The sequence below is a fragment of the Protopterus annectens genome, chromosome 15.part0, assembly GCF_019279795.1.
Source record: "Protopterus annectens isolate FY-2018-M chromosome 15.part0, PAN1.0, whole genome shotgun sequence".
In the NCBI taxonomy this organism is placed as follows: domain Eukaryota; kingdom Metazoa; phylum Chordata; order Ceratodontiformes; family Protopteridae; genus Protopterus; species Protopterus annectens.
Window position 1 is genome coordinate 342,180,696 of NC_056749.1, and position 576,716 is coordinate 342,757,411.

At 42.3% G+C, this 576,716-nt stretch overlaps 1 protein-coding gene across 1 annotated transcript; it reads right to left on the bottom strand.

Annotated features, from left to right (window-relative positions):
* Window positions 1-18,857: 18,857 nt before the first annotated feature.
* Window positions 18,858-452,825, bottom strand: STEEP1 (STING1 ER exit protein 1). Its single transcript, XM_044057097.1, is given in 9 exon segments — window positions 18,858-20,533; window positions 51,656-51,748; window positions 151,016-151,105; window positions 310,497-310,635; window positions 337,573-337,614; window positions 380,488-380,605; window positions 452,597-452,630; window positions 452,632-452,681; window positions 452,684-452,825. Coding segments are annotated over 9 exon segments (708 nt in total). The 5' UTR covers window positions 452,721-452,825; the 3' UTR covers window positions 18,858-20,428.
* Between the last annotated feature and the right edge of the window lie 123,891 nt (window positions 452,826-576,716).

Here is a 576,716-nt window from a genome sequence, read left to right on the forward strand (position 1 = left end):
CACGTAGCAGCTGCACAAATGTCATGTAAAGAAGCTCTAGCATGGAAAGCAGCTGAGGTTGCTACTGACAGAGTAGAATGAGCCTTGACAGTGGTAGTTAACTGATTATGCTTGCTGTAAATAAAGGTCACGCAGTCTTTCAACCACTCAGCCAACGTGACCTTGGAAATGGCACATCCTAATTTAGGTCCATAAAAAGCCAAAAAAAGCTGATCTGACACGCGAGAAGCTTTAGTTCTGTCAAAGTAGAAACAAAGTTGTCTGTGAATATCTAGGGTATGTAGGCAATACTCTCCTGTGTTTGAATGATCGGTAAAGAAAACTGGCAATTCAATGGTTTGGTTAATGGACATGTCAGAAATCACTTTGGGCAAAAAGGTAGGATTAGTTCTCAATGACACTCTGTCCTTACGAAAGGTCAGATATGGCTTCTTGATGCACAAGGCTTGATGTTCGGAGATACGTCTGACAGAAGTAATGGCAACTAAGAATAAAGTCTTCCAGGACAAGTATTTGATGTCGCAAGAAGCTGGTTCGAAGGTTGACGTTGTCTAAGCTTGTAAGACTATAGCCAAATCCCATGGTTGAGTGGGTTCTCTAAAGGGAGGTTTTAGATAAAAAACGCCTTTTATGAAGGTCCTGCATTAACTTGTGAGACATGAGAGAAGAATCCTGGACCCCACTGTGGAAATTAGAAATGACGGCCAAGCGAACTCTTATTGTGGAAGCAGAAAGACCAGACTGGAATAAATCAGACAGATATTCTAGCACTACGGCATTGGTTCTGAAAAAGGATCTATCTGTTTTTCTTTTAGCCAGATAGTAAACCTCTTCCACTTGCTGAGGTATGTATTTCTGGTAGTCAGCTTATAAGATGCAATGAGGATGTCAAATACAGGTAAGGATAGATCATTCTGCCCGGCAATCACTGGAAGTGGAGGAGCCAAGCTGTGAGCTTTAGGCTATTTAGGTCGGGGTGAATCAGGTTCTGTGGATGGGAGATCAAGTCTGCGGCTGGATCGAGAGTCCATAGCTGATTTAGCAAGTGAGGCCACAGGAAGGGGAACCAAATCTGACGAGGCCAAAATGGCACTATGAGGATTAATTTGCTCTCCAACCGGTGAGCTTTCTTCAGGGCCTGAGGAATGAGGGGAAGAGGAGGAAATGCATAAAGAAGACCCGAGGGACAATCGTGGACTAGAGCGTCCCTGGGTGACTGTCCCAGATGGGGAATCAGGGTGAAAAAATTGCTGCATTTGTAGTTGGTTGGGGAAGCAAAGAGGTTGCAGCAAGGAAGACCCCAGCAGTTGAAAATCTCCACTATCAAGGGATTGGGACCACTTGTGAGGTTGAAGAATGCACCTGCTGAGTCTGCCTGCTATCACTTTGGAACTCCCAGGAATGTGAGTTGCTAGAAGAGAGGCCATGAGATTATTGCAATGGCTAAGACTTCGTTCCGCCTTGCTTGCTGACCACCGCCATTTTGTCTGACTGAATCACAATGGTCCCAGACGGCAACAGGGGATGAAATGCTTGCAAGCACAGCCCTCAACTCCAGACCATTTATATGCAGATGGGCTTCCATTTCGGACCATGTACCTTGGACAATCTTTCCCTGAAATAGGCCCCCCTGCCACATCAGGGAGACGCCCGTGGTCACTGTGGCCGTGGGCTGTTGGGGGGGGGGAGGTTACGGGACCACTGAAGCGGATTCCGAGACAACCACCAATTTAAGTCCTGCTTGCACCTGTGAGTTATCCGAATCTCGGCTAAAGGAGGGAAGTGAAAGGGGTACCACTGAGTGAGTAGTAACCACTGTAGAATCCTCATGTAAAACCTGGCCAGGGGAACAAATGTAAGGCTGCCATGGAACCCAACAGCGGTAGAACTGAGTAAGCTGAGGATTTCTCCTTTGAGAGGATTGGAATCAATTGTTGGCTCAATCTTTGAATTCTGTGCTCCGGAATGTATGCTCTGCAGTTCTTTGTGTTCAGGAGGACCCCTATGAACTCTATGGATTGAGATGGGGCGAGATTGGATTTTTGCCAATTTATGGTTACGCCTAGCGTTTCTGCAGGCTTTTTCTAATAGACGGCTGGTGGAGGCGGTGATGAGTCAGTCGTCTAAGTATGGAAAAACCTGGAATCCCTGTAGTCATAGGAAAGCAGTGATGACTGCCATGCACTTTGTAAACACTCTGGGGATGTAGAGTCTCCGAAGAGCAGTACTCGGAACTGATAATGACTGGTTCCCGCAAGGAAGCTAAGCAATCTCCTTGACTGTCCACTTGTGTGGTAGTATGCGTCTTGAAGATCTATAGAGCACATCCAATCGTTTTTTTCCAAAAGTGAGAGGATAGACTGTATAGTGACCACCCGGAATTTCTGTACCTTTACAAATTTGTTTAACACACACATCCAAAACTGGTCTCCAGTCCCCTGTCTTTTTTGGCACCAAAAATAGTCTAGAGTAGAATCCGGATCCTATCTGGTCTGGTGGGACTGTTTGGATGACTCTCTTGCTTAGCAGCTTTGCAATCTCTGATGCTGCCTGCACCCTTTGACTGGGTGGCACGTCGGGTAATTTCCTTAAGGTGGGGGGATAAAGATCGAACGGGATATGGTAACCTCTGTTTATCATCTTTTGTACCCAAGAATCAGTGGTGATGGTTAGCCAGGCAGAAGGGATCAAAGAGAAATGACCCACAACCACTTCCAGAGGAAAGCAGTTGGGCCAGTCCTCAGGAGCGCTGGTAGGCTTGGCCAGTGAAAGAATCCCTGGAACCTTGGTTACGCGGACCTCTTCTGCCCAGAAAGGGGAGTCTTACCTGAGAATTTCCCCCTATGCCTCCAGGGGAAAAATCGGCCTGTGTGACACAGGAGGAGCCTGGAGATTTTTTGTGCCATATCTTCCCATTCTTTTGGTTTCTGGGGAAAGCCCGCTGAGGGGAAGAATAACAGACACCCACGGCAGAAAGGGTCTTACTGTCCTGTTCACATCTAGCCAGTGTGCTTTTAACTTTAGGACCAAACTAAGAAGCTTCAACTGGAGCGTTGATAAAGGAATCCTTGAAGGGTTCCGCAAAATCACACAAACGCATCCAGGCAAGTCGTCTCACACCACCTGCACCCGCTGCTCTAGCTGCTCACTTCTGATGCGTGAGAAATGAGACGCATGGAGGAGTTAGAAACAGATTCAACGGTGGCTAATTGAGAGGCCACATTGTCGTGGACCTCATCAGACAGCACCAGCCAAAGTTTCAGAGAGCTCAGAGATAAAGTCTCTTTGAAGCCTGGTAAAATGTGCCATATAGTTCAGAGCCCTGATTGCAAAGGTACGCATCCCAATTTTGTCCAGAGCCTAAGACTCTCTGTTGGGCGGATGAACAGACTGGCTTTCTTCGTCCACCAGGTCCTTTTTAGTTGTGGCCGCCACCACCAAGGCATCTACCGGAAGACTTTTGGACCAATGGGGGTCGCTCTCAGGAGAGGACAACATTTTATCTGGCCTACAGGGAATGGCTTCAACTGTGTCAGGAGCCTTCCATGCACGCTGCACAATGAGCCGGACCAGTTTGTCGGCAGGTGGAGTAACCCAGGAGGTAGGGGGCTGGGCACGAAAGGCCTGTAGGAACACAGTCTTCAGAGGTTGTTTTAGAGGGCTACCCATCACCTCTCTGTTTCAGGATTTCTAGGACATCTCTGAAGCATACCTCAAGGAGGGTGACCTAGAGGACCCTTCCCCATCATCCAAGTCTGTGTCTTCAGTGAGGGACTCCTCAGTGGAGTCCATGTGTTTCCTCTTACATGAAGACTTTCGATGAACTTCCTCAGAGGGAGGAACTGGGAAAGACAGCTCAATAGGGGCCTCCTGTGGGGGTACTTCCTGAGGCTCTCGTGCCCGGTGTTCTTGTGTAAAAAGTGGAGGCACTGATAGTATAGAAATGTCAGCCGACGCAATAGTCTTCTCTCAACTCGGAGTCCCTGGACGGCTGCGGAAAGCCGAAGGGGCGCCACAGTTAGCGTCCTGGGTAGTGGCAAGAGAATCCTGTCACAAAGGCAACTGAGGCTCCTTAGTGAGATCCAAAAGGGGAACCAGAGGTTAAGACTGTGCTATAGTAAGGGGCTTCCAAGACAGTGATGGGGGCTCTGATGAAGAATGGTGACCTCCCGAGGAAGTACAGGTCATGGGAGGAAAAATACCTCTAGTCAGAAGCAACTGATCCACAAGACACAGCACATGGTGTTCAGAGAGGCTTCTAGTGGATCTCTCAGACATAGCTGAAGGAGAATCAGGTCTATCCAAAGTCAGTACAAGTTCGGTGCCCACAATGGTGGGGAGTTTGTACCGCAAAAAGAGGAGTTGGCATGGCCTTAACAGTAGTGTGCCCTGAGGGAACCATCAGTGCCGAAGGTAATGTCTGCACCGACGAAGTCGGTACCAAAGTGGTAGCTGGCGGTGTGGAGAGAGTCTGCAACAGAAAAGGAATGGTCAGTGCCGAGCGAGTAGTCTGTGCCAAATCGATGGTCTGAACCAAGAGGGAGACTGGCGTCGACACACCTATCGGCGCCGACAAAAACTGTATGGACTGTACTGTAAGTGGTGATGGAGTCTGAACCGATGAGCCCCTCAGTTCCGACGCTGTATGAGGCACACTACTCTGTGCTGAAAAAGTAGATGGCGCCGATGGACTCTGAACCGAATAACTAGGCTCAAAATCGTCGGTGCCGAAGAGGCCAAATCCATAGTGGAAAGCTTAGGCTTTTTAGGTCTCAGTTCCATAGGGACTCCAGCCGGAGAGGATGGAAGAGACTTAGATTTTTTATAACCATCACTCCTTTTCTTGTGGGAGCTTTGAGAGGATGAGACCTCCGTCCCAGAAATAGCCTCTGAAAAGGAAGATTTAAGTAGCCCCCTTTAAAATCAACTTATTCTTTCTTTCAATGGCAGTCCTATTAGTGAAATTCTTACAAATCCCGCAAGGCAGGTCAAATGTTAAATGAGGCGCAACCAAACATATAAAGAATGTGCATCAGAGACAGGCAACTTATGGCCACATTCCACACATTTTTTAAAACCTGGACTGCCTTTTTTACCTGTTATAGTAAAGAAAGGGAAAGAAGGGTTACCAAAAAGGAATTACCCGAATGTAAGGCCCAGAAAGATTTACCAATGATGGTAAAGGGAAGAAATACCTAGTCGTTAAGAGGAAAAATAAATAAGAGCACAAGGAGTAGTCGCTAGGTGCGATAAGGTAAGAGATAACTAAATAACTACTTTTTTTTTCTCAAAAGGTTTAGTCAAATTTTTGAAAAGATCAAAAATGTGTACTTGGCTCAAGAGAAGTAGCCTGACACGACCTAACTGCAATGCGGCAAACAAAATCTGAGGTAACGGAGAGGGGAATTATGGGTAAGAATTTAGCTTGACAGTTTGTGGCTGACGCGAGCTTGGAAAATGGCCGGCTCGGTTCCAAGGTCGGAACAGATACCCATGCATAAGGAATGAACGAGGATTAACATCATCAGCTAGTAGGTTTTCCAACTTGTTCAGCAGAATGCATTAAATCCTGTAATTCTTTATTTTCCAGGGAGTCAGGAATCAACATCTTTTTCTGTTTAAGCAGTCCAATAACATGTTGCAGACACTAACATATGAAACTGGCAGTTTAAAGCCCCAATGGCCAAGGTTGCAGAAGTGTTAATCTTATCTCATCTATCCAGCACCCAGGAGTCTATCAGAAGGGGTAGGATTTTTAGCAGTAGAAGCCTTAATACCCTTGGGTCCCTGTGAAATAGTCTCTGGATCTACAACATGATTTTTAAAAAGGAACTTGTGGGACTCAGTGACCCTGTAGTATCTGTCAGGTTTTCTGGGAGCAGGAGGCAGGGAATCAGGGGCCAAACTAGATTCCGAAAAAGCATCATCAACAATGTCTAGTACAGGAGGAATAGCTAAAGGCCTATGCTGAGGTAGGAGAAGGAAATCCCCAAGCCTCTATTTTGAATCAGAAAAATACTGACTTTCCCAGTGGAAATACTCCCTTCGAGTATGTAAGGTTTTTCCCCCAAAAGAAAAATTCTCAGGAAGGGAAACAGAGGAAATGGAGTCCTCTGCATCCGAATCTTCATAAGTAGATAAGGGCAAATCCAGATCATCAGAAGAATCAGAAAAAATAGAATCCTGAACAGAAGATTCATAATCGACTTCAGTCGTAGGCCTCTTAGAAGGGGGGGGTTGGCTACCCCTAATTAGAGTTATTAGATTAGATTTGATTAGAGTTGTTTTTTAGGCATAGAGGCCTGAGCATGTGGCCTGGACGTCATTTTAGGCATGGATCGAGATTTGGGCCTAAGAAAAGAAGGAAGCTTTGATTTAATATGCAAGTCCATAGGTCTGAATACACCCTCAGAAGCCGGTGCCTGCACAGCAGCTCCGGGCCCATCCAGGATAGAGAAATCCACGGGTTCCATAGTTGAAGCATTTTGCAGCATACTGGACTCCAAACAGGTCTCAGTAGAGGCCTGCGAATCAGAAGTAGTGGGTATCAGGGCTGAGATAGCACCCTAGTACCGGCGAACTGGCGACTGGCTTAGGAGAAGAGTCGGCAGTTTTGGACCTCTGAGGCCTGTCTCTGTCTTTATCTTTGCATTTTTACAGCATCCTGATAGTTGGAAGGCTAACCGATGACATTTCTGGATAATTAAACAGAGAACTGAAATATTTAGAGGCATAAATATACAGACGACAGATAGTGCGCTGATTAAATAAAGCACAAAACCGACAGCAAGGAATACAGTATGAATGAAAATCTTTATGAGTTATTTGCTTTCCACAAGTAATGCAATTAACAACTTTTACTGGCATCGGTAAGGAGCAAGAAAAAGTTTCCCCAATGGGGTACTTAGCTTTAGTTGAAGACTTCGGGTCTGAAACTCGAAAATGATAATTTCAGGAGTCTACCGACCGGCACTTGCGAACTGCTTTTGCTTCAAACACCACACGGCAAGAAAGACTGATGCAATGGCATTTGCTGCATGTTTTATACCCCTGATGACGTGACATGGAAGAAGGGACAGAAACCGACGCAGGACCCAAGACTTCATTAATCAGGTCGACTGAGGGCATCCTGCAAGCAGATAACCCAAATGCAATGACTGCAACAGTTAAACACGAAGAACATCATATGTTAACAAAAAAGTGATGAAATGGGAATAAAAAACTATGACTTATGTTAAAAGTCATCACATTCTGGCAAAGTCAAACATTTTGGGGGAAGACTAGCACTTTGTATTTAAAAGGGGAACAGGTACAAAACATACATTTGAAAGAAAAGAAAACAAAACTCAGTATAGTGTTATTTATGAGGCATGTGAAAACAACTTTATATGTGGTAGCCAAACACAGATTTTGTTACCAGATTAGGTTACAAAGAAGAGCTTTGTAAGGCACTTAGACTACATAAGGAAGTGGACATGAAACTGAGTTGCACCAGCAAAGGAGTAGCATTTTACTTGTATGTCTTGTGATGCATTTTTTGCTTGTAAAACAGAAAAAAAAGTCTAAGAAAAAAATTTAAAACATGTATAGTACATATAAAAAATACAAAATAAGCATGCTAAGCAAGCATGCAAAGGAATGTACTTAATTTCAGCAAGTTTGCTTTTTCTATACAACAAAAGGTTGAACCAAAATTTAAGGGGTGTGAACTGTGAAGCGCTTGAATCCTGTGAATTGTGTGAACTAATTTGGTGGCCAAACCTGGATGGGGCTACCAAATCTGATTTGAATGAAGTGATTAGTATTACAATTAAAGCAGCTAAGTTGAGAGTATCAAAAAAAAAAAAAAAAAAAAAAAAAGAATATTTGAACATTATTTTAACGATTCTATTTACTAAATGGCTGAATTTCCTTAGTGAATGTTTTTATTTTTATACATAAATTTGCAAACATTCAAACATGGGAAAAATGACTTATTTAAAATTTCCTTGGGATTCATTAATGCGTACACTAAGTATACCATTTCTGAGTAAGCAGACAACACAAACATAACTCATGGCTTCTTTCCCCTAATTTTAGTTTTCCTACTGATTTCTTGCAGCTTTAAATATCAAGGGAAATTCATAAAGAGATCTTTATCTTATGGAGAATTACTCTGTATAAAAAGACTTTATGAACAAAAGGTTCTTGAGGTTGAGTTTAAAAAAACCTGTGATCAATTTAAACGGGGCTATGATAGCTCTTGTATTCAGGACGCATATTAAGCATCCACTAATCAGCTAGCCAAGGATGACAGACCTGTTATGGCCAGAAAGCAACAGAGGTGGACCTGGAAATAAAGAAAATAAAATTATGTGATATTTCTAACATTGTAAAATATTGAGACTTTTTATTTAAAGATAAGAGTTTAGTTGGGTTGCTCCCTGATAAATTACATTTTTCTTATAAGAGGGGTCGTAATGTGAAGGACATGTTGGTTCATAATTATACCACACCAGTTCTATATAGGAACATGGGTGTGAGAAAAGTTGGCACTATTCCTTGTAAGCATTCTTCTGGTTGTACACATGCAGTTCACTTTTTTGACAGAATTAATAATGTGATTTATACACCTGAGTTGTTGTATAGTTGTAGTACAGAAGGGGTAAGACATACCCTGAAGTGCCCATGTAATCTTTTTTACATAGAAGAAACAAAAAGAACATTTAGAACTAGGCTTTTAGAACATCTGAATGACATAAGAAACCAAAGGGTGGCAAATTCAGTTGCCATGTACATTTCTTTGTGCCATAATTGGAATGAAAAAACCTCTTCAGGGTACCATATTAGAAAAGGTAAAAGTTAAAACAGAAGCTACTTTTTAAAGAGAATTTATTTTGAAATATGGTACTGACCCCTAATGGCCTAAATTTAGAATGCAATTGTAAATTGTTTCTATTAAGTATAGGGTTCTTGAACGGTTTTATTTTACTTGATCATTTTTATTGGTGGCTTTTTTACTGCAGTGATGTATTTAATTGCTTGCTGATGTGTTTTTGACTCTTGAAAAGCCTTTTTGGCTGAGGCGCAGGAGCTTGTACTGGTTTTTGTACATTTTACATTAAAGTTTGGGTCTTTCCTACTGGCCTTGGTCATTATAAATACCTTTTTGCCTGGGTAGTTTTGTAATCTGGTGACCAAACCTGTATGAGGCTACAAAATCTGATTTGAATTAAGTGATGAGTATTACAATTAAAGCAGCTAAGTTAGAGGGCATCAAAATAAAAAGGAATAGTTTAACATTTTCTTAACAAATCCATTTATTAAATGGTTGAATTTCCTTTGTGAATGTTATATTTATACACAGACAAATGCATATACATTCAAACATGGGAAAAAGGACAACATTTCCTTGGGATTCATTAACGCGCACACTACGTGTATACCATTCTGAGTAAGCAGACAACACAAACATAACTCACTCCTTCCTCCTAATTTTAGTGTTCCTACTGATTTTCTTGTAAATTAAATATCAAGGGGGATTCATAAAGGTTACCACAAAGTGTAGACTACATGAACACAACAGTAATCTTTCTGAGTGACAAGAAAACACAAGAAAAAACTGTAGGGATGTTCTTAAATACAGATCATGCGCACTTAATGCAGGCATTAATGAATCTGGCCCTTTAACTTTAAAAGATAATCATGTCACCACTGTTAACTTCATAGTCGCATGCACTTTAGATGAATAGTTCTAAGTCCTGAACATGTTCACAACTGCAATTTTTATTTTCTGCAATTGAAGTGCATTATTTGGTAAACCTGTTGGTGGCAACAGCATAGTGTTTTTTGGTTATTGCTCTAAGTTTGCAGGTTGTGACACTTTTTGCATCGTTCGCTCCAAAGTTGACAGAGAAGTTCTTGAGAAGGCAAGCTTTCCTACACGGAACAAGACCCTGTTCATTGTAGTTTAGCACTGTCCCAAGAATGATCCTGACACAAGCAGAGAGTAGTATTTACATATCTATGCAGGAAAGATCTAGGCAGATTTTAAAAATTTCCTTAGCTCCTCTTGGGAAAATACCTAAATCAGTGAGTTACTGAAGTGTAACATGGCAGGGGGATCCTGTAGTCTGAGATGACTACTAATGAACAAGGATTGCAGCTAAGTAACCATAAAATCTCCTTGCAACAACAGAAACCACGAAAGAAAAGGACTTGAACATGAAGTATTGGGAACCCAGCAAAAAAACATATGAAACTTCATGCGGCCCTTGAAGGTGGTAATATGAAGGTAGGCATTCCTCATGTCCAAGGTGGCCATTATGCCATTTGCATATAATAAGGGTAGCAGATACTGTAGGATAAGCACCTTGAATTTTTTTTATAGTCAGAAATTTGTTTGGTAATGGGTCCAATATGGGTCTCCACAGATAATCTTTTCTTGAAATTAGGAAGAGCATGGAGTAGAACCCTGTCCTTTCCTCTCCTGGTGATATATGGTCTACGCTGAGGAAAAGTACAGTTGTGTACCTACCATAAATGTAGACGTTTGAGTGTATTCACTGTTGCAGTCATTACTCTTGGGTTATCCTGCTGGCAGGCTACCTGCAGTCGGCCAGAATTCCAAAGTCTAGGTCCGGCATTGGTTGCTGTCGCCTCTTCCCTGACGTCAGTGCGCCAGGGGTATAAAAGATGCAGTCAACGCCATTTTCTTCAGTTTTTATTGCCTCAGATATCAGGTGCCCCCAAATTGGTAGGCTGAAAAATATGCCAATAAAAAGCATGCACAAAAATAACATTTTCTTCTACAAGCAAATACACCAAAAAGGTTGTATAGGATAGAGAAGTGCAGGTAAGTCACAGCAAAGAAGAGGGGGATGGTGGGTGGGTAACCTGGACTGCAACAGTGAATACACTCGAACATCTACATTTATGGTAGGTACACAAATGTACTATGTTCATCGTGTTTCACTGTTGCAGTCATTACTCTTGGGTTGAATCCCAAAGCTGAGGTAGGGTGGTTGGGCTAAATAGGGTTAGGAGAGGCTATGAGGCCCTGCAGAACTGCAGTGGCAAAGCCTGCTCTGGACTTAGAGTAAAGAGGGAAGTGGTAGTGCTTTGTGAAGGCATGCACTGAACTCCAAGTTGCAGCCTCTAAGATATCTTTGGTTGGTACTCCTCTGAGGAAGGCTGAAGTGGCTGTTGCTCTGGTGGAATGAGGCCTAATGCCCTTAGGCACTGATTTGCCATGTTGAAAATAGCAGAAATGGATGCAATGGCCTATCCATTTAGAAATAGTCGGTTTTGAGATCGCCTTTCCTTGTGATCCTGCAGCATATGAAACTAAAACTTGCTCAGTCTTTCTGAAAGCTTTAGTTCTGTCCAAGTAGAAACGTAACTGCCTGTTTATGTCCAAAGAATGCAGAATTTTCTCACCCTTGTTCTGTGGATTAGGATAAAAGGTTGGCAAGTGAATGGTTTGGTTAAGGGCCACACTGGACACCACCTTAGGCATAAATGTAGGGTTTGTCCTCAGAAAAACCCTGTCTGGATGAAAAATGATGAAAGGTTCCACAGCCATGAGTGCTGGTAACTCAGAGTTGCCTTGCAGAGGTTATTGCTAGGAGCAGAGCTATTTTCCAGGATAATAATTTTATATCTGCTGTTGATGCTGGCACGAAAGGAGGCAGTGTGAGTTTTTCCAAAACATAATTGAGGTCCCAGGCCGGAATTGGTGCGCTCCTTGGAGGCCTAATGTTTTTGGCCCCTCTGAGGTACTGCCTTATTAAAGGATGAGAAAAGATAGGTGGTTCCGTATTGTAATGGGCTGAAATGGCAGAGGCATGAATCTTAATTGATGAGAAGGAAAGGCCTTTGTTCAGCATCTCAGTTAGGTATTGTAAAATCTGAGGGATATTTGGTACACACGTGTCCATGCCTTGTACCTGGTTCCAAGCACAGAATCTCTTCCATTTTTCTGCATAAGATTTTCTGGTGCTGGGCCTCCTGACCTCCAAGATAACATCCATAACAGCTTTTGAAAGAGGAGTGTTCTGAATGGCTACATTACCCGCCATGCTGCCAGGTTTAAGGTCCTGAGTCGGCTGTGCAGGTTATGACTGTTTTGTTGGGTCAGCAAGTGAAAGATTGAGGCAATATCCATGCTGGACCTTGAGACAAGCTCTTTAGGACTGGGTACCAGTGCTGGCGTGGCCAGTCTGGTGCAATCAGTATCATTTTTGGCTTCTCTTTTCTGACCTTTAGGAGTACCCTGGGAAGGAGAGGCAGTGGGGGAAAAGCATATACTGTTAGATTTTTCCAGCTGAAGGATAGGGCGTCCACTTTCCATGCTTGCTTGTGATAAATCCTTGTGCAAAATCTCTGCAATTGGCAGTTGTGAGGGGAGGCAAAAAGATCTATGTCTGGGCATCCCCATTTCCTTATTATCATGCTGAAGACTTGTGGATCCAGTTTCCATTCGTGGGGATCCATGAGGTTTCTGCTTAGTCTGCCAGAGTATTTGTTTTTCCTGGCAAGAATTGTGCTTGCAGGTGAATTTGAAAAGCCAATGCTGTGTCCCATAAAGCCATTTCTTGTCTGCAGAGGGGGTAGGAATGTGTACCTCCCTGCTTGTTTATGTACCACATGACCGTGGTGTTGTCTGTCTTTATCAGTAACTGTCCTGGATGAAGCAGGTCCTTGAAAGCTTTTTGGGCATTTTGAACAGCTAGCATCTCTTTTTGATTGATGTGAACATGCATCTGGTTTGCAGGCCATGTGCCCTGAATACATTTTCCTGCCATATGGGCCCCCCAGGCATAATCTGATGCATCCGTTGTCAGTGTCTGTCTGGCTGTGGGTAAACTGAATGGCAGACCCTTGTTGTGGTGACAGGCTTCTGCCCACCATCGAAACTCCTGTTGCAGGCAGGGAATGAGTGCAATTACTGTCTCCAGGCTGTGGCAATGCTGAGTCCAAACACTTTTTAGGTACCATTGTAGTTTTCTCACATGCAGTCTGGCATATGAAATTAGTAGAATGCAAGATGCCATGAAACCCAAGGCCTGCAGGATGTTCCTTGCAGATAAGTGGGTTTTTGTTGCCAATTTCTTGAAGTAAGTAGTCAGATGCTTTTGTTTGTCTGGCGTGAGATAAGCCATCTGGGCAGTTGTATTTAAGCTTGCGCCCAGGAATATTATCTCTTGAGAGGGCACTAGTTTTGATTTCTTTTCATTTACTGTGTACCCTAGGCCAAATAGTAATCTTTTTACAAACGCCAGATGCTTCAGAAGAGTGTCTTTGTTCTCTGCTTGAATTAGGCAGTCCAAGTAGGGATATATTTGAATTCCTTTTTGTCTGCAAAATGCAATTACTGGTGCCAGGCATTTTGTGAAGACCCTGGGCGCAGTAGATAAGCCAAAGGGCAGTGCAGAGAATTGGTAATGCATTGAGCCAGCTATGAATCTGAGGTATCTTCTGCAGGATTGTCTGATTGGGACATGCAGGTATGCCTCTTTTAGGTCCAAAGTTACGAGCAAAGCCTTCTTGCCCAGCATGGGCAGTAGCTGCTGTAGAGTCAACATCTTGAATTTTGGAACTTTCAGAAACATATTTAAAATTGACAGGAACAGTATTGGTCTCCAGGTTTTGTCCTTTCTGGGTACTAGAAAAAGTCTGGAGTAAAATCCTTGCCCTGCTCTTGTAGTGTTACTTGCTGAATGGCCCTCATGTCCATGAGGGGCTGTAATTTGTTTTTGTGCCTCTGCCCATTGATTGTGTGGCAGGTCTGGCATACCTTTTGACCTTGGTAGGGTGTGAAAATGGAACCTGTAGCCTTGGGACACTGTTCAGGACCCATTTGTTTTGGGTAACCATTTGCCAATTTGATGAAAAAAGTGCTAGTTTTCCCCCCAAGGGGGCTGCCAAAAGAAAAGTGCTTGGATCTGGTAGAGGAAAGTCATTGGGACGGTTTCCTGTAAGGTTGTGATTTGTCTACTCCGCTTTTGGAGGTAGGAGCACTTCACTGTTTAGGCCTGTATGAGCCTTGGGGCTGAGATCTGCCTCTAGGACGCCTGTATCTGCCTCTTTGTGATCTGTCTAACACTGGAAAGGATCAATTTTTAGAGGGCCAGTTCCTGCTAAACCTGGGTGGCTGCACCTGTAAGAAATCCTTAACTGTCTGCATGGATTTTGCTTTATCCTCCATTTTTTTCAACACCTCTTCTGCTTTAGTACCAAACAAAGTATCATGCTGTAATGGTGCATCTAATAATTTTGCTTTAACATGATCGGGCAGATTCTGTTCCTTTAACCAAGTATGCCTTCTAATAACAGAACCTGTAACAGCGGCCCTGCAAGAGGCCTCCAGTGAATCATAACCACATTGCAAAGTATGCTTTCCCACTTGTTCAGCTGCATGCAATAAATCTTGCAATTCCTTGTTCTCTGAACTTTCAGTATTTGTCAACAATTTCTGTTTAAGCAGTGACATTAAATATTGCTGATATTTAAGCATATGAAACTGACAATATAAAGCCCTTACAGCCAGGGTAGCAGAAGTGTAGACTTTTTTCCCCCATCTGTCTAGAGCCCTAGAATCCCTATCAGAGGGAACAGGGTTTTTTTGCAGTGGAAGCCTTAACTCCTTTGGGACCCCAAGATATAGTTTCTGGGTCAGCAGCTGGGTTTTTATATAGGAATTTATGAGAATCCGGGACCCTGTAGTACCTGTCTGGCTTAACAGGTGCAGGGTGTAGAGAGTCAGGGGACAGGCCGGACTCGGAAAATACATCTACAATATCCAGGACAGGTGGAATAGCAAGAGGTCTGTGCTGAGGAAGTAGCAGAAAGTCTCCAAGCCTTTTCTTAGATTCAGAATAATCTTGGCTCTCCCAGTGGAAATGCTCCCGCATGGTATGTAGGGTTTCTCCAAAAGAATAATCCTCAGGAGGAGAGGCTGAAGGAATGGATTCTTCAGCATCAGAATCCTCATAGGGAAGCATGGAGCAATCCTGTTCGGAAGAAGAATCAGAGGAAATAGAAACCTGATCAGAGGAATCATACTCTGTCTCTTGCCTAGGCCTCTTATTAGGAGGGGGATGGGAACCCCTGTTCAAACTAATTAGGTCTTCGGCCATTTTGAGCATCTGTTTTTTAGGCATGGAAGTCTGAGAAGGAGAATGCTGTACTTGTTTCTTTGTCTTTAGAGCTGATTTAGTCTTTGAAGCTGAAGATGGCTTAATATATAGTTGTGTAGGTCTGAAGACACCCTCAGAAGCCGATGCCTGCTCAGTGGCTCCGGACCCATCTGAGGGAATGATTTCTGAGTGTCCAATACCTTGAGTTTCCAGAGGCTCAGTCGGCTCCACGTGGGAGTCGGAAGCAGCCTGTGGCTCTGAGGTAGCGGGCGCCAGGGGCTGCAAAAGCACCTCACTGAGAACCGGCGACTGGCCTATCAGAGGCTTCGTCGGTTTTGGACCTCAGATGCCTATCTTTTTCCTTGTCCTTGCATTTTTTGTATACTCCGGTTGTCGGCTGGTCCGACGGCATTATATAATTAAATCTTCAGCCAAAGTAATGAAATGCAAAATTGAACAGACGTTTGATAGTGCATTGGATAAATCTAGCACAAGACCGACAGCTAGCAACGTTGTGATTTGGGCCTAGGCAAGGAATACAGTAAGAGTGAAAATCCTTATGAGGTATTTGCTTCTCACAAGAAATACAATTGTTAACTTTCTGACATCAGTCTGGAGCAAGAAAAAAGTTTCCCCAACGAGGTACTTAGCTTTAACGAAGACTTTGGTTCTGAAATTCGAATTTGAAAACCTCAGGAGTCGGCCGACCGGCACTTGCGGACTGCTTTTGCTTCGGGCACCGCATGGCAAGAAAAACTGAAGAAAATGGCGTCGGCTGCATCTTTTATACCCCTGGTGCACTGACGTCAGGGAAGAGGCGACAGCAACCAACGCCAGACCTAGACTTTGGAATTCTGGCCGACTGCGGGTAGCCTGCCAGCAGGATAACCCAAGAGTAATGACTGTAACAGTGAAACACGATGAACATCAAGTAGCTAATCCAACCACAAGTCTTCTAGAGCTACCTGATCTGGGTCGATGGGATCTGTAGCATCCCAGTCAAAGGCAGGACCATTCTTGAACTCTGTTTTGTATCCTGAGATAATCAGGTCACTCAACCAAACATCCACCAGGGTTAACTACTCACTTTTGCAAAAGGCCAGTCCATCTCCTATTGGGGGCGAGGAAGGTCTGCAACACAGTTAATATTTGGGAGGGGGTACTGTCAGGGGGAGGGGGACCACTACTCCCACCTGGTCCCTTGTGGCTTGCTCTCTCATCCCCCTCCTCTCCACATGCCACCCTCAAGAAGTTTCTTTGGCATGAATTGAAATTTCCCAGTGTTAAACTGTATTTAGAGATAGATGTGCAAAAAAGTTTTCACTTTCTGGACAGTCTTCCTTTCTCTATTTTTTTAATATTTCCTGAGAAAGCTATTGAAAAGCAAATATCTGAAAATTGTCATTCTTGAAGAAGCATCCTTAATATTTTCTGCTGTCTTCTCAGTGTGCATCAACATATCCTCTTGATACTGCAGCACGTAGATTTGGCAGTTAGCACAATTACACAGCTTTTTTCAAAATGAGCCAACAGTTGGCTCTTACTGTCATTAAGAAGAGTACTGTTCATAGGGCCATTCCAGAACTAGCCACTGCATCAAGAGAGATAACTGCAGGGTCTGCCACAGGGCTCTTGAGCGGATATTCTGCCCTTACTTCCAGAATGTTACAACTATTCTGGCTTCCTGTGAAGTTGAAAAGATGAATTCACAAAAACGTCTTGTAAGATAAAGAGATGGTGGCAGGTATAGTTTCATCAATGCCTAGCAGCTCCAATTACCACCTGCAGAGTCCAACATTGCCAAAGAACTACACTTGCATGTTAAGGTGTCAGACAATTTCCAATGGGGATCATGATGGTTTACATTCTTCTTTAACTGTTTAACACCTGAGAAGAGAATACATTTGGGTCAGAGAGGCCAACATCTCTTCGTCCTCTCTCTCACCAGTCAGGCTACTGCCTGTGTGTTGGAAGTCATTCTGTTGGCTGCAGCAGACAAACCTGAAGGGAATACTGCTGCAAGGCTACAGACCAAAGGTCTGTGGGCAACATTAGTGCAATACATTCTGGATGCGCTGGCAGATAACTGGAGTGCAAAAAGCCATTTCATCTTTTTTTGCAGAAGCAGAAAGCAGGGCAGCTATCCAAGCTTTATGTTTATTTCTCTTTCTCTGAGGGTGCAATGATAAAGCACATATTATGCAACTTTGGTATGAAAGTGTAATAACTTTAAATCAATAATACACATACAGACGTCTGTGTTATAGTATACGACAATCCCTGCACATTTGGAATACAACATATCAACCTGAATTGTTAGGTTTGGAGGAGGTCAATTTTAGCTCTTTGTTTGCAGGTGAATTAGTGGCCGTACAACAAAGTCTGAAAGGCAAAAGAAAATATTTTGGGGAGTACCTTCACATGCGGAGACCAGAATTTCAATTTAAAGAAGAAAAGACCTCCATGTTTGGCAGACTGGAACTCTGAGATTAAATTAAATAATATGTACTGTATTTTTACAAACAGAGGGCTGCTGTACCCCTTAAGACTGCACAACTTTGTTGGCTAAGTCACAGTGCTTTGATATTATTTGGCAAGACCTAGCATGAGCTTAGAAGCTCTACCCTGCAGTTTGCCACCAAAGTAACTGACAGATGTCTGTGCCTATATAGCAATCAGTGCAAGCGGAGGATTAATCAAATTTACAGTCCCTGACCTAGAGTCATCAGTCCTCTGCAAGACTGACAGCATCTCAATGGCTTCACATACTCAGCCTCATTTTCCTGGTTTATGCATTTTATGGTGGTGGTCCACTTTTTGGGTTCCTTGGCCCTACTAGAGGAGACATCACTGCTGCAAATGTTAGGGATAGGCATTTTAGAATGAGCTTTTAGGGCTACAGAAACAATATGAGATTTTTGGCACTACTCAATCATCTACTATAAATATAAGCAACCTCTGCAAGTGGAAATGATGTCTCCTTTACCATGAGGGATACTGCAGCAGTGGTCACTATGGTGAGCACCATGTAAAATGAAAGCACAGGGCAACAGGAAAAAGGCAATGTTTGTTAGATCTCACACCTTGGAGGCGTGAGGTAGAAAATGTAGCTACCAAGTTACTATGCGGCCCACTTACCTGACGTGGATTTCCAAATAATGGGATGCAAAACAATATATTCTGTATTTTTTCCAGAAAAGTGGAAAACAGTCCATAAAATACAGATTCTGAAACAGTTTTACATGTAGCATTAGGATACATTACATTAATGTATTTTAACTGCAAATATGTATAACATGGCTCTATAAAGCTTAGCACAGCAACAACTATCTAAACATGACAGAAACTTGTATACCCACATAGTGATGTCACTGATGAGATGGACAAAATAAAAATATACAGCAGTACATATTATGCCCCACATTGCTACTTCTTCCCAAGGTATGTGTTACAGTTTTACTATTTTTTTTTTGTTTTTTTTTCATCTCTGAATGAAAGAAGGGCACTTAACAAATTAAGTGGTCTGGGAAGAACATTGGCAACTGATCTGAAGAAATAACTTAATTCAGTTTATTTGGCTAAAGAGAATAGCACATTTCAGACTGTATTTGGAAAAATAAGACTAACTGCATATTTGCTGGAATTTACTACATGTTTATGTACGTATGAGAATTTATACAAAAGGGTGCAAGAAGACAAACACAGAAACAAGAGGCACCTGCAGTCAACAACGATGTCTACAGTTAAATAATTTTATTTACACCATTCAGGAGATGAGTAAACTAAGCAGGGAAGTGACATGGCTTCAGTTATGAACCAGCAGAGGATAAGAACACCACGTGGATAAATGCTGTGGCATGAAGTAAATGACATTTCATCTTCTTCCAAAAATGGACCAAGCCCATTCTGATTGTGTAACCAGACAGGAGGACTAAAAGATGTGACAAGGTCTGCTGGTCTAATAGGTAAAAAAATATATACTGCACATATAAGGCCTACAACAAAACAAATATATACTTCCATTTTATTCTCAAGAAAAAAAAAACAATATACACTGAGGGAAACTTAAAATACATTCTCGTCAGCAGCTGGAACTTTAAACATTCGTACAAAACTGCCTTTGTTAGAAAAGTTAAAAAAAATGAAGAAATACAAAAATGTTATTTCCTGCAGTTAGCCACTATTAAATCATTTACATACTCAATAAATACACAATGCGTCTGTACAAACCAACACAGTATATTAGTTATAAAGTGCCTGCTTTTTATCGCAGCAAAGCACTGTAACTTTTTACAACACACTACTGCTTAATGCAGACCAAATCCCGTGGGTAATGTAACCACTTCTAATGCTACAACTTAATTTTCAGTATTAGGTTCGTAATGAGAAAACTGTTTGTTATGAAACAAACCACAGTAAAACCATCAGCCTAAAATAAATATCAGATTTTGCTTTGAAAACTAAAACTTGCAATTTTCAAATGCTTTCTCTTTTATGCTGTACCCAAGGCCTGAGCACTGTATTTTAAGGGATACAACATCATTAAGACTCAAGTCTATGCACATTATAGGAAATTGGGGATATATTCTCTGCATCTCAATGCATTACAGCATACAATAAATACTTACAACTGGAAATTTTCAAAAATACTTTCTGTAACAACTTCTTTTTAAAAAATAAAGTTTTGTTCCCTGTGACTAAAACAAATGAAGGGGTTTGCAAATCAAACAGCATACACTGGGTCTTACTTGCTTTAATCTTTACACATTTAATTTTACTTTGTGCTAAAATTAAAGCTCCAAAGTACATTTAATTTTAAACCAGTGCTGACAAACAATCTCAAAAAGGAAAATTCTAAATATGTTGAAGCAAGGATGGCTACAAATCAGTAATTCTGTTACAACAATAAATACTGGTGGAAAAACATGCCTTAATTATGTCTCCAAGACTTCACAACTTATTTAAAAATATGGAGAAAAAAAATATCCACTTTCACATTTGGTAGAACAGATACCCTTGTTCTTTGAGTCACTTTCTTAACAGTGACTACATCAAATCGTTTAAATAAAGTTATTCCTTAATATTCATCCTTTGTATGAAATAAGGCATTTTTAAAAAGTTACCTAACCAGAAATATTTTCAAACTGTGCTTAATTGGTAATATCACAGTTGTACTTTGTGATTTCAGACAGACATGCTAATTTTATTTGGAAAATCTCCGTCTTGTGCACTGCAAATGGTCACAGCTGATGTTACAATAACTAGCTGACTTGCAGGAAGTGTATTCACTGGAACAAAGTTGTCTGGGTCTAAAATCCACCACAAGTACACACATACCAAGGGTGTTCCTGTTCATTGAACTGGTTGTCGATCAGTGTGCCTTTCATCTTTGCTTTCTTAGCTTCCAGTTCCGCCTGGTTTACAAGGAATAGAAAATTTAACAACGTCAGCATATGCTAACACACAAGAAAGTTTATAAGACAGAATTAAAGGTAAGCAAGACAATATGATGGGATATACAAAGAAATCAGCTTACATCACACAACACATACAACTGCAGGACAGGCCCCAAGTTAGTGGGCATGAAGAGAGACACAATGGTAAAAGGCAGCCATGTGACAATGTCTCTCCTTCAACGAACGGCATTAATAGTAACACACAAAGGAAGGCTACCATCACAACAGATGGAAAGTTTCTTGAAATTTTGTTTATCAATGGTATTTTCTGAAAGAAGCATAAGACGCGGTTGTTTCTGCACAGACGCACATTATGGTAGTTAAAATGACAGACTTAAGAGACAGCCAATAGCATTTACAAAATGTAAAAATCAAAACTGCACAAAAATCTAAAGCAAATAACCCATCTCCACTCACGACAGGATAATAAAACAATGGTAACATTTTCTCTATTTAGCTGGATCTGGTTAATGCCCAATTAACCAGTTGTCCAACAGAACACAATTTCATGGAGAATAAATTTACTCTCTTTATAAGGTACGACCAATATCAGTTTGCTGACATCCGGTTCTCCATGTATTAAGACTTTATCAAAAATAAGCCAAGCTATCACACAGACAATTTTCCCTTTTTAAAGAACTATGTCTACATCAAAGTTATGAAAGACCTAAACATGTACGCAAATGCTGTAATCTGTTCAAAGAATAAAAACAAATAGCCTTGACATATAACAACGGGATGGATTCTGCAAGGGGGATAAGTAGTAGCCAAAAAGCATACACAGATGAAGGTCATATGCGGCAGATGCATCAGACAGAGCAGCAGCCTCCAACACTTGCCTGCCCCTCTACCACTGACTAACCAGGCTTTAAAGAAAGTACAGTTTTGTACCTACCATAAATGTAGATGTTAGAGTGCTCATACAGCTGAGGTCATTACGGATGGGTTATCCTGCCGTAAGGCGGGTCCTCGGTCGGCCGAATTCCAAAGTCTAGGTCCGGCGTTGGTTGTAGTCACTTCTTCCCTGACGTCAGTGCGGAAGGGGTACAAAAGAGGCAGCCGACGCCATTTTCTTCAGTTTTTCTTGCCCCAGATGTCAGGTGCCCCCAGAAGGAAGGCAAAACATAAAATTATGCAAACATGCAATATAGATAAATCAGAAACAGTAGTTGCAAGCAAATACACCATAAAAGAATACCCCAAATAGGTTGTATGATAAAGGTGTTTGTCCTAAGGCCTGTCCTAAGAGGGGATGGAGGGAGGGGTAACCTGGACTGCAGCTGTATGAGCACTCGAACATCTACATTTATGGTAGGTACAAAACTGTACTATGTTCATCGTGCATACAGCTGCAGTCATTACAGATGGGTAGAATCCCAAAGCTAAGTAAGGGTGGTAGGCACCAAGTGGAACTAAGAGGGGCGAGGATGCCCTTGCAGGACTGCTGTGGCAAAGCCTGCTCTAGATTTTGAGTTTAGTGGAAGGTGGTAGTGCTTGGAGAAAGTGTGCACTGAACTCCAAGTAGCTGCTTCCAAAATGTCCTTGGTAGGGACCCCCCTGAGGAAAGCTGCAGAGGTAGCTGTAGCCCTGGTGGAGTGGGATCTGATGTATACAGGCACAGATTTTCCATGAAATGAATAACAAAAGCGTATGCAGTGGGCTATCCATTTTGAAATTATCTGTTTGGAAATAGCCTTTCCTTGAGCACCTGTAACATAGGAAACAAAGCTGCTCAGATTGCCTGAATGACTTTGTTCTGTCCAAGTAATAACTAAGTTGTCTGTGAATGTCCAAGGAATGTAGTAGTCTCTCCCCTTTGTTCTGTGGATTTGGATAAAAAGTAGGTAAATGAATAGTCTTAATTCAAAGCTACACTGGATACTACCTTTGGCATGAAGATAGGCTTGGTTCATAAGGAAACTCTGTCCTGATGGAAAATGATATATGGTTGCACAGCCATGAGGGCCTGTAGTTCCGAAACCCTGCATGCTGAGGTAATAGCCAGAAGGAAGGCTGTTTTCCACGACAAGTATTGAAGCTCTGTTGAAGAAGCCGGCTCAAAGGGAGGCAGCGTCAGCTTTTCCAATACGAAGTTGAGGTCCTAAGCTGGGACTGGTGGTTTCCGCGGGGGTTTTATATTTTTTGCCCCTCTGAGGAACTGCCTTAATAGAGGATGTGAGAATAAAGGAGGATCTGTATTGTATTGTGCAGAAATGGCTGAAGCGTTAATCTTGATGGAGGAGAAGGAAAGGCCACTGTTTAACTTCTCAGCTAGGTACTATAAAATTTGAGGTATATTTATTACCCAAGGATTCTGGCCCTTTTCTTGATTCCAGGAACAAAATCGTTTCAATTTGGCTGAGTAAGCTTTTCTAGTAGAGGGTCTTCTGGCCTCCAAGATGACATCCTGCACCTCCTTGGAGAGGAGAGTCTGTTGGGAAATTAAGGTATTCTCCATGCAGCTAGATTTAGGGTTTTGAGCTGGCTGTGAAGGGTTTTGTAATTGTGCTGGGTAACAGCAGAGGAACTAGAGGTAGGATCCATGGTGGTGAGTGTGTCAGGCTCTTTAGGAGAGGATACCAGTGCTGTTATGGCCAGTCTGGAGCAATGAGAATCATTTGTGGCCTCTCTGCTCTGGCTTTTAATAGAACTTTGGTCAGTAGAGGAAGAGGTGGGAAGGCATAGACTTGTCAATGTTGTCCAATTGAAAGAGTCCGTCCACTTCCCAGGCCTGTGGATGATAGGTCCTTGAACAAAATTTTTCCAACTGGTGATTTCTGTGGGTAGCAAATAGATCTGTCTGTCCCCATGCCTGAGTTATCTTTGAGAAGACTTGAAGACGCAACTTCTATTCGTGTGGGTCTGTCATATTTCTGCTTAAGTTGTCTGTTTTCCTTTCCTGGCAGGAATTGTGCCTGTAGTTGAATTTGTAATTCCAGTGCTGTGTTCCACAGGGTCATGGCTTGCCTGCACAGGGGGTATGAATGAGTTCCCCCCCTGTTTGTTTATGTACCACATGACTGTGGCGTTGTCTGTCCTTATCAATAGCTGGCCTGGATGCAGTAGGTCTTTGAAGCTCATAAGAGCATTTTGCACGGCTAGCATCTCCTTTTGGTTGATGTGTAGGTGCTTCTCTTTTTGGGACCATTTTCCCTGAATGCACTGATCTTCCATGTGTGCTCCCCAGGCATAGTCTGAGGCATCCGTTGTGATGATTTGAGTTGCTTGAGGTAAACAGAAAGGGAGACCTGTGTTTCTTTGGCATGCTTGAGCCCACCACAAAAATTCCTTTTGAAGGCATGGAATGAGTGGTATAATTGTTTCCAAGCTGTGGCTATGTTGACATCATAAGTTTTTTAGGTACCATTGTAGTTTCCTCATATGCAGCTTTGCACATGGTATTAGTAGGATGCAAGATGCTATGAATCCCAGAGCCTGCAGGACTTTGCAGTTAGTCTGGTGAAAGTTGCCATTTTGTTGAAGTACTGAGACAGTTGCCCTTGTTTGTCTGGTGTGAGGTAGGCCATCTGGGTGGCTGTATTTAAGCTGGCACCCAGGAAAATTATCTGTTGAGAAGGTATTAGTTTTGATTTCTTTTTGTTCACTGTGTATCCCACGTAGTTTAACAGTTTTATTACAAATGCCAGATGCTGCAATAGAATGTCCTTGCTGTCCGCTTGGATCAGGCAGTCGTCCAGATATGGGTAGATTTGAATTCCTTGTTGTCTGCAGAAGGCAATTACTGATGCCAGACATTTCGTAAACACTCTGGGCGCAGTAGATAAGCCAAAGGGCAAGAAGTCTGAGGTATCTTTTGTAATCTTGTCTGATAGGGACATGCAGGTATGCCTCCTTGAGGTCCAATGTTACTAGCCAAGACTCCTTGCCCAGCATGGGAAGAAGCTGCTGTAATGCAAGCATCTTGAATTTTGGCACCTGTAGATATGCGTTTAGGATGGATAGGTCTAAGATGGGTCTCCAATCTTTGTCCTGCCTTGGTACCAGGAATAGTGTGGAATAAAAACCTTGACCTTGTTCTTTTGCAGGTACCTCTTGAATCGCTTTCATATCCATGAGAGCAGAAATTTGTCTTTGTGCCTCTGCCCTTTGATTTTGTGGCAGGTTTGGCAAGCCTCTCATTTTTGGAAGGGTGTGAAAGTGGAACCTGTAGCCTCTGTCTATAATGTCCAGAATCCATTTGTCTTTTGTAACAATGTGTCAGTTTTTTGAAAATAATGCCAGTTTTACGCCCAAAGGTGCTGCCATTATAGCTTTGCTTGGCAGGCATAGGGGGAAGTCATTGTGTCCGTTTTCTAAATGACTGTGATCTATCTTCTCCACCTCTTGGAGTTGGTGCTTGCCACTGTCTACCTCTGTAAGATCCTTGAGGTTGTCCTCTACCCCTTGGGCATCTGTATTTGCCTCTTTGGTGTCTGTCCGTGGCTGGAAAGGACCAATTTTTTGAAAGCCAGTTTCTGCTGAAGCGTGGAGGTTGCACCTGCAAGAAATCTTTCACTGTTTGAATAGATTTCGCTTTTTCCTCCATTTTCTTTAGTACCTCCTCAGCTTTAACACCAAACAATACATCTTTTTGAAGTGGTGCATCTAATAACTTTGCTTTGACATGATCTGGTAAGGTTTGTTCTTTGAGCCAAGCATGTCTACGTATGACAGACCCCGTGACAGCAGCTCTGCATGAGGCCTCTAAAGCATCAAAACCACACTGCAAGGTATGTTTACCCACTTGCTCTGCTCCATGCAACAAATCCTGCAACTCTTTCAAATCTGGTTGTTCTGTTTGTGTCATTTTGCTTTTCAGCTGAGATAACAAAAACTGTTGGTACTTTAACATATGAAATTGACAGTTTAATGCCCTCATGGTTAAAGTGGCAGATGTATACACCTTTTTCCCCTACCTTTCTAATGCTCTGGAATCTCTCTCTCTCTGAAGGCAAAGGGTTTTTAGCAGTAGAGGCCTTTATTCCCTTGGGACCCTTGAAATTGTTTCTGGGTCAGCAGTATGGCTTTTATAAAGGAACTGGTGAGAATCAGGGACCCGGTAATACCTGTCTGGTTTAACAGGGGCTGGAGGTAAAGAATCTGGATTAAGAGTGGCTTCTGCATACACATCATCCAAAATATCTAAAACAGGAGGAATAGCCAGGGGCCTATGCTGGGGGAGCAGTAGAAATTCCATGAGCCTTTTCTTGGAATCTGAGTAATCTTGGCCTTCCCAGTGAAAGTGCTCCCTCAATGTATGCAGGGTTTCCCCAAAAGAGTAGTCCTCAGGGGGGAGACTGAGGGAATAGACTCCTCAGCATCAGAGTCTTCAAAAGGGGAATAGGCATAATCCTGGTCCTCAGAATGGTCTGAGGTAATAGAAGCCTGGTCTGAGGAAGGGTAGTCTTCCTCCAATCTGGGTCTTTTGTCAGAGGGGGGTTGAGAACCCCTGATGAGAGTTATCAAATCCTCAGCCATTTTAAGCATCTGTTTTTTAGGCATGGGGCCTTGAGAGGAGGTCTGAGGACCCTGTTTTTTAGTTTTCATGGCAGCTTTAGATTTAGTGAAGGATTTAATAGAGAAGGTGGAAGGCCTGAAGACGCCTTCAGAAATGGCAGGCCTCACTAAATTTTAAGTTTCCCTGCCAAGAGTGGCGTCGGTATCTGCAGTGGGAATGGAGACCGAGGAGCCTGCGACCTCAGGTACTTAAGTCACCGGTAAAATAGTTTCATCGGTAGTCAGGGGCTGCGTAGGCACCTCACTGAGAACCGGTAGTCGGCCACAAGGTTTTAAAAGTTTTCATCTCAGTACTCGGTGGTCTCAGTACTCGGTGCAGACCTCGGATATCGGTCCTTGTCTTTGCGTCGTCTGCTTAAAACTGGCGTCGGTGTATCCGACGACATGATATAATTAAATTTTTTGACAAAATAATGAAGGGCGAACTCCGCCCGGCGCTTAATAGTGCGCTTGTTGAACCTAGCACAAAAACAGCAGGCCGAGATGTCGTGGTCTGGCCCTAAGCAAGGTATACAGAAAGAGTGAAAATCCTTATGTGGTATTTGCTTCCCACAAGAAATGCAATTATTAACTTTGACTGACATCGGTCTGAGGCAAGAAAAGTTTCCCCAACGGGGTACTTAGCTTTAAAGAAGACTTCGGCTGAAATACTTTCATAAATCTCAGGAGCTGGCCGATCGGCACTTGCGAACTGCTTCTGCTTCGGGCACTGCGCGGCAAGAAAGACTGAAGAAAATGGCATCGGCTGCCCCTTTTATACCCCTGCCGCACTGACGTCAGGGAAGAAGCGACGACAAGCGACGCCGGACCTAGACTTTGGAATTCGGCCGACCGAGGACCCGCCTGACGGCAGGATAACCCATCTGTAATGACTGCAGCTGTATGCACGATGAACATCCTAGTGTTTCTATACAATACTATCCAGTCCAACAACAAATTCCATTTATTTATTTATCTTTGTTTCCTGGGAAAAGTATGACTGGGTATAACCCATTTTCAGTGGAGACCCACAGAGAAGAGCTCCACATTTACATCACATGTACATTTATAATTATAGGGTAAAACATCTGCACATGAGCTTATTTATATGATTTTTAAATATTTCTTACATGAAAATAGCATTTTAACTCATTCACTCCAATGGAGCACTGGAAGTTTGCACTGTAACTTCCAATGGGCAGAGCCAAAGCCTTTTGACAATCAAATTGTCCTCACATTTCAAACATGTTCACATCTCTGGAAGCATAGGGATTATGAAAAAAGTACAAATGGCAAACTGTTCAGCACAAACTTTTTATAATAGTATGCTTTAGATTCTACATCTTAAATCAAATTTTATAAGTCATAGTAAATACTATTACATTTATAATTTGTAAACACATCTCAGCAATCCCTCAAGTTACACACACAGTCAGCAGCTTTTATTCATCTAGTGGAGAACTTTCATATGAGGCTAGAGTTTTCTGCTTGTGTTACTTGGTTGTTGAGATATTTAGAAAAATGTGAAAATTGTATCTCTATAAATTAATTTCATAAAAACAGTTAATATCAATTTATCTGCACTAGACAAAGGTCAAATATTAATGTAGTTGAGTTTGCTACTGTGTTAAGCTTTAAGATGAAAACTTTTAAAACCTTGTACATAGCATAGTTTTAGAATTATTGCTGCAAATATGAACAAGCAATATTTGATGCCTAGAGGTGTCGGTAGGAGTTAACTGCAGATGCACCTGGAGGGTCACTCTGACGTAATGAGTTAACACAAAAAATTAAAGAGAAATTAACATATATTGGCTAATGATCAAATAGAAAAATAAAAGAATGTATACTATGACGGCTACAAGGAAAAGCTCAAAGAGGTGTTTTTCAGGTCAGTAAAAACATTTTCAGACAAAAGTAGTAATGCAACTTAAAAACTGATGAGAGTAACAGAGAAATTATGGAAATGTGCAGGATAAATGGACAGAAGAGGAATTGTAGTTAGTGATGGGGTATGAGGAAAACAGGGAAAGTAACAGTTTAGGAAATTAGTGCAGTATTAGGAGGACTGATACAGAACAAAAGACTGGGAAGAAAACTGGCTGTAAGACTTGAAGAAATTTAATATGCGTAAAGCTAGCGAGGTGAACTTAACAAAGCCATCTCTGACATAGATGCTGCTTAAATAAAGTTTTGAAACTCTTAAGTTTTCTGTTTTAACTGTGTGGGGATTTTGTTTCAGAGTTTTCACACAATGGGAGTAGAGAGGGGACTCTAGCAGTGTTCAATGTCTTACTGATAATACAGTAAGAGTTTACTGTTACAGCAAAGGTCTTGAGTGGATGAATAGTACAGTAGAGTATTTTGCAATGCTGGACATTTGTCTAAAGTGTACACTAGGTTGTGGGTAATGACTAGGCATAAGTATGTCAACCGGTTTCCGAGTTCAAGCCAGTTTATTTTAATGCAAAGCAGTGGGGTGTTTTATAAGGTTGGTTGGTTGCAAATTTAGCTATTTTGTAGTAGCAGGAGGCTAGTTTAGTTTTATACAAAGAGTTGATGTTTGTATGAATGGGGAAGCATATAATAGAGAAGGAAGAGGGTATGTTGCTGTAAAGTTTGAGTGCCAAGCCTTTCAGAGCTACCATGCCAACAGAGAGGGAAGCTGAGCCTTGAAAGGACAAGGCTAGCAAGAATAAAAATAAATTTCCACATAGTACAGTTTTGTACCTACCATAAATGTAGATGTCCGATAGATATGCAACTGCAGTCCTGACATATGGGTTGTCCTGCCTCAGGCAGCCCCTCAGTCGGCCAGATTCCAAAGTCTGGGTCCGGCGTCGGCCGATGTCGCCTCCTCCCCGACGTCAGAGCGGCTGGAGTACAAAGGCATCAGCCGATGCCATCTTCTTCAGTGTTTCTTGCCCCAGATGCCAGGTGCCCTCCAAGGAAGGCTAAATTTTGTGAATGGATAAACAGAAAAACCAGACATGCACAACAGTAATAAACAGATACACCATAATATATAACCCCAGCTGACAGGCAAGGGGAGAAAGGACCCAAAAGGAAAAACAGAGGGGTAGGAGGGAGGGAAAACCTGACTGCAGTTGCATATCTATCGGACATCTACATTTATGGTAGGTACAAAACTGTACTATGTCCTTCAAGAATGCAACTGCAGTCCTGACATATGGGTTGAATACCACAGCCAAGCTGGGGGTGGTAGGACTAAGCAAGAGATGGTGTAGCTAGAAGGCCCTGCAGGACTGCCGAAGCAAAGCCTGCTCGGGATCTGGAGTATAATGGCAGGTTGTAGTGTTTGGTAAATGTATGCACGGAGCTCCATGTAGCAGCCTCTAGAATATCTTTTGTAGCCACTCCTCTTAGAAAGGCTGTGGATGTGGCCATAGCTCTGGTGGAGTGTGGTCTAATATTAGCTGGCACACTTTTTCCATGGAAAGAGTAACAAAATCCGATGCAGTGTCCAATCCATTTTGAGATAGTTTGTTTGGTGACTGCTTTTCCTTGCGCTCCAGCAGCATAGGCTACAAACAGTTGGTCAGACTTCCTGGTGGACTTTGTTCTGTCCAAGTAGTAGCGTAGTTGTCTGTGAATGTCTAAAGTATGCAGCAGCTTTTCCCCTTTATTTTGAGGGTTAGGAAAGAAAGTAGGCAGGTGAATTGCTTGGTTTAGAGACATCTGGATATCACCTTAGACATGAATGAAGGATTGGTCCTAAGGGAAACTCTGTCCTGATGAAAGATGAGAAAAGGAGGAACTGCCATGAGAGCCTGCATCTCCGAGACTCTTCTTGCTGAGGTGACTGCCAACAGGAAAACCGTTTTCCAAGAGAGAAATTGCATTTCTGAAGATGCTGCTGGTTCAAAAGGAGGAAGAGTTAATTTTTCCAAGATGTAATTGAGGTCCCATGCAGGAATTGGTAGTTTCCTTGGAGGTTTAATATTCTTTATGCCTATTAGAAACTGTCTTAGCAAGGGATGCGAAAACACAGGTGGATCACAGTTGTAATGTGCTGAGATAGCTGAAGCGTGGATTTTGATGGAAGAGTATGAGAGGCCACTGTGAAACATTTCTGCCAAGTATTCTAATATCTGAGGTATGTTCATCAGTGATGCATCCTGGCCCCTGTTGACATTCCAGATGGTGAATCTCTTCCATTTGGCCGAATAGGTTTTTCTGGTGGAAGGTCTGCGTGCCTCCAGCAAAATTTCCTGAACTTTTTCGGAGAGGGAGTCATGGGTCACAGTCATGGAACTCTCCAAGCTGTCCGCTTTAAGGTTTGCAGGTTCTGATGAACAATCTTGTAATTGTGTTGAGTCAGGAGCAGAGGCCATTGAGGCAAGGGCCACGGTTTGGTGTGAGTTATGCTCAGTAGCAATGGATACCAGTGTTGCCTTGGCCAGTCTGGAGCTATCAAGATTCCTCTTGGTTGTTCTGCCTTGATCTTCAGTAACACCTTGGTGAGCAAAGGTAGAGGAGGGGAATGCATAAATTGTTAGAGCATTCCAGCTGAAGGAAAGAGCATCCGTTCTCCAAGCTAAAGGATGGTGCATCCTTGTGCAGAACCTTTCCAGGTGATGATTGAGATGAGATGCAAAGAGGTCTATGTCTGGTCTTCCCCATGCAGATGTTATTTGTGAGAAAATGCGTGGGTGTAGCATCCATTCGTGTGGATCCAAGAAATTTCTGCTCAACCTGTCTACCAGAACATTGTCCAGGCCCGGAACAAACTGGGATTGCAAGTAGATGTTCAGTTTCAGGGACTTTTCCCCAAAGAATCATAGTTAGTCTGCAGAGGGGGTAGGAATGAGTGCCCCCTTGTTTATGTACCACATGACAGTGGTGCTGTCTGTCCTCATCAGCAGATGACCTTGCTGAAGAGTTTTTCCAAAGGCTTCTATTGCATGTATCACTGCCAACATCTCTTTTTGATTTATGTGCTGAGGCATTTCCATGGGAGTCCATTGCCCTTGAATGCATCTGCCGTCCATGTGTGCCCCCCATCCATGGTCTGAGGCGTCTGTTGTAATAGTTTGACTTGTTGGAGCTTTGTTGAAAAGCATGCCTTCATTTAAGTGACTTGCTTGAGCCCACCACAAAAATTCCCCTTGCAGGCATGGTATGAGTGGTATATTATGTCTTCTAGGTTGTGGCTGTGTTGCGACCACAAACTTTTTAGGTACCATTGCAGCTTTCTCATGTGTAGTCTTGCCAGAGGGATTAGAAGAATGCAAGATGCCATGAACCCCAGGGCCTGCAGGGTCTTCCTTGCTGTCAGGTGGGTTAGTTTTGCTAGGCTTTTGAAGTAATCTGTTAAATGCTCTTGTTTCTCCTCTGTGAGGAAAGCCATTTATAGCTGTGTGTCCAGCTTTGCTCCTAGAAAAATAATCTCTTGGGATAGCAGTAATCTTGATTTTTGAATGCTGACTGTGTATCCCAAAGCCTGCAGCAATTGAATGACATAGTCCAAGTGTTTTATCAAGGTTTGTTTGCTGTCTGCTTGTATGAGGCAGTCGTCCAGGTAAGGGTATATTTGAATCCCCTGGAGTCTGCAATGTGCCACTACTGATGCCAGGCATGACACTTCTTAAGACTGGAGTGGTATCCTTCAAGGCCCCCGAGCCAGTGGAAACCACAACCCACGTTGCTGTAACCCTTACAAATGCCTTCTACGAGCACCTCCAGGAATGTATGGATCAAGCAATCCCTAATAAAATCAAGACCCTTTCCACCAAAGGCAGGCGCCCGGTCTGGTGGACTCCAGCCATAAACAAACTCTACAAAAAGAGGAGAAAGCTACTACATGACAGAGCAAAATCCCTAAAAGGGAAGGCATCTCTGATCAATACTAGCAAAAAACTATGATCACTCAAAATCATCCAAGGCCAACTTTGAGAGAAAAATCGCTAATGACACAAAAGACAATCATAAAGCCTTCTTTAGCTATGTTAGAAACCTGGGTGGAAACTCCCAGATTTGCTCAGAATTAGTCCAAAATGATAAAAAAATCACTGAACCCACAGACATTGCCAACATACTGGCAGACAGGTTCAGTGCAAATTTCCCAAAAGGAGAAATATCTATCCCACCATAGTCTAGCCTCCCAAACATCTCAGATGCCCAGGTGAGAGCTGCTCTCTCTAAAGCAAAAAACACAGCATCAATTGGACCGGACGGTGTCCCTGGCTGTGTGCTACACGAACTCAATGAGGAACTAAGCCCACACATAAGGCTGCTGTTTAATCTTAGCCTTACTACAGGATACACCCAAAGAATGGCGTACGGCAACTGTGGTCCCACTCCACAAAGGCGGTGCTTCTACAGACCCTGAAATTACCTCCCATAAGCACGAGCCTTGTCTGCAAAGCTATGGAGAGGATCATAATGGAACTCATAAATAAAGACATTGGGGACCTACAGACACTGGATCCTACCCAATTTGGCTTTGTCAAGGGCAGATCCTGCCTCTTGAACTTGGTCGACTTTTGAAACAGTCACTAAGGCCATTGATGAGGTAAGGCAGTTCACACAGCCTACCTTGACCTAGCAAAGGCGTTCAACACAATACCCCACTGGGGCATCATAGAAAAGCTCACCAGCTTAGATGTAAACCCATATGTCACAAGATGGGTTGCAAACTGGCTCAAGGACAGAACACACAGGGTTAGAGTTGCTGGTGCCATGTCAGACTCTAAGCCGGGTCACGGCGGTGTCCCACAGGGCTCAGTCCTGGGCCGCTCTTGTTCGGCATTTATTTTTCTGAAGTGCAGGCAAACATAGGGGGATTGTGGCTGACAAAATTTGCAGATGACTGCAAACTGGGCACCATAACTGACACTCCATCAGACACAGACATCCTCCAGAAAGGTCTCATAGAAATGGATAACTGGTGCCAGAGCCATGGCCTTAAGCTAAATGCCAAAAAATGTATAGTCATACCCTTTGGGAAAAACAAGGTAACCCTAATTACCACATAGGTGGTAATCCATTAAACACGGAAGAAGTTATCAGGGACCTGGGGACCCAAGTTGACAGTAACCTCTCTTTTGACACACACATTGCCAAAGTGGTTAGGAAGACCTTCTACATTGCCCACCTGATCATGAAGGGATTCACATCCAGATCAGGAGAGGTCATTGTACCCCTGTACTCTTCACTTATCAGACCAATGATTGAGTACAACGCCCCATTCGGAATGTACCTTACCCGACACCTGCAGCAGTTGGAAAGACCCCAAAAGTTCCTCACCAAAAGGATAAAAGGGGCTCACACATGTCATACGATGCCCGACTGAAGAAACTCCAGCTCTATTCAGTCGCATACCGTCTGCTCAGAGGTGATCTGTGCCTGACATACAAGGCCATGTCCAACCCGGAATTAATGGACATGCTCCACCTCAAAAAATCCAAATCCACCAGAGCAAGAGACTTAAACCTCAACACGGATATAAATAGGACGTGCTGGAGGGACAGATTCATCACCCAGAGACTCCCTACACTATGGAACAGAATCCCAGTCCATGTGAGGCAGAGCCCCTCACTGACTCTGTTCAAGAGAAATCTTGATGAGTGGATGGGAGATCGTAGGTTTACCCCGGGAATCATCTCTGTATCACTGCTGGACAGAGGCACAGCAAACTAATGGGTATAGTATTCTCATCCTAAGGGGTGGTGAAAGCCACACACACTCTGGCTAGGCTTATAAATGCCCTAGGGCAGATAGCCTAGTATGAACCTATGAACCTATGAATACTCTGGGCGCAGTAGATAAGCCAAACGGCAATGCTGAGAATTGATAGTGCTCTGTTCCTGCAAGAAATCTGAGGTATCTTCTGCAACTGTGTCTGATAGGGACATGCAGGTATGCCTCCTTGAGGTCCAGAGTAACCAGCCAAGACCCCTTGCCCAGCATGGGAAGAAGTTGCTGTAACGTCAGCATCTTGAATTTTGGCACCATAAGAAAAGTATTTAGAACGGACAAGTCCAATATAGGCCTCCATTGTTTTTCTTTTCTTGGAACAAGGAACAGTCTTGAATAAAATCCCTGGCCTTGTTCCTGAGGAGGAACCTTCTCTATTGATTTTATTTGTAACAGCTTTGAGACTTCTATGAGTGCCTCTGCCCTTTGATTTTGTGGCAGGTTTGGCATGCCTTGTCCCGTTGGTAAGGTATGGAAGTGGAACCTGTAACCTCTGTCTATTATGTCCAGAATCCAATTGTCCTTTGTTATAATGTGCCAGTTTTTTGAGAATAGAGATAATTTTCCGCCTAGAGGTGCTTCTCTTTGAGCCTTGGTAGGCGGAGTGAAAGGTAAGTCATTGTGATTGTCCCTGTGGTGCAGCTGAACTACCTGTGCCACTTCTCTGATTTTGTGGTTGCCATTGGCGACCCCTGTAGGAGCCTCAGTATTGCCCTCTACCTCATGCACGCCTGTTCTTTCCCCTTTGAAACTTGTCAGAGTCTGGAAAGGACCAATTCTTTGAAGGCCAATTCCTGCTGAACCTTGGTGGCTGAACCTGGAGGAAATCCTTTACTGTCTGTACTGATTTTGCCTTCTCCTCAATAGATTTCAACACATCCTGAGCATTAGCACCAAAAAGCTTCTGTTTATCCAGAGGTGCGTCCAGGAGCTTTACTTTAACATGATCCGGCAGTGGCTGTTCTTTCAACCAAGCATGTCTATGGATAACAGCCCCTGTCATAGCTGCCCTACATGAAGCCTCCAATGCATCATAACCATACTGAAGAAAATGATTGCTAACCTGATGAGCATTATGAACCAAATCCTGCAATGCCTTTCTATCTATAGGCTCAGGAGAGGCTAGCTTTTTCTGCAAATCATCCAGTAAATAATCCTGGTACTGAAACATATGAAAAAGGCAGTTAAGTGACCTCATGGCAAGGGTGGAAGAGGTATAAACTTTTTTACCCCATCTCTCCAGGGACCTTGCTTCCCTGTCAGCTGGCAGTGGATTCTTGGCTGAGGAGGTAGCCACTCCTTTGGGGCCCTGTGAAATAGTTTCTAGATCCACAGAGTGGGCCTTAAAGAGATGCTTGTGAGTGTCAGGGACCCTGTAATATCTGTCTGGCTTGACAGGAGCAGGAGGGAGAGAATCAGGGGAAGCACTGGAGTCGGAGAATACATCATCCAGGACATCCAAAACTGGAGGGATAGCTAAAGGTCTGTGCTGGGGCAACTTAAGGAAGGTACGTAGCCTTTTTGCTAGAATCAGAAAATTCCTGACCCTGCCACTTAAATGTTCCCTCATGGAGTGGAGGACTTCACCGAAAGAAAAATCCTCTGGAGGAGAGGCAGAGGGAATTGATTCCTCAGCATCAGAGTCCTCATAGGCCTGGAAGGATTCTTCTTGGGTATCTGAATGCTCTGAATCCCCAGAGGCTTCATCTGAAGAGAGGTTGTCTGCCTGCTCAGTTCTAGGCCTTTTTTCTGCAGGCGGCTGAGAACCTCTGTCTGGGTGAGGCTGAGACCCCCTGATAAGAGATTAGATCTGCAGCAAGAGACATGATCTGTCTATCAGAAGGGGCCTGAGAAGTAGGTTTAGGATGGGCCTTGGCCTGGCTGGCGGCCTTAGCACGTGCAAAGGCCTTGATGGACATGGATACAGGAGGCCTAGCTGCCCCACGTGCAGGGGTAACTTTGTCCACGGGAATGGTGTCGGGTAGATCCAGAACTTCGGTTTCTGGAGGAAAATCAACAACCGGCACCGGTGTAGTCTCCGAGACCGAAGAACATGTTAACGCGGTGTCGTCGGCCTGGAGCGGTTGAATTACCGCTTCCGAAGGGACCGAAGCACTTGCAAAGGGCTTAGGCATTATATCGGTGGAAGACGCGGGCCGAGGATGTCGGTCCTGGTCTTTTCGTTTTTTGGTAGTTTGTGCTGTCGGTTGTTCCAACGGCATGATGTAAGCATAGGATTCGCCAAAAAAGTCTTCGGCAAATTCTGCCCGGCGCCTGAGAGTGCGCTTATTAAAGCAAGCACAGGCCGAGACGTCGTGGTCTGGGCCCAGGCAAGGGAGGCAGTAAGAATGGATGTCCTTATAAGGTATTTGTTTACCACAAGACAAACAATTATTAACTTTCTCAATTTGTTCTGACATCGGCTGAGGCAAGACAAAATGTTCCCCAACGGGGTACTTAGCTTTTGGATGACTGAAAACACAGGAGCTGACCGACTGGCACTTGCGAACTGCTTCTGCTTCGGGCACGCGCGGCAAGAAAGACTGAAGATGGCGTCAGCTGATGCCTTTGTACTCCAGCCGCTCTGACGTCGGGGAGGAGGCGACATCGGCAGACACCGGACCCAGACTTTGGAATCTGGCCGACCGAGGGGCTGCCTGAGGCAGGACAACCCATATGTCAGGACTGCAGTTGCATTCTTGAAGGACATCTTGATATAAACACACCAAAAGACAAAGCGGGTGGAGGGAGGGAGCTGCTACTGAAACTGTGATCATTTGAACATCCACTATTCTGTTATGTTTACTTACACAACTGTACTTTTATTACACTGATCATAGCTGCAGTACCCTTCACTATATGGGTAAATTACCCAAGCTTACTATATTTGGATGATGGAAGAAGAATCCAGGAGCCTCTAGAGAATGGTCCTAACAAAGACCGAGTTAGACCTAGAGAAGGAAACAAGCTTATAGTGCTTTGTACAAATATGTAGATAGGACCAAGTTATACCTTCTAGAATACGTCTGGAATTAACTCCTTTAGAAAAGCCACAGATGAATTCATGGCCATGGTAGAGTGGGCAATGACCCTGCCTGGAATAGTTTTGCTGAGGCCAGTATAACAAAAGGTAACAGCCTTAGACAACCATTTTGAAATGGTCTGCTTTGTCACAGGGTGTACACCTTCCTCTTGCCCTCCTCTTACCTTCAGAAGAAATTAACTGATCCAAATATCTAAAAGATTTAGATCTGTCAAGATAGCACCTGAGGTGTCTGTGGACATCCAAGGTATGGAGTATCCTTTTTCCCCTCATTTTCAGGTTGAGGAAAGAAAAAAGGGAAATTAATAATTTTGCTTCAAGTACACTTGGATACAACTTTGGGTATAAAAATGGATTAGGTCTCAAACTATCTCTGAAAAATGAGATAGTGTTGAATCACCATAACTGCTTGCAACTTTAATACTTTCCTACAGAGGTCGGAGCAATCAGTAAAATGTTTTTTCTTAAGACGCTCGAGTCAGTCAAGTCAGATGGTTCAAATGGAATAATTGTTAGCTACTCAATCACAAAGTTAAGCTCTCAAGGAGGGGCCACCAACTTTAAGGGCCTCAAGTAAAACCCCGGTCAAAAACAATTTGAAATGAGAATGCACTGAAAGAGATGGACCCATGGGCAGACATGCTGAAATGACAGATGAATGAACCTTGGAGGAGGAGAAAAAGGCCACAGGACAGTGATTTATAAATATGGTAAAAACCAACTAGCCCTGAATAAGTGCTGGTTATATTGTTGGCACCAACTAGAAAACCTTTTCTATTAACTAATATATGATCTTTTTAGCAGCAAATGTTCCTGCCTATTAGTACTTAAGCACATCCTCAGTAAACAAGTGCCAAGAAGGGAATTAAGCCATTATCACCCAGACAGTCAAGTGAAGCTGACTGGGTTTGGGGTGCATCAAACACTCCTTCTCTTGTGCGAGTTAAAAGCAGTCTGTGAGGAAGCTTGTGGTAACTGCACCTGGTCATTTCCCAAAGGAGATCATCATCACAATGCTCTTGGGGGATTCCTTCTGAATCTTCAGAAATGCCCTGGATATCAATGGAAAGGGTACAAAAGCATACAGGAACACTCCCTGTCCAAGGAAGAGAAAAGACATCAGTCTTTCAGACCTTCTTGCATGGAGTTGTGGAGCAGAATCTTGCCAGCTGATTGTTCAGAAAGGAGATAAAGAGGTCTAGTTGACAACTCCTCACAAAATATCAAATTTTGGAAGACTCCCCTGATCTGTTTTCCATTCTTGAGGGTCTGCCCGGATCTAGCTCAGCTTCTCTGACACAGTCTTGCTCTGGAAGATTGCAGGATGCCTGAGTGAGACTGTGCTATGAAGCTACATCTTAAGCTAGCACGGCTAGTCTGCAAAGGGGGTAAGATCTAGTTCCCCCCTTGCTTGTCAATGTACCATATTGACTGTGGTAATGTCTAACAACTTAGAGGCTCTGGGGACCAAAGCTGATGCAGACAGTGGAGTGCCTTCATCAGGGCAAGCATATCTTTCATATTTACACGCTTGCATCTTGGCCTTGGTGTCCCACACATCTTGCACTTTTATCCTTACTGAAACTGCTCCCCAAGAAATGTCTGAGGTGTCTGTGGTAACTGACTGCTTTGGAAATGGTGGGGACCTTGGTTTTTCCTGTCTGCACCAAGTAATTCCTCTTCTGACAAATTCTGGCACTGGGATTTGAAAAGACAATGGATATTGATGACTGGATCAAACAGACTACAGATGCCACTGTATCTCTCTCGTGTGGAGTCTTGTCAGCATTATCATAAGAATCATTAAAGCCAAGAAACCTCAAATCCTGAGGTATTCTCTCGCAGTGACTGAAGTCTGGGTGGAAAACCTTAGAAAAAATCTAGATAAAAGCCTACTTTTCCTGTGGAAGAAAAGCTCTGAACTTATGCGTCAGACTGACAACCCAGAAATACAAGCTTGTGCTCTCTTGGAACCCCAGCTTGTGTTAAGATCTGTCATACAAGTGAATGATTCCTGACATTTTGAAAAATAACTTTGCAAAGATAAGCAAGTCATCTAAACATGGAAAAATGTGGCTACCCCGTTGCCTGCAATGAACTATAACTGGAGCTAGACACTTTGTGAACACTCTTGGTGCAGTGTCCAGTCCAAAGGGTAAGGCAGAGAACAGAGTATGTGATCCAGACACAAGAAACCTTAAAAGCCTGAAGTCTGGATGAATAGAGATGTGATAAGCATGTGTGAAAAAGTACAGTTTTGTACCTACCATAAATGTAGATGTCCAATAGGTATGCATCTGCAGTCATCACATATGGGTTGTCCTGCCTCAGGCAGCCCTTCGGTCGGCCGGATTCCAAAGTCTGGGTCCGGCGTCGGTTGATGTCGCACTTTCACAGACGTCAGAGTGCCTGGGGTATAAAAGCATCAGCCGACGCCATCTTCCTCAGTTTTTCTTGCCCCAGATGCCAGGTGCCCTCTAAGGAAGGCTAAATTTGGAGAGATGCATTTAAAAATCCAAACATGCACAGTAATATAAAAACAAATACACCATAATAGATCCCCTCAGCTAGCTATAAGAGGGGTAAGTAACCAAGAAATACCACAGAGGGGAAGGAGGGAGGGTAAACCTGACTGCAGATGCATACCTATCGGACATCTACATTTATGGTAGGTACAAAACTGTACTATGTCCTTCAAGGATGCATCTGCAGTCATCATATATGGGTAGAATACCATAGCCAAACTGGGGGTGGAGGACCTATGTAAAAGGATGGTGTAGCTAAAATACCCTGCAGGACTGCCGTAGCAAAGCCTGCTCTGGATCTGGAATATAAAGGTAAATTGTAATGCTTGGCAAATGTATGCACGGAGCTCCATGTAGCAGCTTCTAAAATGTCCTTGGTAGCCACCCCTCTTAAGAAGGCTGTGGAGGTGGCTGTGGCTCTCGTGGAATGAGGTCTAATGTTAGCTGGCACAGTTTTTCCATGAAAGGAGTAACAAAAACGAATGCAATTTCCTATCCATTTTGAAATTGTCTGTTTGGAAATTGCTTTTCCTTGTGTACCAGCAGCATATGCTACCAACAGCTGGTCAGTTTTTCTGTAACTTTTAGTTCTGTCCAAGTAGTAGCACAACTGTCTGTGTATGTCCAGGGTGTGCAGAAGTTTCTCTCCTTTGTTTTGTGGATTTGGAAAGAAGGTAGGCAAGTGAATAGCTTGGTTTAATGAAACCCTGGATACCACCTTTGGCATAAATGTAGGATTGGTTCTCAATGAAACTCTGTCCTGATGAAAAATAAGAAATGGCTGTACTGCCATTAGGGCCTGTAACTCAGATACTCTTCTTGCTGAGGTTATGGCCAGAAGGAAGGCAGTCTTCCAAGACAGGAACTGTAGATCTGCAGATGCTGCTGGTTCAAAGGGAGGAAGTGTTAGTTTCTCCAACACGAAGTTAAGGTCCCAAGCAGGTAGAGGTGGTTTCCTTGGAGGATTGATGTTTTTGATTCCTCTTAGAAACTGTCTTAGGAGAGGATGAGAGAAGACAGGTGGATCAGTGTTGTACTCTGCTGAAATTGCTGAAGCATGAATCTTAATGGAAGAGTAAGACAGACCATTGTGGAACATTTCTGCCAAATATTCCAGGATATGTGCCATGTTCATCACTGTCGCATCTAGGCCCTTTGTGGTGTTCCAAATGTGAAATCTTTTCCATTTTGCTGAATATGCCTTCCTTGTGGAAGGCCGGCGAGCTTCCATAATAATATCTTTCACTCTCTGGGATAGCTTATCCTGAGGAGGAGTCTAGGTATTTTCCAGGCTGTTAGTTGCAAGGTTTTCAGGTTGGAATGCAGAGTTTTGTAATTGTGCTGTGTCAGTAGAAGTGGCCATAGAGGAAGAGGCCATGGTTTCGTACATGACATGCTCTTTAACAGTGGGTACCAGTGCTGTCTTGGCCAGTCCGGAGCTATCAGAATCACTTTTGGCTGCTCTGTTCTGATCTTCAGTAAAACCTTGGTCATTAGTGGGAGACGTGGAAATGCATACACTGTTAGAGTTCTCCAGCTGAAAGAGAGGGCGTCCACTTTCCATGCTTGTGGGTGGTATGTCCTTGAGCAGAATTTCTTCAGTTGATGATTGTGGGAGGAGGCAAACAGATCTATGTCCGGCCTCCCCCATGATTGCGTTATCTGTAGAAAGATGTCTGGGTGCAGCATCCATTCGTGTGCATCCATAACATTTCTGCTTAAGCTGTCCGCCAGCATATTGTCTTTCCCTGGCACAAACTGGGACTGCAGCTGTATATTGAGTTTCAAGGAAAGTTCCCATAGATTCATTGCCAGTCTGCAAAGAGGGTAGGAATGGGTACCCCCTTGCTTGTTTATGTACCACATAACTGTGGTGTTGTCTGTCCTTATTAGTAGGTGGCCTTGATGCAGAAAGAGTTTGAAGGCCTCGATTGCATGCATCACTGCCAGCATTTCCTTTTGGTTTATGTGCATGCGTAGCTCCTTTTGTGACCATAATCCTTGAATACATCTGCCCTCCACGTGTGCTCCCCAACCGTGGTCTGAAGCGTCCGTTGTAATGGTTTGGCTGGCTCTTGGCTTGCTGAAGGGCAGCCCCCTGTTCGACTGGCTGGCTTGAGCCCATCACAGAAATTCCTTTTGGAGGCATGGAATGAGTGGGATCAAAGTTTCTAAGCTGTGACTGTGCTGAGTCCATAAACTCCTTAAGAACCATTGTAATTTTCTCATATGCAGCCTTGCTTGTGGAATCAGAAGAATGCAAGATGCCATGTAACCCAGGGCCTGCAGGATTTTCCTTGCAGTCAGCTGAGTTTGTCTTGTCAGATTCTTGAAGTAATCCGGTAGTTGTCTTTGTTTTTCTTCTGAGAGAAAGGCCATTTGGGTGGTTGTGTCTAGATCCGCACCCAGAAAAGTTATTCTTTGGGACGGAACAAGTCTTGATTTGTGAATGTTGACTGTATATCCCAAGGCCTGCAGTAGGTGGATGGCATAATTCAAGTCCTTTAACAAAGTTTGTTGGCTGTCCGCTTGTATAAGGTAGTCGTCCAGATATGGGTATATTTGAATCCCCTGAAGTCTGCAGTGTGCAATTACTGATGCCAGGCATTTCGTGAATACTCTGGGCAGTAGATAAGCCAAAGGGCAATGCTGAGAATTGATAATGCTCTGACCCTGCAAGAAATCTGAGGTGTCTTCTGCAACTTTGTCTGATAGGGATATGCAGGTATGCCTCCTTGAGGTCTAGAGTCACCAGCCAAGACACCTTGCCCAGCATGGGAAGGAGTTGCTGTAGAGTCAGCATTTTGAATTTTGGCACAATGAGATAAGTATTCAGTGCGGACAAGTCGAGAATAGGCCTCCATTGATTTTCTTTTCTTGGAACAAGGAATAGTCTGGAATAAAATCCTTGGCCTTGTTCTGAAAGAGGAACCTTTTCTATAGCTTTCATTTGTATTAAGTTGGAGATTTGTTTCAAAGCCTCTGCCCTTTGATTTGGTGGCAGGTCTGGCATGCCTTTTCTTTTTGGCAATGTGTGAAAATGGAACCTGTATCCTTTGTCTCTTATTTGCAGTGTCCATTTGTCCCTTGTAATGCTGTGCCAATTTTTTGAGAATAAAGAAAGCTTTCCGCCCAAAGGTGCTTCCAATTGAGCCCTGGTTGGCGGAGTCAAAGCAAAGTCATTGAGTCTGTCCTTGTGCAGCAGTTGTAGGTCCTGCACTACCTCTCTGGTTGGGAGGCTGCCATTGACGGCCTCTGTAGGAGCCTCTAGCTTGCCCCCTACCTCTGGCACGTTTGCTCCTGCCTCTCTGAAATCTTTCTGTGTCCGGAAAGGACCAATTATTGGTAGGCCAATTTCTGCTGAATCTTGGTGGTTGGACTTGTAGAAAATCTTTGATTGTACAGATTTTGCCTTTTCCTCAAATTTCTTTAAGACCTCTTGAGCAGTGGAACCAAATAACTTTTGCTTTTCCAGTGGAGCATCCAGAAGCTTGGCTTTAACATGGTCTGGCAGAGATTGTTCCTTCAGCAAAGCATGCCTACGTATGACTGCACCTGTCATAGCTGACCTACATGAAGCTTCCAATGCATCATAACCATACTGCAAGAAATGGTTGCTAACCTGCTGGGAGTTATGTACCAGATCCTGAAGGGATTTGCGATCAAGGGGTTCAGATGAAGACAGTTTCTTATGCAATTCATCTAACAAATACTCTTGGTACTGTATCATATGAAATTGACAATTTAATGCCCTCGTAGAAAGAGTAGCAGAAGTATACACTTTTTTACCCCATCTCTCTAAAGCCCTGGACTCCTTTTTCAGAGGGGAGTGGGTTTTTAGTAGTGGCAGCTGCAACCCCTTTAGGGCCCTGGGAAATAGTTTCTGGATCAGCAGAGTGGGCCTTGTAAAGAAAATTATGTGAGTCCGGGACCCTGTAGTACCTATCGGGTTTGGCAGGGGCCGGAGGAAGAGTGTCAGGGGTTATACTAGACTCAGAGTACACATCAATGACATTCAAAACAGGAGGAATAGCCAAAGGTCTATGCCGAGGTAAATGTAGAAAGGTTCTTAATCTTTTCCTGGAATCAGAGAATTCCTGGCCCTGCCATTTGAAATGCTCTCTCATAGAGTGAAGGGTCTCCCCGAAGGATAGTTCTTCAGGAGGGGAGGCTGAGGGGATAGATTCCTCTGCATCAGAATCCTCGTAGGCCGAAAAGGCCTCCTCCTGGTAGTCCGAGTGAGCAGAGCCATCAGAGGCCTCCTCTGAGGAGTGGGGATCAGAGGGCTCAACCCTGGGCCTTTTGTCTATAGGGGGTTGAGAGCCCCTGTCCGGATGGGGTTGAGAGCCCGATTAAGGAAATAAGGTCCTCTGCCAAAGTTAGGATCTGTGAACTAGAAGTGGGTCCCTGAGGAATAACCCTGGGAGGCATAGCTTTTGTGTGTTTAGCAGCTTCAGCCCTGGTGAATGCCTTTATGGACATGGATGCAGGAGGCCTAGCTGCACCACGTGCTGGTGTAGTTTTGCCTAGAGGAATGGTGTCGGAAGCTTCCAAGACACCAGTTTCTGAAGGAAATTCAATAACCGACTCGGCAGGGGCCTCCAGGCCAATAGACTTACATGTAGCATAGTTGTTGAAAATGTACCTCTTCTTTGAGGCAGGATGTGTAAAAGTGTCTGTATTGGATATGTTTACATAGCTGTATGCCAATCGTGTACTAAATTTTACGTAGGTATGACAACCAGATCTTTAAGAGAGCGTATAAGAGAACATGTTTACGCCATCAGTAAGCACAATATTACCAATGCCCTTGCCAAACACATCATGGAGTTAGGTAATAAACACAACTTCAAGTTTCAAGTTTTAGAATTGGTGAATATTAACAAAAGGTTGGGCAACATTAAGAATATGATAGAAGAAAGAGAGGGTAAATGGATAATGAAATTACAAGCCCATAGATTTGGGCTCAATGAGAAGCTATCCATTAAACCCTTTTTAGCATCCAGGAGCCTTAAACATTGAGCTACACCTTTAAAAAGTATTTTGGTGTTTTAATTATTTAATTATTTAATTGTTTAAATGAATTTGATGATGTTTTGAGTTTTGTATAAAAGGAGCAATGATTTTTACTGCACTCACATCTGATGAAGCGTTGGGAGCAACGCGAAAGCGCTTATTCTGCAGTTCTTGTATATGTGTTTTATAATAAACGTGGATCGTTGGTTTTACAAGGAGATTTTGTGAAGTTTTACTGACTTGGCGACCTATGGTGCACTTTTCTTTTCTCTACTAGTAATTATTAACTTTATCTGACATCAGCTGAGGCAAGAAAGAGTCCCCAACGGGGTACTTAGTTTTTGAAGTCTTCGGTTAGCTGAATTACAGGAGCTGGCTGACCGGCACTTGCAAACTGCTTCTGCTTCGGGCACCACGCGGCAAGAAAGACTGAGGAAGATGGCGTCGGCTGATGCTTTTATACCCCAGGCGCTCTGACATCGGGGAAAGTGCGACATCAGCTGACGCTGGACCCAGACTTTGGAATCCGGCCAACCGAAGGGCTGCCTGAGGCAGGACAACCCATATGTGATGACTGCAGATGCATCCTTGAAGGACATCTACAGGTTACGGGGACGGAGGGGGGGGGGTCGGTTGCTGACAAATGAAGTTACCTACTCAGATGGAACGTTATGGTGAGTACATAACTTCTTTATCTGAAGGAGTTAACTTCATTTGATCAGCAACCTGTGGAACAGAGTCCCCAGCTACCAAAACTTGGGAGGTCCTCAAGGAAGGATATTCTGCAGAGCCAAATGCTGCCCTCCCCCTGGATATCAAATCCAACTTATGAGTAATAAAGGTATGAGAGGAAGTCCAAGTGGACGCAGAACAGATGTCATCCAAGGACACCCTTGACCAAAAGGCAGCAGAGGTAGCCACAGAACACGTAGAATGTGCACGAACTCCCACGAGCTCAGGTCGACCAAAGATTTTATACGTGTGCAAAGTGCAGCTGGAAATCCACCTAGCTAGAGTTACCTTTGTTATTGGTTTACCCAAAGATGGTTTGGCAAAGGAAATAAAGAGCTGCTCCGATTTCCGAGAGGCAGCGGTTCAATGCAAATAGAAGCGCAATTGTCTATGCACATCTAATGAATGGAGTCTGTATTCCCCTTTGTTCTGGTAGTTAGGGAAAAAGACTGGCAGATTAATGGATTGGTTGATGTTAGCTTCGGAAGCCACTTTAGGTAAAAAGGAGGGATTAGTCCTGAGGGAAACTCTGTCTTTACAGAAGACAAGACACGGAGGTTTGGTACAAAGAGCCTGAAGCTCAGATACCCTTCTAGCTGAGGTAAAAGCAATCAAGAAGGCAGTTTTCCAAGACAAAAACTTTAAGTCAGCCGAAGCTGCAGGCTCAAAGGGTGGACCAGTAAGAGCCTGGAGGACTAAGGTTAGATCCCACGGAGTAACCGCAGTCTTGACAGGAGGTCTTAACAGAAAAGTACCTTTCAAGAAGGTCTTGCAGATCTTAGAGGAAGCTAAGGGACCAAGATCATCTCCGATGTGGAAGTGGGAAATAGCCTTCTGAGCCTTCACAGTTAAAGAACTGGCCCCTTGATTAAAAATGTGGGATAAAAACTCGAGAACTGCTGGAATGGGAGCTATAAAGGGATCCAAATTTCTTTGCTCAGCCCAGATAGAAAAACGTTTCCATTTACTGTTGTAGACTTTCCTGGTAGAGGACTTATGCGTGGCCACCAGGATGGATTTAACTGTGGATGAGATACCGGGAGTCCTAACCACTAACGGAACTGGATCAACCAAGCGGAAAGCTTGAGATCGTCCAGGTTCGGGGTTTCTAATCCCGAAGGATGAGAAATCAGATCCGGGATGGGATCTAAGATCCAAGGAGGAGCTACTAGATGAGACCGCAGGTATGGGAACCAGGTTTGACGAAGCCAGAATGGGGCTATGAGGTAACTCTGCTCCCCAACAGCTGAGCTTTCTGCAAGAATTTTGTCATTAATGGGAGAGGAGGATAGGCATAAAGAAGACCGGATGGCCAAGCATGAACCAAAGCGTCTCTAGGGGTCTCCCCCGGTGGGATCACAGCGAAAAACTCGCTGCACTTTGCGTTCGAAGGAGACGCGAACAGATCGCAGCAAGGTTGACCCCAATTGAGGAAGATCCATTTCGCTACTAAGGGGTTCAGAGACCACTCGTAAGGTGAGAGGATAGTTCGACTTAGCTTGTCCGCTAAAATGTTGGACCGACCCAGAATGTGCGTTGCTAGCAGAAAGCGGTTGGTAGATATCGCCCACTCCCAAACTCTCATGGCCTCTCGGCAGAGCGGGTAAGACCTGGTCCCCCCCTGTTTGTTGATGTACCAGACCACTGACATGTTGTCTGTCTGAATTGCAATAGTCCCTAGAAGAAGAAGGGCATGGAGAGCCTGCAACGCTAGAAGCACCACCCTCATCTCCAGAACACTGATATGCAGAACAGTCTCTGTTGGAGTCCACTTGCCTTGGACGGTTCTGCCCATTCAATGCCCCCCCCCCACCCTAGTCACTGTGGTTTGGGGTAGAGGCATCAAAAAGCTCCATCCTTCCCGAAGCTCTCGGGAATTGAGCCACCAAAGCAGAGATTCCCTGCAAACCCTGCTGAGAGGAATAGGGGAGTATAGCAGATGTTGAAGGATGGACACTGTACCTGCAAGGTCCATTGAAGAACCCTCATATTCAAGCGGGCTAGAGGTGAAAAATTGACAGCCGCAGACATAGACCCTAGAGCCCTCAGGACTAATTTCACCGGTGGGGCTGGAGACTGTAGAAGAGCTAGGACGTGGAGAGTTAGGCTGCGGAGTCTGTCCAGCGTCAAGAAAACCTTAGACTGAAGCGCGTCTATTCTGGCCCCTATGAAATCCAAGACCTGAGCAGGCTGAAGGGACGATATTTTGTAGTTTACAGTGATCCCCAATTGGTGGGCCAAATGCAGGAAATAGTCTCTGGCCGAACATAGTAGATGCCTGGTGAGGGCGGCGAGGAGCCAGTTGTCCAGTTAAGGAAAGACCTGTATTCCCTGAAGCCTCAGGTGGGCCGCTACAACTGCCATGACGTTGAACACCCTGGGGGCTGTGGTGAGACCACAGGGGCTGACCCTGAACTGACAGTGGCTGGCTCCCAGCCGAAAGCGGAGAAATCTCCTGGATCGCCTTTCCATTAGAATGTGGTAGCACGCATCCTTGAGATCTATGGAGCACATCCAGTCGTTCTGCAGAAGGGGGAGAATAGATTGAATGGTGACCATCCGGAATTTTTCTTTGGCAACGGACAGGTTCAGTGTAGACAGGTCGAGAATTGGCCTCAAGTACCTCGTCTTTTTTGGCACCAAAAAGAACCTGGAGTAAGTGCCTGATCCAGACTGGCCTAAGGGGACGCACTGGATGGCTCTTTTTCTTAGCAGCTCTTTTATCTCTCAGGCTGCCACCTCCTTCTAATGGGATGGGACATCTGGGAGACGCCCCAACTGAGGGAGAGGATTCAGGAAGGGAATACAGTAACCTCTGGAATTATTTGGAGCACCCAGCGATCTGTCGTGATGAACTCCCAATTTGCTAGGTACTCCGAGAAACGCCCCCCTAACGCCTCCAGAGAGCAGTCGGGCAACCCCGCAGGGTTGCTGCGCCGGTCGATCGGAAAAGGGTTCCCTCAACCCGAAATTCTTGGGCCCCCCTCTGCCTCTGGGCCAGCGTCCACCTTGTCCTCCCCTGCCTCTGAAGGACGAAGGGTCCGGAGCGAAACGGGATTGTTGAGATTTCCGGAACCACATCTTCTTTTGCCCGCTCTGGCTCCTGGAAAAGGACCTTTGAGGAGCAGCGAAGCGGATTCCGACGGCAGACGTCTTCTCATCTTTCTCACTCTGGAGAAGCATATCATGGACGGTCTTGCCAAACAGCGTAGAACCGTCAAAAGGAGCGTTCGCGAAGGATGCCTTGAAGGATTCTGCAAAGATCGCAAAGACGGTGCCAGGCATGACGCCGTAAGGCGATGTCTGCTCCGCTGGCTCTAGCAGCCCCCTCCATGGCATAGGAGAGAAGCCGCATAGAAGTGTTGGATATCGACTTTAGAGTGGCCATTCGTGTCGAGAAGGTTCGTTTATCCTCGGCTGACATGGACTCTGGGGGTGACTCAGCATACTCTTTGATTAGTTCTCGCTGAAGCCGAATCACATGTGCCAAGTAGTTCAGCGCCCTTACAGAGAAGGTGGCTGAAGCGAACATCCGCTTACCAATGCGGTCCATCGTCCGAGACTCTTGTCTGGAAGATGTACCGAAGAACTTTCCTGCGCTAGTTCCTTCTTGGTGGCAGCCACCACCACAATGGCATCTACTGGGGAACCTTTGCTCCACCCTGTCCTGTCTGTGGGGGGGGCTAAGGATTTTGTTTGGTCTCCTGGGTATCGGCTCTACAGTGTCCGGCTCCTTCCACGCCCTAGTAGTTATAAGGTCTACCAGGGGGTCGGCCGGAGGGGACACCCAAGAGGTAGATGGGCCTGCGTCAAATGCCTCCAGAAACACACTCATCTGAGGAAAGTTTTTGGGCTGACCACCCCACTTTAATGTGCAGCATCTCCATGATGTCTCCAAAGGAGACGTCCTCAGGGGGTGACCTGGGGGAACCTTCCCCTTCCTCCAAGTCAGTGTCTATTGTGAGGGACTCGGGAGAGTCCAAGTGCCTCCTTTTACACTTTCGTTTGTGAGGGACCTCCTCGGGGGGGGCTGTCCGAGGGGGGCTCACCAACCAGATCCTGTTCCTCTAGGGGAAACATCTGGGATGTAGACGCAGGCTGCCCCTGGGGCAGGATGATGGAAGACAGGCCCGTCTGCGAGGGAATGGTGGGTGGATCCGTACCATGAGTCTGGGGCCTCGAATCCCTCGAAAGGACCCTCTCCATGACGTCGAAGGTAGAGGGCGAACTGCTCTCCTGGGATCAGAGAGCAGCCCCTCAGATCCGACGTGCGGATCAGCGCCAGAGTCGACGCGATTGGATCAGAAAAGGCAGTGCGCTCCGACTGCATCGGAACCAGAGACGCACTAACCCCTCCGGATCAGAGGCTCGGCTCACGGCCACGAGAGCTCGGACCGAAAAAGGACCAGACAAACTTGAGGGTACAGTCGGCGAAGTAGCGATTACTATCGGCTCAGACACTACCCGGATCTGATGGCTCCAAAACCTGATAGTGGATCGGAGAAGGAGCAATGGGGGCAAAGAAGGGAGCTGAGCCGGGGGGGAGGGGAGGCAAGTGCACTCCCATCTGCATCTGGGCCTGGAGGAAGCGATTCATCATCCGGTCCACGTCCGCGTCTGAAAGGCTCCTAGTGGATCTGGAAGAAGCCGCCGAGGCTGGCTGGGAAGGCCGTTTCGACGACCTCGAAGGTGACCGGGTCTCCTCCTCCGGCTCCGGAGAAAATCGTGGAGAGTGAAGCCGAGAGGGGGAAGACCCGGAGGCCTTCAGGGGAGAGCAGAGCTGCTTAGCCAGTGGGGCCGAGGGGGCAGAATCGGCCCACCGCTTGTGGCTCCTATGCCTCTCCCTGTCACGCTCCTTGTCCCTTCTGTCTTTTTTCCTGGAGTCCCTCTCTCCCTGGACCACAGCGGCGGGAGTTTGAGTCCCAGCCAGGGGAGCAGGAACAGTAGGTAGAACAGCCGCGGCTGGTACCACAGAGGGAGAGGACAAAGAAGCAGAATCCGTGGGCATAAGGCCCGCCAGGATTAGCTTGGTCCTCCTGTCCTTCAAAGCCTGGGGGTTAAAAGCCACACAAATTTTGCAGCCTGAAGAAAGATGTGCCACCCCCAGGCACATAACGCACTGAGTGTGGCCATCGGTTGGGGACAGCTTATGGCCACACAGAGCATTTAGAAAATACAGCCTTAGGGCCCTTCAGCCATTTTAGCACACACACCTTCACACACAGATAAGGGGAAGGGGGAACTATAACAAATTACTAACAGAAAAAAATTTTTTTTTTTTTTTTTTTTTTTTACTAGGGTGGAAGGAACACAGTTTTTGAAGAAACTAGATAGCAAAACTAGAGAATAAAACCCTCTAAATCTACTCACAAACCGCCAAGAGCTTGTCTCTCGTGCTTCTAGAAGCCACAGCAAACGAAATCGGAGGACTGGAGGGAGGTAGCAGGGTATTATGGGTAAGGGGAGGAGCTAGGAGCTTGGAAAGCTGCCAGCTCGGATCCGATACCCACAGGTTGCTGATCAAATGAAGTTAACTACTTCAGATGTCTTTTTTTGAGGTGGAGGTTGTGGGGTAGTGAAGACAGAGATTTAGGACATTAGTTGCCAAGTTAATGAAGTGTGTAGTGAACTGGGAGTTGAGTTGATTCAAGGATAGCAGAGGGGCTAGGTTGGGTAACTTGGACAGTGCTTAGTAGACTGTCAGCTAAAGACTATGACGGAAGGATCAGACAGTTGTCCAGAGAAGTAAATCTGAACATCCTATTTCCAGAAATTGGCAATCAGTGGAGACATATTTTGGAAATAATCCAGCAGTAGTGGACAAGCCCAAAGGTACAAAGCAGAACTGGAAATTGTCTCTTCCTGCTGCAATTTTAATTATTTGCTGTACTTCCTTTCAATGGGGATATGAAGTTAGGCTTAATTCAAATCTAGGTTAACTGCAAGGATCTTAGAAAAAGGCACTGGCAAAATAGGCTTTGGAGGGTGAGCATTTTGAAATTTGGAACTTGAATGAATTTAGTGAAATAGAAGGTGTCTATTATAATGGGTCTTGACCGATCCTCTTTTCTTGAGACTAGGAAGAAGTCTTGAGTATAAGCCTTGTACTTCATTCCCCAAGGGAACAATTTATATAATCCCTGACTGAATCATTTCTTGAATGACTGCAAGAACTAGGGACAGCTGGTCCTGTTGTATTGACTCAATTTATGTCTAGGAATTGCAATCTGTGACCACTTCTGATGACACACATACACCCCCCAATCAACACCCTTCCCTGTCGGAGATATCTTAGAAGATGTAGAATTTACCCCTCAGGGATATACAGCTGTTCCAGTATACTGACCTATGATGTTTTATTAATGCATTCATGCAAATAAATTATCTAGCTATAGACCTGACATGTTTTGCCCTTTTTTAACACTCGTCAGAACAGTAAAAAAATGGAAACAGGACTTGGCATCTTAAACACTAAAAATACATTGTTAAGGTGATTTCAGAGGTGTCCTTAAACCTTACTGAGCAGTATTACATGCAGTAAAAACTTACCAGCTCCTGAAGTCGTCTCTTACTCATTCCTTTGCGTTCCAGTTGTTTTTCTATCACTTTAGCATTCTGAGCATATGAGTCAGCAATTTCTCTCTGAAATACAAAATCTTCCCATTACAAAAATCTTGGAAGGAATTACTTGTTAAAAAATATATATCTTCTATTTGACATACAGACACAAACAATGTGTGCAGCCCAAAGTTTAAAGGTAAGCAATAGTGACAATAATTACAGATTCACACATGTTCCTCTTTTTATTATACAAATGCACAGTTATTTGAGTCTGCATGAGATGCTACTTGACAGTTTCTTAAGATATATGCTGAAATGCAAACAGAATTTTAAAACAAATTCTCTTTTTAAAGGGTATTGTTCTACCATGTATCACTCTATTCTAAACACTATGGTTTACTGTTTAGTGGTTCAGAAAAATGGAATAGTGTATATACAGCCTTCAGTGTACAGAAAGCAGACATTCACTAAGCAGTGAAGGTAAGCACAGAAGTGAAATTATGGCTGCAATTGATAAGTTATGCATCAACTATTCAACAAGGGGAGTCAATTTAGCACACATTAGGGATAGAGGTTCTCTGTTTGACAACAGTGTAATATCAAATGTGAGGTGAAACAATTAGAGATTAGTAGACAACAGACATGCTGCTGGCCAGAAAGCCTAACTCTGGGGAGAAACAGCCAGCAATGACTCAATGTCTACCCAATGAACTAAGTATACAGGCAGTGGCAAACCCATTCTATGAGCTGGCAGATGCACAATTCAGAAAACTGCTCTTAATCTGCAGCTCAGTGCAGCTGAAAAGATACAGCAGTACTCTCTGCAGGTCATTCTTTAACTCATTTCTTCCATTTGAGCTCTGGACGTTTGTAATGCATCTTCCAGTGGTTGCATCTGGAGCCTTTTGACAAAATCAAGTTATATCCTCACAGTTCAAACAAATGAGAATCTCTCAATGTCAGTGAACAAATCCGGTCAAAGATGCAAGTGAGTTGCAGCTGCTTGGCCCATAAAGCTGAAGACACTTGTAAAGTCAAACAGCCCCAGGCACTAATGCTCTGTGACTAAACACTGATATCACTCAGTAAACAGAAAAAAAAAGGGAGGAGACTCATCTAGTTAACTGGTCAATGTTGTTGTCTTTAGGCTTTGCCCGGTTAGGGGTCGCCACAGCAGAACTCCGGTCCGCTAATGATTGGCAGTAGATTTTCAAAGTGCCGAGTTGCCAGCTCGATGTCCAGCCTTCAACGAAGGCACACCCATTCACGCATGTCTTTTGGAATGCCACTCGACCCATGGGGAGGACATGCAGACTTCATACAGAAGGCACTCCCCGTACACTAGCTGAGAATCGAACAGGAGAACCTCTTACTGTGAGGCAACAACGCTACCACTGCACCATCGTGGATTAAAAAAACGAAAATGAATCGGTGCAAACCACCACATCAAAACAAGTGTGCTTATAATTGCAGCACCATTTGCATGCTGTGTGCACTGCAATAAGCAGAGAAATACTGCAATTGGTAAACAGTAATGCAGTGGAATCCCAACACACCCTCAATACAAAATGAAACAGCAACGGTTCAAGTGAATGATGTACATTAAAGCAAAAGTTACACAAATTTGGTGACAGGACAAAGGCTTGTTTTTTTTTTCTCAAATGCATTAATATTTCTTATTTTTCAGTGGTGTGCTTTTAACACATCATAAATTTAACACAATGTCTGCATAAATTAAAGTTATATACTTATAAACAAAAATTAAGAACTTACCATAATGATAGATCTATACTGTCTGCTTCTGTCCATCAGTGGATGGGTTATTCGAATCTGACTTCAGTCACTTAAGACTTTGTAGCTCAGGCTCCTCCCCTTACATGCAACATTCTGCCAACCCTTACATTATCTCAGATTGAGTTTGCACAAGAAAAGCAATAAAAAACTTCACTCTCACAAATCAGAAAGTAACACACAACACTTAACTCATAGCCTGGTCTTGAGTTCAATCGTACAAGAAAAAAAAAGATAGTGCAAAGGAAGGGGCAAGAAGGGTAGCCAAGGAAGACTAGACGCAGACAACGCAAAGCTATTATGTTAAGCACATAACTTTGGTATCAAATGTTGCCTCTTCTGTCCATTCCTTAACATGTGGGACAGAGTCCAGAGCTAATAAAACCCTTGGGTGGAATCATGGAAGAATATTTCTGAAGGATGAAATGAAATCTGCTATCTTGCTAGACTGCATGAACAGTGGACTAACCAGCTGCAGCACAAATATCATCGATGGAAGCTCTTGAAGAGAGCAGAAGCAGCAGCCACATATGTAGTCAAATGAGCCTTGACTGGCTTGGATAGGATCAAACCCCTTTTTCTGTAAGCATATAAAATGCAAGTAGACAACCACCTTAATAAAGTGACTTTAGAGACACCCTGACTCCATTTACATATTGAGAAAGACTCAATAAATTGGGTCAGATTTCCTTTCGTCTAGTACAATAAACAAAAATGTAGCTGACATTGGGCATCTAATAGATGCAGCAGGTATTGCTCCGTTGGAAAAATTGGTAAAGAAAACTGGTAGATGGATGGTGCGATTTATAGTAGTCCCATAGAATAAATGGATTAGTCCATAAGGACATCCTGTCCTTATGAAAAATAAAGTATGGAGGTTTGCAATAAATAGCCTGAATGCTGTGATATCCTCCTGGCACAATTACAACTAAAAAACATTATACCCACTTTGGCAGAAGGTTCAAAGGGAGGCTTTGTCAGAACTTGAAGCATAACGGTAATGTCCCAAGGGGGAGTAGAATCCCTTGGGGGGGGGGGTCTGAGAAGGAAATCACCTCTTAAAGCTTTAGATAATCAGGGAGAGGGGATAAGGAACTGATTTTCTCCAATATGGAAACGAAGTAGCAGCTAACTATACATTGATAGTAGAATAACTGGCTCCATTAAGAAAATGAGAAGTCAGAAAATCTAATACCATTGGAAGAGGAGCCAAAAAGAGAATCAGATTCCTCTGAGAAGTCCAAACAGAAAACATTTTCCACTTGCTTTTGTAAATCATCCTGGTTTCTAGGATGATCTAAGAATGTGGATTACTTGAGACAAAAGCCTGGACTGACCAGCCATCACTGAAAGTGGAGACAAAGTACAGTTGTGTACACCTACCATAAATGTAGAAGTTAGAGTGTATTCACTGTTGCAGTCATCACCTGTGGGTTATCCCTGCTGTGGTAGCCCTCGGCCAGCCAAAATACCAGAGTCAATGTTTTTCTGCGTCGGCTGCTGTCGCTTGCAACCTGACATCAGGTTGTCAGTGCTATAAAGGAAGGCAGCCGAAGCCATTACATCAGTTTTTCTTGCCCTAACCAGTCAGAGGTCCAAGTATGTATGGAAAAGTGGCCCTGGTGGCTAAAAGCCACTGTTAGAAACTTATGTCTCCCTAAAGAAAGAAGATTTAAGGGGGAAGGAGGGTGGGAAACCAGGACTGCAGCAGTGAATACACTCAAACATCTACATTTACGTTAAGTGTACACAACTGTACTATATTTTTTGTGTTTCACTGTTGCAGTCATCACCTATGGGAGGATTCCCAAAGCTGAGGAGAGGGGTGGTAGGACTAATAAGAGACCTAGGAATGGGTTAGCATGCCCTGCACAACTGCACAGGCAAACCCTGCCCTAGCCTTAAAAAATAGAGGAGAACCTCTGGCTTGAGATGGGGTTTGAAGGATGTCAGAGCCTTTTGTACTGCCATCATCTCCTTCTGGTTGACATGTAAGGGAAGGTGCTGGGCATCCCAAAGACCTTGGGAGCACCTGCCTTCTAGGTGAGCACCCCAAGCTATGTCTGAGATGTCAGTGATAATGGTGTGCCCAGTTGGGCAGCGGGTGAAGTAAAGACCCCTGTACTGTTCTGGGCACAGGCCCCTGCCCACCAGAGAAAATTGGCCCTTATACTGGGGGATCAGAGGGAAAGAGGTCTCTAGAGGCTGAGTGTGCTGACACCAAAGGTTCTTTAGGTACCACTGAAGTTCTCGTGAAGCCTGGCCAGAGGCAATAGAATGATGCAAGATGCCATGTACCCCAAGGCTTGCAGATCTTCCTCACAGTGAGGCAGGAAGCTCTGCTTTTCTGGGGATAGGAAGGCCATTTGGGATGCTGTGTCCAACAGTACTCCCAAAAAATGATCTTCTTGGAGGGTGTTTGCTTTGCTTTCTTCTCATTGATGGTGTACCCTAAGGAGGTTAGCAGGGTTTTGACAAAAAGGAGGTCCTTGAGGAGCTTTTCTTTGCAGTCTGCGTGAATGAGGCCGTCGTCCAGATAAGGGTAAATTTGTACATTTTTCTGTCTGCAAAAGGCTATGGCCAGGGCTAAGCATTTGGTTAATACCCTGGGAGCAGTAGATAAGCCAAAGGGTAGTGCAGAGAACTTAAAGTGTTGCGAGCCTGCTCTCAATCCAAGGAATTTCCTGCAGGATTCCCTTACAGGGATGTGGAGGTAGGCATCTTTTAGATCTAGGGATACTAACCAGGCATTTTTTGTCAGCATAGGCAGCAGCTGCTGCAAAGTTAGCATTTTGAATTTCGGAACCATCAGGAAGGTGTTCAGAATGGATAGATCCAGGATGGGGTACCAAGTGTCCTCTTTTCTGGGAACAAGGAATAGTCTGGAATAAAAGCCTTTGCCTGTTTGATCTGAGGGGAAAGGTTCTACTGCCCTTTGGGATAGGAGTGTGTGGACTTGTTTTAATGCCTCTGCCCACTGATTTGGAGGCAACCTTAGAATTGGGAGTTCGCTTAAGGAGAATTTGTATACCTGAAAAATGATCTTTAAGACCCAATGGTCCTTTGTTACAGAAAGCCAAATTTCTTTGCAGAGGGAGAGCCTTCCTCCTAGTTTTTGGTGAGTGAAGAGAGGGCAGAGGGGGGAGAGGGTTCTTGCCATAGAGGGATGGCTTGGAACTCCCTGCCTTTGGAGTGAAAGTGGTCCACTGTTTGGTTCTCTGCTATCCCTGCAATAGGAGTCTGGGTGGTCTGTCCCTGCGGGGCTTACCTTGCCCATTGTCTTCTAGGTGCAGGAGAGGACCAGTGTTTTGAGGGAAAATTCCTGATGAACCTAGGAGGTTGTACTTGAAGGAAATCTTACTGTTTGCATAGATTTTGCTCAGTCTTCCACCTTTTTAAGCACCTCTTCTGCTTTTACTCCAAACAAGAGGTCCTTATCCAAGGGTGCATCAAGTAATTTAGATTTGACATGATCAGGGAGAGGTTGTTCCTTCAACCATGCATGACTCCTAATGACAGATCCTGACGCTGCTGCCTTGCTTCAGGCTTCTAGGGTGTCATATCCACAATGTAATGAGTATTTAGCCACTTGACAAGTAGAGTGCAGTAAATCTAATTCTTTCGAATTAGCACAATCAGGAACGGCTGAAATCTTTTGTTTAAATAGTTCCAAAGTGTGTTGTTGATATTTTAACAAGTAGAACTGACAGTTGAGTGCTCGGATAGCTAAGGTTGCAGAGGTGTATACTTTTTTACCCCATCTGTCCAGAACTCTGAAGTCTTGTCAGAAGGAATAGGATTCTTTGCAGAACTAGCCTTAGCTCCTTTTGGTCCCTGTGTAATGACCTCCAGGTCTGCAGCAGGATCTCTGTACAGGTATTTGTGATAATCTGGTACTTTGCAATACCCGTTAGAGTTTCTGGGAGCAGGTGGGAGGGTGTCAGGAGTTGAGCTGGATTCATGGAAGACATCATCAACCACCTCTAAGATTGTAGGGATGGCTAAGGGTCTGTGCTGGGGCAGGTCTAGAAACTTAGTCTTTTCTTAGAATGAGGGAAGTCCTGGGATTCTCCCCTGAGGGTGTGAAGGGTTTCCCCAAAGCAAAGATCTTCTGGTGATGAGGCAGAAGGAATAGGTTTCTTTGCATCTGAATCCTCATGAGCAGTCAGAGGTTGTTGTTCCTCTTCAAAATCGGAATAATCAGACTCCTCAGAATCTTGTTCTGTCAGTATTTCAGGAGAAAGGTCTCTTCCTTTTAGAAGGTATGGCCTGACTACCCCTGATAAGGGTGATAAGATCCTCTGCCATTTTTAAGCATTTGAGCTTGGGGTGGTGGAGTAGAAGTAAAATGGTGGCTAGAGGTAGTTTTCCTAGGAGTGGCCTTGCTTCTAGGCCTAAGAGTATCCATCGGTCTGAGAGAAACGGTAGTTGGAGAAGACATCTTTTTTTGTCTAGATTCGGTAGTGCGAAAAACCTCCTTGGAAGCCATTGCCTGCGTTGCAGCTCCGGACCCAACCAAGGCAGAGAACCAAAGACTCGGGAGACGAAGAAGATTTCTGCGGCATACCAGACTCCAAAAGGGTCTCACAGTAGTGGCCTGCGAAGGTGCCTCACTGAATTCCGGAGAACTAATGACCTGCTTAGCAGTAGCCGTCGGAAGGCTTAGCCTTGTGTGGCCTGTCACTATCTTTATCCTTACGTTTTTTGGAATGTCTACGGATTGTTGGCTGACAGATGCCATTTCGGAATGTGAAGACGAAAGACGAAAACACCTGGCTGCAATAAGAGCACTATGTCAAATGGTTCTCTCGTTAAAGAGGGCACAGAACCGGCAACTGGGGACGTCGTGACCTGGGCCTAAACAAGTGACGCAGTATGAATGGAAGTCTTGATGTGGTATTTGCTTTCCACCGGCGAGACATTTGTCAACTTTTTCGGACATCAGTTAGTGCAAGAAAAAAGGATCCCCAACGGGGTACCTAGCTTTAGAAGTTTTCAGCTGTAATTCAAACTCTGGTAGCGACCGACCGGCACACTTGCGAACTGCTTCTGCTATGGGCTCCATGGCAAGAAAGACTGATGTAATGGCGCTGGCTACCTTCCTTTATAGCACTGATGACCTGACTTCAGGCAGCAAGCGACAGCAGCCGACGCAGAAAAACACTGACTCTGGTATTCGGGCTGGCCGAGGGCTACTACAGCAGTGATAACACACAAGTGATGACTGCAACAGTGAAACACGAAGAACATCAAGCAGTTAATATGAAGACTTGAATGTCTGGGGGAGGCATTCCAGATGGGGGAGAAAGAAGATACATGCTCGTATCCTGCACCCAAGGCGGTGTATTAGATGAAGCCAGGTGTAGGGGAACTACACTCAAGGCCAGAGGGCAATTAGGAAGGACCTTCCTCGCCTATGCTTTCTGCTGAAATTTTGATATGAGGAGTTAAAAGGAAGGCTTATTGGAGGGGGGGGGATGTAGGTCAGAGCGTAGTTCAGCGACTCCCCCTCACAGGGGATTATGACAAAGTACCTGCTGCACTTTATGCTGCTTGGAGAAGCAGAGAGATGGCAGCATGGTCTGCCTCAGTGACAGAACGTCTGCTCTGCCAACTTCAGATTGAGGGACCACTCATGAATTGAGAACAGAGACCTGTTCAGCCTGTCAGCCAGAACAATGGATTTATCCAGAACATGCACCGATATCAGAAAGCAGTTGGATGATATCGCCCAATGCCACACCCTCGTCATTTCTTGACATAATTGGCAGGACTGGGTTCCCCTGTTTATTGATGTACCAGACTACTGACATACTGTCAGTCTGCACAGATATCGTTCCTTGCGGGAGGGAGTAATGAAAGGTATGCAACACTAGTAGACAGTACAGTTGTGTAAAACTTTCCATAACAGATTTCCTTCTCTTCACTATTGCAGTACTCTTCACTTGGGGAATCTCCTGTCAAGGATAGCCCAATCTACAGCCAGTATAATAAAGCCTTCAACTCTTATAGGCGCCGTATATCATATGCAAATTCCCCGTGTAAGATATAGGGCATAAAGGAGATGACCAGACGCAAACATTTAGAAAATAAAAAAGCCCCAGGAGGGACAAAATACCCTCAGGGACAAAGAACATGTGCATCCAGAAGAAAAACAGCAGAAGGGCCCCTTAGCCATAAGGGAAACAGAAGACAGGGCACAAAAGCCAGGATGGAAGGGTAAGAAGGGAAGGACTGAATACTCCAACAGTGAAGAGTGGAAATCTACTGTTATGGCAAGATTTTACACAACTGTACTAGGTCTTTCCATATCACTGTTACAGTATTCTTCACCTAAGGGACAGTACAAGAGCGGAAGAGGAAGGCACACAGGAAACCTCCACAAACAGATGCTTAATAGCTCTGACAAAGCCTGCTCTATGACTTAGAAATAACATCCAGCTTGTAATGTTTAGTAAAATTATGAACAGAGGAAAGTAGCAGCCTCAAAGACAGAATTGGCATCCAAGCACCAGAAGAGGCAACTGCCTAGTAGAATGCACTTTTACAGAGAAAAAAAGACATCTGCCATGAAAAGAACAAAAGGAAATAGCCTTAGAAATCCAGGAGGAGAGATGGTTATCTTGTAAACAGCCAAACCCAAAGTCCTGGGATGAAAGGAAGGGAAAAAAGCTGCTTAGACCTGTGAAAAACTTAAGTTTTATCCAAACAATATCTGAGCCACCTATTCAAATCCAAGATGTGAAGAACTTTCTCACCCGAAGACTGTGCAGAAGGAAGATGAATAGACTGATTAAAGGAAAACTCCACTCTAGAACTAAAAAAAAAAAACTGCTTTTTTACCCGTTTCCTGACCTATTTTAACACATCAAAATCATTAAGTGCTTTACTTGTAATTTTAACCTGTTTGCCACAACATGGCTAGCAATGGGGCTTGATGCATCAACGTGATGTTCTCCCTCAACCTCTTTCACATAATGCTTTGTATGACTTCTGACAGACATAAGGAAGTAACTGAATTCCGATGCCATGGACATACAGTGAATATAAAAAAAAAAAGTGTACACACCCACCTGTTAAAATGCCAGTTTTTTGCGATATAAAAAAAATGAGACCACAATAAATCATTTCAAAACTTTTCCCACCTTGGACCTATACCCTGCACAATTCAATTGAAAAACAAACTTAAGGGAAAAAAAATACGAAAAATAAAAAACATACAATAAGCTGGTTGCAGAAGTGTGCACACCTTAAATTAATACTTTGTTGAAGCACCTTTTGATTTAATTACAGCATTCAGTCTTCTTGGGGTAGGAGTTTATCAGCATGACATCTTGACTTTGCCCACTCTTCCTTGTAAAAGCACTCCAAATCTGTAAGACAGCGGAGGGCACCTTGTGCACGACCCTCTTCAGGTCACCCCACAGATTTTCTATTGATTTACGTCTGGGCTCTGGCTGGGCCATTGAACTTTATTTTCTTCTGGTAAAGCCATTCTTTTGTAGATTTTGGGTGTATGCTTGGGGTCATTGTCATGTTGAAAGGTGAAATTCCTCTTCATCTTAAGCTTTCTAGCAGAAGCCGGAAGGTTTTGAGCCAAAAGTGACTGGTATTTGGAACTATTCACAATTCCCTCCATCTTGACTAAAGCCCCAGTTCCAGCGGAAGGAAAGCAACCCCAAAGCACAATACTGCCACCACCATGCTTCACCATGGGGATGGTGTTTTTTTGATGATGCACAGAGTGTTGTTTTTGCACCAAACGTACTTTCTGGAATTGTGTCCAAAAAGTTCAACCTTGGCCTCATCAGACCATAAAATATTTTCCCACATGATTTAGGGAGACTATGTATTGTTTTGAAAATTTTAGCTGGGCCTGGATGTTTTTCTATGAAAGAAAAGGCTTCCGTCTTGCAACTCTACCACATAGTCCAGACATATGGAGAATACGGGAGATTGTTGTCACATGTAGTACACAACCAGTACTTGCCAGAAATTCCTGCTGCTCCTTCAGTGTTGCTGTATGTCTCTTGGCAGCCTCCCTGACCAGTTTTTATCAATTTTGGAGGGACGTCCAGTTTTTTTGCAACACTGTTGTCCCATATTTTATCCACTTTTTGATGACTGTCTTTCACTGTATTCCACGGTATATCCAATGTTGTGGAAAGTTTTTTGTACCCTTCTCCTGACTGATAACTTTTCAACAATGAGATCCCTTTAATGCTTTGTAAGCTCTCTGCAAACCATGGCTTTTGTTGTAGCAGGCAACTGAGTAAATGTCAGGAAAATCCTACTAGGACAGCTGAACTTTATTTGGGATTAATCATGGTCTCTAGCTGATGGCAGGTGTGTACCTAAGACGACTGAATGCTGTAATTAAATCAAAAGGTGCTTCAACAAAGCATTAGTTTAAGGGTGTGCACACTTATGCAACCAACTTATTGTACACTTTTTAGTTTTTATATTTTTTTCCCCTAACAGATGTGGTTTTCAACTGAATTGTACAGGTTACAGGTCACATTAAAGGTGGGAAAAGTTTTGAAATGATTTATTGTGGTCTCACTTTTTTATATCAGAAAAAACTGGCATTTTTACAAGGGTGTGTAAACTTTTTATATCTACTGTATAAAGGGATTTGCGAGAGTCACTTATCTTCTTTATCTTCTATAAAAGGACAGTTTGTTTTCCATCTCTAATCACCCCCATTTATGTTTGGCTCAGACCTTGTTTTACACTATACTTAGAAGTTTATCCAGCTACAGCCAGGAAAGTAGCTAGGCCTTTGTTCAGGGTTTTCTTTTGTAGTTCAAGAGGAATTGACAGCCCCCTCCCACCACACTACTGCAGAGGTGTTAAAAACTATCACTGCACGGAGACACCCTTGCAGAATCAATTCCTCTTGAACTACAAAAGAAAACCCTGAACAAAGGCCTGCATTTTAGTTATTTTTCTGGCTGTAGTTGGATAACTTCTAAGTATTGTACAAAACAAGGTCTTAGCCAAACAAATGGGGGTAATTAGAGACAGAAAAGAAGCAGTCCTTTTACAGAAGGTAAAGAAGGTAACAGTGATTCACACAAATCCCATATGTCAATTGCATAGGAATTCAGTTACTTCCTTATGTATGGCATGAGTCATACAAAGCATTATGATTAAGAGCAAGGGTTGAGGGAGAACATCACATTGATGCATCAAGTCCTATTGGCAACCATGTTGTGGAAAACAGGCCAAAATTACAAGCAGTTAAAGTGATTCTGAGGTGTTAAAATAGGTCAAGAAACTGTGAAAAAATACAGATTTAACCTAACTAAACCAACTTTAAACAACAACTAGATAATAAACCTATCAAACACTGTTATAAAATGTAAAATTTAGAAGTAAATAAGAAATAACAAGAAATAACAAGAAATATATAGAAAAATTTCTACTGGCCCGAGCCTCTCGATGTGATCTAATGCCAGCGGCAAACTAGATCTGAGGGTTAGCACCGGAGGATCATGGGATATTACTGTGCCTCGAGCTTTCTCGAAGATGCGAGCTGGTGATGCGGCCGACTCGGAGCCGAGGATCGGCTCCGAACGCGTGTGTAAGAACAAACGGCGAGATTGAACAATTTCAAGTTAAGAAGTTATGTCTTACCATAACGATCCATGTGAATTGTTCATCTCGCCTTTGTTCTGCCGCATCACCACCTCGCATCTTCGAGAAAGCTCGAGGCACAGTAATATCCCATGATCCTCTGGTGCTAACCCTCAGATCTAGTTTGTTATACCAGAAGAATCCCTTTTAGAACTGTGTCTAGAACACTTATAAACAGATACTACGCAGTGTCTGGAACCCTACTGTCAAGTAGAGGAGAAAAGATGCCATTACTAATGCACAACAACATGCCAACCATATCTAGAAAAGGCTGAAAAGGAATCTAGTTGAAAACTGTTCTCCCAGACCATAGAACGGGGGATGGAGGGGGGCAATGTAAGAACAAAGGCGAGATGAACAATTCACATGGATTGTTATGGTAAGACATAACTTTTTAATGTGAAATTGTTCAATCTCGCCGTTTGTTCTTACACACGGGTAGCGTCCCTAGCTCCTTTTTCCGGTGGCTCAAGGGAGAACATTCCTGAGTACAGTGGAACGAAACGTCGCCCTGTCCCTGGAGCTCTTGTCTAGCTTGTAGTGGGCGATAAAAGTACGTGGTTTTGCCCAAGTTGCCACTGCATAAATGGTATCTAAAGGCAAATGAGCGGTATGGGCTGAAGAGGTAGCAATCGCCCTTGTAGAATGAGCTCTGGGTATGAAAGGGAGTTGCTGTTTCGATTCAGCATATACCAAATTTATGCAATCTGAGAGCCATTTGGATAAGGTAACCTTCGTTACTGCCTGTCCTTTTCTTTGGTCAGCATATGAGACAAATAGTTGATCGCATATGAGACAAATAGTTGATCTGACTCTGTACTCTTTTGTCCTATGTAAGTAAAATCTTAGTTGTCTGTGAACGTCCAACTTGTGCAATGTGTATTCTAGCTTATTGGAATGATTTTTAAAGAAGGTAGGTAGTTCGATAAATTGATTGATGTTCTGAATCGAACAAACCTTCGGAAGGAAGGATGGATTGGTGCGCAAGGTTACTCTATCTGGATGAAAAATCATGTACGGGGGTCGAATAGATAGAGCCTGTAACTCTGAAACTCTCCTGGCGGATGTGATGGCAACCAGAAAGTGTTTTCCAGGAAAGAAATTTTAACGGAGTTGTGGTTGCTGGTTCAAATGGGGGCAACATGAGTTGTGACAGCATGAGATTAAGATTCCAAGGGGCTACTGGATTACGAAAGGGGGGACGGAGGTAAAAGGTACCTTTCATGAAGGCTTTACAAAGCCTGTGGGACATAAGAGAACCATCCTCACGGCCAATATGAAAACTAGCGGCCATTTGAACCCTTATAGTGGATGTTAACGCTCCTTCTTGAAAAAGTGTGGTGAGGAAATCTAGTATCTTGTGTACTGGAGCCCCGAATGGATCTATACCTTGTTTGGAGGCCCAGTGCGCAAAACGGTTCCATTTGCTGATGTACAATTTCCTTGTAGATGGTTTGTGAGAAGATACAATAATTTGTTGTACTGCAGGGGATAGTAACTCCGACCTGGCTAAGATGGGAAGCGGAGCAGCCAAGCTGTCAGTTTGAGGGACTTGAGGAAGGTGTGAGGAACTCCCGACGAATGTGTCAACAGGTCTGGCTCCGGGTCCAGTATCCATGGTTCCTCCACTTAAGATTGAAGGAAGGGAAACCAGATTTGTCGAGGCCAGAATGGGGCTATCAGTATTATGGTCCTGTCCAGATGTTTGGCTTTCTGCAAAAACCTGGGGATTAGTGGAACAGGAGGAAAAGAGTAAAGGAGACCCGGGGGCCAATCGTATACCAGTGCGTCCCTGGGGACACCCCCTGGAGGGGGGTAACAGGGCAAAGTAGCTTCTGCATTTGGCATTCAATGGGGATGCAAACAGGTCGCACAAGGCTGGCCCCATCTGCGGAAGATCTCTTCCGCCACTTGAGGTTTGAGGGACCACTCGTGAGGGAACAGGATGGCTCTGCTCAACCTGTCCGCGATTACGTTGAAGTCCGGGATGTGCGTTGCTATCAGAAAGCGTCCAGTGGACTTTGCCCATTGCCAAATTCTGAGGGCCTCTCTGCATAACGGGTAAGATCTGGTTCCCCCTTGCTTGTTTATGTACCAGACCACTGACATGTTGTCTGTCTGAACTGTCACTGTTCCCTGAGGTAAGGACTTGTGAAAGTGTTCCAACGCTAGAAACACTGCCCTCAGCTCTAGAACATTTATGTGCAGATTGTACTCCAAGTTGGACCATTGACCTTGGACTGTTAGTCCCTGAAAGAATCCCCCCCACCCTATCAGGGAAGCATCTGTGGTTAGAGTTGCTACCGGACTGGGCAAGACAAAGGGTCGTCCTAGTGTTAGCTCTTGACTGTGTATCCACCACAAGAGATCCTTCTTGCAAGAATTCGTGATCAAGATTTCGTGAGACAGTGGAAGTTGTAGATACGACCACTGGGCGAATAGCATCCACTGAAGAATCCTCATGTGCATCCTGCCTAAAGGAACTACAAGAATGGAGGCTGCCATTAAGCCTAGCACTCTTAATATTTGTCGTGCAGGGACTCTCTTGTTGTGAAAAAGGATCGAAATTTGATGCCTGAGGTCTGATACTTTTGGTGGGAGGAGAGTAACTTGAGCCAGGGAAGTGTCTAGCTGTGCTCCTATAAATAAGATACGCTGTGACGATGATGAGACATATTTTCCAAAATTCACCATTACGCCTAGTGAAGAGCAAAGACTGATGGTGTAGTCCCTGGTTTGTAGAAGACGATACTCGGTGGTGGCAGATAGGAGCCAGTCGTCTAGATAAGGAAACACCCGGAATCCGTTTCGTCTCAAGTGAGACGCTACTACTGCCATGCCTTTTGTGAACACCATGGGGGCTGAGGTGAGACCAAAGGGCAGAGCGCGAAACTGGAAATGACTGGCTCCCAGCCGGAAGTGCAAGTGATCTCTGGATGCCCTGGCCATCTTGATATGGTAGTATGAGTCTTTGAGATCTATAGAACACATCCAGCCGCCCTTCTGCAGAAAAGAGAGGATTGACTGAAGCGTGACCATCCGGAACTTTCCTTTTTCACAAAGGTATTTAACTCATTCACCCAGAGTGCCTTCTCATGGTGCCTGTGCCTTTAAGGCCGAGCGCGCCATGAGAAGATACAGTTTTCAAACCATTCCCCCCCCCCCCCCCCGAGTGCTTCCACAAGCGAGAGAAAGTGTACTGCTAATTTTTAGTGCAACGTAATGTAAAACACTCTGAAATCGTAACTAAATATGTAATTTATCATATCTAGTTACGATTCAGTGTGTTTAACATTATGGTCACATTGAAGTTTTGTAGAAAAAGCATTTCCAAAAGTTCTTGCTAAGCAAGTGGCGGCAGCCAATCGGATTCTTGCATTCCGAGCCACCACTTGCATAACACCTCCACCCCATACCCAAGCTTCTTTTGTTCGCCCCTAATAAATAGTGGGTCCAGCAGCAGGTAATTCCTTCTTTTCTTTTGCAAAGAACTGGAGATTTTACCTGCTACTGGATCCTCTATTGTACAGTCAAGGAATTCACGGACCGCCATACGAGGAGTTCCCGTTCAGCCACTGCAGTTCGAGTTCCCGGTCATCTAAGCACAGCAACTACCGTCTCTTCCTGCCGTTCCCTACCCAATTGGTGAGGTACTGTACTTGTTTTTTCTATTTACTTGTTTTTTTCCTGTAGATTTAGGCAATGGCACGCACAGTACAGTTTTGTACCTACCATAAATGTAGATGTCCGAACTGGATAGCATCTGCAGTCATAACAACTGGGTTGTCCTGTCGTCAGGCAGCCCTGCAGTCGGCCGGATTCCAAAGTCCGGGTCCGGCTTCGGCTGATGTCGCACTTCACCCGACGTCATCTCTGCTGGTCTCTGGGTATAAAGGCATCAGCCGACGCCATTTTCTTCAGTGTTTCTTGCCCCAGATGCCAGTTGCCCTTCTTGGAAGGCTAATTTTTGGATAAATGCCAATGTTTCCAAAAGGATAGAAGGCAAACTCAGAAAATAAACATATATGTACATATATACAAACAAATACACCATAAAAGACTCCCCCCAGTAGCTAGCTATTAGGAGGGTAAATACCCTAGGAGTACCACAGAGGGGAAGGAGGGAGGGTAATCCTGACTGCAGATGCTATCCAGTTCGGACATCTACATTTATGGTAGGTACAAAACTGTACTATGTCCTTCATGGATGCATCTGCAGTCACAACAACTGGGTAGAATACCATAGCCAACTAAGGGAGGAGGAAAATTTTAGATTATGGTGTGGTTAGGATCCCTTGCAGCACAGCAGTGGCAAACCCTGCTCGGGATCTGGAGTACAATGGTAAGTTATAATGCTTGGCAAATGTATGCATGGAGGTCCAAGTAGCCGCCTCAATAATGTCCTTGGTTGCCACACCTCATAGGAAGGCTGTGGTAGTGGCTGTTGCCCTTGTAGAATGAGGCCTTATGTTCTGTGGAATTGGTTTTCCATGGAAGGAGTAACAGAACCGTATGCAATTTCCTATCCATTTGGAGATTGTCTGTTTGGAAATTGCTTTTCCTTCCCTTCCTGTTGCATAGGCTACAAAAAGCTGGTGAGTTTTTCTGCTACTTTTTGTTCTGTCCAGGTAGTAGCGTAACTGTCTATGGACATCCAAGGAATGCAGCATTCTTTCCCCTCTGTTTTGTGGGTTGGGAAAGAAGGTGGGTAGGTGGATTGCCTGGTTTAAAGACACTCTGGATATCACCTTAGGCATAAACGTAGGATTAGTCCTCATGGACACTATCTTGGTGGAAGATTAGGAAGGGCTGTACCGCCATTAGGGCCTGAAGTTCAGAGACCCTCCTTGCTGAGGTTATTGCCAGTAGGAAAGCAGTTTTCCACGATAGATGCTGTAGGTCCGCTGTAGCTGCTGGTTCAAAAGGTGCAGTGTCAATTTTTCTAGCACAAAGTTCAAATCCCAAGCTGGCAATGGTGGTTTCCTTGGAGGTTTTACATTCTTGATTCCTCTGAGGAACTGCCTGAGTAAAGGGTGTGAAAAGACAGGTGGATCAAAGCTGTATTCTGCTGAAATAGCTGATGCATGTATCTTGATGGAGGAATAGGACAGGCCTGTATGTAGAAGCTCTGCCAGATACTCCAGAATGTTAGCCATATCTATAATTGACACATCTTTTCCTCTTTCAGTGCTCCAAATGACAAACCTTTTCCATTTTCCTGCATAGTTCCTTCTTGTTGAAGGTCTGCGGCTTCAAGGATAATGTCTTTAACCCTTTGGGAAAGTTCTGGGTTAGTTGCTGCTATGTGATGTTCCATGCAGTCAGTTGCAACGTTTTTAGGTTTGGATGTATGATGCTGTAGTTGTTCTGAGTTAACATCAAAGGCATCAGGGTATTGGCCACATGTTGTCCCGAGACATGCTCCTCAGTAATGGGTACCAGTGTTGTCTTGGCCAGTTTGGAGCTATCAGGGTTATCCTTGGGCGTTCCTCCTTGATTTTTAGTAATACCTTGTGTATCAAGGAAGAGGTGGAAATGCATATGCTGTTAGACCTTTCCAGCTGAAGGAGGCGAATCCACTTTCCATGCAAGTGGGTGGAATGTCCTTGTGCAGAATTTTTGAGTTGGTGATTGAGAGGGCGAATAGATCTATCTGTGGTCTTCCCCATTTCTTTGAGATGGTCTTGAAGATGTCCGGGTGTAGCATCCATTTGTGGGCATCCGATGTGGTTCTGCTCAATATGTCTGCTAGAGTATTGTCCTTTCCCGGCACAAATATTGCCTGTAACTGGATGTTGTAGCTGAGTGCCAGGTTCCAAAGCTCCAAAGTCATTCTGCATAGGGGGTATGAATGAGTGCCTCCCTGCTTGTTGATGTACCACATGACTGTGGTGTTGTCTGTCCTTATCAAATGGCCCTCTTTTAGAAATGGTCTGAAATTTTGGATTGCCAGTTTTACTGCCAGCATTTCTTTTAGGTTGATGTGCAGGTGGAGTTGATCCTGCGTCCACAATCCTTGTACGCATTTGTCCAGCATGTGAGCCCCCCATCCTAGGTCTGAGGCGTCTGTTGTGATGGTCTGGCTTGCTTGATAGCTGTGAAAGGGTAGGCCTGGGTTTGACTGGCATGCTTGTGCCCACCATAGGAACTCCTGTCTTAGGCATGGGATTAGTGGAATTTCTGCTTCTAGGCTGTGCCTGTGTTGGGACCATAAATTCCTTAGGTACCACTGTAGTTTTCTCATATGTAGTCTGGCATGTGGAACCAAGATTATGCATGATGCCATGTAGCCTAAGGCCTGCAGGACTGTTCTTGCTGTTAACTTGTTCTGTTTTGTTAGAGCCAAGAAGTAAAGAGGGAGTTCTTTTTGTTTTTCTGCGGTTAGGAATGCCATTTGTTTTACAGTGTCCAATTCCGTGCCCAGGAATGTCCTTGTTTGGGATGGTATTAGCCTTGACTTTTGTAAATTGACTGTGTATCCCAGTGCTTGTAGCAAGTAAATGACCCTTTGTAAATCTGTTGTCAGCTTGCTTTTGTTGTCCCCTTGTAGCAGGCAGTCGTCCAGGTATGGATAAATTTGGATTCCCTGTAGTCTGCAGTGGGCGATTACTGATGCCAGGCATTTTGTGAATACTCTGGGCGCAGTAGATAAGCCAAAGGGCAATGCTGAGAATTGATAATGCTCTGATCCTGCAAGAAATCTGAGGTATCTTCTGCAAATTGGTGCAATGCGGACGTGCAGGTATGCCTCCTTGAGATCTAGAGTTACCAGCCAACACTCCTTGCCCAGCATGGGAAGAAGTTGCTGTAGGGTCAGCATTTTGAATTTTGGGACAATGATGTATGTATTTAAGGTGGACAGGTCGAGAATAGGTCTCCAGCTTTTTTCCTTTCTTGGAACTAGGAATAGTCTGGAGTAAAATCCTTTGCCTTGTTCTGTTATTGGCACTCTTTCCACAGCTCTCATCTTTGCTAATTGCATTATCTGCTGTAGAGCTTCTGTTTTTTGATTTGGAGGCAGGTTTGGCATTCCTCTTTTGACTGGTAAAGTGTGAAAGTGGAACCGGTAACCTTGGTCTATGGTTTGCAAAATCCCCTTGTCTTTTGTGATGTAGTGCCAGTTTTTTAGAAATAAGGTTAATTTTCCGCCTAATGGAGCTGCTATTTGTTCCCTGGTAGGCGGATGTAGAGTTAAGTCACTGTGATTGTGCTGTTGTAGTGGTAGTGGCTGAGTCTGTGCCTCTGTTATTACCTTGCCACTGTCGTCCTCTGTAGGCACCTCCTCTGGATTGGTTTCTGCCTCTGGAACGTATATTCCTGCCCCTTTGGGATCTTGTGGAGTCAGGAAAGGACCAATTTTGGCAGGCCAGTTCCTGCTAAACCTTGGGGCTGAACCTGCAAGAAATCTTTAACCGTTTGAACAGATTTTGCCTTTTCTTCCATTTTCTTCATTACCTGCTGGGCAGGTGTACCAAACAAACTGGTCTTATCCATAGGAGCATCTAATAACTTAGCTTTAACATGATCCGGTAAGACTTGTTCCTTCAGCCATGCATGTCTTCTTATCACTGTGCCAGTCATGGCTGATCTAAATGAAGCCTCCAGTGCATCATAGCCACATTTTAAGGAATGGTTACTAACCTGTTGTATGTTATTTACCATTTCTAATACATATTTCTTATCTATAGAGTCATCAGAGGATAGTTTTTAGTTAACTGATCAAGCATAAACTCTTGGTATTGTATCATGTGAAACTGACAGTTTAAAGCTCTAGCTGAGAGAGTAGCTGAGGTATAAACTTTTTGCCCCATCTGTCTAAAGACCTGGCTTCCCTTTCAGAAGGAATAGGGTTTTTGCTGTGGTCGAGGCTACTGCCTTAGGCCCCTGGGATATAGTTTCGGGTCTGCAAGTGGGGCCTTGTAAAGGTGATGATGCGTGTCTGGTACCCTGTAAAATCTGTCTGGTTTGGCAGGGGCTGGAGGTAAGGAATCTGGTGCAGAGCAGACATCATTAAAGGCATCGTCCACAACAGAGAGGACAGGAGGTATAGCTAAGGGCCTGTGTTGTGGAAGGTGCAGAAAAGTCCCAAGTCTTTTCTGGAATCTGAGAAATCCTGTTGCTGCCATTGGAATTGTTCTCATGGCATGTAAGGTTTCCCCAAAGGAGAATTCTTCTGGCGGAGAAGCAGCCGGAATGGATTCTTCAGCATCTGAGTCTTCATAATTGGAGAAAGGAGCCTCTGGCTGGTCTGTAATATCTGAGTCATCCGCAGAATCATCAGAGGACACAGGCTCGGGGCTCTGCCCTAGGTCTCTTCTCTGGGGGCTGAGAGGCCCTGTCTGGGTGAGATTGAGATCCCCTGATTAAGGATATTAAATCTTCTGCCAGAGTAAGCATTTGAGAACTAGAAGTAGGCCTGGTTGAGGGGGGTTTAACAGGCGCTGATTTAGTAGACTTGGCTGCTTTAGCCCTGGCAAAGGCCTTAATGGACATGGCTGCAGGAGGCCTAGCAGCACCATGTGCTGGGGTAGAGACATCCAAAGGGATGGTGTCTGATAATTCACTAGAAGCCACTGTAGTAGGTAAAATTTCAGAGGCCGATTCAAGTAAGGTAGCAGGAACCTCAAGTAGTCAAAGATTCAGTTTTGTTTTGACCAGTTTTCCGGGTTTCGGCCAAAACCGAGACACTCGCGGTTTGCTTCACCATGGTTTCGGCTGAAACCGTGGACCGAGAGTGTCGGTCTTTTTCTTTGCGTTTCTTAACAATTTGTGTAGTCGGAGGATCCGACGGCATAATGTACGCAAATTCTGAACCGAAAAACTGTTCAGCAAACTCCGACCGACGCCTAAGCGTTCGTCGGTTGAAGGAAGCACAGGCCGAACAGGCTGCTACGTCGTGGTCTGGGCCTAAACAAGGCAAACAGTAAGAGTGGAAATCTTTATGAGGTATTTGTTTCCCACAAGTTAAACAGTTATTGACTTTTTCTGACATCGGCTGAGGCAAGAAAGAGTCCCCAACGGGGTACTTAGCTTTTAGAAGTCTTCGAAGTAGTATTCGGTAGTAGAAATCTCTGGATCCGACTGACCGGCACTTGCGAACAGCTTCTGCTTCGGGCGCCACGCGGCAAGAAAGACTGAAGAAAATGGCGTCGGCTGATGCCTTTATACCCGGAGACCAGCAGAGATGACGTCGGGTGAAGTGCGACATCAGCCGAAGCCGGACCCGGACTTTGGAATCCGGCCGACTGCAGGGCTGCCTGACGACAGGACAACCCAGTTATGACTGCAGATGCATCCATGAAGGACATCGGTCCCTTACTTGCGTTGTTTTTTTTTTTTTTATAAGTTGCCTACAATTTAAGGTCAGCAAGTTTTCTGTTGTGCTCGGTGAGCACTTTCAGCGTTTCGAGTCCTGCATTGTTGAAGATTTGGCATAGTGCGTCATATGTTACTTTGTCGCTCTGTATGCCATTGGGGAATTTGTAGATCCTGAGCCCTTTGGGCACTATTTTTAGGCTAATGCATTGGGCTAGATAATGGTTGTTTAGTTCGATAGTTTTATAGTTAGTGATGAGTTTCTCTAATTGAAAGATCAGGAAACGGCAGTCTGCTAGGGTGAACCTGTTGCCGTTGTCTTGCTGCTATTTGGCTTTGTCCTGATCTCCTTGGCTGGTTCAAAGCTGGAGAAGGGGTCTGTGCTGCTATGTCCAATGAATTGTTGGAGTAGCATGGTTCTAGGAATAGCCCCTTCGGTCCTAGCATTCCCGTTTCTGTTTCCGCTAGCGTTACAGTTTCTGTTTTCAGTTTGAGTAGGTCAAAGAACTTATTTTTATATGCTCGGAAGCTCAATGTTTTTTTTTTCTCCTGTGGTTAGTTAGATGTTCACTGTGATAGTCGGAACCTATGTCCTAAAATTTTCAACATAGCATCACACGTTGCTCGGAAGCTCAATGTTTTTTTTTTTCTCCTGTGGTTAGTTAGGTTCCGACTATCACAGTAAACATCTAACTAACCACAGGAGAAAAAAAAAAACATTGAGCTTCCGAGCAACGTGTGCTGCTATGTTGAAAATTTTAGGACATAGGTTCCGACTATCACAGTAAACATCTACAGTACTGTCGTTGACGGCCGGATCTGTGTATCTTGGAAGGTAGAGGTCTGGTAGCGGTGCTGAGTACCTGACAACAGCTGGGTGATTAAAGTGTTCAGCTCTCCAGGCCTCCTAAGATGGTTCTGTTTAATAGTATACAGGCGCTGCTGTTTCTCCTTGTCGACGTGCTTCTTTTTGTAAAGGCTGATGAACATGACCACACGGTAAGAGGGCATCAGTATGGAACAGCTGTAGGAAGCTGACAGAAAATTCTGGTTTTGTATTGTCTAGGACTGTGGTGCTTCTGAGTGGATAGTGGGCATTAATCGACCATGGTTTTCTGAATGTGCAGCCTGACAGAAGAGATACGTGATTGCAGCTACCGGCTGTCCAGTGTTGTATTTATTGGAGGCGTATTAGTGCGTTTTATGTTAGACCCGTTTTGAGCAAATTGGGGCCTAGCTCGGCTTCTATGCAGTCAGTGCGTGCCGTAATGTTAAGGTTAAAAATTCAATAATGTATCTCTTGATGTGTGTTAGTCACATGCAAAAACGAGATTCCTGACTGCCTCATTACGTTTAAACCTGTCATTTATTAACTAGGTTGTCATTGTAGTGTTTATCAAGTTTAAGTTGAAGTATTTTAAGCAGCCCATAGCTTGCAAGCATAAATCTATACAGCTTATTACAGCCTTTTTTATCCATTTATGTAGCTGTTTATTTTGTGCTGTAAGTGAGCAGATCTTTGCGAGGGGAGGGGGTTGGCATCCCCGGAAATGAGCCCTGTATTACCCGTTCGAGTTTTCTGTTTGCTGTAGTAGCCCTTTAAATTATCTGTTAAGTTCCTATTTTCATACAGTCTTAAACAACTTAACTTTCACTTACTGGATTGATTGCAAGGCTGAAAAAAATAACACGTGCAAAGTGCATACTTAAATTGTATACCTGAATCAATAACCTAAGATTTAGCAGTAGTAGTGTTGTGCATGCGGTGCTGCTCATACTGCTATAAAACTTATCAGGGATGCTACACTGATAAGTATTCTTCATATTGGAGTAGTTAACTTTGTGTGTGTGTTTATGTGTGTGTGTGTGTGTGTGTGTGTGTGTGTGTGTGTGTGTGTGTATATATATATACATATATATATATATATATATATATATATATATATATATATATACACACACACACACACATACATATATATATCCCAAAGTTAGTCTGAAGTGGCATTTGTATAGTCCATCTAGTCACCTGAATCGGCGACAGTGCACCTGTCAATGAACCTTCATGTAAAATTTGTATTTGTAAGTATTGTTTTACTTTGATTCATGTGTTCTAGGGGAAGCCCACTGGACTCTATAAAGGGTGATCTGGTGGGAGCACTTTAAGTGATCCGCTCAGAGTAGCATAGTAGACAATTGGAATTGTCAAGAATCAAACCCATACCCTTGACTACAGCAAACAGTTTAATGGTTCAAAGTCTTAATCCTCTGCTCTAATCTCCAGATTGTCTTATACATGTGTGTGTGTAATAAATATGTAATATATTTATCTGTGTATACATACATATATAAATATGTACGCCTGTTTGTGTTGATGTGTGTGCATGCATACATATGTTAGCACATGCAAGTTGGTGAACACCTGTATGTATATGTTTTATACACGTGTGTGGGTGTGTGTGTCTTTATCTCTGTAACATTGTTCACGTGTGTTTTGATGCACAATTTATATAGTGTTTTGCACGTCAAAGTAAAGGTGTGTTGTGTTTTTGCGATCAGATGTAATTTTCATTAATTGTTCTGTTCCTGCAATCAGTGAAAGCAGAACAAGGAAAAAGAAACCAAATCCTCTCACGCCTCCAAGCGTGATTTGTGGGAACAGTGAATGCGGTTAGGGGCAAGGGTTTTTGATAAAGTAATGGTTATGATTGAAGTTTGGGTAAGCCGCGGGATTAGAGTTAGCATACGTGATTAAGGTGATATTGTGGGCTCAGGAGTGGAAATTGCTGTAAACTTATTTGCTTGTATGTTGACATTGTCTTCCGGGTTATAGCAGTTTTTGACACCTGGTGTTATTTATGTGCATTCAGTGTTTCGTAGTTTCCTGATATAAAGAAGGATTTGTAATTGCTAACCTGAGGTCATGTGCTTCCTTAACAGATGGAATAGTCCTTTTTTTTTTTTCTGTCAAATGCCAAAATTTCTCTCTATTTGAGGATCTGATCTGTTGTATACTGTATTTAGCTATTCATTTTTGCAGGTTTAATTTTTATTAGTGGGTCATTAGGATAGTTTAAGTTTTAAGGTTCAGATTGTATTTGGATCTGGATGAGACTGCCAGTTTTGTAATGTGGGTATAAACTCTTTTGTGAATCTATTTCTTGGGGTTGTACTGATACAAGTTAATTTTGACACTTCATAGAATCTGATGAGATTTGTGCACTTGAATCCCAATGTATTGGTTTTAAGGGATTTAAGTAGTTGAAGAGAAAAAATGTAGGGGTTGGGAGGGTGGCCTAATGGTTAAAGGTGTTTGCCTTACAAACTCAAGGTACAGGGTTTGAATCTCACAGGGGATAACTGGCTAGGCTTAAAATGGCTCGCAAGGGCAGTTAGCCTAGTACTAACCTATGAACATATGAACCTATCAGTCAGCATAGCACTTTTTGCACCAGCAAACAAAGTAGTCGTTATCTCCAGCAAACAAACAAAGTAGTCGTTATCTCCAGCAAGTGCAAGGAGTCCGTGGACTGTTTGGTATTTTACGTTGGTTTGGTACATTTAGGTTTTCAAGCGTAGCACTTTTGTCAACTTCAAGGTAAACCTAGAAATTTCAAGTTCTCCCACAGCCTGTCTTGTGCTGCCGTCCTTCAAGTTGGAAGGAACTTTTGAAAGACTTCCTTTCCACTTTAGGAGCTGGAGTGCTGGTGGAACTGGTTTTCTATAAAGGTTAGTTTGTTACTACATAACGTAACTCTTGCTCCTAGCAGCTGCTCTATCTGACAAAAAGCAGAAATAGTGTTCAGTGTGTAAAACAGAGATACACTAAAATGAGGCAGACGAATATGTGAATTAAATAGTGTAGCGTCTGTGAAAATAAACTTCCACCTTATTAATGCAGATTGCCAGGCAAGATATTTGCACATGTATGATGAGCAGATTGACTGGAACAAGTTTGCACACATTGTGATTGCTGACCAGCATAGCGTAAAGTAGTTATAAAATATTTGTATTTCATTTAAATAATTCGTTTCTGTAAAATTAATAACTCATTACGAAAAGTTAATTTGAGCACTTGGAGGATCCTCTTGCTGTTGCCAGTGTCCATTAATTATGAAATGTAGAGTATAATAAAATGAATATTTAAGTATTATTTCTCCACCAGACTGTTCACGCAGATATACAAAATGAATTGTTTTAAAATATTTGCACAAGAATTACTTTTAAATTTTAAAAGTAGACATCCTGCTCTGGTGGGTTAGAGGAATAAACCACTGACTGCGATCCAGGAGACCCAAGTTCAACTGGGGGCTTGAGGGTGCTGAGACTGACATGGGAAGATAGATGTGCTTATCCTGGAGGGTACAGGCAGTGCCATTTATAGGTTCTAGCATTCCTTTGGTTGAAGGAGGTGGGCCTGCAATCTTAGGGGTAGATCTCTGTTGCACCAAGCCACTTGTGGGGTTGCTTTATTGAACAAGTGCATGGGAGTGTGCACTTGTGTAGGGAAGCTGTTGTGACCCCTGCAGTAATGCAAGTATCATGCCCACCCCCCAACCCGAACAGGAGAGGGTTATTCCAATAAATAAAAAAAATTATTTTTGCCAGGATGCTGACAAAAGGTTTCAAGGCTGATTGGTCAGCAGGGGCAAAAAGCATGCAAAAAAAAAATTTTTGCATACATAAAGCTAATCACATTACAAACACTGCAATGTGTAATATGAATGCAAATAAGAATGCACTAAATATTTAAAAACTCTACAGTAAAACAATGATTTAAAAATCGTTGAGGAGAAAACACTAGCTAACTGATGAATACTGCAGTGTATAGAATGGTTGCAAGCCAGAAAATACAGCAAAGAAAGTTGCAAATAAGATCTGTCAAACTCCTACTGCTCCCACCCTGGAAGGCACACAACACTAGAAGAATAACACCCTGAGAAATTAAAAAGGAAAAATTACTGCTTGTCCCTCATTACTAAAAGAGCAGCAAAGGTTATTGTCTATAACTTACTCTGTGTGACATATTCATAGTTTACCAAAGTGGGGCTAAAGCACTGCCAGCCAGTCCCCTAAAGTCCCATAAATTTGTCACATGGCTAACTAACAAAAGATTCCACTAAATGTAAAACTAGTGGCTAAAATAAGTATTTTGAAATCCCCCAATACTGAATTTTGAACTAAGCAGTGAAACACTAAAGAAATAAAATAATTTTCGTCCCCTAAAGTTCTTACCTTGTATGCATAGACTTTATTTTTATTTATTTTTTTATTTTATTTTACATTTGTGGACTGGGCTAATCTAACAGGATATATGTCCATTTTCAGTAAAGGCCCGGGGAGAAAAGCTCCACATAAAAAAACAGGTAGTCGCAACTACAGATACAGTACATTTTTCAGACAATATAGCTGTTTACATAGTAACATAGTAATCATGAGAGATACATTTTTTTTTAAAAAGACCAAACAATAATAGAAAAAAAATACTTAGAAGGGAGTGAAACATTCCTTAAGTCCAAGTTGGATATACATCACAGAAGAAAAAAATATATTTACAAGTTAGGAACATATCATTTAAAAGGCAGTGAGACATTCATAAAGTCCAAGCATCATCCTATCCTATAATAGTTTCTAAGAAGAATGGACTTTATACAGTCTCAAGTTAAGCTGAACAAAATTGTTCTGACATTGGTTGCCTGGGCTGTACATTCTTGTAGGTATGAAGAGTTGTTTGTAAAACTTTACAGAAAATATAATTCTGGGTTTGTGTATAATATATTACAATATTAATATAAAGAGTTTAATACACTGTTATCACTGCAAGTAAGACTTTTTACTGATAACATTGCTGTTTGCACCTTTTATAGTACTTACTGTTTGTCATATGCTTTTAATTTGATTTTCCAAAAAGTGTTCTGGAATTTAAGGATGTGTGTAGGTCACTAGAGTTGTCACATTCTACAGCTCAGAGATGTTAATCAGTTTATAATATGGAAATGTAAGACTGAAAAAATGCTAAAATACAAGGTGAAATAGTACGGATGATGAAAAGACTATATGTAAATAATGCACTTGAGCTGTAACTGGACTAAGAATTTGAAAGTTAAGCAGAGTATGGCAGGTCTTTCTATTTTTATTTTTTATGTTAAAAACTAAATGTACTGAAACACTCCATGTTCAGAGAAAAGAAACCATCAGTATCAGATATCTGGGTTTTTTCAGTGAACTAATAAAAGTTTCTATCTATCATCCAGACATTATATGATTGACTTCAATACTTGGCTTAGTTTCTGGTATGTTTCCAGGGGGATTCAGTTTTGGTCAGCATGGGAGTACAAGGCTATCAGACCATATTACTTGGCATATGATGGCCTGCACCTGTGTTGGTGTATTTATTTAATTTTTATTCCACAGGATTTTCTGATCTACACAAACAATGGTTATATGACTCATTCCTCATTGCTTGGTATGTTGCTAACAAATAGATGGGAGGATGGGCTCAATAATAACTTTTATACTGTTTTTGCTGTGTAAGTGAATGGCAGAAGACAAGCTATCTAGCTTGACATTTCTGTGTGTCTTATTAATATGATTATAGTGCGTATTTGCCTGAGTGAGATAAATGTCTTTACAGACTGACTACTGACAGTATGGAGCTGCCATATTTTTATGCATTTCTCCTGGCTTTGTCAGTCGCTTGGAATGTAGGTGGGAGGAAGGGCACAGCAATATGCAAGTGCTGTACTATTTGACTGACTATGGCCTTATAACAGATAATATATAGCAATATAGCAATATGTAAGTGTTGTACTATTTGACTGACTATGGCCTTATAACAGATTGTGACTGTTGCATAACACCTGCAGAAGGTAATGTAATGAATGTCAGCAATTATCACCTGTCTGGGCATGCATAACTTTGCAAGTCATTAGCACAGTGCAGTTACAATATAGCACTGAGTCATTGTCACTTTTCAGGTAAAACTGTCAGCAGCTGTCACTGTTATTCACATAAGCAGAAGTCGTTATCACATTGATGAATGCACGACTAACATTTGGCTCTTTCTCCACTTGCAGTGATTGCAGTACACCCCCACCCCCTCCACACTACTTTCATATATCATGTATAAAATTTCAAGAAATATCAGCAGTCTAGGAGGAAAATTGTAGACATTACACATCTTCAATTGCTGTTTTTCTTGAGAAAGTGGCTGGAATAAGAGGATTTGTGGTGTACTTTATGAATAATTTGAGTATATATTATTGACTGCCTTGCATCCTCTCATTTGACAGAAAATCATAATTTTATTTTAACTAAGGCAATGACAATATCCAAACTCATGTGTTGTATTTATTTGAGACTATCACTGCGGTGGTAAATTATTTCCTTTGCTTTTGAACTATGAAGTCATTCTGTTGCGTTATTTGTTATAGTATTTCTCTTATTTATCATTAAATATATACCTCCCTTTGTGAGTGAGATACTGCCATGACCATGCTTCACCGTGAGAATGTTCTTTTGGTGATGAGAAAGTGGTGGTTTTGTGCCAAACGTAACTTCTTGAATGTGCCCACAAAATTAAAACCTGCTCTCACCAGACCACAACACACTTTCCCACATGCTTCTGGGAGACCTGATATCTTGTTTCATGAATTGTAGCCTGGCCTGGATGTTTTTCTGTTAGAAAAGGCTTCTGTCCAACCCTACCTACCCTAGAGTCCAGACATATGGAGAATATGGGATATTGGTGTCACAAGTAGTACACAACCAGTACTTTTTCAGAAATTCATGCAGCTCCTTCACTGTTGTTGTAGGTCTCTTGCCAGCCTCCTTGACAGTGATCGTGTTGACTTTTCATTTTGTAGGGACATCCAGTACTTTGTAACATCACTTGGTAATTGCTATGTCTTATTACACCTGCACCCGGAATATAATGAATGGCTACTCAACAGAGAATCTGATGCAATTTATAATCTGATGCAATTTCCCACCTGCACGTAAGGTGTTTGTTTATGAATTTTTCCTGTTGGAACCAGGAAATGTTACTAAATGGCATCTGGACTATTACAGAGGAAGCTCAACTGGCATGGATTTGACATGTACTAGATACTGTGACATGGTTTTGATGTTTACAGTGCAACTTTTTAAGTAATTGTTAATGCTTTGTGCCATGCTACTACTGCTTGAGTAATCATGTTATAGTAACTGTATAGATGTGTGCACACAAGTGCCCAGGAAATCCTGGATTTACGCTGTTGAACTTGTCTATGATGCCCGAGTGGGGTATTGTGACGAAAGCTTTAGCCAAGTCAAGGTATGCTGTATGGACTGCTTTGGCCTCTTCAATGGCTCTAGTGACTGTTTCGAAAAAGTCAACCAGGTTCAAAAGGCAGGATCTGCCCTTTACAAAGCTGAACTGGGTGGGATCAAGTGTCTAAGTCCTCAATGTCTGTGAGCTCCATAATGATTCTTTCCATAGCTTTGCAGACCAGGCTGGTTAAGGTTATGGGGAGGTAGTTATCAGGGTCTGTAGAGGTGCATCCTTTGTGGAGTGGGACTACTGCTGCTGTACGTCAGTGTTAAGGTACATATCCTGTAGTAAGGCAAAGGTTAAATATGTTTTTTAAGAGAGAACATAGCTTTCTACTACTGCTGATCAGAGATGCCTTCTCTTTATGGGATTTTGCTCTGTCATGCAGTAGTTTCCTTTTGTTGTACAATTTGTTTATGGCTGGGGTCCACCAGTCAGGACGCCTTCCCTTGGTGGAGAGGGTCTTGGTTTTATTTGGGATTGCATGATCCATGCATTCTTGGAGATGTAATGAAAGCATTTGTGAAGTATTCTGCATTGTGGGATGTGGTTTCCACTGGCACAGTCGGATTAAAGGATACCGTCTCAGTTATAAGAAGTGTGAAGTCGGCTTTTGAGAAGTTTTTCACTAGTCTTGTGTTCTGGGTAGAGGTGGGATCTGTATATCCAGGGATCTGTATATCCCGGGTGATTAGTTGTGGTCAGATCTCACTAGTGAGGCGTATACTTCCAGTGTGGAGCACTTTGTCCCCATGTTTGTGATTATCAGGTCTAGTACAATATCTCACCTTTGTTGTAGAGGTGACTAGCTGTTCCATTGCATTTGAATTTATGAATTCCAGGAACCTTTGGCCTAGGGTGTTGGTAAGTTCGTGATTAACTGTACTACTTAGACCGATTGCTTCATGTCATGATTGAAAATTATGCATTTATACTGGGCATGAGTCTACTCTGTGCTGCATGAAGGATTTAATTTTGCAACAAAGCCCTAGTCTTGAATGCATGGATGAAGATGGGCAGATAGTGGGTTTATTCTTTTGCAGGTTACTGTAATTTTATCAGGCCAGTTGCTTCACTATAAATGTATTTGATTTGACTGTATTTCTCCCCTTTTGTTTGTTCTTGGAGAAAGAAGTATTGTGAGAGGGAGACATAGGAAGCAGAAGGGAGATAAATGTACATCAGTGATGCAGTCTTAGGTAGTACTCAAAACAACATGCATTTATCTTATTTCATTTGCAACCACCCCCAAACATGTGTGTGTATATATATAGAAATATTACGATAGGTGCATTGATTTTCACATGCCTCTGCAGGTGTATTACATCAGAATGTTGTATTGCATTGTGTTTTTCAGGTGTGATTTCAAGTGTAAAGCAACACAGCCACCACCAAAGATGCCATCTGTTGAGGAGAAAGCAAGCAGCGTTTACCTGTTGGGTGAGGAAACTGACTGTGATGGTTGTAGCAGTGGTTCAGACGATGGTATGCACCTTGATGTACCACATAATGCCAACCAGAGCGAGGATGATGATTATGACTCGGATGATGACATTCCACTCGCACGTCTGCGTGAAAAGGCCATTGCCTGTGATAAGGATGATGCTCCTGTACCCGCCGTTCCTGAAAGACCACTACCAGTTGCCAAAGCAGACCTGACCAGTAATTATGTCAGTGACCAAGACAGTGAGGATGAGGTGCCACTTGCACAACTAAGGAAGGTGCCCACACACAAGTTGGCCACACACTATGGCCACCAAGGGCATTCAGAGTATGACGCAGACGATGACATGCCTTTATCTGTGTTCACGAAAGCACCTGGTCTAAATGACACAGCTATGCAGTCCTCCACGGTGCATGGCACTGCAACTGCTGATAAGGGTGTGGATGTGCCTTCGCCTGTGCATGATGTGGGAAGTAGTCCACAGTTTGGTGATTGTGATGGAGATAATCCTCTAGATAGGAGTCCAAGTAGCTCCTTGTCAGAGACTGATATGGGTGTGCCTCAGCAGGGAACATGTGTCAACAGTTCACTACCAACTGCAAGCAGTACAATTGCTACTGGCATTCAGAGAGCATCATCTCTCAACCCTTCAGCCTTTCCCATTTCCAACTGTTCCTTGCGACCCAGTCAGGTACGCCGAGCATGCCCACCACGTAAAATCACGTGGGAAAAACATCTTCAAACTTTACACATTGAGGAATTTGTGGGGCCAGTAGGACCAATAGATCACTTGGGCTCAGATAGCACAGAGATGGACTTCCTGAATTTGATGTTCCCAGAGGAGCTATACACCTGTATTGCTAATGAAACAAATCGCTATGCTGCACAGAGGCAGGCCGCAGCAGGCAAGGTTGATACGCGGTGGAGTCCTGTGTGCCCAGGAGACATACGCACATTTTTAGGTGTCAGAATATACATGTCTATTGTACATGTTCCTGAATTGAGGCAGTACTGGGAAACGCACCATGTATATGGTCGCTTCCCAATAGCAGAGTACATGACCAGAGATAGGTTTGAAAAAATTCAGCAGTACTTCCACTGCAATGATAACAGCCTGAGCCTACCACATGGTGCTGTGGGTCATGACAAGCTACATCACGTACGGCCAATACTGGATGCAGTGCTTCATGCATGCAGGACACGTTACAATGTGCATCGTGAGGTGGCTGTAGATGAAGCCATGGTTGGCTTCCGTGGACGCTTGACATTTAGACAGTTTATGCCTGGTAAGCCTGAGAGGTATGGCATTAAGGTGTGGGTGTTGGCAGACTCAACCAATGGGTATGTACGTGAATTCCAGGTATACACTGGAAAAACGGAGCAGAATACAGAGGTCGGGCTGGCACACAGAGTTGTAGTTGACTTGACTAGGGGACTGATTGGCAAGAAGCATCACATTTACTTTGATAACTTCTTTACCTCTGTTCCACTAGCACAGCAATTGCTGAAAGATGATCTATACTGTTGTGGAACCATGCACACCAATAGGTCAGGATGGCCTCTTACATTCAACAGACAGGCCATTGGAAAAGCAGCTCGAGGCTACTACAAACAATTGCAGAGTGGACCACTGCTAGCTACTGAATGGAAGGATAGCAAACCAGTATTCCTCCTGTCAACTAACTGTAACCCAACCTTGCCAGTCTCCAGCACATACAGAAGAAAGCGTGATGGAAGAAAGACATCAGTGCCATGTCCACCAGTTGTAAACATGTACAACAGTTACATGAATGGGGTGGACAGAGCAGATCAGCTGAGGACACAGTATCCCAGTGCCAGAAAGGCCCAAATGGTGGCTGTACTTGTTCTGGTTCTTATGGGATGTGGCCATTGTCAATGCTTTCATTATATTCCGTGAAAGTATCAGACATCAGCAACTATCACGTTCTGGACGTATTATTCCGGCAACACAGTTACAGTTCCGAAGGAACCTAGGCTTGCATCTACTTGCCAGTTACACAAAGAGGAAAAGATGCACTGAGATTACTGTCCCAGAGGCTGTGAGCCGATTTGAGCATGGCTCTCACTTTCCAGTGAAGTGGCATAAATCAAGATGTAAAACTGTGCCAGCAAGGGTAAACGTGCTGAGCCATCATGGGGGTGCCCAACTTGCAAGGTCAACCTGTGTGTTGAATGCTTTGGGGAGTACCATGGCCATAAATCTCTCCCATAGTGCTGTGGGCCTTGGGTGTGCAACTGTGATGTAATGGTTCCCTCCGGCAAAGGACACATGCAAAAAAAACAGCCTGGGTCAGTCTAAGCCTTTGGACATGTTGCCTTGATGTAGCTCTCCACTCAGTCTCCCTCCCTTCAGGTGTAGTCAGTGTATGTAGGTCAGGGCAACAGGGTTTACATTAGCTCCTCCCTTCTGCCCATTGCAGAAAGGACACATGTAAATAGAACAGGCAGAGGTAAAGCAGAGTGCCTCACCTGCCTTTTCAGTGTACATATGCTGTTTCTGTGCCCCCATGTCAGTTAGCAGCCAAGCCCTTCAGCACGAACGCATACCCAGCCAGCATGGATCTTGTGATCCACCAGGATCGCACTTGGGAACCTGGAGACTCTACAGCACAGTCCCATAGTGATGCTGTCCTCGGTAAGCATGGGCTTGGGTGTGCCACTGTGATGTACTGCAAAAACATGCAAAAAGACACAGCCTGGGTCAGTCTTGGTCTTTTGACATGTTGCCTTGATGTAGCTCTCCCCTCAGTCTCCCTCCCTTCCGGTAGGTCAGGACAGCAATTAGTGAGTTACTTCAGTCCCTCATCCCTTAGGTCCATTGCTGAATGGGCACATGTAAAGAGAAAAGGCAGAGGTAAGGCAGACTGCTGCCACTGAAGGAGGTCATGAGACCATAGTGGTATCAGCAGTCTGAGTGGGCAGCCGGCACAGCTATGGGACACTACGGATAACCAACATCTGGAGCCCCATGCCTGTCCTTGGCATATTAGTGGAGCGGCGGTCCTTACCCTGCTTATTCTCTTTACATGTGCCCTGGCTGTGCACCCTTGTCAGTGTCCACCCATGCTTTATTTCAGATAAGGTAAGACTGTCTTCTGCTGTTCTGGGAGTCACTGGAAAGGGAGCAGCCAAAAACCTTACGCTGTCCCATCGCCGAATATTGTGTTGCTGGGTGCATCACAGGGGGCATACCCAGCCAGCATGGATCTTGTGATCCACCGGGATCGCACTTGGGAACCTGGAGACTCTACAGCACAGTCCCATAGTGATGCTGTCCTCGGTAAGCATGGGCTTGGGTGTGCCACTGTGATGTACTGCAAAAACATGCAAAAGACACAGCCTGGGTCAGTCTTGGTCTTTGACATGTTGCCTTGATGTAGCTCTCCCTCAGTCTCCCTCCCTTCCGTAGGTCAGGACAGCAATTAGTGAGTTACTTCAGTCCCTCATCCCTTAGGTCCATTGCTGAATGGGCACATGTAAAGAGAAAAGGCAGAGGTAAGGCAGACTGCTGCCACTGAAGGAGGTCATGAGACCATAGTGGTATCAGCAGTCTGAGTGGGCAGCCGGCACAGCTATGGGACACTACAGATAACCAACATCTGGAGCCCCATGCCTGTCCTTGGCATATTAGTGGAGCGGTCCTTACCCTGCTTTTTCTCTTTACATGTGCCCTGGCTGTGCACCCTTGTCAGTGTCCACCCATGCTTTATTTCAGATAAGGTAAGACTGGAAGGAAGATGTTCACTGGTTCAGAAGGGATGGCATTCACCTAACTGAGGAGGGCATTGCATTCTTCTTGACCAACCTCCACAATGGCATGAGGAGAGCCCTGCATGATTGTGAGAAGAATGGAGAACACCCATGACCAAGCTGGACCAGTATAGTAAGTAAAACACTATTATGAAATGTGTTATGTAAAATTTATTTCTCTGAGCTTGGCAAATAACTGTCATGGAAATTATGATTTTTTTCATATTTTGGTAAATAACTTTGCAAGGGAGCATCTGAATGTGCCAAGTAATATCTCATTTTGAAGGCAGTATTGCTGGTTCTAATATGGTAAAAGAATTGTGCCAGTATGTTTGACACGCAGAAATCAAAGTTTGTTTGAGACTTATGGTTATGGAAATTATGATTTTTTCATATTTTGGTAAATAACTTTGCAAGGGAGCATCTGAATGTGCCAAGTAATATCTCATTTTGAAGACAGTATTGCTGGTTCTAATATGGTAAAAGAATTGTGCCAGTATGTTTGACATGTGCAGAAATCAAAGTTTGTTTGAGACTTATGGTTATGGAAATTATGATTTTTTTTCATATTTTGGTAAATAACTTTGCAAGGGAGCATCTGAATGTGCTAAGTAATACCTCATTTTGAAAAGATTATTTATAGTTCTAACATATAAAAGAATTGGGCCTGTATGTTGTACACATGTGCAGATATCTATGTTTGTTTCGGACTTAGGTTATGGAAACTATGATTTTTTTCATATTTTGGTAAATAAATTTGCAAGGGAGCATCTGAATGTGCCAAGTAATATCTCATTTTGAAGACAGTATTGCTGGTTCTAATATGGTAAAAGAATTGTGCCAGTATGTTTGACACATGTGCAGATATCAAAGTTTGTCTGAGACTTATGGTTATGGAAATTATTATTTTTTCATATTTTGGTAAATAACTTTGCAAGGGAGCATCTGAATGTGCCAAGTAATATCTCATTTTGAAGACAGTATTGCTGGTTCTAATATGGTAAAAGAATTGTGCCAGTATGTTTGACACATGTGCAGATATCAAAGTTTGTTTGAGACTTATGGTTATGGAAATTATGATTTTTTCATATTTTGTTATATAACTTTGCAAGGGAGCATCTGAATGTGCTAAGTAATACCTCATTTTGAAAAGATTATTTATAGTTCTAACATGGTAAAAGAATGATACCTGTATGTTGTACTCATAGGCAGATAACAGAGTTTGTTTCTGACTTAGGTTATGGAAATTATGATTTTTTTCATATTTTGGTAAATAACTTTGCAAGGGAGCACCACATTGTGTGAAGTAATGCATCATTTTGAAGACAGTGTTACTCCTTACAACATGGTAAAAGAACTGTGTCTAGGCACTGTAAACACGTACAGATATTACAGTTTGTTTAGTCTTGTACAAATATGAAAATTATACATTTACAATACTTCTCATTATTATGCCCATATCTTTGCTTGGGAGCATGGTAATCACACAAATGATGCGTCATTTTGAAGCTGACATTCAGATGCACAACTTCTACACTGATATGTAGGCTGTCTGTTACAGGTGATGAGATTATGTTTTGTTTATTTATCAATAATGAGAAATAATATACTAATCATATTTCTGTGAATATTTCATGAAAGGAGTGTCACACAGTTATGGTTAAAGTATCATTTTAAAGCTGGCATTCATACTAACAAATTAAATTCAAATTGTATGGGTCTGCATGGTACATAGACCAAGATATTGTGCTTTGCTTTTCCAAAAAATTAAAAAAATTGCACAATATCAGCATTCCTTGCCAAATATTTCATTATGACTTTGATATGCACTATCAACATTTACACTGTTGGAAAGGTCAGTGTCTGCTGAACAACTTTCGCATTTACACTTTTAGTGTAGCTCTTATAGTTAAAGAGTTATGAGCATTTGTTTTCTGTATAGTATTACAAATGGATTTTCTGAAAATGAGCTCAGGCTGCTCTGTTGTTCCTATGGTGGAATTCAGCAGGCAGCTTTTCCTGAGCTGCTCTGGAGTGAATGAGTTAACTTGCTGAGGTCTAAAATTGGCCTCCAGTCCCCTGTTTTCTTTGGAACTAAAAAGAACCTTGAGTAAGTTCCGGATCCTGTTTGGTCCGCTGGGACTGGTTGGATGACTCTGTTTTCGAGCAACCTTCCTATCTCTATGGTTGCTTGGTCTCACAGACTGGGTGGAACGTCTGGGAGTTTTTTTGGAGTTGGGTGGCATTTTTATGAAGGGGATGTTGTAGCCTCTGGTAACTATGCTTCTTACCCAGTAATCTGATGTAAGATTTAGCCAGGCCTTTGGGTATAAAGCCATGCGACCCCCGACTGCCTCCAGAGTAGGACAGCCGGGCCTGCACCCAGGAGTGCTGGAAGGGCTTTCCAGAGAACGTCTCTGTCGCCCTGATTTTGCGGACCCCCTCTGCCGGCTGGGCGGCGTCTTCCATTTCTTCCCCCTCCTCTGCCTCTGGAGGGGCCTCACTTTGGGTGTGTTGAAAAGATACCAGCAAAAGAAGGACCAAGATTCCGTAGGGCTTCAACTTCTAAAACAACCACGGTTTATTAAAGTTATAAAAAACTTTCTTTGAAACTAGTAGATGGATTAATGGAGGAAATAGAGGGGCTTAATGAATCTATTAAAACTGACATTGACTTTGAAAGGTACCAATACGAGTACGAAAGGTGTTTAAGTATTGACGACCACCTCACCAAAATGAATGCTACTAAAATAAAAAAGATCAAGCGAGACCTTAAAGATTATAGCGAGGGTAAAGCATACCCCCACCCCCCCACCGACACAAAGACCAATGACTGGAAAAAGTTTCACATTGATGAAGACAGAGGAGGCGACTGACACGGGAAGGGGACCTGCAAACCAGGCCCTAGAAATAGAGAATGGGTTGCAAGATGAACTGATCACTGATGTTCGTGGAGAATTCAGGAGAAGTGAAAGACTGTTACAGCAACAAAGTCGATCAAATCAGAAATATATTCGGTCTGATGGGGGTGATGATAATACAACATCTAATAACAATAGAGGTAGAAATTTTCAGGGGCAAGCCTCGAGGCGTCCTGTCCAGAACAGGAGGCCGAATATGAACAGGAGGAGGAAACGTGGATGAATGGGACTGTAAATGAGAGTTTTGGGGACGACTTCCCCATTTGTACTATAGTTTCAAAGAAAGTTTTTTATAACTAATAAACCGTGGTTGTTTTAGAAGTTGAAGCCCTACGGAATCTTGGTCCTCCTTTTGCTGGTTTGTTTTCTCGCTGGAGTTGTTAACTGTGTTGAAAAGATCCCAGAGTCTTTCGGAACCACATTTTTCCTCCTCATTGCCCTTTAGGGTAGGGTCTAGATGGAACGGAAAAACGGACCCCTATGGCAGACAGGGTCTTCCCTTCTTGTTCACACCTCGTGAGAGTCTCCTTTACTTTGGGCCCAAACAAGGAGGCACCATTGAAGGGGGCGTTGGCAAAGGAAGACTTAAAGGCTTCCGCAAAGGAGCATAAGCGCAACCAGTATTGTCTTCTCAGGGCGATCGCTGAAGCTGCCGCTCTACTCGACCCTTCGGTTGCATATGAAATCAGCCTCATGGACGAGTTGACTATGGAATTTAGGGTGTTAAGTTGCGCTGTCACTTTCTCAGCGACAGCAGCATCTGTGTGTCCCTGGAGAGTATCTCCTAATTCCTTAATGAGATCTCTCTGTAAACATGTGAAATGCGTAAGGTAGTTGAGCGATCGGAAGGAAAAAGTCGCCGAACTAAATATGCGCTTCCCATATCTGTCCATTGTCCTAGAATCCTTATTAGGAGGATGGACAGAGGAAGATGATTCAGACATCTTTCTTAGTGGCCACCGCCACCACCATAGTATCTACGGGAACTCCTTTCGTAAGATAGGCTTTATCTTGGGGAGCCATCATGTATTTGTTTGGTTTACGGGGGACGGGTTCCACTGTATCAGGTGTTTCCCAAGCCCTCCGAGCTATAAAATCCATGAGATCGTCAAAGGGTGGAGTCACCCAGGAGGTAGAAGGTTGAGCCCCAAATGCCTTCAGTAAGACCGATTCATCCACAGAAGGGGTAAGGGTTTGCCAGTCCCCTCTTTGCTTCAGGATTTCCAAAATGTCTGCAAACGAGACATCCTCAGAGGTGGACCGTGGGGACCCTTCTGTTTCATCTAAATCAGTATCAGACGTGAGAGATTCCTGAGGGGAATCTATGTGCCTCCTCTTGCACAGTCGTTTCCTCGGAACATCCTCAGCGGGAGCTTCTGGGGATGCATCCGAGGAACCAGAGTCACCTTGTGGGGACTTCTGAGGCATTGGGTCTCGACGCTTGGTAGGAACCGAAGGCACAGAAGCAGAATGCGGACCTTTTGGGAAAGGAGATGAAGATACCGATGAAGTATGTGTCTGATCAGGCAAGACCTTCCTCATGATGTCAAAGGCACCGGTGCCCCGACCCGAAGATCCAACCCGATCCGAAGAAGGGGGCAGTTTCTCCGGAATCTGAACCACGGGCTCCGACACCGAGGACGGATCCGAACTGATCTGAGCCGAGGCACCGAGGGGAAGAGTCGGAACCGATATCTCGGTTCGACTATCCCCCCAGAACCCAGGAAAGACCTTCGGCTCAGGGACTCTCCGGCTGGTTCCGAAGGAGTCGAGGTCAATGGAGCCAATAGCACTACTGGAGGCTTCAGCACCGAGGGCTCTACAATCATCGGTTCTTCGACTCCTAACACCGATGACTCGACGGGTCACGGAGGAGGAAGTGTTGAGGCAACTGGAATAGCTTCGAGTTTCTAAACCAGCTGGGACGAAACCTCGATTAATTTGGACAAAGTAGAGTTCTCCATAAGCTTCTGTACCACTCGGTCCACATCGGAGTTGGAAAGTGGCCTCAAAGAACGGGTCGAAGGGATCGAAGCAGTCACCGAGCGAAGGATAGCCGAAGGTGGTACCTCTGATACCAGCTCCAAGACCTGAGCCTCGTGCAGAGATAAAGTCTCGACACCCAGCACCGAAGTCATAGGAGCCGGTGTCCGAATCTGAAAAGAGGTGCTCGGAGCCGATGACTTGGGCTCCGACACTCTTGAAGACTTCGACCCCTTCGAAGACTTTGAAACCTGTTCAGCCTTGTCCAGGGCCTCCTGAAACTTGGGTTTAAGCAACCCTCTATCCACCAACTTCCGGCGTCTTTCCATCATGACCCTCCCACTAAAGGAATGACAGATGGAACAGTCTTCCTGCAAGTGGAGAGGGCCAAGACAGTAGACGCAGGATGAGTGGTTGTCAGTAATGGACATCTTCTGTCCACACAGACACCTTTTAAAACCACTTTTGGTCTTTTCTGACATTCTTACAGTAAGAAAAAGAAAATCCAAGAAAAGTACACCACTCTTAAGAAAAAAATTTTCTATAATATATTTTAAATGTAATATATATCTAAACTGTAAAACAGACAGCACACTATGATATATATATATATATATATATCTGAAAAATAGAAAAGGTAAAAGGCAAAAAAGTATATATATATATTTTTTTTTTAGGTACTGTAAATTCTTACAGAAAAAACGGCCTAAGGCCCTTACTAAAAATTTTGAAGTAACAACCTAACTAAACTAACTTTAAACAACAGCTAGATAATAAACCTATCAAACACTATTATAAAATGTAAAATTTAGAAGTAAATAACAAGAAATAACAAGAAATATATAGAAAAATTTCTACTGGCCTGAGCTTCTCGATGTGATCTGCTGCTAGCGGCAAACTAGATATGAGGGTTAGCACCGGAGGATCATGGGATATTACTGTGCCTCGAGATTTCTCGAAGATGCGAGCTGGTGATGCGGCCAACTCGGAGCAGAGGATCGGCTCCGAACCCGTGTGTAAGAACAAACGGTGAGATTGAACAATTTCACATTGGCCATTAGAGTCTGAAGAAGTTCAAACACTCTCTTGGCTAAAGTGAAAACCAAAAAAAGTCTTCCAAGTACAGTGTTGCAAGGATGCTTAAGAAGCAGACTCAAAATGAGCCTCTACATCAATTTTTCAAATACAAAATTGACGTCCAGAGGAGAAGGAATAGGTTTTCTTGGGAAATCTGAAATGAAGGATACATTTAAGAAATTTAACTCAAATCTAGAGGCCAGAGAAAGATTCATGGACAGACAAAAGCAGAAATTGCTGACAGGTGAGCTTTAACTGAAGAATGTACCAACCCAGCATGGAGCAGATCACACAAGAGAAACAAAGGCATCTCTACAGATAGGAGATGCTGATGGCGAGAGGCATCAGACCAAAAAAAAAAAAACACAAATCACTTCCATTTGAACATATAGGATTTTCTGATGGGTGTGTTTCCTGGCTTCCTACAGAACCTGGAGCAAATGATCAGAAGAGAGGTGCCTAAAAGGGATCCAAGTCCTATCACTAACAGTGTCAGTTGAAGACTGGACATGGTGAGGATGGACAAGAGATGACTTGTCTTGTGTGAGAAGCTCCACCCAGTGAGGTAACCTGAAGTGATTGCCCCTGGCCAAATGAGAATGAAGGGGGGAACCAATGCTGTCTGGGCCCAAAGGCAGCCACCAGCAAGACTTTGGGACAGTCCTGCCAAATCTTGTGCAGAACTCATGGGAACAGAGAAAGGAGGAAGCATAAAGGAAAGTACAGTTGTGTACACTTAATACAAATGTAGATGTTAGAGTGTATTCACTGTTGCAGTCATTATATTTAGGTAATCTGCTGGCAGTTTGCCCTCAGTCGGCCTGATTAACAAAGTCTTGGGTCCTGCGTCAGTTGCTGTCCCTTCTTCCATGACGTCAGGTCGTCAGGGGTATAAAACATGCAGCCGACGCCATTGCATCAGTTTTTCTTGCCCCAGATGACAGGTGCCCCCCTTAATGGGAAGCAATTAAAATGGTATATCTCCAACAAAAAAGCAAATACACCAAAAAGCTTTTAAGCATAGTAAAGGAAAGTAGAGGTATAGCCAAAAGTAGTTAGGGGGCTGGAGGGAGGGTAACCAGGAATGCAACAGTGAATACACTCAAACATCTACATTTATGGTAAGTGTACACAACTATACTAGGTTCTTTGTGTTTCACTGTTGCAGTCATTAAATTTGGGTAGATTCACAAAGCCATGGTTGGGAGGAGGAATTTAGATTGCATTAGGACCAGCTATAAGGCCCTGCAAGACTGCAGTGGCAAAGCCAGCTCTGGATTTAGAGAAAATTGGCAAATGATAATGCTTGGTGAAAGTACATACAGAACTCCAGGTAGCAGCTTCTAAGATGTCCCTGGTAGGGCCGCCTCTGAGAAAGGCTGTAGAGGTAGGTGCATCCCTGGTGGAGTGAGGTCTGATCCTCTGAAAGATAGGTTTTCCATGGTGCTTATAGCAAAAATGAATGCAATGGCCTATCCATTTAGAAATGGTTTGCTTTGAAATAGCCTTCCTCTCTGCCCCTGCAGCAAATGCAATCAGCAGTTGTTCAGATTTCCTTTGAGGTTTAGTCCTGTCCAAGTAGAATCTAAGTTCTCTGTGCACATCCAAGGAATGCAGTATCCTTTCCCCTTTGTTCTGTGGATTGGGAAATAAGGTAGGCAAATGAATGGACTGATTAAGAGCCACACTGGATACCACCTTGGGCATGAAGGATGGATTGGTTCTGAGGGACACCCTGTCCACATGAAAGATGATGAAATGCTCCACTGCCATAAAGGCCTGTAATTCAGATACTCTTCTTGCTGAAGTGATTGCTAAAAGGAAAGCTGTTTTCAAAGAAAGACATTTTTAAAGTCTGTAGTAGCAGCTGGCTCGAAAGTAGAGTGAGTTTCTCCGAAACAAAGTTAAGGTCCCAGGCTGGGGTTGGAGCTCTCCTGGGTGATCTCAAATTTTTGGCCCCTCTGAGGAACTGCTTGAGCAGTGGATGAGAAGAGAGGATGTTCTGTGTTATAATGAGCTGAAATGGCTGAGGTCTGAATTTTGATGGAGGAAAAAGACAGGCCCTTGTGAAGCATCTCAGTTAAGTATTGTAAAATCTGAGGTAAATTGGGTACTGCTGTGCTCATCCCTTGAGATTGGTTCCAGGCATAGAATCTTTTCCATTTTTCAGCATAAGATTTTCTAGTACTAGGCCTCCTTGCCTCTGCAATGATATCCATCACAGGTTTACTGAGGGATGGTAAAGGAGAGATTAGGTAATTAGCCAGGCTACTAGGTTCAGTGTTAGAAGCTGAGGGTGCAGAGTCTGAGACAGGTGCTATGGGGAGAACCGTGACAATGCGCAGGAGGGGGTACTCACTGTTGACGTGGCCAGGCTGGTGCAATCAAAATCATCCTTGGTTTGTCCTGTTTGATTTTTAGTAGTACTTTGGAGAGCAGAGGCAGAGGGGGGAAGGCATAGACTGATAGATTTTTCCAGCTGAAGGAAAGAGCATCCACTTTAAAAGGCTAGTTTGTGGGGAGTCCTTGTGCAAAATTTGTCCAATTGATAGTTCTGGGGAGAGGCAAACAGGTCTACATTTGGGCCCCCCCATTTGCTGGTCAACATGTTGAAAATCCTTGGTTCCAGTTTCCACTCGTGTGGGTCCATGAGGTTTCTGCTTAGTACGTCTGCCAGTGTATTTAATTTTCCTGGCAGGAATTGAGCTTGTAGGTGCGCACTTGGTAGCTCAAGGTTGTGTTCCACAATGTCATGGCTAGTCAGCAGAGGGGGTAACAATGTGTACACCCCCCGCTTGTTTATGTACCACAACAGTGGTGTTTGTCCATCTTTACCATTAATTGTCCTGGTAGAATGTGGTCCTTGAAGGCTGTCAGAGCATTCCATACAGCTAACATTTCTTTTTGATTGATATGCAGGTGCATTTGACTTGGGTTCCATATGCCCTGAATGCACTTCCCTGCCAGGTAAGCCCCCCCCCCCCATGCATAGTCTGACATGTCTGTTAGGGTGGCAGGTGGTGGTGTGAAAGGTAGTCTCTTGCTTTGGTGGCAGGCCTCTGCCCACCAAAGGAACTCTAGACGTAGGCAAGGTATGATAGGAATCATTGCTTCTAGATCCTGAGAATGTTGACACCATAGGCTTTTTAGATACCAATGTAGTTTCCTCATATGCAGTCTTGCATATGGAATTAGAAGAATGCAGGAGGCCATGAACGCCAAGGCTTGCAGTATTTGTCTTGCAGACAGCAGGGTTTTTGTGGCCACTTGTTTGAAGTAAGTTGTTAAATGAATTTGTTTCGCTGGCATGAGGAAAGCCATCTGGGAAGTTAAGCATACTCCCAGGACTATAATTTGTTGACAGGGTACCAGGTGCAATTTCTTTTCGTTTATGGTGTACCCCAGACAAGTTAGAACCCTTTGTACAAAGGCCAGATGACTCAAAAGTATGTCCTGGCTTTCTGCTGGAATTAAACAATCGTCCAGATATGGGTATATTTGAATATTTCTTTGCCTGCAAAATGCAATAACTGGAGCCAGGCACTTTGTTAATACCCTGGGCGCAGTAGATAAGCCAAAGGGCAGTTTAGAGAACTGATAGTGCATGTAGCCTGCTTTGAATCATAGGTATCTTCTGCAAGATTCCCTGATTGGGATGTGCAGGTATGCTTATTTTAAATCTAATGCTGCCAACCAGGCATCTTTGCCTAGCATAGGAAGCAACTGGTGAAGAATCAGCATTTTGAATTTTGGAATCTCTAAAAAGGTGTTTTGAATAGACAGGTCCAGGATAGGACGCCATGAATGGTCTTTTCTGGGTACCAGGAAAATTCTCGAGTAGAAACCTTGTCCCTTTTCCTGTTCTGGTACCAACCGAATAGCCCCCATGCTTGAGAGAAAGTATTTGGTTTTGGGCCTCTGCCCACTGATTTGGGGGTAGGTCTGGCCACCCGCTTGGTGTTGGCAATGTGTGGAAGTAAAATCTGTATCCCTGGGACACTACATTTAAAACCCATTTGTTCTGGGTAATGAGTTCCCAGTTCTTTGCATGAAGAGCAATCTTTCCCCCCAAAATGGCAGTCAGTTGATAAGTGCTTGGAAATTTTAAAAGGGAGTCATTGAGACAGTTTACCATAGGGGAGAGTCTTATTACTCCCAGATTTGGAAGTGGAGGCGCCCCACTGCTTAGTCCTGTGCATACCCTGGGACTGCAGCCTGGGGGCTCTGCTGGATTTGGGTTTGGACTGAGAAGGTCTGGAAGAGGCAGGAAAGGAACAATTCTTGGAAGGCCAATGCCTACTAAATCTTGGAGGTTGTACTTGTAAAAAAATCTAAGAGTTTGCATAGATTTAGCCTTTTCTTCCATCTTTTTAAGAACTACTTCTGCCTTGTTGCCAAACAGGCGGTCCTAGTTTAGGGGAGCATCCAGTAATTTTGTTTTAACATGATTTGATAGGGATTGCTCCTTAAGCCAAGCATGCCTTCTAAGTACAGACCCAGTTACAGCAGTCCTGCAAGATGCCTCTAGAGAGTCAAAACCACAATGCAAAGTATGTTTTCCAACCTGTTCAGCTGAATGCAGTAAATCCTGTAAATCCTTATTTTCAGCACAATCAGAAAACATCATTTTCTGTTTAAGTTATCCAATAATATGCTGCTGATACTTCAACATATGAAACTGGCAGTTTAAGGTCCTAATGGACCAAGTTGCAGAAGTACATACCTTCTTAACCCATCTATCCAGCGCCCTGGAGTCTATCAGAGGGGGTAGAATTTTTGGCAATAGTAGCTTTAATGCCCTTGGACCCCTGTGAAATGGTCTCAAGATCCGCAGTAGGATTTTTGAAAAGGAACTTGTGAGAGTCAGGGACCCTGTAATATCTATCAGGTTTACTGGGAGCATGAGGTAGAGAGTCAGGGGCCAAGCCAGATTTTGCAAATGCATCATCAACTATGTCTAGTACAGGAGGTATGGCTAAAGGCCTGTGCTTGGGCAAGAGTAAGAAATCCCTAAGCCTCTTTTTAGAATCGCAGAAATCCTGACTTTCCCAACAAAAATGCTCCCTAACAGTATGCAAGGTTTCACCAAAAGAGAAATCCTCTGGGGGGGGGGGGGCAGAGGGAATGGATTCCTCAGCATCAGAATCCTCATAGGTAGATAAGGGTAAATCCTGGTAATCAGAGGAAAGAAATTTCAGAATCCTGGTCAGAAGTATCATAAACAAACTCAGTCCTAGGTCTCTTAGAGGGGGAAACCTGGCTTCCCCTAATTAGAGTAATACGGTCTTCAGCCATTCTTATCTGTTTTTTTAGGCATAGAGGCCTGACCATACGGTCTGGAAGTTATTTTTTTAGGCATGGTTTGAGATTTAAGCCTTGAAGAAAAAGATGGCGTCAGTTTAATACGCGAGTCGGTAGGCCTGAATACAACCTCAGAAGCCAGTGTCTGCACAGCGGCTCCAGACCCATCCAAGGTAGAGACATCCGCAGGTTCCACAGCTGAAGCATCTCGCGGCATACCGGACTACAAATGGGTCTCAGTAGAGGCCTGCGAATCAGAAGTAGCAGGCATCAGGGGCTGCGAAAGCACCTCACCAAGTACCGGCGACTGGCTTAGGAGAAACATCTACAGTTTTGGACCCAAGCAGCCTGTCTGTCTTTATCTTTGTGTTTTTTCGGAATGTTGGTAGTAGGAAGGCTGACCGAAGACATATCACGATAATTGAACCGAGCACCAAAATATTTAGAAGCGTAGATATACCGATGGATAGTTTGTGGTTTAAATAAGGCACAAAACCAACAGCGAGGTACATCGTGGTCAGGGCTTAGGCAAGGAATACAGTACGAATTAAAATCTTTGAGGTATTTGCTTTCCACAAGTAATGCAACTATTTACTTTTACTGACATTGGTCAAGAGCAAGAAAAAGTTTCCCTAACAGCATACTTAGCTATTAGTTGAAGCCTTCGGTTCTGAAACTCAAACGAAAATTTCAGGAGTTGGCCGACTGGCACTTGCGAACTGTTTCTGCTTCGGGCACCTCACGGCAAGAAAGACTGATGTAATGGCGTCGACTGCATGTTTTATACCCCTGACGTCATGGAAGAAGGGACAGCAACTGACACAGGACCCAAGACTTTGTTAATCAGGCCGACTGAGGGCTACCTGCAAGCAGATAACCCAAATATAATGACTGCAACAGTGAAACACGAAAATCATCATCAAGGCTGAGAGCAAATCAAGTCAAATTTGAAGGAGAATTGGATGAATTGAGAATGAGATTTTTGCAGGGGGGTTATGCCAATAATTAGCTTCAGGATACCCTCAGAGGAGTAGTGGAGTGTAGGAACACTAAGGGGAGGCCCTACTTCTCTGATGGTGAACGGCCATAAGGAATAGTAGGGAGCACAAGTGGACCTATGAGAATGTCAGTAACTTACTCTAGCAATATTAAGGTTTTACAAGACATCTTCCATAAGAATTGGAATATCCTGTGTGCTGATGATGCAATTAAAGAATTAGTGGGTGATACTCCAAAGTTCATTTTTAAAAACAAAATGTATCTGAAAAGGATTTTATGTGGACCCAGGTTGCAAGGGCTAGCACAGGTTTGTGCCGCTGGGGGTGAAGGTGGTAATATACCCTGTAAAGTATGCAATTTCTGTATGTATGTAGACTCTAGTGGAGAGTTTAAACATCCTGACATGGATAGAATTTTAAGTGTAAACTATCTGCGAACTGCACTAGTACAAATATTGTGTATTTGGCTCATTGTGTGGTCTGTGCATCATTCTATGTAGGGATGACAACCAGGAGGTTAAGGGACCGCATGCAGGAGCACCTCTATGATATAAGGGGGAAGGCAGAGACAAATGCCTTAGACAGGCATGTAGGAACCCATGGGGATACACACAGGTTTACCTTTATGGTGATTGATAAGAGTCGTGGACAACCTCAGGGGGGGAGATGTGAAATTAAAAGTTGAGACGAAAGAACTTGAATGGATTGTGAGACTCAGGGCTAGTATGGGGAAAGGCCTCAATGACAAAATGAATATTAAGCCCATTCTCTTACAGAGAGACCTGTTAAAGTGACATTTTAATGTATAACATTTCAATGTGTAATGCTGCATTATACATGGTTTTGTTACTTAAGTTTTAAATGAGTTGTTTTATATGGTGTATTTGATTATAAAATGGCATGCCACTTTAAATGAAGGTGGGTTTTAATCAATGAGCATGGGATGGTATATAAAGGAATTTGTTTCATTTCATTGTCTGAAGTGGCTTGGTCCACGAAAGCGCTCACCTTTTGTCTGTTCTGGATTAAATAGTTTTAATTTATATATAGCTGTGGCCTGTTGCTTCCTTTGTTTTTATGTTATTGGACTTCATTTTGGAAGTGAAGCTTACCAGCATCACTTGTCTTCTGCTTTTCTTGAATAAATAAATTAATATATATATATATATACATATATATATATATATATATATATATATATATATATACATACATATATATATACATACACATACATATGTTTTTTTTTTTTGCACAAGAGTCCCTTATAGTTGCAACTTTTTTGGACTTTCCTAACAGACATTTTCTAAATCCTGGTTCCTTCTGGTACTTTTCTCCCTTTTATTTTAAATATAAACTATTCTGAGCATATTTCTTTGATTTTACCTTGTATAATGTCTTCATTGCTACAAATTGTAGCCAGATCACATTGTTGAGCCTCTTGAAGGGTGTTACTGACCATATCTGTCCACTTTTAGAGGATGCAATTAATGTTAACGAAAATGGCATACATCCATCTTTCCAATGCTAGGTACAGAAAAATAACCCAATAGGGCTATCCTCCTTTGGTTTCTTCAGCCCATCTTTCAGTTAAGCTTAAGGGAGTTGCCACATTAGTAAAGTGGAATTTTTCTCATTTTTAAATTGCTGGATAGTTTCTCATTACAGGGAGGGCAGGAGGTGGGAGTTCTATTAGAACTAAATGGGAGAAAAGTTACTTTGACCAATCCATCAGGAGATGTGAAAGTTTACTAGTATCCTTCAATATCTGCAAGGCAATATATGTGGGTCCGTTTCTTGCTAGGGATTTTAATTGTTTACTAGATCCATTGAAAACCCCAACTCCCAGTGCAAAATATCTCCAGTCATGGAGAGGTGACACGTTTCTCTCTGACCTTGCTACATATTTGGGACATTAATATGTCCAACATAAGCATTATACACTGACTTTTCACACAGCCACTAGAATCAACAAGATGTATGTGGATTATAAATTTGTCTCATTTTGATATGCAACTAGTGGCCTGCCCATACTCACATCTTGACGCTCTCCAGAGCACTTTCTAGTGTGGGAACCTTTGCCACCCCAAATCCTGGAGGCTCTGACCTTACTATACTAAGAACCCTGATTTCACCAAGCTTTTGGCAGAGGTGACCCAGGAATTTACTGTAGTACACAAATCCAATGACTATTCTTCCCATTTACTGTGGGATGCTTACAAGAGTTTCCTCCATGAAAAATTACATATCTGGACATCAGGCCTCTGCAGACCATGGCAATCAAATCTTAAATCCTTGCGAAAACAATACTGAAACATTCTGGAACAACAATGTCAGTTTAAAACAAAGATCGTAATACAATTAATGCGCTTTTAAACATTAAAGCCAAGATTCACGCTATTCTCAAACAGCAGGTTTTATTTTATATACATACACACACACAAAAAAAAAAAACAATTTAGCATGATTATAGGTTCATAGATTAGTACTAACTACCCTTGCGAGCCATTTTAAGCCTAGCCGATTATCCCTTGTGAGACTCAAACCCTGAACGTTGTGTTTGTAAGGCAAACACCTTAACCATTAGACCACCTTCCCAACCCCTCAGTTTAACTAGTTAATCGATACCAAACCCTTAGAACACTTAGACACAGACCTCAAAACTTATATACTAAAACAAATACCTAGACAAAATTTGCACATATTCAAAAGACAAAACAAATTATATTCCCAATTCCAAAACACGTCTTAATAATAGGATATTAACATATTAATATTCTACACAATTAAGCTCAACCACAGTAAATAAAGTCAACTAAACTAAGCATTTCATGAGGAGCTCATTATTTAGCCCACTAGGTTTAACTTATCATACAAAAAAAATAAACCACGCTTCTTCTTGCAATAAAACATCAGAAGAATTTAAATACAATTCTGAATTTTCAGCACATACATAATAAAAAATCTCAAGTCGAATTGCCACTATGCAATTCTAAAAATGTGATGCTACTGGACTTGTATTTTTAATATCTCTAACATGCTCCTGTACCCTCACCCTTACTTGTCATACTGTCTTATCTAAATAAAATTTATTACAAGGAAAAACTAAATCATAAATCAGCATCCTTTAACAATTTTATACCCCAGGAACCACAAACAACCTATCATTAATCATAGGCATTCTCCTTTCCCATATACTTACAAATAGTACAGCCCCTACATTTTTATTATCCCATTACACATCACCAAGTGCACTTTAGGACTTGCAATACTGGGTGAATTCTAGTATGATGCTGACTGAGGATTTGGTTAAGGGTGTATTACCTGAAAAATTGGGTAATGTTTTAGTGGTAGTGAATACTCATATTCCATTATTTTATGCATTACCTAAGATTCATAAGAACATGGAGAACCCTCCAGGAAGGCCCATTTCCCAGGTGGGGAGATCCAACAAATGAATGGTGAAATTCTAGATAAAATTTTTCAACCTTACGTTATATACAGCTTTCCCTCGTACATTAAGTTCATAGGTTCATACTAGGCTATCTGCCCTGGGGCAATTATAAGCCTAGCCCGATTCTGTATGGCTTACGCCACCCCTTGATTTGAGTATACTGTGCCCTTTTTAAGGTTTAGTTTACTGTGCCTCTGTGTAATAGTAACACGGGAGTAATCCCTGGGACAAACCTATGATCCCGAATCCACTTATCAAGATTCTTCTTGAAGAGATTCAGTGAGGTGCTCTGCCTCACATGAACTGGAATTCTATTCCAGAGCGAAGGGAGCCTCTGGGTTATGAACCTGTCCCTCCAGCAAGTTCTATTTATTTCTGTGCTGAGGTTCAAGTCCCTCGAGCGTGTGGCTCTCAGGGATTTAGATTTACTGAGGTGGAGCATGTCCATTAATTCTGGATTTGACATAGCTTTGTATGTCAGGCATAGATCGCCTCGAAGTAGGCGGTATGCAGCTGAGTAGAGCTGGAGTTTTTTTAACCAAGCAGCATATGGCATCTGTTTGAGACCCTTGATCCTCTTGGTGAGATACTTTTGGGGTCTAATTGCTGCAGGTGTCGGGTAAGGTACATCCCAAAAGGGGCATTGTATTCTATGATGGGCCTGATGAGGGATGAATAAAGGGGCACGATTACCTCTCTTGATCTAGATGTGAAACCCTTCGTGATGAGGTGGGCTATGTAGAAGGTCTTTCTAACCACTTTGGCAATGTGGTTTTCAAAGGAAAGATTGCTATCAACTTGGGTCCCCAGGTCCCTAATAACTTTCTCTGTACTTAATGGGTTTCCGCCTATGTGGCAATTTGTGGGCACATTGTTTTTGCCAAAGGGTATGACTATACATTTTTTGGCATTTAGCTTTAAACCATGGTGCTGGCACCAGTTATCTGTTTCTGTGAGACCTTTTTGAAGGATGTCTGTGTCAGCTGGAGAGTTGATTATGGCACCCAGTTTGCAGTCGTCTGCGAACTTGGTGAGCCATAGTCCTCCCACGTTTGCCTGTACCTTGGAAAAGTATATACCGAACAAGAGTGGTCCCAGGACAGAACCCTGTGGGACACCACTTGTGACCGGTTTCGAGTCTGACATGGCTCCAGCAACTCTCACTCTGTGGGTTCTGTCTTTGAGCCAGTTTGCGACCCATCTTGTGACATAGGGGTTTATATTTAAGCTGGATAGCTTATCTATGATGCCCGAGTGGGTTATTGTGTCAAATGCCTTTGCAAGGTCAGATAGGCTGTGTGGACTACCTTCCCTTCATCTATGGCTTTGGTGACTGTTTCAAAGAAGTCAACCAGGTTCAAAAGGCAGGATCTGCCCTTGACAAAGCAGAACTGGGTAGGATCTAGTGTCTATAGGTCCCCAATGTCTGTTTATGAGCTCCATGATTATCCTCTCCATAGCCTTGCAGACCTAAGCTAGTCAGGCTTATGGGGCGATAGTTTCCAGGGTCCGTAGAGGCTCCACCTTTGTGGAGTGGGACCACTGTTGCTGTACGCCATTCTGTGGGCACATATCCTGTAGTGAGGCTGAGATTGTATAGCTGTTTTATTTGAGGGATTAGTTCCTCTTGTAGTTCATGTAGGACGCAACCTGGGATGCCATCTGGTCCCATGGAAGCAGTGTTTTTTGCTTTGGAGAGGGCAGACTTCACTTGAGCATCTGAGATGTTTGGGAGGCAGCCCTCTGCTGGGATAGATGCTTGCTCTTTTGGGGGGGAGGGGGTGGAGAAGTTTGCACTGAACCTGTCTGCCAGGATATTGGCGATGTCTGTGGGTTCAGTGTATTTTTTGTCATTTAGAATCAACTCAGAACAAGTCTGAGAGTTGCATCCCAGGTTTCTAACATAACTGAAAAAAGCCTTATGTTTGTCTTTGGTGTCCTGTGCAATTTTTCTCTCGAAGCTGGCCTTAGAGGATTTATGAGGGATCGTAATTTTTTGCTAGTACTGATCAGAGATGCCTTCCCTATTAGGGATTTTGCTCTATCATGTAGTAGCTTCCTCCTGTTGTACAGTTTATTTATGGCAGGGGTCCACCAGACTGGACGCCTGCCTTTAGATGATTGGGTCTTGGTTTTGTTTGGGATAGCATGATCCATGCATTCCTGGAGATGTCCGTAGAATGCATTTATATAGGATTCTGCAGTTTGGACTGTAGTTTCCACTGGCCCTGGGGCCTTGAAGGATTCCACTTCGGTTTTGAGAAGTGAGAAGTTCGCTACTTCGGTTTTGAGAAGTGAGAAGTTCGCTTTTGAGAAGTTTTTCACTGTGGTTTTCTGGGCTGGAGGTGGGGTCGGGATGTGGACATCCAGTGAAATTAATTTATGGTCTGATCTTACCAATGAGGGATATACTTCTGGTGTGGAGCATAGAGTCCCCATGTTGGTAATGATCAGGTCTAGTATGTTGTCCCCTCTTGTGGGAGTGGTGACTAGTTGTTCCATAGCATTTGAGTTTATAATTTCCAGGAATCTTTGGGCTAAGGTGCTGGGGCTTGAGTAGTGCTCCCAGTCAATGTTTGGGTAGTTGAAGTCGCCCAATATAATGGTGTTCGGAGAGATCTTCATGTTCTCCAATGTTTTCAGGAAAGCCGAACGCGATTCCTGACTTTGAGAGGGTGGTCTGTAGGATGCTATAAACTGAAAAGCAGTCTTGCCCACTGTTAGTTGCACATGGATGGTCTCCGATACTTCGTGCAATGTCACTAACCTGGGGGTGTGGATATCCTTGATAAATATGGAAACTCCCCCTCCTTTTGTGGTTTGGTCCAGGTTTTGGGGCCGAAAAGCATGATATGAGGTATAGCCTGGTAGTGCTGGGGTGCTCTCTGGAGCCTTGAACCAGGTTTCTGTCACTGCACAGATATCGATGTTCTCCATACTGAGGAGAGCTTCGAGTGCATGCATCTTGAAGTTAAGACTTCTGGCATTTAGCAGCATTACCCTTAGTTTCTTGTTCCTTGTGCTGTCTATGGGGGTGGGTTTGACTTTTGAGCCTTGCCTAAAAAGGCACTATGGGGGTGGCAAGAGCCTTTGCCAATATCCAAAAGCCCAGTGGTGACAGGTGCAAGCCGTCCCTAGCGAAGCAACGTGGCTTGTCGAGCATGTCATCCCAGGCTGACAGACACTGGATCCCCTTTGAATGACACCAAAATTTTAGCCAATTGTTAAAAAAGATCATTTTGTCTTTGTACTGTGGCATCATTCTAGGTGAGGGTAAGATGCTGCTCAAGGTCAGGGTCATACCAGCCTGGGCTACATGATCAGAGAGATCCTCTATATGTCTTTTCATGTAGTCCAGGGAGGAACGTCTCAGGTCATTCACACCAGCATGTACAATGACAGAGTCAGATTTGTATTTGCTTTGGAGTGACCCGAGTGCTTGCGTTGTGTCCGATCCTAGCACCCGACAGGCAGCTCACCGTGACCTTCTCTTTATTCAGCCTGGTGAGCGGGACATCAGTGTGTCTGACAATAGAGTCACCTATAACAAGAGTATCAGGTGTGTTATTCAGCCTTAAGGGCTGTGGCTGCTTGGCACACTGACTTTGTGGGTTATGTGTTGTGTGTGTTTTGTTTTGAGGTAGCGTTTGCTTGGATGTCTGCTTTGGAGGTCTCTGTTGCTTAGGTAGATTTTTATTTAGAGCCTCAGAGTATGTTTTTGTGTATTTATGTGTTTGGTTCGCTGATGTGGTGGGACTATGTGATACTGGAATTGTGTTGTGTGAGGTTACCTTCTCCTCCTGACTGGTTACACCAGTTTTGAGATGAGAGAGCTCAGCCTCCAGTTTGGCTAAATAGTTGCATCTCTCACATATATTTGAACCTGTTTGGAGGAGGAGAGGGTTGTCCGTGTACATGAGACAGTTGTAACATTGCCTCAAAATTCCCAGATTCACCAGCTGGACTGGAGAGGAAACCATTGACTGACCTTTGGACATGCTAGAGTAATAGGGAAACTGAATTTAAGACGGACCAATAGAGGACAGGTAATTGTAGAGAGTATAAGAGTAAGTAGTGCTTATGGTTTAATAGTGCTAACTTGTAGGATTACTTAATTGGACCAGTGAAGGGCCTTAGAATGAGAATATGGTGTTTAAATTGAGAGATAGAGCAGTTCTAAGGGAAAAAGTGAAGAGCAGACTTTGTGGAGCCAGGAATACTTTAAACACAATTAGGCAGCGCTGCCCGCTGTTGCGCTATGCTCAAAAACGCACAAAACTGCGCAAAAGAGGGTTTTAAGAGAGGAAGATGAAGGAGTTTTGGAACTGACCCAAAATGGCCAATAAAATTAGAAGTTATGTACTCACCATAACGTTCCATCTGAGTAGGTGTATTCATTTGTCTGCAACCTGTGGGTTATGGATCCGATATCGGATCCGAACCGGCATAGTTTTCCAGCTATGGATCCAAGCTCTCAGCTCCTCCCCTCACCCATAATGCCCTGCTCTACCCTCATGACCTTAGATCGAGTTTGCCAAAGCAACAATACCCTCAAAAGGGTAACAAGTAATATGCAGGAAACTGAAAGGCCAGGGGGATAGGAGGGCGGGATGGTTGCAGACAAATGAATACACCTACTCAGATGGAGCGTTATGGTGAGTACATAACTTCTAAATCTGAAGTAGGATATTCATTGTCTGCAACCTGTGGGACAGAGTCCCCAGCTACCTGAATCTTGGGCGGCCATCATGGAAGGATATTCCGGAGCACCGGAGCCAAAGGATGCTCTACCCTAGATGCAAGATCCAACTTATAGTGAGAAATAAATGTATGAGATGAAGCCCACGTGGCTGCTGCACAAATATCATCTAGAGGAATCCTAGCCTTGAAGGCTGCCGAGGTAGATACTGACCGGGTTGAATGGGCATGAACACCCTCCGGTGCGGGCCTTCCTGACGCTTGATAAGCCAATAAAATGCATTGTGAAATCCAGCGGGACAGAGAAACTTTAGAAATTGGCTTGCCCAAATTGAATTTTGCAAAGGAAATAAACAGCTGGTCGGATTGCCTATGACCAGCTGTCCTGTTGAGATAAAATCTTAGTTGCCTGTGAACATCTAGTGAGTGTAGCCTATATTCACCTTTGTTTTCATACTTAGGGAAGAAAACAGGGAGGTTAATGGATTGATTGATGTTTGCTTCAGAAGCGATTTTAGGAAGGAAGGACGGGTTGGTCCTGAGGGAGACACGGTCCGGATAAAAACCAAGTAAGGAGGTTTAGCTGATAAAGCTTGAAGTTCAGAAACTCTCTTGGCTGATGTAATGGCTACCAAAAGGCTGTCTTGTAAGACAAGAATTTGAGATCCACTGTAGCCGCGGGCTCGAAAGGGGGAGCGGTCAAGGCCTGTAGGACCAGAGAAAGGTCCCAAGGAGGAACTGCTTGCTTAATAGGGGGCCTGAGAAGGAAAGTACCCTTAAGAAAGGTTTTGCACAATTTGGCTGACATAAGAGGATTAGACTCTTGACCAATGTGATAGTGAGAAATAGCCGCCAGTTGAACTTTGACTGTGGAACTGCTGGCACCATCATTAAAGAGAGAGGTTAGAAAATCAAGCACTACAGGGAGAGGAACCGTGAAGGGATCTAGGCCTTGCCGCTCCGCCCACACAGAGAAACGTTTCCATTTGCTTCGGTAAACCTTTCTAGTGGATGGTTTATGAGCCGCCACTAAAATAGCCCTTACCGGAGAAGAAATACCGGGAGTCCTTATCAAGAGTGGAACTGGAGCAGCCAAGCGGTCAGCTTCAGGTTGTCCAGGTTCGGAGGAGGAATGCAGGAAGGATGGGATATCAGATCCGGAATGGGATCTAGAATCCAAGGAGGATTCACCGAGTGAGACCTTAGGAAGGGGAACCAGATCTGTCGAGGCCAGAATGGAGCAATGAGAATCATTCTGCAACCCACCGAGAGGCTTTCTGAAGAACTTGCAGCATCAGAGGCAAGGGTGGATAGGCATACAGAAGACCGGGTGGCCAAGCATGCACCAGAGCATCTCTTGGGGTACCTCCGGGAGGAGGTATTAGAGCGAAAAAACTGTCGCACTTGGTGTTTGAGGGAGAAGCAAAAAGATCGCATGAAGGGTTCCCCACCGTGCGAATATGCGTTCGCTACTAGACAATTGAGAGACCACTCGTAAGGGGTCAGAATGGTGCGACTGAGCTTGTCCGCTAGGATGTTGGACCGACCGGAATGTGCGTTGCTATGAAAGCGATTGGTGGAGGTTGCCCATTCCCAAACTCTCATGGCCTCTCGACAAAGAGGGTAAGACCTTGTTCCCCCTTGCTTGTTGATGTACCAGACAACAGACATATTGTCCGATTGAATCGCAATTGTTCCCAAGGGAAGAAAGTCCTGAAGTGCTAGCAACGCTAAGAGCACTGCTCTCATCTCTAGAACATTGATATGCAGTAAGGTCTCTGAATCGTTCCACGTGCCTTGGACTGTCCGGCCGCAAAGTGCCCCCCACCCGAGGCGGAGGCGTCCGTGGTCACCGTGGCGAGAGGGGAGAAGCACAAAATGGGCGACCTCGTGGAGATCCGGGAGTGGAGCCACCACAAGAGGGACCGCTTGCAAGCCTTGCTGATCGCTATGGGATGATGCATGGGAGAGCAAGGTATGACCACTGAACTAAGGCGTCCACTGTAGAATTCGCATATTGAGCCTGGCAAGAGGAAGAAGTGCTATCGAAGCCATGGACCCTAGAGCCCTCAGGACCAACTCCGCTGGAACAGAACATGAATGGAGAATGGCCCGCACCTGGAGCTGCAGATTTAGAACTCTGTCCGCAGTAAGGAAGGCTCGTAAACTCCTTGTGTCTAGTCTGGCCCCTATGAAATCTAAGAGCTGAGTGGGTGCCAGGTTGGACTTGTTTGTATTTATTGTGATGCCCAGAAATGGAGCAAGATGGAGAAAGGAGTCTGGCGCGAGAGAAGTAGATGCCTTGTTGGGGCGGTAAGGAGCCAGTCGTCCAGGTAGGGAAAGACCTGCACCCCTGAAGCCTCAGGTGGGCCGCTACCACTGCTAGTACTTTGGTAAACACCCTGGGGCTGTGGTGAGACCAAAGGGAAGGACCCGGAACTGGTAGTGACTGGCTCCCAGCCGAGGCGGAGAAACCTCCTGGGCGTCTGTCCATTAGGATGTGGTAGTACGCGTCCTTGAGATCTATCGAGCACATCCAGTGGCCTTCTCCCAGAAGGGGAGAATAGATTGTAGAGTGACCATTCGAATTTTTCTTTGGGGACTGCCAGGTTCAAGAGAGAGAGGTCTAGGATTGGTCTTAGTTCCCCGTCTTTTTGGCACTAAAAGAACCTGGAGTAGAACCCTGATCCGATCTGGTCTGGGGAACGGGCTGGATGGCTCTTTTCTCTAGCAGATGGCCAATTTCTGCCAAAGCGGCCTCCCTTTGACCGGGTGGTACGTCTGGGAGGGACTTCAACTTTGGAAGGTGAAGGAAAGGAATGCGATATCCCTGGATATGATTTGGAGAACCCAGCGGTCTGATGTTATGGACTCCCATGCCGCTAGGTGCCCAGCGTCCCCGACTGCCTCCAGAGTAGAGCAGTCGGGCAACCCTCAGGGTTGCTGCGCGGCCGTTCAGAGAAAGGTTCCCTGGACCCGAAGTTTCTGGGAGCCCCTCTGCCTCTAGGGCGGCGTCCTCCCTGTCCTCCTCTGCCACGGAAGGACTGGTTGTCCGAGCAGGCTGGGACTGCTGCGACTTCGAACCACATCTTCTTCTGACCCTTTTGGTTCCTAGAATAGGGCCTCTGGGGTGCAGAGAAGCGGATTCGACGGCAGACAGCGTCTTCCGTCCTTCTCGCTCTGGGTCAACGTCTGTGAACGGTCTTGCCAAACAGAGCAGAACCATCAAAGGCGTTCAAGCGGCGCCTTGAAGGGCTCAGAAAAATGCAGTGGCGGAGCCAGGCCTGGCGTCTAGTGACCAGTCCTGTCCCGCAGCTCTAGCGGCCCTCCGTAGCATGGGAGAGTAGCCGATAGAAGTATTGTGACTGACCTAAGAGTGGCAATTTTGGTGGAGTGCAGAGCTCTGTCCTCCTCCGAAATGGACTCAGGGGGGGATGCAGCGTACTCTTTAATAAGGTCTCGCTGCATCCGAATAACATGTGCCAAATAGTTCAGCGCCTTACCGAGAAGGTCGCGAACTGAACATCCGCTTCCCCAAGCGGTCCATCATCGAGACTCCTTGCTCGGTGGGTGGACTGAGGGACTCTCCTGAGCCAGTTCCCTCTTTGTGGCGCCGCCATCAACATGGCATCTACAGGAGGCCCCTTACTCCAATGGGTCCTGTCAGAAGGCGGGCTAAGGATTCTATCAGGTCTTTTGGGAATTGGCTCCACGGTGTCCGGCTCCTTCCACGCCCTGGTGGTAATAAGGTCCACCAGGGGTCGGCAGGGGACACCCAAGAGGTAGACGGGCCCGTTTGAATGCCTCCAAGAACACGGACTCGTCCGAGGAAGACTTGGGGGCAGACCACCCCCTATCGGAACATTTCCATGATGTCTCGAAGGAGACATCCTCGGGGTGACCGTGGGGAGCCTTCCCTTCCTCCAAGTCCGTGTCTTCAGTGAGAGACTCAGGAGTCAATGTGCCTCCTTTTGCACGTATGCTTGCGAGGAGCCTCCTCTGGGGGGCTGTCAGAGGAGTCCTCGCAGCAGCAATTTGCTCCATGGGAGCAACTTGGGGCACAGAAACGGGCTGTCCCAGGGGCCGGATGGTGGAAGCCTGGCCCAGTGCAGAGGGAGCGGACGGGCGAAGCAAGTGCGGAGGTCCGGAGACCCTCAACAGAGCCCTCTCCACTACATCAAAAGCCGAAGGGAGCCGACCTCGACCAAAGGATCCGACAATCGGCTCCCCCTCGGATCGAAGAGTGGATCGGAGCGGCGCCAAGCACTCGGATCCGAAGGGACAGTGCGCTCAGACACAGACGGCGCCGAAGGAGCACTGATCCCCGGATCCGGCTCGGATCCAGGCTCCGAGATCGGATCCGGCACTCGAGGCATGGTCGGATCCGAGTACCAAGTACTATCGGCTCCGACCTCCCCGGCTCGGCTGCTCGGCTCCAGTTGCTCCGAACCCGGAAGCGGGTCGGAGAAGGAGCAATAGGCTTAAAAGGGTGTTGAGCTCCCCGGGGAGGCAAACACTCCCATCTGCATCTGGGCCTGGATGAACCTTCTCATCATCCGGTCCAGATCAGCATCCGAAGGCTATGGGTAGATCTCGGCGAGGCTACCGAGGTAGGCCTGGAATGCCTCCTCGATAGCCTCGGCGGAGATCGGGTCTCCTCCTCCTCAGGACCCGGTGAGAAGCACACAGGTGACCGGAGCCGAGAAGGAGGAGACCGCACCAACAAGGAAGCCGGGAGAAGCCGCTTGGCTGGCGGGGCGAAACAGAGGTCTCGGCCCGCCTTGTGGTGCTTCTCCCTCCGTCCTTTCTAGATGCATCCCTCTCCTCTCCAGAAGCGGGAGTTTGAGTCCCGGAGCAGGAGGGGTGCCACAGGGGAACTACTGCAGCCGCAGGAGTCCCGAAGGAGCGGAGGTCGGAGCCGAGTCCGGCGGTAAAAGACCCGCCAAGACCAGCTTGGACCTCCGCTCCCTCAGTGCCCTGGGGTTGAACCCTGCACAAATGGAACAACCAGATGTGAGGTGTTCAACCCCAAGACACTTAACACACCGAGTGTGGCCATCAGCCGGTGAGAGCTTATGGCCACACTCGAGCATTAGAAAAAATGGACTTAGGCTGTTCAGCCATAGTCACTAAAGTTAACCCAAAGTTACAGAAAGTAACTAAACAATAAAGAAACACACAGGCCTCACACACACTCTACGTACCAGCGAGGGGAGGGAATAAAAATTATTACTGAAAATTAAATTAAACTAAAAACAGTGAATAATAATAGGAAACCTACAACTTTCACACAAAAATTATTAAAAAAGGAAAAAATTCTCTATTTTTAAACAAGAAAAATCCACTTAGCTGAGAGCTATGAAATCCACATCTAGTTACCAGCGCGGCAAACAAGATCTGAGGTCATGAGGGTAGAGCAGGGCATTATGGGTGAGGGGAGGAGCTGAGAGCTTGGATCCATAGCTGGAAAACTATGCCGGTTCGGATCCGATATCGGATCCATAACCCACAGGTTGCAGACAAATGAATATCCTACTTCAGATCTACAGTTTCAAGTCAGTAACCACTCCCACAGTGACAACATTCTTTCAAAGAAATTAGAAAGGTTGTTTGGCAGTAATGATATTCTTTAGTGACTGTCGACATTAGTAGTTTATTTACTTCTACTGAACATAAGTTTTGCCTGGAAGCTATTGCTCATTATCTATCGGATAATAATGGGTTACAAAGTATATTAAATATTACCAGTTTTGTTACTGAATAATAATGGTTTCGTTTTTGATGGGGAATTTTTTTTTATAAACAACTAAGAGGTACAGCAATGGGAGCTAAATTTGCTCCCAGTTATGCAAATTTGCTCATGGGAAGGTTTGAGGAAATTTTTCTGTATGAAGACTCTTTGGTAAATTATGTTTTTTTTTTTTTTTTAATATAAACGTTACATTGACTTTTTTTATAGCTAAAGGTTCTCAGGAACAGTTTCTTTTGAATAATCTGCACAAAATTAATAACTCTGGTTTATCTTTTACATATAATATTCAAAGTAGTAAGATTCATTATTTGGATGCACTGTTGTACATTTTTAATGGTGAGATTCATTCAACCTTATACAAGAATAAATCCTTGGTTTATACCTTCTTGTATGCCTTCACTGCACACCCGGGACATCTGATTAAGTGCTTCCCTTATGGTAAACTTTATACAGCTAGTACATTATGCTCCGAGGACAAGTTTCAAGAAGTGGTACTGGATATAGTCAACAGACTATTGACCAGAGTTCACAATTCTGATCTTCTGGTCACTATATGGTGGAAGGTTGAGGAAGGCAGCATAAGAAGTTGTTGGGCAGGCGTGTATGGTAGAAGGGTTGTAAAGGACAACAGAGAACAAGAGGATATATATAAGAACCAAAACACACTGAAGGCAACAGAGAACAGACTAAAAAATGAGCGCAAAACAGTTCAATCCATGCTTTCGTCAAACTTCTTCAAAAATACTAACTTTAGTGAAACTTCCATGTATTTATACATACACCCTTCACACATACACACCCATTACAGTCAAAGGGGGGGGTCCCAAATCCACTTTTATATATGACTATCTTCCTATCCAATAAAAAACATTTTATGTTGACAGTGTCATTAATCCCAGGAGGGCTATCTGCTCCTTACCTTAATTGCCACAGTCTCTGCCCTTTCTACCAAGTTTTTCATGTTGCCACCTCTAAAGTCCTTATCTAGGTGTTCGACAATAGAAAAAGAAATTTCTTTAAATAAATCAACAAACTGAATGTCTATATAGGGCATTATTTTTATCCTTACTTCTAATAGCATAACAATGTTCCTTTATCCGCTTATTTAGTTGTCTGGTAGTAATGCCACTATAGAAGGCTGAACATCCAGAACATAGAGCAATATATATCACATTAGTAGTGTTGCAATTAAACCTCCCTGGTACAGAAATAGTACGACTCAGATGTGACAAGCTAACATAAGGTCCCTTATGAATTTATCTGCAAACACTGCAGCTAAAGCATTTGTACATACCCCTTAGGTCTATCCGAGTGAGGGAGAGAGAGATTCTATTATCATCCTTCTCCAGTAAACTTTTAATAGTGTTGACCTTCTTGTATACAAAATTAGGAACATTTCCCAAAACTAGTTGCAACTCACTGCTACCAGTAATAATTTTCCAATTGTCCTTTACCAGAGATTTGATAGTGTCACTATCACCAAGACATACCTAGGAACATAGCAAGCATCTCCATTATCTGTAACATTTTTCTCCTGGAATCCATAAACTAAAATAGGTGGAAAATCTATCGCCCTCCTGTGGTAAATTTCTAAAGAAATATTCTGCAATAACATCCTAGGGTAGCCTCTATTAACTAAACTCAGTGATGAAACTCAATTTCTCGAAGGAAACCAGCATCATCATTTGTACGCGAGGCTCTAATGTACTGGCCTTTAGGGATACTGTTTCATAAACCTAGGATGATTACTATGGTAGTGTAGACAATTATCGACATACATGTGTTTTTCCTGTGTATACTGCTAGAAAAAGTTTTTTACTAGTTCTAACAAAGACATTTTATACAAGGATGTCTCAGCAGCTTTGAACTTCACATCTGACCTTTCTACCAGCTCAGTTGAGAACTTCACCACTGAAAATGCTGTTATTACTTATCAGTTTGAAATGGAAAAGGGTCTCAAAAATATAGAGCTCTTGTAGTGGAAAACAAATATTTTGACCGCTGCATTTTGTCAAAGATAGCTCCCAAGGGTCTCAGGCTTTTTCAAAGCTCTGAATGGAGTTGATCAGGATGACCCGCTTTTTGAGAAACTAACTTTTTTTTTTTTTTTTTTTAACAATACTGGTTTGGATTTTCTGAAGTTGTTGGTGCAGCACAGCAATAAACTTATCAACTAAAAGTGGATTTGGAGGAACTGGACAACAACATTAAAGAGAAATTAAGGAGTCAAAATGGTTACCTTAATGGCCATCAATTGGTCTTAGAAGCCTGTTGACAAATATGAACATTTATTAGTGCAGAGAAAGCTTAGAAAAACTGACCGTGACATCAAAGCTTACAATAGCAGTCAAGCATTCTCTGCTAATCTTTCTACTAAACAGCCTTTATACGCTCGTAACTTCAACGGGCGTTTTAATAAGAGACAGTTCCGCAGTTAAAAGCAGCGATGTTCATTTAAGTTCTGGCTATAAAGGAACTATCAAGGGAGCCAAAGTGTCAAAGACTGTGCGTCATCAAGGAGCTGGTGCCAATGAGGCTGCTGCTTCGCCAATGCCCGGGACATCTATGAACGGTTCTAGTATTAGTTCTGGTAACAACAAAGAAAGGATTAATTAAACAACGTGAGAGGTTCAACCAAAGCTCTGGGATTCAAGCAGGATTGAGGCAGGAGCCGTTTACGGAAACAATGACTGTTTTGGACTTTAATGTGAGTTTAGACAGTAAAATTTACAACTTTACTGATTTCGACTTGTTTGACTCTCAAAAGTGCTTGTTGGGGTTGGATTTAAACTTTATCCCCAGCAAACAAGCGAATGTAGCTAACACTTTGTTAGAATTGGAATTATATACCAGAAAAGTGAATTTGTCATATATAATTAAAGATGTTGACTTGGGACCTGTTCCCTTAGTTAAAAAGCCTTCCATTTTTAATCCTTCTTTGCATAGTACTTTAAAAGTTTTTGAGGCTTTTTGTATGAAAGACATACAAATGCTGTTGAACAACAAACCTGTTTGTCAGTATTATAATTTGAATAGAGAAGACAAGTGTTAACTGGGCTTATGAATAGGCACGATTTGAGGTTTATGAAGGCCAACAAGGGGGTTGGGTTGGTAGTGATGTCTACAGAGGATTACAACAAAGCAATGGAAATTATTTTAAATAACGTAGATGAATACCGTAAAGTTAACAAAACTGAGAGTAGTTACAGGTTTTTTTTAAGTATGCACTGTATGACTACTTCATGAATGGTGATCTGACAGCTGAGGTGTAGGACTTTCTTATGGTAGATTATTTGAGAGTAGGAATACCCTTTTCTTCCTCTGGAAGGGTTACAGATAACATTTCTTTATATTTGGACACGTTGAACACTTTGGCTCAAAAGTTACCTTCATAAGTCAGGGATTCATGGTCATTTTTAAACAAAGTGAGGTTGTTCAGTTTGAGTGACAAAGGTATTAATATTAGGGAGAATAGCAATTATTTTTTCATGTTAACAGTTGTAGTGTCATTATATACTGCAATACCACAGCAGGAGGGAGAAGAATTTGTGTCTAGTTTTTTTACACAAATACACCACTTGGTCGGACTCGTGTTGACATTTGTACTTTTGTGCTAGAATTTCTGTTCAAGAATAATTATTTTATGTTTAACAGAAAATACTACAAGCAGCTTTGAGGGATTGCAATGGGTCCTAAAGTTGTTCTAGCTTTTCCTGGTCTAGTGATGTGTTGGTGGGAAATGGAGATATTACCTACCTTGAACCTTGCTAATGAGATTTTATTGTAGATTTATTGAGGATTTATTTTTTTATTATAAAGGGACCTGTCAATTGTACATCACCTTTTTGGAACAACTTGATGCAAGTAGTAATTTTTTGAATTTTACTTTGAGTGACTACAGTCACCCCTGAAAAAAGTTGTTCTAGCAGTATACACAGGAAAAGCACATCACTAATTATCTACAATATCACAGTAATCATCCTAGGTTTATGAAACACGATATCCCTAAAGGACAGTACATTAGAGCCTCACGTATGACAAGTGATGCTGGTTTCCTTCGAGAAAGAGTTCATCACTGAGGTGTTCATTAATAGAAGCTATCCTAGGATGTTATTACAGAATATTGCTCTAGAAATTTACAACAGAAAAGCGATAGATTTTCCACCTATTTTAGTTTGTGGATTCCAAGAGAGAAATGTTGGTACAGATGCTTGCTATGTTCCTAGGTGTGTTATTGGTATGTCTGTTGATAGTGACACTATCAAATCTGTGGTAAAGGACAACTGGAAAATTATTACTGGTAGCAGTGAGTTGCAACTAGTTTTGGGAAATGTTCCTAATTTTGTATACAAGAAGGTCAACACTGTTAACAGTTTACTGGAGAAGTATAACAGAATCACTCTCCCTCACTCAGGTAGACCTAAGGGGCATGTACAAATGCTTTAGCTGCAGTGTTTGCAGATACATTCATGAGGGACCTTATGTTAGTCACATCTGAGTCGTACTATTTCTGTACCAGGGAGATTTAATTGCAACACTACCAATGTGACCTATATTGCTCTATGTTCTGGATGTTCAGCCTTCTATATTGGCATGACTACCAGACAACTAAATAAGCAGATAAAGGAACAATGTTATGCTATTAGAAGCAAGGATAAAAATAATGCCATATATAGGCATTCAGTCTGTTGTGATTTGTTTAAGAAATTTTCTTTTTCTAATGTCGAACACATAGATAAGGACTTTAAAGGTGGCAACATTAAAAACTTGGGAGAAAGGAGAGAGACTTTGTGGCAATTAAGTTGAGGAGCAGATAGCCCTCCTGGGCTTAATGACACTGTCAACATAAATTTTTTTTTTATTTGATAGGAAAAGTCATATAAAGGTGGATTTGGGATCCCCCTTTGACAGTTTTTTTAGCTTCATTTATTTTAGTTTCTTTTAAGAGTTGCATTTTATTATTTAACTGTTTCATGGTGTAATTTAAGATCTAATGCATGTGTATGTGTGAAAGGTGCACGTATAAATACATGGAAGTTTTACTAAAGTTTGTATTTCTGAAGAAGTCTGACTGACAAAATTTATGCACATTTTTGAGTCTGTTCTCTGTTGCCTTCAGTGTTTTTTGGTTCTTGTTTTTTTTCTACACTGAGTGCTGTGTTTTTGGTTAACTAGAGGATATATACTTTATCTGCTTTGCCCCATTTATAGAATGACTACCACTTATTCTTAAAATAAAAAAAAACATCGGTATACTATGACATCAGATGAGATGCTTAAAAATGTTAAGTTGAATATTTCATATAGGAATTCACCCAGTATTGGGAGTCAGGTAGTGCACTCAGTGATGGGTAGTGGGATAATAGAACAAAAATGTAGCGGCTGTACTATTTGTAAGTATATGGGAAAGGAGGATGCTTGTATGACTAATGATGGGTTGTCAATGGCTCCTGGGGTATACAATTGTTACCAAAGGATGGTGGTAAGTTATGTACTCACCATAACGTTCCATGCGAGTTGCTCATCTCGCCTTCTTTCCTAACTGATGGGTTCGGAGCCGATCCCTCGGATCCGGTACGGCCACATGCAAAGCTCGAGGTCTTCCAGTAGCTCGAGGCCAAGCCCCCTATCCCATGATGCACTGTGAATTACCTCAGGTCTTGTTTGCTGCGTATACTTAAACATATATAATAGTTATTCCCCTATAGAAGGGAAGAAGACACTGAGCAACCAGGATGAAGCAACATCTAGGTCAACTATCAGCCAGAAGGGGGTAAGGAGGGAGGGATGCAAGAATGAAGGCGAGATGAACAACTCACATGGAACGTTATGTTGAGTACATAACTTCTTAATGTGAAGTTGTTCAATCTCGCCATTCATTCTAAACTGATGGGTAGTGTCCCAAGCACCATCAATCACGGGTGGCTCACGGGAGTACATTTCTCAGGACCATGGACCCAAAGGATGCACTATCCCTGGAGGCCTTATCCACTTTGCAATGAGTGATAAAGGTATGAGGTTTTGACCAAGTGGCTGCTGCACAAATGTTATCAAGGGGAAGTTTGGCTGAAAAATACAGTGGATGTAGAAACTACTCTGGTTGAGTGAGCTTTAATCTTGTGTTGCAAGGGCATATTAGCAGCTGAATAGGCAAATATGATGCAATCAGATAACCATTTAGAGTTGTTTTAGACACTGGTTTACCTTTTCTGGATTCAGAGAATGAAACAAAAAGCTGGTCGGATTTCCTGAAATCTTTTGTTCTATCTAAATAAAATCTGAGCTGTCTGTGAACATCAAGTTGGTGCAGCATATACTCTAATTTGTTGGAATGATTAAGGAAGAAAACTGATAACTCAATAATTTGGTTAATATTGGTTTCTGAACAAACTTTGGGCAAAAAAGAAGGATTTGTCCTAAGTGATACTCTGTCAGCATGAAAAATCAAATGAGGGTTGATAGATAAAGCCTGAAGCTCTGACACACTGCGGGCAGAAGTAATAGCTACCATAAAAATGTTTTTCCACGACAAATATTTGAGGTCAAACGGAGGGAGAACCATACGTGAAAGCATAAAATTTAGATTCCATGGAGAATAGGGAGTTTTCACAGGTGGTCTCGCATGAAATGTCCCCTTGAGAAAAGCTTTGGATAACTTGTGGGGCATGATATTTAAACCGTCAACTCCAAGATGAAAATTAGAAAAAGCAGCCAACTGAACCCGAACTGTTGCTGCTGCCGCTCCTTTCTAAAGATCATAGTCAAAAATTATAATATGGATGTCATGGGGGCTTGGTAAGGATCATTATTATTTTTAGAGGCCCATATGGAAAATCTCTTCCACTAACGAAGATACAATTTTCTAGTGGAGGGCTTGTGAGAAGCAAAGATGTTTTATCTCATTGGAAAGGTTATGAAGCCTGGCAATGAGGAGAACTGGAGCAGCCAAGCTGTCAGCTTCAATGACTGCAGAGAGGGATGAAGGTCCCCCGACAGGTGCGTCAGGTGGTCTGGAACTGGGTCCAGAATGCAGGGATCCTCCAAGAGATGAGGTTGAAGGAATGGGAACCAAATTTGCAGAGGCCAATGGGGGGGCTACACGAATGATGGACCTTCCCAGCGATTTTGCTTTCTGTAGAACCTTGGGTATCAATGGTATTGGTGGAAATGCATAGAGGAGACCCAGGGCCAATAGTGTACGAGTGCATTGCTCGGGGCTTCTCCCGGAGGGGGAATCAGGGCAAAGTAGCTTCTGCATTTTGTGTTGATGTGACTGGCAAAAAGGTCGCAGCAAGGCTGGCCCCATTTGCAGAAAATCCTGTCCACAATCGCTTTCTTAAGGGACCACTCGTGTGGCAATAGGATTGCCCTGCTTAGTGTGTCTGCTATCACATTGGATCTCCCCAGGATGTGCGTTTCCAACAGGAGGAGTTGGGAGGAAACAGCCCACTGCCAAACTCTGAGGGCTTCTCGACAAAGGTTTAAGATCTGGTTCCCCCTTGTTTGTTCAAATACCAGACTACTGACATATTGTCTGTCTGAATCACAATCGTTTCTAGAGGGAGAGAGTCCTGGAAGTACTGCAATACCAAAAGTACTGCTCTCATCTCCAGAATATTGATATGCAAATGGGACTCCTGATCAGTCCATGTGCCTTGGACAGTCTTTCCCTGAAAATGCCCCCCCCCCACCACCACCATATTAGGGAAGCATCCATGGTCACAATGGCTAGTGGAGGGAGTAGGACAAAGGGTCGGCCTATGGTGACATGAAGAGACGTTGACTACCACTGGAGGTCTTTCTTGAAAGAACTTGTAATCAATATTGTGTGGTCCATGGGTAGCTCCTGGTAAGACCATTGAGTGAACAGCCATTGAAGGATCTGCATATGCATTCTTGCTAATGGTATGGCTAGGATTGCTGCTGCCATCATACCAAATACTTTCAGAACTTCTGAAGCTGGTGCTCTGTCTTTTGATACCAATGTGCTGACATGCTGATGAAGACTCTTTCCATTGGTAGCTTTAGAGTGGTGTCTAGCTCTGCCCCGATAAAAATGATATGTTGCGATGGTGACAAGGCAGACTTCTCCGAGTTGACTGTAATGCCTAGATGATTGCAGAGTGATAGAGTGCACTCCCTTACCTGAATCAGTTGATGCCTGGTGGTGGCATTAAGGAGCCAATTGTCTAGGTACGGAAACACCTGGAATCCTAGAAGCTTCAGGTGAGCCGTGACGACTGCCATGCATTTGAATACTCTGGGGGCTCTAGTGAGACCAAAGGGCAGGGTTCAAAACTGATGATTGGCTCCCAGCCGGAAACGCAGGTGATCTCTGGATGGCCTGGCCATCTTTATGTAGTAGTATGCATCCTTGAGATCTATCGAGCACATCCAATTCTCTTTCCCTAAGAAGGGAAGTATAGACTGAAGCGTGACCATCCGGAACTTCTCTTTCTTTACATATTGGTTGAGTCTGCTGAGGTCCAAAATGGGTCTCCAGTCCCTGCTTTCTTTGGAACCAAAAAGAATCTTAAGTAAGTTCCGGATCCTGTTTGGTCTGCTGGGACTTGCTGGATGACTTTTGTAGCAACTTTCGGACGTCTACAGTTGTCTGTTCCCTGCAACTGGGTGGAACGTCCTGGATTCTCCTTATGGTCGGAGGGGGTGTGGCAAATGGTATGAAGTACCCTCTGGAAATGATACTTTGTACCCAGCTGTCTTTTGTTATTTTTAGCCAGGTGTCTGGATACAAAGACAAGCGACCCCAGACTGTCTCCAGAGCAGGACAGTCGGGCCTCTTTTCAGGAGCGCTGGTAGCGTTGCCCAGAGAAGTGCTCTCTATCACCCTGGTGTTGCAGACCCCCTCTGCAGCAAGGGCAGCTTCTTCCATGATCCCCCTCCTCCGCCCCTGGAGGGGGGGGGCTCACCATGCGCATCCTGAAAGGCTCCTTGGGTTTTCCAGAACCACATTTTCCCTCCCCTTTGACCTTTCGGATAAGGTCGGGTAGGGGTGGAAAAACTGACTCCGACGGCAGACAAAGTCTTTCCCTCCTGTTCACACCTGGTCAAGGTTTCCTTCACTTTGAGTGTTCACGAAAGATGATTTGAAGGAACATAAGCATATCCAGGAATGTATTCTAAGAGCGATTCCTGTACCCGCTGCCCTACTCGTTCCATCAGCTACATATATGAGACGCACTGATGAGCTGACAATAGAATTCAGGGTAGAAAGCTGGGCAGCAACTTTATCACAGGCTCCTGCAGCTACTGCACCCTGAAAGCATCTCCCAACTCAAGGGGATCTCTTACAACCTACTAAAATGGGTTAAGTAGTTCAGTGAATGGAAAGCAAAAGTCGCTTAACTGAACATGCGTTTCACATATCTATCCATAATCCTAGAGACTCTCTATTAGGAGGATGGATAGACGAGGACATTTCAGACAATTCCTTTTTGGTGGCTGCCGCCACCACCATGGCATCAACAGGAACTCCTTTGGCTAAGAACGTTTTGTCTAGTAGGGCTGATATAAATTTGTTAGGCCTCCAAGGGACAGGCTCCATAGACTCCGGTGACTCCAACACCCTTTGAGAAAGCAACTGCATGAGCTCATCGAAAGGCAGAGACACCAAAGAGGTGGAGGGTTGATATCCGAAAGCCTTCAGGAGAACTGACTCATCCCAAGTAGGGTTTTTGGACAGCCAATCACCCCTCTGCCTAAGGATCTCAAGTATCTCAGCAAAGGAGATATTCTCAGAGGGGGACCCTTCTGACTCATCCAAGTCAGTATCAGATGTTAAAGACTCCTGGGGGATTCCAAGCGTCTCCTCTTGCAGAATCTCTTGGGGGCTGCCTGGGACTCTGGGTCTACGTTTAGCCTGGATCATGGAAGCAGACACAGGGGCTTTAGAGGATGAAAAAGCAAGGCCTGAAGCAGAGGATGTCTTGGGAAACAAAGTTCTCCTCATGGCATCGAAGGCACCAAAGCTCCGACGGGAAGGAGTCAACGAGTCCAGGGGAACAGTCAAACCCCCCCGCACCAAGGCAGTGGGCTCTGAGGCAGAGGCAGGAGCAGAGCTCATCTGAGCCGAAGCCCCGAGAGGGAGAGTCAGTCGGTTCGACTATCCTCTCCGGATAAGACTGGAGAGTGTCGGCTCTTAGAATCCCCGGTCAGCACCGAGGATGTCAAAGTGGATGGAGCAGAGGACACTGAAACCGGCCTTGAACCCAACGGCTCCACGATCAACAGGTCTGATTTTTCTGGCTACGAAGGGCTTGTATGGCACGGAGGAGGAGTAGACAAAGCAGGAGTAGTGGTCTTCGGCTCCAAAGCCGCTTAGGTTGGAGCCAACAATTTAGCAAGGCTCCAAGGCTGTAGGCTATCTCCGAAAAGAAAAGACAGTCGGCTCCGAAACCTGTGGAGCCTACATCTCATCACATTTTTTTAACTTTGTTTGGAGTCCTTAGATTCAACAGATGATGGAGGACGATTTGCTAGCAACATCCTGGTCACTCAATGCCTCTTGAAAAGGGTGTTTTAACAACCCCCTGTCCATTAAATTCCTTTTCCTCTCTTACAGGACCCTGGAAGAAAAGGAATGGCAGATAGCACAAGATACTTACAAATGGACAGCCCTCAAACAATATATGCAAGTAACATTTCCATCAGTGACTGACATTTTCTGATTACAGACCGGGCATTTTTTAAAACCGGACTTTGGATATTTGTCCTTATCCACCATGATACCACTCTAAACACACGCGGATTAACAATTAGTGTGAAATTAGTAACAGGCTGTAAACACACACATACACACACACACATACACGAGCCTGAGATAAAAGAATCCAAAAACTGTTATAACTACAATAGAAAAGCTATCGAAACACACACACACAGCCCAAAAGATAACTTGGCCAAAAAAAGAGGCCAAATATTTAAAGAAAGTAACTATATAGTAAATATATAACACATGGGAAGGGAACTGCAAGGAAGCTATAAAAGCTAACTACCCATGTTCAAAATTACTAATAGTATATAACAAACTACTAAATAGAAAAAATTTTAAGTTTACTGGCCCGTGCTTTCACTATAACCTCCGATCAGACATCGCAGCAAACTAGATCTGAGTTAATTCACAGTGCATCATGGGATAGGGAGCTTGGCCTCGAGCTACTGAAGACCTTGAGCTTTGCATGTGGCCGTACCAGAAACGAGGGATCGGCTCCAAACCCATCAGTTAAGAATGAACAGCGAGACTTAACTTCACATTATATGGTTTAGTTTGTCCTTGTAATAAATTTTATATAGATAAAACAGGACAAGTAAAGTTCAGGATACAGCAGCATGTTAGACATATTAAAAATACTTCACTTACAAGTCCAGTAGCATCACATTTTCTAGAAATGCACAGTGACAATTCTGACTCAAGATTTTTTTATTATGTATGTGCTGAAAACTAAGAATTTTATTTGAATCCTTCTAATGATTTAATGCAAAAAGAAGCATAGTTTATTTTTTCATATATGTTACAACCTAAATGGCTTGATAATGAGCTCCTTATGAAATACTTAGCTTAGCTGACCATCTAGATTGGTTGAGCTTAATTATGTAGAATATTAATATATTTATCAGCATGTTATTCAGATGTGTTTTGGAGGTGGAAATATTCGACATTTTATGTCATGTATAAATTTTGTGTTTAAATGTTTATGTTTTGGTATATATGTTTTGAGGTCCGTCCCTCTCTAAGTATTCCAAGTATTTGGTACTGATTATTCAATTTAACTACTTAAGTAATCATGTTTAATTGGTTTTAGTACTCTATGTACCAATTCTAAAACTTTTTAAACCCTGAAGGAGTAAGCAGAAGTACTAGTTTAGAGTTTGTAGCGCTCTGTCCTGAAATAAAATTTGCTTCTGTGTGCCAAAAAGTGACTAATAATTCGTTGGAGTTTACTGAAGTTTTATATTTGACATCTAATATGAAATTAGTATTCATAAATATTCTTAAAAAAAATGAATTGCCCTTAGATAGGTTATGTCTCCAGTACTATGAAATATCATCATCGGTGCAGTCTAGGTTAGCCAGGAGACACAGGAAAAACGTAGTGAACACACACCACTGGTGGCATGTGCTCAGAGCAAACATGGGAGTAGTCTGATGATAAATAACTAGTTAATCCAATTCAGATCATTCTTTCAGAAGGTCTACACTAGTCCCCCCCCATTCCAGCACTCCCAGTTAACAAATTTTTGCTACCCTTACTCCGTTGGCTCCAGTGCAGCAGAACACCTTCATTTCTCCCTTAAAGTTAAAAATTATTTCAGGCATTGGGGTGATAAAGTCAAATAAAACAATCAGCAGTGATGCTTTACCTGCTGAGGTGAAAAGACAGTTCCCACCAACAGTCCTTCAATTTCTCTCTAAATACATTAACCCAAGTGTTTTCCCATTACACAGTTCCGACTTCTTGGAAACAATCCCTTCCAATTCCAATATGCAAACCGGCCAAAGACTCATCCTCTTCCTTCCAGTTAAAGACCCATTTAATTGCTTAACATTGATAGCAAGATTTCCATGGGAATATTAGTGGCTAGGAAAGCATCTTTGCCCCCTTCTAGAATTCATCCTGATCAAGATGGATTTAAGATTTTTTTGTGGTCATGTTTTAAGGGCTACATTGTGGCTGGAGTGGGATCATGTTGATCGACTTTCTATGGTCCCTCCTGACAGAAGATGCAGAAAAAGCATTTGACAATATTAAATTGGCCGATCTAGTCAAGGACAAGAGTCTACTTAATTTTTCATCTGCTTTTATTGACGCTATCGCTACTGTATACCAAGGGTCAATGGTAATCACAACAGGTTCATATCTCTTATCCATCTTTTTCCATTCAGAAAGGAGTTACACAAGGATGTCCCTGAGCACTTTTAATTTTCATTATTGCCACAGAACCCCTAGTACAAGCTCTGCAATCAAGTCTAACTGAGGATCCTGCTGTGATTACCTCTGCAGCAGTAACTTAATCAACTTTCCCCTGCAGGCACTGCTTTCTTTGCAAATTACTTCTGGTCAGATCCCATCTGGGACTTCCCCTATATGCTGGGCGCCCTCCTAAGTGAGTAGTGCACTTTCTCTGGTTACAAACCAAATCCCTCTCAATCTGTTTTAAAGTACCCTGGTATTAATCCATCTTAGCTTGGGATTCTTCACTTTGATCCTATCCTTAATCCACACATACTCAAATATTTAGGAACAAGGCTGGCCAAAAACTTCTGATGACACTAAAGATCTCAATGTTCAAACAATTCAACATTAGCTTGATTTGTATATGGAGAAGAGAATCTCCTTTAATGATTAAAGCACTTGTACCCCAAATTGATCTATATCTTACAGAGTCTACCTATGAGGATCCTACTTAGCATCTTACTGAAATGAGATGTAGCTATCAGACAACTTCTTTGGTTTCCATCCTACTCAAGGGGTGCATTTGCTGTTTATTCTCCACAATCTTGTTGGATGGGTAAACTCTCCAATATAATCATTACCTATCAAGCCACTATGTTGCTGATTTATGGCAACCTGCATTTCCCTAAGTAGTCTTACTCCTGGGTTCAGCTGACAAAAGCTTCTCTATACTCAAAGCTACACCCAGTAAAGTCTTCTTTAAAAGGCCAAGTAATTATGCTAAGCAGCTTAAGCAGCTCTTACTATGCTATCAGACAGGGATATTACTGTAACGCTGCCTCAACAGCAGCCTCAAAATATGTACGTCTACAAAGAGGTAACCAAAGTGCTAAGAAATATTGACCCACCTGGTGCTCTGGATGCTTTACTTTTTCCATATGGTACTCAGCCTCACTCCTTAAAGGACCCCTTATCTTTTCCATTGAGATTTTGGTGGAGCAAATGTCCAGTGCTAATATCCCAACTGTATTCAAGATCTTTACCATCTTCTTGTCACTATAATTATGCCCATCACATATAGTCCCTTGCCAAAGCTATGTCTTGTCCTGAGTGACAAGAATCTATGTTAAAATCTCCTCTTGTACAGCCTTTGATCATAGGTTTCTGAGGCTCCACACAATAAGCACCTATATCCTGCATGACGGATATACTGGTGTAAATGCAGTATGATACAACAGCATTGTACAAGACAAAGGTACAAGAACTTATAACTATGGGTATTTATAGACAGAAAGGTTAAAATATATCTCAGTCTTCTATTAGTCATTTTTCCCCTAGATGGAGAATTTTGCACAGAAATGTCTCCACAAACTATTCATAAACTCTTGAGATTTTAGTTGACAATTTGCATGCCCCTACTTTGCCCTGTTGGTACCCAGTCCCTGTCAGCTTCCACTTGGCAACATGTCTTCTAGACTTTTCTTTGAACACAGGACGTCTGGGCTTCCTTCTAGCATAAATTAAAAGTGGGGTGTATCCCACCAAGCAAGCAGAAAAAATATTATTTGGTAGTTCATTGGGTGTAATCTGACTGGCTTGTTCCACAATCAATGTTATCTACCGTGCGCCTGGCTGGTAAGAAGTCTGTCACCAGGCACTGGAGATGCTTAACACTCACTGATATTGCAAAATGCTGGTAAATTGTAAATGATATATAAACAGCAAGAGAGTCCATATCTTTCAGAAAAAATAACACTACTAATTTCCTTCCTAAATGGGTACCCTGTTTGGATCTTTTAGTCATTTCTTTACTGTTTGGATAACATCCAATTGGAGAAGACAAAATAGCATAATTTGGGGCTTCTATTAATGCCAAAGAGTACATATATAGGGAGTATTTTCCTCATAGCTATATTCATTTACTTCATGACCCGTCTATACCTGGCGAATAATGATGGTAGCATTTAATTTTTCTGCTTGAAACTGGTCAAATGCTTTTATGATATATTGCTTTTTTGTCATATGTTACTCCTGTTTGAGAGGCTCATGGGATATACTCACAGTGCACTATTATAACACAGTATAAATAGCCTTGCTTACATTGCCTGCTATCTTTGCGCCACTTCTTGCTTTCATCTTTTGTTACTTATGCAGCATATGAAAAATACTGATGGCAAAACTTAAGATTGTCAAAATTTGGGACCTAATGCAAGGACTAAAGGGCTCCTGTTTTCTTTACTTTAGAGTCGATTTATTGTTTCTAAATGGTTGCTTCAATGTACATGGACACAAGAAGTTGCTTGTTTTATATTAACTTGTTAGAGTTATAACTGCCATGGATCATAATTCCATCTCAATTTATGGTTATGGCTCTGTTCTGGTTAATTATGAAATGAGAGTAAATTTGGTGTGTTAAAATGCGGTCTACAATAAAAAAACATTAGAGGTATGCAAAAATATTAACCACAGGGTAATTTACTAAGCTTACTCTAACTACATCCTCTAAGATACTACCCACCTGCGTGACGGTTATAACAGAAATGTTAAAATTGCTGAGATCTTCACTATTACCTTCCACGGAAAAACAGGCGGGTCACATTATCACTTAAAGATAACAGAAGGAATTTCAATTAAAAAAAAGTTTTGTTCACAAGGCTAATTCTTGCAGCACATGGTACACCAGAGACACAGATGATCTCTGCTTAAGTTAAAAATTTTCATACCTTGGATCTCCACTTTCTAGCAAACTCAAAACTTTAAGAGAGTCAACATGGTACTAAAACAAAATAGTAATTCTGTGCACATAAACAGGATAAATACCTAATTAATACATAAAATTCACAAAACAGCTTCTGTCTAAAAGACATATAAATCAAGACTTCATAAGGACCATCACCAGATGAAGTCTTGATAAATGCATCTTTTAAATGGAAGCTTGTGGTTGTGTGTGTGACTTTTATGCATCACATATTTATCCTGTGTGTATGTGCACAGGATTTTTATGATCTCCACATCTCTAATGACCTTTTCTTTTGAGCATATAGCCTTGTCATAAAGCCAGCATAAGAACCTTGTGATTGTACTTTCCACCTACTCTTATTGGATCTTCTGTCACGCTTCTTAATGATGTAGTTGTGGTGGTAAAAGATAGCACAACATTCTCAATACCAGCTCTCACAATGTTTTTATACTTCATTTTAAGGTGAGGTTTTGCTGTGGGAAATCCTCTCTGTATCAAAGATATGACCTTTCTAAATACTGCTCAAAAATATACTTTCAACTCTTGCAGCATACATGAATGGGATATCACAGGTAGCAATGGCCTCCTCCTACTTTATAAGTGGTGTATTGATTAGGGTCTCCACAAAAATATTCTGACATTAGAGCCTTTTTAAAAATGCCCTCAGCATGTTGCATACAGGGATTCACAAATGCCTAACCAAACAGGAACAACATTTTGGTTTTGATCATTCTTTACAACAGTTAGGTCAAATTATTTTTCACTGGTATAAAATCAAGTCCAACACAGATCATTAATATTGAATTTTTTTATCAGCGATTTCTAAACTTCAAAGCAAATGCTTATGTGCATCCCTCAACTCCCTTGTGCAGATCCTACCATTAAAGTCTGCATAGCATAAACACTGTTCAGATGAATATGCGGCACCCCTTGTGGCAAACTCAAAATATGGGCTAGTTTATGACTCGCAGGCAAAACATGACCAGCACCACTACATAGCTTTAGTTTTCTCTCCAGATGATCTTAATTTAAGGATAAGGATAGGAAGCATGCTTTGGAGTCTTATTAGTGAGAGTAGTTACATTACTAACATGTTCTAACGCGCTTCAAATGTTCAGCTTATGCAGTGATATACTCATTCCACAAGCTAAACTGTTTCCCTCCTGTGTGATGTTGTCCCTTGTTCTAGGATACTCTATTTGTGACGGGATAACTTCCCAAGGCCCTCTTACACAGTGGTTTTTTTTTCTAGTTTTACTGTGTATAGAGGAACTGTATTTTCTGAAAACATTTATAAAGATATAGCACTGGCAAAGTGATATAAAATTCTTTCACATCTAATGCTTCACCATCCATATATTAGTATGCCAGACTATCTAGACCATGATGGAGGTGCACTTCTACAAACTTTAACGGTCACCCAAGTCATTTGACCAAAATATTTACTTCTTGAGAAAAAAAGAAGTTATGTACCTACCATAACATTCCATGTTAGTTGTCTTCATCTCGCCTTCTTTCTTGCTGGTTGAAATCGGAGCCGATCCTTGGCTCCAACTCGGCCATCTTCAATAGCTCGAGAGCCGTTTACTGGCTCGAGGCTACCCCTTATCCCATAATGCCTAGCGATAGCTACCCAGATCTCATTTGAAATAGCTAACTCTAGACACAGCAAGAGAATAAACCAGTCCAAATAATAGGTTGACTATACCCGCCATATTCTCCAAGTCAATTGAGAAAACACAGCCAGTGAAATAAGAACTCCTCTTGGTCCACTAGGACAGGGGGACAGAGGGTGGGATGCAAGAAAGAAGGCGAGATGAAGACAACTAACATGGAATGTTATGGTAGGTACATAACTTCTTTATGTAAAGTTGTCTATCTTGCCTTCATTCTTGCTGGTTGGGACAGCATCCCTAGCACCTAACATCCTGGGTAGCTCAGTGGAACAGACTCTTAAGAACAGTGAAACCAAAGTCAGCTCTGCTCCTGGAGACCATATCCAGCTTGTAATGAGAAACAAAGGTATGAGGGTTTGCCCACATGGCAGCTGCACAGATAGAATCCATGGGCAACCTGAATTGGAAGGCTACAGAGCTGGGCCAAGGCCCTAGTAGAATGACCTTTCGGTTTTAATAGGTAACTCTGTTCCTTAACTAATAAAAGAAAGTAATAGTTACCTTGGAAACTGGGAGACCTCGTTTGGCTGAGGCATAAGAAAGGAATAATTGGTCCGATTTCCTTAGTTCTGTGCAGGTAAAAACGCAATTGTCTATGGACGTCCAATTGGTGTAGTTTGTACTCTGCCTTGTTGGCATAATTATGGAAAAACACAGGAAGATCGATAGATTGGTTTAAATTATTTTCTGAGTAGACTTTAGGAAGAAACGAAGGATTAGTCCTCAGAGCAACTCTGTCCTTATGAAAAACCAAGTAGAAAGGACGGACACATAATGCCTTAAGTTCGGAGACACGTCTGGCTGAAGTAATAGCTACCAGAAAGTGAGTCTTCCAAGACAGAAACTTGATGGAGCAAGATGCTGCTGGTTCAAAAGGGGGCAGAATTACGGAAGTTAGGGACTATATTAAGGTCCCAAGGAGGAGGGGGATCTCTCACTTGAGGCCTAAGAAGAGTTGTCCCTCCCAAAAAAGCTTTACAGAACTTATGAGACAATGTTAGAATTTGACAAGCCAACATGAAAGTTAGAAATGGCTAATTGTACTCTGATCGCAGCAGAAGCAGACCCGGAGTGAAACAGATGTGCTAGGAATTCCAGAATTTCGTGGATTGGTGCTGAAAAGGGATCCACATTCCTAGCCTCTGCCCAACAAGAGAAACATTTCCATTTGCTTGCATAAGTTTTCCTCTTTGTAGACTAAGAGAGGAGACAATAATCTCATGGACTGCTGGGGAAATGCTAGAAAGCCTGGCTAAGGTTGGAAGTGGAGCAACCTGCTGTGAGCTGGAGAGTTTGGAGGGATTGATACAAACTGCCTGACTGATGAACCAGGAGGTCTGGAATTGGATCTAGAGTCCAGGGCTGATCGAGAAGGTAATGGTGCAGGAACGGGAGCCATATCGGTCGAGGCCAGTAGGGGGCAATGAGGATAATTTTGCAACCCAACGATATTGCTTTCTGTATCAGTTTAGGTATCAAGGGATAAGGCGGAAAGGCATAAAGAAGTCCCTGGGACCAATTGTGGACTAGAGCACTTCTGGGTATGTGACCCGGAAACGAAAGAAGGGAAAAGCAGTTGCTGCATTTGCTGTTGAAGGGGGTGGCAAAGAGATCACAGCAAGGCTGTCCCCATTTCCGGAAAATAAAAGATTTGCAACTTCCTGATTCAGAGACCACTCGTGAGGCATGAGGATAGCTCTGCTGAGCCTGTCCGCTATGACGTTGGATCTCCCAGTGATGTGCGTCGCAATCAGAAAACATTGGGAGGAAATCGCCCACTGCCAAAGTCTGAGTGCTTCTCGACACAGGAGGTAGGGATCTGGTTCCGCCCTGCTTGTTGATGTATCACACCACTGACATGTTGTCCGTTTGAATAGCAATGGTCCCAGGAGGAAGAGAGTCTTTAAGGGCTTGCAACGCTAGGAGCATGGCTCTCATCTCCAGGACATTAATGTGCAGATGGTTGCCAAGTGCCTTGGACTGTCCTGCCCAGATAATGCCCCCCTCCCCACCCCATCAAGGAGGCGTCTGTCGTCACTGTGGCTACCGGAAGGGGTTGAATGAAAGGTCTGCCCTGAATAACTTGTGGGGAGACCATCCACCAAGAAAGAAGTCTTTTGCATGTATCCGTGATCAGGATCATGTGAGTCATGGGTAGCTCTTGAAAAGACCACTGCATGAACAGGAGCCACTGAGGAATTCTCATATGAAAGCGCACTAGTGGAATCAGAAGAATGGCTTCTGCCATGGAACCCAGAGTTTGAAGGACGTGCCGGACTTGGATCCTTTTGCTCTGCATTAGAATTTGTATTTGCTGACGAATTGCGGGCACCCTTTCTAGTGGTAGCCTTGCAAACATATTTCTTGTGTCCAAGTCTGCCCCTATGTAAGTTATGGATTGACAGGGCAACAAGGAAGATTTTTCGAAATTTACTGTAATGCCTAGCTGGGTACAGATTGTGCAGTCCCGCACTTGGAGTTGATGCCTGGTGGTAGCAGTGAGGAGCCAGTAGTCTAGATATGGAAACACCTGGAATCATTCAGGTCTCAGGTGAGCTGTGACCACTGCCATACATTTGGTGAACACCCTGGGGGCTATGGTGAGACCAAAGGGCACAGCTCTGAACTGATAATGACTGGCCCACAGCCGGAAGCAAAGATATCTCCTGGAACGCCTGTCCATCTTGATATGGTAGCACGCATCCTGAAGATCTATCGAGCACATCCAATTGTCCTGACGCAGAAAGGGTAGAATGGACTGTAGCGTGACCATCCAAAACTTTCTTTGTACAGACCTGTTTAGTCTGCTGAGATCCAGAATCGGTCTCCAGTCCCCTGTCTTTTTTGGTACTAAAAAGAACCTTGAGTAAATTCCAGATCCGTGCTGGTCTGCCGGGACTTCCTAGAAGGCTCTTTTCTCTAGCAGTTTTGAAACTTCTATTGCTGCTTGCTCCTTCAGATCAGGAGGAACATCTGGAAGGGTCTTCCTTGACTGTAAGGGGGGTTTGATGGAAGGGAATTTTGTAACCTCCGGATATAATGGACCGTTCCCATCTATCTTGTGTTAAACTTTGCCAGGCGTTTGGGTGCAGTGAAAGTCTTCCCTCGACTGCCTCCAGAGGTGAGCAGCCAGGCAACCCTTCAGGGATGCTGGAAGAGCTTAGAGAAAGATTTTCTGTTGCTCTGGTTCTGCGGACTCCCTCTGCCACCAGGGCGGCGTCTATTTTTGTTCCCCCCTCTGCCTCTGGAGGAAAAATAACTACGTGCATCAGGCAAAGCTCCCTGAGATTTACGGAACCACATTTTACCACTCAACTGACCCTTGGGGTATGGTCTAGAGGGAATGGAAAAACTGACTCCCACGGCAGAGAGAGTCTTGCCTTCTTGCTCACATCTAGTCAAAGTGTCTTCCACCTGTGGTCCAAAAAGAAAGGAACCATCAAATGGGGTGTTGAAGGACGCTCGAAGGGGTTCTGCAAAGTTACACAGCTGCATCCACGCATGCCTCTTAAGGGCCACACCCGTACCTGCAGCTCTATTTGCCCCATCAGCTGCATAGGAAATGAGCCTCAAGGAGGAGTTAACAGAATTAAGCATCGCTAGCTGGGAAGCTACTTTGGCTTGTGCTCCCTCAGCTGTTGGATCTTGGAGGGTATCTCTGAGCTCTTTAAGGAGATCCCTTTGAAGTCGGGTAAAATGACATAGGTAGTTCAGTGACCTCATGGAGAAGGTCGCTGAAGTGAACATTCGCTTCCCGTATCTGTCCATTGCCCTAGACTCCTCGTTAGGGGGATGGACAGATGGAGGTCTCCGCCAACTCTTTTTTGGTGGCTGCTGCTACCACCATGGCATCAACAGGAACACCTTTAGAAAAGAATCGCTTATCCTGGGGTGCTGTAATGAATTTACCAGGTCTCCTCGGAGTTGGTTCCACTGTATCCGGAGCTGACCAAGCCTTTCGAGCTACCACTGCCATGAGTGGATCGAAAGGCGGAGAAACCCAGGAGGTGGAAGGTCGGGAACCGAAAGCATCCAGAAATACAGACTCATCCTCGGTAGGAGCTAGGGGATTCCAGTTTCCCCTCTGCCTAAGCATTTCCAGGACGTCCGAGAAGGAAACATCTTTAGAGGGGGATCTCGGGGACCCTTCCGAATCATCTAAGTCTGTATCAGGAGTGACAGATTCAGGGGAGTCAATGTGCTTCCTCTTACAATTCTTCTTTCAAGGGGGCTCCTCTGAGTGATCAGAAGAGGCCTCGGAAGAGGAAGAAACACCCAACGGGGTGTCCTGAAGCATCAGTTCCCTACGCTTAGGGTCTGGAGGAGGAGCAGAGGTTGTCACAAGCACTACAGGACACAAAGCCGGTGGGGCTGAAAGTGGAGCTGACTCAGAGGACAGCACACTCTGCATGCCCTCAAAGGCATCCCTGCCACAAGGCAGAGAAAGCTCCAGTTCCGAAGAAATAGGAATCTTTCTCCGCACCGAGGGGGAAAGCTCTGAAGCCGATGTTGGGGCTGAGCTCACCTGCGCCGAATCTCCGAGAGGGAGAACGGGGTCGGACAAGGGTCCGATGCCACTCGCCCCCTCAGAGCCGACGAGGGAGCCACAGCGCCCAGATCCCTCGATGGAAGGTACCACCGAGGGAATTGGAGCAGACGTTGGAACCGAAGGAGAGAGTTATCGGAGCCTATGGTTCCACTAATCGAACCCCAACGAACTCTGGCTCCGAACTCATTGGAGCCGGAGGAGGAACATCAAGAGCCTCTAAGTTAAACGGCTAACCAGGGGAAGGGGGGAGGGGTGGGGAGAACTCTAAGTTAAACTAGTTCTACAAAAAGGGGAAGTTAACTACAACAGTAACAACACTATCGCTAACAATAAAACAGAAAAATATACTAGAAGAGTTAAATTCTAGAGAGAAGTGGATGGAGCCGATATCTGTTGAGGAGGGCTGGACAACAATTTAGCTAGTGCCTGCAACTTTAGCAACCTACTGACTACTCCCTCCATATCATAATTTAAATGGCTAACCTAGAAGAAAAACATAAAAATATTCAGTTCTACAAAAAAGGCACACAAGTACTACCTAGAAGGATATAGATAAAGAATATAGATAGTAAAAAACTAATAGGATAGCCTCTAATTTAAATGGCTAACCTTGAAGAAAAACAGTAGGAAAGCCTCTAAATTAAACAGCTAACCAGGGGAAGGGGTGGGGAGAACTCTAAGTTAAACAAGTTCTACAAAAAGGGGAAGTTAACAACAGTAACACTATCGCTAATAATAAAACAGAAAAATATAACAGAAGAGTTAAATTCTAGAGAGAATTTACACAAAATATTAATATACAAGCCTGAGCCAGAAAAACGACACCTCACAGCTGAAGCGGCAAACGAGATCTGGGTAGCTATCGCTAGGCATTATGGGATAAGGGGTAGCCTCGAGCCAATAAGCCGCTCTTGAGCTACTGAAGATGGCCGAATCGGAGTAGAGGATCGGCTCCGATCCCAACCAGCAAGAACGAAGGGGAGATAGACAACTTAACACCTATTTTTTTCAAATCTATAAATCTCAAGGAACCTTTTGCTTTTAAAAAACAAACAAACTACAAACCAGCGAAGATAAACCACAGGCCACAGAGACTTGGATCTGATGACGTTTATACTTAATATATGAAAGTGCTAATCTTTTTTTTTTTTTTTGCATCGTTTGGTGTATACTGCTAGTTTACTGGCTATACTATCTGTCAGAGTCTCTGTGGTCGGCAGTTTAACCTTTTGCCAGTTTTTGATCATAAAAGGTGCTGCACAGTCTGTCATCACTTTTACTTCATCTTTACACTGGGTGACAATGTCAGTAATCTGCACAGCAATCACTCTTCCAAAGGTTTACAATGTTTTACTTTTCAACAAGTCTTTGATAAGATAACAATAGTTATCCATCTTGACTTACCACAGAGTACCACAGTACTCCCCCCATCTGCAATTCTCCATGTCAGACAGGTACCAATAACATGGAGTGAGGTTCCATTCTGTACAGAATATATATTGTTTTTACTACCCAATATGACAGATTCTTCAGTGGCTGCCTGTACCTGCAGCAATTACTTGATCATAACTGCAATCAATCAGCTCCTTAGAGGTGCATGCCAACTCATTTGGGTCAATGCGATAAGACAGTGTTTCCGGGTGGCTGCATCTATCAATGTTTTTAGAAACTGTGGTAGGAGGCATTTAAACAGCTTTGGAAATATCCTCGTTTTGGGGACAAAGTTAGTTCTGCAATTTAAGTAAAGAGTACAATGCTAATGCAGGATAGAGAAATGCATGCAAAGAAAGGTAAAACTATGAAACCTCAACATCTTGAAAACTTAAGAATGCTTTGCAATCATACTAAAAAGCAAATAAATTAAGAAAAATCTATGCTATAATTTTTATTTATACATTTATTTAGCATTTGTTAACTAAGAAAGTCCGACTAGGACAGAGCCTATTTTCAGCAGGGGCCAAGGGAGAAATACTCCAGACTGAGGTCTTTGGAATAACTTTCATAATAATACTAAACACAACCTTGAAAAAGTTTTGGACAGCCATTAAATCTTACATTCCAGCCAAAAATCCAACCCAGACCCATCTCCCAATAACACACCACTCGAAAGCTTTTCTCCCCGGGCCTCTGCTGAAAATGGACCTGCGTCCAAGTCAGACTCTCCCAGCCAACAAATGTAAATAAAAATTGCAACACAGTTCAACTCTTATTTTATAGATAGTATAGCAATCCTTCGTCAAGGATTCCTCAAAATCTAACCCCAGCTATGTCCAAACAGCCACATATCACCACAACCACTTTCACCTTCAAACCTCTGCCCATTCTATAAAATCTACTCAAACTTAAAAAATGTTCAACTGATGAACTTCCTAGTGAGCACCTAAAAATATCAACCAACAGCACTGCCTATCCTGTCTCAATCCTTACAAACAGGTCAGTCTGGGAACCCCATGTTCCCTCTCACTGGAAAAAGTCACATTATCCCTCTGCACAGAGGAGGAAATTCAACAGACATTAATAACTTTAGACCAATAGCAATCTTCTCTCTCCCTACCAAAATGCTAGAAAAATGTGTTCAAAAACAATTGAGATACTATATCCTGCAAGAAGAACTCTTATCCCCTACACAGCATGGCTTCTGTCCTTCCCATAGTACTAGCACTGCTTTTCTAACCTATACAGATACTGTCAATAAAGCTACAGATGACAAACTAGTCTCTTCCTTATTTCTATACTTTTCTAAAGCCTTTGACAAAGTTTGTCACAGCAAACTTCTACTTCAAATGTCTTCACTAGGTCTTGCTTAGCCGAGGCTTCTGTGGTTCAAAATGCATCTGTCCAATAGGTATCAGCCAGTAAAATGGCACTCCACGCACTCTCCTTACCTCCCATTCACCAGTGGTGTAACACAAGGCTCTATCCTTGGTCTCCTCTAACATTTTCACCAACACACACTATACTTTCACACAACAGACCACCCTGATACAATATGCAGATGATTTACCTCTCATTTGCAAATCTGACAACATGGTACACCTCCAAAAAATTACTCAGGAAGCTTCAACCACCACTGAAACATGGCTTCGTAACTCAACTTATGCTTAGCTCAAAAAAGACCAAACTACTTTTCTCCACCAAAGCAGTCTCTCATGAAAAAGAGAAAAAAAAAATGAAGTCCATGCTCTCGATAACACAACCACTGAAGTCACTTCTCACGGCAGACTATTAGGGGTGATAGTGGATGACAACCTTACATTTGTCCTGCATATACAAAACTGCATAAGAAAAGGTAATCAAAAATTAAGGATGCTTCACAGCACAAAAAACTCTCACTTTAGCAACTAAAGCTACTCTTGGGCACTAGTCATCTCCTCCCCACTCTTCTTTAAGGCACTCCATCCTTACTAACTTCAAGGCTTCACAAAAGTTAAAACTTGAATAATGTTATAATAAAGTTGCTAAATTTGCAGCAAATACCCTTTTCAGAACCCACCACTGTATAGCACTGAAAAGCCTTAATTGGTTAGAAAAAACACATTCTACACAACTGTGTTCCCAGTCGGTCACTAACACAGTGACTAAACTCCTGTCTACAAACCAAGCAAATCTGCTGGGCATTGCCTGTCTCGTACACGGTTGCTAAGGCCTGGAATTCCTTACCTCTATCCACATCAGGTCTATACCCTCCCTCCCATTTTCAAAACCATTCTGACAGACTTCCTAGATAAAACCTGGCTCTGTTTTTGCTCAAAACTAGGTTAAACTATATCCCCAAATGTAAACAATTACCTTTTCATTCTTTATACCCTCCTTATCCTCCCTTCTCCCTTCTTCACTTATTTCCTTACTGCTACCCAATTCTCTTCCCCGACTTTCTTTCTAAATATAAAATAAGCCTGTTGATTTATTTATTTTACATTTGTTGACTGGAAGTAGTCTGAGCTGCAACTAGCCCTTTTTTCAGCAGAGGCCCGGGGAGAAAAGCTCCACAGAAAGGTACAATATAAGAAAGAGATTACAGTGATAATTACAATATTTGCTGGTATTTAAAAACATTATACAAGTTACAAACATTTAAAGGTGATCATTTCTAATGCAGATAATGTGAGATGCAATTATTACAGTAAATAGAGTGTTAGTTCTATAAAAACAGTTACTTAGAGCTGTTTGAGGGGAGGTTTGTAGGAGTTAAGCTAATGGACAGGAAAAGGCAAGTTAGATACAAAGTGACAAGCAAGGTAAGGAAATAAGCGATTAAAGCTGGGCTGAGTGAAAGCCAAAATAAGGGATAGTGGTCAACTAAGGGAAAAATTATATAGGAAAGGACAGTTTATGGGGGATGTGTACAGGGGCAGAACCAAAGTGTTTAAGTATTCCTTTGCAGATGATTTCAATTTTTTGGGTTGAGTTTTTGTCTGATTTGGAGTAGAAGCTTGTTCCAGGCAGTGGTAGGATGATAGCTATAAAGGTTACTACCCATTTTAGTCCTAAGTTTGTGGAAAAATAATAAGTCTTGCTCAGAGCTGCGAAGCGATCAAGTGGAGGAATAGTGAGATATATAGGAGGATAGGCTAGGGCAATGGAAGGGTTAGTATAACAGAATGTATAACCTGGAAGTGAGAGAAGAAGCTGATTGAGTAGTTCCAGACAGTAAGTATTTAAGGGAGACACCGTAATCAGTTTTTATAAGCATCTTGGGCAGAGAATCTAGCTATCTTGTTATAAGTGGAGTTAAGTTTTGCTAGGAGTGTGGTGTTGAGGTTTGTGAGAATTTGAGAGCCATGGAGAAGCCTAGGTAATAGATAGATATGGGATAGTGTTACTTTAGATTTGTTGGTGAGAAAAGTACAGTTTGTACCTACCATAAATGTAGATGTCCGATAGATATGCAACTGCAGTCATAACATATGGGTTGTCCTGCCTCAGGCAGCCCTCGGTCGGCCGGATTCCAAAGTCTGGGTCCGACGTCGGCTGATGTCGCATTTCTCTCCGACGTCAGAGCGGCTGGAGTACATAAGCATCAGCCGACGCCATTTTCTTCAGTGTTTCTTGCCCCAGATGCCAGGTGCCCTCCAAGGAAGGCTGAAATCAAATTGGAAGACAAAAACAGGATTCCAGACAAGTAAATGAGCAATAAACAGATACACCATAACAGATATCCCCAGCTAAGAGAAACAGGGATAGGAGTGGACCCTAGGCATAGAGGGGTATGGAGGGAGGGAAAATCCGACTGCAGTTGCATATCTATCGGACATCTACATTTATGGTAGGTACAAAACTGTACTATGTCCTTCAAGAATGCAACTGCAGTCATAACATATGGGTAGAATACCATAGCTTAGCTGGGGGAGGAGGAATGCTCTAGGAAAAAGATGGTGTGGCAATCAAACCCTGCAGGACTGCAGAAGCAAAGCCTGCTCTGGATCTGGAGTATAGAGGGAGATTGTAGTGTTTGGAGAATGTATGCACGGAGCTCCATGTAGCAGCTTCTAGAATGTCCTTAGTAGGCACCCCTCTTAAGAATGCTGTAGAGGTGGCTGTAGCTCTAGTGGAATGTGGTCTGACATTGGCTGGAACAGTCTTTCTATGAAATGAATAACAGAATCTGATGCAATGTCCACTCCATTTTGAAATAGTCTGTTTTGAAATTGCTTTTCCTTGGACTGCAGGGGCGTAAGCCACAAAAAGTTGGTCAGACTTTCTACTGGTCTTGGTTCTGTCCAGGTAGTATCGAAGTAGTCTGTGAATGTCTAAGGTATGTAACAGTCTTTCCCCCTTATTCTCAGGATTGGGGAAGAAAGCAGGCAGATGAATAGCTTGATTTAAAGAAACCCTAGATACCACCTTTGGCATAAAAGTAGGGTTGGTCCTTAATGAAACCCTGTCTCTGTGGAAAATTATGAACGGTGGTATAGCCATTAGGGCCTGTAGTTCCAAAACCCTTCTTGCTGAGGTAATTGCCAACAGGAAAGCAGTCTTCCATGAGAGAAATTGCAAGTCAACTGAAGCTGCTGGCTCAAATGGAGGTAGAGTCAGTTTTTCTAGGACAAAATTGAGGTCCCAGGCTGGCACTGGAGCCTTTCTTGGTGGTTTAATGTTCTTGATTCCCCTGAGGAATTGCCTTAGCAAAGGATGTGAAAAGACAGGCGGATCAGTGTTATATCTAGCTGAAATAGCTGATGCATGTATCTTTATGGAAGAATATGAGAGTCCATTCTTTAAGATAACTGCCAAATATTCCAGGATGAGTGGGATGTTCAATAATGATGCATCATGTCCCTTGCTGGTATTCCAAATGCTGAATCTCTTCCATTTTGCTGAGTAAACCTTTCTGGTGGATGGTCTTCGAGCCTCTGTTAGTATCCGCTGAACTTCCTTGGAGAGAGATAGGTTGAGATTATTCATGGGATCTCCCAGGCTGTTAGCTGCAGTGTCTGAAGGTTTGGATGCACTGTTTTGAAGTTGTGTTGAGTCAAAAGTAGAGGCCATTGGGGAAGGGCCCACTTCTTGGTGTGACATATGCTCCGTAGTAGTGGATACCAGTGTTGTCTTGGCCAGTCCGGAGCTATTAGGATTCCCTTGGGTCTCTCTGCTTTGATCTTTAGTAATACTGAGGTCATCAGTGGCAGAGGTGGGAATGCATAGATTTTTAGGGAGTTCCAGTTGAATGAGAGAGCATCTATTTTCCAAGCTTGTGGATGGTATGTCCTTGAGCAGAATTTTTGTAGATGATGGTTGAGGTGAGAGGCAAATAGGTCTACTTCTGGCCTGCCCCATGTCGAAGTGAGCTATGTGAAGATCTTCGGATGTAACCTCCACTCGTGTGGGTCTGTGAAATTCCTGCTTAGGCTGTCCGCCAGCACATTGTCTGCCTGGAACAAATTGGGATTGTAACTGAATGTTTAGGCTCAGTGATTTTTCCCAAAGATGCATTGTCAGTCTGCAAAGGGGGTAAGAATGGGTGCCCCCTTGCTTGTTTATATACCACATCACAGTGGTGTTGTCTGTCCGTATCAGTAAATGGCCTTGCTGAAGTTGGTGTTGAAAGGCCTCGATGGCATGCATTACTGCCAGCATTTCCTTTTGGTTTATGTGCAGATGTGTTTCCTTTGGAGACCATTGTCCTTCTATACACCTGCCTTCCATGTGCGCCCCCCATCCAAGGTCTGAGGCGTCTGTGGTTATGGTCTGTGTTATCTGTGGTTTTTTGAATGACATACCTGTGTTTGCCTGGCTTACCGAGGCCCATCATAGGAATTCCTTTTGTAGGCATGGAATGAGCGGTATGGTTGTCTCTAAGTTGTTGCTGTGCTGAGACCATAGGCTTTTTAGGTACCATTGAAGCTTTCTCATGTGTAGTCTTGCTAATGGAACCAGGAGAATGCAGGATGCCATGTAACCCAGGGCCTGTAGGAATCTCCTTGCAGTCATCTGGGTAAGTTTTTCCAAACCTTTGAAATAATGAGTTAACTTCTCTTGCTAGTCTTCTGTTAGGTAAGCCATTTGAGAGGCTGTGTCTAATTTGGCTCCTAAGAAGATTATTTGCTGGGATGGCTGAAGTCTTGACTTTTGGAAGTTGACCGTGTATCCCAGAGCTTGAAGTAATCGTATGACATAGTCCAAGTTTTTTGTCAACATCAATTTGTCATCCGCTTGTATGAGGCAGTCGTCCAGGTACGGGTAAATTTGGATCTCCTGGAGCCTGCAATGAGCAATTACTGAAGCCAGGCATTTTGTGAATACTCTGGGCGCAGTAGATAAGCCAAATGGCAATTCTGAGAATTGATAATGCTCTGGCCCTGCAAGAAATCTGAGGTATCTTCTGCAGCTGTGTCTGATAGGGACATGCAGGTATGCCTCCTTGAGGTCCAGAGTAATCAGCCAAGACCCCTTGCCCAGCATGGGAAGGAGTTGCTGTAGAGTCAGCATTTTGAACTTTGGTACTATGAGAAAGGTGTTTAATGCGGACAAATCCAGTATTGGTCTCCATTGAGTTTTTTTTCTTGGAACAAGGAACAGTCTTGAGTAAAACCCCTGGCCTTGTTCTTGTTGTGGAACTCTTTCTATTGCTTTCATCCGAGTCAGCAGAGAGATTTGCTTGATAGCCTCTGCCCTCTGGTTTTGTGGTAGGTTTGGCATGCCTTGTTTTCTTGGTAAGGTATGAAAGTGGAACCTGTAACCTCGGTCTATAATGTCCAAAATCCATTTGTCCTTTGTCAGTCTGTGCCAATTGTCTGCAAACAGAGATAATTTCCCGCCCAAGGGAGCTTCTATTTGTTCCCTGGTAGGTGGAAGTAGAGGAAAGTCATTGAGATTGTGGTTGTGGGGCAGGTGAAACCCCTGTGTCACTTTTGGTTTGCTGGCTGCCATTGTCGTCTTCCTCAGCCACGTCTGTTTTTACCCCTTTGAAACTTTTCAGGATTAGGAAAGGACCAGTTTTTTGAAGGCCAATTCCTACTGAATCTGGGGGGTTGAACCTGGAGGAAATCTTTCACCATCTGAACTGATTTTGCTTTTTCCTCGATGGACTTTAACACATCCTTAGCATTAGCACCAAAAAGCTTGTTCTTTTCCAAAGGTGCATCCAGAAGTTTTGCCTTTACATGATCTGGTAGAGGTTGATCTTTTAACCATGCATGTCTACGAATGACTGCCCCTGTCATAGCTGCCCTACATGAAGCTTCCAGTGCATCATATCCACACTGCAGGAAGTGATTGCTTACTTGCTGAGAGTTATGTACAGCTTCCTGCAAAGACTTCCTGTCTAAAGGATCAGGAGAGGCCAATGTTTTCTGTAAATCTTCTAACAGGAAATCCTGATATTGTAACATATGAAAAAGGCAATTCAAAGTTCTCAGACAAAGCAGTGGAGGTGTAAACCTTTTTACCCCATCTCTCTAATTACCTAGCTTCCCTGTTGGAGGACAAAGGATTTTTAGAGGTGGAAGTTGAAACACCTTTAGGTCCCTGGGAAATAGTTTCCAAATCAGCAGTATGGGACCTGAATAAATGGGAATGTGTTTCAGGGACCCTGTAATACCTGTCTGGCTTGGCTGGAGCAGGAGGGAGAGAGTCAGGGGTAACACTAGAGTCAGAATATAAATCATCCAAAACATCAAGCACAGGAGGAATAGCTAAGGGCCTGTGCTGGGGCTTTTTAAGGAAAGTCCGAAGGCGCTTTCTGGAATCAGAATATTCCTGGCCTTGCCACTTGAAATGTTCCCTCATAGTATGCAGAACTTCCCCAAAAGAAATATCCTCAGGAGGGGAGGCCGAGGGGATGGAATCCTCTGCATCCGAGTCCTCATAGGTCTGGAAGAGCTCTTCCTGGCCATCAGAGTGGACAGAGTCCTCAGAATCTTCATCTGAAGGAATAGGGTCAGAGGGTTCAACCCGGGGCCTTTTATCAGAAGGAGGCTGGGATCCTCTCTCAGGATGGGCCTGTGAACCTCTAATCATTGCAATTAAGTCAGCAGCCATAGTCATAATTTGTGTCTCTGGAGTAGGCTGAGGTAAGGCTTTAGCAGAAAGATGCTTGGTCTTGCTGGCCGCCTTAGCCCTAGTATAGGCCTTAATAGACATGGCCATAGGAGGGCTGGCAGCTCCACGTGCAGGAGTGACCTTATCTACAGCAATGGTCTCGGGCATTTCCTCGGTTTCGGTATCCGGAGGAAAAACAATAACTGTCGGAGTGATATCCGGAATCAGGGTCGTCGGTAATGCGGTGTCTTCGGTTCGGAGCGGTGGAAAAACCGTCTCAGGGGGAACCGGAGCACTCGCGGTAGGTTTTAGCGTGGAGTCGGTGGTAGACGCGGGCCAAGGATGTCGGTCCCGGTCTTTTCGTTTCTTGGGAGTTTGCGATGTCGGAAGCTCCGACGGCATTGTATAGGCAAATTTTTCGCCGAAAAAAACTTCAGCGAACTCCGCCCGGCGCCCGAGAGTGCGCTTGTTGAAGCGAGCACAGGCTACACAGGCAGAGACGTCGTGGTCCGGGCCAAGGCAAGGAAGACAGTAAGAGTGGAAATCCTTATGAGGTATTTGTTTACCACAAGAAAGACAATTGTTAACTTTTTCAGTAATTTCTGACATCGGCTGAGGCAAGAAAAGGTCCCCAACGGGGTACTTAGCTTTTTTTGACGACTTCGGAATCGAAGAATACAGGAGCTGACCGACCGGCACTTGCGAACTGCTTCTGCTTCGGGCACCGCGCGGCAAGAAAGACTGAAGAAAATGGCATCGGCTGATGCTTATGTACTCCAGACGCTCTGACGTCGGAGAGAAATGCGACATCAGCCGACGTCGGACCCAGACTTTGGAATCCGGCCGACCGATGGCTGCCTGAGGCAGGACAACCCATATGTTATGACTGCAGTTGCATTCTTGAAGGACATCTTTCCATTTCTGTAAAGGAGGCCTAATTTGTGATGGGTCTTCCTGATGCAGTTATTAATGTGCAAGTCGAATTTAAATTGATCTATAGTGACACCTAAGAGTTTGGTCGCCTCACAGTAAGACGTTGTCCTGTTCGATTCTCAGCTAGAGCGTCTTCTGTGTGGAGACGTGCGTAAATGGGCGTACCTTCGTTGAAGGATGTGCGTCAGAGTTGGCAACTCTGCACGTAAAAATGTACTGCCAATCATTAGCGGACCGGAGTTCTGCTGTGGCGACCCCTAACCAGGAAAAGCTGAAAGACACAACAACAAGTGACACCTAAGACATTGGTACTGGTTTCAGCTACTACTGGAGTTTTATTGAGAGACATAGAAAAAGTAGATTTGAGATGGGCAAGAGTTTTTGGGAGAAACAGAAGTTTTTTTTTTTAGGGTTTAGCACAAGCTGGTCAGTGGTAATTCAGGATTCCACTGATGTAAAAGCAGCTTGAGTCTGAGAGATGAGATCAGAGGGCGAGTCCGAGACAGTAATTACTCAGGAGTCATCTGCATATTGTACAAGAGATGACTGGGGGCAAGAAGTATAGAGTAGATTTGTAAAAATATCAAATAGCAATGGGCCAAGGATGGAGCCTTGGGGTACACCCTTTGTTATAGGGAGAGAAGGCGATAGTTCTGAGAGCCACTTCACTGATTATGATCAATCAGTGAGATAGATGGAAAACAAGGTGACAGTATCAGAAGAGAAATTAAAATTAGCTAGTTTAGCAGAAGTATAGAGTGCGAGACAGTAACGAAGAGCAAGGGATATAGTGTTAGTAAAGATCAGTGGACTGGTTGTACTGTGTTTTGAGCGGGAATCAATGCTGAGGAGGAGTAAGTAGATTTTCTTGTAGTAAATATTGAAGTGTCTGCTTGTGTATGCATTTTTCAAGCATTTTTGAGAGGGGAAACAGGATGGCTATAGGTCTAAAATTAGAGATTTCATGTGAGTTTCCATCTTTGTGGCTAGGTAAAGAGCAGAACTGTTTCTAGATAGATGGAACTTTAGACTCAGTAATAGAGCGGTTAATGAGGACAGATACAAGAAAGACAAGAGTATCAGCAGCTAGCTGGAGAAAGAAGGAAGGAATATTAGCAGAAGTGGAGCATGGTTTTAGTTTGGAGAGTATGGATTTAATATACGTGGTAGATACAGGTTGGAAAGAAATGGGTTCAGAGAGGTTGTGATTTGAAGGTTGGACAGAGTGATTGGAGTCTTTCAGCTAGGAGGTGATCTGATTTGACCATCCTTGTAACAGTTTCGATAAAGAAGGTATTAAAGATAGTGGCAGTGTCTTCAGGTGTGTTATTTGGGTAGGGGATTGGGGGAGGAAGGGTTGCCAAGGTGCAATATTTGGTTGACTGAATTCCAGAACTTTTTGGGATTTTATCTTAGAGTTGTAGGAGGGTTAAAGTAAAACTCCTTTTTATTCTTAGCAATTTGTTTTTTTTGTGCGTTTTTAAGTTCTCTATACTTTTGCCAGTCAGAAGGGAGTTTAGACTTTATCCAGGTTTTTCACAGCCTGTCCCTATTTCTCATTAGGGAGCAGGTTGTCTTAGACAGCCATGGAGATATTCTGGATTTTATTCTAGCAGTACGAAGGGGTGCAAGGGAGTTTAATATATCAAAAAGATAATGTTAAAAGATTGGACTGCTTCATCTAGAGTAAGTTCTTTAAGCTGGCTCCAGTTAATTCTTGAAAGAAGGGTGTTACAAGTTTCTGGGGAGAAGCTGGACAGTTTGACAAGTAATGTATCTATGAGGTCTGGTGAAGTGAGGGGTAAATGTAGTAACTTTTATAGGAGAGTTATCACTAAGGTAGTTGGATAAGGTTTCAGTGTTGTGATATATAGTGAGGTCCGAGAGTAGTATCCAGTCATTTAGAGTACTAGGAATTTGAGAGTTGTTAAAGTGTGCAGGTTCGGATATAAGTTGTGTAAAGCCATGTAAGTTAATGTGAGAGTTAGAGTTAGGGTCATTTAGAGCTAGCCAATTTATATTTACATCACCAAGGAGGACAATTTCATTTGAGTAGTGTTCTGTAAGATAAGAGAGTAAGTTTTCTAGTAGAGGAGTATTTTCCCCTGGAGGAATATAAATTGCTACTACAGTGATAGTAATGAAGTTGTTTGGCTTGAAGTTAACTGCCATGATTTCTGCAGGAGAAAGATGGGATGGGTTCTTTAAGATGAGTGAAAGTTAGATGGTTACAGTAGATGAGAGCAACACCGCCCCCTTTTTTTGGGCGATCAAGGTTAAGTATATTGTACCTTTGGGGAAGAATGCCTCTATCTGGGATAGACTGTTTCAGCCAGGTTTCGGTAAGGGCAATGACATCAGGGGTATGGTTAGCAACCTAGGCATGGAAATCACTTGTTTTATTGAATATGCTTGATATTCATTGAGAAAAATAAGATGTGGTTTTTGGGTGTGATGGGAACATGCTGGTTTGGAGGGACAGATATTTTTGGGGAGGGAGGGTGTGAGAGGACCAGGATTGGGATGGTATCTCCTGATAGGAGGAGGTACATAGGAAGAAAGGAAGACTTTAGTTTGTATATATAGCAACAGAGGTATTTGACTTTGTATTTAGAATACATAATGCTGAAGGGAGAAATTTTGATCCTTGGAAGAAATGTATCTAGGGGGAATACAGAAGAGGTAATATATATGGATTGTTGCAGAGAAGAGAAGGCATAACCTTGAGAGTTTGCAGGGCTATCGAAGACTGGTTTTAAATAAGGATGGAGAGCAGAACCTAACTTGAGATGAGAAATAAAGGTGGCAGATAGCAAATAATAAAAGGTGAGAGAGTTATTTTGGGAGTTAAAAGAAGTGAAGTAGCAGTTGGGTTAGTTAGTAGTAAATCAAAGATTACAATGTAGGGCTTACGTTAGCCAGTAGAGGGAGTTGGAGTATAAACAGAATTGGGATCTATAAAAGATACAGATGAAAGTAGTGAGAGTGAGGAGGGGAGAACAGTTATTTGGTGGACAGGAAGAGGTCTATCTATGGATAGGTATAAAGGAAATATGGGGGTGGGTGGGAATGGAAGCGAAGTGTACCCGAGCATAGCGAGAGCGAACGAAGCAGGGCTAGTCCCAAGCCTCAAGCTACAATAACAAAGTAGTCTGTCATTAGTGAAGAAAGAACAGTGGGGGGTCAGGCTGGGAGGACAGCAACTGAAGGTTGAAAGAAAGAAGCAGCAAGAGTAGTAGCTACAGGTTACCAAGAAAGTCAGAAGTAGCAAAGGGAAGGAGATCCACAACAGTCCAGGACAAGAATAGAGGGAAAGCTAAGATGTTAAGTCAGATGGAGAAAGGAATATTATGGAAGGTCCCCAGAGACGAGGAAAGGAACAGTCATAAGGACCTTGCAACTAGGAATAGGGTTAGTGAAGAGACAGGTATAAAGTAAAGGGCAACGAGTAGGGGTTTGAAGTTTGGCTGCTGGCGACCCTATTTGGGAGCGGACTCTAACCAAAAGCAATAGAAGTAATGTACTAAAGAGTAGCGTCAACTACACATACTTTAATTCTTTCCTTTTTATTATTAGGGTAAGTTGGTAAGGATTTGTTCCAGGTCTGCGCAGGAGAACAGATGTTTGAGAGGTAGAACACTTCCAGAAAGGCAGCTTCAGTGAGCAGTAGGCAGAAAAGACTAAGATATAGAATGAGGATAATTAGTGGTAGAATAGTAATTTCTCCCTTACTTCATACTGCACTTCCTATGTGTATTACACTAACTTGTCTAACTTCTCTATAAACTGTCTAAAATGTCTGTAACTATTAAATGACTATCATATAACTTGCATCAATCCTTAACCAATGTTTCTATGTCTAATTTGTTATAATTTAAACTGCAGATTTGTTGTTTTATTTTTGAAGACTGTACAATTATTGTTCTTAAAATGATTTGTAATAATTTGGAGTTTTTATCCCCAGGCCTCCACTGAAAATGGGCTTCTACCTAATCGGACTTTCCGGGTAATCGAATATCAGTAAATATGTAAAAGGTGTAAAATCAGACAAACGTTGGATGGGCACTTATGTTCTATGATTGCTCTGAACTGAAAGTTTATTGGGAAAATATTTACAATATGTTACAAGCATTATTCACTTATTTTTCTAAAAATAGATCTATGTTTTTTTCAACACTTCAATATCTACTTGTTTTAAAAAAATAAAACTTTCTATATTCTGGTCAATATTAGCAGTAGCCAGAAAAATCATTACCAGGAATTGGATTTCTGAATCCCCTCCATCTTTTACAGAGTTTAAAACTGGTACAATTGACCTATGTCATTTAGGAATACTAACCGTCAAATCTCGAACAACTCGTGGGTGTGTTTACAAAATCTGTTAAAAAAATAATACACTGTTCATGATAATTTGAAATGTTTGTTTACAAAAGTAGATTTACTTGCAAATACCTTTATTTTAGTTATGTTATTTATTTGAATATATTTTATCAATTGTATATTAAATCTCATGATCATTTAATACATGAAAATCAATAAAATTGTTTTAAAAAAAAGTCAGTGAATAAAGTGATTTGTCATCAGATCTAACTGAATTCATTCTACCAAGTCCATCACTGACATTAAGCCAGACAGCAAACATATGTCTATTTATCAAATCCTTTTGCAAAACCTTGTGCATCTTTGTTCCCCACCCACAGTTGTTCTTGTTGCCAGAACATTTTGTTCACCAACAGCAGCTCTGAATGAAGTGATCATCAATTCAGCCATGGCCCAGCTCACCTGTTTACTCTCTAATGCCAAACGACAGTCTGCTGGCAAATATGTTGACTTAGCATCAACTGGCTTGGAGGCATTTTAATTGTTGCATACTTTTAAGTGCAAAATGCAAACCAACCACTGTGAAGCTGAGGTTTTAAAAGCTCAGAGTAGAATGGGTCACTGCCTTCTGATAATAGTCACCTCTCATATGGGGTAGTGGGGGCAAGCCAAAAATTCATGGGGGTTAGCAGCTCATAAACAGTTCAAAAGCTCAGGTAACCAGGTGCAATGCTGCAAAATTATGAACAAAAATGGAAACATCTTTATTAAACCACTTATGACATAAGCAATCATACATTAATATATATGAAGACAAACCACACAGAGACAATTCTAGCTGCAAGCATTTTTCATCACTAGCAATACTGACACAATCTGTCATTAGTGATAATTCAATAAAGATGTTTAAAAAAAAAAAAAAAAAAAAAAAAATCGGGAACAAAAATGGAATCCCAAATATATTAGCAAGGGAATGTAATGTTTTAGAAGGCCTGACTAACCCAAGTGGGATACAACTCAGTAAAAACAGCAGTAGACAGAACCTAGAAAATGGAAAAAATGCCCTGGATGGAATAAAACAAACCTGCAAAGCGAGTCATTTAAAAATGGCAGAATGTTAAAATTGCAATATAAAAGGGAGGAATAGCTGTGAATACTTAAAGGTATGGCACACCTGCGGCAAGATTCCAAACGGAAACATAGGGGTGACATTTTCAAAACCCAGAACACATTATGCAAAAGAACTTAGACTGTGGGACTTCTGCTAACAAAAAAAAAAATCACATGGAGGTGCACGACTTCTGCCCATTACATTTTTTACACTTTGTATTCATGTTTACTACTAAAAAATAAAACATAGCTAGTAAAAAAAAAAAAAAAAAATCTATTTTATATGAACGAAGTTTTATAACTTCGAATACCATATGATCGACACCATATGGTCATAGTTATAAAACTTTGAATAGTTATATATATAAAAAAAAAGGACAAACAAAAAAGTAAGCAAGCCCCCCTGCACCGCCACACTCCCCCACTCTTTAAATATACCAACTCCAAGATCGTACTACAGTGCAGTAAAGGGTAGTCTTCCCTTTACCGCATTATGGTGCGGTCTCGGAGTTGTTATATTTAAAGAGCGGGGGTGTGGGGGTGCAGGGGGGCTTGCCCCCTGTCTACAACTCCTGAGTTTAGGGTTTATTCTTTTATTTTTTTTTCACTATTTGAAGTTTTATAACTTCGACCATACGGTGTTGTCGATCATATGGTATTCAAAGTTATAAAACTTTGTACATATAATATAGACCACTAAACAGTTTGCAATTAAAATGTCAGCTTAGTTGCATTTTCAAATTGAACATACACTGTTTACCATGAAGTACTTAGAACTAAACTTCCATGCACACATTTTATATTATTCTCATGAACCAGTTCTAAACACCAAGTGGAATAAAGCAACACCTTTTAAACTCCCCCAATGAAAACCGCTATTTTGAACTGTACATTAATAAAAGTCTAAATGCATTAACATATTGGTCAGTTGCATCCTTTGTTAGTGCTTTGTGAATTTAAGCCTCACCTTTACTGGAAGATGTACACTATACAGATGGCCTCCCTTATTCCTAAAAAACTTTAATAACGCAAAGCCAATTAAGATGACGTGTACTACAACTTAAAAGAAAACCATAAGCAAGGTAGGCAGAAAATCAAGAACACTGATCAATACACACATGCATATGAAAAGACTGCGACCCCTAGTTAGAACAGAAACCTTACAACTTACCGCTTCAATTTCTTCCTCCTCCTCATCAATGGTTGACACAGTGACAGAGCTGAATTTGCCCATGTCCTTTGTTCGTTTTGTCATCATAACCTGTTTCAAAGAAAAAAGCTACTTATTAACAGGAAAAAAAAAGAGTCTTTTACCAGAAATGCTCAAACTTGCACGCACACACACACATATATGTACATATCTATATTGCTGTGCTATGTTTCAGTGATCATATCAAATGGCATTTATGAAATGCACCTAAAAGCAAAAATATTCCCTGCAGACATTTTTCTAATATCAAGTACTCGTAGAAACCAAGGTCAAAACAATCATTGGAAACATGTTTTCTGATATCACCTAATGGTATTGTTGCTTGGCTGATAAACTGGCATAACCCATTAAACCTGGCAATGTAGAAAGAGACTGGCAGCAAAATAATGGCCACTTAAACGTACACAATGTTTTCCTTCTGCTTGCACACCTCCACAATGTACAGTGACCACACACAACTTTTTCATCCAGCCAAACTGCTTTTTATGTTCATAAGAAGCTACTAACCATGCAGTCCAGGAGACTATTAAGGCTAATCCAAATTCCCAAAGCACTGTCTGGTTAAGTGACTTGGTCAAGTTCACACATTAGGCGATTGAAGGCTGGAGGAACCAAACCCTGTACCAAAGGAAGTAGCTCATTAACAGTTTATAGCTTTAATCTTCTGTACTGCCACAAAACTATATTGCTCTTAACAGTTCCACTAGAAGGATGCGTAAATGCTCGTGAAGTCCATTATTCTTCTTTTACCTGAAAAGACTTTCACATATTTACCATGCTAAACTGTTAAAATTAAATGCATTCAGAGATCTTTGGCCTAGCTAATCTGTGTCAGACTTAAATCATCTGCACAGCTTTGCTGATTCATGCCTGGCTAAACACATATGAACCACTCCACAAGGCAACAGAATTCCCCTGCTTTAGAATGAAAAGATCTGAGGACAGGATAAAAAGCTGTGTAACAGATATATTTTCCTTGTATCCGATGAAAAACAGGATGCTTCTCTGATTAATGTAGTGCTAGAGTTATACTTATTTAATTTTTACTTTTAATGATGTGAATACACTGGTCCAAACACCCTTTTCAGGCATGGCTCAGGAAAGAAGGCATCTAAAAAAGACAATCTTGCATAACAGCTTGAAATGATTATACAACGATGTACAAATACAAACCCTGAGGACTAAAGTCAATGTACAACATGCTACAATGAACGTATACAGCAACATAAAGAGGGCATGCAACTAAAACAGTAGTTAGAAAATATTACACACATATATATATATATATATATATACATACACACACACACACCTACACGTACATATACATACTTAAAAAAGCAACACCCAAATGTTGACATGCTCAACACTAACAGAAAAAAATTAAAAAAAAAAAATGCAATGTGCATGCTCTAAGACATAACATGCAACTTTAAAATCTTTTTTGCAACATACAAGTCCCACTGCACCTCCTCCACCCATGTGGGTAGCACAGCCCTTACACCAAACTGCTATTTATGCATTCTAATTCTGCAATTACAATTCTGAGTAAAGGCGGTATTCACAAACCCCAATAATGTAGCCATCTCATACAACTACTGAACACTTGTTTTGTCAACCAAAGTGTATTGACAAAACAGATGATGGCCTTAAAAACAGTCATCTCTAACAACAGCTCCTATAAACACACACATTTTATATACGTAAATGTTCAAGTGAATCACTGTTGCAGTAGCATAAGGCTATACTGGATGTATCTGCAAGAATCGTATGTCTGGCCAATATATAAAAGCTTCTGGGCACATTTTATGTGCACTGTATGTCTGAGGAAGAATGAGGGCATACTATTAAAAAAAAAACACCCACATATGGATAACAAAATTCAGTGCTTTCTTGCCTCAAAAAAGGGAAACTGTAGGGAAAGAAAAGGTGTGGAACAGGTCCAAAGCTGTAAGTCTATGCCATAGCAGAAAGGAAAAACATACATCCCATCAGAGATCAAAAGAGAATATCAAAAGGGTGATGGTGAAAGGGTGTTAGTTCTGTAAATCAAACATCTATTGTTATAGTGCATTTACGGTACCTGCACAACTGTACTATGTATGTTTACTCAATTTAATTTTATAACCGGGGTATAGTCATCATTAGATCACTGCTGCAGTGGCATAAAGTTATATAGGGGAAATGCCGGAGCATAAATAGCAAGGGAGCATGAAAACCAGATTCCAGGAACCACTGAATAGACCTACCAAATCCTCTCTTGGCCATGGAAATGAATCAGTCTTGCAGTGTTCACTAAAAGTATGCAAAGACTGCTGCCACCAGAACAGCTCTATTGTCCACACCTTACCAAAAATCCTCAGAAGTTGTCACAGCTGTAGAGGAATGAGCTTTGACCTTCTGAGATGGGCTCTCTCCATGTAACAGAAAAAGTGAAATAACCATTTAGAAATGGTCTTTGAAAAGCACAGTTTTGTACCTACCATAAATGTAGATGTTCGAAGATCCACATTGCTGCAGTCCTTACACTTGGGTAGTCCGCTGTCCTCGGTCGGACCGAATATCAAAGTATAAGGCTGACGTCGGTCAAGGCGCATTTGACTGACATCAGGACGTCAGGGTACAAATGCGCATGACCGACGTCATATCCTCAGTCTTTTCTTGCCCCAGATGTCAGAAGACCCTAAAAATAAAGGTCAAAACCAAAAGACAGCAAACACCCAACCAACCACCCTTGCACTAACTATATGTACAAAATATACAATATACACAATATGTACAACCCAACCCACACAACCACCTCTAACTACAGACGGAAGGAGGGAGGGTTGACTGCAGCAATGTGGATCTTGAACATCTACATTTATGGTAGGTACAAAACTGTACTATGTTCTTCATCTCACATTGCTGCAGTCCTTACACTTGGGTAGAATCCCAAAGCAGAGGTAAGGGAGGATGGCTAACTACAAGGAAGCAGGAGCTGCCAACATGCCCTGCAAAACAGCAGTGGCAAAACCAGCCCTGGATTTAGAGTAAAGTGGCAGGTGATAATGCCTAGAGAAAGTATGCACTGAACTCCAAGTAGCTGCCTCCAAAATATCCTTGGTTGCCAAAGCTGTTGAAGTGGCAGTAGCCCTAGTGGAATGAGGCCTAATCCCAGCTGGAACCTCCTTGCCATGATGGGAATAACAGAAAGCAATGCAAAACCCAATCCACTTAGAAATAGTTTGTTTAGACACAGGCTTGCCCTGAGAACTCAAAGCAAAAGAAACAAACAACTGCTGAGACTGCCTGAACCCTTTAGTTCTGTCCAAATAATAACGCAACTGCCTGTGTACATCTAAAGTGTGCAAAATCTTTTCCCCTTTATTTTGGGGATTTGCATAAAAAGTAGGCAAATGAATAGTTTGGTTTAAAGCCACACTAGAAACCACCTTAGGCATAAAGGAAGGATTAGTACGTAATGATACCCTATCCTTATGGAAAATCAAGAAAGGCTCAACTGCCGTAAGGGCCTGCAATTCAGAAACCCTTCTTGCAGAGGTAATTGCCAACAAAAAAGCAGTCTTCCATGATAAATATTTCAACTCAGAAGTAGCTGCAGGTTCAAAAGGTTGTAGAGTGAGTTTCTCCAACACAAAATTGAGATCCCAAGCAGGAGTAGGAGCTCTTCGTGGGGGTCTTATATTCTTTGCCCCTCTAAGAAATTGCTTGAATAAAGGATGAGAAAAAAATGGTGGGACACAATCATAGTGAGCCGAAATTGCTGCAGCATGAACCTTAATAGAAGAGAAAGACAAACCCTTGTCCAGTAACTCAGTAAGATATTGAAGAGCCACACTCAAATTAGGCTCAGAAACATCAAAATCTTTTGCTGCACTCCAAAATAAAAACCTCTTCCATTTATCTGCGTACACTTTCCTAGTACTAGGCCTTCTAGCTTCCAAAATCACATTCAAAACTTGTTGTGGAAGTTGAGACCCTCTATGGTTCAAAACAGAATATGCCAGGCTGTCAGGTGCAGAGAGTGAAGTTTGACATTCAGCAAATGGCTGTCTTCCTGTGACAACAGGTGTGGAATTGAAGGCAAAGGCCATGGAGGCTTCCTGCACTGTGACTTCTCAGTAATGGGTACCAGTGCTGTCGAGGCCAATCTGGAGCTATTAAAATCATCCTTGGCTTGTCCTGTCTGACCTTTAGAAGTACCTTTGGGAGGAGAGGCAGAGGAGGAAAGGCATACACATGAAGATTGCTCCAATTGAAAGAAAGAGCATCCACTTTCCAAGCTGTGGGATGAAACCTTTTGTGCAAAACTTTGGCAGCTGATGGTTTAGTGGAGAAGCGAACAGATCTATGTCTGGAGTTCCCCATGACACTGTCAATTTCTGAAATACTTGAGGATCCAATTTCCACTCGTGGGGATCCATAATTGTCTGCTCAACACATCTGCTAAGGAGTTCTGTGCTCCTGGCAGAAACCTTGCCTGAAGATTGAGCTGTAAACTGAGAGCAGTCTCCCACAAAATCATTGCTTGCCTGCATAGAGGATAAGAATCGTTCCCCTTCCTTGCTGATGTACCACATGACAGTTGTGTTGTCTGTTAGAATCAACACCTGCCCTGGCAGAAGTAATTCCTTGAAAGCTATTAATGCAAACTGGACTGCTAACATCTCCTTCATGTTGATATGTAGATGTTGTAGTCTGGCAGGCCACTTGTTTTGTATCCACTTTCCATGTAGATGAGCTCCCCAAGCTTTGTCTGAGGCATCTGTCGTTAAAATCTGACTCGCCTCTGGCCGGGTCACAGAGAGTCCCTTGTTTAGGTGACATTCCTGAGCCCACCATAAAAATTCCTTTTGAATGCAAGGTATTATTTGAATGACAGTGTCCAGATCCTGGCAGTGCTGTGTCCATACATTTTTGAGATACCATTGTAGCTTCCTCATATGCAGTTTGGCATTGGGAAGCACCAGAATACAAGATGCCATGAACCCTAATGCTTGGACTGTCCTTGCAGTCAGCACGGACTGATGAGATAGTTGACGGAAGTAAAGGGATAGACTCTTTTGTTTGTCCGGGGTTAGAAAGGCCATCTGGGATGCTGTATTCAGTCTCACACCCAGAAAGCACATGTCCTGAGAGGGTACTAGACTGGACTTTATTTCGTTCACAGAATACCCCAGGCATCTTAGCACTGCTATCACATATTCTAAATGATGAAGAAGCTCTTCCCTTCCTTGGGCCAAAATCAGGCAGTCGTCCAAATAAGGATAGATCTGTATTCCTTTTAACCTGAAGAAAGCTATCACTGGAGCCAGAACTTTCGTGAATACTCTTGGCAGTAGATAAGCCAAAGGGCAATGCAGAGAACTGATAGTGAGAAGTCCCAGCTCGAAAACGCAGATACTTCCTGCAACTTAGTCTGATAGGAACATGAAGGTAAACCTCCTTGAGATCCAAAGTTACCATCCAATGATCCTTGCCCAGCAGAGGTAAAAGCTGCTGTAACGTCAACATTTTGAACTTGGGAATGTCCAGATAAGTGTTGAGGGTAGATAAATCCAAAATTGGTCTCCACGTGTTCCCCTTCTTTGGTACTAGGAACAGGCGAGAGTAAAATCCTAGGCCCACTTCTGGCATAGGGACCGGCTGTATGGCGCCTATTTGGAGTAACAGAGAAACTTGCTTGTGAGCCTCTATTCTTTGTTGAGGAGGAATGTCTGGCATGCCTTTGAAAGGAGGCAAGGTATGGAAATAAAACCTGTAACCGTGGTGTATGATATCCAATACCCATCTGTCTTGGGTAATTAAACTCCAATTTTCTTTGAAAAGTGCCAACCTTCCTCCCAAAGGTGCTGCCAGACGAGAAGGCTCTGGCAGCTGAAAAGGTAGGTCATTGGGTCTGTTTACGAAAGGACTGACCCCTGCCCTCACCAAGACTGTGCAGGAGAACTCCTGTTCTAGGCCTGAAAGAGCCCTGAGCTCTGCCCCTACCACACCTAGATCTACCCCTAGACTGGGAATCATAAGAAGGATACGTCCACCCCTTAGTAGGCCAATTTCTACTAAACTTTGGAGGCTGGACCTGCAAAAAATCTTTAACAGTCTGCATAGACTTAGCCTTGTCTTCCATTTTATTTAAAACTGCCTCAACAGGAGGACCAAACAACACATCAGATTGTAAAGCAGCATCTAAAATCCTTGTTTTAACATGTTCAGACAAATTTTGATCCCTTAGCCAGGCGTGCCTGCGAAGAACTGACCCAGTGGCAGCCACCCTAGACGAGGCCTGTACAGCATCAAAACCACATTGCAAAGAATGCTTACTCACCTGTTCAGAAACATGCACTAAATCTTGCAACTCTTTACAATCAATACCTACTGCCAGAGCATCAACCTTAGACTTTAATTGTGAAAGGAGATAGTTCTGGTATTTCAACATGTGAAACTGGCAATTCAGAGCCCTCATAGCAAGAGTGGAAGAAGTATAAACTTTCTTTCCCCATCTATCCAAGGCCCTAGCCTCTTTGTCTGCAGGAACCGGATTCTTAACAACAGAAGCCTTAACACCTTTAGGCCCCTGACTAACAGTTTCTGGGTCAGCCCTAGGACTCTTAAAAAGATACTTATGAGCTTCAGGCACCCTGTAATACCTATCCGGCTTAACAGGAGCTGGAGGCAAAGAATCAGGATTAAGAGAAGCCTCTGCAAAAACATCTTCTACTACATCCAAAACAGGAGGTATAGCCAAAGGCCTATGCTGGGGTAAAAACAAAAATTCCCTAAGCCTTTTCCTGGAATCAGAGAAGTCCTGACCTTCCCACTTAAAATGCTCCCTCATGGAATGAAGAGTTTCTGAAAAAGAAAAATCCTCAGGAGGAGAAGCAGAAGGAGTAGAATCATCCACATCAGAATAAGGAGAGTACTCCTGCAAGTCTTCAGCCGAAGACTCTGAAACATCCGAAGCCTGCTCAAAACCCCCCAGCTCAGGCTCCAACCTAGGTCTCTTATCAGGAGGGGCATAGAACCCCTAATTAAAGTAATCAAATCTTCTGCCATTTTAAGCATATGCTTCTTGGGCACAGTACCTGAAGAGCTAGGGGTAACACCAACTGAAGCCAAACCTGGCCTGCCCCTGGGAGAAGCCTTTGAAACAGAAGGAGAGGGCCTAGCCACCCTAGGAAGGGAGGGGAGTATAGTAACCTGAGAAGCCCCCTCAGCCTGACTTGCCTCCTGAGAGGCCACATCCTGCAATAATAAGGTCTCACCCTGGGAACACAAAGAAACCTCCGGCGGAGCCACCGGCGTCCGGTACAGACGGTTCTTCTAGCCTAGGCCTTGTCCTTGCGCTTCTTCGAAGAAGCGGGCGTCGGAGCATCCGACGGCATTTTATAATTGCACCGCTTCCCAAAGACTAAACTTGCACAATCCAACCTTCTCTTATAGCACGTTATTAAATCTAGCACAAGAGCGACAGCCAACAACGTCGTGCTCAGGCCCTAAGCAAGGAATACACAAAGTATGATAATCTCTATGCGGTATCTGTTTCCCACAAGAAATACAATTGACTTTTTCTGACATCCGGTAAATCACTGAGGCAAGAAAAAACTAAAATATTCCCCAACGGGGTACTTAGCCAACTTTGAACTCGGTCTGAAACTTCAAACTTGAAAAATCTCAGAACGCCAACCGGCACTTGCAATGCTGCTTCTGCATCGGACCATGCGGCAAAAAAGACTGAGGATATGACGTCGGTCATGCGCATTTGTACCCTGACGTCCTGATGTCAGTCAAATGCGCCTTGACCAACGTCAGCCTTATACTTTGATATTCGGGCCGACCGAGGACAGCGGACTACCCAAGTGTAAGGACTGCAGCAATGTGAGATGAACATCTGGCTGTCATTTTTTTCCTTCTTGTTAAAGGGACTAAAGGGCTGGTTAGAAGTTATAAAGTCTTTAGTCCTGTTCACGAAGCTTCAGAGTTATCTGTGGCTATCCAAAATATGTAGAATTCTTTCTTCTCTGTTTTTGGGATCAGAAAAGAACACAGGGTGATGAATAAATTGATTTAATGTAGATTCAGACATCGCCTCGAACATAAAAAAAAGTTAGTTCCTAAAGTTACCCTGCATCCATGAAAGATCAAAAAAGGAGATGGACATACAAGGCCTTGCAATTCAGATGCTCTTCTAGTAGAAGTCAAGGCAATTAAGCACAACGGTCTTCCAAGCCAAAAACCAAGTCTGCCTGAGATGATGATTCAAAGGTAGGGTCAATTGACTTTTCCAAACCAAAGTTAAGATACCATGATACAGCAGCCCATTTTCTTGGACATACAATACCCCCTTTCAGAAACTTCTTTACTTGGAGCAGAGAAGAAAGTGGGATTTGTTTGCAGACATGCTGAAATGGCTGATCGCTACACCTTGACAGAAGTGCATGACTGGCCTGTTTTGAGCAATTCACACAGGTACTGGAAAATCAGAGGGGCCACTGCTCTAGATGGGTCCTAGTAACTCTTCTGGTATCAATTAGAAAATGTATTCCACTTTTCCAAATATGATTTTATAGTAGCAGGTTTTCTAGCCTTCTTTAGTACCTGTTGCATGACCATGATGGGGGGGCAGTACTTAAATGAGATTAAAAAAAAAACAGATAGGTTGCATGGTTTGGGATGGATCAGTAATACCCTGTCCTGTGTGTAAATGTCCACTCTGCAAGGAAGTATGTAGCAATTGTCATGGCCAGTTTCATGAGACAGGAGAAAGTACAGTTATACAAGTATACTTACCATAACAGTGAACATCTGAATGACAACTACTGTAGTATCCTGAGGTATGAGAGTTAAACACAGCTTCCAAAGGCTCAAATCGTTAAGCAGCTTAAGGAGAAGAGAAATAATAGTTTAAGCACCAAGCCCTACAGAGTTTTGTGCCAAATGACGGAGCCTAGGGGTCTAAAAAGCTCAATGCTAGAAAACTAAAAATAATAGCCCTCACCCTGGCAACAAAAATTACATAAAAAGAGGAACTAACCCAAGGTCCTGGCAGACTAAGCTCTGACCCTGCCTGGAATTACTTTGTTGTGGTGGGAATAACAAAGGGAAATAACATGAGGCAACCATTTAGAGAAATGACAACCTGTACCAAAATGGACTTTTTCCTTACCTTCACACAAAATGAACTGATCAGAATTCAAAAAAAGTTTTTTCCGTGATGACTACCAGAGTTATTTGCGGACATCCAAGATATAGAGGATTTTTTCTCCCTTATTTTTAGGCTCTGGAAAGAATACAGGAAATGGATAGCTTGTCTCATGGTAAACTTGGACACCACTTCAGACCTAAGGAGTTCTTATTCTTGCAGAGATCAAAGGAATTAGAAACACTATTTTCAATGTTAAGAACTTCAAGTAAGCCCAATGAGCTGGTTTAAAATGAAGTACTAGTTAAGTTTAACACAATACTGAGATGTCAAGGAGGACCCACCCATTTCCTAGGAAGCTTTTCATGCAACACCTCTTTCAAAAGCATTCAATATCACTTTACATCAAGAGAGGGGGGGTTCCACAAGGTAGACATAATGAAATGGCTGACATATGAACATAGATTGAGTAATAAGACAAGCCAGAAGAAAGCAACTCACATCCAATTCAGATGTAGAGAAACACTGGCCAAAAATGGATGCTGGTTCTTGTCTTGGCACCAAATAGAAACTATTTCAATTTACTAATATTTGATTTTGTAACAAGAAAAAAAGAGAACCTCCACAAACAGTTCTTTCCACTCAGCGACAGAAGTCAGAATAACAAGTAACTCCAGCAAAATAAATCCACCGTTTAGTAAAAAACAGATTTAATGTTGAACATAGGTCTTGGTTTAGCGCTTTCACTCGCAAACCATAGCGAGCTTCATCAGAACAAATCAATTAAGTCATTTGCTTGCTTATATATTTAAAATTGGCGCCAAAAAGGCCCTGAGTAAAAGTACAAAAATTAAAGTGATAAAGCACCTTAAATGTACATATATATTACTTCATTAGTCCTGATATTTATTATTAAATAAAACTATATCCATGTCAGTTAAAACACTCAACATACTATGTATGGGTGTATAAAAAGATAAGCAAATACAATCAAAAAAGTATTTTTTAAAAATACAATTTGCCTACTAAAAACTATTAGGACTCTAAATCTCAAAAAATAACAAGTATTCCAAGTTTTCTGCCAGTTAAAGAACTTTTCTGCCAGTTAAAAAACTTTTCAAATATAGAAATTGGGGCTGCTTGATACATTTGTACGATACCTAGTATAAACATCAATTGCACCATTTAACATTAATAATGCTTTTATTGACATATAATCATTAATAGCTGGTGGAAAAGTGGCATCTGTGTACACCTGCCAATACAGTTCCCTGTATGCAAGGTAATTTTGATGTTACCCCTCTTGGGTTGTTCTTCACAGTCTCAATAATGGAAAATTTAAAAGTATGCTCTGTACCTTTATCAATAATGTGTCGAGCTAAAGCGTTTTTATTGTCTCTCCTTCTTATACAGTAGTTATGGGAATAAATCCTTTGTTTAAAGTGTCTCTCAGTCTTCCCGATGTAATATGCAGGACAGACTGTACATGTAGCAATGTTTATCAGCATCTTGGATAGGCAATTCCCTTTAGATGTATAAATCAAAGTGCTGTTTGTGTTCAATAATTTGATAGAACTATTTTCATTAATATAACTGCACTGTTTGCATGCCCCACATTTGCTGGTATGTGCATTCAAATCATTCATGTCATGTATAGGCATTTCTAATAAATATTTTAAATTCTTTCCCATCCTGTTGACAAATATTGGTTTTCTACCCACTTTCTCCAATATTTCCTGTTCAGATGTTAATATGTGCCAGTTTTTTATTATAATGTCCTTAATTATATTAGTAAATGGTCCAAATTCAACAACAAATGCCTTGTTGTAGTTGTTAATAGTCCCTAGTTTCAAGTTGTTAACTGTTTGGTCTTGTCCTGAAAGGGAGAAATTCATTCCTAATAATGGTGTATATCTACTGTCTCTCAAATTTAGTATGTAACTGGATATATCATCCATCAATTCTACTGTATACCCTCTTTCCAAAAATAAAGATGTTATGTATCCTATTTCTTTAATCATGTCATCTTTCTCAGATGTCATACGCATCGCCCTGATACACTGACCCTTATATATATTAGACTTCATTTTTCTAGGATGGTAACTGTAAAAATCAATGTATGAGTTAGAAAAAGTGTTTTTTCTATAGATGTTAGACTTTATGAGTCCATCATTAACAGTAACCAATGTGTCTAAATATGGGACCCCTTGTCTATTGTGAACTTCAGTAAATTTCAAATAGTCACTACTTGAATTTATATAGGTTATGAAGTCACAGGGGCATGCAAACAGTGCAGTTATATTAATGAAAATAGTTCTATCAAATTATTGAACACAAACAGCACTTTGATTTATACATCTAAAGGGAATTGCCTATCCAAGATGCTGATATACATTGCTACATGTACAGTCTGTCCTGCATATTACATCGGGAAGACTGAGAGACACTTTAAACAAAGGATTTATTCCCATAACTACTGTATAAGAAGGAGAGACAATAAAAACGCTTTAGCTCGACACATTATTGATAAAGGTACAGAGCATACTTTTAAATTTTCCATTATTGAGACTGTGAAGAACAACCCAAGAGGGGGTAACATCAAAAATTACCTTGCATACAGGGAACTGTATTGGCAGGTGTACACAGATGCCACTTTTCCACCAGCTATTAATGATTATATGTCAATAAAAGCATTATTAATGTTAAATGGTACGAATTGATGTTTATACTAGGTATCGTACAAATGTATCAAGCAGCCCCAATTTCTATATTTGTAAAGTTTTTTAACTGGCAGAAAAGTTCTTTAACTGGCAGAAAACTTGGAATACTTGTTATTTTTTGAGATTTAGAGTCCTAATAGTTTTTAGTAGGCAAATTGTATTTTTAAAAAATACTTTTTTGATTGTATTTGCTTATTTTTTTATACACCCATACATAGTATGTTGAGTGTTTTAACTGACATGGACATAGTTTTATTTAATAATAAATATCAGGACTAATGAAGTAATATATATGTACATTTAAGGTGCTTTATCACTTTAATTTTTGTACTTTTACTCAGGGCCTTTTTGGCGCCAATTTTAAATATATAAGCAAATGACTTAATTGATTTGTTCTGATGAAGCTCGCTATGGTTTGCGAGTGAAAGCGCTAAACCAAGACCTATGTTCAACATTAAATCTGTTTTTTACTAAACGGTGGATTTATTTTGCTGGAGTTACTTGTTATTCTGACTTCTGTCGCTGAGTGGAAAGAACTGTTTGTGGAGGTTCTCTTTTTTCTTGTTACAAAGTTGACTCAAACAGCTCACTGTTTTTTACCGAGTTGTCTATGGATTCCACCAGCAATTCGTTAGCGGACTCTGCATCCAATCAAGGTTCGGAGATGGACCAACTAAAGGCAGAGGTTTCCGCTTTACGGAATGAGGTTACTAAGCTAGCGGAACTCTTCAGCAAGATCCCCGGTCTGATTGATTCTCGGGTCAGCGTACTGACTACTGAAAACGATAGAACTGCTTCACAAGGTGCCATTAATACAAACGGACAAGCTGTTCGGTCCGGTGAGAATTTTACTGATAACAGGATACCTGGGACATCTTCCCCTGGAATACCTAATGGACAAAACATAGTTTTAGTTCAAGAACATGCTATCGATTTACCTTGCCTTTCGGCATCTAACTATGACAACAAAACGGCAGGGACAGATTTCACGTTTGATTTTTCATTTGGGAATCTGTCTGAGGAAATTAAAAGGGTGGGTACGAGACCTAAGAATACCCAGCCAGTCAGGACTTATGCTAATATTACTGGCAACAACAAAAAGGACAAAGGTACTGTAAATTATACTAATAAGGACCGGAAACAAAACATTTTGCAAGAGTTTCTTGGTCATGATTGTAACTTTGAAAATACCAAAAGTGACAGCAGTTTTAAGTACAATGGTACATTGAAAGATTCTATTTATCTGTTTGGTAAAAAACTTAACATGGTTAACGGTTTGAAATTAGATAATGCATATTTAAATTATTGTATATCTACTAACATTGTTCCTATGGGGCTGCGTTTTTACAAATTACCTTTAGGAATAGATATAGACAATGATGTCAAAATGGATTTTAATTCTCTCTTTGACAATTTTGGGTTTGAATATATGAGACTATTAATTAAATATAACGATATGAAGTTGTGTAAAGTACTTATTGAGGTGGAGAAGTTATATAATATTATAACACAGGATCTAGCTTTCCCACAATGGGAAAACTTATTTTATAAACAATTTGATAGTGCTGATTTTAGGGCAAAGAAGGCCCATGAACGTAAACAGAAAAAATTTGAAAGAGATAGGGAACAGTATAAAAACCACACTAACTACAGGTGGAATAGTATCCACCAAGTTGATGAGCACATTACACAACATGACATGATAGACAACAATAGAGAATTTGAAACTGAACAGTTTTTTCCCAAACAAGGGGGAAACCACTTTGGGAAGTGGAAAAAAGGGGGGAAATGGAAAAAGAAGTATTAATATTTGATGACCAACATCCCCACAATTGTACCAATGATTTAGCAAGTAATGACAATTCTGAAATTGTAGTTACCAATAACATAATATGTACATTAAATAAATTTAAAATATATAACTACAGTAACTTGAAATTGGATAAATCACATTTTAGTTTACTATCTAAGGGTTTTAAATTTATCCCCACCCCCAAATATAATATGGTTAACAATATATTGGAATTTAAAAAATATGTCAGAAAATTGAATTTGTCCATGATGTTTGGAAATAATGAAAGGGAACCAATGACTGGTATTGACTGCTTGAAAAAGAAAAGTACTTTTATACCTATAAGTAATCCTGGTATTCAAAAGTTTGACAATAAGGTTACTAGGGACCTATATGCAGTTAGTTACACTTCCAAGAGACAAATAACTAAATCTAATTTATCTAAGATGGAGCTTTCAACTCTATCTGAATTGCAACACAACAGGAACATCAGAGTTATGAAGCCGGACAAGGGGGGTGGCATAGTCATTTATGATGCTAACACATATAGTGAGATTATACATAAAATTCTAAATGAATCGGGCAATTATACTTCTATCTCATTAAATGAGATTAATACAGCCTACAGAAGAATTGATATGTTTTTAGAAGAATATTTCTTAGATCAGAGAATTTCTGAAGATCTATATCACTACATGTTAGTTGACCATCCTACTTTGGCTACTATTGTGGGTATACCAAAGGTCCACAAGGACTATGTCAACCCCCCTTTCCGACCAATTATCTCTGGAAGTAAATCAAAGACCTTCCTTATAGGAAAGGTAATAGATAACATGCTGAAACCCCTATTTGAAAATGTCAAGCATTTAGTAAAAGACTCATGGGACTTTTTGAAAAACTACCCTGTTTCATATTATAATAGTAACATTATTTTTAGTAGTATAGACGTCACAGACTTGTTCAGCAGCATACCAATAGATGAAGGTTTAGAATCTTTTGCCAACTGTTTGAGGAGGCATACCAACCTATCATGGGACACCATCACTCTACTGGGTGACTTGATGTCTATAGTGCTGGAAAACAATTTTATATTTTTTGAGGGAGCACTCTACAAGCAGACCAGGGGAGTGGCTATGGGTGCCGCTTGTGCGCCCATATTCGCTAACCTGGTCATGCTTGAATGGGAGGACACTAAGATTTTCAGTAGTACACTATTTAGTTCCATTAGGTACTACTCAAGATTTTTGGACGATGTCTATATTATGTGGGAAGGTGATGAAAAATCATACTGTGACTTCATAACCTACATAAATTCAAGTAGTGACTATTTGAAATTTACTGAAGTTCACAATAGACAAGGGGTCCCATATTTAGACACATTGGTTACTGTTAATGATGGACTCAAAGTCTAACATCTATAGAAAAAACACTTTTTCTAACTCATACATTGATTTTCACAGTTACCATCCTAGAAAAATGAAGTCTAATATATATAAGGGTCAGTGTATCAGGGCGATGCGTATGACATCTGAGAAAGATGACATGATTAAAGAAATAGGATATATAACATCTTTATTTTTGGAAAGAGGGTATACAGTAGAATTGATGGATGATATATCCAGTTACATACTAAATTTGAGAGACAGTAGATATACACCATTATTAGGAATGAATTTCTCCCTTTCAGGACAAGACCAAACAGTTAACAACTTGAAACTAGGGACTATTAACAACTACAACAAGGCATTTGTTGTTGAATTTGGACCATTTACTAATATAATTAAGGACATTATAATAAAAAACTGGCACATATTAACATCTGAACAGGAAATATTGGAGAAAGTGGGTAGAAAACCAATATTTGTCAACAGGATGGGAAAGAATTTAAAATATTTATTAGAAATGCCTATACATGACATGAATGATTTGAATGCACATACCAGCAAATGTGGGGCATGCAAACAGTGCAGTTATATTAATGAAAATAGTTCTATCAAATTATTGAACACAAACAGCACTTTGATTTATACATCTAAAGGGAATTGCCTATCCAAGATGCTGATATACATTGCTACATGTACAGTCTGTCCTGCATATTACATCGGGAAGACTGAGAGACACTTTAAACAAAGGATTTATTCCCATAATTACTGTATAAGAAGGAGAGACAATAAAAACGCTTTAGCTCGACATATTATTGATAAAGGTACAGAGCATACTTTTAAATTTTCCATTATTGAGACTGTGAAGAACAACCCAAGAGGGGGTAACATCAAAAATTACCTTGCATACAGGGAACTGTATTGGCAGGTGTACACAGATGCTACTTTTCCACCAGCTATTAATGATTATATGTCAATAAAAGCATTATTAATGTTAAATGGTACGAATTGATGTTTATACTAGGTATCGTACAAATGTATCAAGCAGCCCCAATTTCTATATTTGTAAAGTTTTGTAACTGGCAGAAAAGTTCTTTAACTGGCAGAAAACTTGGAATACTTGTTATTTTTTGAGATTTAGAGTCCTAATAGTTTTTAGTAGGCAAATTGTATTTTAAAAAATACTTTTTTGATTGTATTTGCTTATCTTTTTATACACCCATACATAGCATGTTGAGTGTTTTAACTGACATGGATATAGTTTTATTTAATAATAAATATCAGGACTAATGAAGTAATATATATGTACATTTAAGGTGCTTTATCACTTTAATTTTTGTACTTTTACTCAGGGCCTTTTTGGCGCCAATTTTAAATATATAAGCAAGCAAATGACTTAATTGATTTGTTCTGATGAAGCTCGCTATGGTTTGCGAGTGAAAGCGCTAAACCAAGACCTATGTTCAACATTAAATCTGTTTTTTACTAAACGGTGGATTTATTTTGCTGGAGTTACTGGTTATTCTGACTTCTGTCGCTGAGTGGAAAGAACTGTTTGTGGAGGTTCTCTTTTTTTCTTGTTACAAAGTTGACTCAAACAGCTCACTGTTTTTTAATATTTGATTTTGTGGAATCATCTGGTTCTCTTCCTTTTATACTTGGTGGCACTTCCTCAGGAAAAAAAAGTGCCTAAAGGTATTACAGTTCTATCACCTAGGATGTTTTTGCTGTATATCAAACACCTCTGATATTCTAACAGTAGATCTAGTCTACAAGGAAGCTTGTGGTAATTGCCCCTGGCCATTTCCAAAAGGGAAAACCACTGTTGCCTGGGCCAGAAAGGTGTCACCCACAGTGATCCTTGGGTAGCCCTTATAAATCTTCAGAACTACCCTGGATAATAGAAAGGGTGGAAAAGCATAGAAGGGCATTCCTGTCCTTAGAAATGAAGAAGGTCTTCAAGTCCTTTAATGAAGGGCAGAATTTCTCAGATTGAGAGTGGAGGCAAGACTATCTGTAGTGCTTTCCACAGCTGGATCAATTTCTGGAAGACCACCTGATTCAGTTTCCATTCATAAGGGTCTGTCCTTATGCTGCTCAGCTTGTCTGCCACACAACTTTGCTCTACAGTATAAAGGATGACCGTGGAGTTAGATTATGCTGAAAAGCTATACCCAAGCTACCAAGTCTAGTCTGCACACATGGTATGATCTGGTTCCCTTGCATGTTTACGTATCAAGTAACTGTGGCTTTTGGCTGTAAGCACTTGGAGATCCTGAGACCACTGATGACAGAGTTGACAGTATTTATCAAGTGACAACATCTCTTATGCTTATTTGTTTTGGTCTGTCTTTTCTGTTGCAAAAAACTTCAACATTTATCCCAAAAGACACCACTCCCCCATGCAAAGTTTGAAGCATCTGTGGTGACAGTGTTGGACCGGAGATGAAGACTGGGAAATCTGGATTCTGACAAATTTGGTGAATTCACCAAAAACGTCCCTTTTCTAAAACCCACAAAACAGAATCTGAAATGTCAAGGGAAGCTGATGCTAGAACCATACAGCCTTCAGGTGCCACTAGATTTTCCTCTTGTGGAGTCTTGCAAGACATGTAATGAGAGTAACTGATGCAGCGAGTTCTACAATACTGAGGAATTCTCTTGCTGAGACAATAGCCTGGTTGGAAAAATTCAGGAATAGATCTTGATACAGATATTTTTCCTGTGGAAAAAAATGCTCTTTGAACTGAGGTATACAGGAGACATCCCAGGAAATAAGTCTTTATGAAATGTAGAAAGATGTCTGACAAGACTATGATCTTCTGGAACCTTAGTCGGTGCAGATCCCTTACCCAGGTGAAAGATTAGACATTTTTTCAAATGCTGGGAAAGACAAGAAAGTCAACTAATTAAGGAAAATTGTATTACAGTCTACATTATGCTATCACAAGAGTTAAACACTTTGCAAATACCCTTGGAGCATTAGACAGACCATAGGATAATGAAGAAAACCGATAATGTGATTCAGACATAAAAGACATTAAAAAAAACACCTGAAACCGGGATCTATACGAATGTGATATGCATCTTTCAAATCTAAGGTTACAAAAAAACTCAAATGGAGAATAAGAGGTAATGAATTGTGAAGTAAAGTACAGTTGTGTACACTTACCATAAATGTAGATGTTCGAGTGTATTCACTGTTGCAGTCATTACATTTGGGTTATCCTGCTGGCAGGTTGCCCTCAGTCGGCCTGAATTCCAAAGTCTTGAGTCCCGCATCGGTTGCTGTCGCCTCTTCCTGACGTCACGTCGTCAGGGGTATAAAAGATGCAGCCGATGCCATTTTATACAGTTTTTCCTTGCCCCAGATGTCAGGTTCTCCCAAAAGGGTAGGCTAAAATTATGTAAATAAAACATACATGCACCAAAATAAGCTTTACCTTCATCTATAAGCAAATACACCACCTAGGTCGTATAGATAAGTGAAGTAAAGATAAGTTCCAGCAAAAATAAGGGGGATGGTGGGTGGGTAACCTGGACTGCAACAGTGAATACACTCTAACATCTACATTTATGGTAAGTGTACACAACTGTACTATGTTCTTCGTGTTTCACTGTTGCATTCATTACATTTGGGTTGAGCCCCAAAGCTACGGTTGGGGGGCTGGAGCTAAACAGCATTCGGAGCGACTATGAGGCCCTGCAGAATTGCAGTGGCAAAGCCTGCCCTGGATTTAGAGTAAAGAGGTAGATTGTATTGTTTTGTAAAGGTATGCACTGAACTCCAAGTAGCAGCCTCTAAAACATCTTTGGTTGGTACTCCCCTGAGAAAGGCTGCAGAAGTGGCTGTAGCTCTGGTTGAATGTGGCCTATTGCCCTTAGGCACTGGTTTGCCATGCTGTAAGTAGCAGAAATTAATGCAGTGACCTATCCACTTTGAAATAGTCTGCTTGGAGATTGCCTTTCCTTATGATGCTGTGGCATATGCCACTAGTAATTGTTCTTTCTGAAAACAATAGTTTTGTCCAAGTAGAATCTAAATTGTCTGTGTACGTCCAAAGAATGCAGAATTTTCTCCCCCTTGTTCTGTGGATTTGGATAAAAAGTTGGCAAATGAATTGTTTGGTTAAGGGCTACACTGGATACCACCTTAGGCATAAATGTAGGGTTTGTTCTCAAAGAGACCCTGTCTGGATAAAACATTATAAAGGGTTCCACAGCTATGAGAGCCTGTAGCTCTGAAACTCGTTTTGCAGAAGTTATTGCTAGGAGCAGAGCTGTTTTCCAAGATAAGAACTTTATATCCACAGTAGCAGCTGGCTCAAAAGGAGGTAAGGTGAGTTTTTCCAAGACATAATTGAGGTCCCATGCAGGTGTTGGCATTCTCCTTGGAGACCTTAAGTTTCTGGCTCCTCTGAGGTACTGCCTTAATAAAGGATGAGAAAAGTGTGTTGGCTCTGTAGTGTAATGAGCCGAAATGGCAGAGGCATGTATTTTAATTGATGAGAAAGATAAGCCTTTGTCCAGCATCTCAGTTAAGTATTGCAAAATCTGAGGAATATTTGGGACAGCTGTATCAGTTCCTTGAGTTTGGTTCCAAGCGCAAAATCTCTTCCATTTCCCAGCATAGGATTTTCTAGTACTAGGCCTTCTGACTTCTAAAATGACATCCATCACAGCTTTACTGAGAGGTGTGGTTTGTATGGCTACATTATTCGCCATGCTGCCAGGTTTAGGGTCCTGAGTTGGCTGTGCAGAATCTGATTGTTTTGCTGGGACAGTAGATGGGTATTTGAGGTAAGGTCCAGGCAAGGCATTGGGACAAGTTCCTCAAGATCGGATACCAGTACTGGCGTGGCCAGTCTGGGGCAATCAGAATCATTTCTGGTTTCTCCTGCCTAACCTTTAGGAGTACCGGCACTGGAGGAAAAGCATATACTGATAGGTTTGTCCAGTTGAAAGATAAGGCGTCCACTTTCCAAGCTTGTCTGTGATAAGTCCTTGTGCAGAATCTTTTTAGTCGATTGTATTGAGGGGAGGCAAATAGATGTATGTCCGGGTGTCCCCATTTCTTTATCATGTTGAAGACTTGTGGATGCAGGTGCCACTCGTGGGGATCCATGAGGTTTCTGCTTAGTTCATCTGCCAGAGTCTTTTCCTTTCCTGGCAGGAATTGTGCCTGCAGATGAACTTGGTAAGTCAATGCGGTGTCCCATAAAGCCATGGCTTGCCTGCACAGGGGATAAGAATGAGTGCCCCTCTGCCTATGTACCACAGGACCGTGGTGTTGTCTGTCTTAATCAGTAGTTGTCCCAAATGAAGTAGGCCCTTGAAAGCTGTCAAGGCATTCTGAAAAGCTAGCATCTCTTTTTGATTGATATGTAGATGCTTTTTGGTTTGTGGACCAGGTGCCCTAAATGCCTCTTCCTGCTATGTGTGCCCCCAGGCATAATCTGAAGCATCCATTGTTAGGCTCTGCTTGGCTGGGGGTAGTGAGAATGGCTGTCCCTTGTTTTGGTGACAAGCCTTTGTCCACCATCGAAACTCCTGTTGCAGGCAGGGAATAAGAGTAATCATTGTTTCCAGACTGTGGCAACAATGTGTCCAGACACTTTTTAGGTACCATTGAATTTTTCTCATATGCAGTCTTGCATATGGAATTAGTAAGATGCAGGATGCCATGAAGCCCAAAGCCTGCAGAATTTTTCTTGCAGATAACTGGGCCTTTGTTGCCATTTCCTTGAAATAGGTAGTCAGTTGCCTTTGTCTGGAGTAAGATAAGCCATCTGGGCAGTTGTATTTAAGCTTGCACCCAGGAATATTATCTCTTGAGAGGGTACTAGTTTTGATTTCTGTGTTGACTGTGTACCCTAGGCATGTTAAAAGTCTTATCACAAACGTCAGATGCTGTAGTTGAATGTCCTTGTTCTCTGCTTGTATGAGGCAGTCATCCAAGTAAGGATATATTTGTATTCCTCTTTGTCTGCAGTAAGCAATTACTGGTGTCAGGCACTTTGTGAAGACCCTGGGCACAGTAGATAAGCCAAAGGGCAGTGCAGAGAATTAGTAATGCTTTGAGCCAGCCTTGAATCTGAGGTATCTTCTGCATGATTGTCTGATTGGGACATGCAGGTATGCCTCTTAGGTCTAAACTCACGAGCCACGCCTTGCTGCCCAGCATGGGCAGAAGCTGCTGTAAGGTCAACATCTTGAATTTTGGTATATCCAGGAAAGTGTTTAGAATAGATAGGTCCAATATTGGTCTCCATGCTTTGTCCTTTCTGGGTACCAAGAACAGTCGAGTAAAATCCTTGTCCCTGCTCTTGCTGTGGCACTTGTTAAATAGTCCTCATATCCATGAGAGCTGCAACTTGTTTTTGAGCCTCTGCCCATTGATTTCTTGTCAGGTCTGGCCAACCGTTTGCCCTTGGCAGGGTATGGAAATGAAACTTGTAGCCTTGTGACACTGTCTAGAACCCATTTGTCCTGGGTTATAATGTGCCAATTTTGAGAAAAAAGTGCTAGTTTTTCCCCTAAGGGTGCTGCCAGAAGTCAAGTGCTTGGTGCAGGCAGGGGGAAGTCATTGGGACCGTTTCCTGTATGATTGTGCTTTGTCTTCTCCACCTTTGGAGGTAGAAGCACTCCACTGCTTAGACCTGTAGGAGCCTTGCGGCTGTGATCTGCCTCTTGGCCGTCTGGATCTGCCCCTTTGAGGTCTGAGACTGGAAAGGACCAATTCTTTGTAGGCCAGTGTCTGCTAAATCTTGGTGGCTGTACCTGTAAGAAATCCTTGACCGTTTGCATAGATTTAGCTTTGTCCTCCATTTTCTTTAACAACTCTTCTGCCTTAACACCAAACAAGTTATCATGTTGTAAAGGAGCATCTAATAATTTTGCTTTATCATGATCAGCCAGATTTTGTTCCTTTAACCAAGCATGCCTCCTAATGACAGAACCCATAACAGCGGCCCTGCAGGAGGCCTCCAGAGAATCAAACCCACATTGCAAAGTATGCTTTCCAACTTGTTCAGCTGCATGCAATAAATCCTGCATTTCTTTGTTTTCTGCACATTCAGAATTTGCCATCATTTTCTGTTTAAGCAGTGTCATGATATATTGCTGATATTTGAGCATATGAAACTGGCAATTTAAGGCCCTTATAGCTAAAGTAGCAGATGTGCAAATCTTTTTTTCCCCATCTATCCAGTGCCCTAGAATCCCTGTCAGAGGGGGTAGGGTTTTTTGCAGTAGAAGCCTTGACCCCTTTTGGACCCTGAGAAATAGTTTCTGGGTCTGCAGTAGGGTTTTTGAAAAGAAATTTATGAGAGTCAGGGACCCTGTAGTATCTGTCCGGCTTAACAGGAGCTGGAGGTAGAGAGTCAGACTAGACTCCGAGAACACATCTACAATGTCCAACACAGGTGGAATAGCTAGAGGCCTGTTGAGGTAGTAAAAGGAAATCTCTGAGCCTTTTCTTAGATTCTGAAAAATCTTTGCTCTCCCAGTGGAAGTGCTCCCTCATGGTATGCAAGGTTTCTGCAAAAGAGTAGTCGTCAGGAGGAGAAGCTGAAGGAATTGATTCTTTAGCATCAGAATCCTCATAGGGGGGAATAGAATATTCCTGATCAGAAGAGGAATCAGAAGAAATGGAAACCTGATCTGCAAATTCATAGTCTGTCTCTTGCCTAGGTCTCATCAGGCCAAGCATAATCTGATGCATCTGTAGTCAGGGTTTGGGTGGCAGGGGGTGGAATGAATAACCGTCCCTTGTTTTGGTGACAGGCCTCTGCTCACCATAGGAACTCCTGTTGCAGGCAAGGAATAACAGGAATCATTGTTTCCAGGCTCTGACAATGTTGACTCCATAAGTTTTTTTAGGTACCACTGAAGTTTCCTCATATGAAGTCTTGCATAAGTAATTAGTAGAATGCAGGAAGCCATGAACCCCATAGCCTGCAGAATGTGTCTTGCAGATTGTTGGGTTTTTGTAGCCACTTGTTTGAAGTATGTCATCAATTGAATTTGTTTGTCTGGCGTGAGGTAAGCCATCTGGGCAATTGTATTCAAGCTTGCACACAGGAATGTAATTATTTGAGAGGGTACCAGTTGTGATTTATTTTCATTTATGGTGTACCCTAGGCATGTTAGAAGCCTTTTTACAAATGCCAGATGCTGTAGAAGGGTGTCCTTGTTTTCTGCCTGAATTAGACAATCGCCCAGATAAAGATAAATTTGAATGTTTCTTTGTCTGCAAAATGCAATTACTGGTGTCAGGCACTTTGTGAAGACCCTGGGCGCAGTAGATAAGCCAAAGGGCAGTGCAGAGAACTGGTAATACAAATAGTCTGCTTTGAAGCGGAGGTATCTTCTGCAAGATTCCCTGATTGGGATATGCAGTAAACCTCTTCAAGTCTAGAGTTACCAACCAGGCATACCTGGATCAGCATAGGCAGTAACTGTTATAGTCAGCATCTTGAATTTTGGAATATCCAGGAAAGTATTTAGAATGGTAAGTCCAGAATTGGACGCCATGACTTGTCTTTTCTGGGTACCAGGAAAAGTCTTGAATAAAAACCTAGTCCTTTTTTCTTTTCTGGTACTGGTTGAATAGCCCCCATATCCATGAGGACATAACTTGTTTCTGGGCCTCTACCCACTGATTTGCAGACAGATCTGGCCATCTGTTTGGAAATGGCAACGTGTGGAAATGAAATCTGTATCCCTGGGATACTATATTTAAAACCCACTTGCCCTGGGTAATTAGATGCCAATTTTGTGCATGAAGTGCTAGTTTTCCCCTCAAAGGGGCTGCCAAAAGATAAGTGCTTGGAAATGGCAGAGGAAAGTCATTGAGACTGTTTACCGTAGGAGGGTGCCTTGCTACTTCCAGATTTGGAGGTGGAGGCACCCCACTGTTTTGTTCTGCAAGTTCCTTGTGACTGAAACCTGGAGCCTTTGGAGTGTCTGGGTTTGACCTGAGCGTCTCTCTTGGGTACTGGAAAGGACCAATTCTTAAGTAGGCCAGTGCCTACTGAACCTGGGTGGGCTGCACTTGTAGGAAATCTTTTACAGTTTGCATAGATTTAGCTTTGTCTTCCATCTTTTTCAAAACTACTTCTGCCTTATTAATTAATTAATAGACTGTCCTGTTGTAAAGGAGCATCCAACAATTTTGCTTTACCATGATCAGGCAGATTTTGCTCCTTGAGCCAAGCATGCCTTATCACGGATCCAGTTACTGAGGCCCTGCAAGAGGCCTCCAAGGAATCAAAACCACATTGCAAAGTATGCTGCAATAAATCCTGTAACTCTATTTTCCACACAGTCAGAAATCAACAATTTTCTGTTTCAGTAAGCCCATGACATGCTGTTGATATTTAAGCATATGAAATTGACAGTTTAAAGCCCTGATTGCAAGGGTGGCAGACATGTAAACCTTCTTACCCCATCTATCTAGTGCCCTGGAGTCTCTATCAGAAGAGGTAGGATTTTTAGCAGTAGAAGACTTAACACCCTTGGGACCCTGAGAAATTGTTCCAGGGTCAGCAGTAGGGTTTTTAAAAAAAAAACTTGTGGGAGTCAGGAACCCTGTAATATCTGTCTGACTTACTAGGAGCCGGAGGCAGGGAATCAGGAGCCATGCTGGATTCTGAGAACACATCAGCAATGTCTAAAACAGGAGGTACAGCCAAAGGCCTATGGTGAGGAAGAAGAAAATCCCTAAGCCTCTTTTTGGATTCTGAAAAATCCTGACTCTCCCAATGAAAATGTTCCCTTAAGGTATGCAAAATTTCTCCAAAAGAAAAATACTCAGGAGGAGAGGCAGAAGGGATGGATTCTTCTGCATCAGAGTCCTCATAAGGTGGAACAGAAAATTCCTGATCACAAGAGGAATCAGAAGAAATGGAAACCTGATCTGAAAATTCATAATCAGTGCCTTGCCTAGGCCTCTTAGCAGGAGGGGGTTGGGAACCCCTGATCAAGGTAATTAAATCCTCTGCCATTTTGATCATTTGTTTTTTAGGCATAGGGGCCTGAACACATGGCCCATGCGTCATTTTTTTAGACATAGAAGTTGGTTTTGGCCTTGTTTTTGATGATGGCGTCGGTTTAATATACAAATCTTTAGGCCTGAAAACACCCCCAGAAGCCGGTGCCTGCTCAGCGGCTCCGGACCCATCTAAGTGAGAGACATCCGCGGGTTCAATACTTGAAGCATCTCGCGGCATACTGGATTCCGAATGGGTCTCGGTAGAGGCCTGCAAATCAAAAGTAGTGGGCATCAGGGGCTGCGAAAGCGCCTCGCTGAGTAGGTAGTCGGTCTGTCATCGTCTTTGCATTTTTTGTGAATTCCGGTTGTCGGATTGCTAACAGACATTTCTGGATAGTTAAATCTTGAGCAAAAATATTTAGAAGCAAAACTATACTGACGCTTAATAGTGCGTTGGTTAAATTTAGCACAAAACTGACAGCAAGGCATGTTGTGGTCAGGGCCTAAGCAATGAATACAGTATAAATGAAAATCCTTATGAGGTATTTGTTTCCCACAAGTAATACAATTAACTTTTACTGACATCGGTAAGGAGCATGAAAATGTTTCCCCAATGGGGTACTTAGCTTTAGGTTGAAGAGTTCGGTTCTGAAACTTGAAAACTTTTAGTTATGTACTCACCATAACTTCAGATGTTTGGGATCCATCTCGCCTACATTCTGACTGATGGGTTCGGAGCCGATCCCTCGGGTTCACTCGCACGCTTATGCCAAAGAGTGAAGTCTCTTATTGGCTGAGCTTACTATATCCCAGGATGCACCACTACCAGTCCCCCAGATCTAGTTTGTCCGCATACATGCACATGCATACCGCTTATATAACATCGCCAGATGAAACAAGATAAAACAGTAGAACTCAAAACCGTTCAGTCTCTTCTGATCTCCAAGGCAGGGGAAGGAGAGATGGATCCCAAACATCTGAAGTTATGGTGAGTACATAACTAAAAGATGTTATGTGATCCTATCTCATTCTGACTGATGGGACAGCGCCCTAGCACCTGAATCCTGGGTGGCTCACTGGAAAACACTCCTGAGTACCGTGGAACCAAATGAAGCTCGTCCTTAGATGCCACATCCAATTTGTAGTGGGAAATGAATATAGCGAGCTTGGAATGAAAAAGCTAAGACGAAAGCCATAGCTCTGGTAGAATGAGCTTTGATAGATGTTGTAAGTTGCTTATTCAAGAAGAATAAGCCTGGGTTATGCAATCTCTGATCCATTTGGAGATAGTAGCTTTTGTGATGGTTTGGCCCAATTTATTATCTGAGAAGGACACAAACAACTGGTCTGACTTCACGGTTGCTGAGTCCTGTCTAAATAGAAGCGTAATTGCCTGTGAACATCCAATTTATGGAGAGTGTATTCTGCTTCATTGGAGAATTTTGGGAAGAAAACTGGTAGCTCTAGAGATTGTTGGAGACAGAAACTAGAACAGACCTTGGGACAAAGGATGGATTAGGCCTAAGTGATACTCTATCCTTGTGGAAAATCAAGCACGGTGGCTTAATAGACAGGGCTTGAAGCTCTGAAACTCTTCTTGCAGAAGTAATTGCAACTAAGAAGGCAGTTTTCCAAGACAGATATTTTAACTCACATGTAGCAGCCGGTTCGAAGGGGAAGATGTTAATGCAAAGCACCAAATCAAGATCCCACGGAGGTGCAGGATGAAAATTGGGGTCTTAATAGGCGCACCTTTAATGAAAGTTTTGCATAGTCTGCTGCTCATCAAAGGAGGATCCATGGATTCGTGGAATTTAGAGATAGCCGCTAGTTGGACTTTAATAGTTGAGACAGAAGATCCTTGATTAAACAGGGATGTTAAGAATTTCAAAACCTCTGGGACAGGAGCAGTGATAGGGTCTAAGCCCTTGAGTTGAGCCCAGATAGCAAACCTCTTCCACTTACTGAGGTACAATTTGTTAGTGGTGGGTTTGTGGGCAAGATAAAATGTGAACAACTTCCGGTCTAGTGTGCCTTCTAACTAAAGTCGGAAGTGGAGGAGCCAAGCTGTCAATTTCAAAGATTGAAGGGACTGATGCCGATGTCCCGACTGATGGATTAGCAAGTCCGAATTAGGTCTAAAGTCCACGGATCGTCCACCGCATGCTTCTTCAGGTAAGGAAACCACACCTGACGAGGCCAGTATGGGGCAATCAGTATCATTGAGGACCCCAATTGAGAAGCTTTTGAATAACTTTGGGGAGAAGTGGAATTGGAGGAAAGGCATAAAGTAGCCCTGTTGGCCAAGGTTGTGCTAGAGCATCCATAGCTGGTACTCCTGATGTGGGATCAAGGAGAAGAACCTCACTTGGTGTTTAGTGGCCCCCATCTCCTGAAAACCTGAGCTGCTACTGTGTGGTTATTGTCCTGCTCAATTTGTCTGCTCATGGCCTCTGATCTGGTCCCTCCTTGTTTGTTCAGATACCAGACCACCGACATGTTGTCTGTGTGGATGGCGATGATGCCCTGAGGAAGAAACTTGTGTAAGGCCTGTAGGGATAAAGTACAGCCCTCATCTCCAACACGTTGATGTGGAGAAGAGCTTGCCTGGAAGCCAGGAGCCCTGAACTAGCCTGCCCAGACAATGCCCCCCCCACCCTATCTGGGAGGCATCTGTCGTCAGGGTAACCACTGGAGAGGGAAGAACAAAGGGGTTTCCTTGATCCAAATTGGATGTCTGACCAGCGCAGCCAAGGTCCCTTTGCATATTACCGTAATCATGATGTGATGATTGAGGGGAAGATCCTGAAAGGACCATTGAGTTGACAATAGCCACTGAAGAATCCTCATGAGTAATCTTGCCAGAGGAACTAAAAGAACCGTGGCAGACATTGAGCCTAAAACTTGTAGAACCATCCTGGCTGGGGCTTTGGATCTCGAGATCAGAGCTTGAACTTGGCCCTGTAAAGTTTGGATCCTTTCGCAGGAAGAAAGAATCAATCTTGAGTCTATCTGCTCCTATGAACTTTATGCGCTGAGAGGGCAGCAAGACAGATTTTGACCAATTGAATGTAATCCCAGGGTAATACCCAGGAGATGGTGGCTTTGAGGTTGTCCATTAGTAGATGCCTGGTGGTGGCAGTCAGGAGCCAGTCGTCCAGATAGGGAAACACTTGGAATCCAAGACTTCTCAGGTGAGCCACTGTCACTGCCAAACACTTGGTGAACACCCTGGGGCTGTGGTGAGACCAAAGGGCAGAGCAAAATTGGTAATGACTGACTCCCAGGCTGAAGCGCAGATACCTCCTGGACGCCTGATGTATCGGTATGTGATAATAGGCGCCCTTGAGGTCTATGGAGCACATCCAAACATCCTTCTCCAACAATGGGTGAATGGATTGTAACGTGACCATTCGAATTTGGATTTCGTGACGGATTGGTTCAGTCTGCTGAGATCCAATATTGGTCTCAGGTCCCCTGTCTTTTGGCACTAAAAAGAACCTGGAGTAATTTCCTGATCCGATCTGGTCTGTGGGGACCGGTTGGATGACTCCTTTTCTAGCAGCTTTAAAGCGCTGCCATTTCCCTTTGACTGGGTGGTGGGTCCGGGATTCTTTTGGACGGGGTATGTGAATGGGATGGTGTAACCTCCAAGTATGATCAAGCACCCATCTGTCCTGAGTGATTGACTCCCAGGCTTTTAGGTGCTTGGCAACGACACCCGACTGGCTCGAGCAGCACAGCCGGGCAATCCTCATGACGGTGGGAGGCTGAAGAGCCACGAAAGGACTCAAGGTCTCCAGAATTGCGGGGCCCTCTGCCTCTGGGATGGAAAAATTTCCCGCCCTCTGCCTCTGGAAGGGGAATCTTCCTGCTGTTGGGAGAAAACTTACGAGATTTGCGGAACCACATTTTCCCCCCTTTAGCCTGGAGTGGAATAACGGCACTACGGCAGATAAAGTTTTTCCCTCTTGCTCACAGCGGTAAGGGTCTTTAACCTTGGGTCCAAACAAGGAGGACCCATCAAAGGGAGCGGGCGAAGGAAGACTTGAAGGCCTCCGAACTGACAAGCCAGGCTTGTCTCCGCAGAGCCACGCCTGTGTTTACCCGCCCGGCCGCATAGGAAATGAGCCTCATGGACGAGTTAGAAATTGACGTAAGGATAGCCAACTGAGAGCTAACCGACTGGGCTAGCTGCTCAGGTAGGTTACCCGAGAGGAATCTGACAACTCCTTGACCAGATCCCTCTGAAGCCTGGTAAAATGTGCCAAATAATTCAGAGACCTTAAAGTAAAGGCCGCTGAAGTCAGGGTGCGCCCGCACCTGTCCATACTCCTAGACTCCTTATTAGGAGGATGGATGGACGAAGCCTCTGCCACGCCCTGTTGTGTAGCAGATGCCACCACCATGGCATCTACAGCCACGCCTTTAGTGAGGAACTCCTTCTCGGGGGGAGCAGACAAAAATTTATTTGGACGAGAAGGGACTGGTTCCACGGTATCTGGATGTTCCCACGCCCTTTGACAAACTAAATCCAGAAGCTCGAAAGGCGGAGAACCCAGGAGGCGGAGGGCTGAGCCCCAAAGGCCTTGAGGAGCACTGACTCATCAGCAGAGGGGGGTTTGGATATCCAGCCACCTCGTTGTTTGAGGATCTCTAAGATGTCTGCAAATGAGACATCATCCGAGGACTGGGACCCTCTGCATCATCAAGATCAGTGTCTGATGTAATAGACTCGGGAGTCCACGTGCTTCCTCTTGCACGATCTCTTCCTTGGGGTTCCTCCAAGACAACTCAAGAACCCTCAGGAGGAGGGGAACCCCACTGGGGTAACCTCAGGCCCGGGCTCCGCTGACTACGGACAGGGGAACTGCCAAAGACCCAGTCTCCACGCCCAGGGAAGGTGAAGCCGGAGAGATGGGTCAAGAGGACTTGGCACTCCTCATGGCTCTGAAAGCCGGACCCCAGAATCCTGGGAGTGTCCGTCCTGATAGCCGACGGAAGTCCCGCAGTCAAGCACCGAGGGGAGGCTCGGAAAGCATAGGTCCCAAACATCACCCCGGTCCAGCCAAGAAGTCCGGCACTCAAACTCGGACCAAGGCCCGGTTGGAGTAAGGGTCGGAGCCGACCCTAAGATCTCCACCGCTCAATAACAGCACCTGCGACACGGAGTCAAGCAGTCGGAGGAGGAATGGCAATGGGTGGTTTAAGGTCATCGGCTCGAAGCCAACTGGGTCGGAACCGAAACAAATTTTGGAAGACTGGGGACTGGAACAGTCTTTGGAGCACCCTGTCTATATCAGAATCTGACATCCTCAAGACCGAGAGGAAACAGAATGGGTCGAGACGGCTCTCCAACGGCCCCAAGGACGAGACAGGTGACTCGATGACTATCGGCGCGAAGGAATACACACCAGATTCCATCGGAGCAGAGGTGGACTCGCGCCGAGGAGGAAGTGTCTGGAGACCAGTGGAGCCGGTGACCGATTCTCGATGCCCCAGCTATCGCCGGCCAGAGGAGTCGATACTGGTGGCATCGAGGCAGACCAAGTCCTGGAGCCAAGGAGAGGCCTGCCTATGTCTCTTAGCGGTCGGATCCGATGGACTGGTCGGAACCGACCCTTTTCTTTTAGCCGGAGAAGGAGAGGATGCCAAGGCTTCTTCAAAGGAAGGTTTAATTAACCCCTTAAGAATCAATTTATTTTTCCTCTCCTGGAGGACCCTTGAGGAAAAAGTGTGACATACGCTGCATGACTCCTGTAAGTGTTTTGCACCAAACAATACACACAGAGAAAGTGATCGCCTGTGATAGACATTTTGAAACTACATTTTGTACATTTTTAAAGCCCAAGGCCTAGGAGTCTGAGACATTATGGTAGACAATTTCAGTAACTTTGACAGGAAAAATACAATTACTGATTGACAAACCTAAATATAGGTTTACAGTTATCGCTAAGAGCAAATGACAGGGAACTTTGAAAACCCTGTAAGGTTATAGAAGGGTTGACTGACCGGAAGGCCCTAGATGAAGGGAAATCAAACTCAACCCAATCACACAACAAGTCTTCAACAATCCAAACACACACAATGAGAGCGTTAGTTAAAACAGCTTTTGAGACAAAACAGCAAAACTGACAGAAAAAGTTAGTTAAAATAACTACTCAGCCCAGCCAGCTCGAGACCACGTCTTCGCAGGAAAGCGGCAAACGAGATCTGGGGGACTGGTAGTGGTGCATCCTGGGATATAGTAAGCTCAGCCAATAAGAGACTTCGCTCTTTGGCATAAGCAGTCGGAGCCGAGGGATCGGCTCCGAACCCATCAGTCAGAATGTAGGCGAGATAGGATCACATAACATCTAAAATTTCAGGAGTCGGCCGACCGGCACTTGCGAACTGCTTCTGCTTCGGGCACTGCGCGGCAAGAAAGACCGATTAAAATGGCGTCGGCTGCATGTTTTATACCCCTGATGACCTGACATCATGGAAGAAGAAAGAGCAACCGACGCAGGACCCAAAACTTTGTTATTCAGGCCGACTGAGGGCAACCTGCCAGCAGATTAGCCAAATGTAATGACTGCAACAATGAAACACGAAGAACATCATAGAAGTTACTAAAAAGTAACTTTCCCCATTAAAACACATGGAAAAGTACTTCAGTCACTTAACCCAGCTCCCAAAAGTAAACAACTTTTACTACAAAAAGTAGTTTAAAATTAGCTTTAACAACTTTTTACCACATCAGGAAAAAAGCAATGCTCATTTTGAAAGTGATTAAAAGTCATGTGACATTCATTAAAAAAAAAAAACTGTTCTTCCTAGCTTAAAGTTTTTTTCAGAAAAAGTTTTCAGTCATGAAAATTAAAGTGGATGTTTTTTTCCTCCCAAGGAAATTTATCTGCCCAACATTAGTCAACCATCGATATTTGAAAGCCCACAAGAGGAGAGCACTTCAGTGGCATGGAAGCTATGAAGGGCTTAGCACCTAAACTTGACTTTTTCAAGTTAATGGTATGGGCATGCTGAAGGTATCCTGAAAGCTTTGGCAGCTGGCAACTATTATATCCTTAGAAGGATATAATCCATATAGCAAATCACATGAGTTATTTCCAGTAGTTTTGACAGCCTAACTGGTGACAATGTATCAAACAGCTGGATTAAAAAAGGAGGGTCGTCAAGGTTATGGCCCTGTAAAACAAACTAGTATGTAAGGTATACTGACACACCAACCAGGATAAAACAAGACAGGACAGAAAAGTAACACTGGATGTAGGAGAAAAAGTTATGCAAAACCTGCACAAACATACCCGAGGCAGACTGTTTTAACTTGATAAGCTGCAGTAATAAGGTACAAAAGAGACGCTCAAAAACCTTAAACAACTTAATTAACAGCCATCTCTAAGTGCACACTATTCTGTAACAAAGGTCTTGTTCAAGAAGTGGATTTATTCAGATGATGAAACACCATTTACAAGCTTAATCAATCACAAATACAATGAACAGCCTCCCTGCAACTGCACATCAGTTGACATTTAGTAACCACTGCCCTAACCTGTGGCTTCGTGTACAACAAGAAACACAGGATGGCACAACAATGACTGCTTGGTTCAGGCACGTTTGTCAGTCTTATGTGCTCCCAACTGACTGGACATATGAATAGTCTAACAAATTTAATGCAAAGGTGGTTTCCCTTCCAAATTAAGTACCACATAAAAAGGTGATACAAGGATTATACAAATGGCTGACTAAAATGCAAGAAGCAAGACTCTAAAGAAATTAAAGTGCTAGTGACCATACAGACTTAAGACTTGAATGTCTCTCTTCAGAGTGCTACAAGTATATGGTTAGGAGGTTGTTTCCTTTTTATGCAAGAACAGTCAGCAATTCTAGATTGAGAAAAGGGTGAACAACATAGCAAACTAATCCAGAAAGATAAAGAATAAGTAAAAGTTAGAGGTTTTTACTATAATGTCAGGCATTGAGAGGTCTCCTGCATTAGATTCATAGCTTAGAACTGACCCCAATACATGGTTATCCAATGCCAGATTTTCAGCAGTCCTAGACAACAGCATTTCTATTGTCCTTTGTGAAAAATTTCAAGCACCTACATCTTGCCTTTTATTTCTGTCAGACACCCTTTCCACCCTCAACTGCCTAACGACAACCTATTTCTATACAGACAGAGAAATAATACAAATGCATGATTACGGACACTGGAATTTGGGTGACAGATTCTGTGATACAGTTTAGTTTGGAATACTTGAAGACAGGCATTACTCTCAACTCCTTTATACTCAAAAGGTACAGCTACTCTTGAAGATTCACTTGAGGCCCAGTTAAAATTCTACTTCATAACATTTAATGTTTCCTAGAAGGAAATGTTTTCAGTAGGACAGCAAATTTATAAACCTTTTTCAATGACATTATCAAAGCCTAAAGGTAAGGAAATATATTCACATTATGGAAATTCTCTCAATTCATGACCACATTTGAGGAATATCATAGCAGGAGGGATTCACACTTTCTCAGTGGAAGAAACCCATGGTTTTGTGACCTTCTGGAAGTCGGCCAGGATGAGTAGGTATGACCTGAATCTTGACAGGGTTGGATCTAATATCTGTAGGTTTCATATGTCATCACTTCCATGATGATTCTTACCAGGCCTTTGCATATGAGAATAGTCAGACTTACTGGTCTTTAGTAGCCCTGGTCTGTACATGGTACCACTCCCTTGTGCAGAGGATTTGTAATCCTCCATTCATCTTGCACAAAGACTGCAGAGGCTACACTTGAACAGTGATGCCAGTGGGCCTGATTGGTCATGCTTCACGCTATTTAGGAGGTATCCTGAGATGATAGCAGGGCCCAATAATGCAGTGTTCTCGCCCTTAAAAGAGTGCATGGAGAACCTGCTTCCTAGTGATAGCGGGGGGAGTTACTGTTGAAGGCATTTCCTTGGGGACTGACCAAGAGGGGGCTAAAACTGGAGCTACATTTGTCAGTCTCTGTATAGATGGCTATGTTCACAATTAAATCAGCACAATGTTGTGCGTTTCCTTTCAAGTTGTGGATACAGGTGAAGTAAGTCTTGTCGCAGTCCTTTGCCTGGGAAGCTATTTTTGTCTCAAATTTGGCTTTGGTAAACTTGATTAGTCCCCAAAGTTGACTGTTTAGACTAATGAGAGAATTATTACATTGTAGGCATAAGCCCATCCTATATCTGGCCATGATTTTTTTTCGTTATACACCCTACTGATGTTGGGATTCCACTTGGGTGACCTGCTTTTTGAGGCTGTCCTACACTTATTTCTGGTAGGTACAGCAGTCTCTATGTAGGTGTTTATAACATAGTACAGGGTTTCCTTGAACATTTCTCTATAGGCAGCAGTGTTTTCAGGGTTTAGGGGACTTGGAATTTCAACAGAGACAACTTTATTGTCCTACCAAACTAGTGAGGGCATAACACTAGAGTGTATAGTTCTGGGTCTATATTACGTGATTGAATATTTAGGTAATCAAATAACTAAACGTCGAAAACCCAAAAACCACGAACAGCAATTTCCATAAAGGGAAACGGCATTTTGGCCGTTATGCGGATTTTGCCCTGTTTTCAATGTGGAGCAATCTCAGAGTTGGTATATTTAGTTGGAGGAGGGGGCACAGCCCCCCATTTTTTTTTTTTTTTTATGTAGGACAATGGCATTGTTAACATGTGTGGATTTTGGGTCTTTGACGTTGAGTGATCGAAGTTTATTTGATTAACTAAATGCTCAATCACGTAATATAGACACTAATTCTCTCCCAAGTTTGTGAGGACCAAATCAAGGAAGGTAACACCTCTACTGACAGTACAGGCCAGCTGGTCCAAGTGTTTACGTTAAAGCCCAGGAATCTCTGGGCCAGCATGACTGAGATCAGGTAATGTTCTCAGTTTATGCTGGGGTACTTAATGTCACCCATGAATATGGTATTGGGTTGAATGGGGAGTCTCTCCAGTATGTTTAAGTATATGGTACATGCTTCATGGGTCAGAGAGAGGGATCTACAAAATATGCTATAGGACTTTGCTTATGGTAAAGCTAGCTATGGAGAAGCTGAAGAGCATCATACTGTCTGACCATCCTTGAGGTGCGCTTGTGTTTGATATGAATTGAGAGTCCTCCTTTTGCCCACATCTGTGAAGTAGATGGTCAATTTGTCAAAGTTGTTATAGGTCTGTAGTGCCAGAGTGCTCTGTTTGGCATTAAACCTTGGCTAAGTAACTTCTCTTTCTTTCTAGTGTTCCACCCAGTCTCTCTCCTTTAAGACGTAATGCACTACACTCAAACGCTAGCATAAGGAACCATCCAAAATTAATTTGTTCTGGAACATCTGGTCACCACCACAGAGCAGGCAAGTTTATTTACTTGTTTAACATTTGTTTACTTGGAAAATCCAACTGGGTAAAAACCCCTTTTCAGCAGAGGTCCTTGGGGGGGAAAAAAGCACATGCATGGTAAGTAATAATACATGACAAACAAAAATAGTCAACAATATCAACAAAAACAAAAGCAAAATAGGAGAAAACCAAAATATGCAGATAACAGCAATAAAAAAGACTTTAGAAGGACATGTACTACATGTAATTTCTTTCCCAACCAGAAAACAGACAGCATCCAGTTGCAAACTCCACCTAAAAGATCAGACCTGCCGTAGTGGCAATGGTTATAGCTGAAATGGGTCCTTGGACCAGTCCAGAGTCTGGTCAAAAAATCAAATCAGTAAATAAACCAATACCTTTCTTGCACATCACTGGAACAACCTTTTCACTTAAGTGTATTTTTTCCACTTAGTCTGTGCAACTACTATACATTTAAAGATATTCAAATCCTTTTACATATGGTCAGTGATGTATGACCAAGATATGGGGTCTATTCAAAGCTGCAGTATTCCCAGTAATAAAGATGCGACAGTTTGATAAGGTGATGCACAAGAACACCAATGGTTTTGATATGGACTGTTAGCAGAATGACAATTTTGTGGACTGTTTGTATCTTTCGGCTTTTCCCGGTTAGGGGTCGCCACAGCAGAACTCCGGTCCACTAATGATTGGTAGCTGATTTTTACATGCCGAGTTACCAGCCCTGACGCACAACCTTCAACAAAGGTACGCCCATTCACGCATGTCTCCACGGAGAAGACGCTCTAGCGGAGAATCGAACCGGACAGCATCTTACTGTGAGGTGACAACGGTACAGCAGCAGCACCACCGCGGATATAAGGTGATCAATTCAGTCAATACGTGTGGGTCTGAAAGTACAAATAAAATTCAAATAGTTTTGTCCCATGGTGCATTAACAAGATTAACTGGAGACGGCTCCCGCCAATGAAAAGCTAGGAGACAACAATGGCTAAGATGGAAAAATACAGTAAAATAAGAACTGCAAGAACTTAAACAAGTATTTCCTAACAGACATGGTATGCTAAAAGTCCTCAGTCAGAAATGGTAGGAGGCACGTAAATGATTAACAAGGCCAGGGTGCCCTACTTACTATTCTAGCAGTTTAAGTTCAGCAGGCATGTCAAGCACTCAAGGATCATTTGTGGATGCCACTGAGCAGATACTGATGTGCTTTGTCATTATCAGACGGAGACAGAGTTTTAACTTGTTGCTGGGCTGCTAAGTGGACATGTACAAGTACTGCAGACCAAAGGGACCCATATTTACATCTACTTCATTCAAACTACTGATTTAAATGCATCCACTGGCTTAGTCTGCTATAAAGGCAATGTACATAGGTCAGCCAAGGAACTAAATCATGAAAGACTGGGGGGCAGAAGTGCCCTCAGTGTTGTCAAACTGCTGACAGGGCTGAATGACGATGGTTACAGAAATGAGATGGCAAAGGCTTGTGTGTTTAAATGCTTAGCTAATACAACTGTTGACCTTTTGCAGTCGACTTTTTTGTTGTTGACACTGTGGTGATACTATATATATATATATATATATATATATATATATATATATATATACACACACATACATATATATATACATACATATATATATATATATATATATATATATATATATATATATATATATACATATACACACACACACACACACACACACACGTGTGCATGTGTGTGTGGATACACCTTTTGAGGTTTTATGACTGGCTTGAAAATATATTTCATATAAGTTTGCTACAGGAGACAGCTCTTTTGGAAATAAACTTTTTTTAGCAAGGAAACAATTAGCTGGATCCTAAAGACCGCATCTTTCCTTGTAATAGCTTATCAAAAGTAGATAATGTTCATAAATGAAAAGCAGTTACACATTCCCAAAAATTCAAAAAGGATTATAATAAAAGCACTACAGTTCCTGTTTTCCTGGTATCCCTATCCTTCCATAATGAGTTACAGCACTCAAAAAAATTGCAATATTCAAAATAACAAAAATCACAGGATGTTTACTAAGGCTTTATCTTTTTCAAGTATAATTAAAGCAAAACACTAAGGTCTCCTATCTTAAGCCACATAGCTATACACATAATTCACCTCCATAGCAACAAGAACATCTGCACTTAGATTATTTTCAGTGCAGATGATCACCTCATGTGAAAGTTTACAGACTTGCAATTCGTGTCAGAAAAATAACGAATCAATAATGACATCAATGCCACAGTAATACAGCTTGTCCCAGAGACTTCTACAATAACCATTCAACCTCCTGCTTACAAATTTATACTAAAATGGTTCAGTATGTCTCAAAAACTGGGAAATAATCAATCTGCCCATTTTTTGTGTCATACGTTGCAGAATTTAGCAGATCAGCAACATTCTATTCCTCTGTTTCTAAAGTTCAGATGGAACCGATCAATGTACTTTAAATGATTTCACTGCTAACTAAACCACCTTTGTAGAGTAGATAGCCTAAGCTTTTCACACCGTATTTTAGATCAACACTTCCTTCTATTATCCCTGACTATTCTTCCAAGAAGCTTTATCTCATGACCTCTAGTTACGGTTTGCTTTCTTTATTGAAAGATGCCACAACACACAAAAACAAGCTCAATGTGTACATACGGTCCATCATAGCCTTTTCAAATCATGCTCTTTCGGGATTTCAGAGTCTCATACAATTCCTGCAACTTGGACTGCAGTACTCACCAATGTCCTCAAGTTGTAGTCTCTACAAGTGGCGCCAATGTTGTATTGCAAATCTGTGCAGTGCCACCATTGCCAGTCTTTGCCAGCTTTTAATACTTCCCCACATGTGCATTTATATTGTCAGCTTTGGTACAACTATCTGAACACTGTATGAATACTTCATGATTCAGATGCAATTATACCCAAGGCCCTTCACCTTAACTTATTGCAAGACCTACAATCCACTCAACATGCAAGTAAGCCACCATCACAGAGAACCTCTAAGGCCCTGTGAAAAGCAACTGTAATACCTGCAGTATACCTTGGAACATTTTTACTTATTTTTATTCATGAAGACATTATATAGAGTACTGCAGCTCACACATGCAAAGAGGCACATTCCCCACCTCCTAAAATACACTTAAAATGTCCTTTTTGTAGAAATCAGAATAGTGAGTCAAAACTAGCCTCATGTCACTCTACTAGTTAACTCTCTACTAAAGGGCTATCACACATCAAGCTGCGCTACTTCTGTTTACTGACAAAGTAAAAACTGCCACCTTGATAAGTGTATTCATTAGCCTTTCACCTGGGGCAGCCATTAGAGAAAGCTGCATCTCCTTTATTATCCTCTACTGGCACTCAAACTCTAATTCATATGATCAACATCATTTACTTCTAATGAAATTATGACATTTAGGACTTCACTGTGATGTGTACTCAATGCATATTATTGCTGAACTGAAGGACTCTTCCGGAGGTGACTCATGGCTGGGACCTCTTGTGGCCACTTCTCTTGGTGGCTCATCCCATGGGCATGGCATCTACTGGGCATCTCATCATGGGCGCGGGGTGGAGGATGCGGGGATGAGGGGCGTCCCGGGCGCTCAGCGGGCGTCGGATCTCCTTCTCCGCCGGTGTCCCCATATCCACCACCTGGGGGAGGGAGATCCACCAGAGGGTCAGCAGGAGGGGCCCGGCCATGCCTCCTGCAACAAGAACACAGAAGAACTGAACGAGAAGCCTTCCGAGAAGCCCCCCCCGATCCTAACATCTCATCTATCTCCCGAATGAGTTCAAATGGTGGTGACCGGGGGGCCTTCCCTTCATCCAAGTCTGTGTCTTCAGTAATGGTCTCTGGGAATGGATGTGCCTCCTCCATGGCTTCTACCGGAGGAAAATTTCCGGGGGGTTGCGGTCCTGTATACTCTCAGCAGTTTCATGTTCCAAGGGAACCTTTGGGGCACTCAGCGGGCTGTCCCTGGGACTGGTCTGTGGGGGCCTGGCTGCACTGCAAGGGCGGGATGGAGCCGTGGAGCAGGGGGGGGGGGACGATCCGATCGCCCTCAACTTTGCACCTTTCCACGAGGGGAGCCAGCGAGCTTCTCTAAACCCGAGAACCTTCCCCCTCCCACTGGATCTGACGGACGATCAGAGTTGAGAAACCGTCGGATCCGAGAGAGACCGCGCCTGGACCTGGACGGGAGCCAAGACACACCAGCTCCTCGATCAACACTAACAAAAAATTAGAGAATTAGTAAATTTTTTAGTCAGACAAAACATCTGTCCAGGAGCCTGGGGCTCAATTCATAAAATGCTAAAACTAAAAAAGAGAAATCTGAGGTCAGTCAGCAAGCAAGGGTTATGGGGGGGAGGGAGGAGCTAGAGGCCGAGCCTGAGCTTTTTGATGCCGCTCGGATCCGAGGTCGGATCCGATACCCACAGGTTGCAGACGAATGAAGTCTGCCTACTTCAGATCAATTGTTTCTCTGGGTTCTGTCCCCAGTCCTACTTCACAACCACAGAGCTATATGCTCAGCGTACTATACAGGAGTGCTGACAATGTCCAGCTTCTAACATGAGAGGAATGGAATTAAAAATACACTCGTGTCACATCTGGGATCTTGTCTAATACACATGTGCGCACACAGACAATATTAGGGGTTCCTTTTACTGTTTTATACTATATGCCCAGATTTTAACTTGTGTCCACAGAAAGCTTTACAGGAACAGTTACTTTTGGTATGGTACCACAGTTTAGTGGATTACAAGTCTGAGAATCTTTACAGTTATATCTAGGTCATTAAAATCCCTCACCTATTTGCACAAACACCTGACTGTGCTGGCAGATGAATACTGCTTGGTCCACACAGTCTACATATTTTTACCTTTTTTTTTTTTTTTTTTTTTTTTTTTTAAAGCTACAACACACATCCTGTAATACTAGCACCTCACTTTCCACACACTAAAAGAACACAGTCCATCTCATACACCAGAATCAGGGGCTCCAGCCTATACAGAATTTAATCAACAAACATTACTGATCCTGCCAAATGAAGTAATACAACTGATGAATGGATTAGCCACACAACAGATAAGGTGTCACATGATGCTACTATAAACTGTTTGGAAGCCTTGTTTATGGTATACTGAATAGTGACATCAGTATTGTAGAAGTTGAGATGGGAACATGGCTCCTAATTCTCTCTTCCCTGAAATAACCTTCTTTTTCTCTGCATTTCTCTGTTTCTTGCCTTCATCCTGCCCACTCTCTTGTTGTATCTTTCGGCTTTTCCCGGTTAGGGGTCGCCACAGCGGAACTCCAGTCCGCTAATGATTGGCAGTAGATTTTTACATACCGAGTTGCCAGCCCTGACGCACAACCTTCAACGAAGGTACGCCCATTCATGCATGTCTCCACACAGAAGACACTTTAGCTGAGAATCGAACAGGACAACACCTTACTGTGAGGCGACAACGCTACCACAGCACCACCACCGCAGGAATTATTCTCCAGTTTTCTGCTACTTGTACTTCTCTTACTTCATCTGCTCACTGTCAAAAAAAAAAAAAAAAAAAACAGATAGAAAGGTTCTCCATCGAAAGAGCAAGACCCATTAATGCAAGTCCCACTACTCTGAAAAATGAAGTGAAAGTTCAAACGATATACATTGATTGCTGACAGAGCTGTAAGTGCTGGTACATGTGAAGAGTATCATTGTCATTTTTCTGTGCTTCATACTTATGTACATCATGAAAGCAGATTTACTAAACAAAACAATGTTGAATTACATGTGGTATGCCCACCATGAAAATCTATATGCCAAAGACAACTCTCCAGATTAATTCTGTACTACACGGCATGTTAATTACTGTAGCTGTCTTATGACCCTTAAAACTATGTACCCATGTAAGATATCGTGGTCTTTACAAGTTTCTAGCAAATTTGTGAAATGGGTGCAAAGAAAATGGGTACAGAGAATACTTTGTTTCCCATCGTTTTTTTCTTTTCTAACTCTACTAGTACTTTAAATGCAGACTGCTCAATATCTAACTCATCATTACTGAACAGCAGCATTCAGACTCCCCCTTGAATCATTCAGTAAGGGGGAGCAAGTCTCATTTCCAAATAATCAAGGATGTTCTATGCAATCTCACTGAAGTATTACATTACCTCAAAAATAGCTATTTCACTGAAGTATTCACTGCATCACAGGCATACAAGTGCCACCTTTAACAAAGTGTATGGCATCTTAAAGAACTTATTCCTGACCTCTATGTCTATGGATATGTTCTAGAATGGAACTCTTATGATGGAAATTAGTTTAGGTCTCTGCATTAAAGCTAGAAGTAGAAGAAAACTCACTTTGGATCATTAGTAAGGTTGTATGTAGTGAAGCAGTTGCTATACTCCCCAGCAACATAGCACAACAGTTACAGTATGTCTTAACAGTACAAAATGTCTCTCTTAGAAGTGAGGATCTGAATGAGCTAAGACCCCTACTGGGGGCTACAGAAGGTTTTTTAAAGGCAGAAAATAAGACTGGGAACTGATCAGAATTGAAGTCCGCTAGTCTGGAGTGTTTACTGCACCTCTTACTAAAGAAAGAAAGCCTTAGCCCCCAAAACATGGAATGTACTCCTTTAATTAATGCCTACCTGAAGGTAGCATCTTCTAAAGAAGACAAAGAAAATGACTGCTGGTTATCTTAAGCCATACCCCTCTCAAAGTGACAACTACACAGAATCCTTCTCGTCCTCAGGAAAAAAGTACTGAAATCTTTTTCTTTTTTTGCAATAAATGGCAACTGAGGTAAAGATAATTGAAAGTGCCAGCAAAAAGGTTCAAAACTGCACACTCACTGGAAGGCATTGGAAAGTTTAAAGGTTGACATGTTAATTGTGGCTTTTCAACCTGGGCTGCTTTCTATTTTTCTACCCTGAAGTACTTTAATGAAGCAGTTTTAATACATTCTAAGTATGTAGAATGGTGATGGTACCTGCACTGTTACATGCACTACAGAAGCACTGACTGAGCAGTGCCTGCACTGGTATATGAGGCATAGAAGCTGTCTCACTGCCTGCACTGCTGACGGAACTTGCAGTAGTAACATGCAGTGCAGAAGCTCTGGTTAATCTGTGCCTGCACAGATGATGGTGTCTGCACTGGTGCATGCAGTACTGAAGCTCTGGCTCATCTTTGCCTGCAGAGGTGACGGTACTTGCAATGCACAAGCAGTGACTCATCAGTGCCTGCACCAATCATGGTACCTGAACTTGTACTTGCACTATAGAAGCTCTGGCTCAACAGTGCCTGCACCAGTAATGGTGTCTGTACTGGTATATGCAGTGTAGAAGGTCAGGCTGAAAGACTATTCAAAGCTGTAAAGAATGTCCTCATTTTAACTGGTTAAAATTATATGTTGTTGACCACTTAGGGAGCAATAACAGAATCTACCTATTACAGAATGACTCAAATGGGCAAATATTGTTGCTCACTGAAGGAATACAGTCTCAACGCTGGAGTAAACATAAAACATGCCTTGAAGCTGACATATGACATTTTAAATATTTAAATATTATTTATTTAGATGTTGATTGCATTAACTGTCCTTGCATCCTGACAGGTTGTGATGGAAAAGAATTCTAAAATTTCAACTGATTTCTAATCAAAGGAATTTATCTGACCAAAAGAAATACATAAACATTTCTCAATGCTTGTCAATATTTTTTTTACTATGTACAGAGTTTCCTTAGACTATATTTTCCTGTTTGCTTAGGTAGACTTCTTGCTTTTCTAATAAGTGTTGTCTTCTTCACGCATTATACACTTGTCTAAAGCTCAATTACTTCCTGTATAGCTTTTCGTAAACAGGGCATCATCTCAGAGTGGCATCTGGAATAGCTTGACTACATTGCACAGAGGAGGAAGATGGTCTGAGTCAGCTATTCTGCACTGGCACAGAAATGGCTATGCTATCCTAACCAAAGTTAAACTGAGGTTCAATCTGCTTGAGTTGGTAGTAGCTCAGGTGGATATAAAAGATCCATGCTACCTACTGAACAGAGTAGAAGTTCTCTGATGCTCTGGCCAAATTTCCATAATATTGGGTTCCCCTGAAATGAAGCAACTACCCTTGTCGGACTAACCTGGTCAACAAAGGCTAAATAAAATAAAAGCACCAGCACAGTCCAAATTACGTAGGCTATGAAAGGCCAAAAGACAAATCTGCATTCACAGAATTTTCAAAATGAGGAACATCAGACAGTTTTTCCCAACAGATGTAACACAAAACAGAAGTGGAATAAGAATCCAGAGAACAAAGGCTTAAAGTAGCGAAGGACAGCACCATCTGGCTATGCTTATCCAAAGCCCCAAGCTCTGGGGATTCAGCAGGAGAACAGCTAGGCAAATCATTCTTTTGATGTGCTAAATAAGATTCCATTGAGTAGAAGGAAAAGGAACTGCAGGCTACTCCAAATAGGACATTATGAACCAGATTTTCCTCAAAGAAAGACTCATTTTAGGTGCAAACTGAATCACTATCCCTCTCAGACATAGGAACTTTGGTCCTTATACCATGCAAGTTGCTTGGTTCGTCACATGCATTTCTGTTTGGGGGGGGTAGAATGTGTGATTGCTGGTCCCCTACAAGATGCATCCCCAAAAGACATGGATAGAAAGAGGCTTCCTGTATAGTCTTCAGCTAATGAAGGGTTACAGCCTGATCTCTTTCTGGGAGTGGACTTAGGAGCGTGGAGGCTGGATGTTACAGCCCCCCCAAGTCAACTTGCTGCTTGGGGTCACAAGTTGGATTTTTTGCTGATTCCTGAACTGGCTGACGTAACCATCCTATTGGGACAAAAAGGCCTTCAAATTCTTTATCAACCCTGAAGCTCTGGTATCTTAAACACCTGTACACTATTGTCACTTATTTCACAAGCAACAGAGGGACCTACTGTGAAGACTGACTTGTGATGCATCAGTCACAAGTACACATGGAAAATTTCAACTGTTTTTTAGCAATGAACATGTTAACTTTCCTATGAAACATGGTAGGATAAGCATCCAAAATTGCAACATCAAAAAGAAAGTACAGTGATTTGTGGGAGTGAGTAGGTGCTCCTATACCACTAAGGAAATAATATGACACGTCAGGAAGAAGCACATAGCCTCCAAGCAGAGCAGCTGAACATCTTGAATGACCTTGGGCCAAGATCACATCTTTCAATAACTGCAGAGGGCCCATACATTGCCCTTATTTAAAACAAAGACAAAGGAACATACAGACAGTTCAGGAAAAGGAAAATTATGTAGTATCTCTACTATAGATTATATGAAAGCTGTTTAAAGGAAATTACTATATACACCCTACAAGTAAGAGGAGATTGGTGGTTCAAGATGCATCTCAGCCATCATCACAGTGCACCCTGAGACAGTACCGACTTCCTATGTGCAAATTCTGCCCACTACGTGCACCTAGAATAAAATGCAAGGAAATGGGGAAATAAAATTACTTTTTAAAGCATAACTATCTTCACATTTGATTAATCCAAGAAAGAAAATGGATTTTCCTAGTTCCTGTGGCCACATATGTTGGTTTCATTTCTCCGAATTTCACTGACTGACTTGTTCTGTATTCTGTTTCCATAAATGTGTTATCTTGATTACATCCATTTCATTTGTCAAGCATAGTAGTACATATTTCAAATAGTTTTGCATTTACTGCTATTCTCAAAGTCCCAAAACAGTTTTTAGGTTCAGTAAACTCTCCTGACCATGGAGATTATGTCTGCAACAGGCAAAAGCCAATAATCTGAAACCAGATTTAGACCGCAATGGCAGTGGTGACCATGTGGACAACATCCTTGGTAAACAGCTGTACTGTTGAGATACAAGAATACACATATGAGGGGACTCACTTCATCTATAACCTGAGCCAAAGGAATTACAAACAAGAGAGTCCAACAGTACGTACAGACATCAGTTTACAGTAATATGTAACTGTATGCAACTCAGTACAAATATATACAATGGGTTCAAGAAACAATGTTTGAAACTGACAGTTTTTAATCCACACTATTAGGAGATTTCAAGTATGTCAGTACAAAAGACTATTCACACATTGTCTACGGTTAATCTGTTGTACATAACAGTAAAAAGAGTGGTGTGTCTCTGCTGTTAGATTTTACACATGTAAAATACTGTTAGTTTTACATAAGCAGTACCTGTGGTGGACTTTTTTCTACGTGTTTTATTTACACTGTGCTTTGTGTTTTTGGGACAGGATATGTTTTTTTACCACCTTGTACCATATTAAGCTTTTGTTGATAATGGGATTCTATAGTAGCTTTATAATGTACCAATATGAACTGGCAAATCCATTAATAGTCCTTCAATTATATCAGTGAAGCTGTGAAACCTTAGTGCCACTTATAGCACATGTATGGGGACTTTTTAGTGGTACTCTTAACAGTTTTAAAAACACTGCACTAGCAAACTTGCAGGATTAGTTTCACATTACTGTAATTTGTTTCTGCAATGTTTCTTCGTTCTTACAGGCCTAAACGATTTGCCATGTAGCTCAAACCATATGCCATCTTCTGAGAGGTTTGTAAAAGCTTCAAATAACTAAGCAGGTGTGCAATGAATTTGTACTTTTCTTATATGACTGGGATCTGTGGAAATTAAGATACTGGCAGCAGTTTATAGCGTGCTTTATGAAAATGTGCATATTTTAGCATTTTTGTTTTTGCCTAAACTCGCACAATGGAGTGTTCCATATCAATGTCACTGCCAACAATGTGTGGAGGCAGAAAGCAATGAAAATGTTTCAATTTGCAGTGCTTACAATGAACAGAAGATGCAACAGTTTGCGATTATACATTGTGAAGCCAGGTACATCAACATTTGACTACAGAGCATGTGATTCTACATGGAATGCACAGTAAAAGATACAAATGGCAAGACATTTATCTAGACAAATGTGACCCAGTACATGATCTCCATGTAGCCCACCTACAGATACACAAGACTTTTTATATTTTTCTAAATACCTTTCTAAGGAAGCATGGAACAAGAGTAACGTACAGAAACATGAAAGATCTGTGGTTACTGTCAATTCAAAAACAGACTTTAGAGCTGCTATGCGTCAACACTGCAAATGTCTGCAAGAAGTGAGCAACTTTCATATTTATACTTTTTGCATTGCTATTCAAGTCCACCAGTCAAGTAAAGTTTCAGGAAAAAAATCTCTGAAAAGTAACTCATGATGCACCAGTGCTGCTACTGGGAAAGTTAAGAGCCAGCGTATCTCAGCTGCTCTGGAATGAATCGGTTAATATACTTAATACAGGACTAAGTAATTATTAGAAAAAAAATGTGAGTTAGTATTAGGACATGCAGTTACAAGATCAGAGTGGAAATTGCTCTAAAATAGTATGCTAAAGTAAATTTAACACAAACACAATGGTGGTGCATGCACTACAATGATCCATAATAGAAAGGCAAACAACTACTGCAATAAATAACCAACAAGGCTGCTAATTAAAGTTTGATGGCCTATCCAACAAATGGGGAAATCAGCAGACCGGGTGGATAATGCTGGGGTCTATTCAGAAAGGTGACCCTCAGTTGTAAGCCTTATGTACCTCTCACACTAACCTTTTCTGATTCAGAGACAGCCCAGTCATACTGCTGTATTATGAAGTAGTACAGTTCCTTTTTCAGCCTGTCCATGTGGCCTGCAGCAAATACTAATGAGGCATTCTGAGGGCAAGGTGTATGGTAACTAGCCTTTTTCTCTCCCCCAGGGAATGCCTGTGGTAAGGCAGATACATAGCTGAAAAATTCAGAGAACTGCTTGGCTGCACAACTCTTTCAGTCACCCATGTTAATCAACACGGCCAAGAGTTCACACGTTCCCCTACTGCATCCAATGGGTGAGACTGTGCAAAACCCAAGTGCTGAGGATTTTAGAGGACAAGTAGTGTCAGGGATGTGTGCCTGCATTTGTGAGTGTATGCAGAAGGCTTGTTGGCCTTAACTGCATGTGTGTGAGTATGTGGGTATTTGTATATCTGCCTGGGTGGCTGCAATAGGGGGTTTAGGTAGGGGATAGGCAGAGAAGGTAGGTCTGTGAGTGCATAGGTGAAAGGGTGAGTATGTGGATGAGTGTTGATAAGGTAGGGGTGTGTCCGAGTGTTTATGTGCATGAAGGTCTGCCTCACTGCCATACTTCCCTAGACTAATGAGCAAAGCCTGCAATAATGGGCTGGGAGGAACACTACACACTAAGGTTACTCTATACTGAATGTTCTAAAAGCAGTTAAAAAGATTCAAACCTGTACCCTGTATCCTCGGCGTGCGCACACAGTGTGCTAGGCCTCAGCAATATCACTACAGACAACAGATATTTCTAAATTACTTTGAAAATACAAAAGGGGGGATTGAATGCTGCACCTTTGACACAAAGCAAATTGTCAAGCAAGACGCTTTGATCACTTAGTGCAACAGGGTATTTGTTCCACTATTAAACTCTGTCTGGAATTATTCAATGACTGTAATGGTCCAAGGGTCAGGAGGGCCACACAAGAGGCAACAGTAGGAGCATTCTGCAAAATCGTGGACAGTTGAGAGGGATGGGGGTGTGTCCATGTGAAGGAGTGGGCTTCAGGACAAAGCAATGAGGAACACTAGATGACATCAGTGAGAATTGTTAAATGACTTGGACTCATTTAAAAACTTAATACAGTCACAGGTACAGAATTACAATGTAGTTTACTATCAATAAGAAGCATAAAACTCTAAGGTCTGTCATTGACTAAGAATCCGTCACCTATGACAGCAGGGACAAAAATAAGACAACATACTAGGAGCATTGTCAACTCATGGACAGTTTAGAGGTATGCTGGTGTGTGTCTGAACATGTGAATACATGTGGGAGATTAAACTGAGGGTGGTGAGTTGCCTGTGCCAAAGCAATGTATAGGCCACATTTTTAAGTTAGGCAGGAAGGTGCTGACGGACAGGCAAAAGTTACCGATGACTGAGAAATATGCAAATTAGCTGAAATAATGCATTTTTTCCACTGCAGCTAACGTCTCTAAATTGCATTTTCCTGCATCAAGGCCACAGTCCCTTTTAGCCACGGCTCTTAATCCCAGCAGTGGAGTTTTCTGAATCTACATGACTGTTATCAGCTGTTGAAAATATTTTCTAAAGACCACCTTGGCTCACTTACATTAAAATGAGTACTGTTTCACAAAAATATACAGATCAAAACAGTTGAGCAGTCACTACAAGTACCTAATCTACTTACAGGTGCCAATACACCCCATTTTCTTCACAACTATATAAAGTAGGACAAATATCTAACTACATGAAAAGGTTCCAGAAATGACACTTGCAAAAAAAAACTGAGGAAACATATAAAAAAACTGGAAACTAAGTCATTGCATGTCAACCAATATATACATGCTATTTTTTCTCAGCAACTCCTATTACAGTAATCGGACACAGGTAAATTTGGAAAAACATTTTAATACCTTGTGAATAAAACTTAACATGATACAATCATAAAAAAAATAAATAAAAGTGGCATATACTGTTGCCTATTACAAACACCTGAAACATACCACGTTCTGCTTACACACACACAAAATGTCACTTGCCAATTACTGTGGAAGACAATAATGCAGACCTACACGTCATACACAAAAAAGTATAACACGGCACTTGAGACATGTGCAGGGGCATTCAAATTTAGATCTTTAAACAGCTCCAAAGTAACAAAGTTACTGAAATCATCAGGTATTGTCTGGTCAATGTAAGACTGCATAAAATTTATATCCACTTATCTACTAGAGGCAGCCAGTATAAAACATTTAGTAAAATGAAATGATACGTCTTTAGTGACATACAAAACATGTCACGCTGAACACTTAATTGGGTGTAATAAAAGTATTTGACAATGCTCTAAACATCAGTGGCAGGATCTAGCAGTCAACAATAATTAAAGTTACACAAAACTCCCGTTTTAAAATTTGATTTTTTCCCCATACAGAGGAAAAAAAATGCAATAATCTCGCCAGTTTTCTTACACCAAGATGAAAATTCTGCATCTTAACTACCAAATAAGCAAAGCATAATACAGTCCAGTTACTTAAAACTTCTTTATCAATATTTTCATTGCTGAGAGTGTGAACAAGAATTAGACTATAATTTAATGAACTTTTAATTTAATAAAAACATATCCTTTTCAGAAAAGTTAAAGCTGAAATGAAATCATAAGGTAATAGTTACATATCTCTCTTCTACCCTGTGAAGCTTCAAATGTTAAACTATCATTAAAGTCTAGCAAAATATGATTTAAACATGAAAAGAAAAACAAACCAGTAGTACACTTAAATTCAGAGAATATGGCAGGGCACATTCATCAAAAATATACTTCCACATGAAAAACAAGATAGGTGTATATTAATTCACAACAATCAAAAAGGCAGTTCAGATGTCCATTAACCTGTACTTTGAACATGGTTAAGACTGCACAGCCAATCATGAATGTGGGAATAATTTCATACCCCTGAAAAAAGCCTTGCAAAACAATTATTCAACAGTAAAATGTCGGCCACCTGCACATTTTAATCATTCATCTTTCCTCCAGTTACTTGAGCCTCAGTATGTTTTCAAAGAATTCTAAAATTTAGAGAGAAAAGGCAGCCAGCTCCCAGGCATAGAGAGGTAAATATCAGACTGTGACCCAGATGAACCATGACTGACTAGCAACATAGGCTCTGAAGAACCTGGCCAGGGAGAGTGGGTGTAAGTAACTGGCATCGGCTAACCCTCTTGGGGGAGGGGGGGCTGAGCTAATGATCCATAAAAGGTCAGTTTACGAGAACAGAAGGCACAAAACTGAGTCACGTAACTTGCCACGAAGCACACACACAAGGAAGTTAGCTATATCCTAGATATGAGAGCCTGCCTACATTAGTGGCTTGGCAATGCAAGTCCCAGCTTTGAGAGTCCTTATGGCAGAGCACCATGGGAAGGAATCCAGGTCTGCCTTCAGAAAAAAGTACAGTTTTGTACCTACCATAAATGTAGATGTTCGAGTGTTCACACTGCTGCAGTCATCATACTTGGGTTATCCTGCCGTCAGGCGGTCCCCGCAGTCGGCCAGAGTTCCAAAGTCTTGGTCCAGTGTCGGTTGCTGTCGCTTCTTCCCTGACATCAGTGCGCCAGGTTATATAAAAGGCATCCGACGCCATTTTCTTCAGGTTTTTCTTGCCCCAGATGTCAGGTGCCCCCAAGTATGTAGGCAATACATATTGCTAATAAAACATGTAAAAGGAATACCTTCAGTTACAAGCAAATACACCACAAAGGTTGTACAGGATAGAAAAGGTATAGAAAAGTTCAACTAGGTCAGAGGGGATGGAGGGAGGACCTGGACTGCAGCAGTGTGAACACTTGAACATCTACATTTATGGTAGGTACAAAACTGCACTATGTTCATCGTGTTACACTGCTGCAGTCATCACACTTGGGTTGAATCCCAAAGCTAAGGATGGGTGGTGGAACTAAACAGGGTTTGGAGAGGCTAGTAGGCCCTGCAGAACTGCAGTGGCAAAGCCAGCTCTGGTTTTAGAGTATAGAGGTAAGTGATCGTGCTTGGTGAAGGTGTGCACTGAACTCCAAGTTGCAGCCTCCAAAACATCCTTGGTTGGTACACCTCTGAGGAAGGCTGTTGATGTTGCTGTAGCCCTGGTGGAATGGGGCCTAATGTTACCAGGTACAGGTTTCCCATGGTGTGTGTAGCAGAAATGGATACAATGTCCTATCCATTTTGAAATGGTCTGTTTTGAGATAGCCTTTCCTTGTGAACCTGCAGCATAGGATACAAAGAGCTGGCCAGATTTTCTGAAAGCCTTAGTTTTATCCAAGTAGTAACGTAATTGCCTGTGAATGTCCAAAGAGTGTAGGAGCCTTTCCCCTTTGTTCTGGGGGTTTGGATAAAAGATGGGCAAATGAATGGTTTTGTTTAGGGCCACACTGGATACCATCTTTGGCATAAAGGAAGGGTTAGTTCGTAAAGCGACTCTGTCTTGAAAAATGATGAAAGGCTCCACTGCCATTAGGGCCTGTAGCTCTGAGACTCTTCGTGCTGAAGTTATTGCTAGCAGCAGGGCAGTTTTCCATGACAGAAACTGTAGATCAGCTGTAAAAGCTGGTTCAAAGGGCGGTAGTGTAAGTTTTTCCAAAACAAAATTGAGATCCCAAGTTGGTGTTGGTGCTCTCCGGGGAGGTCTTATGTTCTTAGCCCCTCTGAGGAACTGTCTTAGCAATGGATGTGAAAATATAGGAGGATCCATGTTGTACTGAGCTGAAATAGCTGAGGCGTGGATCTTAATAGATGAAAAAGAAAGTCCTTTGTGCAACATCTCAGTTAAATATTGAAGAATCTGAGGACTATTTGGGACAAGGGGATTTTGGCCTTTAGCATGGTTCCAGGCGCAGAATCTTTTCCATTTGTCTGAATAGGCTTTTCTGGTTCTGGGCCTCCTGGCCTCCAGAATGACATCCATCACAGCTTTAGACAGAAGTGTTGACTGTGTTTAGGTAATTTGCCATGCAGCCAGATTTAAAGTCTTGAGCTGGCTGTGTAGAATCTGATTGTTTTGCTGTGTGAGCAGGTGAGGAATTGGAGGTAAAATCCATGGAGGGCCTTCAGCCATGTTCCTTAGTATTGGATTACCAGTGTTGGCGTGGCCAGTCTGGAGCAATGAGTATCATTTGTGGCCTCTCTAATCTGGCTTTCAGCAGCACCTTTGCCAGAAGAGGCAGTGGAGGAAAGGCATACACTGTCAATGTTTTCCAACTGAATGAGAGGGTGTCCACTTTCCAAGCTAGTGTGTGGTATGTCCTTGTGCAGAATTTCAGTAGTTGGTAGTTTTGGGGGGAAGCAAACAGATCTGTCTGGGCTCCCCCATTTTTGAGTTATCATTGCGAATACTTGTGGATCTAGTTTCCACTCGTGAGGATCTATGATGTTTCTGCTTAGATCGTCTGCCAATGTGTTTTTCTTTCCTGGCAGGAATTGTGCTTGTAGTTGAACTTGGTAGGTCAGTGCTGTGTTCTACAAGGTCATTGCTTGCCTTCATAGGGGGTAGGAATGTGTGCCCCCTTGCTTGTTTATGTACCACATCACTGTGGTGTTGTCTGTCTTTATTAGGAGTTGTCCTGGATGTAGGAGGTCCTTGAAAGCTGTTAGGGCATTTTGTACAGCTAGCATCTCTTTTTGATTGATATGTAGATGCCTTTGATTTGCAGACCATTTGCCCTGAATACATTGTCCTGCCATGTGTGCTCCCCCCCCAGGCATAATCCAATGCATCTGTTGTTACAGTTTGCCTGGCTGGGGGTAAGGCAAAAGGCTGACCCTTGTTGAGGTGACATGCCTGAGCCCACCATAGAAACTCCTGTTGAAGACAGGGAACAAGTGGAATTATTGTTTCCAAGCTGTGGCTGTGTTGAGTCCATACACTTTTCAGGTACCACTGTAATTTCCTCATATGCAGTTTTGCAAATAGTAGTAGTATGCAAGATGCCATGAATCCCAAGGCCTGCAGAATTTTTCTTGTAGGGATTTGGGTCTTTGTTGCCATCATTTTGAAGTATTGATTCAGTTGTCCTTGCTTGTCTGGCATGAGATAAGCCATCTGGGCCGTTGTATTTAAGCTGCCACCCAGGAATATTGTGTCTTGTGAGGGCACTAGTTTTGACTTCTTTTCGTTTACTGTGTACCCTAGGAAACTTAATAGGTTTTTGACAAACGCCAGATGCTTCAAAAGACTGTCCTTGTTTTCTGCTTGAATACAGCAGTCGTCCAGGTATGGATATATTTGAATTCCTCTGTTTGCAGTAGGCAATTACTGGTGCCAGGCATTTTGTGAAGACCCTGGGTGCAGTAGATAAGCCAAAGGGCAGTGCAGAGAATTGGTAATGGGTTGAACCTGCTATAAATCGGAGGTATCTTCTGCAATTTTGTCTGATAGGGACATGCAGGTATGCCTCCTTGAGGTCCAACGTTACTAGCCAAGCCTTCTTGCCCAGCATGGGAAGAAGCTGCTGTAGTGTTAGCATCTTGAATTTGGGTACTTCCAGATATGTGTTTAGAATTGAGAGGTCCAGAATGGGTCTCCAGGCTTTGTCCTTTTGGGGAACTAGAAAGAGTCTTGAGTAAAATCCTTGTCCTTGCTCATGTGTTGGTAACCTTTTGCATGGCTCTCGTGTCCATGAGAGCTGAAATTTGCTTTTGAGCCTCTGCCCATTGATTTGGTGGCAGGTTTGGCATTCCTTTTATCCTTGGTAAAGTGTGAAAGTGGAATCTGTATCCTTGAGATATAATATTTAGGACCCATTTGTCTTTTGTGATGCTGTGCCAGTTGTCTGCAAAAAGTGCTAATTTTCCTCCCAAGGGAGCTGCCAAGAGGGATTTGCTTGACAGCCTGAGGGGTAAGTCATTGCATTTGTCTTCTGATAGTTTGAGACCTGTCTTTACCTCCTTTTTGGGTTGTGTCACCCCATTGTCGAGGCTGGTAAGAGCCTTGTGACTGACCTCTGCCCCTTGGGCATCTGTTTTTGCTCCTCTGTGGTCTGGCAGAAGCTGGAAAGGACCAGTTTTTGGTTGGCCAATTTCTGCTGAAACGAGGGGGTTGAACCTGTAAAAAAATCCTTGACCGTCCGCACAGATTTTGCCTTATCCTCCATTTTCTTTAAAACCTCTTCAGCTTTTACATCAAATAAAACATCCTGCTGTAAAGGTGCATCCAATAACTTTGCTTTAACATGATCAGGTAAAGTTTGTTCTTTTAACCAAGCATGCCTACGTATGACAGACCCTGTCACTGCTGCTCTACAAGAAGCTTCCAATGAATCAAATCCACATTGCAAAGTATGTTTTCCCACTTGTTCAGCTGCATGCAACAAGTCTTGCATTTCCTTGTAATCAGGCTGTTCTGTATGTGTGATCATTTTTTGTTTTAATTGAGACATCAAATATTGTTGATATTTCAGCATGTGAAACTGGCAAATTTAAGGCCCTCATAGCTAGAGTAGCTGAGGTATATACTTTCTTTCCCCATCTGTCTAGTGCTCTAGAATCCCTTTCAGAGGGTACAGGATTTTTAGCAATAGATGCCTTAACCCCTTTGGGACCCTGGGAAATGGTTTCTGGGTCAGCAACCAGGGCTTTTATATAGGAATTTGTGAGAGTCACGGACTCTGTAGTATCTGTCTGGTTTGGCTGGTGCAGGAAGAAGTGAATCTGGGTTAAGGCTAGATTCTGAATAATCATCATCCACAATGTCTAACACGGGTGGAATAGCAAGTGGTCTGTGCTGGAGTAGTAAAAGGAACTCTCGGAGCCTTTTCTTAGAATCAGAGTAATCCTGGCCTTCCCAGTGGAAATGTTCCCTCATGGTATGTAAAGTTTCCCAAAAAGAAAAGTCTTCTGGGGGAGATGCTGAAGGGATAGACTCTTCAGCATCAGAGTCTTCATAAGGGGGGAAAAGAATATTCCTGTTCCTCAGAAGAATCTGAAGAAATTGAAACCTGGTCAGAGGAAGCGTAGTCCTCCTCCTGTCTTGGCCTTTTATCAGGAGGAGGATGGGAACCCCTGATAAGGGTAATTAAATATTCAGCCATCAGAATCTGTTTCTTAGGCATGGGGCCTTGTACTGGAGACTGCTGTACAGTCTTCTCTGTTTTTAAAGGGTTTTCAGCTTTGCATAAGATTTAATAGTGCGTGTAGTCGGTCTGAAGACACCTTCTGCAACTGAAGGCATTTCAACTGCACTGGAATCTCCTTCAGCCATGGAGTCGGAAGGACCTAAAGGTAAAGGTCGTGGAGGCCTAGCAATCTCTGGTCGGGAATCGGATGTCGCCTGGGGTTCTAAATCAGCGTTCGTCAGGGGCTGCGTAGGCACCTCACTGAAAACCGGGGAACTGGCGACTGGTCTAGCAGAGGCCTCGGAGTCTGGTTTGGGTCTCGGCTGCCTGTCCTTATCTTTGCGTTTTTTATGCATTCCGGTCGTCAGTTACTCCGACGGCATGGTATAATTAAATTTCCTACCAAAATAATGTCGGGCGAAATCAAACAGACGTTTAATAGTACGTTTGTTAAACCTAGCACAAAACCGACAACCTGTGATGTCGTGGTCTGGGCCTAGGCAAGGAATGCAATAAGAATGAAAGTCCTTATGAGGTATTTGCTTCTCACAAGAAATGCAATTGTTAACTTTTTCTGACATCGGACTGAGGCAAGAAAAGGTTCCCCAATGGGGTACTTAGCTTTAGTGAAGACTTCGGTCTGAAATTAGATTTGAAAATCTCAGGAGTTGGCCAACCGGCACTTGCGGACTGCTTCTGCTTCAGGCACCACACGGCAAGAAAGACAGACGAAAATGGCGTTGGATGCTCTTGTATACCCCTGGCACACTGACGTCAGGGAAGAAGTGACAGCAACAGACGCCGGACCAAGACTTTAGAACTCTGGCCGACTGCAGGACCGCCTGACGGCAGGATAACCCAAGTGTGATAACTGCAGCAGTGTAACACACGATGAACATCAAGCGAAACATGCTTTGAATGATGCTGATGCACCTCAGAGGTCTAAATTCTGTTAAGGACAACTTGATGAGAGGTTCCAGTTTCTGGTCCTCTCATGCAATGGGATTGATCTAGAAGGATAAGCCAGACATTTTAAAAAGAGATAGCTGTATAAGCAGCTGATAGCAAAACCAGAAGCAAGTGTATACACCAGATAAATAAGAAAGAAAAGGCAGGAAGTGCCAAATATTCTTTTTTCTCCAGCTAACACTTGTTTCCAGAAATAAATCTTCAGGAAAAATTTAGCCCAAACTCTTCTTTCATGCTTTATGTGACAATCTATATAAGCTCGAGCCTGGAAAACACATGTAACCACATACAGAAGTGTTCATTGAAGATTGCCGCACCAAGAAAACATCAGTGTGGGACAAAAATGTGACATAAGGGAACTTGAACAAGAGGGAGTGTATAAATATTGGGGAACTGATGAAGGATCAACAATAAAACATGAAGAAATGCAAGTAAAACTTAGTAAGGAATATTTTAGAGGACTTGAATTAATCCTGAAAACAGCATGGACATCTAGGAACAGAATTCAAGCTATAGACCAATTTGCTCTTCCTGTCCTAACAGTTTTTGATGACTGACTGGCCCCAAAATGTGTTGGGTAGATTGGACAGGAAAACAAGAGGGATGCTTCATGCTCACCAAATGATTTATAAAAAAAATCAGTGCATGCCAAGATTATATATCCCCCCATTTGGAAAAAGATATGGGGCTCCTTGACATTGATTTACATGTGTACATCTGCAATTGTGGGACTGCACACATCTGCTAACCTCATGGGACCCAAGCGTAGTGAAAGTTTTGAAACATGGAGACTAAATCTAAGATGACTTCCCTGTTTAGTCTAGCAGAAGCATACTGGCATCAAGCAGGAATGGAAATCAAACCAGAAGTAGATAAAAATCAGGCAGCAACTGAATGTGCCAAAAAACAAAAAAAGAATATAAGATGAAGGATCAGATAAGAAAGCAAGAAGTGTGGAAAATGCATAAACATAGTTGCAAGTACAGAGATCACATTGATCAGAATTACATGCAGGACCCATCAAAGAAACATGACAAACATTACTCACATTCTGCATCCATGCCCGTTACAGGTAAAACAGATAGCTATGATCCCCAAAAGTCAGGGAAGGATATGACTTCAGGAAGCCTTGCACCCAAAAAGACCATCCTGATCTGATCACAAGCACCACCCATCTTTCACAGGGAAATGGAACAGATGGCCATAGGATCCCATTCACTAAAAATGAGCATGCCAATGTCTTTTAAAAGTGTACTTATCTGCATCTTGCTGAGTCAGCTTACTTTGCTATTTATAGATGGATGCAGATGTAGCTGTAAAACCTTTAGTAAAATTTAGAGAAGGAAGGCTGAAATATCTCAAACACCCAGGATCAACTTCCCTCTTTCAAACTTTTTAAGGACCTATGCATAACAACGTCCAAACATAACCTCTTTAAAGAACCATTCATTATTCCCTCAGGAAGGTTTTGTGTATGCAACCAAGCAAACCTTCAATTACAGTAACAGCAGCACTACAAATAGCATCAGCTGAGTCTTATGCACAAAGATTTTTCCTCAGAAGAGGGAAAAGAAGCCAGAATGTTCCTCATATTTCTCAAAACAAGGAAGCAAACTAACATGTAAATTTCACATTTAAAAATTTTAAACATATGCACTACAGAGGAATACACCTTTCCCCCCAAACATTCAAAGGCTTTCCCATCCTTGTCAGGAGCTGGGGGCATTAGCATTAACCAGATGTCGAGCAGCAGGGTTTAACAAAGAAATTACTGACGTGTCTAATCTAGGATAAAAAACAAAAACTTAGAAGGTAAGACTGAAGAACTTTATACACTCCATCTGCTTTATTTGGGGGTATATCTGTCTGGCTATCAGTCAAGTTGCAACTTAACATAAAGACAACCTCCAATGCTGGAAGAACAGGCGGCACTAAAGTGGGTTCAAGCTATAATAAATTATGTATTTTGTATATTTTACAACAGTGGAAGATCATTATGTTCTAATTGAAACTGATTCATGCTGGAAATGGTTTCAGAAAAGCAAAAAAAAATCTTTCTAAGGGACTATCAGACTAATCATACTCCGCAGAATCAAAGATCTAAGGAGAAAAAAAAACAGTAGTTATCCCCTCGTGATTATTTTCCTGTTCAAATTCTTGAAGCTCTTAAGGAATGCAGGAGTTTTTTTCTTAACAGCAAAACCAGAACTAGAAGGGTCAGGAGCCTGAAGTAAACCATCATGAGCTAAGACCAATAAATCACGCCTGTCCAAGGTAATGGAAATAAGAGAAGGTAAGCGTTAAACTTTGCTTCTTTTTCCACAGGAATTTCTAAAGCAGTAGACCGACTCCCGACAGGTAAATTATCCCTAGAGACAGACATCTCAGTCCAGCTAGTCAGAGGCATACCTTGCTCCATTCTCTGAAACCTGCAAGAGTGATCCTTCCTTCCTTGCAAAGGGCAATTCAACAGCCGCAGAGAGTGCATTTATAGCCTCTTGTCCATGGAAGTCTATAGAAACTACACCTAAGACAGCAAAGGGAAAAGATGAATGGTATGAAGAAACTCATCTGTGCCTGTAATAAATTTGCAGCCTGCTGAAGGGGCAGAGGCTCTTTAGAAATGTTTTTTCTTTTTGTGGTTTAAAGGAAGAGGTGAGATACTGGCATGTTGTTCCATAGTGAAGCTGAAAATTACGTCTGAACACTAGGGAAGAGTGACAGCAAGTAATCTGTGAACCATGCAAATAAAATTGCCACCAAACAACAGTCAAAAAGTTCTTAAAACAATGACCCTAGCCCCAAAAAGTAATTTAACACAAGTTTGGCCTGTAAAATCTTAGTTTAAATGAGTTTTAACTTTTACCACAGAAAGTAAAAAAAAGCATTCACAGTAAAATGTAAAGTACAATTGTATTAATAAATTTACCATAACAGAAGATGTCTGAATGATCGCTGGTACAGTAGCCTGAGCTACAGGAGTTCAATCATGCCCACAATACAACAGCAGGCCAGCTTCCAAAGCTTCAGGACACCTTCTACACTCAAACTGTCCGCTCGAGCTGAGCTGACTAAAAATATAGGTTTAGGTGCCAAGCCCTTCAGGGCTTTCATGGCAAGAGAGAGAAAGAGAGGGAGGTTGAGCCCTGAAAGGACAATGTTAGGAACAAAAAAAAAAAAGTCCACACGCCTTTTCAAAAAAAAAAAAAAAAAAAAAAGTGGGATGGAAGGAGGAAGTGGCTATATAAGCAGTGATCATTTGAACATCTACTGTTATGGTAAGTTTACTTGTACAACTGTGCTGTATTCATCATACAAATCACTGCTTCAGGAGCCTTAACTATATGGGTAGATTTAGGTGGTGGATGGGAAGAATGCAGAAGCCCCTGGAGAATCTGGTTCTAGCAAAGCCGGACCTAGAGAGGGGATCAACAAAGTACTTTTTAACAGTATGCACAGAGGACCAAGTTGCAGCTTCTGAAATACTTCTAGTAAGCAACCCTTTCCAAAAAGCAGGTAGAATGGGCCTTGACTCTGCCTGGAATAGTTTTGTTGTTATGATTATAACAAAAGTTAATAGCCTTATGCAACCATTAGGAAATACTGGAGTGCTTACTGACTGTGTAAAGGTTACAATCATGCACAATTCCATATCGGAACAATTGGCAGAGTTATAGGATGCCATTATGTGCATATTATGTGACATTTTCACAAATTAAAACAGTGTATGCGAGCTTACACAATACACTTGCTTAGTCGGACTGATGTTACATGTCATGTACATCCCACATCAGTGCTGCCATGCTGAGCCAAGAGAAGACTGCTGTGAAACAGCTGTATTTACAAAATGTTATCTACATCAGCTGAAAAGCTAACTGACTAGTGTGTGCTTGTTATGCTGTATTTTTTGTTGCTAAGTAGTTACTGTCAGACCTGCTTTTGTCACTAGGACTAACACTGCAACATGTGGTAGGAGGACAAGGTCCTTCTGGCTTCTGTCATACCCCTTCAATGAAGTGGCTGCGTAGGTGTGTCTGCAAGCACAATGAATTGAGACTCTGAAGGTGAATCAATAGAGTCCCTGAGAGATGTGGAAGTAATGGCTGAGAAAATGGTCAGGGAGTTCTCTGCCTCATCTTGGGGTTGACAGAAAGCTACAGCATCAGCTGCAGGGAGAGTCTGTAGATGTTTACACCAGCTGTAACATCCTGGTTTAAAGGGTTGTGGACCACAGATTTGCCTTGACTGTGTCAAAGCCTCTTAACACTGTGGTGTGTGTATATATTAGGTCTACGTATTATGCTATCTTATCCCTGTGACCCTGAAACCTGGGCAGCACATGGATCTTAGCCCATCCTCAGCTGACTTTCCTCCCTCTCCAAGCAATGCTAGAAATCCAATATGTAGAAAGCTAGGTGCAGTGGTGATGAACTCTTTGCATGACTGTGGAAATGTCTCCTATAGGACTTCTGCTGTTGCTAAGTCGCCTCAGTAGGTCCAGTGGCATTTGTGTGGTAATGAACAACTGTTTTAAAATAGTTACTGGATGCTATGTGATCATCTGCACTGTTTCAGAAACACCTACAGTACCCAAACTGATTTACTATTAACTACAGATAGCACTGATGGTTTCAATAATTATGCTCTCATTAATGCTGTTTCCTTTGTAGATACCACACATGCCTTTGAAGCAGTGAATCGGTGACAGATCCTTGAAAAATCACAGTAATTTACGTTTGGTGAAAAAACACACCGATTTAAAACTAATACTAGTGGGACAGATATTTTAAAATCTTAGCCAACAGCTTATTTTCTAAAATAAGAACATTTAACACTAGAGTTCCCCAAGGCTCAGTCCTACATCCCCTATCATTTTCTACTCATTAATGACATCACAAAGGACTTGCCTAACCACAAGATACTTACAGTATATCCAGCTCCAGACAAGTGGAGTACCTCAGGGTTCAGTCCTGGGACCACTCTTGTTTGGCATCTATTTCTCTGAAGTACAGACCAACACTAAGGGACTCTGGCTAACAAAGTTCGCAGATGACTGCAAACTGGGAGCCATTATTGAATTCCCCTAATGATGTGGATATTCTACAAAAGGGCCTTACAGAAACAGATGCCTGGTGCCAAAGCCATGGGCTCAAGCTTAATGCCAAGAAATGTATAGTTATCCCCTTTGGAAAAAAACATGTACCCATGAATTACCACATAGGTGGCAGTACACTAAACATCGAAAGTGTGATGAGAGACTTAGGGACACAGATGGACAGTGGTCTCACTTTCGATAACTACATCACCACAACAGTCAGGAAATCCTTCTATGTGGCACACCTCATCACTAAAGGCTTTTCATCCAGAAAAAAGGAGGTCATTGTCCCACTGTACTCATCCCTAATTAGACCCATTATAGAGTATAATGCCCCGTTTGGCATGTACCTCACAAGACATCTGAAACAGCTGGAAAGGCCACAGAAATAACTCACTAAAAGAATCACAGGCCTAAAGCAGATGCCATATGCAGACAGTCTAAAAAAACTCCAGCTATACTCTGTGGCATATCATCTACTCTGAGGTGATCTCTGCTCAACATACAAGGCCATGTCGAACCCTGAGCTGTTGGACATGCTCCACCTAAAGAAATCCCGATCCCTCAGAGCCACACACTCCAGGTATCTAAACCTTGCCATCACAATGAACAAAAAATGCTGGAGGGATAGGTTCCCAGAGACTCCCCATACTCTGGAATAGACTGCCCATACATGTCAAGCAGAGTGCCTCCTTGGCCCTCTTCAAAAGGAACCTTGAGGATTGGATGGGAGATAGAAAATTCACCTCGGGGATCATGTCAGTCACCCTGCTAGATAGGGGTCCAGAGAAGTAAATATTGTGGGAAGAAATATCCAAGGAATTGTTATGGCTAGGCTTGTATAGGCCCTAGGGCCGATAACCTAGTACCAACCTATATGCAGCAGATATTCTACTTGAAGCTCACAAATCCCACCAAACATGACAAGGTGCACAGTGCTCAGTTCACAACCATTTTAACTGCCTCCACACTAATAAATTCAAGTAACAGTTCACAACAAATACCATGTCATCCCTACCTATTAACGTCTTAAGACTTAAAAGGAAAGACAATACCAGTACACAACAAAAAACAAACTTTCACTATATGTCAATATTCACTCAGACATTACAAAGGTTTATGTCTCAAACCTTTTGTCCCCACAGACTCGTATGGTCTTCGCTAAAAATGTTCTAAATTCCCAAGACTGAATATGCTCAATCACTTATTGCTATTCACTTAATGCACAGCACTTCAAAAAATACAAGTAGCTGAAAATACATTTTTTGGATTTGCTCTCATTACATATAAGAACTGCCACCACTGCACTTTATATGAAAAGGCATGTTCTTTGCCTATTATTAGCAGAGTCAATTACCTACAGAGTACTGTCATGTTTTTTAAAATTACTGAACTAGGCTATTGCCTACCCCTTAAAGGACCACTATGGGCAAATGATGCAAAAACTTATATTTTTTATCTTGCTATTGCAGCTCCCACTGTATTTCATTGTAGAAGTAATAGACTGCAGTTTTCAATTATACCACAAGGTGGAGCTCCTTTTCAGGAATATAAAATAATTTCTAAAGTGAGAGAGGAGATTGGAACACTAGCTGTAGGAGGGAAGACTGAAAGACTAGCTGAAGGGAAAAGGGCCTTGCAGCATGACTGGATTTTTTCTTCTTCTAGTGTTTTGGGACAGAGAAGTGAGGTAGCAGCTTGCGTCTGTTTCTTGCTGAAATCCTGGATGATGGTATTTTGCGGATTCAGGAGAGAAGTTCTGAAACCAGTAGTTCCACGCGTGCATATGATTCAGCAAGAAAAGGAGTTCCCTTAGGCCTAGTGCAGAGATGCCATAGAGGACTACCAGAGTCCTGGATGGTGATTTTCCATTTTTCTTGTCGAACTGCAGTGCCTGGGCACTGGGATATTCTCGACTGAGTGGTCAGAGTCTTTTGGCCATCATTTTTTATACTTTTATAAGATTGTGGATTCCCCTCTAAATGCTTTCTGGATTACAAATAGCTGGGATCCATATGAGCTCCAACCTTGGGCCCCATCATGCCAGCAGTAGGACTGTAAGTAGTCACTGGCCAGCGAACAGGGTACAATAGTGTGTCTCATAGTTGGTCTATTTAGATTGATCCAGGGGACAGAGAGTGTTAATACTGTTGCCTTAAAGACTATTGCTAAATGACATTGCATTTTCTCATATTTGTATTGTTGCATTATAAATCTTTATTGTTCATTGACATTGCATTTTTCTCATGTTATACTGCTGCCTTCAAGAATCTTTACTGCTCAGGGACATTGCATCTTTTTCATATCTGTACTGTTGTATTATAATCCTTTTTCCCCCTCAATGACGTTGCATTTTTTTCCAAGTTTGTATTGCTGCATTATAAAAGTTTTACTGCTCATTGATATTGCCTTTGTGTGCATGTTTGAATGTCAAGATCTTTTCTGTTGAGTTCTGGGGAAGGGGGTAAATGTATTGTTTCATTACATGCATCTCACTCTGCCTTACTGCTAGCTAGTACACTGTTGAAATCATTTGTTTGTTGTTGTGCTATTGCCCTTAGTGTCACCTAGAATAAATTCTGTTATCACTTACAACCTTGGGATGCTGGGCCTAAAGGAGGAGTGTCACCAGAGTCAGGTAGGAAGGAACCCATATCTACTTCAGCTACACCTGCAGGTGCGCTACACCATGACTTACTGCACCCCCAAAATTGTCTGCAGAAAAATAAGTACTCATTCTTAATTTAATTTTTTTTTTTTTTTACTAGTCTGTCCTCATGGGGGCAGACAATGTGATTCCTTTGGAAAGCTAAATCTATCCCATGATGCACAGACAGAATCAATAGCCCTACCATTTGTCGTCAGACTAGACTTCCATTCACTTAGAATGGAACACCTAAAAAAAAACTGCCAAGTTTGAGTCTCTGCAGCTCATGTGTCATTGACTGATATGCACAGAGTTTTACAAATGTTGTTCCTACTGATGTACACTTTCGCTGAAAGAAGCATGCAAAATGTCAAATTACTGAGATAAAGACTTTTCACAAGGAGCTAGGGTTGCCACCTCTCCATTTTTTTCCAGACTATCAGGAAATCAAATAGATTATCCGTTAGTCCGGAAAATGCTGTACAAACTCTGGTATTCTGTTTCAAAATGGAAACGGACCATTGGAGTTTGTTAAATCAGCTGCCTTGCTATGCTTTTTTTTTTTTTACAGAAAAGCATAGTAAATCGTCTGAAAGCAAGCATCGGGAATGGAAAAGGGGGATGTTCCCCGTCAAATGATGTCACTGACATCACAAATGGGCAGAAAATGGGGCAGGAGAGGGGCTGGAATGGGTGGGGTTATGGGTGATGGAGGCATGGCCTTACTCTGGTTTTAGCTACAACAAAAGGTGGCAACCCTACAAGAAGCAGTTTTGCAAGTTTCAGTTCCTAGCCAAGTTACTCCTATCTCCCCTCCTTCAGTGGGCTAGAGTCTCACATTTCTAGCTTGGCTAGATTCAGATATTTAGTCAGCTTTGCATACATGACAACAGACAAACAAATCACAGCCTGGTGCACCAATAAAAAATACTCCTTTATAGGTTTCTCCACTTCTGAATAGCATTTCCCAGGAATCAAAAAAAAAAACATCACTCCATAATTTAGGCCAGTGTATCCATTTCTTAAACTGTGCACAGTAAAATACTCAATTATGCATTCTGTCTGCTCACGTAGTTATCTTTGCATAGTTACTCTCTTATAACATAACCTGAACTTATGGTATCTAATACTAAGTTTTACAACAGTTCTCAGTTTCTTAACAATGACCTCCCAAGCCTCTGATATGTTCCAGTACTTTGTTACTATTGCTTCATGTAGTTTGTCTTGGTTGTCTGCTTGCATCTCATCCTCTCAGCAACAGACTTCTGGAGAAAACTTACAAAACAGATACCTGTACTGAAAGAGTACCAGCAGCTGTAGCAGTGATACCATACTCCAAACAGGGAGCGTAAAAACAGTAATGACAAACACAGGGAAATGCTTATGTCTCAATCAACCAATGATGAAATCACTGGGGGCTACACTGATCACAAAAAAACAGAAAATCCATATACACAGGTGAAAATTGACATCATATTACAATATGCTGTAAAGAGATTAATACAAATATTAGTTTACATATGACATGTACAATAATACACATCATTAAAATAAGATAAACACAATATCAATCATACCAATATACTAAGAAAAATCCAAAACTTAAAAGAACACAGAAGGAAGGAAAATGTTTCCTTGATGCTGTCATCAAAATCCCACTCGCATATTCAGACATAATTAGACTAAATACAATATCAAGTAGCATTGAAATACGTTGACATGTTATAACTGCGACAGTTCATTATCCACTCAAAGCAAATGTCAGAGTGGAAAAGTTGAAGTGGTGAATAAGAAGGAAGAGAAAGAAGAGAAAGAAGACTGAGGAAAAAGTATTTGTTAGAAGTAATAATTAGGGTAGATATGGGAAGCATGAGAAAAAAATGAGTAAAAGCAAAATTACATGCAAGAGAAACGAAACCAAGGAAAAAGAGCATGGACAGCAAGATTTGCAGCTGTGGACTGAAGTGGATGGGTAAGCAGGTGTCATAAAACTGGGTTTGGAGACAAGTGTGGAAATACTGAACAAACAAGATTTGTCCACATTAACCATGTACCATGGTTTTCTGTGTGTGTTGTGTAAAAGAACTATGAAGCAAATCTGCACTGACACCTGCTTACTACCCTACTGAGGGGAACACTTGTGTAAGTGGAGTGGACTGGCTCCAAAAGGATTTTGTAAATAGTGCTCTTGCAAACTTAGAAAGTTAACAGATTTTGCATTATTGTGTATTTTCTTAATTATATGGCATCTGAAAACTTTCTGAAAAAATTTGTACCGTTGAGAAATATGGATGGGAGTCCTGAACTGACATCCAATCATTTTCATTTGCCAAAGCCATTTTTTTTCCTGGTTTGGAAATAATTCCTGGCATATTTAGAAGTGAAGAGACATATGAGGGAACACTTTTAATAGCACACCAAGCTGTGATTTGTTTGATGTCTATTGTCATGTAAAGTTGACTAAATAGTTGAATCTAGCCAAGATGGAAATGTGAGAGACTAGCCCACTGAAGGAGGGGAGATGGGAGAAGTAACTTGGGCAGGAAATGAAACCTGCAAAACTGCTCCTTGTGAAGTCTTTTTTACCTCAGTAATTTGTTGACACTTTTGCACTCTTCTTTCAGAGAATGTGTAGTACATGAGTAGGAACAACAGTTGTAAAACTCAGTGCAAACCAGTCAATTACTTGGCAGTTTTTTTTTTCAGGTGCTCCATTCTAAGTGAATGGAAGTCTAGTCTGACAACAAATGGTAGGGGCTATTTATTCTCACAGTCTGTGCATTATGGGACAAAATTAGCTTTCCAAAGGAATCACGATGTCTGGCCCCATGACGGCAGACAAGAGTTAAAAAAATAAATATATAAATAAAATTAGGAATGAGCACTTATTTGCTGCAGGCAGCTTTGGGAGGTGCAGTAAATCATGGCAAAATAAATTATTTTTTTCATCATTTGCCCTTAGTGGTCCTTAAAGAGATCCAAATTACAAGACACTACTACTCCTTTAGAAGCAGTCAATGAAGTACACATACTGGTCAGATTTAGTTACTGTCCATTGGTGAAAAAGTCCCTGAAGAATAAGACTGCCTTATGGACTTAACTACCTCTTCCTCTTTTGGCTTTTCCCGGTTAGGGGTCGCCACAGCGGATCACCTGTCCGCTCATGATTGGCAGTGGAGTTTCAATGTTGAGTTGCCAGCCCGGCGCCCAACCTTCTACAGAAGGCGCACACACGCACTCAAACCTAAGGCCAATTTAGAGTGTCCAATCCACCTACAGCATGTCTTTGGGATGGGGAGGAAACCAGAGTACCCGGAGGAAACCCACATGACCACAGGGAGGACATGTAGACTCCACACAGAAGGTACCCCAGCTAAGAATTGAACAGGAGAACCTCTTGCTGTGAGGCAACGCTAACCATTGCACCACCGCGGCTGCCCTACAGAACAAAAAAAAAAACCCCTGAAAACTCTAGAAGCTTAAAAAAACAAAATGTATGCAGTATTTGCAGAAAATCTAAATGGACCTGCCTTTCGAGACACTGGCTAATCTCTCCAGTTTTTAACTGCAGAATTCATCAAGACTGCAATTACTCTAACAGTACATTTGATAAAAAGAACCCAAAGGCCATGTAAGTGAGAATGATTATTAAACACTTAAACTTGCTTACACACACTAAACTATGCTGTGGATTAACCTATGTACTAAATGATTTCATTATCAAACCTAGTTTTCTGATTTATTCTGTACTTTGTTTACTATTTTTTTTAATTATAAACCCATACCTATGCTGTAACCAAAAGTATCAATAGACCAGCTCACCTACATTATCAAACTGTAAAATAAAATATAGTTGTGCACAGTTGCTTTATTCAAATTTTAATACATTTGCATTTCTGGCTACACTTTTATGCCTTATGTTGTTTTGCTGTAGAAGTTTTTTTATGCACATCATATATGCCTACCAGAAATGCTTCTGCAACTTTCAAGACTGACTATTGGGTGACCTGTAAACCAAGGTGCTGAGATTCTTTATTTTCTGCAAAGGGAAAGACAGAAGCACAAGGAGCTAGGGAGATCATAAAGACTTGCCCACAGTGATGTAAGCTCAGTTCCCTTTCTACACAGCCTCCACAGTGATGCAAGCTCAGTTCCCTTTCTGCACAGCCTCCTCAAATAGGATTTCAATCAAGAAGGTGTCACTCAGGTTTGCCTGAGCTCATTCTTAAAACAGCAGAGGTCCAGCAACACCATCCTACAAAGGAACATACTACAGTGAAGCCACAACCACAGAATTAGTAGAGCAAAAATTACAGTGGGCCATGTGGAAATCCACAATAGAAGCAATGGCTGGGGAATGATCCAACTCCTCCTTGACTACAGAATCAGGAAGTACTGCCTTTTCAACTAGAAACAGATAAAATCTGGAGAGAGATATCAGAAATACTTAAGGGAGATGAGTTATAATGTAACAAGTAGAACACCTCTTTGCCACTACTGCCTACCATCTTAGAGACATTATCTGTTATCAGAAAGATAATGGGCGATCTTGGAGACCCAAGATGGGCCACAGAAATCAAACAGCAGAGAGTTACAGAATGTTCATGGTGGATGTCAATCCACTTAACTTGGTGCTTGTAGATGAAAAAGGACAGTGCCTTGATGCCTTCGGGACTGCAAAGACAAGATGTTTGAAAAACACCTCCATAAGTGCAGTGTCCCAAGGCTTCTCATCCTCCTCCCCATAATCATTAAGACACTCCTGTGTGGAAAGGCAAGGAAACCAGGGGATAAACCACAGTGGACTATACAGCCTCACAGCGTCCACAAAGGAAAGGTCAGTGATGCAGTTTATAAGAAAGGAAGAACTTGCAGTCTTCAACAGTCTCAAACAAAAGTTTCCATCTTCTGAGTGCCCTTTCTCAGGACAGAGAGGTTGACAAAAATCTTCTCATAACAGTATTTTACGGTGGATGAGCTAGCACTTTTTGCACATATGCAGGGTCAAGTGCAAAAGCTAATTACCAGCATTTGGGAATGCCGCCACAATAGGAAAAATAATTTAGAGGCCTGTGCAAGGACTGGTACTGGTATCAACCAATTTCCTTAAGGATATCAGATCCCATCAGGCATTGAACAGATGCCCAACATCCTATGTCTGGGCTTATGCTGCAAATTGTATTTGTGTACAAGGGCTTGGTAGACCCTCCATAACTAGGTCACTGAGTTTTGTTGGTACCAGCAGAATGCCAAAGGAAGACAGTCCCTGGTCTTTACTGGTACCACAAAGTGGCACACCCCAGGTCTTCATTTAAACAGCTACTATTACCAGTGAAGGTCCTGACTCATAATACAGTAGCCAACCAACAGGCCTTTAGAACGGAAAAATGTCCACAACAAAAGCAGGATAAAGATCCAATGGAAGAAAAAAAAAACAGTAGCAAAGGAGGCATACTCTCCCAGACCAGATCATGCAACGGTGTGTGTGTGTGTGTGTGTGTACAAATTCTCAAAACGAGGACAAAAACAGAGGAGAAAAAGCTGAGATGAGTACTGCAGAAGAAATAACACAATCCACAGCAGATATATCCCAAAATGTCAACTGGTAAAGTTATACAATTTTTCTATTGGAAGTACCTAATGTGGTCATTTTTTGAAAAGACAACTAATGGAAGGTACAAGAGTTCCACACCGGTCCTGTGTGCCAAGGACAAAACAGAACACAAACATGAAACCTTTTCATTTCCTGAAATAAGATTAATGGAAGTCAGCTGGAGAGAACTGGCAAGCCATATATATGAGGCACAGACACATGGATTTAACAGCAGGAATAAATAAGGGAAGTTATAGGGGCAAGAATGTAATATACTGCGTAGCTGCACTGTAGAAAAAAAAAGAGAAGTTTGAAGGGCATAAAGAACAATAAAAAGGCAAGAAATCAAGGTGAGGGGAGTATGGTCTTTAAAAACAAGAGACTGGATAAGTGTAAAATGGGAAGTACGAGAACAAGAAGGAGAGATTAGCTAAGGTCATGCAAAGGCAATTAAGGGAAAAATGGCAGTGGAACTTCAACAGGATGATAAATGGTTCTGAAGATGAACAGGAGAAAGAAAAGGACAGAACTAGCTATAGGTACAAGACAAAAAACTTGAAGCAGCAAGATACCACTTTTGGTTAATGAAGACTTTGCATTTGTCTTCAGAAGTACACAAGGAAAGCAGAGGTAGTCCAGAGAACTCAAGTCAGGTCTGGTATCCACCTGTGACCCAGAGGGTGACAAGACTAACAAGAAAGAGTACAAAGGATTAATCCAAACCAAAAAAAAAAACTTTAGCTAGCAGATCCAAGAGACTCTCTTCGCATATATCCTTCCTGTGGAAGGAATAAAGATGCCTTGTTGAAGATTCAAGTAGTTTATTCAGTTAAGTAGGTAGATGGACTAGTGTTCTCGTTCTAATCTTAAGGTTTTTAAATCTTGAATTATCCATTTCCTTATCAATGGTGGACTCGAAGTGATTTCCTCGAGCGGATAACTGTAGAAAGGAGAGAAAACAGACATAATTCAGAAAGCTCGAGTCAGGTCTGACATCCCACCTGTGACCTAGAGGGTGACAGGACTAACAAGAAAGAGTGCAAAGAGCTGGTTCACATAAAATCACTTTAGCTAGCAGATTTAGGAGACTTGCTCTCTCAGATACACTCCCTGTTGGAGGAATAAAGACGCACTGTTCAAGTTTCAAGCAGTTTATTCAGTTATTCAGGTGGATGGACTAGAAGTCAAATACACTCTACCTGTTTACCTGAATAAGCTATTCAAAACTTGAACAAGGTCGTCTTTATTCCTCCCACTGGGAGGGTATCAGAGAGAAAGTCTCCTACATCTGCTAGCTAAAGTAATTTTACCAGAAGTGGAAAAGTGCTACAGCCCTGACTGCAGGTCAAACAAAGCTACACAATGGTCAAGGCAAGTGCAGTTGTGTACACTTACCATAAATGTAGATGTTTGAGTGTATTCACTGTTGCAGTCATTACATTTGGGTAATCTGCTTGCAGGTTGGCCTCAGTTGGCCTGATTAATAAAGTCCTGGGTCCTGCATCGGTTGCTGTCCCTTCTTCCATGACGTCAGGGGTATAAAACATGCAGCCGATGCCATTACATAAGTTTTGCTTGCCCCAGATGTCAGGTGTCCCCCTAATGGGGAGCAAATAAACATAAAAACACAAAAGGTATACCTCCAACAAAAAGCAAATACACCAAAAAGGCTTTTACGCATAGTAAAGGAAAGTAGAGGTATAGCCAGAAAAAATTAGGGGGCTGGAGGGAGGGTAACCAGTACTGCAACAGTGAATACACTCAAACATCTGCATTTATGGTAAGTGTACACAACTGTACTACGTTCTTCATGTTTCACTGTTACAGTCCTTACATTTGGGTAGATTCCCAAAGCTATGGTTGGGAGGAGGAGTTTATATAGCACTAGGGCCAGCTATAAGGCCCTGCAAGACAGCAGTGGCAAAGCCAGCTCTGGATTTAGAGAAAATTGGCAAATGATAATGCTTGGTGAAAGTATGTACAGAAATCCAGGTAGCAGCTTCTAAGATGTCCCTGGTAGGAACACCTCTGAGAAAGGCTGCAGAAGTAGATGCAGCCCTGGTGGAGTGAGATCTGATCCTCTGGGGGATAGGTTTTCCATGGTGCTTATAGCAGAAATGAATGCAATGGCTTATCCATTTAGAAATGGTTATTTTTGACATAGCCTTCACCTCTGCCCCCTGCAGCAAATGCTACCAGCAGTTGTTCAGATTTTCTTCGAGGTTTAGTTCTGTCCAAGTGGAATCTAAGTTATCTGTGCACATCCAAGGAATGCAGAATCCATTCCCCTATGTTCTGTGGATTTGGAAAGAAAGTTGGCAGATAAATGGACTGATTAAGAGCCACATGGGACACCACCTTGGGCATAAAGGATGGATTGGTCCTGAGCGACAACCTGTCCGCATGAAAGATAATGAAAGGCTCCACTGCCATAAGGGCCTGTAATTCAGATATCCTTCTAGCTGAAGTAATTGCTACAAGGAAAGCCGTTTTCCAAGAAAGAAATTTTAAGTCTGCAGTAGCAGCTGGCTCGAAAGGAGGTAGAGTGAGTTTCTCCAATACAAAGTTAAGGTCCTAGGCAGGGGTTGGAGCTCTCCTGGGTGGTCTCAAGTTTTTGAACCCTCTGAGGTACTGCTTGAGCAGAGGATGAGAGAAGAGGGGAGGTTGTGTGTTATAATGAGCTGAAATGGCTGAGGCGTGGATTTTAATGGAAGAAAAAGATAGGCCCTTGTGAAGCATCTCAGTTAAGTATTGCAAAATCTGAGGTAAATTGGGTGCTGCTGTGCTCATCCCTTGAGATTGGTTCCAGGCACAGAATCTTTTCCATTTTTCAGCATAAGATTTTCTAGTACTAGGTCTCCTTGCCTCTAAGATGACATCCATGACAGGTTTGCTGAGGGATAAGGGTGAATTTAAGTGATTAGCTAGGCTGCAAGGTTCAATGTTGGAAGCTGAGGGTGCAGAATTTGGTTCTCCTGTTGAGACAGCAGGGAAGGGGTCTGAGGCAGCTGCCATGGAAATAACTACGACACACTGCAGAGGAGGGGGTACCAGTGCTGGCGCGGCCAGTCTGGAGAAATCAAGATCATCCTTGGGTTGTCCTGTTTGACTTTTAGTAGAACTTTGGAGAGCAGCAGGGGGGAAGGCGTAGACCAATAGATTTTTCCAGCAGACAGAGCATCCACTTTCCAGGCTTGTTTGTGGGGAGTCCTTGTGCAAAACTTGTCCAACTGGTAGTTCTGGGGGGAGGCAAATAGCTCTATGTCTGGGCTCCACCATTCGCTTGTCAACATGTTGAAAATCCTTGGTTCCAGTTTCCACTCATGTGGGTCCATGAGGTTTCTGCTTAATCCATCTGCCAGTGTATTTAATTTTCCAGGCAGGAATTGAGCTTGTAGGTGCACTTGGTAGCTCAAGGCTGTGTTCCACAATGCCATGACTAGTCTGCAGAGGAGGTAGGAATGTGTACCCCCCTGTTTGTTTATGTACCATATATAACCGTGGTGTTGTCCGTCTTTACCATTAGTTGTCCTGAAAGAATGTAGTTCTTTAAGGCTGTCAGAGCATTATATACAGCGAACATCTTTTTGATCGATATGTAGGTGCATTTGACTTTGGTTCCATTTGCCCTGAATGCACTTCCCTGCCAGGTGAGCCCCCCCCATGCATAGTCTGATGCATCTGTTGTTAGGGTCTGGGCAGCAGGGGGTAGTGTGAATGGTAGTCCCTTGTTTTGGTGGCAGGCCTCTGCCCACCAGAGGAACTCTAGGCGTAGGCAAGGTATGAAAGGAATCAGTTTCCAGGCTGTGAGAATGCTGACTCCATAGGCTTTTTAGATACCACTGTAGTTTCTCATATGCAGTCTTGCATATGGAATTAGAAGAATGCAGGAGGCCACGAACCCCAAGGCTTGCAGCATTTGTCTTGCAGATAGCAGAGCTTTTGTGGCCACTTGTTTGAAATAGTTTACCAAATGAATTTGCTTTTCTGGCGTGAGGTTAAGTCATCTGGGAAGTTGTATTCAAGCTTGCTCCCAGGAATGTAATTTGTTGACAGGGTACCAGTTGTGATTTTTCATTTATGGTGTACCCCAGACAACTTATAACCCTTTTTTACAAACGCCAGATGATTTAAAAGTATGCCCTGGCTTTCTGTCTGAATTAGACAATCATCCAGTATGGGTATATTTGAATACTTCTTTGCCTGCAAAATGCAATAACTGGAACCAGGCACTTTGTGAATACCCTGGGTGCAGTAGACAAGCCTAAGGGCAGTGCAGAGAACGGATGATGCGTGCAGCCTGCTTTGAAGCGTAGGTATCTTCTGCAAGATTCCCTGATTGGGATGTGCAGGTATGCTTCTTTTGAATCTAGTGTTGCCAACCAGGCGTCTTTGCCTGGCATAGGAACTAATTGGTGAAGAGTCAGCATCTTGAATTATGGAATCTCCAGAAAGGTGTTTAGAGTATACAGGTCTAGGATTGGATGCCACGACTTGTCTTTTCTGGGTACCAGAAAAGGTCTGGAGTAGAAACCTTGAAACTTTACCTATTCTGGTACCAGCTGAATAGCCCCCATGCTTAAGAGGGAAAGTACTTGTTCTTGAGCCTCTGCCCACTGATTTGGGGGCAGGTCTGGCCACCCATTTTGTGTTGGCAACGTGTGGAAATGAAATCTTATTCCTGGGACACTATTTAAAACCCATTTGTCCTGGGTTATGAGTTTCCAGTTCTTTGCATGAAGAGCAATCTTTCCCCCAAAGGGGCGGTCAAAAGATAAGTGCTTGGGAATTTTAAAAGGAAGTCATTGAGACTGTTTACCATAGAGGGGTGTCTTGTTATTTCCAGATTTGGAAGTGGAGGCCCCCCACTGCTTAGTCCTTTGAGTCCCCTGGGACTGAAACCTGAGGTTTTTGCTGTGTCTGGGTTTGACTTGAAAAGACCTGGCCAGTGCCTACTAAATCTAGGAGGTTGCACTTGTAAAAAAATCTTTAACAGTTTGCATATATTTAGCTTTATCTTCCATCTTTTTAAGAACTTCTTCAGCCTTGTTGCCAAACAGGCGGTCCTGATTTAAAGGAGCATCCAACAATTTAGCTTTAACATGATCAGGCAAAGATTGCTCCTTAAGCCAAGCATGCCTTCTAAGCACAGACCCAGTAACAGCAGCCCTGCAAGAGGCCTCTAAAGAATCAAAACCACACTGCAAAGTATGTTTTCCAACTTGTTCAGCAGAACGCATTAAGTCTTGTAAATCTTTATTTTCCACAGTCAGGAATCATCATTTTCTGTTTAAGCAGTCCAATAACATGTTGCTGATATTTTAACATATAAAATTGAGTTTAAAGCTCTGATTGCCAAAGTTGCAGAAGTATAAACCTTTTTACCCCATCTATCCAGCGCTCTGGAGTCTCTATCAGAACGGGTAAGATTTTTAGCAGTAGAACCCTTAATGCCCTTGGGCCCCTGAGAAATAGTCTCTGGATCTGCAACAGGATTTTTGAAAAGGAACTTGTGGGACACAGGAACCCTGTAGTATCTTTCAGGTTTACTAGGAGCATGAGGCAGGGAATCAGGGGCCAAACTGGATTCCGAGACAACAACAAGGAGGTATAGCCAAAGGCCTATGCTGAGGTAGATGGAAATCCCCAAGCCTCTTTTTTGAATCAGAAAATTCCTGGCTTTCCCCAGTGAAAATGCTCCCTTAAAGTATGTAAAGTTTTCCCAAAAGAAAAATCCTCAGGAGGGGAAGCAGAGGGAATAGAATCCTCTGCATCAGAATCCTCATAAGTAGGTATGAACAAATCCAGATCATCAGAAGAGTCAGAAGAAACAGAATCCTGATCAGAAGATTCATAATCAAGCTCAGCCCTAGGATCTTAACCCCTGATTAGAGCTATTAGATCTTCAGTCATTTTAATCATTTGTTTTTTTAGGCATAGGGGCCTGAGCATGTGGCCTGGGCATCGGATTTTTAGACATGAATTGAGCTTTAGGCCTTAGCAATGAAGGAGGTGTCGATTTAATATGCAAGTCAGTAGGCCTGAATACTCCCTCAGAAGCTAGCGCCTGCACAGCGGCTCCAGACCCAAAGGTAGAGACATCCGCGGGTTCCATAGTTGAAGTATCTCGCAGCATACCGGACTCCAAATGGGTCTCAGTAAAGGCATGCGAATCAGAAGTAGCGGGTATCAGGGGCTGCAAAAGCACCTCACTGAGTACCGGCGAACTAGCGACTGGCTTAGGAGAAGCGTCGTTGGCAGTTGTGGACCTCGGCGGCCTGTCTCTGTCTATCTTTGCTCTTTTTTGGAATCCCGGTAGTCGGATGGCTAACAGACATTTCTGGATAATTAAACCAAGAACCGAAACATTTACAGGCAAAAATATATCTATGATGGATAGTGTGCTGATTAAATAAAGCACAAAATCGACAGCAAGGTACGTCATGGTCAGGGTCTAGGCAAGGAATACAGTACAAATGAAAACCTTTATGAGGTATACGCTTTCCACAAGTAATGCAATTATTAACTTTTACTGACATTGGTAAGGAGCAAGAAAAAGTTTCCCCAATGGGGTACTTGGCTTTAAGTTGAAGACTTCGATTCTGAAACTCGAAAATGAAAATTTCAGGAGTAGGCCAACCGGCACTTGCAAACTGCTTCTGCTTTGGGCACTGCACAGCAAGAAAGACTGATGTAATGGTGTCGGCTGCATGTTTTATACCCCTGACGACCTGACGTCATGGAAGGGACAGCAACTGACGCAGAACCCAAGACTTTGTTAATCAGGCCGACTGAAGGCAACATGCAAGCAGATTACCCAAATGTAATGACTGCAACAGTGAAACACGAAGAACATCTGGGGATTCGTCATTCAGTGGGGGGGAGTTAGCCTTATGGACTACACCGATGACGACTGCTTGCACACCTCTGAGCTGCCCCTTATTTAGTACAGCATCTCTAATTTTGCCTTAGACTTCGTTTTTTTTTTTTTGGAAAATTATTGAGGATTACATTCATTAGAGTTTCATGCTTACTGTTTAAAGAAATACATACTGATGCAAAAAATGTTCTGTTAACTAAGTGAATTACAGTAATAGTTAAAAACTGTCTATTTTGCATTTTATCCCCCCATTTCAAGCTTTGCCCAGAACTCTTGAGAAAAGAAGCTAAGCAGTATGCCTACTGAAGAATGGGTTTGTGTGTGCAAAGAGCATAGCAGGGTTGCACTCAGCAGTGCACCAGCTGCCAAGTAATGCATGAAGTGGAACACCCAAGTAAACATGCAGTTCCACAGGAATAGCTATAGCAGAGACGGACTCTTCTCAATGGCAATTTTGCATTCTGCTTTAATGGCTAACTAGCCTATTCTCTACTCCCTTTCCACTTTCACCTCTAACTGGAGGACATTGCAGGTGTGCTCACACCAGAAAACAAATGGATCAAAGGGCACTAACTCTGGGAGCACTTCAGCCTGTTTCCCATCTTGGTTTGAGCCTAGTACACTAGGACAGGAAATGAATGGACTACATGGGCTCATCCTCTGCTCGCTGTGGGACTCAACATACAGCATAGGAGGTTGAACACTGATTTAACTTCAATCCCTCAATGGAAAAAACAAATTGGTCTTCCTGTCTAACCTGATCCACTAACATGACAGTTATTCAAGCAGTGGATCAGGCGTGTAGATCAATGTGTGTGTGTTGTACCTTTAAGAACCATTCTACTCAGTGAGCATATACATGCAAGTACTGAGCACGGGCAAACAAGTGTGCCATTTTGAGTGAGCAGCCAGAGTGAAAGCCTGTATGTGTGTAGCAGTCAGTCAATTCATTTAGTTTTATGTTCTAGTCATCCATCCTGATAGGTTTGTGTTTAATAAATTGCATAAACACTCAGCCCCATCATCTTATTTGAATACACGAGATGAAAGACAAGGCTTAAGTAGCAGATAATGCCTATCTAGGAACCAGTAAGGCTGTGTCCCTATGCCACATGCAACACCAGCAATAAAACTGAACTAAAATAATCCAAGTGACAACTGTGAAAAAATGACCAAGAGGCAAGGCTCAAAACAATAACTGTAAGCAAAGTTCTATTATTAAAGCAGCACACAAGTAGGTGCCAGAGGAGTCTAAAATGAGCCTATTAGGTTCATAGATAATTACTAGACTAGCTGCCCTTGATTATACTTATACATAAAGGATTAACATGTTCCAAGACAATCAATCAAGACAAAACAAGCAGAGACTGACACTGGTGCCTTTGGGGGAGGAATGACTGGACCCGAGAGTGGAGCTGCGAGTGGGGACAGTGCTCTCATTACCTCGAAGGCCCCCCAAGGAAGCTCCGGGTTCTGAAAAATTGTAAAGCATCCCCGGAAACAAGGGAGTTGGCTACAGGGCCAATGTAGGAACCGAGCTCACCCGTGCCAAAGCTCCGAGAGGCAAGTTCAGGTCCGACAAATGTCCGATTAGACTGTCCTCCCCAGACCTGACCAGAGAGCATAGGCTCCTAGACTCTGAGTTCAGACAGAACAGAGGACGTCAGGGCCGAAGATCCTGAAACAGGTCTCAGTTCCACTATGATCAGCCCCATACATTCCGGCTCCAAAGTCCCAAGTCAGATTGGAGGAGGAATCGATGGGGACAGAGCAGGCTTAGTTGGTTCCGAAACGCTCTGGGTTGGCTCCAACAAACATTTGGAAAACCCCGATGTCTTCAAAAGTCTCCACACCACACAATCATCATCATCTAAAAGGCTCCTGGAGGATCGAGTGGAGGGAGTAGGAGCTCTGAAAGCTTGTTGGACTGGAGATCTCAACGTTGGAGAATGAGGTTCCAGTTCTGCGGACCGGCTCCGAACTTGAAACACCAATTATGAGACTGAAGGAGCTGAGGTGGAAGGGTTCTCTGGCCCGACAGGCTTTGGATCCGATGACAACATTTTTGGGAACTTCTTAGTAGGCTCAGACTGAGCCTCCGATGAAGCAGATGATCTTTCACCTGATCTTTCAGATTTTCAAGAAGGGAAAGAGGTCTGTTTGGAAGGACTCTGACCTTCTCCTATAGCTTCTGAAAAGGAAGTCTTCAATAATCCCCTAAGAATCAACTTATTCTTCCTTTCAAGAAGAACCCTGTGGCTAAAAGAATGGCAAATGGCACAAGATTCTTGGAGGTGTACAGTAATGCCCCAAGTATTAACTTGTTCTTCCTTTCAAGAAGAATGGCACAAGATTCTTGGAGGTGTACAGTAATGCCCCAAGTATTAACTTGTTCTTCCTTTCAAGAAGAACCCTGTGGCTAAAAGAATGACAAATGGCACAAGATTCTTGGAGGTGTACTGTTCCAAGGGAGTACACACACACAGTATGACCATCAGAGACATTTTCTGACTACATTTTGTACATTTCTTAACCCAGGGGGGTTAGCATCTTTGGGCTGTTTTGACATCTTAACAGCAAAAAACAATTTAGCACTACAACTACTATAAATAAAAAAACTAAACACACTAAAGGAAAAGCCCTCTAATTTAAATGGGCTAAACAACCCTCTAAATTAAACTATCTAGTTTAATTAAATATAGAATAATTAAATTTAAACAGCTCTCTAACAACGAGCTTGTCAAAAAATTATTTTAAACACACGCCAAGGGAAAGCCGGGATAGAGAAGGAAAAAGCCGAGATAAACAATAGCCAACAATCAAACAAGGTAGTGAGCACAGAAAAAGTGCTTAAAAGTTAACTAGTTTACTAATTAACTAATCCCAAAGGGAGAAACAACTAGCAATTTTAACAGAAAAAAAAACAATTATAAAGAATTCACTATCCAGAGCCAGTGTAAAACACCCGATTTTGTTTAGCGGCAAACAAGATCTGGGGAGTTTCCAAGAGCATCATGGAATAGGACATCAGCCTCAAGCTTTTGTATAAGGCAGAGTCGGAACGGAGGATCGTTCCGAATCCAACCAGTATGGAATGAAGGTGAGATAGGACATCACATCTGATATCTTGGGCACACAGGCAGTAGCTGGGATTCAGTGCAATGCAAGAGTGTAAACCAACACACTTCCCAGAAAAAAAAAATCTAGTACTGTAAGGGAATACAAGATAGCAGCAATCAATGAGTCAACAACAGGTAAGGAAGGATAACAGGAATCTAATGATCATTGTACTTTTTAAAAAACAATGGAGAAGACAGTCAGGCCTGAATCTCGCCCCATCATGCCAGGGAGGTGGGGAGGGGTGGCAAAGGACAGTACAGACAGAAAAAATGACAACAAATCCAGTTTGGTCAGTTGGATCCTAACAAACGGTCTTCAAGGAGTCATTTAAAAATGAAGCATACCATATTATTTATTATTATTTTATTTATTTTACATTTGTTGACCGGGCTAGTCTAGCTGGATATATGTCCATTTTCAGTAGAGGCCCGGGGAGAAAACTCAAGCAAAAACAAAAACACCACTTAAAAATGTATAACTAAGTCAAATAAACAAAAAAAGGAAATATAGTTATAAAAATGAAGACTATAGTCATTATGCTAAAATTTAAACTAAATGGAAATAAGCAAGTATATAAGAAACAAAAAGGGTATGGAGTAGAAAGAGTAAAGTCCTTAAATTAAATTGTATTACTAAGAGGAAAGCAAAAGAGAAGTAACTAGATTTGGAGGGAAAAGATGGGGGAGCGGGGAAGGGTATAAGCTGGAGGGAAATAAAAGTTTAAGTCAGGGTTAGCACAAGGACAGAGCCACTGAGTTTTCAGATGTTCTTTAATGTGCTTTTTGAATTGGGAGGTGGATGCTAGGGTAGATAGTTCAGGAGGGAGCTGATTCCAGTTTTTTCCTATAGTGTTTGAGAAAAGTGAATCACCAGCTTTGTTGTTAGATTTAATTGAGGCAACAAGGAGTTTATTTGCTGAACGTACTGTAGCCAGATTTTTATATGGAGGAATCAGATTAGTGAGGATGGGGGTGTCATTGGGGTGGTATAGGATCTTTTGGGAGATCAGTAACTGTTGACAGAGTAAATGGTTTTGCATTTCTAGCCATCCTAGCTGTTTAAGGTTAAGGCAGTGGTGAGTTTTAAAGGGAGAGGATGTGACAAATCTAGCTATGCTATTGTAGCAGGTAGAAAGTTTGGAGATATTATTTTTAGATAGGTTAGTAAATATATCAGAGGCATAGAGAAGGGTGGAAATAAGGTGGGTTTGGGCAATAGTTTTTATGGCTGAGGGGGTAAGGAAGGGTTTAATTCTATAGAGAGTACCAAGTTTTTTGTTGACTGACTTTATGGTGGAGTTAATATGGTTGTCCTAGTTAAGATGATTATCAATTGTGACACCTAGTAGGCGGGTGGTAATTTCTGGTGCAATGTTAGTAGCATTGTTAGAGGTTATAGTGAAGATTGGAGTGGGTGACTTATGAGTTGGAGTAAAAAGCAGTAGTTTTGTTTTCTTAGGATTGAGGAGAAGGTGGTGTTGCATGAACCAGTTTTCAACATTTTGGAAAGCAGTTTGGGTGAGGGACTGGAGGGAGGATATGTTTTTAGCAGTGCAGATTAAGGTAGAGTCATCTGCATACTGAATGCAGGAGGCTTGGGGTATGTTCATGTGAAGGTCATTAATAAATATGGAAAAAAGTAGGGGACCTAAGATAGAGCCTTGAGGGACTCCAGTATTTACAGGAAGTAATGAAGACAGATTGTTTTCCCAGAGTACAGCTTGCTGTCTGTTTTGAAGATAACATTTGAACCATTGTAATGCTAGAGGATCCAGAGAAAGGTACTTTAGTTTCTCCAGAAGAAGAGTATGATTAACCATATCAAAGGCTTTTGACAGGTCTATGAATAGTGCAGAGGAAAAGGAGTTATTGTTACGATTTTTGTTTATAAAGTCAGTAAAGGAGAGAAGAGCAGTAGTAGTGCTATGGAATGGTCTAAAGCCATGTTGGCAGTTAGCTAGTAGATTATTCTGTATAAGATGGTTGAGTAGTTGTTTGTGGATACATTTTTCCATTATCTTAGCTAATGGGGAGAGTAAGGCAATTGGTCGGTAGTTAGTGAGCTCAACTGAGGTTCCACTTTTATGTAGAGGGATGATGTGGGATACTTTCCATATGGTAGGAATTTTGCCTTCAGAGATGGTTCTATTAATGAGGATGGATATGGGGTAGGCTATGGCTTTAGCAGCAATTTGAAGGTATTCAGATGGGAGACGGTCAGCAGATGGGGTGCAAGGTTTTAGTTTATTAAGTAGCTTTTGTATAAGAGATGTAGGAACTGGGTGTATATGAAAGGTGGGGATAGAGTCTTAGAGGAATTAGATGGAGAAGCAGTTAAAGGTGGTAATGAGTTGGCTAGGGATTGGATGGTATCTGTAAAGTAGTTATTGAAGGCATCAGGGATTTGGTTGGAATTATTTTGGTTGAAACCTAATGGGGTGGGAGTAGTAGTTTTTCCTGGCTGAAGAAGTTTGTTAATACCTGACCAAAATTTCTGTGGAGTTTGTTGTGAAGTTTGTTGGAGGTTTAGGTAGAACTCTTTTTTATCCCTAAGAGTATCTCTTTTTGTGTTGTTTCTCAATTGTTTAAAAAGGAGGTGGTCAGATGGGCATTTGCTAGCTCTCCATTTAGCCCATATTTTATTTCTAAGGAGCATTTTTTGCCTAGTTTGCTTAGTTAGCCATGGGGCAGATTTGGATCTTATTCTAGTAGAGTGGTAAGGTGAGTGGTGATCTAGTATTTGAAGAAAGGTAGAGTTAAAATAGGTTACAGCCTCATTAAGTTCCAAATAGGTTAGTGGAGACCAATCACATGCTTTTAGTTCATTTTGAAAAATATCAGGATTAAAGAATTTTTTAGAGCGTGCAGTTTTGACATTATGTGTAGTTGGGAAGTGGACCTTCTGTCTAATAATGTAAGTGAGCATATGGTCACTGATATTATCGGGAAGGGTTCCTGGAGTATAGTTGTTAGGGTGGCTATTTGTAAGTATCCAGTCAAGGGTGGATTATTTCCCATTTGATTTATGAATTCTAGTTGGAGTGTTTATTAACTGAGAGAAGCCATATAGATTTAAGTGGTTAGTTGGGGTCAGGGAACTACAGGTGAGCCAGTCTATGTTGAAATCTCCAAGTACAATGGTTTCTTGTGGTAGTTGGGTAGATAGGTAGTTACGTAGGTTTTCAAGAGTATTAGTATTGTTTCCAGGAGGGAGATACATACAGATAAGGTAGATAGATTTTGAGTTGTTTATTTGGAGTTTGGTTGATAGCAGTTCGGATTTGGTGTCTAATGATGGAATCTTGTTAAAGAGGGAAAGTTGGAGATTAGCTTTATAGATAACAGCTATACCTCCACCTTTTTTGGTTTTGCAGTCATGTCTAAGGATATTATAACCTGGTGGGGTAATTTCCTGGTCTAGGGTAGTAGGTTTTAGCCATGTTTCTGTGAGACATAAAATGTCAAATGAGTGCAGATCTAGGAGTGCATGCAAGTGGGAAATTTTATTGTTGATACTTCTGATATTGAGGTGAACTATCAGGAGGGAGTTAGGAGCTGTAGCTAATGTGGAATACATTGGTAACGTTACATTCTGTAGGTTATTGGTATGGTTATATAGTTGGGGCCAGGGTTTGGATGAATATCCCCGTCTATGAGGAGGTGTGATTGTTGTTGTTGTTGTTGAATATGTAACATTTTCTGAACATTATTAAGACTTTTTTTGGGATTGAAGTATGTGACATGTGTTGCTCTGTGATATCTTGGGAGTATGTAGTTAGAAGTAGAGGTTATGTTACTGTGAGTCAGGGTGTAGATACAAGCAGATGGTAGAGTTTGTTGGAAGTGAGGGTTTTGTTTAAATAGAGTATGATGTTCATAGAAGGTGAGAGAATAAGGTATGGTTAGGGAGTGCCATGTACGTAAGAGTAGTTGTTAGAGTAGTGGCCATAGTAAAGATTAGGTATTAGAGGAGAATAAGGTAGAAAAATAAAGGAGGTGTTAGTAGAGAAAGGAGGGTGTATAGTATAAGATAATAGAAACAGTGGATACTGAGGAGGAGTAAGAGTGTGAGGTAGTTACTGCAGAGGATGGAATTATGATAGGTAATAGGGGTGTGGCTTACAAGTTTGGAGAAATGCACTAATTAGGTCAGGTAGAGATAGGGGAGTGGCCTTATGATTGGAAGGTTTGTGATTGCTTGGGAAGTAAAGGGGAGTGTTTAATGAAGTATAAGTGTAGGTGTAGTGGTGGGTGGGAATGGGGTAGGGTAGGGCGACGAAGTGAGCCACTTGCAAGTCAGGAGAGTAGTGAGTGAAAACAATCAGTAAGGAGGAAGGTATGCATAGGAGACAGTAATAAAGAAGCCAAGGTATGAATCTGTGGGAGGAGGAGGTAAAAAGAGATGGGAAAAAACCTGGGAGTGTAAGGGAGAGCCTAGGAGTGAAGGTAGTGAGGAGGACTAGGTGAAGAGAGTTGTAAGAACCAAGGTAGGAGATACGTAACAAGATATACGAAGACTGTGGCAAAAGAAGGTTAGAGGGAGGAGTGCAGCAATCACGAAAGGTTTGGAATAAGGGGTAGGGTGACAAAATAAAGTGAGATTAGAGGTGGGAAAAGACTGCCATCTAGTGGCCAGAGTCTGTAAAAGCCTTGCAAAGATAGAAGCAGTGTAATATGAATATAAAGTGGTGGAAAGGGATAGAGGGGTGCTCCAAAGCAGGAACGGAGCAACAGTATCTAGAGGCAGACAATAGAGAATAATAATACTAAACGGGGGGGGGGGGTATGGCTGCTGGCAGATATGGCAGGAGAACTACTGCACCTAGGAGGTGCAAAGTTCAAGTATTTGCAAAAGGTTCACAAAAGTACAAGGAATTGCCTGTAACACACAATATTAGTTGCTGCGTCCTGTAGTCCACGGACAATTGAATGACTCAGGAGAGTAACAACTTGGGCAGGTTGGTAGGTAGATTGAGCTGGTCCTGGAGTCCAATAGGGCACAACAGTTGAGGAAAGGTGAGGATAGATGCTTTGACTAGCTAGAGCAAGATAAGAAAAGTACAGTTTTGTACCCACCATAAATGTAGATGTTCGAAGATCCACATTGCTGCAGTCCTTACTTATGGGTAGTCCGCTGTCCTCGGTTGGCCCGAATACCAAAGTATTAGGCTGACGTCGGTCATGGGCGCCTAGATCTGACATCAGAGCGTCAGGGTATAAAGGCGCATGACCGATGTCATATCCTCAGTCTTTTCTTGCCCCAGATGTCAGAAGGCCAAACAAAAAAGGCCACAGCCAAAAACAGAATACCTCCCAAAAACAAGCCCAACAACAACCATCACCTAAAGCATAGCATCATGTCAAACTACAGTGGGGAAGGAGGGAGGTGGACTGCAGCAATGTGGATCTTGAACATCTACATTAATGGTAGGTACAAAACTGTACTATGTTCTTCATCTCACATTGCTGCACTCCTTACTTATGGGTAGAATCCCAAAGCAATGGGAAAGGGAGGTTGGTAAAATCATAGAGCATTAGGGGCTGCTAAAATGCCCTGTAAAATTGCAGTGGCAAATCCAGCCCTAGACTTAGAATAAAGAGGAAGGTGGTAATGTTTAGAAAAAGTATGCACTGAACTCCAAGTAGCTGCCTCCAAAATGTCTTTTGTAGCTACCCCTTAGAAAAAGTAGCAGTAGCCCTAGTGGAATGAGGCCTGATTCCAGCGGAATCTCCTTACCATGATGGAATAACAGAAAGAAATACAAAACCCAATCCATTTAGAAATAGTTTGTTTTGAAACAGGTTTACCCTGTGAACCCAAAGCAAAAGAAACAAACAACTGCTGAGACTGTCTGAACTCCCTGGTTCTGCTCAAATAATAAACTGTCTGTGAATATCCAAAGTATGCAAAATTTTCTCCCCTTTATTTTGGGGGTTTGCATAAAAAGTAGGCAAATGAATAGTTTGGTTTAAGGCCACACTAGAAACCACTTTAGGCATAAAGGAAGGATTAGAAAGATACCCTATCCTTATGAAAAATCAGGAAAGGCTCCACTGCCATGAGGGCCTGTAATTCAGAAACCCTTCTTGCAGAGGTAATGGCCAACAAAAAAGCAGTTTTCCATGACAAATACTTTAACTTGGCAGTAGCTGCAGGCTCAAAAGGTTGTAGAGTAAGTTTTTCCAACACAAAATTGAGATCCCAAGCAGGAGTAGGAGCTCTACGTGGGGGTCTTATATTCTTTGCCCCTCTAAGAAATTGCTTAAACAAAGGATGAGAGAATAAAGGAGGGTCACAATCACAGTGAGCAGAAATGGCTGCAGCATGGACCTTTATCAAGGAGAAAGACAAACCCTTGTCCAATAACTCAGTAAGATATTCAAGAGCAACACTTAAATCAGGTTTGGAGACAAAGTCCTTTTCTTTGCTCCAAATAAAAAATCTCCATTTATCAGAGTAAACTTTCCTGGTACTAGGCCTCCTGGCCTCCAAAATAACATTCAAAACTTGTTGTGGAAGCTGAAACCCTCCAGAGTCTAAAACAGAATATGCCAGGCTGTTAGATGCAGAGACTGAATCTTGACATTGAGGAAGTGACTGTCCTCTTGTGACAAAAGGTGCGGAATCAAAGGCAGAGGCCATGGAGGTTCCCGTACTAAACTCCACAGTAGTGGGTACCAGTGTTGTCGAGGCCAATCCGGTGCTATCAAAATCATGGTTGGCTTGTCTTGTCTGGCCTTCAAAAGTACCTTGGGAAGAAGAGGCAGAGGTGGAAAGGCATATACATGCAGATTGTTCCAACTGAATGATAGAGCGTCCACCTTCCAAGCTGTGTGATGAAACATTTTTGTGCAAAACTTTGGCAACTGGTAATTTAGTGGAGAAGCGAACAGATCTATGTCTGGAGTTCCCCATAACACTGTCAACTGTTGGAATACATGAGGATCCAATTTCCACTCGTGAGGATCCACTATTTGTCTGCTCAAGACATCTGCTAAGGAGTTCTGTGCTCCTGGTAGAAACCTTGCCTGAAGATTGAGAGCAGTTTCCCACAGAATCATCGCTTGCCTGCAGAGAGGGTAAGAATGGGTTCCCCCCTGCTTGTTGATGTACCACATGACAGTAGTGTTGTCTGTTTGAATCAACACCTGCCCTGGGTGAAGTAAATCTTTGAAAGCCATCAATGCAAACTGGATTGCTAACATTTCCTTCAAGTTGATATGCAAATGTTGGAGTTTGACAGGCCACGTGTTTTGCACCCATTTTCCATTGAGGTGTGCACCCCAAGCCTTGTCCGAGGCATCTGTCGTTAGAATCTGACTCGCCTCTGGCCGGATCACAGAGAGTCCCTTGTTTAGGTGACATTCCTGAGCCCACCACAAAAACTCCTTCTGAATGCAAGGTATTATCTGAATGACAGTGTCTAGATCTTGGCAGTGCCGTGTTCATACATTTTTGAGATACCATTGAAGCTTCCTCATATGCAATTTGGCATTGGGAAGCACTAGAATACAAGATGCCATGAACCCCAAGGCTTGAAGGACTGTCCTTGCAGTCAGCCTGGACCGTAGAGACATTTGATGGAAATAAAGAGAAAGGCTTCTTTGTTTGTCCGGGGTCAAAAAGGCCATCTGGGAAGCTGTATTCAGTCTCACACCCAGAAAGCACATGTCCTGAGAGGGTACTAGACTGGATTTTGTTTCGTTCACAGAATACCCTAGGCATCTTAACACTGCCATCACATACTGTAGATGATGAAGAAGTTCGTCCTTTTCTTGTGCAATAATTAGGCAATCGTCCAAATAAGGATAGATCTGTATTCCTCTTAGTCTGAAAAATGCTATCACTGGAGCCAGAATCTTTGTGAACACTCTGGGCGCAGTAGATAAGCCAAAGGGCAATGCAGAGAACTGATAATGTAAATTTCCAGCCCCCTCCTGCAACTGGGCCTGATAGGAACATGCAGGTAAGCCTCTTTGAGATCCAGAGTAACCATCCAGTGATCTTTTCCCAACAGAGGTAAAAGTTGTAGTAAAGTCAGCATCTTGAACTTTGGAATGTCCAGGTAAGTGTTGAGGATAGATAAATCCAAAATTGGTCTCCACGTGTTCCCTTTCTTTGGAACTAGAAACAGGCGAGAATAAAATCCTAGGCCCACTTCTGACAGAGGAACTGGCTGTATAGCTCCTATCTGAAGAAGTAAAGAAATTTGTCTGTGAGCCTCTATCCTTTGCCGAGGAGGGACGTCTGGCATGCCTTTGAAAGGAGGCATGGTATGGAAATAGAACTTGTAACCTCGGTTTATAATGTCCAATACCCATTTGTCCTGGGTGACTAAATGCCAATTTTGCTTGAAAAGAGCCAACTTTCCTCCCAAAGGAGCTGCCAGGCAAGAAGAATCTGGCAGCTGAAAATGCAGGTCATTGGGCCTGTTTACGAAAGAACTGGCCCCTGCCCTCACCAGCAGATTGAGCAGGCGAACTCCATTGTCTCGGCCTGAAGGTACCCTGAGCTCTGCCCCTACCACGTCTAGATCTACCCCTAGACTGAGAATCAGAAGAGTCCACCCCCTTAGTAGGCCAATTTCTACTAAACTTTGGAGGTTGTACCTGCAAAAAATCTTTAACAGTCTGCATAGACTTAGCCTTGTCTTCCATTTTCTTTAAGACTGACTCCACAGGAGGACCAAACAAAACTTCAGATTGTAAAGGGGCATCCAGAATTCTAGACTTAACATGCTCAGACAAATTCTGATCCTTAAGCCAGGCGTGCCTACGAATAACTGAACCAGTGGCAGCCACCCTAGAAGAAGCCTGTAAAGCATCAAAACCACATTGCAAAGAGTGCTTACCCACCTGTTCAGAAACATGCACTATATCCTGCAATTCTTTACACTCTATGCCCTCTGCCAAAGCATCCACTTTAGATCTTAGCTGAGAAAGGAGGAAATTCTGATACTTCAACATATGAAACTGGCAGTTCAAAGCTCTCATTGCTAAAGTAGAAGAGGTATATACCTTCTTACCCCATCTATCCAAAGCTCTAGCTTCCTTATCCAGAGGAACGGATTCTTAACAACAGAGGCTCTAACACCCCTAGGCCCTGACTAATAGTTTCTGGGTCCGCCCTAGGACTCTTATAAGATATTTATGAGCCTCAGGCACCCTGTAATACCTGTCCGGTTTAACTGGAGCAGGAGGCACAGAATCTGGATTAAGGAAGCTTCGAGAAAACATCTGAAACATCCAAAACCGGAGGTATAGCTAAGGGTCTATGCTGTGGTAAAACAAGAACTCCTAAGTCTCTTCCGTGAATCAGAGTAATCCTGTCCTTCCCACTTAAAATGCTCCCTCATGGAATGCAGAGTTTCTGAAAATGAAAAATCCTCTGGAGGAGAAGCAGAAGGAGTGGAATCCTCTGCATCAGAATCAGAATAAGGAGGAAATCTTGAATGTCTTCAGCAGAAGACTCTGAATCATCTGAGGCCTGCTCCAAACTTTCCAACTCTGGCTCCATCCTGGGCCTCTTATCAGGAGGGGCATAGAACCTCTAATTAAAGTAATCAAATCCTCTGCCATTTTAAGCATGTGCTTTTTAGGCACAGACCCTGAAGAACCAGAACTGACACCAGAGGAAGGCAAAACAGACCTGCCCTTAGAAGGAGCCTTAGAAACAGTAACAGAAGGCCTAACCACCTTAGGCATAGAAGGGAGAATAGTAACCTGAGAGGCCCCTTCAGCCTGACCTGCCTCCTGAGAGGCCACATCATGTAAAATCAAAGTTTCCCCTGGGACTCAACTGAAACTTCAGCCGGATCCACCTGTTCAGCTGTAGCTTCTAAAGATCCGAATCATCCGCCTAGGTTTTAAAGATTTGTCTTTGCGCTTCTTAGTAGAAGCAGGCGTCGGAACATCCGGCGGCATATTATAATTACACCTCTTGCCAAAGACTAACCTAGCGCAATCTAACCTCCGTTTTATAGTGCACTTATTAAACCTAGCACAAAACCGACACCCAACTACGTGCTCCGGTCCCAAACAAGGAATACAAAGCAGTGGTAATCCCTATATCTGTTTCCCACAAGAAATACAATTATTCACTTTTTCTGACATCCGGTAAGTAACTGAGGCAAGAAAAACAAAATAACTTGGTATCGGTCTGAAACTCCAGCGAAAAATTTCAGAGCGAGCGGCACTTGCAGCGCTGCTTCTGCATCGGACCATGCGGCAAAGACTGAGGATATGGCGTCGGTCATGCGCCTTTATACCCTGGCGCTCTGATGTCAGATCATGACCGGCGTCAGCCTAATACTTTGGTATTACTGAGGACAGCGGACTACCCATAAGTAAGGACTGCAGCAATGTGAGATGAAGAACATCAATGAGAAGGTGGTAAAAATGAACACTCTGTGAAACAAAAAAGTCTTTTCTACAATGGTACAAATTTTCACAGAACTAAGTAATTTGGAAAACAATAGGTCTTAAGCACCAGGAGTACACATCAGTTAGGTCAAGAGCACATAAAACTTTAAACAAACATCAGTAATCAGAATATAAAAGACAGCATTGCATATGTTAAAAACCCAGAGCAATTCACCTAAAAACATAAATAGCTTTACTATGTGTAACCCAGAAAAACTCAGAGCAATCACCTGTTTACAAGATTAACTTCACTACCTATAACACAGCAGCTACTGTTGAAAAATTACATTCAGTTATGGACAATGAAAACAATTAAAAGTAAGCTAGAGGCAGAGACCTTTAACCAAAATGCATCTGTCATGGTGACCATGGAACCACAAGTAAAGGAACCAGTAATAACTGAAATGTAATAAGTCAGGATCTCTTTCAGCAGTCGCAGACTGCTCATTAGAGTACTAATAAGTCTTTATGGCTATCGATACAGCAGTGAATAAAGTAGGGAAAAAATACTAGAGAACATCCAATTAAACCCTATTAGGAGTGCTGTGTTCACCATTGTGGTGACGAGGGCATGCCCTAAAGCGTGATAATAGCACATTTCATGCAGCAGGTGAGTACAGGAGAGGAAGTCAGTTAATACCAGGTTGAAGAACAGGCAAAAGTGTACTTGGAAAGCTAAATAAAGTAGTGGAGTGTCATAAGTGCCTTTAAGATAGGCAAAGCCGACACAGAAGATAGAAGTAGAATCGACTTTATAGCTAGCGTGTTTAGGGGAAATCTCCGGTTCAAATTAGATCGGTCATTCATGGCGGAATGCTGATACCTGGAGACTGACTGATACTGATAAACCTAGAAAGTCGGTGTTAGTTGCCAAACCCGGGGATAGCACATATAAAGGAGAGGACACTATAAATACAGTGCTCACACCTGCATCAGTTCCATAGGACAGCCACTATCAGTATAATGGCAAAATAAGCCAAATAATATATAACGCTAGGAAACAGAGCTTAGATATAAGGTTGGGCAATTGTTCTACAGAGTTTCATAGGACGGTCGCTATCACTATAATAGCCAAATAAGCTATATAACATATATCGCTGGTAAAGGAAATCCTAGAAATAAGGTTGGGGAAGTGTACTACAGAGGTCGGCACCCACCCTACTGCTAAAATCAGCTCAGGGGTCCTGTGGAATCAGTTTACAGGTTCCAACAAAGTAATGCAGCAGTTAAGGAGCCCAGAAAGGTGGGGTACTCAGAGTACACAGACTATGATTTACAAGAGTTTACATAGAAAAATACTGTATGGTGGTTCAGAAAGAGCAGGTGACATAAGCACGATAATGATAATTACACAGGCAAAGCGTTATTGTGACAAAAAAAACATGTAACAAAAATTATACAACAGTAAAAGCACACTTACATTGCTATATAGACTAAGCCAGGATTGCTTAGCAGCAGTGAGGATTAAAGATGGCCTGTAAGGAGGCAGTCCCATATAATAGTTCAAGCAGGATGTGGTAAGCTGGGGAGGAGCAAGGTAAATAAAAAGTGGAATGATAACCGGAACTCTAGGAAAAGGAGGGATTACTGAATGGTAGGAGAGCGAGTCTAAAGGGGGTAGGGCAAAGGGGGTGGAGGTGAGGGAGGTAGAGGTACACAAGGAAAGAACTGGAGAGGTGGGAAACTAAACAGAGAAAAGGGAGATGGAAGAATACATAGTGTGGTGGGGGTAGAGGGGGATAAAATAAGTAATAGATGGGAATGAGACCAAAGTATGCAGATACAAGGATAGGGACAGGACTCTGAGAATGGAAAATGGAGTGAGAAAAAGGAAGCATGTACAGGTAGGGTGGAAAGAACGTGAGCGAGGGCAAGGTAGTGTATATAACTGTCAGACCCAAGTCAGGAGAGTAGTGAGTGAAAACAATCAGTAAGGAGGAAGGTATGCATAGGAGACAGTAATAAAGAAGCCAAGGTATGAATCTGTGGGAGGAGGAGGTAAAAAGAGATGGGAAAAAACCTGGGAGAGTAAGGGAGAGCCTAGGAGGAGTGAAGGTAGTGAGGAGGACTAGGTGAAGAGAGTTGTAAGAACTAAGGTAGGAGATAGGTAACAAGATTTACGAAGACTGTGGCAAAAGAAGGTTAGAGGGAGGAGTGCAGCAATCACGAAAGGTTTGGAATAAGGGGTAGGGTGACAAAATAAAGTGAGATTAGAGGTGGGAAAAGACTGCCATCTAGTGGCCAGAGTCTGTAAAAGCCTTGCAAAGATAGAAGCAGTGTAATATGAATATAAAGTAAAGTGGTGGAAAGGGATAGAGGGGTGCTCCAAAGCAGGAATGGAGCAACAGTATCTAGAGGCAGACAATAGAGAATAATAATACTAAACGGGGGGGGGGGTATGGCTGCTGGCAGATATGGCAGGAGAACTACTGCACCTAGGAGGTGCAAAGTTCAAGTATTTACAAAAGGTTCACAAAAGTACAAGGAATTGCCTGTAACATACAATATTAGTTGCTGCGTCCTGTAGTCCACGGACAATTGAATGACTCAGGAGAGTAACAACTTGGGCAGGTTGGTAGGTAGATTGAGCTGGTCCTGGAGTCCAATAGGGCACAACAGTTGAGGAAAGGTGGGGATAGAAGCTTTGACTAGAATATTAGTTGCTGCGTCCTGTAGTCCACGGACAATTGAATGACTCAGGAGAGTAACAACTTGGGCAGGTTGGTAGGTAGACTGAGCTGGTCCTGGAGTCCAATAGGGCACAACAGTTGAGGAAAGGTGAGGATAGAAGCTTTGACTAGAATATTAGTTGCTGCGACCTGTAGTCCACGGACAATTGAATGACTCAGGAGAGTAACAACTTGGGCAGGTTGGTAGGTAGATTGAGCTGGTCCTGGAGTATCAACATTCAATACATTTCTACCCATTAACTTTGCAATGTTACACTGGATTTCTTCCTCATCTTCCTTCTGGTTATGCTTTCTTCTATTACTTGTTTTTAAGCATGTGCATACTTTCAGCAGAAATATGCCAACAAAAAGGATGCTCGGTCATATTTCTTGAAGCCAATAATTGTCTTTTGGAAAATGAAATCTCAACATCTTGAGAAAGCAGTCTGACAACACTTAGAATTAATGTAATAAACAAGTTAAGGAAATATTTAAGTCAGTCCCCTTGAGTGCAGCACCTCCATTCAGCAGAGATGCTGTTGCCCTCTTTTCTAAATTAACCTTCTTTTCAGCCCACATTCTGAGGCTCTTCGTTCCACCATCTATCCAGATTGCACATTTCATGTCACCAACCCTCTTTATGAAGATTCCACACTAGGAGTAGTAGCATATTGTATGCTAACACATAATATGTTTAGTCATGTGTCACAGACTAGAACAAATAAAGGGATTTTTTTTAATTTCTTTGGAGGGTTTGTCATTACATCCCCTCAATGTATGCGGAGATAGTAGTTACAAAATGAACGGATGAAGATTAAGGCTGCCATCCTCAGAGCAATTTACAGTGAAGAGAAATCAATGGTACAGTTCTGTGAGCTGACCCTGACTGAAGCATAATCTAGGAATATGTCTACAAGGAAGTGTCCAATCACTGTTGCTGCACTGTACACACAGGTACAGGGACAGTATACTGCAATGTGAAATACATTAGTATGTTAAGCTAACAGAGATCTTTGGAAAACAAAATACGTAGTCTCCAAACAGGTCATTTAAAAGTGAACAAAGCACTCCATCTAGCAAAGAAAGCATCATCTGTACTGGTCTGTATAACTGCTGTCACACAAGCCTGACAACACCGCATATTCACAAAGGCGGAATCTCTTGGACTACCATACATTACACAATGAATCCAAAAACAGCATTGCCTCAATGCAAAAAGAAAACATTAAGAGAATTCTTAAGGCAGATTAGTAGAACTCGAATGTTAACCAATAGAGGAGCAGTGGCAAAGCTTCACACAGCCAGAGCAGAGGTCCAGTCAGTCTAATGTGACACCGTTTTACAATTGATACATCAATGCAGTCAGGAAAGAAACAGCTGGAATCAGCAAGGTTTTTAATTGCACTGTCTCACAACAGGTTTACGGCAGAAAACAAATACTGGAATAACAACCATACCTCTCAACTGTCCAAAGTTTTACAGAAAGCCCAGATTTTTAATTCTGAAATTTGGTCAGTTCTTCATAAAATGGAGGTTTTCTGGCAAATCATTGAAGAATGAAATCACAAAACAGTGACAGACATTTATGTTTCAAGTTCCATATCATTCAGAAAATGCATGCTTATGCAAAACTTGTTATTCTAGCAACTAAGTTAATAACATTAAGATTTAAAATCTGCTCCTGATTTGGGGTCTTGGTCCCCTAATATTTTTAGTTTTGCCCAGAATTCTTTCAACAGGTTGAAAGGTATGACACTGGAACTTAAACTAGCGATATGTAAACAACTAGTTAAGTCAGAGGAGGCACAAGGGCCTGATGAGATTAAATGTTGAATGAGAAAGTAATGAACAAGAGAACAACAGAGTAAGCAGAGCAGGGGTTAGTATTATTTTGTACACCTGTTTTTACTTAAATATCACAGGGAGAGCTACAGGACAAATTAATAAAAAAATTACAAGTCACAATCCAGGACAAGGAAGCCAGTGAGGACTGCAACCTGTGCAGCTCATAACAGGCAACTAACTACAAGATAGAAAACAAACTGAAATATTTTGCTGGTGGGCAGACAAGATTTAGTAAGATAAATACCTGGCTATACATGGAGGATAAAAAAAATATCTAGGTGCTACATGACAAGCATAAGTCAAAATAGTTTAATAGTGTGTCAGAAAGCATTGATAGGGCATGTACATTATTGTGGTACAATGCTATTCTATCATTCAGGAGGGCGGTGGTGAAACTTTATCTAGACTACTGCACTGTGTACAGTAAGGCTTAATGGAGGATAGCAGCAAGATGAATGTCTGTGTAATAAAGGGTCATAAATACAGCAATGGAACTGGGGAACAGAATATTAGGAAAAGCTCACTGTACTGGGAGTGCTGCAGCTTGAGAACTATAGCAAAACAAAGACAAATGAAGGAAAAGATGAACAGAGCAAGCTTCAACTTGAAGTCAGCATGGCAGACCAAATGTTTACTTAGCATTCTTTTACATTCCCTTGGCTACAACTAAGCAGAGTGCGACGCCCCTGCAATGGCCTAGTAATCAAGGAGCCTCAATTCTCACCACTGGCAACAGTGAGGGACGTACACAATGGGAGGATAACAAGTACACACAGTAAAGTACAATTTCCCTTAAGAGCGCACACAGATCACAGTCAGTCTGGGGGTAGTTTCTCCCTCTTTCTCCAGATCCCCAATAAGACTCCCCAATGGAACAGCTCTAGGTTAATATCTCAGCTGAATGGCCAAGTTAAAACCTCCAAGGACCCTCTCTGTCCAACCAGTGCTTCATGTCCCTGCCCAAGTAGCTGACACACGCACACTTTCAGATTTGATCGATATACAAACACACACCTGGGAAAGGCTAGAACAGGTTAACTAGCTATGCCCACTTCCGCCCAGACTATAAGGTAGTACCAACTGCCACTAACAACCCTTACTTATCAGCCACTAGAAAGCCCTTACAAAGGGTGTCCAATCATACTGTGTAATGTTATTATCCAAACGGTAGTTTTTACCAAGACTTGCAATGCTATTTAGGAGTGACCTGTAGAGTATCATCAAATACATATGAAAGTACTCCCCTACCCAGGTTTGAGAAATCCAAGCAGTGTTATAGGAGTTTGAGGGCATGTTCACTGGGAAACCAGGGTGCACCCACATGGTGCAGCACCATGTGGATACCGGACCCCAAAGGCCTATTAAACAGGCCCCTTATATGGTGTCTGAGGGAGTCAAACAGACTCAAGAAAGTTTAAATACCACTAAACAAACCAACCACAAATAAAAAGGTTTAAATATATTTAATAATAATTAATAAAAGAACAAGACAATACTCAGAAAACAAACACAGTTACTTCAGAGTTCAAAATCACAGGAAATATTTTAAAACAACATTGCAGGACAGTCTCAAATAAATACAGAAAACATCTAAACTAATCTTTACTATATTCCTAACTATATCTAAAAGAAATTGCTGTACTCTGGTTACTTACTATTAGCAAGGCAAGTACAGATGATGGTGATGATGGATGTTTACAGGTCAAACACAAAATACAAAATGCAAAGTCTCTCAGAGAAAGTTCTTAAATCAGGATTAAATATTATAGGTTCATACTAGGCTATCTGCCCTAGGGCATTTATAAGCCTAGCCAGAGAGTGTTTGGCTTTCGCCACCCATTTTAAATGAATTTTGCTATGCCCTTTTTCGAGGTTAGTATACTGTGCCTCGAACAGTGACACAGAAGTGATACCTGGGGTAAACCTACCATCTCCCATCCACTCATCAAGATTCCTCTTGAAGAGAGTCAATGAGGGACTCTGCCTAACCTGGACTGGGATTTTATTCCAGAGTGAAGGGAGCCTCTGGGTTATGAATCTGTCCCTCCAGCATGTCCTATTTATTTCAGTGCTGAGATTCAAGTCTCTCGAGAGCGTAGCTCAACGGGATTTGGATTTTCTGAGGTGCAGCATGTCAATTAATTCCGGGTTGGACATGGCTTTATATGTCAGGCACAGATCACCTCTGAGCAGGCGGTATGCCACTGAGTAGAGCTGGAGTTTCTTTAACCGGGCAGCATATGGCATCTGTTTGAGCCCTTTGATCCTCTTGGTGAGGTACTTTTGGGGTCTTTCCAGTTGCTGCAGGTTTCTGGTAAGGTACATCCCAAAAGGGGCATTGTACTCAATTATGGGCCTGATGAGGGATGAGTAAAGAGGCACGATGACCTCCCCTGATCTAGATGTGAATTCCTTTCATGATTAGGTGGGCTATATAAAATGTTTTTCTAACCACTTTGGCCACGTGGTTGTCAAATGAGAGATTGCTATCAACTTGGGTTCCCAGGTCCCTAATTACTTCTTCCGTACTTAATGGATTACCACCTATATGGTAATTTGTGGGCACTTTGTTTTTGCCAAAGGGGATGACTATACACTTTTTGGCGTTTAGCTTGAGGCCATGGCTCTGGCACCAGTTGTCTGTTTCTATGAGGCCCTTTTGTAGGATGCTTGTGTCGGCTAGAGAGTCGATTATGGTGCCCAGTTTGCAGTCATCTGCGAACTTGGTCAGCCACAGTCCTTCCGTGTTAGCCTGTACCTCCGAGAAATATATACCGGACAAGAGAGGTCCCAGGACTGAACCTTGTGGGATGCCACTTGTAACTGGTTTGGAGTCTGACATGGCTCCAGCAATTCTAACCATGTGGGTTCTGTCCTTGAGCCAGTTTGCAACCCATCTAGTGACATAAGAGTTTATATTTAAGCTGGTGAGCTTATCTATAATGCCAGAGTGGGGTATTGTATCGAAGGCTTTTGCAAAGTCCAGGTAGGCTGTGTGGACCACCTTCCCCTCGTCAAATGGCCTTGGTGACTGTTTCAAAGAAATCAACCAGGTTTAAGAGGCAGGATCTGCCCTTAAAGCCGAACTGGGTAGGATCCAGTGTCTGTAGGTCCCCAATATCTTTATTTAAGAGGTCCATGATGATCCTTTCCATAGCTTTGCAGACCAAGCTAGTCAGGCTTATAGGGCGATAGTTTCCAGGATCCGTTGAGGCACCACCTTTGTGGAGAGGGACCACTGTTAATGTACGCCACTCTTTGGGTACATATCCTGTAGTAAGGCTGAGATTAAACAGTAGTTTTATGTTTGGGTTTATTCTTCTTGGAGTTCATGTAGGACGCAGCCCGGGACACCGTCTGGTCCCATTGATGCTGTGTTTTTTGCTTTGGAAAGGGCGGCTCTTACCCGAGCATCTGAGATGTCAGGGGGGCAGCACTCTGCTGGGATAGATATTTGCCCTTTTGGTGGGGAAGGGGGGGGGAGTTTGTGCTGAACCTGTCAGCTAGGATGTTGGCAATGTCTGTGGGTTTGGTGTCTTTTTTGTCATTTTGGACTAATCCTGAGCATATCTGGGAATTCCCACCCAGCTTCCTAACATAACTAAAGAAAGCCTTGTGATTATCCTTGGTGTCCTGTGCAATTTTTCTCTCGAAGCTGGCCTTAGACGTTTTTATGAGTGCCCATAGTTTTTTGCCAATACTGATCAGAGATGCCTTCCCTTTTTGGGATTTTGCTCTATCATGTAGTAGCTTCCTCCTTCTATTGTATAGTTTGTTTATGGCTGGGGTCCACCAGACAGGTCGCCTAACTTTGGAGGATTGGGTCTTGGTTTTATTTGGGATTGCATGATCCATGCATTCCTGAAGTTGTTCATAGAATGCGTTTATAAAAGATTCTGTGGTCTGGGCCGTATTTTCCACAGGCCCGGGGGCTTTGAGGGATTCCACCTCCGTTTTGAGGAGTGTGAACTTTGCTTTAGAGAAGTTTTTCACTGTGGTTTTCTCGGCAGGGGCTGGGGTCGGGATGTGAATATCTAGTGAGATTAGTTTATGGTCTGATCTTACCAGTGAGGGATACACTTCTGGTCTTGAGCATAGAGTCCCCATGTTGATGATCAGGTCCAGTAGGTTTTCCCCTCTTGTGGGAGTGGCAACAAGTTGTTCCATAGCATTTGAGTTTATAAATTCTAGGAACCTTGGGCTAGGGTGTTGGAGCTAGAGTAATGCTCCCAGTCTATGTTAGGGTAGTTGAAGTCGCACAATATAATGGTGTTTGGAGAGACCTTCATATTTCCCATTGTTCTCAGGAAGGCTGAGTGGGGTTCCTGGGTTTGGGAGGGTGGTCTGTAGCAGGCTATAAACTGGAAGGCAGTTTTACCCACTGTTAGTTGCACATGGATAGTCTCTGATGTTTCGTGCTGTGCCACCAACCTGGAGGTGTGGGCATCTTTGACGAATATTGATACTCCCCCTCTTTTTGTGGTTCAGTCCAATTTTGGGGCCGAAAACATGGCATGATGTATAACCTGGTAGTGCTGGGGTGCTCTCGGGAGCCTTGAACCAGGTTTCTGTTACTGCACAGATATCAATGTTCTCCATGCTAAGGAGAACATTGAGTCCGTGCATCTTGAGGTTTAGACTTCTGGCGTTGAGTAGCATTACTCTTAGTTTCTTATCCCTTGTGATACCTATGGAGGTGGGTTTGTCTTTTGAGCCTTGCCTAAAAAAGGCACTATGGGGGTGGCAAGAGCCTTTGCCAATATCTGAAAGCCCAGAGGTGACAGGTGCAAGCAGTCCCTAGCAAAGCATCGTGGCTTGTCGAGCATGTCATCCCAGGCAGACAGGAATTGGATCCCCTTTGAATGACACCAATACTTAAGCCAATTGTTGAAATTGATCATCTTGTTTTCATATTGTGGCATCATTCTTGGTGAGAGTAAGATGCTACTCAAGGTCAGGGTCATACCGGCCTGGGCTACATGCTCAGAGAGCTCCTCTATGTCTCTTTTCATGTAGTCCAGGGAGGTACGTCTCAGGTCATTCACACCAGCATGGACAATGACTGAGTCATATTTGTACTTGCCTTGAGTGACTTGAGTGCTTGTGTTATGTGGCGGATCCTAGCGCCCCACAGGCAGCTCACCGTGACCTTCTCCTTGTTCAGTCTGGTGAGCGGGACGTCAGTGTGCCTGACGATAGAGTCACCTATTACAAGTGTATCAAGTGTGTTGTTTAGCCTTAAGGGCTGTGACTGTTCGGCACACTGGCTTTGTGAGCTATGTGTTGCATGTGTTTTGTTTTGGGGTAGCGGTTGCTTGGGTGTCTGCTTTGGAGGTCTCTGCTGCTTAGGCAGATTTTTATTTAGAGCCTCCGAGTATGTTTTTGTGTGTTTATGTGTTTGGTTTGCTGTCATGGTAGGTCTATGTGAGACTGGAATTGTAGCAAGTGTGGTTTCCTTCTCCTCCTGACTGGTTACGCCAGTACTGAGTTGAGAGAGCTTAGCCTCCAGTTTGGCTATATGGTTGCATCTCTCACATGTGTTGGAATTTGTTGGGAGGAGGAGAGGGTTGTCTGTGTACATGAGGCAGTTGTAACATTGCCTCAAGATTCCCAGATTCACCAGCTGGACCGGAGAGGAGATTGACAACTGACCTTTGGACATGCTAGAATAGTATTGGGAATTCCTTTATAATTGTAAAAAAGGGCCAATGGGGAACAAAGTACTCAAAAGGAGTTTGTGAGGGTGTAGTGCTTTTAATTTTTTAGTGCTGACTTATATAATTGCTTTAGTGAGCAAGTGCCAGGCTTTAGAGTGGGAATAGGGTGTTTATTATGAGAACTAGATCAGTTCTAAGGGAAAAAGTGAAGAGCAGACTTTGTGGAGCCGAGAATAGTTTAAACCCAATTAAGCAGCGCTATGCGCAAAATCGCGCAAAGCCACGCTAAAGCGGGTTTTATACAGGGGGACTTGAAAGAGCTAGAAATTGGCCCAAAACAGCCAATAGACTACCAGATTCTTGTGCTGGGAACACTCCTCCAGGGATAGATAGGCTGCTCCAAGCTCCCCACTGCCACTGGTGAACAAAGAAGCCTCCCTTTATCCAAGAAAGGAAATGGGCAACACAGGAACTTTCCAAAAGTCCAGAATACAGCAAAGCCTGTATTTGGACTACTCTAGGTCAGGAAAGACGGGAAACAAGGACATTTTTTTTCTTTTTTGCAACAAACAGCAGGAAAATGCAGTAAATATGTAACACAGGCTAGCGCACTTGAGTGTGTAGCCTCAACAGGTAAATGCAACAAACAGGACAAACTTTAAAAGTGCAGGTGCAAAAACAACTTTAAACAGTTTAAAACAGTTCAAGAAGCAGAAATACTTGCAGTTTAGCTAGATCGGACAGTCGCCCATGTAGTAGCAGTAAAACAAACACTTTTATCAGGTTAGCAGTCACTCTTTTAGCCTCTCTGCTGCTAGCACCACTCTGCAGGACCACAAGGAGCTTGGCTGAGTAGTAACAAGCGCAAAAACCGCGCCAAAGTGGGTTTTATACAGGGGGACTTGAAAGAACTAGAAAATGGCCCAAAACGGCCAATAGACTACCAGATTCTTGTGCTGGGAACACTCCTCCAGGGATAGATAAGGCTGCTCCAAGCTCCCCACTGCCACTGGTGAATACAGCAAAGCCTGTATTTGGACTACTCTAGGTCAGGAAAGATGGGAAACAAGGATAATTTTTTTTTTCTTTTTTGCAACAAACAGCAGAAAAATGCAATAAATATGTAACACAGGCTAGCGCACTTGAGTGTGTAGCCTCAACAGGTAAATGCAACAAACAGGACAAACTTTAAATTACAAGTGCAAAAGCGCGCTAAAGCTGGCTTTAAAGCAGGGGGTTAGAAAGAGATAGGAAATGGCCCAAAACGGCCAATAAGCTACAGGTCACTGGGCTGGAACCACTCCTCAAGGGACAGATAGGCTGCTCAGAGCTCCCCACTCTCACTGGTGAACAAAGAAGCTTCCTCCTATCCAAATAAGGATATGGGCAACACAGGAACTAGGACAGCCCAGAGAACAGCAATACCTGAAGACTGGACTATTCTAGTTCAGTAAAGGCGGGAAATGAGGATTATTTTTTTTTTTTTTTTTTTTTACAAAGTAGCAGAAATTAGGTATAGAAACACAGTAAATGCTTTAATTCGGCTAGTGCACTTGAGAGTGTAGCCTACCAGGTAAACTAAGCAAAAACAAACTTTAAAAGTACAAAAAAACTCAGAAATACAGGCAGGAATGCAATAAAACAACTTTGCAGAGCTTATTTAGTTAAAGAAACAGAGAAGTCTATATATACAGAAAAGCAGCTAAAACACACAAACACTTCAGATGCAGTGCAACCTAGAGCACTTGAGTTGCAGTGCAACCTAGAGCACTTGAGTTGTAGCAATATTAAGGCAATTACAGTTATAATAAATGCTCTGAAATATACTATATATTTCCAAAATGTTTGAGAAGCACAGTCAGAACACAAGGAGGTTCAGGCAAAAAAAAAAAAATGTTTTTTTTTTGAAAGGGAAAAAGGAGAAACAGACTGCCTTATCAAATGTTCTCTCTGTACTAGGTAGAATGAGCTAATGACACTAGACTGGGAGGAGTGTCACACATCAGATTTACAGTAGGGGCGGGCAACTGCAAAGCCACCAAGTATAAGAGCAAGACACCAACTGGGCGGGAGGGTAGGGACAAAATAGCCTACAGCCAGTAGCACTAGAGAAAGCCACAAACAGATAAAGATTTGTAAAGATACAGAATGCTTTTAACTGCAGACAAATCACTTACTTGTGCAGATTAGTTAATAGCAATAAAATACACTCGAAGACTAAAAAGCAGACAATAAAAGTGCTACATATTAATTGTTAAAAACAATAATCTGTATAAATAATAAAAAAAACAGGATACTTATACATCTCAGCTAACAGCTGCGGTCAACAACTCTTATCCACTCTGCTCAGTGTGTATTACTGCTGGGTTAGCTTGGATGTCATCACTGTCACCCGACTTTAGTTCCCAAGCTAAACCAGAAACTAATATCTGTGTTAAAAACACATCTCAGATGTGCAGCTGCTAGGAAGTCAAAGCAATAAAACACTTCACATTTTAAACCTAGCAATTAAAATTACTTTCAAGACAACAGAAAAACGTCTACCTCTACACATTGTGTCTGCTTGCTGCACTGAAACTAACTTTTATAGCACATCATAAAGCACTTAATTTCAATTTATTTTTTTGAAGTTAATCTTCTATGTTCCAGCAGGTTATGCTGTGGTTAACATTCTTGAAGCTCAGTACTTAACATGCAGTTCTGTATAAATCATATCAATATTCACAAGAAAGAATTATTTACAAAAAATTCATATAGCTAGGCTGGCAGTGTCACAATTCCCCACTTTGGCAGGTTCTGTCCTGATCGTACCATTCCCCCCACCCTATGTCCCAGGTAGGAGACCTCTGCCATACCGACCTGACATTTGCTGGGCTTCATGGTCAACCTTGCCCTCTGTAGTCTGCCCAGCACCTCCCTCTTCCCAGGAATGGCTGCAGATGGCAATATCATCTAGGTAAGCAAGGGAAACATCTCCTGCTAGGATACGACCTACAAGCCTCAGGAAAGTCGCTGGGGCATTTTTCATCCCAAAGGGCATCTTCGTGAACTCATATACAAGCCAAAAGCAGTCTCAAAAGCTGACCTTTCTCTAGCACTGGGAGTCAATGGCACCTGCCAATTACCCTTGGTAAGATCAGTGGAGGTAAGATACTTGGCTCCACCCAGCTGCTCTAGGGCTTCATCTGTCCTAGGCATGGAGTAAGCATCTGACACACTGAGTGACTATTTAATTTGGTAGTCCACACAGACCCTGGTGCTGCCATCTTTCTTTGGTACCAGCACCACTGGGGAGGCCTGGGGACTGATGGACTCCTGAATTACACCTAGTTCCAACATTTCCTGCATCTCCTCCCTTAGAGTCAGTTTGACTCCCTCAGACACCATATAAGGGGCCTGCTTAATAGGCCTTTGGGGTCCTGTATCCACATGGTGCTGCACCAGGTGGGTGCACCCTGGTTTCCCAGTGAACATGCCTTCAAACTCCTATAACACTGCTTGGATTTCTCGTAACTTGGTAGGGGATAACTGCTGGGACATAGATATCCCTTCCATTGAGGTGTCTCACTGAGATCAGTCACCAGATACCCCTCAGACTCCTCTTGCCATCCACTGCAAATACTCAGCACAAGGGCCTCCCTATCATGGTAAGGTTTCATCATGTTTATGTGGTACAATTTGTGCCCCTGCCTCGGCCTACAGCATACTCTCTAGATCGAGCATTCCTGTCATACCAGACCTTTTTCTGCTGTTGGGCTTCTGCCAGGTTCTCACGGGCTAAGCCCACGAGTTCCCTGAACCTTGTCCTGAGGTTTAGGACATATGCCACAAGAGACTCCTTGTGGGATTCACACACTTTCCCACTCATCACGAATGAAATCTAGAAGTCCCCTCACTCTATGCGCATACAGCAACTCTAAGGGTAAAAAACCAGTGAATTCCTGGGGGACCTCTCTGTAAGCAAACAATACATGGGGCAAATATTTGTCCCACTCCATCTTGAACTGGTCTGCAAATGCCCGTAGCATTATCTTGAGTGTAGATTTTAACCTCTCAACTAGACCATTAGTCTGGGGATGGTAGTGGGTGGTCTTTAGGTACTTCGCCCCACAGTACTTCCACAGACAAGCCAGCAGGGTCTGACATGAACTTGGCATGTCTGTCAGTCAGTATTTCTTTTGGAAAACCTACCCTGCTGAAAATTTCTAAAAGCATTTGCCACTTTTCCTGCCTCAATGGGGACAGAGCCACTGGCTAAAGTATCTGGTAGCATTATCTACTACCACTAGGATATACGTTTTTCCCCTGTGCAACTTGGGCTACTCAGAGGCTCCACAATATCCATAGCTACTCTCTCAAATGGCTCCTCAATCACAGGCAAATGCGTCAAAAGAAGCTTTCACCTTGTCTCCTGCCTTGCCTACCTTTTGGCAATGTTCGCAAGTCCTGCAGTACCCTGTTACATCTCTAGAAATCCCAGGCCAATAGAAGTTCTGCATATGTCTCTTTGTACATTTTATGCCCATACGACCTGCAAAAGGAATACCATGGTCTATGGCTAGGAGCGCCAGACGGTAGGCTCTGGGCACTACCATCTGCATTCTCTCACCCTCTAGCCCTTCGTCAGGGGTCCACTCTCTATACAGTAACCCTCTGTCCCAGTATACAGATTCCTCCTTCCCTTGAGAATCAGGTGCCTCAGTAGTTACCTCCCTCATGCCTTGTAATATAGGTTCTGAGATCTGAGCTGAGGTTGTCTCAAGTCTATCTTGGTAACGCTTTCTAGCTTCCCTTCCACAGGAAGTCTGGTATTCGCTGACAGTGGTGGCTCACTGTCAGCCTGGGTACTACTACTCACCTCTGCCCTTACCATCACTCTGTCCAAGGGAACATCACTACCCAATAACAGCTGTGGCTCACCTTCAGTCTCATTGCTAGAGGGTAGCTCCCTCAGTTAAGTAACCACCTCATCAGTCCTGGGTGCAAGCATGCGGCCTGTCTGGGTCTCCCCCAGGCTACCAGACCCACATGCTGGTTTCCAAGCTTGTGTGTGTGTGTAACATGCACACACGGTACTGCATCATCAAAGCCATTCCTATCAGGACATCTGCAGGGATATTCTCAAACACACCAACTTGCTTGCTTCCTTTTCCACCGTCCCAGTCAAGGTGAACCCTGGCCAAAGGCATTTGGAATGGAGTCCCTACTAAAGCTCTAACTGGAGTAGACAGCTAAAGCAAGTAGTGCTCCTCTGTAACCAATGCAGGCTTCACAATGGTTAGATCAGAGGCTGGCTGTCTCTCAGCAGTGGCCTCTTTCCCCTTCACTAAGACAGGATACAACATCTTGTAGTTTGGAACCCTCGCCATCTCGAGAGAATTTACTGTAGGCATTTTGTCATTTCCACTTACTAGCTCTCCCACCTTTTGTTCCCCACCTTGTCTCCGTGGACATCTGTATGCTACATGGCCCCACTGGTTGCATTTAAAACATTAAACTCTTGGTTCTGGATATGTACCTGGGCTAGTGGCTTCCCCTGCTACTGACAGACACTGTTGGGGCAATCTGGGCTGCCCAGCATGGGTTCCCTTAGACCCATGAGCAGCACTGGGTGTCCCTTTCCTGTGCAGTGATGCCCTGCTTGCTAGGTATAGGTCTCCCTTCTTCCCCAACTCATCTGCAGTTTTGGATTGTCTATCATCCAACCAGATTCTCATGTCCTCAGGAAAAGTGCTAATGGCTTGATCCCTCACCAAAAGATTTGCCAGCCCTTCAAAAGTGGTGACCTGACATCCACTCACCCACGTATGAAAATAAGTGCTTAGTTCAGCAATATACTCACACACACTCATCTGCCTTGTGTCTATGCTCACAAAACTTTTTCATTTAAGCTTCAGGTGTTAACTTAAAACATTATAGCAAACAGTTTTTTTACAATATTATAATTTAAATAATCAGTATCAGACAGTTTAGAAATAACTGTTACAGCTTTACCATGGTATAAGGGGGTCAGGAACCATACCCCAAGCCCTTGGGTCAACATTATACAGTTTACATACCCTCTCAAACATATGAATGAAAATCAAAACTATCCCCCTCTGTAAATTATAGAAGAAATTTACTGATCTTTCTTGATTCTGGGGTTTGGTTACTTCCTTCCCCATTACCTCAATGACTCTGGCTAACAGTCAGCACCTCCTTTTCATGTTGCCTCTGCTTCTCCTTCTCTGCCTTCAGCTGTCGCAGTTTCTCATTTTCCTCACAAGCGTCAGTTTCTCTGCTGCTTCCATTTCCAAATGCCTAGCCTCCAGCTCAAGTCTCTAACTCCAAACGGATTTTTAAGTCCTCTGTGGAAAGGTTGAGCTGTCCATTTTCTTAGAGTTGTACATATCCACGGCCAGTCTGACTTCCCTTCTGGTAGCTATTCGGTGACGCAGCTGTGGCTGAAGTTGCAATCGTGCCTGCTTTAGTCAGGTTAGCATGCACCAGTCCTTCAGACTGGCACATTTCAGCCAACTGACTCCTTGTCAGCTTGCCATACTCCTCTGCTGACATGCTCGTCTGCTCTCCCTGACTAAGCCAACAAAAATAAATAAATAAAACTATTATGATATGAACTCTGAACGTTCACTGCATGGCTGATTGAGAGTAGAAACACCTTCAGTGATCACTGTACACACAGGCTACAGGAATTCAGTATCCAAACCACAAGCCAATTAATATGTGATGTGGTGAACTCACTGCCAACCAATTATGTGATGTGGATATCCCATTACTGCCAACCAATTAGTGTGATGCCCCTGCACTGGCCCAGTAATCAAGGAGCCTCAATCCTCACCACTGACAACAGTGAGGGACGTACACAATGAGAGGACAAGTACACACACAGTAAAGTACAATTTCCCTTAAGAGCACACAGAGATAACAGTCAGTCTGGAGCTGGTTTCTCCCTCTTTCTCCAGATCCCCAATAAAAGACTCCCCACTGGCATAGCTATAGGTTTAAGATCTCAGCCGAATGGCCAAGCTAAGACCTCCAGCACCCTCTCTGTCCAAACAGTGCTTTGTGCCCTGCCCATATAGTTAACACCCACACACACACACTGAAATTTGATTGATATACAAGCACATACACCTGGGAAAGGCTGGCACAGGTTTACTAGCTATGCCCCCTTCTGCCCAGACTATAAGATGGAACCAGCTCCCACCAGCCACCCTTATCAGCTACTATAAGGCCCTTACAAAGGCTGTCCAATCCTACTGTGTAATGTTACTATTGTCCAAGTGGTAGAGTGGCCTGCAGTGTGTCACCAAATACATATGAAAGTACTCTCAGAGCTTAAACCTCTCTAAATAAATCAGCCACAATTACAAAGATTTAAATGTATGTAATAAACAAAACAACAATACAATACTCCAAAAACACTTCAGAGTTCAAAATCACAGGAAATATTTTAAATCACTAAGACGGTCTCAAATAAATACAGAAAACATCTAAACTAATCTTTACTATACTCCCAACTACAGTTGAATGAAATTACTGTAACTTGGTTACTTATTAGCAAGGCAAGTGCAGATGATGGATGTTTCCAGTTCAAAGACAATATGCAAAGTCTCTCTCAGAGTTCTTAAATCAATATCAAATATTACTGCTGGGTTAGTTTGAATGACATCCCTATTTTTACCCGACTTTAGTTCCCAAGCTAAACCAAAAACTTAACATCTCCGTGTTAAAAATATATATCTCTCAGATGTGCAGCTGCTAGGAAGTCAAAGCAATAAAACACTACATTTTACAACCAGTAATTAAAATTACTTTCAAGACAACAGAAAAACTTCTAGCTCTAGACACTGTGGCTGCTTGCTGCATTGAAACTAACTTTTATAGCACATGGTAAATCATTTAATTTCAACTTATTTGCTTGAAGTTTTGTAAGTTACTCTTCTATGTTCCAGCAGGGTATGATGTGGTTACATAAAAGAAAAATGCACCGAGCTAACACTATAAACATTTATTCAAAAAACAAAAATAAAATGTAGGTGAGCGCTTTCACAACATAAAGTATGCTGTGGTTACATTCCTGAAGCTCAGTATATAACATACAGTTCTGTATAAATCATATCAATATTCACAAATGACAGATTTACAAAATTCCAGATAGCTGGGCTGGCAGTGTCACACAGTTTAACAGACCTTTACTGATCCAGGAATCATATACTGAAGCTTAGCTAAAAAGTAAATGGAGTGAAAAGCATGTCAATACTATATTACAAAGGAATCCTGTTACTCAAAGAATACCACACGCTCTTGTACACAGAGAAATTAAAAAACATGAAATGCGGGCTATTACGATACAACTGGTGAAATGATGACGCAGAAGTAAGGCAGACAGGGAGAAAAAAAAAATAAATGACCAAGTACCAGAATACCGCATAAGGTACTGTCAGAAGCCCCCTACAAAACGTTACAATTGTGAAATTCTCAGGCAATGTTAAAAAGCATAAATACTTAAGCTGGATATGAATTATTCTCTACTCTAACAGCAAGTGTATTTGTGCTCCAAAGCTAATGCTCATTGCCACACTGACATCTTAAAATCAACTGCTGTACCAATAGGTCACTTGTTTTCTTTCTAAGTAAAAGAAAACAGCAGCAGGCCTCTGACATCTGGTGCTTATCTTACCCATCAAATGTTTCTGTAATCTAACCAAAATGCTCATCAGTAAACTAAACTAGAATGGACCAACAGATGGCCTCAATTTGTCATGTGTCATCCATTTCTTTTGCCTGTTAAGTCAGCTCTGCTCCCACTATGCAGTGGATATGCAAACTATTTATATATAAAGTGATATATATATATATATATATATATATATATATATAGAGAGAGAGAGAGAGAGACTTAGCAATTCTTAATTACTACATAACCATGACACAAGAATATAAAATGTTCCTTTACTCTCAAGAAAATTTACACAGCAGCTTCTCATGCTCTTCTAAATTCAAATATACACAACAGTATTATAACATGCTGTACATGAAAGGTCCTACGCACACAAAAACGATTAACAAATGCAATAAAATATAGTTTGCTACATATTTTACTAAGCATCAAACATGACTGCAAGTCATCTTTCTCAAGCTAGATGAAGAGCACTTAATACAGCCTGTCTACATATGCCTTTTTTTTTTTTTTTTTTTTTTTTAGGGAAAAGGGTAAACAGACCAACATTTCCTTTCCAAACAGCTGTGTGTATCTGAACATAAAACGAATTTGAACAAAATACTCTGCTATCAAGGACATCACATTCTTCCTTTATGCATCATAAAAAAAACATGTTTAATGGACTGGTTAATAACAATAGTCAACAAAGTGCCATTATAAAATACTATAAGCTTTTAACTTCTTCAGAAGAGTGAATGACTGGAAACCTGTCACCATGCAACCTGAAAAATGAAAACTGTCTGCTGTTTAAAAATTGGCTTCATTTTAAATGAACCGCATAACTCGACCTGGCCAAAGCCTTTGACACAATTCCCCACTCAGACATAGCAGAAAAGCTAAATAAACTAAATAAACCTGGTATCGCCCACTGGATTGTGAATTGTCTCTCAGATAGGACTCAGATAAACAACATAGGGGATGGTAACTCCTTCAAAGACAGCAGTCACTAGTAGAGTCTCTTTTATGCTGGGACACCTGTATGGCATCTACATTTCTGAAGCTTGGAGCAGGCACTGAATTCCCCAAATGACTTGGCCATCCTGCAGGAAGGTTGGTCTCAAATAAATAACTGGTGCCAAAAATCAAGAACTTAAAGTAAATACCAAAAAATACATTACTGTATCCTTTGACAAGTCATCTACTCTAGGAAATTACCACATTGACAATACACCTCTGTTGACCCAGTTGTTTGGGATCTTACATGGACAGTGACCTAACCTTTGACCAACATGTGTCTACTGTCGTTAGAAATTCCTTTTATATTGCACAACTTACAAACACAGGGATTTTGTAAAAATCTAGGGATGTCACGGTCACCTTTTACTCAACCTTCTGTAGGCCAGTCATTGAATATAATGCCTTTTGTCACTTATCTATCCAGACACATGCAACTGGAACCTCCTCAGAGACACCTTATTAAAAGGAAACAAGGCCTAAACAACACGTCTTGCATGGAGTGACTCAAAGCCCTGTCATTATACTCTATATCCTACAGCTTGCTAACAAGTGACCTTGTTAGGCATACAAGGCATCCTCTGACCCATAAAGTACAGTTTTGTACCTACCATAAATGTAGATGTTCGAGTGGTTATACTGCTGCAGTCATCACACTTGGGTTATCCTGTCGTCAGGCAGTCCCGCAGTCGGCCGAATCCCAAAGTCCTGGTCCGGCGTCGGTTGTCGTCGCCTCTTCCCTGACGTCAGTGCGACGGGTATAAGAGAGACAGCCGATGCCATTTTCTTCAGTTTTTCTTGCCCCAGATGTCAGGTGCCCCCAACTAGGAAGGCAATACAATAGCTATGCAACAATACCTTAGTAGATAAGCAATAGTACTAGCTGTTAGCAAATACACCATATAGACATGCATCCAATAGATTGATGTCCAAGGAGTTGTAACTAACACCCTGGTATGTAGAGGGGATGGAGGGGGGGTAACCTGGACTGCAGCAGTATAACCACTCGAACATCTACATTTATGATAGGTACAAAACTGTACTATGTTCATCGTGTTATACTGCTGCAGTCATCACACTTGGGTAGAATCCCAAAGCTATGGAAGGGTGGCTGGTACTAAACTGGGCTAGGTGATGCTAGGATGCCCTGCAGAACTGCAGTGGCAAAACCAGCTCTGGTTTTGGAGTATAATGGCAGGTGGTAGTGCTTGGTAAAGGTGTGCACTGAACTCCAAGTAGCTGCCTCCAGAATGTCTTTGGTTGGAACTCCTCTGAGAAAGGCTGCTGAGGTTGCAGTAGCCCTGGTAGAATGGGATCTAATATTGACAGGCACTGTCTTCCCATGGTGCGAGTAGCAAAAGCGGATACAATGTGCTATCCATTTGGAGATGGTCTGTTTTGAAATAGCCTTTCCTTGTGAACCTGCAGCATATGATACAAAGAGTTGGTCAGTTTTTCTGAAGATCTTTGTCTTATCTAAACAGTAACGTAACTGTCTGTGAATGTCCAAAGCGTGAAGGAGCCTTTCTCCTTTATTCTGTGGGTTAGGATAAAAGGTGGGTAAATGAATGGTCTGATTCAAAGCCACACTGGATACTACCTTGGGCATGAAGGTGGGGTTAGCTCGTAAAGAGACTCTGTCCTGATGGAAAATGATGAAAGGTTCCACTGCCATAAGTGCCTGTAGTTCTGAGACCCTGCGTGCTGAGGTAATAGCCAGTAACAAGGCCATTTTCCAAGACAAGTATTATAGTTCTGCTGAGAATGCTGGTTCGAAAGGAGGTAGTGTTAACTTTTCTAAAACAAAGTTCAGGTCCCAAGTTGGTGTTGGTGGTTTTCTGGGGGGGTCTTATATTCTTAGCCCCTCTGAGAAACTGCCTAAGTAAAGGGTGGGAGAAAATTGGGGGATCCGTATTATATTGAGCTGAAATAGCTGAAGCATGGATCTTAATGGAGAAGGAAAGGCCTTTGTGTAGCATCTCAGTTAGGTATTGCAGTATGTGAGGAATGTTTGGTATCCAATGATTGTGACCTTTAGCCTGGTGCCATGCACAAAATCTTTTCCATTTGTCTGAGTAAGTCTTCCTGGTGCTGGGCCTCCTGGCCTCCATAATTACATTCAGGACGTCCTTTGAGAGAAGAGTTGATTGATAATTTAAGGACTTCTCCATGCAGCTAAATTTAAAGTTCTGAGCTGGCTGTGACAGGTTTGATAGTTTTTCTGAGTCAACAGTAGCAGGAACTGAGGCAAGATCCATGGAGGGCTGTGAGTCAAGTTCCTTAGTAATGGGTACCAGTGCTGGCGTGGCCAGCTCGGAGCAATGAGGATCATTTGTGGTCTCTCTGATCTGACCTTCAATAAAATCTTGGTCAACAGAGGTAGTGGAGGGAAGGCATAGACTGTCAGTGTTGTCCAACTGAATGATAGAGCGTCCACTTTCCAGGCTAGGGAGTGATAAGTCCTTGTGCAGAATTTTTGTAATTGGCAATTGTTGGGGGAGGCAAATAGATCTATGTCTGGACATCCCCATCTTTGAGTTATCATTGAAAATACTTGTGGGTGTAGTCCACTTGTGAGGGTCTGCCATATTTCTGCTTAATTCGTCTGCCAATATGTTTTCCTTTCCTGGCAGGAATTGTGCTTGTAGTTGTATTTGGTAGGTCAAAGCTGTGTTCCATAAGGTCATAGCCTGTCTGCATAAAGGGTAGGAGTGTGTTCCTCCCTGTTTGTTTATGTACCACATAACTGTGGTGTTGTCTGTCATTAGAAGTTGTCCTGGATGCAAGAGGTCCTTGAAGGCTGTCAGTGCATTTTGCACAGCTAGCATCTCCTTTTGGTTGATGTGATGACGCATCTGTTTTGCAGACCATTTTCCCTGTGTGCACTGTCCTGCCATGTGTGCTCCCCAGGCGTAGTCTGAAGAGTCTGTTGTCATGGTTTGGTTTGCTGGAGGTAAGACGAAAGGAAGACCCTTGTTTGTTTGACATGCTTGAGCCCACCATAGGAACTCTTTTTGAAGGCAGGGAATGATAGGTATATTTGTTTCGAGGCTGTGCCTGTGTTGAGACCATACACTTTTCAGGTACCACTGTAATTTTCTCATATGCAGCTTTGCATATGGGATTTGTTGAATGCATGATGCCATGAACCCCAATGCCTGCAGGATTTTCCTTGCAGTGAGCTGGGTAAAGGTTGCTATCTTTTTGAAGTATTGAGTCAATTGTTTTTGTCTGGCGTGAGGTAAGCCATCTGGGCCGTTGTATTTAAGCTGGCACCCAGGAATATTATCTGTTGCGAGGGTATTAGTTTTGACTTCTTTTGGTTTACTGTGTACCCTAGGCAACTGAGCAGCTGTGTTACAAAAGACAGATGCTGTAACAGAATGTCCTTGCTGTCCGCTTGGATCAGGCAGTCGTCCAGATATGGATAAATTTGTATTCCTCGTCTGCAGTATGCAATTACTGATGCCAGGCATTTCGTAAATACTCTGGGCGCAGTAGATAAGCCAAAGGGCAATGCAGAGAATTGATAATGCTTTGTACCTGCCAAAAATCTGAGGTATCTTCTGCAATCTTGTCTGATAGGGACATGCAGGTATGCCTCTTTGAGGTCCAACGTTACCAGCCAAGACTCCTTGCCCAGCATGGGAAGGAGCTGCTGTAGTGTGAGCATTTCGAATTTGGGTACCTCCAGGTATGTGTTCAGAATTGAGAGGTCTAAGATGTGCCTCCAGGCTTTGTCCTTTCTTGGGACTAGAAACAGTCTTGAGTAAAAACCTTGACCTTGCTCTTTTGTAGGTACCTTTTGAATTGGTTTCATATTCATGAGAGCTGAAATTTGCATTTGAGCCTCTGCCCATTGGTTTGGAGGCAGATTTGGCATGCCTCTCATCCGAGGTGAAGTGTGGAAATTAAATCTGTAGCCTCGGGTAATAATGTCCAGAATCCATTTGCCCTTTGTTATGATGCGCCAATTTTGTGGAAATAGAGCCAGTTTCCCTCCCAAAGGTGCTGCCAGGGCAATTTTGCTTGGCAGGCGAAGAGGGAAGTCATTGTGTTTGTTTCCTGAAGGGTTGAGATCTTTCATCTCCACCTCTGAGTTGCTGTATGCCATTGTCTAGGCCTGAAAGAACCTTACGGCTGGCCTCTGCCCCTTGGGCACCTGTACCTACCTCTTTGGGGTCTGTCTGATGCAGGAAAGGACCAGTTTTTTGATGGCCAGTTTCTGCTGAAACGAGGAGGTTGTACCTGTAAAAAATCTTTAACTGTTTGCATAGATTTTGCCTTTTCTTCCATTTTCTTCAAAACTTCCTCTGCTTTGACATCAAATAACTCATCTTTCTGCAATGGGACATCCAATAACTTTGCTTTGACATGTTCTGGTAAGGCTTGTTCTTTAGGCCAAGCATGCCTACATATGACAGACCCTGTGACAGCTGTTCTACATGAGGCTTCCAATGAATCAAAACCACACTGTAAGGTATGTTTTCCCACCTGTTCTGCTGCATGCAGCAAATCCTGCATCTCTTTCAAATCTAGTTGATCTGTCTGAGGGATCAGCTTCTGCTTTAACTGTGTAATCAAATACTGTTGGTATTTTGGCATGTGGAATTGGCAGTTTAATGCCCTCATGGCCAAAGTGGCAGACATATACACTTTCTTTCCCCATCTTTCTAATGCTCTGGAATCTCTTTCAGAAGGAAGTGGATTCTTAGCAGTAGAGGCCTTAACCCCTTTGGGACCCTGGGAAATGGTCTTGGGGTCTGCATTAGGGCTTTTGTATAGAAACGAGTATCGGGAACTTGGTAGTATCTGTCTGGTTTAGCTGGTGCTGGAGGTAAGGAATCTGGGTTTAAACTGGATTCAGAGAAATCATCCAAAATGTCTAAAACTGGAGGAATTGCCAGGGGTCTATGCTGTGGAAGAAGAAGAAACTCACAGAGTCTTTTCTTGGAGTCAGAGTAATCTTGGCCTTCCCAGTGGAAGTGTCCCCTCATGGTGTGTAAAGTTTCCCCAAAAGAGTAGGCTTCAGGGGGGGAGACAGAGGGAATGGACTCTTCAGCATCTGAGTCTTCATAAGGAGGGAAGGAGTAATCCTGGTCGTCAGAGTTGCCTGAGGAAATGGATGCTTGGTCAGAGGAAGGAAAATCTTCCTCCAGTCTAGGTCTTTTGTCAGGTGGGGGTTGGGATCCCCTGATAAGGGTAATTAAATCCTCGGCCATCTTAAGCATCTGTTTTTAGGGCCTGTGGGGGTGTGGCCCTGGTTTTCTAACTTTCAAGGGGGCTTTGAACTTAGCATAAGGCTTGGCAGAGGCAGTTGTTTGTTTGAAAACACCCTCTGCGACCGAAGGCCTATCCAAAATTTCCGGATCCCCGACGGGGCTGGCGTCCAAGGAGTGAGGTGGAACTGGATCCTGAGGCCCAACTGTTTCAGTTTGGGATGCCGCAGAAAATCTGAATCAGCGGTAGTCAGGGCTGCGCTGCGCGCGCTGAACTGAAGAAACGCGTCATCATGCTTTTAGAGCCTCGGTATCTGGTCTTGGCCTTGGCTGCTGGTCCTTATCTTTTTTTAATCATTGCTGATGTCGTTGCTCCGACGGCATGCTATAGTTAATTTTCTGCCAAAATAATGCTGCTTAATTCTGCCCGACGCTTAAATGTATCGCTTGTTGAACCTAGCACAAAACCAACAACCAGAGACGCCGTGGTCTGGGCCTAGGCAAGGAATACAATAAGAATGAAAATCCTTATGAGGTATTTGCTTCCCACAAGAAATACAATTATTAACTTTGTCTGACATCGGTCTGAGGCAAGAAAAGTTTCCCCAATGGGGTACTTAGCTTTAGAGAAGATTTTGGGCTGAAATTTGATTCGAAAATTTCAGGAGCTGGACGACACCACACTTGCTAACTCTTCTTGGCGGCACCGCGCGATAAGAAAGACTGAAATCGTCTTTCTCTTTCTCCCCCCTGTCGCACTGACGTCAGGGAAGAGGCGACGACAACCGACGCCAGACCAGGACTTTGAGTTTCGGCCGACTGCGGTACCGCCTGACGACAGGATAACCCAAGTGTGATGGCTGCATCAGTATAGCATGATGAACATCTGATGGATTTACTGCACATCAGCAAGTCAAATGGCATCAGAAATTCTCAGTCTAGGGATCTAAACCTATTCTGCAACATCAACTTAATAGTTTGGAGGGAGAAGTACATCTTGCAAAGGATACCACTGCTGTTTAAGACTCCCTATCCACATGGAAAAAAGTTCATCCTTGTTCATATTCAAGCACAACGTAGATCTATAGTGAGAAAAGTACAGTTGTGTACACTTACCATAAATGTAGATGTTAGAGAGTGTATTCACTGTTGCAGTCATTACAGTTGGGTTATCCTGCTGGCAGGCTACCCTCAGTCGGCCTGAATTCCAAAGTCTAGGTCCGGCGTCGGTTGCTATCGCCTCTTCCCTGACGTCAGTGCGCCAGGGGTATAAAAAGATGCAGATGATGTCATTTTCTTCAGTTTTTCTTGCCCCAGTTGTCAGGTGCCACCAAAAGGGTAGGCTAAAAATATGTCAATAAAACATGCATGCACCAAAGTATATATTTTGCCTTCATCTGCAAGTAAATACACCACATAGGTTGTATAGAATAGAGAAGTACAGATAAGTTCCAGCAAAGAAATGGGGGATGGCGGATGGGTAACCTGGACTGCAATAGTGAATACACTTGAACTATGTTCTTCATGTTTTACTGTTGCAGTCATTACAATTGGGTTGAATCCCAAAGCTAAGGTTGGGAGCCTGGAGCTAAATAGCATTAGGAGCGGCTATTACGCCCTGCAGAACTGCAGTGGCAAAGCCTACCCTGGATTTAGAGTAGAGTGGTAAGTGATGGTGCTTTGTGAAGGTGTGCACTGAACTCCAAGTAGCAGCCTCTAAAATGTCTTTGCTTGGTACTCCCCTGAGGAAGGCTGCTGAAGTGGCTGCTACTCTCGTTGAATGTAGCCTAATGCCCTTGGGTACTGGCTTGCCATGTTGTGAATAGCAGAAACAAATGCAGTGGCCTATCCACTTTGAAATAATCTGCTTTGAGATGGCCTTTCCTTGTGATCCTGCAGCATATGCCACTAGTAATTGCTGTCTTTCTGAAAGCTTTGCTTCTGTTCAAATAAAAGCGTAGCTGTCTGTGCATGTCCAAAGAATGCAGAATTCTCTCCCCCTTATTCTGTGGGTTTGGATAAAAGGTAGGCAGATGAATAGTTTGGTTAAGGGCCACACTGGACACTACCTTAGGCATAAATGTCGGGTTTGTCCTCAGAGAAACCCTGTCTGGATAAACAATTATAAAAAGGTTCCACAGCCATAAGTGCCTGTAGCTCTGAGACTCGTCTTGCATAAGTTATTGCTAGGAGCAGTGCTGTTTTCCAAGATAAAATCTTTATATCAGCTGTAGCGGCAGGCTCAAAAGGAGGCGGGGTGAGTTTTTCCAAGACATAACTGAGGTCCCATGCAGGTATTGGTGATCTCCTTGGAGGCCTTACATTTTTGGCCCCTCTGAGGTACGCCTTAATAAAGGATGAGAAAAGATTGGTGGTTCTGTATTGTAATGAGCCGAAATGGCAGAGGCATGAATATTTATAGATGAAAAGGATAGGCCTTTGTCCAGCATCTCAATCAAGTATTGCAAAATCTGAGGAATATTTGGTACAGCTGTGTCAATTCCTTGTGCCTGGTTCCAAGCACAGAATCTCTTCCATTTTCCAGTATAGGATTTTCTAGTACTAGGCCTCCTGACCTCCAAAATGACATCCATCACCCCTTTAGTGAGGGGTGTTCTCTATGACTACATTATCCACCATGCTGCCAGATTTAAAGGTCTCGAGTTGGCTGTGCAGGATCTGATTGCTTTGCTGGGACAGTAGATGAGGCACTTGAGGTAAGGCCCAGGCTGGGCATTGAGAAGTTCCTTAGGATTGGATACCAGTACTGGTGTGGCCAGTCTGGAGCAATCAGTATCATTTTTGGCTTCTCTTGTCTGACCTTTAGGAGTACCTTGAGGAGGAGAGGCAGAGGAGGAAAGGCATATACTGTTAAGTTTTTCCAGCTGAAAGATAGAGCATCCACTTTCCATGCTTGTCTGTGCTAAGTCCTTGTGCAGAATCTCTTTAGTTGGGAGCTGTGAGGTGAGGCAAATAGATGTCCGGGCATCCCCATTTTCTTGTTACCATGCTGAAGACTTGTGGATCCAATTTCCACTCATGGGGATCCTTGAGGTTTCTGCTTAGTTCGTCTGCCAGAGTATTTATCTTTCCTGGCAGGAATTGTGCCTGCAGATGTACTTGGTAAGTCGATGCTGTGTCCCACAAAGTCATGGCTAGTCTGCAAAGGGGGTAAGAATGAGTTCCTCCCTGCTTGTTTATATACCACATGACCGTGGTATTGTCTGTCTATCAGTAGTTGTCCCGGATGAAGTAGGTCCTTGAAGGCTGCCAGGGCATTCTGAACAGCAGGCATCTCTCTGATTGATATGTAGATGCATTTGGTTTGCGGACCATGTGCCTTGAATATATCTTCCTGTCATGTGGACTCCCCAGGCATAATCCGATGCATCCGTTGTTAATGTCTGTGTGGCTGGGGGTAGAGTGAATGGCTGTCCCTTGTTCTGGTGACAGGCCTTCGCCCACCATCAAAACTCCTGTTGCAGGCAGGAAATGAGAGGAACTATTGTTTCCAGGCTGTGGCAATGTTGAGTCCAAACACTTTTTAGGTACCATTGAAGTTTCCTCATATGCAGTCTTGCATATGGAATTAGTAGAATGCAGGATGCCATGAAGCCCAAAGCCTGCAGAACTTTTCTTGCAGATAACTGGGCCTTTGTTGCCAACAGTTTGAAATAGATAGTCAGTTGCCTTGGTTTGTCTGGCGTGAGATAAGCCATCTGGGCAGTTGTATTTAAGCTTGCACCCAGGAATATTATCTCTTGAGAGGGTACTAGTTTTGATCTCTGTTCGTTGACTGTTTATCCTAGGCATGGTAGTAATCTATTTACAAACGCCAGATGCTGTAGTAGAATGTCCTTGTTCTCTGCTTGAATGAGGCAGTCGTCCAAGTAAGGATATATTTGTATTCCTCTGTATGCAGTATGCAATTACTGTTGCCAGGCACTTTGTGAAGATCCTGGGCATAGTAGATAAGCCAAAGGGCGGTGCAGAGAATTGGTAGTGCATTGCGCCAGCTTTGAATCTGAGGTATCTTCTGCATGTATGTCTGACTGGGACATGCAGGTATGTCTCTCTTAGATCTAAAGTCACAAGCCAAGCCTTCTTGCCCAACATGGGCAGAAGTTGCTGTAGAGTCAACATTTTGAATTTTGGAATATCCAGATGTGTTTAGAATAGATAGGTCCAGTATTGGTCTCCAGGCTTTGTCCTTTCTGGGTACCAAGAACAGTCTTGAATAGAATCCTTATCCCTGCTCTTGCTCTGGTACTTGTTGAATGACCCTCACGTCCATGAGGGATGAGACTTGTTTTTGTGCCTCTGCCCACTGATGTTTTGGCAAGTCTGGCCAACCGTTTGCCCTTGGCAGGGTATGGAAGTGAATCTTGTAGCCTTGTGACACTGTTTAAGACCCATTTGTCCTGGGTTATGTGCCAATTTTGATAAACAAGTGCTAGTTTTTCCCCTAAAGGTGCTGCCAGAAGATAAGTGCTTGGCACAGGCAGGGGAAAGTCATTGGGACTGTTTCCTGTATGGCTGTGATTTGTCTTCTCCAGTTTTGGAGGTAGAGGCACCCCATTGTTTAGACCTGTACGAACCGTGGGGCTGGGATCTTGCCTCTAGGGGGTCTGTATCTGCCCCTTTGTGGCCTGTCAGACACTGGAAAGGACCAATTCTTTGTAGGCCAGTGTCTGCTAAATCTTGGTGGCTGTACCTGTAAGAAATCCTTGACTGTTTGTATAGATTTAGATTTGTCCACCATTTTCTTTAACACCTCTTCTGCTTTAACACCAAACAAATCATGCTGTAATGGAGCATCTAATAATTTTGCTTTAACATGATCAGGTAGATTTTGTTCCTTTAACCAAGCATGCCTCCTAATGACAGAACCCGCAACTGCAGCCCTGCAGGAGGCCTCCAGAGAATCAAAACCACATTGCAAAGTATGCTTTCCAACTAGTTCAGCTGCATGCAATAAATCCTGCATTTCTTTGTTTTCTGCACATTCAGAATTTATCAACATTTTCTGTTTAAGCAGTGACATAATATATTGCTGATATTTGAGCATATGAAACTGACAATTTAAAGCCCTTATAGCCAAGGTAGCAGAAGTGTAAATCTTTTTCCCCATCTGTCCAGTGCCCTAGAATCCCTGTCAGAGGCAGTAGGGTTTTTTGCAGTGGAAGCCTTGACCCCTTTAGGATGCTGAGAGATAGTTTCTGGGTCAGCAGCAGGGTTTTGGAAAAGGAATTTATGAGAGTCAGGAACCCTGTAGTACCTGTCCGTCTTAAGAGGAGCTGGAGGTAAGGAGTCAGGGGTCAGACTGGACTCTGAAAATACATCTACAATGTCTAACACAGGTGGAATAGCTAGGGGCCTGTGTTGTGGTAGTAAAAGAAAGTCTCTGAGCCTTTTCTTAGATTCTGAATAATCTTGGCTCTCCCAGTGGAAATGCTCCCTCATGGTATGTAAAGTTTCCCCAAAAGAATAATCCTCAGGAGGAGAGGCTGAAGGGATAGATTCTTCAGCATCAGAATCCTCATAGGGAGGAAGAGTATTCCAGATCCTGCTTGCACTTGTCTGTAATCAGAATAAGATAGGAGAGCGAGAGATGTTTTAGAGACCATTGGGCAAAAAGCAGCCACTGAAGAAGCCTCATGTGTAGTCTCGCAAGAGGAACTAGCACAATCGTGGCAGCCATGGTCCCCAGTAACTTGAGGACCACTTTTGCCTTGACCTTCAATGGAAACAAAGCGTAGACCTGCTGCTGTAAAACCTGAATTCTCTCTTCTGGTAGGAAGGCCCTCATGAGCAGTGTCTAATTCTGCACCGATAAAGGTAACACGTTGCGAGGGCAACAAGGCAGACTTTTCCCAATTCAGAGTTATTCCCAAACTTTTGCACAGCGCAACAGTGGTGTCCCTGGTCTGCAGCAGTAGATGCCTGGTGGTAGCAGACAGGAGACAGTCGTCCAGGTACGGAAACACTTGGAACCCCTGATGACTCAAGTGAGCCGTTTCCACTGCCATGCATTTGGTGAACACCCTGGGGGCTGTGGTGAGACCAAAGGGCAAGGAGCAAAACTGAAAATGACTGGCTCCCAACTGGAAGCGTAAGTGACTTCTGGATGCCCTGTCCATCTTGATATGGTAGTAAGCATCCTTGTGGTCGATGAAGCACATCCACAAATCTTTCCCCAATAACGGGAGAATTGACTGTAACGTGACCATGCAGAACTTGGACTTCTGTACATGAAGGTAGAAACGGCAGAGATCTGCACCAAAAAGAATCTGGAGTAAGTCCCTAATTCTACTTGGTCTGCGGGGACAAGCTGGATGGCTCCCTTTGACAGCAACTTTTGTACTTCTAAAGTTGCTGAATCCTTGTGATTGGGTGGAACATCTGGGATTCTTTTGTTTGGAGGAGGATAAGAAAGAAGGGGAATATGATGACCTCTGGAAATTATCTCTAATACTAACTCGTCTTGGGTGATGTCTCGCCAGGCTTCTGGGTATAAAGAAATGCGACCCCTGACTGGCTCCAGAGATGCACAGTCGGGCCTCCCCTCAGGAGCGCTGGTAGGGAGAACCACAAAAGGAATCGCGGTCCGCCTGGTTACGCAGGCCTCCTCTGCCTCTAGATGGCATCTACCCGAATTTCCACCCCCTCCCCTGCATCTGGAGGGGGAATCACTTTGAGTCATGAAAAAACCTCTGCAACTTTCTGAACCACATTTTTCCACCCCTCTGGCCCTTGGGGTAAGACCTAGAAGGCATGGAAAAATGGACTCCCACGGCAGACAGGGTTTTTCCTTCCTGCTCGCACCTAGTGTGTCCTTCACCTTGGTTCCAAATAAGGATGAACCATCAAAGGGGGCGTTGGTGAAAGTAGACTTGAAAGCCTCCGCGAAGTTGCACAGGCGCATCCACGAGTGTCTCCTAAGAGAGACTCCAGAAACCGCAGCCCTGCTCGCTCAGTCGGCTGCATACGAGATCAGCCTCATGGAGGAGTTGGTAATGGAATTTAGGGTAGACATCTGAGCACTGAACTTTTGAACCACAGCATCAGAAACGTTACCCTGTAGAGAATCTCCCAGCTCTTTTAAGAGATCTCTTTGGAGCAGTGTAAAATAAAACAAATAGTTTAGCAACCGCAGTGTAACGGCCGCTGAGGAAAACGCACGCTTCCCATACCTGTCCATGGCCTTAGACTTCTTGTTAGGGGGATGGAAGGTAGATGAAGTTTCAGCAAGTTCCTTTCCAGGAGCGGACAAAAACTTGTTAGGTCTCCTAGGGACTGGCTCCACAGTGTTTGGAGTTTCCCACACCTTCCGACAAACGAGATCCAGTAGCTCGAATGGGGGAAGATGCCCAAGAAGCGAAGGATTGAGACCCGAAGGCTTTCAGGAACACCGACTCCTCCTCAGAAGGGGATTTGGAGGGCCAGTCGCCTCTCTGCCTCAAGATTTCCAGGATATCTGAGAAAGAGATCTTTAGAAGACTACTTGGGGGACCCTTCTGACTCGGAAGTCGGTGCCAGACGTGAGAGACTCATCTTAGGAGTCAACGTGCTTCCTCTTGCACACTCTTTCTGGGGGGCTCCTCAGGCAAAAACTCTGGGGAGACCTCAGAAATTTGGGGGCCACTCACGGAGGTATCCTGAGGCCTTGGGTCTCTGCTGTCCATGGATACAAGGTGATCAGAGACCGATACTGGTGCTGGAGGGGGCAGTGTGGCGGTGCCGTAAGATGCAGCTGACGGCCAGCACACTCATGACCTCGAAAGCTGTACCCCTGGCTCCGAAGGTAGACTGCTCGTGGAAGATACGGTAGTAGCCCTCTGAGCCGAAGAGATGAGGTCCGAAGCAGATGTCGGACCCAAGCTCACCCGAGCCAAAGCACCGAGAGGAAGGCTAGGAGCCGAAGATCGATCAGAGACCTCCCTCTCGGGTCCGACTGGTGAACCAAGAATCCTGGACCCTGTGAACGGCGCCGATGGGGTCAGAGCAGAGATCGGAGCAGAGAGGCCAGAGGGGTTACTGGAACCGACCTCACAGCATCCGACAGAACTGACAGCTCTGGCTCCAAAAGCCGAAAAAGGCTCAGAAGAGGAACAGCCAAAAAGGAGGGGAGGATGGGCTCCGCAGCCGACTGGGCCGGAACCGAAAACAATTTAGCCAGCACCGATAACTGGAGCAGTTTCTGCACCACTCTATCGACATAGTCATCAGAGAGGGTCCTAGAGGATAAGGTCGGAGATCTGGATCTCCCTACATAGGGAGACCTATGAGACAGAGAAACTGGACGAGGAACTGGAGATCAGCTCCAAACTAGAATATCTGTCACCAGCTCCAAGATACTGGGAGCCAATGTTGACACAGTCTGTATACTGCCTTCTGTCGGCACCAAAGCCAATGGAGCTGAAGTAACTAGTTTTAGCAATTTTCACTGGCGGCTCCGAGGAAACTGACAGAGCTGGAGAGCGCTTTTTTGTAGATTTTTTTTCTGATTTCTTGACCGGTTTGGAAGGAGAGGATCTGGAACTAGAAGACCTCTCCAAGTCTTCTTCAAAGGAAGGTTTCAGTAGTCCTTTTAAGATCAGCTTGTTCTTCCTCTCTTGCACTACACGGGGACTGAAAGCATGGCAGAAGTAGGATTCTTGGAAATGAATAGCCCCCAAGCAGTACATGCACACTGAATGTCCAGTTAATATCTTGTTACTACATTCTACACCTTAAAGCCCGAAGGCCTGTGTTCTTTGGGATCCTTAGACATGCTGACAAGAAAACTCCACACACCACACAGGGGAACACAGGAACACCCTTGCACCAAAACCAAACAGAAGGGCGTGGGAAACTAGATCCTCTAACTGAAATAGCCTAGACCATGGACAACCACAAGGAGGACTAGGTCCTCTAATTTAAAAGGGGCCTAGCCCAGGAAATAAGAGACTGCCACCACAGAAACAAGAAAAACCAACAAACAGGAAAAACTACAACTGGACAGTAGGGAGAACAAGGTCCTCTGACTTAAAAAAGTACAGTTGTGTACCTACCATAAATGTAGATGTTTGAGTGTATTCACTGTTGCAGTCATTACACTTGGGGTTATCCTGCTGGCAGGCTACCCTCAGTCGGCCAGAATTCCAATGTCTAGGTCCGGCGTTGGTTGCTGTCGCCTCTTCCCTGACGACAGGGGTATAAAAGATGCAGCAGACGCCATTTTCTTCAGTTTTTCTTGCCCCAGATGTCAGGTGCCCCCAAATTGGTAGGCTGAAAAATATGCAAATAAAAATGCATGCACAAAAATAGCATTCCCTTCAACTACAAGCAAATACACCAAATAGGTTGTATAGGATAGAGAAGTGCAGGTAAGTCCAAGCAAAGAAAAAGGGGGATGGTGGGTGGGTAACCTGGACTGCAACAGTGAATACACTCGAACATCTACATTTATGGTAGGTACACAACTGTACTATGTTCATCGTGTTTCACTGTTGCAGTCATTACTCTCGGGTTGAATCCCAAAGCTGAGGAAGGGTGGCTGGGCTAAATAGGATTAGGAGAGGCTATGAGGCCCTGCAGAACTGCAGTGGCAAAGCCTGCTCTAGACTTAGAGTAAAGAGGTAAGTGGTAGTGCTTTGTGAAGGTGTGCACTGAACTCCAAGTTGGAGCCTCTAAGATATCTTTGGTTGGTACTCCTCTGAGGAAGGCTGCTGAAGTGGCTGCTGCTCTGGTGGAATGAGGCCTAATGCCCTTAGGCACTGATTTGCCATGTTGAAAATAGCAGAAACGGATGCAATGGCCTATCCATTTAGAAAGTCTATTTTGAGATAGCCTTTCCTTGTGATCCTGCAGCATATGACACTAAAAGTTGCTCAGTCTTTCTGAAAGCTTTAGTTCTGTCCAAGTAGAAGTGTAACTGCCTGTGTATGTCCAAGGAATGCAGAATTATCTCACCCTTGTTCTGTGGGTTAGGATAAAAGGCTGGCAAGTGAAAGGTTTGGTTAAGGGCTACACTGGACACCACCTTAGGCATAAATGTAGGGTTTGTCCTCAGAGAAACCCTGTCTGGATGAAAAATGATGTAAGGGTCCACAGCCATGAGTGCTTGTAACTCCGATACTCGCCTTGCAGAGGTTATTGCTAGGAGCAGAGCTGTTTTCCAGGATAAGAATTTTATATCTGCTGTTGATGCTGGCTCGAAAGGAGGCAGTGTGAGTTTTTCCAAAACATAATTGAGGTCCCAGGCCGGAATTGGTGCTCTCCTTGGAGGCCTAATGTTTTTGGCCCCTCTGACGTACTGTTTTATTAAAGGATGAGAGAAAATAGGTGGTTCCGTATTGTAATGGGCTGAAATGGCAGAGGCATGAATCTTAATTCATGAGAAGGAAAGGCCTTTGTTCATCATCTCAGTTAGTTATTGTAAAATCTGAGGGATATTTGGTACACATGTGTCAATGCCTTGTTCCTGGTTCCAAGCACAGAATCTCTTCCATTTTTCTGCATAAGATTTTCTGGTGTTGGGCCTCCTGGCCTCCAAGATAACATCCATAACAGCTTTTGAAAGAGGAGTGTTCTGAATGGCTACAATATCCGCCATGCTGCCAGATTTAAGGTTCTGAGTTGGCTGTGCAGAATCTGATTGTTTTGTTAGGTCAGCAAGTGAGAAGTGAGGCAATATCCATGCTGGACCTTGAGACAAGCTCTTTAGGATTGCGTACCAGTGCTGGTGTGGCCAGTCTGGTGCAATCGGTATCATTTTTGGCTTCTCTTGTCTGACCTTTAGGGGTGCCCTGGGAAGGAGAGGCAGAGGGTGAAAAGCATATACCGTTAGATTTTTCCAGCTGAATGATAGGGTGTCCACTTTCCATGCTTGCTTGTGATAAATCCTTGTGCAAAATCTCTGCAATTGGCAGTTGTGAGGGGAGGCAAATAGATCTATGTCTGGGCAACCCCATTTCCTTATTATCATGCTGAAGACTTGTGGATCCAGTTTCCATTCATGGGGATTCATTAGGTTACTGCTTAGTTAGTCTGCCAGAGTATTTGTTTTTCCTGGCAGGAATTGTGCTTGCAGGTGAACTTGAAAAGCCAATGCTGTGTCCCATAAGGTCATTGCTTGTCTGCAGAGGGGGTAGGAATGTGTACTTCCCTGCTTGTTTATGTACCACATGACCGTAGTGCTGTCTGTCTATCAGTAACTGTCCTGGATGAAGCAGCTCTTTGAAAGCTGTCAGGGCATTTTGAACAGCTAGCATCTCTTTTTGATTGATGTGAAGATGCATCTGGTTTGCAGGCCATGTGCCCTGAATACATTTTCCTGCCATATGGGCCCCCCAGGCATAATCTGATGCATCCGTTGTCAGTGTCTGTCTGGCTGTGGGTAAACTGAATGGCAGACCCTTGTTGTGGTGACAGGCTTCTGCCCACCATCGAAACTCCTGTTGCAGGCAGGGAATGAGTGCAATTACTGTCTCCAGGCTGTGGCAACGCTGAGTCCAAACACTTTTTAGGTACCACTGTAGTTTCCTCATATGCAGTCTGGCATATGGAATTAGTAGAATGCAAGATGCCATGAAACCCAAAGCCTGCAGGATTTTCCTTGCAGATAAGTGTTTTTTTGTTGCCAATTTCTTGAAGTAGGTAGTCAGTTGCTTTTGTTTGTATGGCGTAAGATAAGCCATCTGGGTAGTTGTATTTAAGCTTGCACCCAGGAATATTACCTCTTGAGAGGGCACTAGTTTTGATTTCTTTTCATTTACTGTGTACCCTAGGCCAATTAGTAATCTTTTTATAAATGCCAGATGCTTCAGAAGAATGTCTTTGTTCTCTGCTTGAATTAGGCAGTCGTCCAGGTAGGGATATATTTGAATTCCTTTTTGTCTGTAAAACACAATTACTGGTGCCAGGCATTTTGTGAAGACCCTGGGTGCAGTAGATAAGCCAAAGGGCAGTGCAGAGAATTGGTAATGCATTGAGCCAGCTATGAATCTGAGGTATCTTCTGCAAGATTGTCTGATTGGGACATGTAGGTATGCCTCTTTTAGGTCCAAAGTTACGAGCCAAGCCTTTTTGCCCAGCATGGGCAGTAGCTGCTGTAGAGTCAACATCTTGAATTTTGGAACTTCCAGAAACGTATTTAAAATTGACAGGTCCAGTTCTGGTCTCCAGGTTTTGTCCTTTCTGGGTACTAGCAAAAGTCTGGAGTAAAATCCTTGTCCCTGCTCTTGTTGTGGTACTTGCTGAATGGCCCTCATGTCCATGAGGGCTGTAATTTGCTTTGTGCCTCTGCCCATTGATTTTGTGGCAGGTCTGGCATACCTTTTGACCTTGGTAGGGTGTGAAAATGGAACCTGTAACCTTGGGACACTATGTTCAGGACCCATTTGTCTTGGGTAACCATTTGCCAATTTGATGAAAAAAGTGCTAGTTTTCCCCCCTAAGGGGGCTGCCAAAAGAAAAGTGCTTGGTTCTGGTAGAGGAAAGTCATTGGGACCGTTTCCTGTAAGGTTGTGATTTGTCTTCTCCGCTTTTGGAGGTAGGATCACCCCATTGTTTAGGCCTGTATGAGCCTTGGGGCTGAGATCTGCCTCTAGGATGCCTGTATCTGCCTCTTTGTCTGACACTGGAAAGGACCAATTCTTTGAGGGCCAGTTCCTGCTAAACCTGGGTGGCTGCACCTGTAAGAAATCCTTGACTGTCTGCATGGATTTTGCTTTATCCTCCATTTTTTTCAACACCTCTTCTGCTTTAGTAACAAAGTATCATGCTGTAATGCTGCATCCCATAATTTTGCTTTAACATGATCAGGCAGATTCTGTTCCTTTAACCAAGCATGCCTTCTAATAACAGAACCTGTAACAGCGGCCCTGCAAGAGGCCTCCAGTGGATCATAACCACATTGCAAAGTATGCTTTCCCACTTGTTCAGCTGCATGCAATACATCCTGCAATTCCTTGTTCTCTGAACCTTCAGTATTTGTCAACAATTTCTGTTTAAGCAGTGACATTAAATATTGCTGATATTTAAGCATATGAAACTGACAATTTAAAGCCCTTACAGCCAGGGTAGCAGAAGTGTAGACTTTATTCCCCCATCTGTCTAGAGCCCTAGAATCCCTATCAGAGGGGACAGGGTTTTTTGCAGTGGAAGCTTTAACCCCTTTGGGACCCTGAGATATAGTTTCTGGGTCAGCAGCGGGGTTTTTATATAAATTTATGAGAATCCGGGACGATGTAGTACCTGTCTGGCTTAGCAGGTGCAGGGGGTAAAGAGTCGGGGGACAGGCCAGACTCTGAAAATACATCATCTACAATTATCCAGGACAGTTGGAATAGCATGGGGTCTGTGATGGGGAAGCAGCAGAAAGTCTCTGAGCCTTTTCTTAGATTCAGAATAATCTTGGCTCTCCCAGTGGAAATGCTCCCTCATGGTATGCAGGGTTTCCCCAAAAGAATAATCCTCCGGAGGAGAGGCTGAAGGAATGGATTCTTCAGCATCAGAATCCTCATAGGGAAGCATGGAGCAATCCTGTTCAGAAGAGGAATCAGAGGAAATAGAAACCTGATCAGAAGAATCATACTCTGTCTCTTGCCTAGACCTCTTATTAGGCGGGGGATGGGAGCCTCTGATCAAACTAATTAGGTCTTCGGCCATTTTGAGCATCTGTTTTTTAGGCATGGAAGTCTGAGATGGAGAATGCTGTACTTGTTTCTTTGTCTTTAGAGCTGCTTTAGTCTTTGAAGAAGGCTTAATATATAGTTGTGTAGGTCTGAAGACACCCTCAGAAGCAGATGCCTGCTCAGCGGCTCTGGACTCATCTGAGGGAACGACTTCCGAGTGTCCAATACCTTGAGTTTCCAGAGGCCCAGACGGCTCCACGTGGGAGTCAGAAGCAGCCTGTGGCTCTGAGGTAGCGGGCTCCAGGGGCTGCAAAAGCGCCTCACTGAGACCCAGCGAACCGGCGACTGGCCTACCTGAGGCTTCGTCGGTTTTGGACCTCGGATGCCTATCCTTTTCCTTGCGTTTTTTGTAAACTCCGGTTGTCGGCTGGTCCGATGGCATTATATAATTAAATCTTCGGCCAAAGTAATGAAATGCAAAATTGAACCGACGCTTAATAGTGCGTTGGTTAAATCTAGCACAAAACCGACAGCTAGCAATGTTGTGATCAGGACCTAGGCAAGGAATACAGTAAGAGTGAAAATCCTTATGAGCTATTTGCTTCCCACAAGAAATACAATTGTTAACTTTTTCTGACATCGGTCTGAGCAAGAAAAAAGTTTCCCCAACGGGGTACTTAGCCTTAATGAAGACTTTGGTTCTGAAATTCAGATTTGAAAATCTCAGGAGTCGGCCGACTGGCACTTGCGAACTGCTTTTGCTTCGGGCACCGCGTGACAAGAAAGACTGAAGAAAATGGTGTCGGCTGCATCCTTTATACCCCTGGCGCACTGACATCAGGGAAGAGTCGACAGCAACCGACGCCGGACCTAGACTTTGGTATTCTGGCTGACTAAGGATAGCCTGCCAGCAAGATAACCCCAAGAGTAATGACTGCAACAATGAAACACGAACATCGGGCCTAACCTGTGGAGACAAGGGGCGAATGGGATACCACAAGGCCAACGGAACCGGCCACACAACCAGCAGAAACAATACACACAAGGTAGCTATGAAAATAGCTTTTTGGTCAACAATTTGTTTAAATTTACAAGAAAAAATTCTACTTAGCCACGGCCATGAGCGAGACCATATCTGAGCGTAATGAGCGCCAAACGAGATCTGGGATGGGCGTGTTGTAGTATGGGATACTCAGCCACGAGCCAATTGAAGACTTTGAGCTAGAGTATGGCAGAGTCGGAGCAGAGGTTCAGCTCCGAACCCAAGGGTAAGAATGTAGGCGAGATTGGACTACATAACATCCACTGTTGCCTTGGCCAGAAAGGAGCCACCACCACAATTTTTGAAGAGCCCTTCTGAATCTTTAGAAGGACCCAGGGTAATCAGTGGAAAGGCATACAGGAACATTCTAGTCCATAAAAATGAAAAAGCATTTATCTTCCTGCCAGGAGTCTTGAAACATAATTAGTCTACTTGTATGTTCGGTACAGAGCCAGTAGAACAATTTGAGGTGTTCTCCATAGCCCATTTAAATCTTGGAAGTAATTATGATGACATTTCCATGCATGGGAGTCTATCCTGGTCCTACTGACCTTGTCTACAATAAAGGTTTTCCTCAGACAGAATGTATTTGGCCTGAAGAGTCAGACTGAGCTGAATTGCTACCTCTTAAGTGATCATAGTCAGTTTCCCAGAAAGGCTAGATCTATCGCCCCCTTGTTCACGTGCCACATCACTGTGGTACTGTTTGTGTAAACCAGCAAAGGTCCTGGTGATGAGAAATGAGGAGTCTTAAAAGCATTGACAACAGCCATCATCTCCCAAAAATGTAATGCTTCTGTTGGGCTGCATAAATCCACAGGGCTTCTATTTTTATTCCTTTTAACATCGCACCCAACGTCAAGTCTAAAGAACCAGTGGTTCCTGACTATAGGGGGGATCAGAAGGGAAAGCTGAAGACCTGTAAACAAGAAACTAACCGCAGGTGTGTGTGGAAAATCTGGATTTCCAATTAACTGGTCAAACTAACATCCAAACCCCTCTCTATATATCCCAGAACTGGAATCTGAAAAATCAAAGGGTGCAAATGCTGAGCCCAGACTTATCTGATGTACCACTGTATTTTCCTCGTGGAGTCTAGAAAAGGGCAGCTTGAGAATCACCAATTCCATGTAACCCACAATCCCAAGAAATTCTCTTGAAGACGGATTACTAGTTTAGGCTGGAGAAACTCAGTAAGAAATGTTGGGAGTGTTTATACTCTGGAGGGAGAACAGCTCTTCCCCAAGGTCAAGTCCAGCAAACATACCAAGAAATCTATTGTGCAAGATGGGATGAAAATAAACTTCTGCAAATTAATTTTTAATCCCAGAACATGTAGATGTTCTTGCACATTTGTTAGATGCTCTGTAAACCTGCTAAATAACTGGCTGTGCTCAAGATCTACCACAGGCTAACCCATCCCCCCGTACTCGACCTTAACTCCACTTTCAAAATTACACTCCATTTTCTTAACTTTTCTACAGCCTAATCTTAAATATGAAACTATATCTTTCACTAAGAAATCTTGGTGTATATTCTCCCACAGCTGCCATTTACACTATTCTTCTACATAGAATCACTCCACACACTCAGCCTACTTTGTCTCCTTTAAAACGCCCATTTCCAAGGCAACTACCACTACCTCTACTTTCTTTACTACAGTCTGTACAAGTTCTTTACCTCAATCTACCTAATATTTCATGTAACTACTACTCCTGCCAGCTAAATCCCTTGCCAGCTAAATCCCTTCCTTGCTGCCTTTGGTACCCTTCTCTACCTCCAACCAATAAGCACATTACATATCTACTGTATCTGGGTAATTTTTCTGAAACCAGCTACCTCAAAATAATTTCTTTAAACATACAGGCTACTGTATGTTATGAGTTTTATATGTATTCATATAATTGATAAAAGGTACAAGTTTTTGAATTAACATCTTTAACTTTGGCGTCTTGACATGGATGTTTGTAGCTAAAAGATCAATTACTATCCACCTGGATCCTTTTGGTTAGGGAACTAGGAAGTTCCTTGCCCTTTGCCTAGAAGATTAAAAGGCATTGTTCTACTACTCCATGAGACAGCAAGTTTTACAAAATGGGAAGAAAATGAACAAGCTGGCTTTGTGGGCAAGACAGAAACCCGTAGACAGGAGGGAGGGATTCCCTTTGCCAGGAGTACCCTAGCTGGATTACACTTAAAACACAACTGAGACTACCTGAAACCAAAATGAAAGATGGATGACGTTTGTAGGGCAGAGGGATTGCCAAGGCTGATGCGAGCCTGAACTGACAGACAGTAATGTTGAGTAGGAAGACTTTTTTTATGTGAGGGCTTTACCTTCTTTTTAGAGTCGGTTTTCCATTGCTTTTCCCTCCTTGATTACCGCCCCCTTCCTGTCTGACAGGAAAGGAGACTGAGCAGGAGGAGGAAAATGGTTATGTTTATATATATAAAAAAAAAAAAAAAAGTCATTCACTCCTTGGATCAGTTTCCCCTTTCACCACAAGTACCAAGGCTGCAAAAGGCTCAAATAGAGGGGTCTTTACCTAAGGAAGAATTTAAGATATCTGTTATGACTTCTTCAGGGAGTTTTTGAGAAGGAAGCCAGGCAAGTCTCCTCAAAAATGATCCAGAAACAGTTGTTCAGAAACAGAATAAGTGGTATCAAACACCTACTTTAGAATATGCTTCTTCATCTGCGAAACAGCAGTCACAGAAACCTTTAACTTTTACCTCAGAAGAGAAAGTTGAGCAATTATTTCTGCATATTCAAAAAAGACACAGGTAAACACTTAACAAGTAGGCTGGGCAATTTAAATTCCTGAAAGTTAAAGTACTAGAAGAATACATTTTCTTCTCCATCTCATCCATTGCTTTCCCCTATTTATCTAAGGGGCAGGATGACATAGGGACAGCCATAAAGTGCTCACTTCAGCGGCAAAAAAAGCCGTGTAGCTTTTAGCACTCCTCCTGCCTTTTATACATAGCACCCCATGCTCCTCTGGCAGGAAGAGTACTTGGAAAGTGCACAAAGCTTTGAGAAGATGGCCTGTGCAGGAAGAGTAAACCCATATTGCTTAATCTATTACTACAGTGATTCATCTATGAAAAGCTTGTCTTTTAAATTACCAAATTGCTTTGGATCTAGCCTGATGAAATTTGGAATGTCCACATTAATCAATTCTGTTATAATGTGTTCCGTGGCTGTACAAATGAGACTTGTTAGGCTAATGAGCCTACAGTTTACAGGATCTGTAGTAAGCCCACCTTTATGTAGTGGCAATACCAGTGCTGTAAACCATACTTAAAGGAATGAGCCTGCAGATACTCAGGATAAACAACTTATGTACAGGTTCTGCCAGTGCATGTTTGAGGCTATTTACCAATTAGCCGGGTATGTTTTCTGGCCCCCACAGAGGAACAGTTCCACAGTCTTGATCAGCACTTTCAGTACATGTTCTTTACTGATGATGCTCGAGAGCTTTAGAGATCATAAGGCTTTGAACAGTCATCATAGGAGTGAAATGTGTTAAATTTATTTGCAAAGATAATGGCAATATCTACCTGGTCTTGGTAGGTTGTCATTCAGTATGAATTCTATACATTGGCGAGTGTTGCTTCTTAGTCTTCTAATATAACTAAAGGGGGATATGTAATTGTTCTTGGCTTCAGATGCCAGCCAGAGGTCATGGGCTGCTTCAGTAAATCAAATGGCCTTTTTAAAGTTTAGTCCTATTTCTAATATTTTCCTCGACTTTGGGAGGGGAGTTCCTTAGATCTGCCGTACAATCTAATTATCTTTTTCTTGTAGACTGCATTTATGCTGATGAACCACCAGGATGGTTTGGTTTTAAATTACTCATTACATTTGGATCTGGAAGAGACTGCCAATCCTATACATTTATGGGGGTATAGAACTCCTTGGTGAATTTATCTGCAGAGGCAATGTCTGGGGGTAAATTATGTAAGTGAATTTTGAGACTACTTCATAGAATTTTTATTTATTTAAATTTGTTTACCAGGATGGAACACTAAACAATTACAGGCCCAGCTCAAAATACATTATAGCATAACAAAATGTACAGTACACAAAAGTTTATATTTATAAGAAAGCGCAAAATATCTGATAAATATATACATAAAAGATAACAAACCAAACACATGCAGTTAAATAACAGAAAAGGGAAAACAGAGATAAGCAGAAGTGGTGAAGATACGAGTGGTAGTTGCTACAAAGTTAATAGAGACAAGATGAAAGAGGGGCTTTTATCGTGAGCATGTAGTAGGTTTAGAGCAGTAAAGGTCTGGTAAAGCTGAATTGCAGTATAGGATGAGTGAGTTAATCAGGTGGATCAGGTACATGAGAGTTAAAGGTACTTCGCATAGTTGGAAATATCAGTTAGATGGACAGTTGCATTAAAACTGTTTTAGCAAGTACTGTTTGAACAGGGAGTATTTTGTGTGACCAGTTAAATCAGTAGTACCTGCAATAGTTATGGGGCCAGTCCAGAGATGCAGGGACTAGTACAGTGCAGTTTAAGAGAAAGTGTTTGAAGGGAGGGATCAGATCTGGCTTGGCCACTTAGGTTATAGGTTCATAGGGGTTTACTAGGCTAACAACAACAGGGGCCTTTTTAAGTCTAGCCATACATCCCAAATCTCTGACGAGTTCTAATACCCTTGATAAGTGTAAGAAGGGGCCTGGGAGATGAACCATTTACAGGTTACCTGTTTGCATCGAGACATAGGTGGAAACCAGGGATGAATTTCCGGTTTCCCATCCAATTGTCGAAGTTGCACTTGGATTGGATTAGGGAGCAACTCTGCTTCGCATGGATGGGGAGCCTGTTCCATAGACAGGGTAGTCCTCTAGGATACATACCTATGTCTCCGGCATGTCCAATTTATATCACAGGCAAGGTTTTAGTCTTTAGAATGGGTAGTTATGGTAGTTTGTTTTGTGGATATGCAGGAGGTCCAACAGAATAGGGTCTGACAATGTCCTGTATACTAGGCATAGATCTCCCCTCAAAAGCCTGTAGGAGACAGAATACAGGGGCAGTGCCTTGAGGCTCTGTGAGTGACGGTAAAAAGTTTGTAATTGGGGGAGGGGGACATCAAGTTTGAGTATTGTGAAGAGTAACAAGCAAAGAAGATTTGAACTGGTCTGTACCAGAAGCCACTTATCTTTTGAAAGAACAAGGCAGTTGTGGTCATTCCATGTAGTAAGGTAAGAATCAACATTTTTACTGGAGAGGGTCTGAGGGGTGGCAGTGTTTTTGTCAGAGGTCTATGCAAACAAGGGGAACCATACTCAAATTGGGCAAGGAGGATGCCACTGCTATAGCAGTCCTTGCTGGATGCAAGGGGAATGGAAGTATTTTATTGGCTCAGAAGAGTAGAGGGCTAATCTTGGCTCTCAACATTTTACATATGCTCATGGAAGTTCAGTCAGTCTAGTAAGATCCAAAAACATCTCAAGGAAGTGTTGGTTTCAATGGGATTGTTATCACAGTCAAAATATTAAAGGATTGGTGGATACAGATAGTTCTCAATGGGTGCCAACTAACATGGACTTCATTTTTTTTGTTTTTTTGGCATCGAGCAGTAGTATGTTGGAATTTAGACAGTGGTGTAGCTGAAGAAGGTCCCTTTGAAGTTGTGTTTCAATTGTATGATGTGAGGGATCACTTGTATATGACCCTATCATCTGCATAAAGTAGTGGTGTTAAGAAGGGCAGGTCTGACAGAAGTTTGGTGATGAAGACTGAGATCAGAAGAGGTGCTAGAAAGGAGACTGTGGAATTCCAGAGTGAATTAGGGAAATGCTGAGAAGATTAGGTCTTATCTGTACCTAGAACCTGGGAGATGGATAGAAAGTCTTTAATCTATGATATTTTTTGCACTCAAAGTCTGAATTTCGAAAGATTGTTTTTGGGGGGGGGGGGTTTAAAACCATCGAGAAAAACGATTAGTAGCTTATGTCCTGATTTAATCGGAGAGGGAGTTAACATCTCAAAAACATTTTGTCCTCTAGTTGGGCCCGTCGGAATTTAATCCACTGCATTTTTATTTATTGGGTCTAAACACTTCTAAGCATATCATGTATATTTTGGGGTACAAGTATTCCAGCCTATTAATAGAGAGTAAAACTTTCCCAGAATGGAGTTATTTATGAGGAGTTAATCTACAACATTTAAGAAAGTACAGTTGGGTACACTTACCATAAATGCAGATGTTAGTGTATTCACTGTTGCAGTCATCACATGTGGGTTATCCCTGCTGGGTAGCCCTCGGTCGGCCTGAATACCAGAGTCAAGCTTTTCCCCTGTGCTGGCTTCTGTTGCCTGGGGACTGACATCAGGTCATCAGTGGTATAAAGGAGAGCAGCTGGTGCCATTACATCAGTTTTTCTTGCCCTAACCTGTCTGAGCCCCTTGAAGAAAATGTTTTAAAGAGCCTCTGGTGGCCCAAGGCCACAAGAAAGACAGTTAATCTCCAAACAAGGATAAGATTAAAGGGGAAGGGTGGCAGGGAAAATAAGACTGCAAAAGTGAATACACTTGAACATCTACATTTATAGTAAGTGTACTCAACTGTACCATGTTCTTCATGTTTCACTGTTGCAGTCATCACTTGTGGGAGGATTCCCAAAGCTGAGGATGGAAGTATGAAATTCCTAGGATTGAGCTAGCATGCCTTGCAGGACTGCAGAGGCAAAGCCTGCCCGAGCCCTAGAGAACAGAGGCACGTGGTAGTGTTTGGTGAAAGTGTGGACTGAAGTCCAAGTGGCAGCTTTCAAGATGTCCCTAGTGGGTACTCCTCTAAGGAAGGCAGTGGAAGTATAGGCTGCCCTAGTGGAATGTGAACTGATGGATTTTGGAGGAGCTTTTCCATGAAAAGTGTAGCAGAATTGTATGCAGTGAGAATACATTTTGGAATGGTCTGTTTGGAGATAGCCCCAGGTAAAGAGGGGAAGCCTAAGTCAACCAACAGTTGATCAGTCTTCCTAATGGACTTTGTCCAGGTGGTATCTTAACTGTCTGTTTACATCCAGTGTGTGCAGAATTCTCTCCCCTTTATTCTGAGGCTTTGGAAAAAAGATGGGGAGATGGAGAGCCTGGTTTAGGGTCACATCTGATACTACCTTTGGCATGAACGAGGGGATTAGTCCTGAGAGACACTGTTTGCATGTAAGATAATGAAGGGTTCAGTGGCCATGAGTACTTGAAGTTCTGACACCCTCCTAGCTGAAGTAATAGCCAAGAGGAAGGCAGTCTTCCAGGAAGGGTGTTTTAGGTCTGCTGATGCAGCTGGTTTGAAGGGAGGCAATGTCACTTTTTCTAAAAGACAGTTCAGGTCCCAGGCTGGAGTGGGTGCCCTTCTAAGGGGCCTAATGTTAGATGCACCTCTGAGGAATTGCTTAATCAAAGGGTGAGAGAAGACAGACTGTTCAGCATGAAAGTGTGCTGACACAGCTGAGGCGTGGATTTTAATGAAGGAAAAGGAGAGGCCCTTGTTAAGTAGCGCCGCTAGGTAGTGCAGAATAAGTGGGAGGGACATCTGGGATCTGCTGCAACCTTTTGATAGGCACCAGGAGTTGAATCTCTTCCATTTCTGAGTAAGATTTCCTGGTGCTGGGCCTTCTGGCTTCCTTAATGTCTAGGACCCGTTTGCTTAACTGTGGGTTATCGACGGTCCCTGGGGTATAAGCCATGATGAAAGTTTGAATGCATAATCTCCCCTCTGGCTTGTGTGAGGTCTGCAGTTAACGGCAGGGGCCTGTAAGGCTCCTTGGTCGGGCTGAGCAGCAAGGGGTACCAATGTTGCCTGGGCCAATCTGGTGCTACAAGGATGGCTTTTGGTCCTTCCTGCCTTATTTTGAGCAGTACTCTAGGGAGTAAGGGGCAGGGGGGATGCATAAATGAACAGACTGGTCCACTGGAATGACAGCATCCACTTTCCAAGCTAGGGGGTGGAACTCCCTGGTGCAGAATTTGTGCAGCTGATTGTGTTGTGAGGTGAAGAGGTCCACCTCTGGTGTCCCCCAGGCCTGGGTGATTTGGAGGAATGTCCCCTTTTGCAGTTTCTACTCCTGGGGGGGGGTCTAAGTAGTTTCTGCTTAGATGGTCTGCCAGGGTGTTTACTCCTGGGATGTACTGGGCTATCGGGTGCAAGCCCATGGAGGAGGCAGTCTGCCACAGGCTCATAGCTAGTCGGCAGAGAGGTTAAGAGCGTGTCCCCCGCCTGCATGTTGATGTACCACGACTGTGGTATTGTGTGTTTTTATGAGGATACCTTGTTTTAGGTGGTCTTGGAAGGATGCGATAGCCTTGTGAACTGCCATCATTTCCTTTAGGTTGATGTACTAATGAAGGTGCCCGAGGTCCCATGAGCCTTGGGTGCACAGAGTATAAAAATGAGCGCCCCAAGCTAGGTCTGAGGCATCTGTGGCGATAGTCTGGCCTTGTGGCAGGTAGGTGAAGGGAAAGCCCGTGTTCTAAAGTGCAGGCCGCTGCCCACCAAAGAAACTCGTTCCTTATGCATGGAATGAGGAGAAGAGTGGTCTCCAAAGATTGTGTGTGTTGGCACCAAAGGCTCTTTAGGTACCACTGGAGTTCTCATGTGCAGCCTGGCCAGGGGAATCATCAGAATGCAGGACATGTAAGCCAGTGCTTGAAGAATTTTCCTTGCTGTGAGTTTTTTTCTGAGAGCTAACTGGGAGAAGTAATTTGGCAGAAAGCATCGTTTTTCTGGTGAGAGGAAGGCTGTTTGGGAGGCTGTATCCAGGAGTGCGCCCAAGAAGGTTATCTGCCTGGTGGGGTTTAGGTTTGACTTTTTCCTGCTGATAGCGAACCCTAGGGAGATTAGGGTTTTTTGTACAAACAGGTCCTGTAGTAACTTCTTTGCCTGCTTGGATTAGGCAGTCCAGATAAAGGTAAATCTGGATGTTTTGCTGTCTGCAGAAGGCAACCACTAGGGCCAGGCATTTTGTGAAGATCCTGGGAGCTGTAGATAAGCCAAAGGGTAGCGTAGAGAACTGAAAGTGTTGTGAAATTGCTCCGAAGCATAGGTATTTTCTGCAGGACTCCCTTATGGGTATATGAAGGTAGGCATCCTTTAGGTCTAGAGTGGCTAGCCATGCATTTTTGCCCAGCATTGGTAAACGTTTTTGAAGAGTTAGCATTTTGAATTTTGGGACCTCTAGGAAGGTGTTTAGAATGGACAGGTCGAGGATGGGTCACCAAGTGCCTTCTTTTCTTGGCATTAGGAACAGTCTGGAGTAAAAACCTTTTCCTAGCACTAGTCATTTTCAGATTCAGCTTCCACTCTGGCAAAGAGCGACCAACATACACTGCTTTTGCTTCGGGCTCCATGGCAGGAAAGACTGATGTAATGGCACCGGCTGCTCTCCCTTATACCACTGATGACCTGACGTCAGTCCCCAGGTAACAGCAGCCAGTGCAGGGGAAAAGCTTGAATCTGGTATTCGGGCCGACCGAGGGATACCCAACAAGGATAACCCACAGGTGATGACTGCAACAGTGAAAAACGAAGAACATCCTGACACAAACTTCTGGGGTCATGGAAGGGGTCCTGTAACAAGCAAACTGACAGCTGATTCTGTTGTGTGATTTGGAGTTCGTGCGTGTGTGTAGAGGTGATAAGGTCTCTAACAAATACGGGAAGGATTTCTTTACACTGTCAGTGTATGACATTACACTATGCGTTAAAGTTGGGTGCACAGCATGTGGTGCGTTAGTGCAATGCTCAGTCTATGTTTTTTGTTACACTGAGGCTACCATATCACTTTGCACATCCCAGAAATATCAGTTTATAAGGAATTAAGGGGAGCATAAGGTAGTTGTTACTCTACTTTAGGATACCTAATAACATGAATTTGGAAACAGAGGGGAAACATTTAGGTTGACCTTCCATATTGCCCAGTATGTAGTAAAAAAACAACTACTTTACAGAGTTGGAGTTTAGATATTTAAAGTCTACTAACATAGCTAGTCATTTATCAAATGATATCCAAGGAGACCATAAATTACAGACAGATGGTCCCAATGTTACACACTGGCAGATTTTGTATTTTTAACCTTATTTTTAAACACCTTTATTGAATTATCACTTGTGACAGGCAAATTTACATTTATACAAAAGTAATCAAACCGTATTAAAATTAACATTGTACTTCACATATACTGCTATGTATCATATAACCTAAACATTACATAAATTATTCAATTCAATTAAACAAGAAACATCTTTATTAAACCATCACTTACGACATAAGCAACCATACATTTATACAACAGAAAAGGAAACACCAGCAATCCTAGTTGCAAGCATTTAGCCTCACAAACCATACTGACACACTCCCAGCTGCAAATATTATATATCACTTGCAATCAACCCATTTTCAGTCAAACATTACACAGCCCATTTAAGTCCTGCCTTCTTTTAAACCTCATTCCTCCTCTGTATGTATTGTTCCCACAATTCCCATTTATTCCTACATGTTTGCTCCTACCCTTTTCTAAAGATCTCAATTTCAGTTGTTTCATCTCTGTTGCTATATTCAAAATCTAAACCAACTATATTAGTAGTGATTTCCATTTTCTACTAATTGCTTTTTTGGCAGCCACCATAATTAGACAAAGCAAGGCCTTACCACGTCTAGACAATTCCAATTCTGTATCATAGCTCAGAAAAATAATCTCCCTCGTCATACCAATCTGCCCACCCAGCATGTCCAACAGTGCATCCCACAGGGAATCATTAAAGTCCACCAGTCCACTTCACTCCCAGAAAATATGTTCCCCAAGTACCTCTTTCTTCCCAGTCATACATTCAACACTTGCTGTCTACCTGAGGAAAAATTCTCTAAAGTCTTCTTGGGGTATAAAAATATCTATGTAAACATTTCCAAGCAAAAATCCTAAACCAATTAGATTTTTGTTGTATATTTGGGAGACAAATATATTCTCCCATTGTTTCTTTGTTTCTTATAGTTATCATGCAATACTTTATATGCTCTAATTATTCCTTTAACTCATTCACTCCAGAGCAGCTCGGAAAATGCAGTCGCCTTACTTCCACAATATGAATAGTGCAGCCACTCATTTTCAGCTAATCCACTTGTAATACCACACAAAAAACAAATTTTCATAACTCTAACCATAAGAGCTAGACTAAAAATGTAAACACAAAAGTTGTTCAGCACACACTGACCTTTTCAACAGTGTAAATGTTGACAGTGTACATCCAAGTCATTATTAAATATTTGCCAAGGAATGCTGATGATATGCATATTTTTTACCTTTTTGGTAAAATAAATCACATCATCTTGGTGAATATATCATTTAGAGCCATACAATTTCTAATTGGTTTGTAGTGTCAGCTTTAAAATACCTAAACTATTACTGTGTGATGCTGCTTTACTGAGATATTTTTTCATAACTGATGATTAAAAAAAGCACATCTCATCACCTGTAACACAGGCTACATCAGTGTACAAGTCGTATGGCTCAATGTCAGCTTGAAAATGTGTTGTGTGTTGTCACCATGCTCCCGTGCAAAGATATGGGCATAATGAGAAATATGGCAAATGTATAATTTTCATAATCCTACAAGACTAAACAATGTTATCTGTACACGTGTACAGCATAGACAGTTTTTACCAGCTTGTAATCACTACTATCAAAAAGTAGGCTTTACTCAGCATGTCATCTTTCCTACCAGAGTTATTCACCAAAATATGAAAAATAATAAATTTCATTACCTAATTCATAAACTGCAATATCTGTACATAGAACACTAAGTACTGAATGTGTGATACAGGAATCTATTATGCACTATGGTGTTCAGCTGCAACAGTTCACAAAAAGTATGAAACATATAACCACAATGGATACCTTCAGCTATATCTTACAGTACCAACTGGGAAAAAGAAAATAAAGAAATAGGGGGCAAAAAGACTTCTACATAACTCCACATATACAGAACCCAAAATCTGCCATGTGCATTCATCAATGTGATAATGACTGAGTATTGTGAACACTGGCAGCTGCATGAGGGTTTTACCTGACAAGTGATAATGACTGTTATTCTGTAAGTGCCCATATTGTAAATTAATAATGTGATAATGACTTGCATTTCACTGTGAAAGAGTGTGCATGATCAGACAAATGTGATATTTGCTGCACATAACCTGATGAGCAGACATTCATTACATTCCTGGTGCAGGTGTAATGTAAGATTGAGTTATTACCATCTCTCAGTAAAAGACAATATAACTTTTATATTACTAAGCCCTTCCTCATCTAAATTCTACACGCCTGATAAGAATTAAGACTGTATATTACTGTAATGACCTGGAAGTAACTGGAATGAATGCCTTTATCTGTTAATCACCCAGGACTGTGCCAGTCTCTCATTTATGGGTCACCATCTTGTACTTTTCAGAATGACTACTGATGCTGTAGTTTAGCCAGAAATACTGTCCAAAACATATAATTGCTCCATGCAGAATTAATGGAGAGTAATAACATCCATCTCTCTGAGCCATCCCGTTGATCAGAATCAGGCACAAAAAGTCAGAAATATCTAAAATATCTTTGTAGGCTCGTAGGTGTGTATTAGGCTAACAAAAACAAGGGCATTTTTAAGCCTAGCCATGCACCCTAAATCTCTGACAAGTTCTGATACCCTTGAAAAGTGTAAGCATGGTTGATCCATGTAAGAATTACTGCAGAAGTAATATTCTTAATCTCACTGAACCATTTCTCTAATTAGGGGATTGAATTCACTACGACATGGATTTGATTTGGACTATTTCCTTCAGAATATTCATTGTAACACCACAAATCCTGTTATTTAACCAAGTTTATAAGAGCAATATTTAATATCTGTTCCTATTTTTGAGCCTCCTCCCTTTATTTTATGCTTCATACAGATTTCTTGAGCCTCTTCACTGCTGCAGCTAGTTTACTGTCAGCCCACACTGTTGGACACAACACTTCCAGGATCTACTGGATAAAATAGGACAACATGAATTGATGTTCAAAATGGTTGACCTGAAAGCACATCGCAGACGGAAGAGGATATGAAGGCTGCCTATGTCTACATTTGTGGGGCAACAGAAATGAAGGAGATGCCATTCTAGTCTTTTGCACAGCAAATGGCTTGATGGCGGCCAACACATGGTTCAGTAAGAGATGGTCATAAGATCACAATGGCCAACATGCAACTCAGGTAGCCTTCCTCCTAAGGCACTGGAGTGAAATCAGTGATTGCAAAGTTATTTCCAGAGAAACAGTCATCTCACAGCAGAAATGACTGGTTGCTACAATCAGCTGCAAGCAGCGGCCAAAGAAGACGGATCAAAAGAAGACCTGGAAGTTGACTGGAGAGAAAGCACAAGAGTTCAAGGAATTACTCCAGTCTCTCGAGGAAATGGGTGCAAATTAAGAAGAATGGCGGTGCCTCAAAACAGCATGTGTGAGGGACTATAGAAGAGATATGCAGCTGAGCCTGGTACAGAAATAAGGTACATAAGGAAAGCTGGTGGTGAAATGAAGAAACCCAGGAGCTCATCCAAAGAAAGGAAGGACTGCATGAAAAAAAGAGAAAGAAAAGATGGACTAGGCGAAGAAGAAATACTGGTTGGCTAACAAAGACGAAGAGAGGAGTTATAATAGCAAAGAACAAGGCATCAGATGCACACTATGAGCTTCTGGAAAGTCACTCGGTAGCTGGCACAAAGACACTATATCAGGTTGCAAGGTAAGAGGTCCCTATAAGCCCCACTCCACAAATTCAAGGTGCCGAAGAACTTAACTAAGAATCAATAGATATTGTGTTTAAAACCATTAAATTATCAGACTGTTTAATAAATCCATCCTCAACCCCTTTTTCTCCATTTTGCACATGGGGTCAGGGTGTCACTCCAACAGTGACAATCTCGAGCAAAGGTTTACACAACCATGTCCCCTGCCACAGACTGTTGAATAAATCTCACATATTTACTGTTTAATAGGAGAGATTTTTTTCCAGTGCTTCCCAATCCTACAGAGAAAGACATTTCTTTCTTTTTAATAAACCATCCTTTACTGTCAGTTTCTATTAACCAGTACCATCTTGAGTGTCATTTATGTGGTTCAAGAATTTTATACTCCCACTTGCCTTTGTTGATGCATCTCTTGAGCACGTGCTCAACTCATCAATAACTGATAATATTAGAGGTTAGATTTTTTTTAAACTTTCTTCATAACTCAAGCTCCTTAAAGATAAAGGGGATGTGTGGTCAAAAGGTAAGTTAGTGCTGTGCTTTGCTGCAGCCCTAGTAGCTACTAGTGACAAATAATCTGAGCTTATTACTGTTGTAGTCTTGGTAGTTACTACAGAACATCAGCTGGTAAAAAGTTAAGAGCTTCTGATGGTCGTAGTCTTAGTAATTACTAGTGAGCATCAACTGGTAAAAAGGTAGTTAGTGCTCGTCAAGGCAACATCCCCTGTAGTTACTAATGAGCATCAGTTAGTAAAATGGTAGTTCAGTGCTTTTCTTGGTGGTAGCCTTAGTAGTGACTAGTAACCATCAGTTGGTAAAAAGGTAGCCAGTGCTTGGCATGGTGGTAGCCTTGGCAGGTACTAGTAAACATCAATGGCGAAGGAAACTGTTAAAGAAAGAAGCCTTCAAATGAATGCTGGGGTTTGGGGATGGGGGTCCCACAGATGACCAGAAAGACAGCAGTTGCAGCAGTCTCAGAAGTAAAGACCTTAATTCTGGGACAAGTTTGGTGTGGCCATGGAGAATGACTTTTGGATAGCCTCAAACAGGCTCTGACAAGCAAGCCAGTGACTCAGTCAGGAATGCAGAACACTGTCCATGCTGTTCTCTGTAACAGTGGAGAATGCTGACTGAGTAAGGATTTCAAGAAGTAGAATGAACTCTGAGCATGTCTTGAATCTGGAGAGTACGTCCTCATACAAGCAGGCAGTGCTACAAGCAAGTGGTGGGATTGGATCCAGTGCTGTTACTGAGTAAACTGCAGCTGTTAATTAGTTCCACTGTACCGATGCTGTAGGAACTAACAAGGTCAGGAAAGAAATGGTGACGGTACTGGATACTGTTGGAGTGTCATGATTAAATGAACTTTTACAGTGCTGTGTGAAAGGTGAAAACAATACCGCTGGATTGACAAGCTGGGATGTGGTCCTGTTTTTCAAACACTGGGGCAAAAATAGAAGTTATGTTCTTACCATAACGTTCCATGTTAGTTGTCTTCTTCTCGCCTTCTTCTTGCTGGATGGGTTCGGAGCCGACCTCGGCTCCGACTCGGCCACTCTAAAGCTCGAGAGTTGGTTCCACCGGCTCGAGGCTCCCCTTATATCCCACAATGCTAGGCGAGAGTTACCTCAGATCTCGTTTGTAAGCTAACCCCAGCTTAAGATAGTAACAGTATAAAACAGAATAACTATAACAGAGACCACCTCTAACAACAGGGAGAAGAAGGGTGACCTACATCCTGAAACAAGAAATATGCATAATAGCATATAGCTAAGAAAGAGGTGGTAGAAAGAGAGGTCACGATCACAACTCCTCTAGGTCTGTCCAGGCCAGGGAAGGAGGGTGGGGCCTTAAGAAGAAGGCGAAGAAGACAACTAACATGGAGCGTTATGGTAAGAACATAACTTCTATATGTTAAGTTGTCTATCTTCATTCTTGCTGGATGGGACAGCGTCCCTAGCACCTTGTCCCGGGTGGCCTAACGGAACAGACTCCTGAGAACAGTGGAACCAAAATTAGCTCTATGCCTAGAAGCTAAATCCAACTTATAATGGGAAATAAAAGTATGAGGAGTAGCCCAAGTAGCAGCTGCACAAATGGTGTCAATAGGCAGTCTGTCTTGGAAGGCTAGAGAAGTAGCCAGAGCTCTGGTGGAATGGGCTTTAGGCTTATTAGGGAGTTACTTGTGTCTAATCTCATAAACAAGGGTAATCAGAGATGTTAGCCATCTGGATAAAGATACCTTTGAAACTGGAAGTCCCTTTCTGCTTTCCGCATAGGAGACAAACAGCTGATCAGATTTTCTGAATTGTTTCGTCCTGTCCAAGTAGTACCTTAATTGACGATGAACATCCAGACAGTGTAATTTTTGTTCAGACCTATTTGAATACTCGGGCAAAAAGACAGGGAGGTCAATGCACTGGTTTAGATTTGATGTTGAAACCACCTTAGGCAAAAAGGATGGGTTAGTTCGTAAGGAAACTCTGTCCTTATGGAACACAAGGTAAGGAGAGCGACAACTGAGTGCTTGAAGTTCTGAAATTCTTCTAGCTGATGTGATAGCCACCAGAAAGAGAGTTTTCCATGATAATAACTTTAAGGAACATGAAGCTGCAGGTTCGAAAGGGGAAAGAATCAAAGAAGCAAGAACTAAATTTAGGTCCCAAGGAGAAGGAGGATTTCTTACAGGAGGTCTGAGCAGAAAAACTCCTTTCAAAAGGCTTTGCAGAGTTTGTGGGACATTAGGCGGATTCAGAAATACCCACATGGAAATTAGAAATAGCTGCCAATTGAACCTTAAGAGTAGATGGAGATGAACCTGCATGGAAGAGTTCAGCAAGAAAATCGAGGACTAGTTGGATGGAAGCGGTGAAAGGATCTATGTCCTTTCCTTGTGCCCAATATGAAAATCGTTTCCACTTACTCAAATAAATCTTTCGAGTGGAAGATTTATGGGAAGCTATCAAAATATCTCTAACAGAGTGAGATAATTGAGGAAGCCTGGCTACGGTTGGAAGTGGAGGAACCAAGCAGTGAGGTTCAGAGAGGGAGGGAGCGATGAAACTGACCCGACTGATGGATCAAAAGAACTGGAACTAGGTCCAGATTCCACGGTCGCTCCAGAAGAAATCGATGCAGAAAGGGGAACCACACTTGTCGAGGCCAGTAAGGAGCAATGAGGATCAATGAGGCCTTCTGAGCGATAGCTTTCTGTATTACTTGAGAGATCAGTGGGAAAGGAGGAAATGCATACAGAAGTCCTCGGGGCCAAACTTGGACTAGCGTCCCTGCTGGGTTGGCCTGGTAAAGGGAATAGAGTGAAGTATTCTCTGCACTTGCTGTTTTGGGAAGTAGCAAAAAGATCGCAGCAAGGCTGACCCCACTTGAGAAAAATCTCTCACTACAGAGTCTTTCAGAGACCACTCGTGAGGCATGAGAATAGCTCTGCTCAACTTGTCCGCAATGTGATTGGACTTCCCGGGGATGTGCGTTGCTATCAGAGAACGCTGAGCAGAAATCGCCCATTGCCACAGTCTGAGTGCTTCTCGACACAGGGGTATGATCTGGTTCCGCCTTGTTTGTTGATGTACCACACTACAGACATATTGTCTGTCTGGATTGCAATCGTTCCCAAGGGAAGAGAGTGTTGAAGGGCTTGCAACACTAAAAGCACTGCTCTCATCTCCAGAACATTTATGTGCAAGTGGCATTCGTTTGGTTGCCATGTGCCCTGGACTGTCCTGCCCTGATAATGCCTCCCCCACCCGATCAGGGAGGCATCCGTTGTCAGAGTAGCAACCGGAGGAGGTGGAACAAATGGTCTCCCCAACAGGAGCTGGGGGGAAGACATCCACCACATGAGATGCTTTTGCACGCTTGCGTGATCATAATGGTGTGAGACATTGGAAGTTCCTGGTATGACCATTGAGAAAAGAGCATCCACTGAAGGATCCGCATGTGGTATCTGGCCAATGGAAGGAGGGGTATTGCCGCTGCCATGATTCCCAACACCTTTAGAACTAACCTGGCTTTGGCTCTGTTGTTGTTGAGAAGTAGTGATACCAATTTTTGAATGTCTGATATCCTTTGGTTCGTTAGTGTTGCAGACATGTTTACAGTATCTAATTTTGCCTATGTAGGTAATAGTACGACAAGGCGACAAAACAGACTTTTCGCAATTTATTGAGATACCCAGTTTTGACAGGCGAAAAGTGTAATCTCTGGCCATCAGAAGGAGATGCTTGGTGGGAGCTGTGAGGAGCCAGTCGTCCAAATATGGAAACACCTGGAATCCTTGTCGTCTCAGGTGAGAAGCTACTACTGCCATGCATTTGGTAAACACCGGGGGCAGTGGTGAGACCAAAGGGCAGGGCCCTGAATTGAAAATGACTGGTTCCCAGCCTGAAGCGGAGGAATCTTCTGGAGCGCCTGTTCATTTTATGTGATAGTAGCGTCCAGAAGGTCTATAGAGCACATCCAGTTTCCTTTTCCCAACAGGGGAAGAATGGATTGCAGCGTGACCATCCGAAATCTTGTTTTCTTGACCGATCTGTTCAAGATACTGAGATCCAAAATTGGTCTCCAGTCCCTGTTTTCTTTGGAACTAAAAAGAACCTTGAGTAGATTCCGGATCCTAGTTGGTCTGCTGGCACTGGCTGAATAGCTCTTTTGCAAGCAGTTTTGAAATTTCCAAAGCTGCTATATCCCTTTGAGCGGGTGGAACATCTGGAAGGGATTTTTGACTGACTTGGGAGCGAAGAAAGGGAATAGAATAACCTTCGAAATGATGGACTGTACCCATTTGTCTTGTGTCAAGGATAGCCAGGCTTCTGGGTACAGTGACAATCTTCCCCGACTGCCTCGAAGATGGGCAGTCGGGCAACACCTCAGGGATGCTGAAAGGGCTTATCGGAAGGCTTCTCGATTGCCCTGGTTCTGCGGACCCCCTCTGCCTCTAGGGCGGCGTCTACCATTGTTGTTCCCCCTCTGCCTCTGGCGAATCGACTCTGTCGTCAGGCGAAGTCCCTTGAGATTGTTTACGGAACCACATCTTTCCCCCTTCTGGCCTTTGGGGTAAGGCCTAGAAGGAGTGGAAAACGGACTCCGACGGCAGAAAGGGTCTTGCCATCCGTCTCGCACCTAGTCAGGGTTTCTTTCACTTGTGGACCAAAAAGATGATCCATCAAAGGGAGTTTGTGAAAGACGTCTTGAAAGGTTCAAAATTGCATAGCCGCATCCAGGCGTGCCTACGTAAGGCTACCCTGTTCCAGCGGCTCTGCTCGCTCCATCGCCGCATAAGAGAGAGGCATGGAGGAGTTGGAAATAGAATTAAGGATAGCCAGCTGCGTGTTCATTTTTCTTGGAAACCCGCAGCTGTAGGGTCCTTAACATTTCACTCGCTTCTTTGATCAAGTCCCTTTGAAGGCGAGTGAAATGGCACAGGTAATTCAGCGACGCATAGTAAATGTCGCTGAGGAGAACATCCGCTTCCGTACCTATCCATGGACCTAGATTCCTTGTTAGGTGGATGGACAGGCACTGAAGGATCAGCCAGTTCCTTCTTTGTGGCGGCAGCTACCACCATAGCATCCACAGAGACTCCTTTTGATAAAAATTCCTTGTCTGCTGGAGCTGTGATGAATTTGGAGGGTCTCCTGGGAGTGGGGTCCACTGAATCAGGAGCCGAACATGCCTTTTAGCAACCACCTGCATGAGGGGGTGAAGGGGGACACCCAGGAGGTGGAAGAGCGAGAGCCAAACGCCTCAAGATACACAGATTCGTCCTCCGAAGGGTTGAGGGCTGGCCAATTTCCCCTCTGTTTAAGGATCTCCAGCATGTCTGCAAAGAGACATCTTCAGAAGGGGCACGGGGAACCCTCAGAATCATCCAGATCTGTGTCGGACGTGATAGACTCAGGTGAGTCAATGTGCTTCCTCTTGCACTTCCTCTTCCGAGGGCTCTTCTGCCAAATCAGGAGAGGCCTCGGAAGAGGATGAAATCCCACAGGGGGCTCCTGAGGAGTTGGCTCTCTGCGGTCCGGGATGAGGGAGTGAGTCGACTTACCCTGAGGCAGCATAGAGGGAGGGGCTGGCGGAGCCGACTGTGGAGTAGAGCCAGGCTCTAACACACTCCGCATGACCTCGAAAGCACCCCTGTCAGGCAGAGCCAGAGGTCCCGCTCCGAGGAGCTAAAGACCCCTCGGCACCGACAGTGATGGCTCCGAGGCCGATGTCGAGCCGAACTCACCAGCGCCGAAGCACCGAGGGAGAGGGGGTCAGACAAGGGTCGATGCCACTCACCCCTCGGAGCCGAGGGAAGTCCGGCGCCGAGATTCCTCCATGGAAGAAAGCGGAGCCGGCAGCGGGCGAAGACAATTGTCTCGGCTCGAGTGACCACAGTCTCGGTTCCGACCGACCCGGCTCCGAGCTCAAGAGAGTCGAAGGAGGAAGGAGTTGATGGACGGGACAGGCACCGACTGATGAGTCGGGCTCTGAAGCATCTGGGCTAGTGCCTCAGACTTGAGTAGTCGACTCACCACCCTCTGAAGGTCATGATCAGACAACCTCGATGACCTAGAGGAATGAGACCTTTGGCTCCGTTCAGACAGCAGGGGAGAACCTGGAGCCGAATGAACGGAGCCAAGAGAAGGTGACCTAGACCTCTTTCTGGTTGTCGGCTCCGAAGATCTTGTCGGAGCCGACGTACCTCGAAACCTCGGCTCCGGCGGGCGAGAACCACAGAAACTGTGGACTGAGTCTTATCGGCTCCAGCGGAGCCGATAAAGGCAAAGGTTGAACAACCTGAGGTCTCGGCTCAGAAGCGGGCCGAAGACCTCGATGCCTTGGAGGGCTTCCCTGTTGAGACAGACAGGGAATCCTCAGGCTTCAACAAGCCTCTCAAAATGAGCTTGTTTTTCTTTCCTGCAGGACCCTGGGGCTGAAGCCATGGCAGACAGCACAGGAGTCCTGCAGGTGCAAAGGCCCCAGACAATAGACACAAGAAGTGTGAGCGTCTGTCAGAGACATTTTCTGACAGCACGCATCACACTTCTTGAATCGAGACCTTTGCTTCTTTAGACATAGCCTAACTGGTGAACACAAACACACACTCAAACACACCAGTTATACCCTGTCAAAAACACAATTATAGTAAAAGTATACTAAAAATAAGTACAATAAGCAGTAGTACACTACACAAACACTCCCTAGGGAAGGGAAGGCCTAAGGCCCAAGGGAAGAACTAAAGGTCCTTTGACAAGAAACGGTAGAAAATAGGATCGGGATAGAGTTTAATAAACTACACTAATTTAGGAATAATTAAACTAAAAAAGGAAACAAGAGTAACTTTTATAGAAAAGTTAAAACTTACCAGGAACCGGTAGAATAACCAACCTCGAAGCTGTAGCGGCAAACGAGATCTGAGGTAACTCTCGCCTAGCATTGTGGGATATAAGGGGAGCCTCGAGCCGGTGGAACCAACTCTCGAGCTTTAGAGTGGCCGAGTCGGAGCCGAGGTCGGCTCCGAACCCATCCAGCAAGAATGAAGGCGAGATAGACAACTTAACATGAGTATGTTATAGTTATAGAGAAGCCATACTTCTTAACCGCCCTGAGGAAGTGCACACCAGCAGTTGACTTTGGGAATATATCCCTTGGTTCAGGGGAAGTGATAGGGATTCCATCCTGGAAGTGGAAAAGTGAAAACTATTTATTCTTCTCTTGCACAAATACTGAAGGGGTTGTGCAATTTTGCCAGTACTGCCAACTTGTGTTTTGTAAACCAAGAGAAAACATTACTGCATATCCTTGAATCTCTTGCTTTAGGTACTTTAACACTGAAAGGCTAAAAGGTTCCTGCATCTGACGAGCGACAGCTACACCTGTGTTCTCAGCATTAATTCAAATATATTCAGTGTGAGTGTAGCACTGCACCAAAGGTGTGTTTCGTCTCCATTAGTTTCATGGTTTTCAAGCACAGAATGACAAAGAGGAGCCCTAAGTCTGGATAATGGCCACTCTGAAGACATAATTGCATTTTAATAGTCTGCAGTTTGTCACAAGTGACTGATTTCCAACATGCAACAGATCAATTTAATTCTGATACTGAAGTGGCTGGGAAGGAAATCAACACCTCAAATCCAAGGTCATGTTTTTTTCCCACAGGAAAGAGTGCACTGCTCTCTGCAGGTGAGGATTTCAAATGTATTGTGGTCACTTTTATGCGTGAAGGTACAAAGTATTGGGAGACTGCCCCAGGACAGGTGATGGCATTGTAGAAGACAGCAGTGGGGAGCTCAGGAAGGAGTCACAGAACCCCACTCTCCCTTAACAAGTTAATGTACATCTCACTCCTTGGCTATGGTCAAGGAGCCTTGCCATCCGCAAAGACCATGGTGCAAATCCATTCCTCATCTGGACTGAGGATTCAGAGGAGATGCCCTGGACACCTAGAGAGGATGACCCTTTGGTACCTTTTTTGGGGAGTATATTACACATGGCCCTCAGAAAATTGAACCCCAGGCAGCATCACGACATATTGTAGAGGTTGCATCTCATGCTGTGCTTGGGAATGCTTGGGGATGGATCTCAAAGGATGAGCTCAAGATTGTTGCTAAGTGTACACAAGTCTTGGCTCAGCTTGATACCATCATGATTTACAAACAGAACAGGGGTTAAAAAAAATATCTGGATCTTTATTTCCCCACCCTTCACCATTTTCATATCTCTTATGATTTTTAATGTCTCACCAGATTCTTTTTTTCCCCATCCATTTGAAAGGTGAGCTCCATAGATCAACAGCCCTGTCTCAGAAAAAATACGTAATATCTACAAAGGAATTTGTGCTCACAGTCTGAAGTCTGTGCGTTCTTTTTTCTGACCTTTTTTATCAAGATAATCCCTCCACATTTCCTTGATATGTTCTCTCTCACTTACACGCTATATCAAGGAGACCCAACTGAAAACTTCATTTGATATATTTTTTCTTTCTGTCCCATACTGTTCTAGCAACATTCCTCTAAAATCATTTCACTTAATATCCCTTTCTTTAAATGTTGCACTCTGTATACTGCCTTACTATTGTCTGCTACATTGCTATCTTTGTTTAATTTCTGAATCAGACTACAGACAAACATTTAAGTTTTTCTGTAGGTTCCACATTTTGCTGTTAATTTAATTTAGGCAAAATAGTTATCCCCCATTTCTCTTGGTACTGCTTGTCTTATGACTCTGTACTCCAACTTAATAATGCAAGTTATGGTTGTGGCCAGATGTAGATCACTTGTTTCCGTTAAACCCCTCTTACCATCTTTTCTGCCTTTTTATTCAGAGCTTTGAGGTTAAGGTCATAGTAGTAGTAATCATTTTCGGTCTCTCTCCTTGTTTGAGTAGGGGAAAAAAAAGAAAAAAAAGCGAGACCGCAACCATGACTACGAAATTATGGAACTAGCTTATAAACCAAGACAAAAAGCTCTAATGTTGTAATACTTGCTATTACTAACTTTCAGTGATTTACCACAAAAGGTTAGCAAAAAATCTGAAGCAAAGTCAAGAACATTGACAGAATTAACAACCATTTTCAAACAGTGTTAGCTGTATAGTCACCCATCAGTCTAATTTACTAAAAAATTACTCAACTTTCTAGTTTTTTTTTAGCAAATCAAAGGTCTGAAGAAATCAAGTAAAAACACTGTAGAGTTGGACATCACTGAACTTGCTGTACATTCAGCTAAGACCTTTAGATGGAATGGTGCTTTGATTTATTAAAACGTAGCTAAAATTACAGTTCAGAGTCAGGATATTTAAAATTTGTAAATGACCATGCGTAGGAAAGAAAAGATTGTAGAACTGGCATGCCATAACTTATGCTCCACATACATGACTGCATTTTTAAATGTCAGATTGCACAAAGTACAGATTCATTTCACAGTGTCACACTTGCTTATAAGGAAAGGATAACAATTGCATGTTTCTCAGAGGGAAATTGCAGTACAAAAGTGACTGGAACAGGATCATTTTAGGTGAGCTGACAGGCAGGAGACTGGTAATGATACAACACTGTAGGTGCTACTGATAACAAAAATGTTGACTTCCCCTACATACCAAATTTAGAATGCCGGGATTGTTCCTTTTAACACAAGTGACTGGCTCATATTCTGAGTAAATAGATAAGCGTAAAAAGAACTCGCATTACAACAATGATTATGACTGTACATTACAATAATATAGCACTTCGTAAGGCAAGCAAACACTGAAAAACAATGCAAAACCATACTAACATACTTTTACTGCAGGGTTCTTGCCAATTTCTAACCAGGCAAAATAATTTCTACTCTTCAGACAGGTTGTTTGGGTCAGTACTCACAAAAAATAGATAAGGTTTAAATGTATGAAGCACTGCAAGTACAAGAGGAGAGACAGTGGAGCAATCTCAGAGTGAGAGACGTATCCATACATAACCGGGCTTGCTCTGATTTCAAGAAAATACATGGTGCACAGCAAGCCAATTTTCTCAAAAAATTCTAATACGTCCATCTGGCAACTTCACGCTGAAAAATAAGTTGAGAAGGTAACTGAAAAAGTCCAAGTACTTTTTCAACTTATTTTTTAACAGTGGAGGCAAAATAAGAGTATAAATTTATCTGTGCTTGTGGAAGGCACTCAGGTGTAACAGCATACAATTGCTAGTGCCTCAGAGTGCACTCGGATTTAAGCACAGAGGCACCATATGACGGCACTCTGAGTTAGACAGTTAATGGCAGCTTCTGTTCTAGATTCTACTAAAACCTCTACCAGTGCTGGTCTTTCCTTTAGGACACCCCTATTTCTTTCTCTTTGCCTATACTCGGATATCAATACTTGACAGGGAAGGCAATCTCTAACCTGCAGTCCAAATAAATATTTGGCCTTTTCTCATTCTCTTACGTTTCCCCCTCTAGTTATTTGCTCCCAATACTGTGGTTCTTTTGCCAGTTTTCTCCAATAAACTTCCAGCCCTCTCTTGCCTACTGTATATATTCCTAATTGCAGTCAACCCTATCGGCAGAATCTCCTTTCCCCATTCCCATGCTGGCTTAGTTCTTGTATTTTCAACCTTGTATCAAATATGGTAAGCATATGCTAGTCTGATTAATGCTGTCTAAACAGGCTAGCTTAATTATCCTGCTAATTCAGAGGCATTACCTCAGTATGCTCTACTTTGCTGGCATTCCAGGCTTATTATACATATGGTTTATTTATTTTATTTTTTAGTAGTTTGTGAATCAGTTAACAAGAAGCACTGTACGGCTAAGAGATTTACTCAAAATTACAATGTTTGCAAGTGAAAATAGAGTGAATTAATCCAGTGCTGCAGGATGCATCCCATTAAAAGGTTGGGGTCAGTCCTCTGAAATAAACTGACAGACAGCCAAAGATGGATCAAAGCACACCCAACAACTAGTCTTAGAGGGACAAAGGCTGACAATCAATCAGCTCTTCTTCCTGATGGAAAGACTTAGTAGGTTCAGAATTTCAACTTCTGTCTGGCAGAGAAAGGGAAATGGGTAGGGTAAAATAAAGTTTGTAGGTACTTACCCAAAATAATAAACCTGTTAGAAAAGGGTCTTCAGTAATAGGCAGGACTTGCACAGTAGGTATTAGAACCACTTGGCTGATGAAACTTTCCCAACTTTACAGCTCATCCATAACCTGCAATGAAACTTGGTAATACCTCTCCATTTAGGACCATGAAAGAAGATTCAAGAAACACCACTCTGCACAGAAAAACTAGCAACCTAGAGAAATACGAAGCAGACTGAAAGGAAGATTTATTACTCTCTGTATGGACAAGTTCTAAAAGATTATGGTAAGTACCACACCATTCATATCTAACAGAGAGGCTGTTCATTTTCAGTAACCAACAGAATAGAATACCTACGTAAGCATCCAGGTAACCATTCTATGGGAATGTAATCTTGATAACTGAGGCCCCAGATAAATGCACAGAGCTAACAACTATGCCCAATTAACCATACCTTGCAGAGATACTAAATGATGCTGAGCTGATGCAGCACAAATACCACTCAAGGTGACATTTTAGTTGTATGAAGCAGAAATAAAACAGCCCTGACAAAATTAGCCTTCAGCTTGGACTGCAATAACATCTCATTTTTTATGGCAGAAGGTAGTGACAGCTAGATAATCAGAGATAGAAAGACAACTTTCCAGCCTAAGCAAAGGACAATAACTTGCTGTCTTTACACAAGACTGAGTTTAGTGCATAAATATCTCAGCTGTCTACAAAGGTCCATGCAAAGCAACAAACTGAATACATCACAATGAAAACCAGTACATTAATTGTCTGATTCCGTTTTCTTTACTACAGAGATAAAGCAGGGATTAATTCTTAGGGAAACACTTTTCTTGCAAAATGGATCAAATATGGAGGCTTAACAGAAATATGAGAAGCTCTGATATTGCTTTAGTTAAAATAATGGATATCAAAAGCAAAGCTTTCCAGGATAAAAAAAAACTTTAAACCAAAGTGATCAGCTCGGAGGTAGGAAGGGTTAATTTTTCCTGCATGAATTAAATCTTCCACAAAGGGACTGGATCTTGCAAAGGAGGCCAGAGCATTGACTGTCTCAAGAGAGGCCAAGGAGGGAAAAAAAAAAACATGAACAGCAGGGAAGTTAAATATAATTGCAAAACGGATTTTGACTACTGAAAAACTGAGAAATGTTTTGGAAATTTCTAACAGATACTGCAAGATCTGGGGACACAATCTGAAAAAGGGTTAGGTTTCTGCCCTGCAGCCAAAACAAAAAACCTCTTCCTTTGTTTTTGCAAGACTTTTGCATAGGCTGATGCTGGAAAAATAAGGAAACAGACAACCATGTCAGAGGTGTCTTGAGATCTTGCTACTACCAACACTAAAGCAGCCAACTGTCAATCTAAGATAAAGTAGAACCAGAGAATGGATTTTCAACAGGTGAGATAATAAGATTTGTCTGTAAGGCAGTTTTACTACAGAGTGGAAAAGCTGCTGCTAGATAAATGTAAACCTTTTTTGTCTTGGCTAGCAGATGGTTATTAGAACCATCTTGGCCTTGTGAAGTTTGGCCAACTGAATACATCTTGCCATCCCACGAAAAAGTGAGGGGGACAAAGATCACATGGCCATAGATTAGACAAGATCAGGCTTTGACATAGCTGAAGCTGTGATTTTACAAGGTCAGCAACAACCCATCAGCCCCATGGAGAATAATTTGAGTAGATATGCCCTTCTATCTAATGATGCACATGCCAGACAGCATAGGCAGCAAAAAATAATCTAGACGAGGTAACACCTTGGCTTCCTTCAACCTAAGGTGTGCAGTGTCTACAAACATGCACCTAGTGAATATGCTGGCAAATGAGGTGAAGCTAAACAGGAATGTTCCTAACTGATAACGGGTTCTAACCCGGTAATGGAGAAACCTAGAAAGGGGACTGGAAAGTTTTATATAGAGATAAAGCATATGGGAGGGTCAAAGGGCACTCCCAATTTTCTGTCAATAAGCAAGGGAGAACAGTCTGCAGCATAACCAAGTCAAAGTGCTCAAATGTCTAGATTTAGACTACCGAGTACTGGGACTGGCCTGAGGTCCCTTACCTTTCTACACACTAAAAACAAAACATAGTACAGAAAATATTCTACCCCCATGGCCAGCAGGAGCTACACAGGCAGCTCTTTTTGAGGAGCTTGTTCACCAACTTACTTAATGTGATCTTCTGATGGGATCTCTAGCAAGGAAAGAGCCAGAATTTACAAAGAAAAGGAGAATGGTACAACTGTATGACACTACCTCCCTGTTCCAAACATCCCTACAGAAACTGCTCCAGGACGGAGCAGGGAAACAATCTTTCTAGGAGTGCTTCAGATGAAAGGTAGGCATGTAAGGAGCCAGGAGTGCTCCAGTTTAAACATGACTGGGGTCTTCCAGAAACTGGCAAAGACCCAGGATTTTGGACCAGCAACTCAGGGTGATGACTGCAAGCTAACTGCTTTTTGTTACTGGTGGTGACAGTTACACTAGAACAGAGACTGACTTTGGCTTTGTTACCCATCAGAAGTAAAAGGCCCATAACTGCAAGTTACACAATTATGACAAAGTTCAATTTCCAAAGAAATTCAGTGAATGTTGACACTCATGGTAATGCCATTATATCATTTTAGTAAAGTGCTTTGACATCCTACACTTCTCCCGATATAGGGGCATTGTGTAGCCTGCTACTTGTATATACTGTAGTTTTGTACTTGAAACAAATCTTGAAAATCTTTCACCAGTGCTGTTCAACTAAAATAAGTTTTACAAGTGAAGTAAAAAACAAAAATGTGCAAACGTACAGAAGATGTTTAATATAGCACAAATTTCAAATAATTCAAGTTAAGCGCTTTAAGTGCACAGAATGGAGAAAAACATGCACTTGTTTAGCCTTTGTTGAACAGTTAATCCCACTAGGCTAGTGAAGACCTGAGGTATTATTTACACTATTAGGAGGAACTTCACAAGGACACTAGGGAACTCCCCTTCTCTTTCTGATAGGTGCCATGTGATCCTTCAAATCCACCACAGCTACCATCACTCTCAAGCAGACAGGGCATCAGTTTCACTTCTCATTCAAAGGGCAATAAAAGTAAAAAAAAGGTCTCGCTCTTCCTCTATGGCACTGTTAACATACAGTGTTCATCCACACAGCATAACTGATGTCTACCTCTCAAGCTTGCCATAAACTACAATCAATGAGGGAAGCCATTTGTTTTCAAATATCACCCACATCTGAATAGACAAGTGAAGGTTTTAAAGGTTTAGAATCACTGATGTGAATATCCAGCTTGAATGAAATAAAAATCACTGAGAAGTCAGATAAGATGTCAGTAAACCACATGGATTAAAGAGATGTGCAAGTATTAAACAATGCCTCTTTCAAGGCCATTACTTTTATTACGGCCTGTTGGATATGAATTTACATATGTATTATAGATGGACCACAGGTTATAAGAACCACCACCTGATAAAGTGTTGACCAATTCATTTTTAATAACAAACGTTTGGTTATTTTACTGTGTTTTATCATTACTGAATTTTAAGATCTCCGACCCAAAGCCATCCAGAAGTAGTCACACCAACCAACCACTTTGGCAGCTCTTTATACTCTGTTCATTGTAGCCAAGTTATGGAATTCCATTTCGCCAGACGTTCGACATGACAGCAAACAAACATTTATGTACAACCTAAAATCCTATTTAACTTCTAATCAGACCTGGTCTTGTATCCCAATTTCACCTCTATCCACCCCATCCCTCAACCCCCATCCATCACAGGTTTTACCTCTCTTCCTATACTACTTATATTTCTAACCTTATATTTGACAGTTAATTTATTGTTGCTTTCGTTACTGATGTTCTCTCTATGTTTACGTATCCTATTACGCAACAGTTTTGAATATGCTTTCAAAGAATGTCCATGCACGTTATAGCTTTCTTCTATGGGCCTCTACTTAAAATGACTTCTAGCTCGCATAGAAAGAAAAAAAAAAAAGGAAAATTATTTAGCAACTTGTCAAACTTTCCAGGATAAACCAATATAGAGTATTTAGACCATGAGAGGCAAATGGTCCTAATTCAACAGATTAGCATCAAGCAGTCTTCGCCACATCTAATCACCTCTTTAATACAACATAAAAAACAGTCTATAATACAACCAAGAATATCACTGCCTGATTACACTCAGAAGCAACACAACAAATCACAGAGGTTATGTACCCATCTCTGATGTAATGTATATTAACAAATGTGCTAGCCAAGCAAAAAAAAGTGGACCTTTATGGAGAGGATATGGACTAGATATCTCATTTCTACAAGAGCAGCAACCTTTCTACACCACATCTGAGCCTGTACCTTCTGCAGACTTAAAAGTAAATAGCATTAAACATTTTAAAGCTGCTAATCAGAAACACCACCTCCAACAGTGCACTGTACGTATTTATTACCTTTTTAGGAGGATCTTGCTTTTGACTATAAATATTTGTGTTTCCAAATCCTTGACCAAATTTTACTACAGCACCATCTACAATAAATGTGACTGGGGCATTCTTCTGGAGGTGTTGATAGAAGAGCAATAAACCACATCTGAAAAACATCAAAAGGGGAAACAGTGTTACGTTTCCTATGCTTACATGCAAATCCTTTAAACAGCAGCAGAAGCTTATCTTATTTAAAAGCATATCAAACCACTACAATGCTAGAGAAACAGATTTTATAAATGAGAAACGCACCGAAAAAGCTTTGCATGGTGTCGGGAACCAGTGCTGTTCAACTACAATAAGTTTTACATGCAAGTGAAGTAAAAAAACAAAAACGTGCAAACATACAGAAGACATTTAATATAGCAAGAATTTCAACCACAATAATTCAGGTTAACTACTTTTGTACTTGAAAACAAGACTTCATCAGAACTAGTACACCAGTAAAAAAACAAGGTTTAAATAAAAGAAAACCGATCATGTGATAAAAAAAGCTCCTTTAAATAAACATGAAACCACTATGATCCATATTGGAAAAACATGACCTCATTATAATACAAGTTTAAAAATGGTATAATACAAATTAAAATTTTGAGAAATCCATTCTGCTTTCTACACCACCATAACAACACTACTCCACAGCCAATAAAAATCAATACAGTATTAAGTTGGTGATTTTATTTAAATACTGTCATTTAAACAGTACTCTCTTTCCCCATTTCACAGAAATTTAAGCAGAAACATCTGTACTGCAAACATGTCATTTGGCACAATAACCCTACAAAATATATAAATATATATGGACTAGCTACTCAGTCTATTTAAACTGAAACTGCCCTGTGTTTTGCCGGCACACTTTGGCCGAAAAAACAGATGGTTGACGGCTGAAAGAGTTTGACAATCCTCACAGTTGTGGAACATGCCCATTCCCTGGAATTGTTTAAAGCACTGGAATTAATAGAGGGTCAGGGAGGTTGCTCAAAACCACTGTTTTAAACTTTGCACGTTCTGAGAAAGGAATAACCCTGGGACATGCGAAGAAGCATGTTGAGTTTTGCCTTGATAGCTCTACATCATCCACAATAGCAATGTCAACATTGCAACCGTCTAAATATATTTGCGTGTGTGTATGTTTGTGTGTGTACGGATTCACTTTATAATCTCAAAATACTGAAATATCAAATTTCAGTATTGAGACTATAAAGCTAAACTTGCAAAATAGCAAAACCCCATAACCGCGAAACCTGAAATGTCGAATTTGCGGTTTTGGTGGTGCGCTATGTGACGTGGGATGTACTGTGTGCCTGATTTACGGTTTGGTATGTGGATATGGTTGGAGATGAAGTTAAGTGAATATATATATATATATTTTTTCTTTTTTAAGGGTTTTGGGTAGGGACTTAAGTATGATTCAAAGTTTTAGGTGTGAGTTAGGGGAAGTAGGTAAGAGTGAGTGTGCACATATTGAAAGTGGTGGTGTTTGTACATCTGTGATGTGTGTGTGCCAGGGGATTGTAGAGTGTGCAGTGGTGAGTTTACTGTCTGGTGCAACCTCGGAGTTAGTAAGTAGTGGGGGTATGGGGGTGCAGAGGGGCTTACCCCCTGCTTATATGTAGAGTAGTTTTTTTTGTATTGTGTTTGTGTGTTTTGTTTGTTGTAATATGGGGAGGATGATGCATGTGTTGTGTTGGTGTGCTTACATTCGCTTTTGAATTTCTTGGTTTTGGGAATGTGTTTTTTTTTTTTTTTTAGGATTTATAGTCTTGAGATACTGAAATTCGATATTTCAGTATTTCAAGATTATAAAGTGAATCCGTGTGTATGTGTGTGCATATTTTATATACAGCTATATATATATTTATATATATGTACACACACATTATATATATATATATATATATATATATATATATATATATATATATATATATACACATACACACACACACGTAAAAAGTTATGTACTGACCATGGCATTCCATCCGTGTTGTCCATTTTCATTCTTCAACAATTGGGTTCCACCTCTGGCATTTTCAGTTCGGTGCCACTAGAAAACTCTCTCTAGCTCCTCCCTTACCAATGATGCTCTTTTTTAACACACCCGAGATCTTGTTTGCTGGCTTACAGTATCAAAAAAAAAAGAAATATTAGCACCCTGGTAATAGAAATCCATAGCTAGAGCTCAACATTTGGCATGTACCTCACTTAACACCTACAACAGCTGGAGAGGCTGCAAAGTACCTCACAAAGAGGATCAGAGGCCTTAAACATTTGTCCTATATGGACAGATTCAAAAGATTTCAGCTATTCTCTCTGTCTCATATCGCCTACTTAGAGGTGATCTCTGCTTGACTTACAAAGCCATGTCTGACCCAGCTCTGTTAGAAATACTACATCTAAAGAAATCCCAATCTCTCCGCACCACACACACCAGAGAGCTCAACCTCATTACCACAATCAAAAGAACATGGTGGAGGGACAGGTTTATAACCCAGAGAATGCCTACGTTATGGAATAGACTTCCCATACATGTCAAGCAGAGCACCTCACTGTCCCTCTTCAACAGAATCTTGAGGAGTGGATGGGAAATAGAATATTCACTCCAGGGATCACTCCAGTGGCTTTACTCGACAGAGGCGCTGGGAACTAAGGTCAGGTGGCACAATTCCAGGATAATCCTATGGGCTAGGCTTGTAAAGGGCTCTAGGGCCATTAGCCTAGTACACACCTATGAACATAAGGAAAAGTGGATCTCTTACAAGGTCTCGCTCTTCTAAAAATCATTAGTTCAAAGGTAAGGGGTTGGTGGAAAGGGTACCATGGAAGAATGAAAATGGGCAACATAGATGGATCATTATGGTGAGTACATAACTTATCTGTTGCCAATTTTCATTCATTTCTCAACAACTGGGGCAGAGTCCCCAGCTACCTAAAGCCCTGGTAGGACTCTAAGGAAGGATATTCCTGAGCACAGCTAAGCCGAAGGCTGCTCTTCTTCTGGAGACCGGATCTAATTTTTAATGAGTAATAAAGATACGAGGATTAGCTCAAGTTGCAGCTGCACATTTAATTGTCCATGGAAGCCCGGGACAAAAATACTAAATATTACCTTGGAAATGGATGAATGGGCTCTCAAGGGTTTTGGTAAGGAAAGGCCCAATTTGTTAGCGACAAAGGATATAAATTCAGCCAGCCATCTGGCTAACTACATTCATAACTAACTTGCTTAATTTGCAATCTGCAAAGGAGACAATTGATCTGTTTTTCTGAAGTCCTTTGTTCTATGCAAACTAAAACATAACTGCCTACAAATGTCCAACACGTTTAACATGTATTCACCTTTATTTGTAAAACTTGGAAAGAAAACTGGCAGATTAACAGATTGACTGATGCTGGATTCTGACACCACCTTAGGAAAGAAGGATTGGTTCGTCAAGCTACCCTATCCCTATGAAATATTACGTAAGGAGGTTTAGAGGACAATGCCTGAAGTTCTGACAGTCTTCTAGCAAAGGTGATGGCTACCAAAAAATATAGTTTTTCAGGTCAAAAACTTATCTTTACCATTTACTTTTGTGAAGTTTCCTTGTAGAAGCTTTGGGGGAAGACAAAGTATGCGATGAATAGGTGAAGAAAGCATATGCTGTCTGGTTATTACTGCAAGTGGAGAAACCATGTGGTCAGTTTTAGGTTTGAGATATCTGGGCGACATGTCTGTCGGGTGAGAGACAAGGTCTGGAACTGGATCCAGAATCCAAGTAGGGTAGACTAGATGAGGCCAAAGAAAGGGAAATAAATTTGCTGAGGTCAATAAGGGGCAATAAAGGATGACTGCTCTTCAACTGGGATATTTTCTTTAGAAATTTGGGAATTAAGGTGGTTGGGTGATAGGCACAGGGAAGAGAGGGGATCCAATCGTGTAGTACAGCATTTCTCAGGTGACAGGACTAGGGCAAAGAACCTGCTGCGCTTGTTCAGGGAGATGCAAAGAGGATGCAGCATAGCTGGCCCCACTGATGAAAAATAATTTCTGCCACTTTCTTGAAAGACCACTAGTGAGGTAACAGTATGGTCCTACTCATCTTGTCTGCTATCACACTGATTTCCCCTAGAATGTGCATTGCTGTCATAAATCAGTTGGATGAGATCATCCATTGCCAAACTCTGACAGCATCTGGACACAAGGGGTAAAATCTGGTTCCTTCTTGTTTGTTCATGTACCAAACCACAGACATACTGTCTGTCTGAATTGCAACTGTCCCAGAAGGGATTGTGTGCCTTGGAATGTCTGCAACGCTAACAGCACTGGTGTGATTTCCAAGAGAATGAAATGCATACCAGTCTCTTTGGGTGACCATGTGCCTTGGACTGTTTTTCATGGGAAGTGCCTTCCCACCCAATCTGGGAAGCATCCATGGTCATTATGGCTTTGGGTTGAAGAAAAATGGACACAGCCTTACAAAACCTGAACTGAGCAGATCCATCACAAAAGGTATCGTCTGCATGCTTACACAATTCTTATCAGAGTGGACTTGTGCTGATGAAGAATGCACCACAGAATTTATAACATCCACTGAATAACTCTGAAATGAAATCTTGCTAGGGATACTAGAACTATCACTGCAGACACTGATACCATGGCATGTAGAATCAATCAGGCTGAAAATGAGGAATTTTGAATTATCTTTCTGACCTGGAATCAGATAGTCTGTACTCCTGGGATAGGGAGAGAGGCTGTCATAGACAGTGTTGAAAATTGCCTCTATGAATTCCAATGTCTGAGACTATGTTAATTGAGATTTGTTGTAATTTATGGTAATCCCTAAAACGGAGCAAGTCTGGTGTATCTTGTCTTGAGATCTCATCAGTAGATGCCTGGCGGACTGGTTATGAGCCAGTTGAAGTACAAAAACATGCTGAATCCCTGCAGTCTCATGTGAGCTGCTACCATTGCCATGCATTTGGTGAACACCTCGGGGGCTGTGTTGAGGCCAAAGGGCAGTGCTCTGAACGGATAATGACTGACAACCAGCCAGAACCATAAGTACCTTCTGGACTGTCTGTTCATTTTTATGTGCCATTACCCATCCTCAACTTCTATAGTGTACATAAAGTTGTCCTTGCACAAAAAGGACAGAATGGACTGAACCGCAACCATCTGGAAATTTGTGTGGTGAACAGATCTGTTCAGAGTGCTAAAATCCAAAATAGGTCTCCAGTCCCCTGTTTTCTTAGGCACTAAAAAGAATCTTCAGTAAGTTCTGGATTCTATCTGGTCTTGTGGGAACACTTGGATGACTATCAGCTTTTCTATTTTCTAGTGCTGCTGGCTTTCTCTGACTGGGTGGAATATCAGAACTTTTGCATGAAGATGGTAGGGAAAAGAACTGTATAACCTCTGGAAATAATTCTCTTCACCCACATATCTCTTGTAAGGTCTAGCCAGGCTCTCTTGGGCAGGAATAAAAGACTCCCCCCGACTGGCTCCAGCGGTAGACAATTGGGCCTCCTTTCAGGAGCGCTGGTAGGGTCAGTCAGAAAAGGAATCTCTAGACCCTTGGTTTTGCAGGCCTAGTCCCCCCCACTGCCCCTACAGTAACCATCCCCATGTGGATCTTTAAAATGACCCTGGGACTTTCTGAACTACATTTTATGACCTCCTCATTGATTCCTGGAAAAGGTCCTTTGAGGGGTCAAAAAACATATTCCACTGCAGACAAGGTCCTTCTATATTGCTAACACCTGCAGCGTGTGTCCTTTACCTTAAGGCTGAACAAAGACCTTCCATCAAAAGATGCACTGAAAAAAAGACTTGAAGGGCTCCGGAAAGTCGCACAAGAACATCCAGGGATGCCTCCCAATAGAAATGCCTGAACCTGCCGCCCTTGTGGAACTTTTATCCTCATGGATGAATTAGTGATTCATTTTAGGGTAGCCAACTATGAGGCCACAGAAGTCTGAGCCTCAGAAGTACTGGTCCCAGCAAGGGATTTGGAAAGTTCCTTGATCAAAACTCTCAGCAACCTAGCAAAGTGTAACAAATAATTCAACGATCCAAGTGTAAATGTTGCTGAAGCATAAACATGATTCCCAAATCTGTCCTACATCCTTGACTCCCTGTTAGGGCGATGGAAAGAACTGCGTACCATGAGTTCCATTTTGGTGGCATCTACCAGTACTCCCTTGCTCCAAAATTCCTTTCCATCAGGTGGTGCCAAAATCTAGTCTGGTCTATTGAAGATTGGCTGGTTTCTTCCACACACACCTAGAGATCAAGGCAATGAGCTTGCCAGTGGGCGAAGTCACCCAGGAGGTAGATGGGCCAGACCCAAAGGCTTCCAGGAATACAGATTCCTCTTGGGAAGGGTTATCAATAGACCAACCATCCCTCTGCTTAAGGATCTCTAGGATATCTCCAAATGAGATGTCATCTGATGGAATTCTTGAGGACACTTCCCTCTCATCAAAATCGGTATCTTCAGTGACCAGCTCCTGAAGGGAGTCCTGGTGCCTCCTCTTGCACTTCATCTTCCTACAGACGTTAGTGTGATGTTCTGGAGAAGCACTGGAAGAAATGGTAATACCCTCCTGAGTAGCTTGGAGACTTTGGGCTGGCTGCCCCTGTGGAGCAGAGTCATGAGAGGCTCAAGGCACAAAGACATACGGGATCCAGAAGGGATATCCAAGGGGGAGGAGGAACCATCCAAACTGCAATTGCAGAAAACACAGTCTCCACTACCTCAAAAGCCTAACAATCTAGGGAGAAGGAAGCTGATGAAGCAAAGAAGCCACGCTTCTGCTCTGCCCCATTGGCTCCCCCTGCCCTGAATGCAGCCCACCCGAAGCAGCGGTCAGAACCAAGCTATCCAATGCTCAAGCTCCAAGGGGAAGAGTCGCCCAAGCTCCAACACACACTCAGCCAGTGCACTCAAAGGCGGCCTCAAAGCCAATGATACTATGATCTTCGGATCTGACCCAGATGGTCACGGAAAACACTGATCCAAAGGCTACAGCAGCAGCCAAGATTGATGGTGTAGTGCTGTTAAGGGCTTCTTGACCTGAAGGTGTAGAAGCTGAAAGAACTCCCTTCTGAATCTGCGCTGAGAGAAACTATCATTCTGTTCACATTGGCTTAAGTCAGACATCTGGAAGAATGAGACGAGGCCACAGAGGGAGACTTGGAATGCTAGCAAGAGTATAAATATGACAGTAGGACCCGAGAGGGTACCGTATTCTATGGAAGGCGAACATCTGGTCAGAGATAAAGGCTACAGATCCTATAATAAAAGATCCCAGGAAGCAGATTTGCTGTCTGATGCTGGCTTCAGTGAAGGAGCAGTCTTTGAATCGGACTTTCTGTGTTTCTTTCTTGAAGTCTCCACCATTGAATCAGAGGAAGGAGTGGAGGAGCATGACTGATCAGAAGGCTTTTTAAAGGGATCCTTTGTCTTAGGTTTGGGGGTTGAGCCCCAGATAAAGCCACTGTAAAAGTCGAAGGAAGCAAGCCTTTTAGAACAAGCTTTTAACTGCAGTCTACAATGGCCTGAGGATTAAAAGATTTACAGATTTCAGTCTTTCGGAAGGTGCTCCAGGCCTAACCAATAAATGCACAAGGTGTGCGCATCAGCATGAGGCAACTAATGACTGGACTTCTGGCACTTTTTAAAATCAAGTGTTTTTCAAATATCTTAAAACAGAATTTGAAAGCACAACAAAAAAAAAAATTATCGACAGTAGAAGGGAAGATAACAATGGTACTGAAGAATATACTTTCAATATAAAGGAAAGGAAAATAATGTAATAAATTTCACCCTGTTTGCACATTTCTATTAACTATGGTTTTATAAGCATATTTATTGTTAACCTTTAGCAACATTTTACATCTAAATTTTTTGTAGCATTCCATCTGTACTACTGTGCCAGAGCGAATGCTAATGTGGAAGTCAGTTTACATTGTTGAAAGTTCTCTTTCTGTTCTGTCTGAAATACCTCCATCTATCTTTCATGTGCTAAACATTTTTCTTTTTCTCTCTGCTCAGCTATCAGACAAGCTTTACGTCTTTTCCTTTCCATACTGCCAGAGTACTGTTTAAAGTACTGCATACTGGAATAACTGGTTGCAATGAAAATCACTCAGCATAAAGCTCTGCTATCTCTCACCTCTCTATCTGCAAAGTATGTTGGCTTAGTTTTATTTTTTAAAATATACTTAAGGAATCATCTACTCTCTGTGTACGTTGTAAAGTAGCTCGGCAGCAAAGAACCCACCCCCCATTCTTAAAAGACTTCATTATTTCACAGGTAGGTCCTAGGTTCCCTGGCTTTCACCACACAAGAACATTATTTTCCTGTGCCCCTGTCTAGCAGGGCCACAGAAGTGATCCCCACGGTAAATTTCTTATTTTCCATCCACTCGTTGAGATTTTTCTTGAAGATTGCTAATGAGGAGCTCGGGACAGGAATTTATCCCTCCAGCATGTTCTTTTTACTGTGGTAACAAGGTTAAGATCGCTAGAGTGTGCAGTTCAGAGGGATTGGGATTTCTTTAGGTGGAGCATGTCCAACGGTTCTGGGCTTGACATAGTTTTGTACGTTAGGCAGAGGTCACCTCGGAGTAAGCGATATGCGATGGAGTAAAGCTGGAGTTTTTTTGAGACAGCATACGGCCATCTGTTTGAGGCCAATGAGACTCTGCGAGGTACTTCTGCAGCCTTTCCAGCTGTTGTTGATGTCTTGTGAGGTACATTCCAAAAGTGGAGTTGTACTCTATTATTAATGGGTCTAATGAGTGACGAGTAGAGGGGAACAATAACCTCTTTTCCTGGATGAGAACCCTTTTATGATGGTGTGCCATGTAGAAGGATTTCCTGATCACTGTGGTGATGTGATTATTTAAGGAGAGACTATTGTCCACCTGGGTCCCAACGTCTCATCACACTTTTGGTGTCAAGTCGACTGCTACTTGTGTAGTAGTTCATGGGTACAGAGTTTTTAACCAAAGGGGATGACAATGCACTTTTTGGCTTTGAGCTTAAGGCCATAGCTTTGACACCAGGCATCTGCCTCAGTGAGGCTCTTCTATAGGATGTCCACATCTTTTGAGGACTCTTATTATGTCTCCTGGTTTGCAGTCGTCTGCAAACTTCATTAGCCAGAGGCCTTCTGTGTTAGCCTATACTTCAGTGAAGACACCAAACAGGGGAGGACCCAGGACTGAACCCTGTGGTACTCCCACTTGTCACTGGTTTGAAGTCAGACTTGGAGTCCGCAACTTTCACAGTGTGGGTTCTGTCAGTGAGAAAGTTGGCAACCCATTTTGTGACATACGGATTTATATCTAGTTTAGTGAGTTTATCTAAAACTCCAGAATGGGGAATGGTGTCAAAAGCCTTGGCGAGGTCAAGATAGGCTATGTGAACCACCTTATCCTCTCTCGTCTACGGCTTTAGTGACTGCTTCAAATAAAATTTATCAGGTTGAGGAGACATGATCTGCCCTTCACTAACCTGGACTGGGTGGGGTCCAAAGTTTGGAGGTTACCAATGTCTTTGTTTATAAGTTCCATGATGATATGCTCCATGGCCTTGCAGACCAGGCTCATCAGGCTAATACAGCGATAGTTTCCAGGGTTCGTGGTGGCTCCCCCTTTGTGGAGTGGGATAACTGTTGCTGTGCGGCATTCAGTGGGCACAAAGCCTGAGGTGAGGCTATGGTTGAACATGGTACTTAGGTGGGGCACCAGTTTGTTCTGAAGTTTGTGTAAAATGCAACCTGAGATGTTGTCTGGTCCCATGGATGCTGTATTCTTGGCTTTGGAGACTGTGGTTTTTACCTGATTTGTTGTGATTACAAGGACAATGCATTCTTCTGGTATAGATATGGGCCCGTTAGGGGGTGAGGGGGTAAAGTTAGCACTGAACCTATCTGCCAGGATGTTGGCGATATCAGTTGGTTCTGTAAATTTTGTGCCATTGTGCTGTAAAACTCAGAGCAGATTTGAGTGTTGCCATTGAGATTCTTGACATAGCTATAGAATGCTTAGTGGTTGTCCTTAGAATCAGTGGCAATTTTTTTTCATAACTAGCTTTGGAGGATTTTATGAGGGATCTCAGCTTCTTACTGAGGTTGACCAGGGAGCTTCTTCATTCATGGGATTTTACTTTCTTTTGCAAAAGTTTCTTTCTTCTCTTGGAGAGTTTGTTTATGGCAGGGTACCACCAGATTTGTCTTCCTTTTTTTGGAGGATAGCATCTTGGTTCTGTTAAGGTTAGCACGATCCAAGCACTCATGTAAGTGCTTACAGAGTGCGTTTGTGTAGGATTCGACAGTTGTAACTGTATTATCCAACTGCATAGGTAACATGAAGTTCGCCACTTCTGTCTTAAGAAGCATGAACCTGGCTTTGGAGAAATTTTTTACGGTGGTTTCCTTAGTGGGAGCAGGATGTGAATATTTAGGGCGATTAGCTTATAGTCAAGATCTGACCAATGAGGAGTTGACCTCAGGTGTGGAACACCGGTCACTCATATTGGTAATGACTAGGTCTAGGATACTGTTGCCCCTGGTGGGGATGTGGATAAGTTGATCCAGTGCACTGGAATTTATGAATCCCAGAAGTCATTAAGCTAAGGAGTTTGTACACGAGCAGTTTTCCCAATTTATGGTGGGGTAGTTGAAATCTCCCATTATTAGGGTGTTTGGTTGAACCCTAATATTTTCAAGTATATTAAGAAAAGAGGTATGGGAATCCTGGGGGATGGCAGGGGATCTGTAGGAATTTGGATTGCAGTTTTGCCCAGAGTTAGTTGCACTTGGATAATCACGGCTGCATTATGCTGAGCAACTTAGCCTAGAGATGTGGATATCCTTAATGAATATGGACACACCTCCGCCTTTAGTGTTGCGGTCCAGGTTAGTTGGTCGAAAGGGGCAATAAGAATTATAGCCTGGTAATGCAGGGGTGCTCTCCGGAGCCTTGAACCAGGCCTCAATCACTGCACAGATATCGATGTTCTCCATTTTAAGGAGTGCCACGAGTGAGTGCATTTTGAGGTTTAGACTTCTAGCATTGAGTAGCATTACCCTCAGTTTTTGTTTGCCTGCACCCGTTACGGTGCTGAATTTGTTATTTGAACCTTGCCTATTAAATGCTTAAGACATTTCTTACCTGATAGGTTTACCTCTGGGCTTGGCTCAACCCACTTTGTTCGGGCTAACACTGCTCCTCTACCCCCATTCAGATACATCACACCTTTTAAGTCATTATCCTATAACTTAAGTCATTATCCTATAAATTGCGGCTACTGCATCAGCCATACCCACAATCAATTTCTTTCTCTTTCTCTCTTCCCACCTCACTAACCATTATTTGATCCCTGACATAACATTCTCTCCCCCTACCACATTACTTTCAGTTCACCCCTCTCTCTACTAAACTGCACACACCAACCCACCCATATTTGTCTCCTATTTCTTTACTATTCACCATGTCATACATCACCACTCTTCTGAGCAACTCTCTCCTACTAATTACCCTCAACCTAGCCTCCCATTCCACTGCCGTCATCACAGCAAACACACTGCTCCTCTCCTACACTCCTCACCATTACATACCATACAAAACCAAATATTCATTTTCACATCTATTCTAACCTCTACACTAACTCAAACATATTACTCTTCCACTATAAATATGTTCACATCCCCAACTCTCCTTCCTATCCAAATTATTTTCATAGGCTAATATCCAAGCTCAAACTCTCTTCTACACTCACTAGCGGAAATCAAACTACAAGCTGACATGCATCTTAACCCAGGGGCCACACAGCTACTCCCACCCCACCCAATAACACCCACACCACCTGCTAATACTACCCTCCTCTCCAAAAACATTCCAAATCAGACTTATTCATAACTAAGTTTAACCTCAGAAGTATCACAAAAAATAGTGCATTTCATGCAGCCCTGGCTACCTACATGCCTGATACAGTAACTACCAAGACATGGCTAAAACCTCACATTAAAGAGGAGGAAATACGTACTAAAAGATTATAATATTAGACAAGATAGGCTGAACAAGTGTGGTGGTGGCACTACCATCATGTATAATTTTTCAATTTTGAGAACATTTTTAATCTGTACTCCCTCAGATCTATCAGAAGCAGAAATTCTAACCACTCGCTTTGAAATAAATCCACATAAAACAGTCAAATATTGCCTCCCTATCACCTGGAAATAATTTACCTACCAGTCTCCTATCCAGGGCATCCTCTACTTTCAACCACAAAATTCTAGCGCTAGGCATTTTCAACTTGGACTGGCAATCCTGCTCATTTGACAATCCCTCCAATTTTAATAATCTATTCAATTTCACCCAAACTATAAACTCCCCTACTAGAACTGACAAACACTAAGAAAATCTATTCTAGACAGAATACTAACCAATAAGCCCAACCTTGCCCACCAAGCTGGGCGCCTCCCGAAGTCTCTCAGTGATCACACCTCTATCTTTCTACTAAGAAAAGACATTGACTTCCCCTGTAATGTCATTTTCAAACACATTAGCAACAATAGAAACTTTTCCTCTGCCAACTTAAATTCCCTACTTCAAAAATGCAACTGGTCACCTATAAAACACAGTCACATAGACCAAGCTGAACAATATTTTAATGATGCATTTCTCCTCAACATCCTTAATAACCTCGCTCCAATAAGAAAAATGCACTTCAAAGCCAAAAACCTACCTTGGATAACCAAAGATGCTAAATCTCTCATTAGACAAAGGGATAGAGTCTGGAACTCTTATCAGAGCTCCAAAACCTCAACTTTTACAAACAATGAAGAAACCAAACTACGAAGCAATTATAAGACAAAAATCTTACTTTCAAGCCTGTCAGCAAAAACACAAATAACCCACAAAAATTTTGGTGAAACATTAACTACCTCCCCAACCCTGGCAAAACCTCTACCCCTGCAGCATCTACAACAAATTGCATTGAATGTTTACTATCCCAATTCAACTCTCATTTCATCGCAACTATCACTTCACTTTAAACAGATCTAACCTAGTTTATTAGTGGGAGTGGTAAGTACTAGGTAGCCTATGTACCACAAGAGGAGTGGTTCCTGGCGCAGAAATTTTAGTTTATTGGCCATTTGGATAGTTTTCCCATCTCTCTCAACTTTCCGGTTTAAAAGCAAGTGTTTGCACTTGTTTTCCGCCTTTCCTGTAACTAGTCTAGTTCAGATACAGACTTGCTGTATCCAGGACTGTTTGCAAGCTTCTGAGCGGTGCCAGAGTCTGCTCCTCAAATTCTCCCTTAGATCTACTAGTTCTCTCCTCTCCTGCACTTATACTAGCTTATTGGTCTAGCACTTTACCAGACGTCTTGTAGAAATTATTGTAGCACGCAAAAGTGCTACCAGCACTAAACGTTCTACAAGGAAACAGATCCAGTACTTAACAATGCCCACCCCTCCAGGCATGTCTAAAGGTCAATTCCCTATCATTTCTCCTATTAACCTGGGCATCCTGAAGCAAAGTAGTAACTGCCTTATGTACAGCTACAACCCTACCCTCTTACCTTCCAACAGTCAGACTTGCAAGAGATGCACTTGTATATACAAATTGGAAGCCACGCACTCTCCAGCCAAAACCATAATAGCTGGTCAAGAGGAGAAGGTCAACACTTGCACCACACCACATGGAACACAGCCCTCCAGAACACACACCAACACTGCCTTCACATAACACAAACCACACACCCATCTTCGTGGAGTCTCTCAATAAAAGTTCCAAGCAGCAGAGACCTCCAAGGCAGAAATGCACTCTACTACTACAACACAACACTAATCACTAGACACAGCTCCCCTAAACAGTGTGCCACTCAACCAAAGCCCCTATGGCCAAACAGCACGCCCACACTAGTCATAGGTGACTAGATAGTGAAGCACACTGATGTTCCACTCACTAGGTTGAATAAGGAGAAAGTAACAGTCGGCTACCTGTCAGGTGCCAGAATCCACCACATAACGCACACACTCAGGTCCAACAACAGGTATAAATATGACTCTGTCATTGTACATGTTGGTGTTAATGACCTGAGATGTACCTCCCTGGACTACATGAAATGGGACACGGAGGAGCTCTTGGATTATGTAGCCCAGGTGGTTATGACCCTAGCACTGAGCAGCATCCTACAATCACATAGAATGATACCACAATACAAGCAGAAAATTATCAATTTCAACAACTGGCTTATGTTTCTGGTATCATTCTAAGGGGATCCAGTATCTGTCTGCCTGGGATGACAAGATTGACAGACCTTGATATTTTGCCAAAGATGACCTGCATCTGTCACCCCTGGGCTTCCGGATACTGGCCAATGCCCTTGCCACCCCTATAGTGGCTTTTTTAGGCAGTGCTCCAAAGACCAAATTACTACCATAACAGCTACAAACAAATGCGATCCGAGGGTCATGCGGCTTAATGCTACAACTCAATCTCAAAATGCACTCGCTCAAAGCACTCCTTAAAATGGAGAACATAGACATTTGTGCTGCAACAGAGATCTGGTTTAAGGCAGCAGAAAGCACTCCTGCACTACCAGGCTATAACTCATTCCACACCTTTCGGCCCCAGAACTTGGACCGAAGCTACAAAGGCGGTGGTATTTCCGTATTCATAAAAGATGCGCACACCTCCAGACTGGTGGCCCAACATAACGCAGAGATGCTTCAGGTGCAGCTCATATTGGGTAAGACAGCGATTCAAGTCATAGCCTGCTATAGGTCCCCAACCATGTCCCAAGACTTGCAACTCCATGTTCCTAAGCACCCTGGAGAATATTAGGGTCCAGCCTAACACACTCTTACTAGGTGACTTCAACTACCCCTCCATTAACTGAGTAAACCACTCATGTACCAGTACACTTGCCCGTTTCCTGGAGTTCATTAATTCCAATGTCCTGGACCAGCTCGTTCTTACCCCCCACTAGAGGTAGCAACATCCTTGACCTGGTCATTATTAACATAGGCGACCGTTGCTCTACACCAATAGTCAGCTCCTCCTTGCTTAGATCAGACAACAAACTAATCACCTTGGAAATCCACATCTACCCCAGGAAAAACTTCTCTAAAGCTAACTTTGGGTTCCTAAAAAAGTACAGTTTTGTACCTACCATAAATGTAGATGTTCGAGGATTCCATTGCTGCAGTCCTGACTATTGGGGTATAGTCCGCGTCCCAGTCGGCCCGAATACCAGAGTATAAGGCTGACGTCGGTCAGGCGCGTGGACTGGCGTCAATACGTCAGGGTACTAATCGCATGACCGGCGTCATATCCTCAGTCTTTTCTTGCCCCAGATGTCAGAAGACCCAAAAAGACAAGTCCCAAAACAACCTGCACCAAAAACATGTATAATATATACAACAAAATATATATATATATAACATATAAGCATGTAAACTCACCTACACAACCACCCCTAAACACAGAGGGAAGGAGGGAGGGTAAATTGGACTGCAGCAATGGAATCCTCGAACATCTACATTTATGGTAGGTACAAAACTGTACTATGTTCTTCGTCTTCCATTGCTGCAGTCCTGACTATTGGGTAGAATCCCAAAGCAGAGGTAAGGGGGCTGGCAAATTATAAAGTAGCAGGAGCTGACAACATGCCTTGTAAAACAGCTGTGGCAAAACCAGCCCTAGTCTTAGAGTATATAGGAAGGTGATAATGCCTAGAGAAAGTATGCACTGAACTCCAAGTAGCTGCTTCCAGAATATCCTTAGTTGCCACCCCCCTTAGAAATGCTGTTGAAGTGGCAGTAGCCCTAGTGGAATGAGACCTAATCCCAGCTGGAATCTCCTTGCCATGATGGGAATAACAAAATGCAATGCAAAAGCCAATCCACCTAGAAATAGTTTGTTTTGACACAGGCTTGCCCTGTGAACTCAAACAAAAGAAACAAGTAACTGCTGAGACTGCCTAAAATTCTTAGTCCTGCTCAAATAATAGCATTGCCTGTGTACATCTAAAGTGTGCAAAATCTTTTCCCCTTTATTTTGAGGATCTGCAAAATAGGCAAATGAATAGTTTGGTTTAAAGCCACACTAGAAACCACCTTAGGCATAAAGGAAGGATTAGTACGTAATGATACCCTGTCCTTATGGAAAATCAAAAGGGCTCTACTGCCATAAGGGCCTGCAACTCAGACACCCTTCTTGCAGAAGTAATAGCCAACAGAAAAGCAGTCTTCCATGACAAATATTTCAATTCAGCAGTAGCTGCAGGCTCAAAGGTTGTAGAGTAAGTTTTCCAACACAAAATTGAGATCCCAAGCAGGAGTAGGAGCTCGTGGGGTCTTATATTCTTTGCCCTCTAAGAAACTGCTTGAACAAAGGATCACGAAAAGGTGGGTCACAATCATAGTGAGCTGAAATTGCTGCAGCATGAATCTTTATGGAAGAGAAGGACAAACCTTTGTCCAATAATTCAGTAAGATATTGAAGAGCCACACTCAAATTAGGCTCTGAAATCTCCAAATTCTTTGCTGTACTCCAAAATAAAAATCTCTTCCATTTTTCTCGTACACTCTCCTAGTACTAGGCCTTCTAGCTTCCATAATCACATTTAAAACTTGTTGAGGAAGTTGAGACCTGCTGTGTTTCAACACAGAATATGCCAGGCTGTGAGATGAAGAGATTGAAGCTTGACATTGAGCAGATGACCGTCCTTCTGAGATAACAGATGAGGAATCAGAGGTAAAGGCCATGGAGGCTTCTTTACCAGACTCCGTAGAAGTGGGTACCAGTGTTGCGAGGCCAATCTGGAGCTATCAAAATCATCCTTGGCCTGTCTTGTCTGACCTTTAATAGTACCTTTGGAAGAAGCGGTAGAGGTGGAAAGGCATACACATGAAGGTTTTCCAACTGAAAGACAGAGCATCCACTTTCCAAGCTGTGTGATGAAACCCCTTTGTGCAATACTTTGGCAGCTGGTGGTTTAGTGGAGAAGCGAACAGATCTATGTCTGGAGTTCCCCATGACACTGTCAGTTTCTGAAATACATGAAGATCCAGTTTCCACTCGTGGGGATCCATGATTTGTCTGCTTAACACATCTGCTAAGGAGTTCTGTGCTCCTGGCAGAAACCTTGAAGAATTAGTTGCAAGCTTAGCGCAGTCTCCCATAAAATCATTGCTTGCCTGCATAGAGGATAAGAATGTGTTCCCCCTTGCTTGTTGATGTACCACATGACAGTTGTGTTGTCTGTTAGAATCAACACCTGCCCTGGAAGAAGTAACTCCTTGAAAGCCATTAATGCAAACTGGACTGCTAACATCTCCTTCATGTTGATATGTAGATGCTGTAGTCTGGCAGGCCACTTGTCTTGTATCCACTTTCCATTTAGATGAGCTCCCCAAGCAATGTCCGAGGCATCTGTCGTTAGAATCTGACTTGCCTCTGGCGGGGTCACAGAGAGTCCCTTGTTTAGGTGACATTCCTGAGCCCACCACAAAAATTCCTTTGAATGCAAGGTATTATTTGAATGACAGTGTCCAAATCCTGGCAGTGCTGTGTCCATACATTTTTGAGATACCATTGTAGCTTCCTCATATGCAGTTTGGCATTGGGAAGCACCAGAATACAAGATGCCATGAACCCTAATGCTTGAAGGACTGTCCTTGCAGTCAGCACGGACTGATGAGATAGTTGATGGAAGTAAAGTGACAGACTGTTTTGTTTGTCCGGGGTTAAAAGGCCATCTGGGCTGCTGTATTCAGTCTTACACCCAGAAAGCACATGTCTTGAGAGGGTACTAGACTGGACTTTATTCGTTCACAGAATACCCTAGGCATCTTAGCACTGCTACAACATATTCCAGATGCTGTAGAAGGTCTTCCTTTTCTTGAGCCAGAATCAGGCAGTCGTCCAAGTAAGGATAGATTTGAATTCCTTGAAGCCTGAAGTAAGCTATCACTGGAGCCAGAACCTTTGTGAATACTCTGGAGCAGTAGATAAGCCAAAGGGCAATGCAGAGAACTGATAATGAGAATTTCCAGCTCGAAACCGCAGATACTTTCTGCAACTTTATAGGCACATGAAGGTAAGCTTCCTTGAGATCTAAAGTTACCATCCAGTGATCTTTGCCCAGCAGAGGTAAAAGCTGTTGTAGCGTCAACATCTTGAACTTGGGAATGTCCAAAAGCGTGTTGAGGAGAGATAAATCCAAAATTGGTCTCCACGTGTTCCCCTTCTTTGGTACAAGGAACAGGCGAGAATAAAATCCTAGGCCCCTCTCTGACACAGGGACTGGCTGAATGGCTATGTGAAGTAACTGCAAAACTTGCTTGTGAGCCTCTTTTCTTTGTGGAGGAGGAACGTCTGGCATGCCTTTGAAAGGGGCATTGTATGGAAATAAAATCTGTAACCGTGGTGAATGATATCCAACACCCATTTGTCTTGAGTAATTAAATCCCAATTTTCTTTGAAAGAGACAGCCTTCCCCAAAGGAGCTGCCAGGCGTGAATCTGCTGGCAGCTGAAGAAACAGGTCATTGGGTCTGTTTGAAAGGACTGACCCCTGCCCTCACCAGAAGTCTGAGCAGGTGAACTCCCTGTTCTAGGCCTAAAAGAACTTTGAGCCCTGCCCCTACCTACCCTAGACTGAGAATCATAAGCAGGATATGTCCACCCCTTAGCAGGCCAATTTCTACTAAACCCGGTGGCTGCACCTGCAAAAATCTTTAACAGTTTGCATAGACTTAGCTTTGTCCTCCATTTTCTTTAAAACAGCTTCCACAGGCGAACCAAACAACACATCAGACTGTAAAGGAGCATCCAAAATCCTTGTCTTAACATGCTCAGCTAAATTCTGATCCTTCAACCAGGCATGCCTGCGAAGAACAGAGCTGGTAGCAGCCACCCTCGAGGAGGCCTGTACAGCATCAAAACCACATTGCAAAGAATGCTTACCCACTTGTTGGGACACATGAACCAAATCCAGCAACTCTTTACACTCAATACCTTCCCAAAGCATCCACCTTAGATTTCAATTGTGAAAGAAGGTAATTCTGATATTTTAACATGTGAAACTGACAATTCAAAGCTCTCATGGCTAGAGTGGAAGAAGTATACACTTTCTTTCCCCACCTATCCAAAGCCCTCGCCTCTTTATCAGTGGGGACAGGATTTTTAACCACAGAGCTTTTACCTTAGGCCCCTGGGAAATAGTTTCTGGGTCCTAGGACTCAGAAACAAATATTTATGAGCCGGGCACCCTATAATACCTATCAGGCTTAACAGGAGCAGGAGGCAAAGAGTCAGGGTTCAGGGAAGCCTCTGCAAAACATCTTCCACCACATTCAACACAGGAGGAATAGCTAAAGGCCTATGCTGGGGTAAAACAAGAACTCCTAAGCCTTTTCCTGGAGTCAGAGTAATCCTGGCCTTCCCATTTAAAATGCTCCCTCATGGAATGCAAAGTCTCTGAAAATGAGAAATCCTCAGGTGGAGACGCTGTAGGAGTGGAATCATCCACATCAGAATCAGAATAGGTAGGATACTCCTGCAAATCTTCCACAGAAGATTCTGAAGCCTCAGAACACTGTTCAAAACTCTCAAACTCAGATTCCACCCTAGGCCTCTTATCAGGCGGGGGCATATAACTAATCATAGTAATCAAATCTTCTGCCATCTTAAGCATATGTTTCTTAGGTACAGAACCTGAAATGGTAGGAGAAGCCCCCACTGAAACTGAAGTAGGCCTACCTCTGATAGAAGTTTTGGCAACAGAAGGAGGCCCTAACTACCTTGGGAAGAGGGAAGAACAGTCACCTGAGAAGCCCCCTCAGCCTGGCCTACCTCCTGAGAAGGCACATCCTGTAAGAGTATAGTTTCTGCCTGGGACTCCATGGAAACTCCTGGCAAAACCTCCGGCTCCACTGAGCCTTCCAAAGAACCCGGCCCGGGACTGCGGTTCCTCAACCCTAGGCTTCACTGTTTTCCTTGGCATCCGGCGGCATTTTAATGCTTCCCAAACACTAACCTGGCACAGTCTAACCTCCTCTTAATAGTGCGTTTGTTAAACCTAGCACAAGAGCGGCAACCAACAACGTCGTGCTCAGGCCCTAAACAAGGTATACACAAGGTATGATAATCCCTATGAGGTATCTGTTTCCCCAAGAAATACAGTTATTCACTTTCTGACATCGGTAAAATACTGAGGCAGAAAAAACCAAAATGTTAGCCAACTCTGTTTGGTCTGAAACTCCGGTTTGAAATATTTCAATCGCCAACCTGCACTCATAAAACTGCTTCTGCAGCCGGACCATGCGGCAAAAGACTGAGGATATGGCGTTGGCGTACTGGCGTCAGTCTAATGCGCTCTCTGGTATTCGGGCCGACTGGGACGCGGACTATACCCCAATAGTCAGGACTGCAGCAATGGAAGACGAAGAACATCAGAGGTGGCTAACTTCATGGCACCCATGCAAATGGAGAATAGTTGCGTGACCGCAGAACCATATACCAATGCACTGTACGAACACGTACACAAATGCAAGGATCTTGCCATACCCAATAGAGCAAAGAACCTCTCCTCCAATAAAAAAGGAAGCCAATCTGGTGTTCCCCTGCCATAAACAAACTCTACAACAGGAGAAGGAAACTGATGTGGAAAAAGGTGACGCCCCAAGACTGGAAAAACTCCCTAATCAGCCTCAACAATAAGTAGAGATACCTCATCAAATCCTCTAAAGGTAGCTATGAAAACAGAATTGCAGCAGATAGTAAAAAACAACCACAAGGCCTTCTATAGTTATGTAAAGAAGCTCTGCTGCAATACCCAGATTTGCTCTGAGCTACTGCACAATGGTACCTCCTATACTGAGCCAAAAGATATTGCCAGTATACTGGTCATCAGATTCAGTGCCAACTTTACCCCCCCCCCCCCCACCACCACCAAAGGACCAATCACAATACCAGTAGATTGCCAGGCACCCAGTATTACTGCTGCACAGATTAAAACAGCACTGCCCAAGGCCTAGAATACTTCTATGGGACCTGACAATATCCCTGGTTGTGTTCTACATGAACTAGAGTGAACATGGACATGCTACACAAAGAAATCCCAATCCCTCAGAGCCAAAGGCTCCAGGGATCTAAACTTTGTCATCACAGTAAGCAAAACATGCTGGAGGGAAAAATTCCTGACCCAGAGACTCCCCATACTCTGGAATAGACTATTCATACATGTCAAGCAGAGAGCCTCTTTGGCCTTCTTCAAAAGGAACCTTGACGATTGGATGGGAGAAAGGAAATTCATCCTGGGGATCACGTCAGTTACCCTGCGAGACAGGGGTCCAGGGAAGTAACTATTATGGGAATAAATAGCCAGGGAATTGTTATGGCTAGGCTTGTATAGGCCCTAGGGCCGATAGCCTAGTACTAACCTATGAACCGGCACCTTGGCTGTGTGCCCTGTTCAATCACAGCCTCACCTCAGGCTTTGTCCCTACCAAATGGTGCACTGCTACAGTCATCCCTCTCCACAAAGGAAGAGCGACTACAGACCCTAGGAACTATCGCCCCACTAGCCTGACAAGTCTGATATGCAAAGCTATGGAACACATCATCATGCATTTAATAAATAAGGATATAGGGAATCTCCAAACTCTGGATCCCACACAGTTTGGTTTTGTGAAAGGTAGATCATGCCTGCTCATCTTGGTCAACTTCTTTGAGTTTATATTTATCCTTTAATAAACATTGTGTAAAGACAGAATACAATACAAACTACAGCTAACCTTGAAAATAAGGAAATAATTACAACAAACAGTCCTCATAACTGTGTTTTAATAGCCATGTCTTGAATGCAGTGCATATCATTTGGGGAGTGCTGCAAAAAGTGGAGTGTACTTCCTTGCACTGTATCAGCCATAAATAGTACAAGACAGAGCACAGGGCAAAATCTGCTTGTCTGACATCAGGGGACCAAAGTCGTCCATAATCCGCTTTCAAACATTTTGAAAGACTCAAGAGTAGAAGGTGTGGGATGCAGAACATGGTATGAAACGGAGTCCAGAACCATTTTACCCTAGTGCATGTGATGAAGATGTGGCCTGCTGTTTTGATCTCCTGACATCCTCTAGGGCAGAGGGAAGACTGGTAGTCCCCAAACCTGATGGACCCCTTGAGCGGTAGTTTATTGAGGGAGCTTCTCCAGATAAAGTCACTCCAATGGGGCTCTTGCAAGAAGGTGTGGCATTGTTTTAATCCACGCACCTGGAAGATGGAATAGTCTTTGTAGGCGTCAATGGAATGGTAGTCTGTCAGTAGTTGATGATACCAGAACTGACGAGGGAGATATGGATCTAAATCATACAGTCTATAACATTGCACAACAGTTCTAATGTCCCGTAATTCCTGAGAGACAACTGCAGTTGCCCTTTTTCCATTTAAACATTTTTCCCAAAACTTGGCTGCCATAGCATGCAAAAGGCTAGCAATGATAGAATTCTCAAGCAGAAAATGTTGCAAAACGTTATACAAGTACAGAAGGGGGAGAAACAGCAGTGGATGTTTTAAGTTACACCCCCCTTTGTTCATCAGAGAGTAGACAACCCCCCCCCCCTTTGGATAGGATTTAGGCGGCATCGCCAGAAGAATTTGAAATATGCGGTCAAGAGGGTGGTGCTCCATTGCAAGGGGAAGTAGTAGAGAAGTTTGGCCAGGAAGGTTTCAGCCAAAAGGTATGCCTTTTTCTGGTATGAGAGGATAAATGTGGACCAGTAGTCCAAAAGGGTGCAGGCCTTCTGTAATGTAGCTTTCATGTGCATGGAAGTGTATTGGGGTGTACCAAAAGGGGCTCCTAGGATGGTCATGCCCTCTGTCGTGTTTCAGACCATGTCACCAGAGCTGTGGATGAAGGCAAGGTTGTTCATACAGCCTACCACTTGATCTGGCCAAGGCTTTTGATACCATTCCCCACTCAGGAATCCTAGAAAAACTCACTAAGCTTGGCATCAACCCCTATATCAATAGGTGGGTTGCAAACTGGCTCACAGATAGAACCCACAGTGTGAACGTAGCTGACTCCAAGTCACACTGCCGACTAGTCATGAGTGCAGTCCCACAGGGTTCGGTCCTGGGTCCTCTCCTGTTTATCTACTTCTCTGAAGCCCAGGCCAACATGAAGGGACTTTGGCTGACAAAGTTTGCAGACTATTACAAGTTGGGAGCCATTATTCCCCAAGTGATGTTGGCATTCTACAGAATGGTCTCACTGAGACCAACGACTATTGTCAGAACCATGGCCTTAAGCTCAATGCCAAAAAAAGTGTCATTCCCTTTGGGAAAAACCCAGTTCCAATGAATTACCACATTGATGGTAGTCCACTGAACACAGAAGGCGTTATAAGAGATCTGGGAACACAGGTTGACAGCAACCTCTCTTTTGATCACCACATTGCCACTGTGGTCAGAAAGTCCTTTTATGTGGCACATCTCATTACTAAGGGTTTTGCATCCAGGAAGAAAGAGATCATTGTCTACCTCTACTCTTCCCTCATTAGGTCAATCATGGAGTACAATGCCCCATTTGGCATGTACCTCACTAGACACTTGCAACAACTGGAGAGGCCGCAGAAGTACCTCACAAAGAGGATCCTAGGCTTTAAACACTTGTCCTATACGGACAGATTAAAAAAAACTCAACTATTCTTTGTCTCATATCGCTTAGAGGTGATTCTCTGCTTGACTTCCAAAGTCATGTCTGAACCAGCTCTGTTAGAAATACATCTAAAGAAATCCCAATCCCTTCACACCACACACTCCAGAGACCTCAACCTCATTACCACAATTAACAGAAAGTGCTGGAGGGATAGGTTCATAACCCAGATAAAGCCCATGCTATGGAACAGACTTCTCATACATGTCAAGCAGAGCACCTCGCTGACCCTCTTCAAGAGAAATCTTGAGTGGATGGGAAACAGTAATTCACCCCGGGGATAACTCCAGTGGCTCTACTCGACAGAGGCACTGGGAACCAAGGTCAGGTGGCACTATGCCAGGGTAATCCTACGGCTAGGCTTGCAAAGGCCCCAGGGCCATTAGCCTCGTACACACCTATGAACATGCAAATGAACCACTTGATAGTTGGGTAATTAAAGTCTACCAATACAAATGTGTTTGGTTTGACTGACAGAGACATGCATTAATCAATACTAGGGTAATCCAGAATGAGACACGTGTACAGGATCTCAAATAAATATGGACATGCACTCTTGCTATTGGTGGTGCTGAATGAGTGATATGTAGTGAACCTGGGAATAGGAGTGCTTTCCAAAGACTGAAATGCAATATTCAACAAGTCACCAAATACCACAGAGATTATTTCTACTGTTAAACTTCTTTTAGAACTTGAAAAATAATCTTAAGAGTACTAATCTACTGCAAAGCAAACAGAAGGCACAAGACGGTTGGGCTCCTACAAGCTGACAAAAGAAATGGGGGTACAAAGGTCTCTAAATGAAAATCATTGCAAATGTTTGACGTACTACTAACAAAAAGGTATTTCAAGACATATAATATGGATTTGGTTCAGTTTCCGTTATCCATTCTTGCTTACTGTTTGTACTTGTGCAATAAATGGTTTTGTTGATGAACATTAACCCTCCCAACAGTTTTGCGCAGGAATGGGTGTGGCCTAGGTGACTGACCAGCCAGAATCCAGTGGAGCAATATGCAAATGTGGCAGAAATATCACTGCATGCAGATACGCTAGTGACCTCATGCATACATTTATGTAAAGGTGAGGAAAGAGTCATGAATGTAGCATTGGTGATGACAAGTAAAGCATCCAAGGTACATTAGAAGTCAGTGTTTTTAACAGGTGGGATTTGGACAGATGTTTGAAAGCAGTACATGTTTCAGTTGACCGGACTATAAAATGAATGAGTTCCATTCTCTAGATAGGAAGTAGTAAAATGCCTGAGCACTAAGAGGACCGAGTTCCAATCTCTAAAGTGGAAGTAATGAGGTGTCTTATCCCCAAGTCCAGAAGTAGTTTTGTTAATGTGAAGAAGCTTCTTGTTACTGGATCTGAGGTTTCTAATGGTAGAATACCAGTTCAGCAGTGTGTTTAAGGCTGGAGATTGATTTTCATACAACAGGCTGTGTGAGAAAAGTAGGAAATAAGTCATTTGACTCATAAGACCATTTCTGCCTTGCCAATAGCCACACTCATGTTATACCCTCTTAAGGAGGGCAAAGCAGGCCACTACCAGTATAAATTTATGAGGACCCATCCACTTATCCAAATTTAATCTGAAGGATGCTAGAGTGTCAGCTTTGTTCAACTTGCAGCGAAAGTTCATTCCAGACATGGGGTAGGCAATGAGCAATACATTTGTCTCTCTAGCATGTTTTATTTATGTACAGGTGGAGATTCAAAGTCCCTTGTACTGCTATTAGTTTATTCAAGCACAAAAAGGGAAATGGCTAGGCAAAGGCAGCTAGCCTAGTACTTATTTTACAGGAGTAAATAGCTTAATAAATAAAAACAGAAATGTCTTGATGTTTCAGCACAGGTCATAGTATTCGCGAAAACAGTACAAACGAATGTTATATTGTAAATAAAACATTTTAATAACGGAAACATTTAATCACATATCGTAATTTTATAAATAAATTGACAAGTATTTATACATACTGGCTGAGCGTTTACAGTACTGTACAAATTCACAGCTCTCAACAATTCAGGGACACTTATAATACTAGTAGAATTAACAGGAAACATGTACTGCATATGAAAACTTGAATTAACATATATTTTCTGAAGTAAACGAAGGCTTTAGGCTTTGTTGATGAACATTAACCCACCAGACGTGCAGTAGCAATGTTCATCAACAAAGCTTATACAAGTACCGCAATATGCTATTCAACTGGTGATATTGGTTGCAAGTTTGTCCTGTTCCTGTGTACAGCTATTATAATATGTTATTCATTTAGTTGTACTGCTTGTGGTGTGTCCTTCTGCGGAGTGATTTTTAATTTTTTCACATATTGGGAAACGGGTTTTGTTGTAATGAGGTACTAAATATAGATCAGTAAAGACTCGCTTCTTCAGTGCCTCATCTTTGGTCATTCGTAGTAAAAGAACAGCTGCTTCAGGTAAGTGAACTGCTTTATTCATTGATTTATTAAATTGATTGCTATTTGAAATACAGTTTGTTAGAAAAAAAAATGTATGCACAAGCAGGTGGTCGTAGGTAAAAAAGTGAACTGTGAAGTGATTAGTGAAAGGAGTGCAGTGGGGCTTGCCTCCCTGCTAAGGCAAAAAAAAAAAAAAATATGTGTGTGCATCTGTGGTGTAACCAAGGCATCTGCCTGTTAATCAAATAGACAGAAAAAAAGTGATCTGTGTTACTAGGGGGCTGTCAGGACTTCAACCCGTAACGTGATGTCCAGGTTTTCCATGACTTGCTGGATGTCTCATATTTATCAGGTAATTTCATCACATCACACACTCAACATGCACACATTCTATTGCTTGCGCAGTAAATTACTGGGCTTGAATTTTCAGTGAATAAACATGTCCGCACACATGTGCTTGCTGCTCACAATGAATATTCATGCGGACGGGAAATGCTAAAAAATGATTATTCTTAAATGCTCCGTGATGTCATGGGTATAGGGCGGGGTTTGGGTAGCACTTGCTAGTGCGCATCTGGGGGGGTTAATGTTCATCAACAAAGTCCAGTAAATAAGTTGGGCTACACGTAATGGCATGTAATCATCTCTCCTTTACCAACTCAAAACAAAGAATGGCATGGTTCTCTGGATCACAAAACTGAGGAAACCACCACCATCTACAGTGGAACTAGCTACAAAAGATCATCCAAAAAGCATGCATGTACACAAACTAAAAAAATAGGTTTTCATGTTTTAGAAAACAGTGACAAACTGTACTTATGAAAATGTATCCACTAAAACACGAGTTAAGCCACACTTTTCGGCTCAGTTTATTCTGCAGACTTACTTTCCACACTTCTTTCTGAACTGGCGTTCAATACCTTCTGCTCTGTAGGAAAACAAAAAAAAATGAATTATTAACTACAGTCTAACAAAAAAAAAAAAAGGCATGGCCATAAAGCACATTTTCTGATGCAGTAAAGTCCTTTTATTGGGACCTAAAATAAAAGTACCCATTGACTTACATAACAGATAACCTACACTGAACTAACATTCAAGAATACAGCAGAAAATATTTTCTTAACCGATTACTAGCCAAACACTTTTTCCCACTTAAACATATTGCTGTACTAAAAATTACCCAGGATTGCTTGATACTACAGCACAGATAAAATAAAATGAAATACATTAATATTTGACGCCTGCTATAAACTACTGAAAACAACATCTTTACATGTTTACACATTTTTAGTTAGACCATAATCTAATTTTAAAAAAAAAAAAAAGAAAAGTTAAAAGTTTAAAGAATGACTAGTTACCTGCAAAGCTGAAAGACAGGCATTTTGCAAGGTTTTAGCATTCTAGAAGGCCATTTCCATTCTAACATTTACCAAGCTTTGACCAACAGTAACGACAAAAAAATGGATTAACAATGTAGATTTACAAAAACACACAATTGACAAACACATTTAACAGATGCATAAAGACCACACCAAATGATCTGTGAAAAGGCCTCATAGTGATTAGCTAATGGCAGCTTCTTTTCTGATCCTTCCAGTTAAGAACATTTTTGACATTTATCTAGCTCCTGTGCTCAGGGACAAGTACACTTCCTGACCTCACATAATGTCATTATGCACATGGCTAAAAGGTTACACCAAGTACCTTGTTCTCCTTAGTTGAACCTTCTAGCACTGAGTGAGGGAAAAGACAAAAAAAAAATGGACAAGACTATAGTGAGATACTTACCAGATTTACAGGAAAAACAACCCAATATGCAGGCTGGAAAGGCTGGCAAAAAACACAGTGGAAGGATAAGAAGCAACCACTACAGAAAGCCTTCCGTCAGTTCCACTGACAATGAATACATCTCTCTAATGTCGGATACAACATCTCTGCAGTGGTAATTGCTAGGAAATATCCCAAGCACAGGGGAGAAAACCTCTCCATAAGTCTGTTGCTGATGGAAGGCTGAAACCCGAAAGACTACAGAGTTTAAGTAATAGAGGCCCGACTCCCTAAATCACGTGCTAGGCAATATAGGTACCTGAAAGTGTGTACAAAGAATCAAAAATTACAGTAGCACAAACTTTCATAATGTAAAATGTAAGCAGCTTGATTCCCATTAGGAAAAATAAGGGGAGGACTCTATTGTAAATCCAGATAAGTTCCAAAATATTCAGACTAGAAACAAAGGAGGGAAAACTGGAAACTATACACACAATTTTATTACAAAAGTAAAACACTTTCACTCTCAAGATGCTTTCTTAAGTTAAAAATATTAGAAAAACACCATATACATACATTATAATACTTAACTGATTAATAAACAGAACACCCCATCAATTTCCGTCTTAAAATGGAGACTTCTGCTTCTTTGGATTCCTATTAAAATGGCCATTGGTAGCTGCACCTGTTTCTATAGGCAATTCACTCCCTCCTCTCTTTCATTGCTACTGACTGTTGAAAAGGCTATTTATGTACTCTTCCCACCCACTGTTTGACATAGACCCAGGATACAGGGTGCCAGCACAGCAAACCAGTATTGTTCTTGAGTAAATCACCTTTACTACATACTGTCTTCCCCATTTTCCTGAAAATTCAATAAGTGTTTTACTTGCATGCGGTGCCATCCAGGCAAAGCCAAGTATTTTTGATTGCTAAATTGTACTTGTTACTTTGATTGTTTTTGCTTCCTGCTTGTGTGTATTTCACTGACATTTTTGTAAAAAAACAAACGCTGCTCTTCCTCTTACTGTTACCATCTTGAAAGTTACCTTCAGCAGGGGATTTCCAGCTAGTTGTTGAAGTGGTTTGTCATCATCGCACTTGTGGATCTCTTCCACTGTTTTTTTTTTACATCAACAGGACTGGGTTTATCTTGTGGCAGGAGTTGTTTGTCCTCATCCACTGCATTATTGACCTTTTCAAATAACTCCACCAGGTTCATTAAGTTAGACTTTCCTTTGACAAAGCCAAAGTAGGACGGATATAGTGTCTGGAGGTCTCCTACATCCTTGTTGATAATTTCCATGGGTTTGCAAATAAGACTAGTCAGATTAACGGGTGGGTAGTATCAAGAATCTGTTGAAGTTCCTCCCTTATGAAGGTGGATGACCATCTCAGTCCTCCATTCATGTGGCACAAAGCGTGATATAAAACTATAGTTAAATGAATTCAGGGGTCCTGATAAGTCATATTTTAGACTATTCAGGAGGCATCCTGGGATGTTTTCAGGGTCCACTGAGGTCATGTTTTTGGCTTTAGTAAGTGCAGCCAGCACATGCTCCCTAATTATTGTTGGAGGGGTTATGTTTGAGGGTATTGGGGGGGTGGTTGGGGTGAGAGGGGGGTAAAGTTGGAACTGAATTTGTCCAATAACAGGTTCGCTGCATCACCAAGATCTATGAATGTGGCACCATTAACCACCAGTTCAGCTATGCTGACAAAACCATAAGAAGGCTGAAACATGCATGTCCACAGCTAGTGGGGTTTGGCTTTATTGGCCTGCATTTGTCCACAACAGACAAACAGGAAAAACGTCATGGGAATTCAGAACTGACATATGGCTGAAACACCTGTCCTTAAGGGGTCATTTGCATATATCCCATGTTACCACTAATACAAGAGGTTTTAAGGAATCCCACAGTGGAAAAATCTAGCTTTGCTGGGATTTTCTTTTAGTTTAACTGCATTGGGAAATAAAAGTACTCAGTGTAGTCATTCTATTGACCAAAAGCCTCCTTATTTAGTTTTCTGTGTTGCTACAAATATTGCATGTTTGCTTGGGTTAGCAGTGCTCTGTACAATAGCAAACACATAGAGAGCAAATTTACTCTGCAGAATGGTCCATAAAACTGTAACCTGTTAAGCAGTAATATAGTACAAATTCCTTGTACACCAACAAACTTAGCGCAGCTGGTTGGGCATTGAGCAGCAATACCTACAAATTTAGTAGAATTCAGTACTGTGTTAACATTAAAATTAGTAGAATTTAGTACTGTTTAGCATTACCTACCCCAATAAAGCATCCTTATTAGTCTGCACAAATGAAGCACCCTTAATAGGCTTCTAACCCCAAAATATCCCCCATAGCTCACAAATCTAAGGAATGGAGAGAGTATGGATATGTAATTTCCTAACTGCTCTGTAGTCATCTCGGTGGATATGGGCTTCTTGTTAAATGTAGCAATTGTCTCATATTTACTGACAACCATTTAAATCCTTAAAGACTAAGAGAGTCCAACAATATACGAAATGTGCAATTACACAATGACACTTGAGGCTACATTTCTGGGTTGGCAAAAGCACACACAAAACAACCACCTCACATAGCACACATCACACACACAGACTAATATACGCAGAGGCACTTAAAAGCAATTTCCTAATCAAAGACCGCCCGCTGTCAAAGCTGTGCCTCAGCAAGCCCAAAAGTACTCTGACAAAACACCACATGTACTGTGTAAGATCTGATGCCTCCCTAACCAGCATGAAAAAGGAGAAAACTGCCAGGGTCTGCCAAATCAAGCATACACAAGTATTTACGCCACAGGTACTAGTATGACTCCATCATAGTGTTTGCAGTTGTAAATTACTCGAGATACACCACTCTAGACTAAATGAAGAGATATTATGGAGCTTCTGAATTATTAGGCTAGTAGGAGCCCGATGATGCCACAATAAGCAAAAAAATGATCAATTTCAACAACTGGCTGTCTTTCTGGTGTCATTCTATGGGCATTTAATACCTGTCAGCGTGGGAGGCCATGGTTGGCAGACCATGTTGCTTTTCCATGGATTGTCTGCACCTCTCCCCTCTGGAATTCGAATATTGGCCATTTAAGCACAACTTGGAGCAATTGATGGGTAATCGGAAATTCACCCCCCACCCTGGCTCCTATGTCTCTGAGGGACTGATGCAGTGGGTCACATTTGGGTCACACAGCTAGGCTTTTAAGGGCCCTGGTAGTAATTACCCTGGTAAATACTTATGAACTTAGCGATATACCGAAGTAAAGAATCTTTAGACACCAGAAGATCTGCAGTCAGTGTAAACTCTTCTCCCCATCTTCAGGTTAGAACACCTGAGCTGTCTGTTCAAATAAAGGGAGTAAAGCCCCACCTTCTCCACCCCAAGAATGTGCTACTATTAAAAAAAGAAAAAAAAAAATTAAGTTTAAGGGCAGTTCTAAAACTGCTGGAAGGAGAAAATGTGCCTTGGAGACTACAAGAGTTAATTTAATGAGTCGCTTCAGGCATTTTCAAATCTTACCAGATAAATAATGCACCAAGCTTTTTGTTGTTGTTGTGTCTTTTGGCTTTTCCCGGTTAGGGGTCACCACAGTGGAACTCCGGTCCGCTAATGATTGGCAATAGATTTTTACGTGCAGAGTTGCCAGCCCTGACACACAACCTTCAACGAAGGTACACCCATTCAAGCATGTCTCCACACAGAAGACGCTCTAGCTGAGAAATGAACAGGACAACGTCTTACTGTGAGGCGACAACGCTACCGCAGCACCACCACCATAGATACATCATAATACATAAAGCTATATAACTGATTTTTGCTTACACAAACGCGTATCTTGATGTCAGCAAGTCAGATGTGTTGGCTCTTCCTAGTCCTAGACTGCTTATCAGCATATCCCTCCAGGGTTTTAACAGGGTTAATAAATTACAGGAGACTTAAAAAAAACTGAATGTTGCACTTTTGTTCATGGAGAGCGCCTCTAGTAACTTTTGCTTCAGGGAAAGTGACAGAAAATAGTAAAATGTGACTGCACTCTCTTGAAGCATCACTATTATGCCCTTCCACATGTCTCAGTTAAAACAATTATAAGTGCAAAGAGGACTACTGTTATTAGCAGCACACTTCTCTGCTTATCCACACTACAGCAGTATTATGTCAATGTGCAAGCATTAAATCATACACATCAGCTTTTATTTCAGTTATTTATTCTTTTGACCAGTTCAACCACAAACCTTCAGGGGAGGCTCAAAGTGGTGTTCTATTCATAGCAATGTCTTTCACCAATGTTTTACTTAAGCCCAAACTGTCACTTCTAAATCAAGCAGGCATCAGAGATGCAAAAACTTTCTTTACAAGTTAACACCATAAGAATAGCACTAAGTGCAGGAAAATATCGTATTACATCCAAAATCTTTATAAGGATCCTTAAGCTCATGAAGTGTGAAAGAACTGCTTTAATCATGGCACTCTGCAGCCAACTGGGTGCAACTATATTACTGTCACTGTGGGTAAGGTAAATGAGTCTAAGTGATTATCTTTGTGGTAGGCACGATCAGCCAAAATACTGGTCACTTTAACAAGTCCACTGACTATTACTGTTTTCATTAATAACAGAATTATCCAATTGACCATCTATGGTCACTTAAATGTTTACTAACCAACTAGGGATTCCTGCACTATTCTTATGGGTGTACACACAAACAACAAATCATACACACATCACTTTCTGTTAAAAGCAATGCCACCTGCAACGACTTCAACAAAACTGATAATCTTAAAGGAAAATCACAGTCACAACCTGACAAAGATGTTCAAAACGTCATTACACAACTTTCAATTAACAGCACGACAGGAGCAGTTAAGGACAGTGCCATAAAAATGAAGTTAAATCATTTTCTGTACTTTAGTATCCAGATTCTCAAGATGAAAAAATACAGCAATAACAAAGTCTAATTCCATGGTCTCACACAGTTCCATGATTTTATAGTCGGTGACTAAATGGCAAGACTGGCTAGGTTTCTATGAAACAGAGATAGAGGTCATGGACATTTAAACTATTACTTGTAGTAAATTTACACTTAGATGAATCTTCTTAACTCGTCCTACAAAGTGACACAAACAAGAAGCATGAGTAGCAAACAGGTAGACCTGGACATTATTAGAACAGCTAGCAGTTTAACGAGCATTTAACGCGCTGCACATCAGGACATAAATTAGAATGTGGCACTGTGTTGTGGTTTACCATCAAGGCCTGCTGCATTGGGACCTATACTATATTTTTTCAACATGAAGATGCCTGTGTAGGTGGTGTAGATGAATAAAGGCCCAACTACAGCCCAGTTCAAATAGCATCTAGGGTGCTTGACGGCACAAGCAGAAAGAATGGGAGTTGCCCATATTTGGGGGGGGGGTATACACTTAGGACATACTGAAGCTGCTGTATTCTTTGCGGGGAGGCCTTGAAAACAATTATGATGTGCTGACAAAGGATCGACAAGGTGTCCTGCTGTCAGACCCTTGCAGAAGTGAGGATCTGTTCAGCACTTTTGTCCATTGAATACTTCATGTTCAGGGTATTACTGGGTATGCACAGGTGCAGAAAACACACCCTGAAAACAGTATGAGGAGGATGAAACTGCTTCTCAGGGTTCCCAATCACTTTAACGACCCTAAACATTGGTCGGGTCTAGTAGACCAGTAGACAAAGACAGGAACTCGGGGCAGCTGAAGATGAGCTTTGGGTAACCGAAACAGTTGGGGAAAAAATGACAGCACCTAACAAGAAATAAAGAAATTGGCTATTACATAATATCAATATGACTGAACGACAAATTTGCAGATTAACCTCTGGATTATCCCTCACATCAATGTCTTCTGCCTAGTGAATAGTTTACAGTTCAATTAGAACCAATGTGGAGCAGACTGCTATCTTTTCTGGAGTTGTAACCCATTAATAATTATACACAAATTCAAATCCATGGTTTCTAATACTGTGTTCTTTAGCAGTATGACCAATGCAATAAAAGCATTTACATACATGAGCATACTTTTTCCCTCACTGGCTTCAAGTGAATATAAACTACTAACATTATTCAAAGTTAATAACATGGTGCAACTCAACTTTTTGTACACTTGCATTAACAGCAGTGAGCATAGCATAGTCTGTACAAAGGTGCTGCTTAAAGTATATTACAGGTCTAAGAATAAGAAAATACACCTCAAAACTGAAAACTGCCTATCTATACTACAGGATACAAGCTTAGGAAGAATGAACTTTGCATTGCATACAAAATTACTAACAACTAAAATCAGAAAGAGTCTTGTTAAATCTGTACTTGTATAAATATGCAAGAAACCGAAATATTGACCTTAGAGTTTTGTACACCAAGTTGTCCAAGAGAAGATATGGTCTGTTACCTTATTTAAATCAGAGCTCCCACAAAAGGGTAAATACTAAAACACTTTTGTTCAAATCTAACTGCTTATTCCTGCAAGGTCAACTGGTCAGGAATAAGGCATTAGTAATAATGATCTCATTAACAGGATATGGCATGACAAATATAAACCTAAAATCCAATGGTATGGTGACCTGACAGCATGTATAATATAAATTTCTCCCAGGAACTGCTTAACCAACCCCCTCTTGAGCTACAGTCCTCCTTTCACCGGCTCATAACATGCACAGAGCGCCCAAGCATGTGTACTTTAACAATCTTATAAGTGAAGAAAGTCAAACAGTCTCGGGTAAGTAAAGTGGTCCTGCAGAGGAGCTGTCCCTAGAGGAACAGTGGTTAGCAGACCAAATAAGGGAACTCTTCCACTCCGATATAAAAAGACAGTCATGGCAGATAACTTCCTCATGGTATCGAAAACTTCTTAGACCCAAGCAGGTACGCATGGTGAGAGAAGACAAATTAGAGGAACAGTCTAGTCAATGAGGCAGAGGTTACTATACGAATACATATATGGGTCAAAGTCTACAGAATCTCTCTATGTGACACGCTTCCCATCAAGTACATCTACCATTATCCCTCCTTGCTGTGTTCAGAGTTACTCTCAATCTCAGAAGACATGCTCTATACCACTGCCTAATGAAATAATTGTCACGGCCTCACTACTTCCTCCACAAAGTATAACCACTTCCAGCCGCCACACATTTTCTTATTCCCAAACACTGTATGTGTTGCTGTGGTCCCAATTGGAGGGGGGGGTTGGTCCCTCTATTTCTTGTCTTTTTTTTTTATTTCTCCAAATCTTTAGGGTTTCTAATACTATGATGGGAATGGACTTCATTCCTAAGTCAAAGTACAATTAAAGTTCATGAAATTAGTACTGTTTCAATCTTTGATGTCAGCCAAAAGTGCTCTTTGCAACACCCGCAATGTGCCCAGTAATAAATCCTTCTGCAATTCGTACAGGGTTACATGGTTTGGTAACATACCTAAATACAATTGTAGGTTCTTTGTTATAAGACCTGTTGCTCCTACCACTATTGAAACTGCCTGGGTATCTTTCTTCCACATTGCTCTTGTTTCTGCCTGCAGATCCTGACATTTTATGACTTTGTCTCTCTCTGTACGCAAGACAATGTAGTCACTGGATGTAGTGATTTCAATGATCAATGCTACTTTTATCTTCTTTTCTTGGACCACTATATGTGGTTTTCTAGCATCTATCTTTTGAACTGTTGATAACGGGTGATCCCATGTCATATAAACATTTTCTATGATGCTTTGTGGCTCAAGCTTCCAGTGTTTTTCAGCCACTTCAATACGATAATGTTTGCACAATTCCCCAACAGTCTTACCACATTATGCCTTTCAGTTTACAGTCCTTCTGCCATTAGTATGTCACAACCAGCAACAAGGTGTGCAACGGTTTCCAATTCGGATTTACAAAACCTACATTTGTCGGTTTCTTCCACAAGTTCAATGGATTTTGTAAACCACCGTGCATGTAGCCCACTATCTTGGGTGGCCAATATTAACCTATCATCTCTTAGGTTCATAGGTTGGTACTAGGCTATCAGCCCTAGGGCCTATACAAGCCTAGCCATAACAATTCCCAGGCTATTTCTTCCCATACTATTTACTTCCCTGGAACCCTGTCTAGCAGGGTGACTGACGTGAACCCCGGGGTGAATTTCCATTCTCCCATCCAATCGTCAAGGTTCCTTTTGAAGAGGACCAAAGAGGCACTCTGCTTGACATGTATGGGCAATCTATTCCAGAGTCTGGGGAGTCTCTGGGTCAGGAACCTATCCCTCCAGCATGTTTTGTTTATTGTGATGACAAGGTTTAGATCCCTGGAGCGTGTGGCTCTGAGGGATTGGGATTTCTTTAAGTGTAGCATGTCAACAGCTCTGGGTTTGACATGGCCTTGTATGTTAAGCAGAGATCGCCTCTGAGTAGACTATATGCAACAGAGTATAGTTGGAGTTTCAGGCGGTAAACATAAGGCATCTGCTTTAGGCCTGTGATTCTTTTAGTGAGGTATTTCTGCGGCCTTTCCAGTTGTTGCAGATGTCTTGAGAGGTACATACCAAACGGGGCATTGTATTCTATAATGGGTCTAATGAGGGATGAGTACAGTGGGACAATGACCTCCTTTTTTCTGGATGTAAAGCCCTTAGTGATGAGGTGTGCTACATAGAAGGATTTCCTGACACTTGTGGCCATGTGGTTATCGAATGTGAAACCACTGTCCACCTGTGTCCCTAAGTCTCTTATCACACTTTCGGTGTTTAGTGTACTGCCACCTATATGGTAATTCACGGACACATGTTTTTTCCCAAAGGGGATAACTATACATTTCTTGGCATTGAGCTTGAGCCCATGGCTCTGGCACCAAGCATCGGTTTCTGTAATGCCCTTTTGTAGAGTGTCCACATCATTTGGGGATTCAATAATGCCTCCCAGTTTGCAGTCATCTGCAAACTTTGTTAGCCAGAGTCCCTGTAGTTCAGAGAAGTAGATGACAAACAAGAGCGGTCCCAGGACTGAACCCTGAGGTACTCCACTTGCCACTTGTCTGGAGCTGGATTTGGAGTCGGCTACTTTTACAGTGTGGGTTCTATCAGTAAACCAGTTAGCAACTCATTGGGTGATGTAGGGATTAATGCCCAGCTTAGTAAGTTTATCTATGATTCCAGAGTGGGGGATGGTGTCAAAGGCCTTGGCAAGGTCTAGATAGGCTGTGTGGACCACCTTAGCCTTGTCCATGGCTATGAAGACTGATTCAAAGAAGTCAATCAGGTTCAGGAGACAAGATCGGCCCTTCACGAACCCAAACTGGGTGGGGGTCCAGTGTTTGAAGGTTGCCAATGTCTTTGTTTATAAGTTCCATGATAATACGCTCCATGGCCTTGCAGATAAGGCTTGTCAGACTGATGGGACGGTAGTTTCCGGAATCCAAGGTGGATCCCTCCTTGTGGAGTGGGATAACCGTAGCTCTGTGCCACTCAGTGGGCACGAAACCTGAGGTGAGGCTATGATTAAACGTAACACTTAGGTGAGGTGCCAGTTCATATTATAGTTCATGTAGTACACAGCCCGGGATGTCATCTGGTCCCATGGATGCTGTATTTTTAGCTTTGGAGAGTGCGTTTTTAACCTGTGTGACCATTACTGGAATTTGGCAATCTTCTGGTATTGAGATGGGCCATTTAGGGGGTGAGAGGGGGGTGAAGTTGGCACTGAATCAATCTGCCAGGATATTGGCAATATCCTTGGGATCAGTATAATTAATACCATTCTGTTTTAGCTCAGAGCACATCTGTGCATTGCCATTTAGATTCTTGACAGTTATAAAATGCCTTGTGGTTGTCTTTCGAATCTTTGGCAATTTTATTTTCGTAACTAGCTTTGGAGGATTTTATGAGGGATCTCAGTTTCTTACGGAGGCTGGTAAGGGAGTTTTTTGCATCCTGGGATCTTCCTCTTTTCTGCAACAGTTTCTTCCTTTTGTTGTAAAATTTGTTTATGGCAGGGGACCACCAGATTGGCTTCCTTTTTTGGATGAGAGCATCTTGGTTCTATTTGGGATGGCACGATTCATGCATGAGTGGATGTGCTTGTACGATGCCTTAGTGTAGGATTCAGCAGTTGAACTTTCAGTTCCATCTGCATGGGTGTCATGAAGTTTGTCACTTCTGACTTGAGTAGCATGAAGTTGGCTTTGGAGAAGTTTTTTATGAAGGTTTCCTTACTGAGGGGTGGGGGTGGGATGTGGATGCTAAGGGTGATTAGCTTATGTTCAAGACCTGACTAACGAGGGGGTGACCATAGGTGTGGAGCATCTATTTCTCATGTTGGTAATGACCAGGTCTAGGATATTGGAGCCCCTGGTGGGACTATGGATTAGTTGATCCAGGGCGTTGGAATTTATGAATTCCAAGAACCGTTGGGCAAAGGTGTTGGTACATGAGTAGTTTTCCCAGTTAATGGCAGGGTAGTTAAAATCACCCAGTATTAGGGTGTTTGGTTCTATCTTAATATTTTCCAGTATGTTTTGAAAGGTGTAGTGTGAATCTTGGGGTATGGTGGGGGATCTGTAGCAAGCTACAATTTGGATTGCAGTCTTACCTAGTGTTAGTTGCACCTGGAGAATTTCAGACGCATTGTGTTGGGCAACTAGCCTGGTGGTGTGAATATCCTTGGTGAATATTGACACTCCTCCACCTTTAGTGTTTAGGTCCTGGTTTGGTGGCCAAAAAGTGATGTATATATTAGCACTTGTTTTCGGAACTTCTATCCTTAGCAAGCACTCATAATAAAATAAGCACTCTTATCCTAAAGTAAGCACTACAGGCATCCACTACCCCATGTGAATACCCACTTCCCTTAAAGGCACAGCACTCCTTATAATATTCTAGTAAATCTTAAGACAATGTTACAATTGTCTCTCTCCTCCTTCCTACTAACACATATACTTGTGAGAGATGCAACTATATAGCCAGACTGGAGGCTGAACTCTCTCAACTCAGGACTGGCAAGACCAGACAGGAGGAGAAGGTACCCACACAAGCAAAACCGGTCACACATAAAACCACCACTACTACAAACCAAACACATAAGAACACAAAGACATACTAGGAGGCTCTTATAAAAAAAACAACAGAGGCCTCCAAAGCAGACACCCAGAAATACACCTCCACAAACACCTACAACACATACCTCAAGCAACAGGTGTGTCACACAATCACAGCCCCTAAGGCAAAACACTATGCCAGAGACATTAGTAATAGGTGACTATAGTCAGACACAGGCTGAATAAGGAGTGAGCTGCCTATCAGGAGCAAGGATGCAGTCATTGTCCATGCTGGTGTGAATGACCTGACATGAAAAGAGACATTGAGGAGCTCTCCGATTATGTAGCCCAGACTGGTATGACCCTGACCCTGAGCAGCATCCTGCCTTCACCAAGAATGATGCCTCAATACAAAGACAAAATGATCAGTTTTAACAATTGGCTTAATCACTGGTGTCATTCTAGGGAATGTCTGTCAGCCTGGGATGACATGCTGATGGCTTGCACCTGTCACCACTGGGCTTCGGATACTGGCCAAGGCTCTTGCCACCCCATAGTGCCTTTTCTCAAAGACAAATCAACCTCCATAAAAACAAAAATGGAAAAAGAAGTCTAAATCTCAAGATGCAGGCACTGAAGCACTTCCCAGTATGGAGAACATCGATGTCTGTGCAGTAACTGAAACCTGGTTCAGTGTCCATTTTCATAAAGGACACCATGAAGCATCAGAAACCATACAAGTTTTACTCACCATAGGCAAAACTGCCATACAACTGGTCGCATGTTATAGAACACCCTCCCAATCCCAGGAATCCCATCAAGCATTCCTGTAAACACTGGAGGATATGAATGTCACACCAAACACCATCATATTGGGTGACTTCAACTACTAACATAGACTGGGCCCACTATTCTAGCCAAAGATTCCTGGAATTCATTAACTCAAATGCTATGGAACAACTGGTCACTTCTCCTACAAGGAGAGATAATATACTTGACCTGATTATCACAAACATGGGGCCCAAATGCTCCGCACTGGATATAAACCCCTCACTAGTAAGATCTGATCATAAACTGATACCCCCAGAACAAAAGACTACAGTGAAAAACTTTTCAAAAGCTGACTTTCGCTCCTTAAGTCAGAAATGATATCCTTAAACCACATCCCAAAATGCTGAATCCTTCACAAAAGCCTTCTACGGACATCTCCAAGAATGCATGGATCAAGCAATCCCAACTAAAACCAAGACCCTCTCCACAAAGAGCTATAAACAAACTGTACAACAAAAGAAGGAAGCTACTGCAGGACAAAGCCAAATCCCACAATGATCAGCACAAGTAAACATCTAAAGCAAACTTTGAGAAAAAGATTGCCAAGGATACCAAAGACAATCACAAGGCCTTCTTCAATTATGTCAGAACCTTGGGAGGAAATTCTCAGATATGCTCTGAGTTAGTACACGACAAAAAATTCACTGACCCTACCGACATTGCCAATATTCTGGCAGATAGGTTCAGTGCAAATTTCTTCCCTCCCTCACCCCCTAAAGATGTAGTAATTACCCCTGCTGAATGTAACCTACCTGTCATCACAGACATACAGGTGAAATCAGCACTCAAAGCAAAAAACACAGCATCTATGGGACCCGATGGTATCCGTGAACTTCAAGATGAACTAAACCTATTCAATCTTAGCCTCACTACAGGATATGTACCTGAACACTGGCGCACAGCAACAGTGGTCCAAATTCTACTGACCATAAGTCTGACCAGCCTGGTCTGTAAGGCTATGGAAAGAATCATGGAACTCATAAATGGCGACATTGGGGATCTGCAGACCCTTGATCCCACCCAGTTCGGTTTTCTAAAAGGCAGATCCTGCCTCAAACCTGGTTGACTTCTTCGAGACAGTCACTAGTGCCATCGACGAGGGCAAGGCTGTCCACACTGCCTACTTGGACTTGGCTAAAGCCTTTGACACGATACCACACTCTGGCATCATAGACAAGCTCAGCAGCCTAAATGTAAATCCATATGTCACAAGATGGGTAGCAAACTGGCTAAAAAACAGAACCCATAAGGTCAAACCATGTCAGACTCAAAACCAGTCACGAGTGGTGTCCCTCAGTCTTGGGACCACTCTTATTCGGCATTTACTTCTCAGATGTGAAAGCAAATATGGGAGGATTATGGCTAACAAAGTTTGCAGATGACTGCAAACTGGGTGCCATAGTTGATTCACCTGCTGACACACACATCCTACAGAAAGGTCTCACTGAAACGGACAACTGGTGCGGAATCATGGCCTCAAACTTAACGCCAAAATGTATAGTCATCCCCTTTGGGAAAAACAAAAGTACCCACAAATTATCACGTAGACAATAACCCACTGAATGTAATCAGAGACCTGGGGACTCAAGTCGATAGTGACCTCTCCTTTGACAACCATGTTGCCAAAGTGGTCAGAAAGACATTCTACCTTGCCCATCTCATCATGAAGGGACTCTCATCCATATCAAAGCAGGTCATTGTACCTCTATATTCCTCCCTTGTCAGGCCCATGATTGAATATAATGCTCCATTTGGGATGTATCTCACCCGGCACATGCAACAACTGGAAAGACCGTAACTCACCAAGAGGATCATAGGTCTCAAACATGTGCCTTATCCAGCTAGATTAAAGAAACTCCAGCTCTATTCAGTAGCACCATGTCCAACCAAGAACTGATGGACATGCTCCATCTCAAAATCCAAATCCACCAGAACCACGAGCTAAAGATTTCAACCTCTGCACAAATATGAATAGGACATGCTGGAGGGATAGATTCATAACACAGAGGTTACCCATACTCTGGAACAAAATCCCAGTTCATGTGAGACAGAGTCCTTCATTGGCACTGTTCAAGAAAAATCACGATGCATGGATGGGAGAGAGTCACCTCAGTGTCACTACTAGACAGAGGTATAGTTTACTAAATAATGGGGTCACACATGTGTCACTACTAGAGAACTATATGGCAGATAGCCTAGTACACTACTATGAAACTGTGAAACTAGGAGTTGTAAGCCTGGTATTGCAGGGGTGCTCTCTGGAGCCTTGAACCAGGTCTCAGTTACTGCACAGATATCTATGTTCTCCATTTTTAGGAGTGCCTTGAGAGAGTGCATTTTGAGGTTTAGACTTCTCGCATTGAGTAGCATTACCTTCAGATTTTGCATGCTTGTACCTGTTACGGTGGTTTGAACTTTGCCTAAAAAAGGAACTATAGGGGTGGCAAGAGCCTTGGCCAGTAACCCGAATCCCAGGGGCGACAGGTGCAGACCATCTCTGGCAAAGCATTGTGGTCTGTCGATCATGTCATCCCAGGCAGAGAGATACTGGATCCCCTTTGAATGACACCAGAAGCTTAGCCAATTGTTGAAGTCAATCATTTTGTCCTTATATTGTGGTGGTATTCTGGGCGAAGGCAGGATGCTACTCAGGGCTAGGGTCATACCTGCCTGGGTCACATGATCCGAGAGCTCTTCCAGGTCTCTTTTCATGTGGTCTTGGTTTACATTTGCCTCTCCTTAACCATTCTTGCGTTTGCTCCTTATCAACATGAGGTTCTTCCAGAAGTTATCTATACTTGCAACTATCCACAAAAACACAGCCTTCGTTTCAATTAACCGTGCAGCAACACAAGTAAATTAAGAATAAAAAGCAAGCTAGCACTGAAACACAGCTACAATGTAAAAATGCAGCTCACCACGATCAAAAGCAACAATTCCTTTAATATATTTTATTCTTAACATACTTGTAACTGTATTTATGCTTTTTTCACATTTCTTGCCTTTTCATCTGGTCCTTCACCTTGTATTGTTTTTTGGCATATTCGATTTGCTGCCTGATTTTATCTACTTCTGGTTTGATTTCCATTCCTGCTTGACGCCGATATGCTTCTGCTAAATTAAGCAGAGAAGTAATCTTAGATTTATTCTCCTCATGTTTCAGAACTCACTACAGTTGGGTCTTGTGAGGTCAGCAAGTTATGTGGAATCCCACAATTGCAGAACTATACATGTAATCAATTTCAAGGAGGCCCATCCCTCCTTTGAAAGGGGGAATATATAATCTTGGTATACACTCATTTTTATAAATTATTAGCGTTGTTGCCTCACAGTAAGACGCTGTCCGATTAGACTCTCAGCTAGAGTGTCTTCTACGTGGAGACATGCATGAATGGGCATACCTTCGTTGAAGGTTGTGCGTCAGGGCTGGTAACTTGGGTAACTTGGCACATAAAAAATCAACTACCAATCATTAGCGGACCGGAGTTCCGCTGTGGCGACCTCTAACCAGGAAAAGCCGAAAGACAAATTTGGCGAGCATGAAGCATCCTTCTTGCTTTTGTATCTAATCTATCCAACACATTTTGGGGCCAATCAATCACTCCAAAACTGTAAGTTAGGACAGGAAGAGCAAGTTGGTTTATAAGCTTGGATATCATTCCTAGATGTCAACACTGCTTTTAGAATTAACGTCTTTTAAAGTATTCCTTACTATGTTTTATTTGCATTTGTTCACGTTTTGTTGGTGATCCATCATCAATTCCAAATATTTACACACCCTCTTGCTCCAGTTCTTTTATATCACATTCTTGTCTCAAACCTATGTTTTCCTGGTTTAAAGGTTGCTTTTGCACATTTATCAAGACCAAATGGCATTCTTATATCATCTGAAAAAGTTTTGACACCATGCAATTGTGCTTTCAATTCCTCACCTTATGAGCTATACAGTTTTAAATCAACAATAAAGAGATGATGGTAAGTCTTTACACTGTTTTCTAAAAGCCAAATTGTAGCCATGACCTAAGCTGTCAAGTAAACAGCTTAATGGGTTAATGGCAAGGCAGAATAGCAATGGTGACAATCACCCTGGAATATCCCCCTTTGAATTTTTATCTCTGGGATAATGATCTGTCCTTTATCATGGCTTAATTGCAAAGTGGTCTGCCACTGTTTCATGGTCACTGTAATGTAGTTTATTAGTTTACGGTGTATATTATACATTTTTAAGCACTTTTATCCATGAATGGGATATTATCAAATGCTTTTTTTTTTTATAGTCAATCCATGTTGGACTTAAATTCTTCCCCTTTTTACAATTCTCCAGTATGACTAACAAATGATCCGTTTTTCCATAGGACTTTCTTTTATTGCCCTTTTGTTCTATTTCCATAATTGAGTTTTCTTCTAAATGACTATAAACTCTGTCAGCAATTCCCGTGTACAGTTTATACTTCGTCAGAAGGCAATTTATTGGTCTAACATATTTAGGGAACCTTGCAGGTTCACTCAAGTAGGAGCATGGTTTTTCCTATTAGCCCGGCTAGTGTCTGTTTGGGGTGCGCATATAAATATTTCTTACTCATGGCTAAAATCTTCCTGCAAAGATGTTAATACTTTTAACCAAAAGTTAAGTACTGCATCTGGGCATGGAGTTTTCCAATTAGAAGCTTTTCTTAACTTTGTTTCAATCTCTCTTGCCTGTTACGTCATCCCATTTCATATCCTGCACCTTTAAACATCTTATTCTTTCTTTTACTACTTCTATTTAGCATCTTTGTTGTGTTCCACAGGATCTTCATAAATACTTCTCCAAAATGTATCTAGATTTCCTCTTTTTTTGGCGGCCATTCAATTCCTTTCACCTTGTTTCCCAAACTTCTATAAAACTTTTTGGGATCAATATTTTGTACTTTTCCTTTATATTTATCTGTGCATCTCCTAAGTTTTTCCATCTGTGCTAAAATTTTTAGTTTATTTGACATAGTGCATGATGGATCCTGGTCTGTTCTAATACTGCACATTGCTTTGATCACATCTATCTTTATTAGTATTTTTGATCTATTCCCTCTTCTATAGTCTCAGTAACCTGTGTTAATTTGCCTTATAGTTTTCTCTATTCAATACTTTCATGATTTTATTCGATTTCTCCCCTTCCTTTCCCTCACTACCCTGTGTTCTTGTGGTAGAACTTAATCAGTTATTAACATAGAAGCACAGTAATATATTTTGCTTACTTCTATTACATCGCAAGGATCTCTATGGATAGTCCTAATTACTGCATTCGTTTAACAAACTTTTGGGGTTTTATTGACCTTCTGCAGTCTCTCATTGATATTAGTATATCTATCTATGTCTATTAAATCAAGCAGCTCTTCTCAGATCATTTTCTTCCAAACTGAGGGCACATCCCTTGTTTTACATTTCCTGAGGGCATTCTATAGTAAGTTCTATAGCATCTTCCTATGGCATCTTCTCTTCAAATATGTGTGCCATCCATTGCTCTGTCATATGGGAACTCACTGGCCTATCACTCAACACTGAATGCATTAGTTTCCTGTTCCTTTCCTTCCTGTCTACCTTAAAGTGAACATTTACACTGGTTTCCTGTAGAAGGCTCCAAAATATCTTGATATGGCTCCTGACCAATTGCTTCCTGTTCCACTGGTTTCCCTTTAATTTAGATATCCATTGCTCTATCCTGTTGTGCTGCTTTCTGCATTTGATTTTGTACACTCAATCATTCACTTTGAGGTACTCCATAACCTCAGTTTTTATTTCTTTACCTTCTCCATTACTTATCTCCTCCACTAATTTTCTTCTGTCTTATTTTTTGTATTGTAAAGTTTTCCATGTCTGGATTTCTTTGCCTGCATACTATTACACCATATTTAATCTCTTTCTTTCCCATGTCCATATTTCTTTATACTTCTCAAACATCCCTAGGTTTTGTTTATATTTTCGCACTTCCTCAAGGTTTCTTTTTCCAAACATATCAAAGTGTCTTGATCTATATACCGTTTTCCATAAATCTGTTTTATTAATGAACGCAAATTTTCATTTGACGCCTCTGACAGTTTTTCTTGAGGAAGTATCTCTTTTTCCTCTAATTTCTCTCAATCGTTTTGTATATCTTGTGTCTGGAAATTTTGGGCTTTTTGCATAATAGTAACAATACATAATTTCTTTATCCTCAGTAGTCCACTCTATCATCTTCATGGCTCTTCTTTGGTCTATCAGTTTTTGTGGACTGCTACTTCCCCCTACAAGGGGGTCATCTCCCCCCCCCCCCGGGCCTGGCACCATTTAAGGAAGGTTTCCATATTTTGAGAATTCTACACTGTGATGTTTTCCAGTCTTGGCACCAGTGCGCCTAACAGGATTGGGCACTTTGTTATCCTGGGACTTCTGCACCCGGCTCTCTCAATTTACAGTCTATATATCCATGTCGCCTTAGTGAGATTTTGGGAAAACAGGGTCCACCTCACAAAGGTACTCGCCAAGACTTGAGGATGAATTCAATTTCAGCACTGCTACTCTCCTTTGCAACTTATCTCTTCATTCGGACTCTTGTCTTGTGTAGTGAGGTCTCTGGTACTTGAGCCTATTTAAAAATGCCCTTCTGGTAGTGTCCTAGAAGAGCTAATTAAGCAATATCCAATAGGCTCAACCATCGGAGACTGCTCTACACAAGATGAGAAATGGCAGACAAACCCCCATGGGACCACAGCAGCACATCCAATCAACAAATGACCTTTGTTAACCTCACCATGTCTCCCAGCCGTGGCAAACATGCATCTGTCAGTCTTCAGATTCCGGGTAGCACCGATTTTCTCTCTCTGCAACAGCAACTATTTCAATGCAATCAGTGAATACTTGCAAGCTAGCATATATTCCTTTTACCAAGCTCACCAGGCAGAAAAGAAATGGACAATAAAGGCACTATGCTGTAATTTACTAGTATGTTGCAACAGGAAATCTGTGTGGAGATATTTTGGACACCCACATTACATATGTACATCTATATACGATAGCTACAAATATAAACACTCACATGCACATGTATGTACACTTGCACATATATACATGCATATGCACACACACACTATATATATATATATATATATATATATATATATATATATACACACACACACACACACACACACACACACACATACACACACGTACATACACGCGCGTATATATGGATTATGTCAGTAAATCAAAAGGCAACTGGTCAAAGCTTGCAGATCATCATCCCATCTAAAAAAAGAAAAACATTTTGCAAAGGGGGGTTAATTATACCCCCCAAACCCACTGTTAATTACATACACGGACTCAGACTGCGCTGTAGTAGTGAAATGCTAAATCCTCTGAACATACTAGCTTTTTTACTGTATGAGACTGCAGTACGATGGGGATTAATCAGTTGATTGTTGGATCAACTATACTGCCTTTTTAACCCATATGAAGTTATCTTTTAGCTTGTATGCAATCCACAGACATGTATATAACTGCATGTGTGTATATAACAAATATATATATAATAAATGAAATGTATATGTATACGTACACATGCTGATTTAACAGAATGCAAAAGCACAGACTCAACTTCTGCTAGCATTTTGAAAATCAACCTAAAGAAAAAAATAACTGAGGTGAGGGGAAATAAACAGCAGACACTACTTTTGCAATTTATTTATTTTACTTTATTTGATCATTAAAATCTCACCACACATTCAGACAAATTGGCTGAAAGGTGGTAGTGCTACATAAAGGGTTTACAAAGGTAAGGTGCAGGTATAGGGCTGAGTTAGTGGGTAGGAGACATTAGTAAGGGGGTAGCTGAAGGGGCTTCTCATCCATTTACTATCTTGCTACTGCCTGCCCTTAAGCTTTAAAAAACCCTTTACGCAGTTACTACATACCACACAAGACAGTTGCACGCATGCACACACACAACCACCACCAAATCTATCCCCTGACTCTCACTTTGCTCTAACCAAAAGAAGGGTTGGAGGTTGGCACAATGGTTAAGGTATTTTCCTCACAGACAAGAAATACAATGCTCGATCATGAAAGAAAACTGGCTAGGCTTAAAATAGCCCACAAGAACAGCTAGCCTGGTACTTATAAACTTACACAACCCCCCCCCCCCCAAAAAAAAAAGAAAAATCTGGAACCTTCAAAGATTAATTAGTAATCTGAAAAAATGGAAAACACTGGCCATAGTAATGGGGAAACTGAAGAAATACATGTTTACATGATTATCTTATAAAAAGAAAAATTAATTCAAAAAACCCTGCTAAAGGCACTAGTTGAGACTAGGTAAAAGAGGTACCTCTATCTACAAGTGAATCAGAAACCTAAGGGGAAAAGTAGAGCATTATGTGATGGGGAGGAGTTGGAGGTCTGGAAAAATTATGGTTCCAACTTTACTTGAGCCTCGGGTTAATTTACTGAAATTGAACAGGATGAATACGACCAAAGATCCTGAAACTACCTTCTTGCACTTTTACCGTTAACTAGTGTTAGGAATCCAAATTTACTGGCTTAACATATGACAACTTAAATACCTCTGTTACCCCCAACTTACTCCAATGTACCTATTACTTATGCAATTAAAGTAACAAAACACTATAATTGGCTTACTGCATTGATGGACTTGTGCCAATCTGAGCGCACAACAATGTTACATGATATAACTAGATCATGGCTGAAAAGGAATCCTTGTACTCCATCCTTAACCAATAAAATGAGACAGATCTGCTGGCTCAAAATTAGAAAAAAAATACCAGTTTCCCCACATAACTGAGTAACTAAAAAGGTCTCACATTTGCCTTTTCAAGCAATGTCAAAATAATGCGTGACACAGAAAGCTATGCAGCTGACAGGAAAAGGAACTTCAGTGCGCTCTGCAATCATGTGGGAGCTGCAAATAAGATGTGACTGGAAAAGGTGCTAACAAAAATGGAAAGACGGGTCTTTTGGGAACCCTGGGATTTAATTAAGATTTTTCTAAAATGCATTCTCTCTCTCTTTACTATGAGTTTCGGTGACCTTGTAGATATTATTTTTAGAGATCGAAATGTGAAAGACAAATTCCATACTAAGGAGTATGGAGGGGTCAGTGAATTTGAGCGGTTTCAACAACCATGGTTTTAGATGTTTCGACTACAGTATATCAAATCTTAATAAAAACAAACAGTCGCAATGATAACGGATTGTCTTCATTTTACCTAAATAATATGTCAGAAAGTTAAGAAAGAATGGTGAAAGGAGTTAAAACATATAAAACAAAACACTATGTGCAGGTTGCTGAAACATGACTGAGAAAGAAAAAAAAAGTAGATATTTAACACTTGTGAAAAAAGCTACTTAAATACAAATATAATTCACTGTTGGAACATCTAGAAGGAAGGACCATGATGAAACATTTCCAATGTTTTGCATTTAATTGGAAAACACTAAATAAAAAAATTAAAAATGTAATAAAACTGAAATTCAAAAGCATCTAAACTACATATAGGATTTTTAGAAAACATACAGTAACAAAATATCTATCAAAATGAAATAAGCTAGCTAGCAATACAGATTGTGGCAAAAAATTTAATTGTTTTTCACATTTTTTGCTTCTAGTTGTAGACGTCAGTAGTAACATGAAGGGGGCAAATAAAACATGTACATAAACCAAATGTAAGAGAATCCACATGAATTTAATTTACAGTGCTGAATTCACAAAAATATAAACATGAATTTAGTCCATGCTCATTCACTGTGTGCAAGTAATGACAAATACCATCTCCCTTCGGTAAACAGATTTCCTCCTCCATAAGGCACTGTTTGTGCAATTAGTAACAAAACGCAAAAAGTCACAATGTTTCACATGATCCTTTTTCTAAAAGGAAGCTGATATTATCAAGCATTACTTGGTTAGCTCTCGTGAAGACAAAACATTAGTAAACATATGGTACATTATTTTTTCAAAATGCTATGAATTTTTAAATGAAGATGTACAGAATGCTGGTTAATGTGCCTTTCAACCTATGGCTGTTCACCAAAGTGTATAGGTTCATATTTAATTACTAGGCTAACGACCCCATGGGGGCCTTTCTAAGCCTAGCCATGCTCACCAAACTTGTGAATCAAACCCTATACCTTGTGTTTGAAAATTAAACACCTTAACCATTATGCCAATCCCGATACACAGACAGACAACATAAGCTAGTAGCTTAAAAAATTTAGTTTTGCAACCTTAAGGGTAATGCAATGAAAGCTGGCTGTACAGGAACTATTACCCCAAAAGCACTTAAACAGATCATATTCTACTAGTCCTGTGGGCATTTTACACTCTTGGACTCAAAAACTTCCCAAACAAGCACCCAGTTGCTAAATCTAATTACACCTCTGCCCTTGTCAGCAGACTTTTGAGTTCTAATAACCAGCAGTCTCCTCCCCTCTCCAACCACAGAACTTCACACACAGTATAGTCCCACTGCCATCTGATTCATTATATACCATTTTAATGCAACAAAAATGCAGGATGAGATGCTTACATTGTTATCCAACATTATACCTAGCACAATGATCAACAGCCAGATAACAGAGTAGCTTTGTAGTAACTCAGATGAGGAGTTAACAGCACCAATCACAATGAAGATGCAAGCTAAGAATGTGTCACTGCTCTAATCACGGTAACTGAATGAGGTCTGTTTAAGGGCTCTTGGAGTAAACCCTTTCTTGTAATTTACATGGCTAGGACATGGCTATTTACGTGGAAGAGAGAACAAGTACACATTACTTGTTAATGACATGCAACTTACATCTGATGAAGCTCTGAAAAGGACAATAGCACTCATCTTTTCTTTTAATTTAATAATCCATGGTGTAAACAAGCAATACCAGGTTGAATCCAGTTTCATTTTTAATAAGAACACAAAATGATCTTTGACGCAGATCTTACATAATTTGTACGCAGAAAAAAGAGCAATTGCTCCTGTACAACTAATTTTCCCTTTTTGTTACAGACGTGTGTGGATATGTATGTTTGTATGCATGTATAAATACTTTATATCCATCTCTGTGTGCATTGTGTGTATACACATCTATGCAGGTATAGACATACACATATATATGGGTCTATGTTAAAACATCAAAAGTGCAGTTCAAACTGCACTTTCACAAACCCACTTTAGTGAAAGTGCATAACATCGAACATGCACGTTCGCTAAAGTAAACAAAACAAAATAAAAAAATACACACAATATGCAAACACTATTATGCAGGGGGGAAAGCCCCACTGCACCCCCCAAGTGGGAGGCTGTGCTCCCCACATCCTCCTACTTTATTATTCTAACTCCGAGATCGCACTACAGTGGGGCAAAGGGAATATTCCCTTATCCCCACTGTACCACAATCTCCACAAAAGATTTGTTAGTTGTACATCAACAGAATATGTTGATGTACAACTAACAAAACATGCAAACTGCATGTATTTTCGTTTTTTACTTTGTTTTAGCGAAAGTGCATATTCGACATTATGCACTTTCGCTAGTCAGTTCGTCAAAGTGCAGTTCGATTAACTGTACTTTCGACGTTCTGACCAGGACCCATATTATATATATATATATATATATATATATATATATATATATATATATATATATATCTATATATATATCTATATATATATATATATATATATATATATATATATATATATATATATATATATATATATATATATATATATATATCTATATATATATATATATAGTTTACTATCAAAACCAAGAAAATAATTTCGAGTAGCGTTAAATCAAATGTCTGTTTGTGTCTTTCGACTTTTCCCAGTTAGGGGTCGCCACAGCAGAACTCCGGTCCGCTAATGATTGGCAGTAGAGTTTTTACGTGCTGGCTTGCCGGGCTTAACGCACAACCTTCAACGAAGGAACGCCCTTTCACGCATGTCGCCACACAGAAGACGCTCTGAGAATCGAATGGGCAACGTCCAACTGTGAGGCGACAACGCTACCGCAGCACCACCACCGCAGTCTAGCGTTAAATCAAATGCATGGTTTCAAATTTTTATAAAATCAGAATTAAACCTAGAGAAACAATAGTTGTGTAAAATCTTACCATAGCCATAGATGTTCTTCCCTTCCACATTGCCATATTCATGACCTTTGCGGTTAGCCTCCACCTAGCAACCAGAACGTCCTGCCAGTATACAAAAGCTTTAGTCACTGCAAGGTACATGGGATGTCAGATGTTGGCCATAGGGTGTGTGGGCTATACAAGTGACGTCTGCACGCAACTTTCTCTGAACTGAATACCCCAGTCCAAGGACAGCTGCACAAGTCCTGAATCATCCAGCAAAGCTTTTGCTTTCCAGGGGGTAGGAGGGTGGGATAGAATACTGCAACATGGAAGAAAATGAAATATATGGTTTTGGTAAGATTTGGTTTTGGTAAGATTTTACACAAATATTCTATGTCCTTTTCTTTCATGTTGCAGTATTCATAACCTTTGGGTGAGTGCCACAGCTCAAAGGGAGGAAGAGGGTGGTTTGGAACCTTTTTCCAAAAATCCATGCAGGACTGCCCTAGCAAAACTTCATCTGGAGATGTGGTCTAGTTTGTAGTGTTTGGTGAAGGTATGGACAGATGCCCAGGTAGCTGTTCTAAAATAGTAGTGCCCAGCCTCTTGAAAAATGCTCCAGACAAGGCCATGGTACTAGTGGAATGGGCTTTTATGTTAAGAGTTCAGATGTTTGCCATGGTAGGTATAACGAAAGGAGATGGCTTTGGAGATCCACATACAGTCTGCTTTGTCACAGCTTTTCCCACAGCCCTGGGGTAAAAGGAGACAGTTGCTCTTATCTCCCTAGGGATTTGGTTTTGCCTAGGTAGAATCTTAGCTGTCTGTGAACATCAAAGGAATGCAGGACTCAGTCATTCTGGGGATGTGGAAAAAAGGTGGGGAGGGGGATACACTGGTTCAGGGACAACTCATTCACCATCTTAAGCATAAAGGATGGGTGAGTCCGTAGATTACCCAATCCTTGTGGAAGATTAAAAAGGGTGGTGTGACCATGAGGGCCTGGAGCTCTGACATGTCAGAGCTACCAAAAGCACAGTTTTCCAAGTGCAGCACTTGAGAGAGGCTGTAGCTGTTGGCTCAAATAGGACAACGGTGAGCTTCTCTAACGTGTAGTTCAGGTCCAGGGGGTGGATCTGGCCTCATGGGGGGCCTGAGGTGTAGAACTCCTTTAAGGAATAACTTCACTTAAAGTCTAGAAGCAAGTGGAGGGTCAAGAGGTAAACCAACAGAAATAGCAGCAAGGTGGGTCTTAACAGAGGAATATGCCAACCCTCCCTACAACAATTCACACAGACAAGACATCACCAAGGGGACCTCTCCTGGAAATGAGTCTAGCTGTCTTTTTAGACACCAAATGAAGAACCTTTTCCATTTTGACAGATGTGATCTCCTAGTAATGGGTTTCCAGGCCTCCTGCAGGACATTTTGCATGTCCTCAGAGTAAAGGTATCTGAAAGGGATTAAAACTCTATCCCCCACAGGGTTAGGCTCAAAGATTCCAAGTGGGGATGGAGTAGGGATCCAATGTCCTGTGTGAGTAGGTCCACTCTGAGGTAACCTGTGATTGTCCCTGGCTAAACACAGGACGGGGAAGTAGTGCTGTCTTGGCCAAAAGGGAGTCACCAACAAGATTTTGGTTTGCCCTGTTGAATATTCATTAGGAATTTTATTTATTTATTTTTTTTAAGAGTGGGAAGGGGGAGATGCGTACAGAAGCTTCCACTTCCGTGAGATACATCCATCACCATTCACTAGGGGAATGGGTTCCCTGGTACAAAACTGTGGAAGCTGTCTGTTCAGAGGGGAGGCAAACAGATCTATTTGCGGTGTACCCCACCTGTGGACTATATTCAGAAACACACCCGTGTGTAACATCCATTTGTGGGATTGTGACACGGACCTGCTCAAGACGTCTGCCTGAGTGTTCTGAGCCGAGGGGATATAGACAGCCTGCAGAAGGACTTCAAGCTGGACCAATTCCCAGGCCTAGAGTGCAAGTCTGCAGAGCAAGTGTGATCTTGCCCCCCCCATTTGTTCACATACCAAAGAACAGTAGTGTTGTTAGTGAACAACTTCAGGGGTCCTTGCTTCAGAATATCTTGGAAGGCACTCAGTGCAAAGATGAGAGCCCTCATCTCTCCGTTGATGTGCTCCCTCTTGAAGTGTGTGCAGACGGCTGCAGAGAGACTTTGCGACAAAGGCCTGACAGATTGTGCAGGACTTATGGTTGTGGTTAAGTCCTAGGCAGAAAATACAGGTCTTGGGCATCCTTACATGGGATCTGACATCCACAATTACACTTTCCTTTTCTGGATGACATGAACCTGGGCAGGAATGCAGTGACCAAAAAAACAAGAAAAAAGGCTCCAATGAGGTACTTAACTTTAAAATCACAGGATCCAACAGCAGAGAAGGCAGGATGAGCGGACATTCGAATGGCAGCAGAGAAGTTCTAAGGAAGATATGTGCAGACGTCACTTTAAATGTCCATGCACCCTACGGCCAACGACAGATGTTCCATGTACCTTGCAGTAACTAAAACTTCTGTATACTGGCTGAATGTTCAGGCTGCTAGGTGAAGGCTATTCCCAAAGGTTATGAATACTGAAACATAAGAACAGGACATTCTGTAATACCAATATCCGGACAGCAAATGCAGTTCATATTTTCAAAACACTGAATACTGAACACATTGTTATAACTTGGTTCAGAATTGGGACTTAAAACTAATTTTGACATTATATTTCAAAGCCTTGATTAAACGCACAAGATAATTTCCAGATTCTGATAGTAAACCATATCTGTGTGTGTGTGTACATTATATATATATATAAATAAAATCTATATGTAGTTATATCTATACATCTACATATGTACATGTATATATATATATATATATATATATATATATATATATATATATATATATATATCTATATCTATACATATATATATATATATATATACATACACACACACACATATATATGTATATATATATATATATACATATATATATGTATACATATATACATATATATATATATCCATATACATATATACATATATATACATATATATATATACACACACACACACACATATATATATACATATATATATATATATATATATATATACATATATACATATATACACATATACACACGTATATAAATATATATATAAATATATATATATATATATATATATACATATACACACATATATAAATATATATATATATATATATATATATATATATATATATACATACATACATACACACACACACTTATAAGTACAGAGAGAGAAATGTAAACACAAACTCCCCGAACCAGATAGTCAATACATCAACCAGGGGTGCAGCCATACTGGATCTGGTCCTCACTAATATGGAAGAGTGCTGCACACCCCCTACTGTAAAGTTTTCCCTGGTAAGGTCAGACCACAAAATGGTCTCCTTTGAAGTAAAAAAATAAAACCTGGACCCCCAGCTAAACCTGCAATATTCAGGAACTACTCTAAGGCTAACCTCTTGCTATTAAGTGATAAGCCCCCATAAACCCAGAGAACTCTGCTGCCTATGCATAACTGTTCACAGAAACCCTGTATAAGCATGTTATTTTAATAGCTGCATAGAGGCAGCTGTACCCACATGGAAGTAGTACTGAACTAACTCAAAAAACAAGTCACAAGTAGAATCACAAAATCAATAGGCTGTATAACAGAAGGAAGAAAATCATGGCAAAAATTAGGAGGTGCAGCACCCAGCAGGATAAAAGCACTCTCATAATGAACAAACATCTCAGAGGACAAATGAAGCCTACAAACGCCAAATTTAGGTGAATTTGGCCTCCCAGGCCAAGGACAACCACAAAGCATTCTTTAGCTACGTCTGTAACCTCAAAGGCAATACACAATTGTGTGCAGAGCTCATTGTAAATGGAGCCACCTACACTGAGCCAGAAGATATAGCAAACCTAGTGGCCAATAACTATCTCCAACTTTAACCCTCATTCCCAGTCGACCTTCCCTCAGGAAATGCCATCAAATGTAACTTTCCTTGCTATTACTAGGGAACAGGTCCTTACTGCTCTCTCTAAAGCCAAGAACACTTCATCTATGCGCCCAGACAACATCTCAGGATGCCTTCTACAAAGCATGAAATATGACCCATCAGGGCTCTAATTACTATTTAACTATAACCTCCAAACTGGCTTCGTGCCTCATGAATGGAGAACTGCAACAGTCAGCCCTCTGCACCAAGGTGGGCCATCTACAGATCCTGGAAACTACAGACCCATAAGTCTCACTAGTCTTGTATGTAAAGCCATGGAAAGAATTATCATGGCAATGACAGTGATATAGTAAACCTCCAGAAAATGGACCAACCCAGTTTGGTTTCATCAAGGGCAGATCATGCCTACTTAACCTGGTAGACTTTGTTGAGAAGGCCACCAAAGCAATGAATGAGGGCATAACATACTGCTGACGTCTTGACTTATGATTTTCTTTGTTGTAATGAAGATCGTTTGTTAAATGAGTGTGATGCTCATTCAGTAAATCTGTTAAGTGACTGCTTGGACTGTTTGTATATTTTTGATGCTTGGTTTAAACTTCAAGGTGTTTTGCCGGCCGAGAATTATTCTTACAATACTGTTAAAAATAATCCTTAAATATATTTAAAAAAATACCGAAAGGAAAACCTATCAACAAGGTGAATACGAAAGCTTGTCATCTGTGGTAACTAACAGTAGAAAAAAGTACGCCCTTCAGAATCACATCTGCTTTAGAGTAAACTGTCAATTGAATTACTAAATGTATTTGTTTCATTTTAAATGTTTTCATTAAGGTTTAGTACATGGACAGAGTGCTTACAGTCATGGCTGGTAACTAATTTAGAAAAATACAGTGACTATGAAGATGCGCATCTTTTACACATCTGATTATGTTTTAGGAGGTTCAGACTCAGAAGGTCCTGAAAAAAAAGTTAATATTTGAGACATCTTATTTAAGTACACAATTCTAGTTCCTGTTTGAGTATGTGCATTTGTGCTATTCTATGGAAGGTAAGCTTACAAAATTACATACTTTTTAAAGGTGCAAGATGGCAACTCAGTGTGTGGCTGAATTCTTATATTTATAAAACTTATGGTAAACTTTGTAAAAAATTTATGCACGTTTAGTAGTCACAAGATTATGTGCTGTTGCCTATTTCATGAATCATAGAAAGAAGCTGTGTCTTACCATAACTTTTCATCCGTGCGGTTGATCTTCGTTCATTCATTACTGATGGGTTACCGGTTCCATCCTCGGAACTGAGCTGGCCTCATACCAAGCTCACGTCAGCCGAAAACTCTCAAGCCAAGATCCTACCCAGAATGCTGTGCTCACTGTTACCGCAGATCGAGTCTGCAAGTTGATAGACAAAAGTAGAGGCTACCTCTGGTCATAACAGACCTACAATAAAGGAGTATATGCAATCAACCGGAACGGGGTTGGAGGGTGGGGAGTAATGAATGAACGAAGATCAACAACACAGATGGAACGTTATGGTAAGACATAACTTCATCTGATGTTGTTAATCTTCGTTCATTCCTTACTGATGGGAATGAGTCCCCAGCTACCATTATCCGTGGGTGGTCCTCATGGAAGGACATTCCTAAACACTATGGAGTCAGAAGAAGCTCTACTTCTGGAGGCCAAATCCAATTTGTAGTGAAGGACAAAAGTAAAAGGTTTGGCCCAAGTTGCAGCTGAGCAAATATCAATGAGGGAAGCCCTAGCATGGAAAGCTACTGGAGTTGCCAGACCTTGTAGAATGGGCTTTCACTCTGTGAGGCAAGGTAATATTGTTTTTGTTAATAAAGGTAATGCAATTTCTCAACCATGACACCAATGTTACTTTTGAGACAAGATGACCTAGCCTTGGTCCAGAAAAAGCCAGAAATAGTTGGTCTCGCTTACGAGTAGATTTTGTTCTGTCCAGATAAAATTGTACTTGCCTATGAACATCCAGGGAGTGCAGGCAATAGTCTCCCTTGTTAGAATAACCAGGAAAAAATACTGGGAGGTCAGACTGGTTTGATAGACCACTCTGACACTACTGTTGGTAAAAAGGAAGAATTAGTTCTCAGTGATACTCTATCCTTATGGAAAATCAGGTAGGGATGTTTGAAGCATAAGGCTTGAAGTTCTGACAAATGTCTGGCCAATGTTTTCCAAGAGAGAGACTTTAAATCACAAGACGCAGGTTCAAAGGGGGGAACTGTTAGGGCTTGTAGAATCAAGGCCAAATCCCAAGGTTGTACCAGTTCTCTAAAGGGAGGTTTTTAGGTGAAAAACACCCTTCAAGAAAGTCCTACAGAGTCTATGTGACATGAGTGAAGAATCCTGAAAACCAATGTGGAAATTTGAAATGGCAGCTAAATGAACACGAATAGTAGAGGCTGCCAACCCAGACTGGAAAAGATATGATAAATAATCTAAAACCACAGAAACTGAGGCTGACAAGGGGTCTAATTGTTTATTCGCTGCCTATAATGAAAACCTTTTCCATTTGCTGAGATAGATTAGTCTGGTGGACTATTTATGAGATACGATAAGAATATTGCACACCAAGGATGTGAGGTTATCCTGCCTGACAATCATAGGAAGTGGAAAAACCAAGCTGTCTGCTTCAGAATCGTTGAATTGGGATGAGTCAGACTCTGCAGATGGGAGATCAACGTTGGGGATGGATTGAGGATCCATGGTCGATCTAACAGGTGAGGCCAGAGGAAGGGGAACCAAACCTGTCGAAGCCAATATGGAGCAATGATGATCACTTTGCTTTTCAACTGCCGTGCTTTCTTCAAAATTGGGAGATGAGGATAAGCATAAAGCGGACCCGAGGGCCAAGCGTAGACTAGAGCATCTCTCGGTGACTGTCCCCGAGGGGGGATCAGGGCAAAATAGCTGCTGCACTTGTAGTTGGTTGGGGAGGCGAAAAGGTCGCAAGGCTGGCCCCAACGGTTGAAAATTCTTGTCACTATCACAGGATTGAGGGACCACTCGTGAGGTTGTAGAATGCACCTGCTCAATTTGTCTATCATGCTGGAGCTCCTGGGAATGTGCACTGCAATTAGAAAGCAGATGGAAGCTATCGCCCACTGCCATATTCTCAAGGCCTCATGGCATAACAGATAAGATCTGGTTCCCCCTTGCTTGTTGATGTACCAGACACCACTGACATGTTGTCTACTGGATCACAATAGTCCCTGACAGAAGGACGGAGTGGAATGCTTGCAACGCCAATAGCATTGCACTGATATGCAAAAGGGCCTTTGTCTCCGACCAGGTGCCTCGGACCGAGTTTACCTGACACAGCCCCCCCCCACCCCATCAGGGAGGTGTCCGTGGTCACCGTGGCTTTTGGCTGATGGGCTTAAGGGGCGAGACCATTGTTGGGGGTTTTGAGACATCCACCAGAGCAAATAGGGTGTAGTAGTGGGTACCACTGAGTGAGAAGCAACCACTGGAGAAGTCTCATGTGGAAAATGGCCAGAGGAACAATGGTGATCAAGGCTGCCATTGACCCTAAGAGTTGGAGTATGGACCGAGCTAAAGATTTGTGGTGACAGAGTAGCTGTTGAACCTGTTTTATTTTTTAAAGTCTGTGATCCAGAAGAGATGCTGTGCAATTCCTCGTGTCCAACAGAACCCCGATGAATTCTAATGACTGTGCAGGGGTCGTGTTGGACTTCTCACAGTTTATAGTGATTCCCAGGCATTGTGCTGTGAGAAGAGTGTAGTCTAGGGCTTCTTCCAGTATATGCTTGGTGGGGGCGGTGAGGAGCCAGTTGTCTAGGTATGGAAACGCCTGGAATCCTTGAAGTCACAGGTGAGTGATGACCACTGCCATGCATTTTAACACTCTGGGGGGCTGTAGAGAGAACAATGGGCAGTGCTCGAAATTTGTAGCGACTGGCTCCTATACGGAAGCGGAGATATCTTTTTGAGTGCTTGTCCATTTTTATATGGTAATACGTATCTTGAAAATCTAGAGAGAGCACAATAGTTTTCTTCCAGAAGATGAAGGATAGACTGAACCGTGATCATCCAGAATTTCTCTGTTTTTACAAATTTGTTCAGAGTGCTGAGATCCAGATTCGGTCTCCAGTCCCCTGTCTTTTTTTGGCATCAAAAAGAACCTAGAGTAAAAACCGGATCCTATCTGTTCTGGGGGGGGTCCATTTTGATGACTTTTTTGTAGCAGCTTTCGGATTTCGTGTGCTGCTGCTTCCCTTTGACTGGGTGGGATATCGGTTAAGTCGCTGGATGAGGTTGGACAGTGATGGAAGGGGATGCGATAGCCTCTGGATATTATCCGTTGTACCCAAGAATCTGTTATGTTTCTCCAGGCAGTAGGGTACAAGCAAAAATGACCCCCGACCTCTTCCAGAGGTGAGCAGTCGGGCAACGCTTCAGGAGCACTGGTAGGGTTGCCCAGAGAAAGAATCTCTGGAACCCCAGTTTCGCAGACCTCCCCTGCCCTGAAAGGGGCGTCTTCCATTGAAGTTTACCCCCTCTGCCTCTAGGACAGAACACGGCACGTGTGTCACGGAAAGAGCCCTGTGATTTTCTGTACCACATCCTTCCGGCTCCTTTGATTTCTGGAGTAGAATTGTTGAGTAGTGGAGTGTCAGAAACCAATGTCAGATAGGGTCTTACCATCTTGTTCGCACCTTGCCAGCGTATCTTTAACTTCAGGACCAAACAAAGAAGCTGCCTCAATGGGGGTGTTCATAAAGGAAGCCTTAAAGGAGTCCATAAAGGTGCATCCAAGCATGTCATTTCATGACTATACCTGCACCTGCCACTCTAGCTGCTCCTTCCGTTGTGTGTGAAATAAGGAGCATGGAAGAACTGGATATGGATTCCAGGGTCACTATCTGAGAAGCTACGTGGACACAGACCTCATCAGAAACCGCTCCTGCCAAGGTATCAGAGAGTTGGTTAATAACGTCCCTTTGGAGCCTTTTAAAGTGTGCCAAGTAGTTCAAGGACCTTATGGCGATGGTCGATAAAGCAACCACATGCTTCCCGAGTTTGTCTATTGCCTGGGACTCCTTGTTGGGTGGATGGACAGTCTGGCTCTCTTCTGCCAAGTCTTTCTTGGTTGCAGCCACCACCACTGCATCTACTGGAAGACCTTTTGACCAATGGGGATGCTCAGCTGGGGGAGATAAAATCTTGTCAGGCCTCTGCGGTATAGCTTCCAGGGTATCAGAAGCCTTCCATGCATGCTGGACGATGAGCTGGATAAGCTCATCAGCCGGCGGGGTAACCCAGGAGATAGGGGGCCGGGCACAAACAGCCTGCAGGAATACAGATTTCCTTTGAGGAAGGGTTGGAGGACTTCCAGTCACCCCTCTGTCTTAGGATGTCGAGGATGTCAAAGGACACCTCAGAGGCTGACTGTGGGGACCCTTCCCAGTCATCAAAGTCCATATAATTCAGTCAGACTCCTCAGTGGAGTCCATGCGTTTCCTCTTGCACGAAACCTTGCGAGGGACTTCCTCAGTGGAAAGCTCTGGAGAAGATTGCAAAGAGGGGGGTCCTCCTGAGGAGCAAAACCTGAGGCCCTTGTGCCTGGTGTCCAGTGGTTGTGGCTTGTGAGAGGTGCGGCACAGAGGGGGGAAGAGGGCTCCCACATGGTGGGGAGGGTTGCCAGCAGAAGCAAGCGCCCTCTCCATGGCCTGGAAGGCCAGACCGCTTGAAGAGGGATGGGAGCCCAGCACCAAGCATGACAATCTCAGAACCAGGGTCACACCCCACTCAGATGAGCTGATGCCAAGACCAGGAGTCTCAAGAGGGCTGTGGAGCATGAGAGAGGGAGGATTTCTGGAGGATGCTATAGAAAAAAGTCGGCGTGGAAACAGGAATGCCTTCCCCCTCGGCACAGCCACTAGCCTGATAAGAGCCCAATGCCCAGTGCACAGAGGGCCACAGGGATGACTCCGGCTTCCAAAGTGAGGTCCACTATTGGGGTCGGAGGGAAGGAAGCTGCTGTCGGAAGGGGCTTTGATGCTTGAATGGAAGACTGAGTGTACGTTGGAGTCTGTGGAGAAATACGGTCACTTGAAAGAGGGAACGTAGCGTTAGACGGTTGATAGAGACCCCTGCCCACAAGCAACTGGTCAACAAGCCGCAACACATCTTGTTCAGAGAGCCTCCTGGTTGACCGCAGGGAAACCTGAAGGTGATTCTGGCCTTTCTAGAAAAGGGCTATATTGGCTACCAACAAACAGATCCAAGGAAGGAGAATACTTGGTCCTTGCTAGTTCGAGTGGTGCAGAGCCTATAACAGAGGGTGTCTGCACCATGGAGAATGATGTCAAGGTCATCTGTGCCAAAGAAGGCAGCACTAGAGAAATCGAAGGTGTCTGCACCATAATGGGCGGTGTGGTAAATGTTTGCAGCAGTGAGTATGGTGCCGCTGAGTAACGTGTCTGCACCAGTAGTAATGATGGTGCTGTAAAGAACTGCACCGAAGAGCATGTCGGTGCCGAAGGTGTCTGCACCATAGAGGACAGTATCGTCAAACTCGGGGCCGAAGAAGTTTGCGCCAATGGTGGTGAAGGAAACTGTATGTGCAGAGACGTTGCCAATAAAGGCTGCGACAAAACTGTCGTTGCTGCACTGGGAACTCCGGTACCAGTGGCGATAAAGAGGACATAGCTGGAACAAGAATCAACTGGGGTGGTGCCGAGGCTGGGGCCAAAAGGGCCACAGATGGCAGCGCTGGCCTTGAAATTTTTACCTTTTTGTGAGTCAACTCCTTGCAATCTCCAAAGGGAGATGAAGTGAGCGACCTCGAGGAGGAGTAGGAGAGGAAGAACGCCTCTTACGAGGTTTAGCAGGAGGGGGTGAACCTTCCGACCCAGAGATAGTCTCACAGAAAGGAGTTTTAGAGAGGCCTTTCAGGATTAACTTGTTCTTTCTTTCATTTCTTTCATGGAGAGTCCTGGTCGAAAAATTTCTACAAATCCCACACAGGGGGAATCTACTGAAAGGTGGGAAACATTCAAGCAAGACACAAATTATGGCCATCAGAAAGCCGTAACTTACAGCCGCATTCCATACACTGTTTGAAACCAACACTACTTTTCTTGTCCGACATAATGATGTGTTGAATGACAGTACCAAGGAGTTAATAAAGCTACCCAGATGGGTAAGAAGAGAGAAAGGAAGGATTACCAATGATGGTACTGAAGAATTACCTCAAAGGTAAGAAAACGTTAATAAAAGGGAAGAAAAACTATAGGGAGAGAGGCTTAATGTTACGATAGGGTAGGAGCATAGAGATAGTAACTGACTGAAAATTTTTAAGCACTAACAATACAGAAACTTTCAAAAATTATTTACTTAGCTGAGAGAGTGGCTTGGCACAGCTGTAGAGCAACGCGGCAAACGAGATCGGAGGTAACAGGGAGCAGAGCATTCTGGGTAGGATCTTGGCTCAAGAGTTTTTGGCTGATGCGAGCTTGGTATGAGGCCGGCTCAGTTCCGAGGGCAGAACTGATAACCCATCAGTAAAGAATGAACAAAGATTATCATCAGATTATACCTTACTGAGCATGCTAAATTACTATTTTTTTTAAATGACTAAATGGCCAAGGACAGAAAGGCAAGGGTAAAGACTCACTAAGAAACTTCTAAGTATACCAAACTAAGCATTATGGCATCTCCAGCCTCTTTCTCTCATCTTTTTTTCAATTTCTACTCACATCCCTTCCCTTTAGCATAATCCATGCTGAAAATATTTTATCTATATATCCCAAATTAGTATTACCTCTTACTACTGTTTTCTCAGCTTTGACAAATGTATTGGCTAAGCCTACACTTGTTAACATACTGCTGGCTTACCATAAACCTATGTAAATGTAAAATATAAGGGCAATTTAGAGCATCAAACATGCTCCTAGGCGATACCCCATGTCACACAGAGAGAAAGTACAGTTTTGTACCTACCATAAATGTAGATGTTCGAAGATCCACATTGCTGCAGTCCTTACATATGGGTAGTCCGCTGTCCTCGGTCGGCCCGAATACCAAAGTATTAGGCTGACGTCGGTCAAGGCGCTTAAAACTGACATCAGGACGTCAGGGTACAAAAGCGCATGACCGACGTCATATCCTCAGTCTTTTCTTGCCCCAGATGTCAGAAGGCCCTAACAAGAAAGGCCAAAGCCAAAAAACAGCAAAAAATAACCAACCACCCCTGCACTAACCATATTTACAATATGTACAACACAAACCACACCACCACCTCTAACTACAGAGGGAAGGAGGGAGGTAAATTGGACTGCAGCAATGTGGATCTTCGAACATCTACATTTATGGTAGGTACAAAACTGTACTATGTTCTTCATCTCACATTGCTGCAGTCCTTACATATGGGTAGAATCCCAAAGCAGAGGTAAGGGAGGATGGCAAAACTATAAAGCATTAGGGGCTGCCAAAATGCCCTGCAAAATTGCAGTGGCAAATCCAGCCCTAGATTTAGAGTAAAGTGAAGGTGGTAATGCTTAGAGAAAGTATGCACTGAACTCCAAGTAGCTGCTTCCAAATTATCTTTAGTAGCCACCCCTTAAAAAGCTGTAGAAGTGGCAGTAGCCCTAGTGGAATGAGGCCTAATCCCAGCTGGAATCTCCTTACCATGATGGGAATAACAGAAAGCAATACAAAACCAATCCACTTAGAAATAGTTTGTTTTGAAACAGGTTTGCCTTGAGAACCCAAAGCAAAAGAAACAAACAACTGCTGAGACTGCCTGAACCCTTTAGTTCTGCTCAAATAATATCGCAACTGTCTGTGTATATCCAAAGTGTGCAAAATCCTCTCCCCATTATTTTGGGGTTTGCATAAAAAGTAGGCAAATGAATAGTTTAGTTTAAAGCCACACTAGAAACCACTTTAGGCATAAAAGAAGGGTTAGTGCTAAAGACACCCTATCCTTGTGGAAAATTAAGAAAGGCTCAACCGCCATAAGGGCCTGTAATTCAGAAACCCTTCTCGCAGAGGTAATGGCCAACAAAAAGCAGTCTTCCATGATAAATATTTCAACTCTGCAGTTGCTGCAGGCTCAAAAGGTTGTAGAGTGAGTTTCTCCAACACAAAATTGAGATCCCAAGCAGGAGTAGGAGCTCTCATGGGGGTCTTATATTCTTTGCCTCTCTAAGGAATTGCTTAAACAAAGGATGAGAAAATAATGGTGGGTCACAGTCATAGTGAGCAGAAATTGCTGCAGCATGAACCTTTATAGAGGAGAAGGACAAACCTTTGTCCAATAACTCAGTAAGGTATTGAAGAGCAACACTTAAATTAGGTTTAGAAACATCAAAGTCCTTTGCTGTACTCAAAATTAAAATCTCCTCCAATTATCTGCGTAAACTTTCCTTGTACTAGGCCTTCTGGCCTCCAAAATAACATTCAAAACTTGTTGTGGGCGGAGACCCTCCAGGGTTTTAAAACAGAATATGCCAGGCTGTTAGATGTAGAGAGTGAAGTTTGACATTGAGTAAATGACTGTTCTCCTGAGACAGCAGGTGAGGAATCAAGGCAAAGGCCATGGAGGCTCCTACCAGACTTCTCAGTAATGGGTACCAGTGCTGTCGAGGCCAATCCGGAGCTATTAAAATCATGTGTGGCTTGTCCTGTCTGACCTTCAGGAGTACCTTTGGGAGGAGAGGCAGAGGTGGAAAGGCATACACGTGAAGATTGCTCCAATTGAATGAGACAGCATCCACTTTCCAAGCTGTGGGATGAAACCTTTTTGTGCAAAACTTTGGCAGCTGGTAATTTAGTGGAGAAGCGAACAGATCTATGTCTGGAGTTCCCCATAACACTGTCAATTTCTGAAATACATGCGGATCCAATTTCCACTCGTGGGGATCCATAATTTGTCTGCTCAACACATCTGCTAAGGAGTTCTGTGCTCCTGGCAGAAACCTTGCCTGAAGATTTAGCTGTAAACTGAGAGCAGTCTCCCACAAAATCATTGCTTGTCTGCATAGAGAATATGAATGCGTCCCACCTTGCTTGGTGATGTACCACATGACAGTTGTGTTGTCTGTTTGAATCAACACCTGCCCTGGAAGAAGTAAATCCTTGAAAGCTATCAATGCAAATTGGACTGCTAACATCTCCTTCAAGTTGATATGTAAATGTTGAAGTCTGGCAGGCCACGTGTCTTGTACCCATTTTCCATTTAGATGAGCTCCCCAAGCTTTGTCTGAGGCATCTGTCGTTAGAATCTGACTACCGCCTCTGGTCGGGTCACAGAGAGTCCCTTGTTTAGGTGACATTCCTGAGCCCACCACAAAAATTCCTTTTGAATGCAAGGTATTATCTGAATGACAGTGTCCATATCTTGGCAGTGCTTTCGTCCATACATTTTGAGATACCATTGTAGCTTCCTCATATGCAGTTTGGCATTGGGAAGTACCAGAATACAAGATGCCATGAACCCCAAGGCTTGAAGGACTGTCCTTGCAGTCAGCCTGGACTGCCATAACAATTGGTGAAAGTAAAGAGAAGGATTCTTTTGTTTGTCCGGGTTTAAAAAGGCCATCTGGGATGCTGTATTCAGTCTCACACCCAGAAAGCACATGTCCTGAGAGGGTACTAGACTGGACTTTATTTCGTTCACAGAATACCCCAGGCATCTTAACACTGCCATCACATACTGTAAATGATGAAGAAGTTGGTCCTTTCCTTGGGCCAGAATCAGGCAATCGTCCAAATAAGGATAGATTTGTATTCCTCTTAGCCTGAAGAAAGCTACCACTGGAGCCAGAACCTTCGTGAACACTCTGGGCGCAGTAGATAAGCCAAAGGGCAATGCAGAGAACTGATAATGAAAAGTCCCAGCCAGCGCAGATACTTCCTGCAACTGGGCCTGATAGGAACATGAAGGTAAGCCTCCTTGAGATCCAGAGTCACCATCCAGTGATCTTTGCCCAGCAGAGGTAAAAGCTGTTGTAACGTCAACATTTTGAACTTGGGAATGTCCAGATGTGTGTTGAGGATAGATAAATCCAAAATTGGTCTCCACGTGTTCCCTTTCTTTGGTACTAGAAACAGGCGAGAATAAAATCCGAGGCCCACTTCTGGCAGAGGGACCGGTTGTATGGCCCCTATTTGAAGTAGTAGAGAAATTTGTCTGTGAGCCTCTAGTCTTTGCTGAGGAGGAACGTCTGGCATGCCTTTGAAAGGAGGCAAGGTATGGAAATAAAACTTGTAACCTTGGTGTATGATATCCAATACCCATTTGTCTTGGGTAATCAAAATCCAATTTTCCTTGAAGAGTGCCAACCTTCCTCCCAAAGGTGCTGCCAGGCAAGAAGGATCTGGCAGCTGAAAAGTAGGTCATTGGGCCTGTTTACGAAAGGACTGGCCCCTGCCCCACCGAAGATTGTGCAGGTGAACTCCTGTTCTAGGTCTGAAAGAACTCTGAGCTCTGCCCCTACCACGTCTAGATCTACCCCTAGACTGAGAATCATAAGAAGGATCGTCCACCCCTTAGCAGGCAAATTCCTACTAAACTTGGAGGCTGAACTTGCAAAAATCTTTAACAGCCTGCATAGACTTAGCCTTGTCTTCCATTTTCTTCAAGACTGACTCCACAGGTGAACCAAACAACACATCAGACTGCAAAGGAGCATCCAAAATCCTTGTCTTAACATGGTCAGATAAATTCTGATCCTTCAGCCAGGCGTGCCTGCGAAGAACTGAACCAGTGGCAGCCACCCTAGACGAGGCCTGCACAGCATCAAAACCACATTGTAATGAATGCTTACCCACCTGTTCAGAGACATGCACCAAATCTTGTAATTCTTTACACTCAATGCCTTCCGCCAGAGCATCCACCTTAGACTTCAATTGAGAAAGAAGAAAGTTTTGATATTTCAACATATGAAACTGGCAATTCAAAGCCCTCATAGCTAAGGTAGAAGATGTATAGACCTTCTTTCCCCATCTATCCAAAGCTCTGGCCTCTTTATCTAGAGGAACCGGATTTTTTACAACAGAGGCCTTGACACCCTTAGGTCCCTGACTAATAGTTTCTGGGTCCGCCCTAGGACTCTTATAAAAGATATTTATGAGCCTCAGGCACCCTGTAATACCTATCGGTTTAACAGGCAGGAGGCAGAGAATCAGGATTAAGTGAAGCCTCTGAAAACACATCTTCCACAACATCCAGAACAGGGTATAGCCAAGGGCCTATGTTGGGGTAAAAGCAAAAATTCCTAAGCCTTTTCGAGAATCAGAGAAGTCCTGACCTTCCCACTTAAAATGTTCCCTCATAGAATGAAGTGTCTCTGAAAAAGAAAAATCCTCTGGAGGAGAAGCAGAAGGAGTGGAATCATCTGCATCAGAATCAGAATAAGGAGAGTACTCCTGCAAGTCTTCAGCCGAAGACTCTGAAACATCCGAAGCCTGCTCAAAACTTCCCAACTCTGGCTCCACCCTAGGCCTCTTATCAGGAGGGGGCAAAGAACCTCTAATCAGAGTAATCAAATCTTCTGCCATTTTAAGCATGTGCTTCTTAGGCACAGATCCTGCTGAACTAGGAGTGACACCAACAGAAGCTAAACCTGGCCTGCCTCTGGGAGAAGCCTTGGAAACAGAAGGAGAGGGCCTAACCAATGATGGTACTGAAGAATTACCTCAAAGGTAAGAAAACGTTAATAAAAGGGAAGAAAAACTATAGGGAGAGAGGCTTAATGTTACGATAGGGTAGGAGCATAGAGATAGTAACTGACTGAAAATTTTTAAGCACTAACAATACAGAAACTTTCAAAAAATTATTTACTTAGCTGAGAGAGAGTGGCTTGGCACAGCTGTAGAGCAACGCGGCAAACGAGATCGGAGGTAACAGGGAGCAGAGCATTCTGGGTAGGATCTTGGCTGAAGAGTTTTTGGCTGATGCGAGCTTGGTATGAGGCCGGCTCAGTTCCGAGGGCAGAACTGATAACCCATCAGTAAAGAATGAACAAAGATTATCATCAGATTATACCTTACTGAGCATGCTAAATTACTATTTTTTTTAAATGACTAAATGGCCAAGGACAGAAAGGCAAGGGTAAAGACTCACTAAGAAACTTCTAAGTATACCAAACTAAGCATTATGGCATCTCCAGCCTCTTTCTCTCTTATCCTCCCTTTTTTCCAATTTCTAATTACATCCCTTCCCTTTAGCATAATCCATGCTGAAAATATTTTATCTATATATCCCAAATTAGTATTACCTCTTACTACTGTTTTCTCAGCTTTGACAAATGTATTGGCTAAGCCTACACTTGTTAACATACTGCTGGCTTACCATAAACCTATGTAAATGTAAAATATAAGGGCAATTTAGAGCATCAAACATGCTCCTAGGCGATACCCCATGTCACACAGAGAGAACATGCAAATTCTACAGAATGAGAATAGGTCAACTCTGGAATCTAGACCATGAAGCTATAAGAAAGATCTTAGGCATGCTAACTCCACAGACCATAAACATCTTAGTGTATATTTTAACTCTCATTTCTTTAGGTATAAATAATCAATCTAAATAAAATCCTCATTAGTAAAAGGGGAGTCCTGAATCTGCTACACCACCCACATAACACCAGCAATGTTAATGCCACTCAATAGGTACTGTTGCTACAAAACCGATGTATATTTACTTGCATTGCATGTAATCTCTACTACTATTATTAAATGTCTTATTGTAGTGCACAGCTATCATTTTGCATTCACTGTGTAGCATATGAAGTGTTGAACCCATGAAGTACTTTGAAAGAATGGCATTTATGAGCAATTTGGGGAAAAACACCAAGAGATGGCACAAGGCCACAGTTACAAATGCACACCTGTAAGCCTAGTTCGATAATTTTCAACACATTCAAAATAACACAATAAAATAGAGGAATAACATCGGCCTCAAGACCTGGAAAGGTCAGGCCATTCACTGCAGTAGTTTACAGGACACATTTCCATTCTTACCTTCTTAAATAAGCAGTTTCTTCTTCTTCCACATTGCAGAACTTATGAGCATGTTTGACTGCATCAATGACTCGTGCTCTGTCCTTTGGTCTCATGGGAAGCTTCTCTAGCTGGCAATCTACACAGTCAAACAAACTTAGGGTCACATGTACGTCTTCCCATAAATCCAAAGTTTACTGCATTATTTAACTATGAGTGGACAATAGATAAAACAAGATGACAAGTAACTGCACATTAGCAAATATGAGTGTATACAGAGCGTGTACTAGGCTGATGATCACTAGGGCCTTTTTAAGCCTAGTCCTGCATACCACATCTCTGAGAAGTTTGGTACCCTTGCTAAGTGTACAAGGGCTTGGAAGATAAAACATTTACAAGCAGGGGGCTGGGAGATGACCCATTTACAGGCTGTCAGTGTCCATTAGAGAGACCGATGCCAAACCAGGGATGAATTTCTTGTTCCCCCAGCCAACTGTCCAAGCTGCACCTGAATTGGGTTAAGGAGGAACTCTGCTTCACATTTCTTGTTCCAGAGAAGGGATAGTCTCTGGGATATAACTCTCTCTCCAGCAGGTCCAATTTATATCACGGGCAATGTTAAAGTCTTTACAATGGGTAATTCTGGTGCTGTTGGTTTTGCAGATATGCAAGACTTCCATCAGGGTGGGATCTGACAATACCTTGTACGTCAGGCATAGATATCCCCTCAACAAGGGATAGGGCTTTGAAGTGGTGCGAAAAGGGCACGTTACTTACGCCCTGTATTCTTTTTCTGAGGAACCTCTGTAGACAATCCAATTGTTGGATGTGCCTAGTTAGGAACATACCAAAGGGGGCACTTTACTCAATGACAGGACTGATGAATGTTGAATACAGTCTACCAATGACCTCCTTGGACCTAGATGCCATATCTTTGTTTATATGTTGCAAAACAAACTGATTTCCTCACTACTGTAGACACATGACGGTCAAAGGCTAGATTACTGAATGCGTGTGTCCTAGTCTCAGACTACTGGATTGACTCTTAGGGGTGTGTTGTCAATATGCTAGTTACCTGGGGTACATGATTTTCCAAAGGATACTACTATGCATTTCCTGGCATTTAGTTTTAGTCCATGGCTCTGACAGTTATTTATCTATGTCAGCCCTTCTGGGAAAACATCAGTGTCAGTGGAGGATTCTACAACTGCTCCTAATTTGCAACAGTCTACAAATTTGGTCAGTCAGAGGCCTTTGACATTGGTCTTGGCTTCGGAGAACTAAATGCCAAAAATGAGCAGTCCCAGCACCGATCCCTGAAGAGTTTCACTTGTGGCTAGCCTCTTAGCAGAGTTGGACTCCCGGATTCTAACTTCCTGGGTCTTATGAGTCAGCTGGCTATCCAGTGGGTGACTTAAGAGTTTATACACAGCCTCTTGAATTTAACAATGCCTAAATGGGATATTGTCTCCAATGCCTTGGCCAGACAAGGTAGGCAGTGTGAACCATCTTGCCCTCATCCACTGCTCTGATGACCTTCTCAAAGAAGTCCATCAAGATAGGTAGGCATGACCTGCCCTTGATGAAACCAAACTGGGTTGGGATCCAGTATCGGGAGGTTTCCTATGTTATTATTGATCATTCCAAAGATAATTTTTTCCATGGCTTTGCATGGGAGACTAGTAAGACTTGTGGATCTTAAGTAGCCAGGGTTTGTAGATAGCCAATCTTTGTGCACAGAGATGAGTATTGCTGTTCTCCAAGATGCCTGTTTGGAGGGTACGGTTAAATATCATTTCCAGAGGGCCCGATACAAATTTTGTGCTATTGAGAAGGCATCCTGAGAAATTGTCTGGGCCCTTCAATCCCGTGTTCTTGGCTTTAGTGAGTGCTCTGAGGACCTGTTCCCTAGTGACAACGGGGTCATTATATTTGATGGCATTTCCTGATGGGAAGTTGGGGGGGAGAGAGGGGTAAAGTCAGAGCTGAATTTGTCAGCCAGTAAGTTTGCTGTATCTTCTGGCTCAGTACAGGTGGCTCCATTTACAATGAGCTCTGCACACAACTGTGTTTTGCCTTTGATGTTGCAGACATAGCTAAAGAATGCCATGCAGTTGTCCTTGAAATGGGAGGTAAAATTTACCTCAGATTTGGCTTTGTTGGACTTCTTTTTGTCCTCAGAGTTGTTTGTTTAGCTTGATTAGAGTTGCCTTCGTCTTGCTGGGCACTATACCTTAAATATTTGCCATGATTTTCTTCCTTCTGTTACACAGCTTACTGATGTCAATTCCACAAGGGTGGCTTGTTTTTCTGAGTTCTGTACTTAACCCTGGTGGGTACAGCTGCCTCAAAGCACCTATTAACAAGCTTGTGTAGGGCTTCTTCACAGGCAACACTGTTCTCAGGGTTTGCGGGGTTTTGAAATTTTGCCAGGTTGTTACTTAATAGTTGTAAGTTGGCCTAAGAGAGTTCCTAAACATTCCTTGGTTAGCTGGGGTTCCAGGTTTTATTTTTACGTCAAAAAAGAGAGACCATTTTGCTGGCTGACCTTACCAGAGAGAATATTTACAATAGGGGGTACGCAGCACTCAATCACATTATGTAGAACATTTAGTATTGCTTGCACTTGTCAGTGTACTGAATCTGGTCCAGAGAGTTTGTATTTACAAAATTCAGGAATCTCTGCGCTTGCCTATTTGGTGTCTCATACGATTTCCAGTTAATAGTGGGGTAATTAAAGTCATCCATGAATACTGTAGTTTGTTGGAGAGGGAGTGTTGCTAGTAAGCTTAAATACATGTTCTGGTTTTCCTCCATCACAAAGGTGGGGGCTATAGTTTGCAATAAAGTGGTATGGGGATTTGCCCATGGTGATTTTAACATGGAGAGGCTCAAGTGCATCGTCTTGTTTGATCAGCCTTGAAGTAGGTGGTTAATTCAAAGCACCATGTACAGCAACATTCTTTTTTTTTTCCTTCAAAAAATGCAAACCTATGTGCATTACTCTACTTGGGATGCACGGCTAGGCTTAAAAAAGCCCTTGTGGTCGTTAGCCTAGTAAACACTTATGAACCTGTAATACTCATGACAATTCCTTTTCACTGGTGGTCGTTGTACGTGTGTCTATATAGTTTGATGTCTGGTTTCAGTTTAAGTTGCTGAACTCTCACTTAAGAGAAACATAGGCAGGAATAACAACAAGATTCAAATGTTATGCTGAAGATACGATACTTCAAAAACCCTGGCAGATAAAATGAATACACAAATTGAGACTGCAGCACTTTGTGAACCTGTGGATGGACATTTAGCTGGATGCAAATATAAACACATTCCTGAAACATATACTACGGACAGCCACTCTCAGTCATCTGCCAAATTTAAGCATTTATAAAAAGGTTGGAAGATCTTGTGACAGAAAAAAAGAATCATTTAGACAAGTCATCTTTCACTGCTGGCTTCCTTTCCCTACTGACAGCATAACAGATCTTTAGTGGATGACTTCAGAAACCATCACCGATTACATTTAGAAGAAAATAAAGACGGGTCTTTATAAAAAAAAGAAACTGTAGCACACTGAACATACCTGCCTAGAGTTCCTAAATTCTTCTTTTAGAAATTAATTACCAAAAAAAACAAAAATTACCTTCCTGGAAAATGCACTTGAGAGCTAGAAAAATAAACATTGGGGAAAGTTTAATTCTTGAATCTTGTGACTGATTAATGCACTGCTTGATTTTGGGAAAGGAGTTTGAAGGACAAGATGAGAAATTCTTTGGAGAAACCTGTGCTGGACATAAAAGTTCCTCTCTCACCTTTATCACAGACAATGTGAAATAGGCAAGAAATGCACTTTTGTAATACAGTAACCAGCAAAATGTCCTTTTTTTCCTCCCTTTGGGAAAAACCCGGTTCCCATGAATTACCACATCGATGGTAGTCCACTGAACACAGAAGGCATTATAAGAGATCTGGGAACACAGGTTGACATCAACCTCTCTTTTGGCCACCACACTGCCACTGTGGTCAGAAAGTCTGATGTGGCACATCTCATTGCTAAGAGTTTTGCATCCAGGAAGAAAGAGGTCATTGTCTCCCTCTACTCTTCCCTCATTAGGCCAATCATGGAGTACAATGCCCCATTTGGCATGTACCTCACTAAACACCTGCAACTGGAGAGGCAGCAAATGTACCACACAGAGAGGATCCTAGGCCTTAAACATTTGTCCTACATGCACAGATTAAAAAACTCCAAATATTCCCTGTCTCATATCGCTTACTTAGAGGCGATCTCTGCTTGACTTACAAAGCCATGTCTGACCCAGCTCCGTTAGAAATGCTACATCTGAAGAAATCCCAATCCTTCCGTACCACATGCTCCAGAGACCTCAGCCTCATTACCACAATCAACAGAACATGCTGGAGGGACAGGTTCATAACCCAGAGACTGCCCATGCTATGGAATTGACTTCCCATACATGTCAAGCAGAGTACCTCACTGGCCCTCTTCAAGAGAAATCTTGATGAATGGCTGGGAAACAAAATTCAACCCAGGGATCACTCCAGTGGCTTTACTCGACAGAGGCACTGCGAACTAAGGTCGGGTGGCACAATGCCAGGGTAATCCTATGGGCTAGGTTTGTAAAGGCTCCAGGGCCATTAGCCTAGTATACACCTATGAACCTGTGAAGAAGACTACACAGTTCATAATAATCTTGGATTATACTTTCCCCTCCTCTTGTGGTCTAGAAAGTGGCTGAAAAGTGTAAACGATTGTGTTAACAAGGTAAATTAACTGATCAAAGTAAATGAGTATTCCATTTTTATTATGTCTACTGGGTTAAGGACAGCCTCAAAAATTATCTACAGAACCAGACAGTTTCTCTTTATGGAAAGCAGCAAGTTTTCCTTAATGTTGGTTCAGTACCACAACAACGAATGGCTGCTTTATTTCATCAATGGACGCTCTGGCAACAGATGGACCTTTAGGCACTGAAAAAAGTAACAAGACTGTCCTTAGCTTTAAACAAATCATATATTTAATACAGGAAGTCACAGGTGCTCTGAACTGTAATAAACTCAACCTCCCCATTTCCTTTCTAACAAGGGGACACTGCTTGCTTTTACTACAAGACGGGCCCTTCTATGTGTGGTAGAAATATGCAAAACATATATATATATGGTTGTGAAGATCCATAATGTATGCGGTCATCATTATCAAGAAAAAAGAAATGTACAGGCCTGGACTCTCAGCTGAGACAAGAACAGCTTCTCTAACACACAATTAAGAACCCTATTTAGGGCCACTGGTTTACTTGGCAGCCTCATGTGCAAAATCCCTTTCAATAACATTTTGACATGAAACTGCATTGGAGGAGGAGGATGAAGGGGTAAACATTTTGTAATGGCTGATAAAGGAATAAGAAAGGTTATTGGATAGTAACTGACAAATAGTGTGCAAGATAACTATCCCATAATGAGTGCTGGTTATGTTGTTGGCACCAAACAGAAAACCTTTCCCATTAGCCAATATAAGATTTACTAGTAGCAGACTTTCTTACTTCCATAAGTATTGGATGCACTTCCTCAGTAAATGGGTACCTAAAAGGAATTAAGAACTCACCATCCATGTAGTCAATTGAAAATGACAGATGTCCGAGTGTATCAAATACACTCCTGTACATGTGCGAGTAGATTCAGACTGTGAGGAAGCTTTTGGTAACTGCCACTGACCACTTCTGAAAGAAAGGAAAGCCAGTTACTTAAGCTAGAAGAAAGTCATTCCAGTGATTTTGGGAGATTCCTTCTGAATATTAAGGATGAAAAAGCATACAGGAACATTCCTGTCCAATGAAACGGAAAGTCCTCCAAGCCTTCTTGCAGAGTCCTAAAACAGCATCTTGCCACTTTAATTCTTCAAAGATGAGGCAAAAAGGCCTACTTAAGGAACTCCTCACAAAGGGATCAAATGTTGGAAGACCCTCAACCTAGGTTACATTCATGAGGGTCTGCCTGGTCTTGTTCAGCTTGTCTGCCTGATAGAATGTAGGATGCCTGTAGAGTGAGTTTGCGGCTATACCCAAGATAAAATGACTAGTCTGCAAAAAGGGTATGACCTGGTTCCACCTTGCTTTTTGATGTACCACATGACTATGGTATTGTCTGAAGCCACTACAAAGAGGTCCAGAGATGCAAGTATTGTTCAAAGAGCAGAGTGCTTTGATCTGGGAGAGCATTTTCTAAATATTTATATGCTTGCATCTCTCGCTGGTGTCCCACACCCTGTGCTTTTATCCCTCCAAATGAAGTCCAAAGCATCTGTGTTGACCGACTGCTTTGGAACAGGGAAGAAGGGAAGACTTGGACTCAAAGATATCTGTTGTCAGACTGCCAAAAAAATGATCTTATGACAAATCCAGGCACTAGGATTTGAAAAGACAAAATGTTGATGCTGGGACCAGACACACTTTAGATACCACTGTATCTTTATCATGCGGAGTCTTGCCAGGGGTATTATGAAAATCACAGATGCCATGAGACCCAAAATCTTGTATTCCCTTTCAGTGACTTAAGTCTGAGAGGAAAACCTTAGAAAGAGCTAAATAAGGATCGATTTTTTTCCTGTGGAAGAAAAGCTCTTCGAGCTGAGAAGTTTAGTTAACCTCCCAGGAACATAACCCTATGAGCATGACTCAAGGAAGACTTGACTGTTCTACTCAAAATCCCAGCTTACAAACTCTCTCATGATAAAGGGATCGATTCTGGACACTTTGAAAAAGACTCTGCAAAGATAAGCAAGTCATCTAGGAAAATTATGGATACCCAGAGAAGCCTACAAGGAGCTATAAATGGAGCAAAGCACTTTGTGAACATTCTTGGTGGACTGGACAGTCCAAGTGTTGAGATAATTGATAATGAGATTCAGACATACAAAACCTTAAACATCTGAAGTCTGGATAAACATGGAAGTGATAAGCATCTTATAAATTTAATGTAACCAGGAAACTTAAAGAGGTGAAAGATTGTGAAGTGAATCACAAACGGGTCTAGGAAAGAAAGATCTAGAGACTGGTCATAAAGCATTTTTTTGTCTTTGCACTAGGAATACTTTGAATAAAAACCCTTCCCCACTTTGGAAGGAGGAACTGGTTCCATCAGTTCTTGGGACAGCATGTGATACATAGGTGGAAACAAGAGAGTCTGGTCTCGAGGATGAAGAATGACCCACTGGGAAGGTGAGATTTCCTCCCACTGCCATCTGTAACTTTGACGGATGATATTCGGAACCCAATTGTCTGAAGCAATCTGTTGCCAAAATGAAAAATAAGGATTAAGGCTTTCTTGAAGAAAATGGTAGTCAGGGTGGGAGCGAGGCACAAAGTCACTTGAATAGTCAGACATAGTGGACTGTCCTTGGTTTTGGGAGGCAGACCTTTTTGGAACTCCCCTGCCATTAATTCTTAAACATCTGTTTACCTGAATTCTGTTGAGACTATTTATTCTGTTTTTTTCCAAAAATGAGAGAGAAAATCCCTTGGACAATTTGTAAAAGGATAGCTGAAAAATCTTGAGATTGCCTTGACCAGCTTGCCCCTTTCATCACACTATCACTTCTGCAGCAGATGGGCCAAGCCCAAAATCTCTATCCAAGGGAGAATTTAAAATCTTATTTTTATCATCCTCTTGAAAGCTCTGAGAATACAGCCATACAAACCTCCTTAAAAACAGCACCAGTGGCCACAGCCCTGGAAGAAGCATCGACAGAATCATACACACACTACAAACAATGGGTAGTGACATGCAAAAGAAGAAACTAGGCTATTTAATATAGGCTTCCCTTGTAAGAACTATAGATAAAACATTCCTCATACTTTCACAATTTGTCAAAACAAACTAACATATGACCCTGACAATTCAAATTCTGAAACAGTTGTAAAAGTAAAAACCCCGCCTCAGACCTATCAATAATTTTCCTATACTTATCAAAAAAAAAAATAAGAGTAGGACTGAAATTAACTGAGGAATTGGCAGTGTGATCAATTAATAATGCTCCTGGGTCATGTTTGGGAATCGTATACAAGGAGGAATTTTATACATCTCGTCCACTTTTTTAGGGGCAGCTGTCCAACTAACAGGACAATTGCAGGCAGTAACACATCCACTAAAGTGGACAAAGCAGGAGGAATGGGTTCTGGAAAATCCTTCTGTAACAACTCAGTATTATCTGATGGAGTGAGACATCTCAATGTTCTCCCACCAATAACACTGGAACATTCTAAATCTCAGAGAAAAAGAAACTCCCACATGGAATCAGAAACTGAGATCTCCTCAGAGTCTGAAACAGAAATCAGAGGAAAAAAAAAAAAGAAATAAATCCGTCCCTGCATCTTTCTGTTCAGATTCAGAATCTTGAATCTCTTCAGTAAGAGACAAACCTTCTTTCTTTTACCTGAAACTACTTTGCAAGAAGGATCAACAGTTTGAAATAAACCCTGAGCCAGACCCAGTAAACTACTTCTGTCTAAAGAAATTTGAAGAGGAGTATACACATACATACTTAGTTTTCCGTTTCTTTTTGACAGGAAAAACAGGGCCAACCATGGCACTAATGGCAAGAGCTGCTTCCCCAGGGATTTACACAGCAGGGAAACCTCCTTGCTCCCACTCCAAAGATTGACGAGAGCGGCTCTCCCCACAGCCGCAGAGGATATGGTTAACCCTAGGTCCCAGTGGCTTTAAGTGCTGCTCCAAAGAGATCCAGGTTAAAAGATGCGCGGTTTGAGGGGCAATAAATGGAGGCAGCACAGGCAAAATTGCTGGCCTGGTGTGGTGGCAAAGGTTGTTTGCTCAACTTTTTCTTTGCGGCTGAAAGGAGCATCAACCGTAGGTCTAGCAGTCTGTTCCATGATCAAGGCCAAAATAGTGCCTCTTTCCTAGGACCATTTGCAAATGCTGGTAAAACTACCAATTCAAAAAGTTATATTTTGACAAACACTCAGTAAAAAGAACTTATAAACACTATGCCAAGTCCCACAAAGACAAAATAAACAATTTCTCCACAGAAAACATGTTGAGTTAGTTAATATTACTTTTAAACAGACAGGAAAAAAAAAAAAGCGTTTTTTAAAAGTACCAGAACAAAAACGGACCAAAGAAGGGCACCATGCTGGGGATCGGCACCTTTATTCATCACAAAACTAAAGGCCAAGAACAAGTAAAATTAACGCCACACTTTTAAAGCATTTTCGTCCTGAAATATCTGTGACTTCGTCAGATAAAGGCTAAGATCAAAAACCCATCTTTCATACATTCTGAATTAATTACACTTAAGTAAAATTGATTGAAACAATTAGTATTTTAAAGTGACATACTAAATAAAATTGATCTTTGGACATAAAAACAAGCATGACTAGTAAAAACTCACAAACATAAAACAAATCGATAAAAACATGTATTTATTTTTCTCTAAAAAAATAATGAGATTGTATACGTGTACCTTGCTTATAAAGGTTTTTTGTTTTTTATAAAATTTATTACAGCTTAGCAGATCTAAGCTTCAGAATAGGCAACAAGGAGATAGTGTCATTTAGTCCAGGAGGTTTGTTGGCCTCGAGAACTACTTGCCAGAAGGTTTCCCGGTATTCTAGTCTAGTTTCCCAGAGACCCCCCTCTGACATCCGTAGGTATTGTTTCTATAGCTTAAAAAGAAAAACTGGCATGGGGACAGTCTAAAGTGTGCCTATAAAGTGCATTACTGTTATGCTTTTTCTTAATATCATTGAGGTGTTCATAGATTCTACGTTTAAACTGCCTTTCCAATTTGTCAATATAGAAACTCTCACATTCCCCACATAAGACTAACTAAACCAGTCCTTGGGAATTACAATTGGCATAGTTTTGGGGGGTTAATAAATACTGCCTAGATGAAATGTAGGTTTCTTCCCCTCGTTTGATATAGGCGCAGTGAGCACAGGGCCCCACATTTGTATGTACCTGGTTTTCGGTGGGAATACACGCTAGAACGGTTGGCATGTTCTAGCCAGTTTTTATTATTTTGTCCTTTTCTAACCACCACCTTAAGAGGTTTATTAGGCTGTCTAGGTCTGTTATTTCAGTGAATTTAACCCATTCCGTCTGAATAATGTTCTTGATTTGATATGCATTTGCACTGAAATTAGTAACAAAGACCCTACTAAATCCAGTCGGTGTATCCCCAGTTGGAGTTTGAGATTCTAAACCGAAAATATAAGAAACTTGACAGGGACATTAAACAGTACAGGGAGGGTAAACATTACCCACAACCTAAACATTATAATACAACATATTCTAGGGATGAGGGTGACAATTCCCCTAATGAACCTTACACTTTTCAGCAAACTGAAGACAGACCCCAACAGGAGAGTCATGTCACATTTGACATTATGGACAATGGAAATGAGCACACATCTCCACACGAGTCAGAAAGACTGTGAAACTGGAACAATAACCCTTTTTACAGAAGAACTTACAATCAAAAGGAAGGGTGGTACAGGGGCCAATAAGGGCAACAAGTGACCCTTATCCCCCCCAGTTTTTCCACTAACCACCATAACATTTTTAGTTGGCAGGGCTTTAGCATTTATAACTACAGTGGCATGGAAGTTACCCAAGACTTTCAGTCCGTTTATAAAAGGTTTTAAGTTCATTCCTGCTAAAAAGTGTAACTTGGCACAAACTATTCTGTATCTAAAAAAAGTTTATTAGGAAATTGAATTTAGAACACACATTTTGAAGGGAATACATTCCCAAGTACATCTATGGCCCCAGAAAAGCCAGTACCTTTAACCCACCATTGCACCCACAGTTGAATTTTGAGAATGTACTGGAAAACAAACTTAGGGCCCATTTTAAAAAATCCAAGATTAAGTATAATTTAATTAAGAACGAGAACAAATTGCTCACAGAACTAAGTGGCAACCCACAAATTAAGGTTATGAAGCCTGACAAAGGAGGAGGCATTGTTCTTATGAACACAATTCTTTATGAAGCCAAGATGTTCTCCATTTTACAAAATGAAGGTAGATACAGTAAGGTTTCTATCAATGAGTAACATCTCCTACAAGAAAATAAATTTTGCCCTGAAAGATCTTTTTGATCAGGGAGTCAAACTTTGCTACCTATAAATACTTGGAGAACGTTAACACCTAGGGTACCTTCCATCTCTGGAATACCCAAACTCCATAAGAACATAGAAGATCCCCCTCTGAAACCTATAGTCGCTTCTGACGGCTCCAAAATTGCACCTTTACCCAAATATTTGGATTGGAAACTAAAAACCTTGTGGCTGGGGGGTGAAAAAAGAAGTTAAGTCTTACCATAACGTTCCATCTGTGTTGATCTTCGTTCATTCATTACTGAAGGGTTATTGGCCCCGTCCTAGGAACAGAGCTGACCAATATCAAGCTCATGTCAGCCAAAACTCTCGAGCCAAGGTCCTACCCAAGAATGCTCTGCTCCCTGTTACAGCAGATAGAGTTTGAAAGTTGATATTTAAAAGTAGAAGCTACATCTGGTCATAACAGACCTACAAGAAAGGAGTACATGAGATCAACCAAGAACCTATGGATGAGGGACGGAGGGTGGGAAGTAATGAATGAACCGAGAAGACCACAGATGGAATGTTATGGTAAGACATAACTTTATCTGATGTTGTTAATCTTCGTTCATTCCTTACTGATAGGACAGAGTGCCCAGCTACCTGTATTCCTGGGTGGCCCTCATGGGGGACATTCCTGAGCACCATGGAGCCAAAGGAAGCTCTACCTCTGGAGGCAAAGTACAATTTGTAATGAAGAATAAAGGTACGAGGTTTGGCCCAAGTTGCAGCTGAGCAAATATCATTGAGGGGAAGCCTTAGCATGGAAAGCTGCTGAAGTTGTCATAGATCTTGTAGAATGTGCTTTGACTAAGGCAAGGTGAGATTGTTTTTCTTGTAGATAAAGGTAATACAATTTCTCCACCATGAAGCCAATGTAACTTCTGATACAGGATGACCCCATCTAGATCCAGAAATAGCCAGAAACAGCTGGTCTGATTTACGGGTAGATTTTGTTCAGTCTAGATGAAATTGGATTTGCATACGAACATCCAAGGAGGGCAGGAAATACTCCCTTGTTAGAATAGTTGATGGATCGCTCGGACACCATTTTTGCTAAAAAGGTAGAATTAGTTCTCAGTGATGCCCTATCCTTACGGAAGATAAGATAGGGAGGTTTGATGCACAAGGTCTAAACTTCTGACAATCGCCTGGCCGATGTGATTGCAATCAAAAAGTTTTCCAAGAGAGGTATGTTACATCACATGAAGACGCAGGTTCAGAGGGGGGGACTGTTGAAACTTGCAGAACCAAAGCCAAATCCCAAGGTTGTACCAGTTATCTAAAGGGAGGTTTTAAGTGGATAAGCCCTTTGAAAGTCTTACAGAGTCTGTGTGACATAAGTGAAGAATCTTGAAAACCAATATGGAAACCTGAGATGGCAGCTAAATGAACACGGATAGTTGAGGCAGATACCCCTGAGTGGAAAAGATGTGATAAGTAATCCAATACCAGCGAGACTGGGGCTGACAAGGGGTTTAACTGTTTATTTGCTGCCCATAGAGAGAACCTTTTCCATTTAAGACAGATTAGTCTGGTGGACGATTTATGAGATGCAATAAGAATATTGTGCACATGGGACAAGAGGTTTTCATGTGCACATCACTGGAAATGGAAAAACCAAGCTGTCAGCTTCAGGGTTGTTAGATTGGGGTGAATCAGACCCTGCGGACAAGAGATAAACGTTGGGGATGGATTGAGGACCCACAGTTGATCTAGCAGGTGAGGCTAGAGGAAGGGAAACCAGACTTGCCGAGGCCAATATGGAGCAATGAGGATCACTTTGCTCTTCAACTGTCACGCTTTCTTCAGAAACTGGGAGATGAGGGGAAGAGGAGGATAAGCATAAAGAAGACCCAAGGTCCAAGCGTCGACTAGAGCATCCCTTGGTGGATCCACAGTCAGGTCGGAGACATTAAGACAGTATATACACAAGTCGTGGCCACTGGAAGGTTACGGCCACAATCCTTACACTGCTTGAAACCAACACTACTTTTCTTATCCGACATAACTAGTGTGGAGAACAGTACCAAAAGGAAGAAGAAAGACTGGCCAAAAAGGGTAAGAAGAGAAAGGAAGGATTACCAACAATGGTAATGGAGAATTACTACAAGGTAAGAAAAGAGGGTAATAAAGGGAAAAGACTAAAGGGAGAGAGAGTCCGATAGGGTAGGAAAATATTAGAATAAACATTTGAGAAAATTTTAAAGAACGAACAATGTATAAACTTTCAAAAAATTAGACACTTAGCTGAGAGAGTGGCTTAACACGGCTGTACAGCAAGAAGATAAATGAGATCGGAGTTAACAGGGAACAGAGCATTTTGGGTAGGACCTTGACTCGAGAGTTTTTGGCTGATGTGAGCTTGATATCTGGCCGGTCGGTTCCGAGGACGGAACAGATAACCGATCAGTAAGGAATGAACGAAGATTAACATCAGATCCCATATTTCTAAGGACTCCGGGATTTTCTGGCTAGGGTACAACACAAACATTTCTCTGACAACTTGAGACATGTTACTATTGACGTAGTTAATATATTTTCTGTCATTCCTCACAGTACGGGGTTAGAATGGCTTGAAGAGGCACTCAGGGCTAGGATAGGAGTAACAGACAAGGATATCTTTCTCTGTTTAGAATTGGCTGAACTTGTCCTTCACAACAATCTTTTATTCTCTGAAGGTGAATTCTTCAGACAGGAACAGGGAGTAGCTATGGGGGGCCAGTTGTGCCCCCATCTATGCTGACATTGTATTACCAGTGTGGGAACATAAATTTGTACACACTAGTCCATATTGTGCCTACTGGACGTTATATACCAGTTATTTGGACATTTGTATTTTTTGGGTTGGTATCACTGAGCTGGAAGAATTTATACAATACCTTATTCATACACACTATCTTCTGAAAGAGTGGACTACATAGATGTTTCGTTAAACTGGAACAGGGTTTTAAGTCTACTATCTTTAGAAAGCCCACTTTTTCTAACACTTGTATATTAGTTTTTCCAGTGCACACCCTTACTTTCAGAAGGGAACTGTTCATAGGTTCATACTAGGCTATCTGCCCTAGGGCATTTATAAGCCTAGCCAGAGTGTGTTTGGCTTTCGCCACCCATTTTAAATTAATTTTTGCTATGCCCTTTTTCAAGGTTAGTATACTGTGCCTCTGTCTAACAGTGACACAGAAGTGATACCCGGGGAAAACCTACGATCTCCCATCCAATCAAGATTCTTCTTGAAGAGAGTCAATGAGGGACTCTGCCTAACCTGGACGGGGATTTTATTCCAGAGTGAAGGGAGCCTCTGGGTTATGAATCTGTCCCTCCAGCAGGTCCTATTTATTTCAGTGCTGAGGTTAAAGTCTCTTGAGCGCGTAGCTCGATGGGATTTGGATTTTCGAAGGTGCAGCATGTCCATTAATTCCGGGTTGGACATGGCTTTATACGTCAGGCACAGATCGCCTCTGAGCAGGCGGCATGCCACTGAGTAGAGCTGGAGTTTCTTTAACCAGGCAGCATATGGCATCTGTTTGAGCCCTTTGATCCTCTTGGTGAGGTACTTTTGGGGTCTTTCCAGCTGCTGCAGGTGTCTGGTAAGGTACATCCCAAAAGGGGAATTGTACTCAATTATGGGCCTGATGAGGGATGAGTAAAGAGGCACGATGACCTCCCCTGATCTAGATGTGAATCCCTTCATGATTAGGTGGGCTATATAAAATGTTTTTCTAACCTCTTTGGCCATGTGGTTGTCAAATGAGAGATTGCTATCAACTTGGGTCCCCAGGTCCCTAATTACTTCTTCTGTACTTAATGGATTACCACCTATGTGGTAATTTGTGGGCACTTTGTTTTTGCCAAAGGGGATGACTATACACTTTTTGGCGTTTAGCTTGAGGCCATGGCTCTGGCACCAGTTGTCTGTTTCTATGAGGCCCTTTTGGAGGATGCTTGTGTCGGCTGGAGAGTCTATTATGGTGCCCAGTTTGCAGTCATCTGTGAACTTGGTCAGCCACAGTCCTTCCATGTTGGCCTGTACCTCCGAGAAATATATAGCGAACAAGAGAGGTTCCCAGGACTGAGCCTTGTGGGATTCCACTTGTAACTGGTTTGGAGTCTGACATGGCTCCAGCAATTCTAACCATGTGGGTTCTGTCCTTGAGCCAGTTTGCAACCCATCTAGTGACATAAGGGTTTATATTTAAACTGGTGAGCTTATCTATAATGCCCGAGTGGGGTATTGTATCGAAGGCTTTTGCGAGGTCCAGGGAGGCTGTGTGGACCACCTTCCCCTTGTCAATGGCCTTGGTGACCGTTTCAAAGAAATCAACCAGGTTTAAGAGGCAGGATCTGCCCTTAAAGCCGAACTGGGTAGGATCCAGTGTCTGTAGGTCCCCAATATCTTTATTTATGAGGTCCATGATGATCCTTTCCATAGCTTTGCAGACCAAGCTAATCAGGCTTATGGGGCGATAGTTTCCAGGATCCGTTGAGGCACCACCTTTGTGGAGAGGGACCACTGTTGCTGTACGCCACTCTTTGGGTACATATCCTGTAGTAAGGCTGAGATTGAACAGTAGTTTTATGTTTGGGTTTAGCTCTTCTTGGAGTTCATGTAGGATGCAGCCCGGGACACCGTCTGGTCCCATTGATGCTGTGTTTTTTGCTTTGGAGAGGGTGGCTCTTACCTGAGCATCTGAGATGTCAGGGGCAGCACCCTGCTGGGATAGATATTTGCCCTTTGGTGGGGAGGGGAGTTTGCTGAACCTGTCAGCTAGGATGTTGGCAATGTCTGTGGGTTCTGTGTATTTTTTGTCATTTTGGACTCATTCTGAGCATATCTGGGAATTCCCACCCAGGTTCCTAACATAACTAAAGAAAGCCTTGTGATTATCCTTAGTGTCCTGTGCAATTTTTCTCTCGAAGTGGCCTTAGACGATTTTATGAGTGCCCATAGCTTTTTGCTAATACTTATCAGAGATGCCTTTTCTTTTTGGGATTTTGATCTATCATGTAGTAGCTTCCTCCTTCTATTGTATAGTTTGTTTATGGCTGGGGTCCACCAGACAGGACGTCTGCCTTTGGAGGATTAGGTCTTGGTTTTATTTGGGATTGCATGATCCATGCATTCCTGAAGGTGTTCATAGAATGCGTTTATAAAGGATTCAACGGTCTGGGCAGTATTTTCCACAGGCCCGGAAGCTTTGAAGGATTCCACCTCGGTTTTGAGGAGTGTGAAATTTGCTTTAGAGAAGTTTTTCACTGTGGTTTTCAGGGCAGGGAGTGGAGTCAGGATGTGAATATCCAGTGAGATTAGTTTATGGTCTGATCTTACCAGTGAGGGATACACTTCTGGTCTGGAGCATAGAGTCCCCATGTTGGTGATGATCAGGTCCAGTATGTTTTCTCCTCTTGTGGGAGTGGTAACAAGTTGTTCCATAGCATTTGAGTTTATAAATTCTAGGAACCTTTGGGCTAGGGTGTTGGAGCTAGAGTAATGCTCCCAGTCTATGTTTGGGTAGTTGAAGTCACCCAATATAATGGTGTTTGGAAAGACCTTCATATTTTCCAGTGTTCTCAGGAAGGCCGAGTGGAGTTCCTGGGTTTGGGAGGGTGGTCTGTAGCAGGCTATAAACTGGAAGGCAGTTTTACCCACTGTTAGTTGCACATGGATAGTCTTGGATGCTTCGTGCTGTGCCACCAACCTGGAAGTGTGGGTATCTTTGACGAATATTGATATTCCCCCTCCTTTTGTGGTTCGGTCCAAGTTTTGGGGCCGAAAAGCATGGTATGAGGTATAACCTGGTAGTGCTGGGGTGCTCTCGGGAGGCTTTAAAGGCCAACTCATTCATGCCAGTCGTACGACATCCCTGGATGTGGATGGTCATGAATGTCAAGTTAAAACAAATATTTTTGGAAAGAGGCTACCCTACAGAGCTTATTTCAACCATTATTAGTGAAGTTTTGCAAGGACATGACAGTTTTGCTCCTATTCTAGGCACCTGTTATATATTTTCCTCAAACTCCAACTGGGGATACACTGACTGGATTTAATAGGGCCTTTGTTACTAATTTCAGTGGAAATGCACATCAAATCAAGAAAATTCAGATGGAATTAATTAAATTCACTGAAACAACAGACCTAGACAGTCTGAAAAAGAAACCTATTAAGGTGCTTAGAAAGGGACAAAATATTAAAAACTGGCTAGAACTTGCCAACCATTCTAGCATTTATTCCCACTGAAAATCAGGTACATATAAATGTGGGGCCTGTGCTCAATGCGCCTATATCAAACAAGGGGAAAAAAACCTACATTTCATCTAGGCAGTATTTATTAACCCCCAAAAACTATGCCAACTGTAATTCCCAAGGACTGGTTTACTTAGTCCTATGTGGGGAATGTGAGAGTTTCTATACTGGCAAAACTGAGTGAGTTTATATATAGGCAGTTTAAACGTAGAATCTACAAACACCTCAAGGATATTAAAAAAAAGCATAACAGTAATGCACTTTATAGGCACAGTTTAGACTGTCCCCATGCCAGTTTTTCTTTTTATGTTATAGAAACAATACCCAAGGATGTCAGAAGGGGTCCCTGGGAAACCAACTTCTGGCAAGTAGTTAGAGGCCAACAAACTTCCTGGACTAAATTACATTATCTCCTTGTTGCCTCTGCTGAAGCCTAGGTCTGCTAAACTGCAATAAATGTTAAGTATAAAAAACAAAAAAACCTTTATAGGCAAGGTACACATATACAATCATTTTTTTGAGAGAAAAATAAATATGTTTTTATCCGTTTGAGTTTTTACTAGTCCTGTTTGTTTTTATGTCCAAAGATCAATTTTATGAAGTGTCACTTTAAAATACTAATTGTGTCAGTTTTAAGTGCAATTAATTCAGAATGTGTAAAAGATGGGTTTTTGATCTTAGCCTTTATCTGATGAAGTCACAGATATTTCTGGACGAAAATGAAATTGTGGAGTTAATTTTACTTGTTCTTGGCTTTTTTTGTGATAAATAAAAGGTGTCGATCCCCAGCGTGGTCCCCTTCATTAGTCTGTTTTTTGTTCTGGTTATTGGCATTTCTACTGGACTACTCGTTTTTTGGTTTACTCATTTAAAAGTACATTACAGTCATGAGATGGTCACCACACTCCTAGCCTTAAAATAACTTTCCTGAAGAGGAAAGTAATAAAACATCAATAAATTTAAGAAAATGGAAGTTTTTTTTCCCCTAAAAGGGAACTGTTCTGCCAGCAAAGGAAAGTAGGAGCCGTCCAATCTTTAAAAGCCTGAGAACAATGAACATGTCAGCAGTAGTAAAGCTGTGAAGGGCTTTGTGCCCAAGCTTGTCTTTTAGTCAGCTCAGTTTGAGAAGCTTGACACTTTGGGCACATAAGACATGCCCTGAAGCTTTGGGAACTGGCCAGACAATATAGGATATAACCTATATTACACAATGACTCCACCATTAATATTCCAAAATGTGCACACTGATTGGCCAGCCCAACCAGCATGCATGTTGTAAATCCCACAGTATACCAATGGAAAAATGTCCTGTCACCCAGACTTTTTTCTGTTGGTATAAAGTGCCCCAAAACCTTTTATTTTTTTTTTTTTTTTTTTTAACAATTAAAAAAAAAAGAAAACAGAGACTCTTCTCTGTTGCTTCCATTTCAAAGCAGTGATGTACTGGGTATGTGTGGAAACTCAAGTCCCATATGCATGCGCAGTACATCAAAATGAAACCTTATACCACAACCGGCGGAAGAACAGTAATCCACCGTTATACAAAGACATTATTTAAGAAAAGTAAGTATTTTTTTTCTTAAATGTCATTGTATAATAGCAATAACTGTCTCCGTGGTTGTGGTATATTGAAGACTTACCCATGGTTGCCTTTGTTTAATCACTCGGGCTTCGCCCTCATGATTAAACCACACCAACCATGGCTAAATCTTAAATATACCACACCACGTCGTCCGTTACTGAAGCAGGGATCAATATGATCATCAAATCTTACTCTCTTAGAACGCTGTCAGAACTTATTAGACAGGAAGCAAATCAGCAGACATACTGAAGAACATTCAAGAATCCATTATGTTACAAATGCATATTAGAAATGAAATGCACTCACATTTTTCCTTCTTCAAACTCCTTACCCTTCACATTTCTTTGCCTGTTCTATGAACTCCAGACAGTAGTAAACATTTCAAACTACAATATGAAGACTGTACTTACTCAGGTTTCTTCACAGGTAGAGGAATGTCCAGAGTAACGCATCTGCATATTTCAAAACAAGGGAAGAATCACATGCATTTATGGGGAAGAGAAGCATGGGGATGCGTCAGACTCTACCAAAGTTTCAATCGTACAGGTAGTCATGCTGAGCCAGTTAGTATAGTAAACTGCTCAGATAAAGTCTGGTATCATAAGCTTATAACATCACAATCGGGCACAGAACTGCTGGCAGTAATACAAAAACAGATGGCCTTTGAAGACAAACAAGTGGTTAATGCAACTAAGGGGATGCAACTGTAAACAAAGCTAAATTTCTTGGAGTTGTCCCAAGAAAATCCACCTGCAGTGATTAAGTAGGGAGAGATGTGGAAGCTTTGCAAGTGTAATTATTTTACCAGTGGAGACGTTAACAAGAAACATAAGGAGACGTGCGTGTACACATTCACAAGCACACTAAACAGAAACTTAAATGTTACACACAGTTACTTCCTGTAAAAACAGCAGTATTACCATACACGGGTTAGAATTTTCTAGATAAAGACAACCTTAGGGAACAAGTTTAAAATTATGACTCTAGTATGAAATGGAAGAATCAGGGGAGCTAGGACAAATTCAGAAGGGGTGGGGAAACTTTGTCAAAGTAACCTGGCCCTGTCTGTTAAAAACTTTTAGTTATGTACTTACCATAACTTTAGATGTTTGGGATCCATCTCGCCTACATTCTGTACTGATGGGCTCGGAGCCAATCCCTCAGCTCCGACTCGGCACGCTATGCTATAGAGCGAAGCCTCTTATTGGCTGAGCTATTTTCTATCCCAGGATGCACCACCACTACTTCCCCAGATCTTGTTTGTCCGCATTCATGCACACATACATAACTTGTTTATATAACATTGCCAGATGTTTCAAGATGAAACAACAGGATTCGGACCTTCTGATATCCTCTGATCTCCAAGGAAGGGGGAAGGAGGGTGGGTTATTGGGAATGTAGGCGAGATGGATCCCAAACATCTAAAGTTATGGTAAGTACATAACTAAAAGATGTTATGTGATCCTATCTCGCCTACATTCTGTACTGATGGGACAGCATCCCTAGCACCTAAATCCTTGGTGGCTCACTGGAAAACACTCCTGAGCACTGTGGAACCAAATGAAGCTCGTCCCCTAGATGCCACATCCAATTTGTAGTGAGAAATGAAAGTGTGCGGGGAAGACCATGTAGCCGCAGCACAAATGTCACTAATGGCAAGCTTAGAATGGAATGCTATTGAAGTAGCCATAGCTCTTGTAAAATGAGCTTTGACAGAGGTCGTAAGCTCTTTATTAGAAGAGGAATAAGCTTGAGTAATACAGTCCCTGATCCATTTGGCAATAGTGACCTTTGTGACGGCTTTGCCCAATTTATTATCCGAAAAGGATACAAACAATTGATCTGTTTTCCTTGTTTGTTTGGTCCTATCTAAATAAAAACGCAATTGCCTGTGGACATCTAATGTGTGGAATATGTATTCCGCTTTGTTTGAGTACTTTGGAAAGAAAACTGGAAGTTCTAATGACTGTTGTAGGCAAAAACTAGAACAAACCTTAGGGACAAAGGATGGATTTGGCCTGAGAGATACTCTATCTTTGTGAAAAACCAAGTACGGAGGTTTTACAGACAAAGCTTGAAGCTCTGAAACCCTTCTGGCAGAAGTAATCGCAACCAGAAAGGCAGTTTTCCACGATAGAAATTTTAAATCACATGTTGCTGCCAGTTCGAAGGGGGAGGAAGTTAAGTCACGTAACACCACATCGAGATCCCATGGAGGAGCAGGATGAGAAATTGGAGGTCGTAAAAGCGCAGCACCTTTCATGAAGGTCTTACACAATCTGTTGCTCATTAAAGGTGGGTTTATAGACTCGTGAAAATTGGAAATAGCTGCCAATTGAACCTTGATGGTAGAGACTGAAGAGCCTTGATTGAAAAGGGAAGTTAGAAATTTCAGGACTTCTGATACGGGAATAGTGATGGGATCCAGACCCCGGAGTTGAGCCCAAATAGCAAATCTCTTCCATTTGCTAGAATACAATTTCTTAGTGGCAGACTTGTGGGCCAAAGATAAGATGTGTACAACTTCCGGATCTAAGGTATGATTCCTGACTATAGTCGGAAGAGGAGGAGCCAAGCTGTCAATTTCAAGGTGTGTAGGGACTGGTGGAGTAGTCCCGACTGATGAACTAATAGGTCTGGGATCCGATCCAGGAACCATGGACCTTCCAGTGCATATTTCCGAAGATAGGGGAACCATACCTGACGAGGCCAGTAAGGAGCAACTAAGATCATTTTGCTCCCCAAGTGAGACGCCTTTTGGATCACTCTGGGAAGGAGGGAACTGGGGAAAAGCATATAGCAAGCCGGTGGGCCACGGATGGGCTAGTCGCCCACAGGGCTCTCCCGGAGCCAGAGTGAGGGAGAAGAACTTTTGCACGCATTCAGCGGGATTGCGAAGAGATCGCAACAAGGAATTCCCCATTTGCTGAAAATCTGATTTGCAACCGTAATGTTCAGAGACCACTCGTGTGGAGAGAGGATAGTTCTGCTCAGTCTGTCGGCTATCAAATTGGACTTGCCAGGAATATGAGTCGCCACTAGAAATCGTTTGGTCGACACTGCCCACTCCCAAACTCTCATGGCCTCTCTGCAAAGGGGGTATGATCTGGTCCCTCCCTGCTTGTTCAGGTACCAGACTACTGACATGTTGTCGGAGTGAATGGCAATTACGCCCCGAGGGAGGTAATCGTGAAGGGCTTGTAGGGACAGAAACACCGCCCTCATTTCTAAGATGTTGATATGTAGTAGGGTCTCTTCCGAATGCCATTTGCCTTGGACTGACCTGCCCAGGGAATGCCCCCCCCACCCCATCTGGGAGGCGTCCGTAGTCAAAGTGGCCACAGGAGGAGGTGGAACAAAGGGTCGTCCCTGATCCAGATTGGAGGGCACCAGCCACCAGCGAAGGTCCCGTTTGCAGGTTTCCGTGATCCATATGAGGTGACAGAGGGAGATCCTGAAAGGACCACTGTGTTGAAAGAAGCCACTGGAGAATTCTCATGTGCAACCTTGCTAGGGGAACTAGAAGAACCATGGCGGACATAGATCCCAATAGCTGCAGGACCATTCTGGCTGGGGCCTTGGATCTGGGAAGTAAGGCTCGAACTTGAGCCTGTATGGTTTGTATCCTTTCTGTAGGTAGATAGACCCGCATTTGGTTTGAGTCCATCTCTACTCCGATGAATCTTATGCGTTGAGATGGCAGCAACACAGACTTTGGCCAATTGAAGGTGATTCCAAGGGAAGTGCCCAGTGATATTGTGGCTTGTAGGCTCCGCAATAGTAGATGCTTGGAGGTGGCAGTCAGGAGCCAGTCTAGATACGGAAACACCTGGAATCCTAGACTTCTCAGGTGAGCAGTCACGACCGCCAAACATTTGGTGAACACCCTGGGGTCTGTGGTGAGACCAAAGGGCAGCACGTGGAACTGAAAATGACGGTCTCCTAGGCAGAAGCGCAGATGTCTCCTGGACGCTTGATGTACCATGATATGGTAATAAGCGTCCTTGAGATCTATGGAGCACATCCAAACACCTTTCTCCAGCAGTGGGAGAATGGATTGTAGGGTGACCATTCGGAACTTGGACTTTTTGACTGAACGATTTAGAATGCTGAGATCCAAAATGGGCCTCAAGTCCCCGGTCTTTTTTGGCACCAAAAAGAATCTTGAGCAAGTCACTAATCTGATCTGGTCTGCGGGACTGGTTGGATGACTCCTTTTTGAAGCAGCTTTGAAACTTCTAAGGCTGCAATTTCCCGTTGACTGGGTGGCGGGTCCGGGATTTTTTTGGACTGAGGTGGGGAGTGAGAAAAGGAGATGGCGTAACCTCCGGCGATAATTCGAAGCACCCATCGGTCCTGAGTGATACCTTCCCAGGCTTTTAGGTGCCTCGAAAAATGACCCCCGACTGGCTCCGGAGCTGCACAGTCGGGCAATCCCTCAGGGACTGTGAAAGGCTGAAGAGCCACGAAAGGACTCGCGGTCTCCAGTGTTGCGGGGGCCTCTGCCGCCTCTGGGATGGCGTCTTCCAGAAGAATTTCCCCCTCCTCTGCCTCTAGAAGGGGGATTGTCCTGCTGTGAGGGATAAGACTTCTGAGATCTACGGAACCACATTTTCTCTCCTCTTTTGGCCTTGGGGTAAGGCTGAAAGGGAGTGGAAAATCGTGCCCCTATGGCAGTCAAAGTCTTACCTTCTTGCTCGCAGCGGGTCAATGTGTCCTTTACCTTGGGTCCAAACAAAGAGGACCCATCAAAGGGGGCGTCGGCAAAGGAAGACTTGAAGGCCTCCGCAAAATGACACAGGCGGAGCCAGGCTTGCCTCCGTAGAGTAATGCCTGTACCCGCCGCTCTACTCGCCCCTTCGGCCGCATAAGAAATGAGCCTCATGGCAGAGTTTGATATGGATGACAGCGTAGCCAACTGAGAGCCAACTGTCTGGGCCAGCTGCTCAGGCAGGTTACCCAAGAGGGTATCTGAAAGCTCCTTAATCAGATCCCTCTGAAATCTGGTGAAGTGCATTAGATAGTTCAGGGACCTTAAAGTAAAGGCCGCTGAACTTAGGGTGCGCTTACCGTACCGATCCATGCTCCTAGACTCCTTATTAGGAGGATGGATGGACGTCGAAGCCTCTGCTACATCTTGCTGGGTAGCAGATGCCACCACCAAGGCATCTACAGCCACACCTTTAGTCAAAAACTCCTTTTCTGGGGGTGCTGACAGGAACTTATTTGGACGAGCAGGCACCGGTTCCACAGAGTCTGGGTGTTCCCACGCCCTTCGACAGATCAAATCTAGGAGCTCGTCGAAGGGCGGAGACACCCAGGAGGCGGAGGGCTGAGTCCCGAAGGCCTTAAGGAACACCGACTTGTCAGCAGAAGGGGGTTTGGATTGCCAGCCGCCTCGTTGTTTAAGGGCTTCCAGGATGTCTGCAAAGGAGACATCTGAGGACGACTTAGGGGACCCCTCTGCATCATCAAGATCAGTGTCTGACATGAGAGACTCATCGGGGGAGTCAACGTGCTTCCTCTTGCAAGATCTTTTCCTGGGGGGTTCCTCTGAAGAGGCTTCAGAGGGACCTCCAGGAGGGGGGGAACCCCCAGTGGGGGTGACCTCAGGCCCCGGGGCTCCGCTGTCTAATGACAGGGGGACTGCCAAAGACCCAGTCTCCGTATGCAGGGAAGGTGCTGGAGAGACCGTGGAGGTAGCCAAAGAAGATTTGGCTAACGCACTCCTCATGGCCCTGAAGGCGGGACCACCAGAATCCTGGGAAGGTCCACCTCCGTGGCCACAACGGTAGATGGTACCCCCACAGCCGACGCACCGAGAGGAAGGCTTGGGACCGAAAACATCAGTCCCGAAGCATCCCCCGGGGCCGACAGAGGAGGTCCGCATACCGAACTCAGACTCGAGAGCCGGGGTTGGAGTAAGGGTCGGGCCCGACCCGAAAACCTCCATCGGCTCCACCAGCACTGGCTCCAACGGTGCCGAGGCTGTTGGAGGAGGAACCATAACAACAGGGTGGACTTCTGGAACACAGGAGACTGGAAAAGTCTTAGGAGCACCCTGTCGATGTCCGAATCAGACACGTTGGAGGATCTAGATGACACCGATCGGATCCGAACCGACTTCTCCATCGGCTCCAAAGGACTCGGGTACCGGCTCCGAATGGACTCGACTACTATCGGTTCCGAGGGAGACCTCAAAACAATTTTCCTCGGTGCCGAGGAGGACTTCGGCGCCGAAGGGTAAGAGTCTGAGCCGGCAACCCTCATCGGCTCCAAAATCAGTGGAGCCGATGAAGGTGACCCGCCTCTCGATGCCCCAGTCCTCGGCTCCGAAACAAGAGGAGTCGAGACTGGAGGCATCGAGGCAGACCGTTCCGTCCTCGGCTCCGAAGTCCGTGGAGCTGATGGAGAAGCCTGCCTAGGTTTCTTAGCGGTCGGTTCCAACGGGCTGGTCGGAGCCGATGCTTTCTTCTTCTTAGTAGGAGAGGAAGAGGAAGATAAGGCCTCCTCGAAGGAGGGTTTAATCAGCCCTTTCAATATTAATTTATTCTTCCTCTCTTGGAGGACTCTAGATGAAAAGGCGTGACACACGCTGCAGGACTCCTGTAGGTGCTTGGCGCCTAAACAATATACGCATGAGGAGTGGTCATCGGTTATAGACATTTTATAACCACACCTCGTGCACTTTTTGAACCCTGAGGGTCTATGTTCTTTTGACATCTTAACTGACTACCAAAAAACACTGCAACCGGATAAAGTAGCACTATCTGCTCAGGATTTTAACACAATACAAAAATTTTAAACCAACTTTTTTTTTTTTTTTTTTTTTATAAGGACACAATACAATATCAAAAAGAAAAAATACAGAACAGGAGGGCCAAGACCCTCTAATTTAAACAGGTACTTGACCTCCTAGAAAAAATAACAGACACTAGCTGAAAAAATAGGGGAAGGCCCCTCTAACTTAAACGGGAAACCTTTCCCTTAATCAAAAACACAATTTTCACAACAAAATTCTTCAAAACACACTTGTACAACAACAATAGCTGTTAAAACAGCTTTTTGGGTAAGAATAAGCAAATTCCTGACAGGAACTTTGAAAGAAAACAGTACTTAGCTCAGCCAAGTTTGAGACCACGTCCTAGCTTGTAAGCGGCAAACGAGATCTGGGGGATTAGTGGTGGTGCATCCTGGGATAGAAAATAGCTCAGCCAATAAGAGGCTTCACTCTATAGCATAGCGTGCCGAGTCGGAGCCGAGGGATCGGCTACGAGCCCATCAGTACAGAACGTAGGCGAGATAGGATCACATAACATCTGTTACTTTCACTTCATTTCTTCTACGCAGTGTTGGAACATGAAACAAGACCAACAGCAATGAATAAAAAGTGAAGCTCAAATATGGACAGAGTCAGAAAGATTAAGGGTCTGCTTCAAATAAAACCACCAACGACCAGCAAGAACGATAGTGAACACACAGTAATTAAGATATAATTTATTATTTCTCCAAATCCAGACCGGTTTCGGCTATTCAGCCTTTATTAATGGATACAAAAAAAAAGTTTAAGTAAAATAAAGCAGCCTGCGTTTATACTGATCTCTGATTACCTGGAAGCAGTGGTACAGCACCACCTAGTGGATGGAGTGTCAAAATGCATATACCATCTTCGTTACTAAGCATACGACCAGTGACATTAAATGCCAGAGATATGGATGTTAAATCATATTTTCAAAGATAAAAATCAAAGCTTTGGAAAGAATCATCATATGTGCATACAGATTCCATAGTGATAAACCAATAACGTAGTCTATGTATATTTATATGTACATACCTTGGTATTCAAAAACAGAAAATGGTACATCTATATACAACTTGTATATATATTTTAGTGTGATGACCACATGTTGATAAGAACAAAAATAAAAAATATTGATCATATAACATATTACAAAATAGGGTAAAAAAATTATAGCCTCATTATCAGCTATAATGTTGATTATAATTTGAAATAATCTCCTTGTAAATAGTACAAAATCATCATTGTAATCATACAATACCCAATGTTTCAAGCCATCATAACAGATAGGAATACAAATCCGTGCATATACATGTTTGTATCCTAAAGAAATTTTCATACCATACTTTGAGTATAATATAAATAGTTGTAGGCCTAACCACCATTGGATTATTCGTACTAATTCTTGATCTGTATGAGTATTTAATATTGTAACCATAATTATTAAATCACCCAGTATTATATGAAACTCACAGGTGGTCATTCAGACCTGGGGGAAATAAACATCCAAGGGTGGTGATTCAATATTGTTCCTTATGGTTTAAAATGGTGTACCAACCTTGTTGGTTGTTCCTATCTCCCTGAATTTTGTAAATGATCATGAACATAAACTGAGCACTGGGATGTTGTATTGTATGTCTGTACAAAGCATTTGTTTCTTTTTTGTTCCTGATGTCACTACAATGTTCTGTCATCCTTATTCTAAGAGATCTAGAAGTTTGACCAACATAGAAGGCTTTACATTGGCAGGTAGCTAAGTAAATAATCCATGTACTGCTACAATTTCCAAACACCCTTGTTTTGAATACACGATTGGTGTTGACACTGGCCAAACCATTGAAGTGGTATGGCCTTAACCATATTGGGTAATTGTTTAGTTCTAAGTGGATGGGGAACTAGCATTTCGACCAGGGAAGGATTACCTTGAGAATGCTTCGGTTGACATGTGGATAAGCCTGGGGGCCTAAAGCGAATTACGGGGGTTCACTTTACTACTCTGTGGCAGCTGTTTGGTAACTTTTTTCTGTGCATATTCGGGTACAGCGTCCCATTTATTGGATTCAATAATTTGTGGATCACAAGCCTATAAACTCAGGAATAACTCAGGTACTGTGATTATTGGCAGGACACAAATTTAAACTTTTAGTTTCACTTTATATTAACCATTAAGTAACATTTTGCGATCTTTTTTGCATTGGTGTTGTTAGAGGTTGGCAGTACTGGTGGATTACAGGCTGATAAATCGGAAAATAATGGAAGGCATTTGGATTATCGTTGATGGATTATAACTGGTGAAAACATCATTTTGACTAACTTTTGAGATTTATTGGATCTCGAAATGTATTAGTAAATGGTTGACTAAATGCTACATCCTTAAAGACCTGGTATATATGCAATTGCAGTATTATAATAACATCAGCTATATGTTGTGACAGGTTTGTCTTATAAAGTGGGATACATCCTTTCTCATAGAGTGTAAGAATGTAATACTATAATTGAAGTGTCCCATTTACCACAGTTACTAGTGCATGTGTGTATATTTACAAACTATTGATGCCATAGTTTGGAATATGTAACAACAGGAAAGGATTTATAGCAGTATAGTACACTTTGATCAATGAAAAGTTAATTCTATTCATAACAGCTAAATGGAAGTGTAGTAGGGCACACTACCTTCACTTTACTTTTGATTTAGAACAACCATGCTTGTTACAGTAATTTAAATGTGTGAAAAGCCATCGCTTTGAAATTGTATTTCTAGTTAACATTTGGATTAGGTTGTCATATGTACTACCTGGACTAGTTAGTGTTGAAATTTCTGGAAAGGGAAACATGTGCTAAGGGGTTTCAAAAGCTCAATTGTCATATGTTATGTGATGAATAATAGTATATTTTTGTATACTATTTAGCAGGAACAACAAGCCTATTCAGCATTGCATTATGAATATAGTGTATATATTGTTTTCACAAACATATATGTGCAGAGTATAATGCAGACATACTGATAGACACATATATAGATAAGTGTGGATGTTTATGATTTATGAGTACAGTTTATTCCTAAATTGTGTTCTTTGACCAAATATATTAGTGTCATTTTTGGACAATATTCATAATTTTTATTATTGACACCCAGGTTCTTAGTGCAGTCCCTGTTGAACTATCACTAATTTGGATATATTGATTGAAACAGAATTTGTTTCTAGTTGGTCAAAATACATAAATACATTTCAAAAATGGATTTGGAGCAATTACTAACGGGATTATGTGCTGATCGGCATGACATTGGAGTGTTTGGTATGAATAACATGTCAAGCAGTAATCCGAGTGGCACAAATATTAATACTAGCAATGGCTGTGAAATGGCCTTTAACAAATTTAATAAGGATCTTAAAAACTTACGGGCCAATATATGGCATCTCAGACTTTTTAAGGCATATATTAACAAGGATATTACACCAAGAGGACTAAGATCCAAGTTACAGCCTTTGGTCAGTAGGTCGGAGGACAGGCTGACCAAAGAATGGAACCAAGCTCTTCAACAATCAATGATGTTTGTAAAGATCCTTGCTTCTTATTATGAGAGAATGGTGGACATTTGTTTAATGGAAGTAAAAGCTTCATGTGAAGAATGTAAGAAATATGAATCACAACCAACATATGTCACTTTGGTTAGCAAATTATCCAAAGATTTGGCCAATTTTGACCAACTAACTAAAGATAGGAAAATACGTAAGTTTAATAAGGACTGCACTGATTACCAAAGGGGTTGTCCTTTTGATCCATCGAAAACTGTGAGATTTTATGATTTTGGTCAAAGGACACCAGGAAATAAACCTAAGAAAAGGCCAAGGTCTATCCTGAAATCCTCTGACAAGACTTTAGTTAGTACTTCAGGGGAAGACTCATCATGCACAGATAATGACTGTAATAACTATCCAGAATCACCTAGAAGCAAAAAAACTAATATTCAGTACCTTTTAGACATACAAACAAGTGACGAGGGGGTCGCAAGCACAAATATAGGAATAAAATCCAATTCCATGGAAGGACTGAAACAAACAATGTTGAATTGACAGAATTTGAGTTTCATAATGTTTTGAACCTTTCTAATGTTCAACTAACAGATGTACAAACTACATTACTAAATAAAGGACTTGGTTTTATTCCCAGTTTTTTCATTGGTGAACATAGCATTATTAAGGATGTTTTGTCTTTTTGTCGTAACCTGAATTTGAAATTATTCTTTTCAGATAACACCTCTCAAAGATCACGATTTCAAATTTTTAAAATCAGACTTTCAACCGCCCATGAACAAACATGTCTCTATTTTCCAACAATCTGTACTCAGGGATTTACATTTTCATCACAATGAATCATACATTCTGGGCCAGAATATGTCACCCATGGAAAAGGTAGCCTTGGAGGAATTAAGGCATAATCGCGACATTGCCATTCTGCCTGCAGACAAGGGAGGTGCTGTGGTGGTTATGAACACTGGGGAATACCTCGATGAGGGGAAAAGACAGTTAGCAGATACTAGGTATTATATGCAAATGTACATCGACCCGAATGGGGTCTTTAAAAAAGAAATAGACTCTTTTCTTAAACTAGCAGAGGATGAGGGTATTATAACAAAACATAGTGTTAAACATCTCACTGTAAAGGACCCACAGAAACAAATCTTGTATCTTCTTCCAAAAATACATAAGTCTATTTCAAAACCCCCAGGTAGACCCATTGTATCAGGGATAGGGTCCTTGACAACCATTATCAGCATTCCTAACACAGTATCTTAAACCCCTTCTAACATCGGTCAGGGCCCGACTACAGGACACCACTCACTTTTTACAAATTTTGCAGGATACACAGCTAGAACCAGACTGGTTAATGTGAATGTTGGATGTTAAATCTTTATACACGAGCATTCCACACTGGGCGGGATTACAATCCCTGCAATACTGGCTTGAGAGAACAAACCTACATCCTTCGGGCTTCAATACCTTACTTGTCTGCATGGCAGAACATGTATTAAACAAAAATGTCTTATTTCCATGGAGAATGCTTTTGGCAGTTACAAGGGACAGCAATGGGAGCTTCCTTTGCACCCATTTATGCGGATTTATTCATGACCTATTTTGAAGAATGTATGATATATGATAGATCACATAACATTTACATGGTGGAAATTGATATCTGGCGACGATATTTGGATGATTGCTGGATGGTGTGGAAGACGGTTGTAGTATATTTACAGGAATTCATGGATTACCTGAATGGTAACATTTGGGGTATTGAGTTTACGGTTACAAGTAACATTTGTACTATTGACTTTTTGGATGTTACTGTTTACCGTAACAAAGATGACACACTAAGTACTAAAACATTCAGAAAATACCCTCAATACAATACTTTGTTACATGCTTCCAGTATGCACCCGAACCACACCATCCGCAACATCCCTAAGTCTCAATTTATGCATATTAGACGCATTTGTTCATCTCAGGAGGAATTTGAACATGCCAGACAAGATTTATACCATTGATTTCAAGACAGAGGAAATAGAGACATGGACATATATCAAGCTAGCTCATGGAGCAACACCATAGATAGGACATTATTACAATACAAAAAAATCAGGGCATGCTCATCAGGAATCTATTTTGAGATTTGTTACCACATATGGAAGGAACCAACAAATTGTCAGGGATATATTGAATTCCAACTGGAAAATTCTTTTGGCTAATGACAGTTTAAGGACAATATTAGGCCCTCAGTGTCAGATGTCATACAGACGAGGCAAGAATTTGGGAGGGCTATTTTGACATTACAAAAATAGAGAAGGGGGAGGAGCAGTATATCAGACCACTATCAGTGGAGATAAGTTAATTGGTACTTTTCCATGTGGACATTGCTGCTCCTGCCTACAAGTCAGTACACTAAAAGAATTTACCAGTGCCAACACCAATCGTGTATTCAAAACAAGGGTGTTTGGAAATTTTAGCAGTACATGGATTATTTACTTAGCTACCTGCCAATGTAAAGCCTTCTATGTTGGTCAAACTTCTAGATCTCTTAGAATAAGGATGACAGAACATCGTAGTGACATCAGGAACAAAAAAGAAACAAATGCTTTGTACAGACATACGATACAACATCCCAATGCTCAGTTTATGTTCATGATCATTGACAAAATTCAGGGAGATAGGAACAACCAACAAGGTTGGTACACCATTTTAAACCATGAGGAACAATATTGGATCACCAACCTTGGATGTTTATTTCCCCCAGGTCTGAATGACCACCTGTGAGTTTCATATAATACTGGATGATTTAATACTTATGGTTACAATATTAAATACTCATGCAGATCAAGAATTAGTACGAATAATCCAATGGTGGTTAGGCGTACAACTATCTATATTATACTCAAAGTATGGTATGAAAATTTTTTTAGGATACAAACATGTATATGCACGGATTTGTATTCGTATCTGTTATGATGGCTTGAAACATTGGGTATTGTATGATTACAATGATGATTTTGTACTATTTACAAGGAGATTATTTCAAATTATTATAATCAACATTACAGCTGATAATGAGGCTATAATTTTTTTACCCTATTTTGTAATATGTTATATGATCATTATTTTTTATTTTTGTTCTTATCAACATGTGGTCATCACACTAAAATATATATATACAAGTTGTATATAGATGTACCATTTTCTGTTTTTGAATACCAAGGTATGTACATATAAATATACATAGACTACGTTATTGGTTTATCACTATGGAATCTGTATGCACATATGATGATTCTTTCCAAAGCTTTGATTTTTATCTTTAAAAATATGATTTAACATCCATATCTCTGGCATTTAATGTCACTGGTCGTATGCTTAGTAACTAAGATGGTATATGCATTTTGACACTCCCATCCACTAGGTGGTGCTGTACTACTGCTTCCAGGTAATCAGAGATCAGTATAAATGCAGGCTGCTTTATTTTACTTAAAACATTTTTTTTTTTGTATCCATTGATAAAGGCTGAATAGCCGAAACCGATCTGGATTTGGAGAAATAATAAATTATATCTTCATTACTGTGTGTTCACTATCGTTCTTGCTGGTCATTGGTGGTTTTACATTGTTGGTTTGACCCTGCACGCCATCCTTGCGGAGCGTATTGTTTGCTGCTTCAAATAAACACATGCAGCTCATTTTTGTTTAGCTTTGTATTTCTTCAGATATTGAGTAAATTTACAATTTAACAATATCCAGTCACTTTTATTTAGTAAAGTGTAAGCATTGCTAAATGGTTATTAGCATTGTTTTCTAGAGTAACTGCCACTCAAAAATTTACATTTGAGACTTCTTGTACAAGTGTGTTTCTACAGATTATCAACATGTTTTGCATAATTTAAGTACTTTATTATTCAACTACAAAACATTCTAATTGACCAATTACTGATATGTACAAGGGTAACTGCACAGAACTGGTAAAATACAGTGGTTGGCATCCATCATTTGAAGCAAGACTGCTTTTGCTACAGCTAACAAACCAGTATGATAAGGTTGGCTTATTTTAAAAGTGCAACTGTAGAGCATGGGGTGTCACAGCAGTCTGATTGGTGACATCATGGTACAATAAATCAGGAAAGGAAGACGGCAGTAAGAAAAGTATTACTAGCCCCTTCTGGAAATCACTGTGCCTTCTTAGAAGCAAGTTACTATCAACTAAAATTTAGTGACTGTTGATAACCTAACACTGCAAGGCACAACAATGATAAAGTGTAAGAGGACAGAATCCTGGGAAGTAATTTTAACGATATTCTCCAGCTATAAACAGTAAACTCTGTTAACTGGCACCCATAGGGATTGATAGATGCTGGACACCCGTAGTTTCCAGTTGCTTGAGAGTTACTATTAAAACAGGCCTGACTAATTCTGTACCCTACACTGTTTGGTTTGACTTTATTCCCATCTTCCTTTTTAAAATGATGAAAATGTAAGGTGTCTGTCTGTGGGGGGGGGGGATAAAGTGCAACACATGAAAATGTTACTGTATTTCTTCGATTTGTTTTTGCCAGTTGCTTGAGTTCTGGTCAACTGTGAGATTACTGTATTGTGAAACATATCTGGGTATGGCATAGTTCAAGTTTGCACTACACATTTTTCATACACTCAAGGCCATCCCTGACACATGAAATCACTACCTTTAACTAAGTATAATCACACATAATTAAGTAAATCACCCTTCCTAGACTTTACCAATAGAAAATATGATGAATTAAATATTTACTATAACAGATTGGATTATTATCCTCAAAGAACCTGGTACGTCTGCTTAGGATACCATCTATAAATTCAATGACACTACTAACCCCTACAATCATGAACACATACCAGTAAAGGAGAAATGCACAAGTAAATAAAAAATGGTGGGAATACAGAATTAGTAAGATTAACAATAGAAAATAGACAATTTGAAGCTTTCAGAAAAGACCATCATAAAAACAGTTAGATTTCAGGATTCAGTAAGTTAAGTAATCGACTCGGCTTTTTCTGAAAGGCTGAAAGTAATAAGGCATACTTTAAATCGGAAACAGAAAAGGGAAAACTGCAAATGCAATACATCAGTGTGCAATGAAAGGATCACCCACCTGCAGAGCATACCAAATGTGCTTGCTGATAAATGTCAAGCGATGTTCAAAATCAGCAAAAACATAAATCAGAGTGCTTTAGAAACTAGAGAACACATCCAGTTGTAAACTACTACACGGTACTTGATTACACAAGTAGAATTTGAGAGAGAGACTTTATAACATTGACAGACAACAAACCTGACAGGCAACTACACATACTTGTGGACATGCTCTTGCTGAACTAGTAAGACTGTATTGGTACGAATTCAAAAATGGAGAGGGGGGGAGGGGGTGGGCAAGTTCAAAACAATTTCTGGCCAAGCAGTCTGGCAAGTATTCTCTACAGAACTACAGAGGTGCACTTGTAATGGAGAAAAACTGAGACCTGGGATTAATTTGTTTGAGGTATGAAACACTATGGGTTTGTTAATGGAGCATCTTGCTTTTTTAATCTTGTGGCAGCCTTTCAAGAGGCAACAGCAGCACTTAATGAAGGGCTGACCATGCTCACTGGTTATCCTGAGCTTGCAAGTCCATTCCACAAAGGGAAACTGGCAAATTTAAATGTTGATCCCCATTTAATTCAAAAGGTTAAACACTGGTTAACCAACAGGATAAGAATCAATACCAGGGAACCTGCATTACCAAAAGGGTCATCAGTGCTGTCTCCAAAGTGTTCTATAATGGGATCAAATCTTTTCAGACTAGATGTAAAAGTGAGAAATGAGCTACGGATACAAAAAATATTAAAGACCACTGGATAAAATAAAAACTTCAATAAAAAATGAAGCTTCACATGAGGGTGTACAAAAACACACCTTATCCAGAAGTGATGACATCAACTTTAATGTCAGCAAATGCAGCAACATTCTTGACAAAAAAGAAAATTGTTTCTGATTAGAAAAATCAGTGACCAAATTTTAATAAAATCCACCATCATTATAGATCCAGGTACAACTGTACACAAAAGTTTAAACTGTTCATACACTAAACTGAAAATGTAGTGACATGAATAATTCTCAATGCCTTCAAGTTAATGTTAAAAGCCAATGCCAGTGAACCGGCAACAAACACTAAAACACAATAAATATAAAAAATATCACAAACTAGTACTATGGAGTCCAGTTTTATGATTATGTATAATTAATGCATAACTAAGCGCTTTCACCATAAAAACATACTGGCTTCTTCAGAGTCGTTAAACACCAAGTTAAAAATTACATTTAAATCAAACACAAACAGCCAGTCCAAAAACAGCCTTAAATCCTGACATCAAATCTCATTACATTCCATAAATATTAAATCCCTCAATAAAAGACTTTTCATGCAAAACTATTTAATATTTCCTGACACCATGTTTTTAAAGAAATGAAATACAATACCAAAATAAAATACATTAAACCTCACAAGCTGTTTTAAAATAGGAGCCACTGAAATAGGACTTAGATTGTTTTGTAAAAGACAATTTGAATAGAAAAAAAAAAAAGGTATATTGAACATAGACACTACAGATTATGCTAATAAAGCATATCCAGTAGGTTCTAAATATGGGCAAGATGAGAGTCCCAACAATGAATTGAATGTGTAAAAAGTAACAATTCACATAATAAGCAATTGATGATACACAGGGAGATGGCAGAACAGAGAATGAACATTTTTTTGATCAAGGACCTATGCCAAGGAGATCCAAATGGCTAAGAAACCAGGGCAATGGGGTACAGAGAGACTGGCAAAACATCACAACAGGGGACGAAGAGGGGGATGGAGGAGAGTCCATTACCGATGGGCTTGTATCCTCTTGATGGTTGCAATGTCTTTAATGACTTCAATGGTTTGAATGACCCTGATAATTTTGAAAAGAACACAATGGCTTAAGCTATACATGAAAGTGATTTTTATTTACAACTTTAGTGACCTTGTTGTACAGGAGGGTCATCTGAATTTGTTAAAAAGAGGCATTTCTTTTGTTCCTCGTTACAACACTGATATCTCTACTGTATTGATTGGTTTAAAAGTGTATACTAGACAGGTTAAAAAAAAAAAAAAAAAAACGATTAAAGAACCATAATTTTGAACCTAACTTAGGCACAGGGTTACAAGTTAAAAGTATTTTTATTCCCCCAAACCATCCAGTAATTACAACTTTTGAAATGATGTGTGAACAGCAATTTAGAATAGTTATGGAGAAAAGGGCCAAGTATGACAATCTAACGTATGAAGAAAAATGCATTTTAAAAGAACTACCTAACAAGAAAATATATAGGATTATGAAACCAGATAAAGGAAGTGGGATAGTAATAATGGCACAGATAGATTTTGTGTCAAAGATATATGTATGACAGCTTGAATGATCCCTCAACCTATAGTAGAGTTTCAAAGAATGAAATAAAAAGAGCATATGCTAGCATGGATTGTTTTTTTATCAGATGCTATTTTTCAAGATAGCATTGACCCTAGGGAATTTAAATTTTTACAGTTGAGACATCAATTACCCCAGTTATATTTGGGATTCCGAAGACCCATAAAAATCTACATATTCCAACTTTTCAACCCATTGTAGCCACAAAGGGCTCAAACCCATAGCGGCATATGTAGATAAATGGGCTAGATGGCTGTGAGAGAAGCAACACACAATTTAAAAGATTCTTGGCATTGCCTTGAAATGTTGAGACAAGTGAAAGGAAAAGGGGATGTGATAAATTTGTTTTCAGTGATAACACACAAGGAGGAGTTGGACTTTTTTCGTGAAAGCCTGCTGGGTTGTAACAGTATTGACAAAAACAAAAAATATCTCCTGGTCAAACTTATGGAGATTATATTGACAAATAACTTAAGTGTTTAAAGGTGAATTTTTTCAAGTTGGAGTAGCAATGGGAGCGAAATGTGCCCAGTTTTCTCTAACCTAGTGCTTCTAAAATGGGAAAAAAGTTGCGTCTTTTCCTCTGCCTTTATGGTCAATATTATGCGTTATGCTAGGCTTTTGGGTGATGTACTCATTTTATGGCGAGGGGAGGAAAGTGAAGCTCATAAGTTTGATAATTTGAATGGTATGACCACCACCTTAAAGTTTACACATAAATGGAACAATATTGAAATAGATTTTTTGGATATCCATCTGACCAAGAAGGGGGTCAACGACACTTTGTCAAGCAGGATTTACAGAAAGGAAATATATTTGAATATGCTTCTTCACTATGATAACAGTCATCAAGCACACCAATGAAGAAGCATTATTAAAAAGGACAAATGGTCAGGTTATGACATCTCACTAGTGACAATGATTCATTCCAAAAAGAAATGTATATTCTGATGGGAATGTTTAGAGATAGAGGGTATCTTTTTCAGCTGTTACTTAATATTAAAAAGTTTATAAGAAAAGTAGTACTTCCTTTTACCCCATTTTAAAACCACCAGAAAATGTTGAGTGTACTAAATTATCAGTTGAGAATGATGCACTAATCTTGCAATACAAACAAGAAACCCTCCTACTGGTTCCTGAAAACAGATTATGGGAATCCTACTTCCACAATGACATGAAAGAAAAATGTGTGTGTGTGGGGGGGGGGTGAAGCCCAGAGTAGTATATAGGAAGGGCAGAAATATAAAGAACTTTTTGGAAGGACAATCAAAGTTGAAAAAAACATAAATCCTTGGATGTATAAATGTGGCTCATGTAGGCTCTGTAAATAATGATGGACTGGGTGTTTCGGTTTCAGGTTATGACCGTATTTCGAGTTGCCCAGGCCACTGTAATTGTAGTACCAGAATGGTGGTATACCTAGCAACCTGCACAGCATGCCCAGGTTATTATGTAGGAAAAACTACACAGCGGTTACATGACCGGATAGCAGAAAATCTAAGGGAAATTAAAACTAAAAACAATGCTTTGTTTATGCATAGCATTAATTGTGTTCATTATAAAAAAATGTATATTTATTATTTACAGGGTCTATCCTAATGAGACAGGGGGGAACAATAAATTAGAAGTAGGAATTACAGACACCAAAGGGCAATTGAGACTTACTGCAACCCAAAAAAACAGGGTTGAATGATTTATTTAAAAACATGGTGTCAGGACATATTAAACAGCTTTGTAGGAAAAGATTTTTATTGAGGGATTTAATATTTACAGAACATATTGAGATTTGATGAAACATATTGAGATTTGATGTCACAGCAGTAGCGTTGTTGCCTCTCAGCAAGAGGTTCTCCCGTTTGATTCTCAGCTGGAGTGCGGGAAGTGCCTTCTGTGTGGAGTCTGCATGTCCTCCCCACGGTTGGGTGGGTGTTCGAAAGACATGCGTAAATGGTAGTGCCTTCATTGAAGGTTGAACATTGAGCTGGCACCTTGGTATTCCAGAAAATCTACCACCAATCATTAGCGGACCAGAGTTCCGCTGTGGCGACCCCAAAAGACAAACAACAACATTGAGATTTGATGTCAGTACTTAAGGCTGTTTTTGGATTGGTTGGGTTGATGTGTTTGCGATTAAAAATAATTTTTAACTTGGTGTTTCACGACTCTGAAGAAGCCAGTATGTTTTTATGGCGAAAGCACTTAGCCGTGTTTTAATTATACATAATATTAAAACCAGACTCCAAAGTACCGATAGTTTTTTTTTATCACTGTGCGATTCCCCTCACACAGATTTTACACACACACACACACACACATATATAAACATACATACATACATATATATATATATATATACATATATACACACACACATATATATATATATATATATATATATATATATATATATATATATATATATATATATATATATATACACACACACACACACACACTATATGGGTCTTTATCATATGAGCGAATCGCACAAATAGCGAACGCTCATAATATCAAACGTTCTGGACCTCTTAGTGCTTTTTCAGATCGTGGTACAGTGAAGAATGGGATATTTGCCCTCTCCTCACTGTAGTGCGATCTCTGACTTGGAATATATATTTAGCGGGGGGTGTGGGAGGCAGAGCCCCCCCACAATAGGAAGTTCGAGGTCCGGTACATTTGATATTATGAGCATTCGCAATTTGTGCGATTCGCTGATATGATACAGATTATATATATAGGATTACTACCAAAATTCGGAAATGCAGCTGTGCATTTATTCACAATGCAGAACAAAGACTGCGAAAATGTACTCAACCATCACTTCAAAGTATCGTAACTGATAATCGCAATGGTCCCATTCACAACACTAAACTTTGAGAATCAAAAGTCTGTGTTAGCGTGCATGTCTTACAGAGGGGGGCCCCTGTGCCCCCCACACATCCAGCACCTTAAATATACCAATTCCGAGATCGCACAACAGTGAAGAAAATGGGAATTTCCCACTCCCCACAATACCACAATCTCCATTCACAATGCCTAACTCATGATGCCCTACAGTCGTTATTATTGTTTGTAATATTGCAGTTCAGCATTGTGAACTTTGAACACCATGATTTTCGACCAAGCGGCAGTCGTACAGCTGCCATTCCAAATGTTGATAGTAAGCCATATTATATATATATATATATATATATATATATATATATATATAGTTCTAAGACATTTCACTGAATGCACATTTCACTTAAAGTCAAATTAGTGTGCACTTTTCACTGAAAGCTCAATTCACTGAAAGTTATACATGGCCTTTTACCCACTGTAACGTGATCCTGTAGAATATAATAGTAAGGAGAGGTTTGGGGGGCACCGCCCCCCACACATTTTAAATATTTTGAACTATATACATGGATACTTGCAATTCCAATATATTACTGTTTTCCGAGCATAATATATACTTAAAATATGTGGGGAGGCTACACCGCCCATGTGGGGGGCGGTGCCCCCACACCCCCCTTACTATATATACTAACTCCAAGATCACACTACAGTGGGGAAAAGGTCATATATAACTTTCAGTGAAATGTGTTCCAGTGAATGGAGCTCAGTGAAATGTCCTAGACCCATATATAAGGATCTAGGACGTTTGTTCGAGTGAGCAAACGTCCGAATCAATAATAACCGAACACACTAACAAAAGCACTGGTCGAAAAAGCTCTTTCATTAAAGTGTGTTAAAAAAAAATAAAACAATACATTTACATTTCAGCAGGGGGAGCTTTGCCCCCCTTCAACCCCCCACACCCCCCTACTTTAATATTCTCCCTCCGAGACTGCACTACAGTGGAGAAAAGGGAAATTTCCCTTACCTGCACCGTAGTACAGCTTTGGCAGCAGGCATACTTGCACGGAAGTGCTTCTTCGGAGAAAAGCACTTTTGCTTAAATATGCCCGGTTGTTTGCTCACTCGAGCAAACGTCCTACATACATATATATATATATATATATATATATATACATATACACACACACACACACACATACATACATACGTAAACACACATACATATGGGTCCCTATCAGCTGACAGTTTTTTTAGAAACTCAAAATTCACATAGTCGAGACTTGTGATCATGTTTTTGAAAACCCAAAGCTTTTGAATGGAGATCTCAGTACAGTGCGGCTCGGGAAATTTACCCTTTTTCTCACTTTACTGAGATCTCGGAGTGTAGGGGTGCAGGGGGACTTGCCCCTCAGAAAAATTAAAAAAAAAAAAAATGCATTTTATTTTCCTTTTTATGTTAATTTTCAGAAACTCAATCATATGGTCTCAACTGTATGAATTTCGAAAAACTCAATCTGATAGACCTACATATACGTGTGTGTATGCATATATATATATATATATACGTACATACACACACATACACATATGTATACACATATACATATATATATATATATATATATACATATATATATATACACACACACATACATACACACATGGCTGTACATTAACAGCAATTTAATTATCCAATTAAAACAAAGTACTAACCGCAAACATGAGAGGAATACAAAGTATCTTACAGAAAATACCTACAAAAGAACCTTAAAAAAATGTAGCTAGAAATACCCTACAAAAAAAACTGCTTAAAACTTTGAGAACATATACATAAATTTTAAAATAAATATTACACAAACAGATATGTATCATAAGTAAACCATACTCTCTCTCCTACAGAATAATTTCAATAAATAATTACTAAGACTACATCTGAACCTCTCCCAAAGTAATACCTCATGCATAGTTCAATGTTAAATCAAGCTGGAAAATGCCAAATATAAAAAAAAATTAACCTAGCCTCCTTTTGACAGAATGTGTGTGAAACATGCTAATAGAACATCCTTCATTTTATTTACATATGGCAAAAAGAACTCAATACCTGTCCTTCACCAAGGTGATTAAAATCAGTCATTCTATTTGTACATTACAAAGGCTTTAAATTTCTGTTTAACATAGCCAATTTGATAAAAATGTGTTAACACTGGAATAGATAAAACTATTAAATGTTCTAATATACACACTCGTACAATCCTGGAAGTCTTTGGACAGACATTTCAAGTAGATTATCTGACACACTGGACAATTACACAAACTGTACACAGTGTAACAGTTGAGCTGATGTGCATAATTATAGTCCCAAATGGAACAACCAGGCCAGTTGCTATTTAGTTCTCCAGTGGAAAATAATCAAGACCAAACATGCATGTACCACTTAATCTAGGGACATTGCTATGTGACACTAAGAAACCCAAATAAAAAAAAAGTTAATAGTATTAGTCAATATCAACTCCCAAAGTTTAATGATTTTTGAATAATTTTATAGCTGGGCAGCATACCTTACATAATAAACTGCGCACCGGTGGAACTGGTTTACTCAAAATGAAACCTTCTATTAAATAAAGCACCACAGCTGGTAGCACAACTAATCTTCTCTAAAGATGCACTCAATAGCTCCAAGGAACTACCTTCCTGGTACAGTATATGTTGGTGATATTCTCAGCCACTCAACAAAATTTAGGTGGATTTGAATATAACCTACAGTCTTGCAAGTTTTCCCCGTATAGTACAGCATGAAGAAAGGTTAGCTGCCACACGTTTTCTGTGCAATATAGATTTCAACTTGGTATTTCAATATACAATCAACATCTTCCAATAACGATTTCAGATTCACTAACAACTGGACCTTATACCATTAACACTGTTCTGTAATTTTAAAAATCTGTAAACTATGTAAAAAAAGTCCGCTTTGATCACAAAAACAAGCTAGCAATACAATAAAAATAGTTAATCTTGCTCTACAAACAACTGTCTTCATATACGTCCACTGGCATAAACAACCTGAATAAACTGACGTAACTTGGGTCAAATTTTGCTCCCACAGCTGTACTCCTCAGTTGTAAATATCACTGTCAAACAGGAGGAAGTGCAAATTCAACCATAAATGAAACGAACAGAGGAATTACAAAGTAAAACTGCTTCACTGCCTCATTTGTGCCTTGTCCTTGTTTACAAATTAGTAATTGCTATGAAAAATCGATATTCCTCCTGCCAAACTGCAGCTTTAAGCTTTTTTTTTTTTAATTTGGAAAATTTTAAGTTAATCTTTATCTGCACTTTTTTTTCAAATAATACAGCATTTAAATTGATTTGTGTTGCATTGAATACTATCTAGCTGGAAATTGTGGTTCTTTTTTTCAGTTAGTTCCCCACCCACCCACTCTGCTTTTGTTAATCTTGGTGGCTTTGAAACTGCCAACCCCTCTTGTAATTTGCATTTGGATACTCCTCCTGGGCCCATCTCACTTGCTCACTCAAAAAAAAAAATTGCACTTTATTCATCTGCTTTCACTGTATTTGTGTTTCTTTCTACTTTATTTTGCGTCATCTTAAAAAGTACTCAATTGTATTTATTACTGCTTGGTGTAACTATCATTCTAAGCCTTTTGGTTTTTAAGAAGGTTTGTGTTCTGCACTCTAGTGGGAGGAGAGGCTAGACTCTGCCCTTCTGAGCTGGGAATTTCTGGTTAGAGGCTTATAAGTGCCTGCATATTTGAACCGTTTTAGTGAAATTGGTGTGCCTTGTTTGCTGTTGCATAAACTAGATTCAGGCCTGCTGAATCTAGCTTTGTTTGTATAACTTGAGCACTAATCCAGGCCTTCTTTTTTGGAGAAGGTTCCCCTGCACCCCAGTGGCAGGTGTGTGCAGTTAGAACTTGTCTGATTGAAGACTACAGGAACAGGTTTCAGTTTTGAGATTTTATTGGTTAATTGGGTAATTTGTTTAGAAAGCCTTTTCTGATTGCTTGTAGTCATATAAAGCTGTTTTATGTGTATTTTTTTACTGTTTGTAGTCGTTTAAAGCTGTTTTTGCCTTATCTTTTCAAAAATAAAAATTTTCCTCGTTTCCCACCTTTCTAAGCCAGTATAGTCTAGTTTTCAGGCTAGTGCTGAATTCAGGGCTGTGTTACAAGTTTCTGAGTTGGCCATACCTTACTTGGATAGGAGGTGTTTTTTCTGTTCACCTGTGAGAGAGGGAGCTTTGAGCAGACATTTGTCCCTGGAGGAGTGGTTCCAGCCCAGTAGTTAGTAGTTTATAGGCCATTTGGGCTAATTTCTCTCTTTCATTTCCCTGCTGTAAAAACTGCGTTTGCACGGCCGGCCAGCGTCAGTTAGCTAGGGCTAAATTATTCCCGGCTCCACCAAGTCTCCTCTTCAGTTTTTCCCTTGGAAGTAGTCTCTCAACCTAAGCACTTAAAAAGCATCCTACAGTCCAGCACTTGTTCAGACCTAATAGCAAGCACTAATATATCCAGACACTTGACTGCCCAGCAGTGCAAGGTTCATTATTCACCCCTCACCAACCAAGCGACTAAGCAGCTCACCATACTATTCAGGCATGACCAAAGAGCAATTTCAGGAATACTCTCCAGTCCAGCTGGTGAACCTGGGTATCCTGAGGCAATGTTACAACTACCTCATGTACACAGACAACCCGCTCCTCCTGCCACAAAACATTAACATACGTGAGAGATGCAATTACACAGCTAAATTGGAGGCTAAGTTCTCTCCACCCAAGAGTGGAACAGGCAGTCATGAGCAGCAGGTTAACACGTGCACCACACCTGCAGTCTCACATAGACATACTAAACCAGCACTGGCAAAAAAATAGACAAATACATGAAATCATACTCAGAGGCTCTAAATAAAAACTTGCAAAAGCATAAGACTCCCAAAGCAGAAACCCCAAAAACCTGCACCTCCCGTCACAAACCAGACAACATATAAAACACAAAATCAGTGTGCCGCACAATCACAGCCCTTAAGGTGAAATAACACACTAGTAATAGGAGACACTATAGTCAGGCACACTGACATCCCACTCACTAGGCTGGACAAGAAGGTTACTGTTAGCTGAATCTGTCACATAACACAAGCACTCGGGTCACTCCAGAATTAGTACAAATATGCCTCAGTCATTGTTCATGTTGGTGTGAATGACCTGAGACGTACCTCCCAGGACTACATGAAGAGAGACATGGAAGAGCTGTCTGATCATGCAGCCCAGGAGGGTATGACCCTGAGTAGCATCCTGCCCTCACCAAGAATGATACCGCAGTATAAAGAAAAAATGATCAATTTCAACAATTGCCTAAGCTTCTGGTGTCATTCAAAGGGAATCCAGAGTCTGTCAGCCTGGGACGACATGCTCGACAAGCCTTGTTGCTTCATAAGAGACTGCTTGCACCTGTCACCCCTAGGCTTTCGAATACTGGCTAAGGCTCTTGCTGCCCCCATAGTGCCTTTTTTAGGCAAGGCTCAAAAGTCAAACCCACCTCCGTAAAACAGCACAAATAAAAAAAAAAATAAAAAAAAAAAGAGGGTCATGCTACTCAATGCCAGGAGTTTACATCTCAAAATGCACGCGCTCAAAGCACTCCTCAGTATGGAGAATGTAAACATCTGTGCAGTAACTGAAACATGGTTCAAGGCTCCACAGAGCACCCCAGCACTACCGGGCTACAACTCATACCACACATTTCGGCCACAGAACATGGACCGAAACACAAAAGGAGGGGGCTGTATCCATATTCATCAAGCATACTTACACCTCCAGGTTAGTGGCGCAGCATGATACCTCTGAGATAATCCATGTGCAACTAACACTGGGCAAATCTGCAAAGCAAATTGTGGCCTGCTACAGATCACCCTCCATGACCCAGGACCACCACTCCGCCTTTCTGGAGACGCTGTAAAACACGAAGGTCCTACCGAACACCCTGATATTGGGTGATTTCAATTACCCTACCGTTAACTGGGAAAAATACTCAAGTACAAACTCCCAGGTCCAGCGCTTCCTGGAATTTATCAACTCAAATGCCCTCGATCAGCTAGTAAACTCCCCTACCAGAGGTGAAAAACATATTGGACCTGGTCATCACCAACATGGGCGACAGGTGTTTCACACTGGAGGTTAACCAGTCACTGGTTAGATCAGACCATAAACTAATCACTCTGGATGTCCACACCACCACCCACAACCAAGGAAACCAGTGAAAAACTTTTCTATAGCAAACTTCACCTTACTTAAGACAGAGGTGGTAAGTTTCACAGCCCCCACGCTAAAGGATAAGTGTCCAAGATGCAGGAACCTTTACAAATGTACTTTATGATCACCTACAAGGATGCATGGATCATGCCATCCCTAGCAAAACCAAGACTCACTCCCCTAAGAGAAGGAAACCACTCTGGTGGACCCCTGCCATAAACAGGCTATACAACAGGAGGAGGTAACTAGTTCAGAAAAAAAGCAAATCCCAAGAAGGAGAGAGATCCCTGATCAGTATCAGTAAGAAACTAAGGACCCTCATAAAATCATTCAAGGCTAACTTCGAAAGAAAAATAGCCAAGGATTACCACAAAGCCTTCTTTAGCTATGTCAAGAATCGAAGTAGCAAACTCGCAGATGTGCTCTGAGCTAGTGCAAAATAGCACAAAATATACTGAACCTACTGATATTGCCAACATCCTGGCAGATAGATTCAGTGCAAACTTCACCCCCAAAAGGGCGCACAACAATACCAGAAAAGTAGTGTCCCAGAAATCACAGATGAACAGGTGAAAACAGCCCTTTCAAAAGCCAAAAGCACAGCGTCAATGGAGCCAGATGGTGTCCCAGGCTGTGTCTTGCACAAACTACAGAATGAACTAACCCCCCACATAAACACATTGTTGAACCTCAGCCTCTCCACAGGCTACATGCCATAGAACGACGCACAGCAATGGCCATTACGCTCCACAAAGGAGGGGCCATAACTGACCCTGGTAACCATCGCCCTATAAGCCTGACTAGCCTGCTCTGCAAGGCTATGGAGCGCATCATCATGGAACTCATTAACAAAGACATTGGGAACCTCCAAACACTTAACCCGACCCAGTTTGGCTTTGTTAAGGGCAGATCATGCCTACTAAACCTGGCTGACTTCAAGACAGTCACCAAGGCCAGAGATGAGGGGAAGGTGGTTCACATAACCTACCTTGACCTCGCCAAGGCTTTTGACACCATTCCCCACTCGGGAATTACAGAAAAACTTACCAGCCTGAAAATAAACCCCTACGTCACGAGATGGGTTGCTAACTGGCTTACAGACAGAACTCGCACAGTAAGAATAGTGGGCTCCAGGTCCAACTCTAGACCAGTCACAAGTGGTGTCCCGCAAGGCTCGGTCCTAGGACCCCTACTGTTCGGCATATACTTCTCAGAAGTACAGGCAAACACAGGAGGACTATGGCTAACCAAGTTCGCCGATGACTGCAAACTGGGAGCCATAATAGACTCCGGCGGACACGGACATTCTCCAAAAGGGCCTTACTGAGACGAACACCTGGTGTCACAGTCATGGTCTCAAGCTAAATGCCAAAACATGCATAGTCATCCCATTTGGGAAAACAAAACACCCATGAATTACCGCATAGGTGGCAACCCCCTTAATACAGAAGAGGTAATAAGATTTCTGGGGACCCAGGTAGATCGTAATCTCTCCTTTGACAATCATATAGCCAAAGTAGTTAGGAAATCCTTCTATGTAGCCCATCTAAGGGGTTCGCATCTAGAAATAAAGAGGTTATAGTGCCCCTCTACTCGTCACTCATCAGACCCATCAGAGAGTACAATGCTCCATTTGGGATGTACCTTACAAGACACTTCCAACAGCTGGAAAGACCACAAAAGTACCTCACCAAGAGGATTACTGGCCTCAAACATATACCCTATGCAGCCCGACTGGAAAAACTCTGGCTGTACTCAGTGGTATATTGCTTACTCAGAGGTTATCTCTGCCTGACAAAGCCATGTCCAACTCAGAATTGATGGACATGCTCCACCTAAAGAAATCCAAGTCACTGTGAGCCACTCGCTCTAGTGAGCTAAACCTCGCCACAACAATAAATAGAACATGCTGGAGGGATAGATTACTGTCACAGAGACTCCCCATGCTTTGCAACAAAATTCCTAACTACACTAACACTCAAGAGAAACCTTGACGAGTGGATGGATAACAGAAAATACACCCCTGGGATCACTTCACCGGCTCTTCATGACAGAGGCTCAGTTAATTAATCAATGGGATGGCAAAAGCTGAAACTCTGGCTAGGCTTATAAATGCCTTCTGGTAGATAGCCTAGTACCTATCTATGAACCTAAAAGTATTCTCTCATAGGAAAGTTGAGGTTTTTGCAACTAAATGCAAATAGTCATCGACAATAAAACCCAATGTGTTGCAGGGTCTCACTGTCCCAGAAACAACTCTCTTGACAGGTGATGCATAGGATTCTTATGAACCACTGGCAAACATGAAAATAATTGAGGGCTTATAACAATCAGCTTGACAACATATCTTCTGAATTAATCCAGAACCCACACCACTGAACAGAATCTTACCAGTCTAGACAATACATTAGACAACAAGGGGTCAGGTATTTTCTTACATTCTTCAGCACTATCTAAATCAAGAAACACCATTACCTCCTTTGCCAGCTGATTTAATAACTAATTTATTGGTGCTAAAAGATAAGTGTGCCCCAGTTACGTTTGATCAGAGTGAACGGAGCCTTCCATTTTCTTTCATTAGTGAAAATTTTTTAGAAATGACTTTTTTTTTACAAAAAAAATTATATAGACTCAATTAAAATCGCTGAAAGAGATTATCTTTCACTTAGGACTCCCTTAACACTTTCTTTTTGCCTGTATGTTATCCTCAAATCCTAGAAGGGAATGTTGTCTCTATCTTGTGGTCCAGCAAAGACAGTGTTGAGCAATAAATGTTCAAACAAAAATAAGCAGAGAAGTACTGAAGAAAAACTGCCTCTTCCCCTGTTTTTCTCAAAGAATTTGGGCTTCCCACCTCTGAACCCTGTATTTAAAAGGAATCTAGAAAGTATGTGTTCCCTCGTCTAGCCTTATAGTTTATTTTTGTATTACTGCTTTACTTAACCTCAACTATAGTGTCGCTAGTTCAGCCTGGACACACAGCAGCCTCACCCCCACTCTCCCAACTACTAGTTGCTACCTCCCTTTCTGGCCTGCCTACCACAGAAAATCCCTGCCCTCCTGGAAGAATCCCTAGAAACTTAATTTTCTTTTTCTTCTCATCACAGCTCTCCCCTGCAAAGTACTTTCTTCTGCATTTCTTTTTTGTCCACTAGAGGGGACCCTAACCTTGCAACAATATTCTACCCGAATCTCTCTCCCCACTACATTCATCTTACCTATTTTTCCTGCTGTTTGCAACATTGCTTCTGAACCTTTCCTTTTCTCCCCCACATATATATTTTTTATTAAATTCTCAGTTTGACCATAGCCCAACCCTTTTATCACTCCTTTCACCCACCTTCACTTACTTAAAATTAGCTGCTTTTTCCTGACTGTTGTGCACATAAGAGTGGAACAAAAGGAAGGACAACAGTCCGAAAACAGACAACAGGCTGTGCAGTGGCATAATAACTTATCCAACCACCTCCCCATTGCTCTAGGAGTCGCCCAAAGATCAATTCTTGGCCCTCTCCTCTTTTCAATTTTCATTAATGATCTTCATACTCATTTCTCCTGCCACCTGTATACAATATGGAGATGATTCTACTTTAATCTGCTCTTCCTCATCCCCGTCTGAACTGCACTCGCTCACCCAAAAGACTTTCGAAACCGTAGAGATGTGGTTCCTCAAATGATGCTTAATTATGAACCCCCCCCAAAAAAAAACAAAACAAATTATTACTTTTTTCACCGACCCAAAAATCCTCTCCACTGAACTTCTGTGTCACATCAAATAATGGCACCAACATATCACCCAATCTAACTACCAAACTCCTCGGAGTTGAGATGGACAACAATCTGACCTTTGACACACATCAACAATACTATAAAATTAGTTAACAGAAAACTAGGCTCCCTCTATAGAATTAAACCATTCCTTACTCCACTTGCCAGAACTTCCACTGCTCATTCCCATCTTATTTCCACCCTTCTGTATGTCTCTCCTATCTACACTTCAGTGTCCAAAACTAACCTCAGCAAATTGTCTGTTGCCTACAACAATATTGCCAGATTTGCTGCTAACTCTACTTTTAGAGACCATCACTGCCAAAACTTAAGGCAAATACGATGGCTCAAACTACAAAACCTAATTCTATTTCACCAGCTCTCCTTAGCCCACAAAATCCTTTACAAACCCACAAACACTCCCATACTCACTTCCCTTATCACTTCTTACTGTAATCTTAAAAGCCTTCGTTCCTCCGACAAACTACTTATATCCACTAGTAAATCCAATAACACAGCCATCAAATCCTTGTTCTCCAACACAGTAGGAAAAACTTGGAACACTCTTCCTCACAATCTCACAGCAATCTCCTCTCTTCCCTGCTTTAAATTCCAACTCAAAACTCACCTCCAAACCCACTGGTTCTGCCCCTGTAGCAACCCTGACTAGCTTTCCTTTAGTATCTACGTACTCTCAACTTTTCTGCTTTAGCTGACTAGCTTGAGTATCTAGGTACTCTCAATGTCTTTGCTTTAAGAAACTCAACACACATTTCTCATCTTCTGTTTATGTAGTTAATATCTAATGTGTTTTGATGTTTATACTATATATATGCTTAATTTGTACCTGTCCTTACTAATGTTTGCATGTGGAGCTTTTCTCCCCGGGCCTCTGCTGAAAATGGACATGTATCCAGTTGGACTAGCCCAGTCAACAAATGTGAAAAAGTCTAGCATACCCATAACAACTGGTCATTTTAAGAATGCAATGTAACACCAAAGTATGAAAAAGTGCATTACAGCAATGGACAGTTACGTACTTGCCATAATATTATATCAGGAACAGAAGGCCAATCCTTCGTACCAGAAAGACTTGAGCCAACACGCATTAGGATTGCTCAGCATATAAAACCTATCCAAGGTACCACTGTCACACTCATTCATAAAATGCTCACAGGTGAGTCTTTTGCACATCTAAGGTGAGCTGCATGAAGGGGACAAACGCTTACTTTAATGGCTGTAAATCTGATACATCCCATGACAGAGAAGGGTTAGTATGTTACAAAACAGGATCTGTTCTTCCAGACCCATCATCAATGTATACAACTTTAATAACCGGTAAGATGTAGTTCATCCTAGGTTTCAGCAGGTTAAACTCCCAAGCTGATCTTCCAGAGCAACCTCCCTTAAGAGGATAAGTCCCTTACAACAGTGGCAGCAAAGGGAGACCTGCAGCTGTATTTCATTTCCAGCTTTAGTGTCCAACAAAAGTGCTGAGAGAACTAGACAACTACAGCACCATCATAAACAGCTGCATTCTCAGAAAAGGCCAATGACGCAGCAACTATTCTAGCAGACTAAGCCCTTGAGAATAGAAAGAAGAGGCCATACTGTACTTGGAATAAAAAAACTGAAAGCATTTTAAGAGCTATTTGGCTAAAGTGACTTTCAAAAATTATATCCAATATTCTGGAAACAGAGTTGTGTTAGTCTCATCAGTACTAAATCAAAACCGATGCTGTACATACATACAGTAAAGATGCTCAGAGATCACAATACTGCAAAAAGAACACTGCAACATGAATATATGGTCGACTTCTGCACTGACTAAAGATTTAAGAGGGATTTATATTAAGGACTCAGCCTTTATAAAACCCAGTTAAGGTGTCTTAGTTTACAAAACCTGCAATTCGTAAATTGTGTCACACGGCTGTAACCACAAAAAGCATTTTTCCTAAAAACAAAAATGAATTTTAATTTGCAGAACTTGCAGGATCATGTGGATGCAAATTCTTTGTCTTTCTAAGCACAAAAAAGAAGTCTCATAATACCTACTTGTGGCTTCACAGTGGTCTAAAAGATGTATGCGTTTGAGGAAGGCTTTGCAGACATTCAAAGTTGTTCATCACACAGCAAATGTTAGCAATGTCCTGTATAGACGAAGGCACTTAGAATCCAATTTTCCTCTATAAAATACAACCTTCGATAATTACAGAGTATCTGGTTGCATAGCAAGCGCCTGTTTTCAGCAGAGGTGAGCAGTGCTCTGTGAAATCACCCACATATTGTGGTACTCAGCCAAATAGCTTCCAAGCAAGCCTGGTGTAACCTGGTAAGTTACTCCCTTACTGTTATTTGTGCACAGAAAAGCACCAATCCTATGTTTTTTTTTTTCTTAAACATTATAATTTAAATAGGGCCCAAGTAAAGCTTTTCTAGACCCCCCCCCCCCAAGTACAAGCCCCTGAAACCAAATCGGTAAAGCACTTTCCTAATGTCTCGGCAGTTAGACTGGTGGACATGGGCATCCTAAGACAATGTAGCAACTGTCTCATGTTTATTAACCACCTAATTCTTAAACAATTAGATACAGTGCGAGAAAAATGTAATTATGCATCGTCACTGGAGGCAAGGCTTTCACATACAGTCAATACAATTCCAAACAGGTTGTCAGAAACACACCACCACTTATACTTAAGACGAAGGCACAGACTCGTGTATGCTGAAGCACTAAAAAAAGAAGTTATGTACTCACCATAACGTTCCATCTGAGTAGGTAACTTCATTTGTCTGAAATCTGTGAGTATTGGATCCGTCCTCAGATCCGAGCTGGCAGCTTTCCAAGCTAAAAGATCCGAGCTCTCAGCTCCACCCCCTTACCCATAATGCCCTGCCACCTCCCTCCAGTCCTCAGATCGAGTTTGCCAAACAAGAAAGACTACAACCCTCGAAAGAGGAACCCTAACCAAATGCAAGACCAGGTGAAACCCTGCGTGATGGAATAACCATAAAACAGGTTAGGGGGAAGGAGGGGGGTCGGTTGCAGACAAATGAAGTTACCTACTCAGATGGAATGTTATGGTGAGTACATAACTTCTTTATCTGAAGTAGTTAACTTCATTTGATCAGCAACCTGTGGGACAGAGTCCCCAGCTACCTAAATCCTTGGGCGGACCTCAAGGAAGGATATTCTGGAGCACTGCGGAGCCAAATGATGCCCTACCCCTGGACATCAGATCCAATTTATAATGAAAAATGAAGGTATGAAAAAAGGACCAAGTAGCTGCTGAGCAGATGTTGTCTAGAGGTACTCTCGACCAGAATGCTGCAGAAGTAGCCATAGACCTGGTAGAATGGGCATGGACCCCCAAGGGTTCAGGCTGGCCGGAGACTAAATAAGCATGCCTGATGCACTGGGATATCCATCTGGCCAAGGTAACTTTCGTAACAGGCTTACCCAAAGATGGTTTAGCGAAAGAAACACACAGTTGATCTGATTTCCTAGTAGTAGCCATCCTGTGCAAGTAGAAATGCAATTGTCTGTGTACATCCAATAAGTGCAATCTGTATTCCCCTTTGTTCTGAAAGTTGGGGAAAAACACAGGCAAATTAATGGCTTGGTTGATACTGGATTCAGAGGCTACCTTGGGCAAGAAAGAAGGGTTAGTCCTGAGAGACACTCTGTCCTTATGGAAGACCAGATTCGGGGGTTTCATGCAAAGGGCTTGAAGCTCAGACACTCTCCTGGCTGAAGTAATTGCAATCAGGAAGGCCGTTTTCCAAGATAAAAATGTTAACTCAACTGAAGCCGCCGGTTCAAAGGGTGGGCCAGTCAAGGCCTGAAGAACCAAGGTGGAACCGCATTCTTGACAGGAAGTTTCAACAGAAAGGTGCCCTTCAAAAAGGTTTTGCATATCTTAGCGGAAGCTAAGGGGCCAAGGTTATCCCCAATGCGGAAATGGGAAATAGCTGCCATTTTAACCTTGACTGTAGAAGCACTAGCTCCTTGGTCAAAGATATGGGACAAGAAGTCAAGAACCGTTGGGATGGGAGCAGTAAAAGGATACAAGTCTCTATTTTTTGCCCATATGGAAAAACGCTTCCATTTACTTCTGTATATCTTTCTAGTAGAAGGTTTATGCGCCACTACCAGAATAGATTTTATGAGAGACGAGATACCGGAGTCCTTGCGATTAGTGGAACTGGATCAACCAAGCCGTGAGGTTGAGGTCGCCCAGGTTTGGAGGCTGTAATCCCGCAGGATGAGAGATCAGATCCGGAATGGGATCTAAGATCCAAGGAGGAACTACACTGTGAGACCACATGTAAGGGAACCAGATCTGGCGAGGCCAGAATGGGACTATGAGGATTATTTTGCTCCCCAACCGATGAGCTTTCTGCAGAAATTTTATCAACGGAAGAGGAGGATAAGCATACAGGAGACCGGGGGGCCAAGCATGCACCAGGGCATCTCTCGGGTTCTCCCCCATAGGGGGAATCAGAGCGAAAAACTCACTGCATTTTGTGTTTGAAGGAGAAGAAAAAAGATCGCAGCAAGGCTGACCCCATCTGAGGAAGATCTGATTTGCTACTGATGGGTTTAGAGACCATTCGTACGGTGTGAGGATCGAGCGACTCAGCTTGTCTGCTAAAATGTTGTACCGACCCGGAATGTGCGTTGCTATCAGAAAGCGGTTGGTGGATATCGCTCATTCCCAAACTCTCATAGCCGCCCGACAAAGAGGGTAAGATCTGGTGCCTCCCTGTTTGTTGATATACCAGACTACCGCCATGTTGTCTGTCTGAATTGCAATAGTTCCCAGAGGAAGAAGGTTTTGAAGGGCTTGCAACGCTAGAAGCACCGCCCTCATCTCCAGGATATTGATATACATAACGGTCTTTAATGGAGTCCACGTGCCTTGGACGGTTATGCCCATAGAATCCCCCCACACACACACGAGGCGAGAAGCGTCCGTGGTCAACGTGGCTTGGAGCTGAGGCATCACAAACGGTCTACCCTCCCGCAGCTCTCAGGAATGGAGCCACCAAAGAAGGGAGTTCCTGCAAACCCTGCTCAGGGGAATTGGCGACTCCAATGGATGGAGTAGGAGTGACCATTGAACCTGAAGAGTCCACTGTAGAATTCTCATATGCAATCTTGCTAAAGGTGACAGGCTTATGGCTGCTGCTATGGAGCCCAGGGCTCTCAGGACCAACTGTGCAGGTGGGGCTGGAGACTGCAGGAGCGCCATTATGTGTAGTGACAAGTTGCGCAACCTGCCCGTGGTTAGGAAAGCTTTGGCTTGGCGCGTATTTATCCTGGCCCCTATAAAATCCAGAACTTGCACAGGATGCTGAGACGACTTCTGAAGACTTATAGTAATGCCTAGACGCTGGGCCGTGGCTAGGAAGTAATCCCTGACAGAGCAAAGCAGATGCATGGTGGGGGCGGTGAGGAGCCAATCGTCCAAGTATGGAAAGACCTGAATTCCCTGAAGTCTCAGGTGGGCTGCTACAACTGCCATGACCTTGGTGAACACCCTGGGGGCTGTGGTGAGGCCGAACGGAAGAACCCTGAACTGAAAGTGATTGGCTCCTAGCCGAAAGCGGAGAAACCTCCTAGACCGTCTGTCCATGAGAATATGGTAGTACGCATCCTTGAGGTCTATGGAGCACATCCAGTCGTTCTCCTGTAAGAGAGGGAGAATAGATTGCTGAGAGACCATCCAAAATTTCTCTTTGGCAATGAACAAGTTTAGAGATGACAGGTCCAGAATTGGCCTCAAGTCCCCCGTCTTTTTTGGCACCAAAAAAAATCTGGAGTAATTGCCTAATCCGGACTGCTCTGGGGGGACGTGCTGCATTGCCCGTTTTTCTAGCAACTTCGAAATTTCTGAAGCTGCCGCCTCCCTTTGATCGGGTGGGACATCGGGAAGGCGCTTCATTAAAGGGGGAAGATGCAGAAAGGGAATAGTGTAACCTCTGGATATTATTCGGAGCACCCAAAGATCTGCAGTAATGGACTCCCAACTTTGTAGGTGCTCCAAAAAACATCCCCCGACTGCCTCCAGAGAGGGACAGCCGGGCAAGCCCTCAGGGCTGTTGTGCGGGTCAGTCTGAGAAAGGCTCTCTGGACCCGAAATTCTTCGGCCCCCCCTCTGAATCTGGGCCGGCGTCCACCTTGTCCTCCTCTGCCTCTGAAGGACGAGGGGTCCGGAGCGGGACGAGACTGCTGGGACATCCGGAACCACATCATCTTCTGTCCTCTCTGGTTCCTTGAGAAGGACCTTTGAGGATTAGAGAAGCAGATCCCGACGGCAGACAGTGTCTTCCTGTCTTTCTCACTCTGGAGCAGCATGTCGCAGACGGTTTTGATGAATAGCGTAGAACCGTCAAAGGGAGCGTTTGCGAAGGAAGCCTTGAAGGGTTCTGAAAAGTCACAAAGGTGAAGCCAGGCAGGGTGCCGTAAGGAGACCCCCTGCTCCACTAGCTCTAGCCGCTCCCGCCGTGGCATGGGAGAGGAGCCACATGGAAGTGTTAGAAATTGACTTTAGAGTGGCCATGCGAGCCGAGAAGGTCCTTTTGTCCTCAGCCGCCATGGACTTTGGGGGAGCTCCAGCGTATTCCTTTATCAAGTCCCGCTGGAGCCTGATGACGTGTGCCAGGTAATTCAGCGCCCTTATGGAGTACGGCCCATCGTCTGAGATTCCTTATCAGGAGGATGGACCGAGGAACTTTCCTGTGCTAGTTCCTTCTTAGTGGCAGCCGCCACCACCATGGCATCTACTGGGGACCCTTTATTCCACGCCTGTCTGTCAGGAAGAGGGCTGAGTATTTTGTCTGGTCTTTTAGGGATTGGCTCCACGGTGTCTGGCTCCTTCCAAGCCCTGGTAGTAATCAAGTCTACCAGGGGATCAGCCGGGGGGGGGGGGGGGGGGACACACCCAAGAGGTAGATGGGCCTGAGTCAAACGCTTCCAGAAACACAGACTCATCGGAAGTTTTTTGGGCAGATCACTCCCCTCTGATACGTAGCATTTCCATAATGTCTCCGAAGGAGACATCTTCAGGGGGTGACCTTGGGGAACATTCCCCTAAGTCTGTGTCCTCAGTGAGGGACTCAGGGGAGTTCATGTGCCTCCTTTTGCACTTTTGTTTGTGAGGCACATCCTCGGAGGGACTGTCCGAGGAGGGCTCACCAACGGGGTCCTGTTCCCCTACGGGAACCAAATGGAGCGCCGACGCAGGCTGTCCCTGGGGCCGGATGATGGAAGATAGGCCCAAATGCACGGGAGTGACGGGTGGATCCCTAGTCCAGACCGGGGACCTGGAACTTCTCGACAGAACCCTCTCCACTACGTCAAAAGCAGAGGGTGAACCACTCTCCCCTGGCTCTGAGAGCAGCCCCCTCGGCTCCGATGCAAGGACCGGTGTCGGAGCTGATGTGATCGGACCCGAAAAGGGAATGAGCTCTGACCAAAATGGAGCCGAAGACACACTCACCCCTGCGGCTCCGAAGCTCTGCTCTCGGCCCCGAGAGCTCCAATCGGACACGCTCAAGGGTACTGTCGGCAAAATAGCCACCACTGTCGGCGCCGACTCCCCAGGTCCGAGATGGCTTGGATCCAAAGACTCCGAAACCCGATAGCGAATAGGAGAAGGAGCAATTGCGGCAAAGAAAGGGGCCGAGCTCCCCCCCGGAGGGGGGGGGGAGGCAGGAGCACCCCCGTCTGCATCTGGGCCTGCAAGAATCGACGCATCATCCAATCAGCATCAGACATGCTTTCTGGTGAACCTCGAAGAGGTCGCCGAAGCAGGCCGGGAAGGCCGCCTCGAAGATCTAGAGGGAGACCGGTACTCCCCTCCGGCTCCGGGGAAAAGCGGAGGGAACGGAGCTGAGAGGGTGGAGACCTGGAGACCCTCCTGGGAGGGCTAGCTACCTTAGCTGGCAGAGCAGAGGAATGAGACTCTGCCCACCTCCTATGGCTTTTATGCCGCTCCCTATCCTTGTGCCTCTTCTCTCTAGAGAGTCCCCCTCTCCCTGAGACACAGAGGGAGGTTGAGTCCCAGTCAGGGGAGGGTTAACTGAAGGCAGGACAGCCGTGGCTGGTGTCTTAGAGGGAGAGGAGGAAGAAGAATCTGCGGGCAAAAGCCCTGCCAGGATTAACTTATTCCTCCTACCCCTCAAAGCCCGGGGTTGAAGGCCACACATACTTGGCAGCCAGAAGACAAGTGGCCTACCCCTAGGCAGAGAACGCACTGAGTGTGGCCATCCGCTGGGGACAGCTTATAGCCACACTCAGTGCATTTTGAAAAAATGGCCTTAGGCCCTTCAGCCATCGCACGACCACACACACACAGTAAAGGGGAGGGAAAAGTTAAATTTAAACACTAAATTACCACAAGAAAAAAAGAAAAAGGTATATAGACAGAAACTAAGGGCATACTACACTTACTCAACACACAAAAAAGAACTTAGAAAAAAGTTTTAAAGTGTCTTTAAACTTACACCCAATGCCAAGAGCTCATCGCTAGAAGCTATCAGAAGCCGCAGCAAACGAGATCTGAGGACTGGAGGGAGGTTGCAGGGCATTATGGGTAAGGGGGAGGAGCAGACAGCTCGGATCTTTTAGCTTGGAAAGCTGCCGGCTCGGATCCGATACCCACAGGCTGCTGATCAAATTAAGTTAACTACTTCAGATAGTACATTTACCCAAACCTCAGAGACTACCTAAATACAGCTATAACAATAAGGTTTCTAAGCAACCTCACAAACATTCTATCAGAGCAACATCCACCATGACACACCACCTTCAACACATGGTGTCTCAACTCGTAATCCCATAAGGTAAACCCCCAAATATACCAAAGTTCTACCCATATGTGATTCCATTGTGAAACACATGTTCCACTCAAGGACAGGGCCACTGCAAGATGCCTATCAGGGGGTCAGGATCCACCACATCAAATACACACTCAAATCACTGAACCACACACTGTCAATGTACAAGTGGATGCAAATAAACCGATACATACTTCTCCGGACAATGAAGAAAGACACGATGGTGTTCTTGAACTCGATATTCCCAAGCTGGTATAAGCCTGATACTGAACAGCATTCTACCTTCTCAGAGAATGATGCTGCAATATGGAGACAACTACAACGGCTTCATTTTTGGTGTCTTTCAAAGGGGGGCCAATAACTCATCTTGGAAGGATGCGGTGGACAGACCGCATTGTTTAGTCATGGATGGCCTGCAACTCTCCTCTTTAGGTTTTCAAACACTGGCTAAAATTTTGACCATCCTTACAGTGTCTTTTTCAGTAAATACCATCCCGATAAACCTTCCAATACACCAAAAATAACTCTGGATAATGTGAAGGTATCACTGCTCAATGCCAAGTATCTAAATAAAAACTCCATTCCCTGCAAGCTTTCCTCACCTTGAAGAGCATACAAGTCTGTGTACTTTGTATAGCTTTGCACTGCCGAAGTACTCTCTGCAGCTTTAATGCAAATCACACATTTAGACAAGCTATGGCACAGGAAGGGCAAAGGGTGGAAATGTCTCAATATTAATCAAAAACAGTCACACCTCAAGGATGGTCAAGCAATCTGGCTTGACTCGAGCTAGTCCATGTCCAGCTCACCATAAACAAAGTACGATACCACATTAATGCAAACTATGTCCTCTTCTGTTGCCCAAAACATCCACACAGCATACTTAAATGTATACTAGAATCACTCTGCATTCAACCCCAACACTACAGACCTGGGAAACTTCACCTGTCCCACTATAAACTGGAAAATCTGCACAACTTCCAATATGTGGGCCCAGAGATTCCTAGACTTTGTCAACAAACGCACTGGATTGGCTACTTCATACATCCACTATGGGCATCAGCATACTTCTCAAATGTTCAAAATTTTCTTCATCTTTTCTATATGCTCCTCATAAACTTTCTGCTTTTTTTGGAAAATAAGGATTGAAATCACTGAACAAAGACGCACATCTGAGTTTCAGACTATATCCTTCAGAAAATGTATACTAACACAAAACCCATTATTCTAGCAACTTTCAAAGTTTATAAGGGCAATATTTAAAATATGTCCCTATTTTGGGGCCTTTGTCCCCCCGTCATTTTAGGCTTTGTCCAGATTTCTTGCACCGACAGGTTGAAAGATATGGGCATCAATATCTTTGAACTCTGCACAACCCACAGGTAGCAACTTCACTTGTCTAGTTTGACCATAAAGCCAATTTTTTTAAATTAAACAAACTTGGCACCCCATCTAACCCGCATATATTTCAGAAATTATTCCAAAGCAAATCTCCTGCTATTGAGTGAGAAGATGGCAAAATGTTAAGCCCCACTAAACCACATGAACTCCACTGCCTATGCAGAATTACTCAAAGAAATCTATACCATCATGTAAACAACTAAACTGAGGCAGCTGTACCCAAGCAAATTACTAACTCAAGGAACAAAACCACCCTTTGGAATCCCAATATCAACAAATTACACAACAAAAAGAAAAAATATATTTTGGAATCCCAATAACAAATTGAACAAAAACAAAAATAAGTGACCAAAAGTACTTGCAGACGCATAAGTTTGACAGCCTTGCAAGGCCACAGAAAGAATCATATAGGTATTGTAAAGAGAAAGAAAATCTTCAGACACTGGATCTAAAAAAAAAGTTTGGTTTCATCAAGTGCATATCATACCGGCTCAAGCTGGGGGACTTTTTCATTAAAGTCACCAAAGTTATGGAGCAGGGCAATATGATGCGCGCTACCTATGCTGACCTGGTCAAAGCACAACACTGTTCCTGATGTGAGCACTGTCGATAAACTAATGAATCTTGGGAGTAAACTCCTATGTCACACACTGGATAGCCAACTGGCTCACAGATAGGACACAGGAAGTCAGGATAGGGAACTCTACCTCCGCAAAAAGGGCAGTAACAGAATAAACCCTCAGGGCTTGGTACTGGGACTGCTCCTTTGGCATCTACTTTTTGGAAGTCAAAGCTAATGTTAATGTTAAAGACCTCTGGTTTACCAAGTTTACGGATGACTGCAAGCTCAGCGAGATTATAAAATTCCCCCAAAGACATTAATATCTTCCAAGTCATGTCACAAACTAATTGGTGCCAAAGCCATGGTCTAAAACTGAAAGCTCAAAAAAAATTTAGAATAGTATGTTTTGGAAAGGACCACCCTGGGAATTACCGTAGAAACAATACACCCTTAACAGTAGACTCAGTGGTTAGAGACTTCTGAACATTTGTGAACAATGACTCAGCCTCTGACCATCACGTGACAATTACAATGAAATCATTATGTATTATGCAACTCATAAGGAAAGGCATGGCATATAGATCCAAAGGCATGATTATCATGCTGTACTCTGCCTTCATTAGACCAGTCATCAACTATAATGTTCCCATTCGTATGTACTTGCCAGACATGTACAACTAAAACACCCTCAAAACTTGTATACAAAAAGAACACAATATATAAACTAGATGGAGTATGCAGACTGCCTCAAATCCTTAATTTTACACTCATATGTTACAGACTACTGAAAGGTTATCTATGCCTGACTTGCAAGGTATCATCTGATCCAGTAGTCAGGGACTTGCTGCATATCTGCAAATCTAACCGCATTAGAACTACCCAATCCAAGGACCTAAACCTCCTGTGTAACAAACACCACACATTTCAGATACTATCACAGCTTCTCATCCATGTAAAACAGAAGTTACATTACCCTATTCAAACAACCTAGAACAATCGATGGGAAAATCAGGCATTTACCCCTGGAATGGCACCTACACCCTACTGGGCAGATGTAGCTTGTAAATGTTCTGCCACCTAAAACACAAACAAATGCCCCCTGGGTAAGTTATCTTGTCACACCTGGGAGTGTATGGCTAGGCTTAACAAAAAACAAAAACACTTCCTAGGGCCGTTAGCCTAGTAGGAGTTAATGCCCTTAAGATAATTAGCTACTGTAGCTAAGTAGACTAACAGAAGAACAAGAGACTCTGTATCTACACATTCTGAGCTACTTACTGAAGAATGAAATGGAATGGCATGGAATGATAGCAGAAAGAATCTAATCCACTTGAGCTGGTCCACATGGAAAAACAAATGCACCTAACCCTGTTAGTGTTACGTGCAATTGGTTTCAGAGAACATAAAATGACCTATACCACTCGAGATGAAATGGGTGAGTTATTGGTCACTAGAAGTGTAGAAAGCACAAGATTAATTGAAAAAAATGCATGCCTGCATACAACCTACCCAATGGGTGAGACAGCGGTATTCAGAAAAGATGCAACAGTAGCAAGCTGCTCCAACAGGTGAGACAAAAACATGGAAAACCGTATTTGTCAAGGACACTATATAACTGAAATAATGACTTGATTTGTTTGGCTTTCTGTGAGAACCTCATTACTAAAAAAGAAAATGGAGAACAGCATAGAGTAGTAGAGTCTACTGATCCACAACATTCATGGAGCACTCATCAAGAGGTGGGGTTAAGGAAAATTTGCTTAATCTGACACTGGCTGAGGAAATCAAGACGCCACAGCAAAGTCTGCCTCAACATCAGAAAGTGTCATGAGGAGTCAGCAGGCAGCTTAGTCTGCCTGGAAGTGAGCTGGTCTTCCAAGTCAGATGAAAGTGTCTACCAGAAAGCTACTGGACAACACAGACCATTCAATGCATCTCACACTGCTCCTTAACAGGTGTGAAAATGGTTCCCTCTGCATGATGATGTAAAAAACACTTTTACAGCCAGCATGTACTATGGCAGGGAGTATTGAAAAGCTAGAAATACACCACCGTTCTTACTTTACAGCAAACAGCAGCAACTGGGCAACGAGTATCAACTCCAAATACTTGAAAATGACTCAACATTAACCGCCTTCTCATAACACAAATCTACTTCAAATTATACAAAATTTCTCTATTTACTTCACTAAAAATTTGCAGATCACTGCCTCATAATATGCAAAACAGGGTGGCTGTCAATTACAGCAATAACCTTGTTTTGTTAATCAATCTGTGTTTTTGTTGCTTGACAAACTATCTTCAGACATTGCTCTCCACTGGCCAAGGACTCAAATTCTCTTTTCCTGCATACCCCCCTGTGTTTGGAAAAGCATGCATTAACTACATGAGCTGTATGGCAGTTTACTTCAGGATAAAGGCTACGAGTAGCTAACGAGCTTTACTCCAGTCTTACTAAGGCAAATCAATTGACCAGAAAGTGCTCTTGAACTGTCCCAAAAAAGGTAGTTGTGCCTAATGAGTTTACCTGGTTGACAATCAAACAATCTAAAGTAAACACAACAAACTTAAAAATAATCTGAACATTCAGGTCAGAAGCAGATGAGAAATTAATTCATAATACCACCTAGAATTGCCAAACTAGCAGCATCACAAATGAAGTAAACTTGAAAAATTTATAACTCAGCTGGAACAGTGTCTAGAAGAATGCAGATGTGACTGTTTAAGATAACTAAGAAACAGCATTCTCACGTATCTTGCTGCTTCATACAGTCTGTATGGTTTTTACTTGCGGTCTTTAAAAACATACACTTATGGAAGTTACTTGACTTATTTTTAGGTGTTCGCTCTCTTTTCATGACATTACTAGACTAAACTACACTACAGAAACAGTTTGCTTTCCTTATGTTGTTGTTTGGAAGTGAATGCCCTAAAGTACACATACAGAATTACATGTAAATGTACATTTGACTATGTGATTTATGAAATTCCTTTATCACTGCCCAGTCCGCTGCTGAAAAGGGTCTTCAGATTAGCCTACTTACCCAGTTCACAGATATTAAAATTTCACTGAGATTCTGTGGCCACCAAGTCTTATCACATATCCTTTCTCCAGCCACCTACAAAAAATACATGTGCCAATCTGCCATGCTAAAACACTAAACACTTTCCCTTAAGAGCCTGCACAAATACCATTACTCTGTTACTGCAGTTGCCTGTCTGAGACCTTAAACTCTCATAGGTATTTACTAGGCTAACGACCACAAGGGCCTTTATAAGCCTAGCCATGCATCTCAAATCTCTGACAAGTTCCGATACCCTTGATAAGTGTAAGCAGGGATTTGGGAGATCAACCATTTACAGATTACCAGTGTCCATTAGACATTTCTCCCAAAGAAGTGGTACACCAAACACCTGCTGCTGGGGCAATCCACCAAATGCAAACACTTCATGAACAAGGATTAAGGTGTCTCAAGACTAAGCAGGCAATCCAAGGCCTGTACTCTGACATGAAAAAAAGTGCAATCCTAAGGAGAAACCACAAAGCAAAGACAACAAAGATAAGCAAACTGCATTAAAAACAGAAAAGTGACCAATTCCAAGGAAAACCCAACAAAACTGGACAAGTTACAAATTGGGGAGAGAGTTCATACAAAAACTGTTCACTGGAAGGCAGCACAAAGCAATAAATCCAAGACTGCCATTTATGCAAAACAAATACAAATCAAAATTTAATTAGATTTGGCAGCACACTGGTATAATGGCTACAATTTATTCTACAGTTTAGATTTCAACCAAGATTCCTTCTATGGAAAGTACACATGCCCTGCCAGTCTTCGCTGGATGCTCCAGTCTCCTCCCACACACATCCATAAATGAAGTTAGGAGTGTTAATGCATTGAGTAATATTCAGGATTAGCTTCTAGGCCAAGGTGTCAAGCTAGGATCCAGCTCCTTGGGAAACCTTTCCCAGATTAAAGCATGAAATCAGAGAATGAATTTGTTTACCCAGGTTACAAGTACTTGAAGTAGCCTCGCATATCTAAGTAGGGAGATAGAGTATTCTAACAATGGTGTTCACCAAATAGACAGTATTCACCAAATAGACAGCATCCAATTAAATTCTGTGTTACCAAAGTACACAAACATATAAAGATTCTATATTTGTAGTGGTCAATCTATGTTGAAGAGAATTTATATAAAACACATACAGTAATCAGTAGTACCTTAAAGGAATTGCAAAAAAGCCTAGGTACAGCATGTCATACAACCTACACATTTCCCAGTAATTCAGGATCCTAACTATGTATGCTAGTTCTTATGTTAAGAAATGATTACAAAATTGCTAGGTTAATCAAAATTTATACACAACTGCTTTTTGATGATGTGTGGCCACAGCTGCAGTCATAGCCTTGGGAACCAGAGGATGCAATAACCTTGGGCAGGAAAGGGGAGGGGTAGTGTAGATTACCCGGGTCTTTGTGAAACATGACTTTGCACATCAACAGTTGGAGCTCAAACTCTGGCTGATGAGACTGATTTTTAGAATGCAGTCTTCTCTTCAAAAGACTAGAAGAGAATTTCAAACCTGCACAAGCAGCTGTTCAGAGGAAGGAAGGTAAGCTTCTATGCCACAGGGTTGATAACCAGGCACTACAGAGGTGGGGTGTGGCTGAGATGAAGGGCATCCTTCACGGACTGCTTTAACTGGTGGCCCAGATTGTAAGGTGAAGGTCTAAAAGGACACTCTCCAAGAAATTATTTCACTAAAGGTGTAAGGTAAGCCAGTGGAGAACAGCTCAGAGATGGTGTGGAATCAAAGGCATGTACACCTGCTGTGGTACACAGGTTAGTTCATTAGTGGCACAGAAAGAATCATCTTTCTGGCTTGGATGCCCTTTCCTGGCACACAACCCCTAGACCCCTGCATATATACATCTCTGAAGTAACTGCATCCATTAGGGAAGTAAGGCCATCTCCAAGCTCCTAGACTCCCTTGAAATGTATATGCAGTTTGCTTTCCCAGAAACTTCAGGTACCCTTCACCTTGAAGTGATGTGTTTGGACTCTCAATCCTGATTGGACATATATGTAGTATTGAGAACTATTTGCCTGAGGGAAATACCTTTATGTCTTTGAATTTATTTTATCCAGCAGTCTGACAAATAACAATGGCTCAAGTTTCCAGAGAGATTGTTCATTGCATATGTTCCTCAGGAACCACTGCAACTTTGTGCAACCTCACAAAGGGTACCACTTAAGATGGTCAAAGCCATGTGGACTAGAATGTTGTAGACCCATCCCACTGCCGACTTGGCTTTGTCTGCTAGTTTGGCAGACTTAAGGACTCCACCTTCTCTAGTGAGTGAAAGGCTCAGCTTTCATTAGCATACAAGACTGCCTCCTACAACAATCTTCTGGGTAGGTCACAGGCAGGATTTTAGGTGAAACAATCTGCTCAGGCATTACAAAATGTCAAGAGCCCTCCATCTCCTCTACAGTTAGTGTTGGGGCAAGAATGTATGTATGAGCAAACACTCGTGTCATCACTGGGGATGCATTTTACACCTTGGGCATAATTGCTAAAACAAAGGATAAAGAGAAAGACAAGGATACAGACCCATCCTCCCATCCCACTAGGAAGCTCAACACTGCCACCGTCCTCCATATATTGAAATAGGCAGGTGGGTATCCAAGTTTAGTACAAGTACTCCGGTAGGAGCTTAAACTCCATGACGACTCTCCCAAGCAGATGGGGGGGAAATGCTCATCTCCAAGGTCCCTTGGGACAGCACTTCTTAACAGTGGCTTCATTAGTTCTTAGTCTATAGGAACTCCCCTTTTGATGCTTTAAATAAAAGTTTGCATTTCCCAGAAAAATAAACTTTTTGAACCCAATGGTCTGTGGTTATACAGAATCACTGTAACAGATGACCAGCCTGCCTCTTATCTTGGTACACAGCTAAGGAGACTGGGGTGTGAAAGAACCAGGAAGAGGGCTGGTGTTATCACAACTGCTCCTTATTTGGGAGGAGGGCTGCCCTCAGTCTTCCTACAGCCATTTTCTCATTAGCCTAGGTTTGGCTTGCTTACACTATTTCTCTGCTACAACAGCCCCAACTGGAATGCTTGCTTCTATTTTGGTCGGAGAGGATGAATATGTACTCAGCTGACTCTTAGTCCTCCCCTTACCCTCCAATCTTAAAACCATTACATACATGGTGCTCAACTGAAAATACCAAGGGGACAATAAGCTGCAGCTCATTCACACCTTCAAACAGGGTACCATGCTCATCTCCTTTGTACTGGATCCCACTACTGCAGTCCTGGATGCTACATCCACAACACTGTATTCTGCATTTTATGGCATAGCTGCACTGAAGTCTGAACTTCACTGCACAAATTGACTGGATTCTCAGGTGACCCATCAGTGACTGCAGCTATAACATACATTTTCCAACATTAAAAGCCATCCTAGATAGTTTGCATATTACTTTTGAGAGATTACACATCTTTTAGAGCCATCAGGAAATCTGTAAGCCACATCCTTCAATATTTAGTGCCACCAGATGACAGACTTTCTACAGTTAGTGGCCAAGGAGTAAACCCCCCCCCCATGGTTAAACATATTGCTTTATTTGGTGACTTGTAGTACTGAAACCTACGGAATCAAGGTTGGAAGACTTATTTAGAACTCATGGACCCTTACAGAACAACCTTTTCTGGTTAAAATATTCCCTTACCTAGGTCAAGGTTCTGTGAATGAGAGGTAAGAGAATGCCAAACAGGACAAATCTCTCTCCAAGTAGAATCCAATAAATCACAGGAAAAATGTGCCCAGTTATCCCCAACTGGCAGATGTCATGGATGCCAAAGGGAGAGGGACGGGTCTTGACTGTGCCAACTGGTCAGGAGCTTTTTAATGATTGTACAAATTGAAAATGTAGGGGTCATTGGGGTGCGTGCATGTCAAGTATTGTTCCTTTCCATGAACTTCCTGAATCTCACCGATGTCCTGTAAGGCCTACTGAATGCCAAATGACACATTTGGGGTTGCCCAGGTATCAGAATTCAAAACATTTTTGTAAACCCGATTAGTACACAATACCACTTCCTCTGAAGACACTAAGGCAATGAATCATTAATTGGGAAAAGGCTGCAAAATCACTAGAGTTGTACCCCTGTCACCAGGACTGTCATTGCTGGCAAAGTCTCATGTTCCCTCTCCACAGCTAATTACAAACTTTAGGCTCTTACATTTTTGTGTGCCCACATTCTTTGGGTATTATTAAACTCTAAGAACATTAAAATCTATTTCCTGGGTGTCTCAAGAAAGCACTAAGACTGCAGCTGTAAAGTACAACTAACAATGCTAGCACAGCAAACCTCTCTCTCACGTGAAAAAGGCACTGCAAGTGAAGTTTAGGTGGAATTTATCAAGTACATTTGTTTCATAACTCTAGTAACATCATGGGATCCCCCAAAAAATATAGCTGCCAAGCACAATCAGGTCAGCCCCAAAATGGATGCTTATTCTGTGGAAGTCACATGGACAGGACACTGACAGACTGGACTGATGATCAATTACCTCCTGTAACAAAAAATGGCAGATGGCTCAGACTGCTCTCCCCCCCACCTTTTTTTTTTTTTGCTGAATGTCACAGCAGAGGTGTTAGGAATGAGAAAGATCTTAACAACCAAAATGCTCTAAAGTCTGGTCAGAATGGCAAATACATGCTTCTGGACAATTCCCCATGAATAGTAAACTACAATTCAGTAGTGATACGATTTCCTGAACTAGTGGGTTAACACTAGAAAAGGGCTAACCAAACGGTCCAAAAAAAAAAAAAAAAAAAAAAAAAAAAACACCTCAAGAAAATGAGTTTACATGAGATAGGTATAACTTGTGTAACACCTACCAACACTTCCAAATTCAGCTTTAGAGGACCTTAAATTGCACAGCCAGAGAAAAAACCCACAAGGCAAACCCCAGAAAGCAAATAGAAGCTACACTGACCGTGCTTCCTATATGAAGTAATGATGGGCACACTGACAGTCCTTCCCATATGGAGTGATGGGCACATTACTACATCTTCCTAACAGCCCGCCCCTCCAAAAAAAACTTTTCAGTCATTAAGGATGACTTTGAAGTCTCAGTGTATATTGAACTTACGCAAACCGAACCCCCCCCCCATGCATGCTGACCATCAATCCTCCACAGACTTGCTCCCTTTTAATTAGTAAAGGATTACTCAGTTACAGTAAGTAAGCAAGTGACATTGGTAGGGTATGTAATACAGACAGCCATGACAGTTGGTTGTGCTATCACCAGCATCCTGGCAATAATGGCATTTGAATGGCCTAGCCTGGTCCCTGTGCAAGATGACAAGCCAGACACCTCAACAGATACCTAAAATGCCTTACTCCCCAAAGAGTGCACACTCCTGAATAAGAACTATCACCAAGTGGTCTTGAGTCAAAAACCACCCACACGGTATGCACACCATCACCCCTACTACAAGGACTGTGGCTGTGCGCCCTACCCACCTATACAATGTGGAGGGCATCTTTCTCTCAGCTCCATCAAGCACCCAAACACAAACGAGTCATCGGGACAGTAAACAGGGCTTTTTCCCCTCACACAGTATCAGAGTTGGCACAGTGAACTGTACCTTTGTGACATTTCCATTTGACTTTCCAATTAAATTAGTCAATGAAAACTTACGTACACGAGTGTTGCGTACATATATGTCTATCTATGGCAATCTACCAATATCTTCACATGCATTTGAGACCTACAGAAAAATCAAACTTTCACTGTGCACACGTTAAACTCATACAAAGACTGCCAGGTACAAACTCCCCAGTACCACACTACGAACAAGTGTAAACCTATGCTACAAGACAAAGAACCACAGGTCATTTGGGACTAGTAATGTCATGCACATACCTAACAAGTGGTGCACAAACCAGAAACCATATCAATAAATGTCACTCACATGAACACATTATTAAAAGCTAGTTTATTTTTAAAGTAATACATCACTCAACATAACTGTGTGAAGGATTAATGGAGGACATTTTGTTGCACTTAAGTTAATTCTCATTTTACCACCAGCCAGCAATTTCTAAAATGTCATGAAAGCCCCAACCACCTGTCAAAACCCACTGGGTGTCAACAGTCCTAGTAAAAACTTTTAACTTTTATTTTTGTGGGGGTCCTCTATCCACCTCAAACACCCCAGTAGGCTCATGTGTTCCCCCTTCCAAGCAATGGTCTTCATCAAATTTGTTTGGGCAAGAGCTGGATGCCAAGTAATGCAGTCTTTGCCAATGGATGAGATTTTGCTTAAGCCCAAACACTCCACACACACCTAAGTAGGTGTTCATGTGAACTCTGGTACAGAATTGACTGCAGTCCACAACTGCAAGCAGCTTGCAGTGCAAGCCTTTAAACCGCCCTCACCTCTGGAACAGGCACAGGTATTTGAATCATTGGTCTTCAGGAAAATAAGTGCAAAAGTGTGCCCCTGAAATATTCCAATCCTATTTTAGCTCAGTTAATCTCCTCTCGCCCAGTGCCAGCTTCAGCATTTACTTGGCTACTAACAGAACTTAGATTGCCTGCATTGTAGTTAGGGCTTCAACTGTCCACATCAGACCAGCTTTTATTAAAAACAGCAAGTGCATGCACAAGGTTATAAGGGCAGAAAGCTTAACTGAGCATTAGCAAAAAAGAGAGCTGGCTGACCAGATAAGCACATTTTCGTAAAGCAAGATAGCAACACTGCATTAAGGGGATAATTACAATTAGGAGCTTCTAGAAAGTTGCTGACTACAGATGGGTAAGCAGAAATAAACTTCAACCATGGTATCAGAGAGCATTTCTCACGCCAATGGGAATGTGATAGCAAGCATCTTTTAGTCCAACATTACCGCGAAAACTAATATTAGGGGCAGTGACAAAAGGGCCGGAAAGGTTAACATTCTGAACATTAGCAAGTTCCTTCTCTTTGGCACAAGAAAATTCTAGGAATAAAAGCCTTTTCCCATCCAGTAGGGAGGCATTGGTTTTATTCCACCACGGAAATATGGGATATAGAATCAACCTTAGAAAGAAGGGAGAAATTCCCATTACCAAGTTAACCCCACCTGAATTACATTTACAGCCTATCTGAAACAATCTGGCACCACAGGGGAAGATGCAGACTCGGGAGATATTATAAAGGTGAGGGGAGAGGAGCACGTAGTCTTATAGTCATGATGAATTCCTTAAAAATAAACCAACTCCCAATTCAAAAACAGGAATGAAAAACGTAAAAACAAGTACTAGGAGATCCAAAACCACTGTGGACACTGTTGCAATAAATTTCAACAACTAGACAAGCACCTTCATCCTTCAACACCGCTTCATCAGATAGCAAGCTTCCAAAATCACGCAGTTCAAACACCCCACCCTAAGTCACATGACACAAAAGCCCAATAAATTTTCCCCTTGATTCAAAGAGATAGCCTCTTTAATAGCATACTGTCCTAAATACCAATTAAAAACAAATTTTCACAAAAAGTATATAAATAAACTTAAATGTTAGTACCATTACATAAAACATTTTCAGCAAATATATGTATATAAAATCAGTCCAAAAATGTTCACCCATGCAACACCTTCAACTTCAGTGAGCACACAATGGAAATACAATCATTCAGACCTGTCCAACTATCAGCACTCAAACATAACCACCAGTACAGCTCCATTCTCTCCTGTGACTTAACATATGGTACCAGCATCTCAGTGTGGTTTGAGATATTGGCACTTCTCCTGCTGCCCTTTGTTTTAGTTACCTCAATCTTGTTTAACCTTTCAGTTAAATAATCATCTACCACAGCTTTTCTATGAGCAATTCCTTATTCTAATAGACTTTCTGCACAATTATCTTTACTGACATAAAAAAAAAAAACTATTAGTACTCTCAATGTTGTACTCTCCATTTACTCTTTCAAGAACGGCCAGAAGTGGGCTTGGAGAAAGTATACCCCAAATCCAAAATACACTACAGAAACGGACCTACATGAATTTATCACAAAATATCAAACATCCCCTAGTCTACTATGGTTAATGGCAGCAAGTCACTGTTCATATTATTAAAACAACGGAGTTATACAGAGACAGGCAAACAGTGCACAGCTCTTAATACCTAACTCTGTGCCCGCAGCACTTCAATTTTAGAGTTTTAACGCGTGAAGACGCTATAAATCATTTATCCTACATAGTTTTCATTGGTTAGTAAAAATAAACCTATAAGCCTTGCAATAAGACATAGCAGAACAAACTCAAATGGAGCAATGACTCTCCTCAGTGACAGTCAGTAATACGCAAACCTTAAGTACTGTGCCCTAAACACCCAGCTTTTTAGGAATTACTCCACGTAACACACATCTTAATCTACAAAAAATCTCCTCCCTCGTATAAACATAAAGTTTATATGAACACGTTAATACAGTTAAGTACGCATTAATCCAGTAGCCAATCACAAGGTTTTGACTGCCATGGAAGCCCGACTGCTATACCGCAGACAAATGCAAACTTAAAATCTATAACAAGATGGCAAACATCAATCTAAAGAACAAGGACCAACTTCCAGCACAACACCAGTGCCTTCTACCCCAAACCAAAAACCTTACCCAACACCAGTACCATCTGTCCACAGAGGCAGTAAGTAGACGTGCAGAGGCTTCTCCCCATCATCATACTCCTCTCGATCCCTGTATCAGAGCAAACAACGGAACGGGATACCACCTTCGGCATCTTTGTTTACTTGTTACTACCCTCCGGTTACTTCACCATAACAATTTAACCAGATGATGCTCTCAACTTCTTCTGTCGCACAAATGAAACGTCACGACAAGTCAAACGTTTCCGTACGTTTAGGTTAGAGTAGTTTGGAAAGAAGTCGTAAATTATATGCGTGCCTAATTTCTTTATATGACATAATTCACAGATTTTGTCAACGTCATAATCAATCTCACTATATATATATATATATATATATATATATATATATATATATATATATATATATATATATAATTCTAAATATACATTACGATGTAGTCTGTTCGTTTTTGTTTGTATTCTCTTGGGAATAAAAAGGACTATTCTTATTCCTGGTAATGCTCTTTGGGACGTTGCTGTTTACATACTACACGTACATGCAGTTTTTATAGTACCACTGACATCCAATCTAAACTCGAAATGAGGACATACTAACAGCAACGAACCAGGAACGGCATTTCATTAATTTTATATTTTATCACACTTAACATCTTAAATCTTTTGAAAAGAGAAAAAAATATGCATCTGTTAGTAAAACTAAAGCCCTTTCAGTCATCTCCTAAAATAGTAAATGTTACAGCTGTTGCCAAAGTTAAAAATAATAAAATTAAGGAGACAGCTGCTAGTAATGTTAATAAAATAAATGAAAATGTCGTTAGCAAAGTTAAAAGGCAAAATGAACAGGGCAGCTTACTATATAAATGACAGCTATACTGTTATTAAACAGGAAAGGTTAGCACTGATAAAAAGTTTAAGATAAAAAAGCAGTTTCATTCATTTGTATTATTTAACATCACTGACAGCTCTAGGGTCTTAAACAGGAAAGGGTAGCGTTATTAGTAAGGTTAACAATAAAAGGAAAAGAAACTGCGTTCTTTTTATAATGATGCTGTGTTCAAACTGGAAAGTGAAAATTGCAAGTACCAGAAGTAGCAAGGACCATAGCTGGCTTTAGGCACCAGCGAACTCTGCAGTTGCTGCCCACCCCCCACCTAGCAAGTTATCTCATCTTATAATCAAGAAAAGCGAGTGCAGCAATCTTGTATATTTAATAAACCAGGTGTTGTAATAACTCTTATTTATATCTCCTTTAATATTCAAAGGTATCTCTGGTTATAGTAACTGTTTTATCAAGTAACAAGCTTCACAATTCCAATAAATATTTTACCACTGACTGACCGTGCCTTTGGCCAGAAGCGGCCTTAGGTCAACTGGTGCACTAGGCAAAAGGTCTCCACGGCGCCTCCCACCAGACCACCCAGTGCCCCCATGTTGGTCTACCTATACCAAATAAATACTGGAAAAGTGCCCCTGCTACAGTGGTGCCCTAGGCGGCCACCTAGTTGGCCTATGCCTAAGGCCGGCTATGCCTGTGGCTTACTGTAACCCTGCTGGCTGACATTATCTCCACTAAAAGTAACACAGCCAGCTTTAGGTACCTGCAATACTGGTGGATGTAATTTCTTACCATAATTTTTGTTCAAGACATCATTGGATGAAAAGTTGTGTAAAAAGAAAAAACACTTAAAATGCACTTCATCAGAACATATAGAAAGTTAGGGCTTCCTGAAAAAGCTGAAGAGTAAGGCAAAATGTGAGATAAGGAAAAAAAAAAGTAGTGTGCATGGTATGGGGACCCCAAAACAGAGGGAAGGGTTGGAGGGTGCCGAGGGGGGGGGGTGAAACAGTAGGCTGTACCTTGGCAGCCATTTAACCCAAGTCTAGTCTTGTACACAGAGTTGTAATCTAGCACTGCTGCAACATAATGCCAGTAACTATGACTGTCCCTGTGTGAGAAGGGCCTAGTGTGGTACATAAGCCTGTTGTAATGTAAGAGCATTATAACTACAGGTCAGTGTGTGTGTACTATTCCTAAAAGTTTGCTTAGGGGGTGGCAGTGACAGGGTGATACATAGACTGGAAAAGTGCCCGAGGGCCTTCCACTTGACATTTGCTGGGGGCCCCCAAAATGCTAACACCATCCCTGCAAGAAGGTGGTAGTGGGTGTACAAGGGAGTCCCAAACATATGCAGAGGTACAATACACCAAGTTCTGAGACAGTGAGCTTTAGAACAATACAGTGGGCGGATGTTGGCCTGTTAATCTTTGCATAGCTTACCATAGCACATCTCTCATTTTTCACTGAAAAAATAGCCAGTCACAGAATTTATTTATTGGAATTTTTTTTACTGGGATAGTGCACTGGGCTGAGCAGACCCCAATTTCAGTGAAGGCCTGGGGAGAAAAGCTATTACAAAGTAGTTCTTCTACAGTTTACATAGTAGTATAGGTAAACCTTTATACCAGTTTCTCAGCATACATAGTTTTGCAGAGATTCAAGCTTCTAATTATGTAATCAGACTACTAACAGTCAAGTTAACATGATACAAGAGGAAACGGGAGGAAAGTTTGAGGAAGAGGGGAAATAAATGGGCAGTGTTAAGAGTCAGGGTGTAGGGACAAGAGTAAAAAGGAACTAGCGATAGAGGCCTAGGATGAAGGTTGTTAATGGTAAAGGGTAGAGAAAGAGTGAGTAGTAAGGTTGAATATTGGAAATGAACAAAGAGTAGAGGAAATCAGTTTACTTGAGAAATCTTTGCTAAAGAAAAGTTGAAGTATGGGTCTGGGCTGATAGGAAGGAATGGTGCAAGAAAAAAAAAGTAGAGGTAGTAATCCTAAATTAATGGAAACAATGTTAGATACAAAAGAAAGTGGAAAGCTGTGTGAAAGAGTAATGAAATAAATGTTTTTTTCCACGAGGAAAGAATGATTTCCAAGATAAATGTTCCCAATAGAGTTACCATTGAACAGTACGGCAGAAATGGTACTCATTTCTGAAATGGAGGGAACATAAAAAAATGAATGCAGGTACTGCAGTTGCCATTACCACAGAAGTGCCAAAGTGCCTTTTTCCCCTTCAGCTTTGAAAAGTTGTCTTTTTCTCTTCAATTCAAAGTAAAGGTGGTCCACCGCTTCGGGGAACTGCACAGGGGACCTGATGAGCTAGCCTACAATCTTCAAAACCAATATTTATTTTTCAGTATAATTAAATTCAAATGATCAGTCTTTATAGAAACTTATGACAGTAATCACACAGCATATTTATAATGCATCGTTAAAAGCAAGACAATCTGAGACATTTACGAATAGACACTATCTTGGCACATACTTTGCAATCATTATACAGTCAAAAATAGTACTCCACTATCAAGGCAGATTAGGAGAATAATGATAAGATATACAAAATATATAGCAAGCAGGGGAGTTTACAAGAGGATACATGTTTTAGTTGGAGTATCTTTTTGATAACACCTTAATTTGTAGCATACCTTTCAAATATCCACATTTTCAAAGAGTGTCCGGATTTGTGTTATATTGTATAAAATTTGTGGTTTTCTGGCAAATCACTAAGGATTGAAGTCACTAAATAATGATATACATTTGAGTTTCAGACCTCCTATCCTTCAGAAAAACGCATCCTAACAAATTCTATTATACTAGCAACTTTCTAAGTTTATAAGTGCAGTATTTACAATCTGCCCCTATTAATGGAACTTTGTCTCCCCCTCAACCATTATTTCAGGTTTTGTCCAGATTTCTTGCACTTGAGTACATATATGAATCTTTAAACAGTATTTTCAAATTTAAACTGTTTTTCTTCACATTGATATATAATGGACATCTCTGATTTATTCTTTTTGTTGTCTTACATGGAATATTTGACTGATTTAACAGTCAATGCAGGTTACAGAAATGAGACTGAAGAGCATTCAACCAATTTAGATGTCTTTTGCCAAACGCTGTTCACTCAAAAAATAGCAGCAGCCTGAATGCATGCCAATAAAAAAAATTAACACCTGTTACTGAGTAAAATAATCCAGTATATTAACCTCTTTACATATACACTTGGTAACATAAATAAATGTTTCCTTATCTGCATTTCTAACTTTTTTCTCTCATCAGTCTTCTCCATCCTACCTTTTTTCCTTCAGATAAGCATTTTTTTTTTTACTATTGCTTTAGACTGCCCTTCCTGAAATATGCATTTACCCCGTATTTCCCTGCCTAATTCTCCTTACTACATGTGCAATGGTTCATACAACCTGCTTCTTATGTCTACATATACCTGCATACCACCTTTCTCCCTACCTACTCTAGTACGACATTCCCTGTATACCAGTTTTCCCACCATTCCCATGAGGTTTTCACATCCTTCTGATCCAAGCTCAAACCTCAAAATGCTTTCCTGTATCTGACAAATGACTAACCATTTTTGCCACAAACTCATTTTTATGGCTTTGTGCTGTCATGAGCTTCATGACCAGATGACGTTGAATATATTTTTGAAGCACAAGCTGCCAATTAACCCATACCCTGCATCATAAACATGCCTTTAGTTGTCCATCATAATGCAACAGACTTATTTGTTGAGATCTTATTAGACAGACAGAAAGGTTGCACCATCTTCCACTAACTGTATGCTTCCTTTACATTTCAAAATGCTTCACTGGTCTTCATCTTTGTAGATGGGCCCGACTCCTCCTCCCTTTGCTTCATGTAGAATTACAAACACAGCATCAATATGGTCACACGTGAACATTTATGTTAACTGCAACTATTGGATTCTGGCAAGAAAGGCATCTTTCCAAATCTTCTAGTCTTTTTCAATGCTGTATTTAATCTAAAATTGTGTCAGTGCATCCTGTACTTATCAATATGTTCATGTAACTACCTTTCAGTATTCATTTAACTTGCTTCTGATTTTTTTTTCTTACTAGTTCCCCAAGAGACATCCTAACATCATTTCAGAATCTAAATTGTGGTAGTTCAGCATGCATAACTGAATCTCTACTAATGTACCCTGGATGTCTACATAATATTCTCCAATCTAAAATGAATCCAACGAAAGAAAAAAACACTAGAACCAGGCACCACTCCAGAAGAACCTTAAGAAGACAACTGGTATTTAGCGTAATAAATTTATTGGTAGCTATTCGTCCATAGACTTCTTCAGAAAACATTTTAATCAAAAAAACTACTACTTTTAAATAAATCCACAATCAATAAAAAAAACACAATCAGTTATGACTTAAAAGTATACATTAACCCTTAAATAGCCAATCTTCTATTTAATAGAAAAACACTTAATATCTATGCTTTCATTTAAACCTGGTAGGCAATGTGCAGATAAAGCTGCCATTCAACCTCTTTCATTTCTGTCTTTTAAAATTACCCCCTCTTAAATCATTGTAAACAATGTCTAAAATAGTAAATGTAAATTTCTTAAAGCCCACACACTTCAAAGAATGTTTATACAATGCATTATTTGCATCTGCTGATTTCATAACATATAAATGTTCTCTTATTCATGCACTTAAGCTTCTGGTAGTCGCAACAATATAAAACGCAGGCCAGACAGTATACAAAGCAATATATATCACAGCTGTGGTACTACAATTAAATCTTCCAGGGACTTTAATCATTTTATTTAAATGCTCTGGTGGTAAGCATTTTTATGGCAATAATTGCCCACTGACAAAGTGCAGTACTGGGTACTTCATGCAAATAGCTCAATGATTTAAAAATGTGTTTCACTGAACAGGTAAATGGCTGTATATTAGGCATGATAGTGTATGCTTGACTATGTATGGGTTAGGATTAGACTAGGGGTTGGGTAAGGTGACAGGTTCTGTGCTATTTAGGGTTAGATAAGGGAATAGATGTAATGTTTTGTATGTGTACATGCATGTGGCGAGTGTCCAATCTCTTGTATAGTGGTAGTATTATGGAATTTGTTTTCCTACAGTAAGGTTTACAGTTAGGGTTAGTAGCAGGGTTAACACATATTACCTGTGCTATTTAAGTTAGATATAGGGGCTGAATCCAAAATTGTCTCTGAATCTACATTTAAATCACCAAGTATTAGCCAAAATGTTCAGTTTGCATGTAAACGTCTCTCTTATTGTAGGCATAAATTGAAGTCATTAGATCAAATCTGGTTCTACTGTATAGAAATCTATGTAGTACAGATGGCCGTTTTAAGTTGTTACTTCAAGCAAAGTTTAAGCAAACAGATATTGTAGGGTACACAGCTATGTAGAATGACTATTGGACAGCAGGCAGTAATTCCAGCACTATGACAAATTAGAACAGTGAATCTGATAGCTTTGTGAAGGCAAAGATGAAACAGTACCATTAATGAAGCATTTACAGTGATATTTAATGGCTTTGGCCAATACATTAGAATACCCACTACATGTTGAAATGTCTGGCCAGTACATGCACACTTAAATTTTATAACTTATTCCAACCTGCTGCTATTCTGGCAGAAAGCCAAAAATGGCTTGGATGAGTTTTGTTGCAGGAGAATAGACCAGTTACTTATAGGCCAAGCTACCTGACATTTTTAACAATGTTATGCCCAAATCAGGAAATAGATGAAAACCAGAGTTTCTACCTCTATGAAAAAGAGTCATATCTTTAACAGCTAATAAATCATTAGAGGAAATTTAAAAATTACTAGATAACGCATGTGCAAAACTCTAGAAAATTTTAGTCTTACTATAAAAGTATGATGTGCAAGTTCTCCACAAACCTGTTAAAGTCATGCAGACTGTATAACAGATTCACTAAATAAGGTATATCTAATGCGTATAAGGAATAGTTATTTGGGAAAGACTTAAAAGTATTGTGGTTTGTCAGTTTCTGCTGAAAATTGTAAGAACAGAAAACTGGAATGCAGCATGTTGCATGAAGTCTTTATGTCAAGATGGACAGACTGCTTCATCCTTAGACAACAACACGTTTTTCCAAAGATCTTTTAGAACTCACTTTTGTTTATGCAAGGGAAGGAGAAAGACAGAATTCCTAGAGAGATGTGAGAAAATGTGTGCCTGTATTTTAAGAGTCTCATAAGAACATATGCAAATACAAAAAGATAGCTTGTAACATTTTGTATTGACTGGTATGAAAGAAGAAATACAGAAAATGATTCAAAAGTGTGTAGACCAACTTATTTAGGAGGGAAAACAAAACAGCTATTGGCCAATAAAATTCTCTCTTTACCTCTAACTGAAGTTGTAGACTAGTTTGTTTCTCCTGGATGTGATTATTTTTCTTAATTTCTGGTTGTGCAGTGAGATGTGGCAAGCTAGGTATAGGCACCATCTTAAAATCCATTTTTGTAAAACATGGAATACCAGAGGAAATGGCCATTGACAATGATAAACAATCTGTCAGCCAATAATGTCATATATTACAGAGCCAATAGGAATTTGAAAACACAACTAAGTCCAAGTTACCTTCAATGAACAAGTAGAACATAAGGTACAAACTGTAAAAACTAAATAACTCCACATAATTACATGATAAACATGGCTAAAAGATGAGTTATGTCCCTTATATTACATACACTGTGACTACAGTGTATATGATATAAGAGCAGATCCCAGAACTGCCGGGGGGGGGGGGGCACCTTTCTAATAATTAAAAACAGTACTTATTTATCCATCATCCAGGTTACAAGTGTCAGTGTTAAGAATGAGAAAAGCCCAAAATGGGACCAATCTCAGCCAGTAGTAAGAAACTATATACTTTTACATATAGGTATTGCATAAAGTACAGTTTTGTACCTACCATAAATGTAGATGTTCGAAGATCCACATTGCTGCAGTCCTTACTTATGGGTAGTCCGCGGTCCTCGGTCGGCCCGAATACCAAAGTATTAGGCTGACGTCGGTCATGGGCGCCTAGAACTGACATCAGAGCGTCAGGGTATAAAGGCACATGACCGACGTCATATCCTCAGTCTTTTCTTGCCCCAGATGTCAGAAGGCCAAACAAGAAAGGCCACAATCAAAAACAGAATACCTCCCAAAAACATGCCCAACAACAACCATCACCTAAAGCATAGCACCCTGTAAAACTACAGAGGGGAAGGAGGGAGGGTAAATTGGACTGCAGCAATGTGGATCTTCGAACATCTACATTTATGGTAGGTACAAAACTGTACTATGTTCTTCATCTCACATTGCTGCAGTCCTTACTTATGGGTAGAATCCCAAAGCAACGGGAAAGGGAGGTTGGTAAAAATCATAAAGCATTAGGGGCTGCTAAGATGCCCTGTAAAATTGCAGTGGCAAATCCAGCCCTAGACTTAGAATAGAGAGGAAGGTGGTAATGTTTAGAAAAAGTATGCACTGAACTCCAAGTAGCTGCCTCCAAAATGTCTTTTGTAGCTACCCCCCTTAGAAAGGCCGTGGAAGTAGCAGTAGCCCTAGTGGAATGAGGCCTGATTCCAGCCGGAATCTCCTTGCCATGATGGGAATAACAGAAAAATACAAAACCCAATCCATTTAGAAATAGTTTGTTTTGGAACAGGTTTACCCTGTGAAGCCAAGGCAAAAGAAACAAACAACTGCTGAGACTGTCTGAACTCCTTGGTTCTGCTCAAATAACGCAACTGCCTGTGAATATCCAAGGTATGCAAAATTTTCTCCCCTTTATTTTGGGGGTTTGCATAAAAAGTAGGCAAATGAATAGTTTGATTTAAGGCCACACTAGAAACCACTTTAGGCATAAAAGAAGGATTAGTACGCAAAGATACCCTATCAGTGGCGGCTGGTGACTTCAAATCACTATCCTTATGAAAAATCAGGAAAGGCTCCACTGCCATGAGGGCCTGTAATTCAGAAACCCTTCTTGCAGAGGTAATGGCCAACAAAAAAGCAGTTTTCCATGACAAATACTTTAACTCGGCCGAAGCTGCAGGCTCAAAAGGTTGTAGAGTAAGCTTTTCCAACACAAAATTGAGATCCCAAGCAGGAGCAGGAGCTCTACGTGGGGGTCTTATATTCTTTGCCCCTCTAAGAAATTGCTTAAACAAAGGGTGAGAGAACAAAGGAGGGTCACCAATCATAGTGAGCAGAAATGGCTGCAGCATGGACCTTTATCGAGGAGAAAGACAAACTCTTGTCCAATAACTCAGTAAGATATTGAAGAGCAACACTTAAATCAGGTTTGGAGACATCAAAGTCCTTTCCTTTGCTCCAAATAAAAAATCTCCTCCATTTATCAGCGTAAACTTTCCTGGTACTAGGCCTCCTGGCCTCCAAAATAACATTCAAAACTTGTTGTGGAAGCTGAGACCCTCCAGAGTCTAAAACAGAATATGCCAGGCTGTTAGATGCAGAGACTGAATCCTGACATTGAGGAAGTGATTGTCCTCCTGTGACAAAAGGTGCGGAATCAAGGGCAGAGGCCATGAAGGTTCTCGTACTAGACTCCTCAGTAGTGGGTACCAGTGTTGTCGAGGCCAATCCGGTGCTATCAAAATCATGGTTGGCTTATCTTGTCTGGCCTTCAAAAGTACCTTGGGAAGAAGAGGCAGAGGTGGAAAGGCATATACATGCAGATTGATCCAACTGAATGATAGAGCATCCACCTTCCAAGCTGTGTGATGAAACATTTTTGTGCAAAACTTTGGCAAGTGGTAATTTAGTGGAGAAGTGAACAGATCTATGTCTGGAGTTCCCCATAACACTGTCAATTTTTGAAATACATGAGGATCCAATTTCCACTCGTGAGGATCCACTATTTGTCTGCTCAACACATCTGCTAAGGAGTTCTGTGCTCCTGGCAGAAACCTTGCTTGAAGATTGAGGTGTAGATTGAGAGCAGTCTCCCACAAAATCATCACTTGTCTGCAAAGAGGGTAAGAATGGGTTCCCCCTTGCTTGTTGATGTACCACATGACAGTAGTGTAGTCTGTTTGAATCAACACCTGCCCTGGGTGAAGTAAGTCTTTGAAAGCCATCAATGCAAACTGGACTGCTAACATTTCTTTCAAGTTGATATGCAAATGTTGGAATTTGACAGGCCACGTGTCTTGCACCCATTTTCCATTGAGGTGTGCTCCCCAAGCCGTGTCCGAGGCATCTGTCGTTAGAATCTGACTCGCCTCTGGCCGGGTCACAGAGAGTCCCTTGTTTAGGTGACATTCCTGAGCCCACCACAAAAACTCCTTCTGAATGCAAGGTATTATCTGAATGACAGTGTCTAGATCTTGGCAGTGCTGTGTCCATACATTTTTGAGATACCATTGAAGCTTCCTCATATGCAATTTGGCATTGGGAAGCACCAGAATACAAGATGCCATGAACCCCAAGGCTTGAAGGACTGTCCTTGCAGTCAGCCTGGACCGTAGAGACATTTGATGAAAATAAAGAGAAAGGCTTCTTTGTTTGTCCGGGGTCAAAAAGGCCATCTGGGAAGCTGTGTTCAGTCTCACACCCAGAAAGCACATGTCCTGAGAGGGTACTAGACTGGACTTTGTTTCGTTCACAGAATACCCTAGGCATCTTAACACTGCCATCACATACTGTAGATGTTGAAGAAGTTTATCCTTTTCCTGTGCAATAATCAGGCAATCGTCCAAATAAGGATAAATCTGTATTCCTCTTAGTCTGAAAAAGGCTATCACTGGAGCCAGAACCTTTGTGAACACTCTGGGTGCAGTAGATAAGCCAAAGGGCAATGCAGAGAACTGATAATGTAAATTTCCAGTCCGAAAACGCAGGTACCTCCTGCAACTGGGCCTGATAGGAACATGAAGGTAAGCCTCTTTGAGATCCAGAGTAACCATCCAGTGATCTTTTCCCAACAGAGGTAAAAGCTGTTGTAAGGTCAGCATCTTGAACTTTGGAATGTCCAGATAAGTGTTGAGGATAGATAAATCCAAAATTGGTCTCCACGTGTTCCCTTTCTTTGGAACTAGAAACAGGCGAGAATAAAATCCTAGGCCCACTTCTGACAGAGGAACTGGCTGTATAGCTCCCATTTGAAGAAGTAAAGAAATTTGTTTGTGAGCCTCTATCCTTTGCCGGGGAGGGACGTCTGGCATGCCCTTGAAAGGAGGCATGGTATGGAAATAGAACTTGTAACCTCGGTTTATAATGTCCAATACCCATTTGTCCTGGGTAACTAAATGCCAATTTTGATTGAAAAGAGACAACTTTCCTCCCAAAGGAGCTGCCAGGCAAGAAGAATCTGGCAGCTGAAAATGCAGGTCATTGGGCCTGTTTACGAAAGGACTGGCCCCTGCCCTCACCAGCAGATTGAGCAGGCGAACTCCATTGTCTCGGCCTGAAGGTACTCTGAGCTCTGCCCCTACCACGCCTAGATCTACCCCTAGACTGAGAATCAGAAGAAGGGTACATCCACCCCTTAGTAGGCCAATTTCTACTAAACTTTGGGGGTTGTACCTGCAAAAAATCTTTAACAGTCTGCATAGACTTAGCCTTGTCTTCCATTTTCTTTAAGACTGACTCCACAGGAGGACCAAACAAAACGTCAGACTGTAAAGGGGCATCCAGAATTCTAGACTTAATATGCTCAGACAAATTCTGATCCTTAAGCCAGGCGTGCCTACGAATAACTGAACCAGTTGCAGCCACCCTAGAAGAAGCCTGTAAAGCATCAAAATCACATTGCAAAGAATGCTTTCCCACCTGTTCAGAAACATGCACTAAATCCTGCAATTCTTTACAGTCTATGCCCTCTGCTAAAGCATCCACTTTAGATCTTAGCTGAGAAAGAAGGAAATTCTGATACTTCAACATATGAAATTGGCAGTTCAAAGCTCTCATCGCTAAAGTAGAAGAGGTATACACCTTCTTACCCCATCTATCCAAAGCTCTAGCTTCCTTATCCAGAGGAACCGGATTCTTAACAACAGAGGCTCTAACACCCTTAGGCCCCTGACTAATAGTTTCTGGGTCCGCCCTAGGACTCTTATACAGATATTTATGAACCTCAGGCACCCTATAATACCTGTCAGGTTTAACTGGAGCAGGAGGCACAGAATCTGGATTAAGGGAAGCCTCCGAGAAAACATCCGAAACAACATCCAAAACCGGAGGTATAGCTAAGGGTCTATGCTGTGGCAAAAACAAGAACTCCCTGAGTCTCTTCCTTGAATCAGAGTAATCCTGTCCTTCCCACCTAAAATGCTCCCTCATGGAATGCAGAGTTTCTGAAAATGAAAAATCCTCTGGAGGAGAAGCAGAAGGAGTGGAATCCTCTGCATCAGAATCAGAATAAGGAGGGAAATCTTGAATGTCTTCAGCAGAAGACTCAGAATCATCTGAGGCCTGCTCCAAACTTTCCACCTCTGGCTCCATCCTGGGCCTCTTATCAGGAGGAGGCATAGAACCTCTAATTAAAGAAATCAAATCTTCTGCCATTTTAAGCATGTGCTTTTTAGGCACAGACCCTGAAGATCCAGAACTGACACCAGAGGAAGGCAAAACAGACCTGCCCTTAGAAGGAGCCTTAGGAACAGTAACAGAAGGCCTAACCACCTTAGGCATAGAAGGGAGAATAGTAACCTGAGAGGCCCCTTCAGCCTGACCTGCCTCCTGAGAGGCCACATCTTGTAAAATCAAAGCTTCCCCCTGGGACTCAACAGAAACTTCAGCCGGATCCAGCTGTTCAGCTGTAGCTTCTGAAGATCCGGCGTCCGTAACAGACGAATCATCCTGCCTAGGCTTTAAAGATTTGTCTTTGCGCTTCTTAGTAGAAGCCGGCGTCGGAACATCCGACGGCATGTTATAATTACACCTCTTGCCAAAGACTAACCTAGCGCAATCTAACCTCCGCTTTATAGTGCGCTTATTAAACCTAGCACAAAACAGACACCCGACTACGTCGTGCTCCTGTCCCAAACAAGGAATACAAAGTGAGTGGTAATCCCTATGCGGTATCTGTTTCCCACAAGAAATACAATTATTCACTTTTTCTGACATCCGGTAAGTAACTGAGGCAAGAAAAAACAAAAATATTCCCCAACGGGGTACTTAGCCCAACTTGGTATCGGTCTGAAACTCCAAAACCGAAAAATTTCAGAACGCCGAACGGCACTTGCAACGCTGCTTCTGCATCGGACCATGCGGCAAAAAAGACTGAGGATATGACGTCGGTCATGCGCCTTTATACCCTGATGCTCTGATGTCAGTTCTAGGCGCCCATGACTGACGTCAGCCTAATACTTGGGTATTCGGGCCGACCGAGGACAGCGGACTACCCATAAGTAAGGACTGCAGCAATGTGAGATGAAGAACATCATACTACACTCTTCCACATCATCCATGCAACAGCTCTTCAATAAGATGTTACCAAAAGGGATCCAGAACAACTCTGATCTTACATGATTTTAAAATAAATGCTACAGACCCCTTATGTTCATCCACTACTGAGGAGACTTTGTTAACAGAGACTAGAACAAACAGTGAGGCAACCAGCTGGACCACATAAATGAGGAGGAGACGATTCAACACCCATTATAATTAATATAAAACAAATATGCCTACAAGTTAGAGTTCTTCCCAACAGCCTTAGTGACTACTGTCTAGTAAGCTCCTCATGGGCATTTAGAACCCCAGAAAGCTACCTCATGCTGTAACAGGCAAACCTATCTCTGAAGCCACATTAACTTTTGATACACAACTACCAACTATAGACTGGTCAACCCATGTACAACCAAACACCAATATAACCCTATCCTACTTCATTAATCAATTGACCACAATATATGGCACATTGTTTCCTATAACATTTGGAAAACTTAGTGGCCACATTTACACCTGGTTAACAGCTGCCATTTAAAATTTATGAAATGAAGACCATGTATGGGCATGCTGAAAATAACATCCTTAATGTCTAACTCCAACATGCCTGGACCTTTGGAAAGCAGCTAGAGTAACTACTAATGCAGATAAAACAATCTACATCCAAAGTGTTTATGAAAGGCATTAAAGCAAATAGCAGGGCAAATCGGTAATGCCAGCCACTCGTCACTGTAGTTTGTAGGTGCAGTGGATAACTCAAACTTTTGCCAAGTGTAAAATATAGTGAATAAACTGAGCCCAAACTGCTATATAATTAACATTAAATGGACTGAATTTCTCAAAATGATCCCCTGCTATAGTGTGCTGTCCTATATTTTACTTTAAACAGTTATGGGTACCAAAGTGCTATTAGCAAAATTAAACATGGCTTCTTAAGCAGAGTTTAATAGGCTACATAGCCTTCCTAAGAAAGGCAACCTCTAGTATCTTGCATAATTCCTGCACCCTTTAAAAACTCCATCATAATTCCCTTGCCTAAATACCCTGTACCTACAGAATCCAAAGACTACAAGGCCTATATCAGATCTATGTCTTCTGATCTTTGACCACATAACTTCCGTCTCCTGTGTTGCCACCAACATGACTTTCATAATGCTTTGAATACCATGATTGTACTATGTGCAGTCACTAACAGCATTTGCGGTAACATGGATGGTGGCCTCCTTACTGTTGGTCTGTTTGTAGATACAAGAGCTTTGTAAACCGTTAACTATGCAGTGCTATTTAACAAACTCAAATGTAAATTTAATTTCAGTTCCCCAAATTGGTTTGAAAGCTATCTCGAACAAAAAAGTTTTCATGTTTATGCCAGCAATTTCTTTTTGGATGTAGGTAGGTGCCCTGAGCACTGATGTACCCCAGGGGTCAGCTTTTCATTCCCTACTGCTTTATCTATTTATGAATGTTCTAACCTGTGCTCTACTCTTCCTTAATGACTTGTGTATATAGATGACCTGCCATTATTGCTCATCAGCTCTCGCAAAATCAGTGTCAAGTTACTACAGAAATTGCAAGCTAGTTTTTCTATCCTTAAGTGGGCATATAACAGCAGACTAATAATCAGTACAAACAATGCAGTCTTTAGTGCAACAGAATAAAATACTAGTTCTTGCTCTAGACCCTGCATGAACTGTCACAACGCATACTGACAAGGCCAGTTTGTAAAATGTCTGGCCAGCTAAAACTTCGTTACATGACATCCCATCTCCTCTCTCCAACTGTAAACTGAGCCCTAGTTAGAAACATCCTTATCTCCAAGACTGAAAACAGCCTTTCCTGGGTTACCCTTCACTTCAGCTTGAATACAAAAAAGCTACAATTAGCTGAAAATAAAATGTTGATTAGTGCCACTGGCTACAATTCATAACCACACCTGTAACCATCAAAAAGATTTTGCAGTGGTTACCTGTGCATAGCAAGGCTAACACCATGTCATAACACAGTTGTATTAAAACTCAGTAAATTTAGAAAATACCCATCCCTAAAAGACAGACTTCCTATTAGCTAAGAAACAGTAAAGATAAATTCACTACCTAGTTAAGACCACACTGTAGGTGAAATAGCCTTCAGTAAACTGGGGCATCTACATGGGATCATCTTCCAAGTGCAGTAAAAATATAACCCACACTTAACAAACTTCAAGCCTTCGCTGAAGTAACATTTACTAAAATATACCATGTGCGTCTGTTTTCAGGATACTGACAAATTATATGCAGAAGTAAAAAAAAAGATTTCATGTAATTATTGAAATGTGTTAGTAGGTAACACTATTTTTACTTGTAAAAGTATTATACTGCATAACTTTAAGCTGCTGAACCCACTACTGTTACCAACAGTCTGTTAAATCTGCATTTACTGTCATAAAATTATCTTTATATGAATAGTGTATTTGTATACATACGCCTTATATTTTTATACTGTGAACATTTACTGCTTGCTGTTATCTCTCATCCGTACTGCTGTTCCAAGGTTATAAGTGAAAAAGGTAATCTGACTTACTCGGTAATCAATTAATAATGAATCAGCTAAAAAAACTAAGAATTAATATTTCAGTTAATCTTGATAGTTATCTATCTTGAAACAAAGAAATACTTTGCTACAGCCATAAAACTGTCTACAAGCTCATCTTCCAATGGTAGACCTTTGAAATAAAAATGACCAAATTCATACAGTCTCAGCTTTCAGCAGTAAGAATCTGCAACTGATTTCAGGAAATACAGATAAAGCAGAAATTATGTTTTATTATCTTTGCAATGAATCTGGATTTATTGAAAGATGGTGAAAGAATGAGTACAGAAATGAGTGTCTGATGCAGGGAGTCCAATGAACCAAGGTCATGTCTGATTCAAGTTCAATGCAAAAGTGTGTAGAGAAGAAATCAGTAACATTTACAATAGTTGGCTGAACGAGAACTGCAGGACGCTCCAGGAAGAACTTATTCAAGGTTTGCCTTCTGTGCAGAATGTGAACTACCAATAGCCTTGAAGAGCAAATTGTCTCTGGGATGACTTTTTGCCAAAGAAGTGAAGCCGTGGTGGTGCAGCGGTAGCATTGTTGCCTCACAGCAAGAGGTTCTCCTGTTCGATTCGTGGCTGGAGTGCCTTCTGTGTGGAGTCTGCATGTCCTCCCCGTGGTCGAGTGGCATTCGAAAGACATGTGTGAATGGGTGTGCCTTCGCTGAAGGTTGGGCATCGGGCTGGAAACTCAGCATCATAAAAATCTACTGCCAGTCATTAGCAGACCGGAGTTCCGCTGTGGCAACCCCTAACCGGAAAAAGCCAAAAAGACAAACAAACTTGTGGAGACTGGGATAGGCAGAATACAGAATGCAAACTAGGACTTCTGAAAACATTTAGTTAATTCCAAATCTGATAGGTCATCAGAAAGACAGCCATGCCAATGTTGCTGATGTCTATAAATATTTGCATTACAAGAGACTGATAAAAAGGCAGAAAATTATAGACCTTGATACCTAGAAAAATGATCATAGATAACACCAGTCCCTAGGGAGTATGAAACTAAGACACAAACACTGCAGTAGCACAAAGGGGCAAGAGAGTGGTGTGCAGCATGTCCTAATAAGTGCACAATGGCATTCAAATGAGCCAAATGGTTGCAAATGATTCACTCAAAAAGATGAGCAGATTCAAAATATATAAAATGGGCAAGCTGTGTCATGGTGTATACCTCTTTTTTATTCCAAGAAACTTCGTGTATGTGAAAGGAGTGATGCTTGGGTCATCAGCAGTTACAGTGTAGCAGGATATGTTAACAGATGCTACACCAATGGAGGAGTTAAGAAATTGCATGAGATATAATTAAGTGTATGCTGTATGCTGTGAGATGTCCAAACGTATGGCAACAGCTCTTCTCTTATGCACCAGGTCATATGTACTTGGTGCTATGCACAGCCTTACTACAGATCTGTACTAAACCCATGACCACAATGACAACAGGACCCCTCCCCCATGCATGTAGTTGTAAGTAGCATGTAGTTGTAAGTAGCACTATGTACAGGTTTACCCCTAGTTAAATACTGTATATACATGCTTCAACATGCAACCCTGGATTCCCAAATCACCTGCGACATTTCCCTTATAATGATTGCATTGTACATGGTTACACCTCCTGAACTACAAACAGATGCTTCAGTGCCCATGCCAGTGTTCTTAGTTCTAAGTTATGTTTAAATTACAACTTCTGCCTCAGTGTGACTGGCATCCACCACAAGGGTTATTGTTCCTGCTTAGGTACTATACTAGACATGACTAATATTATCAGACTCTGTAAATTCTCCCTTAACTCTGTGAGGATGTAAATCTGCAAACTCTGAACTGAAATTCTTCTATTCTTTAGTTATACAGTATTGTACAAAATGTCACCAGTGCTTCATATCATGCTAAGGAGGACTGATTAGCCTAGTGGTTATGCTAATGAATCCATTTAACACCATTGTTTCTGAACCACTGCCATAGCACATTGTGCTATCCAGACATGCTGGGGGCAACCATGCATGTCACTGAGACCATAACACATGTGAGCTGCCTGCTCCTGCAAAAAGTTTATGTACACACACAGCACTGAGGTGCAATGCTATATCCATCCGTAGCACTATGATGCAGTATTATTCTGTGTGACATGTGATTTACAAATGTGCATCCAAGCACAATTTGTTCCTTGAGTGGACCAGACTGTGTGACCATGGCTATTTTAGACACTGTGGAATTTAGAGCACTAGCACAGAGTGCCAGGGAGAACATGTTTTTTTTTTTCTCCTGCATGGGTAGAATCCAGAGCACTTGCTATGGCTACATGATTGTCCCTCACAGAACTGGAACCTTAGTTTGAGAGAGAGCCTTACAGAACTATATTCAAGTTTATAGAGCTAAGTATATTTTCTGTGTTACAATCAAATAAACCAGAAAAAATCCAAAGCAAGGGAACAGTCCACCAGGATAAAAGGCACAAATAGTGAAACTCGACCACAAAAAGTCAACTTCAGCAAACAATTTCTTAAAGAACTCATTCTGAGTTGGTACACTACAAGCATTTTTAATACTACTTTCCAGTTGACATATTTCATCTTTTAAAGCATTCATCTTTGCGATATTATTGTCACTAAGTATTTTGAGAAATGCCATACCTGCTTCATTAAAAAATGATACCAAGGTACCAAACATGGGATCACCGGTCTGAACGCCGTTGGGGCATTTAAAAAACCTTAGCCCCTTAGGCATAACCTTCAGCTCCATACATCGCTCAAAGTAGCAATTTTCAATAGATAAAGAGCGGTACCTTTTCACAAGTCGGGTTAATAAATCCTGTTGATGGATTAGATCATCGCTGGAAAAAGATTTAGAAGAAGCTGTATATCCGCAGAACGGATTCAAAATGCCTTCCAGCAGAGGCTTAACCGCCAAACCGTCAGCCGGAAGCTGACGTCTACACCCTTTACTGCATGTTTTAGCCGGTTGTTCGTCAACCTCGATCACGGTGTCCAATTCCTTAAAGGACCCGCAAGGACTGGAGGCATTCGCCGCTGAAGATGAATCACCAGAAGCTTTAGACATCAGAAACTTTAAAGAATTCTGAATGTCAACTAAAGTTGAGATTAATAAATAAATAAATCTTTTTCCAGCAATGATCTAATCCATCAACAGGATTTATTAACCCGACTTGTGAAAAGGTACCGCTCTTTATCTATTGAAAATTGCTACTTTGAGCAATGTATGGAGCTGAAGGTTATGCCTAAGGGGCTAAGGTTTTTTAAATGCCCCAACGGCGTTCAGACCGGTGATCCCATGTTTGGTACCTTGGTATCATTTTTTAATGAAGCAGGTATGGCATTTCTCAAAATACTTAGTGACAATAATATCGCAAAGATGAATGCTTTAAAAGATGAAATATGTCAACTGGAAAGTAGTATTAAAAATGCTTGTAGTGTACCAACTCAGAATGAATTCTTTAAGAAATTGTTTGCTGAAGTTGACTTTTTGTGGTCGAGTTTCACTATTTGTGCCTTTTATCCTGGTGGACTGTTCCCTTGCTTTGGATTTTTTCTGATATTTTCTGTGTTATTCTGCATTATAGAGCTAAATTGTCTGCTTGATATCTGTGTCTTACTGCTCTGCAAATCTATAGAAAACAGTATATATTTTTTTATAATTTGCACATTCCTTACATCTGTGTTGAAACTGTCCCCCACCCCCTCATTTCCTGCCTTGTCTTTCAGCTGATATAATTTAGCTAGTGCTGTGTCTCCTTTTAATTAACAACCTGTATTCAAACTGGAACCTTAGTTTGAGAGACAGCCTTACAGAACTATATTCAAGTTTATAGAGCTAAGTATATTTTCTGTGTTATTCTGTATTATAGAGCTAAATTGTCTGCTTGATATGTGTCTTACTGCTCTGCAAATCTATAGAAAACAGTATATATATTTTTTTATAATTTGCACATTCCTTACATCTGTGTTGAAACTGTCCCCACCCCCTCATTTCCTGCCTTGTCTTTCAGCTGATATAATTTAGCTAGTGCTGTGTCTCCTTTTAATTAACAACCTGTATTCAAACTGGAACCTTAGTTTGAAAGACAGCCTTACAGAACTATATTCAAATTTATAGAGCTAAGTATATTTTCTGTGTTATTCTGTATTATAGAGCTAAATTGTCTGATTGATATCTGTGTCTTACTGCTCTGCAAATCTATAGAAAACAGTATATATATTTTTTTATAATTTGCACATTCCTTACATCTGTGTTGAAACTGTCCCCTACCCCCTCATTTCCTGCCTTGTCTTTCAGCTGATATAATTTAGCTAGTGCTGTGTCTCCTTTTAATTAACAACCTGTATTCAAACTGGAACCTTAGTTTGAAAGACAGCCTTACAGAACTATATTCAAGTTTATAGAGCTAAGTATATTTTCTGTGTTATTCTGCATTATAGAGCTAAATTGTCTGCTTGATATCTGTGTCTTACTGCTCTGCAAATCTATAGAAAACAGTATATATTTTTTTTATAATTTGCACATTCCTTACATCTGTGTTGAAACTGTCCCCTACCCCCCTCATTTCCTGCCTTGTCTTTCAGCTGATATAATTTAGCTAGTGCTGTCTCTCCTTTTAATTAACAACCTGTATTCAAACTGGAACCTTAGTTTGAAAGACAGCCTTACAGAACTATATTCAAATTTATAGAGCTAAGTATATTTTCTGTGTTATTCTGTATTATAGAGCTAAATTGTCTGCTTGATATCTGTGTCTTACTGCTCTGCAAATCTATAGAAAACAGTATATATATTTTTTATAATTTGCACATCTGTGTTGAAACTGTCCCTCATTTCCTGCCTTGTCTTTCAGCTGATATAATTTAGCTAGTGCTGTGTCTCCTTTTAATTAACAACCTGTATTCAAACTGGAACCTTAGTTTGAAAGACAGCCTTACAGAACTACATTCAAGTTTATAGAGCTAAGTATATTTTCTGTGTTATTCTGCATTATAGAGCTAAATTGTCTGCTTGATATCTGTGTCTTACTGCTCTGCAAATCTATAGAAAACAGTATATATATTTTTTTATAATTTGCACATTCCTTACATCTGTGTTGAAACTGTCCCCTACCCCCTCATTTCCTGCCTTGTCTTTCAGCTGATATAATTTAGCTAGTGCTGTGTCTCCTTTTAATTAACAACCTGTATTCAAACTGGAACCTTAGTTTGAAAGACAGCCTTACAGAACTATATTCAAATTTATAGAGCTAAGTATATTTTCTGTGTTATTCTGTATTATAGAGCTAAATTGTCTGCTTGATATCTGTGTCTTACTGCTCTGCAAATCTATAGAAAACAGTATATATATTTTTTATAATTTGCACATTCCTTACATCTGTGTTGAAACTGTCCCCTACCCCCTCATTTCCTGCCTTGTCTTTCAGCTGATATAATTTAGCTAGTGCTGTGTCTCCTTAAATCTATAGAAAACAGTATATATATTTTTTTATAATTTGCACATTCCTTACATCTGTGTTGAAACTGTCCCCTACCCCCTCATTTCCTGCCTTGTCTTTCAGCTGATATAATTTAGCTAGTGCTGTGTCTCCTTTTAATTAACAACCTGTATTCAAACTGGAACCTTAGTTTGAAAGACAGCCTTACAGAACTACATTCAAGTTTATAGAGCTAAGTATATTTTCTGTGTTATTCTGCATTATAGAGCTAAATTGTCTGCTTGATATCTGTGTCTTACTGCTCTGCAAATCTATAGAAAACAGTATATATATTTTTTTATAATTTGCACATTCCTTACATCTGTGTTGAAACTGTTCCCCCCCCCTCCCTATTCTTGGTTGTAGTTTAAATTTGGTGGCTTTTGCAGTGCCCGCCCCACTGTAGATTTGATCTAAGACACTCCCCTAGGACATCTCTTTACCGCATTCTACCTAATAAACCCTTTCTGCACTTGCTTTTAGTCCTTTTTAATTTAATTACATTTTTTCAAACTGTGTGTGGACGAATATTGCTACATATTCAAGTGTGCCAGCTTGCACTGCATGAGGATTGTATTTACTACTGCTTTTGCTACTTTTCTAAAAAAAAAAAAAAAAAAAATTTCTTCTGCTTTTACTGTACTTGTGTTTCTTCCTACTTTATTTTGCTTTTGCATCATCTTAAACGTTCTCAATTGTATTTATTACTGCTTGGTATAACTCATTCTAAGCCTTTTAGTTTAAACACTTGGGCTTCAGACCAGTTGTTTTACATTGAGAGGGTTTGTGGTCTGCACTGTAGTGGCAGAACAGGTAGCTTTCATCCTTCTAAGTTGGGAACTGCTGATTGAGAGCTCAGTGTCTGTTATTCTTAAAGTGTATTAGCTCTGGTTTAAGCACTTGGGCTGCAGGCCAGTTATTTTACATTAAGAAGGTTCGTGGTCTGCACTCTTGTGGGAGGAGAGGCTGGACTCTGCCCTTCTGAGCTGGGAATTTCTGGTTAAAGGTTTATAGTGCCTGAATATTTGAACTGTATCTTACTGAAATTGGTACACCTTGTTTGCTGTAGCATAGACTAGATCCAGGCCTGCTGAATCTAGCTTTGTTTGTATGCTTGTTATTTCCCTGGAACGCTAATTCCACCTAAAATGCGGCTTCTCAGCGCTGCTGTGGATCCCTAGTGTTATCTGCATTGCTTACTGTACTTATTTCCTTGCTTCGCTTGAAAGAAAGTTACTGTTTGTCGTTTTTGCATTTAAGTTACCTGTAACACATTGCACTTGTTACCTGGCACTTGCTCACTAAAGCAATTATAAGTCAGCACTAAAAATTAAAAGCACTACACCCTCGCTCCCCATTGGCCCTTGTTTTCAATTATAAAGGAATTCCCAATATTATTCTAGCATGTCCAAAGGTCAGTTGTCAATCTCCTCTCTGGTCCAGCTGGTGAATATGGGAATCTTGAGGCAATGTTACAACTGCCTCATGTACACAGACAACCCTCTCCTCCTCCCAACAAATTCCAACACATGTGAGAGATGCAACCATATAGCCAAACTGGAGGCTAAGCTCTCTCAACTCAGTACTGGCAAAACCAGTCAGGAGGAGAAGGAAACCACACTCACTACAATTCCAGTCTCACATAGACCTACCACGACAGCAAACCAAACACATAATCACACAAAAACATACTTGGAGGCTCTAAATAAAGATCTGCCTAAGCAGCAGAGACCTCCAAAGCAGACACCCAAGCAACCACTACCCCAAAAAAAAACACGTGCAACACATATCTCACAAAGCCAGTGTGCCGAACAGTCACAGCCCTTAAGGCTAAACAACACACCTGATACACTTGTAATAGGTGACTATCGTCAGGCACACTGACGTCCCGCTCACCAGGGTGAACAAGGAGAAGGTCATGGTGAGCAGCCTGTCTGGCGCTAGGATCCGCCACATAACACAAGCACTCAGGTCACTCCAAGGCAAGTACAAATATGACTCAGTCATTGTCCATGCTGGTGTGAATGACCTGAGACATACCTCCCTGGACTACATGAAAAGAGACAGAGGAGCTCTCTGAGCATGTAGCCCAGGCTGGTATGAACCTGACCTTGAGTAGCATCTTACCCTCACCAAGAATGATGCCACAGTATGAAGACAAGATGATCAATTTCAACAATTGGCTTAAGTATTGCTGTCATTCAAAGGGGATCCAATGCCTGTCAGCTTGGGATGATATGCATGACAAGCCACGATGCTTTGCTAGGGATGGCTTGCACCTGTCACCCCTGGGCTTTTGGATATTGGCAAAGGCTCTTGCTACCCCCATAGTGCCTTTTTTAGGCAAGGCTCAAAAGACAAACCCACCTCCACAGGTATCACAAGGGATAAGAAACTAAGAGTAATGCTACTCAATGCTAGAAGTCTAAACCTCAAGATGCACGCACTCGAAACTCTCCTTAGCATGGAGAACATCGATATCTGTGCAGTAACAGAAACCTGGTTCAGGGCTCCCGAGAGCACCCCAGCACTACCAGGTTATACCTCATACCATGCTTTTCGGCCCCAAAACTTGGACCGAACCACAAAAGGAGAGGGAGTATCGATATTCATCAAAGAAACCCACACCTCCAGGTTGGTGGCAAAGCACGAAGCATCAGAGACTATCCATGTGCAACTAACAGTGGGTAAAACTGCCTTCCAGTTTATAGCCTGCTACAGACCACCCTCCCAAACCCAGGAACCCCACTCGGCCTTCCTGAGAACACTGGAAAATATGAAGGTCTCTCCGAACACCATTATATTGGGCGACTTCAACTACCCAAACATAGATTGGGAGCATTACTCTAGCTCCAACACCCTTGCCCAAAGGTTCCTAGAATTCATAAACTCAAATGCTATGGAACAACTTGTTACCACTCCCACAAGAGGGGAAAACATACTGGACCTGATCATCACCAACATGGGGACTTTATGCTCCAGACCAGAAGTGTATCCTCACTGGTAAGATCAGACCATAAACTGATCTCACTGGATATTCACATCCCGACCCCACCCCTGCCCAGAAAACCACAGTGAAAAACTTCTCTAAAGCAAATTTCACACTCCTCAAAACCGAGGTGGAATCCTTCAAAGTCCCCGGGCCTGTGGAAAATACGGCCCAGACCGCAGAATCCTTTATAAATGCATTCTATGAACACCTTCAGGACTGCATGGATCATGCAATCCCAAATAAAACCAAGACCCAATCCTCCAAAGACAGGCGACCTGTCTGGTGGACCCCAGCCATAAACAAACTGTACAATAGAAGGAGGAAGCTACTACATGATAGAGCAAAATCCCAAAAAGGGAAGGCATCTCTGATCAGTATTAGCAAAAAACTAAGGGCACTCATAAAATCGTCAAAGGCCAGCTTCGAGAGAAAAATTGCACAGGACACTAAGGATAATCACAAGGCTTTCTTTAGTTATGTTAGGAACCTGGGTGGGAATTCCCAGATATGCTCAGAATTAGTCCAAAATGACAAAAATACACTGATCCCACAGACATTGCCAACATCCTAGCTGACAGGTTCAGCGCAAACTTCTCCCCTCCCACCAAAAGGGCAAATATCTATCCCAGCAGAGTGCTGCCCCCTGACATCTCAGATGCTCAGGTGGGAGCCGCCCTCTCAAAGCAAAAACACAGCATCAATGGGACCAGACGGTGTCCCAGGCTGATCCTACATGAACTCCAAGAAGAGCTAAACCCAAACATAAAACTACTGTTCAATCTCAGCCTTACTACAGGATATGTACCCAAAGAGTGGCGTTACAGCAACAGTGGTCCCTCTCCACAAAGGTGGTGCCTCAACGGACCCTGGAAACTATCGCCCTATAAGCCTGACTAGCTTGGTCTGCAAAGCTATGGAAAGGATCATCATGGACCTCATAAATAAAGATATTGGGGACCTACAGACACTGGATCCTACCCAGTTTGGCTTTGTTAAGGGTAAATCCTGCCTCTTAAACCTGGTTGACTTCTTTGAAACAGTCACCAAGGCCATTGACGAAGGGAAGGTGGTCCACACAGCCTATCTGGACCTCGCAAAAGCCTTCGATACAATACCCCACTCGGGCATTATAGATAAGCTCACCAGCTTAAATATAAACCCCTATGTCACTAGATGGGTTGCAAACTGGCTCAAGGACAGAACCCACATGGTTAGAATTGCTGGAGCCATGTCAGACTCCAAACCAGTTACAAGTGGCGTCCCACAAGGCTCAGTCCTGGGACCTCTCTTGTTTGGTATATATTTCTCGGAGGTACAGGCCAACACACGGAAGGACTGTGGCTGACCAAGTTCGCAGATGACTGCAAACTGGGAGCCATAATCGACTCTCCAGCCGACACAAGCATCCTCCAAAAGGGCCTCATAGAAACAGACAACTGGTGCCATAGCCATGGCCTCAAGCTGAACTCCAAAAAGTGTATAGTCATCCCCTTTGGCAAAAACAAAGTGCCCACAAATTACCACATAGGTGGTAATCCATTAAGTACAGAAGTAGTAATTAGGGACCTGGGGACCCAAGTTGATGGCAATCTCTCATTTGACAACCACGTGGCCAAAGTGGTTAGAAAAACATTTTATATAGCCCACCTAATCATGAAGGGATTCACATCTAGATTAGTGGAGGTCATCGTGCCTCTTTACTTATCCCTCATCAGGCCCATAATGGAGTACAATGCCCCTTTTGGGATGTACCTTACCAAACACCTGCAGCAACTGGAAAGACCCCAAAAGTACCTCACCAAGAGGATCAAAGGGCTCAAACAGATGCCATATGCTGCCTACTGAGCTAGCTCTACTCAGTGGCATACCGCCTGCTCAGAGGTGACCTGTGCCTGACGTATAAGGCCATGTCCAACCCGGAATTAAGGGACATGCTGCACCTCAAAAAATCCAAATCCCATCGAGCTACACGCTCGAGAGACTTGAACCTCAGCACTGAAATAAATAGGACATGCTGGAGGGACAGATTCATAACCCAGAGGCTCCCTTCACTCTGGAATAAAATCCCAGTCCAGGTTAGGCAGCGTCCCTCATTGACTCTTTTCAAGAGGAATCTTGATGAGTGGATGGGAGATCGTAGGTTTACCCCGGGTATCACTTCTGTGTCACTGTTAGACAGAGGCACAGTATACTAACCTCGAAAAAGGGCATAGCAAAATTAATTTAAAATGGGTGGTGAAAGCCAAACATACTCTGGCTAGGCTTATAAATGCCCTAGGGCAGATAGCCTAGTATGAACCTATGAACCTAAGAAAGTGGATGTCTGGAATTAGTTTGCCAGGATGATGAGTAATGTTGGCATCACTATGGTTATCTAAGGTATTGCAGGAGGAGGTGGTCAAGCCACAGTTGTTTCAGTCTGTGCTGGCCAGTGTCACTGGTGCAGCTTCTGAAGGAGGTAGGAAGTAAGCTGGTGGGGTCTCTGGTGCCCTACATGACCACTTCTTTGGTGGGAGTGAAGGCACTTATTTTAGGGACGGTCCTGAGGGGCCTGCTCCAGACATCTAGCATCACTCATGGATACTGGTCATCGTTGAAGTGCAACAGCAATGTTTAGTGACTTTTGGGTGTGGCTTGTGGTGTTGCAAGACTGGTAGGCCTAACTCATTAGGCTGTAAAAGCAGCAATCATTCCTTACCACTGGCCACCCAGGCAAGTGATGACCGTTTCACTCTGCTCCATTCTGCCTTCTGATTCCTTGTTCATTGTCCAGCTTTCCCCATCTCTAGTTGTGTCCATTTGCTGTTCTCCCAAACTTTTGTTCACCTACCACCTTGACAATCTGCCTTTGTTTTGTTCTGTGTTCCTAGTCTTCTACTTACCATTCTCCCTCTATCCCATTCATATCCTATCTTTTCCACCTACCCTTATTTTCTACTTGTGAAAAATCTGCACTCTTCCTTAAGAGTGATTCCATTTTCTTGCTGTTCTCCCATTTCCTACATTCATATACATCTCATTTCATCCCCTATATATGAACATAGGCTGACCTTTGCTGTGCATACCCACATTGGCCTGATACCTTCTTTGCTGTGCTCCTTGAGATGAACAACAAGATGCAGCTATGTGGCACTACATTGTGTGTTGCACTGACTCCACTTTGACAGCTTGATTCGTGATGTACATCATATGTTGGTCATGCACACTACTGTAGTGCTGCTCCAGCCATCTAGCTGCAGTTTCCTAATAGCACTGTGCATCTCTAATTATGTGGGCTTTGTTTGGTCTACCAGCGCTATGCAATGCCTAATACAGGTCTGATTAGTTTTGCATCTCTTCATGCAGCAACCACCTTAGCACTGTGCAAGTGTACAGTGCTTGTATATGAAGCCTGACCATAATTATATGTGGATAAATTTGCTGTAAATATGCAGTTTTGAGTTAACTTCTAACGAAAGATGCATCTTGGGATGTGTACAATCTAGAGTTGGGATTTTACAAGTTTTATGTATAAACTGAAGGGAATTCAATTTATTTAAAGGAAGGAAGATGTGTCAGAATATGTGAAGCAGTATTATGTTCTTTTAAGACAGCTCACTAATGTGTCATGGGATGCCTTACCACAATTGTAATTATTTGTCTTCGTTGACTACAGAAGTCCTACTGGACAAAGCCCATTTTCACTGGAGCCCTGGGGAGAAAAGCTCAATCACTGTTCATTTACATTAACTGAATTTCAGACCCTTTATATTTTAAGTTAAAGATATGACAATTTCTCTTAATTTCTTTTGCGCAGTGCTATAGTTTATAAACATTAATAGCATAAACAGATGTGGTATTAGTACCAGTAAGCTGCTTAATATAGTATATCGCTTTATATTTCCTGAGTTTACATTTGTAATTTCTGTATACTTTACCATGTATCGACATTGTCTAATTGTATTTAATTGCTTTACATGTAGTATTGTGTAGCTTTTCTCCTTAGGCCTCCACTGAAAATGGGCTTTTCCTAGGCCCAGTGGACTTTCGCGGTCAACAAATGCAATAAATAAATAAAAATAAACACCACATCATAGTCAACTGAATACTTTACTATGCATTTGTATATCTTGCATCATTGATCCTAAATATACCTAGCTATTATACCATTATACATGGGTTATGTGTTTATGTTGGGTACAATGCTGAGATGATATAGTTTTTAATTCAGTACTAGAAACAACCTGCCCTTGATATATTTCTGTGCCTAGGGTTGATGTAAAGTTACATTGGCACATAATCTGATATTTGTAACCTGTATTGGCTCAGTCATGACTTAAGATACACTGGGCCTGGCCACCTATACCAGGTCAAGTAGTACAAATCATTCAACCAATATTAAGTCATATGCCTTCTTCTGATGGTAACAGTCTTTACAAATACCCATTTAATCAGTGAATTAATCTGACATTTCATACATACATACTGCCTACAGATGAAAACTGTATGAAAGATCAGCATTACGTGTAGTTAAACAAGGTTAGCACTCTTTATTCATACCATCATTACCAACACACACTCCTTGATGGCACGCCATCTTTCATTGCTGAAAAAGTCATCAAATGACTCGCTTGTTGCTGTATTCTTGTACTCCGATATATGCACTTACACTGCTCATATAGGCAGAAATACCATCATATCATGTTTCAGCTGCCTATTCTCATGGTGTAGTGCGACTGATGTCCAACTATCATTCTATGGGATATGATGGCTCCATAACAGAACTGCAAGCTCGGCAACTGTGAAACATCTACAAGATCAAAAAATATACAACAGTGGTTAAAAGTCATTTCACAACATTTAAGGTCTTTTAGTAAATGAACAACTCCTGTATAGTAACTCTGAGATGGCTGTATGTTGGAAAAAAGGAATATTCCAAGATACTGCAACCTCAGACTTGCCCAGGGATTTATGAAAGGGCCTTGAATAAGAATGCCCTGCTTCCATGATGTGGTATTTTGAAATTCAGAGATACATTAGCCATGAGGAGGAAAGGCCTCATTAACTGGATAATTTGCATGTCCCTAACTTGCAGTTACTACCACAACATACAGATCATGATTGCTCTGCATGTTGTAGTAGTTTGCTGCTGCCATATCATGAGGCACTGGTATCCTCTCGGTCACTCTCCCAAACACAAGTTCACACTCAAACACATGCACGCGCACACACGCACTCACTATACAGTCTCTGTACCTGTCCCTGAGTTGTCTGTCCTTAACCTATCTAGTAGCCACCCCACCATCAGACCCCTGTACATGTTTAGGTTCCTAGGTTCATAGGTGTGTACTAGGCTAATGGCTCTGGAGACTTTACAAGCCTAGCCCATAGGATTACCCTAGCATCATGCCACCCAACCTTGGTTCCTAGTGCTTCTGTCGAGTAGAGCCACTGGAGTGATCCCCGGGTGAATTTTTTTATTTCCCATCCACTCAAGATTTCTCTTGAAGAGGGCCAGTGAGGTGCTCTGCTTGACATGTATGGGAAGTCTATTCCATAGCATGGGCAGTTTCTGGGTTATGAACCTGTCCCGCCAGCATGTTCTGTTGATTATGGTAATGAGGTTGAGGTTTCTGGAGTGTGTGATGCGGAAGGATTGGGATTTCTTTAGATGTAGCACTTCTAACAGAGCTGGGTCACACATGGCTTTGTAAGTCAAGCAGAGATTGCCTCTAAGTAGGCGATATGAGACAGAGAATAGCTGGAGTTTTTTTTTTAGTCCGTCCATATAGGACAAGTGATTAAGGCCTAGGATCCTCTTTGTGAGGTACTTTTGCAGCCTCTCCAGTTGTTGCAGGTGTCTAGTGAGGTACATGCCAAATGGGGTATTGTACATGATGATTGGCCTGAGGGAAGAGTAGAAGGAGACAATGACCTCTCTCTTCCTGGATGCAAAACCCTTAGTAATGAGATGTGCCACATAGGATGACTTTCTGAACACAGTGGCAATGTGGTGGTCAAAAGAGAGGTTGCTGTCAACCTGTGTTTCCAGATCTCTTAAAGCCTTCTGTGTTCAGTGGACTACCATTAATATGGTAATTCATGGGAACGTGTTTTTTCCCAAAGGGGATGAAGACATTTTTTGGCATTGAGCTTAAGGCCATGGTTCTGACATCAGTCATTGGTCCCATTGAGGCCTTTCTGTAGGATGTCACCATCACTTGGGGAGTTAATAATAGCTTCCAACTTGCAATCATCTGTGAACTTAGTCAGCCAGAGTCCCTTCATGTTGGCCTGGACTTCAGAGAAGTAGATAACAAAAAGGAGAGGACCCAGGACCAAACCCTGTAGGACTCCACTCGTGACTGGTCGGCAGTCTGACTTGGAGTCAGCGACTTTCACATTGTGGGTTCTGTGAGTCAGTTTGCAACCCACCTAGTGATATAGGGGTTGATGCCTAGCTTAGTAGGTCTTTCTATGATTCCTGAGTGGGGAATGGTATCAAAGGCCTTGGCCAGATCAAGGTAGGCTGTATGAACCACTTTAACTTCATCCACAGCTCTGGTGACTGACTCAAAGAAGTCAACCAAGTTGAGCAGGCATGATCTACCCTTCACAAAACCAAACTGGGTAGGATCCAGAGTTTGGAGATTCCCTATATCCTTTTTTTTTTTTAGGTCCATGATGATGTGGTCCATAGCTTTGCATATCAGATTTGTCAGGCTAATGAGGCAATAGTTTCTGGGGTCTGTAGTCACTCCTCCTTTGTGGAGAGGAATGACTGTAGCAGTGCACCATTTGGTAGGGGCAAAGCCTGAGGTGAGGCTGTGACTGAACAGGGTACACAGGTGAGGTGCCAGTTCACTCTGTAGTTCATGTAGAACACAGCCAAGGATCCTGTCAGGTCCCATAGAAGCTGTATTCTTGGCCTTGGACAGAGCTGTTTTAACATGTGCAGTAGTAATACTGGGTCCTTGGCAATCTACTGGTATTGTGATTGGTCCTTTGGGGGGGGGGGGGTAAAGTTAGCATTGAATCTGTTCGCCAGTATATTTGCAATATCTGTTGGCTCGGTATAGGAGATACCATTGTGCAGTAGCTCAGAGAAAATCTGGGTATTGCCATGGAGATTCTTTACATAACTATAGAAAGCCTTGTAGTTGTCTTTACTATCTGCTGCAATTCTGTTTTCATAGCTAGCTTTAGAGGATTTGATGAGGGATCTCAACCTTTTGCTGGGGCTGATGAGGGATTTTTTCCAGTCTTAGGACTTTACTTTATTCCGCATCAGTTTCCTCCTCCTGTTGTAGAGTTTGTTTATGGCAGGGGACTACCAGATTGGCTTCCTTTTTTTTTTTTTTTTTTTTTTGTTGAGGAGAGCATCTTGGTTCTATTGGGTATGGCAAGATCCATGCATTTGTGTACTTGTTTATACAGTGCATTGGTGTATGATATGGTGGTCATGCAACTATTCTCCATTTGCATGGGAACTGTGAAGTTAACCACCTCTGTTTTTAGAAGTCCAAAGTTAGCTTTGGAGAAGTTTTTCATGGTGGTTACCTTTGCTTGGGGGGGGGGGATGGATTTCCAAGGTGATTAGCTTGTGATCGAATCTAACCAGGGAGGCATTGACTATTGGTGTAGAGTAATGGTCACCCATGTTAGTAATGACCAGGTCAAAAATGTTGCTACCTCTAATGGGCTAAAAATGAGTTGGTCCAGGGCACTGGAATTAATGAATTGTAGAAACTGTCATTTCATCACAAGTGAAGAATCCTTGGTAGCTAGTGGTGTCCCTTCCTCCCTTTCCCCAAACTTGTTCAAATGTCATTATGACACAAGTGTAGTATTTCTGGTAGGGAGTAGTCCCCCACCCACTCAATTCCTTTACATGTTTAAGTGCCATTATGGCACAAGTGTATTATTTGTGGCTACTGGTTCCACCCAAACTGATTCCTGTACGAGCTTAAGTTGCATTGCATCAAAATTGTAGCATCCCCAGTGACTAATGGGTCCCCCTACTCCCAATCTCAGTAGTGCTTCACATGCTAGTAGATGAGCACAGACTTTTGACAGTGTTTAATACCATGAGACGGTGAGGTTCGCTGTGTTAATCTTCAAGTCCAAGCAATTTCATGAATTGCTTGGGGCAAAGATGCCTTCTTGGAGGTGGTTCCAAGGGGTGGAGGGAGAGAACGCAACCGCATATGGCTAATTAGCATATGCCATTTCCCTAGACTGCCTCAATAGCATATAGCACCACTGTGCAGCCAGGAGTGTTGTATGCTACTGAGACATATAGCAGCACTGTGCAGCCAGCAGTGTTGTATGCTACTGAGACATATAGCACCACTGTGCAGCCAGCAGTGTTGTATGCTACTGAGACATATAGTACCACTGTGCAGCCAGCAGTGTTGTATGCTACTGAGACATATAGCACCACTGTGCAGCCAGCAGTGTTGTATGCTACTGAGACATATAGCACCACTGTGCAGCCAGCAGTGTTGTATGCTGAGACATATAGCACCGCTGTGCAGCCAGCAGTGTTGTATGCTACTGAGACGTATAGCACCGCTGTGCAGCCAGCAGTGTTGTATGCTACTGAGACAGCTGAGACATATAGCACCACTGTGCAGCCAGCAGTGTTGTATGCTACTGAGACGTATAGCACCGCTGTGCAGCCAGCAGTGTTGTATGCTACTGAGACGTATAGCACCACTGTGCAGCCAGCAGTGTTGTATGCTACTGAGACATATAGCACTGCTGTGCAGCCAGCAGTGTTGTATGCTACTGAGACATATAGCACCACTGTGCAGCCAGCAGTGTTGTATGCTACTGAGACATATAGCACTGCTGCGGAGCCAGCCCTACATGGTGCTGCACATCTTCGTACTTGAGCTCCATGCAGCACTTTAGGGCCTTCTCTGATTTCAAAAGGTTACTGCTACATGTGCACATTGTAGCAACCTTTATGAGTTATCCTTAGTATATATAAATTATATATTCAGAATGTGGCAACCTTTATGAATTATCCTTAGTATATATAACTTATATAATCACAATATTTGCATTTACAGTCTTGCTGTCCCAAGGACTACAGATAGGATCTTTGGAGTACTAACAGGTACCCCATGAAAGGGCCACATGGATGCAAAGTCTGTGCTGCCGACAGGAAGCTTCATTTGTTCTTGAAAGATATGCAGGACTGTTCTCTATAATAATGAAACTCATGCCATCTGAGATGAAATGTTTCAAAAGCTGACAGACCTCCCTTCAATTCTATCAGCATCAGATTCCCTCCCTACAGCCCCTGCAGAGGGACAGAAATACAAAAATATATATCATTTCACTGCTCAGTGTGGAAGTTTACTCAGTGTCATCTCCTAGTCAGGGCATTCTACCACGGGAAGCAGCTCCATATCACATCTTTTGTGACCAAAATAACAGACTGACAGACTGAGTACTACACAGATGTATAGCAGCCAGACAGGTGTATTCTGAAATGTTAGGGATTTTTTAATCAAGACATGAGGAAATGTTAGTGGTTGGCAGCATGATTAAAGTACAAGTCTTCTGGAAAACAAACAGTGAGTAACCGTGAGGCCAATGATAAGGAACTGGGGAAAGTGAAATATCTGAGGACCTGTACTCTAAGTACCAAAATAGAAATCAGAGAAGCTGGGACCAGGTAATACAATACTCAGCCCCAGTGACTGCGTCAAAGTCCTTGTTTTGTGTAATACAGGAAAAGACACAGATTGGGAAATTATATATTTACGACATAGATATTAACATTTACTAGAAAAACACACAGCTCAACTTTAAGAGACATGCAGGAGAGAAATTCCATGATGAGACACCTTTTTCAAATGTCTGATCATTCACTTAGACAAAAGTAAATATACTGGGGGGTAAGTGTTTGATATAACTACTGAGCAGCTTTTGTTACATTATGTTTGTAAATGCAACAAAAATGAATATCTGAGCTTATAACATTGATGAATGGTAGACATAAGTACACTGGAAAGCTAATTATTTCTTCTGCGGTAGAAACAAGTAAGGTAGGTAAAACAATAAGGCTGAAGTAGAAAACTGTGCCTGAATTTACTTATATTTTTCCTTTACCTTACAAAATTCTTGATTTTCTGGCAGGATGACAGTTAGCAATTAATCAGACATTTGCTTCATATTTATTACTCAGAAAAATGCATTTTGATACAAAACCTGTTCTATTAGTTTTTTTTTTTTTTTTTTTTTAAGTGAAAGAGCAATATTTGAAACCTGTCCCGGATTTTGATCCTTTGTGCCAATTATTTTTGGATTTGTCTACAATTCGTAAGCAAAGAGGTTGAGAGATACATTGCTAGCTGTTTGGTACACTTAAGGGCGTTATTGTCGTTCAAAGCTGGTAAGACTTTCTGCTCCTACATTTTCTAATGCTTTTTTTTCCATGCCACTTGTAGTACATTGTGGAGTACATAAATGTCTGTACACTACCAAGAATTATGATCTGGTCTCCCGTCATAAACCACTGTTATGTGCCCTTGGCATGGATGACCAGATTCACCTCTCAAGATTCACTGTCGAGGTGGATTTCTTGTCATCCAAAACCCAAATGCGTAATAAACTTGTTATGATTGGATACTTGATCATAATCCTCTATATTACTGGATTACTGTGGAGAATGTCACATGACCATATGCACACAGTTTTACATTGTTTACACACATTCCATTGTCAATGGAAGCGGTGTAGCTGTGCAGGCAGGTGTTTTTACTTAGTTGTTTTTTTTTTTTTTTTTTTTTTTTTTTTTTTTTTGCGAAACACAGCTGAATAGTGAAAAAAGAATCCCTTACCAAGTAAGTTTGTAATGGTCCTTGAAGCTAATCCAAGAACTTCCCTGAGCCAAAACATTGGTAATTTGCAAATGGCAGTCTGTGAAGTATTCTCAGTATGTTATAGCTTAAAACCTTACTGGATGAGGATTTCTTCTACTGCAGTTTTGCAAGGTATACTAAATAATAATCATTTTCTGTTGTCGATATATTATCTTTACTACAAAGTATGACAAAGTTGGGATACTGCTCTAATGGCAACCATTGTACAAGCACCTGCTTGAAAATCTGCAGAAATGATATTCTGCAAGTCCTAAGTCTGGAATTAAAATTATCTGCACTAATGAATACTTGGATTCTTTCATATTTTTTCTCAAGGTGCATACACAAACTGCTTGACAACTTCGGACTATCATCCAAGTGCTTAGCAGCAGCAAAACGTTTAGTTAATATAGTGCCATTTTTTTCTTAATGCTGAGTGGTTGTATAAATGATGTAAAACAGATTCATAAATAAAGTGACAGGGCATCCATGAAATAGAAACAGCCATAAACATGGAAGGAAATTATGTACATGTTTTGCACATCTGAATTATCTGCCTTCTAAGCTGGTGATATAACGTGAAGAATGACAATGGCTAAACATAAGATCTTCAGATTCATTGACCTAGCATCTTGTACCTTTAATTCAACTTTTGAGTACTTGTAACTAAGATAGCAGACCTATATATCATTGTGAAATGTTGATACTTACCAGAAAACACAGGGATCTTTTTCTGAGTGGTGAGTCTCCAGAGTAATACGTTGGCTAATGTTGTGGCATCTTTTCTATCAGAAGTCTCCAGCATCTTGCAAATTACTGATGGAAATGATGGCAAGGGATGTTGTTTCAAAGATTATTTGATTCGCAGTACTGAGGTTCTAACACCATGTCCAGCTGTCTCTGCTCTCATATCACTAATTTAAACTGGTATTGAAGGGGGGGTCTTTAGTTTCAAAGAAACCTCAACCACAGATTCATAACAAATAAATTCATACACACCCTAGTCAAGAGTACAGCACTGTTTACATTTTACATAAATCAGGACATTGTTGGTGCTCTGCAAACTGTATATGAGCAGGAATTAAATGTCCACTTCACTTTCAGTCTCCAGTTTGCCATGAGAATGTAACTAAGAGAAAATGGAGTTTCTCTGCAGTTCAAATATTTTTTAAGCAGCAACAGAGAAAGAATAAAAGTTATGATGTGCACAACAGAAAACTGAGCAAGGAATGGGTTATCTTTTTGAATACAGCAAATTCATCAGAATAAAAGTATTTGCAGGCTATTTAAACAGAGCTAAGTAGATGATTCTGCAAGTCATCTTACAGTTTAAGGATATTTGTACATATTTCTAGTGGTTCTTTCCTTATCTTTTGGGGTAGAACCTCAGAAGAGTCTTCATTATTTAGCCATGTTTGCCAAGACAAACCCCATGCTCCTCAGCTGACACAGTGGAATATGTTGTGTGTTATATGTGAGCATCATACCTTTCAATCTCCAATGCACATGAAATCTGGACAAAGCCAGAAACAATTATGTGCGTGTGTGTGTGTGTGTGTGGGGGGGGGGGGGGGTCAAAAACCTGAAATTAGGGACAATTGTAAAATTTTGCTCATATAAACTTAGAGGGTTGCTACATTAACAGGTTTTGCATTAACATGCATTTTATGAAGGGTATGAGGATGGAAACCTAACAGTGCTATTTAGTGACTTCAATCCTCAATGATTTTGTGAAGAACAGACCTAAACAGAGAGAGGAAAAATCTAGACAGCTGAGAAGTATAGTACGAGTCATAGTAATCAGGTCAGATTATGTTTGATTCCAGCTGATTTTTCAAATGTTTATGATAATGAAATAAAAGACCATTTCATTTTCCAGAACACTATAATCTAACAACTCTGCACCTGCTGCTATGAGAGAAATGCTTCCCTTGAGCAGGCAGGAAACTGAAAGTTGATGTTTGGCGTCCATGCATTCCCAGAATGCATTGTACTATAACACTCCATCAGATATTGAATAAAAGACAGCTTTTAGCCTCTCTTGGCAGCTTAGAGAGTTTAGGTCCATGATTTTTGTTAGGATCTGTTTAGGTCTAATTGTTTCATATGTTTAGTTAGATGCATTCAAAATGGGGCATTGTAATCAATAATTAGTCGGAACAATGTTGAGTTTAAGTAAGCGACTACCTCTTTAAACCTAGATGATATTTCTTTGGCCATTAGCTGGGCTAAATAAAAGGATTTCCCAACAACCGTTGTTGCATGATGGTCAAAAGAGGAGTAATTAACCCCAGGTTACTTGGTCCCCGAGTACGTTTCATTTTATAACTGTGTGCTGTCGATACAATATGAGGAGGCTAGGTTTTGTGCCAAAGTGATACTATACTTTTTAACAGTTAGGTTGAGCCCATTTTAATACACCAGTAGTTTTCTAGGAAGAGTTAATTCTAGAGGGTTTGGGGGTCACAGTGTCACTTAATCCCGAGTTTGCCATTTGTGAGTTCTGTTAGCCAGATATCTTGATCGTCTTCCTGGAGATTTGAGAAGTAAATGCCAAAAAGGAGAGGTCAGAGCAGTGAGCCCTTTGGGACACTGCTAGTCTTTCAGCCAGTTTGCTAGCCATCTTATCACATTCAGGTCAGTTTTTAAAGTGGTTAGCTTCGTTATGATGCCAACACTGGCAATGTTGTTGAAGGTCTTGGCCAAATTAATATATGCCATATGTACTGCATGGCAGCAGTCTACAGCCTCTGTAACACTTACAAAGAAATTTACCAGATTCAGTAGACATTACCTATCTTTCACAATGCCATACTGTTTGGGGGGGGGTCAAGTCTATGATTTTTAGTATCATAGCTTATGAGGACAGTTTTCAATATAACAATTCTATTCCTACTATGATTCAGAATGGTAGATTTGGTGTTTTGGCCAGGATTATTCTTTATGGGATATATATGCATGAGGTGGATAAATGGCCTGATTTTTGTTGAGGTTTAATCTCATTTCTTGGAGGCTTTGGAATTTTTACAATCAACATAAGAAAGTTTGGTATGATTCATGAAGGTTTAAGGTAGAGGTGGAAGAAACGTATACAGGTAAGTGGGAAGCCTTTGGATTAATTAGGTATTACACCGCTCAAAGATGGAATTATTAGTAACAAGGAAAAAAGGTAGGCTGTGTGGATAAACCGAGCTCAAACAATGAGCCAATATGAACATAAAAAATATATATAGTGAGCACTGAACCACAGCAATGAGTAACGTAATAAAAGACTTTAATGAACAAACTAACAAACAGTAGTGGTGAGCACTTTCGCAGTCAAGCTGCTTCGTCAGACAATGTTCATCACACAGCTCCACCCATATATACATCACAAATAACTCTAAATGCAATTAAAAGCAATTTAAAATAACAATTAAGGTTTAAAAGGCCAGTGTAAAATTTCAGAGAAATTGTCCTATAATGTAGTTACACATATACATATACATATTATGTACATAACATAAGACTTAAATTAAACCAAAGATGTACTAATATGTATGAAAAACACTTAATTAGCTTAACGGCCTATTGATCAAGACTGGTTGAATAGATAACTTATCAATGAGGCCTCCTGTCCATATTTGCCCTCATCCTAATGATCCATTCAAGTTCCCTGTTTTCAACTCTATTTCTAGTAACCCCCCTCCTTATACTGAATTTAACCTTTTCAATAACCATAAACATAAATTCATGCCCCATGCCCATAGCCATAACATGTCATGAAAATGCATTTGTATCAATGTGTCTGGATATATCATAAAGATGTTACCTGATCCTGTTTCGTAATCTATGTGTGGTCATCCCTATGTAAAATGAACAGCAATTTATGCAATAACTTAAATATACCAAATTTCTAATATTGCTATCTGCTCTCAAATGAAAACCCAACTGTTTGCCTGTATCTGGATGGCAAAATCCACCAGAACCATCCAGATATTGGCAAAAATTACACTGATTACAAGCCACAGTTCCATAGCCACTATCTACAGTATAATTATCAGCTGATATATATGGCTTAAGGCCACAAAGTATCATTTTGAGGGATTTCTTATTTTTGTAGGTATAATGGGGAATGTCACCAACTATTTGCCTAACATCCTCATCAGCACATAGAATGTTCTAATTTTTCTCAAATATTTCCTGTAGTAGTCTAATGTTACTAGCATATGTCACAGGGATTCTCATAGATGTATTACTAAAATTAACATCAGCTGTTGGTCTTCATTTGTTAGAAAAATACGGTTTACCCTTCCCCTTTCCTCATAGCCTGTGTATCAGAAAATGCTGAATTGAACTCTTTTTGGGAATATCCTCTTTCAACAAAACATGTCTCAAGATTGCCTAGCTCCTCTGTGAATTTCTCGTCGTCTAAGTCTGGACGACCTCAATGCTTGTCCTTTCATTACATTTTTAAAAATATATTGTGGGTGCATACTATTACGCTCCACATATGTATTCCTATAGCATGGTTTCCTGAATATTTCAGTATTAAAATTTCCATTTGGAAATCTGTGTATGCATACATCTAAAAATTCCAAGCATGTTCTGGATGTACTAGCTGTAAACTTCAAAAAGTTAGTTTTAGTATGTTCCAAAAATTGTGCAAATATAGGTTCATCCCCTTCCCAAATAAGGAAGATGTCATCCACAAACCTCTGAAAAAATAATATGGGAAAATCCCTACCATGCCCCAATATAAATTCCTGTTCCCATGCAGCCATGACTATGTTGACAAAGCTGTTGCACACTGCCTAAACAGCTCTTGTCCAAACAGGAAAAGGTGATTACCTAAGACCATCTCCAATAAAAAAAGTACAGTTTTGTACCTACCATAAATGTAGATGTTCGAAGATCCACATTGCTGCAGTCCTTACACTTGGGTAGTCCGCTGTCCTCGGTCGGCCCGAATATCAAAGTATAAGGCTGACGTCGGTCAAGGCGCATTAGACTGACATCAGGACGTCAGGGTACAAATGCGCATGACCGACGTCATATCCTCAGTCTTTTCTTGCCCCAGATGTCAGAAGACCCTAACAAGAAAGGTCAAAACCCAAAGACAACAAAACCAACAACCAACCACCCTAGCACTAATAATATGTACAATATATACAATATTTACAATCCAACCCACACAACCGCCTCTAACTACAGAGGGGAAGGAGGGAGGGTAAATTGGACTGCAGCAATGTGGATCTTCGAACATCTACATTTATGGTAGGTACAAAACTGTACTATGTTCTTCATCTCACATTGCTGCAGTCCTTACACTTGGGTAGAATCCCAAAGCAGAGGTAAGGGAGGATGGCACAACTATAAAGAAGCAGGAGCTGCCAAAATGCCCTGTAAAATAGCAGTGGCAAAACCAGCCCTAGATTTAGAGTAAAGTGGAAGGTGCTAATGCTTAGAGAAAGTATGCACAGAACTCCAAGTAGCTGCCTCCAAGATATCTTTAGTTGCCACCCCCCTTAAAAAAGCTGTTGAAGTGGCAGTAGCCCTAGTGGAATGAGGCCTAATCCCAGCTGGAACCTCCTTGCCATGATGGGAATAACAGAAAGCAATGCAAAACCCAATCCACTTTGAAATAGTTTGTTTTGACACAGGCTTGCCCTGAGAACTCAAAGCAAAAGAAACAAATAACTGCTGAGACTGCCTGAACCCTTTAGTTCTGCTCAAATAATATCGCAACTGCCTGTGTATATCCAAAGTGTGCAAAATCTTTTCCCCTTTATTTTGGGGTTTGCATAAAAGGTAGGCAAATGAATAGTTTGGTTTAAAGACACACTAGAAACCACTTTAGGCATAAAGGAAGGATTAGTACGCAAAGATACCCTATCCTTATGGAAAATTAAGAAAGGCTCAACTGCCATAAGGGCCTGTAATTCAGAAACCCTTCGCAGAGGTAATGGCTAACAAAAAGCAGTCTTCCATGATAAATATTTCAACTCAGCAGTAGCTGCAGGCTCAAAAGGTTGTAGAGTGAGTTTCTCCAACACAAAATTGAGATCCCAAGCAGGAGTAGGAGCTCTCCGTGGGGGTCTTATATTCTTTGTCCCTCTAAGGAATTGCTTAAACAAAGGATGAGAAAACAATGGTGGGTCACAATCATAGTGAGCAGAAATTGCTGCAGCATGAATCTTAATAGAAGAGAAGGACAAACCTTTGTCCAGTAACTCAGTAAGATATTGAAGAGCCACACTTAAATTAGGCTTAGAAACATCAAATGCTTTTGCTGCACTCCAAAATAAAAATCTCTTCCATTTATCTGCGTACACTTTCCTTGTATTAGGCCTTCTGGCTTCCAAAATAACATTCAAAACTTGCTGTGGAAGCTGTAACCCTCCAGGGTTTAAAACAGAATATGCCAGGCTGTCAGGTGAAGAGAGTGAAGTTTGACATTGAGTAAATGACTGTTCTCCTGAGTCAGCAGGTGTGGAATCGAAGGTAAAGGCCATGGAGACTCCCGTACCAGACTTCTCAGTAGTGGGTACCAATGCTGTCGAGGCCAATCTGGAGCTATTAAAATCATCTTTGGCTTGTCCTGTCTGACCTTCAGAAGCACCTTTGGGAAGAGAGGTAGAGGTGGAAAGGCATACACATGAAGATTGCTCCAATTGAATGAAAGAGCATCCACTTTCCAAGCTGTGGGATGAAAACTTTTTGTGCAAAACTTTGGCAGCTGGTAGTTTAGTGGAGAAGCGAACAGATCTATGTCTGGAGTTCCCCATGACACTGTCAATTTCTGAAACACATGAGGATCCAATTTCCACTCGTGGGGATCCATAATTTGTCTGCTCAACACATCTGCTAAGGAGTTCTGTGCTCCCGGCAGAAACCTTGCCTGAAGATTTAGCTGTAAACTGAGAGCAGTCTCCCACAAAATCATTGCTTGTCTGCACAGAGGATAAGAATGTGTTCCCCCTTGCTTGTTGATGTACCACATGACAGTTGTGTTGTCTGTTAGAATCAACACCTGCCCTGGAAGAAGTAAATCCTTGAAAGCTATTAATGCAAATTGGACTGCTAACATCTCCTTCAGGTTGATATGTAGATGTAGAAGTCTGGCAGGCCACGTGTCTTGTATCCACTTTCCATTTAGATGAGCTCCCCAAGCTTTGTCTGAGGCATCTGTCGTTAGAATCTGACTTGCCTCTGGCCGGGTCACAGAGAGTCCCTTGTTTAGGTGACATTCCTGAGCCCACCACAAAAATTCCTTTTGAATGCAAGGTATTATCTGAATGACAGTGTCCAAATCTTGGCAGTGCTGTGTCCATACATCTTTGAGATACCATTGTAGCTTCCTCATATGCAGTTTGGCATTGGGAAGCACCAGAATACAAGATGCCATGAACCCCAAGGCTTGAAGGACTGTCCTTGCAGTCAGCCTGGACTGATGAGACAATTGATGGAAGTAGAGAGAAAGATTCTTTTGTTTGTCCGGGGTCAAAAAGGCCATCTGGGATGCTGTATTCAGTCTCACACCCAGAAAGCACATGTCCTGAGAGGGTACTAGACTGGACTTTATTTCATTCACAGAATACCCCAGGCATCTTAGCACTGCTATCACATAGTGTAGATGATGAAGAAGTTCTTCTTTTCCTTGAGCCAGAATCAGACAATCGTCCAAATAAGGATAGATCTGTATTCCTCTTAGTCTAAAGAAAGCTATCACTGGAGCCAGAACCTTCGTGAATACTCTGGGCGCAGTAGATAAGCCAAAGGGCACTGCAGAGAACTGATAATGAGAAGTCCCAGCCCGGAAACGTAGATACTTCCTGCAACTTAGCCTGATAGGAACATGAAGGTAAGCCTCCTTGAGATCCAGAGTCACCATCCAATGATCTTTGCCCAGCAGAGGTAAAAGTTGTTGTAACGTCAACATTTTGAACTTGGGAATGTCCAGATAAGTGTTGAGGATAGATAAATCCAAAATTGGTCTCCACGTGTTCCCCTTCTTTGGTACTAGGAACAGGCGAGAATAAAATCCTAGGCCCACTTCTGACAGAGGGACCGGCTGAATGGCTCCTATTTGGAGCAGCAGAGAAATCTGTTTGTGAGCCTCTATTCTTTGCTGAGGAGGAACATCTGGCATGCCTTTGAAAGGAGGCAAGGTATGGAAATAAAGCCTGTAACCTTGGTGTATGATATCCAATACCCATCTGTCTTGGGTAATTAAACTCCAATTTTCTTTGAAAAGTGCCAACCTTCCTCCCAAAGGTGCTGCCAGTCGAGAAGACTCTGGCAGCTGAAAAGGTAGGTCATTGGGTCTGTTTACGAAAGGACTGACCCCTGCCCTCACCAAGACTGTGCAGGTGAACTCCTGTTCTAGGCCTGAAAGAGCCCTGAGCTCTGCCCCTACCCCGCCTAGACCTGCCCCTAGACTGGGAATCATAAGAAGGATACGTCCACCCCTTAGTAGGCCAATTTCTGCTGAACCTGCAAAAAATCTTTAACAGTCTGCATAGACTTAGCCTTGTCTTCCATTTTCTTTAAGACTGCCTCAACAGGTGAACCAAATAACACATCAGATTGTAAAGGAGCATCCAAAATCCTTGTCTTAACATGGTCAGATAAATTCTGATCCCTCAGCCAGGCGTGCCTGCGAAGAACTGACCCTGTGGCAGCCACCCTAGACGAGGCCTGTACAGCATCAAAACCACATTGCAAAGAATGCTTACCCACTTGTTCAGAGACATGTACCAAATCCTGTAACTCTTTACAGTCAATACCTTCCGCCAGAGCATCTACCTTAGACTTCAATTGAGACAGTAGATAGTTTTGGTATTTCAACATGTGAAACTGGCAATTTAGAGCCCTCATAGCTAGGGTGGAAGACGTATAAACTTTCTTTCCCCATCTATCCAAAGCCCTAGCCTCTTTATCTGGAGGAACCGGATTTTTAACAGAAGCCTTAACACCCTTAGGCCCCTGACTAACAGTTTCTGGGTCCGCCCTAGGACTCTTAAAAAGAAACTTATGAGCTTCAGGCACCCTATAATACCTATCCGGCTTAACAGGAGCAGGAGGCAAGGAATCGGGATTAAGAGAAGCCTCTGCAAACACATCCTCCACCACATCCAGAACAGGAGGTATAGCCAAAGGCCTATGCTGGGGTAAAAACAGAAATTCCCTAAGCCTTTTCCTGGAATCAGAGAAATCCTTACCTTCCCACTTAAAATGCTCCCTCATGGAATGGAGGGTCTCTGAAAAAGAAAAATCCTCAGGAGGAGAAGCAGAAGGAGTAGAATCATCCACATCAGAATCAGAATAAGGAGAATACTCCTGCAAGTCTTCAGCCAAGACTCTGAAACATCTGAAGCCTGCTCAAAACTCCCCAACTCAGGTTCCACCCTAGGCCTCTTATCAGGAGGGGGCAAAGAACCTCTAATTAAGGTAATCAAATCTTCTGCCATTTTAAGCATATGCTTCTTGGGCACAGATCCTGAAGAACTAGGAGTGACACCAACTGAAGCTAAACCTGGCCTGCCTCTGGGAGAAGCCTTGGAAACAGAAGGCCTAACCACCCTAGGAAGGGAGGGGAGTACAGAAACCTGAGAAGCCCCTTCAGCCTGACTTGCCTCCTGAGAGGCCACATCCTGCAATAACAAGGTCTCCCCCTGGGCCTCCAGAGAAACCTCCGGTGGAACCACCGGCTCCACCGATACCTCTAAAGAACCGGCGTCCGGTACGGACTCGTCTACCCTGGGCTTAGCTGCTTTATCCTTGCGCTTCTTTGAAGAAGCGGACGCCGGAGCATCCGACGGCATAGTGTAATTGCACCGCTTCCCAAAGACTAACCTGGCACAATCTAACCTTCTCTTAATAGTGCGCTTATTGAATCTAGCACAAAAGCGACACCCAACAACGCCGTGCTCAGGCCCTAAACAAGGAATACACAAGGTATGATAATCTCTATGCGGTATCTGTTTCCCACAAGAAATACAGTTATTCACTTTTTCTGACATCCGGTAAACCACTGAGGCAAGAAAAAGCAAAATATTCCCAACGGGTACTTAGCCAACTTTGACTCGGTCTGAAACTCCGAACTCGAAAAATTTCAGAACGCCGAACGGCACTTGCAACGCTGCTTCTGCATCGGACCATGCGGCAAAAAAGACTGAGGATATGACGTCGGTCATGCGCATTTGTACCCTGACGTCCTGATGTCAGTCTAATGCGCCTTGACCGACGTCAGCCTTATACTTTGATATTCGGGCCGACCGAGGACAGCGGACTACCCAAGTGTAAGGACTGCAGCAATGTGAGATGAAGAACATCAGAGGAGGTCAATGCTTCTAGATTCATATGTGCTATCATTTTCCAGATATTTTTTAAGCATGTCAATGCCACAGTCATTAGGAATTGCCATAAATAATGATTGCACATCTAAAGCCACCATGATCATGTCTATCATGGGGTGATATATCCATAACAAATTCATATAAATCTTCCACGAACTGCTTAGTATCCTTTAAAATATATTTATTTTTAGCTAAAATGGGCTTCAAATGTTGTTCAATCTAAATGGATAATGGCTCCATAACCCACCCTCCTCCTGCCACTATCGGCCTCATGGGTGGTTTGGTGGGGGTGTTTGTGGATCTTTGGTAGGCCCTGAATGACAGGAGTCAATGGTTCTTTAACAAATATTGATGTGTATCTTGGCTAATGGAATGACACTAAGCATTCAAAAAGGCTCTCATGTATTAAATGAATGCTTTTATTTACATCCTCCTGTGTAATTCTTTCATAAACTATATTATTACATAACATGCCCATCATAGCTTCCTTGTACCATTCAATATCCATTATCACTAGGGGGCCTCCTTTATCAGCTGGTCTAATGGAAATACTATGGTCCCATCTAAGATTATCTAGTGCTTCCCTTTCACATGAATTTAGGTTAGAAAAACATTTCATTTTAGTATTATTGTCATACAATTTATGACTCATACACTTTCTCAACTGTTTCCACAATGTCATTATTCAGAGGAACGTAGCCACTTGGTTTTTTGAAAAACTTCATAGAACCAATATTGGCATAATGTTCCCCTCCATACTGCAATTTCAACATAACATTACGTGTAAATGTTTTGAGTTAAATCACATTATCTGTTAACGTCATTTTTCAGCTGGAATGAAAGTTATACCTTTTTGTAGTACAGTTAGTCAGTGGAGAAACACCGTTTGGACAAGTTCCATACTAGTGATTGCTGCGTCCCTGCCACATCTTTTCCAGCATCTGCGAGTAGTCTTCCATCAATGTTTTTCTTTTTACTCTCCCTCCACTTCGTGACCTCTCCCGAAAAGAATTTGTTTTAATAGGGAAAGGAGAGCCAAATAAACAAGAACCCTGTTCCATGCCTGAGAAGGCAGAACTGTGGGTAGTATTATCTATAGTTCCACTACGTTGTAGTTCACAGACTGCTGTTGGACCTATTTCCTTGAACCTTGCATCATCCTGGTTTTGCTGCTCAACCGATGAGTAATTCAACATCGTCGTGGGAGGAGCTGCAGAGCTGCTGTATTATCTGCAGCATTAACCTCCCGTGTTGGAAGATTTCATTGTAAATTCAAAGTTGAAACATCCTTTTCCATAGTTGTAGCCTCACTCACATTCATTCTGTGCCCCTCCATATGGGAGGATTTCGTTGAGAGTTTGAGGTAGAAGCATCCTTCTCCGTTGTCACAGCATCATTCATACCTGTCCTGTGCGCCACATTATTAGCGTAATTATTCTCCCTCAGCCAGAAGACACGTCCATTAGCAAAATCAGCTGAATCCCTTTGCAGCTTCTTTCTGTACGCTAGAAGCTGTGATTCAAACACTGCTATATTGTCAATCAGCTGATCCATCTTAACGTCCACGACCATAGATGGATATTTGACATACAATTCCTTTTGCATTTTACCCACAGCTAACAGGGCATTTTCCTCCGGTCTAAAAAAATCAATGAGGAGCAGCATGTATTGAAAACTCGGGGCAATATTAAGATGTTGCCACCTGAGTAACAAATCCTTATAAGTAGACCCATAGGATGGCATATTTAATACATGAAGATCTCGAAGTACTATCTTTAAATTGAGGCAAGCCTCAAAATGAAATCTTTGCATCTGCAGACACTTCGGTTTCCATCTGTACATCGTTTTCAAACTTCACAAAGTCCTTTTTAAAGTTAATAGCATCATATTCACATACCATTTCTGTTTCACTATCAGTAGTTGCAGGCTGAAAGTTCAATAGTGGATTCTCTCTGTATTCCATCAATGGAGTGATGTCTCTTCGTCTTGCATCTTTGGATCCTTCCAAAGCAAATGAATGTCCAAATTCTGTAGCTGGTAATCCACCTTCTGCCATGTCCCTACACAGCCAGATGCAGCAAATATAAACAAGGAAAAAAGGTAGGTTGTGTGGATAAACAGTGCTCAAACAATGAACCAATATGAATATAAAAAATATATATAGTGAGCACTGAACCACGGCAATGAGTAACTTAATAAAAGACTTTAATGAACAGACTGTAACAAACAGTAGTGGTAAACGCTTTCGCAGTCAAGCTGCTTCATCAGACAATGTTCATCACACAGCTCCACCCATATATACATCACAAATAACTATTCAATATAAGGAGGGGGGCCACTAGAAATAGAGTTGAAAACAGGGAACTTGAGTGGATCATTAGGATCAGGGCAAATATGGGCAGAGGCCTCATTGATAAGGTATCTTTTCAACCGGTCTTGATCAATAGGCCGTTACACTAAGTGTTTTTCATACATATACTGGTACATCTTTGGTTTAATTTAAGTCTTTTATGTTATGTAGATATTTATGTGTGTAACTACATTATAGGACAGTTTCTTTGAAATTTTACACTGGCCTTTTAAACCTTAATTGTTCTTGTTTTAAATTGCTTTTAATTGCATTTAGAGTTATTTTTGATGTATATATGGATGGAGCTGTGTGATGAACTTTGATGAAGCAGCTTGACTGCGAAAGCGCTCACCACTACTGTTCGTTACAGTCTGTTCATTAAAGTCTTATTACATTACTCATTGCCCTGGTTCAGTGCTCACTATATACATTTTTTATGTTCATATGGAATTATTAATGTTAAGCATACATTCATTATCTGTGAGCATAAAGCAGTTTGTACATAGTATTTGGAGATGTAGTGCTAAAAAAAGTCTGGCAACAGAGGTGAAACAAGCAGGATGACATTTTGTCTTTTCCGGACATACTTGTAAAGTAAATGAAGCAGAGGACATGTATAATTATAACAGATTATACGAAATATACAGAAACTCACCAGTGACTGGTAGGCTTGTCCAAGATGTTGCTGATTTTAAAGGAAAGATAGAAAAAAGGGTTAGTACTTTTGTTCTGCATATTGCACTGTGGAAGAAACAGGTTATGAAAAATATTGCATCTCAGGCAGTTCAAAGGCCTTGACAGTCTGATATTCTAGTATTCACTAGTACAAGCAGATGAGATATGAGACTAGGGTGAGCTTCCCAAGACTAATATATACTAAGTAAGAGCTGGCAATTTAAGAACCACCATGTTTAAAAAAGCAACATGGATTGGCTCAGTGGACGTGAGGTATTTTGGATCTGTGAAAGTGCAAATGTATTTAAAATAAACGTATTTAAATTGCTTTTGTGCAGGGACTCCACAAAATGATACTTTTCTGCTTACTGACAACAGCCAATGATTGAATATGGAGGAATAATTAAGGTTAAATTATCACAAGGGGCGGACAGCAAGAAATGCACTCTTTCTTCAGACATTTAACTCTATTATTGAATGGACTTTCCTTAAGTAGCCTCTCACTACAAGAAAAAAATAAGGTTTAGATCCAACAGACTTCTTAAATGGTAAAATGTAGTGCATCTATGTAATGGAATGACAATAGGCTTAAAGAACCAAGTCCAGTTAGTTACAGACTGGTAAACTGAGCTGAAAAATAAAGTAATGAAGATACTTCAGACAGTTCACTTTGTTTATTGAATTGCCTGGATCTCAAACTATGATGCTCAAGGGTACCCGACTCGTCATTTTAGATTAATCAGGCAGCCACTGGGAGTGCAATTTTTTTATACCCACTGGGGCTGCAGATGTGCATTTCTCCAGATATTATGCTATTGCACACCTTCATATTCTTCCACAACCAAACAAATCTGTTATTTAAATTTAAAAAAAAACAGAACTTTAAAAGGAATCAGCAGCATCTTGATAATCTGGGAATGCTAGACAAAATAGCCTTTTAGCACAACATCTTACAGCATTATACGTGGATTGCGTTATGAAAGTGTGCAACTGGAATACATGAGATGTTTGGGAGGAATTTTGGCATACTATGGAAGAATTTCAGATACAGCAAATATAGCAGCCAGTGCTAATATAGGTTTAGGGTTGTCAAAACACTGGGATGCAAAACAACTCCTAAAAATCTGTGCAAGATTTTTTGAGGTCAGTCTGCAAACTGTATGGTGTGTCATATGCATGTATTATAATTAGCTATTCGGTATTTTTTTTTTAATTACATGTCTTCTTATAAGACATGTTTCCTTAGATTTTAGTAAGCCAATTTTAGAGCAACAGCTTAATGCAGGGCATAATGAAAGCTAGTAGCATGACACTACTTATTCTAATTAGGTAGTTTTTTTTTTTTTTTTTTTTTTTTGTTTTAAGTTTTCACCAAATGCAATTACTTATAAACTAATGAATATGACTAAAGGAAATGCCATTCTTTTGTTGTAAAACCTTATGTCAAGTCTATATGCCCAGTTTAGCTGCATCAAAATTGCCATATGCCTGTGACTGTCACTGATTTCTTCAATATTTTAGGAAAATGGTAACACTATAGCCTGGCCTGGTGATCACAAACCATGTAGTCAGTGGTAGGTACTGTTTCAGTAGAATTCGTATATTAAAGACTCCTATGACTTCCTTCATAAAATTAAAGATATATGTTGGGTTGAAGGAATGTATTTCATTACAGTTGATGTAGTGAGTCTATATATGAATATTTCTCTTGTTTTGGGTTTGGAAGCTATTAAATTTTTTCTAGGTGAGAGTCCCAAAACTTATATATTAGAACTAGTTGAATTCTGTTTAACCCACAATATTTTTGAATTCAATGGTATATTGTATAAACAACTTATGGGAACAGCTATGGGGGCTGCATTCGCTCCTGCTTACGCAAATTTATTTATGGGATTGTTTGAAAATAAATTTCTTTATAGACATCAATTTTTTAGAAAGCATGTCATTAAGTATTATAGATTTATTGATGATTTAATTTTTATTTGTTATGGTGGTTATAATTCTTCGAGACAATTTATTGATGAATTAAATAATAATAATTTTGGTATTAGTTTTGATGATGTACAAATGGGGTCTCAAGTAAATTTTTTAGATATTACTCTTAAGGGCATTAATTGTCAATTGATACATACTGGTATTTATAGAAAATTTAATGAAATTAGCTGGAAAATGTGTGGCAGTAGTTGCCACCCTTTACACACCTTAACAGCTATTCCCTATGGAGAATTTATAAGAATCAAAAGGTTGAACACTGACATCAAATTGGCTTATGATGAAGCCCTCAAGGCAGCTAATATGTTTATAGCTAGAGGGTACAATCAATTGGATGTTGAGAATAGTTTTGATAAAGTATTTAAAGATACCAATTCTATAAATAAATTTGGGAATAAGTATAACAATAATAAATATAATAAGAAAAGATCAAATCAAGAAAGAATGTTTTTTGTCACAAAGTACACTAATTTTTCTTGTACTATTAATGGATTAATAAAACAGTATTGGAATTTTATTAAAAAAGAAATTGGCTCTTTAAAAATACTAAGCTGGTTATATCCTATAAAAAAGGTAAAAGCCTTCAAGATTTTTTGGTACACAGCATATACAAAGAACCTAGAATTAACATGTTAATTAACACTAACTTAATAGGAACCTTTCCTTGTGGCAATTGTTCCATCTGTAAATATATAGTTACTGAGGTGGAGAGAATTAATAAGAAAAACTTTACAACTAGAGCTAAATATTCCTGTTTGAGCAAAGGAATAACATATACTATTTTTTGTTATTGTAATAAATACTATATTGGTGAAACTAAGAGAATGTTAGCAGATAGAATTAAGGAACATGTTAGAGATGTGAAAAATAAGAAATTTAATAGTCCCATTGCTGAGCATTTTAATACTTAACATCATGGCAATACAGATTGCATTAAAGTTACTATATTGGAACATGTACCACTTTATTTCAATAATATGGAACATCAAAAGAATATATTGAGACAGAAAGAGTCTATTTTAATTATGAAATATGGCACTTTGTTTCCATATGGATTGAATAGAGAATGTAACTGGCAGAACCTTACTTAATGTTGTAACTAAGTATTTCAATTTGTGTGTTTAAATTAATTGTTTAATTGAACTAATTAATCTGTTTGTATATATTGTGAATTTTTAGAAGCTATAATGTTTTACTCTGTAAAGGCTGTGGCCGAGGCGCTAGAGAAATAAGAGAAATTGAACTGAGTTGAATAAACTTTTAAGGAAAGTAGAGCTGGGACTCGCTGTTATTTGTTCTGGTTGTTTGCTGATAACTGTACTTTATAGTTTGAAAAGCATTCCATTGTGTTCAAATTTTGGGGTTAATTGTGTTATGCCAATGTTAAAAATGTTACACTGATTATATACACACACACACATATATATATATATATATATATATATATATATATATATATATAATATATATATATATATATATATATATATATAAATCAAGAAGGTATGGTCATATCACCATCATCATTGATCTGGAATATATCTTTAGTGACATTAACAAGCGAACAAGTAGCTGTACTTGAAAAAGGTTTGTCATTTATTCCAGCTAAACGGTTTGATACTACTGACACTATTCTAGATCTGAGAATGTTTGTCAGACAAGTCATGCTTAAATATCCCCACCCAGGGGATAAACAATGTGACAGAGAAATATTTTTTAAAAAAATCTAGTGCATTTACCACACAGTTGCATCCTACATTAGAAGCTTTCACTAGGACATGTGAGGGTGAAATTATTAAACATGACAGGGGCCTACACGAGGTAAACGTTTTTGTAATTTGAATACTAGTGAAGCATCAGCACTTGATTAGCTTCAATGGAATGATCAGATTTTTATGCGGCCTGCAGATAAAGGTGGAGCTACTGCAATCATGGACAAATTTTACTATGTTAATAGAATGAAAGAGATGCTTAGTGATCAAACTGCTTACCTACTTTTACAGAGAAGTGACTGACAATTATTAAAACTGTACATTTGCATTTGTATGATATGCTAATGTGCAGACAAATCAGCTATGACACTTATGAGTTATTAGTCCAATACCCAGTAGTACAGATGATCAATGGCATGCCTAAAATAAACAAACATCCTACTGAACCACCTTTATATGCCCCACTGTATCAGGTAAAGGGTGGCTCACAGAAAGTATCTCTCTTTTTGTTGAATGTAAATTGAGATCTGTACTGGATAAAGCAGCATCAGTTTTAAAAGACACAAAACATTTCTTGCATCAGGAGGTAGGCATAGATACTGGTGAGGCTCAATTTGTGACTTTATGAAGGGAAGTACTATTTACAGATAAATGGAGTGGCTATGGGCACTATATGGGCCAATTTATATGCCAACATGGTGCTTGCACAGTGGGAGATGGATCATCTTAATAGATATCTTACTAATATTAGGTACTACAAAAGGTTTGTAGATGATGCCTTTTTGGTTTGGGGGGACTGAAGACTGAATTTGAAGAATTTGTGGAATATTCTAAGATCAACACATACTATCTTAAGTTTACAGTTAATTTTTTTATCTACTGAGATTGATTTCTTAGATGTTAAATTGCTTAAAGCTGATGGCAATAGTGTTTCCACAATGATTCATAGGAAACCTTGCAAAAGAAATAACTTGCTACACAAGAATAGCATGCATCCTCCATATGTTTACAGAAATATAGTAAAGGGACAGTGTTTGAGAATGTCGAGACTCAAGTGAGGAGTCTAGTTTTCAAGCAGAAACAGAGGTTTGCATAGCAGCTAATAGAAAGAGGGTATAAAGATAAAGAAGTCTTAACTATTATTAGTAAGACTGTTTCATGTAGAGATGGTGTAGTAAAGCTGTATTATCCAGAAAGATCTGAGATGCATGACAATATAAGAAAGCCACAGCAACTAAATGTCTGTTCCAGTGTTTTATTCAAGCAATGTTAATGCTATATGTGAGATAGTCCGATGTAACTGGGCAATTTTGATGACTGAAGACAGAATTAAACAGATAGTAGGTTATGTTCCAAAATTCCGTTTTAAAAACAATAATTCGCTGAAGCGTATGTTATGTTATTGGAACTAAGAATATTGATTTAGTGGCAGCTTCCCAAATAGGAACTTTTCCATGCAAAAGGTTTGCTTTTTATAAGTAGTAACCACAGCACTGCAGGACAAAAGCCACTAAAGGTCCATACCTAGAGAGACGAGATTAGCACACCAAAGTGTAAAAATGATTTTAATAACAAATAGATTAAGTGCCTTCATTTCATCATGGAAACTTCAGCATAATTAAATCACACATCCTTTCCATTTAAATACACAATCCTCCATTCTGATTGGTTTGTAAAACATCTCATTAATAACTAGTACTCTGAAACGAAAGCACTTACTCTGTTATTAAAATCGTTTTTACACTTTGGTGTGTTAATCTCATCTCTGTGGGTATGGACCTTTACTGGCTTTTGTCCTGCAGTGCTGTGGTTACTACTTGTGGTTGGATTTTCTCAGCATTTCTTCAGGTTACAAGTTTGCTTTTTGTAAGCACATCTCGGAAATGAACACATTTATACATCCAACAATGAAGTTAGAGCTTACACCTAAATTGTTTGCTAATTGTCTAAGTTACTTTGTTTATCTTGCAGTTTGCAAGAAATGTCCTAGTTTCTATGTGGGTAAGACGACATGCCCACTGAAAGATAGGATCAGAGAACATTTGAGTGAAATCCACACAAACATCTAATACATTAGCACAGCATGTTCTAAGCAGAGAAAATAGTCATTTTAGCTTTATGGTTTTGCAGTTGATTAGTTTGGATGTAAAGATGGGTGATATGGATAATTCAGTGGAATTACTTGAACTTGGATGGATAGTGAAGCTACAAGCCGATAAGGAATACTGCTTAAATGGCTCTGAACCTTTAAAACCGTCCCTAAGAAAAGGCCAATTTAATGAAGTAGGGATTATTAATAGCTGATTTGCTTGCACTATATATAAGCAGAAAGTGTAGAATGTTAGGTCTGATGAACTGCTCATTAGAAGCATGAAAGAGCTTACCTGGAGTTTTTATCCGGTATTTTATCTCAGTTTGTTGTTTAATAAATATATGGTTTATTTTGTTACCTTCTGCTGGATCTTAATTTTTCTTGCTGCAGTATTTTGTTGGAGATTTTATTACACGTTTGTTCCTGGATCCAATGATTGCCCCCAGCTTGCAGTCATTGGCAAACTTTGTCATCCAGATAGCTTCCCACAATTAGCCTTAACTTCAGAGAAGTATATTCTGAAGAGCAGTGATCCCAGCACTGAGCCCTGTGGTACACCACTAGTAACTGGCCTCTTGCTGGATCTGGATTCTCCCACTTTAACCACGTGTCCTGTCTGTAGCCAACTGGCTATCCATCTGGAGATGTAGGGATTTATGCCTAGTTTTGAGAGTAAATAAATACCTGAATGGGGAATTTTGTCAAATGTCTTGGCCAGGTCGAGGTAGGCAGTGCTTAGTGTTTTACCCTCATCCATGGCCTTAGTGACGTTCTCAAATAAATCCATCAGATTGAGTAGGCATGACCTGCCCTTGACAAAGCCAAACTGGGTCAAGTCCAGTGCTTGGAGGTTTGTGATGTTATAATCAGGTTTAAGATTATTCTTTCCATGGTCTTACATAGAACACTAGTAAAACTTATGAGTCTAATTTCCCGGATCAGTAGATGGTTCCCCCTTTATGCAGAAGGATAACTGCTGCTGTCCTCCACTCTAATGGGACAAAGCTAGTCCAGAGGCTGTGGTCAAATAATAATTAGGGGACACAGTTAAAACTTATCATGCATATAAGAATAGATAGGACAAAAGTTATTGTTAAATAATTATTATTACAGTATTTCTATAACTTGGCTGCCTGCATGACCAAAACACTATAAACTGAGATGTTTTCATTTAAAGTCATAGGACTATTTGGATCACAATCTGGAAATTTAAAGAAAATGACTCTAGAAACTGGGGACATAGCCTTCTACATACTGTTGACACATCATATACATGTAGAACCACATGCTTTCAAATGGGATCCATGCTTTATCCTTCCAAAATACAAATCAGCATAGGGGAAAACTGTCCAAACCTTAAAACCATTTGATAGAAGAAAGCAGTATTTTTAAGAATTAAATTAAAACTAATATCTGTTAACAATCCTAGATCTAAAATAATGGAAGCACAGACTGTTAAAATTTGTAATAAAAGGTCAATACTAAGCTAAATGAAAACTTTAATGATTAGTTTGAAATACTTCCCTTTTTGCAAATAAATAGATTGATGCATCACTAACATTTAAAAAAATGGTTTTAAAGAAAAATCTCTACCTGGCATATATTGCACTGTCAAAAAATGCAATGCCATTTGTTTTTTTTCTTATGTCAGGGTGTTGATTTGTATTATTGCTATTATTGTGGTTTCCATGACACTCCACTTAGTTTTTCCTTCAGCAGAGAGGGGTGGATTCTTTAATTTTTTTCCATAAATCCACCACTGTACTGCTGTATTAACATTGAATCAGTGCTCATTCAAAAACTCACTGGAATTACCAGACTTTTTTTTCACATACCAGTTCAACTACTTTGAGACCAGTTTTTAGGGTGCTATACAAACATCATTTTAATAAGCACTATAACATGATTGGTTTATTCACCTGATGGCTGGTCAACACCCACAAGGTGTCCCTTATATTTTGTACCTCTGCAAACATCTCATCTTCACTTTTTCTAAGTTATGATAACATCATGTACATGACCAAAAGCTCTATCACTTCTACCAAATTCTTACTAAAACTACCATTTAGGCACAAAATTCATTAATTCACTTTAACCCAATGGAGCATCTAAACAGAGCAACCAGTTTCATGAAGCAATGTGAAATTTCCCCTACACATTTACTCTTTGTATTATCTATTATTTTGAATTTCATAGTGTGTGTAATTAGATGCTGTAATAAATGTTGCCTTATGCATATGCATCCTATCTTGCAGCTACCGTTCCACAGAAGTTGGACAGGTCTGAAATCTGTGCCACAACTGTAAGGCGGCAGTTCGTTCAAGAGCTCACCATCAGAATACTGAAGGAAATGATGGTGGGGATGGAAGGAAGAAGAGATGATGCAGCTACTAAAAATCTGCTCAACCAACAAATAAGACTATAAACCATTAAAACAAAGTAAGTTCAACACACTACTACCACCACCAAGTCAAAAATTAAGATTGTAGTTTAGGTGATAAAATGACCCTTTTGAAAACTTAGAGCAGCAGTATTTTTATTTTAAGTAATACAGGAGCACCATACTGCTCTGTGCAGGCAGGGTATAACATGCAACTGTTTGCTACATTTGTAGCAATCAATTTTTAATTTCATTTGTTTACCAAGAAAGTTTGCTACAGTTTATAAGAAAAACATATATAGTTATAGATATATCTATCTCTCTCTCTCTCTATATATATATATATATATATATATATATATATATATACACACACACACACATACATACACATATATATACACATACATTTTTTTTAATAAACTGGAGGAGTGTCAGGGGCAGGACACAGAAACAGGACTTGAATGGCTGGGCAGGAGTGAAGGGGGGGGGGGCATGTTGTGCATCTGTCTGGTTGGACCAGCAGAAAGAACGTCCGTTTTTTTATTCTTCAATGGAAGAGTGAGGTGGGGGATACAGATCTCTAATATGCTTGCCAATAGTTGTAATTGGCTTAATACAGTAAGGGTGGGGTAAGGGTTCATGGTACTGGCAAAGGGTGCTGGTTGAGACAGCTATGCTTCTACTAACTACACTATAGCAGCTGAATTAGTACTAGTTATTGGACATGGCATCATGAAGTTATATTTGCCATCTTACATTTTTAATTCTTAACTTTGTTACACTGAACATGTATTTTGAATTATGTAATTGTCCTATAACTATCATATCATATTATACATTTTGAATTATATAACTTTCCTATGCTCTACTATGCTTCAATGTCTGGTTTAATAGATGTTTAATTTTTTTCTGTAGTGGGCACTTTATGCCTAGGCTGAGGCTAAAAAGGGTTCATGAACCAATCCACCAATCTATCAAATTTACATACACACACATTTATAAAACAGATAAAGTGCAGGTTTACTAACAAAAGACAGACTGGTAGCTTTTTAATGCCAAGTGCTGTCAGGGATACAATGGCTGTTTAAAACATGAAAGGGGATAGGGGATCCTGTAATTCCTTTCTAAATGATATCCTAGGAAGCTATTTAGAACACAGATGGAGGCTGGATCATATATATATATATATATATATATATATATATATATATATATATAATTTTTTTTTTGAATATAACTTTGAACACATCAATAATTATCTGTCACTCTTAAATTACTAATTTAACTTCCTTGTTCAACAAAATCATTTACAGATACAGTTGTAGAAATGATTGCCCTCCCCACCACACACGCAATGTTTCATAAGACACATCTGATGGAACAGAGGCACCAAGCTTGTAAGTTAAAAAAAAAATCTACTCTCATTTTGCAATGTGGTAGCTAGTAAATATAGAAGATATTACTTCTGTGATGTCTCCCTCTGTAAAACAGTAATCAATCAGCCTGAATCCTCACCACTGACACTGGAGAGGGATATTCACTTGGAATAAATATAGATGCACACAGTACTTACAGATACAACTCTGTATCAAGCACAACTTCCCTTAACTGCACACAGGGAAAACACACAGTCTGAGGTCTGGATTTCTCTCTCTCAAGCCCCAGTGAAACTCCCCACTGGCACAACTGTAGAATTGAGTCCTCAGCCAGGCGTCCAAGCCAAGTCCTCCAACACCCTCTTTGTGAAACGTGTGCTTTGTGTCTTGCTCCAAGCAGCTACCATATGCACTCTTGGAGTTTGATTTGTGCATGCGCGCGCGCATACAAAACTGGGAAAGACTGGCAAAGATTTACTAGCTATGCCTCCTTCTGCCCAGACTATAAGGTAGTTTTACTGCCACCAGACACTCCAAAGCTAGCTACTCTAAGACTTTTAAAAAGGTACCCAATTATACTGAGTGAAATTAATATTAATACAAATGACTGTTTGACCAATGCAGTAAGGCTTTCAGGAGTAGCTACAGTTACCAAATAGATACAAGTACTCTCAAAGGTTAAACTATTCTTTAAAGGACCAACCATAATGAAAAGTTTAAATATATTTAATAAAAAAATGAACATATTAAATATTTATTTACAATAGATACCAGAGTTTCAATTACAGGAAATATTAAAAGACAGATGAATAGATTCACACAGATACAAAAAAATCAATGCTCAACTAATCTCACTATATTTTCCTGACTAACTTAAAGAATTACTATTTCCTGGTTCACGTACTAGAGCAAGGCAAGATGAAGTAGGTGAGGGGTCCTTCCTAGTCAGGGTCCAAAAACAGAGTACCATGAGACTTCCCTCTCATCTGGTATTAAACAATTTTTATCCTAGATTACAGAATGACATCACATAAATCTGGTCATCTGACTTCTGGTTCCCATGCTACCCCCATTGCTAGAACCTGAACCAGAATTTAGCACATACGCGTTACCATATACCCAGAGCTTTGCCTAGATGTGTTATAGCATCTGGAAGCTATAAAGCCATAAAACACTTACACTCATCCTACAGGAGCTAATAAACCATTCTCTGGCACAGACATTCTGTCTCTGGCTGAAGTCAGAACTGCAAGATAAAATCTTTATAGCGTAAATTAAGTAATTTAATTTTTTACTATTTTTTAAAGTTAACTGGACTGAGATTAACCCTTTCTCTTCCAGTATCCTTTGTTACAATAAATTAAAGTTACAATGCATGCACTTAATCAGTTACTACAGCCACGTACATTTCTTTTCTGTCCACCAGTACCCAATGATTGATATATATACATATATATATATATATATATATATATATATATATATAAGATATATTTTTTTTTTAATCACAAGCAACTTTACAAATATATTTTCAGCACAAACATCCATGCACATCAGTTTGATATACAAATGACGCAATTATTTATAAAATTCCACCTAGCTGTGATGGCGTATTTTACACATCCTCTGCCCTACTTCTCCTGGCATAGCTGTCAATACCTCACATTGTCACAACTAATCATAGTTGAAATGGTTTGCCTCTAAAATGGTGAGGATACCTTTGAACCTTAAATGGTGTCATGTTATTTGCTGAGTATATTTTAGTTTTTGTGTGCATGTTATTCACAAGCACATTTAATTTATTACTGATATTTTACTACTTCATAGGTTAATAGGTTGGTACTAGGCTATCAGCCCCTAGGGCCTATACAAGCCTAGCCATAACAATTCCCTGGCTATTTCTTCCCACATTATTTACTTTCCTGGACCCCTGTCTAGCAGGGTGACTGATGTGATCCCTGGGGTGAATTTCCTTTCTCCCATCCAATCGTAAAGGTTCCTCTTGAAGAGGTCCAAAGAGGCACTCTGCTTGACATGTATGAGCAATCTATTCCAGAGTTTGGGGAGTCTCTGGGTCAGGAACCTATCCCTCCAGCATATTTTGTTTATTGTGATGACAAGGTTTAGATCCCTGGAGCGTGTAGCTCTGAGGGATTGGGATTTCTTTAAGTGTAGCATGTCCAACAGCTCTGGGTTTGACATGGCCTTGTATGTTAAGCAGAGATTGCCTCTGAGTAGACTATATGCGACAGAGTATAGCTGGAATTTTTTAAGGCGGTCAGCGTAGGGCATCTGCTTTAGGCCTGTGATTCTTTTAGTGAGGTATTTCTGAGGCCTTTCCAGTTATTGCAAATGTCTTGAGAGGTACATACCAAATGGGGCATTGTATTCTATAATAGGTCTAATGAGGGAGGAGTACAGTGGGACAATGACCTCCTTTTTTCTGGATGAAAAGCCCTTCGTGATGAGGTGTGCCACATAGAAGGATTTCCTGACTGTTGTGGCGATGTGGTTATCGAAGGTGAGACCACTGTCCACCTGTGTCCCTAAGTCTCTTATCACACTTTCTGTGTTTAGTGTACTGCCACCTATATGGTAATTCATGGATACATGTTTTTTCCCAAAGGGGATAACAATACATTTCTTGGCATTGAGCTTGAGCCCATGGCTCTGGCACCAAGCATCTGTTTCTGTAAGGCCCTTTTGTAGAGTATCCACATCATTTGGGGATTCAATAATGGCTCCCAGTTTGTAGTCATCTGCAAACTTTGTCAGCTAGAGTCCCTTAGTGTTGACCTGTACTTCAGAGAAGTAGATGCCAAACAAGAGCGGCCCCACCCTGAGGTACTCCACTTATCACTTGTCTGGAGCTGGATTTGGAGTCGGCTACTTTTACAGTGTGGGTTCTATCAGTAAGCCATTTAGCAACCCATTGGGTGACATAGGGATTAATGCCCAACTTAGTAAGTTTATCTATGATTCCAGAGTGGGGGGTGGTGTCAAAGGCCTTGGCAAGGTCTAGATAGGCTGTGTGGACCACTTACCCTTGTCCATGGCTCTGGAGACTGATTCAAAGAAGTCAATCAGGTTCAGGAGACAAGATCGGCCCTTCACAAACCCAAACTGGGTGGGGTCCAGTGTTTGAAGGTTGCCAATGTCTTTGTTTATAAGTTCCATGATAATACGCTCCATGGCCTTGTAGATGAGGCTTGTCAGACTGATGGGACGGTAGTATCCGGGATCCAAGGTGGATCCCCCCTTGTGGATTGGGATAACTGTAGCTCTGCGCCACTCAGTGGGCACGAAACCTGATGTGAGGCTATGATTAAACATGACACTTAGGTGAGGTGCCAGTTCATATTGTAGTTCATAGCCCGGGATGTCATCTGGTCCCATGGATGCTGTATTCTTGGCTTTAGAGAGTGCGTTTTGTACCTGTGTGGCCATTATTACTGGAATTTGGCAATCTTCCGGTATTGAGATGGGCCATTTAGGGGGTGAGAGGGGGGTGAAGTTGAGAATATACTTTAAGAATATGCTCTGCTACATTGATTGCACTTTTTCTCCTCACCTGGTGCCCAACACTGTCCTTTCCACCTTTTCTATCTAGTTTATGCTGCTACCCAAAGGAAGATAGCTTCTGTAGATACACAAGTCTTAACCCACAAACACAGAAAACACGGAAAAGTAGATACCTCAGGCTAAAATTCTGGACAGTTAATTAGCATGAGATTTGCATATTTAATAGCATGACTCCTCCCATTCCCTTAAAATTGTGGGACATTCCACTCAGAATAATGCACTTTCCAAACTGGCCTCAAAATCATAGTCAAATTAACAAGATTCTCTACACAGGTACAAGCATATATATCACCACCAGAACATTAGGACAGTCAGTGTCAGTAGCCAATTTCAGTAAGTTAATGGTCAAAACTTGAACTATAAACATTTCTAATAAAAACTGATTAACAGTAATCATAACTGCAGTGTACTTGTTGTGGATGTACCAAAGAAAAGGGATTCAGTATTTAATTTAAGCATTCAGGCTACAAATAAGTCTCAACATTTCAAAATATCATAAACCATTGCAATCAGGGTACAGCTGACATGTTTCATTTCAGTGTTAATGCTGGTTTTCTAACATAAAATGAAATATCTGTGCCACTATATACAGACTGCCTAAACTTCAAAACTGAAGAACTGTATGTTGTGTACTTAATTTTAAAATATACTGAGAAGCATTTTATTTGGCATAAGCTCAGTCCCACAGGAGTCTGAATGGAGAGATGATAAAATCAGCAAGCAAGCAAAGGAGAGTAGTTTATTCTGGAACTGAATTCACCCTCAAGTCTTGGTGAGTACCCTCACAAGGTGGACCCTCGGTTTACAAAATTTTACCAAGACAGTGATATACAGACTGTATTTTATATAGTGCACATCATGAACAGAAGTAGGTTAAAAAATAAAAGGCAGCTGGGCCCAGGATATAAAAGTACCCAATCTTGGTAGACACACTGGTGCCTGAACTGGAAAAAATGACACGAGAAGAATCCTCAAGACATGGAAACATTCCTGCAATGGGGCTAGGCCAAGCTCAGGGGAAAGATGGCCCCCTGTTATAGGAGGAAGTAGTAGTCCACAAAAACCTGTCAAGCCAAAAAAGAGCCATAAAGATGATAGAGTGGACTACTGAGGTTAAGAAAGAAATTATGTACTGCTGCTATTATGCAAGAAGCCCAGATTTATCCAGAGAAAAGATTAAAAAAAGATTAAGAGGAATTAGAGAAAAGAAAAATACTTGCACAAGAAAAATGGTCAAAAGCTTCAACTGCAAAATTGTGTTAATACAACAGATTCATAAAAAAAATTACAGACCAAGAAACCTTGGGCTGTTTGGAAAAAGTGACTGAGGAGGTGTGAAAATATAAACAAAAATTCTAGAGATTTCTGAAAGTTATAAAAAATATGGAAATGGGAAAGGAGAGATCTGATATGGTGCAATATTTATGCAAAGCAGAAAGCCAAATTAATCGGTACAAAAAAGTAGCTCAGAGGATATTTGAAAAGGAATACAGGCAAAGGCACCCAGATACGGAAAACTACACAATATATAAGGGGAACATAGAACAGAACAGTCGAATAGACATTAAAAAATAGAAGCTTAAGTCATAGGATACTGGAGAAGTGAAGGATTCAGTGTATAAAGTCTAATGCAGGTTATGCCAGCCATGATATGATAGAACAAGGAGTCCCCAAATTGAGAAACAAGATGAGTATGACATCTGAAAAAATATGGACACAGGGGAAAAAAGACCATTAATATGGTGCAATATTTATACAAATAAGAAAGTAAAACTAACCAATACAAAAAATCAGCACCAAAGATAATTGGAGAAATGCAGGCAAAGGCATCCAGATAAGGAATATTTTACAACACAAAACATAAGAAAAATAAGGGGGAAGTAGAAAAGATGATTAGTAATGGAGAAGTTAAAGAAACAGAAACTAAAGTTATGGATTAACTGCAAAGTGAAGGATTTAGTGTAGAAAATCTAACTCTAACATCACAGCATGACAGGACAATGAGTCCCCAAATTAAGGAGAAACTAGTGGAGTGCGATGCAACTGATCAGTTGCCATATGAAGATTATTTGGAGCCTTCAGTAAAAAGACAGTACAGAGATTCAGTTGGAATCACACAGTAAGGGAACGAACAGGAAACCTTGGCAACTCTGATGCAGTCAATGTTGTGGAGTGATGGGGCCAGTGAATTCCCAATGATGCAGGATGAAACTGAATACAATATGCGGCAGGAAGATATTCTGGAACTTTTTGTAGAATACCTGCATGGAACGGAGAACACAAAATGTGTCCTTAATTTAGAAGAAAATTTTTTTAAGGGAAGAGTTGCTTGATTTAATGCAGATGGATAGCCATATTAAGATCGATGAAAGAAATACATTATATATTAAGATTGATGAAATACATTACAGAAAATGAATAAGATCCATAATGTTAGAAGTTTGATAAAACAAATGAGAACACTAATCAAGACTGATCATAGTAATTCATACCCTACTACAGATGTAAACAGGATATTACTGGGCAGCTAATTTAGTAACAAATCAAGTCTTACCACAAAAACACTGGGCAGTAAGAGAAAGGAAGGGAAGAAATCAAATACCATCATGGAAGTACTGAACAGAGAAAACTATAAAGCAAGTAAGACAATGTCACTGTTAGAGTACAGAAGAGGGAACAGATCAATAAATATACTCAAAGACAGACATGATAAAAGCAATGTGCAGTATCAGAACAGACCAGGATATATTGTATACTATTGCAAATAATAAACTAAAGATATCAACACAGGCATAAAAACTTAGAAGATATACAGATAAACAAAGGAAAGTACAAAATAAGCAATTTATAGAGTACCCAAAAAACTTTGAGAGAGAATTGGGAAACATGGCAAAAGGAATACAACCACCAACACAAGAAATACATTTTGGAGGAAATATCTATGAAGATCCTGTGGAATGCAACAATGATGCTGAATAGATAGCAGAAAAAGAATAAGTTCAAATATACAGGCTATGAAATGGGATGATGTAACTGGCAGAGAAATTGAAACAAAATTCAGGAAAGCTCCCAATGGTAAATCCCCAGGCTCGGATGCAGTACCTAAATTCTGGCTAAAAGTATTAACATCTTTACATGAAGATTTAACCATGAGTAAGAACTATGTACAGGCATACCCCGATCAGATGCCGACAATGTATAAACTGTAAACTGGAAGTGACGCTGACAGAATTTATAGTCATTTAGAAGAAAACTCAATTGTGACAATAGAATGAAAGGGTAACAAAGTCATATGGAACAAAGGATCATTCAGTGTTAATTAAAATCATAATGGAGAACTTTAAAAAGGGGAAGAATCTAAATATGGTATGGATAGACTACAAAAAAAGCATTTGACAACATCCCACATTCATGGATAAGACAGTGTTCATAAATGTATAAGATACACCCTACACTGATCAACTACATTACAGTGGCCATGAAACAGTGGCAAACCACTTTGCAGCTAAGCCATGATAAAGGACAAATTGTTCCAGGGATAAAAATTCGAAGGGGGATATTCTAGGGTGACTGTCGCTGCTGCTCTTTTCTCTTGCCCTTAACCCATTACGCTGTCTACTTCGTAGATTAGGTCATGGCTGCAATTTGGCTTCCAGAAAACAAAGCAGCAAGACTTATCTTCTTTTTGTGGGGTGTTTAATGAGGAAATGAAAGCACAACTGCAAGTGGTCAAAACTTTCTCAGATATTAGAATGTCATTTGGTCTAGTAGCACCAAGAAAACAGTCTGGGACAGGCATGTGATATAAAAAAACGTGAGCAGGAGGCAGTGTATAAATACTTGGGAACTGATGAAGGATAAATAAAATGTGAGGAAATGTGAATAAAACTTGGTAAGGAATAGTTTAGAAACTAAAATTAATACTGAAAACAGCCTTGACATTTAGGGACAAAATCCAGTCTATAAACTAATTTGATCTTCCTGTTCTTATTTAGTTTTAGGTTGACTGACTGGCCCCAAAAGGTATCATCAGTTGGAAAGGGAAACAAAAAAAGGCTACATTCTTATCAAAGGATTTATAAAAATCAGTGCATACCAAGATTATATATTCCCTGTTCTGAAGGAGGTATGGGCCTCCTTTAAAGTGATTACATGTATAAATCTGCAATCATAGGACTGCATACATATCTGCTGACCTCACAAGGCCCAAACGTAGTGCAAGTTTTAGGGCATGAGGAGAATAAATCTAAGGTGATTTCCTTACTTTGTTTAGCAAAAGCATGCCAGTATTAAGCAGGACTGGAAATTAAACCAGAAGCAGATAATGTGCCAAAAAACAAAAGAAGAAATATTAAGGATCAGATGAGAAGGCAAGAAATGTGGAAAATGCATAAATATAGTTGCAAGTATGGAAAACACCTGGAACAACCTCATGTCAATCAGGATATAATGCAAAATGGTAAAGGAGAGCTTAATTTAAACCAAAATGTGATGTTAACATTGGTGGCCCAGAATAGTGGACTACATGCACGTTGGTTTACAAAGTTCATTGAACATGTCAGAGAAACAGACAAATGCAGGTTGTGTATAACAGAATTGGAAACAATTTCACATCTTGTTGCTGGGTGCGATACACTAATGTCAGAAAGGCTGTATACCAAAATGCATAATACTGTGGTAAGACTGTTGCATTGGGGATTGTGGAAACATCATATTAAAGTAGGTGAGCAGCACTGGAAGCATGAGCATTATGGAAAATGAGGTTTGTACGACATGGGATCACCCACTATCAACAGTTCAAAAAAGAGATGTAGTAGTCCATGAAAAGAACACAAAACACTGATCACTGAAATTGCCGCACCCAGTCATTAAACTGTCTTACGTACGGAGACACGCAGTCATAAAATACCAGGATTTTCAGGCAGAAACAAGGGCAATGTGGAAAGAGGATACCCAGAGAGTTCCAGTAGTAGCAGGAGCAATGGCTAATCAAGAAAAAAATAATTTGCAGTCATATTTAAATATGTTACCAATACATGCAACTCCGTATGAATTCCAAGAAGAGTCAGTTTTGGGCACATTACAAGTGCTGCGAAGAGGACTTCTGGCTATCAAAGATTGAACCAATCCTAATTTCATGAACTGTAAATATGCTTTGGCTTAGGAATGAGGTCTATTCTTGTCATGGTATTAGAAACTCAAGATATAGAGAAATTAAATAGTTTCTATATAAAGGCAAGCCACACAGATTGGTCATGCAGTTAAATGTGAAGTGTCAGGATTGTAGCTTAACACAGCAGTATCCCCTGCACAAGCACATGTCACACACACACACACACACACACACACACACACACACACACACACACACACACACACAAACAGTATAGCACAAGGGGATAGATAGTGCTGCAGATTGTAAACTCACTAACATTTGCCACTTCTCTAATTTCCGTTAGCGTAGCTTCAAAGACATAGTGAATCTCACTGGCTGAAAAAAGAACGTTATTTTATTTATATTGTCTTAAACATAATACACTTCATTGTTCCTACTGTTCTCATGTCCGTATTCCTGAACTACAGATACTTAGACTGTGAGCATTGTGCTTTTCTTTGACGTCAAAGTGACGCTCAGTTCTCCTTTTGCACTCTGCGGTATAAGGTAGTGAATAGTTAGTGTTTCTGAGCATCCTTCTCCTCTCCCACTTCAGAACTGCATTGCTGTCTCAGCTCTGAATTACTGTAAACGCAAAAAGAAAAAAAAAATTGCTTGTCAGGAAACTCACTAAAGGTGCACTCATGCTACTGTTGAAGTGCATGACTGCCACTTGCCTGCATGATGTTTCTTCTAAATAGAATGGTGTGCACACACTGTTTAAATGGCGCAATGTTCAGCTCTCATATCACCCCTGTTGACTCCTTTCAATGGCCTATATACCTTTACTGCATTAAAAAAATAATCAAGTTGCAGCTGGTTAAAAATATCATTTAAAATTGTGATTTACAGGCAACTTGTTTTTCTAAGTCTGTAATTCATATTAATACTTTCTGCAAAATACAAGGCATTTGAAATGTATGTGCAGACATGAGCGGATGTCATAATTTGCTATGTATTTTACCTAATGTACATTTCATAAGCTAAACATTAATAAATACACAAGTCCAGAGCTGTGACATCATATACTTACTGTGAATGTTCAACTATCACCTCAGCCAGTACTCAAGTGCACTTCTATTCATGCCTTAGAAATACTATACAACCACACAATCTACTCGTCTACTACTAGGTAGAATATTTTTACAAGCTTCAAAACAGGCAGAGTAATGGCATGGATTCTAGGAAATATGTAGTCTAATAAGAGACCCTGAGACAGTCTCATTATGTTAAATAACAAGGTAAAGGTTTGTTCTGAAATGTTTGCTGAAGACCATCATGAGTGTGAAATGTGTATTTTCAAAATACCTTGTGGTTTAACTGAACATATTTACCCCCCTTCTACATTTAAAAATACTGTGCCTGTGTCTTCATTACACCTTATCTGTAAGATTACCATGGATGTGTTCCAATTACAAAAATAGTCCATGAATTTTTTGTTGTTGGTTGTTAGTTGGAGACCTCAGATGAAGGCTGTCTAGGGTATCTGGTTGAATACAAGTGAAGAAGTTTTTTTCAAGGGACAAAATACAACTTACAGGAGAATTCATGGAACTAGTACTGAAACACAATTACATAATGTTTGAAGGAGAATACTATATCCAAACAAAAGGAGTAGCAATGGGGGCAGTGTGTGCCCCCCATTTTTGCCAATATTTATTTATGTGATTGGGAAGAACACATATTCAGCAATAGTAGATTTCAGGAAGTTTCATGTTATTACCGCTTTTTGGATGACATTTTTCTGATCTGGAAGGGGAATAGAAAAGAATTGGAATTATTTATGAGTGACTTGAATTTAAAGAGTAATGAATTGAAATTCACATACAATGTGGAATTGGACTCTATAGCTTATTTAGATACCCTTATTATTGTGGACCAAGGGAAAATAAAAAGTAAGGTATATAGGAAAGAGACGTTTAGCAATGGCTATTTAGAGTATAGTAGTTCCCATCCTACTACACAAAAAAAGAGTATAATCAAGGGACAATGCATTAGGGCTGCTAGGATGACATCTGAATTTGATGATTCTGTTAGTGAATTGCAGTTCATAGGGGACATGTTCATTCAAAGAGGATACCCCAGATGGTTAGTGAAGGATGTGACCAGTTATGTTTTGAAAGAATGGGGTAATAAATATGTACCCCTATTAGGAAAAGGACCTTTGGTGAAAACACATAATATGTCAGCTGCCAACAGAGTGACAGATGTTGAGTATACTAGGGCCTGTATTTTACAACATACCCCTTTGACCACAAATATTAAAAGAATTATTAGCAACAACTGGAATATTAAAAATGGACAGAAAAATTATAGAAACAGTAGGAGATGCACCCAGATTCGTATCTAGAAATGGGAACAATTTAAAATGGGAATTAGAAAGAAAAATACAAATAAATAACAACGAAAGAGCTAAGACAGGAACAACAAAATGTGGCACATGCAATCAGTGCAAGTACATATGCTTAGAGAATAGCATAAAATTGGAAAATGTTACCAAGACAGAGATATGTTTCAAGAAAGGGAATTGTAGGACTACCCATTTAGTCTACCTTGCTAAGTGTGCTGACTGCCACTGTTACTATGTAGGAAAGACCGATAGGAGTCTTAGGCAAAGGATATATGACCATTACTATTGCATTAAGAAAAAAGATGTAAAAAATGCCTTGTGGAGACATCTGCAAGAAAGCAATAGTTGCAAATTGTTTTATTTTGCCATATTAGACATAGTCTCAGTGAACCCCAGAGGAGGGAATGTAAGTAAAAAACTGGGAGAGTTAGAAACTAGATGGCAAATAAAATTAAATGCATCTACCCCACCAGGACTAAATGATCATATTTCAGTCAAGCCAATTTTGGCAAACAGTGTTTAGACTTGTAGGAAGGGTAGACAAATTTAAAATATATACTAGGTATTTGCTTATTGACCTATTTGTCCCAGAAGCTTGACATTATTAGTATGAACCATGAATATACACATCATGTTAGGGGCACATAAGAAATATAGGTACATTCACATAGAAATCAGTTCTCTTTTTTTTAAAAAAATATATAAAAAATACACACATTTGTTATTAATAATATGTATAAATTACAAATGTGTATAAGTTTTTAAGAAGATGGTATATTATGTGGTAGCCTTTTTAACCATACTTATAAATGTTTTAAAGGGTATTAGAGAATAGGATGAGTATTTGCACTAGCACTTTAAATGTTTTGAAATGGATTAATTATTTAATCAGGTGTTGATGACACCTTTTATATATTGTATGCCTAAGGGCAGTCATATGTTCTGAAGAAATCTAAGTATGGTTAGATGAAAGCGCTCAACAACGTGTAATAAAGAGAAGTTATATTTTTTACTTTCATATCGACTTGCAGCATCTTGATTCCATCTCCAGGGGAATTGCTTTTTGGTTTTTACAAGTGAAGAAGTATTGGAGAGGTGGATATGAAGAAAACATTGCTCTGACAGAGAGAGATGTGGATTATGAAGGCCTGAAAAGAGGCACAAGGTATTTGGTTCCCCAGCATGTATGCCTGCAGACAAGCCTTTTATCTGGATTGTGGTTACCTCTGATGAGGAAGCAAAGGTGACCAAATCATTGATTTTACTAAATTTGTCAGAGTCTGGGATATTAAAAGTAAGTGATCGGGAGAACATTGGGGAATGGTCAATGTATACAAGCATACCAAATCAACTAGCCTATAACCCCAATCTTCGACTTATACATAACCTCAACACTGAAACATTTGCTATAACAAAGTTTTGCCATTACTATTTACACTTATCTAGCATTTAAAATTGCATGCTTTGAGTGCTGCAGTCAAGAAAGCTTGCATTCAACAAATTCTGACACCTTTATGTCCTTTGACTAATGGAAAGTTTCACAAAATGCACACAACTAATTGTATTAAATCATATTACACTAATATATATATATATATATATATATATATATATATATATATATATATATATAAAGGAGGCTCTGAATACTTGGCTACAGACAGATGACAGCTGTAGGAGACTGCACAATTCCCTGGGTTGGGAAATGTGTCCTTTCCCCAACAAACGGCATTCCTGGAGTTAGTATATATAATTATGTATCAGGGAGTGCGAGGGCCAAAAAAAATGTAGGCAATTTTTTAAATTTTGTTTTGCATGCACTTGTTTGGCACATGCATAGTAGCATGTCAGCATTTATAAGTTTCCTATAAATATTTTGTGAACAATAAAAGCTATTAAATTTGTACAAATAGCAATGCTATCAGTAAGTAGTAGTTTTTTACAATGATGATAATCGGTGCACTCATTCTTGCCAAAAACAGTGTAATATATTATAATGCACACAAACCCCAAGTAATATTTTTCTAAACTTTCACAAATTTAATATCTTGAAGACTGAACATCCTCGACATATATTGTTAGAACATTATTAACCAGACATAAGCTTTTACATAAGAAATTCTTCTATTAGTACAGGTTTACTGAGATACAGTATTTACATGTGAAAATATGAGCTTAATTATATAATTAGCAAAACAAATACTGGACATCTCTCAAGATGAGCAACTTACAGTGCAAGTACCAACGTTTTCTTCATCATCTAAGGTTTCACCTAACAAGCACCAATTAAGTCACTTAATTTTTGAAGTATTAAATATGGAAAAATGGCTTATTTTTCATAATTACTAACTAGAAATATTCCCAGTACAGTGTGATATATATCAGCACTGGCAGTGAATGTGTCCCGTGTCCCACATTGGTATTACACATTATGCACCTCAATAACATGTAGGTGTCTCAGTTATAAAAATAATATTAATATTTTCATATTTATCTTAATAAGTGGCAAACAAAATTTCTCCACTGCAGGGCATCCTAGACTAATATAAAAGTCATTTGTCAAGAACTCCTTGACCTAATAGGTTCATAGGATGATACTATGCTTTTGGCCCGGAGGTCCTTATAAGCCTAGCCAAGAATTTTGCCCATGTTGCGTCGAAGTCAGCACCTGTTTCCCTGTCCAGCAAGGACATAGGTGGGATCCCCAGGGGTATATTTTCGGTTTCCCATCCAGGTTCCTCTTAAAGAGGGCTAGAAAGGTACTCTGCTTGACATGGAGAGGGAGTCTATTCCACAGAATTCCACAGACGAGGGAGTCTTAGGGATACAAATCTGTCCCAACAAGAAGTTCTATTAATGCCACAGACCAGTTTAAGGCCTTGTGTGTGGATTTCACAAGTGGAGTTTGTCTTACAAATATGCAGCAGCTCCATTGAAGCTGAGTCTGAAATGGCCTTGTATGCCAGACACAGGCCCCCTCTGAGCAATCTATATGACACTGAGTAGCAGGACAGGGCTTTTAGCCTGTCTGTATAGGATAGGTGTTTTGAGAACCTGGATTTTCCTGGTCAGGAACCTCAACTGCTGCATGTGCTTGGCAAGGTACATGCCAAAGGGGGCATTGTACTTGATAATGGGTCTGATAATGGAGGAGTACAGGGATGTTATGACCTGCTTGTCCTGGATGAAATGCTCTTATTTATGAGGTGGGTCATGTAGAAAGTCTTCCGTACAATGGAGGCAACATGGTGGTCAAAAGTCAGGTTGCTATGAACCTAGGTGACCAAGTCCCTCATGACTGATTGCATGCTTAGTATGATGTTATTAATGTGATAATTAGTGGGGATGACATTTTCCCAAAAGGGGATAATGATGCATTTCATGGCATGCAGTTTGAGGCAATGCTTCTGGCACCAGTCATTTGTTTGGGCAAGACCCTCTTGGAGGATGTTCACCCATTAGGGGAATTTAAGACAGCATCCAGCTTGCAGTCATCTGCAAACTTTGTCAGCCACAAACCACTGGTTTTGGCTTGCACCTCAAAAGTATAACCCAAACAGTAGAGGCCCCAAGACCAATCCTTGGGTTACACCGCACATTACGGGTCTGCTACTAGAGGCGGCTTCCCCTACTTTGACTGACTGGGTTCTATCAGTGAGCCAGTTAGCTACCCATCTGGTAACATATGAGTTGATGCCTAGGTGGGAGAGTATCTATTATGCCCAAGCAGGGAATAGTGTCAAAGGCTTTGGCTAGGTCAAGGTAGGTGGTGTGCACAGTCTTCCCTTCATCCATAGTGACTATTACAAAGACGTATACCAAGTTTAACAGGCATGATCTACCTTCAACAAAACCAAACTGTGTGGGGTCAAGCGTTTGGAGGATGCCAATGTCCTTGTTTATTAAGTCCATGATATTGTGTTCCATGGCCTTGCAGATCAGGCTAGTTAGGCTAAAGGACCTATAATTGCCTGGGTCAATGTGCGCTGCACCTTTGTGCATAAGGATGACAGTGGCTGTCTTCCATTTAGCTGGGATGAGGCTGGTGCTCAGGCTTTGGTTGACTAAGGTGTCTAATAGAGCTGAGAGCTCATGCCTGAGTTCATGTAGGATACAGCCAGGGATGTTATTGGGTCCCATTGAGACTGCATTTTTTCCTTTGAGAGGGCATTAAGGAGCTGCTACCTGGTGATGGAGGGGGCAGGTGCTGGGGATGTCCTGGTTTTACTGATGGGGGGGACAGGGGGGTGAAGTTTTCATTGAACCTGTCTGCCTATGGCATTTCTGTATGTGGTGTTACTGACCATCAGTTCAGAGCAGATTTGGGTGTTGCCTTTGAGAATGTGGACATGTGTGAAAAAGGCCTTGTGATAGTCCTTGGTGGATGTGGCCAATTTGGATTCAAAGTTAGGCTTAGAGGATTTCACCAGTGACCTTATTTGCTTGTTCATACAAGAGTGATTGCTTTCAACTTGGCACCTGCTCCTTCCTGGCCCTGGATAGCAATTTTTGCTGCTTATTATTAGCTGACAATTCACTTAAAGAAGCCAGATCCAGAAAAAAAAATCTGGATGTCATAAAAAGGTATGGGTGTTAAGTGGAAGTATACTAAAAAGGTGTTGTGGGCTTGAGTGAATTAAATCCAGTTTACAAAAATGCAGCATATATTTGTATTAAAACATATTTCCCCTCCTATAAATTCTGTTGCCCATGTTATCTCTCAATAATTCCACTCTTTTCAATGCCACTTAATTTCTTTAAATGTACTTCCATTTTTTTTTCTTTTTTGGGGTAAAGTCTTCATAAAAATGGCAACTGTCACCTGTCTAACTTATTTTTACGTTTGTGCAGAAATATTCCATTTACTTTAGTAATTCTTATTTACATTCATCTATATTTTGGAGTGAATGGTATATAAATAACATCTACTCTGATATGCAACACTATGCATGTAACTGAGGCTCCCTTACTTTCACTAGTGCAAAATGTACCAGAAGGTTTTTGCACAACTTTAAGCCTTCCCAAACCAGAAACAAATCTCCTGCAATGATTTTCCCCAAGAAAAAGGTCTCCCTGGGAAAGCCATAAGCTAATGCGGCAGTATAGGGAAGTGCCTAGTGCTAATTATCCATGCTTTCAACCCGCCCAGATAAGGTAGTGGTTCCTGGTAAATTCAGTTATTCAGAGAACTGTCTCTAATGCATTCTGTTTCTCTCCAGTAGAAAAAAAGACAGTCTTTTGACATTTACCCATTCAAGTATGTTGGAGTGGGTGTGGTACATGTACAGCCGTGGGTGTGTACGCGAGTGTTATGTCTGCATGTAAGTTTGTGAACATGTGCATACATGTCCAAAAGGGACACAAATGTAGCTGAAAGTGTGTCCATGTCTGTCTGTGTGGATTATCACTCTACAGGAGTTGTGTAGGAAATGCCGACACTGCATGTGTGTGGCAGCATTTACGCAGGTGTTTCATGACCAAATATGGTGGGTGTCATGCATGTATGAGTATGTGCAAGCATGTACACATGGATGTCTAAATATCTTTGTTCTTGTAGGGGGATGCCTATGTTACTACGATGCATGGACTGTTAGGGAGAAGACTGGAGCTATCAGGTTTGACAGTAGTGCATGATTCAGGGATATGGTAATAAGTTTTTCTCTATGTGGCTTTCCATGTTTCTGAGCTGGAGATTCTCTTTTTTACACTAAGTAACCAGCCCATGTTAGCCAGTTAGTGCAGGCAGGGAGAACCTTTGTGAATTCCAAAGAAAGCCATTAAGATTTTTTTTTTTGCTTTCTTAACCCATCCTTTTTTTCTATGACCAAGCCATCATGTTTTTATACTGCATTATCCATTTCAATTTATTACACAAGACTTCCTGACACCTCCTATTCTGTATTTCTCAAGTATGACATAATGCTATCTATATTCTCCTCCTGCACTTTATTATAAATCATAAAACCCATATTTAATGTTTTCCCTAGTTAACTTCAAATTTTTTATATTAAGCCTTACAACCACCTTATTCCCAAAAATATTTGCCTTGTTGCAGTCTTTTAAAATAACATTTTGTGCTTTGTCTTCACATCCCTCTTTCTGACATTTTTCAAACAATTATTCAGATTTAATTTTAATTTGCATATGATCATAGTATCTGCAAGGCCATGCAGTCAAAAAAACATATATGCCTTTGGCAAATACCAGGCCTCAGGCTTCACCTCCTCTCTCAAGTAGGGTGATGTCATATTGTCACACCTGGTTTTGCAGAACAAGGATAAGGAGTCACATTCCTTACCTTACAGCGGAAGTCTATTGCAGAGCAGGAAATGATGCCGGGTGATGTACCTATCCCTCTACAGTGTGTCCTGTTCATATGCTAAGGCAAGTTTAGTGTTGTTACAGTGTTCACTGCTCTATTTGATTTACTGAGAAAGAGGAAGTTCACATTATGAAACTTCCGTAATACAGTGATCAAAAAGTTCTTAATATGATCTATTGATGTGCCGCTAAGCACAGTATTTAAAACTATAAAAGTAACAGCTGAGCAAGTCATGATGAATATCTTGTATCACTAGAAAAAAATGGATAGTAATATGCATGTTTTTCTTTATATATATATTTGTACCATTTTGTTGCTTAAAAGAAATAGAAAGAAAGGAGCCTATTTTAATATATGCACAAGAATTACTTGCAAAATTTAGAGATTAATGATATTAGTTCAGTCAAGACGTTATGTTCTTTAAGTGCTTTGAAGAGATGAGACTAGTTAACTGAATCAAAAGCTGTATCTAAATCTGAACTAATAATTGAAAGTTATTTATTTTTATTTGCAAGCTCTATTAGTGTGTGTAATCTAATTTTGTTCTGTACCATATGTATATATGTGGGTCTACTTGATTCACTGAAAACTCATTTCACTGAATTTCAATTCATAGATTAGTACTAGGCTAACTGTCCTTTTGGACTACTTAAGCCTAACCAGTTACCCCATGTGAGAATCAAACCCTGCACCTTTTGTTTGTAAGGTAAACACCTCAAAAAAATCTCTGAATGGTCAAATCAATGAAAACTCATTTCACTGACTAAGTACTGTTGGGCAAATAAAACATATATGCCCTTTTCTCCACTGTAGTGTGATCCTGGAGTCAGTATATAACATTGGGGGTGTGGGGGGCACATCTCCCCACTTTGGGGGTGTGGTGTCATAGTCCCCCTCTACTTGGCTTTTATAGTTATGAATCTCATTTCACTGAAATCTAACAATATAAAACCAAATGTAGGTGGGGGGCTACACACCCCACACCCTCCATTTTAGCCAATAAAATTAATCTAGCATTACCAAAAATAATCAATAATAATCAAACAGGGATCATTTTAAAGAGGTACAGAACAAAATTAGATTACACGCACTAATAGAGCTTGCAAATAAAAATAAATAACTTTCAATTAGTTCAGATTTAGATACGCCCTGGGATTCATGAAGCTCGGCGCAAGGCCGGCGTAAGGCCTGCGCCGGCGGTGCAGTGAATAGCCGGCGCAGTAGCGCCATATACATATTAAAGAGAGTGCACCGGAATCACAGACACGTGCGTAGTGTACGTGAGCGAGCCCAGGTAGGATGCGTCTGGAGGCGTGTCTAAGCCGGCATGAGGTGAGCAACCTAATGTGCTGACAGCCACGGTCCGCCCACAATAGTAATGGCAGCAGCCAGGTCCCGTGCAGAATGAAACGCACGTACAGTATGCAACATAGTACCCGTCCCAAATTAACAGAGAAGCAAATACAAGCCACGAAGGCATAAGTGTACCCGTCCAAGGAGCAAAGGATACGCATAAGACCGCGTTCGTCCCGCAATGCACCGTCAGTGTTTACACTCAGAGAAGGTGTACAGCCGCATGTCAGCGCGCCGCACCGACATTGGAGCAGCGATTAAGGTCACCACCTGTCCCACTTTGGTTGGGGCAGTCTCTCCATGGCCAGTTGTGTCCCGAAAAACGTATTAGAAATGGCTGATGTGCTACGATTGTAGGACACAATGATATCCCATATTTAATGTAATGGTAGCATGAATTGGTTATTTCTGTAACAGAAATACCTAAATGACACAAGAAACAGAATAAGCAAGCAAATTGCCACAACAATAAGCTTATATTTAGGCAAACAAGTGAAGTTCTATGCTATATAGTGACCGTTTGTATGTGTTGGCCTGTAAAGTCAGATGTGAGTCCCGGAAATATCCCAGATCGGAAACTGGAAAAGGTGGAAACCCCAGTAGCGACATGGCCATGGTCACCAGGGTTACCTGCTGTCCCAATGTGCCATGGACAGTCCCTGATTGGACAGTTGTGTCCCTGCAACAATCGGAAAATGGAAAATGACCTCCGATCCCCTGGCAAGAAAATTCCATAATATACATGTAATAGTAGCATAAAACATATACATTACTATATGAAACACAGACATGGCATAAGAACATAAATAAGGAACCCAAATGCTTACAGAATAAGCTTATAGTATGGCAAACAAGTGAAGTTCTGTCAACTGCACTAGCCGTGGGTATGTGTAGTCCTGCAAATTCCGAAGTTTCCACATAACATGCCCCACTATGGGCATTGGAAAAGGTGCCAACCATAATGGTCACAAGCAGTAGTGACAGTACATAGCCGGGTAGCTGTGTTGACATAACAGTAAGGAAGCAAGATACCTCAAACACAGGCAAACATGTGCATAGCAACATATCCCACACCCAGCAACGTCTCTGTTGCATACACTGGATGGTGTATGATGAAGTGTAATATCCAGAAGCAGAACCCATGCATTCGGATGTACTACACAATAGCCTCATTGTACATGTCAGTCCCACCCATGTATACCTCTGCACCCAAACCTGCTAGCATCCGTGTGCAGCTATACAACCACACACAATGTGCATACCTGAACTGTGGTAAGATGTTTGTGTTAGGCAATGCCACGCGGGCAAATAGGTACCCCACATGTCACCAACCCACTGCAGGTACAGATATGTAAATGGCTGCATGTGAATGTGTCAGCAGAATGTGTACATCCCGCATGTAGTATGTACCCGTCCAAACCATCTAGGTTTGCATACGACACGGTGCACATAACTGTACACATGTGGACAAGTCGGGTCGTTGGACCACCGCATCGATGATTATCTATGCAGTGAAGTCGATCACATATAGCGGAACAGGTGCCTACCAAACAGGACGTCCTAACAGGGTGCTACAGGCAAAGAAGGGGAAGCTGGGACATCACATGTGGAGATTAGCGTAGCTGGACGGACAAATACACACGGTCAAGGTAAAGGACGGAACATGCATATGGCCGGATGGATGTTGTTCGTAAAATATATAGAAACACATATGAAGTTCCAGTTTAGACTCGAAATACTATATAATGCATTGAATTGTACCGTACAATATGGCAGTAGAACTAAGCCTGCATGTAATTGGTGAAGCTAAGCTGTAGTGTGATGGAATTCTGAACCTGGCAGTAAGCAGTACAGCAGGCTCATGTCTGTCATCATTAATTATTTGCTGGGTTACAGAACAATAAATGTATGTACATGCATAACAGCACTCCTTCCCCAGAGGAGGATGGCCTTGTGAGCTCTATCAAAGATAGCAGTACAACTCCTTACCAGAGAGACAAAGCAACGTATTAAGAAATTAACTGTCCACTGTATCGTAACAGTCTAGGGTCCTTGAAACAGCTACAATCACAAAAGGATACTGTAATGTACAAGGTGCCTTGCAAGGCTGTGTTATTCCCATGGGAAAACATTTTAAAAGCACGACCCCAGCACCCACGTATGTATAGACTATTGCGGACCATAGTGATGGAAATGCCCTGTGACCGACCACGTCAGTAAGGTGGGCAAAAGCTGATTGTAAACACTATATAAAGAAACTGCTTACTGTATAGAGTCAGACAAAACTCTCATACTTGGACTGTATATTATTTAGCCTGCCTGTGTACACTACTAAAACTTTTCGAACCCGAGCCTCCTGTGTTATCGGCTGTCACTTAGAAAAGCCTACTGATAACTACAGTCTGGTTTTAACAACTTATTTCACATTGTGATCCTTGTAATCCGAAATTCCCTTGGTAAGCTACAGGTCAGAGTACATGGCTGGTTAGACATGTACGCTGGAGAATATGCATAAATGGTTCTTCTTGAATGAAAAGACCTCCGACTGAATTGTTGTGTGTAAAGAGGCTGTTTACTGTCTGATCTGTGGCTGAAAAGCGGGAAACTGGATCCCAAGAAGAAAACGTGCAGCCTTAAACAGGAGGCCCAGGTAAGGAGTGTTTGCCTTTTTGTCTCTATTGTAGATCAGGGACCAGACTACATTGTGTTTCTGTTAACAGTAGTGATATCGGGTCGAAGACCTACCCACATACTGTTAAATCTGAACATAGGTCAGGGGAACACACAGCAGAGTAAATAGTGATTGTAGATACTACAGTGGATACAGGGAAGGAGACACCACGTGGTATGACAGAAGGGTACGTAGCAGTCGTGTAGAGGATATGGGAGATTATTGAAGCAACAGATCATGTGATCCGCGTTTGACGGGTGACGTGAAGAATATGCAATCGCAGAGAGCACATAATGTGAGTTACGCAGCAAAATGGGGTAATAAATATGACTGATGGTATATTAAGCAAAATATCGTTACTGAAACATTGTAATCCCTGAAAATTTGATGCATATGTTCCAGGGTAAACACCTGTTCCACCCTGAGAGGGATAGTCCCTCTTTGGCCAGCCGTGTCCTGTAAACAAACCGAACAAATGGCAAATGTCCTGATATCTCAGGACAAACATTTCCCAGATATATATCAAAATGGTAGCATAAAACAGTAAATTTGTATGTGGAACAGCAAAATATAATAATAAACAGAATAAGCAACTGAAATGCTACAACAATTGGTCGCTCTCCTGGCAAAACGTGAATTCCTGTCCTATGTACTGGCCATGGGTATGCATTTTCCAGGCAAATTACACGTTCCGAACACTAATATCCCACATTGTGCATTGGAAAAGGTGGCAGCCCCAAGATGTGCAGGCGACAAAACAGCGACAATTGGGTATCCGTCATGCACATCGGTGGACTGAGGTAGTGTACCGAAGGGAACAGAACACTACAAATGGCTAAGCATCATACGTACACAGAGAAGATCATAATACAGTAGTACCGATAGCTCCACAACCCCTACCACCTCCGATACCACATCCAGGATATTAAGCGGGAGGGCAGGCTAGTCCCCACGTTATCCTGTGGCAACAGAGGTAGCACAATGAACAAATGTAATAGAAGCTATTGAAACCACATCCCGAACACGTAACATACCTAGGGACACCCGAGTAAGAACACAGTACTAAAACAGAGTGAGGATATCTGTCAATTAATTGAAGTACCGAACCCTCATGCAGGACAGGAAGGCCAGGACCCAACCCCGTGGCGTATAGACCGTGGACAACAGAAGATATCTCTAAAGTCAAAGAGGGAATTCCCCATCCACAAAGTAATCGCTATTCACCATGCAATACCCTTGTATCTCCTGATCGGAAACCAAAGGGGAATGGCGGATGGTACAGTATGTACAAGCTGTAAATCATGTAAGAATACTTAGGGTAGCGTTGGTGCCAGACCCACACACTATATTCAATGCTATGAACATGCCACAGAAGTATCTTACCGTGGTACATATAAGCTATGCTTACTTTGCAATACCTATACATCCACATAGTCCGTATTGCTTTGCATGTACAGTCAGGGTGACAGATACAGCCATACCCGGCTATCGCGGGGATACTGTGAAAGTACAACGATATTCTCACAGGGGATGGCTAGCTACATTCGGTGTTAACTCCACCCGGGCCAGTCAAGTTCTACTTTATTTGGATGATATTCTGCTTGCGGCCCCTACCCAGCAGCAATGTATGGAAGATACAATAGCATTATTGAGATAATCAGCAGAACAGGGACATAAAGTAAGCAAGCATAAATTGCAACTACAGAGAATACAGGTCAATTACCTGGCATATCTGGTATCCAAGTAGGGTAGAACATCACATGACGATAGGAAGGTAGCAATATAATAAGCACCCAAGCCAACTAACAAGAAGGGAATGATGTCCTGTCTGGGCCGACTAACACTTGTTAAATCTGGATACCAAACAATGCTGTGGAATCCGCTGTATTGTTTGCCTTAACCTTTAATACACCTATGGCAGCACAACACATAGTACACTGGATTACAGTAGCAGAAACAGCGTTCTGCAGACTAGAACGATTGATAGCCTCAACAGCTGTAGTAGGTCTCGTGAATAATCATAACACATGTTGTCAGACCGTAGATTGTAAGCGGAGATATATGGCGTCAGTCTTGATGCAACAGCAGGGAAGTAAGCAACGCTACATAGCTGACTACTCATTGCAGTTGGACACTGTGGCATGGTCAGTGCCACATTGTGTACAGGCAGTTGTTGTAGCACCCATGGCAGTACAGGCCCCGGCCGTAATGTTACTAGACCACCCTCTCACTGTGAGAATGTCTCATGCAGTTGCGATCAGTCTGCTGCAAGAGAAGATAGCATTCCTGACCCGTGCTAGACATTTGTCATGTTTGACCATACCACTGAGTCAACCTCACATGGTGATTGAGCGTTGTACAACATGAAACCTATCAACGTCACGTCCGACACCTGTGTATGGCACACCACACAGTTGCCTATACGAAATGGATTAAATAACTACACACAGACATGATATCACTGATATACCCTTAGATGATGCAGAGGTGACAGTTAATGTGTACGGATCATGTAGACAGAGTCCTACAGGAACGAATCAAGTAGTTTATGCAGTAGTTATTGATAATGACATTGTAGACGGCCAAACCCTGCAGCATAACGTGTCTTCTCAAGCAGCAGAATAGATAGCTTTAACACGTGCTTGTACTGTAGCGGAAAACTGATGTGTGGACATATGTCCCAATAGTCATTCTGTTGTCTGTGCAGTGCATGTTTATGAGCAGCAGTGGAAGAATAGGGGAATGATAACATCCACCGGTAAACCGATTAATCATGCGCATACGAACTTGAATGCATTAGACTACATGCAGTTACCCACTGAAGTAGGTAATTGTAAATGTGCAGGGCATAGAAAGCAACAGGATAACAGTAGGAAAGGTGAGGCATGAGCTCATGCACCTGCAAAACAAGCAGCGTCACAGTTGGAAAGTGTCTGTGTGAATGAGGAATGACAAACCTCAGACAGTTTAGATGTAGAAACTGTACAAACAATGCAAACAGCAACTACGAAAGCAGAAAAGCCGGCGTGGTTATGACGAGGAGCAATCCTTGAACACGGACTGCACATATCCACAGTGAGAAAGCCAATATTAACGTCTAATATATTCAGATATGCGGCTTTGTGGAGCCATGGGTAGAGACATGTCTCAACAGGGGGGATGGTACATTTGGTTAACAGAATACCCCTAACATACGGAATTACGAACCACATACAAACCTCATGAGCAGCATGTCATGTTTGCCATAGATATCATGCACAGGGAGTATTTAAACCGAAGGGAGTGAGTTTACCTACACCACCATAACCGTTCCGTACTATTTGTATGGAGTTCATACATCTGCATAAATGTGAAGGGAACAATTACTGTTTAGCGATTACACATATATATAATCAAAATGGGTAGAAGCATTCCCAACCATTAATCCGGATGCAGCAGCAGTGGCAAAGGTGCCAGTAAAATAAAGTATCCCTAGATCTGGCATGCTGTAAAGAAGCTACAGTAACAATAGAACACATGTAGTTAACCAGACAATCACGCTACCTGGGGGATTACTTCGTATTACCATGAATGTCAATTGCATGTACAACCCACACTCAGCACGACTGCTGGCCGTAGAATGGGATCGAGAAATAAGTAGAGGAGGTTGGTGGGTGACATCCAGACGAGTTACATGAGCTGTCTACCTCTAGCATTGCTGAGCATGACAACAGTTCCAAATGTAAAGTGCTGCACCCACTTCGAAGTAGTATGTGGAATGGCATATCATGTGCCAGAGTGGAAAGCTGTCATGCCTGCAGAGCCGGAGGTCGATGACTCAGTAGTAGGGGACATGAGAGGATTGTTAACTAGTAACACTGTTCTTCAGTTAAAGTCTGTTACAGATAAGAGCAAACGAAGACGGAAGCATAGCTGACACCAGTATCCTGTGTGTATGTCACTGTTATCCAAAGAACATTATTGCCAAGTGGACATTGCGAATGTCTGTACCGGGTACTGTTGGCAACGCCTACCGCAGTAAAGTTTGCAGAGAGGTCGTCCTGGGTCCACCTCACATTTCTCAAACTGGTAAAGGATATCAAGTCTGATTGACATCTTGTAGCTGATATACCAAAGAGCCGAATCACCGGCGAAGACTGTATAACAATACAAAGCAACCCCAAAGACATTTATGTTTGCTGTCCTAATGATTATACACCTATTAACCATGTTTGTGTTTACGTTACAATTTCCGGGACCTTACCTGCATATAACTACACGGATACAAATACTGATACGTGATGAACTGGCCACAGAGTGTCTTCCACACTTCAACAGATACCTAGGCATGATGCGTGTGCATATAGAGACTAGGAACACATTAAATTGCTGTGTTTGTACTGCCATACCTACATCATATGGAGGACTTCCGATGCATGTTGTCCCCTTGGGGATGGATTGAGACTTGTGAATATCTACACTTTGATACAGGTTCTGTGAGATCACAGGACAATGTGGCAATGTACTTACCTGTTACACAAAAAGGAATTGTATGTTATCATAAACATGATACAGTTTCAGTTGGTGGGAGTATTTGTAACATAACTGTGTCTTACGAATGTCATATAACAGCCAAAGATCACAGTACTACTTGTAGCACCATTCCTAATTTGTATTGAAACATCATGAGAACAATGTTGAAGGATGTGCAGAAACATCCTGAATTGTATAAACAGTCCTCTGTTAGAGACAGGAATTTGTTACATGCAGAGGTAACCCGCATCAGTATTAAAGTAGAATATTGTTATGTTGTTTGTGGGAAATAAGCATATCAATGGTTACCTGGGAATTGGTCCGCAGTTGTTATTTGGGTTATCTGGCTCCAGTCACATGACATACTGTACAATTGCCTGTGGGTGCGAAACGAACTATAACACATATAGCTCGAAGAACTGGGAACACAGTCGAGAAACCTACTAATCCAGTGGGTGAAATGGAAGCTGTTCTGACATGTCAGTCTTCTGCAAGAGATAAAGGAATATCGATTCATATGGACTTGAGTGACAGCGTCACAACCTGGGCTGGAACACCCCCAGCTTCTGGAGTAGTGAAATCAATCAGGGAACAGAGGAAGTTATCAATACCTGTCGGAGGAAGGATGAATGTGACTTCCGGCTCCTGAATATGTGACTGATGAACTGTATGCAATGCGAACTGTTGTGTCACAAAATGTAATAGTGCGACTGCACCGTGGCGCTGAGAATTGGTACGTCTTGGCGCTTACTGAAGAAGATCGCTGTGTCCAACTACCACATGAAGAGACCAAAAGCAACGCCCACCTACAGGTAATATAGCAGGTGTCATCCATGGCGGAACCAGGCCCAAACCCACTGTGAACCATTTCCACAAACCATTGGGTGGATGGGGTCAGTCATACTGAATATCATGATTGCCATTTGTGTTGTTCTGCTCATATTGGGAGCATGTGTCTAGTGCGGGATACTGTGCATGTAAGTATTAGTCAGGGACTCTGGCGACATACCTGTACCCGAGACTATGTATCAAGACCTGTAGTGGTATTTGTCAATAGAAAATGCAATCCTACTTGCAATGTACATCAAATTACTTGCCTAGTTAAACGTTCCACAGAGGAAGACGCTAGGGAATGAAATAATGTTGTATATGTTTCTGGATAGAGTAGAAGCAATCAAAGGAGGGAGAATGTTAGCAAAATACATATTTAAACATAGATATGACGTGCAACTTTAGAAGCAAATAGTGTATAATGCATATTATTCTACCTGACAATATAGCAGTACAGCTTCTCATGCATGTAATTGCTTGTAGTGTAGCTGCAGTGTGATTGAACCCTAACCCTAGCAGTAACCAGTGCAGCAGGTGTATGTCAGTCAGCATTACTCATCTGCTCGGTTACAGAATAATACATGTATGTACAGGTATATCTGTCATCCTTCCACTGAGGAGGATAGGCTTGTGAGCTGTAACACAGAGTACAGCTGCTCAGCAGAGAGACACAGGAACCTAGTAGGACACGGAGTGAGGACTGGATATGAACAGTGTTGGAACCGTGACAGAGCAGAATTTACCAAAGTACAGTCTAACTGAATATGTGGCTCGCAAGGTTGGGCTATCCTCATGGGAAAACATGTAATAAGCATTACCTGAGCACTGTTGTAGGAATACAATGTTCTGTACTCTAGCAATGTAAATGCCTTGTGACTGACCACATCATTAATGTGTGCAAAAGATGATAGTATACAGAATGCTCATACAGATGTAACATGTATAGAGTTGAACAAATGTCTAAACTTTTACTGCATACTCCTTTGCCTCCTGCTGCACAGTAGTAAAATGTTATTAATCCCAGCTTCCTGTGTTAATGAGTGTCATTTTGAAAATACGAATGAGTGTTACAGTTTGATTTAAAAGACTTAATTGACAGATGTTTACGTTCTAGCATGGGAATAGGTCAAGCCAAACATCACAATGTCCATGTGTACCACATACACACAGCCAGTAACACGCAGTAGTAGTGCATGAAGGCATACGACTGTGGGAATAGTACAGGACATATGGCACGTGCCAAGTGCAGATGCATGACACAAACCCCAGGATGGGTGTCCCTGCAAAGAGGAACATGTGCCAACTACACCTCCCACAGATGTACCGGCAATAAAAGCACATGGCAAACACACAGACACACTACTGTCCAACACATGACTGCAACGGAGCCTGGTCAAACACCAACATGAAGCATGCACAAACAGGGACTTGAGTAATGTTTGCCTTAACACCCCCCATAGGCCAAAGAAGAATAGAATGGACATATGCATGTAATGCTGTGAAGGATGTGTGGTAGTCCTCAGTATCACAGTGTTAGGGACACAGATACACTGTCATCAACTGTGACGTATGTGCAACGTACACAGCATACCTGCATGTAATACAGAGGACAATCATGTGCCACAGAAATATACAGTGGTGAAAGAGTATAGTGGATAGACAATTGTACATGTGACAAACTATGAATATAGGTTCACACGTCCATAGGTACAGGGTAGGCCATCGTCCCAGGCCCAGCCATAATACTACACCATAGTTAGGATGACTTTGCCAACCTTCTGTGCTTCAGATGAAATACCCATGATATTGCTGTATCTCCGTCAAGCACTGATAATGATGTAATCCCTGGCCTATACCTGCAATTCTCCATCCAATGGACAACATAGCTGCGAACAAGGCTAGGAAGGATGTCTGTCTCACATGTACTGTGATGTAGATCCACAGCATAATGAGTGTCTGGGTGACATATGTGTCACTCAAACACATCCCATTAATGACCGTGACAAGGTAAATGTCACCTGCCCTAGTGATTCTGAGGGATGCGGATACAGTAGGTGAAGCATACACATGACATATGGGTTGACATGGCCTTGTATGTCAGGCACAGGTCAACACTAAACAGCAGGTATGTGACGTGATGTGGCAGGGGTCCTACATGTGGGGCAGCATTACACAAAATGGTGTCATCCTGCATCTGTACAACAATCAACCTATGTGGGCTTCCCAGCTGCTGTAGGTGTATGGTCAGATACAGTCTGAATGGGGCAATGTAGTAGATCATAGGTGTAACACGTAATGGGTACAAGGAGACAATGACCTAGCCTGATGTAGATGTGAATCCCTGCACCAACAGGTGGGCAATGTAGAAGACCCACACAACCACGATAGCAACGTGTGTGTGGAATGAATGGTGACCGTCAAACACTGTCCCTGATCCCTGGTAATCACCCCTGTGCTGAGTGGACAGCCACCTATATGCTGGACAGGGGTGACCTAGTAGTTCTCCACAGGTATGATGTTGCATGACGTTGCATTTAGCTGTGGGACATGTCCCTGACAGCAGATATGCATACCTGGGAGGCCCCTTCGAAGGATATCTGTGTCAGATGTCTGTCCCACTATGGCACCTGTTTTGCAGTCATCTACAAACATTGTTGCCCATAGCACCCCTGTGTGTGCCTGTACCGTGAAAATGTAGGTGTATGACAGGAGTGCAGACATGGAAGGGCCCCATGGGACACCACTTGTGACAGGCAGTAGGTCTGATATGCTGCCAGCAACTATGACCGTGTGGGTTGTGTCACAGACAGTTTACAACACATTCTGTGATGTGCGTGTTCACATCCCAGCCAATGGGTTTATCAACGATACCTGAGGGGGGTAATGTGATGAAGGGCTTTGCCAGGTCGAGGTAGGCTGTATGGACTGCAACACCCCCATCAGTGGCCTCGGCGACTGTCCCGAAAATGTCAACCATGCTTTAAAGGCATGAACCGCTCCTGAACAAGACAAACCGTGTGTGAGGCAAAGTATGTATGTCCCCTATGCAGTCATGTACGAGCCACAGTATGATCCCTCCCCATGTCTTTGCAGATAGGTCTCCTCAGGGTAATGGGACAGTAATAACCAGCCTCAGTGGAGGTATTGGCCTTGTGACGTGGGACTACAGTTGCCATGTGACACAACCTGGGTACCCTACCTGAGGTGAGGCTACAAAGAAATAGCTGTCCTAACTGTGGGTCCAATTCATAACTGAGATAGTGGAGTACACAGCGGGGTCACCAGCTGGTCTCATGGATGCTATGTCCACTACCCTGGAGAGAGCATGTCCCACCTGTGTGTCACAGAACATTTGGTGACCACAAACCACTGGTACACACATCTCCTCATGTGTGGGGGAGGGTGTGGAGATGTCCTCACTGGACTTGTCAGCCTGTATGTTGGCAATGTGTGTATGTTGAGTAAACCCCACCTCTATGTGAAACCAGTCAGAGCATATGTGGGAGTGAGCTCCCAGGTGTCGAGCATAGCAACTGAAGGTGGTATGATTGTTAGCCAGGTCCATGTAGGTATATCTGTGGAATGTGCCCTGGACTATTTCATGACAGTGTGTAAGTCTACACATATGATGACCAAGGGTGTCATACCTCACAAGGTGTCTGCTCCACCTTGTAGTAGCCACCTCCTCGTGTTGTACATTCTGTGTATGGCTGGGGTACACCACACTGGATGCTTGGCATTGGTACAGTGAACCACAGTTAGGTAAGTGAATGACTGGCTCATGCAGTCCTGTAGGTACTGGTAGATGGCAAATGTGATTGATGCAGTGGCTGCCGTACCATCGACCACTGGCTCAGGGTCCTTAAAGGAGACCACAGTAGTGCGCAGAATTGTGTAGTCTGCCTCTGAGCAAGCAATGTGTATGGTAACTGGCAACACTCACAGCAACGGATGCCAAAAGCAGAAGCCAATGTCCAAATAACATAGATCAACTTCTGCATGACAATATGTCTTATCATACATGTATTGACACGTGTCTGCTAATTACAATTGGAAATGGCGGTAAGACTGGCCTAAAGTTCCCGTGATGTACACAGTCTGGGGTGTTGTTCCGATAATAAAGTGGCAATACCTCCCAATCGTGACCTCTGGGTATGGTATGAAAGTGGTTGTTAACCTGCAACATTGGATGTATAGCATTGGTTTCTGGTGTCGGAAGACATGGTTCCTGTAGCACAACACAGTATGGGTAGTCAAGCACACATCCACGATTGCTGAACACACAGCATCAGTGAAACCCACTGCTCACAAGGACACAGTCCGACAAGCTCTACACTTTAAATATGCACAGTGGTGTCCATTGTCGGACCCAAACATTGACATCACACCAGATTCACGTCTTCTTTCAATACGTACCTGAACCCATTGTCACAGGTACACATATGCACTGCAAGCGTGTTTAATGTTGATGATAGCTGTCCATGTAATGCAGCACAGATGCACAGAAATACCCAGGGTACCGGGTCCATAGAACTGCGTACACATCACAGTCCTGCACACATGAAGGATGTGTAATGGGTACTGTCGATTGTTGCAGTCAAGGGATTCTGGGTATGTAGACTCTGGGCCCGGTGTTGCTTCGCAGCCAATCCTTTGTCCCGCCCGTGGGAGGGATGTGTGTAGCACCTGCCATACTATCCGCTAATGATGCAAACCATCCACTGGAGAATGCTAAATGCAGGTGTGAAATGTGTACAGCCCTATACTAGTGTCCAGTAGGCAATTGTCATGGATGGACAACCGTATGCCCAAGATGCCACCCACAACCGCAAACCCGGTGTAATTACACAGCCGCGGTAAGGCATAACACAGGAAATACACATAGGGACTGCAGTTGACATTCCACATACAAAGTCGGACCTGTGCCAACACCGGCGACACAGCACTCAATCTGCCAGCAACAGACTGAGGAGCACCCGCTACCATACAGCGGAACAGATGTGCGACCTGTGGAACACATACTAATGGCACACACACAACATCACGTAGGATATGTTAACTATGGCATTCCCACCTATGAAGACAACATGGTTAAATGAATACATAGGTAATCAACATGTTCCGGTGGTGTTATATTGGAAATACAGTGACGGATATGTCCCATTGGGATGTCTGCGGTTTATATGAAGCAGTTGCTAACCAGCATCTTTGGATGTATGTCATTTGTCCACAGTACTAGATCACCTGGTTATGTAGCACCATGTGGAATGGGTAGTCCAACAGACATCCGCGATTGCTGAACACACAGTATCAGTGAAACCCACTGCTCACAAGGACACAGTCCGACAAGCTCTAAACTTTACATATGCACAGTGGTGTCCATTGTAGGACCCAAAAATTTGTCTAAAGACAGGAATGCCGCCTTATTTAATCAACTAACTGAACTCATTGTCGTCACAGGTACACATATGCACCGCAAGCGTGTTTAATGTTGCTGATAGCTGTCCATGTAATGCAGTACAGATGCACAGAAATACCCAGGGTACCGGGTCCATAAAACTGTGTCCACATCACAGTCCCGCACACATGACGGATGTGTAATGGGTACTGTCAATTGTTGCAGTCAAGGGATTCTGGGTATGTAGACTCTGTGCTCGGTGTTGTTTCATGAGGCAATCCTTTCTCCGCCCGTGGGAGGGATGTGCGTAGCACCTGCCTTACTCTCCGCTAATAATGCAAACCATACACCGGAGAATGCTAAATGTAGGTGTGGAATGTGTATAGCCCTATACTAGTGTCCAGTAGGCAATTGTCATGGATGGACACCCGTATGGCCAGGATGGCACCCACAACTGCAAACCTGGGTAAATGACATAGCCGCGGTAAGGCATAACACAGGAAATACACATAGGGACTACAGTTGACATTCCACATACAAAGCCGGACCGTCGTGCCAACACCGGCGTACACAGCACTCAATCTGCCAGCAACAGAATGAGGAGCACCCGCTACCGTACAGCGGAACAGATGTGCGACCTGTGGAACACATACTAATGGCACACACAACGTCACGTAGGATATGTAAACTATGGCATTCCCACCTACGAAGACAACATGGTTAAATGAATACATAGGTAATCAACATGTTGCGGTGGTGTTATATTGGAAATACAGTGACGGATATGTCCCATTGGGATGTCTGAGGTTTATATGAAGCAGTTGCTAACCAGCATCTTTGGATGTATGTCATTTGTTCACAGTACTAAATCACCTGGTTATGTAGCACCATGTGGAATGGGTAGTCAAACAGACATCCGCGATTAGGGAACATACACCAGCAGTGAAAAGCACTGGGCAGGTGGACACAGTCCAGCAACATCTAACTTGACATATGCACATCGGTGTCCATTGTAGGACCCAAAAATTCTGTTCAGAGAATGCCTGCTAGCTTCCTGCATTACTCACGTGATCTCATTGTCGACACCACGTCACAGGTACACATATGCGTAAAGCGTGTTCAATGTTGATGATAGCTGTCCATGAAATGCAGCACACATGCACAGAAATACCCAGGGTATCGGGTCCATTCAGCTGCGTCCACATCACAGTCCGCACATGAAGGATATGTAATGGGTACTGTACACCGTTGCAGTGAACGGAGTCTGGGTATGTAGTATCTGGCCTCGGTGTTGTTTAGCAGGCAATCCTTTGTCCGCCCGTGGGAGGGCGTGTCGTAACATGCGTCACTCTCCGCTAATAATGCAAACCATACTCCGGAGAATGCAAAATGCAGGTGTGAAATGTGTACAGCCCTATACCAGTGTACAGTAGGCAATTCACATGGATGGACAAGCGTATGACTAAGATGGCACCCATAACTGCAAACCCGGTGGAATTACACTGCCGTAGTAAGGCATTACACAAGTAATACACATAGGGACTACAGTTGACATTCCCTATACAACAAACACAGACAACCAGCCGATGAAGTCCAAAGCAAAGACGAGGTACTGTAGGGACCATCAGTGACCACTCAGAGCACACCAAGAATTAAAGGCAGTCACCATAGTCTATTGGAGCCCACTTCGTCTGCTTCATAAGCAGACTTATTCAGAATACATACAATGCAGTCCAACCTACTACATTTAAAAGCATTAATTGGTCAGTACATTAGATGTGCTAGGTACTAATTACATGCCTTAAAGGCAGACAAGCAAACAAACCTTACTTGGGTTACAGATCCCACACAGTGAGGACATCAGACATTGCTTGAAGGTACAGTCTTCATCGGAAAATAGAAATATATGTACATATATGAAAGATGAACCAACATAAAATGTTTTCCAAATGTCTGACTGTGTAAGATACATATGTCCTACGGATTGTGCCAATATATTAACAGAACTGCAGACACCTAGTAATATAAATGAACCATAATATATACACATAAACCGTATGATTATGACTACTGTAAAATAGACCAACGAAATGTAAAGATTCACAATGTGCTAATGTAAATATTCATTTAGAAGGTTACTTAAATAAATCAATTCAGACATCCATGTCTAAATACTAACACAAGGCCAGCGAGTTGCTTGCCCTCACATGTACTGGGATGTTGTTCCACAGCATAGTGAGTGTCTGGGTGATGAATCTGTCCCAACAACACGTTCGATTAATGACAGTGTCAAGGTGTATGTCAGCTGCCCTTGTGGTTCTGAGGGATCTAACTTATTTACGTGAAGCATAGTCATCAGATCTGGGTTCGACATAGCCTTGTATGCCAGGCACGGGTCACCTCTGGGCAAGTGGTATGCAACTGTATACAGCTGGAATTCTTTCAGTCGGTCAGTATAACACATATATCTGAGACCCTGCATCTGTTTGTCGATGAACTGTTGGTGCCTTTCCAGCTGCTGCAGGTGTTGGGTCAGATACATTCTGAACGGGGCATTGTACCCAATCATAGGTCTAATGAGTGATGAGTACAAGGGGACAATGACCTCCCCTGATCTAGATGTGAATCCCTTCATGATGATGTGGGCAATGTGGAAGGTCTACCTATGTTAGCAACATGTGTGTCTAACGAACGGTTAACAACAACACGTGTCCCCAGATCACTGGTAACCCCCTCTGTGCTCAGTGGATTGCCACCTGTATGGTAGCTCGGGGTAACCTTGTTCTTCCCGAAGGGTATGCCTATGCATTTCCTGGCATTTAGCTGTAGGACATGTCTCTGGTACCACTTATCCACATCTGTGAGGCACTCCTGAAGGATATCTGTGTCAGATGTGTGTCTGACTTTGGCACCCGGTTTGCAGTCATCTGCAAACATTGTCACCCATAACCCCCCTGTGTATGCGTGTACATTGGAAACGTAGATGCTGGAAATAGTGGACCCAGGACTGAGCCCCATGGGACACCACCTGTGACTGGCTGTGAGTATGACATGGCGCCAGCAACTATGGCCATGTGTGTTCTGTGACTTAGCCAGTTTGCAACCCATATGGCGATGTATGGATTTACATTCAAGATGACGGGTTTATCAATTATACCCGAGGGGGGTATTGTGTTGAAGGCCTCTGCCGGGTTGAGGTAGGCTGTATGGACTGCTTTACCCTCAGCAATGGCCTTGGTGACTGATTCTACAAAGTGAAACACATGTAAAGGGCATGATCTGAGACTGACCAAGCTAAACTGGGTTGTATCCAAAGTATGCGAGTCCCCTATGTCTTTATCTATGTGTTCCATTATGATCCATCTCCATGGCTTTGCAGATAAGGCTTGTCAAACTAATGGTATGGTAATAACCAGGGTCAGTGGAGGCACCATCTATGTGGAGTGTGACTACAGTCGCCCTGTGCTACTACTCAAGTACGTATCCTGAGGTGAGGCTAAGATTAAACAGCTGTCCTAAGTGTGGGTTTAATTCCCCATAGAGTTCCTGGAGTACACAGCTGGGACACCATGTGGACCCATGGATGCTGTGTTGACTGCCTTGGGGCTGGATGTGGGTAATGCTGGACATACCCACGGCAGACGTGGCACGTTCCCGAGTCCGATGCCCAAGGGACCACACACATAGCCGGCCTTAGGCATAGGCCAAGTAGGTAGCCGTCTAGGGTGTTGCTCTACTCGGGGCACCTTTCCAGACTCTATTTGGTGTAGGTAGACCAGGAGGGGGGTAGCGGGTGATGTATCGGTGGCAACTTCTGCCTAGGTCACCACTTAACCTAAGGCCACTCTTCCCGTGGGTAATACAGCAGTACCCACACCCAGACGCGGGTCATTGCTAGTATGGCATATCATCTATGTCAGGAAACCATATATCCCCAGACATAATGGCACAGCATAATGCCTGTTCGCCGGCCAAAGGCAGACATGCGTCACCCGCGGCGGTGCGGACGTACTGCGCGAGATGTCCGTTAACAATGTCGACATTGTCTCGCTTTGTGAAACAAACTCCACATAGACATTCAATAATAGACAGCGACGGACAACCCGATGTCCTCGTGGCTGAGCTGTTCAACCTGTTCCGCCATGTTAAATGTGTGTAGCACAGCGGAACCGGCCCAAACAAAGCAACGGACATGTCTGTGGCTCAGTGAAAGTCGTCACGCAATGGTAAACCCTTGTAATATTGCGACACAGGCCATACATACGGAGGGTTAGTAATGGAAATTGGTCAGTTCGACCAGACCGTGTGCAATTAGTATAACAAGATCTACAACGGGTACACCGGCCAATTGGCGCTACGGTTACGAATAATTGGGGGCATGACATGGTACCATGGACACGGACAAAACGTGCCCATGTGACTCATCTAACATTCGTACAGGGTCAGGGCAGTCCCGTACAGTGGGCGGACAAGACCAAACCCAAAGCACCACAGCAACACCCTGACAACGAAGGCCTGTATGCGTATGGGATATAAGCAGCTGTCATCTGAACCGCCCTGCGGTGACGACATATGCATCCTGGGCCATGATCGAGGGGAATTAGGAATGTTCAACATGCAGTACCGCACCTTTCCCAGCAGGAGTATGGATGCCTGTGGCGTGCGTGTGTGCGGGGATATGTAAATGTACATAGGTACCATGGGTATGCATATTAATGACAGCGAACAGCTAACGTGTACTGGTCACAGTAACCGTGAAACGTGAATGCACTCACGTTTGAATTACGACTATAGAACATATAGATGTGCACGTGTACGTAAAGCGGCCATGCTGCAAAGACTGTTACATATATAAAGCTGTAAGTGCTTTCTGCACACGTCCGTCAACCGGATCACACATATGCTACGGAATAGTCACAAGTAGCATAAAACACGTAACCACACAGACACTGTAAACATATATAAATGGACTACGGATATGCGTAATGCCTCGCGTAACCCACAATCCGGACATGCGAGTGTGCGTGTGCGATCCAGTGGAACCAGGGAAGGTTACGGATGTCTCCTCCATACATTTACATTCATAAATGTAAAATATGTGCTTAAATAGTACTTATTGATTCCATGCTTTGTTATCGTAATGCTACTATTATACACATTGATATACAATATCCTGATCAACACACTACATTCTAAGGTGCACTCACAACAATTATCAACTATGTGTCAGGATACTGATTGTATTTACCAATATTGTATATATAGTAACACATTGTTGCCGTATTATTGTTTCCATGAAGTAAGGCATGCAACACTGATATGTATATGTCACGTTATAATCAAGACTTGGAGCACTGTCCACCTAACTATGAGCAGGTTTATTGATTATTTCACTTTAAACCGACTCTGAAGGAAGTGTATAAGGGACGGCTATGTCATGCATTCCGTACTCCGACGATGCCCCATGTTAGTAGGTGAAAGAGCTCAGTATCCTTTCACTGTGGAGTCTATCGTATTTGACAGTGTCTGTTTTTGCCGATACATGTTCCATAATGTCGTTTATGAAGATGGGCAGGACGCAAGATTTGCTGCATTTCCGCATACTGGCATGTGGATATAGATAGGCCATGTCATACAAACGATGGGTAGTCAAGCAGACATCCACGATTGGGGAACATACAGCGGCAGTCAATACCACTGGCCAGATGGTGACAGTCCAACACGTTCTACACTTTACAAATGCACATCGGTGTCCATTGTAGGACTCCAAAAATTACGGCGTTTGCTCCGTTATCCACTGGGATCAGCCAATCAGAGTACTAACCGTGACTACGGCACAGCTAGACATATGCACCACCAGCGTGTTTAAGGTTGATGATACCTGCCCATGACATGCAGGACATATGAACAGAGGTCCCCAGACTGCCGTGTCCATACATGCGTCCATATCCCAGTTCCGCACACATGAAGGATGTGTCATGCGTACCGTGGGGGGTTGCAGCCATGGTATCCTGGGTATGCAAAATGGGGCTTGGTGTTGTTTGGCAGATAATCCGTTGTCCGCCCGTGTGAGGGCTGCGGGTACAGGACGTGCCTTAGTCTCCAGTAAGGATGCAAAGCATCCATTGGGTAATGCTAAAGGCAGGTGTGAAATGTGTTCAGCCCTACATCAGTGTCCAGTTGGCATTTCCCAAGGATGGACAAGCGTCGGACAAGATGGCACCCATAATAGCAAACCTGGTGGAATCACACAGCCGTAGTAAGGCATGACACAGGACATACAGATGGAAACAACAGTAGATACACCCCGTAGACATCCATCCTGCCGTGCGAATCCCAGTGTACACAGCAGCCAAGGTGCTATCAAGTATGTGGGGATCACCCGCTTCCACTCTGCGGAACATACGTGCGACCTGTGGAACACATATTAATGGCACACCAACAACGTCAACTAGAAAGGTCATACTATCGTTAAAATATGGCGTTCCCACACATAAACAACATACTGTCATGAATAAATAGGTTCTACATGTACCGGCTGTGTTATGACAATACAGTGGCGGATAGTTCACAATGGTACCTCTGAGGATTATCTAAAGCAGTTGCCAACCTGCAGTACTACAGTAACACCATATGGGTAAATTGTGGAAGGACACGGGTTCCGTAGCACTACATAATATGGGTAGGCGGACAGACATCCGGGACTGGGGAACATACGGCAGTCAAACCCACTGGCCGAATGGACACAGTCCAACATGTTCTAAACTTTACATATGCACATCGGTGTCCATTGCAGGACCCAAAAATTACTCCTTAAGTAAGTGTGGGCAACATAGTGTGAACCGGAAGAGGTGACAGCCGTGACTACGGCACAGGTAGATATATGCACCACAAGCGTCTTCAAGGGTGATGACAGCCGTCCATGAAATGCAGGACATATGAATAGGACTCCCCAGGCTGCTGCGTCCATACACGTACGTTCACATCCCATTTCCACACACATGAAGGGTGTGCAAGGGGTACTGTCGAGGGTTGCAGACATGGGATCGTGGGTATGCAAAAATGGGTGTCGGTGTGGATTGGCAGATGATTCGTTGTCCCGCCCCGTGTGCGGGACGTGGCCATGGCATATGCGTTACTCCGCAATACTAATACCGATCATCCACCGGAAATGGAGAATGCAGCTGTGAAATGTTGACAGCCCAATACTAGTGTCCAGTAGGCAGTTCCCATGGATGGCAAACGTAAGGCAAAGATGGCAGCCATAGCTGCAAACCTGGGGGAATCCCACAGCTGTTGCAAGGCATAACCCAGGGAATACAGATAGGGTCTACAGTAGACACTCCCCATTCAAAGCCAGACCGATGGGCAGATACCGGCGTACACAGCACTCAATCTGCCAGCACATCTATGGGGATCACACGCTTCCATACAGTGGAACAGATGGGTCACCTGTGTAAACATACCAATGGCACAATCTCCACGTCTGCTGGGAATGACATACGAAGGTCAAACTATGGCGTTGCCAGCAATGAAAGACATCCTTCGGTGAATTAATAGGAGTGATGTCAATAGACCATGGCAAACACCCAATGAACAGGGAAGACTTGCTGGCACCCTATGGCCACAAACCATGTCACACATAGGTAGATGGAACAGTCAACTTAAACATTTCGTCCACGACAGGTCGCATATGGTATCCAAAGGTACTTCATAGACATGTATGCGCTATCACCCGTTGGCCCCGTGAGACTTAAACATAACATGGAAGTATCCAGGCTTTAAATGTCCACCCTTACACTTCCAGTTGTCACTGTCTATGCGAGCAATGGAGATTTAGCCACAGCATAGAAAGCAGGACGTACTGCTAACGAAACACACACATGTCAACATCACAGAAAGCATACTATGAACACCGTATTACATGATATTGTACTATGAAACACAAACAAACCAGCAACCTGCAGCAAGAATAGTCCCCGTAGTTCGACACAACACAAGTCTTCGTAACATTTACAGTTCATTACAACATGCAACGTTTTCGTTGTTTCCTAGCGTGTGCAGAATAACAGCTATGTCTAAGAATGTTCACAATCAACAATGTGAGTCTTAACATGATTTTAAATATCACACTGTTGATTGTGAACACTTAAAGGATTTGCTTATTCAGTTGTATTTGCGAAAGCAACGAACACACACACACACGGAAGGGACGGAGATGAACCTACGCCTATTTACATGAACTCAGTACAGTATGAAGCATTCACAGAGCAGCGCTACCGAGTTAACTGGCGTGGCGCTGTCAGAGGCATACTTGTAGGCTGGTGGCGTCACCCGCAAGACAATAGTTGGGAATAGCCAAGGCATGTGTTGCGGGCGTCTAAAAGCATAATCAGTCGCAGAGGCAGCTAGAAACACACACACACAGAGACACACACACACGGAAGGGACAGGGGACGAACCTACGCCTATCTACATGAACACACTACAGTATGAAGCATTTACAGAACACGCTACCGACTTTACTGAACAGGCTGTCACACGCATACTTGTAGGCTGCTGACGTCACCCGCAAGACAATAGTTGGCAATAGCCAAGGCATGTGTTGCGGAGCGTCTAAAAGCATAATCAGTCGCAGAGGCAGCTGGAAACACACACACACACACACACACACACACACGGAAGGGACGGGGGACGAACCTACGCCTATCTACATGAACACACTACAGTATGAAGCATTTACAGAATGCGCTACCGACTTTACTGAACAGAGTGCTGTCACACGCATACTTGTAGGCTGCTGACGTCACCCGCAAGACAATAGTTGGCAATAGCCAAGGCATGTGTTGTGGGCGTCTAAAAGCGATCAGTCGCAGAGGCAGCTGGAAACACACACACACACACACACACACACACACACACACACACACACACACACACACACACACACACGGATGGGGCGGGGCGAACCGCGCCTATCTACATGAACACACTACAGTATGAAGCATTTACAGAGCAGCGCTACCGAGTTTACTGAGCAGAGCGCTGTCAGGAGGCATACCCCTACGTGAGTGGTATCATTTGCAGAGGCAATCGCCCGATCGGGAGTTAGGACAGAGTCGCTGTCACGCAGTCTGTTACCATCCCAAGGTGCCGTACACTAACACGCGTTAGTGCTGCAGTCGGGAATAACAAGTAACTACTGATCAGTACATCACTGCCTACTGGGCATGCTCAGACACTTAGACTCGGCACAGAGCAGACATGCATACACATGGTGCGACGGCATGGGTGGCGGAATGTGGACCGTCGTGTGTGTCCAGCCACACAACAGAAACCTGGCCATGCCACAGACGTGGCCGTTGCGTAGGGGATACAGGCATGCACCCGGGGTATAACTGCAGACGGGCGCGGTGTGCACTGTGCTGTGTGTCTATCTACACAGCTGCCTACTGGGCATGCTCAGACACTTAGACTCGGCACAGAGCAGACATGCATACACATGGTGCGACGGCATGGGTGGCGGAATGTGGACCGTCGTGTGTGTCCAGCCACACAACAGCAACCCGGCAATACCACAGACGTGGCCGTTGCTGCGGGGAATATCTAGGTGCAATTAACCATGTGTAGGACTGGCCCACCGTTTGTTGCATGCTACAGACAACCCTCCCAAACACAGGATACCTTCACAGATGTCCGGAGGACACTGGTGAGTGGGCATGCTCTCACAACAGCACCGTATTGGGTGACATGAAACACCCATACATAGCCTGGGAACATTACCCATGGCACAACACACTACGCCAGCAGTCCCAGGTGTTCACACACCTGGCCACTGTTAAACAGCCATGCACCATACATACTAGGGGGGGATGTCTGACAGTTCTGCCCATCACACATGGTGAGGATATGCCCCACACAGGATGTACAGCCCTCAATGGTGATGCAAGACCGTATAGTGGATCCACTGGTCATCCACACCCTGTAACCAACACCAGCATGGGGGACCTCAGTGATGACCTCTCCACAGAAAACCACACACATCATACGACCGGTGTGGTACCCTACAAGTCCTCCATGCCAGTGTTGAACACAGGCCAGACCGGCGAACGCCTAACGAATGCCTTCCCCGACCACCCACATGCATGTCTGCAACAGGCAAATATGATGACATCAGGACCTTGTCCACCACAGGTAGGCACATGGTGTGGTGGACCGCAGCCACTGACCACCTGTACATCAACAGTTGGAGCTAATACATGGCAGAGCAATGACAGTACCAGGGAAACCATCACCCATTCATACCGGCGTCACCATACGGCCCCACATACCATCATCCACGGCCACTTGTGGGAGTGGTACTGCAGAGGGCACATGAGACAACGATAGGGCCTTCCCTAACTGTGGTAAGGACATGGTTGGGGGCACACAGACTTGGCTGGAAATGGTCCAGAATGTGACAGTCACTGCACCCACAGACATTGTCTGCAAACCAGAGGACATGTTCCATGCATACATCCCCCCCCCCCCAAGAGGGAACATATCCATCCCACCAGAGTGTATCCTCCCAAACATCTCATATGGCCTGGAGTGATCCCATATCTCTATGGCGGTTGACACGTCAGCAATGGGCACCGATGGTGTCCCTGGCTGTGTGCTACCCATCCTCATTGAGGCCCTCGGCCCACACATGCGGCCACTGTGTCATGTTAGCCTTACTATGGTCTATGTCCCCAATGGATGCCATATGGCATCTGTGGTCCCACTATGCCAGGGTAGTGCTCTTATGGACTGTCAACAGCCACACCCTATACGCTTGACAAGCGTTGTCTGCAAAGCTGTGGGGAGGTCCATACAGGTGGACATGGTTACAGATAGCGGTGTACAGCCAATACCGGAACATACCCACAACTACATAGTCAAAGGCGGATCCTGCCTCCCGAACCTGCTCGTCCAGTCTGGAGTGGTCACCAAGGCCATTGATGGGGATACGTGGGTTTGCACACAGTACCATGACCTGGTGGGAGCGTTCAGAGCACACTACACATGGGACCCATGGAAAGGCTCACCAGCATACATGTGGGGACATATGTCACCCGATGCTTCTCAGACAGGTTGGAGGTCACACCACACAGGGTTGGTGCTCAAGGTGCCTTGTCACACTCATATCTGGACCCAGTGGAGGCCCACAGGGCTCACTCCTGGGCCCCCTGCCATATGGCATCCGACCTTCCAATGTGCATGCAATCATAGGGGGATTGTAGCAGACAAGGTATGCAGGTATCTACGCACCGGCCAACATACCCAACACCCCATGTTACACGGACATCCACCTAGGGCGTCATAGACATGGATGCCTGGTGCCAGAGCCATGGCCTGCTACTAAATGCCAGAGAAGGTGCAGCCCTACCCAGTGTGAAGGACATGTTCGTCCCAATGTCACATGTAGGTGGTATGCCATTAAAGATGGTGGACATGTTCAGGGAAATGGCTAGCACACCTGTCGGCAACCTCTGTCAACACACACAATGGCAATGTGGGTGTGAAGACATTCCATTGTGGCCTCCTGGTCTGGATGGAATCGCAACCACATCAGGGGTGTTCATTGTACCCCTGTACACATCACACACCAGAGCAATGACTGCGTACAATGGCACATGTGGCCTGTAGCTAACCTGATGCCTGCAGCACTCGGAAGGACATAAGCGTTCCACAAGGCGGGGATGACGGTGCTAGGACATGTGTCACAAGCTGCACGGCCAAGAGGACACCGGCTGTAGATCTTCACAGCACATCTGCTCCGTGGTGATCTGTGCCTGACATACACAGCCATGTCTGACCTGGGTGACATGGGCACATTCCACCTCCCAGGCTCCATGCAAACACGGGCACAGAAGCGACTGTCAAACACCTCAACACAAAGATGAGTGGGACGTGCTGCGGGAACAGGGTTAACGGCCAGACACCCCCTACAACACGGGGAGGAATGCCAGGCCATGTGAAGGAAAGGCCCTGACTGCCTACGTCCAGGACTGCTAATGACGTGTGGATGTGTGACGATAGTTATGCGCCAGGCAACATCTGTGCGTCACTGCTAGACCAGGGACTGGGGACTGATGAATATGGCATCCCCATCCTGAGGGGTGTTAGACGCCACACACAGTCATGCTAGGTCCACACATGTCGTGGGGCACATATCCTGTTACGTTCGTAATGTGCCTATGTATCTATGTAGGGGTCCATGCGGATGCGGGTAACTGTGCTATGCTGATGTTGCCAGACATGCCTGTGGGTACCCACGACTACGTGGGGAACTAATTACAGTGCTCCCAGTAGGCACGTGCAAGTACACCATCAGTATCATGCGGGTTAACTGCACCGACATGGTGCTACACATGTAACCACCACACATACTGTGTACACATATCAATGAATGCTGCACCTGTCCTGCATGGTATGTCTGCTGCATGATGTCCGTGCACAACCCACATCACATACACACCTGTCGCCAGCCATACACACACACCACAACATACACATCACGTACTATGCGGACACAGGTAACACATACACCTCTCACTATCGTGTCCACCCTGTGCATCAGAATATGTTAGCTTAACCGTGCAGTGATGGTGTAGCTCACAGTTATGCGGCAGAGACTTCATCATATGCACAGGGTGATATGTGTGCCACAGGCATGGGCTGTACCAATGGATGACATCATGTGTGTGTGTATGGGCCTGTGCATTGAGTGGGCATGACTATGTAGATTGCATGTGGGTGTAGTGGAGCCCTACAGTTGTGTCTGCTGTGTGTGGGTGTGTGTGTACACAGTTCAGTCATCTGTGATGCCTACACGGCGTATGCTAGGCAGCCCCTGACTGTAGAGAGCAGGTGTTACGGCTTACTGTGTCTGCCGGCGGCGTCGTGACCCGCACCTGCCTGCGGTCGCACGGGCACGACCGGGGGGAGGTGTGGGCTGTCCACTCTCCGATGTCACATGTCCGCTGGAAGCGTGCCCGACGGGGCCGTCCAGGGCCACGTCCACGTGGCCTGCTCTGTCCTGGTGTGGATGGTGTAGTAGCAGCTGCACTGCTGCTGCTACCAGCACTGTCTGGGTGGGCATGGGAGGTGGCACGCACGCTGACCTGCAGCAGGTGGTGTGTCTGGCACCGCGCCCATGTGCCCTATGCCTCACCCCTACCTGGTGTTCCTGCACGGAGTGCGCCGCGGCTCAAGGATGGCCATGCCTCGGTCGAGGATACCAGCCATGTCACCCAATCTCCTATCCAGAACATCAGCAAGATGCTGTTGTGCATTCGCCAATGCCTGGATGTTGTCATTCAAGGTACGGATTGCGGACCTCTGCAGCCTCTGCCCTTCCTGGTTCTGCCGTTCGGCACGTGCCTGCGCCATTACAGTCTGGAACATGCGTCTGGTTATACCAGCTGCTGCACCCTGTATGGCAGGTGTATGTCTAGCGGTGCTCCCCCTATGAGCAGCACCTGCCACATGCCTGCATGGCACTGCACCAGTCCTTACACTGGCAACATCGTGTGTACCCACACCTTCTGCAGCCACCACACATTCCTGCTCGGGGCCAAGAGACGCTGACTGACCGTCATCTATGGGCAATGGTGTCGGGGTATGTGTCGGCATCTGAACCGTGAGCGGGGTTGAAAGGTACGTATGTGTGATGTTCTCCAGTGGCACAGTGTGTGCCTGTGACGACCCTGCCTGTGCCTCATGCACATGGTCATCACCACTAGTATCTGTGGGGACACTAGCATCAGATTGACCGCAGGAGGGGAACTCACCTACAGCACCTGTCAATACAAAGACATACCATCGGTTACAATACAGACACACACACACACACACACACACACACACACACACACACACACACACAGCATGCATGTGATAATGCAGGTGGCATGCAGCATTCACACAACACAAACCAGTGAATGCAGACCAGACATTCATAGTGGCAGTATGTACACTGCCCTGGTGGGGACAGTACAACAGGCAGGTGTCATTTAGTAGGCATGCAGTACACACATTCATGGTAGTTCGCATGCATCAGCGTGATACACCGTGTGGCCACGGGCGAGTTGAGAGTACACATGGCGCCGACACTATGTAATGTACACCGCAAACATGTGCGGTATCATGTGGACATGTGACGATGGTGTCCCACCGCATGCACCACATCACAACGGCTGTCACGGTGCAGTGTTATGTGTACAGTCTACAGATACAATGTATGGGTAACAGTGATGTCTGTGCAGGTACGTTTGCTGTGAGCTGTGTACATAGCTGTACAGTGTGGAGTGCGGGCTCTGTGCCACTGCACAGTAGCAGGACACAACTATGTGTCTGTGCGATGCGTGACCTGGATGCATTACATTGCCATGTCTGTAAGTCAGTTCAGCTGCTCAGCAGCACGTATATGGTGGACATTGGAGGCACCTGTAGTAGCTGTGGAGAGGCATTCCATGTCACTGGTGTACTACATCGGATGTCCAGGGGGTCCACTACAGTGATGAACCCACTATGTGTGTACAGGGTGCAACGGTGACTACCCACTGTGGATGTGCTGTGTGGCACCATGCCTGTAGGTATCGACCATGGCCTTGTCTGTCTGAGTCATTGACAATTGTGTGTGGTAGACATTGTGCACACGGCCCTGTGGTGGCCCATGTGACATACAACCATACTAGTGTGAGGTGTCACATTCTCTACGGATATGCTGACAGTGTGGATGTTTACTATGTTGTGCATAGGTCATGTCATGGTGTGACAATGCTGCAGCCAGACATCCACGTGCATGGGACATGGCATGTGCCATGTCTGCGTGTGCACCCGATGCAGGGGCATGGGTCACATTGGTAACACCTGTGCTCTGGCCAGATCACAGCTCACTATGTGGTACTGTGTGCATACTGCACTGGCATACCAATGCATACTACACATGCAGCCATTGTGTAACACCTACACCATTGTATGCATATCTGAATGCACGTAACACCAATAGGTTGTGTGGTGTCATACCACTCTACGCTAACGGGTGTATCTACTGTACATGGGTGGTGTGTGTCGGGTGGTGCGAGCTGTATACCGTGACTGGGGCACACACAGGTGAGCATGTCATGCCTAGACACATGGGGAATATCAATACAGCAGAACATGCCTTTGACTAGCAACAGACTTACCTGCAACAGACCCTTGTCCTTGCGACCGCCAGACGTACCTGTAAAGGCATTACACAAAGGTATACACATTAGCCATTACTATCTACACGGTCAGCACTGTGCATGTCACATCATGCATGTGTGTGGTAGCAAGTGCTATGCACATGTCTGCTAACACAACATAGCATACTATGGTTTGCATCTTGTGTGGCCATATACCTGGCATGTATTGCTATATCATGTGTTGTACTATGACACCCACGTCGCTTATCATACAAACATGCAACACTGACTTACCATGCGGCTCCAGGCTCATAGCTCGGGAGACACCCACCTCCACGATGGACACAAGTGTTTCTGCGTGTTGTTCCGTGGGTGTCGCCAGACTGGCCAGGAGCTCCTCCGTGGCTGTGAGTGGGGGCTGGGTTGGTGGCCCACCACCTGTCCCACGTTGTTGCCTGGCGATTGCAGCGGCACGCTGTCTTGCATGCCGGATCAGGTCTGTGCAGTGCCTGCGGATTTGCTGATAGCTGCGGTTGTATCCGCCCACGCTGTTCACCCTCCTGCACATCTCCTCCCACATCTCCTGCCGTTCCTGTGCCTGCTTTGGCACATGGCTAAATAGCGCGGCGTGGTTACTATGGAGGTATGGAATGATCACCTCCTCCTCCTGTTGGCTGAAAGGTGGAAGCCGGGAACGTGGCATTATCTGGAAGACATAATGATGGTGGCAGGTCACATTCACACTGCTGTGCTGGCATACTGTTGGAAATACATTGCTATGACAAGTACGACATCTGCACAGTGATCTGTGAAGGGCATCGTGGCAGTGACACAGCCGATGTTGTGGCTTCACACCATTGAGCACTGGGTGTCACATCATATCTGTGTGCCACCCCATCACACTGTACCGCACCATGTAGATGTTAGCCTGCCGTGGACATGTGTACCTGGCTGCACCTATGTCCATATCAGTTGGCATAGGTCCCCATGTGACGTCTGTGCTACTGTTCACCTGGACGCTGTGTATATGTCAGTACACATCACATCTGTGTCCATTGTGAACGTGAGCAGCGGCACTGTACACATACACATGGACACCTGCACATGCATGTGTTGTGCCATGTATTTCCACACAGCACTGTACGGGTGCTGGACAACTTGCCACAGCTCACCTGTGTTGCACATGTGATAGACATGGAGCAATGTGTAACCATGACACTAGCAGGAAAGGCCATGCATAGCATGTACACGCACACATTGTGCAGAGCATCACACAGCACCTGTAACATGACAGGGTGCATCACCGCCACATTACTGCTGTGTATGGTTGATAGTGAGAGTGCCTTTTGTCCATTGCACCAGGTAGGACTGTGATAGCTCATGCAGCCTTGCTGGTCAGGTCTGCATGATATGGCAGGGTATGCCACATACATGGCACTGGGTGTGATCCACCTGGGGTTGGCGGTATTGGCAGGGTGGCTGTCCATTGCATATGTCATAGCTGTGTGAATATGGACATTCAACATGTTTATCACCATGGTGTGGACACTGTCCTCAAGCGAGGTATGCTGTACGCTGCTTGCTGAGGGTGTGTCTGGTGCATCACACATCCATGCATACACTGTAGCCCTGGCAGGTGCTATGTGCTGGGATATTGATCGACACAGTGCTGTATGTGGACACACACCGCTATCCCATGCACATGGATGGCTGCCTGCACTGATGTGGGTACCACATGTGTACATCCAGTGCCCGCTGCCACCCACATGTCTGCTGCTGCACTACACCGCCATCCCTCCCTCTGTGAATGTGGTGTTGGGCACAGCATAGGTATCCATGTATGGGGACAGGGATGTTCACATAGCAGGCCCACTGATGGTATCGTCGATCTGACCATACACATGACGCACCCCTCACACATACAACCCATTCATATTGTTGTTCACAACGGTGACACAGCTATATTGCCATGCTGGAGGCATTCACAGACATACATACACAGAGGCATGCACGTCCATCTGTGGCATTGCCTGGACTATTGCTGTGGTTCAGCACCTAACATGTTTGACTGCAGCTGGCGCAGACCTACTGTGCACATGTCTACACGGTAGGCCTGTTCTACGGTACGCATCTGTGATGTGCTGTGCACATCTCATATCTGCACATTTGGTTGGTGTCCATCGGTCCACGGGCCAGTGGTGGGACATACAGGGATGTTGCTGAACATATATGCATGCAACCCTGTACAGCTGTGACGCTAGCCTCTCAGATGCTCATGTGTCATGGACGTGAACACCGTACACACACATGTGGTTGTGGGCTGGCATCCGTACCCATCTCCACCTGTGGGTTGCTATCATCCCACACACTCCTTGTACTGTATGTTCAGGCTATGCACCTATGTGGGGCTTGTGTGCATGCAATACGATACTATATGCCTTTACACCCTTCACAGACAATGTCACACAGGTACACCGGCAGCCGTACACATCGCAGGTTGTTGTCAGCATGTCACATGTGGTACACACCTAACACATCTCCTGTGGGACATGGTCATTTGTACGGGCATGTCCAGTAGTCACATACCACAGCTACCCCTACATGGCGGCTATGCAGGACATGTGTGTGTACAGCTACTGTGACATGTACACGAGCAATGCCCCCTACCTACATCACATGGTACTACCTGTGGAGTATGTGTGTCTGCATCCATGCTATGGCCATAGATGACAATTGTACATCAATATGTGCAACATACCTCATTGGGGGTTGTCATGTGCACATGTTCCATGTGTCAATGCATTGTTTGTGTCTGTTGGGCGGTCATTGTTGTGCATGGTTTACATGGCTGACATAAGCGTACTGTGTCTGATTCCAGGTACGTCATTGGGCTACCAGCATTGTACATTTCTACAGCACATTCCAGCCATCATGTAGCCAGCTTAGATGACAGTGGGAGGTGTTCCGCCATGTACACATATGTCACACAGTACAAGGGTGACTGACACACATTGTCAGGACTGGGTTCTGACTGCTGTGGATGTGTGTACTGGTGTTGACAACCATGACTGCACCAGATGGTGTCTTCTGGATGTGTAACATTCACAACACACACCTACATTCACATAGCAGCACATCGTCCACGACAATGGACATTCCTGCATGAACACTGTGTACGGTATGTCTGTATGACCACTGCATATATCACTGGTAGCCACCAGCATGGCTGCCTACAACAGCAGTGTGTATCCTGTGCAAACATGGGTTACACCAGTCACAACACACCTGTGTCAGATGGCCCTGTAGTGGGTGACAGTGCAGTTCCATTCATCATGTAACAGTATACATCGTGCACCAGTATGTTGCAGACATGTGAACGGCTGTGCTAGTCGACATATGCACACATGACACATCACCTGGTACACCGTGTCTGCCTTGCCACCTGCTATTGTGACCACCCTGTGATGACATAGTACGGCCCACATGGACTGGGACATGTGATGGCTCAATGGTGAATTAACCCTCCAGGTGTGTGTCTAGCCAGGTGTCCAGTAGCCAGTGGTCTGCACGCAGGGACAGTGTACATTGGCCTACTCTGTCACTGGGACTGTTGACTATGGTCATACTGTAGTTATGCAGGCATGTGGTGTTTGTCCAGTCTGATAGTCGTGTTCAACCACACTACCGTGGCACACATGACCTGTGGACATCTGCCTAAGGTGTGCAGCCCACATGTACATCTTCACATGCTATGCTGCCTGTGCAGCGGTGTCACATGTCTGTCTCTGGCAGGGCTGTCACGGGTAGGCACAGCATGCAGTGATGTGTGACAATGCTTACACCCTCCACTGTGCTGTACACAAGCACTGCACACACAGTACAGCACACATGTCATTTATCTGCAGTGCCTGGGACCTGCCTCCATGCCCTACACGGCACACCTGCCAGTCCAGATTGTACACAGATCATACCTCCCAGGCACATACCTGGACTGCAACACACACGGGTGGGTGGTTCCCACACCACACCGTGATTTACTCACATACTGCATATTCCCATGACACATTGCATCATAGGTAATCCATGTTCAGATACCCATGTTCGTGACCGCTACGCACATTGTAACACGCAACAGTGAATACACTGTACACCACAGGTTACATGCCGGTCGTGTTGGCATACTGTACATTGTACCTAGGACAGTTGCTACTGCTATGTATTGACAGCAACACGCCGTCCCTAGTATCGACTCCCATGTGCCCACACATGCTTGGCCATGCAGTACGCATAGCTGGGTGACACATTACGACACATACCATATCTACACTGCCCTCAGCATGCACCAAACCTCCATGTGTCTGTGTGCTAGGCCTACACACCTCCCCCCACTGTTTGCTGAACATCCATGCTTCTCATCCCTGCTAGCCACACCCTAAACACACAACCATAGCAGCATGCATGGTACATACACACTACAGCCGGTATTACTGACATCCACTGACAGAGGTAGTTGATGGCATGGCACTATACGATGGACAGTCTACGTGCCTATGCCAACACTGATCACAGTGCACTTCTGCTACATTTACACACTGGTAGGGACCATGCTATTCCACACTGAGACATGGTGGTACTGGCCTTTTCACAGACGCCACAGTGGTATTTCTGTTCCATGCACACGTGCTGTATGGGCACATGTGCAGGCTGTTGCACGGTAGTTATGTTCACCTGTGTGTTGTGTGTCACTTGACAGTCATGGTGTGTCCTCATGGTGCATGACATACTCCACAGCTAGCTACCTACACATGACTGCCAGACATTGCAGTGTGGGCCCTCACGCAGTGTGGTGGTATGTCTCTGCTGTTTGACTACATCCACATTCAATGCGGCATACCACAGTCATGCAGGCATTGCCAACACAGATGTTGCTGGCATCGTGCCTGCCAGTGGGGTACCTACCAACAATACACACTCACTCAGTACAGGGTTCCAATCCTTGGCTGGACATTGTATTAACCCTGTGGACACATACATAGTACTGCCATGCACATGTTATGTCCGGGAACACACTCCCAATGTCACCTCAAACCGCCATAGTTGTTGTATCCCGCCAACATGGCTGTTACATGTCTCTGCAGCAGCACACTGCAGTGACTGCTAGCCCATTCATGTACGTTGTGTACCCTGACCACCACACTACCACATCTATCACACTACACATGGATGGTACTGCATTGCACGTATGGGGCTGCATCTCTACACCCATGACTGGGCCATTCAGTATGGCACTGGGCCACATCTTGACATACATGCTTCACACACTCATTGACTACCTGCATGCCTTTACTGGCACCCTTGTTGGGCTTCTGTGCAACAGCACACCACATCCCATGCTGGCCACCTGTCATACTATTGCATGGGTGGTTGGGGTGGTACAGAGGGTATCACATCAGACATGCTCCGCTCTTTGCCCTTCAGCACCATTCCACTTTATGCTATTGCCAATGTACACATCCTGCATCACATCGTACCCTATGTCTCGGGATGTTCGCCATGTGCCTTCTGTACAGTTCACACAGTGGTGCAGGCTTATCATGCTAACTACAACAAGTCAGGGGCGTGTGACATTGCACAGTCCTCAGACATGTGGCCCCTCATGCTCAGTATTTGCATATGTACACTACCTGCTGTCACACAGTACTGTACATGCCTACATATACCACTTCTACATACCTGGCAGCATTCTAGCTCATCCTACTCATGTTGCTGATACCCATACAGGTGTCAGTGTGGCAGATATATCATGTAGATATCATTGCATCAGTTACATCACACATAGTGCATACACATCACCTTTGCATACTGACAGTCATGCGGTGTGTATCACATGGATACTGGTTGATGTACACACACATGCCCCACATGGTGCTGTGGTTGCCATATTCCACCATGGCGTGGGTACACATGTGCAGGACCACACATTTCTGGACCGTATGTCTAGCTGATACCTTGGGTGCCCTTGTACCTGTGCCATACACACATGTACACGCAGGCCATGTTACAATAACACATGTGTGGTGTACCTTACACAATGGATACAACGTTACATGTCTCAGTATAGTCATGCTGTGATCTCTACCCGGCTCAGACAGTTTACATATGCAAATGACAGTCATGTAACACATCTGTACTCACCTGCATGCCACTAACACAGGGGTGTAATCTACTCTGCCATGGGCCATGTTCTCCACAGTACTGATGCATGTGGTACTCCTACATGGCGTTTGCAGTGGGCAGGGTGGGAGGAGCAGTCCTGCATGTGTGCACACATGCCACATTTCTCGGCCCGGGCGTCTGTGTGACATCCACAGACTGGACACACACCGTGCTGTGGGACATAGGTCCTGTGCACATCCAACAGGGGCACACTGTCACTAGTCATGTGATAGCTCCCTTGCTGGTAGGGTGACACAGACCCATGGTACCACCACAGCGGACGTACTGTATAGACATGACAGTTGACATCCACTTCTGCCGTTCAGTGGACACTACCATGGGGGGGGGTGTCACTACTGTGTACATTGCACATGTGTTTACACACGGCCCTGCTGGACATCATTGTGGCACACATTGCACCTGCTACGGAACGTTTGGACATGGTTACTTGCTGTTCCCTCCATTTTGGGTACCTATTCTGCTACTACATTGTCCCATATGTGCAGGCCATACATATCTTGTGTATGTACATAACATTAGGCCATCCCTCCATCATGCATGCTGTGCCTGTGATACTGTCTATGATTTCTGAACATATCCATCATGACAGCTTTGCATTACACATAATTGACATAGTCACCCCTATTGCGTGGGACACGTGCCGTCGCGCACATTCCGTATGACATCGACGGTATATGCCCATGCACATGTGTGCTGTGACACTATACATACATGTCCTATCCTGCTGTGGCACTTCATTGTTGGATATCCACTGCCAGCATCAGCGTGGGTGGTGGCATTGTTCTGTGTTTGCAACCCCTATGGCAGACCTGGGGTAGGGTTACCACCTGTGCCACTTTGCAAGGGACAGTCCCTCTTTGGGCAGTTGTGTCCTGACAAAACATATTACAAATGGCAAATGTCCTGAGATTGTAGGACATAATTATGTCCCATTTTTATGTAAGAGTTGCATAACATAGTTATTTATGTATGTACATTCCTAAATGTTACAAGACACACAATAAGCAACTTAACTGCTACAAGACTACGCTTTTATTTAGGCAAATGAGTACAGTTCTACCCTTTGTACTGACCATGGGTATGTGTCCACCTGTAACATCTGATGTGTGTCCCAAAGATGTCCCACTTTGGCCATTTGAAAAGGTGGCAAGCCTAACCTGGGGTTATCCCGGGTGTGTACATGTTGTCCCACTGCTCTGCACACGTTGTCCACAGTCGTTGGTATGCTGCGCGGCTTAGCATTACATAACCAACCTTCACCTCTCTCTGCCTGATGGACAGCTATCTTTACCTACACACACCGTTCACATACTGTACAGATTCGTCATACCTATCGTGCGTTACACACCAGTACATGTCGTTGGTTCGACATACCTTTCCGGCCTTTGGTTCTGCGTTCTTCTGTATTTACTTGTTAGTCCTTTAGTATTCCTTCTTTGTTCGGTATGAACATACGGTTTGAATATCCAGGGAGTCTTCCTTATATTCGCCGTCACCTGAGGCATGTGGGTTTATCAGGCCAATAGCTGTTCCTCGGTGTGTACTTATGCGCATATCACGGTGATCCCCTCCTTTCGTTCGCTGGCGTCGGCACTAGGACATGGTTCTTTCCTCGTGTGGCCGTTGGTTATTTGCAATACCTTCGTGAGGATGGTATGTATTGTATCATGTTTGTGTGACTGCATCCGCTATGTGTGGTGTCGGGTACATTTCGCTGTGGTGTTAGCCGTGGATTGTGTGTGTTGGGTATGGTATTCTGTTCGACATGTGGGTGTCCGTGTCCTGGCGGCGGCTGTCGATGGCGTTGTGCATTCAGATGTGTAACATAGCTGTTATATTCCTGTACACAACGGATGCAAGGATGCATCAGCCGCTGCTAGTGTTTCCCACGAGCTTGTTGTGGGTATGCCGCTGTCATTGACTGCCTGTATGTTTTTGCTACGGTTTTAGCTGTTATCCCTTTGATATGTGCGATGGAGTATATCTGCGGATGTGGGTAAGAAGTGCGGGGTGTGAGTCTTGCATTTATACATACGGGATATGCTTGTGTGTGTGCTCCATCCCTGCTTGGGGGGCTGCAGGTTACCTGTCTGTTGTTCCGGGAATGTTTGTTTTGTTGATGTCGTGTGCTGTCGGTATCGCCTGCATGTGTGCTTCCTGCACGTATTCCTCCTTCACATGGGTTATATATCTGCGGATGTTCGTCCGTGCCTACTATCCATTGGCATTTTGTCGCTGATAGTTACGGTGAATGTGGTCCTATACTTGGGACGGCCTGTATGCTACCGGTAGCCTCCTATTCGTGTGCCGCTTGCTTACTTCACGGTCGTGGAACACAGCGGTATTTACGGGACCGTAAGTGTTCCCGATCGGTGCCGGGATAGCACATTCGTATTTTCGCCGTACATGCCTGATGCTGTTTAACGTTGCCGACGGACCGTGTTGAGTGTACCTTATGGCCGCCATACATACGGTCATGGTTTGTACATGCGTCCTTTGCATCTCCTGTTGGCTATGGCCCTGTGGTACATTCTGGGACATTTCCACTTTGCATCGTTTTACGTCGCCACGTGCATAGCCACTGAGGAGATGTCAGTACTACTTTGTGGGTACTGCTGTACATACGCCTATGGTTCCTGTACTGTATGCCTACACATGTTATTACACTCCTCCTGTGACACGTCATCTACATGCACATTTTACAGTGGCACACACATTACACACACAGCAGAACACACGACAACCTCACCTCACACATACACATATTGCCGCCATGGCTCTCAACCTTCTATTTCCAGAGTGAGGAACACACACATTAGTAATGTGAAACAAATGGGCATAATGTGGAACACATAGTAATGGCATAGTGACAACTTCAGCTAAGTAGGTCATAGGTTGATTATAATATGCTGATTTACTTACAGTGAAGAACCTTTAATGAATTACTATGATTGCATTCTATTTACCAGGATGTCATTTATATACATTCCTAACAATGGATGTTTGACAGACATTTTCAATGTGGAACTTTGAGGAACTGCGAGGAACATGAACTGTTTTACACCCCAAATGAGGTACGTTCCTCAATGTCGTACACTTCACTGGTATGCTTGCCGCTTTCGCACCGACGGTTGAACACAATACGTACGTTGGCCGCATCGCCGGTGGCGGCGTGTATCTCTGCACTCATATCCTATGGATATGACACGCACATATCCCGTTACTGTACCGTGGACTGGTGACCATCCCGACACGCGGATATGTATTGATGCAGGTTGACATTTCCATGGCTGGCGTTACCTGCTCTGCCCACCCTCCCGGATGATCGGGTTGTCGGTCACTATGTTTACTATGTGGTGATTTCGCGTCTTACTTATCTGTGAACTTGCATCCCTGGGTTCCATATTACCCTGTTGTACTTTATATCTGTGTATGCGTACATATATTTCTACATGTGTACTGATATCTATTTCCGTATCTGTGTATGCACATGAGTACATATGTGGTCGACTTGCGGCGATAGTGGCAGCATACGGCTAAGCCGTGTGCTGTAGAACCGGCGTGCGGTGAGGTGTTGGCGTTCCATGCTCTGCTGGCTATTGGGTGTGCAGTGTTTGGGCGGTGCCTTTGTTGGAGTCACACATACGTCCGCACATACGGTACACATTACGGGCGGACATGTTTGTGTGGCATCCATTTTACTGTGTGTGCAGGTCAGGAGGTGTCAGTCCATGCGGCCTACACTGTCAAAGTATGTGCTATGCGTTCCCTCTTTGCCAGGGCGTAGGCATATTGGGTACGCCTCTGTCTACCTACTGGGCCGGGCTCAGTGTGACCATGGCGCTGAACGCCCTGTGCCTGTGCTTGCCCTGGCAGTTGTGGCGGGCTTGGTGGCCCTCCGGCATTATGTCCCTGCAGCAGCTGTTTCCGCAGAATCATATTGTGTAGCATACAACATACTATGAATATATGGGCACTTGTGCCTGGAGAGTACTGCAAGGCTCCACGGATGTATCCAAGCACCGGAACCGTGATTTCAACATCGAACATATGCTCTATGATTATTCTTGTTTGTGCGTGTGCCTCATTATGGCGTTCTTGCATGTGTGTGTGTGCATTTCTGATGGGTGTCATCAACCACGGCTCCAGTGCGTAGCCAGCATCCCCACAAGGTGACCTTGTGTGATGTCCCCTGGCGAATACCTGATACAGCTGTGAGGCATGCCAGATATGGGAGTCGTGGTAGCTTCCAGGGCTGCCAGCACACACATCCATGATAATGCCCTGCGCATTGCACACGACCTGGCAATTGATGGAGGGGTATCCCTTGCGGTTTATGTAGCGTCTACCCTGCTCCCCGGGTGGTGACTTAATTTCTATGTGCGTACAGTCTATCGCACCCAGGACCTCTGGGTATTGTGCCACACGGTGGAAGCGGCGCACATTGCTAGCCAACTCCTCCTGAGATGTGGGGAAATTTATGTGCTCATGGTCATGTGGTAACATGGCATCCAGGAACTGGTGTAGTACCCTGGATGCTGATGCCTGTGAGATGCCCATTATGTCCCCGGTTGGCCTTTGAAAAGTACCTGTAGCCAGTATTCGCAAGCTCACACATACCTTTGTGTCCACTGGGATGGGCTCCCCTCTGTTGTCTCTTGTTCTCAGGCGCGGCCGGCACAGCTCCACTATTTGCTGTAACGTGTCCCTGTCCACCCTGTAGCGCTCTACTATCTCCAGGTCTCACAGCCCCTGGTAGGTCACCCTTGGTCTGAACACTCTCCTTCTCCTGTGAGGCCTACGGTAGTTGTCGGCACCACCCTCCGCAACTCCGTCTGTCTCTGCCACATACCTATGCATCACGGCCACGGCGGCACCCAGCATATACATATTAAAAGTTCCCCGTCTGTTTACACCCTATGGTGCGGCGTTTGGGAAATCGCGCTGTGTGTTGTGTGCATTCACACTTATTCTGTTGTGCTGTATACCCGGTGATGTCATTGGGTGTGTCTGTGCAGCCGTATCCATGGCTTATTTCCGTGGTTTTACAGTTGCAACTGCAATGGTACTGCCTGTAGTGTTACATTACAGTTGCCTGCATTGCCTTGGCTTTGCATCTTACATTACTGCATCCTGCAGGCACATGGCATATGATGCATTTTATCTGCAGCCGCAGTTATGCTACCTCTGTACTTGGCTGTGCTATTTCAGTTATTTGCTCTTTGCATTTCTGCTACATCCCCTACTATCTTTGCATTCATATGCCTCCCCTTTCCCGTTATGCAGGGGTCTGCATGCAGAGTTATCAGCTGCCGCAGTTTGCCCTTCCTGGCTTGATTGGTGTTGATTGCTCATTACGGCTCCATTTACACTGCTTCCGCATTTCCTCGTATTCTCCGCATTACCTTCCTATATCCGTGGTTGTTGACGGGGAGGCCGTCACATGACTGGTTTAGGGAACGTAGTCATCCTCGTGCACATGCATCTGTACGCGCATTATGTACTCTCAGCGCATCTATTTCCTAACACGCCAGTCCTGATGCTGTGATGTGCATTGTACAGCCCAGATTTGCTGACCTCCAATATCCTTCCTCCAAATGTGGCACACCCCTCTGTGGTTGACATGTATCTCGTGTAGGCCACTCCTCGGTGTAGTACCGCTGCGCCGTTTGCTCCATCCTTACACCGGCGCCGTTTTTGCGATTCACTATTATCTGCCTCATTTGCATGGAATTGACTACTAATACATGGTTACGGCGCCGAACACCGCCACCACTCCTTGACAACCATTGCGCTGGGGTTGAAGCTTTACATACATACTATGGTGTGTGGTGGCTGTGCAGCTGATGTGTGTTATACTGCTCTTTTAGGACATTGTCATATTATTTCATTGCTTTGCAACTTCTGTGCACATATCCCGGGGGTCTGCTGTTCTTTCTACGTACGTGCCATTTATGTCAATTTACATTTTGTGCATATTTTCTTTGGACATTCTCGGTGCCTTTCCACATTGGCATATTGCACCTATATGATACCTGACTTTGACAGCCTTCCGTTACTCCTCGGTCATGTTTGGGTAAATGTAAACCGTTTTTTTTGGTTTACATTGCCGTGCTTACGCTTCGCCTGCGCCGCCGTGGATCGCTATTTGCCCTCATTTGCATGGTGCAATACCGCACACAGTGTGTTTTGCATACCTACGCCGGGGGCGGAGACGGTCCGGCGCACGCCGGTAGTGCACGTGGAATTCATTCATACCTGAATCGCTCAACAGCCATATTTGGCGTTATAACGCCGACGCTATGCTGGCACCTGGCGCAAGGTTCATGAATCCGGGGGACAGCTTTTGATTCAGTTAACTAGTCTCATCTCTTCAAAGTACTTAACATAACGTCTTGACTGAACTAATATCATTAATCTCTAAATTTTGCAAGTAATTCTTACGCATATATTAAAATAGGCTCCTTTCTTTCTATTTCTTTTAAGCAACAAAATGGTACAAAAACAAGGTTGTCCATTATCACCATTGCTATTTGCACTAGTAATAGAATCTTTTGCTAATTTTATTACATTAAATAAAAGTATTACTGGTATTTCGATAGCTGCTGATTTTGATTCAGAAGTTCAACTCTGTGGATGACATTCTTACAATAGATGTTACAACATATAACTCTATGAAGCAATTAGAAAATTTCAAATGTAACATTTAACCATAATAAAACATACATCGTTTTTAAAAAATTCATGCAAAATACAGCTATTTCATCTGGAAAAATACTGAAATTAAACATCTTGATATCACTTATTTCCAATAGTAAAGATATGATTCTAGTTAATTTCAAACAGGTTATAGATAAAAATTACACGTTTAGTTGCTAGTTGGAAAAAATCTTCCTTTACTGTGGATGAACAGAACGTTACTCAAAATGGTGATTCACCCTAAAATCTTATTCTTTATACACAATCAATTCTGCCTTCATCAGAGGTATTAATGAAAAAGATAAATATCCTATTCAAATTTCTTTGGCACCCAAATAAACCAAGGTTTTCTATTAAATGGCATACAGAAGGTTGGAAAATGGTGGAATAGGATTTCCTAATACTGAATTATATGCTACTTCAACTATTAAGGCTATTGCACTGTGGATGAATACAACGTATGAATCAAAATGGAAACAAATACACAATGTATTACTATCCAAGAACAATAAACATATTACAGCACATCACACAAAAATAGTTTGATTGGCTTTTAAAAGATTACTGTGTAAACATAAATATCTCAAATTTAATTCTAGACAAACCATATTAGTTCCTCTTTTTGGAAGTTCATATATACCAATCATTTTATCAAAGATTTAATCTTCACAATATTTGAAATTGCTTATACAAATGAATGTTTAGAAACATACTTCATTAGAACGATAGAACTAAAAAAAAATTTATTGGCATCAGTTCCTCAATGAAACTGAACTTTATACTGTCAAAAGCCTGCTGTCCACATATAATCTGGATTCTAAAAATTAGTCAATATTACAGTTCTGTAGAAACTGTGTTACTACAAGGATAAATAAGATACTTAATTCAACATTTGAAATTGTTCCCTAAATTTTGGGAATTTTTAATATTAACAATAAAACAATGAGCAATAAATTTACACCCAGATATCACCTACTGGAATTATTCCACAAAAATCAATAACATTTTTACAGATGAAAATAAGAAAACAGTACTAAAGTCAATAGACAAAACCACATCTTCATTATAATGAAAAAGTTTCACTTAGAAATTTTTACACAGAGTTTTTGTTACACCAAATAAAATTACAATGTGCAAAACAGGATTAAATGCTGGAGATTAGATTCATATACAATAGCAGATAGTGTGCATATGGTATATGAATATAATGTAATCTCTCCTTTTTGGAATGAAATTAACTTTACTCATGCACTGTGGTCAGTTAGACGCAATATTTCTAAATCATTGGTGCTATTTAATGCTCTGATCCCTGACATTATTCTAAGCAATAGCTAGAAAAATAACCAAGAACTGGAAAAGTATAACTCATGCTGAATTTATTGGATTGGCAAAAGTTATATGCAGAAATTAACTACACACTATAAAGATGAGAACTACTATTACTACACATTCATACAAGTCTTAGCTTAAACTTAATGACTTACTTGAAAAATATTCATGGTCTCAAAATCTGAATTTATGCATATAGTTTTCTTAGCTGTGGGCATATGTATGTAGTTGTTTCTATACTGTTATAGAAACTTCAATTAAAAAAAAAACAGGATGTCAAGGATAACATGATCTCTAATAGGACAGTTTACAATACACAAATCACCCATCAGGTGTTCACAGGGCACTCAGTACATGAACAGAGCTTCTAGTCTTTATTGTTTTTTTATGTTTAGTCCAAAAATCTTTTTCATTGGCAATTTTTGAGGACTTTCAACGTTTTTAATTTGTCTAGTGAGGTAGATATAAAAAGAAATGCTACATTCTGTAACTGATCTGAACAGGGCAGAAAATAGGGGAATGATGACTTCTTTGGATCTACATAAAACACTCTGCAATTAGCTTTGATAAACAGAAGAATTTCTGGACTTCATTTTACATATGGTGATCAAAGGCTAGAGAACTTTCCACTCAATTGCCCACGTCTCTCACCACTTTTTATCAGATAATAGGGTGTTGTCAGTGCTGTAAGCTATAGTAATTTTTTATTTCTCAAAGGACACAATACTATATTCTTTATTTGCACAATACTATATTTCTTAGCATTCAATTCAAGCCCCTATTCTAAGCACCAAAGGTTTTCACATTTTCAGGGTTTCTGACTATTATAACCAGTTTGCAATCATTTGGTTGACCAAAGATTCTGGGATTTAGTTTTGGGGTCAGATAAACTAATTAACAAAAGTACCACCAGTACAGCTCGGGGGATCAGTTCTAATACATGTGACTTTACATATCAGGCTACTAAGACAAACAGACCTGTAATTTCTAGGGTCAGTAGTGGGCCCACCCCTTATAAAGGGTCAACACCAACAATATATGCCAGGATTCAGAGAGATCGCCAGTAATCAAGACTTATGTTGAGCAACTTAATGACAGGGTTCAGCTAATACATGTTTGACATTGTTAAGTAAGCAGCCCAGTATTTAACCAATCCCAAACAGGAAGTGATGCTGATCTTGGGTAATACCTTAAGTATATGCTCCTTCATAACACATGGGAGTTATACAAATTCTGGGATGACTGGGTTAGGGACAGATATTTCAGGGGAGAAGTTTGTTAGTATTGTGTATCTTAATCTTTTAGTTTTCCTCTTGTTATAATGTTTGCTAATGTCAACTGACCATCAAGACGGTTTATTTTTATATGTCCCATTAAACTTGCCTCTGGAAAAGACTGCTAGTCCAGTGCACTTGTCCAAATACACAAAGTTAATTAGCTTATTTAGCAGCAGATCCAGGGTTGACTGTAGTAATGTCTTGGGTGAATATTGGGATTTCAAACCATAATTTTAAAAGATTCACTTTTTGTAGTCAGTAGTCTACCTGCTGAGCCACCAAAGGAAATATTGCCATTTTGTTTATATCTTAGAATCCTCCTCCTCATAATTGTTTGCGTGTTTGATAACCAGGTTAGTGAACTGGATGATGACCCTTTTTTCAGCTCTTAACCTTTGAAAAACAGCATGAACAGGAAAATCATAACTTAAACAATAAGCATTTAGCATACTAGACGATATAAAATAAATATGTAAGACACAACACAAGTAATACAATTATACACAACAAGGATGTCCTTAAACAAGGGCAGGCAGGGTATAATGACATCACAAAGGAAACAATCCAGAATGATTATAGTGTAACTGAGTTGCATCATCAAATACTTTTAAGGTACAATAGGTGAAAAAATAAACCAAGGTAAGCTTGTCTAATATAACTTATTTACCTCAACTAATGTATGAGACACAATCTACAGCATTAACCCCCATGACTCTGCTGCTTCCCATTTTCCCAGCACTATTAATGCTCAGTTTGGACATAATCTAATTTTCCCTCTATAATCAAAAGATTAAGGAAATTTTTCAAGTTTCCTGTCAAATTTTCTTAAACCAGTATGATTACCACTCTGGATCGGGTCTATATTAAATCAGCTAACGCTTAAATTTATCGACCCCATGTAAGAGAAAGCTTATAATCCCGAACACTCAGAGCAGCGATTTTCTCTCCAGGGGAAAAAAAAAAATCACCGTTCCACAAAAAAAATAAATAAATAAAAACTTCAAAACATTATATAAAGTGGGGGGGTTTGCCAAGCATTTTCTTTCCCAGGGAAAGAAATCGCTTAAATGCCATTTTACTATTTTGCTGTTTTGTGATTTCAAGTTCAATCAAGACACATTTGAATGCTTGCGTCTTCGATTATATAATAGGAGCCCTCCAGATCCCTCCTCCTGAAAAATGCTACACCTAGTGAGGCTAACCCAGTCAACAAAAGCAAATTAAACTTTGTCTTTTTTTTTCTGACCTTACTGCCATCGTTTTATGTAATAAATGAACTTGCAGCAGAATGATGTTTTGGTTAGACATGTATAATATACGATTGTTCTTTTTCTTAATACATCTCTGCACAGAAAGCAATATGGCTGTGAAATGAATAAGCAAAGCAATAGCTAGTAAAGGCAACTATAACTGCATGAGGCAATATACTACACAAAATGTAACATAAAAACAAAAGACAGAAGAGGAGGAGGAAAAATAATCAGCAGCATCCTATAATATCAAGTGGTTGAGAGGAAATGAGACAAGCCTTGATTACACAGGGTTAGAATAAAATACTGCCAGTAAAAAAATCCTAATGCTTTTAATTCAAGTTCTGCTTTTAAACATCTAAGCCTATAGTAGCTTTTTGTATACTACCAGTTAACACCCATGGCATCCAGGCCTTTCTTGTCTGACTTTTTAACTAAGTGATTAACCAGCTTATAACAGGCAGAAATAGAAAGGGGAAGGGTTTATCAATAAAATGACATCAGTTTGTTAATCTGGGATATCCTGCAATAGAAAAGCTGTGCTTTAAGTTGATTTTTCAGAAAATGCTCTGAAATGCAAGGATGTGTGCAGGCTATAAAAGGTGCAACATTCCACACCATATAAGTGTTAATGAATTAAACTACATTGAATGTGGAATACTGTTTTATTCTACATAATTTCTGGGAATAAAAAGCAACTGATGATTTTAACAGTAGTATTTTTCACAACTGTACATATGAAGATCTGTTCTTCAAACTTTTAACGTGGAGCCTAACATAACTGACATGATTATTTCACTTATTCAGTCCTTGTATGAATGGTTAGTGAAAAAAGCATTGCCTGAACTTCAGATATGCATAAATTAGCCATAATAGGTCCAGGGTGAATAACTTTCATTGCTATTGTAGTTATGAAGCCCACACCGTCCAGGTTGGGGGAACAAAAGTAGTAGTTCAGCACTACTGACTGTAGATTGTATCCCTCCATCACTGTTTAAGACTTCAGAATGCCCCATCCATGAGTGCTCTTTTGTATAGCCCTTGTTTCATAGCCCTACAGATATAGTATGAGATTGTTCTGTTTTTTAATCAAATAATGTCTGCTTATAACCCAGCCACTGGGGATGCACAAGCCAGTGCATTTCTTTGTGCCGGTCCCAAGTCCGGATAAATGGGGAGGGTTGCATCAGGAAGGGCATCTGGCATAACATTTTGTCAAATCATACATGCAGACAACAGTACAGAAATACATACTGGATCTGTCGAGGCCTGGGTTAACAACGACCGCCACCAGTACTGTTGGCCAACAGGGTGCTGGTGGAAATTGGGCTACTACTGGCCGAAGGAGAAGAGGAGGAAGGCTTGCCTGAAGGCAGGTAAAGGCTAGGACTGTGATAGTGAGGGTTGGAACTTTGAATGTTGGCAGTATGACTGGTATAGGGAGAGAGCTAGCTGATATGATGGACTGAAGGAAGGTTGGTATATTGTGTGTGCAAGAGACCAGATGGAAGGGGAGCAAGGCTAGGTGTATTGGAGGCTGTTTCAAATTGTTTTATCGTGGTGTGGATGGAAGGAGAAATGGTATAGGCATTATCTTGAAGGAACAGTATGCTAAGAGTGTTTTGGAGGTGAAGAGTGTTGGACAGAATGAAGTTTATGAAGCTGGAAATTGATGGTGTAATGATGAATGTTGTTAGTGCATATGCTCCACAAGTTGGGTGTGCGATGGATGAGAAAGAAAAATTTTGGAGCGAGTTGGATGAAGTGGTGATGACTGTACCCAAGGGTGAGAGACTGGTGATAGGAGCAGACTTCAATGGGCATGTTGGTGAAGGGAACAGAGGGGATGAGGAAGTGATGGGTAGGTATGG